Below are 535225 nucleotides of genomic sequence, written 5' to 3' on the forward strand. Positions count from 1 at the left end.
AGGGGTGAGTAATTGAACCACGAAGTATTGTTTGCTTTTTTCAAAAATTTTCGGAGAGGGAGGGGGCTGAATTTTTTTGCAAAAAACAGTGAATTTTTGAAGACTTGTAACTTTTAAACAGAAAGAAGAAGATAAATTTATCCCATATGTTTTCGAAAAGTTTTTTCCTGCTCTTTCGAATGGTGCAAAACTTTTTTTAAGAAATTCAAATTTTGACCCTTTTTGTGAAAATTAAACATTTCTTCGAATTTTTTTTATGTTCGGTTCTTTTTATTTTTTTTATTTTTTTTTTGAAAGCTAAAAATGTATTTTTTCACCACAAAAAATATTGAGATGTCCTTTTTTTGTTATTTTCGAGATATTAATTAATTAATTAATGTTATTAAAAAATGAAATATTGCATATATAAATAAAGTTATTGCAATCCTGAAGATACCAATTGACTTAAAAAAAAAGTCAAAAAAACGTTTGATTTTCAGAAAAAAGGGCCAAATTATGAATTTTTGATTTTTTTTCACCAATCGAAAGAGCACAAAAAAACCTTTGGAAAACATAGATGTCAAAATTTTTTTTATTTACTTACATATATAATATTTACAATTTTTATTTAATTAATTAACTATTAAGGTTTATAAAGAATGATATATTTTATAAACAAATAAAGTTATCGTAATTCTGACGTTACTAAGTGAAAGTTGACAAATATCCGCATCCAATGAGCCCTATATGAAGTACTTTGAGTTAGTGGATTGTTAATAAACAATTGGCTAACATGGAAATTGTTTATAAAAACCCCTCTAATCCAAAATAGTCTATATAGGGCTCGTCAGATGCGGAATTACGTCAGCTTTTAATTGGTATCTTCAGGATTGCAATAACTTTATTTAATTGTGAAATATTTCATTTTTTATTAACGTTAATTAATTAATTAATTAATATCTCAAAAATAACAAAGAAGGACATCTCAATATTTTTTGTGGTGAAAAAACAGATTTTTAGCTTTCAAAAAAAAAAATAAATAAAAAAAATAAAAAGGACCGAACTTAAAAAAAATTCAAAAAAATGTTTAATTTTCAAAAAAAAATTTTTTTTAAAAAAGTTTAGCACCATTCGAAAGAGCAGGAAAAAACCTTTCGAAAACATATAGGACAAATTTTTCTTTTCTTTCTGTTTAAAAGTTACAAGTCTTCAAAAATTCATTGTTTAAATTTTTAAAAAAATCAACCCTCTCCCTCTCCGACAGTTTTTGAAAAAACCGAACAATACTTCGTAGTTAAATTACTCACCCCTAGGGCTAAACTATATGAAAGTTACAGCCCGATCCGATCAATTTTTTTTCCACTTACTTCGAACTATTTTGGCTATCGTGTAAACTAGAATGAGAAATAATCATTGAATAAATTGTTTATAACTTTTAAAAATATTAATGGATTTAAAAAATCTTAGTTTACATGAAAACTACACATGCAAGGAAGATACTGTCCAAATTTGAAGTTTAATGGTTAAACAGTTTTGAAATGAGAGTGTGATATAGTATTGACTCTCGTCTGACGGAGGATTTTGTCGATAAAAAATTTTGGCAAGAGTCAATACTATGGGGTATTTCACGAATTTCGTCACGCTATTTTATTCCATTTTTGAATCCCTCCTCCCCCACGTCACACATTATTACATATTTTAGCGTCATTTTTATAACAGGTCGCCACAAATTGCTTGACCCCCTCCCCCCTTGAAGTATGACGTAGTTTGTGAACGATCACTATGTAGATGGTAATCATATTTTGATTTTTGTTTCAGATCACCCAGACATAAGATTTCATGTACACTGCAATTTTGAATAGTTTGACTTGAAATTTTTTACAAGTACTTGTATATATAATAAATATGACGGTTTAATTTAATTTAATGTACGAGTCATATTTTGTTAGAAAAAATCCGGAAAATCAGACTGTTTTTTCCTTTGTCACAGTAGACTTCCCCCATAACGGTGTAATACATGATTCACTTCAATCTGTTTATTTGGCATTAGGACGTATAGAAGATGACAATGATTGAGTTAGGACAATGGAAGAAGCTGTTGTATGGTTAATGATGAAATTGGTGATACACCCTTAGACAATATAAATATTTCAGAGCATATTAAATCAGGAGAAGAAAATTATGCAAAATTAAAATTAGAATAAAAAGATATTGATGATTTTATATTAAATGCAATGCAAGATTCTTCTACTAATGATTCTTAATGCTTCTATGTAAATGGCTCTGGAGGATCTGGAAAAACTTTTTTGTACACTACCTTATAACACTTACTATTGAGTACAGAAAAAACTGTTTCTAATATGGTATTAACAGGAATTGCTGAGACTCTACTTCCAAGTGGTAAAACTGTACATAAAGTTTTGGGTTTACCTGTTCCACTGTTCTTCAAATATAAAAGTACAATCTAAAGAATCAATTTATGGTAACTTATTTAGTATTATAGTAATTTTAAAAATGTATTCAGTTGTATTTTTTGGGCGTTTGCAAAGATAGATTTTTTACATCAATAACTTCGTAATATTTTACAATTAAAGGTTCAATAATAGGTCAATTGAGTCGTTTTTAAATATTCTCCAAGTTGTTCATAATATTTTTAAAGATACATAAAGATTTTTTAATAAATAACACAGGTCTACAAACTATGACATGAAACTACTTTTTTTAATCTTGCGCATATGAGTCTTAAAGTGTAAGATATAAGCTTTAATTGAAGCCTATATAGAAGTCTCTATCACGTCAGGTTAAGCAGAAAGAAATACTGAAAATCCTAAAAAACTCGGTCTTGGAGACTTTACCACAACTTTACTCAAAATCCTGACGTCATACACAATTTTTGAACCCGGGATCGTGTTTAGGACACAAAAATACTTTGGAACTACTCTGATATCTCAAAAAATACCATGTAGACCTGTTTAATGCAAAAAAAGTAAGTTTTAAAAATTTTTCAATTTCAAAATGTCTATTGGTATCAATACATTTTTTTTAAGTAATGGACAAAAAAAATTTTTCTCTAATTTTTAAAAATCCAATAACTGGGGATGGAATATCAGTAGAATCCTCGCTAATAGCTCAAAAGATGTTTCTTTTAAAAAAACTATAAAATTAAAGAAAAATATTTATAGGTGTCCTAACATTTTTTTACAGTTACACAGACCCACAAAAAAGAGTCGTGCGCGGCGGACCAGACTAGTCATTCCTTATGTATTTTGACGCGCTGAACACGAATCCGAAGTCCGTTTTGCTCTATCACATCAGGATTTTTTTTCTAAACTTCAAAAACCTGTCGCATTTTGAGAGATAGGCTATTTTTTTAAAATTGATGTATTTACTTCAAACTTGATATCTAGGGGTATTTTGGGTCGCTGATTACGAATCTGAAGCTAGGTTTTTAAAACTCGAAATGAAAATTCTGATATAGAGTAGAACTGGTCGATGCAGCCAACGGGGTGAGACAGATAATTGCTTCTTATTTCTGCATCGCTTTTTGAATCGCGCCACGTCGACAACGTAAAGTACTTATGGTAGTTCACTCACAGAACAAAATGTGCCGTCTTGGCTGCCTCACCCTGTTCTACTCTACATAAGTAAGGTATTCACGTCTTTTTATGGTAGCGCACTCTTCTGTCCTCAAAGGATCTGTGTAATGGTTTTCGTTTTAAATTGGTCCCTCCAAGTACAATATCCCTTTTCAGCATCCAACAGTATTCAGCCATATATACATCCCATCTTCCTTGATAACAACTGAACACTGATGCTAGGTGTTGTGCACAATCTTTGGGTAATTTTAAATCTCTAATGAGATTGCTAAGTTCTTCTTGGTTAAACGTTTATGAAGTCTGTTTCTCTTGTTCATCATACGGAATGTAATAATCGTCCTCATCATCGGTTCTCATGTCGTTATTTATAAAATCTGCAACATCTTCAGTTGAACTGTCAATTTGCAAGGTTTTTGGAGAGAAAGGTAGATTGCATGAAATTTCTGGTTTTTAGGGTTCCGTACTCGGTTCGGAACCCTATTAATATCGGTTTTTTTGAATCGTGTACCCCCCCCTAGCGGCCACACAAATTTATCTGGAGGGCTGAAAATTAGTACACATATGTATTTTCGGGTGTAGATTACAGGAAAAATATAGCGAACTTGATTAGAATTAATTAACATAGCGTTGTCAAGGAAAAACCATGAATTTTTACGAAAAATGCCTAAAAATGACTATGTAACCCCCCCCCCTAGCGGCCACATTTTTTGACATAAAGAGCTCAAATTTGGTACACTTACGTATTTTTACGTGAAAATTACAGGAAAAATATAGCGAACTTGATTCCGATCAATTTACATAGCGCTGTCAAGGAAAAATCAAAAATTTCGAAAAAAAATGATTTTTCTCCCTAGCGCACACAATATTCTACCCAGACAGTTCATATTTAGTATACAAATGTATTTTTACGGGAAAAATACAGGGGAAAAAAAGCGGTCACGATTAGAGTTGATGATTAACTTTTTATCAAATTTTTCAAGAAAAAATGACAATTTTAGGAAAAAAATGTATTTTTCCACGAAAAACGAACAAAATTTTATTTAAAGGAAATTAAATTAAATCAATTTACATAGCGTTGTCAAGGAAAAATCAAAAATTTAGAAAAAAATGATTTATTCTCCCTAGCGCACACAATATTCAACCCAAATTGTTCACATTTGCTGTAAAACTGTATTTTTGCGTGAAAAATACAGGGAAAAAATGTAAGCGCGATTGGAGTTGATGATCAATTTTTATCAAATTTTTGAAGAAAAATGATAAATTTAATAAAAAAAATGTATTTTTCCGCAAAAAACGAAAAAAATCGGACAAGTGCGAGTTACACTCGCACTGAAATCGAGGGTTCCGTACTCGAAGCGAACTTATTTGGTATAAAAACAAATGTTTAAAAAATATGTGTTGTGTATTAAATAATATATGCGATACAAAAATGAACAATTTAAAAAAAAAATTAAGAAAATTGTTCCTCCTTTGGTATAAAAACAAAAAAAAATTTTAAATTTGTTTTGTATTTCAAATAATATAAGTGATACAAAAAGGAACAATTTTGTAAAATTTAAGAAAATTGTTCTTCTTCGTATCACTTATATTATTTGAAATACAAAACAAATTTAAAATTTTTTTTTGTTTTTATACCAAAGGAGGAACAATTTTCTTAAATTTTTTTTAAAAAATTGTTCATTTTTGTATCGCATATATTATTTAATACACAACACATATTTTTTAAACATTTGTTTTTATACCAAATAAGTTCGCTTCGAGTACGGAACCCTCGATTTCAGTGCGAGTGTAACTCGCACTTGTCCGATTTTTATAGTTGGGACGTTGGCATACAATATGTTCTTTTTATTTTTGTTATTATATCCTTGTACATTGTTATTGCCAAAATAACAATCTTTTTGATTTAATGGTTTCACCACAAAGTTGGCTTTATAAACTTTAGTTTATCCTCTTAAGTATGATTCCAACGAATTAACATTGTGTAACAGGAACTGCAAATTTTGTGTGGAACCCAATTTTTGTCCTGATTGGCTATCTCAAGATGAAAACAATCTTTGTAGATCTGTTTGATATTTTCATTAATTGATTTTCGATTTTTGGGGACATCGAATTGTCATCGAATATGTAACAAAATGCATTTGCATTGCGGTCGCATAAGTGTTCCGACGTTGTTAATGCAAAATTAACTTTTAAAGCCTTTGGAGTTTTATTATTGTTATGATTTATGTAAAAACCTTCACGTTAGGGATCCTGGCATTATCGCAGGTGAGTCCGCAGTCCTAGGGGTGATAACCCTCATACCTCTCCAGGCCTAAGTATGAGAGCTTTCCGACTTACTATGCGTTTCAAAAATCCTTGCCCTTCGTAAAAAACAGGGATAAAACGTTGAAAAAAAATCGCTATAAAACGAGACAAAGATTATTGGATAGATAATTTAATACTACATAAACTTCTCATTCATGACACCTTAGTAAAAAATTTTTTAAAAAAGTTACAGGTGCAAATATGTAGAAAAACAGGGTATTTTGAGTGATTTGCTTATGGGTCAACTTTCACTCATCAGATTTCATAGAAAAAATTATAGAACAAATTTGAAAAAAATCACTGACATGCGCTAATAATTAATTTAAAAATATGTGCAATTTGTTTTTAAAAAACAGATAAACAATTACCTACACAACCGATTGTATGGATAATTGCAATCTCAGCTCCAAATTGCGTTAAAAACTTCTAATAAAATTGAGTATATCAGAAAAAAATTCTTAATTCTGAATCTAAAAAAATTTTTATTTTACAAATGTAATATTCCGTTTTATTTACCATTTTTTACTTCAAAATTTTTTTTTCCTTTCGATACAAAGAAAGTAATGATCATCAGTAACGGCCTTGAGCATCCGGAAGGATTGCTACTCGGCGCATCCCTTTTTTATTGCTTGGCACCTGACAATAGGAAAAATGTCATAGTCGTAAGAATCCCGAAATTATATTTCCTACGAGTAAAATTTTTAACTTTCAACAGCTATAACAGTTTCGTTTAATAATAATAATAATAATAATAATAATAATAATAATAATAATAATAATAATAATAATAATATTAATAATAATAATAATAATAATCTTTTAAAACATATATATTTAAATATTTTTAATCATAAATTTTTATTAAATAATTAAATTATTATTAAAATTATTTTAACACTAAAAAAGTATTGAATGTTATTGCATATAATAATCTTATATAAGAGTCCGTATCATTTTCACGCAAAACTTTTTTGAGCGGTTGTTATTTTGTTTATCTCCAGATTTTCTTATTTTGTTTACCTGCTAAAAAGACAAAATTTAATGAGTATTGTTCTTGTTTTTTAATTTTAATAATGAATTAAAAGTTTTTTTATTATTTAAATTAAAAAACAGGAACAATACAATTTAATTTTTGTCGAGGGGGAATTTACTCAGGTAGTCAAGTGTACACTCTTCCTGTAATACTTGTGTAATAACGTGTAATACCGTGTAATAATGCGTTATTACAGTGCTGTAATAACGCAAAAATCTCTGTAATATCTCTGTAATAATGTGTAATACTCTGTAATAACCTGTAATACTTAGTAATAAGGGTAATATGAGGTGTAATACCGGTAGTCAAGTGTACACGTTTTTTACTAGTAAATTCCCCCTCGATTTTTGTCGTTTTCAAAGGTGAACAAAATAACAAAATCTCGAGATGAACAAAATAACAACCGATCAGGTAAAATTTGTGTGAAAATGATACGGATTCTTATATAATACAAAGAGTTAATAGTATTTAAACTAGTAAATAATTTAATTAAATTTCAAAGTAAAAACGACACATTAGGACAAAAAGTTGTTTTTTTATTTTTTAAAAAAGTCCAATGTTTCGAGTTAAATCATAAACTCCTCTTCATGGACTACAAAAATACGTAGATACAATTATTAATAAAATAATTATGAATAACCGTAGTAGAAAGTAATAAAAAAAATGAAAAAAAATGAACTATATAAATATACATTGCAAAAAGAAGTATCTTATTTAAAGATGTTTTGGTAGCGTTTACAAGAAACCAAGACATCTGAAACATCTTAGTGTCTTGAAAATGCTACCAAAAACATCTTAGAATAAGATACTTCTTTTTGCAGTGTAATAACAATTTTTGATATTTTTTTGTCGATTTTAAACCAAAATTTTTTATTCATAGTTTATTTTTTCTGTTATATAAAATACAATTTTTCTCAATACTTTTCAATTCTTTGTTTAAAATCAAAAATATTTCTGTCCATTTTCTAAAATCGACATTGCTAGACACCCTGATTATAATTACAAATATAATTATAATAAAATTTAGTTCTGCTAAAATTAAATTATTTATAAATTGTATGTGAAATGTTATTTATAAAAATAGTCTACTAAATTTCAGTCTTCAAATTTTCCTCCTATTATTCGTAATTTCGGTTTTTTAAATTTGTAAATGTAATAAATTTCTACAAAATAAACCACACAGAAAATTTACAGTTGAATACTATAGTGTTAACATTGTTTAACATAATTAATTTCCTAAAAATTATACATTAACAAAAAAGATTAAATATTTAAGTTACGAAAACTTACGTACTTCACAGAAAATAATTTCTAATTTCAAAATATATACACAATTTCAAATTTAATAAATTACGACTTACAAATACTGACAAATGTTACAGGCATGAAAAATTCCATACTGCAGTTGTTTGTTGGTTTCACGTTTGATTATGACATCCTATATTTATGAGGTGTAAAAAATTCTTTCTCCCACCAAAAAATATAACACCATCTGCAATAAAAATTTTTAATATTTTAATACAGTTAAAACCGTGTAAGCTTGCTTGACAACTTTTTTGCAAGTAACAAAAGTGTTCTCTTTTTGTAAGCATAGATAAATAATTTACTTTAATGCTGCAAGATTTCAGCAGCAAGATTGCAGTGCAATATTGCCAACAGTGGGACATTTCAAACTTGCGGCAAGCTTGCAACAGTTTTGCATTGCAAACTTGAAAAACTTGCAAAGCGAGCTTGCTGCAAGCTTACGTGAAATTTGGGTGAGAGTAAAAAGAAATCAAGTCACAAAAAAATTAAATTAAATATTAAACTTGCTCGGCATTCTTGCAGTAAGCTAACTGCAAACTTACAATAAATTTGATGCAATCTTGCTGCAAGTTTGCCGAGTAAGATTGGTGATTGGGACACATATTTCTAAAGCAATCCATATCTGTAGATTAAAACAGAAAAGTAACAAAATAAAGCACTTACTTCTTTTATTTTTCAAACGCCTTCAAATTCTGCAGATACTAAAACATCGTCTTCGATATCAAATTCTTCGTCATCGGTATCACTGTCTTCTGCTCCCACATTTATTATCAAGGGACTTATAAACCGGTCTACGTCATTGTGCTGTCCTCGATATTGATCCTCAATTTCTCTAGCGTGTCGGACACAGTTTGGCCACAATGATGATGGAACTGTGTTCATGTGCTCCTTACATAGCTCCAAAACATCATTAATTTTGAATGTTTTATTATTAGTTGCCACCTGTCTCTTAACATGTGCCCAGATGAGTTCAATGGGGTTTAGCTCACAATGAGCTACTGGCATCCACAACAATTTTACATCATTACCCCTCAATTCCTTTGTTATCGTTTCAAGGAGATAAATCTTCGGATATCGATGCTCCTGTGATAATTTGTACAATTCATCTCTTTTCATTTTATTGAACGCCTCGTCGAATCAACCAGTCGATGATGCTTTGTTTTTTCCATTTTGTGGTGACATTACGAAATTCGGGATCAATCATGGTGTGATAAGGGGCCTGATCAAGCACTATAACCGAATCCTTTGGCACCTTTGCCAACAGATTTCTAAACCATTCCTCGAAATGTTTAGCATTCATCTCTTGATGATAATCTGATGACCCTTTCTGTCCTATAAATAAGAACAATACTTTATAACGGAAATGTCAAATGTGCTGTGAAAATTTAATTTTTATTCAAAGAAAAATGCGTTATGCGTAAAAAAATATAAAAAATGGCAAATTAATGCTTTACTTAAAAAGAAGTTTTTTAATTTGTAAATAGTCTTATTGTTATATTAAATGGTACGTTAAAAATTGCACAATATACAGGTCCTTACCTATAAAGCAATTCATGCATCCATCGACAAAGCCATTTTCGTTTCCGACATGCAAGATGATAACTCTCTTTCCTGCACCGCAAGGAGTTACGAAACCACCTCGATAGCCATCTATTTGCTGCACACCGAAACGATATTCATCAAAATTATCCCGTCGATTTTCAGTCACATGTTCCATCCACCCCGTCTGAAGTGTGTGATTGGCACCACACCAAGTTTCGTCTAAGAAATAAATAGACCAATTTGAATCCCTATAAGATTTAATGGATCTTAAATATTCCATTCGAATGTTTGCCACAGTAGAACTTTCCATTAACACAGGCTTTTTCTTCAATTTTCCGTAAACAAAATTATGATGTTTTAAAGTTCTCCACAATGTTGTTCTCGAAATGTTACATCCTGGAACATCCTGTTGTAAAGCGGCGAGGAGAATATTCAGGGTTGGAAATGTCTTTTTCATATAAAAATCAAAAATTTTTCTCCGAATCACTCCAAAAAAAAATTATCCACAACAAGGGAAGGTCTCCCACTCTTTTGATGGGGTTTTTGCAACTCTCCTTTTGCTGCTTCCCTTGAAACGTTTTTTACAGTGCCTTCTGAAATATCCAAAGCTTCTGCAGTTTTCCGGCAAATGTTAGCATTGTTTTTTAAAGTTTGTTTTTCGATTTCGAAAAAAGTTTTTACTCGCAAAACCATTCTTTTTTCTTCTAAGGTTAAAGCTTTCTTTTTTTTGGGTTCACTTCGCGATTGAAAAATTTTTTTAATAGTTTCTATACTCTCTTCCGCACTAATTTCCGAAAAAATTTCACTATCGGTTTCAGTATCTTGATCCACTGTATCATTATTATTTACTTCTGAAAAATTTTCACTGACGGTTTCAGTACCTTGATCCACTGTATCATTATTATTTACTTCTGAAATTATTCTATTGTCAACGGAGCCCACATTTTGAACGCGATCAATTTTCTTCGCAATTATGCACGAGTCTGTAATAGGATCAGACGTAGGTATCAGTAGTTGAAAATGACCACTTGAATTTTCAGTTCCAGTAAATAAAAGCCAAATTGTTGAAGCATCTTCGCGCCATTGATAAGTTTCAAAATAATAATTACTGTTAAACAACCTAACAAGATTAACATTAATGTGAGCTAATTCTGAAAGTGCGCGGCATTCAAGATAAGTGCCAAATTCTCCGGATTTTATTAATTTTGTTTTGTATGCAGCACTCGATGTAATATTAAAATTATGCTGAGCCCAAAAACTGTATTGGGGCCAAATTACATCGGACGTTATGTAATTAACAATATCTTGACGGAGTTGGAGAATGTTTGTTATATTTAAACCATAACCGATTGAAGAAAATAAACAATCACCATTTCCACCTGTTTCTTTCACATAAAATTTGTTGTCAATGTCAGACAGATAAAGCATTGTCCAATCACTTGGCGCTCGCGCACTCATTTTGCAAAAATTAATTGACAAATTTAAACAACTACACGATTTGAATTACTCGCTTTATTTAAAAAATTACTCTCTCCAAAGTTCTTTCTGTGTCGAGATGCAACGAGATGCAACAGAAAACTGAGCTAGAAAACCGAAATCGTTGAAAAGATCCTACTTTGCAGAAACAGATAGGTAATTAAAAAGGCATTTGAGGTAATCGTTTAGGAAAAGGTACCAAAATGTTTACACTGCAAACTTGCAGCAAGTATGATGTACTTAAAGATATTTATTTCGTGTTTATAAGGAAACAGCCATAAACGTTATTGAATCTATTGAATCTTAAGTGGAAAATAATTTGCTTGGGATATAATATACCTCCATTAAGAATCGATTTAAGATTCTACCGCAAATTTCACCTAATTACTGCTTTTAAAATGCAATATTAATATTTACGTATTACATTACCGTCGGCAATTGTCGGTAAGGCGTCAACCGAGCACCATCCAAAACATACATGTGTTCAAACTAAGCTAACTCAGCCAATAATTAAGATAGAGACTTGAAACAAAATTTATTGGAAAGTTTATGAAATTCCGAGTAATATGATATATCAATAAATATTTTTTAACCATTTGAACACATTGTAGCACTTGTTGAGTACGAACCAAATTTTTGAAATTTTCCGCGATTTGGTCTATTTAATTGCGCCTTTGCATAATCTACAAAAGTTTTAAGAAAATTTTAAATCTTACATAGAGTTCATTGTTGAATCCTAATCTTTAATTTAAGTCCAAGAAACTTCAAATATCTTAACGGGTTCTTGAGATATCATCGAAAGTGTCCGACTATGTTTTGTGTAAAAACCACGTAAATACCCCAAAAAGTACTGAATTTCATGGTTTTTACACAAAACATGGTTGATGATATCTCAAGAACCCGTTAAGATATTTTAAGTTTCTTGGACTTAAATTAAATATTAGGATTCAACAATGAACTCTATGTAAGATTTAAAATTTTCCTAAAACTTTTGTAGATTATGCAAAGGCGCCTTTAAATAGACCAAATCGCGGAAAATTTCAAAAATTTGGTTCGTACTCAACAAGTGCTACAATGTGTCCAAATGGTTAAAAAATATTTATTGGTATATCTTATTACTCGGAAATTCATAAGCTTTCCAATAAATTTTGTTTCAAGTCTCTATCTTAATTATTGGCTGAGTTAGCTTAGTTTGAACACATGTATGTTTTGGATGGTGTTCGGTTGACGCCGTACCGACAATTGACGACGGTACTGTATATAAAATTTTTAATATTGTTATGATTCTATAGCTATATGCTTGTTGCCATAAAAATATTAAAAATAAATTTTGTTAATTCAAGTATAATATTAAAATTTAGAAAAGATTTCCTTCTCAAGTTAACATAATTAAAATTCTGTAAATATTTGAACCATTTTTTTAAATCTAACTTAAAAAAAATTTTTTATTAAAAAAAGTTTAGTTAAAAGTATTTAAATTAAATTTTAAAGCAGTTCAAATAAATACTGCATGACCTTTTTTTAAAATCCAGTTAATTGTGAAAAAGTTTTTAAAAAAACTGTAGACCCTTAAATAAATTATAAAAAAATTCTTGTTTCATTAAGTGAAAAATTAAAAAAAAATTAATTTTAAAAATTAAAAAAAAAATTAATTTAAAAATTATAAAATTTTTATTAGCTTAAAAATTATAATATTTTTATTAAGTTAAAAATTTTTAAATTTTTATTAATCCTAAAATTATAAAAATTGTTTTTAATTAAAAAATTTTAAATGTTATTTTAATTTAAAGATTTTTAATGTAAAGACGCGAGGAACTCTTAAAAATTGCCAAATGCTTCGAAAATACAATAAAATTTTCCTACGCCTTTGGCAACGCCAACCTCTTTTTTTTGGTACATTTTTCCAGGCTTCTGAAAACAGGTCATAAACGAAACAGTTGAACCTGAGTTTTTGGAGGGTATCAGTTACTCCTTCCTATTGATCAATTTATAAAAAAATTTTGAAGTAAAAAATGGTAAATAAAACGGAATTTTACATTTGTAAAATAAAAATTTTTTAGATTCAGAATTAAGAATTTTTTTCTGATATACTCAATTTTATTAGAAGTTTTTAACGTAATTTGGAGCTGAGATTGCAATTATCCATACAATCGGTTGTGTAGGTAATTGTTTATCTGTTTTTTAAAAACAAATTGCACATATTTTTAAATTAATTATTAGCGCATCTCAGTGATTTTTTTCAAATTTTTTCTATAATTTTTTCTATGAAATTTGATGAGTGAAAGTTGACCCATAAGCAAATCACTCAAAATACCCTGTTTTTCTACATATTTGCACTTGTAACTTTTTTAAAAATTTTTTTACTAAGGTGTCATGAATGAGAAGTTTATGTAGTATTAAATTATCTATCCAATAATCTTTGTCTGGTTTTATAGCGATTTTTTTTCAACGTTTTATCCCTGTTTTTTACGAAGGGCAAGGATTTTTGAAACGCATAGTAGACGGGGACAAAATCAACTCGTCGTCGGACACACTACAGTATCATTCTCACACTCTAACGTCCCCCTGCAGGGCAGAGCGCCTACGCTGGCTTCGTTACTTCGATAAACAGGAAGCGAATCATACTACACATCCTTTTTCGGGGCAGTTGTCATCACCTACTACATTTATCAAAGCAGCAGGATTAGTATTGTGCCGAAACACAATGAAAGTGCAAAACGTATAAAGTAAACAATATATTTTTAAGGAATAAGATAGAAAAAGATAGAGGATATTAATGTTCCTTTGTATCTCGTTGCGTAAAAATTTACCATTAAACTTTTACATCTTATTGTCACACTATTACCTCAATAAAAAAAGTTTTGGGCATTTGCCAAATTGATCTCTATGAAGCAATGATACCTGTCAGGTCTTGAGAATAGTAAACTGGTTCATTCTAAAACAAAAAGTTATAGTTCTTGCTGCACAACAGTCTACCAAAGAACATTTCGGAGTAGTCTGGGGGTTAAAAATGTGAAAATCTGACTACAGGTTCGTAATTAGCTACGTAAAAAACCCCTAGATACCAAGTTTGAAGTAAATTTATTAATTTTTAAAATTTTCATCTGCCATTTTGGATCCGCCATTTGGTACAACTGTGGAAGAATTTCAATATATATATTCACATTACACAGGTATTTTTGTGTGCTGAACACGATCCCGGTTTCCAAAATTGCATATCACGTAAGTATTTTTATTAAAAAGGGGGTAAAGTCTCTAAAACCAGTGTTTTTGAGGGTTTTTATTATTTATACTACCTTTTGAAGTATTATCTCAAGATTCGAAATCAAAAAACACAAAAATCCTAGCTGCTCGTCCTAGAATTTTTTTCAAAAAATATGATTTTCATTTTAAAAAATTTTAATTTTTGAAGTTAATTGTGTGTGTTTGTATATATGTATATCAGGTACCTTCACATAATCAAATCAAAATTTAAAAACACTTTTGTTTATAATCAGAATATCAGAATCAAAACAATAGTTCATTTAAGTTTTAATTTAGAAATCAGAATCAAAAATTAACTTTTAATTCCGTTTGTTGAACGAAACAAAAATAGAATCTACTTTTGATCCTGTTTTGTCAACGAAACTAAAATAAAATGTACTTTTAATTCTGTTTGTTAAACGAAAGGAAAGTAGAATGTACTTTTGATTTTGTTTGGTGAACGAAACGAAAATCTGTCAGATTACTTCCGAGTTTCTGTTTGAAACAAGTAAATTCAAATTTTTTACTATGAAGAGTAATCTAAAGGATTTTCGTTTCGTTCACCGAACAGTATTAAAAGTACCTTCTATTTTTGTTTCATTTATTAAACGAAATAAAAACTACATTCCACATTCGTTTCGTTCACCAAACGGATTCAAAAGTAGATTCTACTTTCGTTTCCTTTCGTTTCGTATAACGAACTGAATCAAAACTATATTCTACTTTTATTTCATTCACCAAGCGGAATGAAAAATGAATTCTACTTTTGTCTCATTTAACGAGTTGCATAAGACTTAAGCATAAGACTTTTTAAGTAAAAAAATTGTTTATTTAAAAAATACAATAATAAATAATGAAAAAAAACCCACTTTTTTCCTCCTTCTCCAAATAAATTGGTTTAAAGATTAAAATTTTCCTTATTTTTCACGCTTTAATACCGCACAAGAAAAATATTGTATTAGAAAACAGTTAACTCACAATTTATTAAACAATGTTTGTTTCCCTTTTTTGTATTTTATTTACTGTGAAACGTCTGTTATAGTTGCGCGCGACGTTCGGAAATTGTCGCTCTCGTTATTGAGCAGAAGCTAATTACACTTGCGTAGTAAAAAACATATTGTGTGAAAAGTGAGGTTTTTCATCCTTCAAAAATGTTTTTTATGATTTTTTACTGCAAAGTAGATAATTGAAATGACAACATAACCCCACTTTTCGGACAACATGCTTTCTACTACGCTAATGTAATGAGCTGCTGCTATTAGCGAGAGAATTTGACCGTGATATCATTTTTCAAACGTAACGTTTCTTTTTAAATCTACAATAGTAAAATACAATAAACTGTTTCTCATCTTATAATATAGTAGATTCACTTTTCATAAATTTCGAGTATGTAAATCATTATATTGTATCATGAAAATATAAGTATCATTATTGTAACAGTGTTTCCTCTGATTTATTTCTACACCTTGCATCTAAACAGAGTTCGTCCTTTTCCATATAATTCTGTTTCTTTCTTTAAATTCAAAATCCGATTTGATACATGGAAAAATAATATGTTTTAAAATGGGACTTGCACTTAAATATGCATACATGTCCAGAGGGCATGATTTGTTAAGAGACGTAAAAAGGGATTTATATTAGTTTTTTTGATAATGGGAAGTGAAATTGAATTATTAATTGAGTTTTTGATTATTAAATTCGAATAAATCTGCCCTTAACAAATTGGCGCAGTCGGTAGGACTCCTTTTGATGATTTGAGGAAAGAAATTTAATTCATTTAAAAAAAGACACGAACTCTGATGTTTGTTGGTGTCTACAAATAAACTTGTATTCTTCACATTTTCCTTTGTTGATACTCAAATGTTTAATATTTCTTTACACTTTATTTAATGACAAATTTAGTTGAGTGCGGTTAGCAAAACGAAAGTTTCTTTCCTTGTATGCTAACGCTGAACAAGGGAAAAAGAGTATCTACCCTCCAGTTGTGTGAGCTCTGGTTTCTTTAAAAAACGGGAAAATTCTTTGAATTAACCTTGCTGGAAGCGGGTAGGCGCTTGGGCAAGTGAGAGGATTAAATAACTGACACTTTGTTTTGAATCGGGCATAGCTTACCCTGAAAATTACATATATTAGGAAAACTAAAATTACGGTACTAGATGAATAGGGAAAAAGAAGATAGGTATACTCAACAAGAAAAACTTAGAGAGCAATTAATTTCGCGTAGAAATCTCACGGATGCGCAAATACGTTCGGTAAAAAGAGTTTTATTTCTGGAAGAAAAAAAAAGTCAACAAAAACAATTAGCGAAATCCTTCAAGAATTTTGGTTTGTCAGATTAAAAAAAATCAACAAAAGGACGAAGATTTTTAATAAACATTTATTTAAACACGATGTAATTTTTGAAAATACTGGGAATTATCGAGTGAAGTGTAATTTATATCGTGAATGTCAAAGTGTAAAAATTAACTTTCAGCTGAGGTAGGCAAGAAGACCCGGGTTCAGGTTACCATACAGACACACAGTGGTACGAATTGCGAATCTAGCTGGACAAAATTCAAAATTTTTGTGTCATCAAAAAATATAAATACTATAGGAATAGTATGTTTAGTTGTTCTACATTAACGTATGAATGTTAGTTTCTGGGAAAAAAATAGTTTTCATTTAAAAACAATTTAAACATTGCTATTCGCGGCATCTTTGTTTTCGTGAAAAATTACCGTCAGCACATATCTTATAAATTATATAATTATGCAATTCGCTTGAAACTAATGAAGCAAAATACTTTTGAAGAGTAAACTACAGGTATTATCCTGTGTGTAAAACATATTTTAAACATTTTCACTTAATATTTTCTGTATCTATGATCGTTATATATATAGGACTAAATTATATAATTTAAATTTCATTTTATTTACTTTGAAGAACCAGAACTTCTGGGGCCTGTGCTGGCCCGTTGTAAAACTATTTTTGATGTATAGAGTACTTATTATTGTATCAGATTATGCTTTATATGCAACCACCTTTAGCCACCTTTTTTAAATTTTCATTTTGAACTTCCGGGTGACGGATATGCCTTAAGTATTAAATATCGTTCTACAATATCTACTGTCTCAAATGTTCTGCTACTTGGTACTCATGGGTATTTTTATTCGCTGATTATGAATCTGCAGTCAATTTTTAAAATTTCAAAATGGTGGATCCAAAATGGCGGACAACTTTTTTAAAAAATCGTTCAATTTCAATGAAACTTGGTATCTATGAGTTTTTGGGGTCGCTGATTACGAATTTGAAGTGAATTTTTAAAAATTCAAAATGGCGGCACTAATATGGTGGATGATTTTATAAAAAAATGTTAAATTTCTATGAAACTCGATATCTACGGCTTTTGGGGTCGATGATTAGGAATTTAATGTTATTTTATAAAAGGCACTAATTTTAATTTTTCAAAAATGACTTCAAATTCTTTATCAGAAATTCTAAAAACCTCTAAAATATCAGGACTAATAAAAATCAATCAATTTAAATGAAAATTGTTTGCTAAATTAGATCCGCCATTTTTAATTTTTAAAAGCCAACATCAAATTCATAACCAGCGACCAAAAATACCCCTAGGTATTGAGTTTTACGGAGATCGAATAATTTTTTTAAGAAAGTCTGACATATTGGATCCACTGTTTTGAATTTTTCAAAACCAACATTAAATTCGTAATCAGCGTCCCCAAAAACCCCTAGATACCAAGTGTCATAAAAATCCAATCAACGATTAATAGAATAATGATGTTTTAAAATTATGCGATAGAAAACGGAGTTGAAATAACTTAAAACTTGAAGATACGATTTGAGAGTTCGTTTTCATTTCAGTAGGGAAATTTAAATTAACCAGATGTGAATTACACATTTGAGCCAGGCAGTGTCCTCCACAGTACAAGAAAACTATCCTGCTATACTACAAAGCCCTGATTTTATAGGTGGAAGTTGCGACGTCATACTTACAACAGAAACAGAACATAATCTGCGGTGCCACTCAGTCAATTCTACTGCTGATTTCTCGGAAGCCTGCTTTGCTTTTTCACAGTCGATCGGTAATTGTACGTAGTATAAATCGTTAAAGCGACTGGCAGTCAATTTTACATCGCCGTCACTATTTTTTTACAACAGCCTTGTCACAAACAAAAATAACTTTAAAACCGTTGTCCGTTATCTTTGATACAGACATGAAGTATGTCTAAAGGTCAGGAACGAAAAGTGTGTTTTTTAATTTCACATGTCTGTCACCAAAATTGTCTGCCACAGCTACCCGCACTTCACCTTTGGCGATGATATCCGTCGATTCACCATTTGCAAGACTTAGTTTTTCACTCGTAGAATCTTCCATTGATGTAAAAATTTCTTTCACATTACACATGGAGGAGGTAGACCCACTATCCAGGCACCAACAACGAGAAATAACACTCTGCCTTAAACGCAGTCTTGACTGTTTTCTCAGTTACGAGGAAACTTTCTTCTTCCACCTTTTTGGCTTTCGCTTTTTCACTCGCGTTTTTCTGAGGACAATTTCGTATCACGTGTCCTATTTTCTTACAGCCGTAGCATCGAATTCTCTTGGAGTATTCCTCAGTAGATTTGTTGAATTTTAGACCCTTCGACTTCCATTTCGGATCGTTTGCTAACAAGGCGTTTTGAACTCCTTCCTTCGTTTTTTGCTGTCTGGCGTCCTTTCCTTCCAAAATTTTTACCTTGAGCGCCTCTGAAGTCGGTAATTAGTTCCTTTGAGTCGATGGCACATCGAAAATTATCAAAGCTTTTGGGTAAACTATATAAAAGCATGATGGCCAGCAACTCAGCATTTATTTCAACTTCCATTTCCTGGAGTTTATCCACTGCGTCGAAAAAACTGTGAAGATGTTGACGTACATTATCCCGTTCTTGCATTTTCTGCAATGTCAACTGCTTCAGGAGAGTTACTTTCCTGGCGGGGTCCTTTGATTGATATATTGACTCTAACTTCAGCCAGACTTGTCGTGACGTTACGCAGCCTTTAATCTGCTTAAGTTCGGTGGGAGTAATTGCTAAGATCAAATCCGACTTTGCCTTTCCATATCCTTCATCCCAAGCACGTGCTTGTTCTACGTATGCATTGTTCCCGTCGACGATTGCTTCATTTTCCACGTGTCATAATTATTCTGCGTGAGAGATTCAATACGATATATTGAACTAGACATTTTATTTTTGTTCTTTCTTTATCACAACACAACAGATATATCACAGAATTACAATAAACTAACACTCGTTTACTCGACAAAAACGCACAACACTGTACATAACCTCAACGTCCTTAACTTTGTTTTTATCGAAAGAAAGATCCGCCTATTCACTTATTACGCGCACTCTGGGCCCATAACCTATTGGAAATGTGGGTTGCAAAAGAATATGATAGAGGCCTCTTCGTTTAGAAGAAAATATTTTAATAAGAGAAGGCAAAAAGATTTATATAAAATGACGACGCTTTTGCGTATATCGTACATCTACATGTAACACAAAGAGAATATAAAAATTGTAGTTTAATAGAACAAATACAAAGATAAGATGGCGCTTCATATGCGCGCGATTGTTCAAAAGTTCATAAAGACACTTAATTCTAACATAGGATTTATAAGAATGTCAATGGCAAAAATGACATTGATTATACATATCAATATTTCTTTGAGTACATAAAAAAACTAAAGAATGTTGCGGTCGGTATTACATGTAAATTTAATAAACATTAAACAGATATAGTAGTAGTAAAATTAACTTACAGACACCTCCGTCTAATAGTGGAAGCGTGTAAAATAAATTGAATTTTTTTATATAATTTTCCTATATAATACGTAACTACAATATTTAATTATAAATTAGATTTAAAACATTTTTCAATTCACTTTTATTTAAATTATATATAAATTTATACGTTTAAAGTCAAATATTAATCAAACAAGCCTTTGTTCAGGAACACTGATAGTGAAAAAAGACCTATTCGAATAATTGTGTTTAATTTAACACTGTTAACGGGAATTTAAATTCCATATAATATTCCATATTAAAGTAAATGTTGAAAATATCTTTCACATTCCCATTAAAAAAATGTTATATTATTAAATAATGTATTTCAATCACAAAACTTTAATGAGACGAGGAATAGGTATAAAAATGTATACCTACAATTTTACATCACTTAAGCCCTGTCGGATGTCAAATTACAAACGTGTAAGGAACTCGTTACATGTTCGTAACACAATTGTGACACATTCGTAAATTGTTAAAGTTGTAAGGAAAATAAAAGAAAAATGCTACTGAATTGAATAAATCAATTATTCAATGACTGATTCTTGTATTTTTTGTACTAAATTAGTTTGTATTTATTAAATTATTATTAATGTTTAAAGTAAACGATGTTTAGGGTGATTATAACTGATATTGTCAAACTAGGACTACAAAGCCCACACAGCACATAATATTCCGTAAATATTTTGGAAATATTTCAATTAAAAGTTCTTGAAATACTGTTGCAAACCATATTTTCCGAATAACAAGGTAAAATTACCAACAAAACACTGTTTTTACAATGTTTTTAATGCAGAGGTTAGAATTAATAAGAATAATTGTTTTTTGTTTAAATGTACGTTTCTTTAATAAATAATCATTTATTTTTTATTCTTATTTAATTTCCCTTCGTTTCTGCATCCATTTAATTGATTTTTCTTGATTAAAAGACCTACAAAAGTCGCCCGTTTCAATGCGTTTACAAGCTTATGAGCATTTCGGATACCGAAAAGTGCTTGTATCCGAGATTCTTATGAATTGGTTTACCAGCTATTGAGCTTGTAACCGGAATCCGCGGTTCTTGTATCTTACATTTTTTACTGTGCTGATATCTCATAAAAAACCTTGTAGACCTGTGTAATTGATAAAAATTAACTTTAATAAAATACTAAATAAATTCAAGTATTCTTATATTCATCATATTATATTCAAAGTATACAACAAAAATATGTTTAAGCTATGGTTAAATTTATATCTTCGTTAGTAAGTATGAATGATAAAAGCAAAATTTTAGTTTCAAATAATATTCGTAAAAGCAACAAAAATTGTTTATAGATAATAAAATTTTATTGCTAAAATGACTAACATCGGTTCAAGATATAAAGACCCCTCTCTTTGAAAGCTTATAACTCAGGTAAAAAAATCGCAATACATTGAGACAACTTGGAGTCAGCAGCTATACTTTTTCTACGTTACTATACGAAATTGCAAAAAAAAGAAAATTTTTTTGCATCACTTATGGATTTTAGAAGATAAAAAATACATGGTTTTTCACACCATTCTGGAAACGGTCTACTTTGAAAGCTTATAGCTTATTCAATAAAAATCCTATTAGTATGCGAAATTTTTTCTATAATATTTTAACCCTGCTGAAATATAATATTAAATAAAATTTCGCTTATTTCCTTAACTTTTCGAGATTATTTAATACAAAGTTAAAAAGTTATCTTTTGACAAATAAACGTACAGATATTAAACAAATTCCAAATTGGATAATAAAAGATTCATTTAACGAAATCAAAACATAAAATTGTTTAAAAAAATTTTTCACAGAATTATTCTGTAAAATGTTTTCCGTTTTTTTGTTTTATTACTCTCATTAAAGCAAGGTGCGAACATGATGTACCCTTTTGTCAAAGGCAGGTCTCTAAAAAAGAGTAGTATACTGCCGTCCCTTTTTTCACAATTTTACTATTCTTACTTTTTATTTACAACTTTAAGAACCTCTTCCAAGTAATTTAGCAAGGGTATTGGCAAAAAGGGACCTGCACCTTGCTTTAATGGAAGTAATAAATCTGAAAACAAAAAACATTTTCATGAATAATTCTTTCAACAAATTTTTTAAACAATTTGTTTCTAATCTGTGCGTTTATTTGTCAAAAAGATAACTTTTTAACTTTGTTTTAATCCTTTAATGACCGAGTTTTTTGTCTTTATTTTAGAGACCCCTTAAAACCACCTCTACGTTCAATACAACCACGAAATATTGATAACACAGCCCCACAAAAAAAGTGTCATCTACTTTTGACCGGAATACCCTATCCCTATGTATTTTGACGCGCTGAACACGAATCCGAAGTCCGTTTTGCTCCATCACGTCAGGATTTTTTTCTAACCTCAAAAAACATGTCGGATTTTGAGAGATAGGCGATTTTTTAAAAATTAATTTATTTACTTTAAACTTGGTATCTAGGGTTTTTTTTAGGTCGCTGATTACGAATCTGACGTCAGATTTTCGAAATTCGATATGTCTGATTCAATATTAAGGAATTATTTTTAAAAAATTGTCAGATTATTATGAAGTTTGGTATCTACAGGTTTTCTAAGTTGCTGACAAGTAACACTAGGGAAGTGCCATACGCCGATTTTTTGGTAGGGGGACATTATTTTACGAAATTTTTTAAAAATTAATGTGCAATAGAGTATCTGGGGTTTTGTTGGGTCGCTGATTACGAATCTGATGTCAGTTTTCAAAAATTGAAAATGGCGTATCTAATATGGCCGATAGAAATCCATGTTAGATATGCCATTTAAAATTTTTGAAATCTGACATCAGATTCGTAATCTGCAACCCAAAAAACCCCTAGATACACTATTGAACATTCATTTTTAAAAATTTTCGTAAAATAATGTCCCCCTCCCAAAAAAAATCAAGGGGTAGTTTCCCGCCTTAAATCAACATTTGGGGAAAAACAAAAAAATACGCGTCAAATTGTTTTTAAAAAACTACAAAACTGCCAAGTTTCTGAAAAAATGGAGTACGGCACTTCCCTAGTGTTACTTGTCAGCAACTTAGAAAACCTGTAGATACCAAATTTCGTAATAATCTGACAATTTTCTAAAAATAATTTCTTAATATTGAATCAGACATATCGAATTTTGAAAATCTGATGTCAGATTCGTAATCAGCGACCCAAAAAACCCCTAAATACCAAGTTTGAAGTAAATTTTAAAATTTTTTCAAAATTCGTCCGCCATATTGGATCCGCCATTTTGGATTTTGAAAATCTAACTTCAGATTCGTAATCAGCGACACGAAAAACCCCTAGCTACTAAGTTTGAAGTTAATACATCAATTTTTAAAAAAATCGCCTACTTCTCAAAATCTGACATGTTTTTTGAGGTTAGAAAAAAATCCTGACGTGATGGAGCAAAACGGACTTCGGATTCGTGTTCAGCACGTCAAAATACATAGGGTTAGGGTATTCCGGTCAAAAGTACATAACTCTTTTTTTTGTGGGGCTGTGTAATCCATGTAAAGGATTAATTAAAATTTTTCAGCTCTTACATACTTTATAATTATTGCTAAATATTTTCTGGTTGTTTTAAAATTGGAAATGATAATTAACAACCCCTTGAAAACCACCCCTTAATGGTAAAAATTTCTGTAAATGATTAAAAGAAGTTTGTGAATTCTTAGTGCATATAAATTATAAAAAAAGTATTTCTTAGCTACATAGATATGAATAATGATGGTAAATACGCCCTTGTAACCAACCCCTAATTCAAAACTATTTTCAGATGCTGAAATTTGTGCTTTTTCACTAAAATAAGTCCGTTTTTTTAAAATAAATAATTGCAAACGAAAGCAGAGATTTTTTCCGACCTGTGTAAAATTTTCAGAATGCCGATTTTTTTCTGTTTTCGAAATATTAAATGTCAAATATTTTATGTCCGCGCGCTAGTGTATAAAGCTACCGCGGCGTGATATGAGTCGACCGCCTCCCAACGCGCACCGATATAAGATGTTTGACATTTAATATCTCAAAAACAAAAAAAAATCGGCATTTGGCCGTCATATTGGATCCGCCATTTTGAATTTTTAAAAACTGACACCGGATTCGTAATCAGCGACCCCAAAAACCCCCGAATAAGAAATTTCAGACAAATCTGATCAATTTTAAAAATTTTGGTTTCATGGAGTAGTTTTTGATATTTCTTTTTACCCTTGTGGAGAATTTTTGTTACTTATTTTTTTACAATACTGACAATATTTGTAAACAAATGTAATAGTTAAGACTGAAAAAAAAATTTTTATGGAATTTATACTGTTTTTTCAAATTTTGTGATTTTTCTACCATTTTGAAGGGGTGATTTCAAAAGGGGCAGTTTTTTTAAAACGGCATGCATATTGTATTTGTTACTCTTGATTAGCCCTTGAAAATAAGACCAAAGCAAAAGTTGTCCGTATACAACGTCCTATGATTCCGTGTTACAGTAAAGGCTGTAATACGGAAATGTCAAGATTTCGTATTCCGAATTAGATTCCGAATTTAAAAATTTTTTCAGTAAAAAGATTCCGTAATTTTTTGAAGCTTGTAACTTTTTTCTGGAAGCTTCAAAATATTTGAGGTTTCGTATATATTTTAAAATTGATATAATTTAACTGCTAAAAAAATTTGATGAGGGTACCCAGTGGGCACGGGGATATTGGATGTCTTTACGACATCTTTAGTACCTTTTTTGAACGTCTATGTCTATCCAAAGAACGTCTTAAAGGCATCTTATGTCTAAAAAATGTCTTTAGGACATAAAATATCTTTAAGACATCCAATGTCTCTTTTCCCACTGGGATATTTTGCTCCGTTTAAGAAATAATGAATTCAACAATTTGTTAATTAAAAGGGTCAATTCAATGATTTGAAGTCTCTCTTTTTTGATGCTTCTAGAAAAATGTTACAAGATGATTTTTAGTGGTTTGACCGTAAGTAAAAAGATGGTTGGTTCATGACCAAACTATAGATATTGTTTGTACAGAGTTGGGCAATTTAGAAGGCTCAATTTTTATAAGACAAAAAACGAATCCGCCACCCACCCGTCGGTTCAATTGACGTATTTTTCAAGGTTATCAAGGTTCGGTGGCCACTCCGAATATTCTACAGAATAAAATTCGATTAAAACATAATTCTAAAAAATTAGCTTTATAGTGCATATTCATGCGTCTAATAGTATATTATGTGGCAAGCACGTAAAGTAGTACTCTTTAGGTGAGGATGTAATTTTCAGTACGAGCTGTCGTTAGTGCGACGTAGAAAGACGAAGACGAGCCGAAAGCGAGCCAAGTCGAACCGAAGTCGCAGAGACAGCGAGTATTGAAATCATCCGAACCTAAAAATTACTACGTGCGAGCCACATACCCTATTTTTTTCGCCATTGTTATGAAAAAGTGAAACAATTTTAAAGAAATATATATATATATGAGGCATTCCTTGTCAACGCGGACACCCCTCTCGCCCAAATTCTTTCCATTTTAAATTCATGTTTAATGGCTTAAATTTTAGTTAAAGGAATATACTTTTGAAATCTGAGTGGCATATATCCAAAAACAAAATATAGGATCCAATATAAAGGTTATTCTTTAAATTTACCAATAAAAAGTTACTCTAATTCATTTTGAACAATCCAAAAAGTAATGTTTGAGGCCTTTTTAGCCCTTTGTATTTGGAAATATGCCACTCAGATATCAAAAGTATATTCCTTTAACTAAAATTTAAGCCATTAAACATGAATTTAAAATGAAAAGAATATGGGCGAGAGGGGGGTGTCCGCGTTGACAAAGAATGCCTCATATATATTATATATTATAAATATATTTAATAATAAATGAATTTATATGTTATAAATATATATATATATATATATATATATATATATATATATATTTACATAATATATAATATATATGAAATAGTATATAAAATAAAATAATAAAAATTGATAAATAAAATAAAAGCAAAACAAAAATTATGCAAAAATTAACAACTGCCTAAAAAAGACTTTTAGTCTTGGGCAGTTGGCCCAAACTGCCTTAAAAAGTGCTATTTTATCTGCCCAAAACAGGCACAAACAAGTTGTAAATTCAGATGTTCATTACATGAACATTTTGCTTCCTCTTTACGATCAGCAAAAAAATTTGCTTCCTCGTGGAGAAAGCAAAATTTTATTGCCAAAATGTGAATTTTTGATTTTTTAACTTTCATTAATTCTTTAAATTTACCTCAAATGTATACTTTATATATATCGATCGATTCGTCTTAACGTAAGGAATACAATTATTTCATATATGGGACGTTCCACGTCAAACGGAACAGAGCTCTAGCCAAAAATTGGCTTGATAAAAAAAATCGTTTAAGGGCTGAAAAAACTTGTACACTCTTGTACTTTCGAAAGCAGATGGGCGATTTCAGAAATTCAATATGGCAGCGCCTCTAGATGTGATATAAGTCATCAATGTCACGATTCGACAAATACAAACATGAATAAAATTTCCAAAATTAATTAAATTGAATCAAAAAATACACTTTTAAGCATTTTTGGGGTCGCTGAATACGAATCTGAAGTAAGATTTAAAAAATTCAAAATGGCGGATCCAAAATGGTGGTCGATTTTTGTTAAAACTAAATATTTTTTCTCAAAACTGTTTACTCGGGGGTTTTTGGGGTCGCTGAATATGAATCTGCAGTCAGATTTTAAAAATTCAAAATGGCGGATCCAAAATGGTGGTCGATTTTTGTTAAAACTAAATATTTTTTCTCAAAACTGGTTACTCGGGGGTTTTTGGGGTCGCTGAATACGAATCTGAAGTCTGATTTTAAAAATTCAAAATAGCGGATCCAAAATGGTGGTCGATTTTCGTTAAAATTCAATTTTTTCTTCGAAACTTGTTATTTGGGTGTTTTCGGTGTGGATGAATTAATTATAAAATTAGATTTTTTTGATTAAATATGTTATTCGGGTGTTTTAAAGGTCGCTTATTTTTAAAACAAAGGAGCACTTGTATATTTTTTAGCCAAGTGTCTTTGAAACCCTTTATGAACGATAGCATTGTAACTAACAGTGTATATTTTTAAGAGCTTTATGATTTTACCTATGTAAAAGAAAGATTTAAATATCAAAAGTCCTTACAAACACTTTACTACTCATTAATTTTACATATTATTTTTTTATTTTTCATATGCGCTTAGTTTTTTATTATTATTATTTTATTTACAACATATTCGCATTCAGCGACCCCAAAAACCCCCGAGTAACCAGTTTTGAGAAAAAATATTTAGTTTTAACAAAAATCGACCACCATTTTGGATCCGCCATTTTGAATTTTTAAAATCTGACTGCAGATTCATATTCAGCGACCCCAAAAACCTCCGAGTAACCAGTTTTTTAAAAAAATTGAGTTATAACAAAAATCGACCACCATTTTGGATCCGCCATTTTGAATTTTTAAAATCTGACTTCAGATTCGTATTCAGCGACCACAAAAATGCTTAAAAGTGTATTTTTTGATTCAATTTAATTAATTTTGGAAATTTTATTCATGTTTGTATTTGTCGAATCGTGACATTGATGACTTATATCACATCTAGAGGCGCCGCCATATTGAATTTCTGAAATCGCCCATCTGCTTTCGAAAGTACAAGAGTGTACAAGTTTTTTCAGCCCCTAAACGATTTTTTTTATCAAGCCAATTTTTGGCTAGAGCTCTGTTCCGTTTGACGTGGAACGTCCCATATAAACTTTAATTTAAAAAATCACAAAATTTTATAGCCAAAATTTGAATATTTGATTTTTTAACTTTCATTAATTCTTTAAATTTACCTCAAATGAATACTTTATATATATCGATCGATTCGTCTTGACGTGAGAAATACGATTTTATTATATATAACCTTAAATTTTTCTATTTAAAAATTTTTTCGATTAAAAAAAAATTTTTGGAAAAAAGACAATAAAATTTTTTTTTGGGTTATTTTTTTAAATCCTTTGGTCAGATTTGAGATATTAATATGATAAATGAGCCTACCAAATTTTATCTAAATCCATTAAAACCTGTTAAAGTTATCCCTACTGAAATTCCCTGTATAATATCTTGTATAATTTCCTGTACAGGATCAGCAACTGAACTTGTACAAGTTCTGACCAGTTCTTGTGCAGGAAAATGCAGACGAATTTTGAACAAGTTCATGTGTGAGATCTTGTACAAGAAAGATACTTGTACAAGAAAATGTACATGATCTTGTACAATTTCATGTATAAGTACTTGTACATGAACACGTTCATGTTCTTGCAGATGTATAGTTGTAAAATTTTTTTTTTTAATAAAATTTGAAATTTTGATAATTTTTAACCACTAAGATTTGTAACTCATGCATGCTAAAAACTATTGCGCAGCTGTAAAGGTTAAAATAAACTATTGCGCAGCCTTTGAAGTTTTTAATTTTTAGTAAAGAAAAACATGAATTAACATGTTGCAAGAACATGAACGTGTTCATGTACAAGTACTTATACATGAAATTGTACAAGATCATGTACATTTTCTTGTACAAGTATCTTTCTTGTACAAGATCTTGCACCAGATCTTGTACAAGATCTCACACATGAACTTGTTTCAAATTCGTATGCATTTTCCTGTACATGAACTGGACAGAACTTGTACAAGTTCAGTTGCTGATCCTGTACAGGAAATTGTACAAGATCTTGTACAGGGATTTTCAGTAGGGATCTTCTAAACAAAAAAGGGATCCACACACACATACACACACACATACATACAGACAATTGATCAGGATCTCATATAACATGTCTCTATTGTGGCAATCAAGTTGTATTGAATGTGTGTGTGGTGTGTGTGAGTTTAAGAATGGAGATGAAATGACAAATATTATATATAATATGATTCGTAGGATTCTTCGGATCATTCTCCGAAGAATCCCGTAGTTCACCGAAATTTCACCGAAGTATTGCTTGATAATGTGAATCAGAATAATCGTTCATTTGTAATTATTCGCTGCGTGGTTGCTGAGGTTCGCCGCTATATATATCTCGCCGAGAACTTATAGGTGAGATTTATGTGAATCTATTTTCGTTGTTTTTATTTATGTATATTATATAATTTTATTAAAATATAATTTTAAATTATATAGAGTGGCGGTTTGAATGGGCGGTTAAATCTATTTATATGAAGAATCCTATAAAATTATGTGATATACAACAACATATCTTCTAATCCATCTATAGAAAAATCTATAGATTAAAATTGATAAATCAAAAGTTACTCTGGAATTTCTGCATTTCACCATAAAACTTATATATATAAAAATAAAAGGATCTTCATCACATAAACCCCAACACCGGAAGCAGCAACCACGTGGTAAAGTTAATTTTATATACGATCATAATATTTTATAAATAATTATTGGCCAATTATTACTAATGTTAAAATTCATTAAAATTTTATAATTATTCGGTGAAGTATGAATGTGTTTGTGTATGTATGTGTTGTGAATTATTATAAACCAATTTATATTATTATGTAAAAATCCTTCAATTTTTTCATACAAATTTGTTTATGCTTGTCTTGATTACTTCCAATGTTTTTAAAGGAACTATAGGTTTTTGAAACATACTATATAACGCATAAAATTAAAATTTTAACCCCCTCCACTTTTTACAATTGTTTAAACAAATTAATAATCTTTAGTATTTGAAGTTACATTTCAGTAGGATTAAAGTTTAAGCAAACTTTAAACCAGATCCCTATTAATCGAAATTTGGACCCGGATCACTTGACATGGAATGCCTCATATACGTATGTCACATATATAACTATATATCATAGTGTGTATTGAAGTGTACAAAACTACTGAACAAAGAAAATTACTAGAATTAATGAAAAAGCGGTTTACTGATAAAGATATTTCCCTTTATGCGAATTATTTCTATCATTTGTTACAATTAATGTTTTCTTAATAAAATAAACTTACTTTAAATCGAAGCACGTCTTCCATTTTTGCTGTTTTCCCATCAGTTACGCAACTTTGAAAGAAAGAGGGCGCAACAGAAACACCCAATGCTTCACTAGACATACCTGTATGTGCCCTTTCACTATTTACTGCAACAACTCTAAATGTTCCAAATAATAAAACGAGTAGTCTTTGAGTATAAATAGGTAGTCGTGTAATGAACCTGTAAAAAACAACTTGTATATATTGCTGCTTTCTTAATTTTTATGGCAGAATACTACAATAATTAAGATTAAATGCTATAATTAATTAATAGTATTATAATTATGGTACTTTTTTTTAAATACATAAAAATTTAGTCAAGAAAACTAAAATAAAAAAATACTTATTGGGTGGCACAAAATTTCTGCCATCAGTAATTTCCATAAATTACGTCATATTTTTTACCTTTTTTGACCCCCCCGCCCTCACCCATGTTAAACATTTTTGCGTATATTAAAAGGGGGTATGGTTAATTCGGTGTAAAAAAGGCACTTTTTTAATAATTTTTCTCGATGATATAACGTGTGTTAGTTTATTAACTTAATTTCCACATATTAATACAGTATTTGAAGTATACTTTCTTAAATTCTAATTGAAAAATATTGCGAATTGAACGAGTGGCAGTAAATCTCTTCAAGCGCCTCGTAGAAAATGAATTTGCGGTGTTCAACGTAACTCGCAACAGAATCATCTGAATGAAAAAAAAAAAATTTGGTTAAAGGAGATGTTTTTCGAGGTAACTTGGAGAGGGTTTTTTTATTTTTCACAGCACTTGAAACCCAAAAACCCGATTTTCGCTGAAAAAATCGATCTATTTTTTACTGTATAATTAATAATTATTAAAAAAAATAAAAGCTCTCGTAGTTACCTTGGGAAGTAAGTCAAGAAGTATTGAGCCAAATTTCAAAACGATTGGTTTAATAGATTTTGAGATATCGCGAACATGGACTTCAAAAATGTCATTTCGAGAAAAACGCAATTTAAAATTTTGACAATTTTTGAAATGTGACTTTAGATTCGTAATCAGCGACTCCAATACTTATACATACACATAAACGACTTTAGAAAACATTCAGAAATTTTTTTAAATAAAAAAAATGAAAAAAAAATTAAATACCATACCCCCCCTTAACGTCAAGACTTCTGTTTCCAGTTCCTTAACCCTTTCTTGGCCCCGAAAAACCCAGCGGTTGGATTTTAATGAAACTCTCCACTCGGGGGTTTTTGGAGTTAGTGATTCAGAATTTGAAATCAAAAAACAAATAAAAATTCTATTAAATGACAGTAACCAGTTCCAAAAAGTTCTAACTTTCCTAAAGGAAACTTTTATAAACTTAATCTAATTTAACAATGTATCTAAAATAACCAATTGAAAATAATGTAATAAATGTAACAAATTATGAATATAATGTATTGCCGTCGCTAATGAGCCTGGCAGTCGATGCGACGTTTTAAACACTTAATAAAAAAATTCAATGTTATTATTTTTAATATTTCTGATTATAATAAATTTTAAAATTTAAATTTAAAAATTAGAATATTCCTCGAATTTAAAGCAAAAACTAATTTACATCATTTTCTTGAAATGATGAGTATGGTGAACGTTTTTACCAACAACTCAAAACCATGGAAAATCGGTACTAGGTATTTTTTGATGAAGCGATGCTTGGTGACTTTCTCATTAGAGAAACTACTACTAAACATAAAAGAAAGACTAAACCATCCATAAGTCACTTTTAATATGTTAAAAGATTTTAAATTAACACTATATTTAGTAAAATCAGGTTAATCATAAAAAAGTGAAAAATTTAATTTATGCATTTTTTTAAATGCTTATAACTTTAATATTTTTCAACCGATTTTGTTAAATAACCGCTTATTTTTATCGTTATACATCAGATTTTAATTACCAATCATGAATCGGATCATTAAAAATTTTATTTAACCGCAATCAACAATAGAATCCAGTTTTTGTTCTAAATTTTCATTCAAAACTTTCGATATATTCATCAATACCATTTAAAGCAATGGTCGGATTAAAAAATATTGTATAGACGGTTGTTTGGAAAATTAATTACCTTTAATTTAACAAAAAGTTAAAATCAGTCTACTGGAACCGAAGATATTTACATTTAAGGGGACGCGTAAGCCGAAAAATAAAAAAAATTTATTTTTTATTTGATTTTCTGAAAGTAAACTCAATAACGTTTAAAACAAGCCTATGTACAACATTTTCTGATAAGAAGAAGTGCCTTAAAAAAATTTGTGATGTTGGATATTTTTTTCTTAAAGACCAGAATTCTTGATATTTATGACAAAACCAGCTATGGATGCTTTCATTGTTTTGAAATGTCGAATTTTGATCTTATATAATACAGAAATAAAACTTTGAATTTATATGTCGTCATAATTCACGAATTTCAAAATGGCGGACAAAATATGGAGGACAAAATTTTTAAAATTTACTCCTATTCGCTTGAAACTTGGTATCTGGGGGTTTTTAGAATTCTACAGCGATAAATATTCCCACCGTAAAACATCCAATTGCATTTGCTACGCCGATTTTCAATGTTATCAAAAGTTACAAACGTTTGTTTTAGTATTCTTGTTCATATCATGTTATTAACAGACTCATTCACATTCTGCGTTTTTCCATGTAAATTAAGTTCCACGAAATCAACCACGGTGCGCCTGAAATGAAGATAAATAAAAATTCCTTGCACTCTAAAACTTCTTGTCTATTTTGAATCTTTGAAGCTTCCAGAGTATTTTTAAACAAAAAAGAAAATAATCGCCGGAGCCCTTTTCGAGAAAAATAAATTTTTATATTTTTTTGATTGATAACACAGGCCCACAAAACTAAAAGTATCACGTGCAAATGACCCGAGTACCCTACCCCCATGTATTTTGGTGCGCTGAATACGAATGTGAGGTCATATTTGCTCCATCACATCATTTTTTAAATTTGACTTCATATTCGTAATCAGCGATCTCAAAAATACCTGAGAAATGAGTTTTAAGGGAATCCAACCAATTTTTAAAAAATTAGTATGTTATAAGAAATCTGACATATTTTTAAGGTTAGAAAAAAATCCTGACGTGATAGAGCAAATATGACCTTACATTCGTATTCAGCGCACCAAAATACATGGGGGTAGGGTACTCGGGTCATTTACACGTGATACTTTTATTTTTGTGGGGCTGTGTTATCAATAAAAAAATTAAAAAATTTATTTTTCTCAAAAAGGGCTCTGGCGATTATTTTCTTTTTTGTTTAAAAATACTCTAGGAGCTTAAAAGATTCAAAATAGACAAGAAATTTTAGAGTGCAAGGAATTTTATTTAACTCCATTTCAGGCGCACCGTGCAACATATGTCGATTTTATTGTATCCATTATGGCTTTTTCTAAATGAAAATGGTCATTGTGATTATATACTTCTCCATTAATTTCGGCTCGTTTGTATTTGCACCAGAATTACTATATAAGTCGTGCATCGGTTTTTTATTTGACAATGCCACATGGTAAAATGTTGACCATACAGCGTTTTCCATTCTCTTTAGACTTTCCGTGTTCCTTCTAATAGCTAAGCCGTAGAATACCTGCAATTTGTCGATACTAGCATCCGTCAATCTGTTTTTACAACTGAGTGATTTTCTATCGTTTACCTTTCTTCTCTTGTATCCATTTTTTAATATTCTTAGGCGTCTTCCCATTCTCTTCTAAACGTGACCCACGCATTCTAATTTTGTAATGTGACAATTGTCTCCATACGGATATTCAGACGATATTGTAGTGTAAGCTTTACTATCCCCATCACCGAGATATTTGACATACCTAACATCGTACTCACTCAGAGATCTATTAAAAATTTCTCTCACACTCTTGACTTCCATGACTCCATGGTATATAGCAATACAATCTTAAAGATGATCATTTTTGTATTTTTCAGGGCATCTACAAAACTGTGATTGAACACTGACGTCTATCACTTTTCCGATGTCTATACTTCTGGCTGTGACAACTCTATTGAGCAATAATATTCAAAGAATTGATCCTCCTGTTTGGAACTTTCCAATTGCTCGACAAGCATATACAAATAGAAAGTTTATATCGTACAATTGTTGCAGTTTGCCTGAAAAAAGGTACATAGACTGTAGAATTTTTTTTTACAAAAATTAACTTGTACATAAAAAAATCCAGGAAAATATAAATTAATTACCTGAATTATCCACAGAATTTAGCTTTGAATTCAATAGATTCTCCTGTTTTAAACACTGATCACAAGACAATTGCAGTTTTGCTGCCAGCCCAAATCTTTTCACTACGGACAACCGTACATCTCCATTGCAGAATTTACACTATAAATAAAACTTCGTATATTTCAAACGCATTGTCATGCGTATGATATCAGCGTGGTTCCAGATGTAACTGGACATAAAGCGCGCGTTCACACATTCAAACCGGCGCATACTCTTTCTCTCTCGCTGTATGAGAGAAAAGATAGTCTCTCTTACGTGAGTAAGAAAACGTTGTCGAAACCACTAGTACCATTCTACGATCTCCACAGTAGTCCCCCTAAGTGATAACGATGTGTATTTTAAAGTTTGAGGAATACAAATTTAAAAATATAGATTTGAGTTAAATTTTGAGTTAAATTTAAAGAATTAATGGAAGTTAAAAAATCAAAAATTCACATTTTAGCTGAAATTAGTAGTAGAGCTATGAGAGTTCTGGGACAGGTTCATATCTCGGCTAAGTTACCCACAGTCCGTAATGCAGATTTGCCAACTGTCAGTAGAGTAGAAACCTGTTACAAATTTTGGTTCAACCGATAAGGTAGCGATCTGTTTTACTGACCTACAATTGTTATTAACAAATTTACCAACCTGATCATAGACATATAGAAATGGACCGCTCACCACTGTGGAGAGACGGGAAGGAAAAAAGTAAGAGAGAAAAAGAAACGACTTATACCACACTCTCTCTTTCTAAAGCAGGGACGTTTGAAGGAATCAGTGGACCACGGAGTCAGTGGACCCATGGTTGAATTTTGTAAATGTAGAAAAAGAAATATGGAATTTTTTCGGTGAAAAGTAATTTTATAAAAAGAAATTTAAATAGGTACAAATATTAAAATTTTAAATTATTAAATTTTTTAAACTATTTTCATTTTTAATTTTTTCTTACAGAATTTAAATAAGTACAAATATTAAAGTTTTAAATTTTTGAAACATTTTATTTTTTTATAAAAAATTTGAATAAGAATAAATTTTCAGTGTACTATAATTATTTATTATAAACTTTATACAATGTATAAACATATTTATATACACAAATTATAAATTTTGAAAATTTACATAGAACAAAATTTTTTCTTTCTTTACAATAGTCCAGCTAACTTACCCATGGAAAATTACAGATCCATTGGCCTTGTTATAGGACCAATGACAATAACAACACTTTACCACCATTATTTCTAAAAATCACTTATTTACAATCAAAAATTAAATCAACATTTTTTACACGTGTATCTTTGGAAGATACCATAGATACATGTACAAGGTACTATTGCTACAAAGCGCAGTCCTGGAGCGCTGACGTCACAAAATGCTTTAACCAATCAAATTTTGCTAGAAAGAGAGAGTATAGGATAAGTTGATATTTTCTCTCTCTCACTCATCCATATCACGTCTCTCCACAGTGGTGAGCGGTCCATTTCTATATCACGGTTGGCCTGAACTAAATTTTATTCAAACTTTCAGTAACTCTAAATTTTTTTGTTGATTCTGAATTTATATTTTTTTAGCATTATTTTAAGACAAAAAAGAAAAAAATCGGCGGAGGGCTTTTTGAAATATACCATTTTAAAAAAAAAAATTTTTTTACTAAAAACTAAGTTACAGATTTATTTGAGTTGACTCGTTTTGTTTGTATTTTTTTAAGCAGTCTAATAAATGTTAAGGTATTTAAAAACGAGTCAACTCAAATAAAAACAAAAAAATTTAGAGTTACTGAAAGTTTGAATAAAATTTAGTTCAGGCCAACCGTGATATGTCTATGGACCTAATTGGAAGACAAAAGAAAGTGGTGAGTCAATAATATTATGCATAACTTAACAAATTTAAAAACATTGCTTTTTACAAATCAAAAATGCCTCGCAGATGCGGAAAAAAATCTATTACTCTTCTAGAAAAAATCAATTGAACACGATTCAGAACGATTGAGTACACAAATTTTTTAATCGTTTTTAATTGTTTTCAATTGGAGTATATATTTTTTCAATTGATTCGAATTGTTTTCAATCGTGTAAAATAAGTTATACTTTTTCAATTGTTTTTAATCGGGTGCTATCGGGAGAATGATATACTCACATGCGCAAATAGTTAATAATAAGAATAAGAAAAGTGTTGAATCAAACAGAAAAGATGTTCTTGTTCTAAGTGTTTTGTAATATATAGTTTGTTCTGTTCGTGCGTATGTGTCAAATATATAAAATCTAAAGAAAATTTCTAGTGATATGGATGTCAATATGTTTACTTATCCTATATATGAACAAATTAAGTATGACAACCTTTGAGTTGTCAATACGTAACCTCCAAAAAATAAAAATAAATAAATGGGTACGTAAAAAAATACATATAAACAGAAATTAAATAAATAATTAGGTAGGGTCAGTCGGGGTAAATCCGAACGGGGGGTAAATCCGAACGCTAATTATTTCAGCTTAAGGGGGGAACACCAGTTGTAACTTTCGAAAAATCGATTTTTTTTTTGTGCATTTTCTTAAAGTATACATATTTAGAAATGTGTCTGTAAATTTCAAAGTTGATCCGGTGAAAAATAAATGAGATATACAGAACACTGCAGCGGCGCGTCCCGTGGCTTCATACAAGGTGGCCAGCCATACCTGACCCTAACGACAGATGGCCTTTTCCTATGATTTAGAAACGGCAACCACTGCGGAAGAGTTATTATATGGTCCAGGAATCGATGACTCTTTGTAACTTAGAAACAAAATTTCTTCTGAACAAAAAAAAGTAAGTTGAAACTTTTAATGCGTTTTTCTCAAAATGACATTTTCCAAGTCGGTGACCACGATTAGTCGAATACCATTAAACCGATTTATTTAAAATTTAGTGTGCTTCATTTACACATATAAGTCTAGTTCGTGATCGAAGGATTTTTTTTTTTAATCAAAACTTTTTTTTATATAGCTGAAAATCGACCGTATTTTTTTAACGAAAATCATACTTTTGACTTTGACAGGTCGCCATTTTGTCAAATTTTTTTTTTTTTAAATCCTTCGATCACGAACTAGATAATCTTATAATAAATGTAAATCAATTTCATTTTTGTATTTCAGACGAAGTATACTTGCAGAATGCTGGTCACCGCAATTCGCCTTTTTTCTTAAGACGCCACTTCAATGGCTCATATCTCCAAAAGTTTTTGTTAAAAAAATTTTTTTTTTCTTTTAAATTACAGCTTTTTACATGTACTTTTAACTAATAAATAGTATTCTTTAAAAAGATTCATTGTTCTTTTGGAAAATATTCTTGAAAAAAGCATTATTTTTTGAGTTACAACTGGTGTTCCCCCCTTAATTAAAATTTTTAAAAATAAGTTCGATATGAGAATTTTTACCTCAGATCCTCTTGAAGAGATTCTAAGTATTATCCCATTTTTTGTTTGTTAATTAGCAACAGCATAAACAAAGATAACGAGTATTGCAAAAAAGATTGAAAATCAAAGATGACACTCTTTCAGTATTTTGTCTCGTATTTGAAGAAAAAGAAGCTAAAAATTCATTTTATTATTTATAATTGTTTGTTATGAATACTAGAACAGAAACTATTTTTGATTTTTGCCTTCTGTAAAATTTTATTAATAATATCAGACCGTTCGTATTTACCCAGGAAAATTGGAAAACCGGGGTAAATCCGAACGGTATTTTTAATAATTTTTTTTTACATCAGAGCCACACAAAATTGTTTTTATTTCATTACACTATTATTTTAACATTATAAAAGTACATAGAAAAAAGTTTTTCTTTCTATACGTATCCTCGTTAGTAATTAATAAGCAGAAACTTAATCTCTGTTCTCTCGAAGGAGTGTTTCAATTTTTTTGCCAAATGGTTTGTTGAAAAAAGTTTTTCAGGATCTTAATAAAATTTGGTATTCTACGGTTTTTGGGGTCGCTAATTACCAATTTGAAGTCAGTTTTTCAAAATTCAAAATGGCGGACGAGAATTAAAAAATTCATTGGATTCGCTCGAAAATTGTTACTCGGGGGGTTTCAGGGTTAGCAAATTTGATCATTTTTAAAAATAAGTTTTAGGAAAGTACGCCATTTTGAATTTAAAAAATTTGACTTTTATTTTTGTATTTACATTCAATCACTCCAAAATACTTTCTGTACCAAGTTTTGCAAAAATCCGTTATGATTTGATAAAGTTATTGAAGGTTTTAATTGTGTAATGCATTTTAATTTTTAACCTGTTTGATTTTTGTATTTATATATGATGCATTATTACATAATAGGTTTATTATCGTATTTTTTTTGAGTTTTTATATAAGTTTAACAATTGCAATACTTTAAATTTATTTTCCCTAAGATTTTTCTGAAATACAGTGGCGTTCGTATTTACCCCCATATTTTAGGAAAGTTGCAAAGTATCGAGGTAAATACGAACGCTAAGTTTCCTGCGATTGTAATTTATTACAAATTTTTTCTACCCCATAAAATTGTTCTATGGAAGTAAAGTAACAACTTCATGCATCAGAATACCGGAAGTATTTTTTTTTTAAAGAAAAAACTTATGTTATTGTTGAAACTTACTAAAAGCGTTCGGATTTACCCCAGTTGACCCTACATATAAAAATAAATACCAATAAGAAAACATTCTATTTCTTATATTTTAAAATAATTTCAGTTTTTCATTTTTTCAAGAAAAAAATTTTTAGTTTTTCCAAACTTTGGGTGTCCAGCAGCTTTTCAAAAAAATTTAACAAAAAAATTATAGAATAATAACACTGGCCAACAAAATTTTGGTGCCCAAAGGGTTACAGCCGATTCTTATCGGATTTTGTCCGTAGAATCCGAATCTGGCCATGAAAATGCTGGATTGGCTCTAGTTTTCGAGCAATTTAGGTTTAAAGGTCTCAAAAACTGCATTTTTGGCACTTTTTGAACGTCTGTAAAACAATCAAGCTACACAATAAAACAGTCCGCATACGACAAAATGATAGCTTAATTATTACCCTTTGAGACCCTAAAACAAAAGATTAGGTAATTTAAACTTTAAAATATTGGGAACAGTTTTTGAACTCGCGGATGCCCGAATTATGCTCAATGCTTTCACGTGCATTTCCTAATGCATAGGACTGAACTCAAATTGTTTTTTTAGTATTTTTGGGCCGTTGACTACGAATTTGAAGTCAGGTTTCAAAATTTCAAAATGGCGGATCCAATATGGCGGACACAAAAATTAAAAAATCGTTGGGTTTGTCATAAAACTTGGTACTGGGGAGTTTTTGGGGTCGCTGATTACGAATTTAAAGTCAGATTTCAAAAATTCAAAATAGCGGATTCAACATGTCGGACACGAATATTAAAAATTGTTGGGTTTGCCATAAAACTTGGTACAGGGGAGTTTTTGGGGTCGCTAATTACAAATTTAACGTCAGATTTTAAAATTTTTAAATGGCGGACCTAATATGACGGACACAAAAATTCAAAATCGAATACCAAGTTTTATCAAAATACAAACTTTTAATTTTTATATCCGCAAAATTGAATCCGTCAGTAAAATTTTTTAAAATATGATGTTAAATTTGTAATCAGCGACCCCAAAAACTCTCCAGTACCTAGTTGTTTGGCAAACCCAACAATTTTTAATTTTTGTGTCCGCCATGTTGGATCCGCCATTTTGAATTTTTGAAATCTGACTTTAAATTCGTAATCAGCAACCTCAAAAACTCCCCAGTACCAAGTTTTATGACAAACCCCACGATTTTTTAATTTTCTTGTCCGCCATATTGGATCCGCCATTTTCAATGTTTGAAATCTAACTTTAAATTTGTAATTAACCACCCTAAAAGTTCTAAATAACAATTTAAGTTCAATTTGTCTCTTCATTTATATACCTTAGGAAATGCACGTGAAAGCATTGAGCATAATTCGGGCATCCGCGAGTTCAAAAACTGTTCCCAATATTTTAAAGTTTAAATTACCTAATCTTTTGTTTTAGGGTCTCAAAGGGTAATAATTAAGCTTTCATTTTGTCGTATGCGGACTGTTTTATTGTGTAGCTTGATTGTTTTACAGACGTTCAAAAAGTGCCAAAAATGCAGTTTTTGACACCTTTAAACCTAAATTGCTCGAAAACTAGAGCCAATCCAGCATTTTCATGGACAGATTCGGATTCTACGGACAAAATCCGATAAGAATCGGCTGTAACTCTTTGAGCACCATGAAATTCTTGAAATTTTGTTGGCCTGTGTAATCTTTGTATTCATTCCTTCATTCATTCACATTTTCTTAGTACTTGAATTTTCTCATTATTATTAGATTATATATACATATATATCTTTACTTTGATAATTAGGGTTCTCGAAGGTTTCTACCTGAAATTTGATTTGTCAAAACAGCTTTCGGTTAAGGGTTCGTAAGATGGTCGATGACCTTTTAAATACTGTCCTGAAAGGTGAAGTTGTGTCCCCCACTTTACAAGCCCGGTTTGAACAATCACCATGTGGTTATATGTACTGGAGAATAAAAAACAAGAAGAAAATTTTTGGTGCCAGCACCATTGGGTTAAATTGATTTACAACACATCATGAAGGTTTATTGAATTGAACTAAAATTATAAAACTTTTGAATATTAACATTTATTATTATTGGAGCCATATATGCTCGTAATCGTAAACTTTTGAGGAAAACGATTATATCAAAATAAATTAAACAATGTTTATATTTAAAAATTTTATAATTTTTTTGAAAAACTCATTAAGCGTCATAAATTAATATTGTCATCAAGCCCGAGAACGCCACACAGGCCCACCGCTGTAATTGACTTACTCGAGGTCTGAGCCCGTGACAGGCCGATAGAATGAAGGCATAACACTTCCCTTTACAGGACCCAATCCGTGATCGCTCGATTCGTCCAAACAGCCTTGGATTGAGGGAAAATTTTTTTATTATTGTATATGTGATATAGATGATAACCGTTTAATTCTCGTGAGTGGAAGTGATGTATCCATACTTAACTTACCAACACTTATTCTCGAGGACGCCACTCAGGCCTAACGTGATATCTGCCTCACGCGAGAACTTAACATAAGCCCGGGTTGGAAGAGTGCGGGTATAACACTTCTCCTCAATGAAGTGAAACGGCTACTGCTGATGTAAGATAAACATACCGCAACCGTCGACCGTTGCAACAACATTGTAGTAGTGTCGCTAAAAAAAAGCTTCTAATAGTCTCAGGTAACTTAACTTGATTATTATATAGTTTATAATATTTTTCTGAAATTTGTCGATCAATAACTTACTGTATGTGTTGAATCTTCTTATATTATATTTGTCTTTTTCATTTTTGTATTGGGCCCAAAAAATATATTCCTATTTTTGTATAGTATTAATAATTAAATATATATTTTGAAGATAAATCATTGATTATTGAATAATTTTTTATGCATAAAATATGGATATTGCATAATATTGGTTTAGAAGATATTTGTTTCTTTTGGTTGTCTTAAATGTTTCATATAAAAAATACTTCAATCCATTTAGTTATTTTAGTATTGGATAACATTGGCATTAAAGATATTACGATTTTGAGGATAAAGAAAGATATTGGATAACATTAGAATTGAATATATTTTGATAATGCAACAAAAATATTGATTGTTTGATAATAGAGGAAGCTGGCTTTTGGAAAAATTTTTTGGTATTGGATAATTTTGGCATTAAAGATATTTTGATTTTAAGGATAAAAAATGATATTGGATAACATTAGTATTGAATATATTTTGATATTGGAAAAAAATATTGACTGTTTGATAATAGAGGATGCTGGCTTTTGGAAAAGTATTTAAATAGATAGAAAGAGGATTGAATATTGTTTTATGGGTTAAATAATAGTTTGTGAGTTGAATATTGATTTGAATAATAATAAAAAGTGCAGAGAAAATAAGTTAAATAATAATCATTATCGAAAATGATGTAATGTGGAAAAAGATTAAACAACGCTAATTCACATTCATATAAGCCTATCATTGTTGCATTCGTTAGCTGAATTATAGTTAATGAAATTTTTTATAGGTGAAACACATGTAAGTAAATTTTTTAAAGCAATAAACTAAAATAAACGATATGTTTTGAAAATTGGCTTTATCAACAGTTTAAAAGTTGAAGAAGGATACCATGTCGAAAATAAAAGAGTATTTTATTTTAAGTAATGAAGATTTTAAAATGATTGAAAATGTAAATGAAATGTTAAATGATATGCATATGTATAAATTTCAAAAATTATTAAAATATGATTCAAATTCTTTTTTCATTATGCAAAGTACTTTGTATTTACAAATGCTTGATTTAATTGTTTCAATTAGAGAAAGAGATAAAAATATTCAAATAGTTTTTAGCGGTAATAAAAATTCTGGTCATTGGATTTGTGTTTATTACGATGGAGTAAGACTTTATATTTTTGATAGCCTTAATGCAGGGTGTTTGAATATTCATCAAATAGAATATTTAATTAGATTGTTCCCTTTTAAACCAACAGAATTTCTTGTAGGTGTTGATTAACAACCGATTGGTACAGTTAATTGTGAAGTATAATGCAATAGCATTTGCAACATCTGTATTGGTTAACAGTGTAAAATAAGAGATTTATTTATGAAACTGATAATAATATAATGAGCAAGCATTTGATATCATTTTTTGAAAACAATTAATTAAATCATTTTCCAGCAGTTAGAATGTCTAGTATTAGGATTTCGATTTGTAGAGAATGATTGGAATTGTCTTTTCATAAATCGAGCTAAAGAACTTCAAAATGGTGAACTAAATCTTTCATATTTTTTAAAGACTTTTCCCAGTAAAAATGACAACAGAGTTCTGTCTACTAAAACTGAGAATGAAAAAAAAATCCCCAAAGAAAAAAATTTGTCTTGTAAGATAAAGAAATTATCTACAGAAATTGAAGAGGGATTTACATGTTGATGTAAATTCAGTATGCACAACAGAAAATAATAAGAAAATAATTTCTAGTCTTATTGTTAGGGAAAATTTTGATCCCATGACATATCCTACAATGTTTCCTTATGGTGATCCTGGATGGACTGTTAACCTTAAGCATACTCAAGGTACTTGTAATTTTATTCATTTACAATTTTATATGTATCGTCTTTCATACAGAAGAAAAAAGCGTGGATTGCCACATGTGCGTTTAACTATATGTTAACGTACACAAATTTGCGATTCAGAAACTTTAAATAAAATGATATTTGCTGAAATCACAGACGAAATAAAGAATCCAGAACTTTTTAACATTGTAAAGCAATTTTAAGTTCATGGGCCTTGTGGTAAACAAAATAGGAATTCAACCTGCATGGATCCTGAGATAAGTCATTTAAATGTATTGCTGACAATTCGACGATCGTAGCATATAATCTTTATTTGAGTACAAAATTTAAAGGTCATATTGACTGGGCAATAATAGGTATTATATTATTATAACACCATAATGTTGAAATAGTAATACAGTACCGATTACAAAAATAATATTAATATTTCTGTGAGATCAAAATTCCAAGAAGTGTCCGTCAAAAAAAATAAATTTTTAATTTTTCATAAAAAATTATAGATATCACGCGCGTTTCTTTTAGCTAGTTAAGATTGTAAACTAATCTTATTATTAATTTTTTTTAATCTTGTTATCGCCGACAATAAATTTTCTTTTGGGGACCCTTTCTTTTCCCTTCTCTTCTATTCTCTAAAATGCCTCTGTTCCTAAAGGAACCTCTTGATCTTCCTCTAGTTTCGATTTCATATTGGAGAATTTTATTTTTACAAAATTGAATTTTTGCTAAATAAAAATTTACAAAATTTGTATTTTGCTAAATTAATTTTTTGCAACATTTTAATTTTTCTAAATTGTCTTTTGCTAAACAAATATTTACAAAATTGAATTTTGCGAAAACATTTTTTTGCAAAATTTTGACAAATTTTGATTTTGCTAAATGAGTATTTACAAAATTGAATTTTTGCGAAATCAATTTTTTGCAACATTTTGCTAAATCAATTTTTTTGCAAAATTTTGATTTTGCTCAATTGGTATGTGACAAATAAGTTTTTTTGCAAAAGTCAATTTTGCAAAATTGATTTTTGTGAATACTTATTTAGCAAAAGTCATTTCAGCTTTATGCTAATTTCATTTTTGCTAATTTCATTTTTGTGAATTTCATTTTTGAGAATTTCATTTTTGCGAATTTTATTTTTGCAAATTTAAATTTTACGAATTTCATTTTTGCGAATTTTAATGAATAAGTGTATAGGGAATTTAATTTTTCGCTAAATTAATTTTTCTGAATTTTTGTTTGCAATCTTGATTTTAGCATAATTGAATTAAGTGAAAATAATTTTGCAAATTTGATTTATGAAAAATGATTTTCGCTTAATTCATTTTTAGTATATTTTACTCAATATAAAATTTTTAAATTTTCTTAATATAAAACTTTCTAAATCATTTCTTGAACTTAACTTACCCTAATCTATATCAACTGATAAAATTTGGCTTTGGTATCAAATTACTATAAACATGTATCACATTCTTTAAGTATAACCTTGTATTTGAAACTAATGAGCTTAAAAAACTCTTAAAATTTTTTAACTTTTAATTAATAAATTAGCAACAATCAGTCTATTAAAAATCAGTAACATGAAAATCTTACTTATTAACAACAATACTTATTCACTTAATAGTACAATTAGAATACCTGTTCTTTCATCACTTCCAGTGAATCCTTATTTTCCATTTTTTCGTCACTCACTTCTTGATTTTCAAGATTTTTAGTTTCCAACATATAAAAAATATTATTAACATTATTAATATTTTTATACTATCCCTGGCGGATTTCGAAATCGGAATGTACGCTGAATTCGTTGTACATTCGTTACACTTTGGTTAAACATTTAGTTGGAGTGAAAATTGTGTAGAAACTGAGTGGAAACTGTGGAATCATCATGAGATTCGATGTTCCTGTCTGATCACTATAGAAACTAAAGCGACATCTTTTAGTCACAACAAAACTACACGCTACAATAACTTTACTTACCTGAAAATATCCTCTTGTTGTCGGTATAGTAGAGTTCTTATCACTTTTAAGAAAACTTTTTTTTAAAATTAAATTGCAATTATTTTAAACTGTGATCGATAAATAATAAAATAATTTAATAAAATTTGCAATTTCTATTAAATATAAATTATTTTTTCACACATTTTACACTAATTTCTTGAAAATATTATGAAAACTGACAACGAGTTAAAATCTACAGTTACCACTTGCACATATCAAGTGATTATTTATTATTTATTACGTTAATAATTAAAATTCTTACAAAAATTAACTCTATAAATGTTCATTTAACCTCACATTACTAATTTTTTAAATTTTCATCAATTTAAAGCTTTTTTTTTATAATTACCTAAATTCGACTTAGATTCGACTTAGATTCGCCCCAGCTGGGTCGAATTTAGGTAAATAAAATCCGCCAGGGATATGATATATAAATAAATTTAATTAAAAAATTAGTAAAAAATATGCACATACCATTTTTGCTTCTTTTCACTATCTTTTGAATTAAAGGCTCTTTTGAATGAAATTCCATCTGCTAGTGCATAAACTTGTTCAAAAAACTTAACATTATAATTACTTAAATGTTACTAATTTTTAATTACATTTTAAATTTTGCCGCGTATTCAACATAATTTTATTATAAACAAATGGTGGGAATAACAAAAACAAAGTCTTATCTCTAGAAACTTTATGTTTTCACGAAAGGCGCGAAATTCAATTCAAATTCAAATGTTACCCTCACAACAAAAGGATATTCAGGATATCCTTGGGACGTCCTGGGGATATCGATTTGTTTTCGGCAGTTTGGATATCCCTGGGATATCTTAGAGATGTCCATGGATATCCAGAGGATATCTTAGGGATATCCGAATCGCCAAAAGCAAATGGATATCCCCAGGACGTCCCAGGGATATCCTGAATATCCTTGTGTTGTGAGGGTAAACTTTAAAATATTTTCATCAAATTAACTTACCTTAATAAATAATCACTTAATAATAATAATGCTAACGATGTAAATAAAATTAGTTAAAAATTTTATATTTCAAGAAACAACTCTTAATAGTTTTATAGTTTTTATATATAATAGTTTTCTATAATTAATAGTTATAAATAAACAATAAAATATAAGATAATAGATTGAATTTACCTTTGTTAATAAGCAAATAATAGTACTATAAAAATAAATTCAACTTATCAATACTAAAACACTTGTTTGAAATTCAAAATGATATCATTTTTTATGTTGGCAATGCTCCGATAAGTCACTTTACGTTGAGGTGAAAGGCGCGAATTAAGTTCAAATTTAAAACTACAATTTAGTGTAGTATAACTAATTAATAAATTTATATTCATTAATATTTAATTGAAAAATTTACAAATGAATATTAGATGTTTAAACAACTATTAATAATATAATATTTTTAAATAAAATATTGATTAATTATTATTACAACTTATCTTCGTTAATAACAATTATGACAAATTGTTAATAATTATATTGCAAAATTAAATTGAAAAAAAATACGTAAAATTACCTTAATAAATAGTATATTAGTATGTTTTAATAAATAAACAACAATTTGTTGAAATAAACCTTCATATTAACGATAAAATTAAAAAAAACTGTGGTGCCTTTAGGTTATATCAACTGCGCACATTTTCTTTAAGCATTAATTATAAAAAAAATATACAGTTTAAAGAAAAACTGGAAAATTAGTTTCTTTCTATGGAATCGACGAAATGAATAGAAAAAAAATTCCTTTAAAAAATTGTTTGTGTTCAAGAAAATTACGAATTAATTGATTGCTTTGGAATTGACCAATACTTTCATCTTTAAATTTAATTGTTCACTTAATATAGTCATAAAAATATTTAAAAACTGTTTAAAATTAAAAATATATTATTATTATTATTAATTTTATTAATTAAAATATTATTAAAATAAAATAAAAATAAAAATTTAGGTTACATATACATACGTACCTGATTTACAACTTCTTTAGCTAAAACTTTTTCCCCATTAATTTTAAAAAACATTTCACCTTCATATCGTTTCTTTTTAACAATATCTTTTTGATTACCCTTCTAGAAAAAATCGATTAAAAACGATTGAAAACAATAGGAAAGAAATTTCTATTGTCCCCAATCGTGTTTCTTAATCGTGTTCTTACAATTGAGGACGATTGACTTTCTCATTATATTCAATTGTTTTCAATCGTGTGCTACATATTGTATTTCATGCACTATTGTTTGGCGGGAGTTTTTGAAAATTTTTAAAAATGCAACTAATTAAAAAGTCTAGAAAAATATTATTATTTCAAAGATTAACTTCTGTTTCTAGCACTAAATAAGTCTGTAAAGAATAATTTTAATTTGAAATTTTTAGAAAAAATTGATATTTCGAAAAGTTGCAATCAAAGTTTTTAATAAAAAACAATTTTTTTAAAATTTATGATAAAATTTTGCAAAAAGTATTAGGGTAAATGCACTAATTACGGCGCGGTTTGAGTAAAAACACCTTTGAAATAGAAAATTCGATATTTCTATTGTATAAAGTCAATTTAAAACTTATTAAACTGAAAGGTTATGTTATTGAGATATTAAAAAAAATTAACTTTATAAAAATCGATTATTTAAACAAATATAAAAAATTAAAACTAATACCGTAATTCTCTATTACGGCGCGTTAGTATCAGTTTCGGTGTATCAATTACGGTGACCAAAATTATGTGTATTTTGAAAATACTTTGCCCACCGTAATTGAAGCCAATGGAAATCTTAAAAATGTTTTAATTACGGCGAGAGAAAAAATTTTATCTCAAATAATTATATTAAAAATTGTTTAAACCCGTGTGGAAAAAGCCACGATCTTGCCCTCAAGAGTTCGGGGCCCCCGGAGGGGGCCTATGAGGGCTGATCCATATGGCGAATCCATGAGGGGCAACGTAGGGGCCCCGCATGGATCGTCCTCATGATCGATTAGCAAAATTTTCTAAGTCCAAAATTCAAATATTTTTTCATCAACAAAAAATTAATGTTTCCAATGATTCAGAACAACGAAAAACGCGTTTTTAATAAAAATATATTTACACTTTTTTGAAAATAACACTCACACTTATGGCAAAATAGATGAGGGCCATCGTAGGGGCCCGCATGGATCGCCCTCATGATCGATTAGCAAAATTTTCCAAGTCCAAAAATGAAATATTTTTTTATCACCAAAAAATTAATGTTTATAATGATTCAGAACAACGAAAAACGCGTTTTTAATAAAAATATAATTACATTTTTTTGAAAATAACACTCACACATATGGCAAAATAGATGAGGGCCATCGTAGGGGCCCGCATGGATCGCCCTCATGATCGATTAGCAAAATTTTCTAAGTCCAAAATTCAAATATTTTTTCGTCAACAAAAAATGAATGTTTCCAATGATTCAAAACAACGAAAAACGCGTTTTTAATAAAAATATATTTACACTTTTTTGAAAATAACACTCACACTTATGGCAAAATAGATGAGGGCCATCGTAGGGGCCCGCATGGATCGCCCTCATGATCGATTAGCAAAATTTTCTAAGTCCAAAATTCAAATATTTTTTCATCAACAAAAAATTAATGTTTCTAATGATTCAGAACAACGAAAAACGCGTTTTTAATAAAAATATATTTACACTTTTTTGAAAATAACACTCACACTTATGGCAAAATAGATGAGGGCCATCGTAGGGGCCCGCATGGATCGCCCTCATGATCGATTAGCAAAATTTTCTAAGTTCAAAATTCAAATATTTTTTCATCAACAAAAAATTAATGTTTCCAATGATTCAGAACAACGAAAAACGCATTTTTAATAAAAATATATTTACACTTTTTTGAAAATAACACTCACACTTATGGCAAAATAGATGAGGGCCATCGTAGGGGCCCGCATGGATCGCCCTCATGATCAATTACCAAAATTTTCTCAGTCCAAAATTCAAATATTTTTTCATCAACACAAAATGAATGTTTCCAATGATTCAGAACAACGAAAAACGCGTTTTTAATAAAAATATATTTACACTTTTTTTGAAAATAACACTCACACTTATGGCGAAATAGATGAGGGCCATCGTAGGGGCCCGCATGGATCGCCCTCATGATCGATTAGCAAAATTTTCTCAGTCCAAAATTCAAAAATTTTTTCGTCAACAAAAAATGAATGTTTCCAATGATTCAAAACAACGAAAAACGCGTTTTTAATAAAAATATATTTACGCTTTTTTTGAAAATTCACCTAAGATGATTCATGATAATAATCATAAAGCATATAATTAATTATATTTTATAAATTGCATTTGATTGGAAAATATAATTTAATATCTTAACTTTAACTAAATGATGTTAAGCACTTTTCTTTGTTAGGTATTTTTTAAGTTTAAATAGCATCAAGAAGTTAGCATTCGTTTTGAAGTAGCGTGCGTAGCGTAGTTGGTAAAGCGTTAGACTCATAGTCCGTAGGTCGTAGGTTCGATTCCCCCCATGCGTTAGATTTATTTATTTCTCAGGTTTGCGTTTAATCATTAATTCTATGTATGAATTAATTGAAAAATGAAAATATCCGTTAATAGTATGCATAAATTACATATTTTTTAATTAATTAATTTATTATTACTTTTAATTATATCCGACAGTTAATTAATTAGAACGTTAATTAATAAATTCAATTTGAATAAGAATTTAATTTAAAATTGAATAATTATTAAATAAATATGTTATTTATTCATAACTTAAGCTTATTTATTATTAATTAACTTTTATTATTAATATTATTGATTAAAAAACATTATGGCAAACTTGAGGGCAAGATGAGGGCAAACGTGAGGGCCCCTAAGGGCGCCCTCATCGATGAGCATGTCGTTTCTATGAGGGGCCCCTATGGATCATCCATATGCGCCCCTCATGGCATGAGGGCGATCCATAAGGGCCCCCACTGGGGGCCCACATCACTTTTCCACACGGGAATGTACATTTTTATTAGTAATTGTATCAAAAAAAGATCAAAATAATTTTTTTTAATCATTTTGCTACAGATATACTAAATATAATAGTAAAAATAGCTATTTTTTATGAACGCGCCGTAATTGATACACTCGCCGTAATTGGTGCACTTACCCTAGTTAAAATTTTTTATAAATAAAATAATTACAGAATTTAATAGAAGTAATTCAATTTTAAAAGAGTTAAAATTGAAAGTTTTGACTTATTAATTTTAAATAATTGAAATTTTGTAAAATTTAATTGAAAAATTAGAAAACAATTGAACTTTTTAAAGAATTTGATTACAAGTTTTGAAAATATTTAATTGAAAAATTATGGCCTTTTGTTATCGCAAGGAGCTCAGGTGAACTTCGAACAAAATTTATACTGAATAACTAGCTAAAAGAAACACGCGTAAACGCGCGCGATATCTACAATTTTTTATGAAAAATTAAAAATTTATTTTTATTTGACGGACACTTATTGGACTTTTGATCTCACAAAAATAATAATATTATTTTACAAGTACGCTTAAGGTATGTATGCTTAAGGGGGGAACACCAGTTGTAACTCAAGAAATAATGCTTTTTACAAGAATATTTTCCAAAAGAACAATGAATCTTTTTAAAGAATACTATTTATTAGTTAAAAGTACATGTTAAAAGCTGTAATTTAAAAGAAAAAAAAATTTTTTTTAACAAAAACTTTTAGGGATATGAGCCATTGAAGTGGCGCCTTAAGAAAAAAGGCATATTGCGGTGACCAGCATTCTGCAAGTATACTTCGTCTGAAATACAAAAATGAAATTAATTTACATTTATTATAAGATTATCTAGTTCGTGATCGAAGGATTTAAAAAAAAAATTTGACAAAATGGCGACCTGTCAAAGTCAAAAGTATGATTTTCGTTAAAAAAATACGGTCGATTTTCAGCTATATAAAAAAAAGTTTTGCATAAAAAAAAAATCCTTCGATCACGAACTAGACTTATATGTGTTAATGAAGCACACTACATTTTAAATAAATCGGTTTAATGGTATTCGAGTAATCGTGGTCACCGACTTGGAAAATGTCATTTTGAGAAAAACGCATTCAAAGTTTCAACTTACTTTTTTTTGTTCAGAAGAAATTTTGTTTCCAATTAACAAAGAGTCATCGATTCCTGGACCATATAATAACTCTCCCGCAGTGGTTGCCGTTTCTAAATCATAGGAAAAGGCCATCTGTCGTTAGGGTCAGGTATGGCTGGCCACCTTGTCTGAAGCCACGGGACGCGCCGCTGCAGTGTTCTGTATATCTCATTCATTTTTCACCGGATCAAGTTTAAAATTTACAGACACATTTCTAAATATGTATACTTTAAGAAAATGCAAAAAAAAAATCGATTTTTCGAAAGTTACAACTGGTGTTCCCCCCTTAAGGTTAACAGTCCATCCAGGATCACCAAAAGGAAACAATGTAGGATATGTCATGGGATTAAAATTTTCCCTAACAATAAGACTAGAAATTATTTTCTAATTATTTTCTGTTGTGCATACTAAATTTACATCAACATGTAAATCCCTCTTCAATTTTTGTAGATAATTTCTTCATCTTACAGGACAAATTTTTTTCTTTGGGTATTTTCTTTTCATTCTTAGTTTCAGTAGACAGAACTCTGTTGTCATTTTTACTGAAAAAAGTCTTTACAAAATATGAAAGGTTTAGCTCACCATTTTGAAGTTCTTTAGCTCGATTTATGAAAAAACAATTCCAATCATTATCTACAAATCGAAATCCTAATATTAGACATTCTAACTGCCGGAAAATGATTCAATTAATTGTTTTCAAAAAATGATATCAAATGCTTGCTCATTACATTATTATCAGTTCCATAAATTAATCTTTTAATTTACATTGTTAACCAATACAGATGTTGCAAATGCTATTGCATTATACTTCACACTTAACTGTACCAACCGGTTGTTGATCAACATCTACAAAAAATTCTGTTGGTTTAAAAGGGAACAATCTAATTAAATATTCTATTTGAAGAATATTCAATATTAGAATATTAAGGTTATCAAAAATATAAAGTCTTACTTCATCGTAATAAACACAAATCCAATGACCAGAATTTTTATTACCGCTAAAAACTATTTGAATATGTTTATCTCTTTCTCTAATTGGAACAATTAAATCAAGCATTTGTAAATACAAAGTACTTTGCATAATGAAAAAAGAATTTGAATCATTTTTTGATAATTCTTGAAATTTATACATATGCATATCATTTAACATTTCATTTACATTTTCAATAATTTTAAAATCTTCATTACTTAAAATAAAGTACTCTTCTATGTGGTATCCTTTTTCTACTTTCAAACTGTTGATAAAGCCAATTTTCAAAACATATCGTTTATTTTAGTTTATTGCTTTAAAAAATTTACTTACATGTGTTTCACCTATAAAAAATTTCATTAACTATAATTCAGCTAACGAATGCAACAATGATAGGCTTATATGAATGTGCACGGTGAGCTTCGTTTAGGTTCAACCTAAACTGCATGACCCTTCTCAGATTTTTTTTTATATCAATTCGGTGATGCCTCACGATCATTTTAAGACGAAAATTAAAATAATCGTTGGAGGGAAACTCAAATTATATTGATTTTTGAATTTTTTTTCTAGGTTATTGAAGATATTTTCATTAAAATACCGTTTGGTAAAATACTTATTGCTTCAAAAGCTACAATTTAACATAAAAATAGATTATATATAATAATTAAACCATTTTGATACATAGAATTAAGAAAATGTTTAAAAATAGTCGAAAAACTGAAATTTTTCTAATTTTTTAAACTTTACTCCTTTATTTAACGTTATTTCAATAAAGTCATGTAGAAGTGAATTAAAGTACATAAAATTTCCTGTAAATCAAAAAAAAACTCTTCTATCTATTATTGTTACAAAAATATGGTCATTTGAATTTTAAATTTAATGGATTGTAATGATCTGTGTTTTTATTGCCAAAGGATTTGCTCGCCGGATGGAGTCCGGGTACCTATTTTGACTAGTTACTTTAAATCTCGGTAGATGGCGTGAAGCGCCATCTATGTTTCGATTAATTTCGGAACTATTTCTTACTATGATGTAGAGGAGAGGTGTAGTCATTGACGAGTCATAATTTAAACCTTCGAAAGAGAATATATTGTTTAAATAAAAGAATAATAAAATATACAAAATAAAGTATTACATAAAATAATAAAGAACAAAAGAATCTATACAGTGCAAAGAAAATACTAAACTCTAGAAAACATAACGATAAAAGAACTAGCTATTCGAGAGGAGCGTTCGCTGAGGCTCCGATCGCGCTTAAATTGAGTTCAAATATAAACACGTTCGCGAAGACGTTGGTCAGGACGACGCATATTACATTCGCGTGAGGTACTTTCTAGAATTTACCCCCTAGACGACGGTACGGACGGATACTAGGGTCGTGCACGCTAGGTCGATTATACGTAATCGGGAAGAAGCTAGATGTGGGATACGGTTCCCACATTCATGCCCGACGCGAAGCTAGTGCGAAGGAATATGTATTAAGGCTCACCAGGTGTAACCCTCATCCGAGGAGCGCCTCGAGATGGGAGTTAACCTGGGGCATCGTCTAGGTCGAGAGAGGGGCGCCTCTACTCGGCATGGACGGTCCTGAGTAATGGGATGGAGGGCGAAGGGAGTTACTGTTCCACAGGAGCACCTGTAGGAACACGTACAGCTCCTTCTAGGAAGTAAGGTAGGCTCTGATGTTCTGAGAGGAGCGCCTCTACAGTGCACCAGGTAGCCAGGAGTGAGTCCCTTCCAATAGTCAGAGGAGCACCTCTAGGCGAGTCGGAAGAAGACTGATGAAAAAGGTGCGAGACGAAAGGTATATCACTAGCAGCTAGGTGACAGCGAGTGGTGGGGGAAGAGAGTGACACTACTACTTACGCTGTCTACTTTCTCTCTTTTCGCCGGCCGACTATACTACGATACTCTATCGTTACATCCCCCCTTCTTAAAAAGCGAATTTTAATGAGCGTACGAGAAAAAAGAATTTCACAAAAAAAAACGATTAAACGCAGTAGCCACTTACAAATTCATTTTATAGTGTATGATTCTGCTGGTCTGCTAGTCCAATTTCAACGTCCATTTGCAATCATTCATTGTTATACTAGATTTCGTTGTACTATTCGGTTTACTATTTTTAATAGTTTTAAGTTTTTATATATAAACTAAGGGTTAACTACACGCACTACACGAGATACTATAGTTCTTTATGAAACATCTGCTGGGCTTCTTCTTTTCTCAAAACTTGTGTCACAGGATACATAGGTTAGTAACATCCTTGTATGTCTTAAAATAAAACGGTTTTTTACTTAACGAGTTGTTTAACGCATCTTTTGTTACTGGTCTAGGAAGGTTAAACCTGAGTGTTAATTAAACTTCAAATCCATTCACATGACATAGGTTGAAAGATGCCGGTAAAACGAGAAATTATGTTTCACAAATGTTGATCCTGCAGTGATCTTCATTTGAAAACTGGTGTCAAACTTCTATTCGGGATCATTCACTGACTTCTTTTTGTGGATTTATCTTCATTGTTGACTAAATGAAGAATCTCTGCAACTTCTTCTACGCGTTGTATCAGATCGTTGACTTCATTCACTTCTGTTCTTCTGGTATGGAGTCTATACACTGGTAACATATTCCAATAAAGTGTGTCCAATTCACGCACTTTATTATAACCGCCGTGTCTTCTCATTAATGTTTGTAGACTAATAGTGAAGGCACGAATTGATTCACTTTTACTTTGGAGTTTTCTGGAAATCTGATAATCCAAACTTCTCAGTTCCGATGGTGACAGGTAATACTGTTTCAAAGAAGTAATTAGTTGTTCTAAAGATCTAACTGAGCGGATACTATTACGATACCATAACATGGTATCTCCTTTCAAAAGCACTGGAAATCCTCGAAGAATCTGTTCATCCGAGAAACCATAAGCTGATTGCAGTTCTTCCAACCTTTCCAAAAATGCATACGGATCACTACCATCAAAACTGCATCCCCATTTCCGCATACTTTCAAGAACAAAAATATCACTCGCGGTATTGGATGGTGATGAATTACTAGGTAATACCGGGGAAAATGGATGATTATTCTCAGTTGTTCCAACAAATTGTTGCACTTGGTTGTTTGATGTCGATGGGTTTTGCGATGGTGGTGGAAGAGGGTTGATAATGCTCAAATTATGATCTTCTAATGCGATGGCATCCTTAGAGATATCGTCTTCTTCTTTGTAGTCGACCGGGTCTATAGTTTCGTCAAAAAGCTCTGGATTCGATTTGACGAAAGCTACTAAACGTTGACGAAGTGCTGCCACTGTACCAGATGAATCAATTTGGTGTCGATTTAACTCGGCGATTAGTTGTTCTTTAGATAGGGTATAAATCCATTTCACTCCCATTTTGTATTAAAATAAAATTTTAATAACCAGAATAAAAAAATAATTGTTGTAAAAGCTGATGTCTTCTTAGTGTAACAAATTACAATAAAATGTGAGTTAACTGTTCGAGGTAGTTCTATATAAACTAGTTTATCCCCTCCACTTGACTACTTTTAGTTAACGAGGGTGGGGGTAATGCGAGAAAAATGGCGACTAGGAAAACTTTAATTTCATTTCACTGTACACAAAACACTGAACGATTGCAAATTTCTGTCGAGTTGGTGATGTCTTCTTTCTTGCATAACACATTTCTTCCATTTGTGGCTCTGATCGCAAAGATAAATATAAAAAAAAAAATTTGTACTAGTGTTGCATTACGGATCCGAGAGAGAAAAAAAAAATTAATTTTCTTTTATATTTCGCTATTAATTTAACTAGTGCGTTTTGAGGGCGGCGAGAAAACAAATCTCCTCCAAATCATAGTTCGATGCATAAAAAAAAAAATCGATGCTTTCTTTTTCCTGAATATTCTAGTTTTTAATTATTTGATACTCAGAAAAAAAAAAAAATTTTAGTCCCTGTTCGGGCGCCATGTAATGATCTGTGTTTTTATTGCCAAAGGATTTGCTCGCCGGATGGAGTCCGGGTACCTATTTTGACTAGTTACTTTAAATCTCGGTAGATGGCGTGAAGCGCCATCTATGTTTCGATTAATTTCGGAACTATTTCTTACTATGATGTAGAGGAGAGGTGTAGTCATTGACGAGTCATAATTTAAACCTTCGAAAGAGAATATATTGTTTAAATAAAAGAATAATAAAATATACAAAATAAAGTATTACATAAAATAATAAAGAACAAAAGAATCTATACAGTGCAAAGAAAATACTAAACTCTAGAAAACATAACGATAAAAGAACTAGCTATTCGAGAGGAGCGTTCGCTGAGGCTCCGATCGCGCTTAAATTGAGTTCAAATATAAACACGTTCGCGAAGACGTTGGTCAGGACGACGCATATTACATTCGCGTGAGGTACTTTCTAGAATTTACCCCCTAGACGACGGTACGGACGGATACTAGGGTCGTGCACGCTAGGTCGATTATACGTAATCGGGAAGAAGCTAGATGTGGGATACGGTTCCCACATTCATGCCCGACGCGAAGCTAGTGCGAAGGAATATGTATTAAGGCTCACCAGGTGTAACCCTCATCCGAGGAGCGCCTCGAGATGGGAGTTAACCTGGGGCATCGTCTAGGTCGAGAGAGGGGCGCCTCTACTCGGCATGGACGGTCCTGAGTAATGGGATGGAGGGCGAAGGGAGTTACTGTTCCACAGGAGCACCTGTAGGAACACGTACAGCTCCTTCTAGGAAGTAAGGTAGGCTCTGATGTTCTGAGAGGAGCGCCTCTACAGTGCACCAGGTAGCCAGGAGTGAGTCCCTTCCAATAGTCAGAGGAGCACCTCTAGGCGAGTCGGAAGAAGACTGATGAAAAAGGTGCGAGACGAAAGGTATATCACTAGCAGCTAGGTGACAGCGAGTGGTGGGGGAAGAGAGTGACACTACTACTTACGCTGTCTACTTTCTCTCTTTTCGCCGGCCGACTATACTACGATACTCTATCGTTACATCCCCCCTTCTTAAAAAGCGAATTTTAATGAGCGTACGAGAAAAAAGAATTTCACAAAAAAAAACGATTAAACGCAGTAGCCACTTACAAATTCATTTTATAGTGTATGATTCTGCTGGTCTGCTAGTCCAATTTCAACGTCCATTTGCAATCATTCATTGTTATACTAGATTTCGTTGTACTATTCGGTTTACTATTTTTAATAGTTTTAAGTTTTTATATATAAACTAAGGGTTAACTACACGCACTACACGAGATACTATAGTTCTTTATGAAACATCTGCTGGGCTTCTTCTTTTCTCAAAACTTGTGTCACAGGATACATAGGTTAGTAACATCCTTGTATGTCTTAAAATAAAACGGTTTTTTACTTAACGAGTTGTTTAACGCATCTTTTGTTACTGGTCTAGGAAGGTTAAACCTGAGTGTTAATTAAACTTCAAATCCATTCACATGACATAGGTTGAAAGATGCCGGTAAAACGAGAAATTATGTTTCACAAATGTTGATCCTGCAGTGATCTTCATTTGAAAACTGGTGTCAAACTTCTATTCGGGATCATTCACTGACTTCTTTTTGTGGATTTATCTTCATTGTTGACTAAATGAAGAATCTCTGCAACTTCTTCTACGCGTTGTATCAGATCGTTGACTTCATTCACTTCTGTTCTTCTGGTATGGAGTCTATACACTGGTAACATATTCCAATAAAGTGTGTCCAATTCACGCACTTTATTATAACCGCCGTGTCTTCTCATTAATGTTTGTAGACTAATAGTGAAGGCACGAATTGATTCACTTTTACTTTGGAGTTTTCTGGAAATCTGATAATCCAAACTTCTCAGTTCCGATGGTGACAGGTAATACTGTTTCAAAGAAGTAATTAGTTGTTCTAAAGATCTAACTGAGCGGATACTATTACGATACCATAACATGGTATCTCCTTTCAAAAGCACTGGAAATCCTCGAAGAATCTGTTCATCCGAGAAACCATAAGCTGATTGCAGTTCTTCCAACCTTTCCAAAAATGCATACGGATCACTACCATCAAAACTGCATCCCCATTTCCGCATACTTTCAAGAACAAAAATATCACTCGCGGTATTGGATGGTGATGAATTACTAGGTAATACCGGGGAAAATGGATGATTATTCTCAGTTGTTCCAACAAATTGTTGCACTTGGTTGTTTGATGTCGATGGGTTTTGCGATGGTGGTGGAAGAGGGTTGATAATGCTCAAATTATGATCTTCTAATGCGATGGCATCCTTAGAGATATCGTCTTCTTCTTTGTAGTCGACCGGGTCTATAGTTTCGTCAAAAAGCTCTGGATTCGATTTGACGAAAGCTACTAAACGTTGACGAAGTGCTGCCACTGTACCAGATGAATCAATTTGGTGTCGATTTAACTCGGCGATTAGTTGTTCTTTAGATAGGGTATAAATCCATTTCACTCCCATTTTGTATTAAAATAAAATTTTAATAACCAGAATAAAAAAATAATTGTTGTAAAAGCTGATGTCTTCTTAGTGTAACAAATTACAATAAAATGTGAGTTAACTGTTCGAGGTAGTTCTATATAAACTAGTTTATCCCCTCCACTTGACTACTTTTAGTTAACGAGGGTGGGGGTAATGCGAGAAAAATGGCGACTAGGAAAACTTTAATTTCATTTCACTGTACACAAAACACTGAACGATTGCAAATTTCTGTCGAGTTGGTGATGTCTTCTTTCTTGCATAACACATTTCTTCCATTTGTGGCTCTGATCGCAAAGATAAATATAAAAAAAAAAATTTGTACTAGTGTTGCATTACGGATCCGAGAGAGAAAAAAAAAATTAATTTTCTTTTATATTTCGCTATTAATTTAACTAGTGCGTTTTGAGGGCGGCGAGAAAACAAATCTCCTCCAAATCATAGTTCGATGCATAAAAAAAAAAAATCGATGCTTTCTTTTTCCTGAATATTCTAGTTTTTAATTATTTGATACTCAGAAAAAAAAAAAAATTTTAGTCCCTGTTCGGGCGCCATGTAATGATCTGTGTTTTTATTGCCAAAGGATTTGCTCGCCGGATGGAGTCCGGGTACCTATTTTGACTAGTTACTTTAAATCTCGGTAGATGGCGTGAAGCGCCATCTATGTTTCGATTAATTTCGGAACTATTTCTTACTATGATGTAGAGGAGAGGTGTAGTCATTGACGAGTCATAATTTAAACCTTCGAAAGAGAATATATTGTTTAAATAAAAGAATAATAAAATATACAAAATAAAGTATTACATAAAATAATAAAGAACAAAAGAATCTATACAGTGCAAAGAAAATACTAAACTCTAGAAAACATAACGATAAAAGAACTAGCTATTCGAGAGGAGCGTTCGCTGAGGCTCCGATCGCGCTTAAATTGAGTTCAAATATAAACACGTTCGCGAAGACGTTGGTCAGGACGACGCATATTACATTCGCGTGAGGTACTTTCTAGAATTTACCCCCTAGACGACGGTACGGACGGATACTAGGGTCGTGCACGCTAGGTCGATTATACGTAATCGGGAAGAAGCTAGATGTGGGATACGGTTCCCACATTCATGCCCGACGCGAAGCTAGTGCGAAGGAATATGTATTAAGGCTCACCAGGTGTAACCCTCATCCGAGGAGCGCCTCGAGATGGGAGTTAACCTGGGGCATCGTCTAGGTCGAGAGAGGGGCGCCTCTACTCGGCATGGACGGTCCTGAGTAATGGGATGGAGGGCGAAGGGAGTTACTGTTCCACAGGAGCACCTGTAGGAACACGTACAGCTCCTTCTAGGAAGTAAGGTAGGCTCTGATGTTCTGAGAGGAGCGCCTCTACAGTGCACCAGGTAGCCAGGAGTGAGTCCCTTCCAATAGTCAGAGGAGCACCTCTAGGCGAGTCGGAAGAAGACTGATGAAAAAGGTGCGAGACGAAAGGTATATCACTAGCAGCTAGGTGACAGCGAGTGGTGGGGGAAGAGAGTGACACTACTACTTACGCTGTCTACTTTCTCTCTTTTCGCCGGCCGACTATACTACGATACTCTATCGTTACAGGATAAATAGTTAAAATTTACCATTAGGTCTAGATTATTTGGTAAAATTGTTTTCGCAGAACCTCATCTCAATTCCAGAATATAATACGTATAAGAAGGTTTAATCTTGAACAGTTTCAAATTGAAAAAACTGATTTATCTCACTTACATCGAAAGTTACATTGGTTTAAAGAATGTCTATTTCTATAAGAGAGATTTGAGTAGTTTTTAAAAATCCGTTTATTTTGAAAAATGCAACATAATCATATTTAAAATATTTACTTTTTTAAAAAGTAAATGGTAAGGTACAAATATTTGGTAACAACCACGATATTTTTAAAATGCGTGAAGGCCGTTGTATTCACAAAGAATGCGATTTAATTATGGAATTGAGATGAGGTTCTGCGAAAACAATTTTACCAAATAATCTAGACCTAATGGTAAATTTTAACTATTTATCCATTAAATTTAAAATTCAAATGACCATATTTTTGTAACAATAATAGATAGAAGAGTTTTTTTTTGATTTACAGGAAATTTTATGTACTTTAATTCACTTCTACATGACTTTATTGAAATAACGTTAAATAAAGGAGTAAAGTTTAAAAAATTAGAAAAATTTCAGTTTTTTCGACTATTTTTAAACAGTTTCTTAATTCTATGTATCAAAATGGTTTAATTATTATATATAATCTATTTTTATGTTAAATTGTAGCTTTTGAAGCAATAAGTATTTTACCAAACGGTATTTTAATGAAAATATCTTCAATAATCTAGAAAAAAAATTTAAAAATCAATATAATTTGAGTTTCCCTCCAACGATTATTTTAATTTTCGTCTTAAAATGATCGTGAGGCATCACCGAATTGATATAAAAAAAAACCTGAGAAGGGTCAGGCAGTTTAGGTTGAACCAAAACGAAGCTCACCGTGTGTGAATTAGCGTTGTTTAATCTTTTTCCACATTACATCATTTTCGATAATGATTATTATTTAACTTATTTTCTCTGCACTTTTTATTATTATTCAAATCAATATTCAACTCACAAACTATTATTTAACCCATAAAACAACTTCAACCCTTAAAACAATATTCAACCCTCTTTCTTTCTATTTAAATACTTTTCCAAAAGCCAGCATCCACTATTATCAAACAGTCAATTTTTTTTCAATATCGAAATATATTCAATACCAATGTTATCCAATATCATATTTTATTATCATCAAAATCCAAATATCTTTAATGCCAATCTTATCCAATACCAAAAAAATTTTTCCAAAAACCAACTTTCACTGTGGTCAAAAAATCAATATTTTTTTCCAATATCAAAATATATTCAATACTAATGTTCTGCAATATCATTTTTTTATCCTTAAAATCAAAATATCTTTAATGCCAAAATTATCCAATACCAAAAAATTTTTCCAAAATCCAGCTTCCTCTATTATCAAACAATCAATATTTTTGTTGCATTATCAAAATATATTCAATTCTAATGTTATCCAATATCTTTCTTTATCCTCAAAATCGTAATATCTTTAATGCCAATGTTATCAAATACCAAAAAAACTAAATGGATTGAAGTATTTTTTATATGAAACATTTAAGACAACCAAAAGAAACAAATATCTTCTATACCAATATTATTCAATATCAGGGTGTCCAGCGACCTTGAATTCCTTGAAAACCTTGAAAAGTACTTGAATTTTTTTTGCACCTTGAAAACCTTGAAACGTACTTGAATTTTATAGCAAAACCTTGAATTTTTTATATTTTCTAAAATAATAGCTTAATTTTCTAGTCTCAAATACATTTGGTCTAACCATGACTAGAAAAAAGCGCGAAACATAATAAATTTTTTGAAAAAAACATTCTTCTCGATTTTCTGAATCGTAGAATCGATTTCTAGAATCGATTTTAATGAATCGATTTCTAGAATCGATTTTAAAGAATCGATTTTTTATAGGAATCGGTTGTTGATATGCAGGTATTAGTGTCATGTGTAATATGTCGTTGGTAGTTTTTATTTTTTATACCAAAGTTTCATTACAGAATAATTAAAAATTAGTACAATTTTGACTAATTTGAATTGTTACATGACACTTTACTAATTAAAATTTAGAGTCATAAATAGTAAAATATTTTCAAAGTTATTATGTTAAAAGTGCACCTTAAAAAAAATTATTTTGTGCCTTGAAAACCTTGAAAAGTCCTTGAATTCTTTTTTCAAGAACCGCTGGACACCCTGAATATCCATATTTTATGCATAAAAAAATTATTTAATAATCAATGTTTTATCCTCAAAATACATATATATTTATTAATACTATACAAAAAAATGGGACAAACTCGCACTGAAATCGAGGGTTCCGTACTCGAAGCGAACTTATTTGGTATAAAAACAAATGTTTAAAAAATATGTGTTGTGTATTAAATAATATATGTGATACAAAAATGAACAATTTTAAAAAAAAAATTTAAGAAAATTGTTCCTCCTTTGGTATAAAAACAAAAAAAAAATTTTTAATTTGTTTTGTATTTCAAATAATATAAGTGATACGAAGAGGAACAATTTTCTTAAATTTTACAAAATTGTTCCTTTTTGTATCACTTATATTATTTGAAATACAAAACAAATTTAAAATTTTTTTTGTTTTTATACCAAAGGAGGAACAATTTTCTTAAATTTTTTTTTAAAAATTGTTCATTTTTGTATCACATATATTGTTTAATACACAACACATATTTTTTAAACATTTGTTTTTATACCAAATAAGTTCGCTTCGAGTACGGAACCCTCGATTTCAGTGCGAGTGTAACTCGCACTTGTCCGATTTTTTTCGTTTTTTGCGGAAAAATACATTTTTTTATTAAATTTATCATATTTCTTCAAAAATTTAATAAAAATTGATCATCAACTCCAATCGCGCTTACATTTTTTCCCTGTATTTTTCACGCAAAATTACAGTTTTACAGCAAATGTGAACAATTTGGGTTGAATATTGTGTGCGGTAGGGAGAATAAATCATTTTTTTTCGAAATTTTTGATTTTTCCTTGACAACGCTATGTAAATTGATCGGAATCAAGTTCGCTATATTTTTCCTGTAATTTTCACGTAAAAATACGTAAGTGTACCAAATTTGAGCTCTTTATGTCAAAAGATGTGGCCGCTAGGGGGGGGGTACATAGTCATTTTTGGGCATTTTTCGTAAAAATTCATGGTTTTTCCTTGACAACGCTATGATAATCAACTCCAATCATGCTCGCTATATTTTTCCTGTAATCTACACCCGAAAATACATATGTGTACTAATTTTCAGCCCTCCAGATAAATTTGTGTGGCCGCTAGGGGGGGGGGGTACACGATTTCAAAAAAAACCGATATTAATAGGGTTCCGAACCGAGTACGGAACCCTAAAAAGGAATTTATTTTAAGGGCCCAATACAAAAATGAAAAAGACAAATATAATATAAGAAAATTCAACACATGCAGTAAGTTATTGATCGACAAATTGCAGAAAAATAATATAAACTATATAATAATCAAGTTAAGTTACCTGAGACTATTAGAAGCTTTTTTTTAGCGACACTACTACAATGTTGTTGCAACGGTAGACGGTTGCTCTATGTTTATCATACATCAGCAGTAGCCGTTTCACTCCATTGAAGAGAAGTGTTATACCCCCATTCTTCTAACCCGGGCCTATGTTAAGTTCTCGCGTGAGGCAGATATTACGGTAGGCCTGAGTGGCATCCCCGGGGATAGGTTTTAGTAAGTTCAGTATGGATACACCACTTCCACTCACGAGAATTAAACGGTTATCATCTATATCACATATACAATAATAAAAAAATTTTCCCTCAACCCAAGGCTGTTTGGACGAATCGAGCGATCACGGATTGGGTCCTGTAAAGGGAAGTGGTATACCTTCACTCTATCGGCCTGTCCCGGGCTCAGACCTCGAGTAAGTCAATTACAGCGGTGGGCCTGTGTGGCGTTCTCGGGCTTGATGACAATATTATTTTATGACGATTAATGAGTTTTCCAAAAAAATTATAAAATTTTTAAATATAACATTGTTTAATTTATTTTGATATATTCGTTTTCCTCAGAAGTTCACGATTACGAGCATATATTGCTCCAATAATAATAAATGTTAATATTCAAAAGTTTTATAATTTTAGTTCAATTCAATAAACCTACATGATGTGTTGTAAATCGATTTAACCGAAAGGTGCTGGCACCAAAAAATTTCTTCTTGCTTTTTATTCTCCAGTACATATAACCACATGGTGATTGCTCGAACCGGGCTGGTAAAGTGGGGGACACAACTTCACCATTCAGGACAGTATTTAAAAGGTCATCGACCATCTTACGAACCCTCAATTGAAAGCTGTTTTGACAAAACAAATTAGAACCCTAATTATCAAAATAAAGATATATATGTATATATAATCTAATAATAATGAGAAAATTCAAGTACTAAGAAATTGTGAATGAATGAAAGAATGAATACCAAGATTATTATTCTATAATTTTTTTTTACTGTTTTTCAATATAGTATATATAGTTTTAAATATGGTTTTCATATTGTTTCTAAAATTTTTTTTAATTTTTATTCGTATTTTATATCTTTTTATTTCTTTATATAGTAAATATTAATTTTTTCATATCTTAAGAAAAATTGTATATTATGAAACAAATGTAGTTAAAATATATATTTAAAATGTAAACATATACATATAACTTAATTTAATCTCAACCTAACCTAAAAATCAAGTATAAGTACATGTTTTTAAAAATTATACACCTATTATTAAACAACAATTTTGCAAAAATTAGTTTCGAAAAAAAAATTTCCACATTGTAAAATTTATATTTGATTAAAAATTGACAATTTTGTATAAAATAAAATTTGTGAAAATTAATCTTGCAAAAATGAAATTTGCAAATTCTCAAATTTATACCTAATTAAAAAAATAAAAAAATTTTTAAAATAGAATTTACTAAAAATTAATTTTACAATTATTTAAAACTAATTTAATATTTTTTAAAAAATTAAAAATTTTAAGAAGTTAATTTTTTAAATATATTTTGAATTCAAATTATTTTCGTGCGTAACTGTCAGCGCGCTTTTAGTTGTACTCACTCGCCACAAATATCGCTCCTGTCGTTTCTCTACATTACAGTGATCACTCGTGGTGGGAGAAACTTAACGAGGGTAAGTGTATTGCTCTTAATTAGCATATTCGACCAAGACTTCGACCAGTGCGGTCAAGTATGGAAGACTGCTCTTGCTTCCACTGCCTCGTGAGGGTGATGTCGGCGTACAATGTAAGTATTAATTAATTATTTAACAATAATTATTTAAACAATAATTATTTAAACGATAATTAATTAATAATTTCTTAGTAACACATTCCAGGCAATAAGGTGCCCCTACCATCCACACCACCGGGGTTACCTACACCCTGGCATCAGCCAGAGACGCCTTCTTGGGTGCAATTGGGGATACCAGAGCCGATGTCCCCACTCCGGTCGATTGCCCATCAATATCGGACGGATTCACCACCCTGGGCGAGGGTGCAGAGGCCTTCACCTCTACCGCCACCGCGATCGTCAACACCTCCGCCACCGAAATCGCCGACCCCACCCCCTACCAATGAACGTAGGCGGCGCGGTGGTAGTCATCGGTGTAGGGTAATCATGAAAATTAAAATTATATTAAATAGTTTAACTCAAAAGTTTAAATCTATATTAAAAGTATGTAAGAGTGGTGGTAAAATAAGAGTGGTGGTTTAACGTCCACTGCGCATGCTCAAAAGTTTGACTTTCGAGATATAAATTGAAGTTTTGTGAGTTGATGATCTCAAGCGGTAGATGGCGCTGGCTTACAAGACTTAGATATTACTAAGCGTGTATGATGGGCTATGTGTGAGAATGCATTTGAATGTTGATTGTACACGTATGTTCCCAGTAAAAAATAAAAGATGCAAGAACAGCGAATTCCAGTTACAAGATCAATAGCTGGTAAACGAATCCGTGAGAATCTCCGATATGAGCAGTTTTCGGTATCCGAAATGATGTAAAGCTTGTAAACGCACTGAAACGGACGACTTTTGTAAAGCTTTTAATCTAGAAAAAGCAATTAAATGGATCCAGAAACGATGGGAAATGAAATTAGTAGCATAAATAAATGATTCTTTATTAAAGAAACATACATTTAAACATAAAAAAATTATTCTTACCAATTCTAACCCCTGCGTTAAAAACATTGGGAAAACAGTGTTTTCTTGGTAATTTTACCTTGTTATTGGGAAAATATGGTTTTCTACCTTACCGACATTGGATATTAATTTAACGCAGGTTTTGTCGAATTTTCAATTTCAATAGAAATCCAAAATTATTTAATAAAAAGGGGTAAAGGAAATTAAAAATAAGCACTTAATTATGTTTAATAACATTTTGATTATTTTGAATTGCTTTTGAAATTAGAAAATCGAAAAAACCGCGTTAAATTAATATCCAATGTCGGTAAGATAGAAAACCATATTTTCCGAATAACAAGGTAAAATCACCAACAAAACACTGCTTTCACAATGTTTTTAATGCAGAAGTTAGAATTAGTAAGAATAATTGTTTTTTGTTTAAGTGTACGTTTCTTTAATAAATAATTATTTATTTTCTTTATACGTGCATGCATATGGTTCGATACTCGTTGCCTCACGAGCGTATGCCCATTACTCGTGTAATGAGCAAAACGCTCGTTTGGCCCCTTGTATCGAAATATACTATTTTGCTTCTAATTTAATTTCCCAACGTTTCTGCATTCATTTACTTGTTTTTCATGATTAAAAGCCCTACAAAAGTCGTTCGTTTCAGTGCGTTTACAAGCTTATGAGCATTTCGGATACGGAAAGTGCTTGTATCCGAGATTCTTACGGATTCGATTACCAGCTATTGAGCTTGTAACCGGAATCCACGAGACGACTGCTTTTCCCCGAAAGGATAAAATGTCGAATGGACAAAACGTCGAATAGCAAAACGTCGAATGGACAAAATATCGAAAAGCCAAACTGTCGAATGGACAAAATGTCGAAAAGTCAAGACGTCGCATAGTCAAAACGTCGAAAGGTTAAAATGTCGAAAAGCCAAGACGTCGAACAGACAAAATGTCGAATAGCCAAATCATCGAACAGACAAAATATAGAATTGACAAAATGTCGAATAGTCAAGAAGTCGAATGATTGAAACGTCGAATAGCCAAGACGTCGAACGGACAAAATGTCGAAAAGCCAAAACGTCGAACGGACAAAATGTCAAATAGCCAAAACATCGAACGGACAAAATATCGAATCGCCAAGACGTCGAACGGACAAAATGTCGAATAGCCAAAATGTCGAAAAGCCAAGACGTCGAAAAGTCAAAACTGCGAATGGACTAAATGTCGAAAAGTCAAGACGTCAAATGGTCAAAATGTCGAATGGACAAAATATCGAGACGTTATTTTGCTCTGAGTTTCCCTTCTATATAATGCACACTAGTTTAACTGTTTAAAATTAAAAGTTTGTATTTATAAAGATAAAAACAATAATTATTCTCATGTCATAAAATTTTTATTATTATTATTATTATACTATAATAATTACTTTACTACTATTATTATTATTATTATTATTATAAAAAAATGCAAAAAAAACATTAAAAACAATACAACTAGCGATATCTATCGAGTCTTAAACGCAACACAAACTAGTGCATTATATAGAAGGGAAACTCAGAGCAAAATAACGTCTCGATATTTTGTCCATTCGACATTTTGACCATTTGACGTCTTGACTTTTCGACATTTTGTCCGTTCGACGTCTTGGCTATTCGACGTTTCAATCATTCGACTTCTTGACTATTCGACATTTTGATAATTCGACATTTTGGCAATTCTATATTTTGTCTGTTCGAAGTTTTGGCTATTCGACATTTTGTCTTTTCGACGTCTTGGCTTTTCGACATTTTGACCTTTCGACGTTTTGACTATTCCACGTTTTGACTATGCGACGTCTTGACTTTTCGACATTTTGTCCATTCGACAGTTTGGCTTTTCGATATTTTGTCCATTCGACGTTTTGCTATTCGACGTTTTGTCCATTCGACATTTTGTCCTTTCGGGGAAAAGCAGTCGTCTCGGAATCCACTTTTCTTGTATCTTTTATTTTTTACTGGGTTATCATAAATATTGTACATATAGATATAAGTAGGTTTTTAGATGATGCATCCATTTTGTTTATAGAGCACATTAAGGATGTTTTAAAACAAAATGGTTCCCTCATTGTCTACAGCGTTCTGACAGCTTCTTTCAAAAGGGTGCAAAATGAAGAAGAGGTAGTTATTCCAATACAATTTACAGCAAAATCTAGCAGTATTTTCCTAACAACCCCATTGGAGGGATGGTTTGATGTAAATATGAAGCAGCCAATCTTAAAAAATGTTGCAGAGTTTTATGCGAAAGGATCTAATTGGAATCTACAATATATCTATAGGTAAATTAGAAATTAATGTAAATACCCAGACAGCACCGTTTTTTGCAGGGAGTTCGCGGGGAGTTCCCCGTGTTAAGTTCGGAAACTAAGTTGGGGTGCTTCAGGGGAAGTTCAGGCGAGCTCTATATGTCCTCGGTTTTATAACTCGCGGTGCGAAGTTCAGGATAGTTATCCGATTAAGTTTGCCGAAAAATTGTGGATAAAAGTTTAGGAAATATTAAATTTTGAGTTTTACAGAAATTTGCTTTGTGAATTTCTTTAAAACTATCTCCGGAAAGTACTCTAAAGATATATAGACAAATTTCCTGTAAAATTAAAATGCAAGTTTTCAGTGAATTTTATAAGGTAAGTTTATTATAAATGTTTTATAATATTTATTAAATAAAAGTAAAATTAAAAAAATTTATTTTTCCCTTATTGCGCTTTCTTTTATTTTTCCCCAACATTAACGGCGCAATTTTCGGAAATAAATTTGGAGGAGCTGGGGATTGAACCCGGACGCGCAACACAACAGCCAAGAACCCTAACCACTAACCTAACCAACGAACTGAAGGTGGGTAACTTTCGGGTCTTTATAAGCTGCAAGCCTTGTCGTCATCAGTTGACACGAATGGCGGGAAAATTTAAAAATGTTTTCAACGAAATATTTTTAAATTCTATTATTAAATTAGTGTCATAATTAAAAGGGCATTGAAATAATATTGCAATGTTAATATTAATATTATTTGTGAAACTAACAGCTATATAAAACGATTTAAGGTAATTCTTTAAAAATGAAATTTATTAAATACTGAATCTCGTTATAAAAAATTCTGGACTTGTCAAATTTTTATTAAATTATTATTCAATTAAAAGTAACATAATTAGAAAAACTTTTTGAACATTTATCAACGTATGTTTATGGCTTTTATCATTAATTAATTAATTAAATTTACCGAGATGTATGATGGACATTTAAATCGTCAATTTGTAATTTGATAAATTAATTTAAAAATTAAAGTATCTGCATTTTATAATAAATATTTATAATTATTTGTCAATAATAATATAAATTATTTATAATAATTGTAAATAAATTTCTTGCATTCTTTAAATCAAAATTTTTTATACAACGCAATGTTTTTTCATATTTTTTATAATAAAGAAACTTATTATTAATTTTTATATCTATAAATTAATTAAAAATCGTAATTAGCTACGATTATTTTATTTATATTTTTAACTATTTAATATTATTTAAGTATTAATATTTAATATATTATTATTTAATAAATATTTACCTATTGAGCAATGTTGTGAATTGATCAGGGTAAAACAGGAAAAAGCTTTATTGCTGGATTTTAAGACGGTTACGTGAAGAACTTGTCTTTTTTCAAAATTCGATAAAGACATAATTTTTATTTAAGACTTTTAGAAAATTGTATTTCCAAAACGGTTCACAGTTATTTGAAAAAACAATTATCCCACAAAACTAGATTTTAATACTTTTTTGTAAATACATAAATTTTTTTAAATTAATATATATAATATGCGACTTGTTACAGTGTGTTGTGTGTTTTAATACAGATATGTTTTACGATTTAAACTAAAAACATAAAATCAAATTAAATTTTTTAAATCGCATTTTAGCACGTGATTTAATCTAAAAAGACCCATTAACTTAAATAATGGTTTAAATCGTGATTATTATATAACCACTTCTGTTGTTGACAATTTTTAACATATATAATTTTTAAAAACATTTGCTCTCATTTTTCCTCTGCATCTCGATCTTCACCCTCGCTTAGACTTGAAGTTTCGCTCTCCTCTAATTGAAGCCTTTCATTCTCTTCCCTCCTACGTTGCGCTTCCAATTTAGCCCTAAAATAAAAAATATTTTTTTAAATTAAATGAATAGTGCAATAGAAATAATTTCTAAATGTCAAAAAAGACTTTTCTTGAAAGTTTTATACTTACTGTTGACGTATTTCATTTCCCTTGCAATGGTATAACCACGCTTTAATCGAGTTGTGTACATCCTCCCGGGAGAACTGTTTTTCTTGAAGCAACATATTAACCGCGTCTAGAAGAAAAACATCTTTAATCAAAAAGTTACGCCAAGTACAAATTATATCAATGCTCGAAACAATATTTAAATCAATTCTAATCTTGTACCCTATATTTTTCATAAAATACACTAGTGAAAATATGTATGCGCATCAATTTTCAGCTCATTAGGTTAAAACTGAAACAGTTAAGGGGGGAGGGCACGCGTTTTTCGAAAAAAACGAGTTTCTCCTAAAACAAACATGCTTGAAGTAAATTCTAATCTGGTAGAATACGTACTGCATATTATAGTACTAAAGCGCAATTGTTTGAAGGCCGGCTTCTTTTGCGATCTTCCATCATAGCTGTATTCCTGCCCAACTTTATATGAGAAAAGTTGATTCATCATTTTATTTACTGTGATACTCAGGTTGCAACTGTATCCTAGACCAGCTAGAGCATTAGTCTGTAAAGAAATATTATTATAAATTTCTACCTGTACTCATAATCTTAAATTATTATATTAATTTTGAAGAGAAATGCAAACCAATTTTGATGAAAAATTTGAATTAACTAGCTTCTTATTCATCTTTTTCAAATCACGAACAGTTTGAACAGGAAATTTTTTTAAGTCTTTGTCCCTGTTGTCAAAACTAACACGTATTCTAATTCTTTGTTCTGGAGCTCCTTGGTTTCCAGTGTTCGACATTACCATTACTTTTAATTCATTTATTGAGTTTAATATTACTTTTGTCGAATTATCCGCTGTAATAAAATAATAAGAATTTAAGTGTATGTTAAAAAAGTGTCTCAAAATCTCTTCGAAATGCAAAATCGAAAATAGGTATTTTCAAAATAAAATAGCTTCAGCTAATCATATTTTTCTAAAATACAATACATTTTAAATTTAAATAAGTTAAAAACAATTAATCATTAATATTATCGTGGCTCATTGTAGCTTCAGGAATGATTAAACAAATAAATAATTACACAGGCACACAAATAAAAATTTTTGGCCAAAACACGATAATATACTAGTACATTGTCCTGTATTTTTTGTCGCTGAATCCGAATCCACCATCAGAATTTTCAGATTGGCTCTTATTTTTCAGATATATTAAAAAAATGGCTGAAAATCACAAATTAAAATCAAAAATTAAAACAAATTTTTTTGTTACTAAATTAATGTATTTCCATGTATTTCTTCCGGCTGAATCCAAATACAAAATCAGAATCTGAGATTGGCTCAAAATTTTGAAATAAACTCAAAAAACTGCTTAAAAAACAAAAAGTAAATAAAAGAAATTTTGTTTAGCCATGACACTGCACTACCCTGGCGGAATCATAAAATCGGAATTAAATCGAATTTAATTTGATTTCGATTAAGTTTGATTAGAGGCAGAAGTTTGCAGCTAATTTATGAAATTTGATGAAAAAAAACCACTGCTAATGAAAATGTGTTATTCTTTTAGTTGATTTGTCGAAGAATTAAGTTTATTTATGCGTTAATTAAATATTAATTAATGTACTAAATATTATTTAATTAACACGTAATTGAACTCAATTTTTGCACACATCAACAAAAATAATATCAAACTTTTATTAGAAATGGGTTATTTCAAAAATTTCATCAATTAGCAGCAAAATTCTGCTTCTAATCAAAATTAATCAAAATCAAATCAAATTCGATTTAAATCCGATTTTATGATACCGCCAGGGCAGTGTATTCCCATGTATTTTTTCTCCCCCTTCTGAATCCCCAAGTAAATATTGCTAGATTAACTCAAACTTAACTTAAACTTCACATAATTGTTGCTATGATTCTCGTATAACTAGAGCAAAAAAATTTAGAAGTATGTCTATAGTACTAAGAAATACCAAGGTGTGTGAAAAAAATATTTATAATTTCAATAATTATCCAATGCTTCTCTTTAAAAACTTAAAAAATCTTTTTTCCATTGATGGAACTAGGATTTCTTTTAGAGAATATAATAAAAAAAAAATAGAAGATCACAAAAAAAATTTTAAATAATTTTTCAATTTATAAATTACAAAAAGAACATTAAAATTGATTCTTCTTCTAGAAATTAAATTACTATCAACGAATTAGAATATTTATACCTCTTGGCGTATGTTGTCCTGATGGACCGGCAATAGCTGCTGAATTGTGAGAATCATTTCCTACTGCAAGATTTTTTGTTGTAGAAACATTGCCTGCATTTGATTTTGTAAAAATTTTTAATTACATTATATAAATGAAAATAAGTAAATATGTTGCCATGAAAACAAAACAGTTGTTATCAACTAATTATAAAATTAAAAAATATACCTTTCGAAGTACCATATCCTCTTGATGGACCAGGAGTAGCTACTAAGTTGCACAAATCGCTTCCTGCTCCAATAGAACGAGAAACGACTGTTTCAAGACTTTCTGTTGTAGTAACTTTAGCAGGATTTGTTTCTGGAAAAAGTTTTTATTATATTATGTAAATGAAAATAAGTAAATATGCGGACGTTCACTTGAAAAAGGACCACTTTGTCACTATTCGACTTATCCATGTAGGCAAATTCTTGACTAAATTTGAAAAATTCTATGTGCTCTTAAATACTTCTGAATAAAAAATTCCCGAAATTACAAGGATGCGCAAAGTTAAAATTGCTAAAACATTAGTTACGAGCAAAACAAGTTTAAAGTTCGAAGTTCCCATGTTAATAAAAAATTAAAAATAAAATTATTATATGTTTAAAATTACGAAAAAATTATCACAAACTCATCAATCAACGCGGGACACTAAATACAGATTGTTTTACATCAATAAAAAAATTGAAATTTTTTTAGAAAATACCGATTATCTCCTAAAATAAAACCGACAGTGGTCCCTTTTTATGCGGATGTCCACATATGTTGCCTTGAAAACTGTACAGTTGTTATTAACTAATTATGAAATTTAAAAATATACCTTTCGAAGTATCATCTCCTCTTAACGGACTAGGAGTACCTACTGAGTCACGAGAATCGTTTCCTTCTCTAACAGAATGAACAACGACTGTTTCAAGACTTTCTGTTGCAGTGACTTCATCAGCATTTGGCTCTGTAAAAAGTTTTTATAATACATTAATACTATAAAATAATATTTAAAACCCTAATATTGTATTCTACATTGTACCTATGGGTGATTCTACGTCAGATTTCAGTTTACATTTTAAACTCGAGCAAACACTTTTTTTTCGTTCTTTAGATAAATTTTTAAATTTATCTAAAATTATATAAATTATATTAATTATAAATTCCTGTAGATAAATTTTCGAGTTATGAATTTCGAATATTTTGATTTTTTGAAAACAGACCTATTTTCAATAGCCACTTGAATATAATTGATTTTAGAAAAATTTCTCCAAGAGAAAAAAAGTTTGGTTTTTCTTCGACTTTCAAAAAAAGTTAACGAAAACAAAATTTATTAAAATTTTTATTTAAAAAATCATAATTTTTTATGAACAAATTCATTTTTATCAATTTGGACATTTTTTAAAAATTTATTTATTTCATTTCTTAACTTCGAATGATAAGAAAAGTTTGCATAAATTTTTAGAGTTGGCCTGATACTTCTTGTTTAAATAATTTGTTTATAAAAAGACATTTCTTTGCATTCTATTTCGCGTTATTATAAACGAAATTCAGGGTTCTGTTGCGATACAAAGAAACTTTTTGACCAAAAAGAATAATTTTTTTTCTGACATTACACATAGTGTATTTCCTTTTTTTCTCCCCACTAAATCATAATTTGCGACGTCAAAATTGTCAAGTTAGCTCCAAAATTTAAAGTAAATTTAAAAAAAAATTCAAAACACTGCTATCAAAAAAACACGAATTAAATTCAAAAGAAGGATTTATTTGTCCGAGACAATATACTAGTATATTCCGATGTATTTTTTCATGCTGAATCTTAATACAAAGTCAAAATTGCCAGATTGGCTTAAGCTTTAAAAATGAACTCAAAAATATACTTTTTGATGTTTTTTAAGTTTATTTTAAAAGTTTTAGTTAATATAGCAATTCTGACTTTGGATTTAGATTCGTAAGGAAAAAATACAAGGGACCACACTATATTCTATTGTCGTTACAAAAAATAGTTATTTTTTTATTGTTCTGTGTTTTTGTTAACTTTTTTAAGTTCATTTTAAAATTTTAAGCCGATCTGAGAATTCTGATTTTGGATTCGAATTCTGAGGGAAAAAATAAACTATTGCGCAGTGAAATAAAATTTTAATTTTATTTCTGTTTTTGAGCTGCTTTTTTAGTGTACCTCAAAAGTAAGAGCCAATCGAACAATTCTGACATTCCTGAAAATGTAGTAGTGTGTACAGGCAAAAAATTTTTTTTTAATAAAGAGACGGATATTTTTGTCGACTTATTTTAGACGAATTTTCAATGACAATAATTAGGTTAAATTTAGAAATTTGAGAGATTTTATTAATAAGTTTTTGATATCCTTTCGAAATCCGTGTATATGCAAAATTTTCTTATGATTACAAGTCAAGAAATTAAACGTAAAAATTTTTTAAAAATGACCAAATTAAAAAAAAATTAATTTTTTAAAAATAAATTTATTTAAATATTTTATATAACACAAAATAAGTAATACTAAAAAGTTGTTTTTAAATGTATTAATTTGAATCTTAAAAATTATTTTTTGAAATATATCTATATTTATTTTTGATAAAAATATTTGAAAATGTTTATAATAATGAAAATATCAATAGTTTATAAAATATTTATTTTAAGAATATTTTATTTTATAGATTTTTTTAAATCAAAATGCTTTATGGGTGATTCTCTCAAAAAGAACAAATAATTTGTGCACGATTTCAGGCAGTGTTTTTGTTCAATAATAATAAAATAATTTAAATTATAAAATATTTTGCCAGCCATACGATAGAGTTTAACAATTTTTAATTAGATCACTAAAGAAAAATAAAAAAAAAGATTAAATAACTGAAATATTGGATGAATTCTAGCGTTAAAACTCCACTCTGTAACTCCACTCCGTAACACTAGATTTTATTCAATATTTTAGTCATTTGACCTTTTTTTGAATTTTTCGTTAGTGATTTGAATGACAATTGTAAAATTATAATTATTCAATTGTAAATTATCTTATCGCATGGCTGGCAGAATTTTTAAAAAATTTTATTATTTTTATAATTTTTAACAAAAATCCGTGAAAACGTGATTTGTTCATTTTGAGAGAATCACCCTTATATTAAAAAATTAAAACTTACTCAATGCATTTAAATCTTCTGGTGTACTACCGTCATGAAGATTATCAATTATGAAATTACCATCGGCATCATAAAGGTTGTCATCAAAAATTCCATGATCATTAAAATTGGTGTCATCTTGATGAGGGGCATCATTATTATTGGTAGCACTACCACCACTGTCATCATGAAGATTGCCCTTATTAATACCAGCATTATATTTCTTCTTTTTCTCAATTCCTGATGGCCGCCACAGAGAATTGGTAATGTTCGCTAAGTAAATAAATAACAAATTTTTAAAAAGCCAATGAAGTTTATATACAAAACTTTCTATATTTCCTTAAAAATCCGAAATTTTCGTTAAAACATTATACCCACAATACTTTGAATTTTTAACACCTGACAGCAGAGTGGATATTTTTTATGAATTAAAATTTCAGGTAATTTCATAGTTTTTCTGTGTCATTTATTTTGTATTTCCTGGTCACAATTTGATTAACAACTTTTTAAGCTTGTTAAAAAACTTTATTAATTTAAAAATAAGTTTTTAAAAAACTTTTATAAATACTCGAGAAACAAATTAAATCTCCAATGTTTAATAGAATAGAAATTAACAATATAAGTAAATATTTAATTGCACTTAAAACCTGACCATGAAGGAACCGCCGTGGTCAGTTAAATGAACAAATAAAATATTTCCTGATAATGAATTTTGAAAATTTCAATTAAAAATACTGAAATACAACAATTACCTTCATACCAAGTTATACAGTGCAATCGCAATTATAATAAATGTGTCTTAAATTTTCTAGCCCTAAAGTTTTCTAATTTGACATTTCAAAACTTGAAATTCCTAATTTTACTATTTTCACTGTAAAAACTGTCCGTCTTAAAAGTGAAAAAAATTCTTAATTTAAGACGTATTTGATGTCATAGACGCAAAAAATTTCTTAAAACAAGACGTTTTTAGTACTTTTAAAGACGTCCACTTTTTAAATGGAGTGTGATAAAATATTAATCAGAAATCAGGAAAACTTGAATACAGCAAGTTCAAAAGAAATCAGTTTTAACTTACTAAATTTTGGTTTTTTTCAAAATTTTTTAATTTCATGTTTTTAAATTTAAAATTTCTAATTTTATTATCTTTTGGCTATGAAATTAGAATTGCTTTTAGGAATATAGATTTTTTATCCAAATATTAAAAATTAAAAATAGTAATAATACTTACAGAAAATTTTTCGCTTTTGTACTTTCTTACTGGCATTTGAATTAGGAGTTTCTTCATCAACCATTTGTTTTACACACCTGGAGTGTCTGCTTTGCTTTAATTTGTCATTAATTTTCCCTTCATCACTTTCGACTTCAGACAACTGTAGATGCAGAGCTTCTTTTTTTCTCGCTGCTTCGAGAGTTTCTTTAAAAAATAATATAATAACATATTATTAAATTATATTTCGTGAAATAATACTTTTTTAAAAGTAACACATGAGACATTCTATGTTAAATTTTTATTTTATTTAACAAAAATTAATGATTTCAAATTTAATATCTTTATAACCAACTAGGACTAACAACTCTTGAAGTCAGGTTCAATAAAAAAAAGCCCTTTTCTTTACGTTTCTATTATATATTACGTTGTACAATATTCCTTCTTTTTTTCGAACCTGACTAAGAGTAATAACGTATTTTGATACGTTATTACTCTTAGTCAGGTTCGAAAAAAATAATTTACTTCTTATGAACAGTCGGTAATTTTTCTTTTTAGTTTTAATAATTTTCCTATGTTTTTAATTTTCTTTTTCTAATTGCAAAATAAGTGATAGTTTTTTGTACACTTTAAAATCATATTTACAAAAAGTAATAAAAATTTTTAATTAATTCTCTTTATTTTGTTCTCCAGACATCGTATAGAAAAATATGTGTTCCTTTATTTTTCATATTGAAATCGGAAAAAAATTGCTCCGGAAGCCTTCTTGGATATGAGGGTGATAAATAAATTCAAAATTTTTATCCTGTCACCTTTCGGATTTTTTTTTTTTTTATTTGAATCAAAATATCGAGCCCACAGTCAAAAGACCATTGAAGGGCAATACATTTGTGTCAAACGAAAATAACAAAAATAATTGAAGAATATAAGATCTATATAATAACAAAAATAAAAATTGCATTAATCATAAAAACAAAAAGAAAACATTGTAAAGTATTAGATCTTAATAACAGCATTATACTAATATATATTATAAAAAGAAAAATATATTGTTAGGTAAACTATAATCTAACGCCGAGCAATAATATAATCATATATAACGCTTTTAAAGGAATTTAAGGACATTCCAAAAAAGTCTATATTTACATCATGGTGTAAACATATTACATTTATGCCATTGCACATATTATATATGGGTGCAGCAAAACCTATTGCAGAGTGAGGCATAGGCAGTGAAAATGGCTGATAATAACGTGATTGTTGTCTCGGTATTTTTAGTCTTATCATTTCAAGAAGGTTTGGACAATTAATTGTATAATTAAGCAGTTTAAATAGAAAAATAGATTGATTTATAAATCGACGTTCCGCTAAGGTTAAAAAATTAAAGTTTTTGCATAATTCATAGTAATCAGATCCTCGTGGGGGGTAAACATGATTCTTTCGGAAAGATAGAAACTTTAAAAATCTCTTTTGAATTTTTTCAAGGTTTTGAATATATTTGTCAAAGACAGGATTCCATGGTATCGTTGCATAGTTAAATTTGGAAAGAACAAGGGCATTAAATAATAAAATAAAAGTATCTATATTTTTAAAGTTTCGAGCATTCCTAATTAAGCTTCCCAGAGACCTAGTGGCAGTTAATTCAACAGCTTCCACATGAGGTATAAAAGTTAATTTCGAATCAAACAAAACGCCTAAATCGCGGATCGAATCTTTTCTAGTTAATTCAATGTTATCTATAAAGTACTTGTGGCTTATCAGAGTCTCACGCCGCGTATAGCTAACAATATAGCATTTATCTAAGTTTAATTTGAGCTTGTTATTTAGGCACCACCGAACAAAATCGTTAAGGTTGGATTGAAGGAATTCAGCATCTTCTAATGATTTAATCGGATGAAATATTTTGAGGTCATCTACATACAATAGTTTACCAACAGTTAAACAATTAGAAACGTTATTTATAAATATATTAAAAAGGGATGACCCCAAAACTGATCCTTGAGGAACACCAGATGAAGGGATAAATGACTGTGAAGAGAATCCATTATATTGAACCATGTTGGGGCGATTGACAAGGTAGGACTGTAGAAGTGAAAAAAGGCTAGCAGGGAGATTTAAGTCAGAAAGTTTAGAGAAGAGGAGCTCATGATCTACACTATCAAAGGCTTTGGAAAAATCAGTATATACCACATCAAGCTGGTTTCCTTCCGATATAGTTTGATTAATATACTGAGTAATGCTTACTAAGTTAGTAGTAGTTGATCTATTATTTATACAGCCATGTTGCTCATCAACAATGACGGGTGCCAAACTATAGGTGATATAACTCACTATAGACTTCTCGAAAATTTTAGCAAAATTAGAAATAATGGATATCGGTCTATAGTTCCTTACATCATCCTTAGCACCCGCTTTGAAGACGGGCACAATTTTTGTAACTTTCCATGAACGAGGAAATGTACCACTTGATAACATGGAGTTAAATAAATAGCATAAAGGTGAAGAAAGTATAGCGTAACAGGATTTTAAAAAGAAACTAGGTATTTTATCAATTCCTGCTGTGCTCTTTGTACTTAGTGATTTCATTGCAAGTGATACGTCTGATGATGATAATTGAAAGTCATTTGAAAATTGAAAGTTTTTAGAAAAATTGTTCTCATCATCAGGCGCATCACCAGGTTGATAAACACTTGAAAAATATTCGGCAAAGGCATCAACAATACTCTGAGGGGTATCAAATATTTTATCATTTAATTTCATGACCGAAGGAATGCGCGATTGTGATTTTGCCCGATTTACAAATTTCCAAAAGCTTTCTGGGTTAGCTGAGCAGTCCAACTCGATTTCGTCAAAAAACAGCTTCTGTTTTTGAGAGATACGTTTTTTTAAACTACGGGTAAGGTGTTGAAGCTGTTCCTTGAGTCGAGGTGAACCGCTGCGACGATATCTGCTGTAAATAGTATTTTTTAACTTTATATCATTTATAATATCACATGTAAAAAAAGAAGGAAATTTGGTATTTTTAGGTTTGTTATTAGAAAAAGTGGGAATATGCTCATTAAATAACTCCAAGATTTTAGATTCCAAATAATTAGACGCCTCATTTATGTCATCAAATTCCTTAATAGGAGACCAATCCCAAGAAGCGAGGTTTGAGTAAATCGTTGGAAAATTTCCAGACTTAAAATTAAATCTCGGTTCTCCACCAGTTATGATGTGATCTGATTGCATAGGGAAGGAGTTAGGAAATGATAGATGGGCACTAAGTGAAGGATGGTGCATATCTTCCCGAACAATAGAAAAAGAGGGATGGAAAACGTTCCCGGGAGCACATGTAAAAATTAAGTCTAGGCAAATTCCACGATAATTGCGGATCTTATTTATTTGTGTGATATCAAATGTGGCAGCAAGAGATACTAGTGCTTTGAGTTTCTGATCAGTCACAAGTAAATCTGAAATATCGTTATGGTCATAATTTACAAAACTGGGAACATTAAAATCTCCAATAATTATAATTTGTTTAGAAAAAATTTGCAACTGTGATTTTATACAATCGAAGATATCAGTAAAGTATTTAAAAGATAAATTAGGAGGTAAATATAGCGAAATAATATCAATAGTAATATTCTTTTTGATTATTCTAAGAGCCAAAAAATTAAAATGGTTAATTAAGACATCTGGGAAAGTAATAGGTATGACGCATACATTATAATCGAACTTCACTGCTACCAATACAACTCCACCTCTTCGGTATTCTCTATCATCCCTGTACACGTTAAATGAAGCTGCTGGAAAGAGCTCGTTGGAATTCACTGAAGGAGAGAGCCATGTTTCAGTAAGGATAAAGATATCATATAAGTCAAAATCTGGGAAAGTCTCAAATTGAGATATTTTTGTATTAAGGCCGCGAACATTCTGATAGTAAAAATTCAAAACGAAATTTGTAGACCGAGTTGTTATGTTGGGGGCCGCTTCTTGGTGATAGTGGGGATTCCTTTGATATAGCGGATGACTAGATCTGTTTCTCCGTTCTTGATTCGTTCGTCCATTATCAATTTCTGGTCCTTGAATGCTTGTTGCTGGCGCATGGTTCTGTCTGGAACAAACGAGAGTCTTTGCAGAATCGGTGAATTCGTCAGCCGGAGTGACCTTGCCGCAGATAGAATCAACGATGCCTGGACTTGGGTCTCGCATGTAATCTTGACTGGCCTCGGATCGGGGCGGGCCTGAGAAAATTTACCAATTCTTGAGATTTTAAGGGAATCAACGAAGGTAATTGGTGTAGTAAAGATAGAGTTGATAAGATCTTGTACACCAGCCTTATCAAGATCAGAATTATAATTGCCGCCATCGTTGAGAACTTCAGGTTGACCAAAAATTAATAAATTAGACTTGCGTCTTTGCATATCTTCAAATTCTTTTAATATAGAATCTGTAGAATCAACATTTGTATTTATTAATGATTCTAAAGTCTCAACACGGCCCTGAACTAAAATCATTTCATTTTGGACAGTGTCAACTTTACCTTCAACATTATCCAAACGCGTTTTAAACTCATCGAATCCCACCTTAAGTTCGGATAGTGAAGTCTCAAGTCGATGCATACCATTCTTCGTGTCAGTCGAGAGAGTTGATATTTGTTGAGATATTATTTGGAAAGGGTTACTCGTATCTGCAGGAAAACAGAAAACACTAGTCTGCGTCCCTGAGGCTTCTGGTGTAGGTAAAGGAGAGACAGCCGGCGATGAAACAGGGCCGCAACATTTTGAGAAACCGCCGCTTGAAAGTTTTTTTGTTTTTTCAGCACAACAAGGGTGGTAATTAGCGGAGCATACAGGGCAAGACACAGGGTTCACGACCTTCTTTTTACACCATCTGCAATACTGGGGATCGTTTGTTTCTAAAGAGTTTAGCATTGTGATCACTATACAGGTAGTCTATGTAACGAGTCAATGTTTGTGGATAGAGTACTAGATTAGCACGTGGAGAGACAAATTATAATAAAAAACTCATATCACTGACAGAAAGTATTAATAATATTTATCACATAAGAAACGGCACATCACATAAAAAATTCTGTTCACTTTTTTACCGAAAACAAACAACCATAAAAGGCAAAATAATGCAACAACAGACGAGCGAAAAAAGTTCGAGTATAAGTATCTCGACGCCAGGAGCGTATGATAATAAAAAGATAATAAAAAACGAAAAATCCATATTTTTGACTTACCATGCTTCCAAAGCCTTTCAATATCTCATTCATTCTACATACTAGCCAAAAAAACAATTTTTCATAAATTTATTGTAAAATATAATAAAAAATATTTTTCAATTGGACTACTTGCTTTGTCTCCAGAAGCATTCAAAAAATAAAAAATGATTATTATACTAATAACTAAATTCGGAAACTCCTTTACTCCCTGAAACATAAACGTATAGTGAAACGGTACTCACTTGCTGTATCAAATACTTTGATAATCGGGTACGGTTGTCCATCGGTTTTACACCATTCATCTTTTTTTGGAGTTTTTGAAAGTAACAATTTATGAAGCTCAAGTGACGTCACGTTTATCGGATAGTAAGAGGCAGTTATATTGCCATTTTCACTGACTGTCCAATCTTTTAGTGTAACCTGCATTCCATCCTCAAATAAAACGATCACATACAGTTCGTCTTCCATAATGAAATATTTTCTACAAAAAAATATTGCATTACTATTAAAACATGTATTTGAAAGAATAAATTTTATTCTTTAAAATGGTAAATATAAAGAAAAGGTAAATATAATTGCCAATTTCTTAGTGATTAGAAATTCTTTGGTGAAATTTTAATCTTTTAATTAATAATTTTTCTTTATCTAAATTATATCATACTGCAACTGGCACCGAGTTATCAGTATCCAATTATTTTTATTAAATTTAAATGAACAATTTTAATTTTATTTACGTGTTTATGCTAACATAATACAGTAAATATTAATCAGATTATTTAATTTGCAAAAAAATTATGTTAATAAAATGATAAATAAAGTTGAAATAGTTCATTTAAATAAAAATAACTGGGTGTTAACTTAATTATCATTTAATTTAAATTATTTAAAATAATTGTGATCAACAAATATTTGAATTGTTAATTTCTTAATTAAATGACAGTCATGAGTATTTCATCTTTATCAAATTGTTAAAAAAAGGTCCGGTTTACATATTCTCATTTTAATTTTCGGTTTTTACAGTCAATGTTAAAATTTTGGTCACTTTCCGGTTTTCAGGCCAATTCGCAAACCGGGTTTCATATTAAAATTATAAATTTTATTCGTGTGTTACTTAATTTCGAATTAATCCGCTTTTAATAAAAACGGATTGGTTCGGTATATAAAATAACATGATTAAAATTGCAGTTTCAAAATGAAAGAGATTGATTAGAAAGTAATATTTTATTTATTATAATTTGGATATGATAAAAACTGATTGGATCGCAAACAAAACTCTACTTATCAATAAATTGGTTGAATAGCAATTCGAAAATTAAATTAAATAGTCAATTAAATAGTTCTGTAAAAATATATTTTTTTAAATATTAAAATCTATTATTATTAATTATTATTAATTGTTTATAAGTTATTCAATCATAAGTTTCTTTTTTTAAGAAATTTTGTACTTTTTATGCATAAAAGTTCAATCCATTAAAGAAAATACTACGTCATATGCAATGATGAAAATCATAATAAAATTATTATGTGACAAAAATTTCAGCCAATAACAATTGCAAATTTAAAAATAAGTTTAAATAAAAAATTTAATCTTTTTGATTTATAAAATAGTATACTACACTAATACACAAATCTAAAAATCGATCACTCAAATTTTGCAGTAATAAAAACCAATATTCGTTCAGCATTGTATAACAAAAGCCACATTTTAATAGAATAATTACAATAAGTCATACTTTTTAATTTAAAAAAAACTCTAGAAAGATTAGTCGCTTATGCGCAGGAAAAAAATAAATTGAAAGTTTACTAACCATACTAAATAACCCCCCAACGATTCGACACAGAAATATCAAAATAATGAGAAGAGAATATAATTACTTTATGGCACAAACAAAGAAAGTTGATACTTATTAAATTATTAAACCACGTGTCCGAATCAAAAGAAAATCTTGATTTGATGTTCATTATATATATTACAGACATATCAAAAATTTAAAAGTTAAACACATATGACAAATTCCGAAAAATAGTATTTATAGAAAAATTAACAAAAAATCTGACTTACCTCACTGTTAATGTTCACTGAATAGTCCCTTTTTTTGATGAAATATGGCGGCCGCAATTTCTCGCAAGCGCGAAATGAAAAAGAAAGAGGAAGGCAACGCGACTAGCAGAAAAGTCAGTGGTTCATGTGTGTAGGGGAAGTGATACGCCACAGACATTGCCGTGTTAAGAAAAAAAGGCCCTTATATATAGATAATTATTGATAACTAACATTAAAAATTAACCTTATTTATAAAAACTTAGTTTATAAGATATATACAAAGATATTTTATCCCTACACTATATTTTATGTAAATAAAAGCAATTTTTTTAAAAACATTTTTTATAAAAATCATCTGTATTTAAACTATATGCTGTTGATGACTTCTTTCTTATCGCGCGTATATACGGCAGTGCAGAATTCTGTCACAACAAATTTTAATAATTTTTTTACTTGAATTTTTGACAAATTATACGAATAAATAAATAAAAATTTTAATTATTTTTAAAAATCCAATTAATTTATACTTGTAAAGTGTACAACATTTCTAAACCCTCACAACACAAGGATATTCAGGATATCCCTGGGACGTCCTGGGGATATCCATTTGCTTTTGGCGATTCGGATATCCCTAAGATATCCTCTGGATATCCATGGACATCTCTAAGATATCCCAGGGATATCCAAACCGCCGAAAACAAATCGATATCCCCAGGACGTCCCAAGGATATCCTGAATATCCTTTTGTTGTGAGGGAATTCGCGGAATAACGGACCAACGTTTATCTAACCAATATCTAACAAAAAAGGCCCGTTCAAGAGGGGTTTTTGAAGCCTGCGCATACCGCAGCCGCGTGGTTTTAGCTATAGTCTACTCAGGTTTGGTTATCGTAGGTGTTTTCTATAATTGATGGTTAAAGTAAAAAATGAACAAGTTTCTTTTGTTGTGCTTTAAATAAATCATGGATAATTCTAGACAATACAAAACAGAACGCCACTGTAATTACTCCAAGCGTCACTTAAGACGTATTGTCAAAAAATTAACAGAAGAAGAATGTCGCAATTTGCTGGAAAAAATTGATAACGATGAATCTGTATCCGAAACTCACAATGAAACCCTTGATAGGTAAGTAATTCATTTTTTTATCTCAAATGTTTATATTATGCTATTATAATGACATTAACATTTCTTAAATGTTTATTTACTTCATTGGTTTTTCATTTCATAGGTTATGTTGCGTTACGTTCTTTTTGATGATTGTACATACATACATACATTTTTATTTACATGTTAAAATAACATTTTATAAAATTGAAATACATAAATGAGCCGCCGGAAAGTAAAAGGGCGCATAAAATTTGTACGGCCTTTCGAGTTGGCCCCTGACGCTTGAAAAATCGATTTAAAAAAAATTTTTTTTTTTATTACTACATTACTGGAAATTTTATTCCGCATCTTTTTTCTTCTATGAAAAAAATCTCTATCTTTTTCGGTTTTCGAGTAATTCGAAAAAAACTGGATTTTTAAAAAACACAAATTTAATTAAATTTTTCACTTTAACTCGCTCTAAAAAACAAAGTTATAAATATTTTTTGACAAAATTTACAGGAATTATAGTTTAAACTATTCTTAAGACGACAAACTTTTGTAAGAATGTGATTTTTTTATTTCGAAAAAAGTTATGAATTTTTTTGTTTCACAGTGACAAATTTACGTTTCCAAATTTTCAAGGGCTTCGTTTATCTGAAAAATTTTCAGTCAGTGAAAACTTATCCCGAAAAAAATGTTCACTAGGGTCTTATAAACATTTTTGTAAAATATTTTTGCAATTGGAATAGCCGTTTACGAAATATTATTGAAAAACTATTTTTCGTCAAACGCGCGCGAGTAAACATAAACGACCTTGGCAGCCATCGCTGAGTACTAGTCGGCTATACACAAACGGAAAGTTTTTGACTCGTGCGCGTTTGACGGAAAATAGTTTTTCAATAATATTTCGTAAACGGCTATTCCAATTGCAAAAATATTTTACAAAAATGTTTATAAGACCCTAGTGAACATTTTTTTCGGGATAAGTTTTCACTGACTGAAAATTTTTCAGATAAACGAAGCCCTTGAAAATTTGGAAACGTAAATTTGTCACTGTGAAACAAAAAAATTCATAACTTTTTTCGAAATAAAAAAATCACATTCTTACAAAAGTTTGTCGTCTTAAGAATAGTTTAAACTATAATTCCTGTAAATTTTGTCAAAAAATATTTATAACTTTGTTTTTTAGAGCGAGATGAAGAGAAAAATTTAATTAAACTTGTGTTTTCTAAAAATCCAGTTTTTTTCGATTAACTCGAAAACCGAAAAAGATAGAGATTTTTTTCATAGAAGAAAAAAGATGCAGAATAAAATTTCCAGTAATGTAGTAATAAAAAAAATTTTTTTTTAAATCGATTTTTCAAGCGTCAGGGGCCAACTCGAACGGCCGTACAAATTTTATGCGCCCTTTTACTTTCCGGCGGCTCAAATGTTTACTTGTGTCATTATAAATAACATAAACGTACGCACAGTGTTATATTTTCGAAAATATTAATATAACTGAAATGAATATTATTTGGAAAACTTTGTATTTTACATATTTTAATGCTTTCAGTTCTCAAGAAAAACGATCGTCTGCTGTTGATACACAGTATATGGCAATGGATATTGAAGATTGTACTTCAGATTCTACTTCCAGTGATAAAAGTACAAGTACAGAGCATGGCGGTATCTGTGAAGAAGTACTTGAAGATGAACTTCCTTCTTGCAGGTTATTGTAATAAACAAATTCTTTTCTGTAAAATATAAGTGCGATTCCAGGTGAGATTTTGACTTTTTCGGAGTAGGTTAATCGATTGCAATGAAACTTTGGAATTTTGTTATATATAGTAAGACTAATCTTTAACGTAAATTTCAGCTTAAAATATTTGTTAGTTTACGAGATTTACAATAATAACAAAAAATTTTAAACTGTTATATCTTCCGTTCTAATAATCGGATTGAGGTCTTCTTTTTTTTAAAATGTCAAGGAAAATGAGAGGAATAAATCTCTTTCAGAACAATTTTTTATAATTTTACAACTAAAAAAATTATTAAATAATAATTGAATAAATTTCACGCGACAATCTAAAATTCAATCACTTAAACGCTAAAATGATCTTACCAGTGTTTTCTTTAATGTTCCAAAGGAATCCAATTGTAAATGCAAGTTTAACTTATTTAATTTTAATAATTTACGAGTATAAACAATTGCAATTTCTGCTAGTTGACGTGCAGACGACATTGCGTAGACCTCAATGCGATTATTAGAACGGAAGATATAGCAGTTTAAAATTTTTTGTTATTATTGCAAATCTCGTAAACTAACAAATATTTTAAGCTGAAATTTACGTTAAAGATTAGTCTTACTATATATAACAAAATTCCAAAGTTTCATTGCAATCGGTTAACCTACTCCGAAAAAGTCAAAATCTCACCTGGAATCGCACATAATTGAAACACTGCTCCGTTAAATGCAGTGTCAGTTAATAAGTAGATTAATATTTTCCTTCTGAAATTTGAGGATGTAAAATAGGCGGATGACGACGCAGATTATGGAAAACTGAGATAATTTTATCAATAGTATTAGGAAATTATGAAATTTTTAAGAACACTATGAATATTTTGGTTTGCTTGCCATAAGTCAGGAAAAAGTAAAAAAAAACAAAATTAAATCGAACGTACATAAGATAATTATTTTAGAAACTAGAACTCAAAATATCGCGCGTGTAGTTCTTCTGATGTTAAAACAAATATCTTCATTCTTAAATTTTATTATTTAATTTACTTTTATGGTAGAAAATATTTTAACTAAAGTAGAACCTAAAATCACTTTAATTTAAATCTTATCTACTTATATTTGTTTTTATTTAAATAATTGAACATTTTAAAAACTTATACAAAACTTAGGCATCATTTGTATCTTACATAGAGCTAAAAATCATGAAAAATTATTTAAAGGAATTTTTGATAAAAAATCATAAAAGTTGTGAAAGAAACTAAATTTTAAGTGAATGTCCAGTAAAAAATCATTGATAGTTTATTTTGTTTAGAGATGACAATTCATTTGATACTTTATAAGAATTTAAAAAAATATTCTGTTATCAAAAACTGAAATAATTAATTGTTAAAAATTAAAAGATTTATTTTATTTCATAAAACTTATATTTTTTTAAATTGAAAATCTTCAAAATTTAAATATATTATTTTTTAGAATTATTATAAAAACGTACAAAAATATTTGCTGTCAAAATTTATATAAATTATGAGAAAAGTTTAAAATTTCATTTTTCTATTATTTCAAATGTTATTTACAAAATTAATAAGTAAATAATTTTTTTAAATTATTTATTTTAATTATTATTTATTTTTATTAATTTATTTATTTTAATTATTTATTTACCATAATATTAATTATGAAAATAAATTGTTACTTCTAAACAACGACAACTGGTTGAATTTTTACTACTTCCTTACTGTAGATTGAAAAAATACCCTATTAACTTATAAAAATTATATGTAAAAGTTTGCTTATAAAAATGCATCTTAGATTTAATGTAAGAATTTTAAGCCGAGAAACAAAAAGTTGAAATAATTAGGGAAAGAAAAACCACACGCAAAAAAGGTCGGAAATATAAATAGTTAGGAATCTAAAGAAGTAAATTTAGTACATTATATGGGTCATTTTTCGTGAAATATTCACTCCAATATTTTTTTGGTTTGAAATTTTTTTTTTCGAATTCTTCACAAAAATTAAGAAACACATGTTTTTTATTTTCTTATTTGACCAAAAATTATGGAAATTATGTTTTTTTTTAAATTTAACGTTTTTAGATACAGAGGACATTTAAAACACGTTTTTCTCTCTTATATATTAGAAACTAATAAATAATATTATACATGAAAATTATTCGTTTCTCCGAAATATTTCAAACATGTAATAAAAAAATAAAGTCAATTAAACGAAAACATGAAAAAATTGAAATTGCATCTAAAAAGAGAATTTTCTCAAAAGCAAAGTAATCAATTTTTAATTTTCTTTTTTAATATAATCACTGATAAATAAAAAAACTTTTTTTGTTTATGTGAAAGTGATGTGTAAAGAACAAATGGTAAACATTGAAACACTATTTACAATTTTTTAACTATAAATGGATTGGTTTATATGATTTATAATTTTGAAGAACAAAAAAATTAATATTAAGAAAAAAACTTCAGAAGTGGAACTAGAAAATTGTAAATAGTATTTTTAACAGTAAAGAGCACCACTTTCGCATAAAAGAGAAAAATGTATTTATTTATCAGTGATTATAATAAAAGAAAAAAATCGAAAATAAATTGAGAAAAGTCACTTTTTCGTTCCAAGTTCTTTTTTTCACGTTTTCTTTTATTTACCATTATTTTTTTTATTACATATTTTAAAAACTCAGGCAAAAAAGAATAATTTTCATATATAATATTATTTATTATATCATTTTGTTGTTACTTACATGAACCCTTGTTATAATTCGTATTAATTTTGAAAAAATTTACAGACACAATAAACAATCACTGATGAAGGCACACTTTGCTGCCGAAACGTCTGAATCAAAAAGAAAATTTTTTTATTCAACGAACCCGCATGCCAAAGATTTTTTCAAAATTAATACGAATTATTTATTATTTTCTAGTATAACAGAGACAAACGCATTTTAAAAGTAATCTGCATATAAAGATTTAAAATTATTAAAAATCATGACTTTCATAATTTCCAATTATAAAATAAAAAACACGGGTTTCTTTATTTTTAATGTAGAATTTTAAAACAATTGTTCCAATCCAAAAAAGCTTTTGGTAGAATAATGACGGTAGTGTAATTTGAAAGTACATTACATTTCTTTCATTACATTAAAAAAAGGTTTCTCTATCTTTCTATTTACAGTATAGACCCATCTTCTATTGCTGAAGAAAATTGTGATACCTTCAATGAAAACCAATCTGTGAATGAAGAATTCCTTTACTCTGATGTGAGCAGCGAAAGCTTCTCAGATAGTGAATCATACCAAAGTAGTACTGAGGAAGATGAAGATGATGAGGACAATGAAGATATTCAAGACGAATATTTGGATGATTCTACGCCTGGAAACTTTTTTAAAAAAAAGCTTCGCCAGTGGGCTCTTAAATTCCATATTACGTTAATTGCTCTAAGTGCATTGTTGTTGCTTTTACAGCCATTAGTAACATTTCACTTACCTTTGGATGCTCGAACACTGTTGGGAACATTGAGAAAAGTTAAAATATCTGAAATGGATAATGGAGAGTATTATCATTTTGGACTCAAGCGGGCAGTGGAGTCTATTCTTAGACATTATAAAAAAAGTGGTAAAAACTTTGAAGAACTGAAATTAGTAATAAATGTCGACGGTTTGCCTATTTACAAGTCTTCGAAAGAAGGTTTGTGGTTGATCTTATGCTCTGAATCGAATACTCAAGAAGTTTATCCTGTAGGTACTTATTTTGGCGAGGAAAAACCCAAGGATGCGAATCAATTCGTTGATGAATTCGTCAAAGAGTTGATTGACCTATGTACAAATGGACTACAAGGTGTTCGTATTTTTTGTTCAGCTTTGATTTGCGATACACCAGCCAAGGCTTTCATTCTATACTTAAAAGGTCATGCCGGCTACAATAGCTGCACAAAATGTTGTATTTCCGGAATTTATAAAGAACCTGAAGGAGAGAAAGGAAAAAAAAAGAAAAAAAAGGAGTAGTTTGTTTTCCTGGTATAGGACCTTTTGAACTAAAGACCGATGAAGGATACAACAACAATAAATACAGCGAAGTCGAGACAGGGAATGAAACCATTTTCAAGAAAGTTCCTAATTTTGGCTGCATAAGTTCTGTACCTCTGGACTACATGCACTTGATACTATTAGGAGTTATGAAAAGACTTCTACGCTTGTGGAAAATGGGACCTTTGAAGACAAGATTAGCTCCGTCAAAAGTCGATAAAATTTCAAAAAAATTGAACACCTTGCGATACAGCATTCCTTGCGAATTTGGAAGAAAGCCTCGATCGTTAACGCATTTCTGTCACTGGAAAGCAGTGGAATTTCGAACTTTCTTACTCTACGCTGGTCCATTAGTACTGCAAAAAATTCTGCCTGATGAATGGTACTCCAATTTTATACTTCTTCATAGTGCCGTCACCCTGTTAGTAAGCAAATACCACATGGACTCGGCAAATAACATAAATTGCGCTCATGAAATGTTTGAGCAATTTATAATTGATTTTCAAAGAATTTACGGTGTCAAATTTGTTTCACAAAATGTCCATAACTTGTTACATTTGTGTGCTGATGCGAAAATATACGGGCGATTGGATCTGTTCAGTGCTTTTAAATTCGAAAATTATATGACAACTATTAAAAGAATGATCAGAAAAGGAGAAAAACCGCTTGAGCAAATTGCTCGTCGTTACTCTGAAAAGGAAGCTGCTGAAAAGAATTCAAAACAAAAAGACGAAATTATTTTCAAGCAGCCACATAATACTGGGCCTATGTCGATGGATTGTCAAACTGCTATACAGCAGTATAAATTTTTCAAAAACGAGTCGTTTACCATTAACTGCGATGTTGATAAAGAGAGATTTGTTCTATTAAAAGATGGAATGTTTGGACAAGTTTTAAATATTGTAAAACGTGATGAAAGTGACATACGTTTAATTGTGAAACCAATTAAATCAACTGGAAGTCTTTACAATGAGCCGGATTCTCGTTTACTCAACATTCACATCGGAAAACTGGGCAATGAGGCACTTTTATCAACTTCTGTAAATAATGTACTGAGCAAGATTTGGAGAGTTCCAACCAGGCGAGGTTTAGTGATAATTCCACTCCTACATTAAGTAAGTAAACCATATTTTATGGGTTTTTTTCGCTTTTTCTATATTTAGAAAATCTTGACGTGATTCAGTTTTTCACAAACAAATTTGAAATGGTAGAATAAATAAGAAAATGGTGAAAAACGGGAAACCACATCTTATACTTTAATGATTGAAAATATTTGTTAATAATATTTTTTGATTTTGTTTATTTGTTCTGTTACTATACTATGTAATTACATAACTCGTAATAATTCACACTATTATTTCCCAATAGTCCTATTATTCAAAATTTACTTTAATTTAAATACAATATTTTTGAACTTATGATAATTAATTATGAATTCGAAATTTTTCTGAACCTAATTACAAAGAATTTCCATTATTAAACATTTGTTTATTATAACATTTTATAATTAGAATTTCAATAATTTACAAAATTGTATTGTTTAAATTTCTTTGTAATAAAGGAAGTAGCAATATATATCCTTTTTACTTTGTAAATATTGTACAATAAATATAATTTTTATTTTAAATTCATTTTTTAACTTAACCTTAAAGTTATGAAAATTAAAGATTTGAATTCTAAAAAAGTCTTATTTTGTTGAAAAAATTTTGGGAATAATATAAACGTTAAATTTTTTAAAACAGATTGGAAGGAGTCGAAAAAGTCGTTTAAACTTTTAAAATGTTTGTTACCTGAACATTATTGTATTGTACTGTATTTTGAATCATTTTAAAAAGGAATTGAAAAATTTATATTCGCATGAAAACAAATTTTCTCCATTAATAAAAACATTAGAAACATTAATAAAATACTATTTTCAGATGTGTTTGGCAGGATATAAGTTTCTTTGAACGTAAAACTCGAAACTGAACGTAGGAGGGAAGAGAATGAAAGGCTTCAATTAGAGGAGAGCGAAACTTCAAGTCTAAGCGAGGGTGAAGATCGAGATGCAGAGGAAAAATGAGAGCAAATGTTTTTAAAAATTATATATGTTAAAAATTGTCAACAACAGAAGTGGTTATACAGGGTGTTCCAAAAGTATGGAAACTTGCAAATATCTCGAAAAGTACGAAATTTCGTGAAAAATGTTCAATACAAAAGTTGTTCTAAACAAAAAGATCTACATTGTTGAAATCAAAAAATTGGGCCCCGGGCCCAATGTTGGGACCTACAATGAAAAAAGTAGTTTTCTTAAATGAGACCACTAATTTTGAATATCAAATTCGTAATCCCCATGAAATTCTGCGTTCAGACATGTGGTATAAGTGCCCAAAATATTGGGCCCAATCCAAGATATCGGGCCCAACATTTTTTGACAAACAAAAAAAATTTTTAAAATCGTATCTTTGGGGGTTTTTGGGGTCACAGGATTACAAAATTCAAAGCTACTTTTCAAATTGGGCACAGAGCCCAATGTAGGATTCCGCGGCCCAATGTTGGGCCCTACAATGAAAAAAGTAGTTTTCTTAAATGAGACCACTAATTTTTAGTATCCATTTCATGACGATTACGAAATGGATACTAGAAATTAGTGGGTTTTATTTTAGACAACTAATTTTTTTACTGTGGGCCTTACATTGGGCCGCGGAATCCTACATTGGGCTCTGTGCCCAATTTGAAAAGTAGCTTTGAATTTTGTAATACTGTGCCCCAAAAACCCCCAAAGATACGATTTAAAAAATTTTTTTTTGTTTGTCGAAAAATGTTGGGCCCGATATCTTGGATTGGGCCCAATATTTTGGGCACTTATACCACATGTCTGAACGCAGAATTTCATGGGGATTACGAATTTGATATTCAAAATTAGTGGTCTCATTTAAGAAAACTACTTTTTTCATTGTAGGGCCCAATTTTTTGGTTTCAACAATGTAGATCTTTTTGTTTGGAACAACTTTTGTATTGAACATTTTTCACGAAAATTCGTACTTTTCGAGATATTTGCAAGTTTCCATACTTTTGGAACACCCTGTATAATAATCACGATTTAAACGATTATTTAAGTTAATGGGTCTTTTTAGATTAAATCACGTGCTAAAATGCGATTTAAAAAATTTAATTTGATTTTATGTTTTTAGTTTAAATCGTATAACATATCTGTATTAAAACACAAAACACACTGTAACAAGTCGCATATTATATATATTAATTTAAAAAAAATTTATGTATTTACAAAAAAGTATTAAAATCTAGTTTTGTGGGATAATTGTTTTTTCAAATAACAGTGAACCGTTTTGGAAATACAATTTTCTAAAAGTTTTAATTTAATTCTTAAAAATGTTCTCATTTTATTTAAAATTGAATCAATTTTTTATGTCTATTTAATAGTTTATAAAAAAATATAATTTTTTTTTATATTATACTTTTAAATTTTCGATTTGTAAATGCTTACACATTATAAGTAGCTTACCGTAAAATGGGGTAAAGTCGGCTGGCGCTTTATATCATTTTAAAGTTTAACTATTACTTTTTTCCAGAAGAAATCCGAGTTTTATTAAAAATGTAGTTAGAATTAATGTAAATTAATAAATGAAATACAATATTTAAGTGTTTAAAGCGCCGGCCGACTTTACCCGCAAACGCCGACTTTACTCCATTTTACGGTACATTTTTTAAAATAGTAAATTTAAAAACATTTTGTCAAGAGATTAAATGTTTTAACTTAAAATAAATAAATAAAATAATCAATTTTAAAAAATATTTTATAGGTTTTTAAATCAGAAAAATTGTTTTTGTAAATTAATTAATTATTTTTTCTTTGGGCTTGTCCAAGTAAAAAATGATTTAATTTTAAATAAAATGAGAATATTCTTAAAATTTAAATTGTAAACATTGTTGTCAATACCTATTAAAATTACCCACAATTTAATACATTATTAATTTGTATAGAATATTCTATGGTGTTTAGTTTCACATTATTATTTATGTTTAACTAAATTAAATAAAAAAAGATAATATTTATAAAAATTATGTCAGTTTTTTTTACTTTTCAATAGTGTTATCAAAAAAATTTGTTTTTCATTTTTTATTAAAAAAGTAACAATTTTTTATAAACAAATTAAATTTTTTTTTAATTTGTATGTGATTTTTTTAAAACATACCTGGAAATAACAAGAAGATTTAGTGAAAAAATTTAGAGTCGGCCAATAAGTTTTATATTTTTATGTATTTAAAAAAAACACCACTTGCAGCATTGTGCACATTTTTGAATAGTAAAAACAATTGGTAAATTGTTAAAAATTATTCAAAATAATTTTTTTTTGAAACCTGAAATTTTATTTCACTATGAAAAATGAAAGAAAATTTTTTAACAATTTAACAATTTTTTTTACTTTTCAGAAATGTGCACAATGCTGCGCGCAGTGTTTAAATGTTTATTTAAACCTATAATCTTAGTTATTTCCAGTATTTCTTAGTATTTTCAGGTGTTTAAAATTTTTTTTTTTTTAATCATATTCCAATTTAAAAGAACTTAATTTTTTTTTTTTTTTAATAAAAAATGAAAAAAAAATTTCGTTAACATTATTGAAAAGTAAAAGATAAACTGGAATTTTTCTTCTCTTGGCAAAAATTGAAAAAATCCAGTTTTTTGTCTACATTTACAAAACTGAAATTTTGAAAATTTGTAACTCGAAAATTTGCATAAAGAAAGTATCTTTTTTTCACTACAGAACACGAAAAAATTACATTCGGCTGAAATTAAAGGGTCGACTGAAATCTCACGTGAAATCACCCATACGTTTAAGAAAAACATTTTTTAATTAAAAATTTATAATAATTATGATAAGATTTATTGAAAACGAATTTCGTACTTATTCAACTATGCATTCGAAGAGAGAACATTTAGAATTCTAAATTTTATAAAAATTTATAATGAAATTTAAATAATAAATTAAAATTGTATTTTAATTACTAATTTAAATTAAAATTTCTAAATTTAACCTTAAAAATATTGTCGATTAGTGAATTGTTTCAAAAACCGGCTCATATACTTTATCTGAAAAAAAGTCAAAACATTGGATGAGGCCCGCACGGTTTGTTTTCAGTTTGTTTCTCTAATTCACGCAAAGATACACGAGCCCGCCCGATCAATTCCGAACGTCATTCGGCTTAGCCATTACATTATGCGTACGTGTATAGCCTCACCGATTTAAGGAATATATATAGCTAACCACCTAAGCTTCGATATTTTGACCGCGAGGGGGCAGACTTTAATAGAAAAGCGCGATTTGCATTACGTGCTTACTCTCAATTCCTCTCTGCAAATATTAATACTTAAATAATATTAAATAGTTAAAAATATAAATAAAATAATCGTAGCTAATTACGATTTTTAATTAATTTATAGATATAAAAATTAATAATAAGTTTCTTTATTATAAAAAATATGAAAAAACATTGCGTTGTATAAAAAATTTTGATTTAAAGAATGCAAGAAATTTATTTACAATTATTATAAATAATTTATATTATTATTGACAAATAATTATAAATATTTATTATAAAATGCAGATACTTTAATTTTTAAATTAATTTATCAAATTACAAATTGACGATTTAAATGTCCATCATACATCTCGGTAAATTTAATTAATTAATTAATGATAAAAGCCATAAACATACGTTGATAAATGTTCAAAAAGTTTTTCTAATTATGTTACTTTTAATTGAATAATAATTTAATAAAAATTTGACAAGTCCAGAATTTTTTATAACGAGATTCAGTATTTAATAAATTTCATTTTTAAAGAATTACCTTAAATCGTTTTATATAGCTGTTAGTTTCACAAATAATATTAATATTAACATTGCAATATTATTTCAATGCCCTTTTAATTATGACACTAATTTAATAATAGAATTTAAAAATATTTCGTTGAAAACATTTTTAAATTTTCCCGCCATTCGTGTCAACTGATGACGACAAGGCTTGCAGCTTATAAAGACCCGAAAGTTACCCACCTTCAGTTCGTTGGTTAGGTTAGTGGTTAGGGTTCTTGGCTGTTGTGTTGCGCGTCCGGGTTCAATCCCCAGCTCCTCCAAATTTATTTCCGAAAATTGCGCCGTTAATGTTGGGGAAAAATAAAAGAAAGCGCAATAAGGGAAAAATAAATTTTTTTAATTTTACTTTTATTTAATAAATATTATAAAACATTTATAATAAACTTATACCTTATAAAATTCACTGAAAACTTGCATTTTAATTTTACAGGAAATTTGTCTATATATCTTTAGAGTACTTTCCGGAGATAGTTTTAAAGAAATTCACAAAGCAAATTTCTGTAAAACTCAAAATTTAATATTTCCTAAACTTTTATCCACAATTTTTCGGCAAACTTAATCGGATAACTATCCTGAACTTCGCACCGCGAGTTATAAAACCGAGGACATATAGAGCTCCCCTGAACTTCCCCTGAAGCTCCCCAACTTAGTTTCCGAACTTAACACGGGGAACTCCCCGCGAACTCCCTGCAAAAAACGGTGCTGTCTGGTTAAATATAATCCTTTACGTGCTAGTTCATATATTGATTTACCTGTTAAAATCAAGGTAAAACATGCGTGTATTAATGTACATAATGATAGAGACAATGAATGATTTATATGGGCTGTTCTTTCAGCTTTACTTCAAAATTTAACTAGAAGTGACCGTGTTTCTACTTAAAAGAATTTTGAAAATGAGTTAAATTTTAAAGGAATCGAATTTCCTGTAGCATTAAAAAGTATAGCGAAATTTGAAAAACTTAATGATATATCTATAAATGTCTACGGTCTAGCCAAAAATGTTGGTAATTTTTCAGTTCACCCTCTTCATTTGACTGTAAAAAAGAGGAGGAAGCATGTAAATCTACTGCATGTAGTAGATTCATATGTTGATGAAAATATGAATAATGATGTTAATGCAAATTGTGATGATATTAATTTTATGAATTTCCATTACGTTTGGATAAAAGATTTTTCACGACTCATATCAAAGCAATTAACTAACAATAATGGTAAAAATTATATATGTGACCGATGTCTTCACTATTTCCATTCAGATGATAAATTAAATGTACACACTGAAAATTGTAAAAAATTGAATGAATGTAGAGTAATTTTGCCAAAGCCTGATAAATGTATGATTACTTTTGAAAATTATAAGAGTAGGGAAAAAGTTCCATTTATTATTTACGCTGACTGTGAGAGTTTACTTCTACCTGTAGAAGATGATGTAGATAATTTAAGAAAAATTAAGATATTTCAGCGTCATAAGTTATTAAGTATTGGTTATTATATAAAATGTAGCTATGACGAATCTAAATGCAAGTATTTGCTTGTCCGAAGCAGGAATCCAGCCCTGCTAAATGGTTTTCTGAGGAATTAAGGCAATTACCGTAAAATGGGGTAAAGTCGGCGTTTGCGGGTAAAGTCGGCCGGCGCTTTAAACACTTAAATATTGTATTTCATTTATTAATTTACATTAATTCTAACTACATTTTTAATAAAACTCGGATTTCTTCTGGAAAAAAGTAATAGTTAAACTTTAAAAGATTTAAAGCGCCGGCCGACTTTACCCTCAACGCCGACTTTACCCCATTTTACGGTATCTGAAAAAATTGATAAAATATTTAAAAAACCATTACCAATGCATACCTTAACTCCTTAACAAATCAGTGACTTTAATAGAGCCGTAATGAGTCACATATGTCATCAGAAAATACCAGCAAATGTAAAGAAAGTCCGTGATCATTGTCACCTTACTGGTAAATATAGGGGTCCTGCCCATGAGTCATGTAATTTAAATTATCAAGATTGTCAGACTATTCCCGCAGTATTTCACAATTTAAGTGGCTATGATGCACATTTCATTATACATGCAATTTCAACAAATTTCGAAGGTCATATAAGTCTTCTTCCCATCAATAAGGAGAAATATATCTCCTTTATTTAACATGTTGAGGGTAGTGAGGTTAAATTTAGATTTATTGACTCATTCCGATTTATGGCAGCATCCCTTGAAAAACTCGCATCCTATTTAGATTAGTATAAAATTGTACATTCTGCTTTTGCCAATACTGTGAGTAATCCTGACAAAATTAAATTATTAACTAGAAAGGGTGGATTCCCCTACGAGTATTTTGATTCAAAAACCAAGCTCGATGAGACGCAACTACCTCCGATAGAGAAATTTTATAGTACGCTTTACGATGCGGGCATTTCTGATAATGAATATAAGCATGCACAGAACGTATGGATTGAGTTTGATTGTAAAAATCTCTATGACTATGTCCATTTATATATGAAAACTGATGTACTATTACTTGCAAATGTTTTTGAAAATTTTCGAGAACAATGTGTTAAAGCGTATGGGTTAGATCCTGCACACTTGGGATGCCATGCTCAAGTATACAAGTATAGCATTGCAACTTATAACCGATATTGATATGGTTATGTTTGTTGAGTCAGGTATCAGAGGTGGCATTAGTCAATGTTGTAACCGTTATGCTAAAGCGAATAATCCTTATATGGATAAATTCGACGAAAATAAAGATACCAGCTATATAATGTACTTTGATGCCAATAATTTGTATGGCTGGCCAAAAAAAAAATATTTTCATACACTATAGAACGCTAAAACAAGTTTTATCAAATGGTATTAAACTTGTAAAAATACATCGTGTTTTACAGTTTAAGCAATAAACTTGGCTTAAACCATACATTGATTATAACACGATGATGCGAACTAATGCTAAAAACGAGTTTGAAAAGAATTTATTCAAACTCATGAACAATGCAGTGTATGGAAAAACAATGGAAAATGTTCGTAAACATGTTGATGTAAAGCTTGTTACACAGTGGTTTGGCCGTTATGGAGCAGAAGTTCTCATATCCCGACCAAATTTCCGTAGTCGGTCAATATTTGATGAAAATCTGCTTGCCATTGAATTAACTAAAACCGAGGTACTGCTCAACAAACCGATATATGTAGGGTTAAGTGTGCTTGATATATCCAAGACGTTAATTTATGATTTTCACTATTGTTATATGTTGAATAAATATGGTAACGCTTGTAAACTGCTGTATACTAATACAGACAGTCTAGTCCATGAAGTTAATTGTGATGATATTTATAAAGATATGAAAGAAGATATTGATAAGTTTGATACATCAGATTATCCCGCGAATAATGTGTATGGGGTACCGCAAGTCAACAAAAAAATACTTGGTCTTATGAAAAATGAATGTAATGGTAAAATAGTTACCGAATTTGTTGGCTTGCGGAGTAAGATATACAGCATTCGTGTTGAAGATAAAGATTATACTAAAAAAGCAAAAGGTATTAATGCCAGCGTTGTAAAAAAATCAATTCATTTTGATGATTATGTAAAATGTCTACGAGATTTTGATATTCAAATTCGAACGCAGTATAATATAAGATGACGGCTTCAGAATTTTGAAACTGTGAAGCAGGTAAAAGTAGCTTTAAGAGCACTAGAAGATAAACGGTATTTGTTACCGGAATGTACCGATACTCTACCGTGGGGTCATTATGCGATGCCAATTTCTGATGAACTGTAAATAGTTTGTAAGAATAATAAATGAAACAAATTTATATTAATTTCATGTGTTGTTTATTATAAAATCCTTATATGAGAGATTCTTTTTCAATCGCCCCAGCCCAAAAAGTCAATGTTCTGGGATTCGCTTCATACTTTGGTAAATTGTTGTCCTACATGATAGTAATAAATCCCTAAAATATAAACTCATTAAAAAATTATTTGTAGAAAGTAGAGGGGGTTGAAGTTTTGACGTTAAGGGTAACATTGTCATTTTCAAATCCGTATAACTATGACAAAAGTTAATGGATTTTAATTTATCTATAATGAATTTTATTGCATTTTTCACGTACTTTTCAAAAATGTATACAAAATTTAAAAAAAAAAATTTTTAACCCCTTTTTTTTCAAAATCAACCCTTATTTGTCGATTTTCACCCCTTCGGGTATTTTTTTTTTTTTTTTTTTATTTTCATTGGAAAGCTGAGGTTTTTTCCGATGAGCTATGTAAATATGAAAATGGGACAACAATAATTTTGTGAGTAACAGAATATTAAAGTAGGCGGTGCCGATAAGGGGTGTACCTGGAGATCATCTTTGAGGATTTAGATAGGCACCGCCTAATTTAATATTATGTTTCTCACAAAATTATTGTTGTCCCATTTTCATATTTACATAGCTCATGGGAAAAAACCTCAGCTTTCCAATGAAAATAAAAAAAAAACAAAAAAAAATTCCCGAAGGGGTGAAAATCGAAAAATAAGGGTTGATTTTGAAAAAAAAGGGGTCAAAATTTTTTTTTTTTAAATTTTGTATACATTTTTGAAAAGTACGTGAAAAATGCAATAAAATTCATTATAGATAAATTAAAATCCATTAACTTTTGTCATAGTTATACAGATTTGAAAATGACAATGTTACCCTTAACGGCACCCTTATCGGCACCGCCTACTTTAATATTCTGTTACTCACAAAATTATTGTTGTCCCATTTTCATATTTACATAGCTCATCGGAAAAAACCTCAGCTTTCCAATGAAAATAAAAAAAAAAAAAAAAAAAAATACCCGAAGGGGTGAAAATCGAAAAATAAGGGTTGATTTTGAAAAAAAAGGGGTTAAATTTTTTTTTTTTAAATTTCGTATACATTTTTGAAAAGTACGTGAAAAATGCAATAAAATTCATTATAGATAAATTAAAATCCATTAACTTTTGTCATAGTTATACGGATTTGAAAATGACAATGTTACCCTTAACGTCAAAACTTCAACCCCCTCTACTTTCTACAAATATTTTTTTAATGAGTTTATATTTTAGGGATTTATTACTATCATATAGGAGAACAATTTACCAAAGTATGAAGCCAATCCCAGAACATTGACTTTTTGGGCTGGGGCGATTGAAAAAGAATCTCTCATATCTATACATAATAACTTAACATTATACCTTATACTTAATTTAATAATGAATCAATAATGAATTAATAATGAATCAATAATGAATTAATAATGAATCAATAATGAATTAATAATGAATCAATAATGAATTAATAATCAATCAATAATGAATTAATAATGAATTAATAATGAATCAATAATGAATCAATGAAACGTTTTGAACTATATATTTGCTTTATCTTCCCAAGTATTGTGAGAGTTGTCAAATCCTAGCCATTTCACAAGAACATTGTTTCCACGTGTCTTGAAAATTTTTTCAACGAGATAAATATCTGAATAATTCACTTTAAGAAGCTCCTCTTCATAAAATCCTCCACTGATGGCTTTGTCTTGGTAATCCTTAAGTTTATAACTCACAGGTTGAGTTGATTCAACTTTATTGATAGTAAATATTTCAGTTGACCAATTGGGAGTGTAGCCTTTCTCAAACATGTTTTTATATTTACTGACTCGAACTTTGTCACCAATTTTAAACTTTGACTTTTTCAAAGGTATCTTTCTTAACTTTAAAAATCGTTCTTTTAAAATTTCTACATCTTCTGCAGTTACATCATTAGGCTTCATTCCAATTGTTCGATGTTTTGTATCATTGTAATTGGAAACAAGAGTATTTATTATGTCATACCACTTGTAATTTCCTCGTAAACTAAATTGCATCCACATTTTTCTTTTCAAAGTTCTATTAAATCGTTCGACAATGGATGCTTTCATATTACTATATGTTGAGTATAAATTAATTTTTTCCTTTTTATTAAAGCTTTAAACTGTGATTGTAGAATTCTTTACCTTTATCTGTATGCAGGTTTTTTGGTATACGTCCTTTGACAAAAAAAGACTTCATTGCATCGGTGACGTCATTTCCATTTTTACTTTTTACAGCAATAGCCCAAGCATACTTGGAAAATGTGTCTATTACTGTTAGTAAGTACTTAAAACCTTTATTTACTTTTGAATAAGGTAACATTTCTACTAAGTCAGGTTGCCAGGTCTCATCGATATCACGCATTTCAACGCGGCGACGATGATAATTCTTTCTCGCTTGTGTGTGAATTTCTTTCACTACTGTCAACTTTTTGTCATTCATTTTCAAGAGATCTCAAATGACTGTCCAGTTCACCAATAATTTCAGCGTTTTTATATGATAAATATTGATTTATTTGTCTTTCAAGATTGTATAATTTTTCTGATACTGAGCCTTCCAAAGTTTTTAATAGCACATTACCGTTGTCAGTATCCAATAAATTTTTCTTTGTTTGTTTTTCAAGAGCTTTCGTTTCATTTTCAAGAGCTCTCAAATGACTGTCCAGTTCACCAATAATTTCAGCGTTTTTATATGATAAATATTGATTTATTTGTCTTTCAAGATTGTATAATTTTTCTGATACTGAGCCTTCCAAAGTTTTTAATAGCACATTACCGTTGTCAGTATCCAATAAATTTTTCTTTGTTTGTTTTTCAAGAGCTTTCGTTTCATTTTCTAGAACTCTCATACGAATATCTAGATCACCAATGATTTCAGCGTTTCAATATGATAAATCTTGATTTAATTGTCTTTCAAGATTGTTTAATTTTTCTGATACTGAGCCTTCAAGAGTTTTTAACAACACATTACTGTTGTCAGTATCCAATACATTTTTCTTTGTTTGTTTTTCATTTTCGAGAACTCTCAAACGAGCATCGATTTCACCAATAATTTCTACGTTTTTATATGATAAATCTTGATTAATTTGTCTTTCAAGATTTTTGAATTTTTCTCCTATAGAGTCTTCATGAGTTTTTAATAATACATTACTGTTATCAATGTCTTGAAAATTTTGATTTATTTGATTCTCCAGATTTTGAAGTTTATCTGTTACAGAAGCTTCAAGAATTTTCAACAACATGTTACTGTTGTCAATATCTAATCGTAGTGAAGACGTAACTTGATATACTAGTTGCACTTCGTTCTTTATCTTATGTTGAGTAAGTAATAAATTAACTGCATCACCTTCTGCTTTAGCTTTTGCAAAGTTACAAATTGTTTTACCTTCACAGTCATAATTATCTTCTGAATCTACTTTAAAACCAACTCCAGGAGGTCCAGGTGGTCCTCGTTTTGCTGCTACAGTTCCTCCTCTATTGAGGGGATGTCCGAACACATCAATGCTCATGATTGAAATGGATAAAAATTGCAGAAATATATCTTAATATATGATCTTAGCTTCTCGCAATTCTTCAATGATGGACAATATTTCATTATTATGACTAGGATTACCAGCTGATTAAGATGCCATGAGAAGCCGAAGAAAGTCAACCATTTCATTCGGGTCATCCCAATAGATATAGTCTGGTTTAAAATTTCTGTTTGTAATCATAAATTTTGGCAGTGAACTACCACTGACATATGGTTCCCTTCTTTGTGGGAACAGTACAGATATAAAATTCATAAATTTAAAATTTTTATCTGTACGAATTGGTTCAGAGGAGCTATACTTCTTTTTATGTGCGTTGGAAGCAATAAGAATTTCTTTATAATTTTTCTCATCTTCTTCACTAATATATGCTTTCTCAGGTTTATTTTTAAATAAAAGTTCTAATAACCCAGTGGTAACATTAAAAAGTTTATCTCCAATATTCACCAAGTGATTATCAAAACTTATTGGTTTATCACCAATCATAAAAGATCCATCTTTGAGTTTGCGTACTCCATATACTGTATCCAAACACTGCTTTCTGTTATGATTTATCAAGTACAAATATTTACCAACTACTTTTTCATAGTCAAATCCTGGAATAGTTTCATTCTCATCAACACTTATATAATCTTTTTCATCTTCTTCTTCCTTTTTTCAATTTTAAAATTTTCACGTTTAATATTAGTCAAGTTCACAATTTTTTTCAAGGGTTGTACTATAGGTTTGAAAGTTTCATTTAATGCATTTTCAGCATCTTCTTTACCCAATTTCAGTATACGATGCTTCCTTCTAATTGCCTTACTCGCTTTAGCAATTTGATGAAAATATTCTTTCTCTTTATGATACATGTTGATATTTCAAGGTTTAAACCAAAACTAATACATTTTAAGAGATGATCATATATTTATAGTGTTACAAAACTGTCAAATCCTTTTCTATATCTTCCCTTATTTAAATCGGAATTTTTATCAATAACAACAAAACCATACTTGTCTGAATTCCAACATTTTGAACTACCGCAAAAGGTATAAATACAACGCTTATATAGCTTTCAAGTCATTCCTCTTTCAACTTTCATAGAGTAAAGTATGATTTTACATCGTCGCTCTCGAGGTAAAGGTTTGATTAATAATCTTATAAATAAATAACCATTTGAATTGCATTTGCCAAGTTACCCATACTGTGGACCAGGTACAAAATTAGCTCAAACGACTCTAGTATTGGTGAAAAAGATGCTGCTTTAGCTATTTCTGGTACAATGAAGGTTAAATCAAAATTAGGTATGGGGGGTAAAAAGAAATCAAGGACAAAAAAACGAGTTAATCTTAGAAAAATTTTTGATGTTGCTAGGAAATCCATTATTTCAGGCAATGATCCTAGTTCAACAATTAAGGCAGTTATTGAAACTGCTCGACAAGCTGTCAAAAGAGTGGGAGGTAGAAAAAAAGTATTAACACCTCGCATTCTTCCAGTACCAACAAAAGTTGGTGGTCTATTACCATTAATTCCAATTTTTGCTGGACTCAGCGCTCTTGGAGCACTTACTGGAGGAGCTGCAGGAGTTGCAAAAGCCGTCAATGATGCAGGTGTAGCCAAAAAAAGATTAAAAGAAGCTCAACGTCATAATAGAGCAATGGAAGAAATTAAACTACCAAAAGGTCTTCACTTGAAACCATATAAACAAGGCTTGGGCTTGCATTTAAACTCTTTGTTAAAAGGATGAGGTCTACATTTAAAATCTTATCAAAAGCGTCAAGGAATAAAAAAAAGATCTTAAATCTTCCTGAACGACCATTAAATAATTTTGATATAATCAAGTATGCTAAAGCAATGAAAATTCCTCATTTTCGAGGAGTCTTTATGCGAAATGAGTTACCTATAGGAGGCCCTAGAAAAAATGAATCAGCAATTATTAATCTCGATGATATAGATGGTCCAGGTACTCATTGGGTAGCATTTAAGAAAGTTAAAAATAAAGCAGAATATTTTGACAGTTTTGGAAATCTTCAACCACCATTAATACCCCCTGGCAGTTACGAAATAGAAGATATTGAAAAGTTTATTCAAAAATCCATTTCTGATGAGTCAAAAATTATAAGTATAAAACCAAATAACAATACTTTACGTAGTAAAATAAAAAGCAGTCTTAAATTAAATTTTACACTGGAAGATTCTAATGGTGAATTATTGGGTTTCACTGCACGAGCTATAACTACCAATAACACTCATACATCTGATATGCCAGTAGCTATTCTAAGGGTAAATGCTATCAGAATTGAATGTAGCATTACCACTGGCGCATACATTAATAATAAAAAGGTACATACAATTCATGAAATCTTTCCAGTTGTTCCTGATGGATATAAAATCGTGGAAGTACCATCTCACATCATTTATCTTCCGATCGCCGTAAAGATAATACATAATATTCAACTACGTTTTGTTGATCAAGACGGAGATTTGATAAATTTTCGAGGTAAAACTATAACAATTCGATTACATATCAAGTCAACATAATGGGTATTGTATACCATAGAAAAACTGGTGAAAGCTATATAAGTGAATCACCATGTCAAAAGACATTCAGGGGTTCGATTATGTAATATGATTTGACTTTGACGCCAAAGTCAATTTTTTTTGACAAATTTATTTCTTATTTTAATTTTAAGTCAATTAATTATTTTTCTTTGCATACTATCGCATTTAATAAAGGTTTAACATTTAAGAACTAAAAATAATAATAATAAAATTTAATATTTCTATTCTATTACAATTTTTAAAAAGTGTTGGTTACTTTTAAAGGGTGTAAAAATTGCTGACGAGCTACAAAATGAATTTGAACATTTCAACAAAAGGTAAGTTATGATTTTCAATTTAATTTAATTTAATTCAATAATTAACTTGGAAAAGTCAGTTTTTTATTTACTATCTTAAAATGGATTTTTCAGTCAATGATCATAATAAATTATAATAAATAATTATTTAAGTAAAATGTAAAACATGATGAATAAATTTAAAATAATTTAATAAACTGAATTTAAATTATTATCAAATACTTTAATTAACAGGTTTTTTTTTCTTTTTATTATATTTCATAACGTATTATTGTAACCAAAAAAATAATAATAAAAATAAATGAAAAACAGAAAGAAACTCTTTAACGACCATAATATAAATATAATATAATAATATAATATAATACAATATAATATATAATATATAATAATATAATATAAATCTTAGTAGCATTTGATTATTGATTGATGATTGATGATGATTGACTGATGATGATTGACCATTGATGATTCGACTATTGATTATTTATTGGAGCTGTTATAATTGTTTGAAAAATCTGTTGAAATACAGGAGATATAATTTTTTTAATATTTTTAAAATGGTTAAATTAAAATCATATAGTTCAATTGGTTGGTTTCGTAACCTATTATTTAATATTGAATTCTAACAAAAAATATATAAAATATTTAATTTATTTTATTGTCTCAACTTCTAAGTCTCTCAATTAGTTGTTAAAAATAAACTTTTAGATAATTTCAATATAATTTTCTGAATATTTTGTAACTTACAACCTAAATTCGTTTCTCAACCCGGCTACATTTTCTGAAAGTTCTTTCAAACAATTTATAGTTTCTCTATGGTTCTTCTTTTCAAATTCAAAAATTTCTCTCTTTAATTTTAGGTTTTTATCCGCTTGACTTACTTGGAAATTCAAAACTTCCAAAGCACTTTTGTCTACAGTATATATTTAATTATAATTATTTTCTGTTTATTTATGTTTATTTAATATTTATTTACTATATTACGAATTTTTAAATAAATTAAATATAGCATTAACCCTTTATTTTTGAACGTTTCGTATCCCTCTCTGAATTCCCTTTAATTGCTTCTGACTCATCATCACTTCTGTCACTCTCGGAAGAATCTAAAATATGAATAAAAATTATAAATTTTTACCCTAATTTATTGTCAATTGAATATTTTTTACGTTCACTATTATTATTTTTATTATTATTATTAATAAATAATATATTATACTATATTATGCAACAAATTTATAGTCCTTATTTTTTTCCCAAATCAGCCTAATTTTAAATTAAAGTTAATATATAAACTAATTAAACCCTATAAATGGTTTTGAAAAATTAGCTCTATTCTTATTTTATATAAGCTTCGTTTGTAACTACAATGTGTTTAATTTTTCAGTTTTTATGATGTTTATTTTTAAAAATTAAATTAAATTAATAAATAAATAATAAATAAATTATTAATAATAATAAATAAATTTAAATAATGTATTAAACAATTTTAAATTTAAAAGTTAATAAAAAAGTATAATATGGTTATTTATTTACGTTATGTCATATAATCAAGAATTATTAATTTAATATTAATATTAATATTACTGTTTAAATAGTAATTGAATTATATTTTATAATCACCCTCTAATTTTCTTTTTTGAAACTCATTTTGCTTTATTCCTGAAGGCCCGGGTAAAATTAATTTTTTTTCTTCTTTCGAGTCTAAAGCTAATATGTACAAGAAAAATATTATTTAATTGAAATAAAAATTTTAATTTCTAAATTTAAATTTTTTGGGTATAATTATTTTAAACTAATTTGTTTGTTTATAAAACAAACGGAGTAGACAAAAACCATTTAAAATAAATAAATAAATAAAAAACTATCACATTCTGTCTACAATAACTAAGATTAAAATCTAAATTTGATTATTTTATTAATTTGTTAAATTATAATTTGCTTAATTATGAATTTTTGTATTAAAAAAATAATTCAATTTAAAAAATATGTACCTCCAGAATTTTCAATTTTTTGAATTTGAATGCTTAATTTATCTTCTTCCATAAAAATTATATCTAAATTAATAAAATTATTTAATAACACCGTCCGACAAAATTCAACTTTTTTTTTCACACACGAAAAAATCAATGATTTTCAGAAACTAGGACCAAAAAAAAGATACCCGTGTCTGGCCGTTTTGCTAGATCAGGTTATTTTTTAAATATTGTTTTCTAATCTTCCACATTATTAGATCAATTTTGAATTTTAAAAATCTACCTTCAGATGTGTTCTCAGCGACCCCAAAAACCCAGAGATACGAAGTTTTATAAAAAATTAATAACATTTATAAATTTCGACCACCATATTGGATCCGCCATTTTGAATTTTGAAAACCCGACATAAAATTTGTAATCAGCAACTCCAAAAACCTTCAAGTAACAAGTTTCAAGTGAATTCGACAAAACTTTTATAAATTTGAAACGCCATATTGAATCTGCCATTTTGAATTTTAAAAATCTGACTTTAGATTCGTACTCAGCGACCTTAAAAACCCCTAGATACCAAGTTTTATAAAAAAGAATTAATATTTATACATTTCGACCGCCATATTGGATCCGCCATTTTGAATTTTCAAAATTTGACATCACATTCGTTATCAGCGACCCCAAAAACCTTCAATTAACAAGTTTTAAGTGAATTCGATGAACTTTTATAAATTTCGACCGCCATATTGAATCCGCCATTTTGAATTTTGAAAATCTGACATCATATTCGTAATCAACGACCCCAAAAACCCCTAAGTAACAACTTTTAAATGAATTGGTGAATTTTTATAAATTTCGACCGCCATATTGGATCCGCCATTTTGAATTTTGAAAATCTGACATCATATTCGTAATCAGCGACCCGGAAAACCCCGAGATACCAGGTTTGATAAAAAATTATTAATTTGTACAAGATTTCCTATCACCTTTCATTTAAGGGTTGTTTTTACCCCTAAAAGCAAAAAATGACCTGATCTAGCAAAACGGCCAGACACGGGTATCTTTTTTTTGGTCCTAATTTCTGAAAATCATTGATTTTTTCGTGTGTGAAAAATCGTGTCGGACGGTGTAATACTATATTTTTTAATATACTTAAAACAGAGGTAAAAATAATTTTTAAATAGCACTTGAAAATTTACATGTAAAGATTAAATTAAAATAATTATACCATCATTATTCAAATTTTTTAAGAATTCTTCAGGATCAAAATCTTTTTCGTCCTTGAAATCATTCTGAATAATCTAAATTTAATTTTCACATTTTATTTAAAATGTAATAATGGTAATATTTTATGTATATTATAAAACTATAACTAATTTGTTGAATTATAATTTTTTTTACAATTTATAATTTATATTTATTCAAAATTATTTTCATTTTCTTTATTCACACATTAACGAGCAATTTAATTACAAAATTTAATTAAATAAATAATAAATAATATATTTACGCATGTCCTTTGACTTATGAAAAGTACTAACAAGCGGAGATTTGTCGATGTGGATTACGGACTTAAAAATAAAGGGACAAAATACAAATAAAACAACAATTCAAATCAGACTAAGTCAAAACTATGAGAAGACCCTGATATATTATTAAGCTGCTCGACTCAATATATTGTTGTCTATCGCGAAATCTGAGAAACCGTTCATAGTCCCGCAGAATAGCTTTCCTATTTGCACAAACCGTATCCAACGATAGAGTTTTCCATGATTCCGACTGATCACTTCCCTCAAAAAACGCGCTTAGTTGTGAAAACCAGTTGGGCCTTGAACCGGGCCTCCCCAAAACTATTTCTCTAAGCTTCTCGAAACACTGCCTGGGAAACCTAGTATTATCCATTGAAGAAATTTTGCAAATCCAGTTCAGTGTAGCAGATAAAACTTTGTGAGAAAGATGAAGAGACCCAGTCTCTAGCCTTACTGCATAGATTGGTGTATTAACAGGCAACGATAAGAGACTCTTAATAAAAGAGAGTTGAACTCCCTCTATTAAATCTAAATGGTTAATACCCCATGTTTGGACACCGTACAAAAGAATACTCACCGCGAGACTCAAAAACAACTGTTCATAGGACTTCCAGGTATCCATACCAAGGGAATGAACAGTCCCCAGAATAGCCCCGACTGCTGACTTTGCCGCGCTTACAGATTTACTTGCCGCCGGGAGAAAAGAGCCTGATTCATTAAAAATTACTCCTAAATACAAATATTTCTTTACTACCTCAATTTTTTCTTTACCATATGTGAATGATTTGAATTTTTTAGCAGAGGATTTTCCAGAGCGTGTAAAAACAACAATTTTTGTTTTATTGGTGTTAACTATTAAATCGTTTTCCCTACAATAAGAATTCAGTGACGACAATATTTTGCTTAATTCAGTTGGGGAGTCTGCAAGGATAACATAGTCATCAGCATATCCCAACATTAATATTTTTTGAAATCTACTAATAGAGAGACCTCTGCATTCCCTTTTAATAAAATATTCCTCGAAATCACTAATAAAAAGTAAAAATAATAGCGGACTTAAAACCTCACCCTGTAAAACTCCCCTGGTAATTTTTACATAATCAGTACATCCATTTTGAGTTTTAATACAGGTAAAGGCATTCGAATAAAACTGAAACAAGATATTGATAATTTTCGTGCTCAATCCCAATCTTTTAAGTTTCATCCATAAAAGTTTATGTGAGACGGATGGAAAGGCACCCTTAAAATCAACGAACGCGGCATATACAACTGAACCCTTAGTGTTTAAATGAATTTGTATTATTGACATCAGAGCAAAAAGATTGTCCTGACAACTTCTGCGCCGTCTGAAACCGGACTGTGATTCCGGAATCAGATCGCGTTCTGTAGCCCAGGTCACAATTCGATCATGGATAATTTGTGTAAAAGCTTTTGGCAGACAGTTAACCAGAGCGATCGGTCTGTGACTCTCGGGGTTGTCAGTTACACCCTTTTTATGCAACATAATTGTAAAAATCTTACCCCACTCTTTGGGAATGGTTTCAGTGTTTAATATAATGTTAAAAAAATGTTGCATAAAAAATATCCAATTCTGCGGCAAACTTTTGTAAAAACCGTAGCTTATACCATCAGTGCCCGGTGCCCCTCCAACCTTACAACACTGAAGACATTTGGTAATTTCATCAGTGGTGATTGGCTTATCCAACAATTCATTTGTTATAATTGGGTTTGTGCAGAGTTGCGAATCAGAAACAATTGGAGGATAATTCTCTTGTAGAAATTCGAACCAAGTAGGAATGTCTATATCCGAAAATGGTGGGGAACGTGAATTCACCGAGTTAACAATTTTCCAAAAAATCGCAGATTGATTACAATTTGCTAAAGATTCGATAATCCTTTTACGATAATTTAATTTTTTGGATGTGACAATTTTGTTCAAATTTCGCTTTTCATTTAAATAAGCGAATTTGGTTTCCGCAGAAAAATCATTACACTTGGCATGGCATAAGGCCTTAGAAACACGCAGCTTACTTTGTTTGCATTCATCGTCAAACCAGGGTCTCTCTTTAATTGCTAAAAATTTATTACATGAACGTGATATGCCAAGTTCATTCGCTACCTTGATCCAACCGCGAGACTTCCCCTCTCCAAGCCATGTGCGAATGAAAAGTCTCTGCCCTTTTCGAATCGAAGAATAATTTATTCGTCGTGTACAATACCCCTGACGCCAAATGATGGTGGGGGAAAAACTTATACAGCAATACGGGTAGATGATCGGAGAGGGTCGCAATAGGTAGCACCAACAGATCACTGAGCAAAGGCAGGGCCACAAATGAGCACCAAATCAAATCAACGACACTAAAAACTTGATGTCCCGTAAAGGTATAGCTCGCGAGCGTGTCACTTAGTGAACGCCCGTTTAACAGAACAAAACCATTGGTTTACATATTCTCAACCAAGGTCCTGCCCCTTGCATTAATTGTCAAATCTAAAGATTGTCTCATTGAATCAAAGTTGGAGTTTTCGAAAATATCGGAGTTTAATTGATTTAGATTGGCGACACGACAATTGAAGTCACCACCCAATAATATTGGAAGATGTGGAAATTTATTTTTAAGATAAGATAAAATCATATTAAGATTGTCCAGGTATTGAGCAATATCAGAGTCGGGTGATATGTAAATTAGGCCCAGAATGAAGCAATCAGTTTGTAATTTAACTTTAACAAAAATATGGGAAGGAGAAATATCCAATACTGAAACTTTGTAAATTAATTTATTGTAGATTAATAATAGGCCACCCTTTGCTCTGCCAAATTTGCTTGTTTTGATTGCCGGGGAAATAATTAAATTAGTAGGAAATGACGTGACAATTTTGAGACTTACTTTTGTTGACCAAGTTTCAGAAACGCAAACAATGTCCTGCTCCTTAAGACAATTAAAAATATCTTGTAAGTTTTTTATTCCGTGCACATTCCAGAAAAGCACTCGCATTTGTTGAACAGGGGGGCTGGCTGAAGATGGGGCAAACTTAACGCGATTATTTATTGATTGCTATTTCTCAATCCGAAGCGCGGTATCGTTTGGATCTTGGTCAGATGAATTGACCCTGGCTGCTGATGTTGACGATGACGTGCTCACAAAATGGTCCAGAAGTCTTGTACCCGCCAAATTCTCGTCCCCCAAACGAGCGAAATTTGATTTTCTGCCTTTCTTTCTGGGTGTAATGTCAGAAGAAAGTTGACGTTTCAGAGACATAGAAGGAGTTTCTTTTAAACCTTTACCGATAGAATTTTGTTTCTCAGAATCCAGTGAAGATAATAGTGAATCAATTTTTTCAACAGGAACAATTGATCCATCAACTATAATTTTTTCTCCCTTTAATCTGGCATCAAGCCCAATACCCTTTAATTTGTGAACTTGATTCAACAAATTGCGCCGGTACAATCTCTCCTCTTTACTCCTATCATTAGTGATGGCAAAACCGGCTTTGTAAATTTCCTTCACTTTACCGAAAATCAACTTGACCCATTTGGCCGAGATGAATCTTATCAGAATAGGGCGTGCACCCTTATTTTTACCTAACAGGAAGATATCGTCCACGGCTAGCTCTGGGATTTGAAGACCCACTTTCGTGAATACCTCTAAAATAACATTGAGTAAGTTGTTATTAATTTTATCCGAGTCTTCCAGTTTAAAAAAAATCAGATTTTTCGCTCTAATTTGACTATTCAAAAAAGAAAGAGACTCCTCGATGTCAGATATTCTCTTGTCATGCGCCGTCGTTTTCGCGGTAAGTGATTCTACTGCTTTCGTAGAAACATGAATTTCCGAACGAAGGCCTTCGTGGGAGAGAGTAAGTTTGTCTATAGCTAAAAGAAGATTATTCCATCTCTCTTCATCGACCATTACACTCATGGTTAATTGATCACTAATAAATTTACACTGTTGTATAAATACTTCCAATCAATAGACAATTGATATTTGACAAAGACACTGAATAAAAGGCAACAAGGAAGGAATGAATACAAAACATCAGAGGCTATTCATGACTAGATAATGCCAAGAAATAAAACGATCAAAGTCAATTAATTTTAATATGATTAAAAAGTCAAACGCCCAAAAAAAAAAGTCATATCATAAGGGCCATAAGTAGAATTTCACTAACACTTGGAACATTAATCACAGATAAAAAACAAAGGGGAGAGAGCTGCACAAACATCTTACAATTGGTCAGATAACACAGATCAACAACACTATAGTCACAAAAAGATCAGCACAAAGCAACAAAAAAAAAATTTTTTTTAAATAAACCAGAGTAAATGCTCCTCATCCATAAACTGTGGGTGCACAGAGGAGTAAGACAGTAATAAACTGCAACAATAGTTAATAACGAGGCTTAAAATTATGTTCCGAGAGTAGACGGACAATATTTACGTCTGATCACCATGACAGCTCGATCAGCACTCTACCGTTGAATTATAATTTGATTAATTATCAATTTTTGTTTTAATTATTATTAAATTAATAATAATAATAATATAAATAATAAAATAAATAATTATTAAATTTATTATTAAATAATATTAAATTAAATAAATTAAAAAAATAAATCAATTTGAAAACAAGATGAATCTGTTTTTTAATTATTTAAACCTTTTCTGAATTTGAATTGACTGAATTTCCTTTTTTCGGTAAACCAAACTCAGGGACTGCATTGGATCCAAACCGTTGTCCTGGAATTAAACCATTCTCTAATACTATTTTCTCCAACTCAGTTAATTTTGTCGGTTTCAATCGATTCTTTATATCAATTCTTCTTTGATCTTCATTTGTAGTTACAATTCTTTTAAACTCATTCCAAGTCTGTAAAATTAAACATTTTACATATTCTTTGTTTAAATATGGAATATTGGTTAAAGTGTGATACATTATTAAAAAATCAACAATTTTTGAACATAAAAATTTCTCGATTTAAATTAGTATTATAACAACAATAATAATAAATAAAACATTGAATATTTGTTTAAAATAATAATAATAATATTAATATTAATATGAATATTAATATTAATAATTAATAATAATATAATATCTATATTAATAAAATCAGACTATTAATAAAATCAGACTTTTGTCTGTACATTGCTCCAAATTAATTTTTTCTTGCATAGTTTATCATTTTAAGTAGTAAAGATAACAAATATACCATAAATAAAAATTCTGTCTGTCTGTCGTCAATATTTTGTACCGGCACAACTTTAAAACGGCTCAACCGATTGAGGTGAAACTTGGCAGTGTATTCAGTCTTAACGTAACTTAAAATCTTAGCCATATTTGATTAAAAAATATTAACATGAACGAAAGTTATGACATTTTTTCAAAAAATTTAAAAAAATCAAAAAAATGCAAATTTTTTATTTTTTGTCAGATTGATTTGAAACTATTTGTACCTAATTTTTTCACATAAATACAATCAATTTTTTTATTAAATTAAGTAAATAGTCTGAATTTAAAAGTCTAAATCTAATTTTTGAATTTCCAATTTTTTTAATAACATTGTAATATAAGAATTCGTTATGTTCAACTTTTTATAAGTAAAACAATAATGTTTTTAGTCTGTTGGGTATTAAACGCAATCTTAGCTGCACACCAATGAAAAATATTAATTTAAACAAAAATATGACACTTTCAAAAAATTTAAAAAATTTAACATTTTTTATTTTTTGATAATTCTTTACTAAACGTTCTTTATTTAAAATTTTGTGACCAATTAAGTATGCTTTTAACAAGAAATTTTAAGAATTTTAATTTAAGAATTTTATCAGAATTTTAAAATTAATAATTGCAAATCTGAATATGAAATCAGATATTGTAAAAATAAAAAATCGAAAATTACTTTTTTACTCTTTGAAATTAACAATTATTATATTTAAATTACTATTATTATTGTTGAATATTATTATTATTATTATTATTATTATTATTATTATTATTATTATTATTATTATTATTATTATTATAGATACAAATTATTTTTACATATAATAAAACTAAATAAACTAAATAAACTTAAATATAATATAATAAATATAATAAAATTAAATTATTTTAATTCTATTAAAAGCAGTGAAAAAATTAAGGGGTTATACCTGCCTGAAAAATTTTTTTTTTCGATTTTTTTTTTTTTGCTTAAAATAGACTATAACATTCCTAGATTAATAATCAATGACGTCCTTGCACGAAAACAACTTGGAAATGTTGTTAAAATTATTTTTTCTGGAGCATTTCGGAAGCGTCATAATGCATAATTTTAATTTTTCCGAAAAAAAATGCTCGACGGAGCATAACTTCAGTGAGAAAGGAGCTGGAAGAGACAAATACGGCCACTGAGGGACAATTATATGGTGCTGGGATAGCAGAGTGAAGGTAAAAAAATTTTATTAACCAAATGCATGAGATTATTAAAAATTATAGTGTTGTGAAACTTCAAACGCGTTTTTCTCGAAACCATATTTTACAAATCGGCGAGCAGTAGAACTCGAAGAGTTATTGTCCGATTGAGCTAAAAATTTAACTGTAGCTTCTTAGTTAAATTATCTAGTGAAGTACACACGATTTTTAAAATTGATGAAGAGAATTTTTTTTTATAAACAATTAAAATCCATTTTTTTGGGTCAAAAATGCGATTTATTTTTATAATTCTCACAATTCTACAAAAAAAATTCTAAAATTATGATCATGTGTACTTCACTAGATAATCTTATGTAGTTTATGAAAAAAATTTTTTTGTGCTTCTAGATGACGATCCAGGAGACTTCAACTGCTCGCCGCGGAGGACTGCAAAAATACATTGCACTTTTTATGCAACCATACAGCCGACAATTTGTAAAATAAATTCGTAATAAAATTTTTTCTCATTATTTAAAAGTTGCTTAATTAAGTGGTATATTAGTTGCCAACGATTATTTAAAACTGTATTCACGAAAAAGCCTTTAAAAACATCCTTTTTTTAAGCCTCGAAACAGGTATAACCCCTTAAATTGAATTGAATAAATAATAATTAAAAATTTATAAAAAGATATTTTAATACAGGAGAACACGTATAGTTGGATGTAATTATAAATTTCAAAATTTATTAAATCTAAATATTATAACCGTCGAAGATGGGTGCGACAGCTAGTTAATAATAATAATAATAATGTAAAATAACAATAATAACAATGTAAAATAATAAGCAGAAAAAATTCACCTTTTTCCAGCTAGATGCATCTTTTACGGCACCACCTTTTATTGCATTTAGTTGATCACTCAATTTATTGAAAAGCTCATCCTATTTCATAATAAATTACAAAAAATGATTTTTTATTATTTCTATATCATTAAGAAGAAACTTACTGTGGTTTTCTTAAAACTGTTTCCTGACAATTTTCTTTGAGCTAGTTCCTTATGAGCCACCATGAATGCAACCATACATTTTTTTTGCTCTAGAGTACAATGTTTTTTTGCCTTTTCTGGTGCCATTTTAATATTTTCTTTTTAATATTAAATTTACCGAAAATCTGTCAAATTTTTATTTCGTCAAAAGACAATCACAGTTACATATGTATGTGTAGATTATAAAAATAAATAAATTATAGTTCGAGTGAAGTTGTACTCGATTGCGATAAGTAAATAATCTTTTAACCAAAAATATGGCAAACTATTTATTAATAGAAGAAATAGAGTTAATAAATAATCATGCGACAAGAGCTCTTAAAATAGCACGCAGGCATTTACGAGACACACAAAATCCTTTTGATTTACCGGAAAATGAATTCCGCAATATGTACCGGTAAAATAAGATTAGTCAATTATGAGATATTATATCTATGACAGTATAAATATTTTTTATGAAAACAATAAGATGTGAACAAAATATGATATGTAATTCACGATAGATTTAATCATGATTACTCGGATCTCAGACGCTTATTCAATATCCCTGAAATTTCATCATATTTTATATATACTGATTTACTATTTTTATACAAAATTCTTAATAATTATATCGATTGTCCTGAGATTCTGTCAAAAATTAATTTTTATGCTCCATTTAAACACCTTAGAGATCGCCCTTTGTTTAAAACAAATTTTCATAGATCAAACTTTGCCAAAAATTCTATTTATGATAGATTGTCCGAAGAGGCAAACTTATATTGTAACAATTTGGATTTTTTTAACTCTTCGCTAAGTAATTTCACAATGTCTTTGCGCAAACTTTTTCTTTTTGATAGTAATAACAACGCTACCTAGTTATAGTTATTTTTGTTATTCGGTTTTTAAGAAACATTATATTTTATGTTTCATTATTCTTAGTACTTCGGTACGAAAGGGCTAATTTTTCTTTCTTTGTAAGCCCGTTTACATGTAAATAAATAAATAAATAAAATAATTTAATTTATCTAATAATAATTTTCCATTTTATCTTTTCAATTTTTATATTAATTTTATATTTATTAATAGATATAAATTCCTAAAAAATAACCAAACAATAATTTAAAATTAATTGCTGCTAATTATTTTTAACTATATATAGTTCATGAATAAGTTTAAAAATTTTTTTAATTTTAAGTAATGAAATTTGTTTTTCGTTAATTTTTTAAAAAATATATTGTAATTTTTTTGACAATAATTATAGTTTATCGAGAATTGCGGCAAGAGATTTTATCAATCAACTTGTTCCTTTTATGCCTGAAACGCAAAGAATTACTGCTATCTCATCTCCCATGAAGGTTATTTGATTTTCTTTTTAGAAATAATTTATATTTTTTTTATTTATTATTATTTTATTTTTAAAAAATTATATTTATTATTATTAAATCATTATTTCATTTTAATACGACACTTATTTATTACTTAATTTCAGATACTTGCAGTTATAAATTTCCTAGCATCTGGTTCTTATCAACGCAGAGTAGGGGTTTCTTATCAGAGTTGTATGTCTCAAACATCCATTAGCAAAGCTCTACATGAAACTTTAAATGCTCTCCATCAAGCAGACAATCATTGGATAAATTTTCCGCGAACTGTAGGCGCAATGCAAACAATACAAAGAAGGTTATATTCAATGGTCTGTTACTCATAATATTAAAGTATTGTAATAACATATATTCACCTGACTAACAATGATATAGTTATATGTGGATGACTAGTAAAAAGTTTGATTAATGCGTTTTTTTTTATCAATTTAACCTAATAATCGACATGCTTAAAGACTCGTCAATTTTTATGATTTTGTGACTTAGATTTCTTTTTAGATTTTTTGAAAGATTCGGTTTTCCGAATGTTGTTGGTGTAGTGGACGGTACACATATAGCAATATTTCCACCTGAAGGCTAAATCGAAGAAGCGTACTTTAATAGAAAAGGATTTCACTCGCTAAACTCTATGATAGTATGTTTGTTTTAAATAGTTAAGGGGAGGGACGGGTGAAATTTCAACCCTTCGATATTTTTTGACAATTTTTCCTGACATTATTACTTAGGATTTAAATTTATTCTAAATTATTACAATTAAAAAAAATTTGTTGATTTTTAAAAATTTATTTATTTAAATAATTAAAATTTTTCAAAATCCATAAGATTGATTGTTTAGAATAGTAAAAAAAGGCTATAAAAAATTCGTCAAAAAAAATGTGGAAGAAGTTGAATTTTTAAAGTATTACAAGTAAAAATAAAGCGAATAAAAATTGACATTTTTCAGGGGTAATAAATTTTTTTTAATATTTTTTCAATACCAAAAATAATATTGAATTATAACAAATTAATATAAGTACTTTTTAACTGATTTACAACTTCGTTTATTTTTAAAAAATTTGCTTTTTTGAAAAAATTTAAAATTTTGAAATCCCATGCGATTGATTGTTTAGAATCATGAAACAAGCGTTAAAAAACGGCAATCAAAATTAGTAAAAATTGCAAAACTAGTTTGAATTTTTATTCAAAAAATTATCTACTAATTAATTTTTTTAAATTTTTTGAAGCATATTATAATTTTAAATACTCAAATTTATAAGAAAAATAATTTACCACTCATAAACAATAAAAATTTAGATGGGTTGAAATTTATTTACCGGTTTTTCCCCTAAAAAAATTTTAAAATTAGACAAAATAGAAATTATCGTCTAAGAATGATATTAAAAATCAATTGATGAATATCTATATAATATTAATAGTGTTTATTAAAATTAAAATTTACAGTAATATCCATATTAATTTATATTATCTTTCTGTTAATTTTTAAAGGTTTGTGGTCCTGACAATGAAATTTTATTCGTAAATTCAAGATATGGGGGAAGAACCCATGATGCGAGAGTTTATAGAAACTCAGCATTAGCTGCTTTTATGCAAGAAACATATAATGAAGGACTTAGAAACTTTTGGCTCATAGGTTTTTTAAAAAATTTAATTTTACCTTTCATAACGTTTTTCAAAATTATCGACCTATATCATAAATTTTGCAAATTATCACTCAAATAATCAAACTTATTTTAAAATTATTACATCAAAATTGTGCTGAAATATTAAGGCAACATTTATTGTGTCCTCCGCTTTACATTGCCTGACAACTGAGTATATAATAAAAAATATATAATAATTAATTAATTAATTTTTATTATTATTATTTATTATTATTACGTATTATTTATTTGTATTTATTTAATTAAATATATAACAATAATAATAATAATAATTAACAAACTATGATTTCCTAGCAATATATCTCTAACAGCAATGGATATTTTAGGATATCCGACGGACATCCTAGTCGTATCCGAAAATTAAGATATCTCTAGGATATCCATAGGATATCAACGGATATCCCTGGGAGATCCTATGGATATCTAAATCGCCCGATATTTATGGGACGTCTGTAGGATATCCTGAATATCCGGATGCTGTTAGGGATTTAAATAATATTTAGGTTATATTGCTGAAAGATATAATAACCTTTTAATTAGATGTCGTTCAATTATAGAAAGAGTCATAGGAATTTTGAAAGCGAGATGGAGATGTCTAAGGAAAGAAAGGGGTTTGCACTACGATCCAGTTACTGCTGGTATAAATAACAAAATTTTCATATTTGTAATTTTCTGATGGAGCTGGATTTAAATATTATTTATAATAATATGTATAATTATAATAATATATATTATAATATTATAATTGTATAATCTTATATAAAGTATAGTAATATGATACTATAATTATATAATAATACATTTCTAAAATTAAACATAAAATATATAGGTTTAATTGTTAACATGTGTTGTGTTCTACACAACATATGTAGGCAATATGGAATACCAGATCCAGCATTACCTCGTAATGTTGAAGAGGTAGAGGACATCGACGAAGAAGAAGATAATGAAATTGAAGACGGAGAAGATGTCCGAAATAGTATTATTCAAGATTTCTTTCAGTAGAATATTTTTTAATTTGATGAAATGATTATATTTAAATTTAAAAAAATTACATTTTGTTTTAGTTTTAAAAAAAATTTAATAATTCTAATAAACTTTGTAAATGTATGTTTTATAATTTATTATAAAATATTCCCCTTGTTTCCAATTACTCTAAATTACACCATTCTAATTTTTTTTTTAAAAAGTGTATTCTAATATTTTTTTTTGTCAAAATAAATAATATATTTTTATAAAATGATAAAAAAAATATATTTTGTTAAAATATATAAATTATTTGTTGTGGAAAAGATCAATAGCTCTAAAAAAATTTATTAAATAAATAAATATATGAAATATTCGTATAATTGTTATAAAATTTAAATCAATTAAAATTTATGATTTTTAGAAAAATATAAACAAAATATTTTTTTGAAATTATTTAATTTGAAATTTAAATTCTTTGACTTAGTTCACAGTAAAGAAAACAATGAAGTTTTCACTTAAGAGCATTTGAACCTTCGTGACGTCACAAATCATGGCGCATGACACGCAAACTTCTCAGGTATGTGAAAAGCACAATTTTGAATATTTTTTAAAAAAACCTTTTGGAAAATGTTCAGAATAACATAGACTCTGTCTGTTATATGCGGAAAATTCAAAATTTTGCGTTTAAAACGTTTTTTAAACAATGTTAAGGTCACAAATCATGGCGCATGACACGCAAACTTCTCAGGTATGTGAAAAACACAATTTTGAATATTTTTTAAAAAAACCTTTTGGAAAATGTTCAGAGAAACATAGACTATGTCTGTTATGTGCGAAAAATTCAAAATTTTGCGTTTAAAACGTTTTTTAAACAATGTTAAGGTCACAAATCATGGCGCATGACACGCAAACTTCTCAGGTATGTGAAAAACACAATTTTGAATATTTTTTAAAAAAACCTTTTGGAAAATGTTCAGAATAACATAGACTCTGTCTGTTATGTGCGGAAAATTCAAAATTTTGCGTTTAAAACGTTTTTTAAACAATGTTAAGGTCACAAATCATGGCGCATGACACGCAAACTTCTCAGGTATGTGAAAAACACAATTTTGAATATTTTTTAAAAAAACCTTTTGGAAAATGTTCAGAGAAACATAGACTATGTCTGTTATGTGCGAAAAATTCAAAATTTTGCGTATAAAACGTTTTTTAAACAATGTTTAATTTGGTTGTCACAAGTAAGGAAAAATACACGAATTGCTTATATGTAGGCATTGTTTAAAAAACGTTTTAAACGCAAAATTTTGAATTTTTCGCACATAACAGACAGAGTCTGTGTTATTCTGAATATTTTCCAAAAGGTTTTTTTAAAAAATATTCAAAATTGTGCTTTTCACATACCTGAGAAGTTTGCGTGTCATGCGCCATAATTTGTGACCTTAACATTGTTTAAAAAACGTTTTAAACGCAAAATTTTGAATTTTCCGCACATAACAGACAGAGTCTATGTTATTCTGAACATTTTCCAAAAGGTTTTTTTAAAAAATATTCAAAATTGTGCTTTTCACATACCTGAGAAGTTTGCGTGTCATGCGCTATGATTTGTGACGTCACGAAGGTTCAAATGCTCTTAAACAAAATAAAAGCCTGTCATTATGTATTTGACGTTTTCACTTTTGATTTGGTATTAGTCTTTCAGTTGAGATTTATTGAAAAGCATCGAGATGTCTAAAACTATGTCTAATTTGCAGCGCGCTATATTTTTACGCTTTATGAATAATCATAAAGCGTTAGCTGCAGGTGAAAGAATAGGGAAAGGTAGACAAGCTACAAATGTAAGAATTGTAAAATTTTATTCCGCTAAATTAAAAGTTTATTTATATTCATTATAAAAATAAAATTTCTATTTCTAGTCTATTTTTAATATTTGAAAAGTAAAAATTTATTTATGTTTTATAGAAAAATTTATGGCAAATGGTGGCAACAGTTCTAAACCTTGAAAAAAATGGTATTATGAAAACCGCAGAATGTTGGGAAAAGGTAGAAATATATCTTTTAATTCTTAACAGTGAGATTGTAGAGTAGAAATAAAAATTAAGCTATTTAAACTTATATTAAAATGTCCTCTTCTAGATGCTAAAATATTATACTTAATAAATGAAACTTAATATAAATTGATTTTAAAAATAATTAATATATTTGAGTTTACTTTTTTACTATATAATAATAATAATAATAATAATAATAATAATAATAATAATAATAATAATAATAATAATAATAATAATAATAATAATAATAATAAAATGAAGCAAACTTTATATTTTACTTATATTTTTATAAGTAGATATGGAAAGAATGGAAAAGTGAAGTAAAGAATAAATACAGACTTGAAAAAAAGAATTTACAAGCAACTGGTGGAGGATCTCCAATAGAAATTAACTTTGGGTACTTAGATGATCAGCTTATTAAGCTCCTAGAGAAAGATAAGGAAGATTTAATACTTCCACCCCCTGAAGATTGGGAAATAAATGCTCTAGAGTCCTTAATGAAATCAAATATTCCTTCCACTTCTGGCGTTAAAAGTCAAAAAGAACCAATCAAGGTGAAATATAAATAATAATAATAATTTTTAATTTTTAAAATAATAAAAATAATAACAACAACAACAATAATAATAATAATCATACCTAAAATATACTAATTATATTAATAGAAAACAGTTAACAATAAAGCTAAGTTTAAAAAGAAGTAAATTTATTATACTAAAAATATAAATTAAACCGATTTCTTTATTATCTGAAAGGCTCAATGTTTTGAAGTCAAAAATAATCGGGAAGCATTGAATTCTTCTGGATCCGAGTCAGATGGTAAATTAGTTTACTTTCTATTAAATATTCCATATTAAATGTAAAATTAAAATTGAATATTTCTATATTATGAGTAATTCATTTTTAAAAAATAGATTTAATTATTGTTGACGATGAAAAATTAGCTCTAGTAAAACAATCATCATCATCCAGTGCTAATTCTTTGATAAGACCACGATTAAGTAAGAAAAAATTTTTATATATAAATATATTTATAAAACTTATAAATATTTACTTTTTTAAAAATATTTTGAACCATTTAAAATTGTAACATTATAAAGAAATTTATTCTTTATTACAAATGAAACATAAAAAATTATTGAAAGGGAATGCAGAGGGGGATGAGAAACGTTTTAACAAAAATGAATTTAATTAATTTCAATAAAAAATTTTTTAAAATAAGTATAAATTCATGTATTATAAAACATTCAATGTAAAAATATTTTATTCTTTAAAGTTTTTCAGATATTTATTAAAAAATCATGTAATTATTAAAACAGATTTGTTGACAAGGAAAGCTCCAATATGTGACCAAATGTCGAATTATCAAAAATGTAAAATAAAAATATTAAATGACAACTTGAAAATTCAACAAGAATTCCTCGAAATCCACAAAAATACAACTAAAGAGATGATTCAAATCCTAAATAAAATTGCTGACGGATTTAATGATGCGTTCGAAGGATGGAAAGAGAATAGTGTGGAGTGATTTTATCTTAATTTGATTAAGAGAAATTCCAAATTAATTTTTTATACATGGATATCCGGCGATTAGGATATCCGTTGATATTCTATGAATATCCTAAAGATATCCTAATTTCTGGATACCACTGAGGTGTCTGTCGGATATCCTAAAATATCCGTTGCTGTTAGGGTAATTATTTTTTATTAAAAATATTTATATTTTTGTTTGGTTAAAGTTATTTCTATGCCGCCCTTTAAACATATTTAAACGGCTGATTTTTCAAATTTAATTTTTACATTTAAACAAATTCATTTTGTAGCTCGTCAGCAATTTTTACACCCTTTAAAAGTAACCAACACTTTTTAAAAATTGTAATAGAATAGAAATATTAAATTTTATTATTATTATTTTTAGTTCTTAAATGTTAAACCTTTATTAAATGCGATAGTATGCAAAGAAAACTAATTAATTGACTTAAAATTAAAATAAGAAATAAATTTGTCGAAATAAACTTGACTCTGATGTCAAAGTCAATTTGAAAAAAAAATTTGTCAAAATAAATTTGACTCTGATTTCAAAGTGAAATTGAAAAATAAATTTGACTTTGACGGCAAAGTCAATTCAAAAAAAAAATTTGTCAAAAAAAAATTGACCTTGACGTCAAAGTCAATTCCAAAAAAAAATTTGTCAAAAAAAATTGACTTTGACGTCAAAGTCAAATCAAATTACATAATCGAACCCCAGTATTCAATCAAATCACAAGAGGTTAACACCTCAGAACATACAGTTCCTGAAAAAACTCGGTCTAAGAGTTTATCAAGAAAAAAAAGTAAAAACAAAAAATTATACTTTATATATATTTTTGTTGTTGTTGTAGCTATAAAAATGGAAGAGATTTTAAACATTCAAACTCCTGTCAAATATGACAATTCTCTAGCACATTATGAGATTCATGCACATCAGCCATACGTTTCATCAACATTTAATAACAGTGATGCGATTCGTATTGCAGTTTATGCTGAGAATGCTGGTTATATTGACTATGATGATGCTAGTAGAGTAACTAATGATCATGGATATTTTGATGTAAATGTACCACTAAATATGATTCTTGGATTTGTTGAAGACTATCGAAAGATTGTTGTAAATGCAAAACATGAACTTATCTTAACAAGATCTCGTACAGATCTTAATGCTATAGTTAATATTCAAGGAGTAGAACGAGAAGAATTCAAAATTGTAATAAATAAAGTTGAATGGATGATTCCATACCTATTTGTTGGTGATCGACAGAAAATTGAATTGTTAAAATTTACTGAAAAAGATTCACCAATAACAATGAGTTTTAGATCATGGGATTTGTATAAATATCCTATGATTCCTGCTACTCAAAAACATGTGTGGACTGTAAAAACATCAACACAAATTGAAAAACCTCGATATGTTATCCTTGGTCTTCAAACAAATCGAAAAAAAAATCGAGCAAGATATTCAAACTTTTTTGATACTTGTAATTTAAATAATGTTAAACTTTTCTTAAATTCATAATACTATCCTTATGGTAATTTGAACTTAAATTTTAATCAGGGTCAGTATTCTGTTCTCTATGAGATGTACTGTAATTTTCAACATTCATACTATGGAAAAGATCCTGAACCTTTGTTAGCAAAAGATGCCTTTCAAGAGTATGCACCATTGGCTGTTATCGATTGTTCAAAACAAAATGAATTTCTAAAACAAGCATCTGTAGATGTTCGACTGGAATTTGAATAAAGTGATAACTTTCCCGCCAATACAGCTGCCTACTGCTTAATTATTCATGACCGTATTATTCAGTAGACACCAGTTAGCGGTCTTGTTAAGAAAGTATCATGAATGATGGGGGTAAATGAGAGAGGTGGGGATAAGATTATAAAAAGAGCAGCTGTTGGAGGTTTGAGTCATTCCTCTATTACAGATACCATGGCGTACGTCGTAGATATCCAATGCTTTAAGAGAGCCTACAAGGAGTTTGTTGTGAAGGAGCTAGCCATTCTACCTCTTCAAGAAGATGCTCATCCATTGGTCTTCCTATTCGAGCCACCATATGCCTGGGGCAAATTACCTTCAAGGTACAAGTGTGAGAACCGATGGCTTACGAATAATTATCATGGTATTTATTGGACTGATAGTGACATACCTTATGAAGATTTACCATCAATATTAAAAGAAATATTAGTCGGTACACCTACAGTTTATGTTAAAGGATTAGAAAAACAAAGATGGTTAGAAAAATATAAACTGAATGTAATGAATTTAGATGATTTACAATGTAGAAAAAACTGCTTTTAGATCCAGTTTACTACTACTATTACATGTACAAATCATAAACATAATTATAGTATTTGTGCTGTACAAAATGTATATAATCTTCGTGAATGGTTACTACAACCATTCAATGTACTACGACTACATATTCCACAGGGTACTGATGAAGTAGACAATTCTACATTAAAAGATTTTTATAATGATTGTGAACATTTTTTGCATGGTTAATAAATGTATTTAATAATAATAAAAAAATCGTTTATTTATTTTCCTTTATTGCGTAGTAATGACGTCACTATACAGCAACGTAATAGGTTAAGTGGGGGTACTGCGCATGCGTGAAAAATAAGAGTAGGTTATAAATAAAGGTAGATTTAGCTAATTTACTCATTATTCTTTAGTGAGTTCCAATAATAACAATGTCAAAATCAAGTCAAGACAAGCTAGTGCCAGCACCAAGAAAAGGGTAAATTGCGCATGCATTAAAGTAGGAGTGGGGGGAAAGTTTAATGCGCAAGCGTGGAATATGAGTGCAGGTAAATGGTGGGGATACTGAGTATAAATGTAGGGAGTTTTAACTAATTTACTCCTTATTCTACTGTGTGCTCATACGATATAGTCTCTAAAAAATGGATCTAACCAAAATCAACGCAGTTGGTCGACTAGAGGGTTTCCTGCCTACGAAGCCGCTCTCCGAGCTGACTCCTGGACACAAGTATACGATAACAAAGATCCAAGTTGTCAACACCAAATATGGAGGCAAGGTAGTCATTGAGATAGAACAAAAATATAACAGCTACCTACCGTCCAGATTTGTAACACTGTTCACTAGCGATCCAACATTAGTCACTGCAATCCAAGAAGCTGCTACTTCCGGTCAATTACGTATGAAATACATTGGCGGTCCATATAACCATGTAGAATTTAAGATTAAATAAATGTAATTGTTGTATAGCTGATGATGATAAATAAATGTATAAAAATGTTAAATAAATACAAAATTTTTTAGCTAATATTGGAATTTTTTAGACTTCCATTAATTTGTTAAATTTACCTTAAATGTATACTTTATATATACCAATCGATTCGTTTTCATGCAAGGAATACAATTATTTCATATATAAACTTCAATTTAAAAAATCACAAAATTTTATTGCGAAAATGTGAATTTTTGATTTTTTAACTTTCATTAATTCTTTAAATTTAAATTAAAAATATACTTTATATATACCAATCGATTTGTCTTGACGTAAGGAATACGATTTTTTGTTTATTATGTGCTATAAGATTAATTTTAACTATAAAAATCAGATTTTAAAAAAATCTTAAATGTTTTTTTTTTACAAAATGCGTAGTGTTAATTTTGATTTTAAAATAAAATATTTTTGCAAAGTTGTTGGACAGAATTGTCCCTTTAAGTCGAAGAAATTTTTTCTGTGCATTACACGCCCACTTGTATGAATTAAATTGTTATTAACAAAATACGGGTTAATATTTCTCGACTGCTGCTAGTATTTTCGCTAGTTTTGATTTAAAAATTTCTCCGAAGTGCACTTAATTATTTTAAGTAAGCCATAAATTGGCATTTGTGTGTTTTTTTATTGTCCCGGCTCTTACAAATACATGAAACTTAATCGGTAACAGTAACTGTATTCCCAGTCAAAAAAAAGAATTAGGCGTAAGCGATAAGAATATTGGTGGTAACTTAAGCTGAATTCGGTTTGTCGAAAAAACCGAATTGGAACGTTACGGTGAATTATTTTTTTCTTACCGTGAATTCTTTTCTCTTAAACATTTGAATTGACGTTTGTTTATTCGAGTTTGCATTATAAATGAATAAGAATAAATGTTTCGAAGTCTAAAAAAGCCGATTTGGAATAAGAAATATATAATTTTTTAAAAAGAAATAAAAGTGAAATGTGATAGATTTACCGACAATTTTACCATGTGAGTACTACTCATATGGTAAATTTATGATATGAATACTACTCACTCGATAAAATCGTCGGTGAATCTGTCACACTTCGCTTTCATTTATTTTTTTTAAATTATATATTTCTTATTCCAAATCGGCTTTTTTAGACTTCGAAGCATTTATTTTATTCATTTATAATGCAAACTCGAATAAACAAACGTCAATTCAAATGTTTAAGAAAAAAGAATTCACGGTAAGAAAAAAATAATTCACCGTAACGTTCCAATTCGGTTTTTTCGCCAAACCGAATTCAGCTTAAGTTACCACCAATTCTTATCGCTTACTCCCAATTCTTTTTTTTTACTGGGTTACTGAGTATATGTAAATAAGCTTTCTACTGACCTTTATTATTTTGGAGCGTGTGGATGAAGAGGCGTAAGAAACGCTAAAAACTCGACATTTGCCTAAAAATTTTAGGAATTTTATTTAAAAAATGGACCTTTGCTACAGTGAATTTGTCAGAATTAAGCCGACGAGAATGTTGCGAGAAAGACGGTCCATTGATCACAATGTAATGAAGAAGCAATGCTTCAACGTAATTTATTATGTACTTCATAAGTAAAGTTCGAGTTTTAGAAATAATATAATAAAAATATAACTAATAACAGTAAAAGTAGTTACTTAATAAAAAAACTTCCACTTAAATCTGTCATTTTAGCAATTTATTTATAACAACAGAAATCTTAAATTGAAAAAGTTGTAAAAATGACAGATTTAATAATTTCTAAGTTGATTTTTTTTGTTATTTTGCGATACTTTTAATTAGTAATTTTAGTGAAATTTATTGATTTTATAAAAAGTAAATAAAGTTTTCAATGATGAAATTTTGAGATTATGTTTTGACATTTAACGGAGAATGAGAATGTTTATACTAAAAGAGAATGTATGACTAATATTGTTTTGTTACGATAATTAATTTTATAACATTTTTCACAAAAAGACGTCATATTGTTAACCCATTTGAATAGACAACATTTATCAAATTCTTTTGCACTTGTGTGAAGTTTCTAGACCCGCCTATACTATGTATACAAACCAACTTGTATAAAACAACTTTGACAAATGTCTATGTGCTATTTTACGTAGCCACATGATACCTTCACACGTGTGAGAACTCACTTGCATGAGTGAAACCCAAATGTTACTCACTGTACATGAGTACAGCCATCACTATGTGAATGTGGTATGTGTGTGTTATGACACGCATTGACTGACTCGCACATCAAATGGGTAACGTGCGTCGCACAATTGTTATCTGGGAGCGACCTCAAAAACCCCCAGAAAACAAGTTTCAAGCAAACCGAAGTAAATTTTAAAAATTTTGTTCGCTATATAGAATTTGCCATTTTGAATTTTTAAAATCTGAATTCAGATTTAAAATCAGCGACCTCAAAAACCCCCAGAAATCAAGTTTCATAGAAATTGAATTATTAGTTTCCGAAGACCATAACATTTTAGTTCCTGTTTAGTAATCTCGCTCTACTGTAAAATTTGTTTTTTAAACTTTCTGTACATGTTTCTTCGAAACCAATAAACCGATTTCAAATTTTTTTTATTCAGTAAAGGTTCAAGATACTAATCAAATAGTTTGATTAATTAATTAATTTTTTTTTTAAAAAAGATATCAATATAAACATAAAAAAAAGTCAGTAATTTTTTTATAACTGCGTTTAAATGTTTATAAAGGCATTTGTTGTTGACCTGAAGTCTTGTAACTATTTCATTGAATAATTGACCATATCTGCAACTGAATGCAACAAGAACCGAAGCGATAAGTTAAATAGTTTTTGAGTAATGTGCCCCAAAAAATCGCTGTTTTTGCATTGATTTGAGGTGACTCAGGCGTCCTCTTAAGTAAAATGATTTTTTTCTAGTGAAAAATGTAAAAAAACAACGATATCTTAAAAACTGTTCTACTTTCTTAATTTTGGACTTCATTTTCAGATTCTGCAGGTTATTTTACATGAGAAATAAAGGTAATATCATTTGCAAATTAAAATTAGAATTCAAATTCGAAATTAGCGCCCCCAAAAACCCCCAGTAGTGAGTTTTAAGCAAATATGATCAATTTAAAAAAAACACCAATTTGGATCCGTTATTTAGAGTTTTGAAAATCTGATATTAGATTCGGAATCAGCGATCCCGAAAACCCCCGAGTGGTAAGTTTCAAGGAAATGTTTATTTATTTATTATCACAGTGTCCCGCAGTCCAAAAGGGACATATATGGGTAACGAGATATATATAATATAAGAATAAAAGAAACTAGTATAACAATATGATTTCGTAGATATAATTAATCAATTTTAACCACTACATAATGCAAGAACGAAATAATATATATATGGCTATGCGCAAAAATTATTGCAAATAAACCAATCTAACGACGCTTGGCGTGTCATGGGAGACTCTGGATGTAAGTATTTAGTGTTGGAATAAAAGTTTTTCTATTAACCACTTCACTGGCGGGTCGTTTCAAATGGCGTTCTATGGAACGCCCTGCCAGTGAAGGGGTTAATAAAAAATTAATCAAGATTTGGCTCAATTGTTGAAGTCATAGCATTAATATGCTTGCAGGCAAAATAAATTGGTGCCACTTCTCCACTTAAGTTTGACGGAGGTGTTAAGTAAAAAGGTTTAAAATTTCGCGACACACGTCTAGGCAGGGTTGCCACTTTTAGTACAATTGTTCTAAATTGATACAATTTACTCAGCATCAGTACACCACTAAACTCTATATATCTGGAATGCTGTCTGCCATTGAAAGTCGCGAGCCGAGAGAGAGGTCTGATTCCTGTATTCCCCTCTTTGTCGATACAGATCCATTAGAAAATATTTAACAGTACGTATACGTGAACATGACATAACACAGTCAGCAGTAAACTTTTGGAACGTATTGCACTACGAATGGGCAGTTTAGCAAGAGAAGGAGAGGGATACAAGAATCAGACCTCTCTCTCGGTTCGCAACCATCAATGGCAAACAGCATTCCAGATATATAGAGTTCAGTGCAGTACACTTAGTACCTATTTGATATTTTCAGTACAAATTTTTTTTTACTTTTTTTTAGTATATTTTTACAGATCTTCTGTGTTAGTGAAAACAAGAAACATCGTGATCAACCAATAAAATCACTCGAAAAGTGTGTCTGTGTATAGTTCCGTGACAGCAAGTATTTCTAACTAGAATTGGATTGGCTGCACGAGATAAACTTCCAAGACTTTGGATATTTTCTATAAGAAAAGCCAATCAAATCTGTTGAAGCATAAAGGTGCGTTATACCGCACTTGATCTACCACTTAAAGATGGTTTACGATATGAACTATTTTATAAAACAATTAGTTCAAAGGAAATTTCCGCATATTTAGAAGCGGAATTTCACAATCTTGATCAAGTTAAACAAGATGGGGGTCCCTTTTTATAAAAGAAGTTTATGTTCATTTCATGAACATTTTGCTTCCTCATTGCGCAAAGCAAAAGATTTGCTTCCTCTTGGAGGAAGCAATAAATTAATAATTTATATACATATTATTTTTAAAATATGATAAATGATTTCAAAAAATATATCTTTTTCCACCTTTTCCACTCTTTCAACCGTTTTATTGCTGTTATCGACTGATTCCGGTATAATCGCTTTTTCCGTTACAGCAGATTCCGGTTCAATCTTTTTAGTTTGAATTTGTTGAATTTGTTTATAAAAGAAATTTGTTATAAATTCAAACACTGAAAAATTCAATTATTTATTGTAGATAATAATAATGTAATAATAAATGTAATGTTTTATTTTATTTACCCATGTTTTATTTTCAACAAAAATCCTTTTGAAAAATCTTGACCCTAATTTTTTAATAAACAAGAAGTAATACAATTTAATTTTGAAAAAAATATATAGATAGAAGATAAAAAAAAAACAATCGGTTTGTCAACGTATAATCATTTAACCTTTTCTGCACATTGTAAATGGCAAATATGCTTTATTTATAAAAATTAAAAAATAGTAATAAAAAATAAAATAATAATAATATTATAAAATCAAATTATATTACTATTAAAAAATTCGGCTCAGGATTTTTCAACAGGATTTTTCTTGAAAATAAAACATGGGTAAATAAAATAAAACATTACATTTGAAGCAATATTAAATTTCTGTTTATAATTTTTATTTTTTTATTTCTGAATATTTAATTTTTGAATAAAGGTTTTTTATTATTATCTACAATAAATAATTGAATTTTGTGTTCATTTTGAGATATTAATGTGACAAATGTACATACCGAATTTTAGCCAAATCCGTTAAAACGTATTAACGATATCGTGTTCACAAAAACTTTTTTAACTAAAATATGAATTTTTGAATTTTGAATTTTTTAATTTATTCTTTAAATTTCAATGAAATATAAACTTTATATATACCAATCGATTCGTCTTGATATGAGGAATACGATTTTACTATGTATTGCCTTTAATTTTGCTTTCAATAAATATTTCGATTAAAATCGATTTTTTTGAAAAAATGCCAAAAAAAATTTTTTTGTGGGTATTTTCTAAAATCATTGTGTTCATTTTGAGATATTGATGTGACAAATATACGTACCAAATTTTAGCCAAATCCGTTAAAACGTATTAAAGTTATCGTGTTCACAAAAAAATGGATCCACACACACAAACATACACACACACACACACACACACATACACACACACATACATACATCCGGACAATTGATCAGGGACTTATATATGACATTTATAAATAGAAAAAAATTTGTTTGGTGCATTTCTAATAATTTCATAATTTGAAGGACTACATAGCTTCCTCCAGAGGAAGCAAAATGAAAATATTATCGATTTTTTTGCAATATTATATTATTATATTATTTAATTGCTAAAACAAATTTTAAAGTGTTAAAAGTAAATAATATTTTAATGATTTTATTAAAAATATTTTTAAAAAATCTACGTTTCTGATTAACCCTTTACCGCCTATAAGCTTTCCCCACTTGAGAAGCAAGCCTTTTTTTAATCTTTAAATGTAATCATAATGGCTGATTTATAATATTCAAATTTGGCGCGAAAATTATTACCTAGTATTACAGATTATACACTTCAGTAGAATTTAGTACATATTAGACCTAGATGTCAGTACAACTCTACATTGGAATGTGGCAACCCTGCGTCTAGGAATTCTAAATGGTATTTGAAATAATAGTTGAGGGGCATAGATTAGCGTAGACAATATTTTAAACAAGAATAAGGTAGCATTAAATATTCTCCTTTTAGCTAGCGAGGAGAAATTAAAACGGCGACACAACAATCTATAATGTGATTACCCTATTGAAAAAAACACGTATAATTATACGTATAATAATAAGTATAATTATACGTATAATTGTACGTATAATTATACGTATAATTGTACGTATAATTATACGTATAATTATACGTATTATTATACGTATAATTATACGTATTATTATACGTACAATTATACGTATAATAAGACATACGAATTTGAAACAAGAATTATACGTATAATTATGAGAGATTCTTTTTCAATCGCCCCAGCCCAAAAAGTCAATGTTCTGGGATTAGCTTCATACTTTGGTAAATTGTTCTCCTATATGATAGTAATAAATCCCTAAAATATAAACTCATTAAAAAAATATTTGTAGAAAGTAGAGGGGGTTGAAGTTTTGACGTTAAGGGTAACATTGTCATTTTCAAATCCGTATAACTATGACAAAAGTTAATGGATTTTAATTTATCTATAATGAATTTTATTGCATTTTTCACGTACTTTTCAAAAATGTATACGAAATTTAAAAAAAAAAAATTTAACCCCTTTTTTTTCAAAATCAACCCTTATTTTTCGATTTTCACCCCTTCGGGTATTTTTTTTTTTTTTTTTTTTATTTTCATTGGAAAGCTGAGGTTTTTTCCGATGAGCTATGTAAATATGAAAATGGGACAACAATAATTTTGTGAGTAACAGAATATTAAAGTAGGCGGTGCCGATAAGGGTGCCGTTAAGGGTAACATTGTCATTTTCAAATCTGTATAACTATGACAAAAGTTAATGGATTTTAATTTATCTATAATGAATTTTATTGCATTTTTCACGTACTTTTCAAAAATGTATACAAAATTTAAAAAAAAAAAATTTTGACCCCTTTTTTTTCAAAATCAACCCTTATTTTTCGATTTTCACCCCTTCGGGAATTTTTTTTTGTTTTTTTTTATTTTCATTGGAAAGCTGAGGTTTTTTCCCATGAGCTATGTAAATATGAAAATGGGACAACAATAATTTTGTGAGAAACATAATATTAAATTAGGCGGTGCCTATCTAAATCCTCAAAGATGATCTCCAGGTACACCCCTTATCGGCACCGCCTACTTTAATATTCTGTTACTCACAAAATTATTGTTGTCCCATTTTCATATTTACATAGCTCATCGGAAAAAACCTCAGCTTTCCAATGAAAATAAAAAAAAAAAAAAAAAAAATACCCGAAGGGGTGAAAATCGACAAATAAGGGTTGATTTTGAAAAAAAAGGGGTTAAAAATTTTTTTTTTTAAATTTTGTATACATTTTTGAAAAGTACGTGAAAAATGCAATAAAATTCATTATAGATAAATTAAAATCCATTAACTTTTGTCATAGTTATACGGATTTGAAAATGACAATGTTACCCTTAACGTCAAAACTTCAACCCCCTCTACTTTCTACAAATAATTTTTTAATGAGTTTATATTTTAGGGATTTATTACTATCATGTAGGACAACAATTTACCAAAGTATGAAGCGAATCCCAGAACATTGACTTTTTGGGCTGGGGCGATTGAAAAAGAATCTCTCTTATACGTATAATAATACGTATAATTAATTATACGTATAATAATACGTATTATTATACGTATAATTATAATTCTATTAAAAATAGAATAATAGAATAGAATAGATTAATTAGTAGCAAAATTGCGCTGAAAATTTTTAGAAATTTTAAAATGCAAATTAAATTTCACGAAAAAAAATATCGTAGAATGTCAATTCAAGCAGTCACCCATCCAAGTACTAACCGCGTCCAACGTTGCTTAACTTCTGTGATCTGATGAGAACTTGTTCCTTCGCCTTGGTGTTTCCGCTGTCTTGTCTTGATTAATAACTTTGTCGTATAAGTATCACTAAAAGTGAGGTTAGGTGCGATACAATACTTATACGCCAAAGTTATTAATCAAGACAAGACAGCGGAAACACCAAGGCGAAGGAACAAGTTCTCATCAGATCACGGAAGTTAAGCAACGTTGGACGCGGTTAGTACTTGGATGGGTGACTGCTTGAATTGACATTCGACGATATTTTTTTTCGTGAAATTTAATTTGCATTTTAAAATTTCTAAAAATTTTCAGCGCAATTTTGCTACTAATTAATCTATTCTATTCTATTATTCTAGTTTTAATAGAATTATAATTATACGTATAATAATACGTATAATTATACGTATTATTATACGTATAATTAATTATACGTATTATTATACGTATAATTATACGTATAATTCTTGTTTCAAATTCGTATGTCTTATTATACGTATAATTATACGTATAATAGTACATATAATTATACGTATAATAATACGTATAATTATGCGTATAATTATACGTATAATAATACGTATAATTATACGTATTATTATACGTACAATTATACGTGTTTTTTTCAATAGGGTATAGATTAAATGTGATTAATTATGAAAAAAAAGTCCGTCATATTAAATTCGCCATTTTGAATTTTGGAAATCTGACTTCAGATTCGGAATCAGCGACCACAAAAACTCGCGGGTAACAAGTTTCAAGCAAATATGAGCAATTTTGAAAAAAAGTCTTTTCTGTATCCCCTAACCGAAAGTACGATCTTCCCGTCTCAATTTTCTTCCGGGAACAGCGACTTTTGTGGCCTGCTCGAGCCAACGCGCGCTCTGATTGGCTACGAGATTTTCATGGCCAGCTAGCTTAGCAACCACATAGTAACGCTTATTTCAAGGCCTTTGTTATGACATGGGCTGTGAATAACCTCATAACATAATTATTTTTCAAGTTTATGTTTAAATATAATGCACTTAAACGAGTGTTTTTTCTATTTTTAAAATTTATAAACTAAATAAATTCTTTCCTTTTGTCAACTGTATAACTATAATAAACACTTCTTCTTGGAGGTTAATAGCACAAATGTACACAGGTGGTTAGATCCTTTGACAGAAAGACTATATTTCTCACATTTGATTATTACTTTTTCTTTTTTTTTGCATATTTTTTATGTTAAACAAATTTTTTCGGTGCCCGCCTCGGTTTTGCAAAAGTCGGGCGGGCGAGCTGTCAGCCGATCGAGGCTAGGAGCAGATACCAAGTACATTTCACCATACGCTTCGAGAGGTGACCACGAGAGCGCGCTAACGCAGTCCGCTACATTAGACACAATATAGATATGCTATTAATGACATTTTATTAATTAATATTAATTATTGAGCGTACTTTCGGTTGGGGAAACAGAAAAATTGTAAACGACACACGACCAGAAAGCTGGATGCCCTAGCAGGCGATATATAGGGCCTCGGCTTCGCCTCGGCCCTATATATCTCGCCCGCCAAGAAATCCAACTTTCTGGCCTAGTATCGTAACATACTATTACCAATATTATACCTATTGTTTATAATAATTATAATTTTTACTATAGTATTTACTATTTTTTTTACACATAGTAGTAACATCAGTGAACAAAATAAGCCAGCGTATTTGTTCATTGGTTCATATTTATAAGAGTTATGTCATATTTTGTAGCTGGGTAACAATTTTTGTACTTTTATAACCCCCTGTTTTTTATTGTTTTTGTAAATGTTTGAGTTAATGTTTGGCAAATTTTTGGAATTTAAAACTATTATTAATATTTTATTATTTATTTCTTTAAATGTTATTTACGATTTTTATTAACAATAGTTTTTATTATTTTCAATTTTTAAAACAAAATTTATATAATTTTTTAAAATTTCCAGCTAAAATTTGACCTACATTTAAGGTTATGTTCGTTTTTGGGTCATTTTCCTTCAAAGTTTGACCTAAATTTTGAGGTTATGTTTGTTTCTTTGTCTTTTTGCATCAAATTTTGGCCTAAATTTTGAGGTTATGTTTGTTTCTTGGTCGTTTCCCGCCAAAATAACTTAACCCTAAAATTTAGTTCAATTTAGGTCACTTTTGGCGGGAAATACGGAGAGATGAGAGGAGGTAGGACTTTCGGCCCTATTCAGTCTTGAAACGAACATAACCTTAAAATTTAGGTAATTTTTTGCGAGGGAGGAAAGAGGAGGGGGGAGAAGGGGGGGACTTGTGGCTATATTCATATGAGTCATTCCATATCAAGTGTAACGAACCATTGTACTATCTATGTCAAAAACATGGGATGGCTAACCCTTACCTAACTTTGTCAAAAACATGGGTTGGGTACACTTCAGATGGAATGACCCATCCTTGTCAAAATTTCTGAATCAGCGGCGGTGGCGAAATCTTTTTATAATATAGAGTGATAATTGTAAACACTATTTTGATGCCAAAAAACATGATTTTCGCAAAAACGGAAATACACTGGAATTTGGATCGGTGACACTTTTCGGGGGTGGCTTCTCACCAATCAAGCGGATCGGTCGCTTACGGGATTAGTCGACACTTATAGTCCCAGCTGCGCTCCCCACCTTTCCTCGCCCACAAACTAAATAAACATAGTCTCACCGATCCTGAGTTCACCGATCCAGAAATGTTTAAATTTACTGGTAGTGTTGAAAATTCAACATTTTTGATGTACCCATTAAGGTCTATAGATCACACAGCGTTCCTAACGTTAAACTAACTATGGGATTCGTAGATTCATAGTATAACTGAATAACCCCTATTTTTTCTGTTTTCAAAGTAATTTGTTTAAACAATTTAATAAAAAAAATTCCATTTTTAAAAAACCAATAGCCCCCTTCGAAAGAACGTGGAAAAATAAGCAACTTTTCTCTTCACAACTTTTTTATTCGTCCATACCTTTTTGCAATAAATAATTAGTTCCGTACCCGAAGGGGGAACCCTATTAATGAGACTAGTGAAGCAAGGCATGTACCCCCCCCCTAGCGGCCACACGAATTGATCTATAGGGCTGAAATTTGGTGCACATATGTATTTTTACGTGTAGATTACAGGAAAAATATAACGAATCTCATAGGAATTGATTACACAGCCCCACAAAAAAAAAAGTGTCGTGCGCGGCAGACCAGACTAGTCATTTCCCATGTATTTTGACGCGCTGAACACGAATCCGAAGTCCGTTTTGCTCCATCACGTCAGGATTTTTTTCTAACCTCCAAAAACCTGTCGGATTTTGAGAGGTAGGCTATTTTTTTTAAAATTGATGGATTTACTTCAAAATTGGTATCTAGGGGTTTTTTGGGTCGCTGGTGACGAATTTGAAGTTAGATTTTCAAAATTCAAAATGGCGGCTCCAATATGGCGGACGAATTTTGTAAAAATTGATGGATTTACTTCAAACTTGGTATCTAGGGGTTTTTTGGGTCGCTGATTACGAATCTAAAGTTAGATTTTCAAAATTTAAAATGGCGGCTCCAATATGGCGGACGATATCGACCCTTCAAAGGTGATAATTCCGCCCTTACACACGAAACTAGGAGCAATTAAACAGTTTGTCAAAGCCTTAGATAAAAAAGGAAACTGTTTCAAATACCTGGAACAAAAGTTTCCAGAAATCTCTGATGCGAAACTAAAAGAAGGGGTTTTCGATGGACCACGTATTCGCAAATTGTTAAAAGATGAGCAATTTATCACCAAGATGAATAAAAAGGAGAAACCCGCATGGCTTAGTTTTAAAGCAGTTGTCGAAAATTTTCTGGGTAATCACAAGAGTGAAAATTGGGAGCAAATAGTTAGTGATATGATTAAAACCTTTGGTAAGTTAGGATGCTTAATGAGCATAAAGTTGCATTACTTAGACTCGCATCGGGATCAATTCCCTGAAAATTTGGGAGATTACAGTGAAGAACAAGGAGAACCCAAAAAACCCCTAGGTACCAAGTTTGAAGTAAATCCATCAATTTTTACAAAATTCGTCCGCCATATTGGAGCCGCCATTTTAAATTTTGAAAATCTAACTTCAGATTCGTAATCAGCGACCCAAAAAACCCCTAGATACCAAGTTTGAAGTAAATCCATCAACTTTTACAAAATTCGTCCGCCATATTGGAGCCGCCATTTTGAATTTTGAAAATCTAACTTCAAATTCGTCACCAGCGACCCAAAAAACCCCTAGATACCAATTTTGAAGTAAATCCATCAATTTTAAAAAAAATAGCCTACCTCTCAAAATCCGACAGGTTTTTGGAGGTTAGAAAAAAATCCTGACGTGATGGAGCAAAACGGACTTCGGATTCGTGTTCAGCGCGTCAAAATACATGGGAAATGACTAGTCTGGTCTGCCGCGCACGACACTTTTTTTTTTGTGGGGCTGTGTTATCATACCGTTGTCAAGGAAAAACCATGAATTTTTACGAAAAATCCATAAAAATGACTATGTACCCCCCCCCCCTTGGTGGCCACATTTTTTCACATAGAGATCTCAAATTTGGTACACTTACGTATTTTTACGTGAAAATTACAGGAAAAATATAGCAAACATGATTCGGATTGAAGTTGTTGTTTTTAGGGTTCCGTACCCGAAGGGGGAACTCTATTAATGAGACTAGTGAAGCAAGGCATGTACCACCCCTCTAGCGGCCACACGAAAAATTTTGACATATATGTTTTCGAAAGGTTTTTTTGTGCTCTTTCGATTGGTGAAAAAAAAATTTTTAATTCAAAATTTGACCTTTTTTTTGTAAATCTATAATTTTTTTGACTTTTTTTTAACTTTGGTCTATTTTTTAAATTTATTTTTTTTTTTTTTGATAGTTGAAAATATGAATTTTTACCACAAAAAATATTGATATGTCTTTTTTGTTATTGTCGAGATATTAGTAAATTAATTAATTAATTAATTAATTAATGTTAATAATAAATGATATATTTTATAAACAAATAAAGTTATCGTAATTCTGACGTTACTAACGTTACTAACACTAACTAAATTTCGCATCCAACGAGGCATATATGAAGTAATTTGGATTAGTAGATTCTTAATAAACAATTGGCTAACATTGCAATTGTTTATAAAAAATCCTCTAATCCAAAATAGTTAATATATAAGGGCATATAGGCAACAAAACTTCGTGGTTAAAGTACTCACCCCTATGGCTAAACTATGTGCAACTTACAGCCCGATCCGATCAACTTTTTTTCACTTAGTACGCTACAGGAATTTTACCCCACATGTATATAGTGTATCCTGTCGCGTAAGGGGGTATTTTCTTGAAAAAGAACACGTTTTCGTAAATTCGTTTTTTCTCAAAACAACGTTTTTTGACCTGGCGGACATTGTAAAATAAACTATTGCACCGTTTAAGCTCAAATTTTTATGGCATATTTTACACATATACCGCTATCGACGGAACTAGAATCATAATTTTTTATTAATGTTTAACCATTTTTAAAAACAATTTAAGTTGAACAAATAAGGTCAAAAATTAAAAAAGTCCGCCATTTTGTTTTTTTATCGAAAATAGTTTATTGTAGTTCCGACGATAGCGACGAGCTTACGTTTCAAGAATAAACCAAAAACTAGCAACTTTGTCGTCCGCAAGCGGCCGACTACGTTGCTACTATGCATTAACCATATTTTTTATTCATTTTTTTTCAAAAAAATTTAATATTAGAAATATTGCTTGAATGTCAAGCTGATATCAACCGGGAATATTTTTGGGACATTCAGGCGATATCATAATGTCCTCTTCACGGGGACATTCCTCCGTGATGTTTCTATGGGACGGTCATTCAAACAAAAAATGTAACGCGTTACAAAACTTACATTCTACATTTATTATACCTAAATAATTCTGTGGAACTTTACTTTCTTCTAAATCTTCAAAAGACATTATTGCAACTCCTGCACTTTTTTTATTCCGATTATCGTTTTTACATGTGGTGAAATTTTGTTCACAGTATTATAAGTTGTACGAATTATTTTCTTTTCACTAGTGTCATTTAGAGAATGTTTAATTTTTAAATCTTGTGTTAATAGAACTCTGTTAATATTATTACTGGGAAAAGTATTAAAAACAGAACAATAGTTTAAAATATAATTTTGATGTTCCTGAGTTCAATTTATGAAAAGATGGTTCTAATTATTCTCTATTATCGAATTCCTATTGTGAGACGTTCTTACTGTCGGAAAATGATTTAAGCGATTATTTTCAAACATTGACTTAAAATGGTTTCTCATTTTGTTATTATCAGTTTCATAATTTACACGGTTTGGCATTACGTTTAATAATATAGATGTTGCAAATGCTATTGCATATACTCCACACTCAACACTACCAAAAGGTTGTTGATCAACAGCTTCAAAAACTACTGTTGGTTTAAAAGGGAACAATCTAATTAAATATTTTATTTGATGCACATTTAAACACCCCTCATTAAGGCTATCAAAAATATAAAGCCTTACTCTATCGTAATAGACACAAATTCAGTGACCATAATTATTATTACCGCTAAAAAGTATTTGAATTTGTTTATCACCGTCTCTAATTGGGACAATAAAATCAAGCATTTGTACATACATAGCACTTTGGATATTGAAAAAAGAATTGGAATCTTTTCTTAATAAATCTTCAAATTTGTACATATGCATGTAATTTAACAATTTATTTCTATTTTCAATAATTTTTAAATCTTCATCTCTTAAAATAACATACTCTTTTATGTTCGCCATAGTATACTTCGTTTGATTTTATTTTTGATCATGAAAATCTAAATATCTTTAACCCTTTCGCTCACTCCCTCTAATATAAGCAATATTTCCTTTTATTAAATATAACCAATTTTGCCTTTAATTCAATACAACCAATTTTACCTTTTATTAAATATAACCAATTTTTTCTTTAATTCAATATAACCGATTTTTACTTTAATCCAATATAATCAATTTTGCCTTTTATCCAATAAAACTACCAAATATCCAAAAGAATGAAAGAATTATGAGTAACTATGAATCAGTAACTACTGATCAGCCAATAAGTGCAAAAAGGACACTCTTATATGAGTAATCAGTAGTTCATTAAAAATAACATATATATATACATATTTATACCTGTATTAAAACTCCGAAAAAAATACCACAAAAAAACCAACCCTTGGACAATAGAACCTTCTGTTAATGAGGATTAACTCTGAGGACCCAGGTAATAATTTCTTTTTTCACATTTATTATATAGAAAAATAAAGATGTACCAACCATTGGCCAATAGAACCTTTGTTACTGAAGATTAACTCTGAGCACATAATGAAATGTACTGTAGGTTTAGATTGACATCGGCACGTCTGACGTCTCGAAATTTTTTCCGTGTATTATCACATGGAAATATAAAGATAAAGTCAAAAATTGAAGAGGTAATGTCACGGAGGAATAGTAAGGAGACCGATCTTGCTGTAGTAGCGCTCCTGAAAATGTCAGAAAAACATGCACGATAAGTGCCAGTTTCACTGCATTCTACTCAACCACTAAAGTAGCTGAGAATGCGCATTAGCCATGTGCTATCTCTTTCTCTCGCAAAAAGTGTGCGAGTGAGATCTGGCTGACTTATATTACTCAAGTCTTCCATGCGTGTTGTGCCCTATTGAAAATCCCCACATGGGAAACCACATGGGATCCTATGTCAAAAACTATGTAAAACCCCATTCCTCATATGGGAAACCACATGGGATCCCATATAAAAACTCATGGGAAATTGGGACAGGAATTGGCATAGGAAAATATCAAAACGAGGTTCCTCCATGTCATTTCCTATGTCAAATCCCATGTCAAATATCATGTTAAATACCATGTTAAATACTAATTGAGATCTTTTATCACTTTTTTGAAAAATTTTCCCATGTCAAACCCCATGTCATTTCCCAAGTAAAAACCTTTATCATTTTTTTGAAAAATTTTCCCATGTCATTTCCCATGTGAAATCTTTTATCATTTTTTTGAAAAATTTTCCCATGTCAAATCCTCTTTCGCCTTATCGAAAATACCCACATAGGAAAGCATATGGGAATCCACATGGGACACCATATGGGAATCCACATGGGAAATGGAATACGATTTCATGAGCATTCTTCCAAATGATAAAACAAATAGATTTAAGCATAGGAAATCATATAAGATTTCATATAGATTCTGAAATTTCAACCTAAGATTTCACATGGATTTACATATAGGAAACGATATAGGATTTTATTCGGGAATTTTTTAGTTGGCTGCTTTATGCAGGCGGCAGTTTACAAAAAAAATTAATTATTTGATTAAATATCAAATAATAATACTTCAACTCATCTGAAAATAAAAAAAGTTTACTTTACTTCTGCCTTAGACTCTCAGCTTTTATAGTATTCCAGACTCATCTCAACTGTGAGAGAAAATATTTTCACCATCTGATGGTGAAACAATGAAACTATAATGACGATCAACATCTATATTGAAATTTCCTATGTCATTTCCCATGTCATTTCCCATGTGAAATCTTATCATTTTTTCGAAAAATTTTCCCATGTCATTTCCCATGTGAATTCCTTTATCATTTTTTTCAAAAAATTTTCCCATGTCATTTCCCATGTGAAATCTTTTATTATTTTTTGGAAAAATTTTCCCATATCAATTCCCACGTCAAACCTCATGTCATTTGCCATGTGAAATTCTTTATCGTATTCCATTTCCTCTGTGGATTCCCATATGCTTTCCCATGTGGGTATTTTCGATAGGGCGAAAGAGGATTTGTCATTGGAAAATTTGTCAAAAAAATGATGAAGGATTTCACATGGGAAATGACATGGGAAAATTTTTCGAAAAAATGATAAGATTTCACATGGGAAATGACATGGGAAAATTTTTCGAATAAATGAAAGAGGATTTCACATGGGAAATGACATGGGAAATGACATAGGAAATTTCAATATAGATGTTGATCGTCATTATAGTTTCATTGTTTCACCATCAGATGGTGAAAATATTTTCTCTCACAGTTGAGATCAGTCTGGAATACTATAAAAGCTGAGAGTCTAAGGCAGAAGTAAAGTAAACTTTTTTTTATTTTCAGATGAGTTGAAGTATTATTATTTGATATTTAATCAAATAATTAATTTTTTTTGTAAACTGACGCCTGCATAAAGCAGCCAACTAAAAAATTCCCGAATAAAATCCTATATCGTTTCCTATATGTAAATCCATGTGAAATCTTAGGTTGAAATTTCAGAATCTATATGAAATCTTATATGATTTCCTATGCTTAAATCTATTTGTTTTATCATTTGGAAGAATGCACATGAAATCGTATTCCATTTCCCATGTGGATTCCCATATGGTGTCCCATGTGGATTCCCATATGCTTTCCTATGTGGGTATTTTCGATAAGGCGAAAGAGGATTTGACATGGGAAAATTTTTCAAAAAAATGATAAAAGATTTCACATGGGAAATGACATGGGAAAATTTTTCAAAAAAATGATAAAGGTTTTTACTTGGGAAATGACATGGGAAAATTTTTCAAAAAAGTGATAAAGGATCTCAATTAGTATTTAACATGGTATTTAACATGATATTTGACATGGGATTTGACATAGGAAATGACATGGAGGAACCTCGTTTTGATATTTTCCTATGCCAATTCCTGTCCCAATTTCCCATGAGTTTTTATATGGGATCCCATGTGGTTTCCCATATGGGGAATGGGGTTTTACATAGTTTTTGACATAGGACCCCATGTGGTTTCCCATGTGGTTTCCCATGTGGTTTCCCATGTGGGGATTTTCAATAGGGTAAAAAAGTGGAAATGGGAATGAAAATTAAAGAACCTGGAAGTGAGAATGGAAATGGAATTACATAATCAGGCCTCCGATTATACAACTTTTTCCAAATTTTTTAAAAAATAAGGCTTTTTCGACTTATTATAATAAAATGCGACATTTTTTACATTTTCTATTAAATTTTTTAAATAAAATACGTTTTTTTAGTAAACAATGTAGATTTTCTTCAGATTTTCTTTATATCAATTATTTCACAAATTTTTAATTAACATGCTTCTCTAAATTAATTATTTTTAATAAATTTTAATAAAATTCTTCACAAATTCAATTATCTTAAATTATTTTTTAATTAAAATTTTTATAAAATTTAATAAACATGCTCATCGGTAAGGGCTCCACTATGCGCGCTCTCATGGGCCCTCACGTTTGCCCTCATCTAGCCCTAAAGTTTGCCTTAATGTTATTTAATCAACAATATTAATAATAATAGTTAATTAATAATAAATAAGCTTAAATTATGAATAAATAACATATTTATTTACTAATTCTTCCATTTCTAAATTCAATTCTTACTCAAATTAAATTTATTAATTAACGTTCTAATTAATTAACTGTCGGATATAGATTAAAAGTAAAAATAAATTAATTAATTAAAAAATATGTTATGATCGGATATTTCCATTTTTCAACTAATTCATACATAGAATTAATTATTAAATGCAAACCTGAGAAAAAAATAAATCTAACGCATGGGGGGAATCGAACCTACGGACTATGAGCCTAACGCTTTACCAACTACGCTACGCACGCTACGTTAAAACGAATACTATCTTCTTGATACAATTAAAATTTACAAAATACCTAACTCAGAAAAGTGCTTAACATCATTTACTTAAAGTTAAGATATTAAATTATATTTTTCAATCAAATGCAATTTATAAAATACAATTAATTATATGCTTTATGATTATTATCATGAATCATCCCAGGTGAATTTTCAAAAAAAGTGAAAATATATTTTTATTAAAAACGCGTTTTTTGTTGTTCTGAATCATTGTAAACATTAATTTTTTGTTGATGACAAATTATTTGACATTTGGACTTAGAAAATTTTGCTAAACGATCGTGTGGGTGATCCATACGGCCCTCATGGATTCGCCGTATGGATCACCCCTCATGCACCCCCACCGGGGGCCCCAAAGTCTTGAGAGCAAGCTCGTGGCTTTTTCCACACGGGTTGTTTATAATTAAAAAAAATTAGCAAATAAAATTATCAAAAATTGTTAATACAAAATAACTTGAAATTAAATTATTGTCAAAAATTTTAATTATTTTTAATGATTTTTATAATATTCTTTAATTATTCAAATATCTTAAACCATTTTGCTTCCTCGTGGAGGAAGCTTTGTAGTCCTTTCGTTTATACAAATTTTTTTCTATATAGAAACATGTTAAATGAGATCCTGATCATACCAAATTTTTTTCTTATTCCTTATATGACTCCCATAACAAAAATTCACTTGAATTTTTGATTTTTGTTAATTTGGTTAATAATGACAAGCTGTCCCCATTTACCCCAAAAATTTGAAAACTCAGGGTAAATGGGAACAGCTTGTCATTATTAACCAAATTGACAAAAATCAAAAATTCAAGTCAATTTCTGTTATAGGAGTCATAAGGAATAAGAAAAAAATGTGGTATGATTTTTAAGTCTGTTTTCTTTGAAATGCGAGACAAAATAATGAAACAGTTTGACTTTGATTTTCAAGTTTTTATGCATTGAGCGATAACTTGAATTATCTTACTGCCAATTGTCAAGATAAAAGCTTGTCAATACTCAAAACCTCTTGCAGGTGATCTGAGGTTAAAATATTGACGTTGAACTTAATTTTAAAATTGTAAATTAAGCTCTAAAACCTCGTGTCCCCATTTTCCCCAACTGACCCTATTTATTTAAATTCAAGTTTAAATATTAAATAATTGTGTTCCTTGCATTGAAACAAACCGATATAATTGTAAATAATTATAAATTATTTTTCATTAATTTTTAGAAATTTCAGCTAGAATGTGAATTTCTGATTTTTTAACTTCCATTAATTTTTTTAATTTAATTTAAATGTATACTCAAATGTTTATATTATTATATTATTAATGTATGTTTATTTTAATGTTAATACTTTCTCCACGAGGAAGCAAATTTTTTTGCTGATCGTAAAGAGGAAGCAAAATGTTCATATAATGAACATCTGAATTTACATCTTGTTTCATTTAAAAAGTTTTCAAATTATTGTATTTTTGTCAGCAATTTTTAATAAATTTTTTAGTAACATAGGTCATCAATTACTTTTAAAAAATGTTATCTAAAATTATGTGATAAATAATTTATCGTTCTGGAAAATTTAATTATTACCTGAAAATTAACAAAATCTTTTGAAATTCAATTATTTCTAAAAATTTTAACTTTAACTCTTGCAAAATTATTATTTTAAAAAAAAATTATTTAAAAATCTGTAAAACTTGATTAAGTATTCCCTTAAATTTTTTTGTCCATCAAAACTAAAAACTATGACAAAATTTTAAATTCGAAAAATTGCTTATATCAGTCTTCAAAAAATTATAAAAATGTAACTTTAAGAATTTTTTTTAGAAATTCGTCCTACTTAAATAAAATTTTAAAAATTTTTCTTATAGTTAGTTCGATTCTGAAATATTCGCTACAAATTTTCTTGATAATATTGGGATCTGACATTCGTACACATGCCATCTGGTGTTAAAAAATGTAACTAGTTTTGGATAACTATTTGTGTCACTTGCAATTGTAGTTCCGCTGTCATTCCCTGTAAAAAAAAAGTATAGACAGTAAGGAAAAAGTATAGACTCATAGCTTAGTGGCTATACCGTTCGGCATGTAATGACGGTATAGAGACGTTACGGTGTATACTTTTTTCTTACCGTGAATACGGTTCACCTGGATTGTTTGAATTGATGTGTATTAACGCGATTTGACATTGTCAATGAAAAAGCCGATTGTTTTGAAGTGTAATAATGCCGATTACGAGGAGGAGCGACGAAATTTTATCTAAAAGTTAAAAAGGTAAATGTGACAGGCACGAGACCTGCGAGAGTTGTTACCACTGGATTGAGGAAATGCATCATTACTGACAAAAAGTATTCGACAGAAACTTACCGACAGAAAGTTACTAGGAAGAGCGGCAAATTAAATTCGAATGAATATATACATAATTTAATGTAGTTTTTTTATTTTAAATCAAGTATAGTATTTTAAATAATTAAATACCGATATTAAATAATTAATGTTTATTATAAAAATTGACATATAGACATGAAAATTTTTTCATTTTTAGCATTTAAATCTGTGAAATAATGAAATATTGTAATTTTATTTTTTAATTACAAAAAATTTTTATTTTTTATTAATTATTAATAATTAAATTTTTTTCATAAAAATAAAAATGTACTGCAAAGAATATGTTTTATGCATTGAAAAATAAAAATTTGTTAAAATATATTATTTCTATATTTTGTAAATAAAGTTATTTATTAAAATAATTTTTTTATTTATAAAATTGAAATAGATTAAAAAATTAATGTTTTAAATTAAAAATTTTTTATTTGAATTAATATATGTAATTAACTATTATGAAAATTAATTAGTCGTTAAATTTTTTTTTTTTTTAATAATAACTAATCTTTTTTTACCTATAAACAAATTTAATTTTATTTTGAACAAAATTATATTTTTAATGATAAAAACTTTGTTATTTTACATAGAGACGAATAATATTATACTTTTTTTATTTGTGAGTGAGAAGTGACCAAAACCAAATAATTGTAAATCATCGTAAAAATATTTTAAAAGGGATAGAAACAAAACAATACATTTTAAAATTATACAACACAAGAATACTCGCAAATGCGATTGTAAAACGAAAAGTACGAAAGTAATATAATTTTAGGTTTATTACGTCCTGCAGCCGTTAGGTGGCAGAAGCATGCAGGGAGCACAATGTCGCAGCTGTCATTATATTACTTTCGTACTTTTCGTTTTACAATCGCATTTTTGTATAGATTTGCACAATCTTTCGGATTTAAGAAATTTATAAGATAAGGATCCTTGGTATTTTTTCCGATTTTGAAAAAAGTGTCCGCGTTTTGAGAAAAAAGTATTTTAAACTCAATGTTTATCATTTTCACGTTCAGTGCCGTTTTTATAGGGCGATTATTGAATGCCAACGAATTTCAGAGACCGTTCGACACTCTTAAACGATATTTTTTTATTTGTGAATTTCTTTTATATTTAAACGCATTCTTTTATCCTACAATAATTTTTAATGCTTATAATTTGTTTCATACGCGTATATGCGATTTGCGAGTATTCTTGTGTTGTATAATTTTAAAATGTATTATTTGTTTCTATCCCTTTTAAAATATTTTTACGATGATTTACAATTATTTGGTTTTGGTCACTTCTCACTCACAAATAAAAAAAGTATAATATTATTCGTCTCTATGTAAAATAACAAAGTTTTTATCATTAAAAATATAATTTTGTTCAAAATAAAATTAAATTTGTTTATAGGTAAAAAAAGATTAGTTATTATTAAAAAAAAAAAAAATTTAACGACTAATTAATTTTCATAATAGTTAATTACATATATTAATTCAAATAAAAAATTTTTAATTTAAAACATTAATTTTTTAATCTATTTCAATTTTATAAATAAAAAAATTATTTTAATAAATAACTTTATTTACAAAATATAGAAATAATATATTTTAACAAATTTTTATTTTTCAATGCATAAAACATATTCTTTGCAGTACATTTTTATTTTTATGAAAAAAATTTAATTATTAATAATTAATAAAAAATAAAAATTTTTTGTAATTAAAAAATAAAATTACAATATTTCATTATTTCACAGATTTAAATGCTAAAAATGAAAAAATTTTCATGTCTATATGTCAATTTTTATAATAAACATTAATTATTTAATATCGGTATTTAATTATTTAAAATACTATACTTGATTTAAAATAAAAAAACTACATTAAATTATGTATATATTCATTCGAATTTAATTTGCCGCTCTTCCTAGTAACTTTCTGTCGGTAAGTTTCTGTCGAATACTTTTTGTCAGTAATGATGCATTTCCTCAATCCAGTGGTAACAACTCTCGCAGGTCTCGTGCCTGTCACATTTACCTTTTTAACTTTTAGATAAAATTTCGTCGCTCCTCCTCGTAATCGGCATTATTACACTTCAAAACAATCGGCTTTTTCATTGACAATGTCAAATCGCGTTAATACACATCAATTCAAACAATCCAGGTGAACCGTATTCACGGTAAGAAAAAAGTATACACCGTAACGTCTCTATACCGTCATTACATGCCGAACGGTATAGCCACTAAGCTATGAGTCTATACTTTTTCCTTACTGTCAATACTTTTTTTTTTACTGGGTTGTTAATTATTTTATCACTAGCTAAAAGAAACGCGCGTAAACGCGCGCGATATCTACAATTTTTTATGAAAAATTAAAAATTTATTTTTATTTGACGGACACTTACTGGAATTTTGATCTCACAAAAATAATAATATTATTTTTAATAATAATATTATTTTTGTAATCGTTACTGTATTACTATTTCAACATTATGGTGTTATAATAATATAATACCTATTATTGCCCAGTCAATATGACCTTTCAATTTTGTACTCAAATATAGATTATATGCTACGATCGTCGAATTGTCAGCAATACATTTAAATGACCCATCTCAGGATCCATGCATGGTGAATTCCTATTTTGTTTACCACAAGGCCCATGAACTTAAAATCGCTTTACAATGTAATTACTTTTAACCAATACAGTTTTAGTTTATTGCTTTAAAAAATTTACTTACATGTGTTTCACCTATAAAAAATTTCATTAACTATAATTCAGCTAACTAATGCAACAATGATAGTCTTATATGAACGTGAATTAGCGTTGTTTAATCTTTTTCCACATTACATTATTTTCGATAATGATTATTATTTAACTTATTTTCCTCCACACTTTTTATTAATATTCAAATCAATATTCAACTCACAAACTATTATTTAACCCATAAAACAACTTCAACCCTTAAAACAATATTCAAACCTCTTTCTATCTATTTAAATACTTTTCCAAAAGCCAGCATCCTCTGTTATGAAACAGTTAAAATTTTTTTTCCAATATCAAAATATATTCGTTCTGCAATATCATTTTTTGTCCTTAAAATCAAAATATCTTTAATGCCAAAATTATCTAATACCAAAAAATTTTTCCAAAAGCCAGCTTCCACTATTATCAAACAATCAATATTTTTGTTGCATTATCAAAATATATTCAATACTAATGTTATCCAATATCTTATATTATCCTCAAAATCGTAATATCTTTAATGCCAATGTTATCAAATACCAAAAAACTAAATAGATTGAAGTATTTTTTATATGAAACATTTAAGACAACCAAAAGAAACAAATATCTTCTATACCAATATTATGCAATATCCATATTTTATGCATAAAAAAATTATTTAATAATCAATGTTTTATCCTCAAAATACATATATAATTATTAATACTATACAAAAATAGGAATTTATTTTTTGGGCCCAATACAAAAATGAAAAAGACAAATATAATATAAGAAAATTCAACACGTGCAGTAAGTTATTGATCGACAAATTGCAGAAAAATAATATAAACTATATAATAATCAAGTTAAGTTACCTGAGACTATTAGAAGCTTTTTTTTAGCCACACTACTACAATGTTGTTGCAACGGTAGACGGTTGCTCTATGTTTATCTTACATCAGCAGTAGCCGTTTCACTCCATTGAGGAGAAGTGTTATATCCCCATTCTTACAACCCGGGCCTATGTTGAGTTCTCGCGTGAGGCACATATTACGGTAGGCTTGAGTGGCGTCCTCAGGGATAGGTGTTAGTAAGTTAAATATGGATACACCACTTCCACTCACGAGAATTAAACGGTTATCATCTATATCACATATACAATAATAAAAAAATTTTCCCTCAACCCAAGGCTGTTAGGACGAATCGATCGATCACGGATTGGGTCCTGAAAAGGGAAGTGGTATATCCTCACTCTATCGGCCTATCCCGGGCTCAGACCTTGAGTAAGTCAATTACAGCGGGGGCCTGTGCGGCGTTATCGGGCTTAATGACAATATTATTTTATGACGCTTAATGAGTTTTTCAAAAAAAATTTTAAATATAAACATTGTTTAATTTATTTTGACATATTCGTTTTCCTCAGAAGTTCACGATTACGAGCATATATTGCTCCAATAATAATAAATGTTAATATTGAAAAATTTTATAATTTTAGTTCAATTCAATAAACCTACATGATGTGTTTTAAACCGATTAACCCAAAGGTGCTGGCACCAAAAATTTTCTTCTTGCTTTTTATTCCCCAGTACATATAACCACATGGTGATTGTTCGAGCCGGGCTGGTAAAGTGGGGGACACAACTTCGCCTTACAGGACAGTATTTAAAAGGTCATCGACCATCTTATGAACCCTCAACCGAAAGCTGTTTTGACAAAACAAATTTCAGGTAGAAACCTTCAAGAACAAGAAACAAATATCAAATAGTCAATATTTTTTTAAATAATAATAATATAATATAATTTAAGAAGATTAAACACATGCACTAAGTTATAATGTAATATCTATATAATAATCAAGTTAAGTTACCTGAGACTATTAGAAGCTTTTTTTTAGCGACACTACTGCAATGTTGTTGCAACGGTAGACGGTTGCTCTATGTTTATCTTACATCAGCAGTAGCCGTTTCACTCCATTGAGGAGAAGTGTTATACCCCCACTCTACCAATCTGGGCCTATATTAAGTTCTCGCGAGTGGCAGATATTACGGTAGGCCTGAGTGGCGTCCTCGGGGATAGGTGTTGGTAAGTTAAGTATGAATACACCACTTCCACTCACTGGGATTAAACGGTTATCATCTATATCGCATATACAATAATACAAAAATTTCCCTCAACCCAAGACTGTTAGGACGAATCGAGCGATCACGGATTGGGTCCTGAAAAGGGAAGTGGTATATCCTCACTCTATCGGCCTGTCCCGGGCTCAGACCTCAAGTAAGTCAATTACAGCGGGGGCCTGTATGACGTTCTCGGGCTTGATGACAATATTATTTTATGACGCTTAATGAGTTTTTCAAAAAAATTATAAAATTTTTAAATATAAACACTATTTAATTTATTTTGACATATTCCTTTTCCTCAGAAGTTCACGATTACGATCATATATTGCTCCAATAATAACACAGGCAGAAAAAAAAATTCAGGTCCCAAAAAACACAACCCCATATTCCTATGTTTTTGGGGTCGCTGAAACCGAATATGACGATGAACAATTTTTTTGACGACCCATTTTCCCGCAACCACCCCTTGCACCTACTCACGGGGGTTGGAATTTCAAATTAAAAAAAAATTGAGTATGGTGTCTATTCCAATGTTTTTTGGGTCTCTTCATCCCAAAAACACCATTGAAAACAAATCCTTCCTTTCCTTAACCCCGTACAACCCTCTGGGAGGGGGTTAAAATTTTAAATTTCACAAAAAGTCAAGTTCGGTGTCTAATCCTACGTTTCTTGGGGCGCTAAAATCAAGAAACACCACCAAAAACAAATTCTTTACCCCCTTAACCCGCTAGAACCCCTGGGAGGAGGTTGGAATATCATTTTTCACGGCGCTAAGTGTAGAAAAATAAATTTCCTTAAGACTTTGTAGGTGCGTATTTGTGTAATCATAGGTAACTTTCTAGAAAACTTTATTGTTGGTGATGTTTTTTGGTTTCAGCGACCCAAAAAACATAAGATTAGACACCGTACTCGACTTTTCGTGAAAAATGAAATTCCAACCCCCTCCAGGGGTTGTAGGGGGTTAAAAGGGTAAAGAATGTGTTTTTGTTGGTGTTTTTTGATTTCAGCGACCAAAAAAACATAGGAATAGATACCGTACTCGACTTTTCGTGAACAATGAAATTCCAACCCCCTCCCAGGGGTTGTAGGGGGTTAAGGATTTGTTTTTAGTGGTATTTTTCGGATTAAGCAACCCAAAAAACATTGAAATTGACACACTACTCGATTTTTTTTTTGAAACTCCAACCCCCGTGAGTAGGTGCAAGGGGGTGGTTGCGGGAAAATGGGTCGTCAAAAAAAATTTTCATGGTCATATACGGTTTCAGCGACCCCTTTCATTACAGTATTTAAAAGGTCATCGACCATCTTATGAACCCTCAACCAAAAGCTGTTTTGACAACAAAAATTTCAGGTAGAAACCTTCGAGAACCCTAATTATCAAAGTAAAGATATATATGTATATATAATCTAATAATAATGAGAAAATTCAAGTACTAAGAAAATGTGAATGAATGACGGAATGAATACAAAGATTATTATACTATAATTATGAATGAAGCTACATTTTTACCGCGTGAGAAATCTTCCTGCAGAATTAAGTGTTCTGTGAGAGGCTGTGGCAGTACTGTAGCGAAAAATTTAAGCGTAATTTTCCATAAATTTCCGAAACCAAAACAACGAGTAGTGGATGTGAAAAATACGTTCGATAATTTTGAAAAAGTCGATCAATTAAAGGCCTGGAAAAATGCTTTAAAAATAAACAGTATAAAGCCTTCTATGAGAGTATGTTCTCTGCATTTCAAAAGAAGTGATTACATTTTGCCATGTAAGTTTAAGATTTTTAAATTTGGAGGTTATATAATCTTTCATATTACCCGTGCATGTGAACATTTTGAAAGTTAATTTATCACTGTAAAAACGGATAAATTAATTTTTTTTCACTTCTTGTTACAGACTTTCACAATGAAAAATGAAATACATACATTTATAAATTTTCATATAATTACATGAAATATAAAGGAAAATAAAATATTTTTCTTGCACATGTATCGCTGGATTTGAGAAAATAATTTGTATAAAAATAAGATTTCTTTTATATTTTTATTCATGTTTGTAAATAGGAATGTAAATAGTAATTTTGTATTAAAAAAATTCACTTATACATTTATTAAATTAAGCAATATTTTTTAAACGATTTTAAAAACGATTTTTAAACATGCATCCCATGTTATTCCCATGTAAATTCACTAAAAGTGTTACCCAATTTACGCCATATTGCTTTAGGCCCCGCCCCCATGTCAGATCCCAATATTTATAGAATTGTTCTCATTACAGAATTAATAAAAAGAATTTAATATCTAATAACATTAGTTATTTAAAGTAAAATATTGATCAAACAATTAAATTTTGTTAAAATAAAGAAATCTGGTTTTCCATCTTTCTTAACCCTTTCATGGCCAGTGGGACACATACGTCCCACCTACTTCAAAAAATCATAACTTTCTTAAAACTTAATCGAATAACTCCACTAAGATCTCATTTTGAAGGGGAGGGATAGAGTAACAAATGTAAATACATGTATTTTTTTAAAAAACTACCCTCTTTGAAATACACCCCTTCAAAAAACCCGAAAAATGAGAAAAATGAAAAAACAGGTATAAATTTCAGAAGAAATTTTTTTTTCAGGCTTTCATAGTAACATATGTTTAAAAATATTGCAACCTTTGTAAAAAAAAATTAATATTAAAAATTCAACCCGAGGGTGCAGAAAAATAACTAAAACTACCCCTAAAAACCAAAACCTTTAAAAATTAATAAATTCGCTTGAAAATTGTTACTTGGGGGTTTTCGGGGTCGCTGATTACGAATCCGATGTCCGTTTTCAAAAATTCAAAATGGCGGATCCAAAATGGCGACCGATAATTATAAAAAATTACTAGATTCGCGTGAAACTTATCACTCGGGGGTTTTCGGGGTCGCTGATTACGAATCCGATGTCCGTTTTCAAAAATTCAAAATGGCGGAACCAAAATGGCGACCGATAATTATAAAAATGTACTACATTCGCGTGAAACTTATCACTCGGGGGTTTTCGGGGTCGCTGATGACGAATCCGATGTCCGTCTTTAAGAATTCAAAATGGCGGATCCAATATGGCGACCGATAAATATAAAAATTCACTAGATTCATGTGAAACTTGTCACTTGGGGGGTTTTCGGGGTCGCTGATTACGAATCCGATATCAGATTTAGAAAATTGAAAATGGCGGATCCAATATGGCGGACGAAATGATTAACTTTCATTAGATTCATCTGAAACTTATTACTCAGGGGTTTTCGGGGTCGATAATTACGAATATGATGTCAGTTTTTAAAATTGCAAAATAATGCTGGTGTCATTATTGCCTATTAATTTTGTAGCTTTTAGTGCCTGTTGTTAGGAGTTTAGTATGAAAATGAAAATTACAGACCCAGGCTCAATCGGTGAGGTAGTGGGAGAACGCTACACAGAGAAAACGAAACGACGCGCTGATTGCCTTATAACAGCAGTTCCACATGGGAGCTTCTTTGCTACTGTCGTACCCCCCCCCTTTCATTTACCCAATGCACTCCCCTCTACGCCATCGTGGAGGGGAGTGCATTGAGTATGTACTCAATGCATTACTCAATATGATAATAATCAGTGAAAATTATTTTTTTGATTGTTGAAAACTGAATCCAGTATCTTATAACTTATGAATTAGGGGTGGATTTCAAGGGTAGGGGGTGAGTTTATTATTATTATCCATATCTGTGAAACATTGAAATACTTTTTTACAATTCAGAAGCACTTAGAATCCATATAATTTTTTCATTTATTCACAAAAACATTTATCATTAAGGGGTGGTTATTTGACTTAAGGGTTGTTTTTCAGGGGTTGTTTATATTCAGTATTAATACTTAGTTATCATAGAAAATTTTTTTTTTCATATTTTCGAAAATCAGTGAAAATTATTTTTTTGATTGTTCCAAACTGAGAATAGTTATGAATTAGGGGTGGGCTTCAAGGGTAGGGGGTGAGTTTATTATTATTATTATCTATGTCTGTATAACTTTCAAATAATTGTTTATAATTTAGAAGCAATTAGAATCTATAGATTTTTTTTAATCATTTACAAAAACTTTCACCGTCAAGGGATGATTATTTGACTTTAAGGGTGTTTTCAAGGGGTTATTGATCCTTTTCAATTTTTAAGCAACCAGGCAATGTTTATAAATAAATAAAAAGTAGATAAGAGCTGAAAAATATTTAATTCATCAATTTGGTTAAATATCAGTTTTTTGGGGTAGTAATGTACCGTGGGGGTGGTTTTAAGGGGTGAGACATGTTAAAAAAAATTTTTTTCTCATACTGAATACTTTAGTAATTAAATCTAATATACATTATAAGTCTAAAGTAACGACAAAAAACTCGGCCATTAAAGGGTTAACTTAGGTTAATTTCTTTGTAGAAATTGAGCAAAATTGACCAAGACACCTGTCCTAGGTTCGATTCCCCCCATGCGTTAGATTTATTTATTTCTCAGGTTTGCGTTTAATCATTAATTCTATTATGAATTAGTTGAAAAATAAAAATATCCGATCATAACATATTTTTTAATTTTTCAATTAATTTATTTATTATTACTTTTAATCTATTAATCTATCAATTCAAATTTTGATTTATTTGAATAAAAAAATTCTTACATTTTATGCAAATAAATTATGTATTTGGATCAAATAAAATTATAATTGCAGCAATAAAAGAGGTTTTAGTTTGAATTAAAACATTTACTTATGATAAATAATCGAATATATGATTCAAGAAATTTTTTAGTTTTTTCAAGAAAAATATTTTATTCATGCAAAAAAATATTTATTTGAATAAAAGAACATGCTAAATTTGTCATCTTAAAAAACCGTAAAAATTTAATTTCAAAACAATTTTATGAATTAAACTTACCTCAATCTTGCTGCTTTAGTTTTTGACAGCCTCCTTCCTGCAGTCCTGTAGGATCCACTGCTGCGTTTGTTCCACTTATTTAAGATGTCTTTAGGCATGTCCTCTTGGTTGTTGTAAACCTCCACTTTATTTGAATTATTTTCCATTGTTTTATTCTTGAACTGCACTAAATCACTAAACTAATGCTCCTGTCTTCTCTTAACTTTTCACCGTCAATAAAAATATAGAAAAAAATAAAAAAAAAATTTCACTTTAACATACAATGAAGCTACCATACGAGCTTTCTGCAGGTTGAAACGGGTACGTAATTCACAGCATAACACTGATGAACGAAACTAATTTCTTCGTATACTTTATGTATATATAATATATTACACGATTTAAACTAAAACTTTTGCTATTTCAAAAGAATAGATTTATTCGTGCGTTCTGGCGAGCTTTGTATCTAAGCTTACCGGCCGACTACTTAGCTTGTTTCTCTCTCTTCTCAACGTCTCTCGCGCTCTTGGTGAACCAAACGTTTGAAAACAAAAACATACAGTGCCGTACAAAGTATTTACTTTTTGTTTCAACTTAATTTAGATTATTTGATTTGAAAATAACTTCAATTATTTGAATAAATATATATAACAATATTTTCAGAAACACGATTTTTAGGACGTGAAAAACATTGATTTTCATTAACAATGAAAAAGAAATAAACAAATTATTCTAATTGAAAATTTTTTAAAATAAAAATTATTTTTGAACAATAAGTTTCACGATGAAATTTTTTTTTGTTTTTTTAAATTGGTGATCTGCTTTTAAAACAAAAGTAAATTTTTCATACAGAATGTATTGTCAAAAGTAGTCATTTTAAACATTTCATTTTTTATAATACATCGGGTGAGTATTATTTTGACATAAAATTTTTTGGTACAATTATTATATTGTACTACCGATTATAATGTATAAATACTATTTTGCATTGCAATAATAACGAAAATAACCCTTATTGGGTGTTTACGGCAAACACTCCGAGAGCGCTCCAATTATCTCCAGGGGTGCTCAAACGATTTTTGTCAAAAAAGAAAAATTGCACATGTGAACGGAGGTTTATTTGTTTTTTCGCAGTAAACGTTTGTTTTCGAAACTTCGCGTTCTGTTTCTCGAATTTCTTTAAAAGTTTCACGTATTTTTTTAGAAAAATAAAAAATGAGTGCAGGTCCGTACAATATTATAAATTTAATTCAGGATCCAGAAACAGGAAATTTAGTTGTGAGAGAGGAAGACGAATATTTACTGCACTCGTTGCTGGGAAATGACGGTAAGTACATTAAAATAAAATTTTAATAAATTAAAGGAATTACAGACTGTTAAACTCCTCACTAAAAATTTATTTCATTTTTTCCTGGCGTAAATGCAAAAAAAATTGAAGACGTTTTCAATCATATTTTTAAAAGTAAAATAATTTAAATTCAAATTTTCAAAAATCAGAATTTTCTTAGCATTCCTGAAAAGTTTATATTTTTCCAGTACTTTTCGGAAAATTGCCTTCCTGACTTTTGACTTTTTTGAAAAAAAATTTTTTGTTGGGGATATTTTTGAAAAATTGAATAAAATTTTCTAGAGTAGAATATTAATAAAATGAATTTGAAAATGTTTTTAAGCATTAATAACATTAAATTTTCTCAATGTCAGGGAAATTGAAAAACGGATTATTGCGGCAAGCCTATAATCTCATTTTCCCTGACTTTTCTTTGATTTCTCTGACTTGTGGCAACCACGTTTAAGTAAACGTAAATTACTGTTCACTTTTTCAAATTTATACGTATTTTAATGAAAAGAAGTGAAAACTATTTGTTATATAGGGCATTCCAAAAAGTCACATATATTTCAAATTATTTTCACTCGCACAAACCCTGTCATTAGAAACAATTAAATATTTGTCATATAAAAAAAGTTAAGTAGAAATAAGTAAAAACTTTTTTCAATAACTTAATTTCTTCTAGGCAAGGAGAAGATCCGGTATATGAATCCGAGTGATGTCCAGCGTGAAATTTCTAACGGTAGGTTTTAATATTAATAAATAAGTATTTCCGTTTAAAAATTTTCTAATACAAAATCATGTTATTAATTTAAAAAAGTATTAGACAGCAGACTTCTTTGCAGAATGTTAATAAATAATAACGATTTTTATTTTCAGCTGTCATCCCAGGAGCCTCTTCACCAACTTGCGATTTCGAGGAAGTTGAGTATCTAGAAAGTCTTGATGACGAAAAGGCCGAGAGCGGCGAGGAGGAGGATGATATACTCAGCTCCGATGATAATGATGATATTGTTCAACTTGAGAAACAAATCAAGGAGAATGAATCCCCAGGTAAATTTCAACTTAACCAAAGTCAGGGAATTTTGTTAAAACAACTGAAAAAATGTAAAAGTTTTATTTATTTGTTTGGAAGCTTTTAAAAGAAAGGACCGATGAAATTTAAATCCATCAAAATTAATTTTGTTTAGAGTCTATTTTTTATAATATTTTGTATTTAAAATTTTAATATTCTATGAGAAATTAGAGAACAATTATTATTTTAATAATTTTTAAAATAAAAATAAATTTTTTTTTTAAAAATGAAATTTGAATTTCTCTCACATTTTCTTTTATTTTTTTCTGACTATTTTTCATAACTTTTTTCCGTGATTCTGAATAATGATACGCATGGATTTAAAAAACATTCAATTTTCTGAAAAAATTAAAATTTTCAAGAATGTAGAAAAATTTGTAATATAGTTAAAAACTACTTTTCTTACTGGATCATGTTTTTCAATATTTATGTTTAATATGAATTATATACATTTGCCTTTTATAATGGATTCTAGCTTAATTATGTTATTTCACTATTATTTATTAGAAACTAATCCCAAGAAATTCAAGTGGACCAAAGAGATGGTAAATGTCATCGTTACGAAATACGTTGAACTCACACAAAACAAAAAGGTTGCTCCATCGATGATGAAAATTTCGAAATCAATGTCTCAAAGTTTGGCTAAAAAAGGATATACTGCAACTCCAGAGCAGTGCAATACGAAATGGAAGTTGTTAAGAGCATTTGAACCTTCGTGACGTCACGAATCATGGCGCTTAACACGCAAACTTCTCAGGTGTGTGAAAAGCACAATTTTGAATATTTTTTAAAAAAACCTTTTGGAAAATGTTCAGAATAACATAGAGTTTGTCTGTTATGTGCGGGAAATTAAAAATTTTGCGTTTAAAACGTTTTTTAAACAATGTTAAAGTTGCTTGTAAGAGGTAAGAAAAAAATGCACGAATTGCCTATATATAGCCGTTTCTTTGGAAAAACCAGGATAAGAATTTTAAAATTCTTATTTAATTTATTCAATATTTAAATTGATTTGATTATAAATAATAACTAAAATTATTTATTAATAATTAAACAATAAATTGTTGTTGTTTCTTAATTTTTTTTTCAAAAAGAACATATAAAAATGCAGTTTTTTCCTAATTTTGAAATTTTACAATTTAAAAATTGTGAAACGTAATGTTTCAAAATTAAATTATTTTTCAATTTTTTAAATAAATAATTATTGTTTTTTATTAAAAAAAACACATATAAAATTACATTTTTCAAAAAGCACATGTAAAAATGCAGTTTTTTCTTAATTTTTCACATTACTCATCTCAATGTGGTAAAACATAAATGCTAAAAATTAATTTATTATTCAATAATTTTATAAACAATGAATTGTTGATATTTATGTACTTTTATAAGAAAAACATACAAAAATTTACTTTTATCCTAATATTTCAAATTGTTCGTCTCAATGTTGTCAAGAAAAAAAAATTAAATTCCAAATTATTTTTCAATTTCTTAAACAATTAATTATTGTTTTTTATATACTTTTAAAAAACAAAACGCCAAAAATACAGTTTTTTCCTAATTTTACTATTTGCAAATTTCACATTTGTAAAAAATAATGTTTAAAAAATGAATTATTTTTTAAATAAATAATTATTGTTTTTTACGTATTTTTTTCAAGAAATCCCTAAAAAAATGTATTTTTTTCTTAATTTTGCTATTTCTAAATTTCAAATTTGTGAAAAAAATCTTTGAAAATTGAATTTCTTTTCCATTTTTTTAAAAAAATAATTATTGTTTTTAACATATTTTTTTCAAAAAGCACATCTAAAAATTAAGTTTTTTCCCAATTATTTAAATTACTCATCTAAATGTTGTAAAAAAGAGGTTAAAAATAAAAATATTTTTTAATTTTTTAAATAAATAATTATTGTTTTTTATGTGCTTTTTTCAAAAAGCACATATAAAAAAGCAGTATTTTCCTAATTTTTCATATTACTTATCTCAATGTTGTTAAAAAAGAGGTTGAAAATCAGATTATTTTTCAATTTTTTACATAAAAAATCATTGTTATTTATCTCTTTTTTTTAAAAAGCACATACAAAAATTCAGTTTCTTTCTAATTTTTCAAATTGTTGATCTCAACTTTGTAAAAAGTAGAGGTTGCTTTTTATGTACTTTCTTCAAAAAAGTATATATAAAAATGCAGTTTCTTCAGAACTCTTCAAACAATTGATCACCATGTTGTATAAAATAGTGGTTAAAATCCAAATTATTAGTCATTTTTTTAAATAAATAACTATTGTTTTATATGTATTTTTTCAAAAAACTTTCAAAAATATAAAGTTTTTTCCTAATTTTGAAATTTGACAATTTTAAAATTGTTAAACATAAAGTTTATAAATCAAATTATTTTATAACAATTTTTTAAACAATAAATTGTTGTTGTTTATTTACTTCTATGAAAAAGCACAGAAACACGCAGATTATTCAGAATTTTTAAAATTCATGATCTCCATTATATAAAAAATACAAGTTACAAAAAATTTTTTAAATAAATAATTATTGTTAATATATGTACATTTTTCAAAAAACACATATAAAAAGCATTTTTCGAAAATTTTTCAAATTACTGATTTCAATGTTGTAAAAATAAAGGTTAAAAATCCAATTATTTTTTACTTTTTTAAATAAACAATTATTATTTTTTATGTACTTTTTTCAAAAAGCACATACAAAATTCCAGTTTTTTATTAATATTTCGAATTGTTGATATCAATTATGTAAAAATAAGAGATTAAAATTCAAATTATTTTACAATTTTTTAAATAAATTATTATTGTTTCTTATGTCTTTTTTTTAAAAAGCACATATAAAAAAACATTTTTTTGAGAATTTTTCAAATTACTGATCTCAATGTTGTAAAAAAAGAGGTTGAAAATGAAATTATTTTTCAATTTTTAAATAAATAATTATTGTTTTTATGCACTTTTTTCAAAAAGCACATATAAAAAAGCCACTTTTTAGGAATATTTAAAATTATTCATCTCAATGTTGTAAAGAAAAGAGGTTAAAAATCCATTTATTTTTCAATTTTTTAAATAAATAACACAGGCCTGCAAATTTTGGGTCACTTCTGTTACAAAGAGAGGGGAAGTTGAGTTTTATAGGTTTTTTGACGTAGAATACGAATCCAACCTCCAAAATGACCCATCACGTCAGGATTTTTTGTAATATTGGCTTAAATGGACAATTTTACCATTTTTGAGAAATTTTTTGGCTAACCAAAATTCTTTTTTTCATTTTGCGAAATTATATCGTATAGTACTATGTCTAAGCATTAAAACCCAGTTTTAAAAATCGCTCTACGATTTCTTTAAAAAAAGTTATGCAGTTTTAAAAATTTTTTCATTTAGGCAAAAATGTATACAGGGTGATTTTTATGTTCCGGACCCCCAAAATATCTTAAAAGGAAATAGTTTTTGAGAAAAATGTTGTATACAAAAGTTGTCGGGTTGAAAAAAATCTATTAAATTGTATAATTAAAAAACGGGCCCAGGGCCTTATGTGGGCCCTACAAACAAAAAAGTAAATTTTTCAAATGGAACCAAGTATTTTCAAACTCAGATTCTTGTAGCCAGTGATTTCCTCTTTTCAGACATGTGGTAACTTGTGGGCCCAAAGTTAAATTTGGGGCCAAAATTCGATTTTTTGTGATTTTAAAGGTGATTTTAGTGTAACTTAGTTCCAAGGGGTTTTCGGGGTCCCTGATTACGAATATGAAGTCAATTTCTAAAAATTTTCAATAACGGACCCAAAATGACTAATTAAAAATGAAAAAAATTAAGGAAAATTATGAAACTTCTTATTTTAGACTTATTTAGCCTTCTAATTGTTAATTAAATGTTACTTTTATTGCTTTTAAATTCGTATCATAAACCTTGGGGTAAAAATTAAATTTTTACAAATTTTAAATTTAGGGGCTTATAAGTCCCAAAATTCGATTTTTTGTGATTTTAAAGGTGATTTTAGTGTGACTTAGTTCTAAGGGGTTTTTAGGGTCCCTGATTACGAATCTGAAATCAGTTTTAAAAAATTTTTAATAACGGACCCAGAATGACTGATTAAATATGAAAAAAATGAAGGAAAATAATGAAACTTCTTATTTTAGACTTAGTTAGCCTTCTAATTGTTAATTCAATTTTACTTTTATTGCTTTTAAATTAGTATCATAAACCTTAGGGTAAAAAATTATATTTTTACAAATTTTAAATTTAGGGGCTTATAAGGCCCAAAATTCGAGTTTTTGTGGTTTTAAAGGGGATTTTAGTGTGAATTAGTTCTAAGGGGTTCTTGGGTTCCCTGATTACGTTTTAAATTCATTTTAGTGTAACTTAGTTCCGATGGGTTTTCAGGCTTCTTGATTACGAATCTAAAATCAATTTTTAAAAATTCAAAATAGCAGACCCAAAATGACTGATTAAAAATTAAAAAAAATTAAGGAAAATTATGAAATTTATTATTTTAGACCTATTTAGCATTTTATTTGTTAACTTAATGTTACTTTTACACAGCTCTAAATTTACTATCCTTTGGGGGCAAAAAGGAAGATTGGTTTATTTTTCAAAATTAAATTTTGGGGGCTTATCGGTTCCAAAATTGGATCTTCTGTGGTTTTAAGAGTTATTTTAGTTTAAAGGAACTTTCTGATTTAGAATTGAAAAAAGACACGTTTTAAGTATTATGACGTGTGGAATAACCGGTACACTTAACCTGATCTTAAATTCAATTGATCTAAATTTTAATCTATTCACATTTTAAACTAACTAAATTTTAAGTTGTGTAAAAGTAATGTGCAATTATCAATCAGCAGGATAAATAAGATTAAAATAAGAAGTTTCACAATTTTTCTTAAGTTTTTCATTTTTAATCAGTCTTTTTGGGTCCACTTTTTTGAATTTATAAAAACTGTTGTCCGATTTTTAATCAGGGACCAAAAAAACCCCTTGGAAATAAGTCACACAAAATAACTCTTAAAACTACTGAAAATCTAGTTTTGGGACTTATAAGCCCCTAAATATTAAAATTTGAAAAAATCTAATTTTTTACACCAAGGTTTATGATACTAAATTAAAAGCAATAAAAGTAACATATTGTATTTACAATTAGAAGGCAAGTCTAAAATAAGAAATTTTATAATTTCCCTTAATTTTTTTCTTTCTTAATTAGTCATTTTGGGTCCGCTATTGAAAATTTTTAAAAAACTTAATTCAGATTCGTAATCAGGGACCCCGAAAACCCCTTGGAACTAAGTCACACTAAAATCAGTTTTAAAAACAAAGAAAATCTAATTTTGGGCCTTATAAGCCCCTAAATATTAAAATTTGAAAAAATCTATTAATTATTTTACCCCAAGTTTTATGATACTAAATTAACAGCAATAAAAGTAACATTGAATTAACAATTAGCAGGCAAAGTAAGTCTAAAATAAGAAGTTTCATAATTTTCCTTAATTTTTTTCATTTTTAATTAGTCATTTTGGGTCCGTTATTGAAAATTTTAAAAAACTGACTTCATATTCGTAATCAGGGACCCCGAAAACCCCTTGGAACTAAGTTACACTAAAATCACCTTTAAAATCACAAAAAATCGAATTTTGGCCCCAAATTTAACTTTGGGCCCACAAGTTACCACATGTCTGAAAAGAGGAAATCACTGGCTACAAGAATCTGAGTTTGAAAATACTTGGTTCCATTTGAAAAATTTACTTTTTTGTTTGTAGGGCCGACATAAGGCCCTGGGCCCGTTTTTTAGTTATACAATTTAATAGATTTTTTTCAACCCGACAACTTTTGTATACAACATTTTTCTCAAAAACTATTTCCTTTCAAGATATTTTGAAGGTCCGGAACATAAAAATCACCCTGTATATATATACGTGCATATATATTTTATTACTCATTAGTCATATTTTATTCATGCCAAAAAGGAAGAGCTCTTTATATTATTGGTTTCTACTATATCGACATTTCAATTATAATCTTATGTCTATTAATTATCATACCTATGATAATAAGTTGAGGCTATTTTAATTAATGTTATTGATATTATTTTCCTGTTGCCAGAATGTTTTCAATCACAAATAATGTTATTATAATTTCATTTTATGAATAATAATCACGTTATTCAATCTATTTTTGAACCATTATTAGTATTTTGAAATTACTTGTGCTTGACTATTCTGTTAATCATGTATGCATAACGGTTAATCTGCATTAAGGGGTATTTAACTTGTAACCCTGGCGGATCGCGAAAACCGAAATCTAACTGAGTTGGGTTAGATTTCAGTTAGATTTCGGTTAGACGTGAAAAATTGCCTGAAAAGCATGAGAAACGGTAAAAACAACTATTGGAATGAATAAAGGGTAAATCACAGGTTTTATTTATGCAGTAGTTTATTTAATTTAAGTTTTATTTAATTATTCATTAATGTTGAAAGTGGAAATGAGTTCACCTGTCACTTTAATGTGCGTGGTATTTTCTCAAGTTTAAAGTGAAACAGTGATAATTGTGAAAGAAAACAATTGCATTGTATAAAAGAGTGTTTATAGTGTCCAGAATGCATTGTTTTAATTGTAAGAAATGCGTATTAACAATAAAAAAAACATTTTGTACTATTTGCGTACTGTATGCATGCGATGCACAATGCGACTTTGCCGACATTGACATTGCCGCGCTCAAAGCGCGCTAGATGTCAGCACTGATTCTTTCTTTTTCGGTTGATAAATGTAGATTTGCTGATTAACAGCGCAGTGGAGAAAAAAAACAAGTTGCTGCTTGACGAGGACCCACGCTTATTTCGGTCTTGTCCGCGACGCCATAAGTGAAAAATCTCGATGTACGTCGCAACCCTATTGAAAATCCCCACATGGGAAACCACATGGGATCCTATGTCAAAAACTATGTAAAACCCCATTCCCCATATGGGAAACCACATGGGATCCCATATAAAAACTCATGGGAAATTGGGACAGGAATTGGCATAGGAAAATATCAAAACGAGGTTCCTCCATGTCATTTCCTATGTCAAATCCCATGTCAAATATCATGTTAAATACCATGTTAAATACTAATTGAGATCCTTTATCACTTTTTTGAAAAATTTTCCCATGTCAAACCCCATGTCATTTCCCAAGTAAAAACCATTATCATTTTTTTGAAAAATTTTCCCATGTCATTTCCCATGTGAAATCTTTTATCATTTTTTTGAAAAATTTTCCCATGTCAAATCCTCTTTCGCCTTATCGAAAATACCCACATAGGAAAGCACATGGGAATCCACATGGGACACCATATGGGAATCCACATGGGAAATGGAATACGATTTCATGTGCATTCTTCCAAATGATAAAACAAATAGATTTAAGCATAGGAAATCATATAAGATTTCATATAGATTCTGAAATTTCAACCTAAGATTTCACATGGATTTACATATAGGAAACGATATAGGATTTTATTCGGGAATTTTTTAGTTGGCTGCTTTATGCAGGCGGCAGTTTACAAAAAAAATTAATTATTTGATTAAATATCAAATAATAATACTTCAACTCATCTGAAAATAAAAAAAAGTTTACTTTACTTCTGCCTTAGACTCTCAGCTTTTATAGTATTCCAGACTGATCTCAACTGTGAGAGAAAATATTTTCACCATCTGATGGTGAAACAATGAAACTATAATGACGATCAACATCTATATTGAAATTTCCTATGTCATTTCCCATGTCATTTCCCATGTGAAATCTTATCATTTTTTCGAAAAATTTTCCCATGTCATTTCCCATGTGAATTCCTTTATCATTTTTTTCAAAAAATTTTCCCATGTCATTTCCCATGTGAAATCTTTTATTATTTTTTGGAAAAATTTTCCCATATCAATTCCCACGTCAAACCTCATGTCATTTGCCATGTGAAATTCTTTATCGTATTCCATTTCCTCTGTGGATTCCCATATGCTTTCCCATGTGGGTATTTTCGATAGGGCGAAAGAGGATTTGTCATTGGAAAATTTGTCAAAAAAATGATGAAGGATTTCACATGGGAAATGACATGGGAAAATTTTTCGAAAAAATGATAAGATTTCACATGGGAAATGACATGGGAAAATTTTTCGAATAAATGAAAGAGGATTTCACATGGGAAATGACATGGGAAATGACATAGGAAATTTCAATATAGATGTTGATCGTCATTATAGTTTCATTGTTTCACCACCAGATGGTGAAAATATTTTCTCTCACAGTTGAGATCAGTCTGGTATACTATAAAAGCTGAGAGTCTAAGGCAGAAGTAAAGTAAACTTTTTTTTATTTTCAGATGAGTTGAAGTATTATTATTTGATATTTAATCAAATAATTAATTTTTTTTGTAAACTGCCGCCTGCATAAAGCAGCCAACTAAAAAATTCCCAAATAAAATCCTATATCGTTTCCTATATGTAAATCCATGTGAAATCTTAGGTTGAAATTTCAGAATCTATATGAAATCTTATATGATTTCCTATGCTTAAATCTATTTGTTTTATCATTTGGAAGAATGCACATGAAATCGTATTCCATTTCCCATGTGGATTCCCATATGCTTTCCTATGTGGGTATTTTCGATAAGGCGAAAGAGGATTTGACATGGGAAAATTTTTCAAAAAAATGATAAAAGATTTCACATGGGAAATGACATGGGAAAATTTTTCAAAAAAATGATAAAGGTTTTTACTTGGGAAATGACATGGGGTTTGACATGGGAAAATTTTTCAAAAAAGTGATAAAGGATCTCAATTAGTATTTAACATGGTATTTAACATGATATTTGACATGGGATTTGACATAGGAAATGACATGGAGGAACCTCGTTTTGATATTTTCCTATGCCAATTCCTGTCCCAATTTCCCATGAGTTTTTATATGGGATCCCATGTGGTTTCCCATATGGGGAATGGGGTTTTACATAGTTTTTGACATAGGATCCCATGTGGTTTCCCATGTGGTTTCCCATGTGGGGATTTTCAATAGGGTGATGAAGGGGTTATGTGTTATTGTTATGTTATTATTTTAATAATTATTATTAATGTTTATTTTACATACTTAAACATGATTTTGGAGATACAATATCGCAATGGTAAATAAAATTTCTGAAATAAACACCGAACACTAAGATTTTTTGTGACATATATGTATATCGCATAACCACACTTTTCATCTGTCTAAATTGAGGTCTAATGCGCATGCTCAACTACTTTGGCCAGTTGAGTACAATGCACTAAACCTGGCACTTATCGTACATGTTTTTCTGACATTTTCAAACTCAGAGATCGGTCTCCTTACTATTCCTCCGTGGGTAATGTATATCTTTCATTCTCACATCAAGGAATATAACATATAAACATTTTCATTTAATATTGCATTTCCCTATCTAGAGGATTCAAAATAACATAAGAATATCTTCGCCTAAAAATCTTACTCTTCTTTTTTTCTGTTTTCAAAATAAAAAAAAATATGTATATACCAGTATTAGACCCTCAGAACAATTACCACAAACAATACCAATCCTTGGACAATAGAGCCTTTGTTAATGAAGATTAATTCTGAGGGGCAAGGTAATAATTTTTAAATTTTTTTATTAAAATTTTCTGGGGCTCTAATACAGGTAAGGGAGAGTGATAAACAGTGGGACAGTTTAAATAGTAGGACACTTTAATTTTCTGAAAAACTACTTAAAGAAACTCGACCAAAATTTAAATGTAAAGCATGTTTATGACAACACACTATCTCCAAAAATTTTAGCCACATTGATTCATTATTTACAAAGAAAATTGAAAAAAACTGTTTTTGACGTTACGGAGTAAATTTTTTCTTGAAATACAATGCTGATTTTTATATAAATAGGACAGTTTTAAAAAAAAGTTTAATTGTTACTTCGTTTACTCCTATTTTTAAGTATACACTAAAAGGTCAATCGAGAACACGTCAGTCGAAAACAGAGCAAGGGAACACTTGAGGGGAATTGGAGAAGCGGGTAGAATTTAGGTTATGACTGAAGCTATACGCATGCGCATTTATACTTACACAGCGACTAAAAATGTGATTTTTTATGCTAAAAAACATTAAAAAATTCAAAATTTATAATTATTACAATTGTTGTTCGTCAACATTTGAAAAATAACACTTGATAAGAGAACGACTATTCAAATTTTCCTCCAAATTGTTTTTAGGTTATGACCAAATTATGACGTATGATCAGCAGTACTGTAAACGTAAAAAAAATAATAGCAATTTTTCATATGAAACTTGACATCGTATTATAAATATGTAAAATATTATTAAATTATGAGTGTTTTGCAACATTTGTTAACGTTATTTAATGCAAAACATATATATATATATTTACAAAGTATGAAGCAGAATATTATTATTGAAACAATTATTCATTATTTAATAATAGGTGTGACGGAATGAGTCAATGAATGAATGAATACCAAAATTATTGTTATTTAAATTTTATTTTACGATGACCTGAATTAGAGATATCATGTCCGCCAATCACAAGTGGTGGTATTTTCTGGCTGCCATGACAACAAGATAATCCATAATAAATTAGGAATAAATTTTTTTTTTTGAAAACCCCACTTTCAACCCTCTTGGCCACCCACCACCCCCTAATTTGCATATTAACCCTTTGGTCACCTCCCACCACCCCCTAATTGAACCCGTTTGATCACATCTCACCACCCCTTACCACCCACTTTCAACCCTCTTGGCCACCCAACTTTTGAATTTTAACCCTTTTGGTCACCTTTCACCACCCCTTACCCTCCACTTTCAAACTTCTTGATCACCCACCACCCCATAATTTGAATATGTCTTTTTTAAATATTACCACGCACTTTCATCCCTCTTGGCCACCCACCCCCTTCCTAATTTGCATATGTATTTTTAAACTTTCACCCTTTTGGTCGCCCACCCACCTTCCACCCTAATTTGCATAACCCTTTTCAGTACAAACATATACAGTTTCCAAAAATTCAAAAATCATAATTAGAACCTCGAGAAACAAAGGGTTCGCGAAATACCGCTCGGGACTGTGGGTTCCAGAATCAGCATCAATAACATTCTATTCTACCACTTTGCATTGATTTTACTAACATTTTTTAAGAGATGGCGCCACTGTAGTAGATCATAGGATAAATCGATACATTACCAAGCTATTTTGAAAATATCAATGGGTAAATCAATGGGGACCATTATATGTAAAGCTGAGCCCAGAGGGCAGCACCATAGCAAGATCTAGATTCTTCCCGATTACGTATAATCGACCTCGCGTGCACGACCCTAGTTACCGTCCGTACCGTCGTCTAGGGGGTAATTCTATTAACTCCCCGCGCAATGAGTTATCGGTCATCCTGACCCATGTAATCGTGATATGAATGTATAACCCAAGATATCTTTCTTTCTTTTACAGTACAAGAGCGAGCGAGACAAAGGTGCGAACGAGCGACACCTAGTGATGCTAGCTATTCCCTTTTGTTATATATATTTATTCTTTATTATATTTTTTTTCCATTGTATAGAGTCTTTTATTTTTTTACTATTGTTATTTTTCTTGTATAAATTCTTTATTCTTTTTTTATTATTTTTGGTAAAATATATATTTCTTTCGAAGGTTTAAATCATGTTTTGTCACTGACTTCACCTTCCTTTCCGAAATCACAAAAACTCCCACTACGATTTAAAAGCAGATTAAATAAACGTAGATGGCGCCTCACGCCATCTAACGAGAAACTAGAGAAGTACTGAAAATTAGGTACCCGGACTCCATCCGGCGAGCAAATCCTTAGGCACAAAATACGAATCATTACAACTCAATGCGATTAAGCAAGATTGAATTTGAACGTTTTTTATGCAGAATAGACAATTATTGAAAGTAATAGTTTTTTTACAACTGCCGTCTTGATACCGTTATCTTTTTTTTATGAAATCTTGACCTTCAACGCGAAGACTGTACATTTTAATCCGCAATCCAACAAATTCTGTTTTGATTTTTCCACTGCACTCATCTTTCATGAGGCCTAAGATTCTTATGTAAGCTTGCGGAATGTCATATACATTATTAGCTGATTAATCCGATGTATCAAATTTGCAAATATTTACCTTCATATCAGAGTAGATATCTACACATTTAATTTTATAAACAAGGTTATTGGTATCAGTCGAGGTATTAGTTCGAGTGTGAGTGAGCAAGTATAAGAATGTTTTTGAAAAAGGATATACACCCAACTGGACAACTGAATATATTCACCATCATTTAAGTAAAATCAACGAATGCAGTAACATACAAGCTGAAGGATTATCAAGATCAACCCATCAAAGGTGGTTTCTATGAAGAAGAAATTTCCAAAGTCAAATATTCAAATGTTTATCTTGTCGAGAAAGTTCTCAAAAATCGTCATAATAAAGTCTATGTGAGGTGACTTGGATTTGATAATTCTCACAATAGTTGGATAAATAAATCAGAAATTTAAAATTTTTTAAAAGTTAAAGTTATCTTTTTGAAAAGTTAAAGTTAACTTTTTGAAAAGTTAAAGTTAACTTTTTGAAAAGTTAAAGTTAACTTTTTAAACAGTTAAAGTTAACTTCAATAAACATTATCATATCAATGTCAGTGAGCAGTTCCAGTTTTACATTTGTATATTTTAACATAGCATCCCAAGTAAAACCAGGTGTCGTGTAAAAGTGTACAGGAACTAAAGCGTATGCTTTTAAGCATTGTTCACGTAAGGAAAAACTCTTTTTCCGGTTAACAAATGAACTTTATCATCACTATAGGTTGTAAAGTTTGATTTAACAATTTTGTATTCGTTCAAATAAGATACTTATTTGTGTAAAGATGATGCCATAAATCTAAATGAATCAAAAAATCTAAATTTAACGAGACTTGTTTCAAAATGTTTTGTAAAACTAATATATTTTTTCTTATTAATGGGAAGAACGTCAACTTTACCTTCAAACTCAATCGCGATTGTTTCAATAATAAAATGCGCATCATAACCACTTAAATTATGGAAGACTACAGGAACTATTTTAGAATCTTGATAATTGACATTACAATCTTGATGGGCTGCACCTCCATACATTCCAGTTAGATGGCAATGATCTTTAACTTTTACTTCTCCATGCTTGATAGTTTTCATGCAAATATGACAAATATTAGCTGCTTTAAATGCGGCTTTTTGATCTGCATTTAGAGTATCCATTGCAATATTTACCATAAATGTTGGTTCAATTTTTCCGCCAACTTTTTCAACTCTTTTGCAAACCTTCACGCCGGAGCTTCTTCATTCCCTGGGTGCTGCCCTGTATTCATTTAATGAGTCATCATAACTCTTTAAATAGAATCCTATGCTGAGAAGTTGATGTTGTTGAACTACTTCTGTGTGACATCCCATAGATAAAGAATTCTCCCCTGGAACTAAAAGACTCTCGCAATCTGCATATATGATGAATGATACTTTTTCTTTATTACTAAAGTTCTTGAATTGAATATTATTAGATCCGGGTTTCGGTAAGATGATTTTGGTGTTATTTATTTTCTGGCAATTCTTAACGTGCTCGGTTAGTTTATCGTTACTTCTAAAATAGTGAAGACAACAATCACAAATAAATAACTTGTGCTCATTTGTGGACACTTGGTTATTTATTAGATGAGATGAAGATTTTATCCAAACATAGTGGTATTTTTTGGAAATTGAGGAATCTTCATTTTCTTCTTTATCATCATCCTGATCAATGTAGTGATCATCAACGCGTAAAAGATTTACATGATTCAACCGTTTCTGCGAGGTTAGGTGTATTGGTGGGACGATGAATTTTCCCTTTCGTTTAACAAGACAATAAACGTTTACAGAAATATTATTAAGCACTTCAAATTTTGCAACGTCATTGAATGCTACAGGGAATTTAATATTAGTAAAATTTAAATGATGTTGAATATTTTCATAGTAATGCAAACGAAATGGGTTTGACGAAGCTTTATACAATGCCGATAATATTGCCCACTTGAAGCATTAATTATCCTTTTCATTTTTAACCTTGACACAGGCACGTTTAGCTTTAATAGATGTCAGTAGATCAATGAAAGAACCAACACTCAATGGATTGTATTTGTTAATATTGACATCTAATCTATGGATTGAATAGAGTTGCCAATTTGATTCTTTATCTTAAAAATCTTCAATTTCTTTAAGTGTTTTCTGCTTTACATAATCATTATACCAATCGCGTAACTCAGTTAAAGGGAAAATTGACTCTGACTTATTAATGAAATATTTTATATAGAATTCTGTAGTACCGTCAGGTAAAAGCTCTTTATATTTTGCATTGAATACTGTATATACTTTCAACGGACCGAACGTGTCTAAGCAAGTTCTAATATGATTTTTAAAAGGAACAAAGGCATCATCTAGGAATTCATTAACATCTGACTTAAATTAATGACTGTACCGGTTTGTAGTCGATTATTAAAAGCCGAATCAGTTAGTGCACATTTAATTTTTTCATTTGATTGATTAAGTCCTGCACCGCGCTTCATCAGCGAATCCAAATGACTTGTGATGCCACCGAAACGCGATGAGTTGACCGTCATCGGATTTTCTAGATCATAACTCTATATTGGCAGCATCAATGAAATTGTCTGAGGCTACACAAATCTCATTGAAACTATCAATAGAGGTGTATGGTTTAGAGGTTTCGATATGTCTACAATTAGCCATTTTTTTAATTCTGAAAGGATTGTATGAGGAAAAAGCTGAAAAAATCTGAAAAGAACGCTGATAAGAATGCAAAAAAGAACGCTCAAAATAACCTAAAAAATTTGAAAATCCTATCAAAAGAATTTGGAATAAGTTGGAAAGGAAGTAGTGGAAGTGAAGGGTGGGGGGTAGAGGAGTACACCTCGATGACAAATGCTTTTTAAAGATGTCTGCCGAAGATGATGTTACGAAGCTTCACTTTGATGCATATCTGAAACAGAAATAGAATTACAATCAATTTGGTGAAAATTAAGAGAAATGTATGCAAAGATATGTAATTTGAGTAAACTTACAATACTGCTCTAAAATTTAGCAGTGCAAATGAATGTTTGTCTCTTACAGGAAGATTGACTTTCTTTTCTTGAACTAAGCAGTGTATCTATAACAGAAAAAAGGATTATGATTAATTTGATATAATTTATACATAAGAATATAAAAATAAGATTAACTTACGCTGATGCTCTTGGTACTGCTTCTTCAACAAAGTTTTGTACTGGAATGAGACCTCTGAAGAGGATTTCTATAGATATATGGCTAGTGCCAAAGGTCTGATGCTGTTGATTCTGGAAGCTGGAACAGAATGACTTTTCTTGCCATGGGAATCGTCTGAGGTACATGTACTCCCCACCATTCACAACACCCCACCACTGTACTCCACCCCCACTTGACGCATAGACTACCAACGGGCCCGGTGACCGTACGCGGACATCTCTCGCGCACCTTTCACTTTTGAATCATACACTGTGCACAACCCACAGCCACCCACACTCCCGAGCTGTATCTCACGAACCCTTTGTTCCTCGCGATTCTAATTATGATTTTTGAATTTTTGGAAACTGTATACATATGTTTATACTAAAAAGGGTTATGCAAATTAGGTTGGGAGATGGGTGGGATACCAAAAGGGTGAAAGTTTAAAAATACATATGCAAATTAGGGGGGTGGTAGGTGGCCAAGAGAGAGGAAAGTGGGTGGTAAGGGGTGGTGAGATGTGACCAAACGGGTTAAAATTCAAAAGGTGAGAGGCCAAAAGGGTTGAAAGAAGGTGGTAAGGGGTGGTGGGAGGAAATTAAAAGGGTTAAAATTTAAATTAGGGGGTGGTGGGAGGTGACCAAAGGGTTAATATTCAAAATAAGTTGGGTGGTGGGAGGTGATTAAAGGGTTAATATGAAAATTAGGGGGGTGGGAGGGGACCAATGGGTTAATATAAAAATTAGGGGGCGGTGGGTGGCCAAGAGGGTTGAAAGTGGGGTTTCAAGGTCAACTGTTTTAGAACCGGCACAGTCCTACTACTACTACGGAAGTGATTTTAATGAAAATTTTAATGAAACTTGGTATGGATGTAGTAAGCGGAAAAATAAGAGAGTCGTATAGTATTATATTTGCCATGATCCAGTTTAAAGGGAAGAAATCACCCCTTGAAGTGATAAGGATGTAATGTCATAATTAGAGGCTGTGGTCAAACTATTACAAATAGCTAAACAGTGAATACCGCAATGAAAACATTAGAAATGAAGATAATTTTCCATAGAAAAATATTTAAAAAATTCAATTGTTTAAACAATTACTTGAGATCAACAAAAATCTTAAAATCTATTAACGCCATTCGATTCAACGAAAAAATACAACGAAAGTGTATTCAATTGCTTATCACTAATTAACAATCTATTAACCCATTTATGCTTATGGACAGAGTGAAGCAAATATCAAGATTTTTGTTGATCTCAAGTAATTGTTTAAACAACTGAATTTTTTAAATATTTTTCTATGGAAAATTATCTTTATTTCTAATGTTTTTCATTGCGGTATTTACTGTTTAGCTATTTGTAATAGTTTGATCACAGCCTCTAATTATAACATTAGACTAAGAAAAAAAATTTAGTATTTGCAACAAAGTTGTTTGATTAGTCAATTTTGGTTCTTGTAACCAAATTTTGGTTGGTTGAAATAAAGTCGTAGAGTTATCTCAACCAAACATTTGGTTAGGCCAACAAAATTATTTGGTTTAACATTTTTAAATTCCAACCAAAATTCGGTTACGACAACAAAATAATTAGGTTAACACAACAAGATAGTTTGGACTAAAAAACCAAATGATCGTTTGTTGTCCTAACCAAAATTTGGTTGCGACATCCAAATAATTTGATTCGCTGTCAGTAGAGTTCTTATAAGGAGAGTTGAGACGAACGATCCATCGAATTCGATTGGTGTCAAACAACCAAAATCGGAAGTTCTTAAATTGGCGCGGGAAATCAATTCAAATTCAAATATTTAAAAAGTTATTTTAAATTAAAAGTAAGAAATTATTATTTTAATAATTAAAATTATAATTACAAATTAAAATTATTATAAACTGTTTATAAAGTTAATAATTTTTTAATAATTTGTTAAAAAATGATTAACTTTTACTTATAAAAAAAGATTATGATCAGGTTGTACATAAAGTTATGATATAAATAAATAAATTGTATGCACTAAAAATAATTATCAAAAAAGTTGCATATTTCTTATGTATTAAAAAATTAGAATACCGAGGAATGAATTAAAGATTAAAATAAATGAAAAATAATTTTATTATATACATTTACTGCAACTATGGTACATATATACATACAATATAAATTATCGGAAAGTAAGATGCATTGCCATGCTTTTACTGTCAAAAGCTTTTGCATATTCTTTTTCGGTATTTTTTGCACAGTTATTGATTCTGAGACGAAATACTATGAAGCGACGCAAAATTTTTTCTCTCAAATCGTGACACGGTAAAATGTGATCACTTTCAATTGATGCAAAATGACATGAGTAAAAGTTAAAAATATTAACATTATTTAAAACGCTAACAACTGGATCCAAAGAACGAAAAATGTTTTCCATATAAAGAAACATTTTAAATGTCTTTTCATTCACATAAAATAGGCATCTCTTTAAATTCTTTCAAAGCTGTAAACGCGGCAAATTCTAAGGTACTGTAAGCATCAGACTGTCTTGATCCGACTGATGAAATGCATGATTTACAATTTTTCGTATTTTTTTCGATGCTGTTAAGTATGTACCCAGCAATGTTGTACAATGCATTTTTTTCAATACAATTTAAAGGCTCGGCCACTACTGGATATAATTGGTTTACTACATTATTTACAATTTGAGACTGAGAATTCGTTATCGAGGAAGAAATTGTTTTCAAAGGTTGTCTCCTTTTTTCATGTTCGTTTTTTTTCAAAAAGTCATTTAAATAATAAGAATCGTCATACTCATAATTGCTTGAATTTATCGGTTTCGTGTACTGGGCAACTGAAATGATTCGCAGATCATATTTAAATTGTAACACATTTGGTGTTACATGTTTTGATCGGATTACGCTAAACAAATTTTCAACTACGTCTTGAGTGAATCTTGAAGTTAGGACAAATTAAAAATTTTTTTCTTCCAATAAATGTTTGCTCAACTGAATAACGGACGTAGTTGATATCATAAAATCTTTTTGTATCGGTTTGAAAATACCTGCATCACCGATTTTAATTTTTCTAAAAAGGTTTATTATTTCAGTTAAAAAAGAAATTGTTTCGTTGTATTTAACTTGATCAAATTTGCTAATTGCGCTTTGCATGTTTCTAGATGTCATTAATCGGAACCACTTAGCTAAAAGACCAACGAACCATGAAGTAGTCTGCAATTCCGGCTGATTTTTTTCTTCGGATAAAAAATATAGAGCAGCACTAACGTCGGAACTTAAAATTTTCGTGGCTCTATTCACCTTCATTTTTTGAAACGAATTATTATTTGAAAGAGAAATGTCTTGCTTTCTTAAGTTCGGTGTTAACGTAAAAACTAAATCTTCTTGTTCCTCCAATAATTGAATTAAATGTTCCGCTTTTACTACATTAGTTGGTAAACTGTACTGCTCTTGAATATCAGTAGGGATGTAAATCTTTTTATTATTAATTATGCCTTGCACTATATTTTTCATCACGTGAGGCACATCTGTATAAAAGTAAAATCTTCGATTACAATCGCCGTGAGGATGTGGATGCGGTATAGAATTTTTTATTTCAGCATTTTTTCCGGCCGTAATACCAAATGATGATATAAAATAATATCTGATATTATCTGCAAAATGATAGGTTTTAGAAGTGTGCCATCGAAACTGCCACCAGTAAATTCATATCCGACTATTTGCTTCCACCTTGAATGAGTCCCGGATAAAACATAAACCAAACCATGCTTTACTGTACTTTCAGCATTGGGTGGAAGGGTGATGTTTCCTATGATTTGTTTTGTTTGTGAATCTTACATTTTTCCTCCTAATATGCTTACTTCGTCCAGTGCTATTGAGCATTCTTTAGCACATTCATCAAAACTGGCGACTTTATGCTGCAGGTATTGTAACATTTCATGAGAAATTCCTGGTTGAAACTTAATGTGTTCGATTTTTCTGCTTAAAGTTCTGTGCGAAGGTAAAGGAAACCCTTGTTTTAAAAGTTCTTCATATCCAGTATTGCCGCAAGCAAACTTCAATCGCAATGCTTTTTTGACTGTTGTGTTTGACCAATTCGTGCGAGTAGAGCTTCCTGCTCTTTGCTTTTTAATTAAATGACTAATTTGATCCTCGGTGAATAAAGTAAGTAACACTGCCTTTAACGTATTGTGTTGTTCTGTTTCCAATTTTCTTTTTTCTTCCAAAACTCGTTGCAATCAACTTTGTAATTTTTTAATTTTCTCTTTCTGTTTACAGAATAAATTTTCAATATCTTCGGAATTTTCGCACTTAGAAAAAAGCATACTTTTCTTCCGGGTAAATCTTTGATTTTCATTATTTTAATTTTCAATATTTTCCTGTCAATTGAAATAAGGAAACGAAATTATTATATTGTTAATATATTGAAACATATAGATATAAGTTTTGTTAAAAACATTTAATCTTACCTGATCTTCAATTGTGTCATTTTCTAATCCAACAGATGAAGGCTGGTCTGTAAAATTTGTGGGATTGTTAGATATCGATGATTCGTCAGAAATTTTATTTGAAGCACAAAGACACATTTCGTCCTGTAAAACAGTTTATTTTTTGTTGCTTATTTTAAATTATTGAATTTTTGTAAACGAAACGATAAGAGCAACTAAAAATTCGATTATATAAATTATTTTAATAACACATCATATTTTTTTATTTACCTTTTCGTCAATTTCCATACTTTCAAACTGGGAAGATTCACCTGCATTGCTGACATGTTTATCATCTTTGTTTTCTAATGTAGAATTTTCCAATAATTCCTTGAAAGAAAAATGTGCGAGTAATAATAATATATATTTTAAGTTTGAAATGTTTATATATACATATGTTATAGAAAAAAAAACTAAAATAGTGGTCAAATTTTACAAATTTCTGAAATCTGAAAATTTTTTAAATCATTATATAATTAAAAAAATTAAATCATACCATTTTTTTGCCCATTCTGAGAAAAATTTTGTTAGGAAATCTCTTTCGCTCTGGTGGAATTGGAAAGATTGTGGGAATAGTGTCTGCTTTTAACCTCTTCTTATTATTTGCAATTTCCCATATATCAGATGAAAAGTTCAACTAATTAGAAGAATGACTATATTATAAAATAATATCACTGTTTCATGTTCGATTTTTAGGTTAACTCTTTATTTAGAATTGCATATTTTCGTATCAAAATTTATGTTTTTTTTAAATCTTATATATATTGCTACAGTTATAATGAATTTTTTTATTAAATGTCATATTAAGAAAAAATTACTACTTACATCACAAATATTTTCTTTTATTGGTGGTATCCAATCTGGTCGATTGATATTTTTTACCCATAAATTTTTTAGGTTTTCATCTTTTGGAAAACTTAGTAAAGCAAAACCATTGATTGTTTTACTTTACAATGTAAAATGCAACACTTTGTCATTTTGAATAAATCAAATTACACGATATTAATGTTGAAAAAGTAAATGACACTATAAACTCAATGTAAACAAAATCGTGACGTACAACCAACATAACCTATTTTTCACAGCTGTCAATTCAAATTTTAGCGGGATTTATAGAACATCCGATTCCGGTTGTTTGAAGTAGTAGTAGAAGGGGAAAGTGGTCAGAGCTCCCAATCTTCAGTTTTAAAACAAAGGTTTATCGGTCAAAAAAAATTTTTTTTCATAAACTATTTTTTTCTTGAAATAGCATTTTTTTGAGAAATTTGAAAAAAATTGATCCCATTTGCATAACAAGAAAAAAGGTTACATGGTTTTTTTTAAAAAATGACTCATTAGTTTCTCATTAGCTTATTACGTCCGGACCCCTACTGGGTTTTCGGTAACAGAGAAAAGAATAAATGGAAGAGAGAGAGGTAATGAGCTCAGTAGTTTATTACTTTTGAAATATATATATATATATATATATATATATATATATATATTATATTTTATAATATAATATAATATTTTCTATAATATTAGAAACATTTACTTTAAACCAATAAATACGACAACCATTGAATGCAAAAAATTTTCATACAATAACAAGTCGATAATCAATACTTTGTTCAAAGCAAAAAAAAATTAACACTCGATTGTAAAATGTAAACAAAGGTATTAAATAAATCAATCGATACATATTTTTTGTTACCACATCTAAAATAGGGTAAAATTCATTTCTCAAAAGTACTGATATGCAGGGTAGGCCTAGGCGTCGTTTAACGTTCGTGTCACTCGCGCAGCATTGCTTGCGCGCAATATACAGTGCTCGAAAAAAAGTCAAAATATAGAAAACCGTTTCATTTGCCCTAAAATGTCTTTTCATTTCTTGTTTAACTACATTTTAAAGAACACGAAGCAAAAAAAAATTTGAAAAAATCTCGTGTAGAAAGCACTTAAAATTTCTATTGTTTATAAAAAAATTATTAAAAATTAAAAAAAAACTAGTATTTGAAAATACATAGACTTATTTTAAATTTTGCAACTTTATAAAAATAGGGGGGGGCACTTCAGGAATTTTTACTCAATAGTGATAAAATTCGTATTCCAGTTTAAAATCAAGATCAATACATTCTACCCTCCTGAAAAAGTACATTACACGTAACAAGGAGATTACAAGCTAATAATACAATAATAATAATACAATAATAATAATACAATAATAAATAATAATACAAATAATACAAGCTAATAAACAAGCTAATATTACTAATGTGACTAATACAAAGTTAATTAGTAATAGCGTTAGTTTTTTATTCAATGAGAATTGTTATGAATTGAGTGGAGTGAAAATTGATCGCTGTAAAATTGTTGGTTTCACAACCACTATAAAAGCTTACATTTCACACACACCTAATCAATCGACGGACTGCATTTAATTATCATGGCATTGATTGGAATGCTGATAACATACCTTATGAAGATTTAGAACCAATTCTAAAAGAAATATTAATAGGTTCACCTACAGTTTATATAAAAGGTTTAGAAAATCAAAAATTGGCTAGAAAGCTATACACAAAATTTATTAAATTTAGATGATTTGAATTGTCCGTCGTTGAAAAAATTAGCTTAAGATCAATATACTTCATGAACAAATCACACACAATAATTCCCATTCTTCTGTAAGAAATGTATATAATATCCGTTACTACAACCATCTAATCTACCGACAAATACTCCTTTAGGTCAAGTTGAAGTTGATAATAATTCAACAGTACAAGATTTTTATAACAATTGTGAACACTTTTTATTAAGTCCATAAATGTACATTGTTATTGCAAATAAATGTTTTTTTAAATAATAAAAATTGTTTATTTATATTTATAAAAAAATCAAACAAAATTTTTCATTCACACACATCTGGACATGTTTAAACTTGTCTAGACATGAATTTGTGACGTCATAGAATTGAAATTTACTGCGCATGCGTACTATGAAAGTGGGCGTTGTTATTTAAATGCTCATGCACAATTGGATAAAATAGGGTGGGGCTTTAAGCAATTGCACATGCACGACTAAAATTTTAGGTACAAATTTAGCGTGCATGAGTAGTTTTGCTCATTCTGTTTCTGTTTTCTCATATATCATCTAGTCTCTAAAGATGGATCTAAGTAAAATAAATGCTGTTAGTCGTATGAAGCGTTTCCTGCCTACGATGCCGCTTTCAGAGTCGTTCGGCTTGTAAGACTTAATACCCTTTACATTACGCGCTCTTTAGGCTACAAAGTATACATAATTTCAATATAATATTCATTTCGGTTATCAAAGAATTTGGAACTTTTTAGTATATTCCGTGGACATTTTAAGCATATTTTTGGTACATTTTCAGGATGTGGTTGGGACATTTTTAGGATACTCTGAGAAAATATTAGGAACATTTTTTGACATTTCGGTGATATTTTTAGGACAATGTGGAGACCTTATGGAGACGTAATTAACACGTTTTGGGGACAATTTCAAGACATTCCTAAGGTGTTTTTTGACAATTCGGGGATATTTTTAGGACATTATGGGGACTTTCTGAAGACGTAATTAATTAATTAAAGTATTCAAAAACCTCGTTATCGTGAAGGTACCTACGTATATGAGACAGGGAAAGGATCATGCCATTCGAGTACAGGGCGCTGCGATCGATCAAGAGAAAACCCATTGTTAACTGCGACACTAGTTAAACTCAGCTTCTTATGTTTTAATGTTTTAGATTTATTCTTTATCTTTTGCATTATTTAGATAATTTATTATTCTTTTATTTGAACAATATATTCTCTTTCGTAGGTTTTAAATAAAGACTCGTTAATAACTACACCTTTCCTCTAGATCATAGTAAGAAATAGTTCCGAAATTAATCCAAACATAGATGGCGCTTCACGCCATCTAGCGAGAATTAAAGAAACTAGTCAAAATATGTACCTGGACTCCATCCGGCGAGTAAATCCTTAGGCAAATAAAAACCAGATCATTACAGAACATTTCTCAAGAATTTGAAAAGTTGCATATTATTAAGATGGCGGGGTTTTGGCCAAAAAAGACGCTCCTGGCCCACTGTGCACTGTGCGTCTCAACCTGCATACCTCGGCGTTATTGTTTAACGTTATGGAATTGTTTATACATGTTAATGTATGTTCAAAATCGCGTTGCGATATTAAAATGGAACAAAAACTGAAAGCTGTACTATAAAGAGTAGGAGATACCGCGCTTCTATTGTATAAAAAGTTTGTTACTAACGATGCGACAATATATCAATTTACCTGCTCATATTTCTCTACTCAACCCTCGAATTTACTTTTAGAGCCTTGATCTTAAAGGCGCTCAAAATCTTGTTTATAGTATTAAGTTAAATTACGGAGAATGTCATGCATGTGAAAAAAATTTCAAAACCAAAATTCAAAATCAAAAGATAAAATAAGAATGGTTTTGAGGCAAGTTCAATATTGTTTCCAGTTAAAAATTATACATTTAACTAGCTAAAACAAACGCGCGTGTTTTTCTTCTCCCACATAGCATGATTTCTTGCTGTGAAGTTACTGTAAGGATATGAGTAGGATTTGTAAGGTTACCGTGTAAGACTACAGTAAACTTGAGGTCATCTTAAAACTTCCGCCATTACAGTAAGTTTACACAGTAAAGCTAAGGTAAGCTTACACAATAAGGTCGTGGTAAGTTTACATGGCAAGGTTTTGATAAGCTTATACGGTAAGGCTGTTGTAAGCTTACTGTAAGGTTACTATTACAGTCATATTAAAGTATTTACCTCATGTTAATCTTACAGGTAAATATTACACGCTTATTTGAAATACATAAAATTTTAAAACTTTTTATGATAAAGCAAAAAAAGATAATAATTAATCAGTCAAATATTTTTAAATGGAGTTTGACTTTTTTGTAATATTACATTAATATTACGTGCTACATAGGCATTTTCAAAGGTACACATATGTGACCGGGTCTGAGAAAACGGTGCTATTGACCAAAATCAACCTTTCGAGAAAAACTCGTTTAAAGTTTTACTACTAATTAAAATAGATTTCTTAAAACATTTTATATTTCAAAGGGTCTAGATCAGTGTTCCTTATGTATTTTTTTATGCTGAACAAGATTGTTATAGTTAAATAATTTTTTGAACATCAGTGTTATTGTTATAAACAATTTGTTTTGCAAAAATCAAAATAAGAAATTTTAAAATTTGATTTAACCGACTTGCTGATGTCCTAGAGTACCGAAATTTTTTATGCACATTCAGAACTAACAACCACACAATAATCCATGGTTAGTTTTTACCTACAGAACTAGGTTGCCTATGATGGGTATACTTTAGAATCATCACCGAGAATTTAGCTCCATTTTTTTTAATGATTTTGGCATTCATATTTGAGGTTTGAGAAAATATCCTTAACACTTAGACAACCAGGTTTACGATAATGGATATACCAGGTAATCATCTTCGAGGATTTAGGTCGAATTGTTCGTTAATTTTTGAAAATTTATAAATTTTTATTTCTTATTTTAAACAAAAATACCAAAAGTGATTTATATCTTAGAATTACTTATATTTTAATTAAAAAAATTTGTCGAAAGATTTTTTTTTTAAATTTGTTTAAACAAATAAAATTACGTTTTCTTATTCTCCTGAATAATTTTCTTTTCACTAGTGTCATTTAGAGAATGTTTAATTTCTAAATCTTGTGTTAATAGAACTCTGTTAATATTATTACTGGGAAAAGTATTAAAACAGAACAAGAGTTTAAAATATTATTTTTAAGTTGCTGAACTCGATTTGAGAAAAGACGGTTCCAATCATTCACTATTATCGAATTCCTATTATGAGACGTTCTTACTGACGGAAAATGATTTAAGCGATTATTTTCAAACATTGACTTTAAACGGTTTCTCATTCTGTTATTATCAGTTTCATAATTTACGCTGTTTGGCATTACGTTAAAAAATATAGATGTTGCAAATGCTATTGCATATACTCCACACTCAACACTACCAAAAGGTTGTTGATCAACAGCTACAAAAACTACTGTAGGTTTAAAAGGGAACAATCTAATTAAATATTGCATTTGATGCACATTTAAACACCCCTCATTAAGGCTATCAAAAATATGAAGCCTTACTCCATCGTAATAGACACAAATCCAATGACCATAATTGTTATTACCGCATAAAAAGTATTTAAATAGGTTTATCACCTTCTCTAATTGGGACAATAAAATCAAGCATTTGTACAAATAAAGTACTTTGCATATTGAAAAAAGAGTTTGAATCTTTTCTTAATAAATCTTCAAATTTGTACATATGCATGTCATTTAACAATTTATTTCTATTTTTAATAATTTTGAAATCTTTACCACTTAAAATATCATCCTCTTTTATGTTGGCCATAGTATACTTCGTTTAATTTTCTTTTTAATTCATGAAAATCTAAATATCTTTAACCCTCTCTCTCACTCTCTCCAACATAACCAATTTTGCCTTTTATCCAATACAACAAATTTTGCCTTTAATCCAATATAACCTTTTTTGCTTTTTATCCAGTATAACCAATTTTGCCTTTTATCCAATAAAACCAATTTTGCATTTAATCCAATATAACCAATTTTGCCTTTTATCCAATACAACCAATTTTGCCTTTTATCCAAAATACTCAATTTTACCATTAATCCAATATAACCATTTTTACTTTTTATCAAATATAACCCATTTTGGCTTTCATCCAATATAACCAATTCTTCCTTTTATCAAATATAACCAATTTTGCCTTTTATCAAATTTAACTAATTTCGTCTTTTATCAAATATAACTAATTTTGTCTTTTATCAAATATAACCAATTTTACCTATTATCAAATATAACCAATTTATTTTCCAATATAAATATCAATCAATTCGATTTTTTTCAATAGTAAATTGTTCCAGTAATTAATTTACAAAATGAGGTAAAGAATCAGATTAAAAATGTAACAATACTTATTATATTACTTACTTAATATATTCACGAAGTTGACTTTATATTCACTACGAAGTTTACTTTATATACACAAGAGTCACAATATATACACTAAGTTTACTTTGTATTCACTCACATACAGTGAGTGAATTTATGTATTAATTCAATGAATTAAAAATTAATTCACTGTAATACTGTATTTTTAAATCGAAAATATTCTACAAAATGCAATGTGACGAACTGGAACTGGTCAGAAGATGGACATTTTATATCAGCAATTCCATGGGATGTGATCACAAGAATTTTTGAAGATTGGATCAATTTTATTGAAACCTTGTGAATATGTTCCTTTATTTGTACAGAATGAAAGCCCACAAACAATTTTTCAAAATTTTCAAATTTTTTTTAGATATCTCTAATTAAAAATTTATGTCATTTTTTTAAAAAAAACATGTAATTTTTTTTCTTGTTATCCAAACGAGATCAATTTTTTTCAAATTTCTCACAAAAAGATGCTATTTTAAGAAAAAAATATTTCATAAAAAAAAATTTTTTTTGCCCGGAAAAAAGTCAAAAAAAAATTTTGAATTCATTTTTTGAAAAAACTACCTCTTCGATTTTAAAAATTTTTTTTTCTACTTAATGTCTATGATGTTAAGAATAACTCCTCTAATTTTCATAATGGGACAGCAAGAACTTTGCGAGAAATAAATTAAAACGTCCCGTGCGGCGCGACGGGACGCGCGCATCTTAGTTTTCACGTCCATTATATAGTATGGAAACTTGCAAATATCTCGAAAAGTACGAATTTTCGTAAAAAATGTTTAAGACAAAAGTTGTTCCAAACAAAAAGATCTACATATTTGAAACCAAAAAATTGGGCCGGGGCCCAATGTTGGGTCGTACAATAAAAAAAGAGGTTTTCTTAAATAAGACCACTAATTTTCAGTATCATGTTCGTAATCCCTATGAAATTCTGCGCTCAGACATGTTGTATAAGTGCTCAAAATATTGGTCCCAATGTCTGAGATTGGGCCCAACATTTTTTGACAAACAAATAAATAAATTTTAAAAAATCTTATTTTTGGGGGCCCAATGTGAGACCCACAGTAAAAAAATTAGTTTCCATCCATTTCGTAATCGTTATGAAATTCTGTGCTTAGACTTGTGGTACAAATTTCAAAAATATTGGGCCCAATCCCAGACATTTGGCCCAATATTTTTGGCATTCGTACTACAAGTCTTAACCCAGAATTTCATAACGATTACGAAATGGATACTGGAAATTAGTGGGTTTTATTTAAGAAAACTAATTTCTTTACTGTGGGTCTCACTTTGGGCCGTGGAATCTTACATTGGGTTCTGTGCCTTATTTCAAAATTAGCTTCGAATTTCTAATCCTGTGACCCCAAAAACCCCAAAGATAAGATTTTTTAAAATTTATTTATTTGTTTGTCAAAAAATGTTGGGCCCAATCTCAGACATTGGGACCAATATTTTGAGCACTTATACATGTCTGAACGCAGAATTTCATAGGCATTACGAACTTGATACTGAAAATTAGTGGTCTTATTTAAGAAAACCTCTTTTTTCATTGTATGGCCCAACATTGGGCCCCGGCCCAATTTTTTGGTTTCAAATATGTAGATCTTTTTGTTTGGAACAACTTTTGTCTTAAACATTTTTTAAGAAAATTCGTACTTTTACAACTTCACCTTTCAGGACAGTATTAAAACAGTATGGTCATCGACCATCTTACGAACCCTCAACCGAAAGATGTTTTGACAAAACAAATTTCAGGTAGAAACCCTCCAGAACCCTAATTATCAAGGAGCTTCTACAATAGCTCCGTTTCGCAACTCCAACTCCAAGTCCAAGTCCAAGTCGGTTGGAGTTGGTTGCGCACGCATGGTGTTGCCAACTGTCGCCGAGTTGAAAATGAAAAAAAAAATTGTGCGTGATCTCGTGCTCACGAAATACATAGTTGAGGTTATGTACCTTTAAAGCTGTAAACACGCTGTAAAGTTTAATAAATTATTTGTTGTTGTTGCTGTTGATGTTGCCGCCGTCTCATCGTTTTTTAAAGAGAAGAAAAATATAAATTAAATTAAATTTTTCTTTTATAAACAACAAAATTTTTTCCCCGAATAATACACACATGCAATGAATTTAATATTTGTAATATATAAATATAGTAATAAAGAAATATACAATAAATGAGATGAACTGTCAATACAAAATTTTTTTTATGTTTTTTATTGACATTATAATAAAAGTTTTTCATCATTTTGATTATTTCACAATATATTAAAAAGGTATTGTCATGAACATAACCTTACAATATTTTTTGCTTATTTTAATATTAGAGAATGCAGATAATTTTCAAAGTTTAATATTTTATGAATGAATTTTTTCGTCTAAAATTCATTGAATATAATTACTATATGTGATAATTCTTTAAAAAGTTAATTTCTTCATGCGTTGCCATAATATTTTTGTAATCCAATTTCCTGAATTCTCCATTTTTCCATGTAAATAATAACTTTTTCCCTGACAAACAGATTTCTTATTAGAAGAAAAAAAAACATTTAAGACTCTACAAACATTTTAAACACTATAATCTAAATACTCTAATCTGAATTTAATTCTGAAAATAACATTAAAATAGTATAGTAAAATAATCTGTTAATGAGAATAATGTAATCTTAAGTTAAGTTATTTTTAAAAATCGTATTTAATTAAAAATATAATAAATATGTCAACGCACGTTTTCCATTATTTTTCAAATATTTTTAAATTTAATACCATTTTATGATTACGCCCTTCTCATGTGATGAAATGTAAAAATATTGTAAGGTTATGTTCATGAAAATACCTTTTTAATATATTGTGAAATCAAAATGATGAAAAACTTTTATTATAATGTCAATAAAAAATATAAAAAAAAAATTTGTATTGACAGTTCATCTTATTAATTGTATATTTTTTTATTACTACACTGAGAGACCTTTTGCACCGCATCAGAACTACGTGTGTGACTGCAGCGCCACTATAGGTTTTGGTGCGCTGCATTCTAAATTTTGTATCGTGACTGCCCAAAAATGAAAATGAACCTTTCGGCCGTCAATTTTTTGGACAGCTACGCTCCAAAAATTGTACGGCTGCAGACCAAAAACGTAGTTTCATAGCTGACCGCTAGAATGCTCCGCAGCCGTCTGTCGAAAGTCTGTTACGGTGCAAAAGGTCTCTCAGTGTATATTTATATATTACAAATATTAAATTCATTGCATGTGTGTATTATTCGGGGAAAAAAATTTTGTTATTTATAAAAGAAAAATTTAATTTAATTAATATTTTTCTTCTCTTTAAAAAACGATGAGAAGGTGGCAACATCAAAAGCAACAACAACAAATAATTTATTAAACTTTACAGCGTGTTTACAGCTTTAAAGGTACATAACCTCAACTATTTCGTAAGCACGAGATCACACACAATTTTTTTTTTCATTTTCAACTCGGCGACGGTTGGCAACACCATGCGTGCGCAACCAACTCCAACCGACTTGGACTTGGACTTGGAGTTGCCAAACGGAGCTATTGTAGAAGCTCCTTCAAAGGAAAGATATATATGTATATATAATCTAATAATAATGAGAAAATTCAGGTACTAAGAAAATGTGAATGAATGAAGGAATGAATACAAAGATTATTATAATATAAATAAAATAAATTGCCGTTTGTTTTACAGAATATTATAATAATAGTATTAGATTATAATAATAATATTAGAATAATAGTAGTATTAAACATAACAGAACGCAATTTTTAGATTTCTTGAGAAAACGATCAGCTACTATTTGAAGCACAGCAGTTTTTAGATCTACGAATACTCTTCTAAAAACCCATTAAAACAGTTTTTGGAACCATTTTAGTTGAACCTATTCATGCTTGAGAAGCACCGTGTTATGTACGTAGGGGTTAAAAAAATACGTTTAAAAACGTAATTTTTTAAATTGTGGTAAACATAAGCAATAATCTATTAGAAACTTCCTACATGATTCTTTAAAATGTATTTAATTCTACGTAGAATGAGGTTTTTTAATAAAATTTGAGAAAAATATCTACTTTAATACTAAATTTAACATACTTATGAATTTGGTCCCTTTGTTGCTCAATACTCTCAAGTTGAATTACAGTAAACAGTTGCATTTCCCCTTCCCGTCCAAAAACTCCTCCAGGGATTTTACGTAGAAACTTTTTTAGAGCACTAGCAATTGTATAAACACTAAAATTATCCATATTAATCAGTCGACCAGTCTGTAAAAAATATATAAGCTTCTTCATGTTCCCTTGATGTCCTGGAGCACGAAATATATCTTTCCTTAAAGGAGCTTCTTTATTTAGTTTTAATATTAATACCTAAAATATAAAGTATTTGATAAAATTCAGAATAGAATAATTAAAAAACATATGACAGAAACTGAATGACATGGGTAAGATATTATTATTGTCTCTTATGCTTATACAAATCTCATTGCTGCAATAAGATAAAACAACTTCGAGTATTAACTACTAAACCTACGTTATGTAGTATCTACTATAAGATCCTATATATGTTCTCACATGGATTCCTACATCGGATCTCATGTAAGAATTCAACGTATAGGAATACCGTCATGTATGTAGGAATCCATGTAGAAGCTTATGTAGTATCTTACATAAGATTCTATATATGTTCTCACATGGATTCCTACATCGGATCTCATGTAAGAATTCATCATATAGGAATACATATGGGATGTCATGTATGAATATCACTGTTTTAGTTGTCCACATAAGATACCAAGTAGGAAATTATATGTGAATTTATATAGGAAATTATATGGGAAATTTCAATATAGATGTAAATAATCATAATTCCACTCTTACGCCCCCAGATGGTGATAATTTTTTTTCCACAGTTGAGATCATTCTTGAATACTATGTAAGCTGAGACTTTAACTCAGAAGGTGTATTACAGAGCACAAATTTTTTTCTTTTCAGATAAATCGCAGTTTTTATAAAGGAACCCATATGGAATCATATATAGGATCCCATGTGGGAATTTTTAATAGGGTTACGTATAAAAAAAGTAAAACATAAATTATGACATTTATTTTTAAAATATTAATAGGGTTAAATTTAAGATTATTATCCGCGACGATTTTGAACTAAAAACTGAAGATTTATGCATAAATAATAACAATTAAATTGCTTCGACCAAAAATTTTATTTTTTATATTCATTTGCACATTAAATATGAACAAATTTATGCAATAAAAGATGAAAAAAAGTTCTAGGATATCAATTCATTGTCATAAAAACTATAGTGGCGCGATGATTTTGAACTAAAAACTGAACATTTATGCGTAAATAATAACAATTAAACTGCTTCGAGCTAAAATTTTATTTTTTCTACTCATTTGCACATTAAATATGAACAAATTTATGCAATAAAGGTTAAAAAAATTTTTGAAATATCAATTAATTTTCATAAAAACTATAGTGGCGCGATGATTTGGAACCAACCCTAGCGGATTGTGTAAACCGAGAAGTTGACTGAGCTCGGTCAAGTTTCGGTTCGTTTAGGTTTGAGGCCATATATTGCAAAAAATAATTGAAATATTGGTAAAATTGCTATTAGGAAGTAATAATTAATGTTTTTGAGTCGATTTATGCAATATTATTGGATAATTAAACTCTTATTATTAAATAATTAACTTTTTTAAAGAGTAGTGTATTTACCTGTCATGGTATACTCTATTTTGTAATTGAAAAAAAGGAAAATGACAGAAAATTAACTTTTTTTCCTATTGAATTAATATTAATTATTTTTGTTATTTATACAATAAACTAGTACTAAATAATTAAATATATAATATATAAAAAATTTTTGTTGTAACCTTAATATGTGACGCGACGCGAAGAAAGGGACCTAAGAGTCCAATTTTTGATTTTCGGATTATGATTGATTCAGATAAATTAAGGATTGCTTTTTAATTATGTGAAGTCAAAATTAAATTTTATCAAATAGTTTTTTTGCAATAACAATTTAAACATGAGCGATTCGTGTAGAGAATTGACTCTCTTTTTCCTCACACACACATGCGTACGCTCCCCTCTCACTGTGTCCATGCGTCACTTGAAGTTCGGGTCGGTATTCGTGATTTAGAGAGAGATGCGCTGACTACACCGTTCTCTCTCACTACGAAAGCACGTGTACGAGGTGCATCTCTCTTTACTTTCCGAAGACGCCCGAACACACAGACGCCAACTTGAAATAGTAGTGGGAAGCAAGAGAGAGTAAGAGATATCGGAAACTCTTCGCCACGTTCTTGCCTACTCTTTTCTCTCTCCTGTGAAATTGCCGTTTGGACGCTTAGGTCCCTTTCTTCGCGTCGCGTCACATATATGCATATTACCGGCGTAATACACGCGTTGATCAGTAGATGGTGTTAAAAAACACTTTGTGAATTTTTTTTGTCATTTTGTGTTTTAAAGAAAATTCAAGGATTCCCGAAATATTTTATAAAATAATTTTTATTTTTTTTATATTTCTTAAAAAATTCAACTAACAAAAATATTTTACATAATTTTTAAATTTTTATATCAAAATTATAAAAAATTATGTAAAATATTTTTATTAGTTTAATTTTTTAAGAAATATTTTTTTAACTCATAATTTTTTTATTTAAACAAAATTATGTCAAAGTAAAACAAAAATGTAGCATAAAAAAATAAAAAATTTAAAAGACAAATTACACATTCAACATTGTAGTTTTGAAGTGAAAAAATTTTTTTAATAAACGTAGGTTTTCAGTTTTTCAAAATATTAAGGTTTCCAGGACACTTTGATGACATTAAACATTTAATTGATTAAAATATTTTTTTATTTGTCTTGATAAAATAGTGTATTAGTATTAAATAATTAAGTTGACTTGAATCAATTAAATAAAGTTATTGTATCAAATAATTTTTATTTGTTTCAATAAAACGAAATATTTGAGTGAAATAAATAAATAAATTGTTGTATTAAAAGTTTGTATTAAATAATTCAGTTTATGGGAATTAACTACCTACATAAATTTATTGTGTCAAATACTTTTTATTTGTAACAAATAAACGAAATATTTGAGTGAAATAAATGAATGAATAGTTTCAAGTAACTCATTATTTGTATTAAATAAATTTATTTATTCAATTCAATTAATTATTTAATTGAACCAAATACGATTTATTTGGTTCAAATAAATGCGATTCAAATAATTCAAGTTATTTGAATCAAATACATATATTTTTTATTCAAATAAAAAGTATTTGAACCAATTAAATATTTTTCAAATAATTTGAAGTATTTGAATCAAATAAATTTTTTTTGAGTGTATACAAGGGCACTAGGCTTTTACTCAAAGACTGTCAAATTCAATAATCAAGGGAAACTCAAAGCACAGGGAAATGATTCAAAATTCCAATTAAATAAAAATAATCTTCCTTTTTACTCGGCCTGCTGCAGTAGCAATTCTTGGTTAACAGTAGAGAGGGCGGTTCGAAAAAACCATATTCGAAAAGATTTTATTTTTAAATTAAATAAAACATGCGATTTTATAAACAAAAGGTTAACAAATTTCTTTATTTAAATTTTGAACATTATAAAAATTTGAGTTCCGACTCGATATAATTTTAAAGAAAACATTTACTTATTCTTTTTAAAGATTCTTTAATTCGAGGAATGGAGAAATATGGAGAATGGAAATGGATACAATAATTCATTATAATAATTTAGTATTCCGTTAGCAAAATCGATTGTCTTTTGTTTTTTCCTGAAGTTAGGTTCTTTTGATATATATATATATCAATCAAAACAACCTATATATATATATATATATATATATCAATCAAAAGAACCTAACTTCAGGAAAAAAACAAAAGACAATCGATTTTGCTAACGGAATACTAAATTATTATAATGGATTATTGTATCCATTTCCATTCTCCATCTTTCTCCATTCCTCGAATTAAAGAATCTTTAAAAAGAATAAGTAAATGTTTTCTTTAAAATTATATCGAGTCGGAACTCAAATTTTAAATTAAATAATTTTTAATTAAATTAAATAAATTGTGTCACTTATGGTTACTTTTTGACAATACAATTTTCGACATTTCTTTATTAGAAAGTTTGGATTTTATCAGAAAGTGAATTGCAAGTTGTGTTGTGCAATAAATTAATTGTGTTCTCTTCGCGAATTCGAAGTAAAAAGTAAGTATTTTTTTTAATAATAATAAAAAACAAATTATTTTATAATAATAATTTACATTGTAAATATATATATATATATATATATATATATATATATATATATGTATATATATATATATATATATATATATTAAATTTGTTATTAAAAAATAATATCTAATTAAATTAAAATAAAGTGTTTAACTTTTTAATTATAATTTAATTTCAGACGCGAAGAATTTAAACGATTATTTTTGGTATATTCCTTGTTTGGTAGAAGCCAGAATTGTAATTCTGAGCCAGGTATGTTTAAAATTTTTATTCATTTTTTACTCATGAATTATTAATGTTAAAATCTTTTAGAAATAGAAATTTCAATCTTTCAGTAATAATTTATTAAAATAAATTTTTTTTTACATATTATAAATTTAACATTTTTATTTATTTTTTACTCATAAAGTATTAATGTTAAAATCTTTTAGAAATAGAAATTTCAATCTTTCAGTAATAATTTATTGAAATAAAATTTTTTTTACATATTATCAATTTAACATTTTTATTTATTTTTTACTCATAAAGTATTAATGTTAAAATTTTTTAGAAATAGAAATTTCAATCTTTCAGTAATAATTAATAAAAATAAAAATTGAAATTTTATTTTATTTTTTCAAATTAGTAAAGGATACTTTTTGGAATTTTTAAAATTATTATTATAAATAAATAAAGCAATAAAAAACAATAACTGACATATTTGATATAACAATATCTGACCTTTTAAATTTGTTCCAAATTGAAAGAAAAAGAACTCATATTTTTTTATTTTGAAAAATAACAATATTTAGAGGTCGCTTAAAGACCATGAAATTTACTATTGATTCTTTATTGGGAAATCTCACTTTTCGTAAATTTGCTATAAAATCGTTAAAAGTCATTCAAATCAGTAATGCATTGGGCCAGTTTTTGAAGAAGATTCAAAAAACAGTATCCATACTGATTTTTATGGATTTTATTCTTATTTAATTATTTATCAATATTAATATTAATTCGGTTATTAACTAAATTGTTGTAATTTGACAAATTATGCATTTTTCTTAATGTTTCAATGTATTTTTAATTTGTTTAAAATTTTATTATTATTATTTATAACAATTATTCAAATAATCATAGAACGTTGTAGTTTTTTCTGAATTTTTCTACTATTTATGTTTATAATATTAAAATACTGTTTTTAATTAGTCACAGTAATCATTAACAATTGTTTAACCAATTAATTAAAACTGCCGCTAGGTGGCAGCTACTAAACACGTGTTCACATGTGTCTCGGTTGATTTTGTTTAAATAAAACGGTTTAAGTTTGGTCTGTTCTTTTACAACATTAAAGTTATAAACATTATTTTGTGCTGGTTTTTAGTGAAAGTTTTTTATTGTCTGCACCATTTGCCTTAACTTGGCTCTCTGATTTGAATTTTTTCTAACCTAACATTGGACTGATATACTTGTGTGAAGTTTTTTGTTTATGTAACTTAAATTGGAACTGCTTTCGCTCAATTTACTTTTTATTTTGTTTTGAATAATTATTTGTGTGCAAAAATGGCCTCTAGTGTTGAAAATTGTGCAAAATGTGGTAAAGATATTACACGTGCTATTCCTACTTTGTGTAGGAAGTGTAATCTTCCTTATCATCCCAGTTGTGCATTACAGCTGTCTACTTTGCCTGATGGGTCGTTCACCAAATGTTGTAAACCTAGGTCATTGTCTCCTTCAAATAATTCTCAATCTTCACAAACCTCTGTTAACTTGGATAGTATTTTGAGAGCTATTAAGGTTTTATCAACAACAGTTTCTGATAATTTTGCCAATATGACTGAAAACATGTCAGATATCAACAAAAACCCTGGCGGATTCGATTTGCGTAATGTCTACTTAACTAAGCGGACTTTAGGTAGACATTAGGTAGACATGTAAAAAAACGTATAAAAAAGCTATTAATCGACTTATTATGATAAAAAAAAGTTGATAAAAGGGTAAATGAATGTTTATAGAGTAAATTCGTACAAAATTTGTAATTAATAAAGCAATAAATAATTATTAATGAATGGAAATGTGCGCGAGGTACCTGATCAGTTCAGCTGTACAATTATTTTCGTGCTATTTTCATGAAAAGAATATAAATTAACTGCAAAAACAATTGATATTTATAAAAAAGTGTAAAATTGATTTAATTTTATTGTTTGCAATACGAATTATTAAATAATAATTAAGTTTTTATCAAATGTGAATAGTGTTGTGAAAACCTGTGAAAACTAATGAGTTACTACATTACCGATCGCATATGAGAGATGGCGCCACCAGTTTTTACAATACAGTGCGAGCATGTTTTCTTCCAAGCTTTTGCTTTGAAAGAAAATAAAAAGTGAATTTTAAAATGCAGAATAAAGTTATACAAATAATTATTGATTTCATAATTGTTTCTCGTCCAAAATTACGGACATGATTGCAGCTTTTTTGTTACACTCATCGAGAACTTTTTATTATCATATGCGATCGGTAATGTAGTAACTCATTAGTTTTCACAGGTTTTCACAACACTATTCACATTTGATAAAAACTTAATTATTATTTAATAATTCGTATTGCAAACAATAAAATTAAATCAATTTTACACTTTTTTATAAATATCAATTGTTTTTGCAGTTAATTTATATTCTTTTCATGAAAATAGCACGAAAATAATTGTACAGCTGAACTGATCAGGTACCTCGCGCACATTTCCATTCATTATTAATTATTTATTGCTTTATTAATTACAAATTTTGTACGAATTTACTCTATAAACATTCATTTACCCTTTTATCAACTTTTTTTTATCATAATAAGTCGATTATTAGCTTTTTTATACGTTTTTTTACATGTCTACCTAATGTCTACCTAAAGTCCGCTTAGTTAAGTAGACATTACGCAAATCGAATCCGCCAGGGAAACTTGATGACACACTGTGTAGGCTGACTAATATGGAAAGCAGAGTTGTTGATTTGACGGAGCGTCTTAATGTTGTCGAAGAGAGACTTGATAAATCTGAGGCAAATGGTTCTACAAATATTGATTCTAATTCAGTAACTAATGTTTGTATAAATGAACTTGTTGATCGAAATGAAAGAAAGAACAATCTTGTTTTATTTAATCTTCCAGAATTTGACACTTCGTCAAATAATAGTTGTTCTTTGAAATCTGTGGTTACGACTAAATTAAAAAAATTCATTCAAACAGATGATCTTGAAAATATACGCACATTTAGAATTGGTTCTAATGCGCAGGTTTCTCGTAAGCCTCGCCCTGTTAAGATTGTATGTGAGACGGAAGAGAAGGCACAAGTAATTCTCAAAAAATTTGTAAGTGTCAAAAGAGACTCAACACGTTCAAGGGAGTTGGAAGATCTTTGGATGTCGAATGACAGGACGGTCATGCAAAGGGAGGAGATTAAGAGAGTGAGGGAGGAACTAGAGACCCGTCGATTAGACGGAGAAATGAATGTGTCAATGGTCTACCGGCGTGGGATCCCTACCATAATTAAAATCCCCCCTAGAAATCGCACATCCACTCTTACAGTCCAAATAGATGCGTGTAAGGAGAATCTGTAGTGATTTCCCCACTTGGTGCCCAAGGTTGTGTCCGTTTCTAGAGAAACTTATTTTATTTCTATCAATGAAAGTGATTTAAGAAAATACATACAGAACTAAATGTAGACATTGTGATTTAAAGAAAATCAGTATTATTGAACAATAACAATTATTTTTGAAATTAATTGATATAATGGTAAAGCAGATTCAATTTATCAAAATTTAATCTTCTCCTTTGATAATAATGTAATTTGATTTATGTTACTCTTTACTGTATAAACTTATACTGAACTTTAACCATTATAGCACCTACCTAGATTTAGTTAATATTTTCTATTTTGTATTGTTACTTACGTAACTATTAGAATTTAGGAGTACTTTTGTACGAAAGGGCATGTCCCGTTAATAAATGAAATTGAAATTGAAATTAATTGTTTTAAATTGTCGACTTCTTTCATAAAACACCTAAAAACATAGATCTTTTTACAAATTATTAAATTTTACGTAAAAACGTTAAAACACTGACTGTGTAATTATTATTTTAATAATAAATGTTGTTAAGATCTGGCCCGATGCATTACTGATTTGAATGGTTTTTGACGATTTAATAGCAAATTTACGAAGAAATGTGTTTTCTTCATAAAGAATCAAGGGTAAATTTCTTGGTCTTTGCGTGTCCTCTAAATATTTTTTTTTCAAAATAAAAAATACAGGTATCTTTTTTCAATTTGGAACAAATTTAAGGGGTTTAAGCATAACATTTTTAACTTTTAGTAAAATTTAAAACTTATCAAATATAATAAATCTAACTAATTCGAATTATTTGTTTGTTTTCAGGTGGTCGTGAATAAAGCAGTTCCAGAAATCATTTAAATTGCAAATTAATGGCTAAAAATTAATGGCATAAAATTAATGGCATATTAAATCATATTCTCTTAGATTAACCTTTGTAAAATATATAAGTGTCTAACATTGGTATTGTTTACTGTAAATATAAAAATTAAAAATCAAAATGTTGAATAATCTTAAAAATGCAGAAAATCATTTCTTTAATTTAAGTGAAACTGATTCAAATATCATTCTTACAGAAGGACAAATGTTAAACGACAATCATATCTATAAATTTCAAAAACTATTAGAAATTCAATCTGATGGTAATTTTAAAATGCAACATACGACATATTTATATATGCTAGATGAAATTATTCCCATTGACAGAAATCAGAAGCACATTCAAATACTTTTCAGTGGTTCTACGAAATATGGTAATTGGATTTGCACATATTATAATGGAGAAAATCTTTATGTTTACGATAGTCTTAATAGTAAATGTTTAAATTCAGATCAACAAAATTTTTTAAACTCTTTGTATCCATTTAAACCTAATGTAGTTTATTTAGATGTTCAACAACAACCTAACTCCATAGACTGTGGTATATATGCTATTGTATTTGCTACTTCAGTTTATTTTAATGTGATGCCTGACACAGTTATATTTAATCATAAAATGATGAGACTCCATTTATACAAAATGTTTAAAAGTAATCGTTTAATGCTTTTTCCTTTTTATTCAAAAAAGCAAAATGATTTGGTATTTAATAAAGAAGAAGAAACAACGAAAAATAAATTAGACAAATGCATACAATCTAAGGATGCTTTGAAAAAACGGCGAATTGAAAGTAACGAAGAAGAAAAATTAGAAATAAAAAAAATCATTGTAAATAAAAAAGACGAAAAATTGCGAGCAGAGAAAAAGATAATAAAAGAAAAAATCAAGCAAAATTAATTATGAGAAATAAACGATCTGAAATGACAGAGCATAATAAATTAGAAACAAAAGAAAAAGATAAAAATAGAAAGCGTTTAGCAAAATTAAATAATAGAAATTTTGAAATAAAAGAAGAAGAAAAAGTAGAAATAAAAGAAAAAGATCAAAACACTCAGAATGCAGTAAAATCTATAGAATTTTTGAAAAATAATCCCAAAAAAGAAAAATTAGAAATAGTGAAAGAATATAAAAGTCGACAAAATAAAACAAAATTTATTGAATTTAAAAACAATTATGAAAATAAAGAAGAAATGGAAGTTAAAGGAAAAGATAGAAATATAAAAAGTAAGGTAAAATTTATAGAATTTCAAAAAAATGATGAAAAAAAGTTTATACATAAATAGCTTAAATTAGAAACAATAGGAATTGCCTTAATTGCAGATATAAAAATAGATGAAAATGAAATTACTCAAAATTATTTAGGACCAATGAATGTTAAATGTACTTTTTGTAATTCGCTTAATTTTTTATGTGAGAGACCACAGGATAAAAAATTTTCTATTTGTTGTCATAAAGGAAAAGTTAAATTAACGGAAAAAGTTTTTTTTGTGTCAAAATTAATCTTTCTCATTTTATTGAGAAAATGAATTTTTTTATTCAAAAATTCAAAAAAAATTTATTCAAAAAAAGAAAAATGAGAAAGATTAATTTTGACACAAAAAAAACTTTTTCTCATTAAAAAACTTTTTGTTCGTTTTTAAAATTTTTTTTTTATATTTGTAGAAATCAAAAAAGTTGTTTTAATAAATTGATCTATTTTTTTAAAACTTATATATTTATTTACACATTTGACACTCAAGGGCTTAATTTTAGAAATTCATTCACAAAGTCATCCTTAACGCCATCTAGGGTTTAATGCGCGTATCACAGCTGCCGCTGATGGTAATATACATATATATGGTAATTCAACAACTGTATGCACTGTACACTTAAAACACTTATTATTAATTAATTATATCTTAATTTATTATTATTATTGCATAAATAAGCACTCTAAATGTATATTAACCATTCCTAATAGTTATTTACTACATATTTCGTCGATTAACGATAAAATTTCACAATGAACCGAAACGTAACCGAATCGTAACCCAATTCGGTTACAACTCGGTTTTCCTAATCCGCCAGGGGAGCAAAACTGGAAATTCCAAAAGGAGTTGGTCCATTTGTATTTCGTATACATGGACAAATATATCATAATACTTTTTCACTTCATCCAAATGAAAATGACAGACATAAGTATGGTCAATTGTGTATTCTTTATTCCAATTCAGCAGTGCAAGAACGATTAAGTAATAACTATAATAAGAAATGTCTTCCTGAATTAATGCTAGAATTAGATATTTTGCTTAGAGATATAAATCCCTTTGCTAAAGCATTTAAAATGATACGGGAAGTAGAATTAGAAGAAGAAAAAAAAACAAAAATGTTAAAGCAACCTGTGAGAGATATTCAAATGTGGATAAAACGAGATAGAAAATTGAATCAAAAAGTATTTAATTTTCCAACTTGTAATGAAGTAGCAATAATATTTGCTACTGAGAACGGAGAACCACCAGTAGATCGTGATATATGTATTTATCCTAGAAATGCTGAAAGTATTCCAATTTCAAATCTGAGTCCAAATGTTGATCCAATGATATATCCTTTAATTTTTCCTGCAGGAGGTCCTGGTTGGATTGTAGATATTAAACAAGTTTATGGTGGTCGTAATGTTACTCCATTACAATTTTATTCTTATAGATTATCATATAGAGGACAATTCAATCCATGCTTATCTTTAGGAAAATTAACTCAACAATACGTAGTTGATGTTTGGTGTAAAGTAGAAGGAGAGCGTTTGAAATATATTCGACAACAACAAACTAAACTTCGTACAGAAATGTACAGTGGCTTAATGGATTACATAAATAACAAAGCAAATGAAGAAAATGTTCGTCCAGGAAGAATGGTTATTTTACCTTCTTCATTTAATAGTGGTCCACGATCATATCAACAATCTTTTATGGATGCTATGAGATTAGTACAAGTATATGGAAAACCAGATTTATTCATTACTATGACATGCAATCCAAACTGGCCTGAAATACAAGAAAATCTATTAAAAGGGCAAACAGCCTCAGATCGACCTGATATTGTAGTTAGAGTTTTTCATGAAAAAGTAAAAGTTTTAATGTCAGAATTAAAAGAAAAAAATATTTTTGGTACAATGGTTGCTTTTGTATACGTCATAGAATTTCAAAAACGTGGATTACCACATATACACTTAATTGTATTTTTAGATAAAGAATTTGCAATTCATGACGCTGAAACTATAGATAAAATAGTATGTGCGGAAATTCCCGATGAAAAAACTAATCCAAGACTTTATTCAATCATTAAGCAATTTCAAATTCATGAACCATGTGGACAACAAAATTTGAATTCACCTTGTATGGATCCTGATAAAAAAGTTTGTACTAAATATTACCCAAAACCATTTTCTTCGGAAACTAATTATAATTCTAAAGGCTATTCTACATACAGACGGAGAAATGATAGTAAACAAATTGTATTTTTTGATAAAGACGGAAATATCAAAACTATTGCGGATAATTCGTTTATTGTTCCATATAATCCATATTTAAGTTTATTACTTAATTGTCATATCAATGTAGAAATTTGTACTTGCGTAGAGTGTATTAAATATTTATTTAAATATTGTTTCAAAGGACATGATTGTGCTATAGTAGGTTTTGATGATAAGAATAAAGAAATGCAATACCATGAAATTTATCAATATATTAGTACACGATATGTAAGTCCACCAGAAGCAATGTATAGGTTATATGAATTTAATATTCATGAACAATCGCATGTTACATATAGATTAGCTGTGCATTTACCAAATCAACAATCACTGATATTAATTAAAGAAATATTAGGAGTTCATGGATTTTCATTAAATCAATTTGGATTACCGATTATTGATCACCAAATTTTAAATAATTTCGTTTTAATAGAGAAAAATAATAATCTTGTAGCATTGCAGAAAATGAAAACAGAAGCTAAAACTTTAATTCAGAGTTTAAATAGTCATCAACAACAAACTTTTGATATTATCATGAAGGTAGTTTATAACGATAATTGTGTTGATAGATATATTTTTCTTGATGGTCCTGGAGGCAGCGGAAAGAGTTATTTGCATAATACGATTATTACAGCTATGGAAAGTGAAGAACTTGAAGTTATAGTAGTTGCATGGACTGGTATAGCAGCTAATCTTTTGAAAGGTGGTCGAACTTCACATTCTGTGTTTAAATGTCCATTGTTGTTTAACGAAAATTCAACTTGTAATATTACTGGTACATCTAAAGCCGCTCAACTTTTTAAAAGTGCAAAACTTATAATTTGGGACGAAATAACCATGGCTCCAAAATATGCATTAGAAGCAATGGAATCCATGTCGAGGAATATTACGAATTGTAATAAACCATTTGGTGGTAAAGTCTGTTAAAGACGGATGTTAATTAACAAAAGAAAAATAAAATAGATAACTTGACGAGAAATAATAAATATTTTAGAAAAATACTAATTTTTATTACTTAACAATTCCGCTTATTTGGAAAGCGTAAATGCTCTTCGCTAAATAATTTTAGAATAAGGTAGTGGACTACCTCTCAGTAAATTATCAATTCAATAAACCCGGATAGACGGTATTTCAGAGAAAATGTTAAAAGAAATATGAGACAAAGTAATTCAATGTGAAAAATAAATAAATAGAGTCAAATTAAATTAACACTCAATTTATTACAAATTATTCTCAAAGTATTTGTTTTATACATGCAAGGAAAGGTTTATTACAAAATTCAATAATGAAGCTACTTGACTTACGTCAAGTCTCACAAATATCAACAAGATAGATTCGAAACACAAGAAACTGTTTTATTAAACACAATTATTTAAAGAGACTCACCAGAATTATAATCGTTACAGAAAAGTATCGTATTACTCGTTGTTTGTCACTTGATATTTAGGTATGCGGAAGTCTTCTCTTCTTTATTTAGTTATAATGAATTTCTCAATTTATTTTTATATATTTTCAAGACACTTGTATTTATTATTATTTAACACAGATCAACCCTTACTTGGGGATTAATTAATAACTTCAACCACTTTTTGTGGGACTTCAATAATATAATCATCCGCCTTTTGCGGGAATCAACACAACATCCGCCTTTGCGGGAAATGATACTCAACACTTGAACGAATACTGATCATTCGATCACTACTGGCCGAAAGACCGACTATTTAAACTCTCTTAAACAATGAGTTTGGTGACAATGATCACTCCCGATTCATGTAGAAGGAGAGTTGATTTTGCAACTGACTTCTCCTTATTTTCATGCAATTTCAACAACATTGCATTTTTAACTGGGGCAGTGATACATTCAATCACCTACTCTACTTATAATTTTCATTAACATTACTTAATCTTCCAAAGGGATTAAGTAACTGTCATATATTGAAGACCCACATTTAAATGATACAATAAGAATTTAGATCATGTTATTATTTTGTAACTTATTTCAATTTAACAATTCATTATATCTAAAGTATATGAAAAGACCTTTGGCATAATTATTAAATGATTTCGAAATAATAATTAAAATATTCACAATGAGAATAATAATGTGTTTTGTGTTTTATAATATAATAATTTGAAAGATAATTATGAATAAATAATGATTAAAAAAAATTATAAAGTGACGGAAATGTGATTTAATGATGTGATTTAATGATTTGTAACCCAATTGGTTACATCTATATCTTAATTATTCCCAGTTTCCTATTAGTGTTTTTGTATTTTTGTAAATCTTATGTTTATAAAATTTAATCCCTGTAATATATCATATTATGTATATATGACGTTTATACCATATTAAATAATAATTACTCCCATTATTTTAAAATATATATATACATGTTACATTTTCTCCCATATTTTCTGTTTTATTTTTTTTGTTTGTACTTTAGTACCTGACTTGGATATATTTAATCCTTTATGCACAGATTTTAACTAGTCACTTTTGTTTATTCCTGTTCGCAGTTGATCTTCTATTAATTTTATTTATTCTTTTCTGTCTTCTACCCCATAGTACCTGACTGAATAAAATTTTCATCCATCTAGAGTTATTTTTTGTTTTATCAATGTCTTTTATTTTTTTCTTTGCATTTTCCTTTGTTTTCTTCTTGTTTATTTTCAATTTTTTTCCTGTTTCTTCTTCTGTTTGTTCATTATTTGAAAACAATTGATTGTCCTTAGACTCTTTTTGTTTTACCTCTTCTTCTTCATATTTAAGAACTGGATAATTCTGAAGGTATGAGTCTTCTTCATTGACCAACCGATTGCGATTATTTTGAATAGACTCTTTATTTTTATCGATTAATATAGATTCTTTTTGTTTGGCTTCTTTTTCTTCTTTTGACATGTTCATAGTATGTATTTGTAACGTTTCTGTTTTTAGTTTACTATGCATCAGTCGATTTATTATAGTAATAGTTACCTTTCGAGATTTCCTTATTTCTTCTAACCTCTTTTCTACCTTAGTCCTCAATTCTGGTGAAATATGTTTGGTTTCCTCTGTTGTTTCCTTTGGTTTCACGATGACTTTAGGTTTGATTCTCAGTTCACTATTTATAGGAGGTAGTTTTTCTCTCACTACTTGCTTTCTTGAGCACCTTTCAATTCTTCTGTATTCAGGGTCCATAAAAGCATCAGGTACTACTGATTTCAATTGTGATTTTTGTTTCTTGTAGAGGAACCAGCTATTTGATTTTTCTTTGAATAAAAATGGTCTTCCTAAAAGTCCTTCTGCTGAAATAGGAAATGTGGAATCTACTATGTGGAAGAGAGATTTGATTCCAAGAATTTCTAATTCAACTGTCCCTATTGTATATAAATCCTCCCAACAAACTCCTTTAATACACGTTACATCTTTTGTATTTGCTGGCGCATCAGTTCGCAATACTGTAGCTTTTATAATATTTATTTTAGCCTCATTATCTTCAAAAAATAGAGTTTTATCACCTACAAGATAATTTACTTCCAACTCTACCGTGGGTTGCCCTCTTCCAATTTCATTAAGTTCAATGGTATTACATTCTGGAAAATGACTTTTATTGTCATCTACATTTCTAGGTTCAGAAGATGGTTTATTATCCACCATTGATATGTTATTTGAATATTCTTGATTATCATAATTTTCTTTATTTTCCCATCTAATAAAATCTGCATTATGTGCTTCATATGATTTCTGTAAAGTATCGTGGTTAACTACCCTTCGTTGATCAAATTCGAAATTCCTAGCATTAGGCTTAATGTAATTAGTATGTGTTTCCTGAACTATGCATGGGATAGGTTGTACTGGCTTAGACGCCGTCAGTAAAAAGTTGTAAAAGACATTTAAATAAGGTCTTCCTATTATACCATCTGTTTTTACTTCAAGATTAGGTTTTACTACATGAAAAGTATATTGTTTATCAAATATTGTAATTTCTACTGTGCCTAGTGTGTAAAATCTAGTTTTTGACACTCCTGTCATGTACGATGCTTCAGAGGTTCTAACTGGCGCATCAGGGCTTAACGCGTCAGATTTTATAATGTTAATATCCGCCCCTGCATCTACAAGAAAACTTGCTTTTCCTCCTACTAAATGATTCCCAGGTAATTTTACTGCAGGTGATTCCGTGACTGTTTCACGTATTTTCAAGGTGATGGGGTTTCCTGAAACCACACCGTAGTTGGACGCATTTGATTGTCCGAGCCCATCGTCGCGTCTTCTCGACGAGCAAGTTCCCAGTTTAAAGGCCTGTTAGTATTATTTCTTTCTACCGATGCTGTTCTACTATTAGAGTAATTATTTCTTTCTTTATTTGCATAATCTGTGGGGTATCTGTTTTCCCAATTTTCTCTGGGCCCGTTTGTATTATAACAATTTTCTTGTATGTATCTACTTGGACTTTGATACCTATTTTCCCAGTTGATTCTATTCGCGTTAGGGTTGTAAAGTCTAGGGTCGTTATAGTCGTTGCTACGCCCTGTATTATCATCCTGAGTTTTCCCATAATTATTTTTACCATAATTTATATTATAATTTCTATCCTCTCTTTGTTCGTACCTTGGTTGATAATTTTCCGAATCCTGATATCGTCCCCTACTAGACCGATTTCCGCTATTATATCTATTTTTATCTTTTCTTTGATCGTAATTCCTGTTACCTCTAAAATCGATTTGCTCTTCCCATCGAGTTTTCATGACTCTTTGACTATTATCGTTATAATTAGTAATATATGACGAATAACCCCCTGTAATCGGTTGCATTTTTCTTTCTTGTGCCGCTTTTGCGTATTTGTATGCTTCTTCTAAATTTCTAGGCGTACGTGCATCTACTGCGTTCGCAATTTCATCTGGCAACGCTCTAACAAAAGTTTTTAATGCTGTATGTTTAACAACATTAGTTGTTATTGCCTCTGTGTTAGCGTCGAAAGTAGAGCGTAGGGCTGAACTTGCCCCGCTAAGTAATCTCAATAATCTATCATAAAGGTCAGGTAAATTTTCATTCCTGTACATTTTCAAATTCATAATTTCTGCATAATACACTTCAAACGCTTGTCCAGGTGCAAATCTTTCTTTTAAAAGCTCTATTATATCAGTTAATCTAGCAAATTGCTTGTTGTCTGTGCAGTCTCTCGCTGGACCTGTTAATTTTCCTAAAACCGAAGTAATTAACGTTCCTTTATATTCGGGGGGAAATTTCGAAGCAGCTACCACTACATCTTGAATAAAATCCTTGACCGACATGTTCTTTCCATCATAAACCTTTATTTCCATTAGGGCATTTTGTATGGTTAAGCTATCAGCAATAGAGCGAGCCGCCGCGATACCTGCATTTTCTTCATCATTTGCGACAAATGGTCGCTGCAGAGGTAAAATTGATTGGAAACCTAAATCTGTCCTGTCCCTATATAATTCAGCTACATTTGTTGCATTGAAATTTTCGCGTCTGTTTTCCGCGAAAGGATTGTCAATATGTCCTTGATTTTCATTACCGGATTGACGCCGTTCACCGTTTCCTTCCCGATCCGTCATGATTATCTCTCAAAAAAAAAAATCTCAACATAAAAAAAAATCAATTCTTTTTATTAATTATATCTGGCAAAAATCACAGATATTTATTTTAAAACTTTTAAAATTTGTTTATTTTCATAACACTCGTGAAATAAAATAATCGTAAATTCCCAATTTATTATTTCGAAATAAATGTCTTTTAAATACTCGTATAACTTTGTAATAAGACCCGGTTTTTTATTGCATATTTTCTCTACTCTTCTATCGCAAAGAAATCTCACTCAAACGATTAGAAAAAAAAACTTTGATTAAATTATTAGATTCTTTTTATTTAAATCAATTGTAAAATAAAAAGAAAAAAATATTCTCGATAATTTTTTTTTAAATTCTTTTATTAACACATTATGTTTTTATTTTATTTATCTTATTAATTTAATTTCTTTCAACTGTATACTTGTCAACTCAGCACTCTTACTGTGACTTGGTGCTCGCAATGTTTTGAAATACGATTAACGCACTAATCCCGTAACCTATCTATAGCAAGGTCGTTTATTTCTTTTAATTAATCAAACTTTTAATTACCTGTCATGCTCAAATTTTGCAATGATTGTGCTAGTGAGCTGTAATTGTTTTCTGAACGCGTATCTTTAACTTTTTCTTTTCCGACGAATAATTGTCTTTTTACCGCATCAAATCTTTCTGGACTAATATTTCTTCTAGCTAAAATGTGTGCACGAAGTTTACGTTGTCTTTCTAATTTATTTTCTTCGCATTTAGAATAATTATACATTTGAAATTTTATATTCAAATAATAAAAATCTAACTCCTGTTTTGTATACTTTTCGTGATTTTAAGCCTCTCACTTGCCCAAGTGGCTACACACTTCCGGCAAGGTTAAGTCGAGGAATTTTTACCGAATTTTTAGAGAAACCAGAGCCTGCCGAATGCAAGGGTAGTTACTGTGTCTCAGTTCGACGTTAGCGAACCAAAATAAAAATAACAAAAATTCTACTCGCGCACTTGACAAAAACCCAAACAAAAAATTTTTGTCTGAAAAATAATACATTAAAACATGGAAACAATAAACAAATATTTCAACATCAATTCAATTTTATCATTTTTTTATCACAATTTACTTCAAATAATTACTGTGTATTTGTGAGTGTGTTTTAATTCATGTGTATTTTCAGAAAGAAAATTTATTTTTCACTCTTTACTAAAGTCTCAACTTTTTTTTTAAAACATTTTTTCAAAAATATGAGCGATAAATCCCACCGCTGCCACCATTTTGTTAAAGACGGATGTTAATTAACAAAAGAAAAATAAAATAGATAACTTGACGAGAAATAATAAATATTTTAGAAAAATACTAATTTTTATTACTTAACAATTCCGCTTATTTGGAAAGCGTAAATGCTCTTCGCTAAATAATTTTAGAATAAGGTAGTGGACTACCTCTCAGTAAATTATCAATTCAATAAACCCGGATAGACGGTATTTCAGAGAAAATGTTAAAAGAAATATGAGACAAAGTAATTCAATGTGAAAAATAAATAAATAGAGTCAAATTAAATTAACACTCAATTTATTACAAATTATTCTCAAAGTATTTGTTTTATACATGCAAGGAAAGGTTTATTACAAAATTCAATAATGAAGCTACTTGACTTACGTCAAGTCTCACAAATATCAACAAGATAGATTCGAAACACAAGAAACTGTTTTATTAAACACAATTATTTAAAGAGACTCACCAGAATTATAATCGTTACAGAAAAGTATCGTATTACTCGTTGTTTGTCACTTGATATTTAGGTATGCGGAAGTCTTCTCTTCTTTATTTAGTTATAATGAATTTCTCAATTTATTTTTATATATTTTCAAGACACTTGTATTTATTATTATTTAACACAGATCAACCCTTACTTGGGGATTAATTAATAACTTCAACCACTTTTTGTGGGACTTCAATAATATAATCATCCGCCTTTTGCGGGAATCAACACAACATCCGCCTTTGCGGGAAATGATACTCAACACTTGAACGAATACTGATCATTCGATCACTACTGGCCGAAAGACCGACTATTTAAACTCTCTTAAACAATGAGTTTGGTGACAATGATCACTCCCGATTCATGTAGAAGGAGAGTTGATTTTGCAACTGACTTCTCCTTATTTTCATGCAATTTCAACAACATTGCATTTTTAACTGGGGCAGTGATACATTCAATCACCTACTCTACTTATAATTTTCATTAACATTACTTAATCTTCCAAAGGGATTAAGTAACTGTCATATATTGAAGACCCACATTTAAATGATACAATAAGAATTTAGATCATGTTATTATTTTGTAACTTATTTCAATTTAACAATTCATTATATCTAAAGTATATGAAAAGACCTTTGGCATAATTATTAAATGATTTCGAAATAATAATTAAAATATTCACAATGAGAATAATAATGTGTTTTGTGTTTTATAATATAATAATTTGAAAGATAATTATGAATAAATAATGATTAAAAAAAATTATAAAGTGACGGAAATTCCGTCCCTAACAAAGTCATATTACTGTCTGGTGATTTTAGACAAATTTTACCAATTGTAAAACATGGTAGTCGTACCCATATTATTAAAGCGTGTGTTAAAAAAAGCTTTCTTTGGATACATTTTATTCACGTGTCTTTGTACATCAATGAAAGAGTTTGTAAAAATCAAAAAGATTTTTCAAAGTGGTTGTTAAATGTTGGTGATGGTGTATTTCAAAATTCATTTGAAAAAGAAAATGAGGTTATAGAAATTCCTGAGAAATTTATTTCGAATGGGAATTTGATTGAAGAAGTATTTGGGTCATCAATAAATCCAAAAGTTCAATCCGTTTATTCATATTGTATATTATCAACAACGAATGCAGAAGTATTATCTATAAATGAATCAATTTTAAAGAAATTAGAAGGTGAAGAAAAAATATATTACAGTATTGATACTCAGTGTGATGATGATTCAGCAAATGTTAAACATCTTATTGCAGTAGAAGTGTTAAATAGTTTAACACCAGATGGTTTGCCACCATACAAATTATCTTTAAAAGTTGGTGCTGTAATTATGCTTTTAAGAAACTTAAATCTTCTTAAAGGTTTGTGTAATGGTACTAGGTTAGTAGTACGTAAATTACAAAAAAACGTTATTTGTGCTGAAATTATAGCAGGAAAGTTTAATGGAGAAAAAGTTTTAATTCCTCGTATTGATTTATCGACAACACCAGATTCATTTCCCTTTAAATTAGTAAGAAGACAATTTCCTGTAAGACTTGCTTATGCAATGACTATAAATAAATCGCAAGGGCAGTCATTTAATAAAGTAGGTATATTTTTGAGAAATTCTGTATTCGGTTATGGACAAGGTTATGTTGCAGCTTCAAGAGTAAAATCAGAAGAAAATTTAAAAAATTTTGCTTCAGATTCTGCAAAGATAAAAAACCCTCTACTTCCAAACAAATTTTATATAAAAAATATTGTTTATAAGGAAATTCTTTAAAAAAAATAATACATTGTATTGGAAAAAACTCCCTACTTTCATTTAAACAAAAGTTAATTTACGGATAGAAAAAAAATATATTTGCCTTAGAGCCTACTAAATATTTATTGCAAATAAATTTTATTCAAATAAACATTTTATTTGCGCTAAATAAAATTTTTTTGTGCTTATTTAATTTTTTATTTGAAACAAATAAAAAGATTAGTAGGCTCTGAGACAAATATATTGTTATTTGGTTCAAATAAATTTTATTTGGCCCAAAATATGATTTCTCTGGGAGTATAATTTATATTGATATTTTAAGTAAAATTATACTGTTTGTTTTACAAGAGCTTTAGGACCCAATGAAATAATTAATATATAATTATTGCAGACGCTTCAGCCACAATGTTGACATTCATCAATGCTTTTATTTCAACAAAAAAAAACGTTATGCATACTCTGTAAATCTGTAAAAGCGGAATCTCGGTGATTTACATCTATAAGTACATTACTTTTTCCAATCAGCGCAAATACACTGATGAATCAGTAAAATTTCACTGATTTTTCAGCAAATAAACGCTGATTAGAATAAGTGGTATACTTGTCGTTAATTCAAATTTAGAGAGTATAACTTTTGTAAAATTTATTAATTTCTAAATGTCCATTATGCTATAAATTGTAATTATGATAAAAGAACTTTAAAAAATTATTATTTAAGAATTTACATAAAAAATAATTATTTCAGACCTCATAATGTAATATGATATATATATATATATATATATATATATATATATATATATATATTAGGGTTTCCCGAAAGACCAACATTTTTGAAATGTTTTGCTCTGACCCCCCAAATTTGTTCCAAATTGAAAAAAAGATACTCCTATTTTATTTTTTTGAAAAAAATAATATTTAGAGGTCGCTCAAAGACCATGAAATTTACCATTGGTTTCCTATGGGAAAAACGCACTTTTCTGTAAATTTGCTATAAAATTGCCAAAAATCATTTAAATCAGTAAACCACCTGGTCAGACCTTGATAAAGGTTCAAAAAACAGTGTCCAATAGTTTATTTAAATATTTTTTAATATCAACTATTTTTTATGAAACCCCCATAAACGCGAAAAAATGAAAAAAAAATCGGACAAGTGCGAGTTACACTCGCATTAAAACCGAGGGTTCCGTACCCCTAATCCTAAAATTTCAGGGGTTTAAAGTGTGAAGGCCGATAGAAAAATTCCAATTTTGCTTAATTTTTCCTGTAATGTGAGCATGGAAATACATATCATAAGTTTTTAAATATTTTTTTATCATTTAACATTTTCAATTTTATGATTTTTTTTAGATTTCACCAAATAATAAAAATATCAACAAATAAAAAATGTCAAAAGATAAAAAAAATAGCAAATGGTAAAAAAAAGAAAATGGCAAAAATGGCAAATTATAAAGAATGGCAAAACACTACAAAAAATATAGCAAGCACAATTGGAGTTCTCGCTATATTTTTTTGTAATATACACGCAAAAATACGTAAAAGTGTATAAATTTGAAACTCTTTAGATAAAATATTCTTCGTTTTTTGGGGAAAAATCATGATTTTTATCGAAAATTATCAGTTTTTCCTTGAAAACACTATGATAATTAACTCCAATCGTTCTCGATATATTTTTTTTGTAATCTACACGTAAAAATACATAAAAAAGTATAAATTTGGATCCCTTAGGATAAAATTTTCTTCTTTTTTTATTCGAAAAATCCATGATTTTTTCTAAAAATATGAGTTTTCCTTAAAAACAATATGAACATCAACTCCAATTGTGCTCGCTATATTTTTCCTGTAATCTACACGCAAAAATACGTAAGTATACCAAATATGAACTGCCTTCGTCAAATATTGTGTGCGCTAGGAGGATTAATCGCTTTTTTTCAAAATTTTTGATTTTTCCTTGACAACGCTATGTAAATTAATCCGAAAAATGTTCGCTATATTTTTCCTGTAATTTTCACGTAAAAATACATAAGTGTACCAAATTTGAGCTCTCTATGTAAAAAGATGTGGCAACCAGGGGGGGGGTACATAGTCATTTTTAGGGATTTTTCGTAAAAATTCATGGTTTTTCCTTGACAACGCTATGATAATTAATTCCTATGAGATTCGCTATATTTTTCCTGTAATCTACACGCCAAAATACATATGTATACCAAATTTCAGCTCTCTAGATAAATTCGTGTGGCCGCTAAGGAGGGGGTACATGACTTGCTTCACTAGTCTCATTAATAGGGTTCCCCCTTCGGGTACGGAACCCTAAAAAATGTCTAAAATAACTTATTATTAATTTGTTTGCGGCTTTTCACTGAAATTGTTGTAATTTGACAAATTATAAATTTTTCCTAATGTTTCAATGTATTTTTCATTTGTGTAACCAATTTTTATTATTATTATTTATTACAATTATTCAAATAAACATAGAAAGTTGTAGCTTTTCCTGAACTTTTAAACTTTTTAGGTACATGATAATAAAATACTGCTTTAAATTAGTCACTACAATTATTTACAATTGTTTAAAAATATAATTGTTTATTAACAATTGCTTAAACAATTAATTGTTTTAAATTATCGACTTTTTCCATAATACACCTAGAAATATGAATATTTTTACAAATTGTTGAGTTTCATATAGTAATGTAAAAACATTTATTGTGCAATTATTATTTAAATAACACAGCCCCACAAAAAAAAAAAAGTGTCATGTACTTTTGACCGGAATACCCTAACCCTATGTATTTTGACGCGCTGAACACGAATCCGAAGTCCGTTTTGCTCCATCACGTCAGGATTTTTTTCTAACCTCAAAAAACATGTCGGATTTTGAGAAATAGGCGATTTTTTTAAAAATTGATGTATTAACTTCAAACTTGGTATCTGGGGGTTTTTTGTGTCGCTGATTACGAATCTGAAGTTAGATTTTCAAAATTCAAAATGGCGGATCCAATATGGCGGACGAATTTTGAAAAAATTTTAAGATTTACTTCAAACTTGGTATCTGGGGGTTTTTTGGGTCGCTGATTACGAATATGATGTCAGATTTAAAAAATTCAAAATGGCATATCCAACATGGGCTTCTATCGGCCATACTAGATACGCCATTATCAATTTTTGAAAACTGACATCATATTCGTAATCAGCGACTCAAAAAACCCCCAGATACACTATTGCACATTAATTTTTAAAAAATTTTGTAAAATAATGTCCCCCTACCAAAAAAAAATTCAAGGGGTAGTTCCCCCCATAAATCAGCTTTTGGGGAAAAACAAAACATACGTGTCAAATTGTTTTTAAAAAACTACAAAACTGACAAGTTTTAGAAAAATCGTCGTATGGCACTTAATTCCCTAGTGTTACTTGTCAGCAACTTAGAAAACCTGTAGATACCAAATTTCATAATAATCTGACAATTTTTTAAAAATAATTCCTTAATATTGAATCAGACATGTCGAATTTCGGAAATCTGACATCAGATTCGTAATCAGCGACCCAAAAAACCCCTAGGTACCAAGTTTGAAGTAAATCTTAAAATTTTTTCAAAATTCGTCCGCCATATTGGATCCGCCATTTTGGATTTTGAAAATCTAACTTCAGATTCGTAATCAGCGACACAAAAAACCCCCAGATACCAAGTTTGAAGTTAATACATCAATTTTTAAAAAAATCGCCTACTTCACAAAATCCGACATGTTTTTTGAGGTTAGAAAAAAATCCTGACGTGATGGAGCAAAACGGACTTCGGATTCGTGTTCAGCGCGTCAAAATACATAGGGTTAGGGTATTCCGGTCAAAAGTACATGACACTTTTTTTTTTTGTGGGGCTGTGTAATTGTTTAAACAAATAATTGTTGTTAATTGTTAACTTTTGTTAGAATTATCCTAAGAAAGTGGAGTTTTTTTCAAATTTTGCAATTTTTCAAGCTTCTTATAATAAACAAAAAAATTCAAATAAAATAATTATTTTAACAAATGTTTAAACAAAAAACTCTTGATAATTAGTAACTTTTGTTAAAACTAACCTAAGATAGTGCAATGTTTCCCTCATTTTACAATTTAGTGTGCATAGAATGTTTTTGGAATAAAATCATTTTTTATTTAAGCATTGACACTATTTATGCAAAAATTAAGAAATACGTAATACGTTTTTAAACCATTTATGCACAAATGGAGAAATTAGAAAAAACTGCATTATCTTATGTTGATTCTATTAAAATTTAGCAATTAACAACAATTATTTGTTTAAACAATTATTAAAATAACAATAATTGCACAATCAATGTTTTTACATTACTGTATAAAACTCACCAATTTATAAAAAAAAATATATTTCTAGGTATATTATGAAAAAGTCGATAATTTAAAACAATTAATTGTTCAAGCAATTGTTAATTAACAATTATTTGTTCAAACAATTGTTAATAATTGTAGTGACTAATTTAAAGCAGTATTTTATTATCATATACATAAAAAGTTAAAAAGTTCAGGAAAAGCTACAATTTTTTATGATTATTTGAATAATTGTTATAAATAATAATAAAAATTGTTTGAACAAATGAAAAATACATTGAAAAATTAGTAAAATTTCATAATCTGTCAAAATACAACAATTTCAGTGAAAAGCCGCAAACAAATTAATAAGTTATTTTACACATTTTTTCGCTTTTATGGGGGTTTTTTAAAATTCCATAAAAATTAGTTAATATTAAAAAATAATTAAATAAACTATTGGACACTGTTTTTTGAACCCTTATCAAGGTCTGACCAGGTTTTACTTTTTCGACTTTTTAATACACTAAAAACATTTTATTTGATTCAAATATAATCAGTTATTGGACTATAATTAAGGGGGGAACACCAGTTGTAACTCAAGAAATAATGCTTTTTACAAGAATATTTTCCAAAAGAACAATGAATCTTTTTAAAGAATACTATTTATTAGTTAAAAGTACATGTTAAAAGCTGTAATTTAAAAGAAAAAAAAAATTTTTTTTAACAAAAACTTTTAGAGATATGAGCCATTGAAGTGGCGCCTTAAGAAAAAAGGCGAATTGCGGTGACCAGCATTCTGCAAGTATACTTCGTCTGAAATACAAAAATGAAATTGATTTACATTTATTATAAGATTATCTAGTTCGTGATCGAAGGATTTAAAAAAAAAAAAAAATTTGACAAAATGGCGACCTGTCAAAGTCGAAAGTATGATTTTCGTTAAAAAAATACGGTCGATTTTCAGCTATATAAAAAAAAGTTTTGCATAAAAAAAAATCCTTCGATCACGAACTAGACTTATATGTGTAAATGAAGCACACTAAATTTTAAATAAATCGGTTTAATGGTATTCGAGTAATCGTGGTCACCGACTTGGAAAATGTCATTTTGAGAAAAACGCATTCAAAGTTTCAACTTACTTTTTTTTGTTCAGAAGAAATTTTGTTTCCAATTTACAAAGAGTCATCGATTCCTGGACCATATAATAACTCTTCCGCAGTGGTTGCCGTTTCTAAATCATAGGAAAAGGCCATCTGTCGTTAGGGTCAGGTATGGCTGGCCACCTTGTCTGAAGCCACGGGACGCGCCGCTGCAGTGTTCTGTATATCTCATTTATTTTTCACCGGATCAAGTTTAAAATTTACAGACACATTTCTAAATATGTATACTTTAAGAAAATGCAAAAAAAAATCGATTTTTCGAAAGTTACAACTGGTGTTCCCCCCTTAAATAAATATTTATTTTTGTACCAAATAATTATTATGTATTTGAAACAATTACATGATATTTATTTTAAATACATAAATTATTAGTTTAAATACAGTTTATTTGATCCAAATAAAAATTTTTGGGCTTAAATAAATATTTATTTTAAAATAGTCAATTAACTGATTATTTGAACCAAATAATTTTTTTTCAATGTGGAGTAAACTAATTTTATTATAAATTAATAACTCATATTAAATTTGTCAATATGTTTTTAATTTGAATTTTACTTTTTATTAATTAAAAAAATATTACATAATTTAAAAATCTTAATTTTTATGAGAAATAATATTCAAAAAATTAAATAAATTTTAAAATTATTATGTAGTATATAGAGATTACAATATAAAATTGTAAAAAGCTGACAAAGTATAACTGTCCTATGAGCTCACTGTAAGATTACATTACCATTAATGTAATATTAATTTTATATTACATGAATTTTAAATTAAAAATTAAAAAAGTTTATTTCGAAATTTCGCGATTGAAATAGCGGCATCTATTGCTGATAGAGTCGTCAATTTCAAACAAAAGCGGGCACAAGCGTTCACATAGTAACACTATTCTTCTTTTGTTTAATAAACAAGAAGAATTTTTTATAGTGATTCACAATTTTCTTGAAGAGTGAAGAGTTGTTCGTGATCAAAGAGCAATCTTACAAGATTATTTAAAAACCGTAGACTTTTATTTTTTAAGGTAAGTAATCAGTTTTATTAATATAGTTTAATTAACTTTTAATTAATAAACTAACTTAGTTACATTAAATTAGTAAATAATTAAACTGGCAAAAAAGTGAACATGGCGTCTCCAAAAAAATCCGCAATAAAACGGAGAAATCAAATACAAAATGAAGAAAGTTCTGAAGAGTTTGATTTATTGGAAGAAACTATGGAAAATATTGAAGATTCCATGGAAGAAACTATGCTGAAAATAATGTTCGAAGAGAGTAATAAAACCAATGTTCCAGAAAACAATTTGGAAAAAGATGAGAACGAAATAATGATAGAAAACCTAGTGGAAAACATGAACACAATCATTCAAGAATTTGATGCCGCAAAGCCGTGAGTATAAAGAAAATTTGGAATAGTTTTTATTTATAAATATTAATTAAATAATTAATTAATTAAAAAAATAATTTTTTCAAATGAAACTTAAAAATGTATTTTTTATAAAGAAATTAAATTTTTAATTTATTTAATTAATAAGAAAACGAAACCCATACTCGATCAGAATTGATTTATTTTGATTTATATTGATTGAGAAATTCATAATATAAAAATTAAGAAATAAATTAAAAATTTATTAATTAAAATTTTCGATGCATAGTTTTGTTATTTTTTAAATAATAATGTAATAATAATATTAATAATTACGTATCATTTTTATATTAAAGTAACCGTCTTCGTTTACAGGAGTACGTTAACCCAAAATAATAATAGTATGAACAAACAACAAATTGTTTTGAAAGAGGATGAGAAAAGTTTATACTCAACTAACGAGGAATTCGAAGCCATAGAAATAAATGATTGGAGTTCGTAAGTATAAAAAAATTGCGTTTATAATTTTTAATTTAAAAATATGAATGACACAATTTTATTAATTTTTGTGTGTTCCACTAAAAAATTTATTTTTAGGCATTTAGATTTTGAAAAAATAAAAAAAAATTATTATATATTTTTTAATTAACAAAAACAATTATTCTTTAAACTTTTTAGTAATTTTAATTAATTTCATTAAAATTCCATTAATTATTTAAATAAAATTTTTTAATTTTTTAATTTAAATTAGATTTTAATAATTAAATTAAAATTTATTATTCATATTCTTTTTAATTATTAAGAAAAAGTTGACAACAAAAATAAATCAAAAAACTTTAATATAATTAACTTTTTAATTTTAATCAAATTATCAATTTTAAATTAATCTGAAGACAATTTTAAATACGTCAATATTGTATACTTTAATAATCAAAATGGTTATTTTTCAAATTTAATTTTAATTAATTACGTAAAATTACATTAATTGGTTATTAATTTTTTAATTTCAATGAAATTTATTAATTTAATTTAAACAATTAAAAAAATGTATTATTTAAAGTTTTATTAATTTATTTTAAAAATTTTTTTTAATTTACTACTTAAAAAAAAATTATTTCAAATTAGTTCATTGGTTTTAAGTAAATTAAAATTGTCTTTTTTATTATTGTTATAATAATATTTATCATTATTCTTTTTACAAAGAGGTAACTGGCTTTGTTGAAAGCATTAAAGCATCCAAAAATGTTGGTTCAGGCGGACAATATAAAGTAATGTCCTTTACCCTAAGCAATGACTGTGGATCAGTCTGTCAAGTAACAGTATGGAAAGAGGAGATTGATCGTATCGAAACAAATTTGATATTAAATAGCGTAAATATATAAATTTTACTATACATTTATTATATAATCTTATAAATAAATATTATTTTATTTCATTTGAAATGAAGGTTATACGCATAACAGGAGCAGAAGTAATGGGTTTCAAGAAAGCCAAATATAATGATGGAAATCAGAAATACCAACTTGTAATCAGGGAAAATACTATTGTAACTCTTTTAAAAAAGGAAAGAGTAATGACTAATATTTTACCGAAAAATGAAGCAAAACTTGTAACTTTCGACGATTTGAAAAATGAAAATGGATACATCAGTAAGTTTACTTTTCGTTTTGTTTCATATTTTATTTTTATTTATTTTTTTAATTTTGCATTTTGTAAATTTTGTTTAATTTAAATGTTTTTTGTTTTTAATACAAGTTGTATTATTTTATATTAAATACAATAATAAAAAAACAATTAATTGCTATAAAAACAATTTTAACAATTTTTAAAATAAATTAAAATAAAAAATAAACAATATTCAAGAAACTTAATTAATAAAATTTATTTATAAACTTTTGAAAGAAAATATATTTAAAAATTTAATAAAATTAATTATTATAAACTATTTAAATAGCTTTAATGAAATTAAAATAAAATAAATGCATAAAATAATAAATAAAATTTTTAAATAAAGAAAATAAATGAATTGGATATTTTTTAAATGAATAAAACAAAAATTTTTAATATTAAATGATTAATAAATTTTAAATAATAATAATAAATAGAGAATAATTCTTATATTAAATTGATAATATATAAAATATTTAATGGTTGATATAAAGTTTAATGCAAATAGTAGTCTTTCAGATTTTTTTCTTTTTAATATTATGTCAAATTTTTCTGACCACTACAGTCGGTTACAATATTTAATTTTTTTACAAATGTATACCTAAAATAATATTTTTATAATTTCCAGGACTTCAAGGATTCGTTAAATCTACTTTCCGACTTCTAAAATACACAATTAATTATGAATTAGTGCCATACGGTGTGGGATCTGTCACAAATGGTCATCTTAAAGTTGATGTGAGAATTAAAAACTTTCCCGAAGACGTTGAAATATTTGAAAAAGGAGAAAACGTCGAAGTTGAAGGTGTTTTAAAATTTACAAATAAGAAGACAGTTTTTAAAAAAATAATTTTCTATTTTAATATAACATATAATAAATAATTAAAAATTGGTAAATTTATTTAAGTTTCCTTGTTATAATTTAAAAAATATTGAATTAAAAGAGTTTAATTTATTAATTAGTCAAAATTAAGAGTTTGACTTAAAATTAAAATAAGTTTGATCCTTTTTAGAAAAAATTTAATAAAGTGATTAAATGAAAAAAGAAATTAATGATAATAATAATTAAAAATAATTAATATTATTAATTTTTTTCTAGAAGAAAAAATAATCTACATCAGTACTGTGGAAGAAAATGGCATCAAGAAAATAAGTGACAGGAATATGAGTTTTAAAGACCTCTTGCAAGATTACAGAGTTGTAAAAAAAGAATAACATTTTAATTTAATTTTATTTAAAGAAGCGTTTGAACATCTGTTTCCCTTAATTTCTCAAATGATTTGTGTTTTATATTTCTGTAAGCTTTCAAATAATTTAAACTATAAAATAGTTAATTTTTCTAACTTATAATTAAATTTATTAAATAAAATCATATTTTAAACAATTTTAAATTTATTTTATAACCTTAATCTTAAGATTATAATTATACATTATTAAATTTATTTCAATTTTTATTTTTTAAAGTTACTATGATATTTTGTTTTTATTTAAGAATTTTATATACATCAATTATCTAAATTTAAAATTAATATTTACATATTAAAGATATATTATAAATGATTAAAGAATTATTATTATTATTATTATGGATAACAACTGAACACTAAGGATAAATAATTTTCAGCATTTTATTTGACGGGAATGAAAAGCTGTTATTTTAATTCAATAATTCTGCAATTTAACTTTTACATTTTTAAACTAAAATATTTTCTCAACTTTTTTCGTAACTTTAAAAATTAATTTTTATTATATTATATTTAATTATATAAAAGTACTATTTTTTAATAAAGATATTTGATAAATATAAATTTTTACATAAAAATAATTTTAAGATAAATATATTTTATTAGATAATATTTATTAATGGTAATGTAATATTACATGGTACAGTAAGCTCACAGATAAGTCACACTTTGTAAGCTTTTTATAACCTTATGTTTGTATCTCAATACTACATAATTTAAAAAATTAATTTAATTTTTTAAAAATTATTTTTGATAAAAAATTAAATTTTTAATTTGTGTAATATTTTTTTAATTAATAAAAAGTAATATACAGGGTGATCAAAAAGTACTGGACCCCCTAAAAAATTTTTTTTTCTAAATTGACTTTTTTTTTGGTTTTTTAACATAGAAAAAGTCGTTTAAAAAAAATCTTTTTAGGGGGTCCGGTTCTTTCTTATCACCCTGTATATATATATGTATATTAAATTAAAAATATATTGATAAAATGAAATAGGACAAAAAATAATTTAATATTTAATATAATAAATATTTTTCAACATTTTGTTAGATGAGATTCAAACGCTGTCATTATATGTCATTTAATAATTTTGAAATTTTATTTATTTTGTTATTAGGATAGTTTTTATATAATTATCTTACAGTTAATTTATTTAGCAAATAATAATTAAGAGTTTATTTTGATATTTCGCGGTTAAACTAGCGAAATCTATCGCTGATTGAGTCTTCGATTTCAAATAAAAGCGAGCATCAGCGTTCACATGGAAACATTCTTCTTTTGTTTAATAAACAAGAAGAATTTTTCGCAGTTTTTCTGAGGCTTTTAAAGTGAGAAGAGCAAAATGTTGCAACAAGCATGTTTCATGGAAGCGGAATTATTGGATTATTCATCCAATGAGATGATAAAAAGTATTTGTGTGCAAGATTCGACAGTGTAAGTATAAATATTTTTATTTTATTTTAATAATATATTCAAAATATTTTTTTTAGAATTTTGTAATTATTCAAATGTATCGTATTAAAAAAAATAATTTGTAATTAATTTGTATTAAAAATTTTACTAAAATGATTTAAATATTATATTTTAGTTTATACAGTTAAATAATAAGTTAATTTAAACAGTCTTAATTAAAAAGTAAAAAAGATGCTAGACATTTTTTATTATTTATTCTTTTCTAAATTTATTTTTTACTTATTTTTTTATTCATATATTTTTAAAATTTTAATTATTATTTAATTGAATTATTTAATTCATAATTAATAATATTATTATGTAATTATTGGCATTATGTAATTATTGGTATTATTTTATTCCAGTGAATTAATTATGTTTGTGGAAAGCATGATGGCTGCTGAGAGGGGAAGTAAGCAGCGAGTTCAAAAGTGCATCGTGAGCAACGGTCATGGGTCCCAAATTTTGCTGAAAATTTGGAACGAACAAATTGACAGAGTGAAGGATTACATTCGGCCAAATTATGTAAGTAAATAAAAAAATTTGTCCTTTTTTAATGTTTATCATTTTATATTTTTAATAAATTGAAAATAATTGTTAATTTTAATTAAATTTATTACTATTTATGTATATATAATATATTATTATTATATAAATATATTAAATTATTTATATATATATATATATATTTATTATTTATATTCATTATATTTTATGTTGATTGTTATTAATTATTAATTGAATTTTTTTGACATTATAAAGTAAATTGAATGTTGTATAATAGAAATTTGAAATTTATTTTAATAATAGATTCTTCATCTTGATGCGGTATCTGCAATGAAACTTAACAGTTATAGGGATTCTAGTCAAAAAAGCAATGTTCACTTTGAACTAAGCATTCAATCGAATACGAAATTAAATGTATTGGGAATTCGTGAAGTTCCTAATGGTGGAGGAATGGAGCAGGGCATCGAATTCTGCAATATCGAAGAATTGGGAAAGGCGTCTTCGAAACCAATCAGTAAGTATATTTTTTATTATTACTATTATTATCAATATCATTTATATTTTTCATTATTCTATACCCAATTATTATACTATATAATTAATTGTTATGTTATATATTAAATATTATCTTTTTCTTATAATATAGAGATTACTGGATACATCAAAACTACATTCCAGATGATTTACAGACAGAATGAAGTCTGTAAATTTTTATGTGCTTCCATAACGGATGGTAATTTTAAAATAGAAGTGCGAGTTTTCGAGACAAATGTGTCGGTTTTGCCCGAAGAATTGGAGAAGGGAACGAAAATCGAAGTGATTGGCTGCATGACGTTCGATGGTAAATATAAATATTTATATTTATTCAATATATTTATTTATTACATAGGTAATATAAAATATATAATATAATATAAAAATAATATTTACAATAAATAATATTAATAATAAAATAAAATTTATATTATTGTATTATTTTATATACCTATATATGTATATAAAATACAATTATAATATTAATTATATTATAAAAATTACAAATATTTAATATTATAATTTTAGTTTCAGCTTATCTGTCGGTATCACCCCTATCAAAAATAAAAAAACTGGATGCTCCAAAAATGGATTCCATTTTTTTAAACAAGGGCATTAGAAGAATCAAAAAAATTGAAAAAGAAGAACTTCAAAAAGATGGGAAAAAAACAAAAAAAGGATAAATTAAAATTTTTTTATATGAATGAATTCACATTTTATTATGTATTGCCTTGTTAAATTAAAATAAAAATTAATTTATAACAATAAAAAATCATGTTTTTATTAATAGCTCTTTTATATTTTCTGTTAATTTAAATTTTTTTTATTTTTACCACATTTTAATTTAAGGAAGTTACATTCTTTTAATTTTTATTATATTTTTTAGAATAATTAAAAATTGATTATGTACCTAATTAAAATAGATTTTTAATGCAATTAATTAAAAAAAATAAAATTCTTAAAATAAATTTTTTCAATAAAAATAAATAGAAAAGAAAATAATTTATTAAATAAAAAAATAACCGGATAAAAGAAATTTTGTAATTATAAAAAATTCCTTTTTTTAGTGATAATTAGATTCAATTTCAAGTTTTGATATATGCCAAATCGAAACTTATTTTTGAATTATTTACTGTAATTATCCTATATTCTATAACCTAAAAAAACTAAATTATTATAATGGATTAAAACTTCTTCAAATTTTGTTAGGATAACCGTGCAAAACAGGTTCGCGCGCGCATATTTTTGCTACTTATAAAATAATTAAATAAATGACATATCAATCAATTTTAAATAAAGATTATAAATTAAACAAGAAGGGGTGGACATTTATATTACATAAATGTGATGTTCATTTCACGAACATTATGCTTCCTCGCAGAAAATATTTGATTTAATTTACATTGAAAAAAAATTTGTCAATACTTTTAATTTAATTTATTTCAATTTCGATTTTGCATTTCCTGAAATAGTTTTTGTTAATTCTTAAATTTTTCTTTTTCTTAAGTTCTTTCGGATAATTTATTTCGAATTTATTTACGTTTTGTTAATGTTAAAAATAACGATTAATTTTATGAATTGAGCCGCTGGATTCTAGAAGGGCACGTAAATTTTTTCGGCCGGAAAACAAAGTCCCCTGGTCACTCAAAATTCATTTTTCGAATTTTAATATTTTTCGAGCATATCCTTATACAGAATTCGATTGCGCATCTTTTTTTCTTAATAAGAAATTTTCCATCTTTTTCCGTTTTCGAAATATAAGAGAAAAACTGTTTTTTTAAAAAAGAAAATTTTCATTGTTTTTTTGACTTCAACTCGCGACAGCTCAGACAATTTTACGAATTTCTTAATGAAACAAAAACGAAAATATGTGTTATTATATTCTACGAGTGACGAAAAAAAGAAAAAAGTTGTTTTGATTAAAAACAAAAGTTATTAATTTTTTAATGAGACATTGCAAAATTCATGAACTGCAATTTTAACCCTGTGAGGAATTTTCGTAAATTTTCACCAGCAATAAACTTCCAGTGAGAAAGTTGTTCATTAAGGTCAAAAGAAGGTTTCTGGAAAGTTACAATGCAATTGAACAATTAATAACAAAATGTTGAATGTTTAAACTTTAAAGTTGCGCGAGCGGCTGAACGTTTGACGTGCGTTTGCTACGTTTTCCGGCCGAAAAAATTACGTGCCCTTCTAGAATCCAGCGGCTCAATTTAGGTAAAATATATAGATCAATCAATTAGTTTCTATGTAAGTAATATAATTTCGCGTAAAATTTTTATTAATAAAAAAGAAAAAAAATTTTTAACAAAAACAAAAAATTTAAATTTTTTGAAAAAATAAAAATAATGATTTCTTCTATAAATTTAGGTAAAATATGAACTTAATATAAGTTAAAAAATTCGTTTTAACGCAGTGAAGCATTCATAAGCTCTCAGTCCGGGGATTATTAATATATTATATAATTTCTTATTCTCTTTTAATTAAATTTACGTGATACATCGATTCTGAGAAGCAAATGACTTCAAACATGTGGTTGATAAACTACTAACATAAATGTTTAGGGAAGTATCACTCACATTCTATTATCTGTAATACAAAAGAAACAATAGTATTGTTAAAATTTAAAGGGATATTATATCATTAATTTTAATAATTTAATATAATGAAACACGTGCGAACTATATCATCAGATAAGATTGTAAACATATAGTAAAATTTATGAATGAAAATACGTTAGTATTTATCTTTTTTTTTTGCTTTTACAAATTCTATATTATACTTATTTATTATTCTTCTCTTTTATTTTTGAATTATTTGTTGCTTTTCAAACTAAATTAGAGAAATCTTTCCAATAATTATTTACTCAGTAAAAAAGGATTTTTTGAGATAGCAGTTCGGGCAATTGAGCAAGCCGTTTGCTCAATTGTCTAAAATGCATTCTAATAATTGGAGTGTTTGTTCAATTGTCTAATGCATTATGCCAAATCATCCGCAATATTTCTCGTGTCTAAAAAGCTGCTAAAATAATATGAAAAATTATTGAAACATTGAAAAAACGGTAGAAAATGCATAATTCTTGATATATACAGAAAAAGAAAGTATAAAAATACCTCGATCGAGGAAAAGGAAAGAGTTTCCCGAAAAATCACTTTTTAACTGACAGTATACTGCTGTACTTGACATTTTATGGGTAAAGAAGAGAAGATTATGATAATGAGTGACACTTATCGACTCTCAATATTTGTCGAATGGTAAAATATAATGATATTTCTATTCATTCTTAAATTATATATATTTTATTTCTAACAATTTTTAAAATTTTATCTATTTGATGTATAATTATAATATATATTATAATACATAATATAAATAATTATAATTATACTTATGTACTAAATAATTTCAAATAATTAAATTAATTTTAAATAATTAAACTAATTTTTAATTTAATTAATTTAATTAAAATTTAAATAAAAATATTTAAATTAGTACTAAAAAAATATAAACATATAATAAAAACATAACAATAAATGAAATATAAAAGTAAGAAAATTTTTAATTCAATTAATTCAATAATTATTCCTTTTTTAAAAAATCAGAAAGAAATCTACTATTATATTTTACCATTCGACAAATATTGAGAGTCGATAATGAAGTGTCACTCATTATCATAATCTTCTCTTCTTTACCCATAAAATGTCAAGTACAGCAGTATACTGTCAGTTAAAAAGTGATTTTTCGGAAAACTCTTTCCTTTTCATCGATCGAGGTATTTTTATACTTTCTTTTTCTGTATATGGGCATATCTCTAGAACCTTTAACTTTAATGTCCCTCGCATATATTTTGGCAATTTTAATAAATTTTTCGTTGGTTTTTGTTGGAAATATTAATGCTTGATACAATCAATCATTTCCAAAAGATTCCACTTTAATTTATTAAATACATAAATAATTATTTCAATTTTAATACGCGATTTTTAACAATGTCTACTTGTCCTTAACCATACTTTCTGATGCTTTAAATGATATAGTTTTAGATTTAATAAAAATTACTAATTCTGAAATATGGTTTTTCAATGTTAATTAATCGGTGAACACATTTTCGCAGGGAAATTAATATTTTATTAATTGTGAAAAAATTTATAAGCTTTTAAAAGTTGTCCCTCACTTTTAACCTTTTCGACCGTAATCATCGTATTAATGATTTTTCTTTTATAAGACAAGCGGCACGTTAAAATAACTTATGGGAAATCAAAGATCAAGTTACTATAATTATTTTGAGACATAATAAATTGATGTGCTTCATGTCTTCAAAAAACTATAATAAGTTAAATAAACGAAAACACGCGTGGCCAAAATTTGAAAACAACCGTAATACGAGTGATACTTCATGAAAATCATATAAAAGTATTCGAAAAGTACTTGTATATATTTTCACATGTGCCATTTAACATCCCGTGAATGTGCTTCGAGAAAAAATACTTTATTGCAAAGATAATGTAAAAATATTCATCAATTACGGTCGACCGTAATCGACCGAAATTTTTTAGAAAGAAATTGTTATGTACGAAGTTGCCGATTATAATTTTTTTTATAGAAACTGTCATTAATTATTAAAACCTGAAGGTTAAGTTTTAATGTTTATTTCGAGACACAAAAATGGTTCCAAAAAAATTCATTCTGAAAAAAGATAAGATGCGAGAGAAAAGAAAAATAGAAAAGAAATTGGAAAGTTTACGAATATTACATTTAAATAGACAAAAGTCTATGAAAATCGTATGGTAAATTTTCTGGCATTTCAGCATGGCTTTGTGAGGGGAAAATCAATTGGTACAAATTTGTCAATTTTTCTGGATGACATTGTTAATGCCCTGGAATCAGGAAGTCAAGTTGATGTTATATACACCGATTTTGCAAAAGCTTTTGATAGAGTTGATCATGGTATTCTGGTGGCGAAGCTGACTGACATGGGAGTACATGGTTATTTTTTGAATTTAATTGCTGATTATCTCACTGAAAGGCCGCAAGTTGTTCGTGTAAACTATGAATTTTCCGATGTCTTTTTTGCTACCTCTAGAGTGCCTCAGGGTTCCGTACTGGGTCCTCTGTTGTTTAACCTTCATATAAATGATATTTGTACCGTGCTCGATGGTTGCTCATTTTCTTTGTATGCTGATGACCTGAAAATCTACAGGATAATTCGCACTCATGATGACTTTGAGCAATTGCAATCGAGTTTGCAGGGGATTTTATCCTGGTGTGAGGACAACAATTTTAATTTAAATGTGAGCAAATGCTCTGTTTTATCTATATCTCGGAAAAAAATCCTAATCAGACACAGGTACTCATTGGGGAACTCCACGCTATCCAGGGTTAGCTCTATACGCGACCTTGGCGTTATATTTAATGAGACGTTGACGTTTAATGACCATGTGTCGGCTATTACAAGCAAAGCTCTCAGAGTACTTGGCTTTGTCACCAGAAATGCAAATCTATTTAAAAACCCATTAGTTTTTAAAGTATTATTTTTTTCCTTGGTCAGACCAATTTTGGAATTTGCGTCCATGATTTGGTTTCCATACTACGAATCACACATGATACGCATTGAAAGGGTGCAAAACCGTTTTCTTCGCTTCGCTGCCCACTGTCTAGGCATAAATTATGATCGAAATAGTCATGACTATAATAATATCAGAACTACTTTAAATATTCCTAAAATTTCTGCGCGTTTCAAATATACGGACTTGCTCTTTTTTTTACAAAATTTTACATGATCAAATGAACTGTTCTCAACTAGTTTCTAAAATTGATTTATTTGTCCCAACTGTTGCACTTCGATCTTTTAATCTATTCCGAGTACCTTTTCACAAGACTAACTATGGGAAAAATTCTGTATTTAGTCGTATTAGTAATGAAGCGAATAACTTGGCTAATGATATAGACTTCTTTGAACAGAGTCAGAGTAAATTTATCTCTAAACTTCGAAATTTAATCTTAAAAATAAATTAGTTTGTAAAAGCACTGTTGACAAAAAAATTTAAAATTACCTGTATTAATTAAAAGGGCTTGCCCGTATATGTTTTCTAAATAAAATAAAATAAAATTTACATTTTTAAAACAATTCACTATAATAAAAATCTATTTTAAAATGTAATGTAAATATTCAAATAAAAAATTTATATATCTAGTTAATTTTTGACACATGCTTTTATACCCAGTGCATTATTTCAGTTTGTTATTATTCATATAAATATTGAAAATATTAAACGAATTTTATTGCTTTTTAAAATTATAACCCCTTACAAAATTCCCTTCAACTGTTTTTTATCCTAAAAAGCAAACACCTGTTGAATATTTTTTTGTTACTGTTAAAGACATATGTTAATTAACAAAAGAAAAATACAATAGATAACTTGACGAGAAATAATAAATTTTTTAGAAAAATACTAATTTTTATTACTTAACAATTCCGCTTATTTGGAAAGCGTAAATGCTCTTCGCTAAATAATTTTAGAATAAGGTAGTGGACTACCTCTCAGTAAATTATCAATTCAATAAACCCGGATAGACGGTATTTCAGAGAAAATGTTAAAAGAAATATGAGACAAAGTAAATCAATGTGAAAAATAAATAAATAGAGTCAAATTAAATTAACACTCAATTTATTACAAATTATTCTCAAAGTATTTGTTTTATACATGCAAAGAAAGGTTTATTACAAAATTCAATAATTAAGCTACTTGACTTACGTCAAGTCTCACAAATATCAACAAGATAGATTCGAAACACAAGAAACTGTTTTATTAAACACAATTATTTAAAGAGACTCACCAGAATTATAATCGTTACAGAAAAGTATCGTATTACTCGTTGTTTGTCACTTGATATTTAGGTATGCGGAAGTCTTCTCTTCTTTATTTAGTTATAATGAATTTCTCAATTTATTTTTATATATTTTCAAGACACTTGTATTTATTATTATTTAACACAGATCAACCCTTACTTGGGGATTAATTAATAACTTCAACCACTTTTTGTGGGACTTCAATAATATAATCATCCGCCTTTTGCGGGAATCAACACAACATCCGCCTTTGCGGGAAATGATACTCAACACTTGAACGAATACTGATCATTCGATCTCTACTGGCCGAAAGACCGACTATTTAAACTCTCTTAAACAATGAGTTTTGTGACAATGATCACTCCCGATTCATGTAGAAGGAGAGTTGATTTTGCAACTGACTTCTCCTTATTTTCATGCAATTTCAACAACATTGCATTTTTAACTGGGGCAGTGATACATTCAATCACCTACTCTACTTATAATTTTCATTAATATTACTTAATCTTCCAAAGGGATTAAGTAACTGTCATATATTGAAGACCCACATTTAAATGATACAATAAGAATTTAGATCATGTTATTATTTTGTAACTTATTTCAATTTAACAATTCATTATATCTAAAGTATATGAAAAGACCTTTGGCATAATTATTAAATGATTTCGAAATAATAATTAAAATATTCACAATGAGAATAATAATGTGTTTTGTGTTTTATAATATAATAATTTGAAAGATAATTTAAAAGAATTTCAAAAAAAAATTATAAAGTGACGTAAAATCCGTCTCTAACAAATACCCCCCTTCTTTCTGGCTGACGTCCCTTGGCAGCCTGTGTAGGTGTGATGTCATCGAATATAATTTTTTTTTTACAAAATTCCTTTCGTAGATATACATTTTAAAATGTTTACAATTTTTCCTGGTTCATGAAAGTGGTGTAGTTTGTTTAGTAGCTGAAATAAATGTTAGAACGAAAACTGATTTTTCCTTTTTTTTATATAGATATATATTTTTTTTAATAGTAAATAGTCGTTTCCTCTTTTTTTTGTTTTAGGAAGATTTTTATAAAAAGGATTAATTAGTTTTCATATGTATAAAAAAAAAATGTTGTAATTTTTTTGATAAAAAAAAAATTAGACCAAGTTTGAATACATGGATATATAATAAAATAATAAGAAATAAATGGAGATATGGAACACTTTGCTTGCGTAGCAATTTTAAAGAATACAAATAAAATAATGAAGAAAGAAAAATGTGGTATATATGTATCTCCTTATATATCCAATTTTATTAATGTGCATATAATAAAAAAATGTTTACAAAAAAAAATGGTTACATTTTCACGATTTATAGATTACAACTATTGACCAACTTAAAGTGGAATTAATTTTTATATATTTAACTTTTAATAAACAGTCTATGAATATATTTAATATAAAATAATAATAAAAAAATATGTTGGAGACTAAATATTAAAAAAAAAATATTCTCCAACCCCTGACCCTCTTTTTTTTCTTGCTGTCGTCCCTTGACAGCTGTTTTATTTAAAATTGATATGTTTATTATTTCTAAAGTTCGATACCCTTTATGGAATTTATTTCATTTCTACACTCTCTTTGTTTCTTATTTATTGCGTTATTATTTTTTGTATAGTTGCAAATATTGTGTTTTTGTATTTATTGAATTTAATAATTCTGTCATTCGTTTCGCGATTCTCTTTCTATACTTATCGCGTTCTTCTTTTTCTTTAAAAAAAATTAAAATATCAGTGTTTAATTTAAATAAGAAAAAAAAATCATTTTATAAAAATGTCCGGCAGCACTTTGGAATACGATAGTTATATGCTCGCTTTGGAATTAGCGCGGAGTGGTGTGAATGACACTACGAGTTTTTTGATTTGGAAGCGCTTTCAAATAGAAAAACAACAGGTGGACAAGATTTTTGGTGGTCGACGCGGGTAAGTTGTTTATTTTATTGCTTTATTTCTTTCTTTCTCTTTTAATTATTAAATTGAAATTATACCTATATTTATATCTATTCTTTTTTTTGTTACAGCCCTTATTCTAATTTGCCTGCTTATCCACAAGAATTCGGTCCTCGGTTATCTAACCCGGCTTTAGAGCTTGTGTTTAGACAGATATATGAACCTGAGTGGGGAGAGGTGTCCTTTGTTAGAAGCGAGTGGGAGGCTGTAAGTTTTTTTTTAATTGTTATTAGTAAAAAAAATTCCTGTATACTTCTGAATTATTTAACCCATGAGAGAAAATTTTGTTTCAGCGCTGGGCTGTTAGGCTGACTGGTTATTGGCATGAATGCTGACTTGTAAATATATGTTGATATATATAGATATATATTCTTATTATTATTCTTATTTTATTAAATTATTATATTTGATTATATCTTTTCTCTGTACATGTATTTTGAATAAATGGTATATAAAAATCCAAACATATAAATAAACAGAAACCAACATTTATCTATCTTTTCTTTTTATTTGTGTTGTACTTATTTTTCCCCTTTTTGAACTTTAAATGTATTAATTTTCTCAAAATTTATACTTTTTATTAATATCCGTATTCTTTTGTTTTAACTTATATTATATTGCACAATTTGAACTCTAGTGCTAATTCTTAATTTTAAAATGAAAATATGTAAGCGTTTTTTTTTTATTATTTTTTTTTTTGTATGTTATATATGGCTTCCCTTTTAGTTTATGATAATTAGCTTATTTATTATTATTGTTATATATATATATATGATTTTTTTTTTTTTTTTTAATTATCGTTAAATTAAAATTAAAATACTAATTTTATTTTAATTAGCCTATTTTACCCAAGATAATTTTATTACAAGTAAATTTTTGATTAAGTATTTTCTTACGTTTTGTACACTGCTTTTATTTATTTGAATTTTTTTTAGTTGTTATTCAAGAGATATGGTGTTAGATATATATATATATATATTTTTTTTTTAATGGTTATGCTATCTATTATCTTTTAAATTTAATTCTTTCTATAAATAACAAGTGTTAATATTATTTCTGAATTGCATTATATCTTTTTAGTTATATCTTCCTTATGAACATTTGCTTTATTTACAGGATTTCATTTTCATTGTTTGTTAGTCACAAGTTTTTACTTCAAATAATAATAATAATAAAAATGTCTAATTCCTCATAATATATAGGTTAAAGAATTTAATGAATTCTTACTTCAGGGCAGATTATTACTTTCCTTGGTAACCTTGGCTTAAGTGTTTCTGGTTTTGGTGAACATGTTGCTGTGGTATTACTGGCCCTGGCTTCTTCAAATTTTGGTTGTTGTAATTCAATATTTGTTAATTCTGTTATGGGTATTTCTTCCATTTTACTTTCCTTATTTAAAATGTTGATTGTCGATAGTGGCCTTTTCTTACATTTGATTATAATTCCTATTAAACAGGTTAATATGGAAATTAACACTATAGTGGTCCAAACTCCTATCATGGTCGGTGAGTAATAATCGTAAACTTTTTGTTTTAAAATGTGTTGACTTTGTTCTTCAAATTCTTTTTCCAGATGCTTTAGCTTCTCGTCTGAGTCTGATTTTTTCCAAGAAAAATAATTGTTATAATCTTCTTCTACTATTTTATTTCGTCCCAGGTCTTTTAACATTAATGATACATTTTCTAATTTTAGTTCCAATTTTGGTTTGTAAAGATGCTTGTATGGATTTTCTTTAATTTGTAAACTTGGAAGTTCTATTGTGTCTATTTTAAGGATACATTCTCTAGCTATGTGAACTATTCCTATTCCATCTAAGGTATATAATTCTGGCTCATTATTAGGGCAGTTTAAATATACCGTTTCGGTTTTAATAAGTGAAAATAACCAACTACCAGATGTAATCAGTGGTTCCCATAATGGTCGCTGATTGTTGGTGACTCTGATGTCGCAACTTTTTAAGGTTTCATTATTGGGTTTTCTTCTGAGTTCCGACTCACAACTTGGCACAGATAGAATGTCATTCACTCCATGCATATAATAACATATGTATTGCTTATTTAATTCACGACAATTTTTAAATTGTTCTTCGTCTAAATAAAAATAGTATCTTTCGTCTCCTGTTATCGCAAGATATTTTGAATATGGTAGAATGTATGCTCTGGTTCCGTTTTTCCCTGATTTTTGTAAGACTGGTAATTCGTGCATATTATACAGTGAATATATTCTTTCTTCTACTAAAGGTATATCTAGAGTTACTATTAAATTTTTCTCATTCGTGTGTAGTCTTGTTTGTGCAATTTTATCTATATGTGCTAAGGTTATTTCGTCAATCGGTATTGGAAAATCCAAACCTTCTAAATATTTTTTTGCTTCAGTTGCTATCGTTATTAATTGCTCATCTGTAAGTAGTTTAGGTGATAACCGACCTTCTTTAGCTTTGTACATGATGTCTAGTGTTTCACATAAACTATGTTCGTAAATAGTTATTTGCCTATTCCAATTATCTAATGTATTCCTAATGTTTTCTAAATAACTTTCATGGTTCAACTCGTTTCTAAATTGTAACACATTCTTTTCGAAGTCCTTTAATTGTTTTCTCACTTCCTGTGATTGGTTATGTTGTTTTTCTGCTATGTCATACATTTTGTGTAATTCAGCCCTAACTACATGGGTTTGTTCCCCCATTAAATGTTCTCCAGAATCCTGTTGTCCTTCTTACTGTAGATATTCTTTCATAATATATTCCTACCCCTTTGTTCATTGGTATTATTGTTATACCAGTTTCAACTGCCTGAACTGCTATTAAGTTCCATGTTATGAATATCAATATCCCTTTTATCTAGAACATAATTCTGTAACCGAAATTTGTAGTGGTTTCTTTAGTTAATTCTATTTTTGAATGGTTAAATTCAAAAGCAAAAAAAAAACTTTTTTTTCTCTTTTTTTTTTTTATTCTATGGCTAGTTTTGCTAGTCTATCGGCTTCTTCGTTGCCTATTATACCTCTATGCCCTGGTTCATAGATAAATTCTACTTGGGTACCTTGTATATTATCATTTAGCCTATTGAATATATCTTTACTGACAACCGGTTTTCTTCTATTAGTTTTCCAACCATTTTCCTTCCATTTTGGTAACCAGTTTTGATAACCATCTATTGCAAATTTCGAGTCCGAGTGTATTCTGACTCTATGCAGTCCTAGTTTTTTTAGTATGCTTATTGTCTTTACAATAGCTTCTATTTCTGCTCCATTGTTTGTTTGTTTTATTTTCGCTTTTTCGCTAACATTGAGCGGGTGTTGGTGATTAAACCATACTCCTATTCCTGCTCTAGCTGAATCCTTACCATTGGACTTACAAGCCCCATCTGTAAAAACGTGTATATAATCATCCTTGTCTCTTAAGAATCCTGCTTCATCTTCTAGTCATAAATATGCTTTTTTTACTTGATCTTTATGTTTTCTAAATCGTTTTCCTTCCGCATCACACAAAATTAAATTATTATTTTCTGTGATTGAGACTACTTCATAGGGTCCGTGATAATAAGGCTCAAATTTTACTGCCCTGACCTCTTCTTTTACATCCACCACATCGCCTATTTCTATTTGTAATGGCCTGGCTTGTTGATCGTATGTTTCTTTTGATTTTATCTTAGCGTCAATAATATTTTTTGCTGCTAGTCTTATGATTTCGATTAAACGTGTTATAAGTTCTTGCACATAGGATTCATAAGTTGCTAACTTTTCTTCCGTTGGAAAGGCTGTGGGAATTCTTGCTCTTTTTCCAAATACCACTTCATAGGGTGTGAACTTAGTTGCATTATGAACTGATGTGTTATATGCTAGCATTGCAAAGGGTAATAAACGATCCCAGTCATCGTTTGAATTAGCGTAGTGCCTAATGTATTCTGCTAACACAGCATGGCTTCTTTCTAAAGCACCATTTGTTTGTGGATGATATGCAGTTGTAGTCACTTGAGACACTTTAAAAAGTTTAGCTAGTCTCCTCATCAGATTGCTAGTGAACATTCTGCCCCTATCTGTTAAAATTGTCTTAGGTGCTCCGTAAATGGAGAATAAATGCGTTGCTAGAGCATGAGCTATTGTTGTGGCACTTATATCGGGGACAGGTACAAATATGCAATATTTGCTTAATTGGTCCTGCATTGTTAATACGTGACAATTCCCATCGGCTGTCGTGGGTAATTTTCCGACAGTATCTAAACACACTTTATCAAATGCTTCTAAGGGTGTGTCCGTTATTAGCATTGGTTCCTTATTTTTGGATCTGACTATTTTTCTCTGAGCGCAACTTCTACATTTTCTAATGTATTCTGTAATGTCCTGCCTTAATCCTGGCCAAGCGAATTTTTCTCTGATTCGCTGATATGTTTTATTTACCCCTTTGTGTCCTGCTACTAGACTGTCATGGTATTCGGATATAATTTTTTCACGGTATTCTTTTGGCGGTATATTTATTGTGCCATAACATAGTTTGATTTCAATGTCGCTGTTGCGGAAAATTTTTACTAACTTTTCCATGCCCTTTTCACCCCAATCATCTAATAAGTCACCATAGCGTGACACCCTAAATCGTTTTATCCCTTCTTTTATCAAAACATCTTTGGGATTACGTAATGCGAAATCTAGCTCCTCTTCGTCCATATTTTGGTCGTTTTTTTCTTTTACTATTACCGTAAAAGTTCTGTATTTTCCTTTTGGCGTAATTAGCACTTGTCCTATTCTTGGTTTGCTACTTTTAATTTCTGCCAAGTCTATTCTTCCTGTCGCTATTAATAATTTGATTGTAGGTGTAGTTGGTTCTGCATCCGCTGACATAAAATGTACATAATTGTCCCTAATATTCGTTAATGGTCCCCTATCATAGGTTAAAATGTCCAATCTGTCTAAAAACGTTGCTTTTTCTTCATGTTTTATATTTTGAAAAGGGGGCTTTCGAACGTCGATGTAAGGCATTGTTATACCTAATCCTAACTTAGGTTTAAAATCTGTGTTTCTTGTATTAGGGCATTCATTTTCTTTGCCTGTAATTATTTTTCTAGGAACCGCTCTTTTTTGCCTATTGTCTATTACTGTTCCATCTAGTTTTACTTCTCCTAATATCGTATTGGGTACGAATGGTGTGGATTGAGCATTCGGTCTCGTATTATGCACGGGTGTGTCGAAAGTAACTGTTTTTTTACTACTGATTGTGTCTCTTGCTAAATTACTCAAATTTCTATCTTTTATCGTGTCTCTTGACTCACTTGTGTTCGGCTGATTTATTTGTTCTGAAATTTCTCGTAAATCCGCTATAATTTCATTTATTGACCTGGCTTCATCTTGCTCTACTTCAACTTCATTAATTACTTCCTCATTTTCTTCTTCTTGATTCTCATTATTTTCACCAAATTCATCGTCCCAAAAATATGTTTGATGACCCGCCATTGATAAATCAAAACGCTTAATTGATTCTTTTATACTCTCTATCATTTCTTTATCATTAATTTGTCTATTATTATTGGTTTCGCAAATTGTTGTATCTTCCTCATTTTCTTCTTCTGACGTGTCCACAGGTGGACTCAGGTATATTGCGGTTTCTTTGCTCGTAATGGGTTGCTCTATTTTACTAGTGTTGTTGCTATCACTAGATTCATCGTCTGTATCTTCCGCATTCGTGCCATTTAAAGAAGGTAACACACTGTGACTTTTTCGCAAAATTGGTATGTCTTCTGCTTCCACCCTACTTTCAGATTCCGTGTTTGATTCGTCACTTTCTGAAATTAGCCTATCATAAATCGTTCTATCCTTTTGCTCTAGCGTGGCCACCGGTTGTGGCCTAGTTTTAGGTCTTAGTCTCGTTGCAATCGGTGCAAACTCATTACCTAGCTCTGTTTCTTTTAGTTTAGTTTTCTTTTTTGGTTTTTCTCTTTTATTTTCTTCTGCATTTTTATTAGCAGTAGGTAAATTAGTATCAGATTTGACCCTGTTTCTGAAATTGTACTGCACTCCTTTTTCTATTTGCTTATCGCCTACTTTACTTGTGGATGGAACTGCCCTATTTTTTTCTAAAAGATTATTTAATACTTCGCTGGCTCTCTTTTTATTTTGATTAGCCGCACTGCTAATTGGGCACACTTGTATATTATCTGAACATTCTTCTATTTCTTCGCTAGAATTTTCGCTGGATATCGTACTATCACTAATTTCTTGACTGCTAGTGAATTCTTCTTGTGAGTTGGAATTTATTTCGCTAGGATTTTCTGATAATCCTCTTAACTAACGATTTATTTTTCCTGGTTTACATTCAAAATCATACTGATAATCTTGTAATCTTAATAACCATTTTGTCATGCGTGACGTCGGTTTTCGAGCTTCGTTTATAATTTTTAGTGGTTCGTGATCGCATGAAAGTACAAATTTTCTTCCGTATAAGTATGGTCTAAAATTTTCCAAAGCATAAATAACTGCTAAACACTCTTTTTCAGTGGGTTCATAATTTCTTTCTGCTCCTATTAAAGTCCTAGAAAAATACGCAATAGGTAGATCCATGCCATCTTTATTCTGTGTTATTACTGCACTAACTGCATGTTCGCATGCGTCTGTTGTAACTTTAAACGTTTTTGTAAAATCAGGATGTTGTAGAATCGGATTTTTACATAACTCTTTCTTTAATGCACGTAAACTCCTTTTTTCATCAGAATCCCATTTGAAGATTTTGTCCTTTTTTAACAGTTCGTACAAAGGTTTGGCAATTTTTGCATAATTTGCTATAAATTTTCTATAATAGCCTGTTATTCCCAAAAATTCGCGAATCGTTTTCTGATTTTTTGGTGCTGGAAAATTTTTTATCGATTCTATTTTCTTAGGATCTGCTTTGATTCCATCTTCTCCTACTAAATGTCCTAAGTAAGCCACTTCTCTACGTAAAAACTCACATTTTTCAGGTTGTAGGGCTAATTTCGCATGTCTCAATCTTTCTAATAAGCGAATAATAATTTTATCATGTTCTTCTAATGTAGACGAGAATACAATAATGTCATCTAAGTAAACGAATAGTTCTGGCCCTTGAAGTCCTGTCAGAACATTATCCATCAATCTTTGAAAAGTTGGAGCTGCGTTTTTAATACCCATGGGCATTCTTTTATATTGATAGTGACCTCTGCCTGAAGAGAAAGCTGTTTTATGTTGGTCTTCTTCTGCTGTACCAATTTGATGATACCCCATAGCCAAATCAAAGACTGAAAAATATTTAGCGCCTCCTAGCCTTTGTAATATTGTGCTAATCAAGGGCATTGGGTAGCTGTCCCCCTCCATCTTGTCATTCAAGGCGCGAAAATCGATTACTAATCTGTATTTTTTATTACCCTCTTTATCTGCCTTTTTGGGCACTATTAGAACAGGTGAATTATAACTTGAATTAGAATTTATAATCAAATCATCTCCATACATTTTTGCTAATAATTCAGTCCCGGCTTTTTCATATTCAGGAGGTTGCCTATATTGTCTGCATTTTATAGGCCTATCATCTGATAATGGAATATAATGTTTTACTAATGGTGTGACTGGTAGTTTATCACCCGGCATTAAAAATCTATCTTGTCCTAATCGTACCCATTTTTTTACGTATTTAACCTCTTCCTCATTTAATTGTTCTAATTCCATTTTCTCAAGTATGCCTTTAATTCTTTGCTCTTTAATATCTTCAAAATTTTCCTGTTGATTGTTAAATATTTCATCTTCGTTGTCAACATAATCGAAGGGGTAAAGCTGTTGAGGATTTATGGCTACTTCAATATCTTTTTCCGTCGTATTTATTGCCATAATTTTACATTTACCTTTTCTTTGTTTGACTAAAGCTTCTCCTAACATTAGGCCATCTGGTGCTTCTATTCTAGGTAAATATCCTTCCTTTAGGTCCTGGTTAGTAACTGGAATATCTATTACTTGCCTAGTTCTGGCTTTGATTCGGAAGAGTCGTGGTATTGGCTTAACTTCTTTTCTCAAACTATGTCTAGCATCTTGCGACTCTTGATCTATGAATGGAATAGGTTGAACCGGCCTAGACGCAGTTATTAGAGAATTATAAAAGAAATTTATATTAGCCCTCTCTTCCCTTAAATAAGGTCTACCTATTATGCCTTCTGTCTTTACCCCGAAATTTGGCTTTACCACATGAAAAGTATATTGTTTGTCGAATATCATAATTTCTACTGTGCCTAAAGTATATACTTTATTTTTCGTCACGCCTGTCATGTAAGAAGCTTCTGAAGTTTTAACTGGAGCATCAGGTGTTAATGCATCTGATTTTATAATATTAATGTCTGCCCCTGAATCTACAAAAAAACTTGCTTTACCCCCTACTAAATAATTTCCTGGTAATTTTACTGCCGGTGACTCAGTTACTACTTCGCTTATCTTGAAGATGACGGGTTTTCCTGAAATCTCACAGTTGTCGGACGCATTTGTCTGTTCGAGCCCATCGTCGCGTCTTCTCGACGAGCTAGTTCCCAGTTTAAAGACCCATTAGAATTATTTCTTTCCATTGTTGCTACTCTATTATTGGAATAATTCCTTGTACCTTCATTATTATAATCTGTGGGGTATCTGTTTTCCCAATTTCCCATAGGTATATTTGTATTATATCGGCTTTCAGCGGCGTATCTATTTGGGCTTTGATACCTATTACCCCAGTCATTTCTACCGGAATTGGGGTTGTAAAGTCTAGCATCGTTATAGTCGTTGCTTCGTCCTGTATTATCATCCTGAGTTTTCCCATAATTATTTTTACCATAATTTATATTATAATTTCTATCCTCTCTTTGTTCGTACCTTGGTTGATAATTTCCTGAATCTTGGAATCTTCCCCTTCTAGACCTATTTCCGCCATTATATCTATTTTTGTCTCTTCTTTCCTCATAATTTCGGTAACCCCTAAAATCATTTTGTTCTCCCCATTGAGATTTCATGGCTCCTTGTCTATTATCATTATAATTAGTAATATAAGAAGAATAACCCCCGGTAATCGGTTGCATTTTTCTTTCCTGTGCCGCTTTTGCGTATTTGTATGATTCTTCTAAATTTCTAGGCGTACGTGCATCTACAGCGTTCGCAATTTCATCTGGCAACGCTCTAACAAAAGTTTTTAATGCTGTATGTTTCACAACATTGGTTGTCACTGCCTCTGTGTTAGCATCGAATGTAGCGCGTAGGGCTGAACTTGCCCCGCTAAGTAATCTCAATAATCTATCATAAAGATCAGGTAAATTTTCATTTCTGTACATTTTCAAATTCATAATTTCTGCATAATACACTTCAAAAGCTTGTCCTGGTGCAAATCTTTCTTTTAAAAGCTCTATTATATCGGTCAATCTAGCAAATTGCTTGTTGTCTGTGCAGTCTCTCGCTGGACCTGTTAATTTTCCTAAAACCGAAGTAATTAACGTTCCTTCATATTCGGGGGGAAATTTCGAAGCAGCTACCACTACATCTTGAATAAAATCCTTGACCGACATGTTCTTTCCATCATAAACCTTTATTTCCATTAGGGCATTTTGTATGGTTAAGCTATCAGCAATAGAGCGAGCCGCCGCGATACCTGCATTTTCTTCATCATTTGCGACAAATGGTCGCTGCAGAGGTAAAATTGATTGGAAACCTAAATCTGTCCTGTCCCTATATAATTCAGCTACATTTGTTGCATTGAAATTTTCGCGTCTGTTTTCCGCGAAAGGATTGTCAACATGTCCTTGATTTTCATTACCGGATTGACGCCGTTCACCGTTTCCTTCCCGATCCGTCATGATTATCTCTCAAAAAAAAAATCTCAACATAAAAAAAAAAATCAATTCTTTTTATTAATTATATCTGGCAAAAATCACAGATATTTATTTTAAAACTTTTAAAATTTGTTTATTTTCATAACACTCGTGAAATAAAATAATCGTAAATTCCCAATTTACTATTTCCAAATAAATGTCTTTTAAATACACGTATAACTCTGTAATAAGACCCGGTTTCTTATTGCATATTTTCTCTACTCTTCTATCGCAAAGAAATCTCACTCAAACGATTAGAAAAAAAAACTTTGTTTAAATTATTAGATTCTTTTTATTTAAATCAATTGTAAAATAAAAAGAAAAAAAATATTCTCGATAATTTTTTTTTTAAATTCTTTTATTAACACATTATGTTTTTATTTTATTTATCTTATTAATTTAATTTCTTTCAACTGTATACTTTGTCAACTCAGCACTCTTACTGTGACTTGGTGCTCGCAATGTTTTGAAATACGATTAACGCACTAATCCCGTAACCTATCTATAGCAAGGTCGTTTATTTCTTTTAATTAATCAAACTTTTAATTACCTGTCATGCTCAAATTTTGCAATGATTGTGCTAGTGAGCTGTAATTGTTTTCTGAACGCGTATCTTTAACTTTTTCTTTTCCGATGAATAATTGTCTTTTTACCGCATCAAATTTTTCTGGACTAATATTTCTTCTAGCTAAAATGTGTGCACGAAGTTTACGTTGTCTTTCTAATTTATTTTCTTCGCATTTAGAATAATTATACATTTGAAATTTTATATTCAAACAATAAAAATCTAACTCCTGTTTTGTATACTTTTCGTGATTTTAAGCCTCTCACTTGCCCAAGTGGCTACACACTTCCGGCAAGGTTAAGTCGAGGAATTTTTACCGAATTTTTAGAGAAACCAGAGCTTGTCGAATGCAAGGGTAGTTACTGTGTCTCGGTTCGACGTTAGCGAACCAAACAAAAATAAACAAAAATTCTACTCGCGCACTTGACAAAAATCCCAAAAAAAAAAATTTTTCTCTGTAAATTAAAACATCACAACATAGACACAATAAATAAATTTTTCATTTCAATAATTGTTCATAGTGTATAAATTCAATTTCATCATTTTTTTATCATTTAAATTCTCAGTGTTTAATGTGTATTTGTAATTGTGTTTTTAAAACATGTACATTTTTAGAAGGAAAATTTATTTTTTCACTCTTTACTGATTTCTCATTTTTCTCTTTTTCAAACCATTTTCTCAAAAATATGAGCGACAAATCCCACCGCTGCCACCATTTTGTTAAAGACGGATGTTAATTAACAAAAGAAAAATACAATAGATAACTTGACGAGAAATAATAAATTTTTTAGAAAAATACTAATTTTTATTACTTAACAATTCCGCTTATTTGGAAAGCGTAAATGCTCTTCGCTAAATAATTTTAGAATAAGGTAGTGGACTACCTCTCAGTAAATTATCAATTCAATAAACCCGGATAGACGGTATTTCAGAGAAAATGTTAAAAGAAATATGAGACAAAGTAAATCAATGTGAAAAATAAATAAATAGAGTCAAATTAAATTAACACTCAATTTATTACAAATTATTCTCAAAGTATTTGTTTTATACATGCAAAGAAAGGTTTATTACAAAATTCAATAATTAAGCTACTTGACTTACGTCAAGTCTCACAAATATCAACAAGATAGATTCGAAACACAAGAAACTGTTTTATTAAACACAATTATTTAAAGAGACTCACCAGAATTATAATCGTTACAGAAAAGTATCGTATTACTCGTTGTTTGTCACTTGATATTTAGGTATGCGGAAGTCTTCTCTTCTTTATTTAGTTATAATGAATTTCTCAATTTATTTTTATATATTTTCAAGACACTTGTATTTATTATTATTTAACACAGATCAACCCTTACTTGGGGATTAATTAATAACTTCAACCACTTTTTGTGGGACTTCAATAATATAATCATCCGCCTTTTGCGGGAATCAACACAACATCCGCCTTTGCGGGAAATGATACTCAACACTTGAACGAATACTGATCATTCGATCTCTACTGGCCGAAAGACCGACTATTTAAACTCTCTTAAACAATGAGTTTTGTGACAATGATCACTCCCGATTCATGTAGAAGGAGAGTTGATTTTGCAACTGACTTCTCCTTATTTTCATGCAATTTCAACAACATTGCATTTTTAACTGGGGCAGTGATACATTCAATCACCTACTCTACTTATAATTTTCATTAATATTACTTAATCTTCCAAAGGGATTAAGTAACTGTCATATATTGAAGACCCACATTTAAATGATACAATAAGAATTTAGATCATGTTATTATTTTGTAACTTATTTCAATTTAACAATTCATTATATCTAAAGTATATGAAAAGACCTTTGGCATAATTATTAAATGATTTCGAAATAATAATTAAAATATTCACAATGAGAATAATAATGTGTTTTGTGTTTTATAATATAATAATTTGAAAGATAATTTAAAAGAATTTCAAAAAAAAATTATAAAGTGACGTAAAATCCGTCTCTAACAGTTACAGGTTAAAAATAATTCTCAATTTTAAATATTTATAACTTTTTGAAGGCAACTTGTTTTATCTGTCCACTTGTATAATTGGAAAGCTTAGTTCTTGAAGTTTATGTAGACAGAGTTTCAATACTGTGCTAAAAAAAAATTATTTTCTTATTGAAAAGTTAAAGGTTTCAAAGATATCCCCATATATCAAGAATTATGCATTTTCTACCGTTTTTTCAATGTTTCAATAGTTTTTCATATTATTTTAGCAGCTTTTTAGACACGAGAAATATTGCGGATGATTGGGCATAATGCATTGGACAATTGAACAAACACTCTAATTGTCCGAATACATTTTAGACAATTGAGCAAACGGCTTGCTCAATTGTCCGAATTGCTATCTCAAAAAATCCTTTTTTACTGGGTAGTTTTTTAGCTTTTGTTATTAACTTTTCGAAATTCTTTTACTTGTTTAAACAATTGATTGTTTATCGTTTCAAAGAATTTGATGCTAAGAAAATAATAATAATAAATAAAAGAATTAATTATTTTTATTTAAATAAACAATTGTTCTAACGATATAGCTTTCTTTGTTTTTAAAAATGACTGTGGGTCTTTCCTTATTATCTCTTTCAATTCTGAACAGAACAAAATTTATTTTTAGATTAATTTGGTATTTATAAATAAATAAAAATAAATATAAACACACCTTGTTTTTGTGATAATATCACTTATAAATTGTGTTTGCAGTATTTGTTATTTGGAATTTGACAATCTACAAAAAAATATGAAATAAATTGTTTTAAGAATATTATAAAACTTTACCTAACAAAACTCTACTAGATAATTAATTTAAATCAATTAATTATATCCTATTCTGGCTAAATCTTGGGTTTATCAGGATCATTTCTATAATTTAATCTTTCAAATTGTCATGTGGATCGCCTATTGCAATGCACATGGCATATAAGAATATCAAATAAGAATTACGATTTAATCTTTGATACCACTCTTGGATAACCAATAGTGTTGGTAGAGATCGCTAGAAAACCCCTGACCATTGATTTTCCGTGGCTTGACTTTGAAGATTTGTTTGTTGGTATTTTGTTGTTTTGTTAAATAATAATTTATTCCAGTGAAGATTTGGAAACTTAGACGTGTTGGTAGAAATCTTTCGAAGGCCCCTGACAACAGACTTTCCTCTTCGACAATTTCTAAATTGTTAATTTGAGAAGAACCAATCGTATTGGTAGAAATCGTTAGAGAGCCCCTATCAATTGGTCACTCAAAATTAACAAATTTAAATAAATTTTATTTTTGGTTACGATTTAGTCTTTGATAACTTTCTCGCCAAGAGATGCAGATCGTTTAGGTAGAGATCGTTAGAAAGCCCCCAACAATCTGCACTTCTCATGTTTAAAAGACTTGACTTTGTAGATTTAATTATTCTGAAGATTTCCTTATATTAAAATATAAAAGAAAGCTCTTGCCAGTATGAAACTGTTCAGATCAAAGAGACAGAAACGTGCATTTACTTGGCTTTTATAGTTGCGTCCCTACCCTTAATTTTCTGGGGTAAGTAAAATTTAAAATGTGCGAGTGTTTGAGTAAGGAATTTTAAATTCATTGAGCGAAAATCCGCGAGTTTCCCTCATCACTTTACGCAGGGCGCTTCTCCCATGTATTTCTTACCGCCAATTTCTCCCTCTATTTGGATTTTTCGCGGCGTCTATTTTTGGATAGCCAATTACACAGCCCCACAAAAAAAAGTGTCGTGCGCGGCAGACTAGACTAGTCATTTCCTATGTATTTTGACGCTCTGAACACGAATCCGAAGTCCGTTTTGCTCCATCACGTCAGGATTTTTTTCTAACCTCCAAAAACCTGACGGATTTTGAGAGGTAGGCTATTTTTTTAAAAAATTGATGGATTTACTTCAAACTTGGTATCTATGGGTTTTTTTTGGGTCGCTGATGACGAATTTGAAGTTAGATTGTCAAAATTCAAATTGGCGGCTCCAATATGGCGGACGAATTTTGTAAAAATTGATGGATTTACTTCAAACTTGGTATCTAGGGATTTTTTGGGTCGCTGATTACGAATCTAAAGTTAGATTTTCAAAATATAAAATGGCGGCTCCAATATGGGCAAAATGGCCCCAATTCCAATAGCGCATTCAACAGAAATGAAAGAAAACTAAAAATATATGAAACTTGTTTTGGATAAAATTAGATACCGAGAACACAACTGGCAAATTTGTGGAGATTTCAAGATTTAAAGCATACTACTTGGACAACAATCAGGTTTTACAAAAACACCATGTTTCCTGTGTTTGTGGGACAGTAGAGATCGAGCAAACCACTACATTAAAAAACAATGGCCAAAAAGGAATTCTTTCGAACCAGGTTCAAACAATATAATAGAAAATTCCCTAATCGACCCTTCAAAGATGATAATTCCGCCCTTAGACACGAAACTAGGAGCAATTAAACAATTTGTCAAAGCCTTAGATAAAAAAGGAAACTGTTTCAAATACCTGGAACAAAAGTTTCCAGAAATCTCTGATGCGAAACTAAAAGAAGGGGTTTTCGACGGACCACGTATTCGCAAATTGTTAAAAGATGAGCAATTTATCACCAAGATGAATAAAAAGGAGAAAGCCGCATGGCTTAGTTTCAAAGCAGTTGTCGGAAATTTTCTGGGTAATCACAAGAGTGAAAATTGGGAGCAAATAGTTAGTGATATGATTAAAAACTTTGGTAAGTTAGGATGCTTAATGAGCATAAAGTTGCATTACTTAGACTCGCATCGGGATCAATTCCCTGAAAATTTAGGAGATTACAGTGAAGAACAAGGAGAACGATTCCATCAAGATCTTAAAGAATTTGAGCGTCGTTATCAAGGAAGATGGGATGTAAATATGATGGCCGACTACTGTTGGATGCTGAAAAGGGATATTGTACCTGGAGGCACCAATTTGAAAAGAAAACCATTACACAGATCCTTTGAGGACAAAAGAGTGCGCTACCATAAAAAGACGTGAATACCTTACTTATGGGACGTTTCATGTCAACCGGCCCAGAGCTCCATCCAAAATTCTAATCAACGAAAATCAACTTATTACGGCTCAAAATAATCGTCAGCTCATACTGCTTCGAATAAAAAGTGGCGAATTAAAAAATTCAAAATGGCGTCCTTACTGTACCATGTTTTGCAAATTTTTTTAATAACTCAGCAAACAAATGTATTAATTACCTTGAGAAAATAATTGCAACTTGTTGGATAATGGGTCACTCTTATGTTTTTGGGGTCGCTGATTACGAATCTGAAGTCAGATTTTAAAAATTTTCAAAATTCAAGATGGCGGATCCAATATGGCGGACATTTTTATTAAAATTTGATCAGATTCGCTTGAAACTTGCTACCCGAGGATTTTTGGGGTCGATGATTACGAATATAAAGTCAGATTTTAAAAATTCAAAATGTCGGATCCAATATGGCGACCAAAATTTTTTAAAAATTATCAGATTTGCTTGAAACTTGTTACTCGGTGGTTTTTAGGGTCGCTGATTACGAATCTAAAGTCAGATTTTAAAAATTTTCAAAATTCAAAATGGTGGATCCAATATGGCGACCAACATTTTTTTAAAATTATCAGATTTGCATAAAACTTGTTACTCGGGAGTTTTTGGGGTCGCTGATTACGAATATAAAGTCAGATTTTAAAAATGTTCAAAATTCAAAATGGTGGATCCAATATGGCGAACAAAATTTTTTTTAAAATTATCAGATTTGGTTGAAACTTGTTACTCGGGGATTTTTGGGGTCGATGATCACGAATCTTACGTCAACTTTTAAAAATCAGGTCACAGATCACGATTCTGATGTAAAAGTTGTTAAAAATTCAAAATGGTGGAGCCAATATGGCGGATGAAATTGTAAAATTTGTTTGCATTTATAAACTTAAATGTAATGAGGCTGATTTTTGAGGTTAAGGTTTTTAGAGTTAAGGACAGTTTTTGAAATTAAGTTTGAGAATATTTGAAAGTTTCAGTTGTGCTTAAATTGTAAAAAAAATGATATAGAAGAAATTTTTATAAAGGAAAGGAAAAATTTTAAAAAAGTAATTAAGGGTATATTTTTTAAAATTTAATTTAAGGCTATTTAAAAGCCTCAAATTAGCTAAAATTATAAAAGATTTATGTAGAGTAAATTTTAAAAAATCCTTAATTTCTATATTAAGTGGTAGTTTTGGGGATTAAGGGTAGTATTTTGAAAAATTACTTTTATGATATTTAAGATCTTTTAAATGAAGCCTAAATTTGTATGGAAGAAAAATTTAAAACAACTAATTGAATAATGTGAAAGGGGTGGTTTATGGAGTTAAAGGTGGCGAATCCATCCAATTTTTAAATATTTTATTAGCCATTTTGGAACCACTAATCTTATTTTATAAAATCCAGATTCAAATTCGTAGTCACCGACCCCAAAATTCCCCGAGTAACAAGTTTTAAGCAAATCTCATAATTTAAAAAAAATTTTTGGTCGACATATTGGATCCACCATTTTGAATTTTGAAAATTTTTAAGAACTGACTTTAGATTCGTAATCAGGGACCCTAAAAACCACCGAGTAACAAGTTTCAAGCAAAACTGACAATTTAAAAAAAAATTTTGGTCGATATATTGGATCCACCATTTTGAATTTTAAAAATCTCACTTTATATTCGTATTCAGCGACCCCGAAAACCCCCGAGTAGCAAGTTTCAAGTGAATCTGATTAAATTTTAATAAAAATGTCCGCCATATTGGATCCGCCATCTTGAATTTTTAAAATTTTTTAAATATGACTTCAGATTCGTAATCAGCGACCCCAAAAACTTCCGAGTAACAAGTTTTATGCAAATCTGATAATTTTAAAAAAAATGTTGGTCGCCATATTGGATCCGCCATTTTGAATTTTTAAAATCTGACTTTAGATTCGTAATCAGCGACCATAAAAACCACCGAGTAACAAGTTTCAAGCAAATCTGATAATTTTTAAAAAAATTTGGTCGCCATATTGGATCCGCCATTTTGAATTTTTAAAATCTGACTTTATATTCGTAATCAGCGACCCCAAAAATCCTCGAGTAGCAAGTTTCAAGCGAATCTGATCAAATTTTAATAAAAATGTCCGACATATGGGATCCGCCATCTTGAATTTTGAAAATTTTTAAAATCTGACTTCAGATTCGTAATCAGCGACCCCAAAAACATAAGAGTGACCCATTATCCAACAAGTTGCAATTATTTTCTCAAGATAATTAATACATTTGTTTTCTGAGTTATTAAAAAAATTTGCAAAACATGGTACAGTAAGGACGCCGTTTTGAATTTTTTAATTCGACACTTTTTATTCGAAGCAGTATGAGCTGACGATTTTTTTGAGCTGTAATAAGTTGATTTTCGTTGATTAGAATTTTGGATGGAGGTCTGGGCCGGTTGACGTGAAACGTCCCTTATGTATATAAGAATTTTCATTTCTAGTTTTGAAAATTTTACTTCAGATTTGTAATCAGCGACCCAAAAACCCCTAGATACCAAGTTTGAAGTAAATCCATCAATTTTTACAAAATTCGTCCGGCATATTGGAGCCCTCATTTTGAATTTTGAAAATCTAACTTCAAATTCATCATCAGCGACCCAAAAAACCCCTAGATACCAAGTTTGAAGTAAATCCATCAATTTTTAAAAAAAATAGCCTACCTCTCAAGATCCGACAGGTTTTTGGAGGTTAGAAAAGAATCCTGACGTGATGGAGCAAAACGGACTTCGGATTCGTGTTCAGCGCGTCAAAATACATAGGAAATGACTAGCCTGTTCTGCCGCGCACGACACTTTTTTTTGTGGGGCTGTGTTACATTTAAATTTTTATCTGAGGACAGAGATATTTTTCTCTCTCTAATTCCGTTTCTAACGCTCGCCAAGAACAATGCCATTGTCTACCTGTCAATCATTTTCTTTTAACTGATTTTTATTTTCTAAAATCTTTAATTTTTTAAAAAATAATAACTTTAAAATTATTTAACTTTTACCAGTAATTTTTAAATAATTTTTACTTTAATATAACATACCTATAATTTTATTTAATTATTATTAATTTCAGCAATAAAATAAAATAATTTTTATTATTTTATTTTCTAAATATTTAAAAATATAAAATAAATGTATCCTTTAAATAATAATCTACAGGAATTCTTTATTTAAAAAAAATCTTTAAATTAAAATTAAATAAATAATTCTCTTAATTCGAATTTATATCTACCTTCTCCTTCTATTATTTTTCCTGTTTATATTTTCATTTTGTTATCTATAGCTATCTTATCTCTCTTTCTATTATTTTCAGAAATTCAATTTAGGGTAACGGCACCAGTGAAGGAACTGACACCAGTGAAAGAACAAATTTCATGTTTTGCATTCTAATTAGTGTAATAAGCAATTTGGTATTATAAATTATATATTTTTATGTTCCTTATTTAATTTACGTCTTTAGTATCTAAGATACCTAGAGAGTTAACACGTAAATTTTATAAAAAAAAATTTTTAAAAATGTTGTGTTGCAAATTTATCTTCAACAATAAGAACTCTTCTCTGACACGTTATTTCTTTTTTCACATTTAACTAATTTAAACTGCCTTAAATCGTCGGTCTTTTTTAAACTAAATTTATCTTGTGTATTAGAAATACTTCTTTTCATTTAAAAGCTAATAAAATATTAATTTGCCATAAGAAAAGCAAATTCCGTCATTGGGGGGTTTTTTTTTTATTTACTAGTGAAAGAACAGAAATGTTTTTTCACTGGTTCCAATGCAATCCAATGAAGGAACACCTTCAACGAATAGTCTGAAGTCAAACAAAAAAATGACAAAATCAAATAGGTTAACACTGTTAGGTTACAATAATATTGTCAAAATAAATTGCAAGCAGATGTTTGATTGTAGGTTATAAATGCATTTTCAATTAAAAATAAGATTCTGCAAACTTAGTTAAAAAATATTCATAATTATCATTAATTTACCTTAATTTAGTATATTACAAACATTTTATTACTTTATCTTCGTTTTAATATATTTTTTAAATATATTTTAAATATATATTTCACATCGTTCTTTCACTGGATGCAGAAAATTCTTTCATTAGACAATTTGTTCTTTCACTGGTGAAATAGGTATGTTTTACTTATTAATTAAAATTTTAATTAACATCTTATATTTATGAAAATTAAATATGACCTTCGCATTCTACACTTAATTAGCTATCGAAATAAAATTGGTAAAAAAATTTTTAATAACTGCATTCAAAAATAATAAATGATTAAAGTATGCATTTCCTTAAATGTTCTTTCACTGGTGTCGTTACCCTATCTAGTTTTAATTTCATTTGTTAATGTAATTGTATTTTTAATATTTATTAATTCATAATTTTCAAATAATTTATAATTATTTTATAATAAAAATTTTTAACTATTGAAATACCATTTCAGCACGGAATACGATTTTAAAATAAATAAAATGAAATTTTTATAATAAAAAGCTTTTTTATCAAAAAATGTATTTTTAACTTTTTGAACAAATGGTTCCAAAACCAGTGTGTGGATATTTTAGAAAATCCTTGTGTCAGATTTTTGGTATTAGTAAGTAGAATTAGCATGCAAAATTTCAGGGCGATCCATCAACATTTGTTTGAGATAATTTCTACACAAGAAGCGGTGCCATATACACACATCCATCCGGACATTTGTTTCTCATGTCGAAATATAACTATATTAGTTAAAAATTTATTAAAATAATTGATTTTAGGAAGTTCGAAAATTGTCATCACTATAAAGCTTTCTACGAGGAAGCAATTTAGAAAATTAAATTCATTCATGAATAATTAAGAAATCAATAAAAACAAGCAGGGGGTTCTGTATGTTTATTTCATAAACATTTTACTTCCTCATTGTGTGAAGCAAAAAATTTGCTTCCACGTGGAGGAAGCTATAAATTTCTCTAATTCAATTGATTGATTTAAAACATTTCGAGTTAAAAACTGATTTAAATTAATTAAATTTTTTGAAAAATTAATTAAATTTTTTGAAAAATTAAAAAAATTTTAATTCATTTTGGGTGTAACATAACTTTATATATACGAATCGATTTGTTTCAATGCGGGGGATAAAATTATTTCATATATAAACTTGAATTTTAATAAACACAACATTTTTTAGCTAAAATGTAAATTTTTGATTTTTTAACTTTCATTAATTCTTTAAATTTTAATCAAATTTATACTTTGTATATACCAATCGATTCGTCTTGATGTAAGAAAGACGATTATATTATATATTACCTTAAATTTTTCTATTTAAAAATTTTTTCAATTAAAATAAAATTTGGAAAAAAGACAATAAAATTTTATTGGGGGGCATTTTTAAAAATCCTGTGGTTATTTTTGAGAGATTAATGTGATAAATAAGCCTACCAAATTTTATCCAAATCCATTAAAACCTGTTAAAGATATCGTGTTCACAAAAATGATCCACACAAACATACATACACACATACATCCGGACAATTGATCAGGATCTCATATAACATGTTTCAATATAGAGGAAAATTTGTTTTAACCATGTTTAAAAATTTTATAAACGAAAGGACTACAAAGTTTCGGGTGTACTTCCGAAGTAGGGATACCTCCGATCTTAATGAAACTTGGTACACTAACGTATTTTGGTACGCTGATAATGAAAATGATAGTGAAAATTGGCGCAAATTTGATTATCATGGTAAAAACCATAAAAAACCCCATAAAATCATGGTTTCTTGCGATTATCCCGTAAAAAACGCAAAATTTCGAAAAAAGTTTTAGACAAAAGTTGTAGATCTCAAAAAAACACACATTTTATGTTTTATGCATTTTTTACAAAAAGTAATTATTTTTCGAGAAAAATCCAAAAAACCAAAAACACCATGATAATGAAAACATATACAACAATCATGGTAAGACATATTATTTGACTCATATATAGTATCATATTCACCATTACTCAGGATCCAACGAATTCCGCAAAATACTTTCGGCCATATCCACCCCCTCTCGCCAAGGTTGTTTTTAAAAGAAAAGCGAGCAGTACCTTACGCGGCCGAAGGCCGTGTTTACTGTTTTGCGTTTACCGCTGCTGTAGACTCCACCTCACAATTCCTGCTAAATACTTTCTGCCATATCCACCCCCTCTCGCCACGGTTTCGCCATGATAATCAAATTTGCGCCAATTTTCACTATTATTTTCGTAATTAGCGCGCCAAAATACGTTAGTATACTTACAACTACCAAATTCCTCTCTAGTTACTAATTTTCCATCATTTTGTTGCGTTTTTAATCGTTTTTTGGATTTTTCTCGAAAAATAATTACTTTTGGTAAAAAATGCATAAAACATAAAATGTGTGTTTTTTGAGATCTACAACTTTTGTCTAAAACTTTTTTCGAAATTTTTTGTTTTTTACGAGATAATCGCAAAAAACCATGATTTTATGGTGTTTTTTATATTTTTTACCATGATAATCAAATTTGGACCAATTTTCACTATCATTTTCGTAATCAGCGCACCAAAATACGTTAGTATACCAAGTTTTATTAAGATCGGGGGTACCCCTACTTCGGAAGTATATCCAAAGATTCCTCCACGAGGAAGAAAAAATCAATTAAATTCAAAAGAAATCATTTTTTTGAATAAGATTAAATTCAGATCTAAAGAATATTCATTATTGGAAAAATTCAAACAAATTATAAATGTTGAGATATCATTCATAAATGTACCCACACAGCACAATATATTGCTGTAAGCTTACCTCAAGCTTACATGTAATTTTTGTAAGCTAAATATTGTAATATTGTAATAGAAAAATGTCCGCCATACAGTAAGCTTACACAGTAATGCCATGGTAAACTTACATGGTAAAGTCATGGTAAGCTTACATGGTAGGGCCACTGTAAGCTTACACGGTAAGATCACTGTAAGGTTACAGTAAGTTTGCACGGTAAGCTTATATTAATTGCTGACAAATAACAAAGTATTAATTTATCAACTTACAGTAAATAATAAATTGTTTTGCACAATTATATTTATTTTGTCATTTATATAAAAAAAACCCGGTAGGGTTTGCTTAAAAAAATTTACTGCGCATTCGTAAGTGCCATAGAAAGCTACTGCGCATAAATATTTTAAAAAAATTATTCATTGATACCTTTGAAAACTTGCCGTGTAAGCTTACTATAACCTTACAGTGACTTTGCCATGTAAGTTTACTATGGCCTTACTGTGTAAGCTTACTGTATGGCGGACATTTTTATATTACCTCGACCTCACCTGAAGCTTACAGGGTTAGCTTACAAAAATTACATGTAAGCTTGAGGTAAGCTTACAGCAATATCCTGTGCTGTGCGGGTAATAAAAAATTTTTCCAGAAAGTTTCGAAGAGACCAAATCAAAATGGCTGACGGCAAAAAAAAATCTCCTTGGATTCTCAAACAACTCCTTATTTTTTTTATTTTATATATATATATATAGGGTCAGTCGGGGTAAATCCGAACGGGGGGTAAATCCGAACGCTAATTATTTCAGCTTAATTAAAATTTTTAAAAATAAGTTCGATATGAGAATTTTTACCTCAGATCCTCTTGAAGAGATTCTAAGTATTATCCCATTTTTTGTTTGTTAATTAGCAACAGCATAAACAAAGATAACAAGTATTGCAAAAAAGATTGAAAATCAAAGATGACACTCTTTCAGTATTTTGTCTCGTATTTGAAGAAAAAGAAGCTAAAAATTCATTTTATTATTTATAATTGTTTGTTACACTACCGTCCGAAATTGTGCGAACTCTGCTTTTTCAACAACTATAAAACTGTTCAAATCTTCAAAAATATTAAAACTAAAATTTTTTTCTCTTTATTTTATTAAAGTTAATAAAATTCTGAAAGAAATGACACCTTGACAAAGAGAATATGTTAATTTTTCAATTAGATATCTAAGAAAAACCCAATTTTCAATGTTTTTACTATTTTTTTTATTTCTCTGGCAAAAATTAATATTTTTAAACGTTCTTAGGCTCATTGAAATCGTATTTTGTTATGCAATTCAAATTATATACAACAATTCATGTACACATTCTCCCCTAGCGTATGCAAACCGTGAAAGTTGGCTCATAAAATGTCAAAAAATTTAAATTTAATTCTACAATAAAATATAATGTTTAAAAATCAAGTAAATATATCATTCTAAACTTCTCTGATTTATGTAAGTAAATTTAAGATTTATACATTTTACTGATCATTTTTTGTCATATAAATATTAATCACAATTTTTTGACATTTTATGAGCCAACTTTCAGGGTTTGCATACGCTAGCGAAGAATGTGTACATGAATTGTTTTATATAATTTGAATTGCATAACAAAATACGATTTCAATGAGCCTAAGAACGTTTAAAAATATTAATTTTTGCCAGAGAAATAAAAAAATAGTAAAAACATTGAAAATTGGGTTTTTCTTAGATATCTAATTGAAAAATTAACATATTCTCTTTGTCAAGGTGTCATTTCTTTCAAAATTTTATTAACTTTAATAAAATAAAGAGAAAAAAATTTTAATTTTAATATTTTTGAAGATTTGAACAGTTTTATAGTTGTTGAAAAAGCAGAGTTCGCACAATTTCGGACGGTAGTGTATGAATACTAGAACAGAAACTATATTTGATTTTTGCCTTCTGTAAAATTTTATTAATAATATCAGACCGTTCGTATTTACCCAAGAAAATTGGAAAACTGGGGTAAATCCGAACGGTATTTTTAATAATTTTTTTTTACATCAAAGCCACACAAAATTGTTTTTATTTGATTACACTATTATTTTAACATTATAAAAGTACATAGAAAAAAGTTTTTCTTTCTATACGTATCCTCGTTAGTAATTAATAAGCAGAAACTTAATCTCTGTTCTCTCGAAGGAGTGTTTCAATTTTTTTGCCAAATGGTTTGTTGAAAAAAGTTTTTCAGGATCTTAATAAAATTTGGTATTCTACGGTTTTTGGGGTCGCTAATTACCAATTTGAAGTCAGTTTTTCAAAATTCAAAATGGCGGACGAGAATTAAAAAATTCATTGGATTCGCTCGAAAATTGTTACTCGGGGGGTTTCAGGGTTAGCAAATTTGATCATTTTTAAAAATAAGTTTTAGGAAAGTACGCCATTTTGAATTTAAAAAATTTGACTTTTATTTTTGTATTTACATTCAATCACTCCAAAATACTTTCTGTACCAAGTTTTGCAAAAATCCGTTATGATTTGATAAAGTTATTGAAGGTTTTAATTGTGTAATGCATTTTAATTTTTAACCTGTTTGATTTTTGTATTTATATATGATGCATTATTACATAATAGGTTTATTATCGTATTTTTTTTGAGTTTTTATATAAGTTTAACAATTGCAACACTTTAAATTTATTTTCCCTAAGATTTTTCTGAAATACAGTGGCGTTCGTATTTACCCCCATATTTTAGGAAAGTTGCAAAGTATTGAGGTAAATACGAACGCTAAGTTTCCTGCGATTGTAATTTATCAAAAAATTTTTCTACCCCATAAAATTGTTCTATGGAAGTAAAGTAACAACTTCATGCACCAGAATACCGGAAGTATTTTTTTTTAAAGAAAAAACTTATGTTATTGTTGAAACTTACTAAAAGCGTTCGGATTTACCCCGGTTGACCCTATATATATATATATATATATATATGGGACGTTCCACGTCAAACGGAACAGAGCTCTAGCCAAAAATTGGCTTGATAAAAAAAATCGTTTAAGGGCTGAAAAAACTTGTACACTCTTGTACTTTCGAAAGCAGATGGGCGATTACAGAAATTCAATATGGCGGCGCCTCTAGATGTGATATAAGTCATCAATGTCACGATTCGACAAATACAAACATGAATAAAATTTCCAAAATTAATTAAATTGAATCAAAAAATACACTTTTAAGCATTTTTGGGGTCGCTGAATACGAATCTGAAGTAAGATTTTAAAAATTCAAAATGGCGGATCCAAAATGGTGGTCGATTTTTGTTAAAACTAAATATTTTTTCTCAAAACTGGTTACTCGGGGGTTTTTGGGGTCGCTGAATATGAATCTGCAGTCAGATTTTAAAAATTCAAAATGGCGGATCCAAAATGGTGGTCGATTTTTGTTATAACTCAATTTTTTTAAAAAACTGGTTACTCGGGGGTTTTTGGGGTCGCTGAATACGAATCTGAAGTCTGATTTTAAAAATTCAAAATAGCGGATCCAAAATGGTGGTCGATTTTCGTTAAAATTCAATTTTTTCTTCGAAACTTGTTATTTGGGTGTTTTCGGTGTGGATGAATTAATTATAAAATTAGATTTTTTTGATTAAATATGTTATTCGGGTGTTTTAAAGGTCGCTTATTTTTAAAACAAAGGAGCACTTGTATATTTTTTAGCCAAGTGTCTTTGAAACCTTTTATGAACAATAGCATTGTAACTAACAGTGTATATTTTTTAGAGCTTTATGATTTTACCTATGTAAAAGAAAGATTTAAATATCAAAAGTCCTTACAAACACTTTACTACTCATTAATTTTACATATTATTTTTTTATTTTTCATATGCGCTTAGTTTTTTATTATTATTATTTTATTTACAACATATTCGCATTCAGCGACCCCAAAAACCCCCGAGTAACCAGTTTTGAGAAAAAATATTTAGTTTTAACAAAAATCGACCACCATTTTGGATCCGCCATTTTCAATTTTTAAAATCTGACTGCAGATTCATATTCACCGACCCCAAAAACCCCCGAGTAACAAGTTTTTTAAAAAAATTGAGTTATAACAAAAATCGACCACCATTTTGGATCCGCCATTTTGAATTTTTAAAATCTGACTTCAGATTCGTATTCAGCGACCACAAAAATGCTTAAAAGTGTATTTTTTGATTCAATTTAATTAATTTTGGAAATTTTATTCATGTTTGTCTTTGTCGAATCGTGACATTGATGACTTATATCACATCTAGAGGCGCCGCCATATTGAATTTCTGAAATCGCCCATCTGATTTCGAAAGTACAAGAGTGTACAAGTTTTTTCAGCCCTTAAACGATTTTTTTTATCAAGCCAATTTTTGGCTAGAGCTCTGTTCCGTTTGACGTGGAACGTCCCATATATATATATATATATATTGACACCGGTCACTGTAGAGAGAGTAACTGGGCAACGGCCAAATCTATTTTGCTTCATAACCAATGGGGAGTATTCAAAGGTACAGCGGAATAGTGGCAAAGTAACTTTAAATTCATTAAAGTTGGGTAAAAAACAGAAGAGCGATTGTTTGATTGTTTAATTTTAAAAAAAAGAAAGTAGTTTGTACTCCAATATCGAGAGGAAACCAACTCGATCTGGTGTATGTAGTAGTTCCGAGAGGAAACCAGCTCGGTATTATGTGTAATATACTGTTATTGAGAGGAAACCAGCTCAATATAGTATGTGTAGCTAGGTATCGAGAGGAAACCAACTCGATACCTTGTGTGTGTAATGTATCCGAGGTGAAAACCAGCTCGGTACTATGTCGCACAATATACTACTATTGAGAGGAAAACCAACTCGATATAGTAGTGATGTGTGAGAGGAAAACCAACTCGACACTGTGTATGTGAAGTGTAGCCGAGAGGAAAAACAACTCGGTATTGTGTGTAATATACTGATATTGAGAGGAAACCAGCTCAATATAGTATGTGTAGATAGGTATCGAGAGGAAACCAACTCGATACCGAGTGTGTGTAATTTATCCGAGAGGAAAACCAGCTCGGTACTATGTCGCACAATATACTACTATTGAGAGGAAAACCAACTCGATATAGTAGTGATGTGTGAGAGGAAAACCAACTCGACACTGTGTATGTGTAGTGTAGCCGAGAGGAAAACCAGCTCGGTATTGTGTGTAATATACTGATATTGAGAGGAAACCAGCTCGATACCGTGTGTGTGTAGTAGTTCCGAGATAAAACCAGCTCGGTCGTAAGCCAATTCGAGAGGAAACCAGCTCGATTTTGGATTGTTGAGGGGAAAGCCAGCTCAACAATGAGTTTAGAAAAGCTCTAGTATCGAGAGGAAACCAACTCGATACGTAGAGTGTGTTGCGTTAGAGAGTGCCTGAAAGTGTAAAACATTAGAGTCGGGGCGGGGGGGTGGTAGCGTTAAATGAAACGAGTCAATGTACAAGTGATCATTTATTTCTAAAGTACAGTGTGTCGAAAAAGTTTAAGTCCCACAAGGGCGAAAATTTTTAAGTATCAATATCGAAGAAATATTCTAAGTCGGAGATTCGGAAAAATTTCTAAGTTCGATGACTCAAAATTTTTCTAAGTCCAACAACTCAGAATTTTTCTAAGTATTGAGTAGTGTTAGCGGTAGGTTAGGCTAGGCAGGGGAGGAAAGCCAACCCCAAGTGAGCTCTAAGGAGAACTGACGTTTTGGTCCAGCGCATCGACTTTTATCATCCGCGACTTTTCCAAAAACGGCAAAGTGGGAGAATTTTAGAGAGAGGGCAAAAATCAGCGTTCGCGTTTCTTACTCTCGACGCAATCCGAATGCGCGTACGGTTCACGCGTTTCGCTTGAGCCAAGGGTCAAGTCGCGCGTCTTTTCGCGAAACTTGCTCTATCTTCAAGATTCTCTCACATCCCTGCTTAACCATTCCTAATTAACCTAATATATCTAATTAATAATTAATATAATTAATATCTTACTTAATAAGTGTGATATATAATAATAATATTATTATATTAAAATATAGTTTATTAATATAATATGTTACAAATACGGATATGTATGTGTAAACATATTACATATTTACTATAAGTTAACAATATAATATTATCCGTATTAAACACTCACACATATATATATAACATTATAAATTATAAATCACTATAACAATATCTACTATTAACAATTAACAAATTATAATTATTGTAATAACAATTATAATTAATAATTAGTTAATAATAATTTATTATGATACAATAATTATTTATAATAAATTATGCTATAAATGATCTACAAGATATAAAAAAAACACCTCTAACTTCGAACATAACCTTTTATTTAAATAAATAATTGAAAATTCGGCTCGGAAAAGTATCCGGCGAACAGAAGGTTAAAAGTAGTGGCGCGAGGAAAGCAAAGGGCCTGTCGCGTTGAGAGTGGGAGGTGTAAGGATGAATAGAGATGGGCCGTAAGGCGAAAGTGGAGAGAGCGAATAGGAAAAAGAGTGGAAAGCGTGAAAAGAAAAGGGGCGCGCCGATGGGATGTTTGGAATAGTGTCTTCTGCACGTTTCGATTTTAAGGGACGAAGAAGAACAAATTTCGTCAAATGGTCTTGATATACCATTATAAATTTAAATTCATTATCTGCCTGGGATTGCAAATCAATTAAATCAACTTGACAGCGACTATTCATTTCGTTGTGGAGAATTGGTTTGGAAACTAAACCTCGCTTTCTTTTAATTTTTTTTATGACAAACTTCACACATTGAAAGAAATTTCGAAATTATATCACGCGTTATGTTTGCATATTTTTTATTAATTTCATTAAGCATACGGTCACGTCCTCCGTGACCTATAGCATAATGTGTTTCTTTCAAAATATCAAAAATATTTTCCAGAGAAATAAAATATTTTACATCGCTATCGTCGTTGCACTTCGCGATCAATTTTAAAATGCCTGAGACTTCTAAAACATCGTACCTTTTCAGCCTCCTATATTGGCGACTAGTTTTTGGACCATTTAACTTTATTTCCATCATATTCTTTAAGATTTCGTCATATTCTTCTTGTATAATTATTTTGTACTTAGTGGAATTATTACTAACGGCACAATAGAATTCTTCTTTCCACTTATTCAAATTTTCGTCAGTCATCTTTATCACAAGTCAAAAGAGACACTGAACCACAGTCAACAATAACTGCGAACTGCTAAATATATTTCTATTACTATTTATTAATTCCATAATTGATATAAAATTTTGTAAACAGTGTGTTTACATCCATTCATGGCCTTCTATCTTTAACTTTTCAATTTGCCTAAATCGACTTGGGCATTTCGCGAAATGCCTAGACAGTTCGGGAAATGCCTATGAATCGCTGGGAAGTTCGGATAATTCCTGAAAAGTATAGACATTTCGGGAAATGCCTAGGCATTTCGCGAATTGTCTCAATTTCGGGTTTTGCCGGTAACATATATATTTCCTTATTTTTATTTCCTTTATTTTATTTTCTTTTTTATTTATTTTTAATTGATTTAAATATATTTGTCGGTTGAGATTCCAAAGATCAAATTAATTTAAATGATAGAAATAAAAATGTCTACTTTATACAAAATCACATTAAAGAATGATAAAATAGACGTTGTTTGTTTTCTCCTAGGAGATTTTTCGTTGCCAACCAAAAAAAATAAAAACATCCGGACAAAAAAATTAATTCGACGACCGGTAAAAAGGTTTTCTCATGAAACTTGATGCCGATTGGTCCACATTAAAAAGGTGCAAAAATTCATATTTGATAAAAACAAATCTTGATAAAATTAATTTTGTTTTCTTCAATAAAATAATATTACTTCTTCTTGATTAACGATTTTAATACGTTAAACCGACGCAAGATGGTAAATCCTTAATTCTTCTCTAATATAAATATTAATGAATTCGGAATTAATATTGAAATTTACAAAGATAATCCAAATTTTAATAAAATATATCCAAATTTTCAATAATAAACATCAAAAATATCCAATCATTGATGACATCGAAATTGAGGTTAGGTTGACCAATACAAAATATCCAATATAATCAATTTTCTCAAAGTACTTGCTGAAAGGGCACATTCAATACTGAACCCTTTCTGTAAATTCGGAATATGAAGTGATAATGATCACGTGTTAATCAGGGACGTAGATTGTAATCATTTAATATATTCAACACAGTCATTAATTCTTAAAATTAAATTATTATTAAATAAGATTTTCCATTTCTCGAATCTATATAATGTGATTTCGTATAGTAAATTTTTATGTTGAAAGTTCTTTTTCGGGAATAATGAAGAAAAGTTAATTAATACATTGAAAAATAAATAAACCTTTGTGATTTGTAAACTTGTAAATTTTACAACGTCACAAATTATTTATTACTAATAAACTATTTTATCAAGACAAATAAAAAAATATTTCAACATGCAGTATTGAATAAAATAATTTTCATAATTGATTCAAATAAATATTTATTACCTTTGAATATTCCATTTATTTGAATTGAATACTTTGTATTTGATTCAAATAACTATTTATTTGATTCAAATAACTATTTATTTGATACGATAAAATAAAATACTTAGGTTTAGTAAATGTGTATTTGGTTCAAATACATATTTATTGGATAATAGACAAGTAAATGATGTATTTGGATCAAATACTTTTTATTTGATCCAAATAAATTTTTTTTTCAGTGTAATGTTAGGCGTGAAAGTTGATTGAAGATTAAAATTAAATGTTTCACGCTAAGTTTGACTGATGATTTCAAATAAATGCTCGTTAAGGGGGTTCACCCGTGTCATGGGTTCAAAATATCAAATAAAATTTTTTTTTATAAATTGCATCCACGGAGTAGTAATAAGGATGTGGATCTTGGAAAGAAAAAGTTTGTCGCGTTTTTCGCAAGAGTAATGAGTTCGGGGTCCTCTGGCCACAGTGGCGCCCCTCACAGGTAATTGTATAAATTTTATGGAAACAGAGGAAATATTTTTTTTCTGCTGCTGGATTCAGCTGCAAACCAATTTTTATCACATTGTTTTTCACATAATTAAAAAAAATATTTAAAAAATTGTAACTGTTATAAAATATTTAATTAAAGACAAAAAAATTAATGCAAGAAATTTATGAAAGATTACTTCATTTTATTATAATTTTATATTTCAGATTTTCTTAAAGTTATTAAAAATATTTATTTCATTTTTTTGGAATAATTTTAATTTAGGGTCAATTTGGGTAAATGGGAACAAAATCGCTATTTTTCACAAATTACGTAAGTTTCTTCCTTTAAAAGGTAACATTTACGGTTTTATTTTTTTTAAAGTTGTTATTTACGTTCCCAGGATTAACTTTATGCAGCAGAAAAAATTTAGATAAGCTTTAAACGCATGAAACTGACAGTCCCCATTTGCCCCAAAAATTTAGAAAATTTCATAAAATTTGGGGTAAATGGGGACAGCATAGTTTCTAAGAAAGTTTTAAGAAAAAAGTTTTCTTAAGTATATTACTGTAAAAATAAAAAAAAAATGAAAAAAAACTTAAAAAAAAATTTGTAGTAGATATATTATAATAGTTGAACCAATTGAAATTTTTTTATTTTTTTTTTATTTTAATATTTTGTCTTGCATTTGAAAAAAACAGACTTAAAAATTATACCAAATTTTTTTTTTTATTCCTTATGACTGCCATAACAGAAATTCACTTGAATTTTTGATTTTTGTTATTTGGTTATTAATGACAAGCTGTCCCCATTTACCCCAAAAATTTGAAAACTCAGGGTAAATAAAACAACTTGTCATTATTAACCAAATTGACAAAAATGAAAAATTCAAGTGAATTTCTGTTATAGGAGTCATAAGGAATAAAAAAATTTCGTATAATTTTTAAGTCTGTTTTCTTTCAAATGTGAGACAAAATATTGAAACAGTTTGATTTTGATATTCAAGTTTTTATGCATTGAACGATACCTTTTTTATCTTGCTGCCAATTGTCAAGAAAAAAGCTTGGCAATACTCAAAACCTCTTGCAGGTGATCTGAGGTTAAAATATTGACGTTGAACTTAATTCTAAAACTGAAAATTAAGCTCCAAAACCTCTTGACCCAATTACCCCAACTGACCCTATTTTATTTTTTTATTACTATTTCATTTTATTTATTTTAATAATTTTCCTATTTATTGTTTTAAATATTCATTAATGTAATTTAAATTATTTAATTGAATTTCATGTTTAATTAATTTAAAGGTATTAAATGTTATTTAAGAAATTACTATAAAATTTTTTTAAAAATTAATATTACAATAACCTTAAGGAATATTACACAAATTTAAAATATTATCTTACATTTTGGAGTTATTAGCCTTAAATTATTTAAGGGATTAAGGCACCCTGAACGAAAACAATTTTTACGGTTTTAAATTATTTATTTTACCAAACTGTTAATGATACAATTTTTTCAGGCATTAATGAAATAAAGTACATGAATTCAAGTTTTTAGGGTTTTATTAAAGGTTAATTTAAAAAAAATTTGTGAACTTTATTTCATTAATACATGAAACACGGTTGGCCTGAACTAAATTTTATTCAAACTTTCAGTAACTCTAAATTTTTTTGTTGATTCTGAATTTATATTTTTTTAGCATTATTTTAAGACAAAAAAGAAAAAAATCGGCGGAGGGCTTTTTGAAATATACCATTTTAAAAAAAAAAATTTTTTTACTAAAAACTAAGTTACAGATTTATTTGAGTTGACTCGTTTTGTTTGTATTTTTTTTAAGCAGTCTAATAAATGTTAAGGTATTTAAAGGATAAGTAGGATTTCATAGCTGCAAAAGGTTTTTAATTTGACAAACAATGTACCGTTGACAAAAAAATATTTTATCGAACTAAATATTTGAAATATAATTTGTAATAAATCTGTAATAAAAATTACAATATTTTTTATACACATTTTAACGATTTATAAATGAAGTTAAATTTTAAAAATGTTTATGCAAAATATATAAACATGTAGCTTCAGATGTGCAGTGTGTCAGTATAATAGTTCGCACATCTGAAGCTACATGTTTATATATTTTGCATAAACATTTTTAAAATTTAACTTCATTTATAAATCTTTAAAATGTGTATAAAAAATATTGTAATTTTTATTACAGATTTATTACAAATTATATTTCAAATATTTAGTTCGATAAAATATTTTTTTGTCAACGGTACATTGTTTGTCAAATTAAAAACCTTTTGCAGCTATGAAATCCTACTTATCCTTTAAATACCTTAACATTTATTAGACTGCTTAAAAAAAATACAAACAAAACGAGTCAACTCAAATAAATCTGTAACTTAGTTTTTAGTAAAAAAATTTTTTTTTTTAAAATGGTATATTTCAAAAAGGCCTCCGCCGAATTTTTTCTTTTTTGTCTTAAAATAATGCTAAAAAAATATAAATTCAGAATCAACAAAAAAATTTAGAGTTACTGAAAGTTTGAATAAAATTTAGTTCAGGCCAACCGTGGAAAAAGTTGTATCATTAAAAGTTTCGTAAAAAAAAATCATTTAAAACCGTAAAAATTGTTTGCGTCAGTTAGGGTAAATGGGGACAAAATCTCTATTTTTCACAAATTACGTAAGTTTCAACCTTTAAAAGGTAACATTTGCGGGTTTATTTTTTTTAAGTTGTTGTTATAATAAATAAACAAACCATGTGTTTTTTTTATTAGCACGTGCTCGAAACAAAAGGATTTTTAAATTCAAACACCATTCGTTTGCACAATTACCGCAAGTGGCGCTACTGTTGCTAGGGGACTCAGAACATTACTCTTGCAAAAAAAGACACACTATCCGTTAGAAACATGTATAGGAGATCCACCTCCTTATTACTACTTCGTGATTACATCTATAGGCCAGTCAATAAAGACAAAAAGTGTCATTAAATGTAAACAAGCTGTTCTAAACAGATTTCGGTAGTTTGGGGGGATAGTAGGAAGGCCCCATAGTCTGCTCTCGGGTCCCGGTTGCGGAAAATGTTATAAATAAACATCAAAGTTGGCGAAAGGTGGTAAATACCTACGAAATGGTGAGTCGAAAGTTAAAATCGGATTATTTGTTTAATAGTTATTGAATTTAAACCATTAAAAATGGTACTTTTTCAATTGTTTAATAACTTTGTTAATAATAATCTGAGTAGAGTGAAACTTTCTGAAAATATGCCCCTCGCGACACTGAACAAAATGAAAAAACTTCTAACCCAATCGGATAAATAGTTTATAAATTATTCCATTTGCTAATTAAAAACATGTTGTTTTTCAACTTCATTTCTATACAGAACGATATGGAGCAAATTCAATTTTTCTTCTTTCATTTTACTCTTGAAGAGTGATACTATCATGTACATAAAAAAATAATCGAATTTCATTATTTAATTGCATAATTATCGATAAAGGAAAAAGGGTACTTTTTTAGTTATAAACAATTGCAATTACTCGGCCATTTTTTACTCTGTCGAGTTGTAAAAAACGCCATTGAATTTCTTTTTTCTTTACAAAACTTTCCAAAAAAAGAAAAACGACGTGGCTTAAAGGAGAAGGTGAGATAATTTTTTATTTTCAAAAAATTCCAGACACTATAATTATTAATATTTTTTAGTCAAATTTACAGTACTTCAAGCTTAATTTACATACTATAAGATAAAAAATTGTAAACATTGTAGAAAATTGTTTTCTTATTTATACAGAGGGCTAAAAGGAGTTCATCATTTTTCCTTGCAACCGACGTCGGAGTAGGGGAACGCCGTAGCGCGGATAGACGCCCGCCACAAAAGTAAAATTGCCCGTTCAAATTTACAAAAGTTGTTGTAAGTCGGTTAATTACACAGGCCTGCAAAATTTAACTTTCTCCAGTTTCTAGAATGGCTGTACTTGTTTCTTGTAGTTTTTTATGCGCTGAAAACGAATCTGACCATCAAAATGCTCCATCACGTCAGGATTTTTGGCAAATGAAGCTTAAAAGGTCAAAAAATAACCATTTTAGCCATTTTTGATAATTTTTTTTGGGATAGAAAAATTTTTTATTTAATTTTCGACGAAAAGGTCGCATAGTACAACTCTTTAGCTTTAAAACCCATTTTTAAAAATTATTGTACGATTTTTTAAAAAAAAGTTATGACATTTTGAAATTAACAGTTTCAGTTACGCCAATAGACGTTATACCCAACGATTCTTTAGACAGTTCTTGGGAAAAATATTTTCTAAAAAATCTTGTTTCTACCTTAGTGCCTTGAAATTTGTTACTCGGGGGTTTTCGGGGTCGCTGATTACGAATCTGAAGTCGGATTTTAAAAATTCAAAATGGCGGATCCAATATGGCGGACAAATTTTACAAAAATGATCGGATTTGCTTGAAACTCGTTACCCGGGGGTTTTCGGGGTCGCTGATTACGAATCCAAGGTCCGTTTTTAAAAATTCAAAATGGCGGATCCAATATGGCGGACAAATTTTATAAAAATAATCGGATTTGCTTGAAACCCGTTACTCGGGGGTTTTCGGGGTCGCTGATTACGAATCCAAGGTCCGTTTTTAAAAATTCAAAATGGCGGATCCAATATGGCGGACAAATTTTATAAAAATAATCGGATTTGCTTGAAACCCGTTACTCGAGGGTTTTCGGGGTTACTTATACAAAATCTATTGTTAGTTTTAAAAAATTCAAAATGCCCGATCCTAGATGGCCTACATTTTTGAAAGAATTTTATTAGAATTTCGTTTCTCTGAGGTTTTTGAACCAGTTAAGGCTGGTTAAAAAGATTAAACTATTTAACGTGAAAACAGAGGACAAACTGGGAAGAAGATAAAAATACGACCTCCAAAAGTAACATTGGGGTCCCTGAATCAGACTTCAGGGGATAAAACCCCGCCAGTAAACATTTTCATCCAGATCAGTTAAATTTTGGATCTTTTTCCTAGCCATTCTGAATTTTGAAAATTTGACTTCAGATTCGCAATCAGCGACCACCAAAACCTCCCAGTAACAAATTTCAAGCTAATACAATGAATTTTTAATTTTTGTCCGACATATTGGATCCGCCATTTTGAATTTTTAAAAACGGACCTTGGATTCGTAATCAGCGACCCCGAAAACCCCCGAGTAACGAGTTTCAAGCAAATCCGATCATTTTTGTAAAATTTGTCCGCCATATTGGATCCGCCATTTTGAATTTTTAAAATCCGACTTCAGATTCGTAATCAGCGACCCCGAAAACCCCCGAGTAACAAATTTCAAGGCACTAAGGTAGAAATAAGATTTTTTAGAAAATATTTTTCCCAAGAAGAATAATATAAAAACTTTTTAAACATAAATTATCATTAAAAGGCTTAAAATTATATGCAATTAAAAACAAGTTGTAAATTCAGATGTTAATTACATGAACATTTTGCTTCCTCTTGACGATCAGCAAAAAAATTTGTTTTCTCGTGCAGAATGCATTAACAGTGAAATAAACATACAAAAATGATATAATAATATAAACATTTGAGTACCTATAGATTTGATAGTGTTTCACCACGACACGATAATGTCGACTGTATCGAACAAAATCGCTGTTTATCGACTGACATTTTTCGAACGATCATCTCGGTTATTCAATTGTTCGATCACATGTCGCATCGTCTAATTTTTGAAACGTCACCGAGTACTTTTTTAAATAATGTCAAATGTGACAGATGCATCTTATTTGCTTCGAACAAAAGTAAGAATAATTATTTAAAACATTTTTATCTTAAAATGTCAAATGCCTCACCATCACAGATACCCGAGATACAAAATGACAAGAAAAAAACCGCGAAATTTATGAATCCGTCTTTCAATATGGATTTACAGAGACTAAAGAAAAATTTGCAAAATGTAAAGCCTGTGCTGCTTTGGATAAAAATATTATAATAAAAATGAAGGACGGTAATACAACCGGGACAACACGCCATTTAAAGAAGTTTCACAACGATATATTTGAAAAAACGCAAGCCTTTTCCGAATCTTCTCATCGTAGAGAAGTAATTATTTTCATTATTATTAACTATTCTGGCATCTTTCGTTTTGCTTAACTCAATCCTTTTTGCTGTTTTTTATTATAATATGTTATTATAATAATTATTTATTTAATAACTTAATTTTCGAATTAATTTTCTTATACGTAGAAAATTATTTTGAAATTTTTTCCTGTTTGTTTTAAACAGAACTTTATTTAAAATTGCACAAATTTCTTGTTAAAATAATGGTTATTCTAACTCAACTTTCGGATAGATCTATAGAATAACCTGTGTACCACTTTATACGTTTATATTAAATTTAAGAATGTGATTAATATAAAAAAACACATTCAACAGAAGTTTGATCAAACTGTCTTTAATCGAATGGTTGTGGAATGGATCGCCAAAAAATATCTACCAGTTAGCTTCTTTGATGATGAAATTACTAGAGAGTTTTTTGCTTACATCAATAAAGATGCAAATGTTCCACAAAAGAATGCTTTGCGATCCATGATATCTTCTACTTTTAAAAGTATTCAAAATGATGTCATCACCAAACTCCAATTAAATTCGTCGAAAATATCGTTCACTTTGGACAGTTGGACGTCTATTACAGCTACTTCTTTTTATGGAATAACCGGTAAAACATTTGTTGAAGCTCAAGTTTTTAAAAATTATATTTTATTAAGATTTTCATTAATTATTAATATTTATAGTTCCCTTTCTGAGAAAGAAATAAAATTGGATCAGAATTTTTAAAACGGATAACCTAAAATTAAAAAATTCAGTGTTTAACCAAAAATTATTCTTTTTTCATTTACGATTAAAATAAGTTGCTGAAATTATTAGGCTAAAAAGATTTTGTTGTTAAAATTATTAACAATTAAATTTTTTAGCAGTCTTAACCAATAAAATTTTTTTTATTGCAAGTGACTATTTCAAAAATAAAAAAGGTTTTTTATCGCCTTTGAATATAATATTCAAAAATAATTATTATTTGAAAATTTTTTTAATAATAATGACTATCGCTATACAAGAAAATTGGCACGGAAATGCTTATTTTTTATTGAAAATCATGCTCGACAAGCATTAAACATAATATAAATATATAATTTATAGTATAATTCAATATAACTACAATAACATAATTAATATAAAATCTTTAATTAAATCTATATATAGCATAATTTTTTTTTGAATTTTCCATGGGACATGAAGAACATTTTCTATTAACATTTTGTAAAGAAGTAATATAAAGAACTATTAAGAATGAAAATTCTGGTGAATAAATGTTATTTTTAAATACTGTATTTCAAGGTGAAAATTTTGTCTTTAATTTGATCAGTTATAGAATTAGGAAATTTTTTTTTATTTAGAACTATTAAAAATTCCAATTGTTAATAATCTTAATAAAAATAATTTTTTTAATTAAATGATTTTACAACCCTATTTTGATCACACTAAGAAGTGAAAAATTTTTTTTTGTAAATTAATTATGATTAAGAAATTTTAACTAATCCGTTTGAGATATTCTTACTCAAGTATTTATTTCAACCAAATATTTATTATTATTTGAGTTAAATAAACAGTATTTGATTCAAATACGGATTATTTGATTCAAATAAAAATTATTTGGCTTACGTAAATATTAACTGGATACTATGAACTTTGATTAAAATTAATAGTAAAAATATTTATATAATTAGGCCATTACATCCACGAAGATTGGACGTTACAGTCTCTAACTTTGGACTTCATACCAGCAAATGGGGCTCATGCTGGCAAAGAAGTAGCGAAAATTTTTAAAGAATTTTTAAAAGAATACGATTTACAAAACAAATTGCAAGGAATGACCATGGATAACGCGGCCTGTAATACTACATTTATAAGCGAATTGAAAAAACTTTTGGACTTAGATGGGATCGATTTTAATTCTGAAGATCAGCATTTTAAATGCTTTGCGCATATAGTAAATTTGTCAGTGCAGGACTTTCTGAAAGAGTTAAAATTGCAAGAAGATGACAATGTGGAGGAATTTGAGAGTGAAGATGACGAATGTGAAATCATAATTAGTGATGAATTAGAAAGTAATAAGCACCTTCAACCTATTGAAAAATTAAGAAAATTATTTATAAAATTAAAATATAGTGAACAATTAAGCAGCAAACTGGAATGCTGTTGCATGACAATGAATATTAAAATGATCACCCAAATTATCGATGTAAAAACTTGGTGGAATTCGACGGACAACATGATTTCTAAGGCATTAAAAATGAAGCAAGCTTTAGATTTATTATGCACCTTAAATGAAAATTTGTGATGTTATGCACTGAATACAGATGATTGGATTCTTTTAACTGAAGCTCATAAGCACCTGCGGCACTTCAAATACGTCTCTCAAGCCCTTTGTGGATGTTCAGAATCCAAACCGGTTTCATATACAATTATATTTCAAAATATAGATATAAAGATAGATAAAGGGCTTGAGTGTGCGAATGCCGAATGAGTCAGTAGCAATGTGGTCTCCTAGCGAAAAGGACACATTGTCATTTCTTCAAGAAACATGTATCACATAATATAGTGATTTCAAATTTTCTTTTCTTTAAAGTTCGAATGTCAATTTTCAATAAAAGTTATATTAATCTGCTTTTCAATAATAAAATTTGTGAACTATGTTTAAAAAGTGAACATTAGTCTACATTGTTATTATTTCTTTCCTCAACCCTAGCGGATGGGTTCAACGCGATTTGAACGGAATAGCGTTGAAACACCGTTGGGAACACAACGGTCACTAAAAATGTTATTTACAAAATAAAATATGATAAAGTATTTATTGGTATTTGTAGAAAAAGTGTTCATGAGTAATTTAAGACCTTATTTGTATCAATTTAATACGAAATAAGTGAAATAAAAGATAAAATATGGAACACTGTTATATCAGGGTTTTCTGTCAAATTTTTATATAATTCAATGAAAAGTGTTTTAGATATGATTTTTTAATAATAAAAAACAGTGAAAAAGTATTAATTTATGATTTTAAAGCATTTGAAAGGGTAATAAATAGTGAAAATTAATGTGTTTATTGTGTACTATTTGTGTGTATTGGACAACGTTTATCGACTGCAAGTTACAGGTGACATCGGTGAACGCTAGATGGCAGCACAGTAAACAATTAATAAGACTTTCACAAGAAAAATATTTAACCCACTGAACGTCGATGATGTATCTAGACACAAATAAAAAAATGCTAAAGGCTTATTGAATATTCTTAAAAAATGTTACTAGGGGGTTTTCAAATTTGATATCAGATTTCCAAAATTCAAAATACCAAATAAAATATAACAAATAGAAAAAAATTAAAACATAATCAAATTCTTTATTAGCTTGTAACTCGGGGGTTTTTTGGTTCGCTGATTACGTATATAATAACAAATTCGATTATTGTTCAGCGACCCAAAAAACCCCCGAGTAACGTACTTCCAGAGAATTTGTTTTAAGTTTAATTTTTTTTGTTTCGACATTTTGAATTTTCAAAATTTGTTATTATATTCGTAATCAGCGAACCCAAAAACCCCCGAGTAGCAAGCTGATGGAGAAAAACACTTTTCATTGAATTATATAAAAATTTGACAGAAAACCCTGATATAACAGTGGTCCATATTTTATCTTTTATTTCACTTATTTCGTATTAAATTGATACAAATAAGGTCTTAAATTACTCATGAACACTTTTTCTACAAATACCAATAAATACTTTATCATATTTTATTTTGTAAATAACATTTTTAGTGACCGTTGTGTTCCCAACGGTGTTTCAACGCTATTCCGTTCAAATCGCGTTGAACCCATCCGCTAGGGAACATAAAAAATGGTCCTTCAAGCCGGATGGCTAACTATACAAATTAATGAAAAAAGGAAATGGAGTATAATAACAATTTTCTGCAAGTTTTAAAAGTTCACACAGTGTTTTAATAGAATAGTTTCACAAATTTATTCGAAATCGAAAATAGTCTGTAAGACTTTCTTACTTGAAAAGTGTAAACACGACGATGACTAATCCTGTTAGTCATTATATCAGGTTCGAAAGTGTTGTGAAAGGTTACAATATATCCGTGTTGGACTCAAAATTAATTTCGAAGCCGATATTATCTTTCTCGAAAGCTTTTCAATTTCGCGTTGAAAATTAACTTGATACTTCTCAGCTGAGACTGGGTCAGTTGATTCGTAGCTCAAGTGAAATTTCGAAATACATAGTTTACCATTTTCGTAGTGTTACTACCAAAGGTGAAAATAATTTTCGAATATACAATCTGTTAACAGTGCTTGTGTATGAAAAGACTTATTGTGAAAAAACTGTACATTCAAGTTATTCAAGCACGTGTATAAGTTCCAGTGGTTAATAAAAATGATACCACCGAAACAAGTTTCCATCGATCTCGACGCTGAGATCGCACTGTTCGATGCATTGCGAATTTCATCACCAATGTTAATAAACTTGGTGCAAAACATCAAACCCTATCCGTATTAAGAGGTAGGCTGAAACAACTTGACTCGTACTGGGGTACCGGTCAAAATGCGTGTTCACTCATCGAACTGTGGGCCACCAAAGATGAGAGGGAGGAGCTGCCGTTCTTCACAGAAAATCTCGCAGAGAAAGCAGAGAACGAGTATCTACAGACATACTATTGGGAACGGTGGTCTAGTAACAATCTAGTAACTTTGACCCATTCTCTCCCTCCATTTTGTTTTTTCTACTCTTTCTAACCTATTAATTGAAGAGAGACAAAGAAAGAAAATGGAGGGAGAGAATGGGTCCCCACCAGATGGCGTATTGCAGTTTAGCCGATCCCAATTTCATGCAGGAAAAACTCGCTACCTTCGAGGGACCAACGCACAGCGGTACCGCAACAACAGGTCAACAAGCAACAGGGTCCGTAAGTTCTTCTCTTAGATTAGAACCTATTAAGATTCAACCATTTTCAGGTAATTTAACAGACTGGATTTCTTTTCGAGACACGTTTACTTCTATTGTAAGAAATCGTGCTCAACTTTCAAATGTAGAAAAATTACATTATCTAATTTCTACTGTAACCGATGAAGCCGCTAAATTGATTTCACATATTTCTTTGACTAACGCGAATTTCGAAGTTGCATGGAGAGTGTTATCCGATAAATATGAAAACGAACTGGTGATTATTAATGCTCATTGTCAGAATTTGTTTTCAATTCCAGCAGTTACATCCGATAACTTAACCGGTTTAAAACTAATAAGAGCACAATATTCTGAATCGATAAATTCATTGCGCGCTCTTAATCGAAACGTCGATAATTGGAACGACATTTTAGTTTTTCATTTTTCTCAAAAATTAGACAAGGGTACGCGAAGATTTTGGGAAACACATTTAGGGGAGGATACTACATATCCTACCCTTGAAAATCTTTTGAAATTCATTGATAAGCGAATTCGTTCATTAGAAGCAGTAAATACTTCGTTACCCGCTTCTCATACTTCAAAACCCACGGAAAATAAACAAAAACAAACGCCTCAAAATAAAAAGAATACCGTGCATGCTCAACATTTTACGACAAAAGGATCATGTCCTATGTGTTCCGAAACACACAGACTAATGTTTTGCGATAAATTTAAAGCTCTTTCGGTTACAGAACGATCTAATTACGCACGTGGTAATAACATTTGTGTGAATTGTCTTTGTAAAGGACATGAAATGAAAACATGTAAAAGTAAATTTACTTGTATGCAATGTAAAAAGAAACATCATACCCTTTTACATAAATCAAACGATGCGGATTCAAATAATGCGGGTCCTAGCAAGAAAGGTCCCGATAACTCTAACGATAAAAAAGATTCTGATCCTTCAAACACATTAGATGTTAGTTCCTCTCATGTAAATTTTCAAAATCAAACAGTTTTACTTGCTACAGCATGGGTGGAGATTGAAACTGAAAACGGGCGTTCGATGAATGTCAGAGCTTTAATTGATCAAGGCTCAGATGCAAGCTTTATTTCTGAAAATTTATCCCAAATTATGAATTATCTGGTTCAATAATTCTCGACGGGGTACATAAAGAAAATAACAATTCTCTTATCGCACAAAACTCGGTATTCGGGTGGATATTATCAGGATCCTTTCAACCCTTATCACAATCAAACAGAAAAATTCATGTTCATCATTCAAATTTTCGAGAATTGAATGAAGATTTGCAAAAATTTTGGAAGATAGAAGAAATTCCAAATCAGAGATCTTTTTCCCTTGAAGATGAGCAATGTGAAAATCATTTTCAATTGACTCATTATCGAGTTCCCAGTGGACGATATGGCGTCCGCTTTCCATTCAAAAATGGTCCTCCAATCAATATTGGAGATTCGCGAACGATTGCACTTTCCTCTTTCTTTAATCTAGAAAAAAAATAGAAAAAAACCTTAAACTCAAAATTCAATATTCAGATTTTTTAAGAGATTACATTCTTACGGAAAACATGGAAATTGCTCCCGAACCTAAAAACACAGAGCAGTTCATTTATCTCACACATCTTGCAGTTCTAAAAATAGATAGGATTACAACGAAATTGCGTGTTGTATTTAATGCCTCTATGAATACAAGCAATGGTACTTCCCTAAATAATCACCTTTTGGCAGGTGCTAAATTGCAAAATGATCTTGTCTCTATCATATTAAGATGGAGAAATTTACGCTACGTTTTTACGGCGGATATAACTTTAATGTTTCGTCAAATCATTCTCGATCCCCGAGATCGTTGTTATCAATTGATCTTCTGGCGTTTTTCTCCCGAAGACAAAATAGATACCTATGAATTGAAAACTGTCACTTTCGGGACTAAACCCGCTCCATTTCAAGCACAAAGAGTCATTAAACAATTAGTTAATGACGAAGGTTGTAATTTTCCGTTGCCTATTCCCATTTTACTAGATGACACTTATGTCGATGGTGTCATGTCAGGAGATGACAACGAAAATCTTGCTATTAAAAACGCGATGATGTAATAAATTGTTTAGCAAAGGGCGGATTTAATATTAGAAAATGGGCGAGTAATTCTTCAAATTTACTTGCAGGAATCGATCCCAAAAATCATGGTTTATCTCTCGAAAAACCGTTCGATGACGATGATAACATTAAAGTTCTAGGGTTAAATTGGAGTCAATTAAATGACGCGTTTAACGTGGTTATAAAACTTCCGGAGTGGGAGGAACCTACGAAAAGAAAATTTTTATCGCTGATTGCACGTCTCTTCGATCCGTTAGGCTGGCTTTCTCCAGTAGTAATTATTCCTAAAATTATGATTCAAGAGCTCTGGAAATTGTCAATTGACTGGGATAAAAATTTACCCTCCTCTCTATCCTTGAAATGGAAAAACTTTTTTGAGCAACTTTCTTCTTTGAATGCAATTAGTATTCCTAGGTGGACGAGTTATGGTAGGTCAACTATTTCTGCTCATTTACACGGATTCTGCGATGCATCCGAAAACGCATACGCAGCAGTCATTTTTTTATTGCTCGAAAATCAAAAAGAGAACGTAGTTACTCTTATATTTGCTAAAACAAAAGTTGCACCGATCAAGAAATTGACTATTCCACGCTTAGAGCTATGCTCTGCTTCTTTACTCTCGAAATCGATCAAATATGTATACGAGTCCCTCAAAATTGAAATTCAATCAATCAATTGTTGGAGTGATTCGAGCATAGTTTTGTGTTGGATACGAAAACCTCCTTCTGCCTTAAAAGTTTTTGTAGGCAATCGTGTCGAAATTATAAAAAACGAAATTCCTGATGCCAAATGGAGATACGTACCGTCGGAGCAAAATCCAGCCGATTGTGCGTCTCGCTGAATTTTTCCGTCAAAAATCTTCGAAAAAACCTTGTGGTGGCACGGACCTGAATGGTTGAAAATGAACGAAAAGGAATGGCCCGATCAAATTGCGTCCAATCACGAAGTTATGTAAACATCCAATTAATAACTGATTAAATGAAAATTAATTCAGTCGATTGATGATACAAAATTTTTTTTCTTTTCTCGTATGACTTCTGCGTGTCAATATATTGTATATAGTTAGGCTTAAGTATGTATGGACACAAACACTAATGAAGTTAGATTTGGTTTATTTTATTCTATAATCACTTTGTAAATAGTAATTTTAGTTAAAATTTGGATACAAAAAAAATATTTTTTCTTATTATAGTTTCATAAAACTTACAAGTTCTTTTTATTTATACGATTTAAGATATAACAAAGGATTGTTTTGTTATAGTTACATAAATTTTATTTTGAAAAAAAAAAATTTCACATTTCTTTGCTTTAATTAAATCACTAATGATTAAATCGGGGGAGTGATGTTCAGAATCCAAACCGGTTTCATATACAATTATATTTCAAAATATAGATATAGATATAAGGATAGATAAAGGGCTTGAATGTGCGAATGCCGAATGAGTCAGTAGCAATGTGGTCTCCTAGCGAAAAGGACACATTGTCATTTCTTCAAGAAACATGTATTAAATAATATAGTGATTTCAAATTTTCTTTTCTTTAAAGTTCGAATGTCAATTTTCAATAAAAGTTATATTAATCTGCTTTTCAATAATAAAATTTGTGAACTAATTTAAAAAGTGAACATTAGTCTACATTGTTATTATTCCTTTCCTCAACAGTGGAGAAAAATATATAACATTGCCATTGGTGATAATAGCATTTAATTTATTGTTGGACAAAATTGATATCGCCATCAAAGAGCTGGAGAAAAAAGTGAATAATCTAAACGATTTGAAAGTAAAAAAAGCACTCTACGTTGCTAAAGAAAAATTATTAAAGCATTATAATAAATGCAACTGGATCTATTGCGTCATTCTTATTCTTGATCCAAGGTACAAAATTGAAATGCTTGAAAGAACGGAGTGGAGAAAAAGCATGAAGGCAGCATCAGTTAAAAAGTTTGAAGATATTTACAGAAACAAATATTACATATCACCCCCGCATGATGAAAATGAATGTCCTATTGGCGCTAATATAGTCAACAAAATCAAGAATCCAATGAAGATTCTGAAGATGAAATTGATTTACTTCAATTTTTTAACAAAGAGGTCAAGAATAAAACTAAACGAAAAGTACGTGGACGTTTTAGTAAACCTCAAGAAAAATGGAGAGAAGAAATAGAAGAATATGCAAAAACAGACCGAGCAGATGAAACTGTTAATATTCTTTTCTGGTGGAGAAGTCACGAAAAGACTTTTCCAAATTTGCCGATCTTCCTTAATTATACGGAAGCATCGAAATAGATTGAAAAATGATATTGCTCGGGAACTTCTTTGCTTGCACGATTGGACTGAAAAGAAAGCTTTTTCAGTTTTTCACTGATCTGATTAAACAAATTAAAATCAAAAAATTATTTACATTTATTTCCCATCTTGATATTTTCTTTGATCCTGTTTTTTAAAGTACAAATCGGTTTACATATAAGCTACTTCCTGCGATTAACTCTGAACTGAACAATACTCATTGATATATTAAATTTGCTTGCAAATAAGTTAGCTCTATAAAAATGTGATGTATATGAAATAAACAATTTATGTGTTATAAAATTTAATCACAGGAAAATACATTTATGAAAATTTTTTAGGTGCAATGCAGTTATCATTAAAAATTTCAACATTTATAAAAATAAAGTGTTATTTACAAAGATATTAGTTCAAAGTATTTAATTTTTTTAATATAAGGTGAGTTTTTTAAAAATAAATAACAAAAATATTGTAACATTTTTGTATCATTTTTAATGAAACTAAAATCATACTTAGCACTATAAATTTTTCAATTATGTAATGATTGGATATAATAAAACTTTTTACTTGGAAAAAAAAGTGCTAATGTGACCAAAGGTCGAAAGCGCAAAAGAGATGAAAGTTCGTGGATAATAAGTGTGAATAAGAGAAAAAGAAATGAGGTACGATATATTATTATTCAATTATACTGTTTTTTATTGTTAAATACCTATACTAAACTAATTAAACGGTCTATAAATACAAAGATATTCTTTTTGTAAAATAAAAAAATTCTTTTTTCGTTGTTTGTCTTTTGATTTTTTTTGTTTTGAATATTAAATATTTCACATAAAAATTCTAATTTTTATTATTGAGTTGTATTTTTAAATATACACAAATAAATATATATATATATATATATACATGATAAATACTAAAAAAAATATTATTTATCAAGCCAATTTAAAATAATTTATATATAATAATAATGAAATTAAGAGAAAAAAGATGTGAGAAAGTGGTCATTTTTCATGTAATAAACTGCTCAGCGATTCTATTCACTTGCCTACTCGTTGGCGCGACACACGCGCAATCTTAAAAATTCAATATTTTTTAAACTATTGAATTAATCTACATGAAACTTTACAGAAAACTTTATTATATCCTAATACACAAATGTCTCGCTGGAAGTTCTTTCAACTATGAACTTCCCCGCAGACTTTTTGTCGGCGAAGATAACTGAGTATGATTACCGACAGGTATTTGTTTATAATTAAAAATTGGTCAACAATTGAAAAAATTTCAACATTTTTTTAGACTATCGTCATCTATGGACCCAAACGCGGAAGTATGCAAAATCTCATTGGAATTGATTAATATTTGTAGAAGATACGATGATTTATGTTTAAAAATTGAATGAAATTTGTAAATAAAAATTTATTAGTTTTTTACATTTATTAATTAAACTATTCATTTGACGAGAAAAATCCAGAGGAAAAAAAGATGCGCCTTTTCATTTCCTACAAGATAGCATTTTTCAAAAATCAATAATTTTGAATTTTATTTTTTCATCATTTTTGTATGTTTGACTGGCTTTGTAGCGTGCAGCCGAGCGCTTGGCGAGTTCTTATTTCCAGGTGCTCAATTATTGTCCTCATGCGTTTACGAATAGGTCTTCTGGTAGAAGACATTGCTTACAGGTTTTTCGCTTCTGTTGGCCTTGTATCACAAATTTTTAACACTTGGATACAGTGTATGCACTTAGAATTCAAAACCCATCTAGAGCTTAGAATGTTTCCGTTTCGCCAATAAATTAGTCAGAATTTGCCATCAGAATTTAAAAATTTTTTAAATATCAGTCATTTTAGATTGTACAGAAATTTTTTGCCAAGCTTCTCAAAATTTCGAACATCAAGGAAATTTGTACTCTCAGTATAAAGCGCATACGACATTCAAAGTTTTAATTGGCATTACGCCAAATGACTCCATCTCCTTCGTTTCAAACGTATATGAGGGTTCCATATCTGATCGTCAAATTGTTATAGAATCAAAATTAGTGGACAAACTCGAACCTTTAGATTTAGTTTTAGCGGATAGGGGTTTCACGATTGATGACATTTTAGAAGAAAAGAGAGCTGTTTTAAACATTCCACCTTTTTTGAGAAAGCAGGCTTACTTAACGCCTTCAGAAGAAGTAAAAAACAAAAATTATAGCGAATCAACGAATTTACGTAAAACATGCAATTGGAAGATTAAAAAATTATCGTATTTTACAACAAATATTTTCCTTAAATATGAGAGGTTCTATAAATTAAATAGTGTTCACATGTTCTTGCTTGACAAGTTTCCACAGTCCAATAGTTTTAGATGACTAATTAAGATTTAAATTATCTACTTCTCAAAGGCTGCACCGTATTTTGATTTATACAGTGTTAGATCTTTATTACAATTTTTTAATTAAATAGTTAAAATCCAATTGCATAAAATAATTTTAATTTATTTTGTTAAACTTATGTACTTTACATAACAATTGTATCATAGTACAAATAAAATTGATTAACAACATATTTCGATTATATTGTTTTTTATACATATATAAAACGTTTTATTAAAACTTAGACTAGTTATTATTAAATCTTTGAAAGAAAACGTTTTTAATACATGTATTTTTTCAGTCTTTAGCATTCATAAATTATCAGTAAGTAGAATATTTTTAAAATTTGTTAACAATTTTTTAAAGGACGTCTCACATATTTTAAAAAATTCTTATAATTTAGTTAATATATATAAATATATTTTTTAATCCGTAAGTTGAAATTTTTTAGTAAAATATATATTTGAAATTTGCCATAATAAATATTTGAAAGACGTTCACGACTTTAGAAAAAAAGATTATGCTTTACTAATAAAATTTAAAAAATACTAAATTTACATAAAATTTTTGAAAAGTATCATTCTTTTTCAGCAACAGATCTCAAATCAAATGGCATTAAATTCCTTGGTATCCGCATCTCAAAATACTCTGGACATAAAATATTTTTATGAAAAGCGATTGCTTTAGTAGTAATATATTCTACCATGTCGCAATCAAAACTAATTCGTTCCACGTGGATTCCTTGAGGTGTCCATATGAGAAAATCACACCACAAACGTTCAGTGATGGCCATTTGAGGTTGAATCTGATAATAATACTTGTGATTGCTTTTCAGTATTAAATCAGAACCGATTGACTGACAACAAAAGCTGGTTCTTTGTTTAGGACTCAACTGGAGAATATCGGTGGGTTTTAAATCTTGAAGACCTTTGGACATTTAATTTCGAGTAATCCAAAAGGACATTCCTCTCGAGCATCATGCACCAAATCATCTGGAGATGCTCCTAGTCCTACAAAATTTGAATTTATCTATAAACCTGTTTTTCAACCTGAAATCCAAAATTTTCGATGTAATCTCCTACAGCTTTTTCTTCATTTTCTCTTCCGTATTTCAAAGCAGGAACAAAATCGATTGATAAATCTTCCCATAAATGCCGTTTTACTAAATTAAATAATTCTTTTCCATGTTTTGGTAAAACATAACTTTTTACATTATTGGGCCATTAATACGCCTATGGTATTTTTACCATTGGGTACTCCCTAAATTACTAAATAAATAATATTAAAATTGTAGCACAAAAAAAATTTAACCATGGGAAAATAATTTTTTTTAAATTTTCTTTGTAAAAAAATTATTGGTAGCTCAAAAAAAATATCACGATGAGAAAATAATTTTTTGTCAAATTTTCTCTGTAAATAAATTCATTAACTAAATAACGTAATTATTAGTTACTTAATTTTGTACTACGAAAATGTAACAAAAAAAATATTTGTAGCACAAAAATAATATCAAGATGAGAAATGTAATTATTTTTAAGTTTTCTCTGAAAAAAAATGAGGCGCATGATTTTTCTCAAAAATTAAAAAGGTCGAAAATTGAATTGATCGAATTACATTAAGTCGATATTTTATTTGAACGAAGTTATAAATTATCGATATTTAAAATGGTCAACATTTTATTTGGTCGATATTTTTTAATTTATTCGAAATTCTAAATGATCGATATTTATGAAGATCGACATTTTATTCAGTCGATTTTTTATTCGGTCGAAATTCTAAATAACCGACATTTATGAAGGTCGACATTTTATTTAGTCGATATTTTATTTGATTGAAAATCTAAATGGTCGATATTTAAAGTGGTCGACATTTTATTTGGCCGAAATTCTAAATGATCGACATTTAAAGTGGTCGAAATTTTATTAGTTAGATATTTTGTTTGGTAAATATTCTAAATGAATGACATTTAAAGTGGTCGATATTTTATTTGTTCGATATTCTAAATGATTGAAATTTAGAAGCATCGAATTTTATATCCATCGAAATTTAATTTGGTCGATATTTTAAAAACTCGACACTTTTTTAGCTATACGAGTTTCCTTTCTATGTAGATTGTCGGTAAAGTACATTGAAATTTTGCAGGAAATTTGAAATTATTGATGTAAATAATAATAACAACATAGAGAGGAAACTCGTATAGCTAAAAAAATATCGACCAAATTAAATTTTGATGGATATAAAATTCGATGCTTCTAAATTTCTATCATTTAGAATATCGAACAAAAAAAGTATCGACTAAATAAAATATCTACCACTTTATATATTGATCATTTAAAATTTCGAATAAACAAAATATCGACTAAATAAAATGTCGACCACTTTAAATATCGATCATTTAGAATTTCGATCAAATAAAATATCGACTAAATGAAATGTCGACTTCCATAACTGTCGTTCTTTTAGAATTTCGACCAAATAAAATATCGACTTAAAGTAATTCGATCAATTAAAATTTCGAACTTTTTAATTTTTGGGAAAAATCATGCGCCTCAAAAAAATATCAAATTTTCTCTCCAAAACAATTAATTAACTAAATACCGTAATAATTAGTTGATTTTTTTTATTACGAAAATTTACCAATTTATTCGTAGCACAAAAGAATATCACAATGAGAAAATAATTTTTTTTCAAATTTTTCTTTGAAAAAAAATTATTCGTGTTTTTAAAAAAAATCACGATGAAAAATAATTTTGTTGTAAAAATTTCTCTGTAAAAAAATTTAACAAAAAATTATACGTAGCACAAAAAAATATTACGATGAGAAATTTACTTATTTTTAAATTTTCTCATTAAAAAAATTATTTGTGACCCAAATAAAATATCACGATGAGAAAATAATTTTTTTGTCAAAATTTCTTTGTAAAAAAAAATTTTTTTGGCCACAAATTATTTTTTTGTCAAATTTTCGTTAAAAATAAGTAATTAACGAATTATCAAGTATGACATTATGTTATTAATAATTATTTATGACATTAGTTATTTATTAAGTTAATTATTTGTCATAATACTATGCTTTTTTAGTACGGACAAATACTATCCTAAAAATTCTCAAATCTTTGCTCTATTAGTATGAAAAGTTTAAAGAAAAATAGCAGCAATCTATTTCATACTATAAAAGGCAGATTTTTCTCTCCGTGTATATTAATAAAATCAGACTTTTGTCTGTACATTGCTCCAAATTAATTTTTTCTTGCATAGTTTATCATTTTAAGTAGTAAAGATAACAAATATACCATAAATAAAAATTCTGTCTGTCTGTCTGTCGTCAATATTTTGTACCGGCACAACTTTAAAACGGCTCAACCGATTGAGGTGAAACTTGGCAGTGTATTCAGTCTTAACGTAACTTAAAATCTTAGCCATATTTGATTAAAAAATATTAACATGAACGAAAGTTATGACATTTTTTCAAAAAATTTAAAAAAATCAAAAAAATGCAAATTTTTTATTTTTTGTCAGATTGATTTGAAACTATTTGTACCTAATTTTTTCACATAAATACAATCAATTTTTTTTATTAAATTAAGTAAATAGTCTGAATTTAAAAGTCTAAATCTAATTTTTGAATTTCCAATTTTTTTAATAACATTGTAATATAAGAATTCGTTATGTTCAACTTTTTATAAGTAAAACAATAATGTTTTTAGTCTGTTGGGTATTAAACGCAATCTTAGCTGCACACCAATGAAAAATATTAATTTAAACAAAAATATGACACTTTCAAAAAATTTAACATTTTTTATTTTTTGATAATTCTTTACTAAACGTTTTTTATTTAAAATTTTGTGACCAATTAAGTATGCTTTTAACAAGAAATTTTAAGAATTTTATCAGAATTTTAAAATTAATAATGGCAAATCTGAATATGAAATCAGATATTGTAAAAATAAAAAATCGAAAATTACTTTTTCACTCTTTGAAATTAACAATTATTATATTTAAATTATTATTATTATTATTGAATATTATTATTATTATTATTATAGATACAAATTATTTTTAAACATAATAAAACTAAATAAACTAAATAAACTAAATAAACTTAAATATAATATAATAAATATAATAAAATTAAATTATTTTCATTTTATTTAAAAGAAATTTTTCTATTAAAAATTTATTCTTCAAATAATTTTTAAAGTTTTTTAAAATTTTAATTTAAATTGTATTGATTAAAATAATTTTTATTTTCAATACTATAAAATTAAATACAATTTTAAATTATTTTAATTTTATTAAAAACAGTGAAGAAATTAAATTGAATTGAATAAATAATAATTAAAAATTTATAAAAAGATATTTTAATACAGGAGAACACGTATAGTTGGATGTAATTATAAATTTCAAAATTTATTAAATCTAAATATTATAACCGTCGAAGACGGGTGCGACAGCTAGTTTAAAATAAAATAAAATATTAAAATAAAATAAAATATGTAATAAAATCAAATTTTTCAAATGTTTCCGCGCTGCGCTGATGACTCAGCTCTGGACTTTAGTTCGCTCAACGCCACAGGGAGGGCGAACATCATAACTGTTTCTCGCCATTGAGGTGCCATTAGATTGGTATATAAGCAGTAATCGAAAATTTTTTTCTTGTCGAAATTTTTTTCTGCTCAATGGTCTCTCCTATTTATTAGATTTGAGACAAATTCTTTTTTGAAAGAAATGGTTTCCCTAATACTTTGATGACCATTTTTTTTATTTTAATTTAATTATTAAAAATAAAATAATAATAATAACTATTAAAAAATAATACAAATTTTTTTTTAATTATTGATTTTTTAAATTATTATTAAAATGTTTAATATTGGCTAATTATTGGTTGCCAATAATTGGCATCGGCGTGGACAGCCCATGACTTTACCAATAATGGTCCATTATTGGGTGCCATTATTGAAATTATATTGGCATCACTGGCTCCCATTATTGGGCCATTAATACGCCTATGGTATTTTTAACATTGGGTACTCCCTAAATTACTAAATAAATAATATTAAAATAATTTTTGCAACATCGTAAACGACGTAGTAAACAACGTAGTAAACGACGTAGTAAACGAAGTCATTTGCTATCCCAAATTCCGCTTTCATTTACGACGTCGTTTACTATGTCGTTTTCTACGTCGTTTACTACGTCGCAAACTACTTAGAATACGACGTCGTAAACGAGGTCGGAATTTTCAACAGGGTGATGAGGATTTCAGTACAGAAAAATCCTTGAAACGAGCGAAGCAGTATTTTAGCAGTGGCTATGTAAAAGAAATGCAAGATTCTGTAATAAATGAATATTATTGTGTTCAGTTTTCAGTTCTCGCATCCTTTCAATCAAACGTCAAATACAAAGTTCGTACGAACTTTGTATTTGACGTTTGATTATCATTTTCATCAGTACTGTCGCATTCATTCTCATCTTTCGGAGAACGAAAAGAAATAAGATATTTGTAAATGTGACCATCGTTAAACGTATCAGGGATTTTATTGCTTGGAAAAGGTATCCATTTTTTTAGGAAAATCAGGTACTTGATTTACATATGCTGACGAGGAATTTGGTAAATTTCGTTTTATAGACAGCCACCCAGTAAAAAAAAGAATTGGGAGTAAGCGATAAGAATTGGTGGTAACTTAAGCTGAATTCGGTTTGGCGTAAAAACCGAATTGGAACGTTACGGTGAATTATTTTTTTCTTACCGTGAATTCTTTTTTCTTAAACATTTGAATTGACGTTTGTTTATTCGAGTTTGCATTATAAATGAATAAAATAAATGCTTCGAAGTCTAAAAAAGCCGATTTGGAATAAGAAATATATAATTTTAAAAAAATAAATGAAAGCGAAGTGTGACAGATTCACCGACGATTTTATCAAGTGAGTAGTGTTCATATGATAAATTTACCATATGAGTAGTACTCACATGGTAAAATTGTCGGTAAGTCTATCACATATCACTTTTATTTCTTTTTAAAAAATTATATATTTCTTATTCCAAATCAGCTTTTTTAGACTTCGAAACATTTATTCTTATTCATTTATAATGCAAACTCGAATAAACAAACGTCAATTCAAATGTTTAAGAGAAAAGAATTCACGGTAAGAAAAAAATAATTCACCGTAACGTTCCAATTCGATTTTTTCGCCAAACCGCATTCAGCTTAAGTTACCACTAATTCTTTCCGCTTACTCCTAATTCTTTTTTTTTTACTGGGCACTGACCTCCATCCACATACTGCTCCAATTCTACTCCTCGCTCTAAACACCATTTTACCCTGAAACATCAGAATTAATTTATTTAACAAAAATGTCAGTGACAAAAAATATAATAGTTGTGCTTTTATAAAAAAAGCAAATAATAATTTTTTTAAGGAAAGGGAACAGTAAAATTTAAACTTTTTTAAATTCATACGTTATTTATATGTGTCTATTTTTTTTATTTTCAGGATCTAATTTTTATAATTTTTATAATTTATTTCACATATTCTTGAAATGTAAAAAAATTATTTATTCTTGACTATTTTTTATATCTTAAAAAATTAAACATTTATTAAATTTGAAAAGTCATCGAAACAAATTGTTGGAAATAAAGAAAAAAATATTGAATAAACTTGTCGATGTAAAATAATAAAAATTACAAGAGAATGATAAATTTTTAAATGTGATAGTCAACAATAAAAATATTTTTTTAATACTCAATATTATTAGAAAATGAAATGACACTTCTAAACAACATACATTTCGATGGGTTTACATTTTACCGGTTCATCTCCTAAAATGACATTTATTAAAATTTATACTTACTGCGGCTTAAATTTAAAATTTAATAAAATAAATCAATAAAATAAAATCACATGAATTATTCCATGACTAATTGTAAAAAAACACATTTACTACACATGATAAACATAACCTATGTATGTACCTGTCAACGAGTTGAGCTTCTTTGCCCTTCAAACACTAATTCCGGCACTTCAACCATCATTTTAATTGACATATGGTATTTTTTTCAACATGATCAAACATTAATTTGGCTCCTGGAATACCATTTTTATTCAGAATTTTATTCGAAATCGTATTAACACCGTACATTCTGACACAAAAGTGTTCGAAACATTTGAATTCGCGCCGTGTGTCATGGCGTCACGCGAAGTTCCGGTCTTAAATGAAAAGGTCTATTGGTAATATGCATTTTTGAAAAAAAAATTTTGATAAAAAAAGATACTCAAAAATAAATTTGACTTTTTCGGGGTAAACGATACGATTTTTTTTCTTTTTAGGTTTCCGTACTCGGTTCGGAACCCTATTAATATCGGTTCTTTTGAAATCGTGTACCATCCCCCCCCCCCCCCTAGCGACCACACGAATTTATCTGGAGGGATGAAATTTAGTAAACATATGCATTTTCGCGTGTAGATTACAAAAAAAATATAGCGAGCATGATTGGAGTTGATTATCATAGCGTTGTCAAGGTAAAACCGTGAATTTTTGCGAAAAATACCTAAAAATGATTATGTACCCCACTCCCCTTAGGGCCACATCTTTTGACATAAAGAGCTCAAATTTGGTACGAACTTGATTCTGATCGATTTACACAGCGTTGTCAAGGAAAAATGAAAAATTTAGAAAAAAAATGGTTTAAACTCACGAGCGCATACAATATTCAACCCAGACTGTTTATATTTGTTGTATAAATGTATTTTTGCATGAAAATTACAGGGGAAAAAATGTGAGCACAATTGGAGTTGATAATCAATTTTTATCAAATTTTTAAAGAAAAATGATAATTTTAGAGAAAAAATGTATTTTTCCACCAGAAACAAACATTTTTTTTCTGAAGTGATTTAAATGTTTACATTTTAACATATTTTTAAGTGTAGATTACACAAAATATAGCAAGACGATTGGACTGATAATTTTAGAAAAAATTATGAATTTCCTCCCAATAACGAAGAAAATTTTATTTAAAGGGCTTCATATTTATTCATTTTTACGTATTTTTATGTGTAAATTATAGAAATAATTTAACAAACATGAAAAGAAGTTGTTTTAATTAAGTTTTTTTTCGAAGAAGAAATTTTTTTGAAAAAAGTGGACTTTTCCTATAAGTCTTTTATTCGTGTCTCTGTTCTATATAATTTTTTCTAATTTATTTTTCTCTTTCTCCTTTTCTTTCTTTTTTAATTCGAAATTTTTTTCACATTTAAAAAAAATATTTTTTTCAATTGAAAATAAAATCGGACTCGCACTGAAATAGAGGGTTCCGTACACGAAACGAACTTATTTGGTATAAATACAAATGTTTAATAAATATAAGTTTTGTATATCCAATAATGTAAGTGCTACGAAGAGGAACAATTTTCTAAAAATTTTTTACACAATTGTTCCTTTTTGTATCACTTACATTATTTGATATACAAAACTTATATTTATTAAACATTTGTATTTATACCAAATAAGTTCTATTCGTGTACGGAACCCTCGATTGTCCCATTTTTTTAACTGAAACAGAAGCTAAGCTATCCAAAACAGCAAAATGGAATGCTACAAAACTGAACTCTGAGTGTTTAAGTGTAGTTATAGCCCTCGGATCATACGCAATAACCAAAGAAGCTGAGCAGAACGCTAAAGCAGAAAGTACAGTTAAATCCAGCATGAACTTATTAAAATCTGCATGTGATATGTTGATAAAGGGAACCAAAAAAGCGGTCTACTGGTGGTCTCAGGAAATCGCTGAACTCAGAACTAAATGTTTATACCTAAGAAGAAAAGCACAACGAGTGAAAAAAGATGATTTAGAAGAAAGATTATGCCGATCAGATGAATATAAAGCCCAAATAAATCAGAGATGACAATCCTGACAACAAGGAGAATAGATACACATATCCCAATACAAATAGGATCTGAAAGCATTTAGGTACAAAATGAAACTACATACCTTGGCATTAAGATCGATACGAAATTGACATTTGCAGAACAGATAAGAAGCGCAGCAATCAAAGCTTCAGAAACGATCACTAATCTGTGCAGACGCATGGCAAATGTAAGAGGCCCAAAACCGAATAAAAGAAAGATATTACCTTCAGTATCTGAATCCATTATGTTATACGGAGCAGAAATTTTCGCGGATGCGCTCAAGACGGAGATAATGCGGAAACCCATGTTGGATGTCCAAATACAAGGAGCTATGAGAATAACGTGTTGTTATAGAACAGTTTCTGAGGATGCAGCATTGATCATTGCTAGAGTTATCCCTATTGATTTAGTGGCACAGGAACGTAAATCTATTTATCTAAAGTAGGGTCATAATAACATAAGCATGATAAAAGAAGAAGTTCGAAATACATCCATACAGCAATGGCAGAACAGATGGAATATCAGCAAAAAAGGCAGATGGACAGCCAAATTAATCGAAAATCTAGAACTCTTGTATAAACGGAAACAAGGAGAGGTAAATTTCTATCTAACAAAACTGCAAACAGGATCGCTACAGTCTCATACAGTCCAATGATTAGGCAGTGAATAAATCATTTCACCTCCCACTCCAAAAAAAAATTATCAATATCTAAACATTCTTGTCTTATTTTTTCAACTATATATTTTTGTAGGAAACAATCTCAGCTTTCGATTAAAAAAAGATAAAAAATCGTACCGTTTACCCCGAAAAAGTCAAATTTATTTTTGAGTTTAAATTTTTTTGGTCAAAAATTTTTTTTTCATAAATGCATATTACCAATTTAAAGAGCATCAAAAAAGCTTGATAAAAAAATTTTTTCCACTTTTTGAGTGCTCTAAATCGAAAAATCATGGTCCGGCGATTGTGTCTGTATGTCTGTCTGTAGACACAAAATGTTGTTGGCACAATTACTTTTGTAAATCGAATCGGATCGACTTGCAATTTCGCATACACAAAGTTATTATCAAAATACAGGTCAAGTTCATTAGCCAGCCATTTTCATCAAAAAATGCCAAATCTGCAACATTTTCAAAATATTGAAATTTCAATTTAAAAAAATTTTTAAAATTCAACTATGCGGTCTTATAGTTTAGGTCAAACCAATCAACTTTTATTGTTGACATTTTTTTGATTAAAATTAAATATCAAAAAAATTCTCATTATTTCATTTTTCTATTTTCTAATGAAATTTTCTACGCAAAAAGTTTGCAAAATAAATTGTTTATTGTAATTATGTTCAAATTCAGCATTTTTAATTTTTGTAATAGGTCCCAAAATGTCCAACAAATTCTAGTCGACAAATTTTTATGAAACTTAGTATTTTGAGGGTTTTTGGGGTCTCTGAATTAAAAAAAAATTTCGTGATATTTACTTGTTTTTCAGTTGTTTATTAGTTAAATATAATAAATAATTATTTAATTATTAATAAACCAAACATCATTGATACCTGTAGTGTGCAAATAATGATATAAAAGAATTTATTTTACAATTTAAAAAGAAAATTTCATTTATTTTGTGTTAAGATGATCAGGAATCAACGTATGTGCCACTAACAGTTTGGGCCTCTAATTTCTCACGACACAGCACCGTGGTCTAGAAGCAGTCACAGGTATGACAAAACTGGGTATAAAAAGTACAAAGTGGGTTTTGTTCGTGACTATTTCTAGTTTAAAAATTCGTTCAGACCAAAATCCTAGAGCCCCCTATTCTCAAGATATCATCATAAATAAAACATTAATAAAGTAATAGAAACAGATTTAGTTACTTTGAAAGATAGTTGCAGTTGAAAGCAAAGGTTATATTGACAAATTAAAAATGTCAAACGTTGAATCTATTGAAAAACGACTAACTTCATATGATTACAGGATTTTGTTTATGCAGAATTCAACTTAACATTCATTATTGATCTAAATTCGAAAGTTTTTTCCGGGATATTGATACCCAGTTTTGTCATACCTGTGACTGCTTCTAGACCACCGTGCTGTGTCGTGAGAAATTAGAGGCCCAAACTGTCAGTGGCACATACGTTGTTTCCTGATCATCTTAACACAAAATAAATGAAATTTTCTTTTTAAATTGTAAAATAAATTCTTTTATATCATTATTTGCACACTACAGGTATCAATGATGTTTGGTTAATTAATAATTAAATAATTATTTATTATTTTTAACTAATAAACAATTGAAAAACAAGTAAATATCACGAAATTTTTTTTTAATTCAGAGACCCCAAAAACCCTCAAAATACTAAGTTTCATAAAAATTTGTCGACCAGAATTTGTTGGACATTTTGGGACCTATTACAAAAATTAAAAATGCTGAATTTGAACATAATTACAATAAACAATTTATTTTGCAAACTTTTTGCGTAGAAAATTTCATTAGAAAATAGAAAAGAATATGTAAACAAATATACAAAAAATCCTTTCAGAATTGTTAATAAACTTTCTTTTTTTCTAGCAAAAGCCATACAAAATCCAAAAGTCAAAACTACACGGATAAATCGAACGTCCTATAAATTAGGTAATTTATATGGCAACTAGTATTTATTAGGACAAGATTTACATACATAATATTAAGTCAATATTTCAATTTCTTTTTATTTGATAGAGTTTATGAATAATGCCCCATCAATAAGAATATGTTTTGAGATTTTTAACCGTGGATATGGATATGTGTAATTTAATTTGCTAATTTAACAACCGAATTATCTCTAATAATATTAATCACTCTTGATTTCTTATAAGGGGTTACGCCGTCCTGAACGTAAAAAAATTATCTGGTTTGAATGGAAATTTTTTTACGAAACTGTTAAAGATATAACTTTTTCATGCACTAAAGGCATAAAGTACATGTATTTAAGTTTTAAAAAAATCAAAGAAGCCAAAAGTATGGTCACACAAGAATCCACATATCTCCGACATTTAAAATTTTTTTAATGTTCTTTGCTTTTTTTAAAACTTAAATACATGTACTTTATACCATTAGGGGAAAGATACTCGGACACTAGCAGGAGTGGACTCGATTCCCTGAATTTTTCGCTCTCAATTTAAGCAAAAAGCCAACCGAACTGTTGCTTAAACCTAGAGTCGAGATATCTGCTTGCAGTGACTGCGATAAGTTAGACAGAGTTTAACTAAAATTAATAAACAATGGAAATTTCGTAACTGCTTAGATAGCACCACTTTTTCCAAGAAGTTTTCAGGAAGTTTCCATTGGAAAGTTCGCATGTGTCCAGGGGAAACTTCCTGCAAGTTATAAATGTCCTCACTGTATAAAGTTCACGGAGTAAACTTCTTGGAAGTTTCCGATATAAATTTGTTGGAAAATTGCACTAGAAATGTTTTGCAATATTAAAGTGTATACTTCCAGGAATGTTATTTCTTAATTTGTTAGGAAATTACAAGGAAATTTCCCTCAAAATTGATTTAAACTATAAATACAGTTTATACACTGAAAAAACGTTGGGCGAGAGGTTGGCTTTTTATGTTCAACCGTTGGGTTAAAAGTAGGCGAACCACTCACTTTCGTTTTGGGCGAATGTGTCTCCCAATTTAGGAGAACCGTTCGACTTTGGTGGTGCAAATTTAGGCCCAAAGGTGTCGCTCACATGCTTACCCTATTATTGGCATAGATGTCGCGCTTCAGTTTCTAGTTTCCAAATTTCCTATACAATGTACTGCGGCATACATATATATTTATACGCGTGTTTCGTCGAATAATGTGTTTTTGTGATAAGTTATAAATGATTATGGATTTGTTTTTAAGCCAAAATAACTTTTTCCATTTACGTGATCTTTTCATATGAAAGTATATAATATATAACTAGTACACCGAACTATTCTATACATAAACATCACAGACTTTTATGTATACCGCTAACCTACAAATTGAATGTTTACTTTTTCTAAATATAAATGAAAAAAAATGAAATAAACTATTTAAATTGATTTATTAAAATGTTTTAATTATTATTTAACATTAGTATTTTGATATAGATATTAATATATTAAAATTGATATTTTATTTTTAAAATTTATGTATTTATATTAATATGGAAGAAGTTAACATGGAACTGCTAAGCCTGCCATAAATTAGATCCCATCCAACTCCTTCGCCTGGACTCAGAATTTTTTTCACGAAAAATTATCAGGGCTGTATATATATGGCCATGAAGGCCCCAAAACGAATAATTTGTACATCACGTATAAATGACATCTTTTTTTACAGACAACGTTTTTTTTTATTTAAAATAAATAAATAAATTTTTTTATAAGTTTTTATATAAGTTTTGTGAAGTAAATTTGTGTGTAAATCTATTTAAGAAATTTTTTATTACAAATAATGTTTACGTTTACGTTTAAATAGTATCTATTTTGAATCATAAACAGAACATATTTTGTATATTTTCTCGTTTTTAAGTTATAGCAAGGTTATAAAAGTTGTAAAATTATGTTGTAAAACCCTCTGATAAAGATGCCTATTAGCGCAGACTCTCGCGCTGTAATTCCTAGGTCCCAAGTATTATTGCAATAAGTTTAAGGGTATTAAGTAATAAAATTAGAAAATTTTTTTGAAGCAAATTTGTAAATTTACTACTTAAAATATGAAATTTTCACTATTTGACAGATGGCGTGGTAAAAATTGTCAGTGCAAACTGAAACTCGGTATAGTTCAGACGTATTAGAATTTCGAGTTTTCAGCTGTCACAGTTTTAAAGCTTTAATTTTTTCAAAAATGATCGTGGTTGACGAAAAAATTTATACAATCGTTGATTGTGGTGGTGATGGTGATTGCTTATTTAAATGTATTGCAACAGAACTTGGAAGAAAAGAACACACTGAAATTCGCAAAGAGATTGTGAATTTTATAACAGAGAATTGGAATAATGTTGGGAAAGGTTTCCCGATAATTAAATTTAAACAGTTAGTTGAAAACGTCTTAGAAATAAGAAATCGTAGACATTATGCGGAATATATGAAACATAATGGTATATTTGCAACCGAAGTCGAATGTATTGCTGCATCTTATTTATACGATGTTCAAATTGTCATCGTGAAAAAAATCGAAACGAATAATCAACTGATCATACCTTTAAGAACTGATAATGTGGTACTTAGTCGGACAATTTATTTATTATTTACTGGACAAACTGAAAATGGGCATTTTCAATTGTTAAAAGAAGACACAAATTTTAATGACATGAACTCTAATCATTTTCATGATCTTATGGAAATAGATTTAAATATTGATAATGCTCAATTCGACAGTCTAAATTTTGAAAATATAGAACTGAGTGGTGCTTCTTTAAATTTTGAAAATAGTGAAGTGAATTGTGCTTTTTTAAATAATGATAGTCTCTGCAATAACATTAATAATAATTTCGAAAGAAATGACCAGTCGGAAACTTCTGATAGTGAATCTGAGTATTCTACTGATAGTGATGACTCTGTAAAAAGGCAACCATTTTCAAAAAATGTAAAAAAAATTATTTGTAGAGTTAGACATTTCTTTCAGAGAGAGAAAAATAAAAAAGAACCAATAAACGTAAAACACGTTGTTCGTAGGACAGCCGAATGCTTAAAAATAAGTGAAAGAAGTGTGAAACGAATAATGCATGAGGAAAAATTAAATTGTGGTACAGTTCTAGACCCTTTTAATTTTAATGCTGGTAGAAAACCTATTGTGTTTGACGAACATTTGCAAGGAATTGTGAGACGTAAAATTTTTAATACGTATTTAAATAAAGAATACCCAACAGTGTCAAAGTTATTGAGTGACTTAAAAACTAACGTTTCAGATTTTCCTGATATAAGCGACTTTACTTTGAGAAAATTGTTAAAAACTATGAATTTTAGCTACAGAAAATTGCAGAATCGTTCTGTTCTAATGGAAAGTTCCTCAACATCCGGGGAAAGAGCAGAATTTCTTCGCATGATAGAACAATATAGAAAAAATGGTTTTCACATTTTCTATACGGATGAAACGTGGTGTGGAGCGAATCATCATTTACAATATGGTTGGGTAGAAAAAATTATAGAAAGAGACAGAAGCAGTTACGACCATTATCGTTCTGGGGTTCAAGAAATTAACGGATATAGAGGGGGCTTTGTTTGTCCTTCTGGTGCTGGAAAAAGAGTGATAATTCTTCATATAGGAAGCAAAGACGGATTCCTGGATGACTGTATGAAATGCTTCATCGGGAAAAAAGGAAGTCAAGTTTATCACGATGAGATGAATGCGGAGCATTTTGAAGAATGGTTTAGAGAAGTTTTATATAAATTACCACCAAATTCAGCTATCGTTATCGACAGAGCGCCCTACCATACAATGCTGGATCCAGAAAAACGCAATCCAACATCTTCCTGGCTAAAAGAAAAAATAATTGATTGGCTAATAAAAAGGGGTGTGCCAATACCTTCTGGAGCCGATTCATTTGCAGATTTAACTAAAGTAAACCTTCTGCATATAAGCAAACCATACAGGTTTCCCAAATGTTTTTTACTTGAAAAAATAACAAAAGAAATAAGAGGCGAAGAAGTAAAACTGCTGTGGCAGCCTGTGGCCCATTTGAAATTAATGACGTGCATAAACTGTGTAAAAGTGTTATGAACTCGGTGCCACCAACGCTTTGGGAAAATTCAGTTCGACATGTTGAGGAAGTAGAAAAAACCTATAGACTGGCAGGCAATCACATTGAACGAGAAATTGAACCGTTTATTATATCGTTGAATGAAGATGATTCTTCGGATGAAAGTAGTGATCCAGACGATATATAAAATTTTTTGTGTTTGTTTATATAATTAGTATTGTTTACTTTTTGTAAATTTTAAAACTAACTTGGACTTTTTTAAAATTAATCTCTTTCCTAATTTTTTCCATAAATATGCTGAAAAAATAATGATTGAATTCAATTTTCTCTTCAAATCCATTTATGTATGCACTGTTGAAATTAACTTAAATAAAAAATTAATGTTATTAATCTTTAATTAATCTGTCTTTTTAGAGAAGATTTTTTCCTCTGTATAATGGAACTGAAACATTTTTTTATTTAAATCCTCACCATAAAACCTTTATTTATATAAATTTTTTAAAAATATAAATAATTATTTAATTAAAATTATAATTATTTAATATATATAATATTTTATATAATTATAATAATTTAATTATTTATTTAATAATTATTTAATTTTTTAAATAATAAATGTAATTTGATTATAAAATAATAGTAATGTGAAAATCAATTTTTTTAAATAATCAAATATTTTTCAATAGATATTTTTAACAGAAAAATTTTTTTATTGCTAATGTAATAAATTTATTTATTTATATTTTATAAGTACCAATTATTTTGGAAATTTTAATTATTTAAAAAAGTTAAAAAAAATATTTCATATTTATAATAAAGGGAGTTTTTAATTAATAAATAATGCATAATTTATAGAAATTCAATTATTTGTGTTTATAAAAAAAATTTATTTATTTTAAATAAAAAAAAACGTTGTCTGTAAAAAAAGATGTCATTTATACGTGATGTACAAATTATTCGTTTTGGGGCCTTCATGGCCATATATATACAGCCCACGGTTGGCCTGAACTAAATTTTATTCAAACTTTCAGTAACTCTAAATTTTTTTGTTGATTCTGAATTTATATTTTTTTAGCATTATTTTAAGACAAAAAAGAAAAAAATCGGCGGAGGGCTTTTTGAAATATACCATTTAAAAAAAAAAAATTTTTTTACTAAAAACTAAGTTACAGATTTATTTGAGTTGACTCGTTTTGTTTGTATTTTTTTTAAGCAGTCTAATAAATGTTAAGGTATTTAAAGGATAAGTAGGATTTCATAGCTGCAAAAGGTTTTTAATTTGACAAACAATGTACCGTTGACAAAAAAATATTTTATCGAACTAAATATTTGAAATATAATTTGTAATAAATCTGTAATAAAAATTACAATATTTTTTATACACATTTTAACGATTTATAAATGAAGTTAAATTTTAAAAATGTTTATGCAAAATATATAAACATGTAGCTTCAGATGTGCGAACTATTATACTGACACACTGCACATCTGAAGCTACATGTTTATATATTTTGCATAAACATTTTTAAAATTTAACTTCATTTATAAATCGTTAAAATGTGTATAAAAAATATTGTAATTTTTATTACAGATTTATTACAAATTATATTTCAAATATTTAGTTCGATAAAATATTTTTTTGTCAACGGTACATTGTTTGTCAAATTAAAAACCTTTTGCAGCTATGAAATCCTACTTATCCTTTAAATACCTTAACATTTATTAGACTGCTTAAAAAAAATACAAACAAAACGAGTCAACTCAAATAAATCTGTAACTTAGTTTTTAGTAAAAAAATTTTTTTTTTTTAAATGGTATATTTCAAAAAGCCCTCCGCCGATTTTTTTCTTTTTTGTCTTAAAATAATGCTAAAAAAATATAAATTCAGAATCAACAAAAAAATTTAGAGTTACTGAAAGTTTGAATAAAATTTAGTTCAGGCCAACCGTGAGCCCAGATAATTTTTCGTGAAAAAAATTCTGAGTCCAGGCGAAGGAGTTGGATGGGATCTAATTTATGGCAGGCTTAGCAGTTCCATTCAAGAAAAAATGGCATGCCGCTACCCTTTTTCACCTGTTCCTTGAAAAAAAACTGTCCAAAGAAATGATCAAAATCATAAGAATAACGATAATTACACTTTTTTAAATAAACAGAATTAATTACTGGGTTCAATATTTATGCTGAGAAATTCGATTCATTAAAATTGGCCCAATAGATCCAGAGATAACATGATCTTCTTTTTTTCATAATAAAAACAATAATTATTAATATTTTTTAAAAATTCAAAAACAACTTTATTCCCATGGATTTAAGGAATAATTAATACATTTTTCAAATTTTTTCAACAAAGATTTTCATATAAAAGTGTCATACAAATTCAGTTAATTTTCAAAGTGGCCAAATATTGGGTGCATTTTGCTTTATTTTTGCGTATGTTAGGAAGAAAAAATTTTTTTAAGAAACGACCTTCAGTATACAAGCTTTTGAGTTTTCAAGCTTTCCAAACATTGTTTTCATTTTTTTCTATCAATTTTTTTGACAGACTTATTTAAAGTAAAAAGTGTCATTTTTCAGGGGCCTTGAATTTTCTCGCGGATAGTAGCAAGGCAACTGTTCGTCCAATTTTTTCTCAGTGTATGCATAAAAATAATATTTATTATTTTAATATTAATATTATAATTAATTACAATGTAAATAATAATAATAATAATAATAATGAAAAAAAATAATAATTAGGGTCAGTTGAGGTAAATGGACACAGGGGGTTAATGGGGACAAGAGGTTTTGGAGCTTAATTTACAGTCTTAAAATTAAATTAAATTAAAATTAACCACAGATCACCTGCAAGAGGTTTTTCAATTTTTAGTAATTCTTAAAATTTAAATCAAATCTATATTTTATATATACCAATCGATTCGTTTTAATGCAGGGAATAAAATTATTTCATATATAAACTTGAATTTTAATAAACAGAACATTTTTTAGCTAAAATGTAAATTTTTGATTCTTTAACTTTCATTAATTCTTTAAATTTCAATCAAATCTATACTTTATATATACCAATCGATTTGTCTTGATGTAAGGAAGACGATTATATTACCTTAAATTTTTCTATTTAAAATTTTTTTCAATTAAAAAAAATTTTCTAAAAAAGACGATAAATTTTTTGGGAAACTTCCAAGAAGTTTACTCCGTGAACTTTATACAGTGAGGACATTTATAACTTGCAGGAAATTTCCACTGGAAACATGCGAACTTTCCAATAGAAACTTCTTGGAAAAAGTGGTGCTATCTGGGTATATTATATTACCTCGTGCGTGAACGAAGAATTTTGAAAAAAAAAATTTCTAGAAATGGCAATGATTTTTCCTCAAAAATCGTGATTTTAGGGCTTTCAAATTTGGTTTTTTGAGCAAAAGAAATATTAATTTTGGTTTAAATCTAAATTCCTTCGTTCACGCACTAGCTATTGTATGTATAAAGAACTGAACATTCTCGAGAGTATGTACTTTTGATATTATGCAATACAAAAAAATCGATTTAGTACATTAAAAAGTTATATCTTTAACAGTTTCGTAAAAAAAATCTATTAAAACCGTAAAAAAATTTTGCGTTCAGAGTGGCGTAACCCCTTAAGTTTAGAAAGAGAAATATATTTGTAAAATCTAATCTTACTTATGATAAAAAAAGTAACTACTATAAAAATGTGTAGCATGTTTGTGTTAGACTTTTAAAGTTTTAACAAACAAAAATTATAGCAACTGAATGTGTAAAAATGTACACATCAATAAACATACATTTAGCACACATGCCCTACATTTCCTTACATAAGTCATTCAGTTTCCATCTTACGTTTTCCTAAGCGTCTTAGCGATTAATAAAATTTTTACCAATAAGGGTCCTGGAATGTCATTCTTACATACTTCGTTTAGAGGTACTCCAAACTTTACTCTGTAAATACATATAAATTAAGATTAATAAGTAACAAATATATATATATCATATACAGTACAAATCTGATAAGTTTCCCATCTCGTCATCACACCAACGTTCACTCACACAAATTAGATGTCCCCACTACAGCGCCTGCCCGGTAAAAAGCAAGGAATAGAGAAGAATTGACAGTTTACAGAAATTGAGCTTAAAACGAGAATTTTTAATTCTTTTGAATAGGCGAATTTCCGACACAACCCTATTCCCCAATGAGCAACAAAATATCAATGAAATGAATTCTTCTCTATTCCTGACAGAAATAAATAAATAGAAAAGAATTCAGACTTCTTATTCTTCTGAATGCGCAAATTTTTTTATTTTAAAACTTTTGGAAGAGAATTAAAAAAAATTAAATGTTTGATGCGTAATTTATAAATGTCTATTCCTTTCAATTGACAGCAATAGAATTTCCGAAGCGTATTCAGAGGAATGGAAAATTCGTAGAATAAATTAAGTATCTCTATTCCTTTCAATTGACAGCGTCAGAAGAATAGAAGCGTTTTCAGAGGAATTGAAAAATTAGATAATAAATTAGGTTTTTATGTCTTGCAAACTACTGCGAATGAGAAGGAATAGAAAAAGTTCTTGATGTTAAAATAATTTATGTTAATATTTATTGTTTAGTCATACCTATTTAAAATAACTGAAGTATCTAAATATTTTTTTTTTATATTGTAAATCTAAAATTTTTTCAATATGTAAAATTGGAAATTTTCAATTATTCGCCTCTTACCGGGAAATTATTTTTATACTTGAATAATCTCTAACATAGAATTTTAATAATATTAATCAATATATATGAGACCTGATCTATTTATTTATATTATATGGAAATATTTCTATATACTTAAAAAAATTCTGGTAAAAAATTGAGTGCTGATTAAGTATTAGCATTATATAAATTACATTAGTTTGTTAATAAAATTTATTATATCAACATTGTTACTTAATTTATTTTCGAAAAAATTGGAATGTATGCAGACTTCACTTGATTGAAATTTAAGTTCATGTCCATGTCATTCTAAATTAAAATGTCTTACCAATGGCTCCCAGTGCGGTTGAGAGCTATGATGGTAGAGGGTTCGAAGCTCAGAGTTAACCCGTCGGAAAATGTAGAAATTCTATGGAAACTGTTATTTTGGTTGGAAACTTCGGTAACATATTGAAAAACGGGGTTCAATGTAAAAGTCACGCGCTCATGAAGCGTACTCTTCGCAAGTAGAATGTATGCTTTTATATAAATATATATATATGTATACAAAAGCATATATATATATAATGTATCTTATCGTGTAAGGGGGTATTTTCTTGAAAAAGGACGTTTTCGTAAATTCGCTTTTTCTCAAAACAACGTTTTTTGACCTGCCGGACATCATATTTAAGTTGAAAAAACGAAAAAAAGTCGGCCATTTTGTTTTTTTTTCATCGAAAATAGTTGATTGTAGTTCCGACGATAGCGACGAGCTTACTTTTAAAGAAAATATCGAAAATTTCATTGTTCGATGACTTGAATTAGAGATATCGTGTCCGCCAATCACAAGTAGAGGTATTTTCAGGCGGCCATGACAGCAAGATAATCCATAATAAATAAGGAATAAAATTTGTTTTTATAGTTTAAAACCCCTTCTTTTCCCTATTGACAATTCCGGCGCTGTTTCCTAAAGCGGATATGACATCGGAACCTATGCCGTTTTCGGCTTCGGATCCGTAGCCGGGATTTGGGATCGTTTCCGGCGTCGGATTCGATGTTGGATAAAGATTTTAAAAATTTAATTTTGTTTATTAAACAATTTTTAATGTTAATTTTATAATCCAATAAATTATTAAGTTTTAAAAGAGCATTTATAAATGAGTTCCCGGTTACACATATGTAACAAATCTAGATCTCTGTTACAAAAAATATAAATTTACCTCAAATTATTATAATAAAATTAGATTTCGTTACATTTTGTTTTTATTTGACGTCAATAATATAAATAAAAAAAAATTCTCCCGACGCGTTGACTCAGAGACTCGAACTGTTCCCTATTGAAAATCCCTGTACAAGATCTTGTACAAGACAATGTACATGTTCATCAGCTGAACTTGTACCTGTTCTGGTAAGAACATGTACAAGATCTTGTACAATTTCCGCACCAGAATTTGGAACAAGTTCTTGTATTAGAACTTGTACACGATCTTGTATTTGGTTTTTCAATAGGGTTGACCATCATAGCTCTCAACCGCACTGGATCCGACGCTGAACACGATCCCAAATCCCGGCTACGGATCCCATGTCGAATCTGAAGCCAAAAACAGCGTAGGTTCCGATGTCGTATCCGCCTTAGGAAACGGCGCAGGAATTTTCAATAGGGGAAACACGTGAAATCAGTAAAGACCAACTTCAATTTAAGACAGAAGGACAGACCAAGCCTCTTATTATTATATAATTTATTTTATTTACTTCAAACTTTTTATACCTTTAGGTATAAAATTAATGACAATGTTATGACGTGTCAAATTTTGACAATTCTTTTCTCATTTTTGCTAAAGTTGTATAATTGTGTTTCCAAATTTCGGAATTAGTTTCTTTAAAATTCCAAATTCAATTCACGAAGCTGAAGTACACAACGTTTATCAACAAATTTTTTTTAAAGTTGTATATTAAGCCTAAATTACATATATTTATTATAGGCGGAATATTTAAAGCATTTTTCAGATTAATATTCCGCTTATGTTAAATATATGTAATTTAGACGTAATATTCAACTTTTTTAAAAAAATGTTTTTGTTGATAAACGTTGCGTACTTCAGCTTCGTTTCAATTCTATTAAATATTAATTATATAAACATAATTTTCATTATTATTATTTAATATATAATAATATTCTAATAAATTTATTGATACACTGAAAAAAAAGACACGCATATGTACGCAGCGCGGCTCGTGTTTGTTTGTTATCGTATTATTGTTGAATGTTTTGTTATATTTATTTAACAATTTGATTCTGGAATCGTTTTTAATAGTAAGTACAGATGGTTTTCTACAAATAATATAAGCATTATTATAAATGTAACTTTCCTTTCAACATAAAGTGATCATTTCGTTTTAAAAGAAAGGTTAGGAATGGAATTTTCTGATACACCTTTTTCAATTCATTTATATATAATTTTCAATTATTATTGTTTTCCTTCTTTCACAACATTTTTTTTAAATATATTTTTGACAAATTTTTTATGTAAAGAAATACTGGTTTATAAAGGAAATTGCATATTTGTATTGAAACTTGCATTTTTTCAGTCGTGTTTTTCTTATTCTTGGCGCCAGTTGGGTTCTTAGTTTCCACTCTTCCTTTTTTATTCTCATTTTTCTTATTTTTGGGGCCAGTTGGGCTCTTAGTTTCCACTTTTCCTTTTTTATTCGCATTTTTCTTCTTTTTGGGGCCAGTTGGGCTCTTACTTTCCACTCTTCCTTTTTTATTTGCATTTTTCTTATTTTTGGAGCCAGTTGGGCTCTTGGTTTCCACCACTTTACAAACAGTTTTTCTTTTTGTAGCAGGAACTGTTTTCTTCTCTTCGAAGGACCACTTATTGGGATGCAAAAGAAAATGAATACATGGTTGGTTGTATAAACCATTAAATAAACAATACGAACAACTTAAGTGTTTTGAATAAAGCGTTTTTGAATTTTGCTGTGTCCAAATGAGTTGAAAAATCTTTTGCGTATTCGGAACAGTCTGTAGTTGCAACTTCACAATCGAATCCATTTTAACAATTTCACTTTCGAGTACCAAAAAAGCTTTAATCTTCTCGGAAGATGAGTTTATTATATCGATCATCGATTGAGCGCTGATAACATCTTTACCCTGTGCAACTGCTCAGTCGCATAAACCTTTTGCCGTTCCTCCAGTTCCATCGGCAGTGCTCTTTCCGTGCCCAGGGGAAGTGAAATTCCATGTCGCATACTTTAATTTCAATTCTTCACAACATCGTCTAAATAAATAAAAGTTTGTTTTGTTTTTATATTGGGTGGAAGGACCATCGCTTTGGTAATGCAGTGCAGAAAAATTTAGTACAGTTTCTTTAATCAGCTTTAATATTGGATCTAGATGTGCCTAGATAGACGCAGCGTCGTGGCGAAGAGATTCAGAAATGGTACAAAATGAATGGCATAACACTTCTCCAGATGATTCATTTTTGTAATAGAAAGCACCAGTGTAAAAAGATATTTGCTTTTTGGACGCACCAAAATGAGCACTGTGAATTTCGTCAGAATATTTTCAAATGTAATTTTGAGAAAAGTCTATCACAATATAAATTTCATTTTGCTTTAGATTCGTAAGGATGTTTTCGGTCGCTTTATACTGATGATCTGTGATATAGACATATTGAAAATATTGCGGAATCGATGCGTTAGTTTCTTTAACTAATTCGTCCACGTTACAAAATATCTTCTCTTTAGAAGTTACTTTTACATCGTAATTAAGGCCCTTTGCTCTTAATCTACTAACTTTTTTGGTTTACCATTTGTAGTACCAAGTTGGATCTAAATTTTTTTCGGTTATTATTTTTTTAACTTTACATTTTTCGCATTCTCTGTAATAACACTTTTTGTCTTCAACGTCGCAAACAAATGATTTTACAAATGACTGCGTAGATGAGCTGGAAAGTAGATTTGCAGCCTCCAATCTTTGGAGCAAAAAAATCATGTTGGTGTGAATTTTACATAAACAGGTATCACGGCCGGTAACTTTTCGATTGACAATCCAAAAAGGTTTTGCATTATAAAATGATCCTCTGGAAAGTTTGAAAGATCCCTCTGAGTTAAATTTTTGCAACAAATTATCCATCGTGTCCAGTAAAAATCTTTTCTTTTTAGTTGTTTCTCCCTTCGTAATTGTGTCTTTAACTCCAGGAGCGATAGCCGAGTTTTGATCTTTCTCTAAAAATTTTCTAACTTTTTGTAATATTTCATTTTTAATTGCAATTTTTTTGTCACGAGACTTTTCTAATTTTAATGTTTTCGATTCGCTGTATTTCTTTTGTGTCGTCATAGAAATTAAGTGCTTCATGTCCTTCATGCATTTGTACTTTTTAACTATTTTCCCCGCAAGACATTGTGAAAAAATTGATTTTGACTTCTCAGTTGTTAAGCTTTTCTTTTTTTCTATCAACTGTTGATTAAGAGCCTCAGCATATAACAATTTTTTTCTAATTGCACTAGATCCTTTGCGTTCAATTTTTTTTACTTTTTCCAAAAAGTTATCTTTGTTTCTATTTGCCAATCGATAATATTTCATTTTCCATTTACTAATAACTGAATTTTTGACATTAATGATGTTAACTAATTTTTTATTTTCCCTGCGTAATTGTTCCTTTCTATCTCGTGTTAACCGTATGGTTTTTTGGAGACGCTGAATATCTTTTGCATTGTACATTTTACCCATTTCGTCATAATTTTTATTATTTAAATTTATCGAATCATCGGGTGGTATTTGATTAGCAGTTGAAGGAAGCGGAAGTACATCATTGCTTTGAGCACTGATTTCTAAAGACGTGTTTAAATTGAACGAAGAGAATTGGTTTGATTACTTATTTCTGGAGACGAGGATAAACTTAAATTATCAGTAATGGAATTTTCAACCGATTTATCGCTAAAATAAACGAATATTATTCTTCATTTTAATTCTAATATTTTTAAAACTGGATAGCAATATAATAATAAAATAAGCTTACATTTTTGACTCAAAATCATTTTTTTCTTTTTCAAGACGCTTTTCATCATTGTATTTTTTTTACGAAGTAATTATTTGGCTCGTACATCAACAGCATCTTTACGCTTTTTTCTTTGTTGCTCTCTTTTGATTGATAATTTTTCTTCTTTATTTATTTTTTCTAATTCATCTATATTTCATTTATTAACAGGTTATGTTTTGTACTTATTTTAAAATTTGTCAAAATTATTACAAAAAAGTCTTTAATTGTACTATTAAAAAAACGCAAATTTTATTGAATACATTCATTTATTAAATATATTTATTTTATTTAATTTGACTTTCACATTTTTGAATAATTTCCTAACCATATTGCTAGAAATTGATACTTCTAAATGTAAACAAACATACTGAATGTATAACAAATAAAAACTGATATGTTTACACTTATAAAAAACAATTTTTAACAGTGAAAATTTAGAAAATTTTTTTTATTTATTATTTTTAAAATGTTTTAATTGAAGCACGTAGTTAGCGATCAGAAATAATAATCTTAATAACAATGTCTATCGTTCACGGAAAATTTCAACCGCTAATTTGTTAATCTGTGATTGTGCTATTGAAAAAAGTCTAAATTTCAAGCAATTCACGCTTATACATACACACATAATTATGTTTATAGTATCTTTATTTTTGAAAGCACACTGTTTAATAATGCCTCCTTTTATTCGTTTTTTAATGAGTAATATGCTCCCACAAAAAAATTAGAATTGGATTACTGCTGAAAGCACAAAATAGAAAAATTTCTATGACTTTCTATTATTGCAAAATGGGAGTAACACTTTTTGAATTGCTACCATTCAAGTTTAATTAAGGAGCACATATTTTATTCGACATTTAATACATTAATAAACACAAGAAGAATTGTTTACAACTTGATTTGAGCGATTTCGTTTTACGCTGAAAAACTTATTAACATTGTGACGTGACATTTTTTTGACACGTCACAATAATTGAATTAATACTTATATTCGATAAATTATTCTAATAGATATATTTATTTTATATATATTTTTTTAATTTGGTTCGATACGTAATTTTCCGTTAACATAATTTATTCTAACGAATATTTTTCACCTGCCGATATTAATATTCTATGATCAACTAAAGTTGCGTTTTAATTATAAGTTTTGAATTTGAATGGTTTACGCGCCTTTAATACCAGACGATAAAGCGTTCGCGCGCGAGATACTGAGGTTAGGCTAGGAAAGACTCGACGCAACCGGCTCCCATTGCGAGAAACACGAGGCACGAGAGAGAGAGAGCACTTTTGGCCTGCGACGAAAACGATAAACTTGTCTCCTGGTCTGAATCCATCATTTTGTTTTATATTAAAAACATTGTCGACGCCCAGAAAAATTGTGAAGCAGCGAGACCAGAGGAGAATCGTCTACGAGGAATACTGTGTATAGTAGCGTCCAAAAACTTGAATATTGGAAATCATCTGGTGAGTCTGAATACTGTTTTCCCGTCGTTACTCTATCGAAATATACACCTGTTGAAAAGAGAGCCGAATTCCGTTGTAATTAAAATGAATATGTCACGTTAGTTTTGTTCGAGTAATTTATAAAGATGGAAATCGGGCCTCTGATTAACAAATATCCGCCTCAATATCGATACATTAATTTATTTTGTTAACGTTAGTATGTCGCGGTAATAGATCATAATGGTGAAAAATATTCTATTAATTCCCGTAATGTCGATTTTTCTTTATGTGAATAATCTCGTTATTAAATAATATCGAGATCGAGTGTGTCCGCGATGAAATATATAACGATGGCCAAAAGTCAACTCTCATTTTGAATTTAAATAATATGATTAATATTTTCATTATCTTAATTTTCTTCAGAAATTTAACTTTCTTGTTTTTCGAATAATGTCGCGATAATAGTCATTATTTTTGTATTGAGAATTATTTAATATTTTTTTTGTGATTCAAAACAAATTGTGATTAAACTAATTGAGTAATTATCGACTAAAATTATAATATATTGGAATTATAAAACCCTTTAAACACAAAGAAAAAGGATTTTCTAAAGATTATATCGTTATTAACTTTTTTGAGAATTGAATTATAATTGAGGTGTTTATTTTAATTGTTTGCGAATATTGTATAGAAATTTCCTTTGAACAATATATATATTGATATAATTTAATTTAATGTATGTGATGTTATTTATTATTTTTTTTGTGTGCGAAAATACTCTCAACATGAACCCTCACCCCTTGTTTAAATAACAACCGCGAGCTAGTTCGTTTGACCAGGATTCCGGTGTAATTATGTGATCGAGAATAAATAAAGTAATTTAAATTTTAAATTTTGGAAATATGTTTCGTGATTATCGATAAACTTTTGTTTGGTAACTTCGATTTTCTTTTTTTGAGTTTAAAGTATATTTCTCTAAAAACAATTTGACTTTACGTTTTGTTTAATGCAGACATCGACTCATCTGTGAGTCTGGCGCTCAACACCTGGTAGATATTATTGATTTTGCGACTATTGAGATCTAGAAGTAAACAATAAAATTTCTTTTTATCGCTCATTTTCTTTTGCTATTCTTGATCACATTACCGAAGGTGATAGTCATACTTCCCCTAATGGCAGGGAAGAAGACAAAATAAATTCTGCCGTCAGCTGAAAGAAGTATTATATTTATTTTCTTTAATCTTTGGGAATCTGTTTCCAAAATATAATACCGTCCCGACATCGACCCTTAAAATTATTTGCCAATCTCACAACATTTAAGTTTAGAAAATATCCAGAGTAACAAGTGGAATTTGATCTCTGAAGATCATTTATGGCTTATTATTTCACATTAACTGTATAAAAATTGTGCTTTTGTTTGATTTTTTTATTAAATATAATGTCAAAAAGACACTGGTAATAATAAAAAAATTATATAAAATTATTAAAATTGTTTAAATGAAGAGTAACATGAAATCACACGGTTCCGTGGATTTGCCGATATATAATTATTAATACTATCGTTATTAGCAATATTGATTTTTTTAACAATCTCTAAAAATGGATTCATTTTTATATAAAATCCCCAGCTGTATTTTTGTTTTATGATTTTTAATCAATTTACTAAGTCAATATTTTATTTATATAGTGGAGTACGACATAGAAAGAATGAAAATAGAATTATCTTCTGAATTTCTAGAAAGTATGGAGTTTTTAAATAATGATGTAAGAAATTTGATTGGTGGTGAAAATGAAAATTTCAATTCTAATGCTGAAGAAGAGTTCAATATACTTCCTTTAGTACCAGAAAGTAGTGTGCACATTAAAATTTTAATTTCTTTTTCTTCTTATGAATACAGTGAATAAAAAAATATTCTAAAATAATTCTATAATTACACTGAAAAATGTATTTGATTCAAATACTCGATTACTTGACTATTATCAAATAAATATTTACTTGAATCAAGTAATTTTTATTTGAATTAAATAAATTGTATTTGAACCAATAATTTCTGTATTTGAAACAAATACCATTTAATTGACTCAAATAATAATTATTTGATACAAATAAATATTTATTTGATAATAGTCAAATAATCGAGTATTTGAATCAAATAAATTTTTTTTCAGTCTATAATGTTTATTTACACTAGGAATGTTTTTTTCGCCTAATTGCACATGTTGTTTTTTTATAGGCCCTTCTTTTTATAAAGAAAATGATTTATATTGGTTTTAAATGCTCCTGGTAATTTGCAAGGTCAAATTATTTTAGGTAAATACCAAGCGACTAAAGACCTTTATTATTCGCGGTTAAAAGAACTGATTATTTTGCATGAATTTCAAAAAGACAAGGACTTTAATAGTACTACTTTCATATATACTAAAAATAAAGTTAGTAAATACTTTTTCTTTTCATTGATATTTTTATTAAATACTAATATTTGTCAGAACGATTTCAGACGAATTTATATTTATATAATGATATCAGTTTGCAAGTTGCTAAAATGAGTCCTTTTTAATTTTTATCACGATCGTTCTCTCAATATAACTATGAAGAAAACTCCTGTACGGTTTTTGATACTATTTGATTAAATACTATATAAATGAAGTGGAAAAAATCATTTTATTTTTTTCATTGCAGAATTAGTGTAGACATTTTTTTCAAACTCCAAAGTGAATATCACGAACTGTTCAATACAGAAGAAGCTAATTTATTTTTTCGGGACAGATATAAAAATCCGGATAACAAAGTCGTTGGTTATTCTGGAGCGTTGCACAATGGCTACAAATTTTTTCGAAAAGAACTTCGCGTTTCGAATCATGCATTTATCTCGGACATAAATGCAGAAGACGATAGAAATTCCCCAACCACTAGTAAATAAAAAAAAATTTTTTTGAGAGTAAAAATAAAATTAATATTTTTTTGTTTATTTTTAGAAACTGACGATTTGTTTTAGGTGACAATAATTTACGATGTTTGACTGATCCTAACAATCGACAATCATATTCAGAAATTTTCAAAAAGTGTGAGGATCAATATTTATCACGAACAAAGTTTCTAGAGGGTACTAACAAAAGAGATGCAATTTCTATTAAGGACTATTTGAAAAGCTTCCCTTGTTTAAGTGGTTTAAAGGTTTGATTAATACAAGCAACAGCTCTTATTTGTCTGTTTTTGTATTTCTACTCGATTTTTTGTTTTAATGATAGTCACATATTTTTTAAATAAGTTTAACGTTGAGGAATATTTTATAGCTAGAAAAGGAATTTAAGAAAGTATTTTTGGAGCAGATTGCAAAAGCAATTGTAGAAGCTGATATCCTTCCTCAAATTCATTCATTATTTTCTCAAAAGTGGCCCGAAATTGCCAACAAAATTGTACAATACGGTAAAAAACTTTGAAATAAATAAGTTAAAGAGTTCTTTCAAAATAATAAAGAATTGATTGAGAAAGTAGATTTCGTCGACTGTGAAGAATTCGAAATTGGAAATAGTTTTTCTAAAAAACTTGTTGAAAATGATTTGCTCATGGTACCTGATTTGTTGCATGGTATTGATATTCCTTTGAGGAAATTTCTAAAATATTTTCTAGAAATACCGAAACTATTTGATAAAATTTTGGAATATATAAAAACCTTAGCCGATTAAACCTATTTGATAACAAATATAATGAAAGCAAATTTATGGGTGAGGAATTATGCGAATCAAGCACCGAACGAAATAATTCTGCCGCTTTATATTTTTTATGACGATATCGGCGACTTTTTTTAGAAAATGGACCTCTAATACATTTTTGGAGCATGCGTTATGAAGCTCGTCATAAACAAATAAAAGTAAATGCGCAATCAACAAGTTGTTCTAAAACTTTGTTAAAAAACAATTGCAATTAAACAAGCTCTTCAATTTTATGAAATGATAAATACATCAATCTCTGAAAATAATGTTAAAATACGATTACAAGATACCAATACAGTATGCAAAAAAAATTAACATAAATGGATTATTTTACAAAGTTAGATCCTTCATTGTAACAAACATGGATGATGTTGAAAAACAATTTGGAGAAATCATTGAAGTTATTGTGGAAAATAACGAAGTTTACTTTCTCATTAACCCATTAACGCCCAAATGTACAAGATCTTGTCTCCAAGTTTGACACTATATTTTAACTTCAAAACTCTATGAGAAGAATTCTGCAATAGTTATTTCTTATTGACCAAGAATCGCTCTTTCTATTGGTGCATTCAAAAATTTTGTAAATTTTTAAGTAAATAAATTATACATGGGTTATTTTTTATAAAAAAACGTGAATTTTTCAGGTTTTTTAAAAATTTTTTAATTTTATTATAAATAATCGTATTCGAATAATTCCAAAAGTCATAAATATCGTGTCAAAAATGAATACGCTATCAGATAGGGGTTCTAAGAAAAAACAAATTTAAAAGTGGTGACACAAGTGAATTATTATTTGTAATATTGTGACCATGTGCTCAAAATTACAAATCTTCATGGATTTTCATAAAACTTGATACCGAACTGTTTTAGATGTCTCTGATCACGAATACGGAATCAGATTTCAAACATTTAAAATGGCGGATCCAATATGGCCGACAAATTATAATATGTCACGCAAAATTTTTTAAAACTAATTGAATTCACTTAAGACTGGTTACTCGGAAGTTTTTAGGGTCACTGATTTCAAATCTGTAGTTAGGTTTTTAAAATTCAAAATGTCGGACGAAAATTTTAAAAACTAATTGGGTTTGTCTAAAATTCGTTACTCGGGGGTTATTGGGGTCGTCGCTGATTTCGAATCTGATGTGAGATTATAAAATTTTTCAAAATTAAAAATGGCGGTCCCAATATGGCGGATCAAATTTATAAAAATTAATTCGATTTGCCTGAAATACGTTACTCGGGGATTTTTGGGGTCGCTGATTACGAATATGGCCTTAGTTTTCAAAAATTCAAAATGGCGGATCCAATATAGCAGAAAAAATTTTTAATAATTAATAGCATTCGTCTAAAATTCGTTGCTTGGGGGTTTTTGGGGTCGCTGGTTACGAATCTGATGTCAGATTTGAAAAATTTTCAAAATTCTAAATGGTGGTTCCATTATGGACGAAATTTTTAAAAATTAATTGCATTCGCCTGAAATGTGTTACTCGTTGGTTTTTGGGGACGCTGAGCTCAAATATGGAGTCAGTTTTTAAAAAATTAAAATTAGTGAGGCTGTTGTAATTACCTTATATAAATTAGAAATACAATTTTTTTTAATAAGTCACGTTTCCTTGCCGTCTTTGTTATCAAAACTTTTGACGTTCCTCGACTCTTAGCACGTGGAGGTGAACGTAAATAAAAAGCCTTTTTTGGTTTTTTTGTATTTAAGTAAGTATGAACATCGCAAATGTCAGTTGAGCAGTATTTTCGCTTTGTTTGGTTTTGTATTTTATTGCTCTTTAGTTCGCTAGTGTTTTTTCTTTTCCAAATAACTTCTTGCAATATCCATTGCAAAATTTTTAGCCGACAATTTTTTGTAATTTTCTCGCTCACTATTAAACAATATAACAGCATTAGCGAGAGATGACTGAATTAGTTGCATCAATACTACCCAAGTCCACTTCTTGCTTCTAAATGTAGGCAATAAAGTACTACAATACTCATCATGTATATCGGCTCCGCCCATATACTTATTATACTTTGCAAACGCATTCGGCATGGCAATATCATCTTTGCGACTTTTGTCTTTGACGTAGCGTTTCACATTTTGTAGTGGACTGACAGCAGCAGCTGTTGAAAGTATCGAAACTTCTTTGGAATCCATCAAAGTAATATAATTTAGGCCACTATTTTTTTCGTGTTTTACTTTCATGGTTCCTCGGGAAACATTGTTCGCTAACTTATTATTCTCTTTTACACGGTTCTGTTTCACAGTTCCAGTCGCTTTTAGACCAATTTTGTGTAAATGAATAATTAAGTCTGGACTTGTATAGTAATTATCAAAGTAAAGATGATATTGCTCTACCTTTCTTCGAGAAGTTACCAAGAGAAAATTTTTTGTCATATGTATGACTACTCTGCTTCCCAAAGAGCAATTTCCTAAATTATCCTCTTTTTTGAATTCTTTCCACAGTAGGTGTCGCATTCGTACAAATAGCTATCAGATCCACATAGAGCCCAAAATTTTATGCCAAAACGCACTGGTTTATTTCTAATATATTGCCTAAAATGCAAACGCCCTTTAAATTTCACCATCATTTCATCGACAGCAAGAGCGGTTTGAAAATAGCCATAGCGTATTATATTGGTTTTGAATAATTCTAAAATTGTTCTTAATCTCCAAGCAGAATCTTTTGCGTTTTTATCATTGCCGGCCTAACAATAAGACTTTCTAACAAGGGATCAGTTGACCAAAAATCTCTTTCGGATGTACATTTATTAAAGGTCGAAAAAATTAATATGCCTATGAAATTATCTAACTCGGACAATGTAATGGATAACCCATATGCAGAACAAGCTGCTATGATATATTCTTTCATAGATTTAGAGAAGAAGAATTCGAATAGTTCGATTGGCGAACTTTCAAAAATGATTTTTTTATCATTCTCTTTCAATAAGTTTTAATTTTTTCTTTTTCTTTTTATTCTTAGAATACTCTGAATCTGACTGAACGACATTATAGTCTGTTCATCCACAACATCACTTTCAATCTCGCTATCTTCATCACTATCATCGCAAACATCATCAACATCTGAATTATTTGCATCGGGAATTATAGCAATATTAATGCAATCATCATATTCAAAAACCTCTGTTCAGCATTGCGGAAAATATGTAATAATAACTATTTACCTTGATTTACAAACTGGATAATGTTTCTCACTTGCCAATGATATGTAAAATAAATTAATGCAAAGAGAAAAAGATAGGTATTTCATTAGACAAATACCCAGAGAACGAAATACTCTATTGCAATAATGTACCGCTATATTTATGAATCAAAAACTGTAAGCATCTAATCCAACAGGTTTAGAAAAAAATAAATATACAAGATTGTTTTAAAAACTGACTCTAGATTTGAGCTCAGTGTCCAAAAAATCCACAAGTATCAAATTTCAGGGGAAAGAGTAACGAATTTCAGGCGAATCTAATTAATTTTTAAAAATTTAGTCCGCCATATTGGATCCGCCATTTTGAATTTTTGAAAACTAAGGCCATATTTGTAATCAGCGACCCCAAAAACCCCCGTGTAACGAATTTTAGGCAAATCCAGGTAATTTTTAAAAATTTGGTCCGCCATATTGGATTTATAAACTTGAGATTTCTTTGATTCAAATACAGGAAATTAAATTGTCAGAACGAGATTTCAGAAAATTCCCTGATAATTCCAGGATTTTAAGGTTTTCCATGACTGAAAAAAAATTTCCTTACAATTACAAGTTTCTCAGATTTTCCAGGTACGTGGCAACCCTGTCGATTTAAGTTAACTTTGGTAACGCATCTTTGACGGTTAAAAAAAATTATTGATAAATATTAACTAGTTATTATTAATAACTAAACTTATAATTGTTTGGTGAATATCACAATAATTAAAAAATGGCCAACATTTCTAATTTATTTTCAAACTAATCATAATCTTTTCGTTTCCTTTTTCCGGGCAGCTCGGAAGAGGAGCAAGCGCATCTTTTTTGTTTTCATCCTTGCAAAATTGACGTATTTCGTCAAATAAATACATCTTACGTTCATTTGTAAGGCCAATAGAATAGATGTCTTTTACCTCATTTGCATTTGGGTTTAATTCAATTTTAGAATGAACAATTTCTTCTGTTGAATCAGCGAATAGTTTCGCTCGAATTTCACCATTGGGAAAAAAGCAAAATGGTGATAATTCGTAATTTGTAGAATGGGATAAAAATGCTGTTTAAATAATTTGTCACATTTTTTCCATTGCACATTTCTAATATTTGTTGTGAGATCGACTGACGGAAGAGCAATGTTATACCCATGGGTCGAGGAAGTCATACCGTGCGTATTTGGAATTTAAAATGCCGAAGTTTCTATCAGGACTGAATTTCGTGTGCCCTGTCAAAAGGAAATGAACGGAAATTTTTTTATTTTTACCTGTCATCACACGCCACAAAAGATAATGCATCATTGCATTGTTTTTCTTCTGACCGACACAATTATCCGCAAATAAAATTATTTCTACAGCATTATGATTACTTAAATAATAATCTATCATGCTAATGACAGAATTAGCACCTTTTCCGGATGATCTGCTTCGTCCATCAAAAAATTCGTTTGCACACCGCTGCTCTCGTCGTGAATTCCTAAAATTGCACATTTTCTGGGTACTTTGAAGTATAATTTTCCAACTTGTTGAGGACTTAAAGGGTAGGAAACGTTTTGAGCGTAGTCGAACGAAAGAACAAGACGCGACGATTGCTGTTTTGGGTCTTGATTCAACAATTTCATATCGGCCCTGTAAATATTATAGAATTCTCGCTGTCTTTTTGCCTGCTGTAAATGCTCCATTGCAATAGAAATTATTTTAACTTTATCTTCATCCGGTAAGTTTGCAGATCGTGAGATTTCTAAATTATTTTCTCGGCATGTGTCGCAAAGATCGTCCGCAGCTTTCATTGTTGTAATGTAAGGACAATAAGTAGACCAAATTGTTTTAAAAGAAGTCAGTGATATTTTTCTCACATCATTATCGTTCTTAGTGTCTTCTTGATACTGTATGTACACAGAGCTTTTCGTTTCACTCGAAGGAAGTTTGATGACATTATAGTGTCTAATTGAGGCATACGACCTGGCAACGAAATAGCAGTTTTTTCTACTACAGACAAAATATACTTTACAACTCTATCAATATCATCAACTGATAAGACATTGGACAGCGATGGTACTTTTTTAGATAACTTATGAACCTGGGGATTCATTACCATCTGGTCAAAATGTTTTAATAAATTTTTGTAACTCTTTTCGCCATCAAATAAAAAAAAATTTGCGACAAATGGGAATGTCTACTATGTAATAATTTATATTATGACGATTGCTTCCGCCTTCCTCTTTGCATCTTGATTTTTTTTGACGAAACATTTGTTATATTCTTCTTTAAATTGAGTAATTTGACAGTGGGCTTGTAGATGAGCCAGAATAATTAAATCTTGCTCAGCTTTTTCCAGTTCGAAATAATTTAATCTTCAAAAAGAAATAAACGTGTTAATTAAAAAAATGGTTTTCGTTAAAATGGGAAAATCTAGCAGATTTAGAACACTGAATTTGGTGTTGGCACGGTGATCTGTTAATAAAAAGATAAAATGAATAAAAAACACATATATTTTAATTTTATCTGATTTTAGATGTATTAATGAATAAATATTGTTATTTTTATTGAAAAATAACAATTATTTATTATAAAATTAAATAAATAAAGTCAGTGAGATTTCAGTGTTCGTTCGGTGTTGGTTATTAAAAAATAAGTATAATAACACGCAAAATAATAAAAATAGGCACTGCACTTAATATACACTTTTACACTAGTATATATCTAATTTTATTTTGCATAAAAAATTACATATTTTACTGTTTTTAATATAAAAATAGTAAAATATGTAATAAATGCACAAATCAACTTACCACTCACCATACCGCAACGACTTGTTGTCGCGCACGGTCGCGCAGACTTTTCGTCCGCCAGGAGGAGTTGTCCATTTATCTGTGTATCAGTTAAATAAAATGTAAACAATAACAAACTGAAATTGAAAGGTGACTAAGGAACGCAAAGCTGTTTGTGTTGAAGTTATGGTTTTGTGAAATGTAACTTGTGCTTGTGCTAAAATGTGCTTTTTTCTGTTCTGATAACAGGATAGAAAATAATATTTGGAATGAAAGTTGTTCAATTTTACTTCTATTTTTTAAATATCTAGTAGAAAATAACGTTAGTACAATAGAAGAATCTAAAAAATTGAAATAACTTTAAAAAGTGACTTTTCTCAAAACAATATTTTAAAAATTTTTTCGTTCAGTCTTTAAAATTTTTTTTGCATTTTATGCTAATGTGGTGATTTTTTTACTACAAATTTAAAATATAAAAGAAAAATCAAACATATTTCATAAAAGGATGTATTTACACATTAAATTGAAGGTCAATCTGCAATTATATCTTCGATTTTTCTGACATGTTTTTTAATACTAATTGAGACTATAGATTTCATAAGTTTTTCCATTTTTTTAACAAGTCGTTTACGAGATATGCATTTTTTGAAATTACAAAATTTAAATAATTTTTTATTTTGAATGACCTTATCTTCGTTAAAAATAAATCAATTTAAATATTTTGTTAAATGTGTTTTTAAAGCTACATTTAAAAAAAAAATTAACAATTTTTTTCAAACATTATTGGGTCAGACCATTATAATTCGAATAAAGTCGTTGCGGACGAATTTTAGAAAAAATTGATTTTTTCAGAAATGATTCTGTACAATATCTAGGGAATTAAATAAAAAGAATTATGTAAAAAAAAATTATTTTTCTTAAAATATGAATTTAAAGTGGAAAGGATACGCAAAAGTGTCACTTTTTTAGCGATTAGAAAATGTATAAAAAAACAGAAAAATTATTAAAAGTGTAAAAAATATTATTGATTCTTGTCATGTATGCGCAAAAAAGAAGAAGAGATGGGGACAGTCTGGAGGAAACTAGAACAATGACTTCACGCGCTACAAAAACTAAATAATTTTTTTCTTGGAAATTAAAAGACATACCATCTTTTCCAATGTCTTAAAATTTTTAAGGACATTGTAGAGAATGTTCATGAATTTATGAAAATATACTTTTCGTATTACTTAAACAATTAAAATTGTTTTATTAATAAAAATTAAAATTTTTGAATGTTTTTTTCAAAATTTTTTTTCATGAAAGGGCATCTAAATACAAGTATTCAAAAAAAAATTCACCCCGATTGGTTAAAAATTACGGAAGTTATAATAAATTTAAAAAAATTACAAAAAATTTAAATGAGCAATAATTTGAAAAATATTATGAATTTTTTATAAATACTTAGGATTTATTTTTATGGCCCTTAAAACAACTCAAATTACCGTCATGGGGCGGCGCCTTTAAACTTGTTTTAGAGGGCTCTGTTTAAGCTGAAAAATTTGACACCGGTCACTATAGAGGGAGCCACCGGGCCAAAGGCCAAATCTATTTCACCTTTATAACCAATGGAGAGCATTCAAAGGTACAGCGAAATAGTGACAGAGTAACTTTAATTTCATTAAAGTTTGGAAGAGAGAGTCACCACCTCACAAGAGAAAAGCAACTTTTCCGTCGTGACGAGCACCTCAATTATTGTTACCAGCAGCTAGTCTCAATAATGGTGTGGATACAAAGCTTTAAAAAAATGGCGACTGACACTGTGGAAACTGTGGAGTCCAAAAGTAGTTTATAGGTTATGTATCATATTCGCGAGTCGATTCACCACCCCACAATAGAAAAGCAACTTTTCTATTGAGGCGAGTATCTCAATCATTGAGAACAGCAACTGATCTCAACAACGATGGTGATCGAAATTCAAGTTAGTGCCGAGGAGGGGGTGAATGAAAACGAGTCAATGTGCAAGTGATCATTTATTTTCATTAAGTACACTTTGTTGAAATAAGTCTAAGTCCCACAAGGGTACAATATTTCTAAGTTTGTTTATTCGAGTTTGCATTATAAATGAATAAGAATAAATGTTTCACACTTCGCTTTCATTTATTTTTTTAAATTATATATTTCATATTCCAAATCGGCTTTTTTAGACTTCGAAGCATTTATTTTATTCATTTATAATGCAAACTCGAATAAACAAACGTCAATTCAAATGTTTAAGAAAAAAGAATTCACGGTAAGATGAAAATAATTCACCGTAACGTTCCAATTCGGTTTTTTCGCCAAACCGAATTCAGCTTAAGTTACCACCAATTCTTATCGCTTACTCCCAATTCTTTTTTTTACTGGGTAGGAAGCTGTTGCGTAATATAGGGTAGGCTATGCAGGGAAGGCAATCAACTCTGAGTGAGCTCTGCAACAGAACTGACGTTTTGGTCCAGTGCATCGGCTTTTATAGCCCACGACTCTTCCAAAACGATGAAAATAGTGGGAGAATTTTCCAAGAGAGGGGCAAATTTTCCGTCTATGCACTTCGTACTCTTGACCCGCGGAAAACCGCGAGTAAAGAGCCAAGTCGCGCGTCTTCTCGCGAGATTCACCTCTATTTATCTATTCTCTCACATCCCTGCTTAACCATTCCTAATTAAGCTAATTAATAACTAATCTTAATTAATAAGTGTGATATATGGTAATAATATTATTATATTAGATTACAGTTTGTTAATATAATATGTTACAAATACACATATGTATATGTAATATATTACAATATAATATTATCCATATTAAACACACACACACGCACATATATATATACACTAGGGGGCTAAGCCCCTTGCTCGCTTCGCGCGCCAACCCTCATTCTCTAAAATTGTCGAGACAAATTCTGAACGGTACGTGAATTGCATGGTAGGCGAGTACAGCGAATTCCAGCGTAGTGTAGAAATTTCCCCCTCTTCCCCTCCTTTCCCCCTCCCTCACCCTAAATTTAGAGGTTAAGATCGTTTCAAGACTCTGAATATAGCCGCAAGCCCCCCCCTCCCTTCTCTTCTACCCCCCTTCTCTTGACTTGCGGCTGTATTCAGAGTCCCACATGGTAGGCGAGTACAGCGAATTCCAGCGTAATGTCGAAATCCCCCCTCCTCTCTTCCTCTTTTTTTCCCCTCCCCCCACCATAAATTTAAAGGTTAAGATCGTTTCAAGAATATAGGTAGATATATGTATATATATATATATGGGACGTTCCACGTCAAACGGAACAGAGCTCTAGCCAAAAATTGGCTTGATAAAAAAAATCGTTTAGGGGCTGAAAAAACTTGTACACTCTTGTACTTTCGAAAGCAGATGGGCGATTTCAGAAATTCAATATGGCGGCGCCTCTAGATGTGATATAAGTCATCAATGTCACGATTCGACAAATACAAACATGAATAAAATTTCCAAAATTAATTAAATTGAATCAAAAAATACACTTTAAAGCATTTTTGTGGTCGCTGAATACGAATCTGAAGTCAGATTTTAAAAATTCAAAATGGCGGATCCAAAATGGTGGTCGATTTTTGTTATAACTCAATTTTTTTAAAAAACTGGTTACTCGGGGGTTTTTGGGGTCGCTGAATATGAATCTGCAGTCAGATTTTAAAAATTCAAAATGGCGGATCCAAAATGGTGGTCGATTTTTGTTAAAACTAAATATTTTTTCTCAAAACTGGTTACTCGGGGGTTTTTGGGGTCGCTGAATGCGAATATGTTGTAAATAAAATAATAATAATAAAAAACTAAGCGCATATGAAAAATAAAAAAATAATATGTAAAATTAATGAGTAGTAAAGTGTTTGTAAGGACTTTTGATATTTAAATCTTTCTTTTACATAGGTAAAATCATAAAACTCTAAAAAATATACACTGTTAGTTACAATGCTATCGTTCATAAAAGGTTTCAAAGACACTTGGCTAAAAAATATACAAGTGCTCCTTTGTTTTAAAAATAAGCGACCTTTAAAACACCCGAATAACATATTTAATCAAAAAAATCTAATTTTATAATTAATTCATCCACACCGAAAACACCCAAATAACAAGTTTCGAAGAAAAAATTGAATTTTAACGAAAATCGACCACCATTTTGGATCCGCTATTTTGAATTTTTAAAATCAGACTTCAGATTCGTATTCAGCGACCCCAAAAACCCCCGAGTAACCAGTTTTGAGAAAAAATATTTAGTTTTAACAAAAATCGACCACCATTTTGGATCCGCTATTTTGAATTTTTTAAATCTTACTTCAGATTCGTATTCAGCGACCCCAAAAATGCTTAAAAGTGTATTTTTTGATTCAATTTAATTAATTTTGGAAATTTTATTCATGTTTGTATTTGTCGAATCGTGACATTGATGACTTATATCACATCTAGAGGCGCTGCCATATTGAATTTCTGAAATCGCCCATCTGCTTTCGAAAGTACAAGAGTGTACAAGTTTTTTCAGCCCTTAAACGATTTTTTTTATCAAGCCAATTTTTGGCTAGAGCTCTGTTCCGTTTGACGTGGAACGTCCCATATATATATATATATATATATATATATATATATATATATATATATAGGGCATTCTATGGGAAATTTTCATTGAAAATTTTTTTTTGTCCGAAACATTTTTTTTCGAAATCTATATGAAAAATAAGGAAATACGTATTTTTTTATTTTTTTATTTGATGAAAATGAAGGAAGTTATGATTTTTTGAAATTTTACGTCAAAGAAGAAAGTGTGTTTTTGGAACATTTTTTAATCTATTGTACTAAGAAATTAAAAATTATGCTATATATGAAATTTGTTTATTTGTTGTCAAATTTTTTAAATATGTGCTCAAAAATAACGTACCTATAACAGAAACAACAAAAAAGTTGAAATTAAACTTATAAAGTGAGTTTTCTCAAAAGAGACACTATCGATTTTTAATTTTTTTTTTGCATTACAATCTCTGATGACCGAAGAATTTGTTCCCCTATCTGCGAAAGTGGTACTTTTAGTTTTTAAATTACTATTTACAATTTTTAAGCTTGACGCAACGATTTTTAGTATGTTTTTATGAAAATTAAAAAAAAACAAATGAATGTTAATGGAAAAAGGTTATAGGTATTTGTAGAAAAAATGCTTAAATTCTGTGAGCCGTACTAAAAAAATTATAAATAGTAATTTAAAAACTAAAAATACCACTTTCGCAGATAGGGGAAAAAATTCTTCAATCATCAGAGATTGTAATGCAAAAAAAAAATTAAAAGTCGAAAGTGTCTCTTTTGAGAAAATTCACCTTATAAGTTTAATTTCAACTTTTTTGTTGCTTCTGTTATAGGTACGTTATTTTTGAGCACATATTTGAAAAATTTGAGAAAAAATGAACAAATTTCATATATAGCATAATTTTTAATTTCTTAGTACAATAGATTAAAAAATGTTCCAAAAACACACTTTCTTCGTTGACGTAAAATTTCAAAAAATCATAACTTCCTTCATTTTCATCAAATAAAAAAATAAAAAAACACGTATTTCCTTATTTTTCATATAGATTTCGAAAAAAAAATGTTTCGGACAAAAAAAAAATTTTCAATGAAAATTTCCCATAGAATGCCCCATATATATATGTGTGTATATATATAACGTTATAAATTACAAACAGATTATAAATAATTATAACAATAATATTCATAATTAACAATTAACAAATTATAATTGTTGCAATAACAATTATAATTAATAATTAGTTAATAAAAATTTATTATGATATAATAAATTATTTATAACAAATTATAAGTTACATACGATATATAAGGTTTTGTACCACATCTAACTTCGAATATAACCTTTTATTTAAGTAAATAATTGAAAATTCGGCTCGGAAAAGTATCCGGCGAACAGGAGGTTAAGAGAAGTGGCGCGAGGAAAGCACAGGGCCTGTCGCGTTGAGAGTGGGAGGTGCAATAATGAATGGAACTATTACCGTAACTTATTCAGTATAAAAGTACATGTATAAAAAATATAAATTTTGTATGTCGAATAATACGAATGACCCTCACAGCACTGGATATTTCTGGATATTATGAAAACATTCCTTGGATGTCCTTGGATGTCCTAGGGATGTCCTTTAATGATATTCAACGGATAGTATTTGGATATCTTAAAGTCCGACGGTTTGGATATCTTGGGCATATTCTAAGGATATCCATAAGATATCTTCTGGATATTCAAAAAATATCCTAATCATCATAAAGCATATAATTAATTATATTTTATAAATTGCATTTAATTGGAAAATATATTTTAATATTTTAACTTCAACTAAATAATGTTGAGCACTTTTCTGAATTAGTTATTTGGAAGTTTATGTAGCATCAAGAAGTTAACATTCGTTTTCACGTAGCGTGCGTAGCGTAGTTGGTAAAGCTTTAGGCTCATAGTCCGTAGGTTCGATTCCCACCATGCGTTAGATTTATGTATTTCTCAGGTTTGCGTTTAATCATTAATTCTGTGTATGAATTAGTTGAAAAATGAAAATATCTGATCACAGTATGCAGAAATTACATATTTTTTAATTTATTTATTCTATGTGGGCTATTCCACGTGAGATTTACATATGACCTTTTTTTGTCTAAATATATTTTTTTCTTATTCTCTGTAGGAAAACATGAAATGCGTATTTTTTTATTTTTTAAAAATCGGACAAATTTTTTTAGTTACCCTATTGAAAATTCCTACAAAGTTTCCCACGTGTGATCCTTTAAAACCAATCTATAAGGAATCCTCATAAGATCTTACGTGGGGTGCGTTTAAGGAAACTTTCAGATAACATACGACATTACTGTACGAATTTGGTTCAGGCAATGTTACAGGAAACTATATAGTTTTACATATAGTTTCTTACGTAAGATCCTATAAAGTATGTCACAGAAAATAAAAATTAAAAAAAATTTTGAATTTTTTTCTATGTATGTCATTGTTACCTTGCTTGTTTTTCGACTTCTAGTATTTTGGAGAAAAATTTGAAAATAAATTCGGAGGGACTGGGAATAGAACTCGGTTTCGACGCGCGATAGCTAAAGACCGTATACACTAGCCTAATCACCGACTACCGAGTTTGGCTAGAAGGTTTAATATAAACTTAAAAACTTCAAATTACCTCAGCAACTCATCTATTTAATAGCAAATGTGATATTCGGTAAGTCCTTTATCACTTGGAATGGTGCAGGAGAATCAACAACAACATTTATCATACAACAAGGACTTCAACAAGGAACTGTAACTTCACCCATCTTGTACAACGTGTAGGGGAGAGTGGGGTAAAACGGCGCAGCGGGTAAATCGGCGCAATAGTATTTATAAAAATTAAGCCATTTTAGAGAAAGAAGAATACTTTTATTTTAAATATTTATGTATTCCATGAAAGTAACAGCTAAAATTTTTCTAATTTTATTAATTATTTAATATTTATTATAAAAAAGTTACTTTTTGATGGTTTACGTTTATTATGAAGGCTGTAGGAAAAATTGTGTAAAATTGCATGTTTTTTTTTCTTTCAACTTATTTTTTTTTAGAATTTGTTAATTTGAATCTTCTGAATGGAATAAATTCATTTATATAGTTAATTTCAATTAAATTTTATTTAAAAAAAGGTTTTTTTGTACTATCACCTGCGGTTAAAACGGCGCGTTCAGCGCTTTAATCGGCGGGTAATTCGGCGCACTGTTAGTGATGTGACTTTACTGAAGATAGTTGCTAAGAATAAATGTCAAGTTGAAATTGTGCAAAATTGCAGTTTTGGAAGGTGAGTTATTTGTTTTATACTAATAACATGCAATGTATAATAAAATTTTTATAGTAGCAGATGTTTTTAATCATTTGAATTGTATTTTTGATTGGTAATCATATCGAAGATTCTTGTTATCGGTCTTTTAGATTATATTTAATATATGTCATAAAAAATATTTTTCTCATCATTAAAAATCTTACAGATCTAGACAAACTACTACTTATATTAAAAGACACTCGCAAAATAACATTTAAATATTTAAAAAACATTTTAGAACGATATAAATGGTTTTTACAATCTTTTCAGCATTTTTGAGGTTAGGTGCATTTGTGACAGATCTTGCAAAATTTTTTCTAACACTTTTTAATAGCAATATTTTTCTAAACAGTCTATAAAATTTATATTTGTCTATTATTATAGATGCGGGTGTATCAAAGAAAAACACAGAACGGAATGTGGTCCATTCCAGACATGATCTCTGCTATCGAAGAAGTAAAAAAGGGCCGTTGAATTCGTTCTACTGCAAAATTATTGAACATTCCAGAGAGTTCCATCAGAAGAAGAATGAAAAACAATAAAAAAAATTATCCTCATCAGGGTAGAAAAAGTTGTTTTACGCCGGAACAAGAAAAACTTCTCGCAGATTACCTGATAATATTAAGTGACAAGTTTTACGGTTTGCCTCCTCTGCAGTTTCGAAAAGTTGCTTTCCAGTTGGCCGTGAAACTAAAAATCAAACACCACTTTAATAAAACTAACAAAACTGCCGGAAAAGATTGGCTGAAAGGATTTTTGAAACGAAATGCAAACGTTAGCGTTAGACAGCCAGAGGCCACAAGCATCAATCGCATTAATGGCTTCAATAAAGAAGAAGTACAGCGATTCTTCACTAATTTAGGCAATGTTCTGGAGGAGTATAAATTTCCTCCAGAAAGGATTGTCAACATGGATGAGACCGGTATCACCACTGTTCAAGTAAGTAGTACATATAAAAATCATGATTAATAAATAAAAAATTTCAAAAATAAATATTTAATAAAAACATATTGAGAAAAATGAAATTTTCATTAAAATATCGACATATTACAGACACCAGAAAATATTCTTGCACCAAAGGGAAAGAAGAGAGTCGGCTCAGTGACTTTTTGGGAACGCGGTAAAACTACAACTGCAAGTGGCACATATATACCACCGATGTTTATTTTTGCTCGAGGAAAAAACAATCATCTTTAAAGCAAAGGAGCACCTCCTAGGTCTATCGTCGAGTGTACAAAAAGTGGGTGGATCAATGAGGATGTATTTATGATTTGGCTGCAACATTTTGCTGAGATTATGAAACCGACTAGAGAGAATCCAGTTTTGCTGATTCTAGACAATCATGCCAGTCACTCAACACTTCAATCCTACGAGTTCTGCAAAAAAAATCATATACACATGATATCTTTGCCTCCGCACACTTCTCACAGATTGCAACCTTTAGACGTAACCTTCTTCGGCCCATTGAAACGTGCCTATTACAGGGAATGCGATTTCTTTCTGAAGTCAAAGAGTAATTGTTCCAAAATCACGCCTTTTGAAGTCGCAGGTATTTATAAATAATTCTATTAAAACTCATATTCAATTTATTGTTTCATTAAACTGAACTCAATTAATTTATTATCCATACTTTTAGAAATTTTCAATTCGGCTTATTTGAAAGTTTGCAATATGGAGAAAGCAGTCAATGGTTTCCGGGCCACAGGGATTATGCCTTTCAATCCTGAGGTTTTCCAAGACCAGATGACAATGAACTTGTTCTTGAAGCGGAATTGAACATTGTTAATGGTATTGCAAATACTGACAATGTCAATCAGAATATAATTGCAGAGCTTCAATCATTAAATGAGGGTTATAATGAAAATGATCAGAACGTTTTCAATGAGAATGAAATAGAGGACTTGTCCATGGAAGTATTACAGGAAGTTATTCCAATGCCGTCCTTTTCGACAACTTTAAGTAAAAAACGAGGCGGCAATCAAATACAACATTCAGAAATCCTAACATCGTCTCCTGTAAGGGAACTTCTCGAAGAAAAAAAATTGAAGCAATTAAGTAGCTAAAATACAAAAAGCCGAGGAGGTGAAAAAAAGAAAAGAAATAAACGCAAAGAAGAAAATTGAAAAACAAGAAGAAATTCGTAAAAGAAAAGAGTTAAGAGCGCAAAAGAAAGCTAAAAAGGCTCTTGATGTACAAAAAAAGAAAGAAATTAAAGAGAAAAAAGCAGCAGAAAAATTAAAAAAGAAGGAAGGAACTGAAGTTAATAAGAAGACAGTAAACACGAAACGAATTTTGCCAAAAAGAAATATGGAAAGATGCTCTGGTCTTCGTATTTAAGCAATTATTTAATTATTTATATAAGTATTAATTTGTGCAATTAATGCTCTGATTCTTCTTGTCAGTACATTTATAAGCAGAGTTCAATTCTACATTATGTATTTTAAAAAAATACTTTAAATTTTTAATTATCAATAAAAAATATCATATAAAAACTATCATGGTGTCATTTTGGTATCCGGTCATTTTCCCGAATCGAATTTCCCGAATGCCGCTGGCCCGAATGTCAAAAATCCCGAATAGCCAAAATCCCGAATGCCTTTTTCCCGAATGCCATTTTCCCGAATGGCTATGTCCCCGAAAAATGAAAAAAAAATTTTATTAGAAATGAAGAATTTACTGCAATAAATTGTTACAAAAGTATAAAATTTATGAGTGTAAATGTAAATAAATATTTGTAACCCAATTAGAGCACAATATTGTAAGAAACTGCTTTCAAATAGTCCAACACTCTGTTTTCCCTTTTATAATTTGCGTAGGAAGCTGTGATCGCTTGGATTCTCCTTTGAAGCTGATACCATTTCTTCTTTGGTGCAGCCCTCACCGATCTCCCTAAACTTAACTCCGCAATAGCACACTCTGTATCGGCTTGTTCTTTTTGTATTTCTGTCAGGAGGGAGTAGAGATCTGGATGATGTTTTCCCACTACTATCGCGAATCGGTTATGCCACCCCTCGCTGACGTTATTCGTTCTGCTAGCTCCTTGAAGAGCAGCTTCGTATTGGTTCCACAATTCGATAGGATACCGAGGCAAAATTTGTCTTCTGCGTCCTCTTGCTGGTCGTCCTAGAACGTAATTTTCAGCAAAATAATCTAGGACAGGGCCAAGTTCATGTGGTGAATTAATTAAGAGCAACTGGAAAGCAGGCTTAACGTCATCGGGGGGCACATAAGCCAAAGACAACATCATGTGCAAACTTCTTTTCAAACCTCGATTGAGCGGGTCATTGTAAGTTGTTTGGAGTCCCTCGGATTGAACCCGGCGATAGGCGGTTTGACCGAGGTGGAAAAAACAACAAGAGATTTGTACATCTTCGAATACCGTAGGACATGAAGTGAGAATGGCCATCTCGAAATCAGTCATAATTCTTTCCGGGTGAAAATTTTGAATGCGATACTCCTCAGCCATTTCCTTAACTGCGTTTAAGACAGCAGTGTATTGTGAGGATTCTTTCGATGACATCAAAGCAAATACGAGTGGTAGAGCAATTTTATCCAAAGGAACGTCCTCATCAGACCCCATAACATTTTTATTCACCAGCCCAAGAATTGTGAAAATTTGAGTGAAAATATGAGGAGCGACCTTGAATGTTCCGTCTAGGAACCAAACAGAACTTCGTGAAAGAAGCTCCAAATTCCTACGCGTACTGAAAACTAAAACTCTTTCGTCGTTTGGCATATGTTCCAGAGAATCATATATCAGGAATGTTTCTCCAGCCAGGGTTTGACGATAACGTTCTGGTAGATCCTGCAAGGCATCCAGTGATATAGGGTTAGGTGGCAAATTTTTTTGGCGTTGACGTCGCATGGCTTTCTTTAAATTTTCCCTTTCTGGGAGTTGGCTAAGAACCCCCTCTTCTAATGTCGGTAATTCTGAGCGCAATATTTGGGCAGGAGGTTGCTCCGGATGCTCCTCCGCTCTTCTTTTTAATCTGAACAATAAATAGTAAGAAATAAAAAATATACAAAATAATCATATTACAAATGTAAAAGTAACACAACAACTAACCTCATTTTCACAATTTCAGCCTTGCATAATTCTTGATCTGGCGCGTGAGGATGATCCTTAACGTTTTTGAATACGACAACTGGTTCCCCTGGCAATGTATCCGCGGTAATTGCACGAATTGTACATTCTCCATTGCGAAGTTTTACACAATCCCAATACGCTTTTCCTTTACTTCTTTTTGATCGCTGATATAAATGACCGTCCAATACTAATTTCGTTCCTAACATTACTTGTGATTCTTCCATCGCAATACAAATATTTATTTAAAATATGTATAAATAAAATATAAACATGTAAAAAACACCAAAAATTTTATATAAACAAACTGAAGCCAAAAAGTTGTGTGACAGTTACACTCGTTTCTATGGTAACATTATTCTTTTATTGCAACCATTGATGCGCCACTTATTTAAAACTATTCGGTAAATTAATTATTCGGGAGATTGGTTTTCGGGAGATTGGTTTTCGGGAAAATGGATTCGGGAAAATAGCATTCGGGAAAACGGCATTCGGGATTTTGGCTATTCGGGATTTTTGACATTCGGGCCAGCGGCATTCGGGAAATTCGATTCGGGAAAATGACCATTTTTCATTTTTCAGATATTCAAAAATTATTTAAGAGTCAGAAATAATGGATTTTGAAAGTCAAATTAAGATTATATAGAATCTATGAATAATATTCAATGTATAGTTATGAATTAAAAACATATTTACATTATATGTTGAACTAATGATTTTTACTTTTTTCGGCATTGATAATATTATTAATTTTATAATATTTAATCATTTACAACATGTGCGCCGTTTTACCCCACTCTCCCCTACACATCAAATTTGGCAACTGAATGTGAACTAAACCAAGAAAATTCACAGTCCATTACTTTTGATGACGATCTTATAATTTATAAATTTATAAATTATTAAAAACTCGCTTGCAGTACGTGTAAACAAAACTAATAACTATTACCGTAAATGGAACCTTAAAATTAATCCATCAAAATGTGAAACAATCCTTTTTCGCAAAACAGTCAATGAAATCACTTTTTCTACAGTACAAGATTTAAAAACATTCAAAGTTACTTTAAATTTAAAAGATTCAGAATTTACCATACCGAATAAAAAATCGGTCATATATCTAGGAGTGACATTTGACTATTTATTCCGAATGAATATTCACTTTATTAACCAACTTGAGATAGTTAAAAATGCATTCAGATCCTGCGCAAAATTATTTTACAATAAACACATTGAATCAAAAGCAAAAGTAATCTGTTATTTGTTACTAATCAGACCAATCCCAGCATATGCAGCACCAATATTGTGGAACATGGGACATACACATCAGACTATTTTCAACAAATATCAATGAAAAAAAATTTAATAACTAAATTATTTCTGTTCTTTTTTATAAAATTTCCAAAGTTGTCAAACTAACCTATTTTCCGTGCAACTGAACTTAAAAACTAAATTTCAACGTAAATAAAAAAAATTCATAAAATAATTGTCAAAAATGAATTGTTCGGATATTCAAAGTCTTTAATACGAAATATCAAATTTTTCTAAAAATAGGCTGCAACGACTATAGGTGAAATAAAATGGAATGACCCTTAAATATTTTTATTATTAAAAAATTATATTAAAATTTTTTACATTTTAAACATTTACTAATTCACATCAGTAATTATATAAGTTCCTGTACTGGTATATCTGTAAAATCATTCAATTTCAATTATTTCTTCAATGGAAATGTGAATTACTGAATCAATTAGTGACATTTTCACTGATTCAGATTTAGAGTGTATACAAGAGCACTTAATTTATGAATGTCCTTGTGTTTAGTTCAATGCTCGTTTGTTAAGCTTAACATAGTTATTACAGATATTGTCCGACGTTTTTGTCGTATTCAAGTTAAGACAAAGAAATGTATATCTCAATACTTATTATTATGTGTATTTTTGATAATTGTCTTATACATTGGAAAACCAAGTTCAACCGCACTGGGAGCGCCATAACGCGCTAGACTATGAAAATTTTTGAGAAAATGTCTTTTATAACAAACACATTAAATAGATACGTATATTATTTTGTAAAGTCATCAAACAGCTTTTCAGATGTTTGTTATTACAAAGAGCATATTATCGTATATATTTTTATAAACATTAATGATATCAATTAATAATTTTGTTGATTTAAATAGTTTTAAATGATTAATTGTGTTAATGAATAAAAATTACAAAATTTTCCCGTCTATACAACACAAAAATGGTATATGAATTTTAATACCTAATGTTAAATTTGGACTTTATTAACTTCGACATTTTAATTTAGAATGGCATGAACTTAAATCAAGTGAACTCTGCATACATTCAAATTTTTTAGAAAATAAATTAAGTAACAATGTAGATAGAGCAAAGTTTTTTTAACAAACTATGTAATGTAATTTATATAATGCTAATACTTAATCAGCACTCATATTTTTACCAAAATTTTCTTAGATGGAAATAACTGTTAACTTAAAAGTTATTATCAAATTACAACTAATTGATACCCAAAATGTGAACCAAATAAAAACTTGCGACAAATTTTGGTATCAATTTGATACTTTCAAGAAAACTGTGATAATGTGATCTAAAATAAATTAGTACAAAACTCCAATTTAAAATCTTTATTTTAAAACAAAGAAAATCAGTTATAGGAAAATGTGGGGTAATGGGAGCATTTAAATTTCAAGTACTCAGAGACTTTTAATTTCGCGGAAATAACTCAGAAAACTTGGACAATCTTTTTGTATGTCACAGGAAGACAAACGGTCATACTTCTGACAGGTTTGTAGAAACTACAAGGAAAAATAAAGTTTTCGGGTTTTTCTTCTTAAATGGAAAATATTTCTGGAGATTAAAGTAAATTGTTAAAAATTTATTATTTTATTATGTTTTGTGATTTTATTAGATATAAATGTGTGTAGATTTGGATATATGAATAAAAATAGGTAATAATTAAATTTGTTTATGTTTTTCCTCTTTTTTTCAAATTATGGCCTGTGAAAATTTCATGGGGTAATAGGAGAATTGTGTCAGCCAACAGAGTTTCATTACCTCGATATGGCTTTTCTTATTTCCTTGAAAATTGAACAAAATTCATTTTTAAAATTTGATATTGTGGCATATTTAATTGTCTGTAATTAATAGATAGTTTAATATTAAAGAAGCTGTAGGTGTTTTTTATGTCTTAAATATTTTGTAAAATATTCATCTGTCGAGAACTATTGACAAAATAAAAAAAATATTTTAAAAAAATATAAATTATATCATTTTATTGTAATTTTAAGTGAGAGCTCCCAATACCCCACAGGTGGGATAATGGGAGAAAATAAATTTATTTAGAAAATTTTTTTTTGCAAATTGACTTTCTTGTTCTTAATTTTCAATTAATTGTAATTAAAGATAAATAACAAAGGGAGTAAAATATGACCAAAACAATATTTTATTATTACAATAAGTTGGTTCTTTAATCATATTCTTTAAGGGGCTCAAATTCCCCCATCTTTCCCTATTAACATTAATCTCAAGCATTTAAAAGTTCAAAAAAAGTTACCAAGATACAAAATTTACGAAATTTCGGAATTTGATTATTTTTAAACACTATAATATTTTAGTACTATGTTCATTAATTTGGTATGTCATTAATTATTTGTTAAAAATCAAGTAATTTATGTTTTGATCAAATTTTAATTTTCAATATTAAATGATTTGTAAATAATGTATTAAATAAGTGTAAATTTTAACATTTTTGACTGAACAAATTGTAAGTTTTCATTCTATTTGCGAATTTAAAAAATTTTTTTTTTTTTTAAATATTTATAACTAAGAATTATTTTAAATATATGCCTAAATTTTATTTGTTTTATGCGTATTTGATATTATTCTTTCAATACAAAAATTAAATAATTTAGTTGGTTATAACAAATTTATTAGAATGTAAGTATTGTGGAGAATTTTTAATTCGTTGTAAAAGATTAAAAGACATTTGATTGAGATTTTTCAACGTACGAATTTAACAGAATTAATTATTAATTAGTGCTGCAGTCAAACATTTCAATAAAAATTCAAACAAATTTATGAATTTAAAGATAAGATTAGTGAAAATAATTTCAGATATATGTATCTTATTAAAAAAACAAAAATAATAGGAACAAAAGTGATAAAAATATTCATAAGAATATCATAATTGTATAAATTTATTTATACCCTATTCGTATTTTTTATATTTTTTATTAAAAATCGCTAAAAACTGATCACATAAATTTAAATAATTTAAAATTTATATATTCTTTCAAACCTATTATCTATTTTTTATTTGATTTGGAAAATTAAAATCAATAAAATCTAGACGATTGTCAAACCAGAGCGGGCATTCGGTCTAGATAATGTGGAAGTGTAAACTCTGGCACATTGCAAGCCCGCTTGAGCTCCAAAAAGTTAGCTGGTAAAATCGCTGCGTTCCAGCAGACACGCGAAGTGGCACATACAACGAGCCACGGTGGGTCTGAATAAAGTTCAACCTAAAAGTGCTTGCGTATCAAAATTTCTTCCTGATTTCTTTTCTAGAGTGTCTCCTGATAACTTTGAGCCCAAAAAAGAAAAAAATCGCTTGTGCCCTTTTTGAAAAAACTCATTTTTTCGATATTTTGAAAATATCACTAAACATATTTTTTAAGAAAATGGATAATAGTACTCTCTAAATGTGAATTAGTCAAAATTTTACTAATTGAATTAGTAACACCATATTTTACTAATGAATTAGTTGTTTCATCACTTTCTACTAAAAAAATAGTCACTTTTCATTACTGAATTAATTAGTAGTGCTTTTTCTACTAAAAAAATAGTCACTTTTAATGACTAAATGAATTGTAGAAATTTTCTTCTAATTTGTTAATCATGATATGTGCATACATCAAAATAAGCAAAAATAGCTTAATTGAAAATTTTTTAATTTATTATACAACATTTTTCTGTTCCAACCAAAGAAAAATCAATTTAACAAATGCACAAGTAATTATTTTCTATTAAGTAATTATGAAAAAAATATTTATTTTTCTTTATGTCCAGACATAACAGTTAGGTTTTGTAGGTTATGTTTACCAAAATTGACATATAATTAATTTAGTAATATAATATTCATGAAGTAGTATAAGGAGACCTCACGGCAATGGTAGTAGAGGCAAAAGTCAGCCTACATTTGGGGGAATAGAGTTGTGCTAGTTCTGACAACGTTCAGAGGCAGCGCTTTTGCGGAGAAAATGTAAATTACAGAAACAGTTTTGGCGGTATTATGCTTATTGTGTACTACAGGTGGTTTGAGATTCAAGTGAAAAGTGTTGTGACAAAAAGAAATAAAAGAAAACAGTGCAAATGCCTACAACTTGCATAATAAAAAATTGTGGTTCGGGCAATGGTGAATATAGAAAATCCCAAGTGCATAAAAGTTTTTTTTCACCATGTACGGTATGTTGTCATAATTTTTGACTCAAAATATTTTCATTGGAGTATAAATTAATTCATTGTTTGATATATAAGAATGTAAACAAATAAACAATCTTTCAGAATTAATATATTTTATAAACCGCACTTATATACAGCTAGGATTTGAAATAATACTCAAATTATGTTTACATCCGTTTAATACAGGTTAATATGTCAGGAGTAAGCAGACGATATTTCAGTACTAAATTTCAACCGCAGAGGCGCAACCTCTGAACGTTGTCAGAAATCGCACAACTCTGTTCCCCCAAATATAGGCTGGCTTTTAAGCCGCGTGAGGTCTCCTTATACTACTTCATGATAATATTAATAATGATGATATTGATATTTTGATCAAATTGAATGTGTTCAAACTCAGTTCTTCAAATGTTTGTATAGATGGCCAAAAAACACTCCAAACTATTGTTGTTATGTTAATGTTAATTAATTTAATTAACAAATTTAAATCAATATTGGCACATTTATAAGACTCTAATTACAAATTTATATAATAATTAAATTTGTATAGAAAACAAATCGACTTTACCTTATTTATTAGCGATTTGACAATGAGTTTATATCAATTTGCTTATAAGAGACATTTTGTAACGAATTTTCATAACCTCCTTTGGTTGAGCGCGTCAAGGCGCAGCTCCTAAGGTAGAAGGCAAGGTAATAGGTTCAAATCCTAAGTGACATCTCCCACCAGTAATTATCGCAGAATAATTTCGAAAATGAAATAAATAGATTTTTTTTTATTGATTCACGTTATTTAAACTATATAAAAACAAAATATAATCGTTTCCTATTTTTTAAGCAATAATTTTTGTCTATTTTCAAAATAAATACGTCTACATTACCTACTTTATCTACCTATGTATACCTATCTAGAAACTGAAACTTCTAATTCATTTAGTGGTAGATTAGTTACAGATTGAATTAGTAACTTTTGACTAATTCACAGTAAACGAATCCGCCCTATTTGAATTAGTCAAAAATGACTGTGAATTAGTCAAAAATGACTAATTCAGATTTAGAGAGTAAGGTTATTAAAGTTTTAAATAATTTAAATTAACATATTGTTGCTGAATTCCTTGCAACAAATAAAATCCACAAAAAAAACCTGAAAAACCGTGTACAATGTGTTAAAAAGTCAGTTTTTTGAAAATTACTCTCTTCCATTGCATTTTAACCAGTTAAAGACCTATATGTAAATTAAAGCTTATAAAATTTTCTGTAAATTAAAAAAATTGATCGAATTATCTTTAAAACTGTTGGAGTTATGACCTGCAGAGTGCGAAAAATTTCCAAACAAAAAATAATAATTTCAGATTTTGTGAAATAACTAGTTTCCAGTAAATCTAAAAATACTTCTACTTTGAAACAATTAAAGTTGACATAATTTTGAGGAAATCAAAAAAAATAGCCTTCCAGCTTAATTAGAACCGACGTTATGACCGTCTGAAAATTACTCTCTTTCGTTTTATTAATTTTTATTTCTATAAGATCAACTATTTTAAATAAAAAATATGATCTTCTTTTTTTAAATTTTCGACTGCCAATGATCAATGAATATAACATCGTAATAGCAAGAATATTAAAAAAGAAATGTTAGAGAAGTAAAAAGAAAAAGACTAATTTTCAGACAGTCATAACTTCGGTTCTAATTCAGCTGGAAGGCTACTTTTTTTGATTTCCTCAAAATTATGTCAACTTTAATTGTTTCAAAGTAGAAGTATTTTTAGATTTACTGGAAACTAGTTATTTCACAAAATCTGAAATTATTATTTTTTGTTTGGAAATTTTTCGCACTCTGCAGGTCATAACTCCAACAGTTTTAAAGATAATTCGATCAATTTTTTTAATTTACAGAAAATTTTATAAGCTTTAATTTACATATAGGTCTTTAACTGGTTAAAATGCAATGGAAGAGAGTAATTTTCAAAAAACTGACTTTTTAACACATTGTACACGGTTTTTCAGGTTTTTTGTGGATTTTATTTGTTGCAAGGAATTCAGCACCTAGGGACTTTTCATTTATGTTAATTTAAATGATTTAAAACTTTAATAACCTTACTATTATCCATTTGCTTAAAAAATATGTTTAGTGATATTTTCAAAATATTGAAAAAACTGAGTTTTTTCAAAAAGGGCCCAAGCGATTTTTTCTTTTTTGGGCTCAAAGTTATCAGGACACACCCTAGAAAATAAATCAGGAAGAATAAGTTCACAATAAGTTCTGGGTATATTTGCAATAGTTCTAGAGTTCTATAAATTTTAAAACAATAGTTCCGTTGATTTAGACCAAAAAATACGATATTAAAAAAAAAGGTGCTAACTTCACCCAGCACTATAATTTTTGCATAAAATAGTTCTGACATATTATTCCGGTAAAAATACAGAGTTCTAAAGTTCTCTTATTAAACAAAAAATAAATTTCAAGTTTTAGTCCATTTGACCAAATTTCTGGCATCTTTATCAAGAGTTCTACAACTTATCCTTATGAAATTTTACTCTAAATTAAAAATCAAAAAAAGTGCTAAACTTTGAAATTTTCAAACTTTTTTTTTCAAAAATTTGAGTTTTTATGAGTTCTAATTACAGTTCTGGCATCTTCATCAAGAGTTCTACAACTTATCCTTATGAAATTTTACTTTCAATTCAAAATCAAAAAAGTGCTGAACTTTGAAATTTTCAAAATTTTATTTTTTCAAAAAATTGAGGTTCTATGAGTTCTAATTAGAGTTCTGGCATCTTCATCAAGAGTTCTACAAATTATTCTTATGACATTTTACTCCAAATTCAAAATCAAAAAAATTGCTGAACATTGAAATTTTTTAAAAAATTTTTTTTCATGTACATGTACTATCGAAAAAATTTTTTATTTTAAAAATATTTAAATTACGTGTTGCTTAAGTTCTGATGGGTGTTCTGTGTATCCCCTACTAAGTTCTACAAAAAACACTCCTGCATTTTTTTCTAAACTTAATATTAAAAAAACTATATGCCTTTGAAATTTAAAAAAAAAATTCAAATGATTCAAAATTGAGTTCCAAGAGTTTTGATTAGAGTTCTGTTTGCCTATCATTGAGTTCTACAAAAAACAGTAATAACATTATTTTTATATTAAATTTCTTATCAAAGAAACTACAGGACTTTCCATAGACAACAATTAAAATATTTCAAAATTCAGTTCTAAGTATTCTGATAGTAGTTCTGTTTTCCCCAACTAAATTCTACAAAAAACCCTTAATGGGGGGCAAACAGAACTCCCATCAGAACTCTTAGAACTCAAAAGGTGTTAAATTGAACTAGCAACTTAACTCTTGGAACACAATTTTGAAACATTTTAATTTTTTTTTAATTTTGAGGTCATGTAGTATTTGTAATTTTAAGTTTAGAAAAAAATTTTAGGAGAGTTTTTTGTAGAACATAGTGGGGGGGTTCAAAATAACTCCTGTTAAAGACGGAAGTTGATTAACAAAAGAAAATAAAATAGATAATTTAACGAGAAATAATAAATATTTAGAAAGAATACTAATTTTTATTATTTAACAATTCCGCTTATTTGGAAAGCGTAAATTGCTCTTCGCTAACAAAGTTAGATTAAGGTCATCTTAGAATATTATTTATTCAATAAACCCGGATAGACGGTATTTAAGTGAAAATGATTAAAAAAACAAGATATAATATAGACATCAAAAAGGTGATTGAGTAAATAGAAACGTAATTATCACAACAAAAGAAATCTGTTTATTCATCCAACCCCCAAAGTGTTTACATTTAATTCCCCAATTAATTTTTAATAAAAATGTTTACAATTAAAACAATATTTACTTTAAGCTACTTGATTGAAAATCAAGTCTCACAAAAATCACTTATTACAAGCAAAACAAAGAGATCAAATAAAAGGCAATTTTCATCAATAAGAAAATAATTTATGTGTTTGAACTGAGTATAATAGTGCTGGTTTTTCGTTTATATATTCTGTGTGTTACAATTAATGTAGAAGATTTAAAACAACTCACCAAATAATGATAAAATAAATGTAACAGAAAAGTATCAAATTACTTTTCAAACGCTTGAGAGTTTGACACTCGTATCATTTAAATGTGATTCCCAAATATGCGGAAGTCTATTTTACCTTCCTCTATTCTTTATAAATTTCCTTTTACTGAACTTGTAATATTTATTGTCTTGAAACAATTATTTTAATATTTCAAAAATCTGCTTATTAAAAATTCAGAATATTGGGTTCACTAACGTGAATTTTCCAAACAGTTAATTTTGAGATATAAACAATTGTTGTAATAAATCAACACCTTCTGAATTTAACTGGTTTCTACACTTTTATCATTTATGACTCTTTATAATTGTATAATTAAATTTCCTTTTTTTTAAACGATCTTTTATAACTCAATAGATTTCACTAATTGTAGAATATTCACTTGTATTTTATAAATAAATTCAACAATTTCAACCCATATTGCGGGGAACAAACAACAATCTCAACCACTCTCAGTGGGAGTAAAATTTTAATAATCGTCCGCCTTTTTGAGGGAAAACACATCTGCTCTGCGGGGAAAACAAATTAAGACTCCCCGAAGAATAATTCGGTGGCAACGATCACACCCTGTTTGTATGTTATTTTTAGTAGTGGGAGGGTTGATTTTGCAATCAACACCTCGTTGTTTCCATGAGAGTTTTAGCAAAACTTGCATTTTAATCGTGGCGTGATCGGTTCAACCACCAGAATTACCTTTATGATTTATATGTTTCCTAATTTTCCAAATTAATGTGGCAACTTCTATACATTGTAAGTCCCACAATTAGCGAAATCGATTGACAATTTAGTTCAAATTATTTCGCAATATGAAGTTCAATAATCTGAAATCATTTGCGAAATAACCATTGATTTAAAAATTAAAATAAATGAAAAATAAAATTATAAATAGTTATTAAATTAATTAGAAATATTATTTGAATATTCTAGTATCAGAAACTTAATATGTGTGTGTGTTTGTGTTGTATATGTTGTTGGTTTATAATTGACAACATTTTGTAACATTAATTAAACAAATATTATTTTTAATAAATATTTAACAAAAAAAAATAAAAATTTACGGAAATCCGTCAGTAACAACTCCCATCAGAACTTGAGCAACTCGTAATATAAACAAGTTGTAAATTCAGATGTTCATTACATAAACATTTTGCTTCCTCTTTACGATCAGCAAAAAATTTGCTTCCTCGTGGAGAAAGCAAAATTTTATTGCCAAAATGTCAATTTTTGATTTTTTAACTTTCATTAATTCTTTAAATTTACTTCAAATGTATACTTTATATATATATATCGATCGATTCGTCTTGACGTAAGGAATACAATTATTTCATATATAAACTTCAATTTAAAAAATCACAAAATTTTATAGCCTAAATGTGAAATTTTGATTTTTTTACTTTCATTAATTCTTTAAATTTACCTTAAATGTATACTTTATATATATCGATCGATTCGTCTTGACGTAAGGAAAACGATTTTATTATATATAACCTTAAATTTTTCTATTTAAAAATTTTTTCGATTAAAAAAAAATTTTTGGAAAAAAGACGATAAAATTTTTTTTTGGGATATTTTTCAAAATCCTTTGGTCAGATTTGAGATATTAATATGATAAATGAGCCTACCAAATTTTATCTAAATCCATTAAAACCTGTTAAAGTTATCTTCTAAACAAAAAAGGGATCCACACACACACACACACATACATACATCCGGACAATTGATCAGGATCTCATATAACATGTTTCTATAAAGAAAAAAATTTGTTTCCGCCACTTTGAAAAGTTTTATAAATGAAAGGACTACAAAGCTTCCTCCACGAGGAAGCAAAATTTATAAAAGTAAAAAATTTTTCGACTGTATATGTGCAGAACTATTTTGAAAAACATAGGGAACCTTAGAACTCTGTTAGAACCACTCAAAACTCATAAAAAGTTTAATAAAAAAAATTTTTTTTTTGAGAATATCAAAGTTCAACAATTTTTTTTAATTTTAAATTTTGAGTAAAATGTTATAAGGATAAATCGTAGAACTCTTTACGGAGATGCTAAACCTCATATCAGAACTTAGGAAAATGAGTTTTTTGAAAACTCAAAATTTTTGGAGGAAAATTTTTTAAAAAATTTTAAAGTTTAGCACTTTTTTTGATTTTTAATTTAGAGTAAAATTTCATAAGGATAAGTTGTAGAACTCTTGATGAAGATGCCAGAAATTTGGTCAAATGGACTAAAACTTGAAATTTATTTTTTGTTTAATAAGAGAACTTTAGAACTCTGTATTTTTACCGGAATAATATGTCAGAACTATTTTATGCAAAAATTATAGTGCTGGGTGAAGTTAGCACCTTTTTTTTTAATATCGTATTTTTTGGTCTAAATCTACGGAACTATTGTTTTAAAATTTATAGAACTCTAGAACTATTGCTAATATACCCAGAACTCATTGTGGATTTTTCATTTTTTAATATTTTGGTGCCAACTTCACATGACTGTGCCGGACACGTTTGTTATCTGGGGTCCATTTTCCTCTGAATGCGAATATATGTATAGCAATCAATTATAAAGCAAGTTTTACCAGAATTGTCCAATCACACCTTGATTTTTCAGAGCGCTCAGAGTGTGAACATCGAAATCACCCAATAATTTTTTAAAAAATCGTCCGCCATACTGTATCCGCCATTTTTAATTTAGAAAAACAAATATCGAATTCGTAAGTAGCGACAACGAATAACCCCGGATACCAATTTTTAAGCAAATCCAAATAATTATTGAAAATTTTGTCCTCCATATTGGATTCATAATAATTGCAAATTAATTAAAAAATAAGTTTTCTTAAAAGTGACAAGAACTCTATTATACCGACCACACACGGTAAAAGTGCGCGAATATGAATGCGCATGTTCTTCTGGCGGAAAAATTCAAATTGTTAATTACAACTATCTCATTATTATCTTAATTTCATTTATTAAATTTATTTGATTAACCATAAAAGGTAATCAATTTATAAATCTCAGAAATGCCGAAAAAGGTGCACACAGATATAAACACGACAATCAAATAATGTCAATTTAAAATATTAAATATTTTATCAAGTTTAACTTTTTTACACCACAAGCAAACATTTTTCTTTCTATAAAGGGGATGCCAATAAAAATTAGGATTTAAACTTTCGCTTTCTTACCTTGCTTTAAAAAATTATTTATAAGGATAGAATATCATAGAATTTCTGTCATGTAGATATTGAAAGTTTAATCAAATTTAATCAAATATTGAAAATCCTATACAGTTTTGTCCAAAATTGAAAAACAAATCAATATCAATCATAAGTTTGGATGCAATTTCTATCAAAATTAATAATAAAAGAAAATTTAGGGTCAGTTGGGGTAAATGGGAACAAAATCGCTATTTTTCACAAATTACATAAGTTTCTTCCTTTAAAATGTAATATTTGCGGGTTTATTTTTTTTAAGTTGTTATTTACGTTCCCAGGATTAATTTTATGCAGCAGGAAAAAATTTAGATAAGCCTTAAATGTATGAAACTGACTGTCCCCATTTACCCCAAAATTTAGAAAATTTCATAAAATTTGGGGTAAATGGGGACAGTATAGTTTCTAAGAAAATTTTAAGAAAAAAGTTTTCTCAAGTATATTACTGTATTGAGGGATGAAAAAACTTGAAAAAAAATTTGTAGTAGATATATAATAGTTGAACCAATTGAAATTTTTTATTTTTTTTTTATTTCAGTATTTTGTCTCGCATTTGAAAAAAACAGACTTAAAAATCACACCAAATTTTTTTCTTATTCCTTATGACTCCTATAACAGAAATTCACTTGAATTTTTGATTTTTATCAATTTAGTTAATAATGACAAGCTGTCCCCATTTACCCTGAGTTTTCAAATGTTTGGGGTAAATGTGGACTGCTTGTCATTATTAATCAAATTGATAAAAATCAAAAATTCAAGTGAATTTCTGTTATAGGAGTCATAAGGAATAAGAAAAAAATTAGGTATGATTTTTAAGTCTATTTTCTTTGAAATGCGAGACAAAATACTGAAACAGTTTGACTTTGATTTTCAAGTTTGTATGCATTGTGCGATAACTTGAATTATCTTGCTGCCAATTGTTGAACTTAATTTTAAAACTGTAAATTAAGCTCCAAAACCTCTTGCCCCCATTTACCCCAACTAACCCTAATTATTTGATATTATGATTTATGATAAAAATTTTTTGAATTTCTATCCGCTTAAGGGGACATTCCAGTTCAAAACGGGGAAAAAGAAGGCTTTTTTAGGATGTATTTCTAAAAAAAACCATGAAATTTATTCAGAAATTTTTGTTTAAATGTAATAAATAACTTATTGAAGAATATAAAAAAAAAAATTTTCACTTGTAGTCCAAGATGGCGGCGATTTACAACATTTTCAAAAAATGTACATTTTTTCATGGGGTGATCGATTACGAGATTTCTACAATAGATAGATACAGAAAAAAATTACATATAAGAAAAAAGAAAAATTCAATAACATAATAACATAATAAAATTATAACATCATTCCATACTGAAATAATAATTAATATAGGTTTTTTCTAATATTTTTTCATAGTTTTATATCAAAGGGTTTGTATTGAGTGTCTATTCAATCATATCAGCAAATAAATCTATTAATCTCTATTAAAGGTTTTGATAAATGTTCTATCAAATTCTATCTCCCGAAATAATAATAAATAAATTTTTATTAATTTTGAGGTTCTGATAAAAGTGAATAATGAAATGAAGAGTGAAACAGATTTTCTAAATGTTCATTAGGAATTATTTCCAAGAAAAAGGAAAAATAGTTTTCCACAGAAAATTGGAAATTATTCGGAAAAATTGCCGAAAATAATTGACTTTTCACTTATATTGGTAGGAAATATGTCCGAAAAAGGTGAAAAAATACTTTTTTCCACATAAAACGTAAACTATTCTTTGAAATTTTGAAAAATTTCCCGACAATAATATGATTTTTTTAAGAATATGTTAGAAGGAATTTTTTCGAAAAAAAAGAAAAAAAATTTTCCTATAGCAATACGAAAATTAGTCTTCACGTTTCGAAAAAATTACTGAAGGAAATAGACCTTTCATCAATATTGGTAGGAAAGAAATATCCGAAAAAGAAGGAAAAATACTGTTTCAACATAGGACTTATGGTAATTTATTTATTATTATAATAATATTTAAAAAAGTGTTGAATTGTATATTCTGAGCGTTTGCATTTCCTATTGTATGTGTGTATGTCACAAAATCTTGTGTACAAATTATCTCCAACACGCTTTGATGGATTGTCCTGATATTTTGTAGGCTTATTGCAGTCATCAATATCTAAAATCAGACACAAGGATTTCCAAAAATATCCACACAATTTTTTTTATCTCACTTTTTTAAAAATTCGAAAATACGTTTTAAAAAAAAAAATTTTTTATACTATAAATTTAATTTTTTTTCCAAAAACTAATTTCTTGCATTTAAACTAATTGATTAACCTATATAAAGTCTATTTTACTATTTTATCTATTTCACTTAGAATTCATGAATTAAATCATTTTTTAATTTTTGAAAAAAATCGTTTTTCTTAATTTTTGAAATAACTTTTTTCTTCATGAAAATTTTTAATAAATTTTGTCGGAGTTGTATTCCTGGCATCAAAACAAATCGATTGATGTATATAAAGTTTACATTTTACCAATATTTATAAAATTTATTTTTATTTTTAATAAAAAATTGAAATTAAAAAATTTTTTTTTTATTATATTATTTTTGTATGTTTATTTCAATGTTAATGCTTTCTCCACGAGGAAGCAAATTTTTTTGCTGATCGTAAAGAGGAAGCAAAATGTTCATATAATGAACACCTAAATTTACAACTTGTTTTAACTTGTTTAAAAATAATAGGAATCGTTTAAAATTTGTTACTCGGGGGTTTTTTGGCTCGCTGATTACGAATATAAAATCAGATTTTAAAAATTCAAAATGGCGTCTTGAAAAACTCAAGAAACTAAATATAAATGTCTATAGGTGTCAATACATTTTTTTTTAATAATACGAATATTTAGTAATTTAAAAGTAAAAAATATTAATTATTATTTATTTAAATAATTAATTATTTATAGGGTCAGTTGGGGTAAATAGAAACAGATTTGATAAGTTTCACCAATTATATACCTAGAAATAGTAGTAGAAAATATGGGTATCATTAAATCGCAATAATCAACTGCTTCTATTTACACCTAAATTTTTCAACTTTGATAAAATTTAGGGGTAAATATGAAACAGTCATTATTTCTTACAAAATTTAAGAAAAACTTAATTTGAAATATGCAAATGTTAAAAAATACAAAGAATTACGTAAAAATGCTGTTAGTTATAAAATAATTCAAACTAATAAATAATAATGCATTACATAAGTTTAATAATAAATCATGTTAAATACTATGTACTGATGAGAATATAGATGAATACTATTTGCAATGCATTTTTATAATGCTGAAAATAGTGTTGCAGTTGAAAGAAACAATTTTCTCTCTCTCTAATATAAGAAATATTGTTGAAATTTCAGTTTCTATTTATCCCGAATTTACAGTTTTTAGGGGTAAATAGAAACAGTCTCCTACTTTTAATTGAATTTTGCAAAATGAAAAAATCAAAGTTAATTTGTGTTGTAGTATGAATAAAAGATAATTATAAATAATAATTTGAATTTTTAGTTTATTTTTTTTCAAATGCGAGTCAAAAAAGTGAAAGGGTGTCATCTTTGATTTTCAATTTTTTATGCAATAGGAAATAATTTTGTATGTATTGCTTCTAATTGACAAACGGAAAATGGGAGAATACTTAGAACATGTTGGGGGTGATCTAAAGATCAAGGTTTAAGGCCATATTTATTTTAAAAAATTTTATTTAACTGAATTAACTACTGTTTCGATTTACCCCAACTGACCCTAATTAATTTAATTTATTAATTTATAAGGCATTTTGAGCAAGTCATATTGAATTTTTCTATTTTTTAATTTTGATATATTAGGATATAGAGACAAAAAATATTTAAATTTCAAATTTTATGAAAATCAGTCCATTCTTTATACACCATATTGAATCTGCCATTTTATATTTTTACATATTCGTAATCAGCAACCCCGAAAACAATAAAATGCATACCTGGTAGCCGTATATTTCCTGATTTCTGAGTATTATCTATATTAACAATTGAGGAGCCGGATCGTAGAACCGATTCTTCGCTCTCTCCGGAGTCCCTCAAGTGAGCCAGCTTTCAGCTGCGCGGGGGACTTGCGCATTAGTGAAGAATCGGTTCTACGATCCGGCTCCTCAATTTTGGAGAAAAAATTAGCATTTCTGACTCACTGTGAAGCCGAGGAAGTAATTTTTTTTAAATAAATAATTAATGAATAATCTTTTTTATGTGCTAATTTTTAAGCACTAACTTTTAGGCTAATAAAAAGTATATTTTAGACGTTTTTGAAGTGTTTTTTTATGTGATCTAGCCAGACTTCTCAATGTACTCTCATTATTTGTAAGGGACCATACTTTAATTACGTAACGCTTCATAGGGGAGGGGGGTCAAGCTATTTGTTAAAGCCTGAGCAGAATAGAAACGTAACCGGAATCGTAATCGTAAACGCAACCGGAAGAATAAGTTAGAGAAGGACAAACAATCTATCTATCCTTCTCTAACTCATTCTTCCGGTTGCGTTTGCGATTCCGGTTACGTTTCTATTCTGCTCAGGTCTATACACACAGCAAAAAAATGGCGCTAATGTATACAGAAATCTGTTACAGGGGGCGAGAGGGTTCAAATTTCTAAGAAAAAGCGTTACGTAATTAAAGTATGGCCCCTAAGCCAGTAAGACATGTTTTCCTTTAGCTCTTATAGTATTTGAGATATTTATGAAAATATGTAATATATGCACACACACACACAAATCTATACAATTGGAGTTCCATATAAATTAATTAAATTAAACATTCGATTATACAGTATTATATTATTATACATTATTAGAATAATAAATACCAATAAGTTCTAATATCAAAATTTAATAAAAATTAAAAAAAGTTGACATAATTAATAAGGGAAAAGAACATTGAAATTGACCGCAAAGTGATCGACTAAGTCGCTAATAATTTAAATTTCAAGTGATCCAATTTACAATAAGTTCTAATTTTTATTGGTCAAATCAGATTTAATAATTAAAATTTTAATCAAAAGCAAATTCAATCGATCAAAACTTAAAATTAACAAAATTTGAATAGATACAAATTAATTATTTTCCACGTTAATTGGTTTTAACTACCGTTTTTTACAACCTTTTTCTAACTTCAAATTATTTGTTAAATTTCTATTATAATTAATTAAATTTAATAAAAAAAATGTTTAATGTCATGAAAAATGAAAAATTTATTCTTGTGGCAACCAACTTCAGAAGCAAATGAAATAAATTATTATTATACATGTCGTATTTTTTGCAGGGTATAAATAGATTTGGTTTACCATTTTTAAATCTCAGGTATTTTTTACAATAGTTTTTTCAATGATTTAAATCCACTTTTATATTAAATTAAGGTGAGATAAATACGTAGAAATGGAATAAGTGAGGTTATAGAAGAAAATACTAACTTTTCAAGTCGTCTGGAATAAGGAGATACAGAGGAAGGATGACCACAACTTGCAACAACATTTCCAAATGTAGCTGCACGACGGTGTATTCTTTCAGTCCATGTACTCATTTTCGTAAGATGATGGAAGAGATTTTTTAATACAGTTTAATATTACTATATATATTGTATTATTATAACGAAGTAAACATTCGCAAATATGTACACTTTTTTTCTTAAAAATTTATATTCATTTTCTTAATTGTGGAATTTATTTGGTCTCTTTGAAAAAGTATTAAAGACAGTCTTATAATTGTTGGAATCTCCTTTTATCACATTAAAAAGAATTCAAACCTATTAAGTAATTCCTTAACCTAGGTTAGTGAACGGGAGCGGTCAGTCATATACCAATTCATCTATAGGTTTAATATCCGATGTAAACTTAACCTAATAAGAGCAAAGTTCCTTTCAGCGCCCATTCTTATAGCAACTAATAACAGCAATTTCTACACATATGCATTAGTGTCTGATAATGTCTATAAATTGACTATTTTCAAACATTAAACTTTATCATAAAACTTAAATGAATATGAATTTTATATTCCTTAAATTTCAGGGTCAATAAAATTTTGTTTGAAGAAGTATATAAACACACTGAAAACCACGAAATACGCAGTAAACATGAGTAGATAGACACCTGGCATTTTTGACAAGCAGTTTAAGGGCCAACGCATAATAGTCTCATTATGATATTACACCTAAGCAGAATGAAATCTCTAATCGTAAATCTGATAGAGCACACCATGGAGAATAGACTTCAGGAGAAATGTATTATCAAAGTTCTACAATAGGTGCAAAAGCCAAGTACAAGTGCAAGTCCAAATGCAAATCCCATGAGTGCAAGAGAGATAGATAGATAGACTACCTATCCCCTTCGCACTCACTCATGAGATTGCCACTTGGACTTGCACTTGTACTTAGCTTTTGCACCTATTCAGGCCTTTCTCCAATAGGAACCTAAACTTTTGCGTTGCGTGACTGACGCGTTGATTTTAGCATTGGTTGCCAATAGCAACCGACGCAATGCATACGCAACGCAAGAGTTTAAGATCCTATTGGAGAAAGGCCTTTCTGGAACCACCTTTACGGAAGCTTCGCGTCACCTCTTAAGGCCTTTCTCCAATAGGATCCTAAACTCTTGCGTTGCGTATGCATTGCGTCGGTTGCTATTGGCAACCAATGCTAAAATCAACGCGTCAGTCACGCAACGCAAAAGTTTAGGTTCCTATTGGAGAAAGGCCTTTAAAGTCGGCTCTACAATCCATGGTACGCGACGCGAACGTGAACGCGACGTCCTGACGTCACCCATTTAAGGCCTTTCTCCAATAGGAACCTAAACTTTTGCGTTGCGTGACTGACGCGTTGATTTTAGCATTGGTTGCCAATAGCAACCGACGCAATGCATACGCAACGCAAGAGTTTAAGATCCTATTGGAGAAAGGCCTTTTGATTAACATTGTGACGTCAGCACGTCGCGTTCACGTAGACGTATGACGTCACCAACGCTAAACTACATGCACTGTAAAAAATCTATTTGGAGATTGTACATTCACAATTTGTGTTTGTGTTAAAATTTGTAAAATTACTATATTCAATAAGGTTATGTTACTACATTAAAAAAAGCACTTTTACAATTTTCTGTAAATTTACTGCTTTCAAAGTGGGTAATAGGTGAAACATAATTAGTTGTTGCATCCGTCACCTATTACCCACTTTGAAAGTAGTAAATTAACAGAAAATTGTAAAAGTGCTTTTTTTAATGTAGTAACATAACCTTATTGAATATAGTAATTTTACAAATTTTCACACAAATACAAATTGTGAATGTACAATCTCCAAATAGATTTTTTACAGTGTGGGAACCCAAGAAGACTAGAATAAGGAGGTCTAACTCAGGTAGTGGGGGTACGTAAAGAATTGGTTTTCGAGGTAGGCCGAAAGGCAGAGTGTGCGGTAGACTTCTGCGCACACCAATACATATACATTTTTGTTGCCTTGTCAAGAATTACTGAAACTTGTATGTATTGGTATGCGCAGAAGTCTACCGCACACTCTGCCTTTCTCGAAAATCCGCCTACTGCAACTACCAATTTCATACGTATACTTACCATACCCCCACTACCTGAGTTAGACCTCCTTATTCTAGTCTTCTTGTGGGAACCAATGCAACGTGCACGCAACGCAAACATTTAGGAACCTATTATTGGAGAAAGGCCTTAACAAAGCGAAACCAACTTATGCTCGTTTCATTTAGCATACAGAACATCGATGTTTGAATGTTCTTATTAGGCTGCAGTCCCATGGCAGCGTCTTGCGTTGCGTTTTGTCACTAGACCCTGAGTGTAAACATAGCAAACATATATCTGCATCTCTTTTACACTCATGGTCTAGTGACAAAACGCAACGCAAAACGCTGCCATGGGACTGCAGCCTTAGGCTCTGTCACTTGTGACGTCAGAGTCGATTCTAGGTGTGACGTCAGAGGCCCGGAGGGACAACAAACAGACGACACAATGTTATTCTTATGAGGAATAAAATTAGTTTCCACTTTCATCAATTTTATTCATACTTTAAATATGCAAAACGCTTGTTGACATCTAATAAAATTAAAATGTGAGTTAATAATTAATTTTGTTATATATTTGATTCAATTGCATTTATAGATTCTCTGAATTTGTGATGAAATATAAATTTTGAGGTTAGGGGATTTTGTTTACTAATCACATTTTACATTTTAACAATATTATTAAACAATATCAAGTATGCATGTTATTAAAAAGATATAAAATATATATTTTAAGTAGGAATTACCACAGCAGTAAAAGATTTCAAATTAGTAAACAATACGTTCCAAAAGTTTACTGTTAACTGTGTTATGTCATGTTCACGTATACATACTGTTAAATATTTTCTAATGGACGAGACGCTTGCTTTTCACCGAACGGTCAATACGTGGAACAGACAAAATGTCGAAAAACCATAACCTCGAAAAGCCAAGACGTCGAATAGTCAATACATCGAACATTTTGTCAGTTCGACGTATTGGCTGTTCGATGTTTTGGCTTTTCGATATTTTGGCTTATCGATATTTTGTCAGTTCGACGTATTGGCTTTTCGACATTTTGCCTGTTCGACGTATTGGCTTTTCGACATTTTGTCCATTCGACATTTTGTCTGTTCGACGTATTGACCGTTCGGTGAAAAGCAAGCGTCTCTAATGGACCTGTACCGACAAAGAGGGGAATATACTTCTCTCTCGGCTCGCGACTTTCAATGGCAAACAGCATTCCAGATATATAGAGTTTAGTGGGGCCGTTTCCGAATTTGGATTTTTGTCGCACTTTTGATAAAGTGTATACTTAGGAAGTATGCAGTATCCTTTTTTCGCACGGAAAAACAAGGACACTATATACTTCCCGAGTATACTGTTACGAGCCGAGTTACCTTTTATTACGCAACTCTAAAAATGTAATATGATTGGCCGGATTCTCTTTAGTTAAATCCTTTAAGAAGGAAGCGGGAAGGTTTAAATAAAAGATTATTAATTTCCGATACAACGGAAGGGAAACCCGTTCAAAGGAAGAATAAGTATTAGTTCTTCCTTCGAAGGTAAAACCCTGTAAATTTATTAATATGATAGAATACAAGCTGACTAAGGAGTTTAGAAAACAACCTTTCAAGTCAGAGTCAAGATTAGAACTAACTTAGAGAGTTTTTGGTCCAGCGGAGTCGCTCTCCGCTTTTGGTCCATTTTGAGTTTGTGCGCATGCTTCACTATGGAGCGTATTCGCTACTCCTATGTGTATCACTTCACTAACACTTATCACATCGTTCCTAAGTGTTACTCATACGTTCACACATACATAAGAGAGATTATACATATTCTCTCCCATCATACAACATACTATTTATTAAAATATAATAAACATTAATCATCACAACATTACATGATTAATCCATAATTATATTATTATAATATAATTATAATAATATTAAATTATAATATTCTGATAATCAATTATTAATTAATTAACAATATTAATAACGCTTACATACAAATGTGTAAATATACTAAAACATGTGCATAAACAATTATTCAATTATTTATTGCTTTCTTATACAAAGCATTTCCGTTGTAGACTTTCGTCTATTGTTTAGCCTGTACGCGACTTTTCTATTGAAGGTAGTAAAAGTCCGTGTCTGGTCAACATGTGTTTAGTGTCCCTTTTTTTATAGAAAGGATCACATTTTTTCAAGTGGTTTTTATGACGTTCTAGGATTACATTTTAGAATTGAAATAAGAGGAAATATGTGAATATATTTTCTCTTATTTATTTGTACTGATTTACGACATTTCTCTTTTAATCTTTTATGTTGCTAAAAGAAATACGATATTGAAATAAACTTAAAAGTTCAACAGAAATACTTTAGAATTAGTCATGCTATTTCCTTTATGTGAAAAACTCTATTTTATTTATTATGAGAAAATGTTAAGAGTAATATAAAATGTTTTATAATTACACTTATTTAAGGTTATTTAAATCGTAACTTTAATCATATCGTATCGTTCATTCGATACCTCGAAATGATTCGAGCGAGAATATAGTCGCTCGTTACAATACGCTTTATCAAAAGTGCGACAAAAATCCCAATTCGGAAACGGCCTTTATCGAAAAGGAGCTAATGCTGATTCTACGCTCCGCTTTCCGTGACGCTTTCCATATTTAACTATATATATATAAAACGTTACGCAAATTCGGACCGCTTGCACAGTTTTAGGTGAGTGTAGAATCATCATTAAAACCTCAATTCGGATACGATACGGACTATGGTCGTTTCCGAATTGGGATTTTTAGCGCACCTTTACGGAAGCGCCTATACGCCACCTTAATGCATGAAGGCATACTCACACTGTTTGCTGAATGCCACTATGCATACACGAAGTAATAATAATGGAGCATTTACACCTTTGGTAAAAAAAATTTTTTATTTTGATTTTCGGAAATGCAAAGATCTGATTGGTTGTCCATTATCAATCAGATTGTGAACAACCAATCAGGTTTGTGTATTTCGGAAAATTCAAAAATAAAAAATTTTTTTACCAAAGGTGTAAATGCTCCGTAAGAATACTCAACTATAAAGGCGTTTCTCCAATATGTTCCTAAATGTTTGTGTTGCGTGACTGACGCGTTGGTTCGCAAGCACAGTGACGTCATCAAAGCATTGATTTTAATCGCAAACAAAAAGTTTGGTTTATGATTTTAAGAGACTGTATTTTTTAATTATAAATATTAAATAATTAAAATTCTAAAATTATTAAAAGCCGTCGAGAAACATTTGCATTAAAAATTGTAAAGTTGGAAAACAGGAATAAGAGGAACATAAACCAAACTTTTTGTTCGCGATTGGTATCAATGCTTTGCTGATGTCACTGCGCTTGAAAACCAACGCGTCAGTCACGCAACGCAAACATTTAGGAAAATATTGAAGAAAGGCCTTAATGGAGCGGTCATAGCTCGGCTGCCTGCGGGCAGACGGGGCAAGGGGGCGACATGAGTGTAAGCGAGAAGAAAAACTTGCTCTTTCTCACTTACACTCATGTCGCCCCCTTGTCCCGTCTGTCCGCAGGCAGGCAGCCGAGCTGTAACCGTACCATGTACGGAAGCTTCTATGCGCCAATCACTAAGCACTCACTCGCGTTACGAGGCACGATTGAATGCTGATTCGCTACACTCATGCGTGCCTCGTAGTGTGCTTCGTAGCGTGCTCCGTGTCCGTATCTGACGGAAGCTTTGACGATGCTTTGTTTTGATTGCAAACCCAGTATAATTATTTTATTGTTATTACCGTGTTTTAATAAATGAAATGACATCAAATGTAAAATTATCTGATATACTTAAGGAAGTTCTCTCGCAAACAGAAATGACGAAGAGTTAATTATCAAACTTGATAAACTGATAGATAATGGTTTAAAGAAGATGTAGTTAAATTTTTAGAGGTCTAGGTGGATTTTGACAAAAGATATAAATAATTTTCTCTTTTCACATTTAACACGGGTTCTTATGGGAAATTGAATTTTTTGGTCTGAAATCTCAAATTGTGAAAAATCTGACGAAAAGATATTACTGGAACTTTATATACATAAAGTTTAATAGCCAATGTTCACTTACTTTTAATAAAATTGATCAGACCTGGCTTAGGAGACTCACAATTAATTATTTTGTCTAAAAAAACACCGTAATTTGACAATCAGAAATTACTTAGCACAACGCTTGGCAACGTTGCGTCTTGTAGGTTAGGTATAGAAAAAGCGCGAAATTTGAAAGTAATATAAGTAGTATATACATATAATAGTATATTCTTCAAAGATTCATAATAATGAATAATAATTTGAATTTGCTTATAAAAAATTAAGATTTTTAAAATAATAAATTATTATTATTATTATTTAACGAAAATAAATCAAACAATAGCAGACGACACGAAACGGAACGGGGGAAATATAATCCAACGTTGCCAAGCGTTGAGCTAGTACTACGTGATACAAATGAAAACTTAAATGGGCATTGATTTGACTGACGTTGGAGGGAGAGAACTTCCTTAATCAAACAATATTCATGTTCTTGATAGATTTTATTAAACAATTGGATTTTAAATGTGCTTTCGTTTTATTAGTTTAAGGTTAATGTAAGATCGTTTTGTTAAAAACAAAATAAAAAAATTATTTCTCAAAATTTTATATTTTTTCTGTCATATTATATACATATATCTGCTGATATAAATTATTTAGAAAAAAAATATTTAAAAATAGAGAAATATGTTACTGATAAAAAGGTTTCAAGATAAAGTTGACTTTTAATACGTTAAATAAAAAATAACAATATATGTATATTTAACAACATTTAAACATAAAGAAATGAAATTATTATTTGATTTTTAACTTATAATTTATGTATAAACGAATTAAAATTTTAAGACTTAAACGAATGGATAAACGTAAACATTTTTGCACTTATTATTATTTAATCACTATAAATAATATTCTATCGATAATGTTAACCAGTACCTATAAAAATCTATTTATGCTTATAAATTAATTTTTATTAAATTATTTTGTTACATTTGATGTCATTTCATTTATTAATACACGGTAATAACAATAAAATAATTATACTGGGGTTGCAATCAAAACAAATAAGCATCGTCAAACGGATACGGAGCCCACTACGAGACACGCACGAGGGTCGATTGATGCTGATTCTACACTCACCTAAAACTGCGCGAGCGGTCCGCATTTGCGTTACGTTTTTTATATACATAGATATAGTTGAATATGGGAAGCGTGACGGAAAAGCGGACCGCTCGCTCAGTTTCAAGTGAGTGTAGAATCAGCATCAATCGTGTCTCGTAAAGGCCTTTCTCCAATAGGATCCTAAACTCTTGCGTTGCGTATGCATTGCGTCGGTTGCTATTGGCAACCAATGCTAAAATCAACGCGTCAGTCACGCAACGCAAAAGTTTAGGTTCCTATTGGAGAAAGGCCTTAAAGCGAGTGAGTACGGAAGCCTGTGCGGCTCACGAGCGTCTCGGACGCAAGTGGCGGTGTTTCGTACCACAAGTGGAACTTGTGCCACTCGTGGAAAGTGGATTTTTTGAAGGGTCATTCACAAATATGACAATTCCGTTGGATCCTGTTGCTATCTATTTCGTCAGTGCTTTTCATTTCAATTTCATGTGAAGAAGAAGAAATGAATTTTATAAGATATTAGTAATATTAGCATATTAGTAAATGTCATCGAACAAACTTTTTATAGTTCACACATAAATACTCCTTCCAAACGTAAATATACATATTAATAAACTAAGGATTCCACTAAGAATTAAGGGGAAGTTTTTTCTTAGTTTTTTTAATTTTTCTTAGTTTAGAATAAAAATAAGATTTTTTGGTTATATTGTCATTTTTTAATTTAAAATACATGAAGAGGATTTTATTTTTTAAAATCAAAAGTATATTTTTATGAATATTTAAGATTAATAAAGATGTCAATATCATTTGTTTACACTGAAATGTAATCTTTTACATGTATTTTCAATTAAAAAATAACAAATTCATTTTTATTCAAAAACATTAAACGGACTTGCCCGGATGAAATTATACTTGAAATGAAAAGCACTGACGAAATAGACGGCAACAGGATCCAACGGAATTGTCATATTTGTGAATGACCCTTCAAAAAATCCACTTTCCACAAGTGGCACGAACAAACGAACTTGCCACAAGTTGGACGGACTTCCACTTGTGGTACGAAACACCGCCACTTGCGTCCGAGACGCTCGTGAGCCGTTCAGGCTTCCGTACGAACTACCTATTCTTTCTTTCTTTTGTTTAAATGGCCTCTTGTATTAAGGCCAAGAAGACTAGAACCAGGAGGTGAAACTTCCACGCTTTACCGCAGTGAGTAGTGGCATGGTAAGCGTGCACACGGTGGGCGTGTCGTTTAAGTTCGTGCACTGCTAATAGAACGAATTTACGAATTCTGCGCATACTATCCATGTAGGTTTTGAAGGGGAAATTTCGTAGCAAGCAGCTGCAAATGTTTGCGTCTGCTTGGTTAGGTAAATTATATAATAATAAAATGCTTGGTCTGTCCTTCTGTCCTAACTTGAAGTTGGCCTTTTCTGATTTCACGTGTTTTTTTGAATAGTAATCTTATGACGTGTCAAATTTTGACAATTCTTTTTCTTATTTTTGCCAAAGTTGTATAATTGTGTTTCCAAATTTCGGAATAAGTTTCTTTAAAATTCCAAATTCGAAAATTCAATTCACGAAGCTGAAGTACACAACGTTTACCAACGAAATTCTTTTTAAAGTTGTATATTGATTCAAAAATTGTACAAAAAATGTATGATGAGAAAAAAGATGCGCCAGGAAATTTCGTATAAGATAGTAATTTGAAAAACATTTATTTTTAAAAATTAATTTTTAAGGTACCAGGTGCCAACGAATACCTATTAAATATTAATTATAAAAACACAGGCCTCGAATCAACTTAAAGACACAAAAAAGTCGTTTTAGTCGATTTATATTCCAAAAAAAAGTGGATTTGTTTTTTATTTTAACAAAAATATTTTACAGATTTTTAAATAAAATTTTTTTTTTTTTTTAATAATAATCCTTTTCGAAGGGTTAAAATTGAAATTTTTAGAAATAATTAAATTTCAAAGATATTGTTAATTTTCAAACAATTATTAAATTTTCCAGAACTGAAAATAATTTATCAAACAATTTTTGGAAAACATTTTTTAAATTTAATTGAATTTTCAAAGATTTAAAATTGAGATTTTTGAAATTAATTGAAACTTTAAGTGTTTTGTAATTAAAATTTTAGATGATTTCACTAAAAATTTATTAGAAAATGCGGACAAAATACAATAATTTGAAAAATGGTTTCAGATAGTTGAATTTTCAAAGAATATTATTAAAATAGTTAAAAATAATTGAATTTCCTTAGAGTTATAATTGAAATTATTAAATTTCAAAAAAAAAAAAATTTCGATGTAAAATTTTAGAAATAATTAAATTTTAGATGCTTTTAAATTCAAATTATTGAAAATTCAATTAATTTTGAATTCCAATTTTTGAGAATAATGAAATTATATTTGATTTTAAATTGAAAATTTTTGGGAAATAATTGAATTTTAATTGAAATTTTGGATAATAATTTAATTGAAGTTCATTTTTGATTGAAAATTTGGATAATTAATTTTGAATAGAAATTTTAGAAAATAATTGAACTTTATTTCATTTTAAATTGAAAACTTGGTAAATAATTAAATTTTAATTGAAATTTTGGATAATAATTTAATTTAAGTTCATTTTTGATTGAAAATTTGGTTAATTAATTTTGAATAGAAATTTTAGAAAATAATTGAATTTTATTTCATTTTAAATTGAAAACTTGGTAAATAATTAAATTTTAAATTGAAAATTTTGTATAATTATTGGATTTTTAATTGATTTTGAATTAAAATTTTGGGTAATAATTGAATTTTAGTTTATTTTGAATTGAAATTTTTAAAAAATAATTAAATTTTATTGTGATATTTTTTTTTAAAAATTATAAACAATTGTTAAATTTCATAAAAATTTTAATTGAAAAATAATTTTGATATAATTGAATTTGTGATGTATTTCATTAAAATTATTAAAATTAATTAATGTAGTGAAGAATCATTTTAGTTTAAAATTTGTTAAATAATTTAATTGAAGAAGATATGATGAAGATCTACATTTTATACTAGAAAAATGTATTTTATTTACATTTTTTTCAAATGTTAAAAAAAATGTCGCATTTTATTAAAAGAAGTCGATAAAAGTCTTATTTTTGAAAAAAATCAGAAAAAGTCGTATAATCCGAGGCTTGTAAACATATAATTTTCATTATTATCATTTAATATGTAATAATATTCTAATAAATTAAATTATTATTGATAATATTAATCTTTAATTTCTTTATAACAAACAATTAAACACTCAATTTGGCGCGCTTGCGCGCGTTTAATTTTGCTAGTTACATATAATTAATTAAATATAATCGCATCAAAAAATTTATGGGTAAACCATTTGCCATAACCGCATAAACAGAAACTTAAAAACAGCGTCTGCTACATTTCAAATATCAGTGTCAAGAAAGTATGCGCAGAACACTGAAATTCGTCTGAATAGCAATGCACGAACGATAAGCCACGCCTTCTAGTGGCTTGTTTGTCACGCCGCATCTTTACAACGGAGTTTCCCCTCCTGGTTCTAGTCTTCTTGATTAAGGCCTTTCTCCAATAGGAACCTAAACTTTTGCGTTGCGTGACTGACGCGTTGATTTTAGCATTTGTTGCCAATAGCAACCGACGCAATGCATACGCAACGCAAGAGTTTAGGATCCTATTGGAGAAAGGCCTTTAACAAATAGCCAGTACTTACGCACTACCTATGCAGAGAGAGTCTTCCTTCATTGCCCTCAATTTCGCCGACATCCCCACCACCTGAGTTACTTCTCCTGTCTCTAGTCTTCTTGAGAAAAGGACACAAATATATCTCTGTTCTTTTTCAACTCATGCACATCGTTCGTGAAACTATTATGCGTGGACCCATATGATTTGCTATGACAACACGTGGGTTAGAAAAGGATAAAAAGTGTAGGTATATGCAGCCAAGACTGCACTGTGAGTTGAGTGTATGTATGTAACAGAAAAACACCAGTCTGTTTTCTTTTAATCAATAATTATAATAAAAGAGTGAATTTTTGTATGCAAATAGTTGGTGTATAATCAGACTCCAGAATATCATTTCAGAATATATAGAGAATAGGAGAGTGTAGGATAGAAAATAAAGAACTATATATATATATATATATAGGCATGTATGTATTTAATTTATGTGTATGCATGTTATGTATCAGAATAAAAAGTGTAAATTTTGCAGGCTGCGAAGAAAGATTAAATGATGTCATGAGTATTCACTACGTGAATACTCATATTAGGTTTGTTGTAATATATTTTTAAACCAAAATATGACGAATGACGTGAAAACTATATAAAGTGTTAGGAGATAAAATCAAAAGTTATTTAATAATCTTTCTGCATGTTAAGTGAATTTTATTTTTTAACATAAATACAAAGGAATATTTTTTCATCATAAAAGTTGCAATTTCATTCCGTAGAATCTTGTACGAATTATTTTTTTCATAGACTTGTTCCAGGTTTTGGTAAAACTAGTTCTTTAAAAATCATACATTCATTTTATAAATCTATTATATTCAGGAAGTAAATTATAGTTTATAAGTAAATTTTTTATTTTTCGATATGTTGTCTTTAATCTTGTGATGATAAAATGCGACACACATTTTCATTATCAAAGGGTTAAAACATTTTTCAAATAAACGTATGTAGTACACATTGCAATTTCAGAGGGATATTTTATGTTGACAAAATTTGTATTGGGACTGATGACTAGTCAATCAATTTTGATATATGTTTTTGTAGTTATATATCTTGAACGTGATTCTCCAAAAAATATTTAACTTCGGAAAGGGAACATCGAGTTAAACCTGAGACTCCGAGGTGGTCATAACAATAGTGTCAGATGAATGAAATGAGGTAAGCAATTGTTTTTAGTTTCTTTTTTTAATAAATAATTTTTGTGTTTTTGCGTTTGAAAAAAATAATGCCAAAGAGATGAATGTAAATTTAGAATATTTTCTTTTTTAATGTTTGTCAAGAAACAATAAAAATTCAAAACATGTTTTATTCATTAAAGTGCCGTCTAAAATTAATAATTTTCAAATGCAATGATACTGTAACATTGGACAATTTGTTTAGAACAAAAAAAGTAAGCGTCGGCAAGAGACGAGAATTTATTAATTAGATAAATGAACATAAATACATGTTTAATCTAAGGCAATTTTTTTAATATATATATAAATTGGCCTTTTTCAGGTGCACAGACAGACGATATTATTTATTATAAGTTTATAAAGAGTTATACAATATATGCTCTTTATATTCAATTTGAATAATTTTCTAAGTCGTATTCATTACTTTCCGGTATCAATCTTATTACACACTATGCTTGTCACATATATAATAAGTAGAATAGTCAGGTGTTTTATTATTTTTGTGTCTTAAATGAAAAAAAATATTGCATAATTTTTTCTACAGTAAATTTAAAAATTTGCAATTGCATAATTTTTCAGAATTATTTCTAACATTTGCTCTTCATCTTTTTCAAAGAAGGTTAAATTTTTTTTTATATTTATATTTCGAAAGGAAAAACCACTGGCACGTTGAAGTACGAATTTTCTGTCTTCATTTCATAAACAATTTGTTTCTTCAAAGAGATATGGAGTCTTTAAAATGAATGCAATGTGAATATTAAAACTTATATAGAAATTTCAGGTCCGTTAACCTGGCTTGTCCACATTGTCCGATCTGGATAAAACCTATTTGAAAATTAAGGGCTAATTTAAGGCTAATTTAATGCCCTAATGCCGAATTTAATGCTCGGCATTTTCTTTAAAAAACTTGTGGACAAGCTAGCTTAACATTAAGGTGGCTTGTCCACACAATGAAGGAGCACTCGTAGGAAGGCCTACTATAGGTCAAAATTTAGGGCTTTTTTAAGGCTCTTGAATGCTCTATTGTACAATTTAATGCCGGCATTATTTCGCGAATTATTTGCAAAAATTCAATTTTTACGTTATCTCAGTTTGTCCACATCATGAAGGAACACTCGTAGAAAGGTCTACTATGGATCAAAATTTAAGGCTTTTTTAAGGCACCTCAATGCTCTATTGCCGAATTTAATGCCGGCATTATTTCACGAATTATTTGCAAAAATTATGTTTAACATTACAAAAGTTTGTCCAAAAAACGAAGGAATACTCCTAGGAAGGTCTACTATAGGTCAAAATTTAGGGCTTTTTTAAGGCTCCGCAATGCTCTATTGACGAATTTAATGCCGGCATAATTTCGCGAATTATTTGCAAAAATTCAATTTTTACGTTATCTTAGTTTGTCGTTTACTAATTGAATTAGTAACAGTTATGACTAATTTGTAGTAAAAAAAACTACTAATTGCTAGTAGAAAACTACTAATTTATGGAGTAAGTCGTATTTTTTACTATTTCAAATTAGTAAGCCGATTTACGCTATGAATTAGTAGTTTTTTTTTACTAAAAATTAGTAAAAACTGTTACTAATTCAATTGGTAAACGAATACGCACTCTTTCATTAGTAGAAAACTACTAATTCAGATTTAGAGAGTAGGGTTCTCAACTAAGACTATTTAAATTTTTCAAAAACCACCCCTAAGTTCAAAAAAACATCTCCAATTATTAAAACTTGATTTAACCTAACAATAATCATATAGGACATAGGAGCTAAATTAGTGTTCTTCAATAGCACTAAATTAACTTTTTAAAAATGCACTCCCAAGCACCCCAACCATGTAACTGATAGAAAACCAAACACAAAACCTACCCTCAAATAATTCAAACTTAATATTTTCAAAAACAAGTACTTATGAATTTAGGGCTAATTTAGGGGTCTTAAATAGCACTAAATTAGATGTTCAAAAATGATCCACCAATTTCAAAAACTACCCCTGAGTACTTCAAACTCAGTTTTTACAAAAAACAAGTACTTTGGAATATAGGGCTAATTTAAGGCTCATTATTATAGCACTAAATTGCATTTTCACAAACGATCCACCAACTTCAAAAACTTCGCCTCAGTAGTTCAAAAATTTCTTTTACATTTTTTTATCGAAAATAACGATTTTTAATAAACAAATTAATTTTTTTAAACTGTGAAAGCTATTATTTTTACTTTTTTTTATTTTTACATACCTGAAAATAGTAAGAATATTTTGCAAAAAAAAATTTCGAGTAGTCATCCAAAAAGGGTAATCAGGTTATCAGTAAAACATTTTACAAAGTATTTTAGTAGTATTTCCATGTATGTAAATATAAAAAAAGTAAAACAACGGGTCTAAAGTTAAAAAAAATAATTTGTTTATAAAAAAATCGTTATTTTCTATAAAAAAATTCAAAACTAAATTTTTGAACTAGTCGGGGGTAGTTTTTAGGATTGGTAGATCATTTTTAAACAGCCAATACAGTGCTATTTACGAGCAATAAATAAGCAAGTAATTCTTAAGTGCTTATTTAAAAAAAAAATCGTTTAGACTTGCTAAGATAGTGTTAAATTTGGCATAAAAGCATTTTAGAGTTTTAAAAAAGCCCTAAATTTTGACACCTAGAAGACCTTCCTAAGAGTATTCCTTCAATGTGTGGACAAACTAATATAGCGATAAATTTGAATTTTTGCAATAATTTCGCGAAATTATGCCGGCACTAAATTTGGCAATAGAGCATTAAGGAGCTTTAAAAAAGCCCTAAATTTTGACCTACAGTAGACTTTCCTGTGAGTGCTCCTTCATTGTGTGGACAAACTGATATCAAGTAAAAATTAAATTTTTGCAAATATTTGGCGAAATTATGCCGGCATTAAATTCGTCAATAGAGCATTGCGGAGCATTAAAAAAACCCTAAATTTTGACCTATAGTAGACCTTCCTACGACTAATCCTTTGTTTTTGGACAAACTGTTGTAATGTAAAACTTGAATTTTTGCAAATAATTCGTGAAATAATGCCGGCATTAAATTCGGCAATGGAGCATTGAGGTGCCTTAAAAAAGCCTTAAATTTTGATCCATAGTAGACCTTTCTACGAGTGTTCCTTCATGATGTGGACAAACTGAGATAACGTAAAAATTGAATTTTTGCAAATAATTCGCGAAATAATGCCGGCATTAAATTGTACAATAGAGCATTCAAGAGCCTTAAAAAAGCCCTAAATTTTGACCTATAGTAGGCCTTCCTACGAGTGCTCCTTCATTGTGTGGACAAGCCACCTTAATGTTAAGCTAGCTTGTCCACAAGTTTTTTAAAGAAAATGCCGAGCATTAAATTCGGCATTAGGGCATTAAATTAGCCTTAAATTAGCCCTTAATTTTCAAATAGGTTTTATCCAGATCGGACAATGTGGACAAGCCAGGTTAACGGACCTGGAAATTTCATAACTAAACAACTCCAAAATTCACGTTTTTAAATATTTTTGAACATTTAATCACCAATAAGTTTGTAATATTTGATAGTAAAAGATTCACAAATAGATCAATTCATTTGTTTTTAAATATTATATAAGTTAGTTATGATAATTTTAAAGTTAAATAATTTTTTTAACAACAATGCAAGACTTGTTTTTAAAAATTTTTGATTTTTAAAATGTCAATAACACTGCAACAGAATTTAATTTTTTTTTGTTTCTGAAACTGCATTGGGTGATTCTTATATGTTTTTTTTTGACGCTGAACACGAATCCGTAATCAGAATTTCTTCATCACCCTAAGTTTTTAAGAAATTTAACTTAGAAAATTGAAAAAATGCCGTTTTTAGGGTAATTTTTGATTATTTATAACGGCACAAAATTTTTTTTGAAGTTTTCGTGATATGCATTTGAAAGCTAATATCTTCGTCAACAATTTGCAATTTAGAACATTTAAAAATATTTATTTTTGTATGGGGTCAATCCATTATATTTCGACTGAAGTCGTTGCTGACTAATTTTTAAAAATTATAAAACTTTGCAGGAATGATTTTGAAGTTATCAAGATCACGAAATGAAAAGAATTTTTATTAAAAATTGAATTATTTATTGTAAAATATGAATTTAAAGTATATGAGGTGCTGAATACTGTCAATTTTTTAGCCATTAGAAAATATACAAAAAAACAGAATTTATCATAAAAATAAAAAAAAATTATTAGAATTTATTAAGAATGAATAATTTTATCATTATCAATTGATATAATTATTTAAAGATGTTAAATAATATATAAAATATGATTTTCAAGTGCAGCTGTCAAATAACCTAAACCCTTGTCAATATAGCCTAAAAAATACGAAATTTTTAATCCGCTTTATCTTCGAAAATAGCTTCGGAACCAACACGAAATTTTTAGAGTACGTATATTTAGTGTCCATTTAAATAATTTTCGAAACTACATATTTTCTTTTTCATTTTTCTCCAAAAAAGTTATTGACTTTCAAAAATAGTGAAAATGAACAAAGTGGTTATTTTATTTAAAAAATTTTTTATACTTACGAAGAAAAAACAAGAAAAAATTCTAAAAGTTTATGACAAGAAAAGGCTAAAGCCTGCATTGCACGGCATACAAAAAAGCACGTTTTGAGAAAAACGCGTTTAAAGTTTTCGATACAAAATGTAGGGTTTTAACTATTGCACTAAAACCAAGATTTACTATCACTTGCTAATAATGCTTGCTACTGAAAATTAATAAAATTATATTGACAAGAAACCGAAAGAATAGAGAGATCTCGTGCTCATCGTTAACTACATTTGGTATCATCTTAAGTGCTAAACTTATGTATGCTATAGACATTCATACATCTAATTATACATTAGTAATGTAGAATCATGTTCTACAAATAGTAAACTAATTTTTGAAGCAAAAAAAAATTGTAAAAAAATTTTTTTCTACACGAGTGTCCCACCTAATGAACATGAAGAAAATTAATTCCACGCATTAGTTGTTGATTTATAAAAATTTATAAATTTCCGTAAGGCAAAATAATAAATACATAATCCTAACTCGCTATAACTAGGTACTGCTACCATATATGTTCACATACACACAAACACACACTGTTAGAACGTGCGCGCGGAGTTTGTGCGCTTCTCTCTTACAGCAGAGTTCTGGAATTCTTCCGGAATTGTAAACGTAGGTATTCCGATTAAGGCGATTGTAAATATTCCGTCAAAAAAAAGTAATTTCTACGGGAGAAGTTCTAGACTTTTCCAGGAATTTAATTTTATTGATCAGTTTAAACACTTACGGATACAGCTCCGGAATTCTTTCAGAACAGTTAGATAGATTTTACGTAATATTCATGAAAATTTCAGGAATTATGCACAAATCTACGATTTCAGAACAAATTCGAGAATTCTTACGGATTTTTTTTTCCGTGTGTTAGTTGGAACGAATAGCTAAAAACTGATTTTATTTTGAATATTGTTATATATAATATGTATATTTCAAGTCTTGCACGTAAAAATTAAGTGTATATGATGTATTCCACGCCAAATTGTAAGTCCATCTGCAATTGCATCTCCGATTTTTTTGATATTTTTTTTTCTTTTAGTTCTGAGACTACATTCCATGAATTTTTACAAATTTTTTTAGCAAGCTGTTTTCGAGTTATGGAATTTTTAAAATTGGAGAATTTTTATGACTTTTAATTTTTGAATGCTCATAACTTCCTTAAAAATGCATCAATTTTAAAAGTATTTTTTTTTCAAAATGTGTGTTTTTAAACGAACTTTTCAAAAAAAATCAAAAATTTTTTTAAAATGATATTACTATCAAATTTTTGAGTTTTGATGGTAAAAAGTCATTTTTCTCATTTGACGTACTGACCGATTTTTTTCAAAATTTTTTCAAAAAAACTACTTTTTAAGAAAATTTTAGGCCTAGGCCGATAATAGGCAAACGATTTTTACAATATTTTCGGAATTTTTCAAAAATTTTTGAATTTTTTAAAAATATTTTTGGTTTTTTTTTATACTACGTAAGGAAGAGTCGGTAGTGACACGTTTTGTTTTTTTGTCATAGCACTCACATTTTCAAGAACATCAAGTCTGTATATATATCCATAGACAGGTGTGACTCTATACTGCAAATTTAACTTATACAGTTACAGAACAGATATTGGAAAAGAAAGTTATTACCGATTTACGATAATGTCTCGCGACTACCAACATAAAAAATCGTCCGTAGTGGTGAGACACTATCTTAAAATCAGAGTCTTTATCGTTCAAACGTAACAAAAACAAAGGAATCAAAGAGAAAGAGTATAATAATTGATGCCTTTAAATCATAATATTGTTTCATTCAATCATAAAATACAGGCAAATATTTTTTTGATTGTGAGCCGCTAATCCATGTCACAGTTATTAAAAACAAATAAGCTTTTCTTCCTGTTCATCTTTTTCAATTTAAACTATAGTTATGAAAAATATTGTTGACAAAACGTACAAAAATTATATCAAATTCATTAGGACATGTACAATATTATTAGATATAAAAAAGCCACTGCCGACAACAAGTGTCTCGCCAATGCGGAAACAGCATTTTTCGGTAATGATGATGTACAATCCTATGCATCGAACAATAATTCATAGTGCTCTGGAAATTTTGAAGGAAACTTAAATACTAAAGACTCAAAACATTTAACCCTTCAGAAAATTCCGGAAATTTTTATATATTATCACTTATACCGATGGGAAATAAAACTTTTAAAATATCTTGAAACTGTTATTAATAGTATAGCGATATTTCGTACATCAAAAACGTATGTATCATATTGAAAAGTTAAAGCACAATAAAACTTGACTTTCAGACCAGAAGTGCCAGCACAGTCAGTTCAGCTGTCTGAAATATCCTAATGTCTCGCCACACCGGCTGTCTCGCCACTGCGGACAACGCCTTACTATTATGTATTTTGATGCGCTGATTACGAAAATGTATTTTAATAAGATCTATAACTTTTATTTGACCTTTTTTTTTAATTATGCATATTTTACACAATAAACGAAAAAAACCATAAATTCTGGGACTTTTTTGTTTTTCACCATAAAAATCAAATTTTTGGGTATTGTTAGTATGATTTTCGTAATCAGCACATCAAAATACATAAATGTACGTAGTATAAAAAAAACCAAAAATATTTTTAAAATATTCAAAAATTTTTGAAAAATTCCGAAAATATTGTAAAAATTGTTTGCCCATTGTTTTGCCTAGGCTTAAAAGTTTTGTAAAAAGAAGTAGTTTTTTTGAAAAAATTTTGAAAAAAGTCGATCAGTACGTCAAATGAGGAAAATGACTTTTTACCATTAAAACTCAAAAATTTGTTAGTAATATCGTTTTAAAAAAATTTTCGATTTTTTTTTTGAAAAGTTCGTTTGTACACATTTTAAAAAAAAATACTTTTAAAATTGATGCATTTTTGAGGATGTTATGAGCATTCAAAAATTAAAAGTCATGAAAATTCTCCAATTTTTAAAATTCTATAACTCGAAAACGACTTGCTAAAAAAATTTAAAAAAATTCATGGAATCTAGTCTCTGTTAGTACTAAAAGAAAAAAAAAATCGGAGATGCAATTGCAGATAGACTTACACTTTGGCATGGAATACATCATATATATGCAGTTATTTTTTCATGTAAAAGATTTTACTTATTAAAATTTAGACTGTAGTACGTAATAAAATAACACTGTGCGACAAAATTTTAAAAAAGTTTTGTTTGAGTGACTTTTTTTATTGTTTTCCTTAAAACTACATAAAATATGAAAAAAATATTCTTATTTTACCTTCAAAGTACTAATTAAGAGTTTTTGTTTAATGTTAAGTTTTTGCAATTTTTGCAGTTTTCGATGTTTAATTAATCGGTTTTAGCTATTAGTTTACGAATAATAAAATTAATTAATTTGAACATAATTTTTTTTTTAAATTTAGACGAATAAAAAAAATTCACTTACAAAAGACACTTTAGCTTAAAAATGAATATTCTTTTTAATTTTTTTCAGAAGTATCCTCACGCATTAAGTTCCATATATAGTCGCCCATCATAGTGGTCCCATGCACGGTGGTCATGAAGCCAGAAAGTTCCGACCATAAATGACGAGCAAATCGGCAACCGTTGAAGTTTTAAGGTAGGTTTGGTATTACAAATCCGTTTGAATTGATATCCTTGCTGATCGTTTAAGCGAGCTACCGCGAAATTAGTTCCAAATGTTGAAATTTAGAGTTTAATTTTTTATAAAATGCAACCTAACACAAAAGATTGTTATAAATATTAGTATATACATGCTTTTAAATGTATAAATATAAACACCTTAACATATTTGTGTACATAGTGCTTTATACTTATGTACATTGATATTTTATATTATAAATATTTACGAAAATTGACTATATTTTATGAAAATAATTGTTTTTTAAGTTTATATCTTTCTTTATTGTATTATATTATTCTATTATTGTACATCTGTTAATTAATTTCGAATTTCAAAATGCATTATTTATTCAAAAGTAAGTACGCTTACAAGATTTATCAGATTATGGATATTGATATTTTAACATTTTTATGTGTGTACATCCTAAAGCAGGGTTTCTACTAATTTCGTTCAATAAAATTCCCGGTTTTTCATAATTTTTACCGATTTATTTTTTCTTGTCAAATTTAAATTTGATAATTTGTAAATTTTTGCAACAGTTATGAAAATCGATATTTTTTATAAAATTAGAATTTTTGTTTTTACTTTAAATTTTACATAATCCGATGGAGATTTCATTCTAATAAATTAACAACTTCCCAGTCAAAAATCTTACGTGATATGAAGTTGAGTAAAAAGTTGATAGATGTACAATAAAAGAATAATATAATACAATAAAGAAAGATATAACCCGTGTGGAAAAGTGATGTGGGCCCCCAGCGGGGGCCCTTATGGATCGCCCTCATGCCATGAGGGCCGCATATGGATGATCCATAGGGGCCCCTCATGGAAACGACATGCTCATCGATGAGGGCGCCCGCATGGGCGATCCATGAGGGTGCCCCTACGGGCGCCCTTATGGGCCCTCACGTTTGCCCTCATCTTGCCCTCAAGTTTGCCATAATGTTTTTTAATCAATAATATTAATAATAAAAGTTAATTAATAATAAATAAGCTTAAATTATGAATAAATAACATATTTATTTAATAATTATTCAATTTTAAATTAAATTCTTACTCAAATTGAATTTATTAATTAACGTTCCAATTAATTAACTGTCGGATATAATTAAAAGTAATAATAAATTAATTAATTAAAAAATTAAAAAATATGTAATTTATGCATACTATTAACGGATATTTTCATTTTTCAATTAATTCATACATAGAATTAATGATTAAACGTAAATCTGAGAAATAAATAAATCTAACGCATGGGGGGAATCGAACCTACGACCTACGGACTATGAGTCTAACGCTTTACCAACTACGCTACGCACGCTACTTCAAAACGAATGCTAACTTCTTGATGCTATTTAAACTTCAAAAATACCTAACAAAGAAAAGTGCTTAACATCATTTAGTTAAACTTAAGATATTAAATTATATTTTCCAATCAAATGCAATTTATAAAATATATTTAATTATATGCTTTATGATTATTATCATGAATCATCTCAGGTGAATTTTCAAAAAAGTGTAAATATATTTTTATTAAAAACGCGTTTTTCGTTGTTTTGAATCATTGGAAACATTCATTTTTTGTTGATAAAAAAATATTTGATTTTTGGACTTAGAAAATTTTGCTAATCGATCATGAGGGCGATCCATGCGGGCCCCTACGGTGGCCCTCATCTATTTTGCCATAAGTGTGAGTGTTATTTTCAAAAAAGTGTAAATATATTTTTATTAAAAACGCGTTTTTCGTTGTTCTGAATCATTATAAACATTAATTTTTTGGTGATAAAAAAATATTTGATTTTTGGACTTAGAAAATTTTGCTAATCGATCATGAGGGCGATCCATGCGGGGCCCCTACGGTGCCCCTCATGGATTCGCCATATGGATCAGCCCTCATGGGCCCCCGCCGGGGGCCCCGAACTCTTGAGGGCAAGATCGTGGCTTTTTCCACACGGGAAACTTAAAAAACAATTATTTTCATAAAATATAGTCAATTTTCGTAAATATTTATAATATAACTAGCTTTCGGACCCGCCTTTGGCGGTTTCCGAAATCTAGTGGTGCGCCACCGAAAGTATTTCGTAACAACAGTATTTTTTAACAAAACCTTCTATATATTCGAATTTTTTAAAAATTTGAAATCAATAAAAACTTTCAAACATACATATACTGAAAAACTAATATTATTTCTTTGAAATATTTTATTTTAAATCAATAATTTTTACATTGCTCAAAATTTAAAATTTCAAGATTGTTTCCAAGATGCACCACGTGGAGGTAACCACCCAAGTACGAAAATCTACACGGCCCAATACTGGCCCAGTATTGTAAAAATTAAAAAAACTATAATTATTAATTAATTAAATAATTAATTAATTATACATTTATAATATAAGTCCTCACAGAAAGCGCAATTCTTTAAACATTTGAAAAATTTCTAATGGTCGCGAAAAGCGAACTCGCAATCTAACGCATTGAAGTCTAACACGCTAACCACTACACTATACGCGAATATGGGAATTTCAACACAAAAATGTTTTGATAAGCTGCATTTGAAGAAAATTTCAGCCGTTAATGTGACATTACTGGGCCAAGATTCGTTCCAACTTTGGAAAAAATGTCTTGTAAAAATAAATTCAACATTTCAGCCGCCAATCGGCCAATAATGACCCACTAATGGGGCAGAGTTCGTCTCAATTATGGAAAATTAGAATTATCAAGTACTGGTGCCAATATTGGTTCAGAAATTTGACGGAGTTCGGCCAAATTATGGCAAATTGGAGTTACCGAGAATCGCTGCCAATATTAAACCAGTAATGGGACAAATTTATCGCCAGTACTGGCCCAGTAACGTTTGCCGTATTTCGGCAGACATTACTGGGACAATGTTGGGCCGTATTGGCATTTCGCAATTGGGCAATAGTGCATCACAAAATTTTTTCTTTTAAATTTTATTATTTTTATTTTATTTTCTTTTAATGTTTATTTTAATCTGAGACTTTTTTATTTTTCAAATGCAAATAAACATGCTTCAATGTTGACATTTCATATTCAACGTATTCAATGTTTATTTTAATAGTTACGATATCAACATTTTTTGAAACTTTTTTTTATAATTATTATTTAATATTATTTATTATTTTAATTTAATATTATTTTTTTGGTATTTTATAGTACATATCTACACACATTAATAAAATATTTTCATTTTTGCTTACAAAAAAGGAGTAATTAAAATGAGTAATAACAAAAATAAATAACATAAAAACTTTTTAAAAATTTTTATTGCAAATTTTTATTTTCGTATATAATAAATTTTATAATTCTAATAAACAATTGTGAATCAAGGATTATATACGTTAATTTTATGAAATTTTAAATTACAATCAAAAAAATATTAATTTTACAAGTTTGTGAAATTTGAAATCTTTAAAATTCTTTGGATATACCAGTAATTACGTCAAAAATATGTTAAAATGCTGTACAATGGCACTGAAAAAATAGATATATAAAATTTAGTAACAATCTATCAAAAAATGAAAAATTTTAAAGTTTTTGATTTTTAGTATTTTTCAAAAAAGGAACGTATTTCCCGTTCTATTAAATATTTTTGAGTTCTGTAAATTTAGAATTTTAAGTTGGACCTATATACACAAATATGTTTAAGTGTTTATATTTATGCATTTAAAAGCATGTATATACTAATATATATAACAATCTTTTGTGTTAAGTTGCATTTTATAAAATATTAAAGTCTAAAATTCAACCTTTGGGACTGATTTTATGATATCTCGCTTAAACGATTAGCTAGAATTTTAATTCAAACGGATTTGTAATGCCAAACTTACCTTAAAACATCTCCATTTGCAGATTTGCTCGTCATTTTTGGTCGGAACTTTCAGGCTTCCTGACCACCGTGCATGATCCCTGGTAATAAATTCGCTTGAAATTTGCTACTCGGGGGTTTTTAGGGTCGCTGATTACGAAAATAAAGTATAATTTAAAAAATTCAAAATAGCGGATCCAGTATGGCAACAGAAAATTTTTTTTGGTAGCCATATTAGATCCGCCATTTTGAATTTTAAAAAACTGACTTCGGATTCGTAATCAGCGAGCCATAAAACCCTTAAGTAGCAAATCTCAAGGGGATTTATTAGTTTTAAAAAATTTTTGTTTTGAACCCTCTTGCCCTTCTAAAAGGGTGATTTTCACCCTTAGAATCGAAATTTTGCCGTTTTAAAAAAATTTCTTTTCTTTTATACTTCTATGAAATTTTTGTACTTTCATTCAATTTAGTTACTATCACTTGGGTAGTTTTATTTCTGAGAAGGAAAAAGTTGTGTAGCAATGAAAATAAAAGACTAATTCACAAACTTAGTTACAGAATCTAATTAATAGATAGAAAATATGAAAAATAATATAAAACACGAAAAAATCTTTTGTAGTTCTACGACTTTGAAATATCCTAAAATACGTGTTTTTGAGACCTTTAAACGCATAAAAAAAGTAAAAGTGTAGTAATATCAGCAAATCCAGTAAATGGTATTCTTATTTTAATTAGTTTTAGCGAAAAAAAACAAAAAAATTAACTTAAACATTTTTTTGTTGCACAGTATAAATAATTATTAGAATGTATTTAACTTCTATTTCTGTTTTATTTTTATGTAATCCGATACCCAAAACTAATGTTTCCTATAATTTATTTTTATTGTGATTAAATCATTCTTTTTCTGATTTCCTAGCTTAAAGAAAACACAAGTTTTACTATTCTTACAAAACTGATATTAATCTTAAAATATTTTTAAAAAACTTAGTTTTCGAATTAAAAAATTCTACACATATTTCAAGTAATTATTGAAACTTTCATAAACAAAGTTTTTTTTTTATTTTATGTAGACACTTTGAAAGAAAATGGATTTACCAGATTATGGAGGTGGCTGTGGTAGAAGTCCCGAAAGCCCAGAAGTGCATCACTGCTCTTCAACTACACAACCGTTGGGAATATCAGAGGTAAAGGAACGTTCACATATGTCATCTCGCTTTAAGGGATAGGAAAAGGGGCCTTTACTTAACGTAACACAATGTGTTACTCTCATAAAAATTCCTTGACAAGGGGAAGGGGGGTCTAAAATGTGGAAAAATTGCGTGACGTCATATGTGAACATTCCCTAATAAAGGTTTTTATTAAATTTTTGAATAAATAATACGACTTAATAGGTATTTTTAAAAATTACTTTTTAATTTTAAGGGGGCAATCGCAGTTGTAGCGCCAAAAAATAGACCCTTTTTTATGAATTTTTTTCTTGTACACCATTAAATTTTTTCAAGATATCGATTTATTATTTAAAAGTACATATATTGAACATGAATTTTAAAAAAAGTTAAAAATATTAAATATTTTTAAAGTTATATCATGTTAAAGTGATGTCTTTTTAAAAAACATGCTTTGCGGTGACCACGACTATGGAAATCTGGCTCATCTGAAATCAAAAATTCAAACGGATTTATATTTATTGAAAGATTATCTAATCCTTGACGGAGCGATTTAAAAAAAAAATTTTTTGACAAAATGTCGACCTGTCAAAGTTTAACTTTCGATTTTCGTCAAAAAAATTGGTCGTTTTTCAGCTTGAAAAAGAAAAGTTTTGCATAAAAAAAATCCTTCGATCAAGGACTAGATTATTATGTATTGAAAAAGTATGTCACCGACTTCAAAAATGTAGTTTTGAGAAAAACGTGTTTAAAGTTTTAACTTACTTTTACATCTCATTCAATTTTCACCGGATTATCATAAAAATTTGTAGACATATTTCTGAAAACATATACTTTAAGAAAATGCAAAGAAAGAAAAATCGATTTTTTGAAAGTTATAACTGCGATTGCCCTCTTAAGATGCAGAAAATTGAAGTCAGAAATATTTTATTATTTTTTAATACATTTTTATATAATTTAATTCATCACAGAAACATTTTGCACGATAAACTTAATAGTTTTTACGAATTACTAGCAGGATTTTTGTTTCCTAAACAGAATATCCTGAAAAATTATTTAAAAGTTCATTAGAGAGGATGTCAAAGGATTTTTGATGCCACTGATTATGCATTTGATAACATTTAAAAAATTCAAAATGTCGGACAGTTCTAAAAAAAAATTATTAGATTATTATTAGAACCTTTGTACTAAGGTTTTACCAGAATCATCTTAGGTCGCTGCTAACGAATTTAATGACAGATTTTTAAATTTCAAAATAACGGATATAATACGATAGACAATTTGTTTTTAATCCTTAATATACATATACATTTGGATGATCAGAGCAATTTTGATGAAACCTTCTGAATATGTTCCTTTATATTTATATACAAAATGAAAGCTCACAAAGAGTTTTTCAAAAAATTTTAATAAATGTCTCTAATTTAATTCTTTTGTTACTTTTTTAAAAAAGCCATGTAACTATTTCTACCATGCTACTATTTCCAAAAAAATGCCACTAATGACACTGTTTTTGTAAAAAGGTCCTCTGAAGACACTATTTTCTACTCTGATGTTCAATAAGTCAGTAAATGTATGCTTTCTGTACATTTGCAATGAGATCATACTCAGTCATGTAATAGAACTTAAACTTAAATTATTACATTTTTAAGTACATAACATATTTTATTTTAATGATTTAAATAGTTAATATACAAAATAGTTCTTTATAAAATTTAGTTATGTAAATCAACATTATTCAGTTATTACATTTTTAAGGGGAAAAACTCGTGTAAATGCACGTTTTTTCAGGAATTTTTTTTAAAAAGTGGTTAAGTTTATTGAATTAAAGTAAAGCATGCCTTGAAGTACACAATATAAGCTTTATAAAAAAAAATTGTATTAAAAAATATTACAAAATGGAGGCGTTACAGGCGTTTGATCTTGCATCTTTGATTTTGCGCCGTGCAGCCTACAGGTCACAAATCTCGACTAAAATTAAAAATCAAAATTTTTGCCTTTAAAATACGGAAATACGCTTTGCATGACGAAGATAAAACTAAAAAAAATTTTTTTTTGAAAATTTGGGACCATTTTGAAAAAAAATCACTTTTTTTAAATAAATAATGTTCATAAACAATTGTTAACAAATTTTTTCTAAAAAAAGGAGCTCGTCATGCAATAGCCAGTAAGATAAAGAAGATTTGTGGTAAGTTTGATTAAAATCGGTTAAAAATTGGCTGAGTTACATTGCACGGCGCGCGAAAAAACACGTTACCAGAAAAACGCATATAAAGTTTTCGATATATAAAAGTAGTGTTTTAACAATTACCTTGAAGATGTTATGTATTCGAAAATAACTATTGCACTAAAACCAAGATTTACTATCACTTATTTATGGTGTTTACTAATGACAATTAATAAACTTATATAGACAGGAAACCAAAAGAATAGAGGGATCTCGTGTTCATAGTTAACTATGCATTTGGTAGCATCTGAAGTGCTAAACTTATGATTACTATAGACATTCATACATCTAATTATAGATTAGTAATATAGGATCATATTCTACAGATAGTAAACTAATTTTTAAAGAAAAAAAAATAATTGTAAATATATACAAAGGCAAATTTAGAAACATGAGCAACAGATACCACTGGTGTCAGTAGATGTATAATTCTGTTCAACAATTTGTTTTAATTGGTTGTCAGACTTCTATTTTGCGTATTCTGCAGCCGTGAGATTTCACCCTAAAAACCCTTTTGATTATTAAAATCTTTTACGAAAATCTCTAAAGAATTTTTCTCCCTATATTTCTCCCTGTTTAACTAAAATACATAAGTAAAAATTTCTGAACGTTCAGACAAACGAAATATTTTTTTCAATCTATAAATTATTAAAAATTATGACTTGTCTTTCACATCTCTGTTTGATAACGCTCTGGAGAGTATTAATTTAATTGAATTATCTCTGATAGTATCATGTTTATTGTACTTAATTTTTACACTAAAGGTGCGTCTAGACACATGAATTCAGTGACACCTGCTTGACGGACTTATATTAATTTTTTATGTCAGTATTCTAGGCCGCATCTTGATAAATTCTAGACAGCCTACTGTACGATCTTGTACAAAATTTTCAAGTAAGCATTCTAGACAATAACTAGCTAAATTCTAGAAAGGCTACATATCTAAAGAAATAAAGGGAAAACTGTATAAAAACTGCACATGAACTTTGAGCGGCCATTGCAGTTATTTGAGAATAAATTTCCACGACAAACACTGTCTAGCTATAGGCTAACACTGGGACGGCCACGATAAATTTCTACACGGGTTTACATCATTTTGTATATAACAATCGTTGTCTAGTATAGAGAATGCCTCGACAGGCAAGTGACCCATCGCAATTGTATTTTTTATTTTATTAATATCTGTGAACAAATGTGAGGAAATAAATGGATTTTCTGTATTTTTTCTAGCTTTGACTATATGGTTACGAATTAATTTTAGTGAGGCGCATGATTTTTCCCAAAAATTAAAAAGGTCGAAAATTTAATTGTTTCAATTACATTAAGTCGATATTTTATTTGGTCGAACTTCTACATGATCGACATTTTATTAAGTCAATATTTTATTTGGTCGAAATTTTAAATGATGCGGACATTTAAAGTGGTCGACATTTTATTTGATCGAAATTCTAAATAATGGACATTTAAAGTGGTCGACATTTTATTTGGTCGAAATTCTAAATGATCGACATTTTATTTGTTCGATATTCTAAATGAAAGAAATTAGGAGCATCGAATTTTATATCCTTCGAAATTAAATTTGGTCGATATTTTAAAAGCTCGACACTTTTTTAGCTATTCGAGTTTCCTCTCTATGCCCTTAAACAAGTTCGCTAAAATACTCGCAGTTTTTCCATTGTTTGGGGAAAAATCCCATACCAAATCTGACATGCGTACACCAATATCGGGCGGATAAACATAATATAGCAGAGTAATTTGACTTTAACGTCGACCTTTCGTGAATAAAATAAACTTTTCAAGCTAATGAAAGCCTTTTCGGCTTTTTCGATGATTGACATTACATGACTTCTATAATTGAATTTTTCATCTATATATACCCCCAAATATTTTACTTTATCGCAGTACTTTAGTACACTTTGCCGTAGATAATGAGGTCGTCAGCAAAACCTATGGCTCTAATTTTTTGTGATGTATTTATTTCGTATAGTTTTAGCAAATCGCTAATGTAAATATTAAAAAGTAGAGTAGACTGGGGTGAAAAAACCACATTTTACTTTCTAATATGTTAAATCGGTATTACAATTTTTTTTTCGAAATTCAAATTGGTTCTGAAAGTTTAGTTCTTCAGCTTTAAAATCCTGATCAGATAATCTTCGTAATCCATGAAAGGACAAAGTTATATAAGTTTTACCAGAGCACTACAAGTGCAATTTTGCGATTCGGGCAAAATATATTATCAATTTTTTTTCATGTTTTTTCTTTCTTTATATAACAAACTAGCAACTTTGTCGTCCGCAAGCGGCCGACTACGTTGCTAGTGTGCATTAACCATATTTTTTATTCATTTTTTTTCAAAAAAATTTAATATTAGAAATGTAAAAAAAAATTTCTTTATATTGGATCTACCACCCAAGTAGCACGGAATATTCCTTGAATGTCAAGCTGATATCAACCGGGAATATTCTTGTGACATTCAGGCGATATCATGTTGAAAAAGATGCAATTTAGTATTTTGTCATTTGTTTGAATCAGTTTACTGAACAGCCAATGGCGCTGTCGTCGCTAAGTAGTTTCTGTACTACGATTGTTTTATCTATAAAACTGTTTTGTCTCGTGACGAGTGCGCACGGAGAGTGTTTTTTTGCTTTTGTACTATTTTTAATGTTTCTAATAATAAACAAGTTTCATTTCATTTCATTAAAGTGTTTTAATATCTTTTATCAGAATCGCGCTGTCATTATTGGCTCAGATAATTAACATATCATAATGTCCTTTTCACGGGGACATTCCTCCGTGATGTATCTATGTTACGGTCTTTCACACAAAAAATGTAACGCGTTACAAAACTTACATTCTACATTTATTAAACCTAAATAATTCTGTGGTACTTTACTTTCATCTAAATCTTCAAAAGACATTATTGCAACTCCTGCACTTTTTTTATTCCGATTATCGTTTTTACATGTCAAATTCTTTTCTTCACACATTCTTTTCATCTTCCGTTGCCGTAGAAAATTTTTTCTTCTTACATGACAAATTATTTTCTTGACGCACTTTCTTTTCATCTTGAGTTTCCATTGATATTTTTCTTTTCCTACATGCCAAATTTTTATCCTTGCGTATTTTCTTTCCATCTTCAGTTTTTATAGATAATTTCTTTTTTTTGCATGTCAAATTTTTTTTGCGCTCTTTCTTTTTTATTTCTGTTTTATTACGATTACGTTTTCTCAATCTCTCATTCTCCTGTCTTATTATTTACTGCTCATATGTAACTTCGCGCCTTGCCTTCCTTTTTCTTCCCTTCTCTTTAATTGTTCGATTTATCTTTTTATCATTTTCTTTACTCAGAAAAGTTTTCATTGTTAAATATTCATGTGGTAAAAATTTGTTCACAGTATTATAAGTTGTACGAATTATTTTCTTTTCACTAGTGTCATTTAAAGAATGTTTAATTTTTAACTCTTGTGTTAATAGAACTCTGTTAATATTATTACTGGGAAAAGTATTAAAAACAGAACAATAGTTTAAAATATAATTTTTATGTTCCTGAGTTCAATTTATGAAAAGACGGTTCTAATCATTCTCTATTATCGAATTCCTATTGTGAGACGTTCTTACTGTCGGAAAATGATTTAAGCAATTATTTTCAAACATTGACTTAAAATGGTTTCTCATTTTGTTATTATCAGTTTCATAATTTACACGGTTTGGCATTACGTTAAATAATATAGATGTTGCAAATGCTATTGCATGTACTCCACACTCAACACTACCAAAAGGTTGTTGATCAATAGCTTCAAAAATTACTGTTGGTTTAAAAGGGAACAATCTAATTAAATATTTTATTTGCTGCACATTTAAACACCCCTTATTAAGGCTATCAAAAATATAAAGCCTTACTCTATAGTAATAGACATAAATTCAGTGACCATAATTGTTATTACCGCTAAAAAGTATTTAAATATGTTTATCACCGTCTCTAATTGGGACAATAAAATCAAGAATTTGTACATACAAAGCACTTTGCATATTAAAAAAAGAATTGGAATCTTTTCTTAATAAATCTTCAAATTTGTACATATGCATGTAATTTAACAATTTATATCTATTTTCAATAATTTTTAAATCTTTATCACTTAAAATAACATACTCTTTTATGTTGGCCATATTATACTTCGTTTAATTTTATTTTTGATTCATGATAATCTAAATATCTTTAACCGTTTTGCTCACATTCTCTAATATAACCAATTTTGCCTTTTATTAAATATAACCAATTTTTTCTTTAATTCAATACAACTAATTTTACCTTTTACTAAATATAACTATTTTTTCCTTTAATTCAATATAACCAATTTTTACTTTAATCCAATATAATTAATTTTGCCTTTTATCCAATAAAACTACCAAATATCCAAAAGAATGAGAGAACTATGAGTAACTATGAATCAGTAACTACTGATCAGCCAATAAGTGCAAAAAGGACACTCTTATATGAGTAATCAGTAGTTCATTATAAATGACATATATACGTATTTATACCTGTATTAAAACCCCGGAACAAATACCACAAAAGAACCAACCATTGGACAATAGAACCTTTGTTAATGAGGATTAACTCTGAGGACCCAGGTAATAATTTCTTTTTTCACATTTATTATATACAAAAATAAAGATGTACCAACCCTTGGTCAATAGAACCTTTGTTAATGAAGATTAACTCGGAGTACATAATGAAATGTAATAAAAAATTATAAAAATTTAAAATATTATTAAATTATGAGTGTTTTGAAACATTTGTTAACGTTATTTAATGCAAAACATATATATGTATTTACAAAGTATGAAGCAGAATATTATTATTGAAACAATTATTCATTATTTAATAATTAATAATAGGTGTCCCACTGTTTAACACAAACCTTAAAAACAAGAAAAATGTATCAAGTTCCAAAAACTTGAAATTTTATGGTAGTACCAAAAAGTGTCCAAAAATATATAAAATTGACATATTAATATCTCTTTGAAAAAAAGTGTTCCACTGTTTGTCACTCTCCCCTACATACATATATACATATAAATGAATATTTTTTTTTATTTTTAAAACAAAAATGGAAGAAGATTAAGATTTTAGACGATGATGTTCTTATGCCATTTTCAATCGTCTAGATAGAGAAACGCAATGTTAAACAAAGAAGTACTTATGTTATATTTCTTGGTGTAAGAAAGAAAGGTATGCGTTACCTATTCAGTTTTACACTTTCTTTATAGCTTTTTCACGTGATAAAGGGAGAAAGAAATAATTACCTGGGTCCTCAGAGTTATTAATTAATCCTTCTTAACAGATTGCAGGTCAAGCTAACCCTCATTTGCAAAATAAAGATATACCTTTTTCTCTCCATAACTTGTTCTTTTCTCTGTCACCGAAAACCCAGCAGGGGTCCGGACGGAATGAATGAATGAATGAATGAATACCAAGATATAATGTTATTTTAATAAACTAGCAACTTTGTCGTCCGCAAGCGGCCGACTACGTTGCTCGTGTGCATTAACCATATCTTTATTCACTTCTTTTTTTTCAAAAAATTTAATATTAGAAATTTTAAAAAAATTTCTTCATATTAAATCTACCACCCAAGGCAAGGAGCACGGAATATTGCTTGAATGTCAAGGTGATATCAAGCGGGAATATTTTTGTGACATTTAGGCGATATCATAATGTCCGCTTCATGGGGACATTCTACGGTGATATTCTTGTGAAATTCGCGTGATATTTGTATGGTACTGAGGGAATATTCCCGTGAAATTCACGCAATATTAAGAAAATATTCCTGGGATATTAAGGGAATATCCCTGTGATATTAATTAAGAAAATTCTAAAATGTTGTTTATTTTGAATATTTAATTAAACAAATAAATCAATGAAAAAAAATTGAAATTTTGTTAGAATTTTATAAATTATCTTATTAATATCACTGGAATATTCCCTTAATATCAGAGGAATAATTCACTCAATATCACACAAATTTCACGGGAATATTCCCTCAATATCATACGAATCACACGTGAATATCACCGAGGAATGTCCCCGTGAAGACATTATGATATCGCCTGAATGTCACAGGAATATTCCCACTTGATATCAATGTTACATTCAACCAATATTCCGTGCTACTTGGGCGCTTAACTTTACTTTTCCCTTATGACAGCAACTACTAAATAATCTATGTGACGGTCTCTCACACAGAAAATGTAACGCATAACAAAACTTACATTCTACATTCATCAAACCTAAATAATTCTGTGGAACCTTACTTTCATTGAAAACTTTAAGACATTATTGCATCTCCTACACTTTTTTATTTCGGTTATCGTTTTCACATGCCAAATTCTTTTCTTGACGCACTTTCTTTTCATCTTCCGTTTCCGTAGAAAATTTGTTCTTCTTACATGACAAATTATTTTCTTGACGCACTTTCTTTTCATCTTGAGTTTCCATTGATATTTTTCTTTCCTACATGCCAAATTTTTATCCTTGTGTATTTTCTTTTCATCTTTAGTTTCTATAGATAATTTCTTTTTTTGCATGGCAAATTTTTTTTGCGCTCTTTCTTTTGTATTTCTGTTTCTGTTTCATTACGATTACGTTTTCTCAATCTACCATTCTCTTGTCTAATTATTTTCTGTTCATATGTAACTTCGCGCGTTGCCTTCCCTTTTCTTTAATTCCTAGAATTATCTTTTTATCAATTTCTTCACTCAGAAAATACTTCATTTCTGAATATTCAAGTGGTGAAATTTTGTTCATATTATTATTAGTTGTACGAATTATTTTCTCTTCACTAGTGTCATTTAGAGAATGTTTAATTTCTAAATATTGTGTTAATAGAACTCTGTTAATATTATTTCTGGGAAAAGTATTAAAACAGAACAAGGGTTCAAAATATTATTTTTAAGTTCCTGAGCTCGATTTATGAAAAGACGGTTCCAATCATTCTCTATTATCGAATTCCTATTGTGAGACGTTCTTATTGACGGAAAATGATTTAAGCGATTATTTTCAAACATTGACTTTAAATGGTTTCTCATTCTGTTATTATCAGTTTCATAATTAACGCTGTTTGACATTACGTTAAAAAATATAGATGTTGCAAATGCTATTGCATATACTCCACACTCAACACTACCAAAAGGTTGTTGATCAACAACTACAAAAACTACTGTTGGTTTAAAAGGGAACAATCTAATTAAATATTTCATTTGATGCACATTTAAACACCCCTCATTATGGCTATAAAAGTATAAGTACTTTGCATATTGAAAAAAGAATTGGAATCTTTTTTTAATAAATCTTCAAATTTGTACATATGCATGTCATTTAACAATTTATTTCTATTTTTAACAATTTTTAAATCTTCATCACTCAAAATAACATACTCTTTTATGTTGGCCATAGTATACTTCGTTTAATTTTATTTTTGATTTATGAAAATCTAAATATCTTTAATCCTCTCGCTTACTCTCTCCAATATAACAAATTTTGCCATTTATTAAATATAACCAATTTTGCCTTTAATTCAATATAACAAATTTTGCCTTTTATCCAATACAACTACCAATATCCAATAGAATGAGAGAACTATGAATGAGTAACTACTGATCAGCCAATAAGTGCAAAAGGACACTCTTATATGATTAATCAGTAGTTCATTACAGATACCATATATACATTTATATACACTTGTATTAAAACCCCGGATTAATTACCACAAAAAACCAACCCTTGGACAATAGAACCTTTGTTAAATAATCAATGAGAATTAACTCTGAGGACCCAGGTAATAATTTCTTTTCTCCCATTTATTACATGGAAAAATACCCTTAGACAATAGAACCTTTGTTGATAAGGATTAACTCTGAGAACTTAGGTAATAATTTTTAAATTTTTTTATTAAAATTTTCAGGGACTCTAATACAGGTATGCACACATATATATATATAGATATATATTTATTTTTATTTTCAAAACAAAAAGGAAGAAGATTAAGATTTTAGACGAAGATATTCTTATGCCATTTTGAATTGTCTAGATAGAGAAACGCAATGTTAAACGAAGAAGTACTTATGTTATATTCCTTGGTGTAAGAAAGAAAGGTATGCGTTACCTATTTAGTTTTAGACTTTCTTTATAGTTTTTTTACGTGATAAAGACAGAAAGAAATTATTACCTGGGTCCTCAGAGTTATTAATTAATCCTCTTTAAAAGATTGCAGGTCAAGTGAACCCTCATTTGCAAAATAAAGATATATCTTTCTCTCTCCATAACTTGTTTTCTTTTCTCTGTCACCGAAAACCCAGCAGGGGTCCGAACGGAATGAAGGAATGAATTCAAAGATTATTATAGTTAATTTTAAAGTATATTAATATTAAATCGAATGTAACAATAGTATAAACTAAAAGAAAAAATTTACCTGTTAACGAGGTTAAAAAAAGACAAGATTACGAATACCAGAAAACAAATGAATATTAAATACTATTGAGACTGGCTACAGGTATTTGGCTTTTTTACACTCAGGGTCATTTTTACAAAAAGCTATAATAAATCTCAAAATTAAATCAACTTAAAAAAATCTGCATCACACACATGTTAAGAATATTTTTCTCTTTATTTACAAATGTTTACTTTTATTTTTCATCCACTTGAACGAGTCGTAATATGTTCGAAAAGTTAACAAAAATTTTGTATCTAAAAGATCTCAAAAGTAAATTTTAAATAGGCCAGTCAATAAAGACAAAAAGTGCCATTAAATGTAAACAGGCTGTTCTAAACGGATTTCGGTAGATTGGGGGTATAGTATGAAGGCCCCATAGGTTGCTCTCGATTTCCGGTTGCGGAAAATGTTATAAATAAACATCAAAGTTGGCGAAAGGTGGTTTTGTGATGCTCGTTGCTTTCCTGTACATTTTAGAGGAAAAAGTTGTAATTAAAAAAGAAAGGTATAAAACTGAAACTTTCTGAAAATGTGCCCCTCGCGATATTGAACAAAATGAAAAAACTTCGAACCCAATCGGATAAATAGTTTATAAATTATTCCATTTGTTAATTAAAAACATGTTGTTTTTCAACTTAATTTCTACAGAACGATATGGAGGGAATTCAATTTTTCTTCTTTCATTTTACTCTTGAACAGTGATACTATGATGTACATAAAAAAAATAATCGAATTTCATTATTTAATTGCATAATTATCGATAAAGAAAAAAGGGTACTTTTTTAGTTATAAATAATAATAGCAATTACTCGGCCATTTTTTACTCTGTCCAGTTGTAATAAACGCCATTAAATTTCTTTTTTTTTATAAAACTTTCAAAAAAAAAAGAAAAACGCAGTAACTTAAAGGGGGGGGAATAATTCTTTATTTTTAAAAAATTGCTGACACTATAATTATTAATATTTTTTAGTCAAATTTACAGTACTTCAAGCTTAATTTACGTGCTATAAACATAAACATTATTAAAAGGCTTAAAATTATATGAAATTAAAAAAAATGTATAAAAATGTTTAAATTAATGAAAATATTTTGTTGTTAAAAAAAATTGTTTAAATATAGTTAAAAAATTTTTTTTATTAAAAATCTAAGGTCATTTTAAAAAAGAAGAGAAAAAATGACATGAAAGCAAAAAAAGAAAGATTAAAATCGGTTAATAATTAACCGACTTAAAACTTTTGTGGCGGGCGTTATCCGCGCTACCGCGTTCCCCTACTCAGACGTCGGGTGCAAGGAAAAATGATGAACTCAATTCGCCCCTCTGTATAAATAAGAAAAAAATTTCCTACAATGTTTACAATTTTTTATCTTATAGTACGTAAATTAAGCTTGAAGTACTGTAAATTTGACTAAAAAATATTATTAATTACTAGCAAAATTACACGCGCGCAAGCGCGCGTCCAACTTTCATTGCAATGGTTATTTTAAAATAATAATAATATTAATAATAATAATAATTCTGCATCAATGGAGTAATAAATTAATAATAGGTATATTTCTAATTTTCACGTTATCATTTATTTATACACAGAAAAAAATGAGTTTGATGTTATATAAATAAATAAATTTAAGTAAAAATTTTAAAATATAAATATTAAAATTTTAGAAATAAATATTTTTGATAAAGTCAATGTTCGATGAATTTTTTATAATCTTTCAAATTACAATAAATTAGTTATGCTAAATATTTTTTTGTATTTTCTATAAATATTTCGTTGCAAATGAAAATTTTAAAATGTTTTTTTTCAAAAAATTTAATTAACTGATAATTAATAAATATTAAAAAATTATGTAATCAAAAAGAAATTTAAATTAACAGAAAATTATTAATTATATTTTAAAAAGTATTAGCAATTAAAAAATATTTAAAAATTTTGAAAAAATAAAACCTAAAAAAAATTTGTAATGTTTTAAACTTTAAACTTAAATTAAAAATTAAAATCAAATTGAAAATTTTTTAAAAAAGCAAACTATTTTTATATTGTTTATAGATAAAAAAATATAACAATTTAATAATTAATAATAAAAACAAATTGATAATAATAAATTTATGAATAATAATTTATAATAAATAATAATGAATAATGAAAGATAAATAATAATTATAAGTTAAAATGTTCTAATTATCTGTAATAATCATTATATTTAAAAAAATGTATATATAATATAATAAATTTATAAATAATAATAAAAATTATATTATAATTGAAACTTTTTTTTCTATAAATACCAAGTAGGAAATATACTGGTGCTGCACACAATGAACAATATTTTTTTTTACTTTAAACTGTCACTTACAATATATGACTTAATTAATGACGATGAATAAAAATATCCGTCGTGTTAACCATAAAATATTACGAAATCAAGAATTGTCAAAATTTTAGAAAAACAAAAGGAACAAAATACGACTAACTTCAAGTGTGGACAGATGGAATGAATGAATGAATACGGAAATTATTATAGTTAATAGTGTCAGCAATTTTTTAAAAATAAAAAATTATTCCCCCCCCTTTAAGTTACTGCGTTTTTCTTTTTTTTGAAAGTTTTATAAAAAAAAGAAATTTAATGGCGTTTATTACAACTGGACAGAGTAAAAAATGGCCGACTAATTGCTATTATTATTTATAACTAAAAAAGTACCCTTTTTTCTTCATCGATAATTATGCAATTAAATAATGAAATTCGATTATTTTTTTTATGTACATCATAGTATCACTGTTCAAGAGTAAAATGAAAGAAGAAAAATTGAATTCCCTCCATATCGTTCTGTAGAAATTAAGTTGAAAAACAACATGTTTTTAATTAACAAATGGAATAATTTATAAACTATTTATCCGATTGGGTTTGAAGTTTTTTCATTTTGTTCAATATCGCGAGGGGCACATTTTCAGAAAGTTTCACTCTAATCGGATTATTATTAACAAAGTTATTGAACAAATAAAAAAGTGCCATTTTTAATGGTTTAAATTCAATAACCATTAAACAAATAATCCGATTTTAACTTTCGACCCACCATTTTGTAAGTATTGTTTTATACCTTTCTTTTTTAATTACAACTTTTTCCTCTAAAATGTAGAGGAAAGCAACGAGCATCAAAAAACCACCTTTCGCCAACTTTGATGTTTATTTATAACATTTTCCGCAACCGGAAATCGAGAGCAAACTATGAGGCCTTCATACTATCCCCCCAAACTACCGAAATCCGTTTAGAACCTCCTGTTTACATTTAATGGCACTTTTTGTCTTTATTGACTGGCCTAAAATGCCAAATAACACTCTACTGGTGAAATTACTGCGCCCCTGTTGTATGCCTTCGATTTGGTCAAATTGCAAGTTGGATGCGTAATCACCATCATACCTATACAAATAATTTTTTGCCCTTAATAGAATTCAACAAAATGCGGACTAATTGGGGAGGGAAACCCTTCTTTATTAACTTAAAAAACAGCCTGTCGAGCCACACCGTGTCGAATGTTTTCTCAAGATCGATGAGGCACGCTGCCACCATTTTTCCCTCCGCTAGTGACCCTTTCGCGTCCGAGGTAAGTTTTGAGATCGCGTGTACTATATAGAGACCTTATGTTTAAACTCGAATTTCTCGTGAAGTATAATATTATTTTCTTTATAGAATTTATTTATTTGTCTATTTATAATTACTTCAAATACTTTGCTCATATTTGGTAAAACTCTAACGGGTCTATAACTACTGCACTGATAGAAATAACTGCTTAAGGGGACATTCCAGTACAAAACGGGGAAAAAGAAGGCTTTATTAGGATGTATTTCTAAAAAAAACCATGACATTTATTTAGAAATTTTTGTTTACATGTTATAAATAACTTATTGAAGAATATGAAAAAAAAAATTTTCACCTGTAGTTGACCTGTTGATTTTTTGCTTTTAGCTTTTTTTAAAAGATTTATTGAAGTATATCCAATGTACAGAAAAAACTCGGTTCTATATCAAATTTCGGCGCAAGTGCTGTGTTTTCATTTGGAAAACTTAATAGTGAGTAATTTTCAGCTTTTTCGGGTATTATTTCAATTTTAAATTTATTTATCGTATTTTTTATTACAAACCTCGCCAACACGGCTCCATCCATACAGTTCTAATGGCATCTAATAAATGTCGCATTGCCGGTAAAGTCAAAAATTATATTTTAATTTAAATACTCATAACTAGGCGAAAATTTCTATTTTATAATAGGTTATGTTTTATTCAATAATTACTATAATTACTATTCTAAAATTCATAAGAAAGTTTTCTTATTTTTACTAAAACTATATGAAAAAGGGAAGCGGACCTAAAAAGCGCGCATTTCGTTTGCTAAAACTATTCGAAAAATTGAATATGACGTCAAAATAAAAGAAAAAAATTTTTCATTATTTGCTACCTGTCGAAGGGGGCAGTGTCCAAGTTAGCCCCATGAGGGGAAGCACTATACCCCCACTCTACCGGCCGGGACCGAACTAGTGCCTTGAGGGACGAGGCAGTGTCCAAGTTAGCCCCGTGAGGGGAAGCACTATACCCCCACTCTACCGTCCGGGCCATAAACACGGAGCTCGAGGGACGCATGCACCGCTGGGGGCCTAAGCAGCGTTCTCGGGCCTAATGACATTTTCTATTTATGGCCCCTAATTAGTTTTTCATGAAAATTATAAAATTTTTTAATATTAACAATTTTTAATTTTTTTTAACATATTCACATTCCTCACAATTTCACGATTACGAGCATGTGTTGTCCCAATTAAAAATGTTAATATTTAAAATGTTTATAATTTTTATTGAATTACACTGAGAAAAAGAATTATTTGTTTCAAACATAAACATCAGTTAAAATGATTTTGTTTGATTCAACACAGTTTGTATGTTTAAATTTAATATATTGAAAATATCTACCATATTAATTTAAACATATTATTTGTTTGAATGTTCTGTTTGATTTAAGAAAAATTATATTTGAATTAAACATAAAATATGCTTAAAAACTTCATATTTCAAATCAAAATTATAATATGTTTGAATTAAACTTAAAAAATATGCTATTCTATCGACCAAAAAATATGTTTAAAGTAAACTTAAATACGTTTGACTGTATATGAAAAACATTTTAAGTTTAATTCAAACAAAATATGTTTGAATCAAACATATAGTTTTCTCAGTGTATGTCGCCTGAATCCCCCAGTATCGATCTAGTCATGATACCGAATAACTTTTTTAATAAAAATTAAATCTTTTCAAATATCAACATTTTTACCCTTCATTTTTTTGCGATTCAGACATAATTTTTTTTTTTAAATGTTGAAATTTAAAAAGCCCTAAGCCTGGAAAAATTGTGATTAAAAAAAATTAAAACTTTTTAAATTTCAACATTTAAAAAAAAAAATATGTCTGAATCGCAAAAAAATGAGGGGTAAAAATGTTGATATTTGAAAAGATTTAATTTTTATTAAAAAAGTTATTCGGTATCATGACTAGATCAATACTGGGGGATTCAGGCGACATAATTCAATAAAAATTATAAACATTTTAAATATTAACATTTTTAATTGGGACAACACATGCTCGTAATCGTGAAATTATGAGGAATGCGAATATGTTAAAAAAAATTAAAAATTGTTAATATTAAAAAATTTTATAATTTTCATGAAAAACTAATTAGGGGCCATAAATAGAAAATGTCATTAGGCCCGAGAACGCTGCTTAGGCCCCCCGCGGTGCATGTGTCCCTCGAGCTCCGTGTTTATGACCCGGCCGGTAGAGTGTGGGTATAGTGCATCCCCTCACGGGGCTAACTTGGACATCTACCGTAGAGTGGGGGTATAGTGCTTCCCCTCACGGGGCTAACTTGGACATCGCCCGTGGGTATAGTGCATCCCCTCACGGGGCTAACTTGGACATCTACCGTAGAGTGGGGGTATAGTGCTTCCCCTCACGGGGCTAACTTGGACATCGCCCATTATATACATGTTTTACGAAGGTAGAAAATTTTATTATATACTAAGAAGATAGATTTTAATGCACTTGCGAGAAACGCTTTATTTATTAGTTTAAATTATATGCGCTATTATTTTTTAATATTCATAAGAAAACAAGGGTTGTACTTCCGAAGTAGGGGTACCTCCGATCTTAATGAAACTTGGTATACTAACGTATTTTGGTGCGCTGATTACGAAAATGATAGTGAAAATTGGCGCAAATTTGATTATCATGGTAAAAACCATAAAAAATACCATAAAATCATGGTTTTTGCAATTATTTCGTAAAAAACGCAAAATTTCGAAAAAAGTTTTAGACGAAAGTTGTAGATCTCAAAAAAACACACATTTTATGTTTTATGCATTTTTTACCAAAAGTCATTATTTTTCGAGAAAATCCAAAAAACGATCAAAAACGCCACAAAATGATGGAAAAATAGTAATTAGAGAGGAATTTGGTAGTTGTAAGTATACTAACGTATTTTGGCGTATTTTCCCCATTTACCCCAAAATTTAGAAAATTTCATGAAATTTGGGGTAAATGGGGACAGCATAATTTCTGAGAAAGATTTAGGAAAAAAGTTTTCTTAAGTATATTACTGTATAAAGGGATGAAAAAACTTGAAAAAAATTTGTAGTAGATATATAATAGTTTAACCAATTGAAATTTTTTTTATTTTTTGTTTATTTCTGTATTTTGTCTCATATTTAAAAAAACAGACTTAAAAATCATACAAAAATTTTTTCTTATTGCTTATGACTCCCATACCCTATCGAAAATTCCGATATCGAAACCTATATAGGAAACTATATGGGAAACTATATCGTTTCCCATATAGTTTCCTATATAGGAAGCTATATATGAAGCTATATAGTTAACTATATAGAAAGCTATGTTGGAAAATGGGACAGGCAACGATATAGTTTACGATGTAGTTTACTATGTAGGAAACTATGTCAATTCCGATTTTCTTTTTTTTTAATTTAAAAAAATATTATTTAATATTTTTTCACGCAAGAGTATTCTTAAAACTCTACTGAGAATTATTAAACAATTTAAAAGAGCATTTATAAATGAGTTCCCGGTTACACATATGTAACAAATCTATATCTCTGTTACAAAAAATATAAATTTATCTTAAATTATTAAAATAAAATTAGATTTCGTTACATTTTGTTTTTATTTAGCGTCAATAATATAAAAAAAAAAAAATTCTTCCGACGTGTTGACTCTGAGACGCGAACCCTCGACCATCATAGCTCTCAACCGCACTGGGAGCGCCTTAACGGGCTCGACCAGGGGAGGCTATGAAATATCTTGAGAAAATGTCTCTTATAACGAAAATACTTTAAACAGATACTTATATTATTTTGTAAAGTCATCAAACAGTTTTTCAGATGTTTATTATTACAAAGAGTATATTATTGTATACATATATTTTTTTCCAATGGTATATGCGTTTTAATACCCAATTTTATATTCGGAGTTTATTAACTTCAACATTTTAATTTAGAATGACATGAATTTAAATTTTAATCAAGTGAACTCTGCATAAATTTCAATTTTTTTGGAAATAAATTAAGTAACAATGTTCGTATAGCAAATTTTTTTTAATAAACTAATGTAATTTGTATAATGCTAATACTTAATTACAACTCACTTTAAACCAGAATTTTCTTATATGAAATTAATGTGATCAAACATAAATTATTACATAACTACAATTCAATAATTATTTTTTTTTAAACAAGGAAAATAAGTTACATTCCCAGTTGAAAATTCCGACATCGTTTACGACGTCGTATTCTAAGTAGTTTGCGACGTAGTAAACGACGTAGTAAACGACGTAGTGAACGACGTAGAAAACGACATAGTAAACGACGTCGTAAATGAAAGCGGAATTCAGGATAGCAAACTACGTCGTTTACTACGTCGTTTACGATGTTGCAAAAATTATTTTAATATTATTTATTTAGTAATTTAGTAAGTCCAATATCCAATATTAAAAATTTTAATAATAATTTAAAAAATCAATAATTTAAAAAAAATTTATTTTTATTATTTTTTTATAGTTATTATTATTATTTTATTTTTAATATTTAAATTAAAATAAAAAAATGGTCATCAAAATATTAGTGAAACCATTTCTTCCAAAAAAGAATTTGTCTCAAATCCAATAAAGGAGAGACATCGGGCAGAAAAAAATTTCGACAAAAAAAAAATTTTCGATCACTGCTTATATACCAATCTAATGGCACCTCAACTGCGAGAAACAGTTATGATGTTCGCCCTCCCTGTGGCGTTGAGCGAACTTAAGTCCAGAGCTGAGCCATCAGCGCAGCGCGGAAACATTTGAAAAATTTGATTTTATTAGATATTTTATTTTATTTTAAATATGACAAATAATTAACTTAATAAATAATTAATGTCATAAATAATTATTAATAACATAATGTCATACTTAATAATTCGTTAATTAATTATTTTTAACGAAAATTTGACAAAAAAAAAATTTGTTGGCCAAAAAAAATATTACCATTAAAAAATAATTTTTTTGTTAAATTTTCGTAGTAAAAAAAATTTTTTCAAGACAATTATTTGTGACCTAAAAAAATATCACGATGAGAATATAATTAACAAAAAAAATTACTTGTAGCACAGAAAAAATTTCACCATGAGAAAATAATTTTTTTAAAATTTTATTTGTAAAAAATTTATTGGTAGCTCAAAAAAAATATCACGATGATAAAATAATTTTTTGTCAAATTTTCTCATGTAAATAAATTAATTAACTAAATAACGTACCGTAAAACGGGGTTATTTCGCTCATTGCGGGTAAATTCGCTCACCCACTTTTATGCTTTATTTCAGCTTTAAAATAAAGTTTAATACATTTATTACCAGGTAAAAATGTTAAATTTGTTAATAGAAATACTAAATTTTAGTTTTTAATCAAATTTAAAGCAAAAAAATGGGTGAGCGACTTTACCCGCACTGAGCGAAATAACCCTGTTTTACGGTAATTATTAATTACTTAATTTTTTACTACGAAAATGTAACAAATAAATATTTGTAGCACTTCAGATCTTCTTCAATTCAATTATTTAACAAATGAACTAAAATGATTCTTCACTTAATTAATTATTTTTAATAATTTTAATTAAATACATCACAAATTCAATTATGGGCATATCTCTGGAACTTTTAACTTTTCAATAAAAGAAAAAAAAAATTCTTTTTTTTGAGCACAGTATTGAAACTCTGTCAACATAAACTTCAAGTACGAAGATTTCAAATTATATAAGTGGACAGATAAAATTTTTTGTCTTAAAAAAGTTATTAATTATTTAAAATTGCAAATTATTGTTAACCTAAAACAGAAAAGTATTCAACAGGTGGTTGATTTTGGAATGAAAAACAATGGAAAGGAAATTACTGTGAAGTTACAATTTTTTAAAAATGATAAAATTTGGTTAATAATTTCAACATTTATTTAAAATAAAATTCTCATTTTGTACACACGTGTTTTCTGTTATTAAAATTACAATAATTTTTTTAAGACACGAGGCACATCAATTTAATATGTCTCAAAATAATTCTAATGACTTGAACTTTAATTTCTCATAAGTTATTTTGGTGTGCCAATTGTCTTATCAAAGAAAAATGCTAAATAAGAGGATTGCAGTCAAAAAGGTTAAAAGTGAGGGACAACTTTTAAAAGCTTATAACTTTTTTTACAATTTACAAAATGTTAATTTTCTTGCGAAAATGTGTTCATCGTTTAATTAACTTTAAAATGACGTATCTTAGAACTGGTAATTTTTTTTAATAATAAAGTTTTATCGTTTAAAGCACCACAAAGTATGGTTAGGGACAAGTAGAAATTGTTGAAAATCGTGCATTGAAAATTAAATAATTATTTATTTATTTAATAAATTAATGTGAAACCTGTTGGAAATGATTGCTCGTATCAAGTATTGATTTCTCCAACAAAAACCAGGTAAAATTTCATTGGAATTAACAAAATATACGCGAGGGACATAATAGTTAAAAGTTCCAGAGATTTTCCCTTATATCAACATTATTTTTCAATTAAAATTTTTATGAAATTTAACAATTGTTTATAATTTAAAAAAAAATATCACAATAAAATTGAATTATTTTTTAAAAATTTCAATTCAAAATAAACTAAAATTCAATTATTACCCGAAATTTTAATTCAAAATCAATTAAAATTCAATAATTATCCAAAATTTTCAATTTAAAATTTAATTATTTACCAAGTTTTCAATTTAAAATGAAATAAAATTCAATTATTTTCTAAAATTTCTATTCAAAATTAATTATCCAAATTTTCAATCAAAAATGAACTTAAATTAAATTATTATCCAAAATTTCAATTAAAATTCAATTATTTCCCAAAATTTTCAATTTAAAATGAACTGAAATTCAATTATTTTCCAAATTTAAAATCAAATAAAATTTCATTATTCTCAAAAATTTGAATTCAAAATTAATTGAATTTTCAATAATTTGAATTTAAAAGCATCTAAAATTTCTAAAATTTTCCATCGAAATTTTTTTTTTTGAAATTTAATAATTTCAATTATAACTCTAAGGAAATTCAATTATTTTTAACTATTTTAATAATATTCTTTGAAAATTCAACTATGTGAAACCATTTTTCAATTAAAAATGATTTTCATATTATTGTATTTTGTCCGCATTTTCTAATAAATTTTTAGTGAAATCATCTAAAATTTTAATTACAAAACACTTAAAGTTTCAATTAATTTCAAAAATCTCAATTTTAAATCTTTGAAAATTCAATTAAATTTAAAAAATGTTTTCCAAAAATTGTTTGATAAATTATTTTTAGTTCTGTAAAATTTAATAATTGTTTGAAAATTAACAATATCTTTTGAAATTTAATTATTTCTAAAAATTTCAACTTTAACCCTTCGAAAAGGATTATTATTAAAAAAAAAATTTTATTTAAAAATCTGTAAAATATTTTTGTTAAAATGAAAAACAAATCCACTTTTTTTTGGAATATAAATCGACTAAAACGACTGTTTTGTGTCTTTAAGTTGATTCGAGGCCTGTGTTTTTATAATTAATATTTAATAGGTAATCGTTGGCCCCTGGTACCTTAAAAATAAATTTTTTTCAAATTACTATCTTGTACGAAATTTCCTGGCGCATCTTTTTTCTCATCATAAATTTTTTGTATTTGTATACAATTTTTGAATCAATATACAATTTTTAAATTAATATACAACTTTAAAAAAAATTTCGTTGGTAAACGTTGTGTACTTCAGCTTCGTGAATTGAATTTTCGAATTTGGAATTTTAAAGAAACTTATTTTATTATTTTATTTTAAAGAAATTTGGAAACACAATTATACAACTTTGGCAAAAATGAGAAAAAGAATTGTCAAAATTTGACACGTCATAAGATTAATATTCAAAAAAACACGTGAAATCAGAAAAGGCCAACTTCAAGTTAGGACAGAAAGACAGACCAAACATTTTATTATTATATAATTATTTAATTAATTTTTTTTACAGAGAAATTTTGACAAAAAAAATTATTTTCTCATCGTGATATTTTATTTGGGCCACAAATAATTTTTTTACTGAGAAAATTTTAAAATAAGTAAATTTCTCATCGTAATATTTTTTTGTGATACGTACAATTTTTTTGTTAAATTTTTTTACAGAGAAATTTTTACAACAAAATTATTTTTCATCGTGATTTTTTTTAAAAACACGAATTTTTTTTTGAAAGAAAATTTGAAAAAAAATTATTATTTTATCATTGTGATATTCTTTTGTGCTACGAATAAATTTTTGGTAAATTTTCGTAGTAAAAAAAACAACGATTTATTACGGTATTTAGTGAATTAATTGTTTTGGAGAGAAAATTTTTACAAAAAAGTTATTTTCTTATCGTGATAATTTTTTTAGGCCACAAAATATTTTTTTTACAGAGAAAATTTAAAGATAATTAAAATTCTCATCTTGATATTATTTCTGTGCTACAAATATTTATTTGTTACATTTTCGTAGTAAAAAATTAAGTAATTAATAATTACCGTAAAACAGGGTTATTTCGCTCAGTGCGGGTAAAGTCGCTCACCCATTTTTTTGCTTTAAATTTGATTAAAAACTAAAATTTAGTATTTCTATTAACAAATTTAACATTTTTACCTGGTAATAAATGTATTAAACTTTATTTTAAAGCTGAAATAAAGCATAAAAGTGGGTGAGCGAATTTACCCGCAATGAGCGAAATAACCCCGTTTTACGGTACGTTATTTAGTTAATTAATTTATTTACATGAGAAAATTTGACAAAAAATTATTTTATCATCGTGATATTTTTTTTGAGCTACCAATAAATTTTTTACAAATAAAATTTTAAAAAAATTATTTTCTCATGGTGAAATTTTTTCTGTGCTACAAGTAATTTTTTTTGTTAATTATATTCTCATCGTGATATTTTTTTAGGTCACAAATAATTGTCTTGAAAAAATTTTTTTTACTACGAAAATTTAACAAAAAAATTATTTTTTAATGGTAATATTTTTTTTGGCCAACAAATTTTTTTTTTGTCAAATTTTCGTTAAAAATAATTAATTAACGAATTATTAAGTATGACATTATGTTATTAATAATTATTTATGACATTAATTATTTATTAAGTTAATTATTTGTCATATTTAAAATAAAATAAAATATCTAATAAAATCAAATTTTTCAAATGTTTCCGCGCTGCGCTGATGGCTCAGCTCTGGACTTAAGTTCGCTCAACGCCACAGGGAGGGCGAACATCATAACTGTTTCTCGCAGTTGAGGTGCCATTAGATTGGTATATAAGCAGTGATCGAAAATTTTTTTTTTGTCGAAATTTTTTTCTGCCCGATGTCTCTCCTTTATTGGATTTGAGACAAATTCTTTTTTGGAAGAAATGGTTTCACTAATATTTTGATGACCATTTTTTTATTTTAATTTAAATATTAAAAATAAAATAATAATAATAACTATAAAAAAATAATAAAAATAAATTTTTTTTAAATTATTGATTTTTTAAATTATTATTAAAATTTTTAATATTGGATATTGGACTTACTAAATTACTAAATAAATAATATTAAAATAATTTTTGCAACATCGTAAACGACGTAGTAAACGACGTAGTTTGCTATCCTGAATTCCGCTTTCATTTACGACGTCGTTTACTATGTCGTTCACTACGTCGTTTACTACGTCGTTTACTACGTCGCAAACTACTTAGAATACGACGTCGTAAACGATGTCGGAATTTTCAACTGGGAATGTAACTTATTTTCCTTGTTTAAAAAAAAATAATTATTGAATTGTAGTTATGTAATAATTTATGTTTGATCACATTAATTTCATATAAGAAAATTCTGGTTTAAAGTGAGTTGTAATTAAGTATTAGCATTATACAAATTACATTAGTTTATTAAAAAAAATTTGCTATACGAACATTGTTACTTAATTTATTTCCAAAAAAATTGAAATTTATGCAGAGTTCACTTGATTAAAATTTAAATTCATGTCATTCTAAATTAAAATGTTGAAGTTAATAAACTCCGAATATAAAATTGGGTATTAAAACGCATATACCATTGGAAAAAAATATATGTATACAATAATATACTCTTTGTAATAATAAACATCTGAAAAACTGTTTGATGACTTTACAAAATAATATAAGTATCTGTTTAAAGTATTTTCGTTATAAGAGACATTTTCTCAAGATATTTCATAGCCTCCCCTGGTCGAGCCCGTTAAGGCGCTCCCAGTGCGGTTGAGAGCTATGATGGTCGAGGGTTCGCGTCTCAGAGTCAACACGTCGGAAGAATTTTTTTTTTTTTATATTATTGACGCTAAATAAAAACAAAATGTAACGAAATCTAATTTTATTTTAATAATTTAAGATAAATTTATATTTTTTGTAACAGAGATATAGATTTGTTACATATGTGTAACCGGGAACTCATTTATAAATGCTCTTTTAAATTGTTTAATAATTCTCAGTAGAGTTTTAAGAATACTCTTGCGTGAAAAAATATTAAATAATATTTTTTTAAATTAAAAAAAAAGAAAATCGGAATTGACATAGTTTCCTACATAGTAAACTACATCGTAAACTATATCGTTGCCTGTCCCATTTTCCAACATAGCTTTCTATATAGTTAACTATATAGCTTCATATATAGCTTCCTATATAGGAAACTATATGGGAAACGATATAGTTTCCCATATAGTTTCCTATATAGGTTTCGATATCGGAATTTTCGATAGGGTAACAGAAATTCACTTGAATTTTTGATTTTCGTCAACTTGGTTAATAATAACAAGCTGTCCCCATTTACTCCAAAATTTGGAAACTTAGGTTAAATGGGGACAGCTTCTTATTATTAACTAAATTGACAAAATTGAAAAATTCAAGTCAATTTCTGTTATGGGAATCATAAGAAATGAGAAAAAAATTTTGTCTGATTTTTAAGTCTGTTTTCTTTGAAATGCGAGACAAAATACTTAAACATTTTCACTTTGATTTTTAAGTTTTTATACATTGAGAGATAACTTGAATTATCTTGCTGCCAATTGTCAAGATACAAGGTTGGCATAACTCTGATCTTCTTATAGGTGATCTGATGTTGAACTTAATTTTAAAACTGCAAATTAAGCTCCTACACCTCTTTTCCCAATTTACCCCAACTGACCCTACTTCAGAATAACTACTTTCGAGGGCACCCGTCTCCCCTGACCAAAATTTTTTTCAGCCGCCATAGAACGGAAACAGGCCGCGTAATGAGCTTCTGTCAATTTCATAGTAGATTTCAGGTTTTTTCATATTTCTCGAAAACGATTCATTTTAAGTAAAAATTGTATCCATCATAAAAGATGTATCTCATTAAGGTATATGTGTCCTGACGCGGTGACAGGGACCTTACGCCAAAAAAATTCATTTTTATTTTTTATACCAATTGAAAGTATTTGAGTTGCTATTTCATTTCCAAAAAATAGAAATTATTTTTTTTAATTAATTTTTTATGAACATTTAAACTTAGGCATCTTTCGCGTATTACATTTTCTGAATCATGTTTAAAAGCACTTTCTTTAACGTTAGCTTTTGTCGATTTTAATTTTCTTATATAAAAATTGATAGTTTTTGAGTTGCTGTTTGATTTCCAAAAATCAAAAATCGTCCCCTTGCAATAGTCTTTTTTTATAAACATTTAAACATAGGCGGTGCAGTCTACGCCTATTTACTTGCTTCTCTTTGAGAGCACGTCCTCTACAATGGTCGACATTTTATTTGTACGACACTCCAAAAAGTCAACATTTTAAATAGTAGACACTTTTTTGGTTTAAGAGTTTTTTCCTTTTTCTTTCTATGGAAACAACAGAGAAAGAAAACTCTTACACCAAAAAAGTGTCTACTATTTAAAATATCGACTATTTGAAGATTCAATCAAATAAAAGTTCGACTATTTGGAATTTCTATCACTTGAAGTTTTTACCTTATCGAATGTCGATTATTTAACCCTTTAAGGGGGGCGCCTACTTTAGAAGGTAAAAAACTGCGTACATTTCAGGAATTTTTTTCTCAAACACATTTAAATAAATCGATGCGAGATTTAGTGTATGTTTTCTTATATATTTAAATCTTTGAAATATAATTTTTTGATTAAATGAAAATAGAATTTAATAATAAAATAAACGCCATATATATAACGCCTCGCTGCTGAAATTTTCCCATTGCGTACAACCTATGGTCCACAATTCTTATCTAAAACAAAAAAACAAAATTTTTTCTTTAAATATACATTATTGCCTTCTGTATGAATTAAAAGATTTCAATAGAAAGTAAAAACTGACATTTTTATATGACTTTTTAAAAAAAAATTTAATTTTCGCCAAAAAAATCTCATTTTTTCTTTAAAAGAAAGCACTAAATTTAACTCTATCAAATACAAATTTAATTCACACAGAAGAGACACTTTTTATCTTCATAACAAGCCCAGGTAGACCTTAATCGGTTGAATAGATTTTTGTCTATCGTGTACACAAACTACAAAAACAGTGTTTTGAGAAAAACGAGTTTAAAGATTGAAAAACATGTAAGTGCTGTTTATTAAAAACTTACGTATTTTTCGCGGCCTCGATGAACGACTATTTTTTTATGGGTAGCTCTTGGATAAGACGACATTTTACTGATAAATGGTAATTTTAATGGTAGGTGTAATAGTAGATAAGCGCAACAAATTATGAAAAGTATACACCCCTCTAAAAAAGTCAAAAATCACAAAATTTGAAAAAACAGTATAAATTCCATGTAAAAATTTTTTTCAGCCCTTACTATTACATATTATGTTTTCAAATATTGCCAACATTGTAAAAAAAATAAGTAACAAAAATTCACCACCAGGGTAAAGAAAAATATCAAAAACTACCCCATAAAACCAAAAGTTTTAAAATTGATCAGATTTGCCTGAAATTTCTTACTCGGGGGTTTTTGGGGTCGCTGAATACGAATACGGTGTCAGTTTTTCAAAATTCAAAATGGCGGATCCAATATGTCGGACAAAAATTTGAAAATTTAATGCAATTCGCTTGAAAATGGTTACTCAGGTGTTTTCGGAGTCGCTGATTACGAATCCGGTGTCAGTTTTTTAAAATTCAAAATGGCGGATCCAATATGGTGGCCGAATTTTTTTAAAACTCATCGGATTCACTTGAAACTTGTCACTCGGGGGTTTTCTGGGTCGCTGATGTCAGTTTTTGAAAACTGACTAAAAAGAAATGGCAAAGGAAGAAAAATTGCAATAAGGTCAAAATGGTGCGGCGAAGATTTATGAAAAAAAGCGTAAAAAATTTGTCTACATAAATATAAAATTTATTTTTCCACAAGGAAATGGGGTGACAGTAGTAGTAGTAGTAGAAATAATTATAAAGTATGCAGGAACTGTAAATGTTTAATTAATCCTTCAATGAATTATCAATATTTCGGGGTAATAGTAAACGTTATGGGTGGTTTTAAGGGGTGAAATGTGTTAAAAAATTTTTTTTATTCATATTGAATACTGAAATAATTAAATGTAATATACATCATGTCTCTAAAATAAAGACAAAAAACTCGGTTATTAAAGAGTTAAAATGTCGACTATTTAGAATTTCGACCATTTAAAATTGTAATCATTTAAATTTTCGACCAGTTGAATTTTCGGTCATTTAAAATGTCGACTTTTTGGAGTGTCGTTCAAATAAAATGTCGACCATTTTAGTTTCTACCGTTTAAAATTTCGAACATTTACAGTATCGACAATCTGCAGCTTCGAGCATTTGAAATGTTGATCATTTAATATATCGGCCATTAAGTATGTCGATTTTATAAATTTCGCTCATTTGGAATGTCGATTTTTTAGAACTTGGTGAAAAATCTTGCACCTCATTTGAGCCGCTGGATTCTAGAAGGGCACGTAAATTTTGATCTGTCAAAGAATAATTTGGTTTCAAGAACTTCGTAGATAGTTTAACATTCTCATGAATTAAACACACACAAACTGAATGTGTGCTTGCAGGTCCAGCAAAAATACACCATTTAGGTCGTAGTTCTGTAAATTTAGAAATTCCTATTTTTAATGGTGGATTGAGTTCATTAAAACGTATATACAATTCTTTATATATTCTGAAGCAACAATCTTTTTTGTTTTTTTCTTTTTCGCCTGATTTTTTCTTCATAGCAATGCAGTCTTTGGCTCCAGGACACATCCGGGAGTTCTCGTCATTCTTGTAGAAATCCATAACCTTTTGTTTTAAATCATCATCTAATCCCACTCGATTTTTATATTCTAAATTCGGTAATACGTCTTGCTCTTTTAATAACTTTCTGGTTTAATTTGCTTCATATCTAGTAGCGCAAAATTCTTTGAAAATCTGCTCTATTGTGTAGAATTTTGGAACTAAACTTAAAATCTTAATTCTTTCTGACCTATTTTCGCAAATTTTGATTTTACTTTTCAGCTCTTCGATTAATGATTTGTACTCTTTAGCCCATAAGGAATCTTCTGGAGTTTGATTTACTGCCTGAGTACCAGATGATTCATTTAAATCATTCAGAGTTGACATTGACGACTGAGCAATAGCATTTTGAATCACTTGTTCTCTTTGATCACGATTCAATTTTCTTATTTTAACAGGTTTTAATCCTAATGAAGATAGTGTTTCAGTCATATCCATTTCTTCATGAGGTTTATATGTTGGATCACGATCATTTGAATCATCATTACTATCTATTTATTTCATTTTCAGATAAATCTTATTTCTCCATCTTGCACATAACCGTTTACCTGTACAATTGCATAGTTAATTTTTTAATATAATTGTTAAAGACGGATGTTAATTAACAAAAGAAAAACAAAATAGATAACTTGACGAGAAATAATAAATATTTTAGAAAAATACTAATTTTTATTACTTAACAATTCCGCTTATTTGGAAAGCGTAAATGCTCTTCGCTACACAAGATAGAAAAAGGTAGTGGACTACCTCTCAGTAAATTATCAATTCAATAAACCCGGATAGACGGTATTTCAGAGAAAATGTTAAAAGAAATATGAGACAAAGTAATTCAATGTGAAAAATAAATAAATAGAGTCAAATTAAATTAACACTCAATTTATTACAAATTATTCTCAAAGTATTTGTTTTATACATGCAAAGAAAGGTTTATTACAAAATTCAATAATTAAGCTACTTGACTTACGTCAAGTCTCACAAATATTAACAAGATAGATTCGAAACACAAGAAACTGTTTTATTAAACACAATTATTTAAAGAGACTCACCAGAATTATAATCGTTACAGAAAAGTATCGTATTACTCGTTGTTTGTCACTTGATATTTAGGTATGCGGAAGTCTTCTCTTCTTTATTTAGTTATAATGAATTTCTCAATTTATTTTTATATATTTTCAAGACACTTGTATTTATTATTATTTAACACAGATCAACCCTTACTTGGGGATTAAGTAATAACTTCAACCACTTTTTGTGGGACTTCAATAATATAATCATCCGCCTTTTGCGGGAATCAACACAACATCCGCCTTTGCGGGAAATGATACTGAACACTTGAACGAATACTGATCATTCGAACACTACTGGCCGAAAGACCGACTATTTAAACTCTCTTAAACAATGAGTTTGGTGACAATGATCACTCCCGATTCATGTAGAAGGAGAGTTGATTTTGCAACTGACTTCTCCTTATTTTCATGCAATTTCAACAACGTTGCATTTTTAACTGGGGCAGTGATACATTCAATCACCTACTCTACTTATAATTTTCATTAATATTACTTAATCTTCCAAAGGGATTAAGTAACTGTCATATATTGAAGACCCACATTTAAATGATACAATAAGAATTTAGATCATGTTATTATTTTGTAACTTATTTCAATTTAACAATTCATTATAAATAAAGTACATGAAAAGACCTTCGAAATAATAATTAAAAATATTCACAATGAGAATAATAATGTGTGTTGTGTTTTATAATATAATAATTTGAAAGATAATTATGAATAAATAATGATTAAAAAAAATTATAAAGTGACGGAAATTCCGTCCCTAACAATAATAATTAATATTATTAATAATATTAATAATATTATTAATATTTAAGTTAATTGCTTGATTAAATTATTAATTAATATTCTATACCAGGTATCAATTTCATCCACTTCGTTTCACATCGATAGCTAAATATAATGTTATATCCCGTAAATTTTTCGATACTACACGAGAGTGAGAATTAAAAAGATCACAACATCTCTTTCCAAAATAATTTGAATAATTAATCAAATATTTTAATTCGTGTTTTTGACAAATTTTTGTGATTTTGTCATCAGTTCTTAATTTTAAAATTAATTCTTCGTCTTCGTTAAACTTATCTTTTATTAATTGTACCACAGGTTCTGTTATGTTTTCGCAAATTTCATGCAAAAATATTCCTATCCAACACTTCATTACGAATACGATTTTTATAATCAATTACAATCTTTAATTTTATTAGGTTAAAATGAAACTCTGAAAGAGCATATATATTCTGCAGTGCAATTGACATCATATACAAAAATAATATAATAATAACAGTTTATTCATATCATGAAATACCGCTGTAAGATACAAAAATAATAGATAAAAAATGATCCAAAGTATAATTAATCAATTATAAATATTAATAAATTATAATTGAATATGCAAAAAAATGAAATTTTAAAACACTTATATCTCTTAAACTAGATTCGGGACCAAAACGAAACTTTCGGTGTGATTGTTTATTTAAACTAAAATTAATTATAATTTTAAGAAAATCTGAAACTTCATCAATAATACTCTGTATTCGGTGAGTTTTTATTTAATTTAATATTTATGTTTTCTTGTAATTAATTGGGCTGAATCCATTTCAAAACGTACAGGCCGACCACCTTCAGATTGTAGATTTTTCTGTCGATGAAATATGTTATTCTACATAAAAAATAAAGAGACACTTTTTTTTTTATTTTTCATAAAAATTATGTTTAACGAAGTTATGGTCATTTGAAGTTTGAGTGGTAAAACTCGAAAGAACAATGAAAAAAAATTGTTTCGCCTGTAATTTTTTTTCTAATGAATGCAATCAAATTATTTTTCTTGGATCTTGTAGGGGGTATATTCCTCTTTAAAATCTCATTTGAAATTTGAAAAAAGATTCAAAATTAACAAAACAGGAGATGATTTTCTAAAAATCATTAAAGTCAATTTTCTCAAAAACCCCACTTTTTTTTCTCTCAAATTTTTACCATAAATTCTTACCAATATGAAGAACCAATCCTAGGAGTTTCAAGCGGGCTAAATAATCCTGGTAGTAAGGAGAAATTTTTTTCGAAATATTTTTTTTTTACGAAATTTGAAATGGTTGACGTGCAGTTTCAAGAATAAATGAACTAACTTAAATGAGTCATTTTATAACCAACAATAATGTATGTATAGAAAATAACCATAAAATCACTTTTTGCTAACAGGTTCTAAACATCAAAAAATTTATAATTTGACATTTTAAGTATCGTTAAGACCAATGATAATAAATATATAATTAATAAAAAGGTGAAAAAAGAAAAAATATTTTTTATAAATATTGTGATTCTTTCAGTAATATACTCTTGAAATATTTTACAATTCAAATTATCATTCATAAATTTTTTAAGGGGGTGTCCTGAATTAGAAAGCATAAAAAAAGCTGTTTTTTGAGAATTTTTTTTCGAAGGGGATAAAAACTGTCAGCCTAGTTAAACCTAAGGTGCATTTTTGTAGATGTTTGAAGAGTATAAAAAAATTTTAACTACATGATTCGATGAACTGTTAAAGAGTTATCCGAGAGCGCCTTGAAAATGCAGTATCTAATTGGCGGGAAAGATAGCAAAAAAATTTATCGACAGATTGGATCGGTTCAAGGCTTATTCTCTTCCGTATAATATTCTCTTCTAGTTGAACCTAAAACATGGTTCAAAATCCTTTTTCAGAAGATTTTATAACACTTTAAAGTGATTTTTTTTGTCTAAAAAATACATTTTTTTCTTCAAACTTCAATAAAAATTATTATTTCACGACTTTTACGTGTTTTTATAGGTTCAACTGGAAACTACATATGTAAAAATTGGAAAAAAATTTTTTCCTTTTTTTTGGTCAAGAATTGCGATCTGTATCTTTCCCGACAATTGGATACTGAAGTTTCAAGGCGCTCTCGGAATAGGCTGATAACTCCTTAACATTTCATCGAATCATGTGGTTAAAATTTTTTTAACACTCTTCAAACATCCATAAAAATGTACCTTAGGTTTAACTAGGTTGAGATTTTCTTTTTCCTTTAAAAAAAAATTATCAAAAAACAGCTTTTTTATGCTTTCTAATTCAGGACACCCCCTTAAAAAACTTAAAGTTTTAATTTTCAATTTGGAAATTAATATTTGCAAATTTCATTTTAATATAAATTGGTTATGTAAAAATTCAAGATAGTATATTTTATAATAATTCAAATATTAAAAAATTATTTTTTCAAATTATTATGAATTATTTTCACATATAAATAATTAAATATTTTTATTGCACATTAAAACACATTTAAAGTAACTGAATATTGGAATACATTATTGTTGGTTATAAAATGACTCACTTCAGTTAGTTCATTTGTTCTTGAAACTGCACGTCAACCATTTCAAATTTCGTAAAAAAAAAAATATTTCGAAAAAAATTTCTCCTTACTACCAGGATTATTTAGCCCGCTTGAAACTCCTAGGATTGGTTCTTCATATTGGTAAGAATTTATGGTAAACATTTGAGAGAAAAAAAGTGGGGTTTTTGAGAAAATTGACTTTAATGATTTTTAGAAAATCATCTCCTGTTTTGTTAATTTTGAATCTTTTTTCAAATTTCAAATGGGATTTTAAAGAGGAATATACCCCCTACAAGATCCAAGAAAAATAATTTGATTGCATTCATTAGAAAAAAAATTACAGGCGAAACAATTTTTTTTCATTGTTCTTTCGAGTTTTACCACTCAAACTTCAAATGACCATAACTTCGTTAAACATAATTTTTATGAAAAATAAAAAAAAAGTGTCTCTTTATTTTTCATGTAGAATAACATATTTCATCGACAGAAAAATCTACAACCTGAAGGTGGTCGGCCTGTACGTTTTGAAATGGATTCAGCCATTGATAAAAATCGCAAAATTAGGTTATTTAACGAACCAACTTTAAAAACATATTTTACCTATTATTTTAATTTATTTAGTAGTTTAATCATTAAAATCTAAATAATCAACCAATTTTAAACAAGAATCGATAATATTTTTTACACTTTTAATAATTTTTCTTTTTTTTATACATTTTCTAATAGCTAAAAAAGTGACACTTTTGCGAATCCTTTCCACTTCAAATTCATATTTTAAGAAAAATAAATTTTTATTTCAAATAATTCTTTTTATTTCATTCCCTAGATATTATACAGAATCATTTCTGAAAAAATCAATTTTTTCTAAAATTCGGCCGCAACGACTTTATTCGAAATATAATGGTCTGACCCTATAATAAAAAAATAAAAATGAGAAATTTCATGCTACAGAACAGTGAATAAAAAGAAAAAGCTAATTGAAAAATGAAAAACCAAAGAAGAAGCTTAACAGCATGTGATTGTTAGGTTACGTGATCGCCCAATATTAACTTTTCGACCACTTTTCTTGTTAAATACTGAATGAATTAAGTTGATATTTTATAGAGAAGTCTAAATTATGTTTATGAAGGGTTGTGATGTACAAGAATTGTAATACTTTTGAATTAATTATTATAAAATACTTGAAAATCGTTAGAAAATACGATCAATGACGTCACTCCTAACTTCAAATTTTCTAACGATTCACAAGTATTTTATAATAATTAATTCAACAAAATATCACAATTTTTGCACATCACAGCCCTTCCTCATCATCTTTTAGACTTTTACATAAAATATTAATTAAAAATTAAAATCTAAAACTAAAAAAAATCAACACAAAATTATACGAAAAAATTGGTCGAAAAATTAACATTGTCATGATCACGTAACCTAACAATCACATGTTGTTAAGAGCAACTTAGAAAGCAAGAAGACTGAACAGCCTACACGCTAAAAAATTTATGAACAGTGACATAGCAAAAGTACAATATTTAAAAAATAAGGAAATCTATTTAATAGATTACTTATAACGTTTAACAAGTTTAAATATAGTCACTATTTTCATTTTCTTAAGGAAATTGAATATCTCCTATGATAGTTAAAATAAATACTGTTTCAGAGATATTGTATTTATATTCTATTCATAATATATATTTAGTATAGTTAAATCTCATAGAAAATTTTATTTTCTCTATTCTCGCGAAAATGGATTATCGCTAAGGCGATATTAACTATACTTATAACTATTCCAGAGATTATTTTCGTTAGTTTATACAAAGTTTTTTTAGCGTGTAATCTGATAAATATTCATAAAAAGAAATCTTAAATTTATAGTTACATTTTTTAAAGAAAAAATCTTTGATAAATAAAATCGGTAATAGATTTTTTAAGAGATGTTTATTTGTTGATTTAAGACATTACTTTTTTAAAATAATTTAATTTATTTTTAAGACATCTAAAATGTGTTCTTTAAGTATTGTAAGAAAACTTTTTTATTTAATGTTCTCTATGCAATAAGAAAAAAAATCATTCTATTTTTCATGTGAAAATATTGTTTTACAACTTAAAAAAAAATTCTATGTTTTAGCAGTACATTCTTTTGTTATTTAAGTTAAAACTCTTCCAAATATCCAAATCGACTTTTTCGACTTTTCTGATGATTTCAATCGACTAAATCGACTTTTTTAAACTATAAAAGTCGATCCGAGGCCTGAAAATTTGTTCAAAAATGAAATACAGTTCTATGATTTCAATTATTTAACCTAATTATTTTTAGGGAAAGAATTTTTTTTTAAATTCTACAAAAGCATCGTGTAATACTACTGCTTAGCTTTAAAATCTACTTTTTCAAATATTTCTATAATTTTCTTAAATTCAAAATTTTTAGTTATGTAAACTTACTCGTTGCGATAAAGTTACTTTTGGATAATTTTTTTCTTCTGATTTTGCTTATATAAAGGATTTTGGGTTTACTAATATCGAATCTCATTGTGGGTGGTTGTGGGTTTTTGAAGTGGTTTGAAGAGTTTTGATATTGAAAACACAAAAATAATTTTCTATAACAAGGCAGAAAAACTGTGAAAGTAGTTGAAAACATGATTGTGTGATAAAAATATAGCTTTGGCTTAATGAGTGAGTTTGCATAATTAAAATTCTTGGTTTTTTTATTAGAATGGAATTAAAGAAGAAGATATGATGCCAAGGAGAATTTGTCTTGTTTGTGGTGATGTTGCAAGTGGCTTTCACTATGGTGTTGCATCTTGTGAGGCATGTAAAGCTTTCTTTAAACGAACGATACAAGGTAAAAAAAATGAATTATCTTTATTTGAGGGGTCGCATTCCATAAGGGGTTATAGATGTATAAGACGTTGCAGATTTGGCCCCTGGTATAAGGTCGCAAATTTCAACTAATTTAAATAAAGTTTTTTTTAAATTATAGGTAAAGTAATCGATTACATAATTTAAACTTGAATTTAAAAAAAAAAGGATAAAAATATTGAATAGTTCCAAAGTTATGTCTCGTCAAAGTGACGTCCATCTGAAAAACATGGTTTGCGGTGACCAACACTATGGAAATCTGATTCGTCTTAAATCAAAAATTGAAACGGTTATACATTTATTGAAAGATTATCTAGTCTTTAATCGAAGGATTTAAAAAATATATATGAGACGTTTCACGTCAACCGGCCCAGACCTCCATCCAAAATTCTAATCAACGAAAATCAACTTATTACAGCTCAAAATAATCGTCAGCTCATACTGCTTCGAATAAAAAGTGGCGAATTAAAAAATTCAAAACGGCGTCCTTACTGTACCATGTTTTGCAAATTTTTTTAATAACTCAGCAAACAAATGTATTAATTACCTTGAGAAAATAATTGCATCTTGTTGGATAATGGGTCACTCTTATGTTTTTGGGGCGCTGATTACGAATCTGAAGACAGATTTTCAAAATTTTTAAAATTCAAGATGGCGGATCCAATATGGCGGACATTTTTATTAAAATTTGATCAGATTCGCTTGAAACTTGCTACTCGAGGATTTTTGGGGTCACTGATTACAAATATAAAGTCAGATTTTAAAAATTCAAAATGGCGGATCCAATATGGCGACCAAATTTTTTTAAAAATTATCAGATTTGCTTGAAACTTGTTACTCGGGGGTTTTTGGGGTCGCTGATTACGAATCTAAAGTCAGATTTTAAAAATTTTCAAAATTCAAAATCGCGAATCCAATATGTCGACCAAATTTTTTTTAAAAATAATCAGATTTGTTTGAAACTTGTTACTCGGGGGTTTTTGGAGTCGCTCATTACGAATCTAAAGTCAGATTTTAAAAATGTTTAAAATTCAAATTGGTGGATCCAATATGGCGAACAAAAATTTTTTTATAATTATCAGATTTGCTTGAAACTTGTTACTCGGGGATTTTTGGGGTCGGTGATTACGAATTTGAATCTGGATTTTATAAAATAAGATTGGTGGTTCCAAAATGGCTAATAAAGTATTTAAAAATTGGATGGATTCGCCACCCTTAACTCCATAAACCACCCCTTTCACATTATTCAATTAGTTGTTTTAAATTTTTCTTCCATACAAATTTAGGCTTCATTTAAAAGATCTTAAATATCATAAAAGTAATTTTTCAAAATACTACCCTTAATCCTCAAAACTACCCCTTAATATAGAAATTTAATTTTTTTTAAAATTTACTCTACATAAATCTTTTATAATTTTAGCTAATTTGAGGCTTTTAAATAGCCTTAAATTAAATTTTTAATAATCTGCCCTTAAATTACTATTTTAAAATTTTTCCTTTCCTTTATAAAAATTGTCTCTATATCATTTTTTTACAATTTAAGCACAACTGAAACTTTCAAATATTCTCAAACTTAATTTCAAAAACTGTCCTTAACTCTAAAAACCTTAACCTCAAAAATCAGCCTCATTACATTTAAGTTTATAAATGCAAACGAATTTTACAATTTCATCCGCCATATTGGCTCAACCATTTTGAATTTTTAACAACTTTTACATCAGAATCGTGATCTGTGACCTGATTTTTAAAAGTTGACGTAAGATTCGTGATCATCGACCCCAAAAATCCCCGAGTAACAAGTTTCAACCAAATCTGATAATTTAAAAAAAAATTTTGGTCGCCATATTGGATCCACTATTTTGAATTTAAAAAATTTTTAAAATCTGACTTTATATTCGTAATCAGCGACCCCAAAAACCTCCGAGTAGCAAGTTTCAAGCGAATCTGATAAAATTTTAATAAAAATGTCCGCCATATTGGATCCGCCATCTTGAATTTTGAAAATTTTTAAAATCTGACTTCAGATTCGTAATCAGCGACCCCAAAAACATAAGAGTGACCCATTATCTAACAAGTTGCAATTATTTTCTCAAGGTAATTAATACATTTGTTTGCTGAGTTATTAAAAAAATTTGCAAAACAAGGTACAGTAAGGACGCCATTTTGAATTTTTTAATTCGCCACTTTTTATTCGAAGCAGTATGAGCTGACGATTATTTTGAGCCGTAATAAGTTGATTTTCGTTGATTAGAATTTTGGATGGAGCTCTGGGCCGGTTGACATGAAACGTCCCATATATTTGACAAAATGGCGACCTGTCAAAGTTGAACGTTCGATTTTCTTTAAAAAAATCAATCCTTCGATTAAAGACTAGATTATTATATATTGAAAAAGTATGTTAAATTGCAGGACAATCGGTTCAGTAGTTTTTAAGTAAGAGTGGTCACCGACTTCGAAAATGTAGTTTTGAGAAAATCGTGTTTAAAGTTTTAACTTACATTTACGTAAAGGTGAAATTTTTTTTGGAAATCAGATAGAATCATCAATTCCGGGGCCATATAAAAGTTCTTCAGCAGATGAAGCTGCTTCCAAAATCCCAATTCAAATATAAAGGTATAAAGACCCACACGGGCGTTAGCCTGTTCTCGACCGACCTGACGCGCCTCCCTTTCAGCCAGTATATCTCATTTAATTTTCACCGGATCATTTAAAAATTTTGTAGACACATTTCTGACAACATATACTCTAAGAAAATGCAAGACAAAAAAAATCGATTTTTTGAAAGTTACAACTGCGAGTGCCCCCTTAAATTTGTCAAAAAAAATTTGGTTGTTTAAATAGGTATTTAATTAACGAAATAAAAAATAATTTTCATGAACTTTTAAAGAGTGATATTTTTCATAAACAGATAAAATTTTATTTTAAAAGTTCTTAAATCACTTAAGCAACAATTAAGATAAACTTTTTTTGTAATATTACAGTAAAAAACATTAATGTATTTGTTATAAACAAATAAGTTAATACATTTTTAAAAGTCGATAAATATGCCTGAAATTAATTACTTAGGGGTTTTTAAGGTCGCTGATTAAGAATATGACATTAGTTTTTCAAGATTCAAAATGGCGCATCCAAAATTGCGACCAAATTTTTATTAAATTGGTCGGATTCGCATCAAACTTGTTACTTAGGAGTTTTTGGGATCGCTAATTACGAATATTATATTAGTTTTTTAAAATTCAAAATGGCGGGTCCAGAATCCTATCTCGGGCGATAGCCAGTGTTTCATTGAACCTAAATGGCTTTGGTTTTTGTGTTTTATTATTATTATTCTTCTATCAATAGTCATCAACGCATATATACAACATGTCTTTTTTCCATGATATTTTAATAGTGTGAAAGTAAATAAATAAATTTGTTCTAATATAATAAGTAAAAAAATTATTTCTCTACAGTTTATGTGTGTTATATTAAACACAAAAAATTTAAATCGATTTATTCCATAGGGATAAAAAAAATATAGGAAATAGCTCTATTTTGGTACTTGTGATGGTATGACCCTTTAATGTAAAACACAGATGCTAAAGAGATTAACAACAATATGTTGTTAATTAAATTAATTAAATTAAATTATTTTTGTTATAAAAATATGTAATTAAAACGGACTTTTATGATTTTGGATATTTTTTTACTAAATACATGATAAAAGCTGATGCACACAGCAATATGTAAACAAATATGACCTTGATGCCATTTAGGTCAATGCAACACTGGCTATCACTCGAGATAGAATTTTGAACCCGCTATTTTGAATTTTAAAAGACTAATATCATATTCGTAATCAGTGACCTCGAAAACCCCCAAGTAATTAATATCAGTCAGATTCATTGACTTTTAAAAATTTATTAACTTATTTGTTTATAACAAACACAATAATTTTTTTAACTATAATATTACAGAATAAGTTCATCTTAATTGTTGCTTAAGTGATTTAAAAACTTTTAAAATGAATTTTTATCTTTTTATGAAAAATATCACTCTCTAAAAGTTCATGAAATTTATGTTTTAGTTTGATATTTAAATATTTAAACAACAAATTTTTTTTTGCTAAATTTAAGATAATTAAAATGTAGTTGATTAATTTACCTATAATTTAAAAAAAAACTTTATTTAAATTGGTTGAAATTTGCGACCTCTACATTGCATTTATTCCAGGGACCAACTCTGCGACGTCTTGGACATCTATAATCCCTTATGGAAAGCGGCCCTCATTTGTTGTTACTTATTTAACTTTTTAATAATTGATCTAATATCAAACCATAAACACCTAAGTGGGGTTCCTTCAATAAACTAAAGTATAAATTGGTCTAAGATACTGTCTGGTAGAAGATCATGAATTCAATCGTAAAATAGCTACTAATTTTACAGGAAACATTGAATACACTTGTCCTGCTAATGGTGAATGTGAAATAAACAAACGAAGAAGAAAAGCATGTCAAGCTTGCAGGTTTCAAAAGTGCTTAAGACAGGGAATGTTAAAAGAAGGTGTTAGACTGGATCGAGTCAGGGGTGGTAGGCAAAAGTACAGACGATCTACAGATCCATATGTACCTGGAAAATCTACAGCTCTGGAAGGTAATTTTATGAAACCATACTTTCATGTTTAATTCCTACTTGCAATTGAGTTATTCTATACCAATTAGACCAAAGTTGTACTATATTGCATTTTTATACTCTTATTTTTTTTAAATTTCATAGTTTTAACAGTTTTTAATCGATTATGATAAATTTTAAATGTGGTACACACAACAAATAAATGTTTTTCATTAAGTTTAGAATTAATAAAAAAAATTTCAAAACTGTAATCTTATCATTCTGAAGTTATTTACTTATTTATAATATTAGTAATTTAAAGAGTAAAAATTATATTACATTATAAATAACAATTATAATTTTAGACAATAAAATGATAGAAGCATTAATAGCTTGCGAACCAGATTTGCTTCAAGTTTCAAATCTTTCTCACAATATGGACACTGACCAAAGAATTCTGGGACAATTGTCTGATCTTTATGATCGTGAATTAGTAGGCATAATTGGTACGTTTTTTACTTATTTGTTAAATGAATATTATTTAAAGCATTATGACTTATTCTTTTACATTACAGGTTGGGCAAAACAAATACCAGGATTCAGTAGTTTAGCTCTAAATGACCAAATGCACCTTTTGCAAAGTACTTGGGCGGAAATTCTAACTTTTAGCTTAGCTTGGAGAAGCATACCAAATACAGGGAAACTTAGGTTCGCTCAAGACTTTATACTAGATGAAAATCTTTCTCGAGAATGCCATTGTGTGGATCTTTATATGCACGTAAGTTATATAATACTAGGTAAATTTTTCCCGCTCGCTAGCAGTCTCTCTCTCAATGCTCAATATGAGCAATTCCATGTGAGATTGAGAGGATCTACTCTTCGGTTTCTTTCGTACTACGTTTTTGGGTAAAGGTAAGGGGTCAAATTAAGCATACCATTTTTTTTTCAGTTACTCATAACTTTTTCATTTTTAGTCCAAGAATAAAGTTTCTTTAACGAATTTTGCTCGGGAAATATTGAAGTTAAAAAAAAACCTTATTTTTTTAATTAACTAATTAATTAATTTTAAAAACACCATTCCAGTGTTTATCGAAATACGCATCCAACGAGCCTATATGAACTATTTCGGATAAACGGAATTTAAATTAATAATTAATAACATCGGAAGGAGTGAAGATAAACAGTTAATTCTTTTTTTATTTGAAAGATCATTTAATTCAGTGTCAAAAAAATATTAAGTATTACTAACAATAAGAATCGAAACTTAAAAAGGAGAGAGTGGGGAGTTGTGTTCCGGGTTATGTTTTTCGATCAAAACTATTATATAAATTTTTTTTTAATATTCTATTATATAAAACTTTTAGTACACGTATAAACACAACTTTTGGCATAATCGATTAATTAAAATTAAAAACGGAAATAGAAATTTTGCTTGTTTTTCGAAAATACTGGTATAATAATAATAAATATTTTTTTTTAAAAATTTGTATGATCAATTTGACCCCTTACCTTTACCCAAAAACGTAGTATGAATGAAATCGGAAAGTGGACCCCTCAATCGAAGATACGAATTTTGTTTATTTTTAATCGAAATTTATTTTGGAGTTTCATTTTTTTTCAAAAATATCAATATCTTACCAATCGAAAGAACATCAAAGAAGCTTTCGAAACTGATATTGATAAAACTTTTTTATTTTGATATTTAAGAAGAAAAATTATTAAAGCATGCGGTGTACCGTTAAATTCCAAAACTTTCACCCCCTCCCCTTCGGAAAATATTTGACTAAATGAAAAAATATTTTTACCAAAGATTAACATCTATAAGTACGACAAATGCCCTAAATTTAAGCGTGATCGGAGAAAATTTTTTTTGAACATTCCCAGGTGCGAATTTGGGTCGGCAGCCAGAGTTGGTAAGTCGGACCATGGACGGCACATCTATGGCTGCCAAGACGTCGGTAGTCAAAGTTGTCCCGATTTTGGTTACTACTTTCACCAAAAGTTGGGCCGACTATGGCTACCAAAGTCCAAAATCCAGAACTTCAAATGGTCGGGCCGACTCTGGCCATAGTCGGACCGATGGCACAAAAAATCATTCTTATGGATAATCTTATTTTTATACTGTTTAATATTCTTTTACAATATTCTAATTTTACACGAAAAGAAAAATTGTAGTAATATTTAATATTTTGAAATCAATTTTTACTACAGTTGGTAGCATGTAATGGAAACTAACGGATTTCATTAATTATTATCACTTTTAAGAAAGCCTGAAATAAAAATAATATTATATAATATAGTTAGAAAATAAAAATTAGTAAAGTTATTTGACAAATTAAAATTTTACTATAGGAAACTCAAATGACAATATTTATTACGAATTTTAGAAATATCATTATAAAATGATTACGTTAATTGCTTCAATATTTTCATATTTTGGTATAGCCGATACGAAAATTTCAGAAAAGAAGGTTGGGGAAGAGGGACCGAAGGCAACCGAGCGAGTCTGAACGAATTTGACCGATTGCTAACGAAAAGTCATAAGGATTACTCCTGTATTTGGGTATTTTTTCCATTCATTCTATTTCAGTAATATTTATTAAAATGATTTGTTTTTCGAATTTATGTAAAATATATATTGTATTTTTATACAAAACCATACCTGGATCCTCTGCTACAATAGAGAACAATAAACAGCGATGACCCAATCCTTCGACAGGTAGCAAATAATGAAAAAAAAATTTCTTTTATTTTAACGTCGTTTTCAATTTTTCGTATAGTTTTAGCAATCGAAATGCTGAATTTAAGACAACACCCTATATATGTTAATTGTATAATTAATAATTTTTACATTTTTGACAAAGGTCGGCCTAACTTTTAGCTATTATGTTATCAATTTGCTAGTTCAGCCGACCATCGACTAACAAAGTTGAACCAACAAATGTTAAACCGACTTTCGTGCCCATGATCGGCTAAACTTTGGCGTCCATGGATGGTCCGCCTTTGGTACCAATGGCGGGTCCAAGTTTGTCAGCCACTGGTCAGCGGATGTTATCAATTTGCTAGTTCGGCCGACCATCGGCTGCCAAAGTTTGGCCGACCATGGCCTGACCACGAATTCGCACCTGGGTTGATTACTTCACGTGTGATCCCCCAAATGTATAAACAGGGTGTCGCGGTCAGGGAAATTAAATAAAAGTCAGGAAACTTTTTAAAAATTTACAAAAAATGAACATTTTTATTAATTTTTAAAAATTTTCGGTGCAAGACAAAGTTTCTAATGCTAATAAATAAAATGTTTTTTATTATTTTACAGATACTTTAATATTTGATAATTTCCATTTTTTTAATATTATAGAAATGTGGAAAGAAGGTTAGGAAAAAGACAGGGAATGTCAGAGAAAAGTCAGGGAATTATTTTTGTACTTCTTGCTGGACACCCTGATAAATTACAAATTACCATACGAATATTTTTCGATTAACGTTGAATATTAAGAGGTCTTCCACCTCGATTCATTTTAAAAACATATTTCAAATATAAAATAATAATAATAAAGATTTCCGGCAAAGAGAAAAATTGATGTTATGTTTACTTTTGACTGACATAAAATGTAACAAACGTTAGGTAGCAAACCAAACAAGTAATATACTTAGGTATATTAAATTCGTCAGATACTAAAAAATCACATGAATAGAATAAATATTTCATATTTTGACAAACTTCGTGGCATATAATCAATGTGAAAATCAGTAAAAAGTGTATAAAAAATTTTGTCACTTATTTTGCTCTAACTTTTTTTTATAATAAAAATTCATAAATATTTGATGTTCATGCGCATATAAATTAAATCATCTTTAATTTAAGACCTTAGCATAGTGGGTCAGAATGCATAAAAAGTTGTCAAAAAATGAAAAATTGAAAAATTCAATTCCAACTTTTAATTACATTATTTCAATAAACAATAAGTCAAAGTTTGATGAAATATAATTTTTAGCTCTTTTTAACTGCGTATTTTCATAGAAATATGTTTTAATGTCGACCTATTTTCAACAGTTATGTTCGCGCTTTTTTTTTATTTATCAAGGTAAGGTTTGTAACCTGATTAAAACGTACAATGTGACAGATTTTGAATTACTTATCATGAAATCTTCAAATTCAGGTATTTAATTAAATAAATTAAAACAATCCGTAAACGCGCAAGCACTTTAAATTCCCCATGTAGAAGGATCATTTTCAACAAGCGAAGTTTCATAATTTTCAATATCCCTCATTATACAATGAATTTCTTTGAAAATTGAATTTATCTCCTTATTCTGTGTTAAACAAAATCTACAAAAGCTATTTGCACGAAAACTTTCCAAAGATCGAATGCAATCCTAGGTTATCGCCCACAATTAGTGCCAAATCAAAATAAAGGGTTTTATCACCTGTAGGAAGATTTAAGGTAATTTCAATAGTTTGCAAAAATTTTATTTCTTCGATTAATTTCTGAAAAACAATGAAATTTGTAAAGGATGACCTATCTAAACTATTAAATAACATTAAAAAAAAATATTTTCAATTTTGGACACAAATCGTGGAGGCAAACATGGTATGCTTATGTAAACGACACCAAACTTTGCTATTCCCCTGTGGCTACCTAAAGGATTATTGTTTTCATAATCGTCGAAAAAAAGCAGCAGTGGATACACATTTTTCGACTTATCATGATTTTCTAATTTTTTTTTCCAATGAGGACTCTGAATGATATTTGAAATGATTTCTTTTTATGAATTAAGTGATTCGATGTACTTTTCAGTCTCCTCAAATACTCCAGGAATTTGAAAAAATTGTTTAAAAACTTGTTTTTTTGATTTTTTGATTTAGGGCACCGGAAAACTTTTAAATCAGAATGTGTAAGTTTCACATGTTTTAAAAAAATCTAATTATTTTCAAAAGTTTCGTTACACGATTTACAAATAATCATTTCGAATATGATAATACGTTTCTAATGAATAGGATTCTTAAAAGCCTCTTTTACTTATCCAACAAGTACTTTTACTGACTTATTTGCTTTTTCGTCAGGAATGTCAAAGCCAGCAATTTGAATAAATTGCCACAACCTGTAAGCAGCTTTTGAAAAGCTGCAATCCAACGAAAAAAAAATTTTAAGTGTAAAATCAAAAGCATCTACTATTGAATCACTCTTGTACCGTACGTTGTCCAAAACAACATACACTTCTGAGATCGCTGTCAGATCACCAATGATAAACACAGTTGGCTGTAAAGTTTCTTTCCTCTCTAATATGCACTTATTGTTTAGAGATTCAATCTCCATCTCTAAATCCGCAATTATCTGTTAAAAAATGGTAAATTACATTTCATTCTAAAAAGAGGTATTCTCTTATATTGATAATAAAACTGACCTTCACATTATAAATGATAGTCTCTTGAATTTCTTGAAAATTATATTTTTTAAATTCCACTGAGGATCCATTTGCTTTTTTTCTCCCTGGCGAAGAATTGCAATTGATTAAAAGTTGCAATAAGTGCAAAACAACAGCATCTTGATAATCTGAAAGTAATTGGTCTGATGTATTTCGCAAATCAAATTAAACTTTCTTAAAATCAACAAAATCTTAACAAGTTTTCTTACTTGAATCTAATGCAGGTAGTAATTTGATTAACGCCAGATCATCAAGTGTATTCCCAACTTTTTTTTTATTGACAACCTTATCGGCGTATAAGTTTAACTGGTTAATAATGACTTTTTTTATTGTTGGCCACCTCGTGCGCAAATTGGAACATTTGCTGTCACTTTGTAGAAGCTTAAAATCTTCATCAATCTATTACAAAAAAAAATTAATTTTTCATAAAGTCAATTAATTTATCTATGATAACGAAATGGTATAGATGAATTTTCTTCTTACCAATTTGTGTTTTCAAAGAAGGAAATTTATCAAGATATTCTGTAATAGATAATTTATTTACAGAAAGTAAAATTTTTCTGATATTGAAAGTAATAATCCAATCTTGAAAAAGAGTGTCTTCTTGTAAACCATTTTCTAGATTGTTCATAGATACTTTTTCAAATTCCTGGACTATAATAAAATTTTTATGAACAGTTTCATTAAAATTATGTGACCTGGACAGTAAAAAGGAACCTTTCGTCCGAAAAAATTATATTTTTATTGATTAGCGATTCTGACAGAAAACTTTTTTTCGTAAGGTAAGGACGTAAGGTCCTTTTTAACAGTCCATGTCACATATTATATTTATTTAATTATATAAAATTCAGAAAAATTATTTTTGAATAGAAAAGGCATAAGTAAACGTAAAAATATATTTAAAACATACCAGGAGTTGAAGGTAAAGTAATTTCCATGGAAGATCGTTTCCCTTTAGAAGGTGCTAGGAAGCCTTTTTTCCGTAAGCTGCCAATAGTATATTGGTAATTAAACCAAAGAGCTCGACAAGTTTGGAAACTTCTTCCATTTTTACTCTTATAAGGTGAAAAGTATGTGCTAGCAACTTCTCCTGGGAAGGTTTTTTCAATTAGTTTTGAAATTTCGGCTAATTGTAAGACTTTCGTTGAAATGCTGCTTAAAAGAAAATATTTATTAAAAACAAAACTTCATAAAAATATAATTCAATTAAATGCAAGTTATCTTACTAAAATTTTTCTAGTTTCTGTTCAAGGGGAACTGATTTCAAAGCGTCTTCTTTAAATTTTATAATAATTCTTCTGACTAAAATTCCTCAAGATTCTTTGTCGAGACATTTATGCGTTTTAAAATGTAAAAATACGAGTTTCCCTTCAGCATCATTCTTCAAAAAGGAGATTAGATTCTAAAACATAATATATATGTAAAAAATATTGATTACATTTTAACTTATACAATATGTAGGCTTTGGAGATTGAAAATGATAAATTATGTAATTCTTATATCTCTTGAACAAAATTATATGTATAATACTCACTGTGGCTAATTTTTCGGATTGCTTCTCTGCTGTTTTTCCTAAATTGGTCGATTTTTGGATTCTATACTCTTCAGTAGTATAATTTTGATGGCTTATTTCTTTATGAGTCCCTACTGACGGACACAGGTTTAAATGGCCATTTTCAAAACTATCCGAGAAAAATAGATTTGGTGGTTCAGATTGCGGTCCCTAAAAAATATTTGAATCTTATAAAATTAAAGAAATTAAATATATTAAAAAATTTAATTTTTACAATTAAATTGAAATTGAAAAAAAATAATTAAGTATAGCTTTCAAAGGAAATAAAAGAAATAAAATATAAATTAGTATATGTTATTAAAGTTTTCATTCAAGTAGCGGATAATAATTTTTTACTTCGAATATGTCTTTAATGAAAATAAGATTTTGCTTCTACAATAATTTTTAAAACAGATAAAGTTCAATTTAATCATGATAATATTTTATTCGTTTGCCAATTCTTGTTGGTTACGTTCAGTTTGACATTGAAACTCAAACAAGTTCAGAGCAAAATATAAATAAAAGTGAACAACGATACGTAGACTATATTGAAAAACTTGAGTAACACCGTATATATAACACCGTCCGACACGATTTTTCACACACGCAAAAATCAATGATTTTCAGAAACTAGGACCAAAAAAAAGATACCCGTGTCTGGCCGTTTTGCTAGATCAGGTCATTTTTTACTTTAAGGGGTAAAAACAACCCTTAAATGAAAGGTGTTAAAAATCTTGTACAAAAAAATAATTTTTTATGAAACCTGGTATCTCAGGGTTTTCCGGGTCGCTGATTACGAATCTAACGTCAGATTTTCAAAATTCAAAATGGCGGATCCAATATGGCGGTCGAAATTTATAAAAATTTACCAATTCATTTGAAAGTTGTTACTTGAAGGTTTTTGGGGTTGCTGATAACGAATATAATGTCAGATTTTGATAATTCAAAATGGCGGATCCAATATGGCGGTCAAAATATATAAATATTAATTATTTTTTATAAAACTTGGTGTTTATGGGTTTTTGGGGTCGCTGATATGATGTCAGATTTTAATAATTCAAAATGGCGCATCCAATATGGCGGTGGAAATTTATAAATATTAATTATTTTTTATAAAACTTGATGTCTAGGGGTTTTTGGGGTCGCTGATAATAAGATAATAATAATAATTATAATAACAATAACATAATAACATTTATAAATTTCTACCACCATATTGGATTCGCCATTTTGAATTTTGAAAAGCCGACATCAAATTCGTAATCAGCAACCCCAAGAACCTTCAAGTAACAAGTTTCAAGTGAATTCGACGAACTTTTATAAATTTCAAACGCCATATTGAATCTGCCATTTTGAATTTTAAAAATCTGACTTCAGATTCGTACTCAGCGACCCCAAAAACCCATAGACACCAAGTTTTATAAAAAATAATAAATATTTATTAATTTCGATCGCTATATTGGATCCGCCATTTTGAATTATCAAAATCTGACATCATATTCGTTATCAGCGACCCCAAAAACCTTCAAGTAACAAGTTTCAAGTGAATTCGATGAATTTTTAGAAATTTCGACCGCTATATTGAATCCGCCATTTTGAATTTTGAAAATCTGACATCATATTCGTAATCAGCGACCCCAAAAACCCATAAACACCAAGTTTTATAAAAAATAATTAATATTTATATATTTTGACCGCCATATTAGATCCGCCATTTTGAACTATCAAAATCTGACATTATATTCGTTATCAGCAACCCCAAAAACCTTTAAGTAACAAGTTTCAAGTGAATTCGATGAATTTTTATAAATTTCGACCACCATATTGGATCCACCATTTTGAATTTTGAAAATCTGACATCAGATTCGTAATCAGCGACCCGGAAAACGCCGAGATACCAGGTTTCATAAAAAATTATTTTTTTGTACAAGATTTCCTATCACCTTTCATTTAAGGGTTGTTTTTACCCCTAAAAGCAAAAAATGACCTGATCTAGCAAAACATCCAGACACGGGTATCTTTTTTTTGGTCCTAGTTTCTGAAAATCATTGATTTTTTCGTGTGTGAAAAAAAAATTTGAATTTTGTCGGACGGTGTAATGCTACAAGTGAAAATAATTTGGTCAATTAATGATAATGATAAAATATAAATATACTAAATTTACCTTCCATAAAGATGACAGCCTTATTCTTTTTGGAAAAACTTCTCCGGAATATGAATCTCGATAAACTTCCTATAATATTACAAAAATATATATAACAATTTATAACATACAAATATTATATTACCTTAAAATAATCTTCATGATTTCATTCAATACTTTTGAATTGATTATACACAGAAATAAATAATTCTTAAAAGTTTACGTAAGCTAATTGTTTACCTCATTGCCAATTAGACAACTTGAAGAACTACCTTCATCTGTTTCATTCATTTTTGGTAATTTTAATTATTAGCATATACAATTACTCTGACAAATATAATTAATTCAATATAACTTTTTCTACTCAAGGACCTTAAAAAAAAGTCATAAAAGAACCTTATTATTTATTATAGCTTACTTACTCAATTTAGAAATCCTGTTTTTGTTTTCTGCACACCACATAAACACATCACTCGACACCACGAGGTTGGCACAGAGGTCTGGTTAGGTTGTTCCCGCGCAGCACGCTCATTCTACATTCGAGTGAATTCAGCAATTATCGGTCATCTACGAAGTCAGGGCCCGCAAAGAATCAATAGAGATCGATATTAAACTTCTAAAGTGAAAATTTTAATTTTTCACTTCGATATACCTGCGGCTATGGTTTTAAGTTCTTTTCATATTTACTATGTTAAAATTCCCTAACTATTATTTTAATTCTTGTTATTTTGAGTTACACTTCTTCATTAAGTACTCTATTAAAAATTACTTGTCTCAAATTTAATAGCGACAAATATTAATATTTCTAAGAACAAGGCCATCCTTGCCGGCGTGTGTATCGGTAACCCTATCTAATGCCCACTTAGAAGGAGGAAGATTCTCATTCTTAATCACCACCAAATCATTAATTTTAAGAGGAGACTGAACATATTGCCATTTTGGCCGAGTTTGAAGGGTATGAAGATATTCGGCAGACCATCACGACCAAAAATCAGATTTCATTTTCGAAAGTAATCTCCAACGGTTCAGAGAAGACAAACGGCGCTCAGAATATGAGGGTTCAGGAACTGAGTACATTGTCGAACCAATCAAAAAATGACTTGGAGTAAGAGGAGCCAGGTCATTAGGGTCATCGTTTAAGGCTTGAAGAGGGCGAGAGTTGAGACAAGCTTCAACCTCGCACAGAAAAGTAGACAACTCTTCAAAGGTTAGTGTCATGTCACCTATAACACGTCGAAGATGGTGTTTTATGGAACGCACCGCAGACTCCCACAAGCCCGCAAAGTGAGGGGCAGCCGGAGGGTTGAATCGCCAGGTAGTGCCGTTGTTTGACAAATATCGATAAATTGCGACAGACACAGAAGAAGATTCCTTAAACAGATCACGAAGCTCTCTATCAGCTCCAAGAAAATTCGTACCACAATCGCTGTAAAGCACATTGCAGACACCCCTTCTTGAAGAGAATCGCTTATAAGCAGCAATGAAGCCTTCAGAAGTATAGTCCGAACAAACTTCCAAGTGTACGGATTTCGTGGCAAAACAGATGAAGACTACCAGATATCCCTTATACGCTTTATGTCCACGACCCTTAGAAGTTCGAATCCAGACAGGACCAGCATAATCCACACCAGAGATCGCAAAAGGGCGAGAAGTCTGAGTGACACGCTGAACAGGCAGAGGACTCATTAGCTGAGAACAAGTCTTTGCACAATCATCAGGAATGTATTTCAGAATTTCTGGCTTATTTGAGATCCACTTTTCAAGGGCAAAGCCACCCGCCCTGAAAAGTGAATATACTTCATAAACCTTATCAGTAGCTGTATTGATTTCAAATTCACCCGAAAGAACATCATCGACATAAGTTTCCTCTTCTATTACATCCTCAGTTAACGGGAAACGACCACCTTCATCAATTATCAACTGATGAAGAGTGCGAAGAGCCAGATAAGGAGAAGAAGCGAAACCAAAAGTGTCCGTATTTAGAGAATAAGTTCTTAATTCATCTTCTGGACTTTTCCTCCACAAGATTTTCTGGTAGGTTCGATCATCTGGATGAATCCAAACGCGACGGAACATTTTTTTAATATCGGCTATGAAAACGAAAGGATATATCCTCCACCGAAGAAGAATCTTGCTAATATCGTTTTGAAGCCTAGGACCCGAACAAAGATGATCATTTAATGAAACACCAAAATTCGTCCTCTGTGAAGCATTAAAAACAACTCGGAATTTCGTACTAGTGCTCATCTCCCTTAGAATACCGTGATGTGTCAAGAAAAAACCACTATCCTATTTTAATTCAGTTAAATTTGTTACTTCGCTCATTTCACCCAAACTAGCATATTCTTCAATATTTTTAATATAATTTTCTTTGAAGACAAAATTTTTCTCAAAGCGTTTTTCAAGAACCATAAATAATTTATAAGCAATAGTACGAGAATCTCCCAATACAGGATTAGGCTCTTTAAAAGGAAGACGAACCTTATAACGACCGTCTGCATTCCGTGTATGATTTTGAGCAAAAAAGTCACTACAGTTATCATCGTCTAATGTAAATTTACAATTTTCAGAAGGTACATCTTCAATCATCACATAACGACGTAAAAGTTCATAAAAATCCTTATCTGATTTACATTTTAAGCTCAATAACGAAACCTTGCTTGTAGAAAATTCTTTTAAAATAGTTCCGGTAAGAATCCAACCAAACGAGGTTTTTTGCGCTATAGGAGAACCTACAGGCCCTTTAACCAATCCCTTTTCAATTATATGAGAATAAATATCTGCTCCCAAAATAATATCCGGAGAATGTTTCTCGTAAACCATTTGGTCGGCTAATTTTAAACCCTTTAAATGAGAACATTTTATTAAGGACACATTATTAACAGGTATATACGAAGTAAGCTTATTTAACACAATCGCTTGAACAAAAAAATTGACATAAGGATTGTGATATGCAAAAATTTTAAATGTTACCAATCCTTTAACCAGAAGAGGTTTAGTGCTTCCTATACCAGTGACTTGAAATCTAGTTTGATTTCTTTTGAGATGCAATTGGCGAGACAAGGATTCTGTTATGAACGACATCTGTGCTCCTTGATCTAGTAAGACTCTGGCAATGTGTCTTGACCCATCCGATGATTCTACATATACTATTGCTGTAGCCAAAAGCACCTGTTCGCTCAGTCATCTATTTTCTGAAAATTCACCAGACATATTAGAACTACAGTGAGCAACAGGAGAAGGATTGGGAAAATCAGATGCAGAAGGATTTAAATTTGAACCACTTGGATTACATTTTTGACGAATTACAGAACTTGATATGATGTTTACCGAGACAATTAAAACATAAATGGAATTGCTTCACGATTTCCTTTCGTTCCTCTGGCACCTTTGCACGAAAAATCGGACAAAACAAGATAGGATGTTTGTTTTCACATAGAACACATAGATTATCCTTGGTTGATGCATTGTGCACCCTTAATACAGTTCCCTTTTGAACCTTGGAATCTCCCGTTTGTATTTTGGAAGGATTGATTTTGGTGGTTGCAATGTCCGTAGGTTGTAAGGTCTCCAGAGTGATCAATTTGGAGGTTATAAAGTTTTCTAATTGACTGATTTTCGGATAGGTCGTTGAAGAACCCAAATGTTCCTCCCATGATTTTCTCGTTGTGTGATCCAAACGTTGAACGGTCATAAAAACCAATAAATCATCCCAATAGTTGGTGGGTCTCTTTACAACTTGCAGAGCACCAATTATCTCTACAGTGTCATTTAATAAAGCTCGTAAACTCACAGCACTTTCTTTGGGCACTGATTTCAAACTAAACAACCGGTTTAAATAAGTATTAATTAAAAGTCTTTCATTGTCATACCGATCAATTAAAAGTTGCCAAGCGCGATCAAAATTGTCGTCAGTAATTGAAATATTTGCAAGTAATTGGGCCGGCTCATCGGATAAACTAACTTTCAAATAATGAAGTTTTTGTACGGATGGTAATTTGCTATCAGAATGAATCATGGACTTAAACAAATCCCTATAACTTGGCCATTCAGTAATGGCACCTGAGAATTTTTGAATTTCTAATTGAGGAAAATTCCTATTTGGTCTTTGCTTGAGAACAGCAGATTCATTTAAAACTTGACTTTTATTACTTTGGTTTGATTTAACAAAATAATCGAGATAATCTAAAATATAAGCTTTGTTTTCGATATATTTGTCCTCCATGGATTCATAAGTATTATCCTTAAAATAAGCATGTGTTTGTTGTTCTTTTCTCACTGACAACAATTTATCATGATTTGAACAAAATCTATTCCAATAACCTTCTAAATTTTCCAGTCTAGCTTTTAATGCATTGGTAGTAGGGTAACGGCACCAGTGAAGGAACTGACACCAGTGAAAGAACAAATTTCATGTTTTGCATTCTAATTAGTGTAATAAGCAATTTGGTATTATAAATTATATATTTTTATGTTCCTTATTTAATTTACGTCTTTAGTATCTAAGATACCTAAAGAGTTAACACGTAAATTTTATAAAAAATAATTTTTAAAAATGTTGTGTTGCAAATCTTCAACAATAAGAACTCTTCTCTGACACGTTATTTCTTTTTTGACATTTAACTAATTTAAACTGCCTTAAATCGTCGGTCTTCTTTAAACTCAATTTATCTTGTGTATTAGAAATACTTTTTTTCATTTAAAAGCTAATAAAATATTAATTTGCCATAAGAAAAGCAAATTCTGTCATTGGGGTTTTTTTTTTATTTACTAGTGAAAGAACAGAAATGTTTTTTCACTGGTTCCAATGCAACCCAATGAAGGAACACCTTCAACGAATAGTCTGAAGCCAAACAAAAAAATGACAAAATCAAATAGGTTAACACTGTTAGGTTACAATAATATTGTCAAAATAAATTGCAACTAGATGATTGATTGTAGGTTATAAATGCATTTTCAATTAAAAATAAGATTCTGCAAACTTAGTTAAAAAATATTCATAATTATCATTAATTTACCTTTATTTTAGTATATTACAAACATTTTATTACTTTATCTTTGTTTTAATATATTTTTTAAATATATTTTAAATATATATTTCACATCGTTCTTTCACTGGATGCAGAAAATTCTTTCATTAGACAATTTGTTCTTTCACTGGTGAAATAGGTATGTTTTACTTATTAATTAAAATTTTAATTAACATCTTATATTTATGAAAATTAAATATGACCTTCGCATTCTACACTTAATTAGCTATCGAAAAAAAATTGGTAAAAAAATTTTCAATAACTGCATTCAAAAATAATAAATGATAAAAGTATGCATTTCCTTAAATGTTCTTTCACTGGTGCCGTTACCCTAATTCTATCCTTTCCTACTTTTTTTAAATTAGAAACAAAATTAAAAATGAGTCTGAAAAGTTCAGTTTAAGAATCAAAATATTCCTGTTTATCCATATTTGCTTAATTTTAATTTAAATGAGAAATAATATAAATTAATAAACTCGATAAATTTCGTGAAGATAACAAATATATTTTCATTGTACAAATAGAGTGTCGAAACCGGAATATACTATTTAAATGTACGTAGAGACCAGGTATTATACTTGCGATAGCGCCCAAGAAAGTGTGAGTGTCGAGAGAACAGATACACAACAAACACAGAGCGAGATTAAATGCTTCATCTAACACACTCACACCATTTTACTTTTATAGTCATTGTGTAATCTACACGTTGATTTGTAACCGAAAATGCTGAAATGTTCTTAAAATAATTATCTTTTACATTTTATTTTTATAATAAGATGCACTACTTCACATTAGATGCACTTTAACATTGTTCCAAATTTATAATAGTTTATAATAACTGCGATCCGGCTCGAAGGACCATTAATGTATAGAACACTTTTATGTTAATAAAGAAAATCAGTTATTGTATTAGTTGTAAGATCAAATGTTTATTAAATATCACTGCAGTATAAGATATATATATAACGACTATCGCCTGTCGCCTATATTTCGACACTGGCACCACGCCCCCCCCCCAAACTACTCAATCCGCTCAGAGGAGAAGAGGAAGACAGTATCGAAGACAGAGATAGCGTTCGCGATCACTCACACTCACATACAAAGCGACACAATATATAAACTCTAATTCAAACTTAAACATATTGTCTTTTAGTATAAAAATGTTTTTCCGTGTATACTGAATGTAAAATGTTGGTTGTGTATAGGTTGGGGGGGGGGCTGTTTAGTTAGCAAAACAAAGTGCATTTTTGTGGAATATGCGCATTGGTTTTCGATGAAACATGTGTTTTTTGAAATAGTGTTGAATGACTTGTTTAGACTTTAGGATTGGAACTTAATTTTTTCTCTAAGCAATTGACCATAGGGATCAAATATCAAATTAACTTAAATGATCCCTCAATATTGGAACAAACTAATTTTTACAAAAAACGAATGTTACTAGAAATGACACACATTGCAGCAGATAATCAAACAATCAATAAGAGAATTCATGTTAACAATTTATCATCATTCTACTAAGCAATTCTTTCAAAAAATAATAATTAAGTTATATACACTTCCGCTATTATTACATCAAAATATATATATTTTTCTCATAAAAACACGCTCTAATATCTGATAAACTCCCATACATATAAAAAACATTATTTGCAATATTAACGTTTATAATTGTTTTACTACACGTCATGTGCAAAATAAAAAATAATTTACATTAAATTATTCTGATCACAAATAAGATAAAATATAACACTCGATCTACCCCACCCCACCCCCCTCAACTTCTTTTTTTCCTCTCCTTTTGAGTCCTTCTATTTCTCTCTCTCTTAAGGGGTTATATACAGTCAGGCGGTCAAAAAAATGCAGTTTTTCGGTATTTTTTTTTAAAGGAATATTTATTTATTAAACCGGAAGTTTTTCTATATTGTTTTACATGTTTTTAAGTTTAAAAAAATATATTTAGTTTGTAAAAATATTATTCTTTTTGGCCTCTATATCCAATCTCCCAAAGGTCCTCGAAAAAATAGTGGTCCGCGGTGAACATAATAGCAATGGACAGAATCATCTGAAATCAAAAAGTCAAAAAGATTCTGTTATTGTATTAAAAAATGTAGTCCTTAATCGAAGGAATTAAAAAAATATCACTTTTTGACAAAATGGCAGCTTCTAGAAAAAAAAGATTCATTTTCATGGAAAAAAATCGACTTCAAGTGTTGATTAAAATTATAATTTTAATTTTATTTAAAAGATCTTCGATTAAGGACAGCAAAAAGTCGTTATTTAGCTTGTGTGAAAATTAGAGCTAAATCGGTTTAGTGGTTTTCGAGAAATCGTGTTCACCGATTTGAAAAACATAGTTTTAAGAAAAAGCGATTTTAAGTTTCACAAACAGTTTACATTGAGTTATAATTTTTTTTCATACTTACATTGAATCGTCTATTCCAGGACCATATAATGTATCTTCCATTCCAATTGCATACTCAGGTACAATATGACATCCTTGTGTCAGATTTTAGGTATTAATGATTACAAAAAGCATACATTTCAGGATAATCCGTTAAAACGTTTCTGAGATAATTTGTACACAATATTTTGTGACATACACACACATACATCTGGACATTTGCTCAGAACTTCATATATATTAATTCTAGATGAAAATGAGTCCATATAACCCAATTTTAAAAAATCGAAAATCGTCACGAATGCAAAGCTTCCTCATGAGGAAGCAAAATTAATTAAAGTAAATATTAGTTGTTTACCTTGACTAATAATATTAAACATTTCTCTCAATATGTCATTAATTTCGTTATGAGGAACTACAATCATTAAAATTGTTTCAAAAATTGAAATTTTTTTTTCAAAAAACAAAATCAAAGGTGTTATGCAGAAATATTTTTTTTTTAAATAAGACCAAGAACGTCAAAATCATTTGAAAGTTGCAGGCTCTATGTTAATTTGTCCACGGCTCACTGTGTAGCGTAGCGCCCAATTTTTAAAAATTCATTTAAACTTATTTAACTCATCAGGCCCATTCCAGCTCTTTTTGCAAAATCTTCTGTATATTTTCAGGCATGAATAAATCATAAAAAAAACAAAATTTAATCGGGCCCAAATTAAAAAAAATTAATTTGTTTATAAGCAATTAATTTTTTTTCATTAAAAATTAAAAAATAATTTTTTTCTTAAATTTCTTAAAAGTTGAAGAACAAAAACAAAACTTTTATTCTTTGGCAAGATTTTACCAAATTCAATATTTTTAGAGATATAAGCCATTAAAAAAAGGTTTACTTTCGCAAAGCCAAAATTTCAAAAATAAACAAATATGTAATTCATGTTTTTCTACAAAGAATAAGAAAAAAATATATTTACCCGAATTTTAAACCTTGAGTATAAATCTCACGTGGAATCGCCCAAATCTTCTATGTGAACCTCAATTCCATTAAAAAAAATATTAATTACTAATTTTTGGAGAGATATGAATAAAAAACATGATTTTTGACCATTTTTTATAACAAAAACCAAAATTTAACAAAGATATTGTCCAGGATTGAGGTTCACATAGTGCGTATTTGTATAACGAAACTACATGCCAAATTTCAGAATGATTGATTAAAAACTTTTTGAGCTAGAGTGTACACAATTTCGAAAAAAGTCGTTTCGAGAGAAATGTGTTTGAAAAAAAGTGTCAGAAAAGGTAACCCTTTGAATCACGCACTTCGGAAATAATCGAAATGTTTCAAACAGTACTGTATACTATGTTTTCGGGGTCGCTGATTAGGAATCTGAGGTCAGTTTTTAAAAATTCAAAATGGCGGATCCAATATGGCGTGTTTTTGCCCTAGCGCGCTCTGACCCATTATAGGAGGGACACTCACTTAATTGTTTTTTTTGGAATTTTTGGATTATATTTTTCAATAGTTTTATATCCTATTTATAGAGCTAGGGATATTCATAGATATTAGTTATAATAGAGTTGATGTGTTAATCAGAATAAAGTTCAGTTCATGTATTTTTTGACATTTTGAATGCTATTGAAATTTTTTTGAAATTTAAAAATTGTTTAATTAAAACTGTTTAAAAAACCTTGATAAATTTTACTAATGTTTTGAATATCACTTTTAAAATTTATAGAATTTTTATTTTTTATAATGTTAATTATTTTTAGTAGACGTCTTCTATTTTTATTGTTTTGAATCTTGCATGTTCATACATAACAGTAACGAAAGAAGCAATCAATCGAGAAATTTAGTTGGCTGTACCAAAAATTTCGTTCAAGCTTTTGCGTCTGTTAACTGAATAATTTGGTTCTCCAAACCAAACCGTCTGAATGCTCAATTGCGCATGCGCTGTTCTCGTAAATATGGCTTATTTCTCTGTTTACGGATGTCACACGTTAACCATGCTTCGCTCTTCGTGTCGTCCAGTTTTATTCAAGTGTTTTCGGGATTTTTATGTGTTTCAGAAATTCAGTAAAAAAGTGTGTGTAGTGATGCATATCGAACAGAGAGAATAAAGCTTGTTAAAAGAACGGAAGTTTTTCTCCAGCCTGTATACTTTATGAAAATAATTTACACTCACATTGTCACTAGGATTCTTAGTGTAGTGGTCAGCGTTCTTGATTTGCGTTGCGTAGTCTGAGGGTTCGATCCCCAGCAGTGTTAGGTTTTTCCGCAATAGAAATTAATTTAAGTAGACATAGGGTAATAAAAGAGGATAACAAAAGTGATAAAATTAAGTGAAAAATAAAAAATATAAGTGTGAGCCAAAAAATAATTTGGTTGAGAAAAGAAAAAAAATTTTTTCATTTAACTAAATTTTTTGTTTGCTTAAAAACAATAAGTTAGTTGTGCAAAACAAAAAATGGGTGCACTTCCGAAAACCCCCCCCTTCCGATTTTAATGAAACTTGGTATACTTACGTAATTTCATGCGCTGATCACGAAAATGATAGTGAAAATTACCGCAAATTTCATTTTTATGGTGAAAACCATAAAAAACACCATAAAATTATGGTTTTTTGCGTTTAACTCGTAAAAAACGCAAAATTAAAAAAAATCGTTCTTACAAAAGTTGTAGAGCTTCTAAAAATGAAAATTTTATGTCCTATACATTTTTTACCAAAAGTCATTAGTTTTCGAGAAAAATGCAGAAACATGAAAAGCACACTACAAAAATTACTAATACCACGAAACTGGAATTCCTATAAAGATAGTTTTGAGAGATCGCACATTAAATTTGATTCGTTTGAATATTATATTATTATGATATTATATTATATTATACATATATTATGTATATATAATATATAAGATGTCTTCTCCCCCTCCCCCCCTGGAAGTAGCTCTGCACAGCAAAGAATGCAGAGGCGGGCGAAGCCCGCCTTCCCTAGTATCGTTGCTCTGTTTCAAAACAGACAGTCAAATTCACATTCTTAATGGTACTGAAAGGTACGGAACTCACCCCGACCCCCCTCCTCCAAGATGTCTTCCCCCCCCCTCCCCCCCTGGAAGTAGCCCTGCACAGCAAAGAATGCAGAGGCGGGCGAAGCCCGCCTTCCCTAGTATCGTTGCTCTCTTTCAAAACAGACAGTCAAATTCACATTCTTAATGGTACTGAAAGGTACGGAACCCACCCCGACCCCCCTCCTCCAAGATGTCTTCCCCCCCCCTCCCCCCCTGGAAGTAGCCCTGCACAGCAAAGAATGCAGAGGCGGGCGAAGCCCGCCTTCCCTAGTATCGTTGCTCTCTTTCAAAACAGACAGTCAAATTCACATTCTTAATGGTACTGAAAGGTACGGAACCCACCCCGACCCCCCTCCTCCAAGATGTCTTCCCCCCCTCCCCCCTGGAAGTAGCCCTGCACAGCAAAGAATGCAGAGGCGGGCGAAGCCCGCCTTCCCTAGTATCGTTGCTCTCTTTCAAAACAGACAGTCAAATTCACATTCTTAATGGTACTGGAAGGTACGGAACCCACCCCGACCCCCCTCCTCCAAGATGTCTTCCCCTAAAAGTTCTTTGGGAAATAGCCCTGCACAGCAAAGAGTAGAAGGTTTTTTATTAAAAGATATTGTCCGTCACATAAGACATCTGCCTCTTGTGGATAATAGCTAGAAGTTGGTGATTTTCACCGTTTTTAAATATTTTGCATTTTTCTCGAAAACTAATGACTTTTGGTAAAAAATGTATAGGACATAAAATGTTCATTTTTAGAAGCTCTACAACTTTTGTAAAAACGATTTTTTTTAATTTTGCGTTTTTTACGAGTTAAACGCAAAAAACCATAATTTTATGGTTTTCACCATAAAAATGAAATTTGCGGTAATTTTCACTATCATTTTCGTGATCAGCGCATGAAATTACGTAAGTATACCAAGTTTCATTAAAATCGGAAGGGGGGGGTTTTCGGAAGTTTATCCCAAAAAATTTGGTAGACCGAACAAAATGATTCAACGAAAAAATTTAGTAGCCCGAACCAAACGGATTAGTTGCACGTATATCAAATAAAAAATTTGGTTTAGAGAACCAAACTTCAGTAGATGATACCAAACATTTTCCTCAGTGTAGGACCAAAAAAAAAATACCCGTGTCTGGCCGTTTTGCAAGATCAAGTCGTTTGTGGTTTATAGGGGTGAAAACAACCCCTAAATGAAAAGTGACAAGACATCTTTTAAAAATTATTAATATTTTATAAAACTTGTTATCTGGGTGTTTTCGGGGTCGCTGATTATTATTAATCTGATGTCAGATTTTCAAAATTCAAAATGGCGGATCCAATATGGCGATAAAATTTATCTAGGAGTTTTTGGGGTCGCTGATGACGAATTTGATGTCAAATTTTCAAACTTCAAAATGGCGGATATAAAATAAAAAATTAATAACTTTTTAAATTTTTGACCGCCTTATTGGATCCGACATTTTGAAAATCTGACATCAGATTAATAATAATCATCGACCTTGAAAACCTCTAGATTGACACAATTTTATGATGAAGGACTGTATATACAGTTCCTTAATTATAATTATACTTTAAAATATGCTTTACCATGTATGTATTCTCACATTTTATACTGTTTTTATAAATTAAAACTTAAAATTATAAAAATTATATTTCTAGATTTTGTAATCTCTTGAAAATGATGGTGACTACCATGGAAACGTCAAGCAAAATAAAATTCATTATTATATTTTTTTAGAGTAAAGAAGTTAAATGTTTTTTGGGTTCCGTTCACGCAGTGAACCGAAACAGAACCCTTATGGTTTCACTCGTGTCTGTCCACGAAATCATGTCCCGCCCCTCTAAAACCTAGTCATTTCAACCGATTGAGCTCAAACTTGGTATACATACGTATTTTTGCGAGTAAATTAATCGAAAATTATAGCGAATCCGATTGGAATTGAATTGAATATAGTTATATTCCTAAAACTCCAAATTTCGGAAAAAAGTGTGCCCCCCCCCTTAACTTTTACAGTTTTGGAGCTACGATGCTTAAATTTGGTACACAAAAAATGTTTTGTATAAAGTTTACTCAAAAAGTTGGGTAAAATGGCTACACATGCGCTTTTAAACAAAGTTTCACCAACTGTAGTTCAAAATAAATTTTGAGTAGGTGAAAATAAAGTTGGTGAATTTTTAAAATAAACTTCACAAAATTTCAGCAACACTTTGAAAAAAATATAAAACTATGAGTTAATTATTATCAAACCACATTTGAATAAAATGTAGTCTAAAAATGTGGGAGAACGTATTCTACACATTGCAGAATTTCACCTTTTAAAGCTTAAATTTCAGTCAAGAGTTGGGTAAAATGTGAACTTTAAATGTGAATGAGTCAGGTAAAATATTATTCGTGGGGGGATACGGGCAAAAAATCATTCTTACTTATCGACAGTTGATTCTAGCATTGATTCCTGTATTATCTACACTATGAAAATTGTCAAAAAAAATTATTTTTAATTGTCGATGGTTGATTTTCATACTTAGCACGAATTTCTGCAGTACATACACATTTTTACATACACATTACCGCTTTTACACTCACACACCTTATAATACGCACAGTACATATAATACGCTTACATATAACCTAACCTAACCTAACACACATACAACGCAATACTAATTTCGCTCGCAGTTACATTGAACGGAATGATTTGAACTGTTCTTATATTTCAAGTGGCAGAAAAATTCACAACTTGTGAGAAACGCTTGCAAAGTGAATAAATGATTTATTTTACTTTTATAATTATATTATTCACTCTTAATAGAATAAAATATATTGCGGTCAATTAATTATGGTTTAGAAATTAAAAATTTCATTCAAGTTTTTAATTTAAAATAAAAAAAAATATGAAAAAAATATTAATCTATTTAAAAAAACAGAATAAAAATAAAGTTCAGGTGCGTAATAAGAAAACTTGGCGCCCTGTTAAAATATATATGGTTTTATAATCTATAATTGTTGATAATTATTAACTTTTATCTTTTTCAACTGCTTTATTAAAAGTAAATGCTACTAGTAAACTTATTTACAAATTTTAAAAAAGTTTTATAAATAATGTTTAAGTAAAAAATGTTTACGGGTGCCTAGAGTTTCACATTCAGTCCTGGCAGAAGTTGTGTGGTGGGGTCATACGTTTTACTCAACTTTTGAACGAACTGTGACACACGCAGATGAATAAGTACCCAAGTAAAGCATAAAGTACTACCAAAAGTAAATCAGTTTATGATCAAATGCACTCTATAGTTTAGTCTAACATTTGTTTTAATCTTTACACTACTGTTTGAACACACTTTAAGAAATATATTTTAATAAACATACAAGAGAATTTTAAATATTAGAAAAATGCCCATGTGTAGCCATTTTTCACAACTTTTGACTATACTTTAAACATATCGTTTTCTCAGTGTATATGTACGTATTTTCACGAGTAGATTAAAAAAAAATTAGAGCGAACCCGATTAGAATTGAATTGAATGAAGTTATTTTCCAAAAACTCCAAATTTCGGAAAAAAGCTTGTCCGCCCCCCCGTCCTAACTTTTACAATTTTGGAGCTAAGAAACTGAAACTTGGTACACATATTTAATTTCACGTGTAGATTTCACCAAAAATATAGCTAACCCTTTGAAATTGACTTAAATGTGACGCGATCTGAAGAAAAGGACCTTAGAAGCAAAAAATTATAGGTTACGTTTAGAAATTTTAAAGTGAAAATACACAAAGACGTTCAACTCGTAATGCAAACTAATGATATTTAGGTCTTCATTGCATCTAAAATATTCAATAAAAACTGATTTCAGTTTTACAAAAACAAAAGTAAACTTTTAGTTCAAGTAAAACTATTGTAAACATAGCCAATAATTCATTTGCTTCTAAGGTCCCTTTCTTCAGACCGCGTCACAAATATTGTTTCGATACAAAAACTCAAAATTCCTGAAAAAGCTCAAAGTTCCTTTTTATCTTAACTTTATTAATTTTTTAGCCAACCATCTCAAACTTTGTACATATATATGCATATATTTACAAGCAAATTGAAAAAAAATTATAGGAAAATTATTTTTTATATATATATATAAACATTTAAATAATCGTGAACGGAACCCTAGGTAAGCGAGTGTAGCTCGCACTTGACCGATTTTTTTGTTTAAATCCACATTTTATTTTTAAAAATCATAATTATATGAGCTTTCGCCCGTCAACGTCAGGCCTTATCAGATTTAAATAATGGATTTAAATTTACATTTTTAAAGATTGTTATAAACATAAAAATTTAATTAGATTGACAAACATAACCTGAAACTCACCAATATGGATGGATGGAATATCTTATTTTTCAAAAAGGGAGTGTTTCCGTGAAACTAAACATAATTTAAATTATGTGGTATGATGTTTAGTGTCGATATGTGTTTTACAAAACACGTCTATTATATTTTTTGTCAAAAGAAATTTTGAAAAAAGAATAAAATTATTTTTTGGGAAATTTGTCCTAAACATTTAAACAGTTATATTATATATTTTTATTACATAAAATTTTTGTACACAAAAAATAACATATGGAGAAGAAAATTAAATAGTATATTATGTGGCAAGCACGTAAAGTAGAAATTTTTAGGTGAGGATGTAATTTTCAGTACGAGCTGTCGTTAGTGCGACGTAGGTGAGACGGAAGCGAGCCAAGTCGAACCAAAGTCGCACAGACAGCGAGTATTGAAATCATCCGAACCTAAAAATTGCTACGTGCGAGCCACATACGCTATTTTTTTCGCCATTGTTATGAAAAAGTGATATATAATATATAATATATGTTATATAATATATAATACATAATACATAATATATAATATATAATATAATATATATGAAATAGTATATAAAATAATATAATAAAAATTGATAAATAAAAGCAAAACAAAAATTATGCAAAAATTAACAACTGCCTAAAAAAGTTTTTTTAGGCAGTTGGCCCAAACTGCCTTAAAAAGTGCTACTTTATCTGCCCAAAACAGGCAAAAAAAGACACTTTTTCATGTCAATGGCGAAAAAAAAATTATTTTTTTATAAATATATATGTGGATATGAGAGATTCTTTTTCAATCGCCCCAGCCCAAAAAGTCAATGTTCTGGGATTGGCTTCATACTTTGGTAAATTATTCTCCTATATGATAGTAATAAATCCCTAAAATATAAACTCATTAAAAAAATATTTGTAGAAAGTAGAGGGGGTTGAAGTTTTGACGTTAAGGGTAACATTGTCATTTTCAAATGCGTATAACTATGAAAAAAGTTAATGGATTTTAATTTATCTATAATGAATTTTAATGCATTTTTCACGTACTTTTCAAAAATGTATACAAAATTTAAAAAAAAAATTTTTGACCCCTTTTTTTCAAAATCAACCCTTATTTTTCGATTTTCACCCCTTCGGGTATTTTTTTTTTTTATTTTCATTGGAAAGCTGAGGTTTTTTCCCATGAGCTATGTAAATATGAAAATGAGACAACAATAATTTTGTGAGAAACGGAATATTAATGTAGGCGGTGCCGATAAGGGTGCAGTTAAGGGTAACATTGTCATTTTCAAATCCGTATAACTATGACAAAAGTTAATGGATTTTAATTTATCTATAATGAATTTTAATGCATTTTTCACGTACTTTTCAAAAATGAATACAAAATTTAAAAAAAAAATTTTTTCACCCCTTTTTTTCAAAATCAACCCTTATTTTTCGATTTTCACCCCTTCGGGAATTTTTTTTTTATTTTTTTTATTTTCATTGGAAAGCTGAGGTTTTTTCCCATGAGCTATGTAAATATGAAAATGGGACAACAATAATTTTGTGAGAAACAGAATATTAATGTAGGCGGTGCCGATAACTGGTATACCTAAAGATCATCTTCGAGGATTTAGGTAGGCACCGCCTACTTTAATATTCTGTTTCTCACAAAATTATTGTTGTCCCATTTTCATATTTACATAACTCATGGGAAAAAACCTCAGCTTTCCAATGAAAATAAAAATAATAAAAAAAAAAATTCCCGAAGGGGTGAAAATCGAAAAATAAGGGTTGATTTTGAAAAAAAGGGGTGAAAAAATTTTTTTTTTAAATTTTGTATTCATTTTTGAAAAGTACGTGAAAAATGCATTAAAATTCATTATAGATAAATTAAAATCCATTAACTTTTGTCATAGTTATACGGATTTGAAAATGACAATGTTACCCTTAACTGCACCCTTATCGGCACCGCCTACATTAATATTCCGTTTCTCACAAAATTATTGTTGTCTCATTTTCATATTTACATAGCTCATGGGAAAAAACCTCAGCTTTCCAATGAAAATAAAAAAAAAATACCCGAAGGGGTGAAAATCGAAAAATAAGGGTTGATTTTGAAAAAAAGGGGTCAAAAAATTTTTTTTTTAAATTTTGTATACATTTTTGAAAAGTACGTGAAAAATGCATTAAAATTCATTATAGATAAATTAAAATCCATTAACTTTTGTCATAGTTATACGCATTTGAAAATGACAATGTTACCCTTAACGTCAAAACTTCAACCCCCTCTACTTTCTACAAATATTTTTTTAATGAGTTTATATTTTAGGGATTTATTACTATCATATAGGAGAACAATTTACCAAAGTATGAAGCCAATCCCAGAACATTGACTTTTTGGGCTGGGGCGATTGAAAAAGAATCTCTCATATACCAGTGTCAAGCCTAGGGGTCGTTAAAATCGGCGGGAGCTCTGGAGTCCATAAAAATCATCTAAAACGTAAATCCCAAGAATTTTTGGTTAAAATAAGATCGAACTTTCTCATTTTTACACTAAAATTATTTTTTTAAATGTTTTATCTCGTATTCACTTTTATAAAAGTGACCGCTCCTGAAAAAATAAACTGTCCGTCAATAGTGCAGCACTTTCGCGTTAATATGACTTAAATTTCGTTACTCCTATGTTTTCGGGGTCTCTGATTATGAATCCGATGTCAGTTTTTCAAAATTCAAAATGTCAGACTTTTTTTAGCTCATCGAATACACTCTTAATTTTTGTATTGTTTTATCTTTAAAAAAACATGTTATTTTGGTATTTAATTATATATTTTTGATGTATTAACTAGCAATCGAATCTTTAGAACCTATTTTAGTTGTATCATGTTTTATTTTCAGTGTGTACAAATTGTTGAAAGAATTCAAAGATTGGGCTTAACACGTGAAGAATATTACATACTAAAAGCTTTAATACTAGCAAATAGTGATGTAAGATTGGATGAACCTCAAGCTCTTTATCGTTTTCGAGACAGTATCTTATATTCCTTGTCGGATTGTGTAGCCGCTGTGCGACCTGGTCAAGCTCTACGAGCTATACAAAATATGTTCCTAATTATGCCTGGTCTTAGACAAGCTGATGGTATAGTGAGAAGATTTTGGTCTAATGTTTATCGAACTGGCAAAGTACCGATGAATAAGCTATTTGTGGAAATGCTTGAAGCTGCGGGATATCGATGAGTGAAAATTTACAGTAAGAAACGTTAAATTTACTAAAATGCACGATTCAATGATAAAAAAATTCTCTTAACATAAGAAAAATACAGAAATACAGCAAAATAAAAACATCAAAGTTTCTGTTTTTCTCAGTGAATAAAACAATTCGATTGTTTTTTATTAAGTGTTATTTTTACTTTTTCGAAAGTATCGAGAACATACACAACGCCAAAGAGTAAATATGATTTTTAGTTTATACAATTTCTATAAAAATAGCAGTTATACTCAGATTATGTTAATTTTTTATACTGTATATATATATATATATATATATATATCATTGAATCGTGCCTTTTTTAATTGATATGGAAGTGAAAAAACATTGTGAGAATAGAGAAAGAAAGTATTAGAAAAATTATATATATTATTATAAGATCCACACTTGAAAAATTTTAATAGAACCATAGAATTTGCTGTGTAGATAAGAGAAAAAGTAAAGTTGTTCACATGTGCCGCAAGCAATAAAACTGTATGAAGGAAATATATTCAGGGATATTTTGTATATAATTACTGTTGCTGTTATAAAAACCGCTTTAAATCCAATAGTTATTAAAACTTTTGATTTTTACAAATTAATAGAAGAAAATTTATTTTTAATAGACATGATTTCTATTAATTTAAACAAAGGAGAAGCCTTGTGAATAATATAAAAATTATTCTTCAAACAAAGTTTATGAAAATTAAATGAATTATCAAGTTTTCTGCTCTTGGTGACTTTATTTCAAGTTAATAATTAATCAATTAATTTCAAGTTAATCAATTAATGTATAAAATTATCAAAATTTTTGTATATTGTAATAAATCGACAATTTATTTAATTAGTTGAAATTTATTTTTATTTATTAACCTCAACTATTAAGAAGGAAGAAAAAATTTACATTTATTTATATTTTAGAATGTTTTATTTTTCGCAAATTGAAAACTGAGATTAATTACAATAATTTGAAGAAACAGTTAATTTGTGCATGTACAATAATCTTATATGGATGTAAAAAATTTCGCTTTTTTTAAAAACTAGTCTAATAAGTTATTACATGGAATTGGTGTATTGAAATATCATATTCACTTGAGCTGCCGGATCAAAGAAGGGCACATAACCCATTTGAGTTACATTAGTTATGTGCCCTTCTTTGATCCGGCAGCTCAATTATAAGTATTATGATTATGGCCTTTCACATTTTATCCCTTATTTATCTATTGACATGGAAAATGTTTTAACATATTCTGGTAGTTTAGAGGGATATGAATGGAAACATTCGATAATTTTGTGTTAAATTTTTGTGTCAGTAAAAATTGTATTTTTTAATTGATCGTTTTACCAAATAAAAAGATTTCTGTGAAATATTTCTCCTAAAAAGTTCTCCTCCTCATATGAGGCATTTTACGAGTAATGTACTAACCAAAAAATTAAATTTCTTGAAATAAAGTGAGAAATTGTTGTATTTTTTGCAGACATAAACGAAGGTATGAAACTTATAAGTTTCACAACTTCGTTTTATGTATGCAAAAAATATATACTCTGTAATATTTAACAATTCTTAATACAATTATTCTGCAGAAATACAATTTGCATTTAACCAAACAAACTGTCAACACATTATTTATTATCAGTGAGATTGACATGGCAACCATCCTAATTACAAAAAAATTTATCCTGTGAGAAGTTCCTACTTTATGAATTGAAACGAATTGAAACGAAAACTGCACTTTCTACAGCTCTGTAGAGCTTCGAAAGTAGCCAATGGCAGACGAGATCTCACTTGTCCACTTTTTACCCGCTACATAATCAATTTTCTTTTCTAGGGAAGAAAGTTGATGACGTAGCGGGAGGAAAGAAAATCTGGACGTTCTGATTGGTTAGTTAGATAGCCATCTATATGCCCTCTGTAGTGGGAAGACGAAACTATCAACTTAACCTCTATTTTTCACCGGCCGACGTTTCTAATGTTTATGTGCTTACATATAACGAACACATTTATCATTTAGCCATTTGTGGATTATTTTAAGTGTTTACTTCTTTTAAATTCAATGTCGCAGTGTACACCGCCAGAATTATCTGAAGCGGCAAAATATGCTGTTTCGCAGTTATTGTCAGAAAAATCTAAAGAGCGGTATATTACATAGTACAAAGCTTTGGACAACTGGAAATTGAAAAATAAAGTACATATAATTTCTGAAAATATATTGCTAGCTTATTTTAACGAATTGGCAATGACATTAAAGCCAAGCACACTATGGAGTCATTAGTCAATGCTTAAAACTACAATATCGACTAACAACAATATTAATATTAATGAGTATTCTAAATTAATTGCTTTTTAAAAACGAAAGTCAAGCGGTTTCAAGAGCAAAAAATCAAAAATTTTAACAGCGGATGAAATTGCAAAAGTCTTAAATGAAGCACCGGATAGTGAATTTCTCTTAACAAAGGTAAGTAAACAAAAATTCATGTGTGACTGTAAACGCAAAAATTAAATTATGAAAACCGAAAAAAAATTTACTTGTATTCTTACAGGTTGTTTTGATTTTTAGTATAGCAGGTGCGTGCAGAGGTGGCGAATTAACCTCTATAAAAGTGAGTTACATTGAAAATAGAGACAATCTACTATTAATCCACATTTCGGATACGAAATCTAAAATTTCTCGATCATATACGATCGATGGTAAATTTGCGGAAATCGTAATGAAATATGCCGTCATACGTCCCAAAAACATAGACAGATCGCTTTTTTTAAATTTTCAAAAAGGCAAATGCACAAGCCAAGTTGTGGGCAAATTATAAATTTGCAAAAATGCCGAAGGAAATTGCCGAATATCTCAATTTACCTGATGCAGATTCATCCACTGGCCACAGTTTCCGTCGGAGTTCAGCAACTCTATTCGCGGATTCAGGTGCTGACATGAATACGATTATGCGCCACGGAGGATGTAAGTCATAGACTGTAGCAGAAGGTTGTAATAAAATTTTTCTATGTGAACAATAATTAACTCGCTTATTTTTAACAGGATTCATTGAAAATTCTGTAATTAATAAGCGGAATATCGGCAATCTTATTACTAATCTAATAAAACTGTCTCCAATGTCAAGTAAACATGGACCTTCTACCTCAAAATCACAAAAAATGAACAATAAAATCGACAAAAATGCTTCGAAATCTTTGGAAAGCAATCAAGAACCTCTCAGAACTGAAATATCACCAGCCATTGAAGCTGATGTACCTTCAAGTCTGATAATTGAGAGTAACTCTCAAAATTTTAAAATAACCGAAAATAAAAGTAATCCTATTTTTCAATTTAATAATTGCAATGTCACTATTCAATATTGCTCTAACAATAATTAACTAAGTTATTGGTATATGCTTGTATAACATATATACATAATTATTAAATAAAATTATTTTTATCAAGAAGTGTTTCTTTGCCGCCCTCGTCGGAAGAAGATGCGTTTCTCCCCTTGGCACGCAATATACTATTATTCTTTATCAAATAAAAACACGTTTTGCATGGATTTCTCCAAGCAGGGAACAGGTAGGACTTTATTTCAAATGGATTTTTAACCTATAAATATGTACAAAACATGCTACACAAACCATTTTTGTCCGCATTTTTGTGAAACCTATCTTCGTTTCTAGAGCACCGTGTCAAAAGAACAATTCTTTAGACCTAAGGTACGACTAATGTAAAAAATGTTTTTCTTAAATTTTAAAATTCTATACTAGAATTGACGAATTTTTTTCAAACACACTTTTTTATAAAGTGGTAATTTTTGTTCATATTGTCATTAATAATTTTTTAAAATTCATTTTCAACAAAACAACATGATTTTTAATTTCTTATGGTTTAAAATACTAATTATAATAAGGTAAGTCCGGGGTACATGGCCATACTCTTTTTAAATGTCCGTAGAAATAAAACGGAAGCAGTTTATTTATTAATTTTGATTACTAATTAAACAGTAAACATTATACTTTGAAAAAATGAAAAATTATTTAAGGGGGAATAGAATAGAAATTATATCATGAGAAGTGATTTCGAAGTTATTTTATGTGAAAAAAATTGAAATCTGCAGAAGGTATCCAAGAGCGTTTCGAGTGCTTGTCAAAACTTTAAACGCGTTTTTCTCGAAAGACATTTTTCAAAACGGTGGGCAGTCTAGCTCGAACAGTTTTGATCGGATTGACTTTGGCCGAAGTTTTTATTGATCGTCATTTACTAATGTTTTAGAATACGTAGCGGATTTTTTTTGGTTTTTTTTTGGCAATTGAATTTTTGAAAAAATTTCTCCCTAAAAATCGACTTTTTTCTACAAACAGCTGCCAAATCCACAAAAATTAATATTTGTAAAATATCCTACGTACTCTAAAGCTAAATCTATCAAATTCAGAAAAAATTAAAATTTTTGTTTTATATGAAACGATCTAACCGGAATCTTGCCCAATGATTTGCCCTGCACAGAAATTTCAATATTTTTTAAAACCCTTCGTTCAATCACTTGTTAATCTAGAAGAAGTGTGCCAAATTTGAGAAAAATCTGTCCATTAGTTTTTGAGAAATCGTGACCACTGCAAAAATACTTTTTTGGGGGAAGATTTAAAACAACCAGCCCGTGTGGAAATTTATCGTGGAAATGTATTGGAAACTGTACAGTTGAGCTAGATTCAATCGAGCAACTTGAGAGGAAAACTAGATAGAATCAAGTAGAGTATGCGACGCTAGGGATAGCTAGTTTTTTCCAGCCCTGTTGTCTAATCCCTTTCTAGTAAAATAAAAATTTCTAGCCAGTTTCATGATATTAAAATATACAGTTTCTATCTACCGATGGGTCGACCTAACTTCAAATAGGTAGTAACACCTACACAAAAATAATTAAATATTGAATTCATTATACAATTAACACATTATTTATAATTGGAGACCTTATATTTACCCCTACCTATTATTATTTAACGCAATCCCTTACATAAATTCTGGAAAATATTTAACGCTCGCTGGGATCGAACCCCCTAACCTAATGCTCCGCAGGCTAACACGCTAACTATAACGCCACCTTAACATGGGAAAATACATACAAAATTGGTTTGATAAGTTGCGACTGAGGAAAATGATGACTTGAGGAACAGAACAATAAAGAAACAATAATTATTTATAAATTATAATTTATTTTTAACGTTAAATAATTTATTTAACATATATAAGTCAATATTTTAATTTTTTTAATTTTTACCATTTGGTAAAAAAAACTTTTTTTGTTTAAAATAAGATTATTTTTTTCATTTTTAAATTAATTTGTTTAAATTAAAATTGATAATTCTTATTAATTTAATCAATTAAATATAAATTTAAATTATATAACATAAAACTAACAATAATTAAATAAATATATTTTTATTGATTTATTTATTTATTATATTCTATTTTATTATTTTATTTAAGTTATTTTAAAAATTTTTGCAATGAGTGAATTCGTCTGCTAGCTAGTTACTGTAGCGAATTCAGTGACACCTGCTTGACGGACTTATATTAATTTTTCATGATGGTATCCTAGGCCGCATCTTGGTAAATTCTAGACAATAACTAGCTAAATTCTAGAAAGGCTACATATCTAAAGAAACAAAGGGAAAACTGTATAAAAACTGCACATCAACTTTGAGGGGCCATTGCAGTTATTTGAGAATAAATTTCCACGACAAACACTGTCTAGCTATAGGCTAACACTAGGACGGCCACGATAAATTTCTACACGGGTGTGGTAATGGGCTCAATTTTTAATATTTCTTAAAACAAAATTTACAAATTTTTCTTTCGATAGTGTACTTTAAGGTGTTCAAGTAATCGAATAAAATAATCTATTTATTAAATGAAAAAAAAATTATATAAATATATACGATTTTTGTCCTCCTAGACCCATGTAACCCCTTAAGTCAAAGATGACAAATATTAGAGTGAATCCAATTTTCAATAATTGTAATAAAAATTTTGTATTTTGTATTTTGTAATTTGCATGGCCATCAATTCCAAAGTTATGACAGAAGGTCACATATATTATTTAAATAAATAGAAAAAATTAGTTACTAATTTCTAGGTTATTCAAAGCTTAGGTCGTGTACTCAACTACCCAAAATTTCAAGTTCCTATCTAATAATGAACACTCACAATCGTTAATTTCGTGAAAAATGACATTCTTCAAAAAGCAGACTAAAAGATCCATTTTTGATTGAAACAAAGTAAATTTTGGATAAAAAGAAATTTGAAAAGTACTAGTCGAAAGGAAATTTTGCAAATAATTCAATGACGTTGGAATTTTTGGCCTATCTCCAAACGAACTTTTTATCAAAATTCAAAATTAGCAATAAGAAACAATATAAAAATTATTATTTGTAATTTGTAAATAAACAAAATATTTGAATTAATAAACAAAAATCAAATTCATAGAAAACATGGTAAAAAGTTAAGATAATAATAACAACAATTTAGAAAGAAGCCAAAGTCTTTAGTCCTTACAATGAAAAATTCTGAAAATTAAAATTGTTTTTCAATATCAAAAAAAGGATAATCAAAAATTCAGCAAATTGTTGAGCGCCAGTCCTTTCTTCGGACATATAATGAAAATTAGAAAATAGAACTAAATTCCAAAGAGAAGGAGACTAAATCTCAAATAAGATAAAATAATTATAATGACAAAAGATTGATTAAGAAAAATTATTAATCTCAGAATTTACAGTTAATTTCATTTTTTTAAAAAATAATTTGAATTAATTTTCCATACCTAAAGTAGGAAGGTGATAAAGTAACCTAACATTTCTCACCATGATTTAACCCTATTGAAAAATCTCACATGAGATTACATATGTGAAGTCACAAGCGAAGTCACATGGAAACTGAAATGTGAACTCTCATGAGAACTTACACAAGAACTCAAATTGGAACTAACATAGGAACTCACATAGGAACGCACTTAGTGTTTTGACCCCGGTACACATGTAGGTTCCCATGTGAGTTCTCATGTGGGTCCTCATGCAAGTTCTCTTGTAAGTTCACAGTGAGTTTCCATGCTTGACAGTTTTTTAAAATAAAAATAATTTCAAGTTATAATAAATAACATAATTTATTGAAATAAAAATAAGGTCGTAAGTCAAATCATAGTAATAATTATGGCAAAAATAAATATTTTTTTATTAAAATTAAAACTGTTTACATTTTTTTAAAATTTGAGATTCTTTCTGCAATCTCGAATCTTTTGAGATAGAAAATGGCCAATTAGTTTCATTCGAGCTTCTCTGGGAGCACCCGTGCATTTCGATTCTGTGAGTTTTTTGTATAACAAATCTGTAAAAAGAATCAATAGATTAATTAGATAATGATCTCAGTTTATAAGCAAGCTTTCTACAATTAGCAAATTACAAGCTTGCTACTTATAATTAAAATAAAATTTTAAACATAATTTTTTTTTCAATTTCATAACTTTACCTTCTAATAATTTATATTTTTCGGGTGAAAGTTCCTTTCGCTCAGCAGAATCTCTTCCTTCTTTTATTTTTTTTTTATCTAAACACCTTAATTTTAATACTTCAGGACCCCAAAAAATTGAACTCAGATCTTTGATGAATTTGGAGTCTTGCTCTCTTTTTAAACGTTCCCAAATATCACGGTGAACGTAGTATTCTAATCCCAGATGTACCTATAAAATGTTTATAAATAAGAAAAGAACTAAGAAAGAAAGGGAGAAAGTATATTGAAAGAAAAATTTTTGCAACTTTTGTTTCCTTGAAATGAAAACCATATAAAAAGTAGATTAAAATTTAAGTCATATAAGTTATGATGCCAACCATGAAAGGTTGTTATAAGAGTTTTCTCCTTACCTTATCATTTTCTGTTTCTATGAAACGCTTATAACTCTCCATGGCAGTTGTCCTAATATTTTTCCCCCTGTTGTTATTGACCGTTTCTAGAACTTGAAATTAAAATGAAAAGTTGGATGGATTTCAACACACAAAAAGTAGCGTTATTAGAATTAAATTATAAAAAAAAGTATCAAAACAGATTGTATATTCATTAAGGGGTTACACCACACTAAACGTAAATCATTTTTACGGTTTTAAATAAAAATTTTTTTTGATGAAACTATTAAAGATACAATTTCTTGTAATGGGGGGTATGATAGTTCAAAATATATTTTACCGATTGACTCGAAAATTGAAATACAACTTCTATATATATTCTCCAAAGAGTGACGTAGGATTTTAATATTTTTAAAAATTACATTTTTTTATGATTTATCAAATTTTTCATACACTTAGAAAAAAATACTATTGAATTTATAGCACGTATACTCATATACGTTCAAAAGCAAATGTAGTTAACTTTATGCGACACGTAGTTAAATTTATAGAATTGCATTTGAATCTAAAACTGTCTTCTTTGATTCAATAGCAATGCAATAAAATGAAATATATGTCGAATTATGTTTATGACATCCGCTTTTCAACGTATGTGAATATGCATGCTATACATTTAATAGCATTTTTTTCTCTGGGTACGATTAATACCAACAACAAAGGAATAAAAAAAATTATAATCAGAAAACTTACCATTGAAGTCGATGTTCGCTAAAGGTCTACGTGTGGCGTTAGATTGACCGTTAGAATGATTGGAATCGTCTGTAAGAATAGTCTAAATTAATTATTTCTTACAGGCCTGGCGGACTGAGAAAACCGAATTGGTCTTGATTGGTTTTTCACAGAATTTTATATGTAATTGATAAATATTAATGTTTATGTTACTTAAATCAAAGAAGATGTTATTTTAAAAAGTGATTATTATTATTTTTTAATTTATGTCTTTATATTAAATATAATAAAATTTAGTTTATTAATTCCATTACTTTCTATTCTTTTAAAAATTTTAATAAATTAGAAATTAATATGGAAACACAATCATGACCGAACAAAGTCTCCATTCGGGATTCAAAATCTTCAATAGAAGCAAAATATAAAAATACAAATTGCAATATCTACGTACCATTGGAATCCATATTTAAATGTAATCCATTTGTTGCGTTGGGCAAATTGCCGGATTGATTTAAATATTCTGCCAAAATAATTTTACTTTATAATTTAAAAATAATTACATGCTATATAGTAATAGAAGAGCGGTATTATCCTATACAACTTTTAAGAAATGTAAACTGAGTCCTTATTTTCTTTAAAACATGATCAAAATCAATTTAAAAACATACTAATTATAAATAACTATGATTATTACAAAATAGTTTGCCTTGTTGTTTGAACTTTATAGTATTATTACGTACCATTTAAATCCATGTTTGAATTTAGTTCACGTGTTACGTTGGACAAATCATTAGAATGATTTGAATAATCTGCAAATATAATAATACTTTATATTTTTGTGTAATTGAAATTAAATGATAGTAAAAAAATAGTTTTATCTTCTTATGAAATTGTTATTTTCTCAGGCCTCGAATCGACTTTGAGTCGAAAATATTAAACAATAATCAAGTTTATGAGGCATTATTTTTGCAAAATTGTGAACACATTATTTTTCCATAAATATAATCAAAACTTTATAAAAAAAAGATTTATTTGTAAAGTTTAATTTACTTCTTTGTAGATGATTGTTGCAAAATTTATTTTAAGAATAATTTAATTTAATAATTTAAATCAATTAAAATAATTTTTAATAAAATTTTATGAAATAGTTTTTAAACATGTTAGAGAACCAAGCAGTTTTTTTGAATAATTTTAATGAAACATTTAGTAAATAATTCTTTTCTTCAACATTTTAATAATTCTAAAAAATAAAAAAAATTTTAAAAATTTTAATACAAACTTTTTTTTGTAGATATTTTGAATCTTAGAAAATATGTAGGAATGGAAAATATGGACAACACATATTTGAAATTTCAGAAATTAGAATTGAAAAAATGTCAAAAATTACATTTTTAAAATAATTTTTCAATATCATTTTTCATAAATTAATTCTCATTTGGATTTTTCATTATAAATTTTGATAATCTTATAAATTTTTTAATTTACAATTAAAGTATTTCAAACTTTGATTTTCAAAAACTGCAATGAAAACTTGAAGATAATTAATTATTTTCAAAAAAGTTAACAAAATTTCAATTACTTAGAAACTTTAATTATTCAATTATTTTAAAAAATTTTATTTTTGTATAGAAAAATTGATAAAAATAAATTTTTAAATGTTGAAATAGTTATATTTTTAACTATAAAAATCAAAGTAATTGGCATTTTATACTAAAAAAAATTAATTTTGTTGCAATATTTAAAAAAACAGTCTAAAAATTCGCATTTTTTGAAAATAAGTCGAAAACATTCGCCTTTTCTAAAAACAGTTGAAAAATTCGAACCATCCCAGGCCTGTTTTTTTTTACAAACATCAATTAAACCAGTAAAAACCAACATGCTGATTGTAAATAATTAATGAAAAGTTGTTAGTCTTGTGATTTTAAGTTTATAGCAATATCACTTACCATTTAAGTTCATCGTTAAATTTAGTCTTTGCGCTGCGTTCGGCAAATCATTAGAACTATTTGAAACATCTGAAACAAAAATTTTACTTTACTATTTAATGTACAATAGGGACTTGATTATTTGGACCTTTATTTTTCTGATTATCCACGCAAATTTGAAAAATTTTTTTCCTCAAAGTTTGTAAGAATTTAATATAAAAAATTCATTAGTTCGGATAATCGAGTCCACTGTAATATATTGACGACCTAATCTTACTAAAATTGATGTTTTTATTATTGAAAAAGCAGCTTAATTCTATAACAAATTATACAAAAAATATTTAATGAAGTTTATTTTAAAGAAATTAAATAGTCTCATAACGAAAAAAAAATTTTATAAATAAGAAATATTTCTTTTTTATTTTATTTATTTTATCTTTAAGGAAAAGAAAATTAAAAATTGAATATTTTGTTCACTATTAATTTTAATTAAATAGTTGTCAAAGTCAATTCCAACGAATAAAAATGAGATAATAAATACAAACCAAGTTTTGAATGTAAACTTGCTTCCTCGCACGTCATAATTGCGGTAGACGACCTTTTCGACAAATGTTTTGAAATTTCATCATTATTATTATTTACGTTTCTTAGTCCATCTATTTCCTGTTCATCTGATGATGAATCCGAAAGACAAGAAACCCTTTTTCTTTGATATCGCTTATGAGTCTCTAAGATATCTAAAGTTTCTTGTTGTCTTGCTATTTTCTGGCACGTGTTAACTTTTTTCTTTATTTTCTGTCATAAATAATAAATCTTATCAATTTTTATTTAACAATGGTCAATTAAAAAAGAATGTTAGTATTAAAATTATTGAGAAATAAAATTATGACATAATAAATTCATTATAAGAAATCCAGAAATTGTAGTTTAAAAAGATATTATAATTACTTTAGGTTTAGCTGCTTTACTAATTTTCACATTCATCTCCGAAAAGCTTAGCATCCGCTTATTGGGAAACTTTTTCCTTTTAGTAAGTTTTTCTTGCAACCTACTAGAAAAATCTTCTCTCCTTGCTGCGCAAAAAAACAACAAAAAAATTAAAAATTTAGTAATTAGATACAGCCAGTTTGAAAATAGTATGCTTCCAAATCTATCAACTGAATTAAAAATATGTAAAATAAATAAAGTTTTATCACAAGAAAATTTGAAAAATGTTGCAAAAAAATTCCAAACATTTCCATTTTTTTCGAAATAAATTTATGTTTCCAATGAAAAACAAACTCTTAAAATTTTCCACATCCAAAAAAAATTAATAACATAATTTGATTATGATATATATTACACATATACTTACAAGAAAGCATAAGTATTCGGGCGTTTAATAGACGATCATTTTTTTTGTTGCCTTTTTCCCAAACTTTATACTTCTTCTCAGAAATGAAATCTTTTTCACTTTTAGGATGAAAATTATAAATTTGACTTACTGGAACAACTGTTTCAGAGCCGTCTGTTGAATAGCGTATCAAAGCACTTAGAGCACATACAGAATTTCTATTAGCCATTTTCACCAGTACACTTGATTGAAAAATACCGACAAGCACACTGACAAATTTTTTTCTATTGCTTGTTTGATGCCATCGTGACTCTAAAACAAGCCGGTATCACGTGTTCAACATAAAGCAGTGGTCGTAGCAGAGTTGCCACTGCCAGTTACTCTCTTTAAACACACCTTCGTCTTCACCGTCATTGGTCGAAATGTGCGCGTTAATTTGAAATTTAAAAAAAAATTATTTGACAACTTATTTACGAAATATATTTATGATATAATTACATTAAAAATATGTTCAAAGTTTATATATGTGTTAAAAAATAATTATTTAACAACAAAATGTGCATTTGAAAATTTTTTTCTTCCGAATTTAAAATCAACTTGTGCATTTAAAAGACATGCGCACTTGCGTTTGTATACAGTGACTGGCAACTGTGTAATCCGAGGCCTACTTCGTGTTGTGTTCGTGTATTTCCGTTTTAACGTCATTTTTGTGTTCAACGTTAGTTTCCAAATTGTGAGTGAAAATTATCTTATAAACTAAAAATTTGATGCCGAATTAATATAAGTCCTGTATTTGTTGTGTTAACAATTGCTGAACAATCACCAAGTAAGTAATATATATATATATATATATATTTATTTATTTTAAAGTAAAAATTTGCTTTACTAGATTCTCATAGGTTAGAAAATATTACATATTATACAAATACAAATACCGCTTTATTTGAAATGTTAGAATGAAAGAAGAGACGCTTACTTCACCTTTTTTTGAAAATAAGTTAATGTTATATATAAATAATTTTTAGAAATTTTTAAAATTAATTAAAAACAATTTTTATTTTTTTTTAAACAAGAACATTGAATAAATGGACATTGGTCTATTTATTTTGATATCTATTTTATTTTGCTTTTAGAAGCAGAAAACTACAAGGTTAAAATGAGGTGAACAAATTTCTGCTCACTGGCTAAATCAGCCTTAATGTCTGTGTAAATAATAAAATTTCATAAAAATTAAAAGTACCTAATATTCAGACAATTCGATTAAACTGAATTATCGTATTCCGATTTAAGGAATAATTTTCACACAATTTTGTCAAACATTAGCAAATTTCATTATTCAACATTTCTGTTTGTATATAATTTCATATAATTATATAATTGTTCACTACATTGAAAATAGTTTAAATAACTCTAATTTTATTTCTGTATCTAATTTTTTTTATTATTTCAAGATTATGACGAATCGGAGACCACATAAGTATAAACGGTATTTAGAACCAGAGTCCGAGCAACCAATTCCATTGTCAACTTGGAAAAGATTAAATAGACTTCAGAAAAATGAGGTAAATTTGTTTAATAAACCATTTACTGCATAAAAGTAAAATTATTTAATATATAAATGTTCAATTTATTTTAGGATGCTGGCGAGTCTTCAACTGCATTTTTAAATGCTGATATCACCAATGCTACCGAGTACCCTGACAAAGAAGATGAAGAATTTATGGATATTGAATATCATCATGACGAAGAGGATAATCAAAAACAGCAATGCTCTGCGTCCGATTCCATTCGTACCACTGAAATTTTCGATGATTTTTCTGAAGAACTGAAGGTGAATAGAAACAAATTTAAGTAATTCCTATTTTTAAATGTAGCGATTGAAATTGTGATATTCTTTTAAAATAAGCAAGTGAAGATAAGTATTTTTACCCTAGTGGATTTTTTTAGAAGCTCAGGGTGGCCACTATTTTTAGAATGTTTGCCTCCCGGTTTTCTCCCGGTAGAAATTAGAGATTTCTCCCGGTTTTAAAATGCATTTTTTCTGTACATTAAAATAAAATATACAGGGTGTTCCAAAAGTATGGAAACTTGCAAATATCTTGAAAAGTACGACTTTTCGTAAAAAATGTTCAAGACAAAAGTTGTTCCAAACAAAAAGATGTACATTTTTGAAACCAAAAAATTGGGCCCGGAGCCCAACGTTGGGCCCTACAATGAAAAAAGTGGTTTTCTTAAATGAGACCACCAATTTTCAGTATCAAATTCGTAATCCCCATGAAATTCTGCGTTCAGACATGTGGTATAAGTGCCCAAAATATTGGGCCCTATGTAAGATAATTGGCCCAAAATTTTTCTACAGATAAGTAAATTTTGAAAAATCAAACCTTAGGGGGTTTTTGGAGTCACAGGATTAGAAATTCGAAGATAATTTTCAAATTGGGCACAGAACCCAATGTGAGATTCCGCGGCCCAATGTGAGGCCCAATTAAAAAAATTTGTTTTCTTAAATAAAACCCTCTAATTTTCAATATCCATTTCGTAATCGTTTTAAAATTTTGGGTTTATGCTTGTTGTACAAATGTGAAAAATATTTTGCCCAATCCTAGACATTGGACCCAACATTTTTATCAAGTTTGTGAATCTGATGAAGAGAGGAGGGTGGGTAAAAATGTGAGGATGAGACTAAGATTACGAAATGGATATTGAAAATTAGAGGGTTTTATTTAAGAAAACAAATTTTTTTAATTGGGCCTCACATTGGGCCGCGGAATCTCACATTGGGTTCTGTGCCCAATTTGAAAATTATCTTCGAATTTCTAATCCTGTGACTCCAAAAACCCCCTAAGGATTGATTTTTCAAAATTTACTTATCTGTAGAAAAATTTTGGGCCAATTATCTTACATAGGGCCCAATATTTTGGGCACTTATACCACATGTCTGAACGCAGAATTTCATGGGGATTACGAATTTGATACTGAAAATTGGTGGTCTCATTTAAGAAAACCACTTTTTTCATTGTAGGGCCCAACATTGGGCTCCGGGCCCAATTTTTTGGTTTCAAAAATGTACATCTTTTTGTTTGGAACAACTTTTGTCTTGAACATTTTTTACGAAAATTCGTACTTTTCAAGATTTTTGCAAGTTTCCATACTTTTGGAACACCCTGTATAACAAATTTTATTAAGTATAGTAGACATTTTAGTAAACATTTTTGAATTTAGGGAAAACGTGTAAAAATAGGAAATATTGATACAAAAAATAATATACTTCTGAAAATATTTTTCACTCTTTTAGAAATGTATTTCAAATTTTCGTAAATATTTACGAACTTTAACATAATTTATAGTAATTATACAAAATCTTTACTGAGATTTAATATATTTTATATCATTTTTTCCAGTTTGACACGTTTTCCCTAAATTGTAAAGTATTTACGAAATTTTGTTATATATTTTCTTTCAGTGCAGAATTAAAAAATTTTGTATTGTGAGAAATAAAAATAGTTAATTTTTGTTGATGGTATATAAGCATTCCACGTGAGATTGAGGGGTCTATCCTCCGATTCCTTCTATACTACGTTTTTGGGTAGATGAGGTTATGGGTCTAATTGAGTAAAAAAAATTTTGAAAAAAATATTTATTATTTTTCGAGATATTTGCATTAAAAAATTATTGCAACTTTTTTTTAATTACTCATAACTTTTTCACTTTTAGTCCTAGAAAAAAATTTCCTAAACGTTTTTTGCTCAGAAAATATTGAAGTTTATGAAAAAAAATAATTTTGAAAAATAAAAATTTTTTAATTTATTTATTTATTTAAAAAATAAATTAAAAAAAAATTTTTAAACTTATTATCGGGCTCCGTTTACTTAGCGGGGGTTTCCTACCTTCTCGGCACGGTATTTTTCAGTCTTTCTATAAATAACATTTTATAATTAATTTTCGATTTTTAATAATACTTAATATTCTTTTTTGACACAGAATTAGATTACACGTATTATAGATGGAATCGGAGGATAGACCCTTCAATCTTACGTGGAATTGCTCATATATTTTACATAATTAACACGAAATTTTAGGTGGTTAAAAGTTGAACAATTTTCGAATAATTGCGCGAATCACAAAACCAAGAAAATCATGAGCCAAAAGTTTTGAACGTTGAAATGAACAAAATTTTTTTTGTAACTTATTTAAGTACGAATTTTAATATAAAATATTGTTTTAAATATATAAAAAGAAGTTATTAATTTAATATTTGTTTAATTTACTGTTTTATTTTACATTGACATTATAATTTCTAATAATTTATAGATTGAAAAAAATATTTTGGTCATTTGAACGTTCAAAACTTTTGGCTCATATAAAATCTCCCGGATTAATTTTTCAGTCCCGGCTTTCTCCCGGTTTTCTCCCGATTCAAATTTCTCCCGGTTATCCCGGTTGGCTGGCCACCCTGGCTATATAATTTCAGTGTATTCATATTCTTCTCTTATAATAGTAAATTATTTTTAAAATATTTTATGAAAATTTAAAAGAGAAATACTAAAAAATAACTATATTAAATTAAATAACTATATTAACTAAAAAAAATACTATAATAAAAATAAAACTCATTGACACGAAATTTTTGGAAACGTCTCAAAAAAAAAATTCTAGGTGCACAATGTAGCACGTTACTGGATTGTCTGGAATAAATAAACCAACATTCTTTTGTTAGACTGCAAAAATCAACACCTTAAAATACATTGTAGCCACTTTTAAGACTTTTAAAAGATCTTTCATCTTGAAGATTATAATTCATTTTAAGATGCTATTAAAAACTTTTTTTAAACAACTTAAAAGTGCCAACCAAAATATTTTACAACAAAATGCCTTTTTGGCTATTTAGCGATTGAGTTTCTCCAAGTGACCTTGTCAACCTTTTTCAACGATATTTGAATTTTTAGTCCAATTTGTAGGTCAAAATGCAAATTTTTGCTTAACAAGTCGGTAAATTTGTTAATGTAAAATAAGAAATAATAATTTAAAAAATTAAGTCAACAAAAATCTAGTGATTTTTGTGTAGAAAGAGTGGTTTTTCGAAAATTAAGTGCTAATGTGTTCTTTTTTACACTTTACTTTTATATTTTCACCAAATATTTATAAAATGTTATAATATTATAATAAAAATATCCAAAGTGAAGTATTTAAGCTTAAGGAATTTTTCTAGAATTCCTTCTTTATTAAATTTGACATAAATTTTCCAAAACCCACCAATAATATATAAATGTTTATCTGGTTACGCACAAATTTATTTTAAATGCTATTTGTAGAATAATGTTAATGAAAACCAGCCAACAACTATCAGTAGTGATCAAGTTCAAAACATTATTGAATCATTAGAAGAGGATTTAGATGAAAATGAAAAATATTGTGAGACAAATCATCAGGTATGCATGAAAATGTTACTTCAAAAGTAAATTTAATTATTTCTTGGTAATGTTATTAGTATATTGATTTTTCATTGTAAATTTGTTTTTAAGTATCTAGAGCGAGATTATGAAGATGATCTTTTCCCGGACACATTAAAGGAAGATGAAAACTCAATGACATCTGACAGTTTGCCGGCTACGTTCAAAAAATCTTTTTCATCCCTTCAAGATATGATTAGCAGTGAACATATCAAAACTCTCATAACAGCTCCAATCGTTGCAAGTACAAGTGAATTAGTATTACTACTTTTGAAGTACGCAATTGTTCACGCGTTGTCACTAACACAAATTACAGATTTGTTTTTGTTGATTAATTCTATTTTTGCATACAATATTGTACCAAATACGCGATATTTAATCGATAAATTATTTTATCCAAAAAATTGCATGGAGCTTCATGCAACTTGCCCAAGTTGTTCTGCTTATATGGGTAAATTTAAAAAAGAAGACCGTTTTGTAAAATGTAAAATATGCGGCAAAAGTGTTAACGTTAAAGATTACAAATATAAAGATTTTTTTGTCATGATGGACCCATCTTCACATATTGCAAATTTGATTTCTTACAACAGTGAATATTATAGTTACGTGGTAAATGAACGCATTCATGAAAAAGGTGTTATGCGCGATATTTACGACGGTAAATTGTATCGTGAATTTGTTAAAAATTTATCTGATGCTGACAAACATAATTACGCTACTTTAATTTTTAATACCGATGGAGCACCACTATTCAAAAGTTCTACTTATTCTATTTGGCCAATTTTCATAATGGTAAATGAACTGCCTTTTCACGTTAGGACAAAGGATTTGATTTTAGTCGGTCTTTGGTTTGGCAAAGAAAAACCAAATATGAACGTTTTTCTCGGTCCGTTTGTGGAAAAAATGAATGAACTTGCAGTAAAAGGAATACAGTGCATAATAAATGGAAAAGAAACTATTATAAAAGTCTTTAATCAAGTTTGCTGTTGCGATTCAGTAGCTCGCGCACCAGTTCAGGGATTTGTTCAATATAATGGAATTTATGGATGTAATCAATGTTTACACCCTGGTGAATGGGTTCTTAATAAAAGGAAATCAAAAAAACGTGCTTCAGGATATATTAAATATCCTCTGCAAAGTGAAGTTCCCGAAAGTAGGAATATTGAAGATACCATACGGCATATGAAAGAGGCATCTAAATTGAAAAAAACCGGTTTTTGGAGTTAAAAGTGCATCTCATTTGATAAATTTAATCAAATTTAACTTTATATTAGGTTGTATACCTGATAGTATGCATTTAATTAGCGGCGTATCCAAACAATTTGCTACAATGTTGTTTGGCAATAAACAGAAATCTGGTCTGTTTTCGAAAAATATTGTTCCTGACATAGACACTATACTAACAAATATTAAAGCACCTCATCAAATTGTTAGATTAACGCGTACTTTCACAGAAAAGGAATTTTGGAAAGCCCGTGAATGGGAAAATTGGACCCTGTTTTTTAGTATGAGTATTTTTCAAAAAGTTTTACCAAAAGAATATGCAATGCATTGGGCTTTATTTGTCGAATCTATCTATTTATTAATGAAAGATGAAATTACCAATTTTGAAATAGATTTGGCTGACCAATTGTTACAGGAATTTGTTATGAAAACTGAAATAATATATTCAAAACCATCCATGACTTTTAATGTACATTTGCTTGTTCATTTAGCCAGAAGTGTTTATAATTGGGGTCCATTGTGGGCTCATAATGCTTTCAGCTTTGAATCTGGAAATGGCGATTTATTAAAAGTTATTCATGCTGCAAAAGGTGTCCATCATCAGATTTGCCGTCGAATAAGTTTAAAATATTGCGATTTAGTTTTAAAAGACACTTTATATCCGAATTGCTCGTACCCAGTTAGAATGTTATATAATAATCTTGGTACAACATTTGCTAAAAACTCCTTACAAATTCGGGAAATAAGATATTTCGGTACGCGAACTTCGGTAGAAAAAGTATGGGTGGAAACATTAAGTCTGTCTGAACAAGCAGTTGTATATAAAAAAATTGTTAAATCGAACTGTTTGTATATGTCTTCTATGAAAAACAACGAACGCTCTGATAATTCTTTTGTAAAATTAAATAACGGTTCATATGCACAGATAATTTCTTTTATAGCAGATCCATATAATATGCATGAGTACACAATTGTCAAAATGATAAGAACCACAGACTGTTTCGAGAAATCATGTAATATGTTACAAAAAATTATTAATGTTGATAATGAAAATTCTGCTATACCCACAATAGAAATCTCTAAGGTATGTGTGTACACGAAAGTAAATGATTGCGCGCAGCTGTGTGCAGTACCTAATTTGTATTATTATTAAATTTATTTTCTGAAGCTATTTAAAAATGTTGAATTTCCATGGTTGTAATTATCAAATGATTATAATAATATATTTTTTATTTTAATTATAATTCATAGATATTCTGAATTATCCTTCTTTTCAGTTTATTAAATTTTAAAATTTCTTTTATTGGAAAATTTATTCTAAATAAAATTAATTGATAATTAACATTTCTTTTAATTAAAAACAATTCTATTATAAAATTATAATATATAATTTCTTTCAATCATAATTCATGGATTGTCTGAATTACTCTTTATTCTTTTAGTTAAGACAGCTTTACAATTATAATTAAAAGTATTTTTTGTGTATTAAAAAGAATTTTTGAATTTGAGGACCTACGTGAGAACTTACATGGGAAACTACATGTGTACCGGGGTCAAAACACTATGTGTGTTCCTATGTGAGTTCCCATGTTAGTTCCCATTTGAGTTCTTGTGTAAGTTCTCATGAGAGTTCACATTTCAGTTTCCATGTGACTTCGCTTGTGATTTCACATATGCAATCTCATGTGAGATTTTTCAATAGGGTTCCGTACATTTTTATTAATACGTCAGTGTGCGAAATTTCAGCTCTTAATAGTTCAAATAATATGATCATTAAAATAGGAGGAAAAACATCTCCTTTTAAGAAAATATTTAGTTTTTCATTGTCAACAGTATGGCCAATGTTCGCTATATTTTTTCTGCAATTTACACGTGAAACACTTAACCTATATACCAAGTTATAACTTTCAAAATAAAATACTCAAACTATACACTGAAAGAAATTTGGGTGAGCAGCAGTACCAGCGAGTACAGGTGCTCTATCAAATCGAAGAACGTTAACGACCCCTTTTTTGATCGGCTGACATCCCATTTCGGGAGCTCAGACTACCCGTAGCGGTAGAGCTGAAGTTCTTTCATGCTGATTCTACACTCAACTAAAACTGTTATCAGCATTATAGCCTTAACCTGAGTCCAGAATGAGCACGTAACGTTACGTTATAACGTTAACGTGCTGACGTCACAATGCTATTTCAAATGTGTGACATCACACGTTAACGTTATAATGTAATGTAACCTGTTCATTCTGGACTTGCAGCTTTACCTTGTCTATAAAGCTGAGTCCAGAATCAACACGTTACGTTACAACGTTAACGTGTGATGTCACCCATTTGAAATAGCATCGTAACGTTACGTGCTCATTCTAGACTCAGCTTAAGGTACTGCGCTTACCCGTAACGGTAGCGCGCTGCTCCCCAACTAGCAGTTATTTGGCCGCATTGCAATTCTCGCTGCCACCAGAGTCTGTCTTGCTCAAATAAATAAATTTTTTAAAAATAAAATAATTAATGCACCCTGAAAAAATGTTTCGTAGTTTGTTATTTTCCTTCCTCGATTATTTCAATAAGAAAGTTTCATATTTTCTAATGGCCTAAAATGCTTTAGGCTGATAGCTAACTGCCTAGGCATTTGGCTAACTAGCGGATCTACTCAGGCCAATAGAAGAATGCAAGTAATAATCAAGTTCTTTTGTCTATTCGGCGCCGGTTAGCTAACCGCCTAGGCAGTTAGCTAACTGGCAGATTCTTCAAATGGCCTAAGACATATATATATGTTTAAAATATTGTTACAAAGCAAATAGTTAAAAATTTATTATTTAATTATGTTTTTAAAATGTCTGTCTGTATGTATGTCTGTATGTCTGTAGACAAAATTTGGTCCGACGATAACTCGAACAGATTTTAATGAATCGACTTCAAATTTGGTATACACTTTAAGTGTACCAAAATCTCGCCTGAGTTCGTTGGCTAGATGATTTCGTCAAAAATAAACAAAATTATTCAAATTTTGAGTTTTTAAAAATTTTTAAAATTCGCATTTTTCAAAAAAAAAATTTTTTAATTTTTTTTCGAAAAATACGAGTAAAAATAAACACTTTTTTCCGTTGACAATTTTTAATAGCGATTAAAACAAAAAAGTTATACCTCTTTTTTTAAAAAAGGACAAAAACGAATGAAAAATGGGTAAAATGCAGAGCAAAATTACTTTAGTTTGAAAAACTATGTTCATCTATGTATTATTTTTGTTTAAACCACCTTAGATTAACACAAATAACAGTGACTTACTCATAAAATTCCGATTTTTTTTTTTTTTTATAAGTCCAACTATTGTTTTCCATTTCCAAACATGGAAATTGTTTTCAAAAAATCCTCTATTTTAAAATAGTTTATATTGCGCTGTTTATACCACAATTTCGTATTTTTTCGATTATTTACTTTTGAATTAGTTAAAATTCATTTATTTGTAGATTTGTAAACTTGTAAACTTTTTTTTCTTTAACACTTTTTGATACAGATTAAAACAAAAATGTTAAAAAAGTTATGTTCTATAACGTTTAAGGTAACAAAAATTTTTAATTATTTTCGATGTGTTATTTTACTCATTAATTTTTTGTGGCCCAGTTTTAACCTATTTTGACACCTTTTCTTTTAGAAACTTTCCTCTCTAGATTTAAAGTTTTTGAAGCAATATTCATAAAACATTTTTTCCACTATAACGAAAGCATTGTGAAGTGAAACAAAAATAACACTGGGTTACAAAAAAATGGTCAAGTCGTGTTTATTTAAAATTTTTCGTGTTTATTGAAAGTTTAGGTGTCACTGAACAAGAATATACCCAAAAAAAATTTTTCCATTCGGTCAGTTCCGTAGAAAACGAGATTAAAGTGTCAAAAAAACGCCTTTTTAGCACTTTTTGAAGCGTTGTAAAATGAAAACGCAACAAGATAAAAATCTTCACGAGGGCTTGAATGAAAGCTTAAACCTTCAACTTTGAGTCCCAAAACTGAAAAGTAAATATATAAATTTATATAACATGATATGAATATCTCAAATAGTCAAAATAGCTGTGATAAAGAGCACTTGTTAAAAATCGATTTTCATAACCGAATTTATTTGGAACTTGTTACTTGGAAGTTTTTAACGTTTCTATTGACGTTTCGAAAGTTGGATTTAAAAAATTCAAAATGGCGGATTAAAAATGGCGTTCAAAAATTTCAAAAATGGAGTGAATTTTTTCGCAGTTTTTTCCTCGGGGTTTTTTGAAATATTTGAACGCCATTTTTAATTCGCCATTTTTAATTTTTTAAATCCAACTTTCGAAACGTCAATAGAAACGTTAAAAACTTCCAAGTAACAAGTTCCAAATAAATTCGGTAATGAAAATCGATTTTTAACAAGTGCTCTCTATCCCAACTATTTTGACTATTTGAGATAGTTATTTCATGTTAAATCAATTTTCTGCGCAATTATCATGCACTTTTCAGTTTTGGGACTCAAAGTTGAAGGTTTAAGCTTTCATTCAAGCCCTCGTGAAGGTTTTTATCTTGTTGCGTTTTTGTTTTACAACGCTTCAAAAAGTGCTAAAAAAGCGATTTTTTGACACTTTAATCTCGTTTTTTACGGAACTGACCGAATGAAAAAATTTTTTTTGGGTATATTCTTGTTCAGTGACACCTAAACTTTCAATAAACACAGAAAATTTTAAATAAACACGACTTGACCATTTTTTTGTAACCCAGTGTAATAAGTGTAGCAGGCAAAATTATAAAGAATTATAAATTAACTAAGTATAAACATTGCTATTTTTTAAGAGAAAATTTATTTTTCAACAATGTTTTTAACAAATTTAAATAAATCTTTCTACTCCTTGGTTTTTTAGGTCGCTCATTACGATTCTGAAGTCAGTTTTTAAAAATTCAAAATGGCGTATTGAAACATTTTTGACGCGATATTTTTAGCATTTAAAGGTATTCTGAAGGGATAAGATTTGAAGAAATTATAAAAACTGAACAAAAATTCTGAAAAAAATTTTTTTTAATGCTTGTTAATTGTTTATTTAAAAATTTTCGGTTCTTTTAGTACACTATTTGATAGAGCCTCAAATTACCTGTAAAAATTTCGTTAATGGGTTAATGCATGCCTCCTTTTCCTATTGTATGTTTCTAATTTTCGAGCGTGAAACGCGAGTGCCGTGATGAGAATGTTATCCTTAAAGTCAAAGTACTTTAAGAAAATGAAATTTAATTTATAAAAACCAAAAATTTCACTCATATAAATTGTACAAAAAATTTTTATGAATAAAAACATGAGGGCAAAACCTCATATAATAAATTTGTATGCATTTACTATAAAGTTCTTTTTTCTAATGTTTTTAAATTTTCAATTAATTTTTTCTTTTCCTCAATTGAAATTAGCTCGAAGCGGAATATCTTATTTTAGTAAATAATTTGGATTGTCGATTTTAGCTAATTACAAAGACCTAGTCAGTCCACGGCGCAATATTAAGGAACTTAGTTTGAACAGCTGCAGTGCCGCCATTCTCTTTTTTTTGCTCGATAAAAAATTTATTCTAATACCTTTAAACCTTACCCTGGTAAAAAAGTCGGATAAGTTTCGTATCAAATTCGGACAGAATTGACTGGATAAGTAGGAAAAATGTACGAAATAAGTACGAAAGTTATCGGCATTAGTATGAAATTAGTCTGAACAAAACGACAAATCCAAAATTAGACCGCATTAATCTGGAATATCTACGAAATCAAACCGCAATCTGTCCGAAACAATCCAAATGCGAATCCGAAAAAAAAACGAATCAGCAATTAATAAGGAAAAATCCGAAAATAGTATAGGCAAAATATGAAAACAATCCGCTTCACTTCGAATTCAGTCCGAACAAAAAACTTAATCCGACATAACAGTGAAATAATCTGGAAATTGTATGCACAATATTCGCAAACAGTCCGCAATAATACGAAATTAGTTCAGTTCAAAAATATAAGTCCAAACCAAGAACGAAACATTCCGAATTTAGTATGTGAAGAATCCAGTTTCAGTCCGCTTTAATCCGAAATTAGTCTGGGAAATTCGTAATCCGAAATTACGTTGCATCAATCCGAAATTAGTATGCATATATAGTACGGTAATGATCTGAATCGATCCGATTTATATATGACTAAAGCACAGCAACAAGACACAAATCCGGAATTATCTGGAAGTTGTACGAAATTTATATGCAAACAGTCCGCAATAGTATGAAATTAGTTGGTTAATATCCTTAATCGAATTGAGTACGAAACAATAAGATTGAAGTATGTAGTAGATCTGGTTTTGGTCCGCTTTAATCCGAAATTAGTCTGGGAAATTCGTAATCCGAAATTACGTTGCATCAATCCGAAATTAGTATGCATATATAGTACGGTAATGATCTGAATCGATCCTATTTATATATGACTAAAGCACAGCAACAAGACACAAATCCGGAATTATCTGGAAGTTGTACGAAATTTATATGCAAACAGTCCGCAATAGTATGAAATTAGTTGGTAAATATCTTTAATCGAATTGAGTACGAAACAATAAGATTGAAGTATGTAGTAGATCTGGTTTTGGTCCGCTTTAATCCGAAATTAGTCTGGGAAATTCGTAATCCGAAATTACGTTGCATCAATCCGAAATTAGTATTCATATATAGTACGATAATGCTCTGAATCTATCCGATTTATATATGACTAACGCACGGCAACAAGACACTAATCCGGCATAATCTGGAACTTGTACAAAATTTATATGCAAACAGTCCGCAATAGTACGAAATTAGTTGGTAAATATCTTTAATCGAATTGAGTACGAAACAATAAGATTGAAGTATGTAGTAGATATGGTTCTGGTCCGCTTTAATCCGAAATTAGTCTGGGAAATTCGTAATCCGAAATTACGTTGCATCAATCCGAAATTAGTATGCATATATAGTACGGTAATGATCTGAATCGATCCGATTTATATATGACTAAAGCACAGCAACAAGACACAAATCCGGAATTATCTGGAAGTTGTACGAAATTTATATGCAAACAGTCCGCAATAGTATGAAATTAGTTGGTTAATATCCTTAATCGAATTGAGTACGAAACAATAAGATTGAAGTATGTAGTAGATCCGGTTTTGGTCCGCTTTAATCCGAAATTAGTCTGGGAAATTCTTAATCCGAAATTATGTTGAATCAATCCGAAATTAGTATTCATATATAGTACGATAATGCTCTGAATCTATCCGATTTATATATGACTGACGCACGGCAACAAGACACAAATCCGGAATAATCTGGAACTTGTACAAAATTTATATGCAAACAGTCCGCAATAGTACGAAATTAGTTGGTTAATATCCTTAATCGAATTGAGTACGAGACAATAAGATTGAAGTATGTAGTAGATCTGGTTTTGGTCCGCTTTAATCCGAAATTAGTCTGGGAAATTCTTAATCCGAAATTACGTTGAATCAATCCGAAATTAGTATGCATATATAGTACGGTAATGCTCTGAATCGATCCGATTTATGTAAGACTAAAGCACGGCAACAAAACACAAATCCGGAATAATCTGAAATTTGTACGTAATTTAGTTGCAAACAGTCCGCAGTAGTACGATTTTAGTTGGTAAGTATCTTTAATCGAATCGAGTACGAAACAATAAGATTGAAGTATGTAGTAGATCTTGTTTTGGCCCGCTTTAATCCGAAATTAGTCTGGAAAAGTCTTAATCCGAAATTGCGATGAATCTATCCGAAATTAGTATGCATATATAGTACGAAAATGCTCTGAATTGATCCGCGATTTATATATGACTAAAGCACGGCAACAAGACACAAATCTGGAATAATCTGGAACTTGTACGTAATCTATTTGCAAACAGGCGGAATATTACAAAATTAGTATGATGATTGCGGAACATTCCGACTGTAGTATGTAATGAATCCGGTTTTAGTCCGCGTCGGTGTGAAATTAGTCAGATAAAGTCTTCTTCTGAAGTTACTTGGAAACTGTTCAATATGAGTGTATAGAATCCGGTGTTTGTGTGAACGTTTTGTTTTTAATATAATAAAAAAGTGGGATAAGTTAAAAATCCTTAATATTCTCAAACTTGTAGGTAATCTATCCTTAAATATTTCGCAACAGTACGACTATAGTTTTATTAAAGATTTTAATACAAACTGGTTTTAATTTAAAAAATTTTTTTTAAAATTGATTTAGGGATATTTCGTAAGCTATTTACATTAATTCTTTTAAAATTTTAAATGAGAAAAATTTGTTAAACTTTCTGTTTTAAATATATTTCATATTTTGGAATAGCATTAAAAGCAGCTATGTTGAATTAAGATTTTTTTTTAACTTATTTACATTTAATTTTTCGATTTCAACCCAGCCCTCATTGTCACATTTTAATATATTAACTACTCTAACGAAGTCCCCATTTTGTAATTGAAATACAGTGTTGTTTGTTTTTTGCGGTCGCTTGTATTCAGTGCTATGTACAATCATTTTTCTAAATACACATCTTTCAAAACTTGAAACACAATTGTCTGTATTCGACAAATTTGAATAATTACAATCTTGTTTACCTTTACCGATAAAAACTACATCGTCAGATACTGTTCGACAATAATTTTCCACTTCTGATCTGTTAAACAACGAATCACAATACGTCATGCAAGGGGACATGTCTGGTGTTTTATCTATTATTGATTTAAAAACACTTGCTTGTAGTGTCCTTTTGGTCATTTGCTCATAGACGCCCTTTGGACTATGTACGCATTGCTTTAAGTAGTAGATGGCATTTTCGAAAGCAAATGTGGAAGTTGCCCACAATGGACCGCTCCTTTTTACAGATAAAGTCACGTGACTCGCGCTGTGGACATTGAAAGTCATGTTCTCTTCTCCATACAGAATTTCAAATAGTCCGACGAATTTTAAAAGATCCATGTCGCATTGGTTAATCTCTTCTTCAGTTATCCGTTTTTGTAGGAGCGTAAAAATACTGTTAGATAAAAGAGCAAAATGTTTTACAGCGCACTCATCTAATATTCCTGTTAAACACGGAACTGCATAAAACAGTAGCCACGAGCGCCATTCTGCGGCTTTCCATTTTGCTTTTTCACTCAATAGTGACCTTGGTAAACGATGAATTTCATTAGGAGGTGTCATATTTAAAATGCGCTTGTCAATTTCCTGTTGTTGTCCTTTTGATAAACATATTGCACTGTTTTTCTCAGTCCAAATGTCCCACAACTGAGAAACTACACCTAATAAATCCGCATGAAGATAGTCTCTAACAAAACTCCACACCATGTCCAATGTTCGCACTTCCGATAAAACAGAATATCCTTTAACACCCTCAACGAAACATTTTTTTATTGCAGTTTTGGTATTCTTAGTTCTGGATTTATGTTTTTTTTCTGCAGCGTTCATATTTTCAATATGTGATTCATGAGTTCTAAGTTTCGGGTCTTCTTCCTGTAGAATAAATCTCATTGAATTCGCTAAATAAATTCCAAATATGTAGCACCAAGAGCAACCCCAATGTCCATTGAATTGAATTCGGTTTTGTAAAATAGGTCGTGCTACACTATCAACGCTACTCAATAGAGCATACAACAGGAATTTAAAAGTTTCGCCTTCTTTATTTGTCCATTGAAAAGCCTTGGAATTAAAATCAGAAAATTGTTGAACAAAAGGTTCGATGAATATGTTCATCATTTCTGGTGTTGGTTCTTTTTTCGTTATTAACATTCCTGCTAAAATAGGATATTTGAAACGTAAATGAGGTGGTAATTCATTAATAAGCATCAGAATGGGCCAAAAGCTTCTTTTTGAACTATGAAACAGTGGTGCTCCATCCGTGTTGAAAGTGCAAGTTAGTTTTATTAATTCATTTATCCTTGGCGCACCTATTTGTTTCTGATAAAGTTCGCTGTTGTAAACATCGTTAATACTTTCCTCGCATTGAACATTCAACATAATTTTTTCAATGTTTTCAAACAAACCGTTTCTTAAAACATCAGTATTTAAAAAAGTTCTCAATTGATATCGAACGTCAATGGAAATAAAATAATTAGGACTATTCATCGATAGTTTGTAGTGTGTCAAACATTTCTTACAAATAGTCTGGTGGTTCTTGAATTTTTTTTTGTAGTGGAAGGTTCCAAAGGTTTCTTACATGTTTCACAATAAAAATGATACTTAATTACTTCATCGGAAGGATCAAATATTTCGGATAAATAGTAATCGCTTATATTCCAAAATTCAAATTTAGGACCGGCTAAAACTTTTATCAAATTAATCAACTCACGTCTTCCTTTATAACTAAGCGAAAATCTAATGGAAAATCCAAAAACCATCAGTAACACATTTGAAACTGTTAAGTTTGAATCTGGAAACATAATTCTTTTATCGTCTTTGACGTAGTCTTCGAACTTTGAGATATTAAACGACGGCAATTCTTCAGTAGATGCATCAGGTAATTGAATGTTATCATCTTGGAGTTGAAATTTAATTTGTTTCGGTTGATGAATCCTTTCTGATAAAACATCTCGATTAAAAGTTTCATCATCCGAGGAGGCGATAGAAGTTTTATTACTGGATGTAGGTGTAGACCTATTATCATTGTCAATACTTGTCACACTATCATCAGAATCATTTACATGATCACGGGAAGTTGACGGAACAGCATCTTGGCTTATAAAATCGTGTCTAAAATCTGAAAATAGAGAAATAATAAAAAAATGTTTTTATGAAAGAAGAGAATTAAGAGGAATAATAAAAAATGAAGTTTCTAAATTCACATGCATTTCGAATATTTGTATATTACGATTTTCATCATTTTCGACACCCCTCCACATGTCATACAGTGTTCCATACATATTAGTGCCATTTTTTTATATTAGCCCACCCTTTAAATATGTGAATTATTTTTATTTTATTTATTTACTCCATATGAACGACTCCACATGAAATTTCAAGTAACATTTGAAATTTAATTCAAAATAATTTTTTCGTTCATTATAAAAAAGTATACGCATTTTTTTAAGTTTTATAGTTCATTTTATTTATATTCTACTTTATAAAATTTGTATTTACTTTATATAAAACATTTTTAAATTAATTTTATTTATATTCTACTTTATAAAATTCTGTTTAATTTTTTTTTTTAAATTTTAATTGCTTTTTACATTTGATTTAATTAAGTTTTAAAAATTTCTGACAACAAAATTTTTTTCCTAACATTTCCTCGATTTCCTTGACATTTCTCTAACTTACCTGACTTGTGGCAAACGTAGGCTTTCTAAAAGTTTACAATTTTCATTGACCTATAACTACAATTATTTAATTTAGAAAAATTTCATTAAAAGAAAAGGAACTTTTAAATATTACGTACTTGAATTCGATTAATGCAAATTTTGATTATCGTTAATTTTGCCTGTACAACTGCACTTAAGATACTCAGTGCTAAATGATAGTCTCTAAAACGAAAAAAATCTCTAATTGAATTAATTTCCAAATCGACAGAAAGGGGAGTTACAAAGACATATTCAAATGTTTATTTGAGAGGGGAGGTCAAAAAAGTTTTTAAATATGTTTTTTAATACTTAAATGGTCCCAAAATAAGTTTAATTTTTCTGCAACTTTTAAATGTTAAAATGAATTTGTAATTTTTATTTTCAAAAATTTAATTTTTCCTAAACAAATTAAATTTGTTTAAAAAAAATTTTAATTTTGAGAAGTTTTTTTAAGAAAATTTTTTATTACTTACCTAGAAATAATAAACATAGAATGCAAGAAGTGTTAGAGAGCCTGATTAAAAAGCAATTTAAAGTTTTAAATTAAAAAATTAAATATAAGTTAAATTTTTATAAATCAATCTTATATTATTTTGAAATATGTCATAATTAAAAAAATTGTTAAAAAGACACTAAATTAAAAATAAATTTATTTTGAAAAATTATTTGTTTAATAAAAATTCATTAATTCGTTTTGTTAATTTGATTTTAATTTTTTATATGCAATAATTTGAAAGTTATATAGGCAAATAAATATGCAATAAATCTAAAGTTAACGAATTTGAAATCTATGCAACGTTAATCATCAACGATACAAAACAATTAATATTTTTTTATCAAGCAGAAAATAATAACACTTATTTTCTACAATATTTTCTTTTGATAATTGTCAAAAAAACGGCACAATTTTTCTTCAGTCACTTCTACACTGTAAAAAATATATATATAATATATATATATAATAATAAATCATGTACAGAAATTTTAGGTGAAGTCGTTCATATATATATAATTTGTTATACATTATTGTTTCCATGTAATACTCAGAAACAATATTCTATGCTATTTTAAAAACTTACTTAAATCTTGCATATCACATTCGGCTACAGAATTGTCTGTTTTATCTTTAATCTCGAACTGCATCATTTCTGAAATAAAAGTTTATCATTTTTTTTTTCATTTTATATCTTTCAATAAAGAGAATTTTAAAATGGACCTTGTTTATAAAAAAGATTTGTGTTTAAAAAATTATCATATTGAAGATAAAAATGCATAAATTTATTTTGCTAAAATTATTTTAATCATAAATAATAAAATAAAAGTTGTCGTTTAATAAATGACAAATATAGTAAACTGTAAGCAAAAAATTACTGAAAATTATAAAATATAAAACATAATTAAAACGCTGTAGTAATATTATAGGAAAATAAAATTTGAGGTTAGGATGACTTAAAAAATGTCTAAAAATCATATTATATACTATAATTTTTTTATTTACTCAAATAAATTAGGTTTAACATAACAATCGTTATCCATTTATATTATATAAGATATTTATATTATATAATCAACTTACCTGCATTTATTGCAGAATCTAATTTTGAGTATTTTCGTTTTAATGTCCGCGAATGCAATTTTTTGCGTTTTTCCGGGTCAGGTCCAACAAAATCCATCGTGCAAAAATTATTGTTGTTTTGTTTTTTTATCTATATTAACACAATTTAACCCGATCTCGAGTACGTCAACGTACGAATAAAAGGCATTTTAGGTTGTCACGTATTTCAATATGGCTGGCTGGAAGCCGGTGGAATTTTCATTCTTTCTTTTCCAGAAAGCGGGTCATAGTTGAATAGTCTTGACCTGATTGGTTGTCTACAATTAATCAGATTAGGGACAACCAGTTAGATTTGTGGATTTAGGAAAGGAGAAGAAAAATGAACTAACCTAACCCTGCCATCCTTGTCAGTTAGTATTCGCCAGATTTCAAAGCTTTGAAAATGTTTGAAAGAAATGAGAATAGAGCAGGTTAGAGCACGTTTCAATCAACGAAATTCCTGTGAAGGACTCTGCACATATTTAATATAATTATTTTTGAGACAAACTTTCTGTGATTGTAGTGTTTTTGTGAACAATATGAGTTTATTTCTTCACATAAAGTTTACGAGTAAGTGTAAAAACTTTTCCTCATTGACAGAAAATGTACCGGCTTCTGCTATTCCGCGTTACAAAAAAGATAATCCGAAAAATACGAAATACAAAGTTCAATGTGGCTGTTCAGAAAAGCAATGTATGGCATCAGTTATTTTCTCTGCAGGTAAGCATTATTGGTTTTATACATTAAAATATACGACAAATTTAGTATAATTCATTGATTGAATATATAAATTTTACTTTATAGGTTCTTTTCTCATTTTTCAAATTTATTATAACCTCTTGAAAATATCATTTTTTCATTTAAAGAATAAAATTCGTTAAGTATATTTAATTCGCTAATAAAATGCCATGACAATATATAGGTTATATTTGATCGCTGTATAAAAAAAATATTTAGTTTGGTCTCGGAATTTTATTTAGCCTGTTCGAATGAATTGTATATAGTTATTGCAAAATAGCAACTGTTGACTCAAAACCATATACAGAACACAAATCAAATTTTTAGATAAACTTTATGATAAATATTCCTAGACTGTGTATAATTACTATATTATTATGCTCATTTTATGTTTTCATTAAAACATTAAGAACAAATAAAAATAGTTTTTAAGTTTGAAATGCATATATATTTAAAACAAATGCCAATTAACTCTTAGCTATTTATATATAACTAGCAAAATTAAACGTGCGCAAGCGCGACAAATTGAGTATTTAATTGTTTGTTATAAAGAAATTAAAGATTAATATTATCAATAATAATTTAATTTATTAGAATATTATTACATATTAAATAATAATATTGAAAATTATATGTTTACAAGCCTCGGATTATATGACTTTTTTCGACTTTTTTCAAAAATACGACTTTTATCGACTTATTGTAATAAAATGCGACATTTTTTTTTACATTTGAAAAAAATGTAAATAAAATACATTTTTTTAGTATAAAATGTAGATCTTCTTCATATCTTCTTCAATTCAATTATTTAACAAATTTTGAACTAAATTGATTCTTCACTAAATTAATTATTTTTAATAATTTTAATGAAATACATCACAAATTCAATTATATCAAAATTAGTTTTCAATTAAAATTTTTATGAAATTTAACAATTGTTTATAATTTAAAAAAAAATATCACAAAAAAATTGAATTATTTTTTAAAAATTTCAATTCAAAATAAACTAAAATTCAATTATTACCCAAAATTTTAATTCAAAATCAATTAAAAATCCAATAATTATCCAAAATTTTCAATTTAAAATTTAATTATTTACCAAGTTTTCCATTCAAAATAAAATTCAATTATTTTCAAGATTTTCAATTCAAAATCAACTAAAATTGAGTTATTTTTAACATTTTAAATTCAAAATCAACTAAAATTCTATTATGTATTTTTCAAAACTTTAATTCAAAATCTTTTAAAATTCAATTATTTTCAAAAATTTCAATTTAAAAGCTTCAATTATTTTTAATGATTTTATAATATTCTTCGAAAATTCAATTATTTGAAAGCATTTTGCAATTAAAAAAAATTTTTAAGTTCAATTTTTGTCTGTAATTTCTAATAAATTCTTCAATTATTTGAAATTAATTTATTTTACAAAATTTCAATTATTTTCAAAATTTTCAATTCAAAATCTTTTAAAATTCAATTATTTTCCAAGCATTCAATTCAAAATCAACTAAAATTCAAGTATTTTTCAAAACTTTGATTGAAATTCAATTATTTTCGAAAATTTCAATTCAATATTAATTAAAATTCAATTATTAATCAAAATTTAAATTGAAATTTAATTATTTTACAAAATTTCATTTATTTTTAAAAATTTAAGTTCAATTCAGTGAAAAATACAATTTTCAAAAATTTTAATACGAATTTGTAAAAAATCGACAAAATTTCAATTCAAAATCAATTAAAATTCAATTATTCGTAAACATTTCAATTTAAAATTATTTATCAAAATTCACAAACCAAAATCAACTACATAAAATTAAATTATTATCCAAAATTTCAATTAAAATTCAATTATTTTCCAAAATATTAATTCAAAATCAACTAAAATTCAATTATTTTCAAAAATTTCAAATTAAAAGCTTCTAAAATTTAATTATTTTAAAAATTTTCCATCTAAAATTTGTTGAAATTTAATAATTTTTAATTATAACTCTTTCTGAAGAGAAAAAAAGAGATTTAATTTTCAAAAATGAGAAAAAGAATTGTCAAAATTTGACAAGTCATAAGATAACTAATCAAACTAATCATAACTATTCAAAAAAACACGTGAAATCAGAAAAGGCCAACTTCAAGTTAGGACAGAAGGACAGACCAAGCATTTTATTATTATATAATTTCGTTTGCTTTGATTATTATTATCAAACATATATACCCAAAAGTATGTATTAATGCATTTTAACTATGTCTATATTTTCTGTGAATTATTTAGGATCTAAAATTACTATAAATTATTAAAATTTCAATAATGATATTTTAGAAATTTTAATTTTTACAAGACTAAATTTTTTTTAATTTACACGCTTGATTGTTCAAAATTTTTTTTAAAAAGTATATAATATTATATGCGTACAGTGCTTTTATTGTTAAGTAAAAAATAAATATATGAAAAGTAGAATTTGTATATTTTTCAGTGTAAAAGAACAAAAATCTTAATGGGTATACTAACAATAATAACAATTCTCAAAGTTACAAAATGCAGCTCAAACTCGACTGGGTTTTCAGTGTACTAGCTGAGAGTTGCATTATTAATGTTACCATTTAGTTTGATGACCTAATAATTTTGTTAGTAAGATACCTAAGTATATATTATTTAAACTAACTAATAAAATAAACTGATAAAATTAGCATCGTAGTTTTTAAACTAAAAATGACCGTCTCAAAAAAGATGACGGTAATAAATCTTGTCTTTTAGTGTAAATATATTTCTGCATGATACTTTTTAATGTGGAATACAATTTAATTGTGGAATACAAGTATAAAAGAATTCTTTAAAAATGATCTAATGTGTCCCCTCTATTTGCCATTTTATTATATAATTTTTTTAAACATTATGTACTTTAATGTTGAAAATTAGAGTCTTTGGAAGAACTGAACAAGAAATTATCAGACACACGATGTAAATATATTCCTTCCAATCTTTTGGAAACTGCGTCTGAATATTCTGCTGATGAAAGTGTAGTTACAAAGCAAAAAAAATCTCAGGTAAATGTAAGTCTTGAAATAATTATAAAACTGATTTTATAATATTTTAAATTACATACATCTTTTCTTTAAGAGTTATACCACCCTGAACGCAAAAAATTTTTACGGTTTGAAAAAATGTTTTGAATTAACAGAGATATGTTGATAGTCACAAGCATGGTCGCACAAAAATTGCCAAAAATTATCTTGCTTTTCGCAACGGTGGGCCTGAGGTCTCAAAAAATTTTCAACCGATTGACTTATGAAAATTGAAACACAACTTCTTAAATAAATCCCCTATAGAGTGACATATGATTGCTTTACTCGTGAAATTTAAAAAAAGAGTTAAGAATTAATTTTTATCTATAATAGTTTCGTCAAAATAAGTTCCTTTCAAACCGGTCAATTTTCTTGCGTTCATGGTCATGTAACCTCTTAAAAGATAATTTTGATAAATTGTATTAATTTCGTAGAATAATGCCGACAAAGAAAAAAACAAAAATTATTGGAAAATAAGTTAAAAGCAATGGAAGAAAAAAAACACAAAGTAAGTATTAAGATGTTGATAAGATATTAAATGTATTGTATTGTAATAATCATGTTAAACAAGCAAAAATATACAGTTGTAATATAAAAAGGAGCCAATTCTTATACTTCAAAAGCCAATTGATCTATAAGATAAGGTACTCACAATAAAAGTTTTTATGCATTTTACATAGGAAAAACAAAAAAATTAATCATCAGCTGCCACGACTGAGTCATTTAAAGTAAAATATTATTTTACTATTTATTTACTTTAATGTAATAATAGATATTTTTTAAAAATTTGTCATAATTTTTATATTTAAAGACTAATAATTTAGATTTATTAAATAAATATATATTTTTTTATAATTTATTAATTATTGAAATTTAACAGGGCATTATCAGCAGTGAAAGTAAGAAGGAAAATAAAGGAAAAATAAAAAAGGAAATTTTTGACAAAAAAGCAGAAACTGCGGTAGATGTAGTTAAACTCTATCCAAAAGTCTTGCTTCATGTTCAAGACAAGGTAAAACTTTAAAACAATTAATACTATTTCCGAACTAAAATAATTATTTTTAAAAAGTGTTTTATCTTTTTACATTTGTTATTTTACGGAAGAAAGCTTTTTTTAATGGAGTTATTTTACAGTAAAACAAATCGATCTTCCAGTGAAACTTTTATTGTTTTTCTAAATGAAGTTTTTTCTGTATTGTTTTGCTTAATTTTATAAGTATAAAAATTTATAGGTTAATAATAATGACAAAGAAAGAAAAGAAATTAAGAACGCATCTGAAGAGAAAGAAAATTGCAAAACAAGTAAACCTGAAGAAACTGGTACAGCAGTTAAAGGGAAACCAAAAATCAAGGAGAATATTCAAATTAAGGTAATTATAGTGTATATTACATGGAGGGTTTAAAAATTTTAGGATTCCTTAAACAATTTTTTTTCAAACTTCTTTAATAAGAATAAAAAATATCAATTAAAAAATAAAAAATTTTAATTCCATTCGTTTCTTATAGAAGCCATTATCTGTAAACACTTATGGTAATGCAAACATCAAGTCAGTTGAATATTATTTTATTTAATTTAAACTTCTTGAAATACCTACAATTTTTTTTCAGTAATAAATTTGGGAAAAAATGTAAGAAATTCTCTTAATAAATGTTTTCTATTATATATGTATAAGATAAATATTAAAAAACTTATTTTAAAATTATTTATTAGTCGTATGGTAAAGTAAACACATACCCAGTTTAATTTTTTATTTATATCTCTTAAAGTATGAATAATTTGAATTCCATAGTCTTAGCATTTTTCATAGCACTCTTATCTTTTATATATTAAAACAGTTTTTATGTTTTTCTGTTCTTATTTTCATGTTAGTGTATTTTTTAGTAACAAATTTTTTTTTTTCCAAAAACTGGGATTCCCCCACTTTAGACTCGCTAGTACATATTACACAGACACTACTAAGATCAAAGTATATAAAATTCGAGGGACAATAGTAGTAGGGGAAAAGCTCGCTCGACAAACTGGGGAAACGGCTTTACTGAGAGAGGGTTTACTGGGATGGTTGACTGTATTTAATTTTTAATTTCATTCCTAAAGGCACCTGACGTTAAAAAGAATTCTGATTCTATCGACTCCTCTTCGTCAACATTCACGAAAAAAGGTTTAGAAGATGATTTAAATCCGGATTCTTATGAGGAGGAACAAGTTTTCAATGGCCAAGAATTTGGTGGAGAAAATTATAGAAATACCAACACTGACAATGCAGCATTTGATGATGAGGTATTTTGAATGTAAATTTATCATTGTATGTTACTCATTTTTCAAAATTTTTATTTTATTCTTCATAGGATGAGCTAGAAATCGATGATAAAGCAACGATACGTCAATTGAAACGTAGAATAATTGTTTTAGAAACGGAAAATCGCTCCTTACTGAAGGCAAATATAAAAATGCAGAAGAAAGTTGTTGACTGTTTCACACAAGTGCAAAGTAAGTTTTTTGTGGTTTCCTTTTAATGGACAATTTAAAAGTCGTCAAATCTTTGTCTGAATCTAAATGTATAGTCAATTACTACTCATGTAGTAATTTTCAAATGATTTAATTTAAAACTCGGAATTACAAATTTTTTTATAACAGAATATCTGTGTTTTATTTTAACAAATAAGATAATCTAAAAAATTTATACTTTAAATACATTATTTACAGCAACTGTTAACAATATTTCTAATTCAGCGCAAATAGAATTGGAAAGAAAGATTTACACTGGCGAAGAATTGTCCGTGGGGGAAATAAATGAATCAGCAAACCAGGTATTTTTAATATTTCAAATAATGTTTAGATTTTAATTTTAAGTAGCTTAAAATAAATTTTTTTTATAGATTCATGCTGGGTTTGGTGTCTGGGTGGACCGAGATAAATATGATACGATTAGATATTCACATAAGATAAACACCCAAAAGTTTATAAAACGAATGGCATCTGAGATTTTTGGTGATGATGTACTTAAAGCTTCTACAGTGAAAGGGCAAACAGACAAACCTGCTCTTCATGTTATCGGTATTGAAGCTTTAAAAGGTAATTTTACTTCAGTTAAATTAATTTTAAAAAATTCGCGTTTCTCTTTTTAATACCAAATATTTTAAAAACAATTTTTTATTTAAAAATAAGACCACTTCTAAAAATAAATATTCTTAAAAAGTTTTAATAATTATAATAATTTTAATAATATTTAATTGATTAATTTTTTTAATTAAAATTAGTTAAAATTTTTTTATAAATAATTTGTTACTTTCTCAGCTATTAGTAAATATTGGATGAAGGAAGTCAGAAATATGAGTGACTCAGATATTGTAAAGGAGCTCTTGAGTGTTACGAATTACCTCAACCACAAAATCAACGATCTTAATCGTACTAATCGTACACCGAAAAAAGCGAAAGGTGTTAAAAGAAAACAAACAGATCAAAACTCTAAGACTGAAATCAAGAAACAAAAGAAGAATTCTTCTAAAAACGTGACAAAAGATGGGTCGAAATTAAAAAACCCGAACAGTACTGTTGAAAAATCGAAAAGCGATAATAAAGAATCAGAAGTTAATGAAGATGAGATTCAGGAACGCAGTTCCGAAAAGTTAGAGAAAGATGACTATTCGAGTGATTCGGATAGTAAAAAATTATCGGATGCTGAAAGTGACGAGGATAAAGAGGTTGATATTGAAAGCTTAGAGGAAAAAGTTGATTCTCCAGAGCCAAAAGAGCTGTCGGATAGTGATGAAAACTAACGTAACTTTGCCAAATCATTACATTAGTTGTTTCGATGATAAGTATTATTGTTTCAGTATTTTATTTTTCAATTTAAACAACATACATGTATTGGTAAATATTTATATTTGATTTTTGTTTCTTAATATATAATATGTTTATTGTCTACGATATATATTGACAAATGATATTTTATGTTTAACATTTGATATTTTATCAATATTAAGTTAAATAGGTTCATTTAGTACACTGTAAATATATCGTTATTTTAGATTGATACTTGCGTACGAAATCGTAAGTATTTCATTTAACTAATAGTTTCAATATAATTTTAATACTTTCAACAATATCAGTATTAAGAAACGGTATTCTTACTTTAATATGTTTTTATAATAATGCGATTTTTCCATACCTTATTAGACCTTATAATTTACTTTTTTCTTGTCATCATTAAAATAAATAAAATTGTATTAATCTTCTAAATACATTTTCTTTTGTTTATAAAATAATTGAGGACTAATTTCTAATTCACTAATTTGCAAAGATTAAACTAGTTGTGAATTATTAAGGATTAATTCTCGTTTGATTTCGCCTAATAATCAGAATTAATTTCGGACAGTTGTGGACCATTCCACAAATTTTCGAATTTAATTTTGCAATTTTATATTATATAATATTAATAATATATTCAAACTATTTCTGGATTAACTTACAGTAAATCAAACCGAATTATTATTATCATATTGATTTCAGTTGTAACCAAACTTATTCCAAGTAACATCAATTTGATTATAAATGAAATTATTTTGCATTAATTCTGGATTGAACAATAAAAGATCCGATTATTTCCGTACTTAACCGGACTATTTCCAAAATGGGCCAAACTGATTACAGATTCACTACAAATAATTTAACCATTTTGACTTCAGTTTTAACCGGATTTATTCCAGATGACCTCAACTATTACCACAAAGCGGTTTATTTCGGAATAATTTCAGATATAATAGTAAAAAAACAGATTATTTCCGGATTTGATCGGAGTAATCCCTTATTTAATAAATGTACAGAATCGGAAAAATTCCGGATTGGGACAAACTGATTCCGGAAACACTACTTATAATTAAACCACATTGATTTCAGTTTTAACCGGACTTATTGCGTATGACGAAGACCTAACCATTAATCGGATCATTTCGGAATTGTTTCGGATTTACTATAAAGAAATAACTGATTAGTTCCGGATTCGACCGGACCGATTCGTGATTTAATTATGGCGTGTAATCGGATTATCTTCGGATTCGAGCAAAGTAATTCCCGATTTACTACTTATAATTAAATCAAATTAATTTCAGTTTTAACCGGAGTTATTTCGGATCACAAAAACGTGACCATAATTCGGATTATTTCGGATTTTTTCCGGATTTACTAGAATCAAATAACTGATTAGTTCCGGATTCGACCGGACCGATTCGTGATTTAATTATGGCATACAATCGGACTAATTCCGGATTGGGTCAAACTGATTCCGGAAACACTACTTATAATTAAACCACATTGATTTCAGTTTTAACCGGACTTATTGCGTATGACGAAGACCTAACCATTAATTGGATCATTTCGGAATTGTTTCGGATTTACTATAAAGAAATAAGTGATTAGTTCCGGATTCGACCGGACCGATTCGTGATTTAATTATGGCGTGTAATCGGATTATCTTCGGATTCGAGCAAAGTAATTCCCGATTCACTACTTATAATTAAATCAAATTAATTTCAGTTTTAACCGGAGTTATTTCGGATCACAAAAACGTGACCATAATTCGGATTATTTCGGATTTTTTCCGGATTTACTAGAATCAAATAACTGATTAGTTCCGGATTCGACCGGACCGATTCGTGATTTAATTATGGCATACAATCGGACTAATTCCGGATTGGGTCAAACTGATTCCGGAAACACTACTTATAATTAAACCACATTGATTTCAGTTTTAACCGGACTTATTGCGTATGACGAAGACCTAACCATTAATTGGATCATTTCGGAATTGTTTCGGATTTACTATAAAGAAATAAGTGATTAGTTCCGGATTCGACCGGACCGATTCGTGATTTAATTATGGCGTGTAATCGGATTATCTTCGGATTCGAGCAAAGTGATTGCCGATTCACTACTTATAATTAAATCAAATTGATTTCAGTTTTAACCGGAGTTATTTCGGATGACAAAAACGTGACCATAATTCGGATTATTTCGGATTTTTTCCGGATTTACTAGAATCAAATAACTGATTAGTTTCGGATTCGACCGGACCGATTCGTGATTTAATTATGGCATACAATCGGACTAATTCCGGATTGGGTCAAACTGATTCCGGAAAAACTACTTATAATTAAACCACATTGATTTCAGTTTTAACCGGACTTATTGCGTATGACGAAGACCTAACCATTAATCGAATCATTTCGGAATTGTTTCGGATTTACTATAAAGAAATAACTGATTAGTTCCGGATTCGACCGGACCGATTCGTGATTTAATTATGGCGTGTAATCGGATTATCTTCGGATTCGAGCAAAGTGATTCCCGATTCACTGCTTATAATTAAATCATATTGATTTCAGTTTTAACCGGAGTTATTTCGGATGACAAAAATGTGACCATAATTCGGATTATTTCGGATTTTTTCCGGATTTACTAGAAAGAAATAACTGATTAGTTCCGGATTCGACCGGACTGATTTGTGTTTTAATTATGGCATACAATCGGATTATCTTCGGATTAGGGCAAAGTGATTCCCGATTCACTGCTTATAATTAAATCATATTGATTTCAGTTTTAACCGGAGTTATTTCGGATGACAAAAACTTGACCATAATTCGGATTATTTCGGATTTTTTCCGGATTTACTAGAATCAAATAACTGATTAGTTTCGGATTCTACCGGACCGATTCGTGATTTATTTATGGCGTGTAATAGGATTATCTTCGGATTCGAGCAAAGTGATTCCCGATTCACTACTTATAATCAAATCAAATTAATTTCAGTTTTAACCGGAGTTATTTCGGATGACAAAAATGTGACCATAATTCGGATTATTTCGGATTTTTTCCGGATTTACTAGAAAGAAATAACTGATTAGTTCCGGATTCGACCGGACTGATTTGTGTTTTAATTATGGCATACAATCGGATTATCTTCGGATTCGGGCAAAGTGATTCCCGATTCACTGCTTATAATTAAATCATATTGATTTCAGTTTTAACCGGAGTTATTTCGGATGACAAAAACGTGACCATAATTCGGATTATTTCGGATTTTTTCCGGATTTACTAGAATCAAATAACTGATTAGTTTCGGATTCGACCGGACCGATTCGTGATTTAATTATGGCATACAATCGGACTAATTCCGGATTGGGTCAAACTGATTCCGGAAAAACTACTTATAATTAAACCACATTGATTTCAGTTTTAACCGGACTTATTGCGTATGACGAAGACCTAACCATTAATCGAATCATTTCGGAATTGTTTCGGATTTACTATAAAGAAATAACTGATTAGTTCCGGATTCGACCGGACCGATTCGTGATTTAATTATGGCGTGTAATCGGATTATCTTCGGATTCGAGCAAAGTGATTCCCGATTCACTGCTTATAATTAAATCATATTGATTTCAGTTTTAACCGGAGTTATTTCGGATGACAAAAATGTGACCATAATTCGGATTATTTCGGATTTTTTCCGGATTTACTAGAAAGAAATAACTGATTAGTTCCGGATTCGACCGGACTGATTTGTGTTTTAATTATGGCATACAATCGGATTATCTTCGGATTAGGGCAAAGTGATTCCCGATTCACTGCTTATAATTAAATCATATTGATTTCAGTTTTAACCGGAGTTATTTCGGATGACAAAAACTTGACCATAATTCGGATTATTTCGGATTTTTTCCGGATTTACTAGAATCAAATAACTGATTAGTTTCGGATTCTACCGGACCGATTCGTGATTTATTTATGGCGTGTAATAGGATTATCTTCGGATTCGAGCAAAGTGATTCCCGATTCACTACTTATAATCAAATCAAATTAATTTCAGTTTTAACCGGAGTTATTTCGGATGACAAAAATGTGACCATAATTCGGATTATTTCGGATTTTTTCCGGATTTACTAGAAAGAAATAACTGATTAGTTCCGGATTCGACCGGACTGATTTGTGTTTTAATTATGGCATACAATCGGATTATCTTCGGATTCGGGCAAAGTGATTCCCGATTCACTGCTTATAATTAAATCATATTGATTTCAGTTTTAACCGGAGTTATTTCGGATGACAAAAACTTGACCATAATTCGGATTATTTCGGATTTTTTCCGGATTTACTAGAATCAAATAACTGATTAGTTTCGGATTCTACCGGACCGATTCGTGATTTATTTATGGCGTGTAATAGGATTATCTTCGGATTCGAGCAAAGTGATTCCCGATTCACTACTTATAATCAAATCAAATTAATTTCAGTTTTAACCGGAGTTATTTCGGATGACAAAAACGTGACCATAATTCGGATTATTTCGGATTTTTTCCGGATTTACTATAAAGAAATAACTGATTAGTTCCGGATTCGACCGGACCGATTCGTGATTTAATTATGGCGTGTAATCGGATTATCTTCGGATTCGAGCAAAGTGATTCCCGATTCACTGCTTATAATTAAATCATATTGATTTCAGTTTTAACCGGACTTATTGCGTATGACGAAGACCTAACCATTAATCGAATCATTTCGGAATTGTTTCGGATTTACTATAAAGAAATAACTGATTAGTTCCGGATTCGACCGGACCGATTCGTGATTTAATTATGGCGTGTAATCGGATTATCTTCGGATTCGAGCAAAGTGATTCCCGATTCACTGCTTATAATTAAATCATATTGATTTCAGTTTTAACCGGAGTTATTTCGGATGACAAAAATGTGACCATAATTCGGATTATTTCGGATTTTTTCCGGATTTACTAGAAAGAAATAACTGATTAGTTCCGGATTCGACCGGACTGATTTGTGTTTTAATTATGGCATACAATCGGATTATCTTCGGATTAGGGCAAAGTGATTCCCGATTCACTGCTTATAATTAAATCATATTGATTTCAGTTTTAACCGGAGTTATTTCGGATGACAAAAACTTGACCATAATTCGGATTATTTCGGATTTTTTCCGGATTTACTAGAATCAAATAACTGATTAGTTTCGGATTCTACCGGACCGATTCGTGATTTATTTATGGCGTGTAATAGGATTATCTTCGGATTCGAGCAAAGTGATTCCCGATTCACTACTTATAATCAAATCAAATTAATTTCAGTTTTAACCGGAGTTATTTCGGATGACAAAAATGTGACCATAATTCGGATTATTTCGGATTTTTTCCGGATTTACTAGAAAGAAATAACTGATTAGTTCCGGATTCGACCGGACTGATTTGTGTTTTAATTATGGCATACAATCGGATTATCTTCGGATTCGGGCAAAGTGATTCCCGATTCACTGCTTATAATTAAATCATATTGATTTCAGTTTTAACCGGAGTTATTTCGGATGACAAAAACTTGACCATAATTCGGATTATTTCGGATTTTTTCCGGATTTACTAGAATCAAATAACTGATTAGTTTCGGATTCTACCGGACCGATTCGTGATTTATTTATGGCGTGTAATAGGATTATCTTCGGATTCGAGCAAAGTGATTCCCGATTCACTACTTATAATCAAATCAAATTAATTTCAGTTTTAACCGGAGTTATTTCGGATGACAAAAACGTGACCATAATTCGGATTATTTCGGATTTTTTCCGGATTTACTATAAAGAAATAACTGATTAGTTCCGGATTCGACCGGACCGATTCGTGATTTAATTATGGCGTGTAATCGGATTATCTTCGGATTCGAGCAAAGTGATTCCCGATTCACTGCTTATAATTAAATCATATTGATTTCAGTTTTAACCGGAGTTATTTCGGATGACAAAAATGTGACCATAATTCGGATTATTTCGGATTTTTTCCGGATTTACTAGAAAGAAATAACTGATTAGTTCCGGATTCGACCGGACTGATTTGTGTTTTAATTATGGCATACAATCGGATTATCTTCGGATTAGGGCAAAGTGATTCCCGATTCACTGCTTATAATTAAATCATATTGATTTCAGTTTTAACCGGAGTTATTTCGGATGACAAAAACTTGACCATAATTCGGATTATTTCGGATTTTTTCCGGATTTACTAGAATCAAATAACTGATTAGTTTCGGATTCTACCGGACCGATTCGTGATTTATTTATGGCGTGTAATAGGATTATCTTCGGATTCGAGCAAAGTGATTCCCGATTCACTACTTATAATCAAATCAAATTAATTTCAGTTTTAACCGGAGTTATTTCGGATGACAAAAATGTGACCATAATTCGGATTATTTCGGATTTTTTCCGGATTTACTAGAAAGAAATAACTGATTAGTTCCGGATTCGACCGGACTGATTTGTGTTTTAATTATGGCATACAATCGGATTATCTTCGGATTCGGGCAAAGTGATTCCCGATTCACTGCTTATAATTAAATCATATTGATTTCAGTTTTAACCGGAGTTATTTCGGATGACAAAAACTTGACCATAATTCGGATTATTTCGGATTTTTTCCGGATTTACTAGAATCAAATAACTGATTAGTTTCGGATTCTACCGGACCGATTCGTGATTTATTTATGGCGTGTAATAGGATTATCTTCGGATTCGAGCAAAGTGATTCCCGATTCACTACTTATAATCAAATCAAATTAATTTCAGTTTTAACCGGAGTTATTTCGGATGACAAAAACGTGACCATAATTCGGATTATTTCGGATTTTTTCCGGATTTACTAGAATCAAATAACTGATTAGTTTCGGATTCGACCGGACCGATTCGTGATTTATTTATGGCGTGTAATCGGATTATCTTCGGATTCGGGCAAAGTGATTTCCGATTCACTGCTTATAATTAAATCATATTGATTTCAGTTTTAACCGGAGTTATTTCGGATGACAAAAACTTGACCATAATTCGGATTATTTCGGATTTTTTCCGGATTTACTAGAATCAAATAACTGATTAGTTTCGGATTCTACCGGACCGATTCGTGATTTATTTATGGCGTGTAATCGGATTATCTTCGGATTCGGGCAAAGTGATTCCCGATTCACTGCTTATAATTAAATCATATTGATTTCAGTTTTAACCGGAGTTAGTTTGGATGACAAAAACCTGACCAGAAATCGGATTATTTCGGATTTTTTCCGGATTTACTACTAGTAAATAACTGATTAGTTCCGGATTTGAGCGGACTAATTCCTGGTTCACTAGTTGCGTACTATCGGACTAACTCCGGACTACACCAGACTATATTTGGATTCCCTAGGTATTGACAAACAGTATTATTTTCGGACTTAACCGGACCAATTCCAGGTGACAAAAACCGGACCATAAACCGCATTGTTTCGGACTAATCGCGGATTAGTCCGAAATTAGTCCGTTATTTTAACCAGGGTACCTATTTGTATAATTTAATTTAACGCATTTTAATAAAGACTATAAGTTGTTTCTAATAAATTTTTCAAAACAAGTCGATTATATGAAGCTCCCCTTTTAAAATAACTACTTTTGTACTTATTTTAACTCTGTGTGTAATTAATTTTACTCTTTTTAATAAAATTAATAAAAATAATTTCTTTCTTCTTGACATTTTACTTCAAAATTAATTAAATCAACTACAAAGTCTGAAACAATTACAAAATCTCATTCTACCAAATGGATTCTTCGGTCATTCAACTACTTTCTGGTAGTATAATTAATACAAATATCTAAAGAAAATATAAATTATGTCATTTTATTGTAATTTCAAGTAAAATCTCCCAATACCCCATAGTTGGGATAATAGGAGAAAATGCATTTTTTTAGAAAATTTTTTTTTGCAAATTTACTTTCTTGTTTTTAATTTCCAAATATTTGTAATGAAAGATAAATAACAAAGGGAGTAAAATATGACCAAAACAATATTTTATTATAACAATAAGTTGGTATTTTTAATCATTTTCTTTAAGGGGCTCCAATTCCCCCACCTTTCCCTATTAACATTAATTTTAAGCTTCTAAAAGTTTAAAAAAAAGTTATCAAGCTACAAACTTTACGAAATTTCGGAACTTGATTATTTTTGCACACTATAATATTTTAGTACTATGTTCATTAATTTGGTATGTCATTAATTATTTGTCGAATATCAAGTAATTTATGCTTTGGTCAAATTTTAATAATATGTATTAAAGAAGTGTAAATTTAAAAATTTTTGACTGAAAAAATTGGAAGTTTTCTATCTATTTGCGAATTTTTAAAATTTTACTTTTCTCACTTCACTTTTAGTAAACTTTTTGAGAAATTATGACTTTTTTGTTTTCACTATGCACGGTGAGCTTCGTTTAGGTTCAACCTAAACTGCATGACCCTTCTCAAGTTTTTTTTTATATCAGTTCGGTGATGCCTCACGATCATTTTAAGACGAAAATTAAAATAATCGTTGGAGGGAAACTCAAATTATATTGATTTTTAAATTTTTTTTCTAGATTATTGAAGATATTTTCATTAAAATACCGTTTGGTAAAATACTTATTGCTTCAAAAGCTACAATTTAACATAAAAATAGATTATATATAATAATTAAACCAGTTTGATACATAGAATTAAGAAAATGTTTAAAAATAGTCGAAAAAACTGAAATTTTTCTAATTTTTTAAACTTTACTCCTTTATTTAACGCTATTTCAATAAAGTCATGTAGAAGTGAATTAAAGTACATAAAATTTCCTGTAAATCAAAAAAAAAACTCTTCTATCTATTATTGTTACAAAAATATGGTCATTTGAATTTTAAATTTAATGGATAAATAGTTAAAATTTACCATTAGGTCTAGATTATTTTGTAAAATTGTTTTCGCAGAACCTCATCTCAATTCCAGAATATAATACGTATAAGAAGGTTTAATCTTGAAGTTTCAAATTAAAAAAACTCATTTATCTCACTTACATCGAAAGTTACATTGGTTTAAAGAATGTCTATTTCTATAAGAGAGATTTGAGTAGTTTTTAAAAATCCGTTTATTTTAAAAAATGCAACATAATCATAATTAAAATATTTACTTTTTTAAAAAGTAAATGGTAAGGTACAAATATTTGGTAACAACCACGATATTTTTAAAATGCGTGAAGGCCGTTATATTCACAAAGAGCGCGATTTAATTATGGAATTGAGATGAGGTTCTGCGAAAACAATTTTACCAAATAATCTAGACCTAATGTTAAATTTTAACTATTTATCCATTAAATTTAAAATTCAAATGACCATATTTTTGTAACGGTAATAGATAGAAGAGTTTTTTTTGATTTACAGGAAATTTTATGTACTTTAATTCACTTCTACATGACTTTATTGAAATAACGTTAAATAAAGGAGTAAAGTTTAAAAAATTAGAAAAATTTCAGTTTTTTCGACTATTTTTAAACATTTTCTTAATTCTATGTATCAAAATGGTTTAATTATTATATATAATCTATTTTTATGTTAAATTGTAGCTTTTGAAGCAATAAGTATTTTACCAAACGGTATTTTAATGAAAATATCTTCAATAACCTAGAAAAAAAATTTTAAAATCAATATAATTTGAGTTTCCCTCCAACGATTATTTTAATTTTCGTCTTAAAATGATCGTGAGGCATCACCGAACTGATATAAAAAAAAACCTGAGAAGGGTCATGCAGTTTAGGTTGAACCAAAACGAAGCTCACCGTGTATGAGAAAGAGCGTCTCAAACTCTATCCGAATAAGTAAAAAAGTCAAAAATGATTGTTTGATACCTAAGCCCCCATTTCATAGACCAGGTATCATATATTGTACAATATTATTAAAATTCTATGTTATAGAATATTCCAGTACAAAAATTATTCGCTATAGTAGCAGCTAAAAATTGACAGATCTATAGTGTCAGGCATTATTAATAAAAAAGAGAAATTTAAAAAGTATAGTTTTACGAATATTGTCTTACTTTATTTTGTGAAAGAATTTTAATTTGGTATAGGTATTAAAATAAAAATTTTTTAATTTTTAATAAAATTATACTACACTACCGTCCGAAATTGTGCGAACTCTGCTTTTTCAACAACTATAAAACTGTTCAAATCTTCAAAAATATTAAAACTAAAATTTTTTCCTCTTTATTTTATTAAAGTTAATAAAATTCTGAAAGAAATGACACCTTGACATAGAGAATATGTTAATTTTTCAATTAGATATCTAAGAAAAACCCAATTTTCAATGTTTTTACTATTTTTTTTATTTCTCTGGCAAAAATTAATATTTTTAAACGTTCTTAGGCTCATTGAAATCGTATTTTGTTATGCAATTCAAATTATATAAAACAATTCATGTACACATTCTTCCCTAGCGTATGCAAACCGTCAAAGTTGGCTCATAAAATGTCAAAAAATTGTGATTAATATTTATATGACAAAAAATGATCAGTAAAATGTATAAATCTTAAATTTACTTACATAAATCAGAGAAGTTTAGAATGATATATTTACTTGATTTTTAAACATTATATTTTATTGTAGAATTAAATTTAAATTTTTTGACATTTTATGAGCCAACTTTGAGGATTTGCATACGCTAGGGAAGAATGTGTACATGAATTGTTTTATATAATTTGAATTGCGTAACAAAATACGATTTCAATGAGCCTAAGAACGTTTAAAAATATTAATTTTTGCCAGAGAAATAAAAAAAATAGTAAAAACATTGAAAATTGGGTTTTTCTTAGATATCTAATTGAAAAATTAACATATTCTCTTTGTCAAGGTGTCATTTCTTTCAGAATTTTATTAACTTTAATAAAATAAAGAGAAAAAAATTTTAGTTTTAATATTTTTGAAGATTTGAACAGTTTTATAGTTGTTGAAAAAGCAGAGTTCGCACAATTTCGGACGGTAGTGTATATATAGTAAAGAAAATATTTTTGCTCAAGAAACACCTTAATATATAAGAAAAAACGTATTAAATTGAACATAAATAATTTAAACATTGCAATGTTTAAAAGAAAATTTTTTTTTAAATCAAAAAAATATTTATAACTAAGGATTTTTTTTAATGTATACCTAAATTTTATTTGTTTTATGCGTATTTGATATTATTCTTTCAGTATAAAAATTAAATAATTTAGTTACTTATAACAAATTTATTGTAATGTAAGTATTGTGGAGAATTTTTAATTCGTTGTATAAGATTCAAAGAAATTTTATTAAAATTTTTCAACGTGAATTTAACAGAATTAATTAGTGCTGCAGTCTATTCATGTGCAAGAATTTCGAAGAATTAAAGGTAACATTGTCATTTTCAAATCCGTATAACTATGACAAAAGTTAATGGATTTTCATTTGTCTATAATGAATTTTAATGCATTTTTCACGTACTTTTAAAAAATGTATGCGAAATTTAAAAAAAAAAATTTTGACCCCTTTTTTCAAAATCAACCCTTATTTTTCGATTTTTTTCATATTATTTTTTTATTAAAAATCACTAATAACTGATCACATAAATTTAAATAAACATTAAATTTATACATTATTTCAAACGAGGCGCATGATTAAACCCCAAATTTGTTTTTTATAAATTATAATAAAAATATGTGAGAATTAAGATTCGAACTTTGTCGATATCTGGCGCGAACGCCATTTTAAATTGATAGTATCGACCGTTGTCGATACACACGTTCACGTTGTTCGACCGTGAAGCTCTCTCGACTATGGGTGTTTTCGAGATCCGTGCTGTCACCACGCTGTGAGAACGAAGGGGTTCTCAACTGGTTTTTAACGAATTTTTTTGAAAACTTCTTATGATTGGTCAATTACATATTAAAAGCGCGTGTATATGAAACAGGCTTTAATTTCTGGTGTTATTGAGAAAAAAGTTCTAGGAATTTTGTGAAAAATGTTGTGCCTACACTACGCTTGTGTGCTGATAGCACGCTTTGTCTTTTTACTCACAGCATCGCAGCAGTAACACGTGACAGACAGTCCAGTATTTGAAATATGGAAGGCGACGAAGATTTTGCGGTTCCAAGGCATTAATCCTCAATTTAAAATTTTTAAAAACGTTAACAAATGTTTTATAATTGAGAGAAATAAAATACTCATTTGCAAAAATAACATATTTAAGAAATAATCATTTTTTCGCCTCCAAACTATTTTCACTTCTCCTGAATTATGAGAATATCGAAAAATTGTGAATTATATTATTTTAATTTAATGCAATTATAATTGAAACTTTAATTCATACACGACAATAATTACAAAAATTATTGAAAAAATTGTTTTAACTGTAAAACAGCGGTTGCCTCCAAATTATTTTCGCGAAATATTTTGGAGGGATGTGCTAAAACTATAATTTATTGAAATAAAGTTTAGTTAAAAAATTATTTTCTTACATGTACATATTAAACAAATATTTTTTAAGAACAATATGGCTGAATATTAATTTGCAAGAATAACATTTTTAAGAAATAATCATTTTTTCGCCTCCAAACTATTTTCTCTTCTCCTGAATTGTGAGAATATCAAAAAATTTCAAATTACATTATTTTAATTTAATGCAATTATAATTGAAACTGTATTTCATACACGACAATAATTACAAAATTTATATAAATAAATGTTTTAACTGGAAAACAGCGGTTGCCTCCAAATTATTTTGGAAAAATATTTTGGAGGGAAAAGCTGAAACTATAATTTATTGAAATAAAGTTTAATTAAAATATTGTTTAAAACTTATTTTTTCACATGTACATATTGAACAATTTTTATTTAAGAACAATATGGCCCAATATTTATTTGCAAAAATAACAAATTTAAGAAATAATCATTTTGTCGCCTCCAAAATATTTTCTCTTCTCCTGAATTATAAAAATATCGAAAAATTGTGAATTATATTATTTTAATTTAATGCAATTATAATTGAAACTGTATTTCTTACACGATAATAATTACAAAATTTATATAAATAAATGTTTTAACTGGAAAACAGCGGTTGCCTCCAAATTATTTTCGAAAAATATTTTGGAGGGAAATGCTCAAACTATAATTTATTGAAATAAAGTTTAATTAAAATATTGTTTAAAACTTATTTTTTCACATGTACATATTGAACAATTTTTATTTAAGAACAATATGGCCCAAATTCTTTTGCAAAAATAAAAAATTTAAGAAATAATCATTTTTTCGCCTCCAAACTATTTTCTCTTCTCCTGAATTGTGAGAATATCAAAGAATTTCAAATTATATTATTTTAATTTAATGCAATTATAATTGAAACTGTATTTCTTACACGATAATAATTACAAAATTTATATAAATAAATGTTTTAACTGGAAAACAGCGGTTGCCTCCAAATTATTTTCGCGAAATATTTTGGAGGAAGTGCTAAAACTATAATTTATTGAAATAAAGTTTAATTAAAATATTGTTTAAAACTTATTTTTTCACATGTACATATTGAACAATTTTTATTTAAGAACAATATGGCCCAATATTTATTTGCAAAAATAACAAATTTAAGAAATAATCATTTTGTCGCCTCCAAAATATTTTCTCTTCTCCTGAATTATAAAAATATCGAAAAATTGTGAATTATATTATTTTAATTTAATGCAATTATAATTGAAACTGTATTTCTTACACGATAATAATTACAAAATTTATATAAATAAATGTTTTAACTGGAAAACAGCGGTTGCCTCCAAATTATTTTCGAAAAATATTTTGGAGGGAAATGCTCAAACTATAATTTATTGAAATAAAGTTTAATTAAAATATTGTTTAAAACTTATTTTTTCACATGTACATATTGAACAATTTTTATTTAAGAACAATATGGCCCAAATTCTTTTGCAAAAATAAAAAATTTAAGAAATAATCATTTTTTCGCCTCAAAACTATTTTCTCTTCTCCTGAATTGTGAGAATATCAAAGAATTTCAAATTATATTATTTTAATTTAATGCAATTATAATTGAAACTGTATTTCTTACACGATAATAATTACAAAATTTATTTAAAATATGGCCCAATATTCATTTGCAAAAATAACAAATTTAAGAAATACTCATTTTGTCGCCTCCAAAACATTTTCTCTTCTCCTGAATTATAAAAATATCGAAAAATGGCCGTCGAGGTTTGGTTAGGTGCATATTTTAAAGTGACATTCATAGGTGCGATTACAAAACTCAGTCAGAAAGTGGTTGAGAACCGTTTCATGCTATCAGCACGCTGACAGCACGGATCTCGAAAACACCCTATATAAGATATACCGCGTAGACTGACGCCTCGTGCACTGTTAAATAATCAAGTATTATTACTGTTAAGAGACTATTAAGTTGTGTTCAAAGAGTTCAACCAAAGTGCCTAAAATATAAGAGTTAATTAAAGAGTATTTGTGACTGTGTTTTATTGTTCCTCAAAAAGTGTCTCCTACAGGTTATGGGCCCAGGGCACGCTTTCCACTTCGCTTGTGAAAACTGAAACGTCCTTGGCAAAACGTCGACACAAAAGTAAAATCGCAAAATTTAGAAGGTCAGTATCTTTACGATAATAACTAGAGAAAAACTTAGAGATAATAGAATTAGAGAAAACGACATTTAGAGAAAATAACCTTAAAGGTTAATTTTAGACGGACGGCATGGTGTTCATGTCCAAGTTTTTCTCACTTCCGGTTTACACCAACCGTAATTCATGTTTTTCTTTAAATTAAAATTAAAAGAAGAATTAAATTTACTGCAAAGTGAATTTTAAGAGAATAAACAAAATTCTAATTTTTCTCTAAAAGAATAAATTTTGAGCATTACCACAAAAAATTAACGAAAATTAATTTTCAATAATAGAGGTTAGAATCGTCAAAGAGAAATAACACTAGAATAAATAAATAAATGAAATTTTTATTGCGAGGTCGATTGATGAATGAAACTTGCTGTGCGGTGAATTTTGTCCGTCGACTAGGGGGCCGGTATAAATTTGCGGGGCTCTCGAACACGTGCATGGCCAACCTGAAATCTAACAGGTCTTGAAGCCGTGCTCAAAACCACAAAGTTGGAGAAAAGGTGTGTGTGTTCGTGTAGTCGCGCCGAGGAATACAGGCTCCCGCCTCGATTTGCGATGGATTGCTGTGCGTCCATTGTGGATCGGTGGCTAGAAATATTTTTCCTTAAAATTATCTTATTAAATACTTAGAGTATACCTGGTATTTGAATTATTTTAAGAATAAATAAAAAAAAATTTTTTTTCTTTGAAAATTTAATTAAGGAATATATGTTTTCATAAACTCGCAATAGATGGCAGAGAAGAACACATCACCATTTTTTGAATTTCAAAACAATCCACTTGTGGGATATAGCTCAGATGATGAGTTATCAATTAACAACGAACGATACAAAGAGGAATTAGAGCATACCGATCCAGTTCAACCAGATGAAGAGAATCTCGATGAAGTTATAGAGAAACTTGAACGAGATAGAGATTCTGGAAAAGAGCATAAAGAGGAAAATAAAGAGAAAAACACAGGAAGTAAGAATTAATATACGTTGAGTAATTAAATAAAATGTAAAACATTGGTGTTTAAATATTCTTTTCTTTTCTGCTATTATAATAATAAAATTTCGTTTTAATTTGAATTGCTGTAAAAGAAATTAGACGTCGAATAAAATAAAGAGTTTAGAATTTTTCTTTAGAAAATAAAAGAGTTTAAGATAGTCGGGCCTCACACGTTCTTAGAGAAAAGAGATAAAATCCAGGTATTAATTTAAAATTTTATTTCACAGCAAAAACTAAAGAGATGCCGGAAAGGAATCTTCCGAAGATTACAAATAATCAACTTATTCAAACCACAAACTTAAGTGTTATTCAACACGAATATACAAAACTACGCAAATTACAAGAGGAATCCGTCATCAGGATGAGAAGTTCTCTAAATACCTTGGAGAAAGTGCTGGTTGAGAGCAACCAAATGCTCGCTCATATGGTCCAGTTATCCAACAACAATTTAGAGGTTGAACGTCTTCGACTTAGAAGTTTAGAGGTAACTCAATCAAAGAAAGATTTAAAACGAAATTTAGAGATTAACTTAGAAGATGAAAAACAAATTAATAAAAAACCTAGAGTAGATCCTAATTCGAGCAATATTAGAGTTTTAGATGATCAATATAAAATCAAAGAAAGTGTTGATGCCTTAAATGCAAAAATTACTGAAAATGAATTCAACAATTCAAAAATAAATGTAAAACGAGAATATAAGCTGACACAGAAATCAAGCTTTGATCATTGGTTAGATTATTTAAAGTCTGATTTAACGAGTAACGATTTGCTAGATATAATTGATTCAAATGTAGCAGGTCCAGAAAATATCTCATCATCTAAAATTTTGAAAAGAAAAAGTCTTGTTAGAGATATTATAATTAACCACTTAGATGAATATTACCATAAGAGAATTTTGAATGAATCTGATCCAAGAGAAATTTTAAAGAAATTAAGAGGTTACAAAAAGAGTGAAATCAACGTCACTCACACATCCGTGAGAGCACGAATTTATCAAATTAAAATGAGAAAAGATGAAAAAGTAGATGATTTCTGTGAACGCTTTGACTCGATTATCAGAGAATACGAAGCCTGCGAAAACGCTGTTCCTCTTACCGAACAAGAAAAACGATCGTCTTTTTATCAGGCGGTATCTTCAATAACGCCTGAATTAAGAAATACCGATTTTATTCAGAGACAAAATTTTTCAAAAGAAATGAGTTTAGAAGAAATTAAATCGTTTCTGTTACAGTTAGAGGCCGAGAGGAAAAGTGAAAAGAAAGAGGAACCTAGAGCTCAACGATCCAGAGTTATTCAAAATCTAGAGACACGTTGCCACCGATGCAACGGAACCGGACACTGGGCAAAGGATTGCCATCTTAAAAACTGCGACCAGTGGTTTTGCTATTATTGCCAAAAAATAGCTAACCACAAAGGCGATGATTGTCCCACTGTTCGCAAACAATCAAACGACAGATATAGAGGTAAATATTTTAAGAGTAATCTGTTTAATAGATATAAGAGTAGACTCGAATCAGAAGTAAAAAATCCTTACAAATTTAAAAAGGAACTGTACAATTTAACCTAAAAAATGAACAAAATTTAGAGTACGAAAAATTCTTCTGTAAAGCAAGAATGATTACTTATCATGAGCTTTCTGAACAATCGCGAACAGGTAATGTAAATAAAGAGCTCTTGAGTTCGGAGGGAGAAGAAAACAAATCTTGTCTTGACGGTTCCGCGATTGGGAGGGAGAATGTAGAGAAGCTCATTGATTTAAAAGCAAATAAAGAATCAAATTTAGAGGTTAAGATTATCACAGACATAGAAAGTTGTTCGATTTCTAGAGAGACAGTTAAAATAGACGATTTAGAATCTTTTGAGAATATAGAACATATACTTATCCCAAATAATTTAGAGAAAAAGCCTGATAGTCTAGAGAGATACAATGAGGGAATGCTGTGGCATGTTAGGCTAGGTCATGCTTCGTTGAATTATCTCAAGAAACTTCAAAAATCACAAAAGATCCTAGAGAATGTAAAATTCGACAATTCAATTTTAGAGTGTGAGGTATGTATTGTTGAAAAAATGGAAAAACTACCGTTTAAAGAGATTAGGAAAAGAGCAGAGCGACCTCTGCAGTTAGTTCACACTGACACAATGGGTCCTATAAAACCCATTTCTTACCCAAGTTCAAAGAAGTTCATTGTAGTTTTTGTAGATGATTATTCCAGATTTGCCAAAACATACTCGCTAAAAACAAAAGACGAAAACGGTGACGCGCTTAGGAGATTTTTAATTTCAACTCGAAACTTATTAGGTAAAACTGAAAAATTGAGTTTTATTAGATCTGATCAAGGCACAGAATTCATTGGAGGGAAGTTTTTAGAGATTTTAGAAGAAGAAAAAGCGGAAATTGAATCGTCGCCACCTTACACGCCTGAACATAACGGTACAGCCGAAAGATTCAATAAAACTATCCAAAACAAAGTTAGAGCGTATATGATAGATTCAGGATTGCCAAAAAGCATGTGGGAATTTGCTGTTGACGCTGCCGTTCACGCATACAACAGAACACCTCACAAGTCGGTAGATTTTAGAGTTCCTTTAGAGTTATTCGCGCCAAATGCAAGTTGTCATTTCAATCAAATCAAAAGATTTGGTTGTATAGGGTATATCAAGCTACCGAAACCAAACTCAAAATTCAGCGAAAAGGCAATAAAAGCCGTTTTAGTTGGATACAAACCTACAGCTTATTTACTTTGGCATCCAAGCAGTAGAAAATTTATAGAGTCGCGACACGTAAGATTCAACGAAAAGTTAGTGTATAAAGATGTCTACAAAAGAGACCAATTAGAGAACAACGAAAATATACAAGACATCGAAGATTCAAATGAAGTTGACTGGAACTGTTTAGAAGAAAGAAAAGAAGATGAGCCAGAGAAAAACGAAAAGATTACAGAACCCAAAAAGAGAGGAAGATCGAAGAAACAATTAGATGACAAAAATAAGAGAGAAGAGAAAATTGAAAACAAACAAGGATGTGTGACTAGAAGTAAGAGCAAAAGAAAATTAGAATCTAAAGAAGAAACCAAAAAGGCCTATATTGGAAAGCCAATAGAAGACACAAGCTTTTCCAGATATGTCGACTGCTCATGTGTTTTTGTGAACGAAGAAAACGGTTACATCCCAAACAAAGAAGAGAAAGAAATTGAAATGAGACACTGTTTAATAGCAACATTAAATAAAGATCCGATAAACTACGAAGAGGCAATGCAAACCAAAGAGAAAGAAGGATGGAAATCAGCAATTAGAGAAGAAATTGATTCCTTGAATTCGAACGAAGTATGGGCATTTGTTGATCGACCAAAAACAATGCAAGATGGAAAAAGAGCTAACATAATTGATTCGAAATGGATCTTCAAGAAAAAGTTAGAGGCTGATGGATCAACCCGACTCAAAGCGAGATTGGTGATTTTATGTTACGTGCCAAGCCAATATTTAATTCGCGCAAGCGCTACTTGACTAAGTAATTCTCGGATTCAACCTTAGTTGAATTCTTCAAAAAGAAAGCGGGAATTTGAAATAATAAGAATATTAAATTCCGTTTGATTAGAGGTTTTAAAGACAAAAATGTGTATGATCTGAAAGATACATACGCACCTGTTTACAGATTGCCGATCGTTAGAGCGCTATTAGCAATCATCAACAAGTATGAACTATTTGCACGTCAACTAGATGTAAAGACTGCATTTTTGAATGGAGTACTAGAGGAAGAAATATACATGGAGATTCCAGAAGGAATAGAGATAGACGAAAACATTAGAGCAACGAAAGTATGTAAACTAAAGAGAGCACTGTATGGACTGAGAATAAGTCCGAAAAAGTGGAACAAGAGATTCTCGGAAGAAATGGCCAAATTAGGATTAGAAAATGATTTACACGAGCCATGTCTCTTTACTTGGAGAAAAGATGGCGAACTAGTAGTCGTGTTGATTTACGTAGACGACATGCTTCTTGCGAGCAACAGAAAAAGAAAATTAGATGAAATCATATCACATCTTGGCAACGCTTTCGAACTGAAAGATCTTGGTGAACCAAGAAACTTCCTTGGAATAACCATTGAAAGAAATTTAGAGGATAAAAGCATGCTGATTCATCAAGCAAACTATGTTGAAAGTATTTTAGAGAAATTCAACATGAAAGATTGCAAACCACAAAACACACCGATGGTAACCAGGCAAGTCAACAACAGATACAAAAGAGGAAAATTAGAGGAAACAGAAACTAAGAGTGAAATTCCAAAAGAAGAAATCAAAAAGGTACCGTATAGAGAAGCCATTGGAAGCTTAATGTACTTGTCAAATGCAACAAGACCGGACATAACTGTCGCAGTAAATTATCTTGCAAGAAAACAACTAGAGCCAACTGAAGATGACTGGATGGATATCAAAAGAGTTTTCCGATATTTAAGAGGTACTACCAAGATGAGTTTAAAATTCAAAGGACAAACTGCAGATTTAGAGGGATTGACAGATGCGAGTTTTAGAGATTGTCAAGACTCAACAACCACTGGAGGATATGTGATAAAATTGTTTGGAGACGTCATCGCATGGAGAAGTCACAAACAGACATATGTCACACTCTCAACCTGCCAAGCAGAATATCTTGCTATGAGCGATGCTTGTCAAGAGCTGATCTCACTCGACAAATCAATCAGATTCATCATTGGTAGAACTCTGTTCCCAGTGACGATTTGGTGCGACAACAAGTCAGCAGGAGATTGTACAAAGAAGGATGGAAGTCACAAAATGAAAACATTCGATGACAACCTAGAGGAAATTAAAGAGAGTCTTAAACTAAGAGAAGAAACGGGAAACAGAAAACACATGGCAGACACACATGGAGATTTCGTCAAACAGTGCGTTGACAAACGAAAAGTCAATGTTAAATGGATCACAACTAAAGAGAATGTAGCCGACATTATGACAAAACCTTTACCATTAGATGCTCATAAATATTTCAGAGATAAAATGCTGAATTAGATGTAAAATTCTAGAGATAAAGTTTAAGAGTTACATGATTTAATACTAATAAAATCACAAAAAATTTAAGAGTTAAAATTAACAAGTTTTTTTATATATGCTTTCAGATAAACGTGGAAACTAACAAGAGTAACTACAAAAGAGGATCGTTTAAAGAGAAACTAGAGGACTGATGTAAAGAAGATATTTTTTTTTAATCACTTATTCTTAATCATAATGTTATATTCGTTTAAATATTTGTATGTTTTATAAATCGACAAAGGGAGGGAGTGTGAGAATTAAGATTCGAACTTTGTCGATATCTGGCGCGAACGCCATTTTATATCGATAGTATCGACCGTTGTCGATACACGCCTACGTTCACGTTGTTCGACCGTGAAGCTCTCTCGACTAAGATATACCGCGTAGACTGACGCCTCGTGCACTGTTAAATAATCAAGTATTATTACTGTTAAGAGACTATTAAGTTCTGTTCAAAGAGTTCAACCAAAGTGCCTAAAATATAAGAGTTAATTAAAGAGTATTTGTGACTGTGTTTTATTGTTCCTCAAAAAATGTCTCCTACAAAATACTTTCGAATTATTATTTGACAGAATTTTTTAACTTCGAAAGAACATTTTTTATACTTTTCAATTTACCGAATAATCATTTCTCATAATTATTATTGTACTGAATTACTATTTTTTATAATTTTTATTTTTCCAAATAAAAATTTATACTATTTTTGATTTTACATAATTACTATTTCTTATAATTTTGTTCCTTCGAATTAACATTTTGTATAATAAATATTTTTTCGAAAGATTATTTGTTACAAAATGTAATTTATCAAATTTATATATTTTCTATTTTTAAAAGTTACGATTTGCTATTTTATCTAATTTTCATTTTACCGATTTGCCATTTCACATAATTTCTACATTTTCTAATTATTATTTTTCAGAATTTTAATTTTAACGAATTATTAAAATTAGAATTATTTCTTTTGCGAATTACCACTTAACAAAATTTTAATTTCCCCTAATATATATTTTCTCGAATCGTTATATGCCATAATCAGAATTTTACCGAATCTCCATTTGCCCTAACATACTTCCGGTCAATTTCAGTACAGTCGTTTCCCATCTACATTAATTTCTGGAATTTTTGCGCCTCTTCCTGTGACGCACCCTACAATACCGACAAGCGATGGCCTGGCGAGGATAAATTCCAGAAATTAATGTATATAGGAAACTACAGTACTGTAATTGACCGAAAGTATGTTAGGGCAAATGGAGTTTTGGTATAATTCTTATTACGGCATATACCGATTCGAGAAAATAAAGATTAGAATAAATGAATATTAGGGGAAATTAACATTTTTTTAAGTGGTAATTCGCAAAAGAAATAATTCTAATATTAATAATTCGTTAAAATTAAAATTCTGAAAAATAATAATTAGCAAATTTAGAAATTATTTGAAATGGCAAATCGGTAAAATGAAAATTAGATAAAATAGCAAATCGTAACTTTTAAAAATAGAAAATATATAAATTTGATAAATTACATTTTATAACAAATAATTGTTCGAAAAAATATTTATTATACAAAATGTTAATTCGAAGAAACAAAATTATAAGAAATGGTAATTATGTAAAATCAAAAATAGTATAAACTTTTATTTGGAAAAATAAAAATTATTTTTTTTTATTATTACACTTGTAATACATTGTATATACAAGCGGTGTTTTCGCCAGCAATTCATACATTAGATTCCTCAGCATACATTCTTTCTTTTAAAATCTTAATTAGCAGTTTTACAAATTTAAACATTTCGGGCTGTTTTGGAGTTGACATAATAGAGAGCCAGAATTCCCAGGCATTGTTACATGAATTAATTTGAGGAAATAATTGTTCCCACAAATGTGCGCACGCTGGGCAAGCAGTTAAGATATGATACAAATTTTCTGTCTCTAGTTTACAGGGTTTGCATTCCTGGTCTTGAACAAAAGAATATTTTCGGCCTTCGACTACGATTCTACACACATGCGTGTTAAGTAGTCTCATCTGAGCAAACACTCTCTTAAAATATAAATGACATTTAAATAGCAAATTTTTTTGAGTGCCACTTTGTAATTGAAGGCTGGGATATAATAATAGGCTTTTCGATAGCCGGAGGCGTTCTCTGTCAACCGATACAAGATGTTTTGCATAAATATTCAAGCTGTCCTTCATATTTTCGGCCAGTGTCAACGGAGACTCCGCCACCCATCTGCGCCCCAAACCGCAATCAGTAAAAAAGGTCCGCAGTTTAATAAACCAGTTTGATTTGTCCCTCGGCCTCCTTACAGCCAAACGTCCTAGCTCCTCTAGGCACCGTCTTGGGTACCTTGAAGTTTCCATTGTTGCAATTTTACGAACCCAAGACAGGATGCCCTTCAGAACATAGAAGGAGGCATGCAAGGAGCCCGTCTCCAATCTCACCGCGTAGTTCGGGGTACAGTTAGGCAGCATAAAGAGCCTCTTGAAAAAACCCAATTGAACCCCCTCTAAATCGTCCAAGAAATTTAGGATCCTTATCTGTGCGCTATACGACCAAATGCCCAGAACCACGCTTTGGAACAATTTTATATACGCTGGCCAAGAGTTCTCCTCAATTGATTGGATACTGTTCAAGATAGATCCTGCCGCTGAATTGGCTGCACTAATTGATTTCTTAGAGGCCAACTAAAAAGAACAACAATCGGAGAAAGCAACCCCCAAATAATCGTATCGCTTAACAACCTCAATGTATTCGTCTCCATATTTAAATGCTTTGAATCGTTTGGCTCTTGAGTTTCCCGATTTAGTGAACACAACTATTTTTGTTTTCTTAGCATTTACTGTAAGACAATTTTCCTGGCAGTAATCATGTACACTGAAAAAAAATAGTATTGAATCAAGAAAATTTTACTTGCTTCAAGTAAACCGTGGAATTGAATAGGGACAAGTCAATTACGGCATTGGTTCAAGTAAACGATTGTCTTGAGATAGTATATTTGGGACGAGAGCATATATTCTTGATCCAAGAAAATATGGAATTCGAGCAATATATTAATCAACTTGTAACAAATGTAAAATACATTAAAGGAAGAAAATATTTTCTTGTTCTGAGAATATATGTAGTCAAATTAATTGTTTCATTTGATTCATTCAAATCTTTGCAATATTGGATCAAGTAAGACAAGATTTAAATCAAAATATTATTTATATTGTGAGGAGATATATTCGTCTAAGAAGTTTATTGACTTCTAAGAAATGTAAAATATATTAAGTCAAGATCATATATATTAAGTCAAGAAAATATTTTCTTGACTTGAGAAAACTCATGGAGTTGAACCAAAAAAATATTTTTCCAATACAAGTAAATATTTACTTGAATTTACCCCCCCCCCCCTCCTACACTCCTTCCTTATCCCACCATATCTAATTCTTAAGTCAAACATTTTAATTTATTATTAACATTCATATTTTTTATTATTTATTTAAATAATGTTTATTTTACATACACATTTATATTTAATTAATACTTAACACAACTAAAACAAGTATACCTTGAATGAAAATTTTTCACGGTCCGAGGAACTGAACCCGAGTTGCGCGCACCAAAGGCAGTAACGTAGACCACTATGCCATCCTGACTCAATTGATGGTTTTCAAAAACTCCTATTTAAGTTTCACATCCATTTGGAGAGAAATATTTTCTTGGATCAAGAATACGGGATTTGTATTAAGTAAAAAATTAATTCAAAGCAAATGCATAAAACTATTTGATTCAAGAAATGAAAATTCTTCAGACAATATTTTATTATTTTGCTTAATAACCTAATATTCTTGATTGATTACTTTTTGGTACTTCGGGAAAATAAAATATTGGGTTGCAATAATAACATATTTACTTCTGCCAAATACTAAATTCTTAATTCAAGAACTATGCGTTAATCAAGTTAATTAATTAAATAAAAAATATTTTCAAGGAAACAAAAAAATGATTTCCTTCAAGATTATATCACTATTTCAACTGAAAAAATAAATTATTTCATTTAAGATAATATAATATTATTTCTAGAAATTGAATTAATGCTTAAATTATATTAAACACTTGGATTGATTAATGTTTAATTTAATTTAATTCTTTGTCACTCAATACAAAAAAACTTGAAACGAAATTTATCTGCATAAAACTGAAAACGATTATAAATTATTACGCCGTGAACATGCTGCAACATGAGGCACACGCAGCTGTTTGTGACTTTACGTAGCTGATGCGCGCGCAGTGAACGCTCGTAGTAAATCAGCGTGCTTAAGTTTGAAAAAATATTTCTTTGATTTAAAGAAATTTTTCTTTAGATTAAACATGTCAGTTAAAAAAATTTCTTTAGTTCAAAACATTCCAAAATCATTTTTTCTTAAAATCAATTAAATTTTTGTATTAAATAAATTTTATTTTTGACTTAATAAGTGATTTTATAAAATGATTTCTTTGATTCAATCAAATCATTTTTATGTGTGTAGATAATCGTATTTTTCAATAATGAGTATTCTTAATCAAATAGCGTTACTTTTCAGATACACAAAAAAATATTTTTCCTATTCTAATAACAATATTTTCTTTATATATGTACGTGTACTTACTGAACAACTCGAATAAATAAATTAGGGAATCAAACTTATAATATGAGCCGCCGGAAAGTAAAAGGGCGCATAAAATTTGTACGGCCGTTCGAGTTGGCCCCTGACGCTTGAAAAATCGATTTAAAAAAAAAAAAATTTTTTTATTACTACATTACTGGAAATTTTATTCCGCATCTTTTTTCTTCCATGAAAAAAATCTCTATCTTTTTCGGTTTTCGAGTAAATCGAAAAAAACTGGATTTTTAGAAAACACAAGTTTAATTAAATTTTTCACTTCAACTCGCTCTAAAAAACAAAGTAATAAATATTTTTTGACAAAATTTACAGGAATTATAGTTTAAACTATTCTTAAGACGACAAACTTTGTAAGAATGTGATTTTTTTATTTCGAAAAAAGTTATGAATTTTTTTGTTTCACAGTGACAAATTTACGTTTCCTAATTTTCAAGGGCTTCGTTTATCTGAAAAATTTTCAGTCAGTGAAAACTTATCCCGAAAAAAATGTTCACTAGGGTCTTACAAACATTTTTGTAAAATATTTTTGCAATTGGAATAGCCGTTTACGAAATATTATTGAAAAACTATTTTTCGTCAAACGCGCGCGAGTAAACATAAACGACCTTGGCAGCCATCGCTGAGTACTAGCCGGCTCTACACAAACGGGAAGTTTTTGACTCGCGCGCGTTTGACGAAAAATAGTTTTTCAATAATATTTCGTAAACGGCTATTCCAATTGCAAAAATATTTTACAAAAATGTTTGTAAGAAATTCCATGTTTTTGAAACACGATTATATAGAAATGCACTAAGTAGGTAGAATATTTAGTTTAATTCGTGTTTATTTCAAGCAATATAACTTTTTATATAATTTAAACAAATATTTAGTTATATTAATATTCTGATTTTCTTGTCTCAAGACTATGAGTGTTGGATTAAGTAAAAACTGTTTTTAAAGTGAACAAAAAAGTGATTTGATTCAAGAAACTAAACGACTCCACGTACTTTACTTATCATAAGAACATAATATTTTTGTCTCAATACTTTTTGGGACTTCGTGCAAGTAAAATATTTTTTTTGAAAGAATAACATTATTTGCTTGTATGGAACTCACATTTTCTTATGTCAAGTACATTGCCCAATGCTAATAACTACTTGGCACAAGAAAATAAATTTCTTCCATTAAGATGATATTGGCTTGATTCAAGTAAAGTATCTCAAGTAAATGCATTTACTTGATTCAATGAACTTTTTTTTTCAGTGTAGTGCAGCCAATTTCTTACTGAGTTCCAGGGGCGTATCTGCAAGGAGAACATAATCATCTGCGTAACCCATCATTTGTATTTCTTCTGAACTATTAATAGAGACCCCCCTACAACCTCGCTTAATAAAATAATCTTCCATATCGGAAATAAATAAAATAAACTCATAAGGACTCAAAACTTCTCCCTGCAGCACACCCCTGGAAATCCCAACCTCCTTCGTACATCCCTCCGTGGACCTTATACAAGTTGTCGCTATATCATAAAAGTTTTTTAAAATATTGATCATTTTTGAACTGATACCTAGTTGATATAATTTCTGCCATAACAAATTATGTGCCACGGATGAGAAGGCCCCCTTAAAATCTATGACGGATGCAAAGACCGCTGAGCCCGGACTCGCAAGGTGCATCTGAATAACAGATGTTAAAACGAACAAATTGTCTAAGCAAGACCTACCTTTCCTAAACCCAGATTGCGACTCCGGGATCAGATTAAGTTCCGCCTCCCACGATATTAGCCTATCACATAAAATCTGAGTAAAGATCTTGACCAAACAAATAACCAAGGTAATGGGTCTATAGTTAGCCGGATCTGATGGATCCCGTCCCTTATAAAACATAAGTGTTACAGTTTTACCCCAGTTTTTTGGTACCTTCTCGGTGCTCAAGACTTTATTGAAAAGCCGTCCCATAAAAAAGATCCAATTTTGCGGCAGATTTTTATAAAAGGAATAGTCAATCTCATCAAGACCAGGAGTTATACCATTTTTACATTTAGACAGACTAAACAAAATTTCGTCTGTAGTTATTTCACCATCCAAAAGCGGATTAAATCGCTTGACGAATAAAGATTCAAGGGGAGCCTGGTCCACCCGGAGAAAGGAGGTCTTCAAATACTCAAACCAAGTTTCAAGATTGATCTTTCATTCGATATTATTTTTTTTTTTTTGGCGAAAAGAATTTATAGTCCTCCAGAACTGTATTGTGTTTCTAAATATAGAAAATATGCTTTCTTTTTTCTACATGCATCGTATGCAGTTTCTTTTTTTCTTCAAAGTAACGGGATTTACTTTCCGGTGAAAATGCACAGTTCCTACAGGCTACTAATGCTTCCGCTACTTTTTTTTTGGTCATAAAATATTCTTTATCGTGCTATTTTTTACTATTAGATTTTCTATCCGAATTAAAAGATGTCTCCATCCCTAGGTCGGACGCGACTTCCCTTATGCTTGATGTTATCAATTCACTAATATCATCCACTCCCCCGCTAATCTCTCCCACCTCTCTTCTCCAGGCCATTTCAGTAGAAAATAGCTCTGCTTTATCGGTATCAAAAATAAGTTTATTTATTAGTGTTCCCTGAATATTTTTTGTTATATGTGAAAATTGTTTGAAACTTAAATACACGGGTAAATGATCAGAGAAGGTGGTTAGATTCTTAACATGAAGGTCAAATAATATAGGAAGGGCACTCCTGGAGCACCACACTATGGGTGTTTTCGGCATTCACTCAGAGTTAACTCTAGAGTTAGCAGTGGTGCTCAAATGTAAATTTTGATTTTCAGTTCGTCTGTTGGTTGTGAACGTTGTTGATTGGCAATTTGGCATAGACGATTCATTTTGATTGGCGCAGGGTTTGCAATTGTAACAACATGTGAAAATGGGCCTTTTATTCTAGTAATGCAATGTTAAAATAAAATTTTTTGTTTCTAGATTTCATAAAAGTCCCCAAAAATTTATTACAAGATGACCCAGAGTTAACTCTGTTTTCTTGCGAGAGTAAAGAAAAAGGGTCAGTCCTAACCTTTAATGGCCGACAAAATTTGTGAACGGATTGTTTGTTTTGAAAAGTGTAAATTGAAACATAATAATTTATTTTTATTAAAAATTATTTTAACTTTTTATTTATAAAAAACAACTTTAATTAAAATAAATAATCTAGTTCCTTAAACAATTCAGATTAATTAAAGTTAGGGAAATAATGAAAAATTTGAAAACTATAAACTTTAAAAAAATAACACGTTTATGGGTAGCAAAAATATGTTCCATTTTTAAATGAAAAACAAAAAATACGTATAAATTAAAAAAAGTAAGCAAACAAGGACAACTAACTTCAAACTCAGGGTGATGAAAATAGAAAATCAATTATTTTATTTAGGTAAATAAATTTTCAAATATAATATCATTGAGCACCACTGTTAACTCTAGAGTTAACTCTGAGTGAATGCCGAAAACACCCAATATCAACCACACTTAACCCCTGGGGGTCAAAAAATCAAAAACTTCCATACAATCTGTCAAGCGTCTACCCCTCGCATTTAAAACCTTATCTTGAGAGAATCTATCCGATTGAAAGTTACAATTATAATTAAAAATTTCTGAGTCCAAATAATTGAGATCCGCAAGTCTACTATTAAAATCTCCTCCCAGGATAATGGGACTATCACAATATTTTTCGTAGATAACATTCAAAGTATTTGATAAATTTTCTAAAAAAATTTCAAAATCCTGAGTTGGAAAAACATAAATGACACCTAAGACGAATTTTTCTGCTGCGGATTTAATATCAACAAAAATATAATTATACGACATTTCAATTACTTTAACAGAAAAAAAAGTTTCATTATAGGCCAGTAGAATTCCACCACTAGCTCTGCCAAACGGGCTGTATCTCTTTGCTGGAGAGCATATTGTCTTTAAGTTGACAGGGCGGATCATATTAAAGTTTTCATACTCACACCATGTTTCATACGCACACAAGATATGAGGAGTATCCCCACCCAAGTCCAGATCCGTCAGGTTACCACTGCCATGAGAATTCCAATATATTATATTAACACTTACAGGCAAGACTAAAGACACGCAAGGTGAGGGCCGTTTGTATCCCTTCCTCTTACTGCTGGCTGCTTGTTGCTAATCTATAAGGATGATATCCCCTCTCAAGCGGGCATTGATATCAAGAGACTGGAGTTTCTTGACACGAGCGAATATGAGGCTTCGATTTTCTCTTTCCCCTCTGGTGCGGTCATTGGTGATGATTAGATTTAATTTCTTAAACTCCTTGACCAGGTTAAAAGCTTCTTTGACCCATCTGACACCGATGAATTTTATTAAGACAGGTCTTTTGCCCCTAGTCTTTCCCAATCGAAGAATATCATCCACCGCTACTTCGGGGACACAAAAACCAACTTTGCTAAAGATCCTCATCACCTCTATTTTTTATTTGATTTGGAAAATTAAAATCAATAAAATCTAGACGATTGTTAGACCAGAGCTCATAAGGTGTCAATCCTTTATGTCTAAATGTTATAAAAATATATATGCCAGACCTGTCAACCTCTGCCAAGGACGTGCCAGACTCGTTGTTTATTAGTAAAAAATTGTGGAATTTTCAGTGCCTTTTATAAGTCTGGCTTTTTTTATAGGTAGTATTCCACATGTATATGTCAACATAAAAAAGCCAAACCGAAATACCCTGCTAAATATGTTGAAAAAATGTCAAAGTTGCAAAGTTTTGAACGAAAAATTAGGGGCGTTTCGGGTAAGCGTGGAACGGAGATAGGGAAAGGTGGGGGAATTGGAGCCCCTTAAGGACAATGATTAAAAAAACCAACTGATTGTTATAATAAAATATTGTTCTGGTCATTTTTTACTCCTTTTGTTATTTATCTTTAATTATAATTAATTAGAAATTAAGAACAAAAAAGTGAGTAACCTTAACCCTACTATCGGCAGGAATCCACATAATTATAATAGAGAGCTCCTATGGGTCGAATTCAACAAGTCATGTAGTCCAACAAAGGCGTTCAAAATGCCCAGTCTCCCGTCAGGTCTTCGACGTTTACTCCCACGTTGCCGTTCCTCCAAGAGTTGTAGCTTCGGAATTAAAGGATTCTGCGTCCAATGATAATTACGAAGAATGAACTTATTGTCAAGAATGACCCGTTTCTGAGCCAGAAGCGGTTCATTGGCCTCAGCAAGAAGTACCGGGATAGGGGTGGAAGACATGCCTCCAAGAACAGCCCTCAAGGCTGCAGATTGCTGTCGATCCAGTGACTTCAGTCCCAAGGCATTGGAGAGATAAAGCAGTTCACATGCCCAATCCAAGTAGGCCCTAACCAACGAGCGGTAAATCGTTAAGCCCACTAACGAGTCCATACCCCACCCAATTCCTCCCACCACCTTTATTTATGTCCTTAGCTGCATTAAGCACATTTTGTTTTATTTGAGGTCTCCAGGTCAGTCTTGTGTCCAAAATTACTCCCAGGTAGGTCATCTCCTTAGTACATTCAATCGTTGTTCGTTCGATCTCCAAAGATAAATCCTCACACGAGATGTCACCAGCCGCAAATAGGGTCAAAGCCCATTTTGGAGCTGAAACCTTCAGCCCCAAGACAGCCAACTAAGCAACAAGAGGAGGAAGCGCCTCCTTCAAAATCCTCAAGGCTTCCTTAGGGATCCTGCTCTAACACACAACAACAAATCATCAGCATATTTTGAGGGTCTAACATCTGGAGGCAAAACAAATCTTAGGTCCGAGAGATAATAGTTGAAGAGTAGTGGGGACAGAACCCCACTCTAGGGAACACCAACTCCTGACTCTCTTCCATCCGTTGAATCGCCAAAGTGCAAATACTTCCTTTCAGTAATGAATGTTATAAAATTGGATAATCTATCAGGAACCTGGTAATCCCTAAGTATCATTGCTAATATCTCTGGTCTTACATTATTAAATGCCCCCTTAATATCAATGGCCAAAGCCAAAGTGCATTGCCCGCCCTTAAATCCCTGCAAATCATCGACAACCACAGACGCAACGCAATCCATTGAAGACCTGCCTCTCCTAAATCCATACTGGAATGAAGGAATTATGTTGCGTTGTTCCGTCCAATGTTTCAGTCTCCGTTGCAGAATCCTTTCCATTAATTTGCACAGAGCACAGGTCAGGGAGATCGGTCGAAAACCCTTCCCGTCAGGTTTAGGAATAAAAACAACCCTAGTGCTACGCCATTGTTCCGGATAGTTTGATGTAAAACACATCTTATTATATAGGGCCAAGCAAAACTCCCTTGCCGTGGAAGACAGTGCATTTATCCATTCATATGACACGAAGTCCAATACTGGAAAAGTCTTCTTGTTGAACTTAAAAAGTGCAGATGAAAATTCCTCCATGGAAAACGGCTGGTTCATCGGATTCTCCTCATCAATCAAGAGCACCTTCGGAATAGTAAAAGGCTGAATATCCTTAAACACAAGCTCATTTTGCAAGCGAATCACCTCGCGTATATCCGCAATTGAAACGGTCATCCGGGTTGCCCTGGTTCTAGTCATAAGTAACTTAACTAGGGACCACACCTTATCTATGCCCTGAGAGGGGGTCATCTTGTTACACATCTTTCGAAAAGAATCCTTCTTCTTGTTCCTCAGAATCCACTTGACCCCTTAGTCTACTCGCCTCCCTTTCCAGGTCCGGTGTTTGATCCAGCCAAAAGGCTCTATTAGCTTCTCTTCTTCTTCGGATCGCCTCATCGCATTCCGGATCCCACCACAACGGTTAAACTTTGGACTTTGCTGACTTACTAGATGGTAGAAAGTCCCCCGAAGACTGAATTGCTTCCACCAAACCAGCAACAAATTGGTCGTAAATCTGGGAACAGGAGCCCCCCATCTCTAGCTTTTCAAGAAGATCTGCGATATTCACACCTACAACATTGCGGAAAACAGTCCAGTCCACATCTGACACGTTCTATCTAGTTGAAGAAAATTTACAATAAGCAGGTTCCCTGGTTATCTGAAAAGTCACAAGCGCATGGTCAGAGCCAAATAGACTGATATCCGAATATAGTCTAAGGGTCATCCATAGACACATCTCTAGAATTTTCAGCCGACTTTGGGAATAAAGCCGACAAAAATCTTTCTTGGGGAACGGTTGAGGTTAAAACTTTATGCAGATTATTGGTCGCTGAAGCAAGATCCTCATTGGCATCAGCAGATTTCCTATCAAGAATATTTCCTCTTGGAAGAGATTCCTGTAATACTCTAAAGATGGCCACTGGAAAGTAGGGTTTCCTTATTCCCTGCTCCTCAAGGATACGCTCTGCCTCCTCATAGCCACAGAAATTGAAGAATCTCGTTTTTATCACCTCAAATTACCTACAATTAGAACATAAATTACGGCAACTAGCAAAGGGACAACCACCATACTCGTAACCTGTACAAAATTCACAAATAGGTTTAGATTTAGAATTACGGCATTGATCACGGGTATGTCTATATCTTTGACACCAAAAACACCTCTTTGGTGGATGAATCACAGGTGTAACTGCACATGCAGTATCGGCCAAGTATATGCTTTTTGGAATAATAGAGGATGTTATAGCGAGTTCAACGACATCAGTTGGAACACGAATAGTGCGTGAGCCATGATTCAAAGTTCTATCTTCCGTCCTCCTTCGAACTGCTACAACCATTTTCCTAAATTCCCTGTCCAACAATTGATAGATTCTGCCAGCATCCAAATCGGTATCTATTTCCCTAACAAAGACCTTTTTTTTAAGAAGTGATAAAGAGATATAGGTTCTATAGCCCTTACTCTTAAGTACATCAGAATAAACTAGGGTATTAGCATCACTCCAATTTTCGCAAAAGATTTTGAGCTGATTTCTACCATTAGGAAATATTCTGCCTTTACCAGGATATAGAATTGACACAAATTCAACAATTTAAAAGAAACAAAAAAAAATTTTCACAGTAAATAGACCACAGGTGAAAGTCAAATATTATTTTGTTACGATGTAAAAGAGTTTGTTAAATTGGGATATTTAAACATTATTAATCTGCTCTTCGGAGTTTCTCTCGCAACAACCCAAATGATAATAATATCATTTAGTTTATAATTTTATGGGACGGTATTCCTCTCCAATCGGTATATCTCATCAGGAACAAGGGATTTAAACAAAGGGTAGCAAAATGAATAAGTCTTCTTATTCCGATTAATAGTTAATTTGATATCTAGTTGCCCGTGGCGAACCCTTTTGAATCGGCCGAATCTCACAAACGGTCGACTTCGCGATGAACCGATTAGCACGAAGAACTACCGCGAAGAAGCAAAATGTCATCGGTTCACACAAGTTTTAATACAAACAATTGAGGTCGGGGTGTGGTAAAATTGGAAGAGGTGGAATCGAAAAATGAAGAAATGAATTATAATTTCTTAATCATTTCTGATGAATCCCAGAATTTCTTTAATGCTATTGAACTCTGTTACAGTGCAACAGAGCTTAGCTCATCATTTTAGTTACCAGGTTGGATTGGCAACTTGACTTTTATAAGTAATATTTTTACAGAAACGTTGACGTTTCTTATTTCCTTCAACAAACTCATATTTGGTCATTGACGCAATAAGAGTCTTGAAGCTTCTATTATCAAGCTAATTTATGAGCATTCTTTTAATTCTCTTTTAATTCATCATTTTTGAAATGATTCTATTGTAATGAATGATTCGAATCAATAGGGAATAATAGGAAAGGGATAATACTCTATGAATGTAGTAAAACCAACGCGAACACAATGCAACTGCATTTGTCGAACCGTATGCTAGATTCTTACCGTTATAATTTAATACTCATAAAAATTTAATACTATTTCTGGAATAAAATTGTAATGATTTTATCAGGAATTAATTAATAATAATTTGGACTAATTAATAATGCTGAACCTGTATTTTTGAAAGAACTTGCGAAATGTTTTTTTAAAATAAAAGGCCATTCAACAAAAAGGAAATGTTGACGCAATAACTTTTCTCATCCTTATTTCGAAATCACAAATTGGCAATAGTCGAAAACTTGTTTCAACACTTTCTTAAAACAGCACTTTTTATAACATGAATGGGGTTAATAATTACGTGATATATATATATATATATATATTTACAGAAATGAGTACAAATACGTGTACGCAAGTATTCACGCAAAAATCAATGGGGATCCGAATTTCCAAAATATGGGCTTAAAAATGAAAAATATTACGGTACCCAAATGGTTCGTAACAATTTAATTAGAAAAAAAGCATATTTAACACAAACAGTTTACAACAATAAGGCGTAGAGAAATCTACGCAAAAACAACAATAAAAACACATGAGACTTCATCACTTGGTGTCCAAAAACGTACTCCGAATCGGTATTTTTATAGACAGAAAAACAATTTTTTATAGAAAAGAAACCGCTAGCAGGAACCCTAACAGAACTTGACGGAAACATTTTCTTGTGAGCATCGTTATACGCAACGCGGGAGTGTTCAAACATTTTTTAAACCATTCGAACCAAGCAAGTAATAAAAAAAGTTTAATATTATAATCCAAAAGTAAAGTTTGGTAAAATATTAATTCTTTGAAAAATTTTTAATTATTATTATAGGTATTATTGTTTGCTTTGATTATGATTTAAAGTATGCAAGAATTAATTTCGTAATTATGTCAAAGCTTAATAATCATTATTATATTTAAAAATAATAGTACTAATAATTGTTATTAGGTATTATATAATCTAAAATTGATGTGTCGCAAACCACTATTTCAAGATATAAAGTTATTTTATGATTAAAAAATTGTTTCTAATTTTACTATTTTATATTTGTGCAATTTTATACTTTTTGAATAACTACGAAATTTTCTAAAGAAGTTTGATTTAAACATTGGCTAACAACACAAATATTTTAATATAATATTATAGCATCAAAATTTTTTTTTCAATTTCAGAAGAATAATTTCAATCAAATATGAAAGATTAAAAGTAGTCAGTTAATTAAAAAAAATTTAAATAAAAAAATTACTCTTTTTTTGTAGTTGAATATTTGTATATAATTCTAGTTAATGTATTACAGTATATTTCATCAATTTAACAGTTATAATCAATTGTCAAACTGAATAAAACAAATTTTGTTTGAATATAGATTAGTAACACAGCATTCTTGGAATAATAATCTTAATTTACTAATACTGTCATAATATAAAGCACATGTTTAACAAGCAATACATTAGCTATGATATGTATAATATTAATTTACTTATAAATTTGAAATATATTAAAAATAAAAAAAAATAAATTTTGATAAAGATTTAAATATTTTCGAGGTTGTTGTTTTCTTGCAGAGGAATGTCAACTGTTTGTACAATTAAATTTGCAGAAGCATTTTCATCGTTTCTGTCTGCAGATCTTTTTTTCCTCCCACCTTCTCTATCTCCAGATTGAGATAACCAAGTCCCAATAACGCTGCACACTTGAGTTTCCTTCGCATCTTTAATTTTATAAGTTACTGCAGCTGTAACAAAATAAAAATTTTAACGTTCATTATAGAGTGAAATATTTAATTATATAACAAAATAATTTTTTATTATGTATTAAAACTAAATTTTCTTTAAATTAATGAAGATAATTTTTAATTTCTTACTAATAATTTTTTTTTCATTTTATTATCTCGAGTAAATAAATTTAATTAAAGAAGTTATAAATAAAGTTATAAAAGTTATAAGTTATAAATATCATGTTTCGCTTGTTGCATCTTACGTGTAATAATTTCTTTATAATAAATAAATTGTCACTATTTCACTAAATACACAAATTTTGTCACATATTTTCACAATCACTACCGCAATTTATTTCTGAAATTCATTTTTTTTATTTTTCACAAATGTATCCGGATGATATTGCCTAAATATGTATTTTTAACAATTTAGAAATATTTCATTTCGATATTTCTAGAATTTTAATGAATAATCTTTTCAAAATATTTCACTTAAAAATTTGCAACATATTTCATTTCTTTATTTTGCAAATATTAAAAAATAATATGTCAGTAATTTTTCATCCTCACATTTCCTCAACATTTCGCTGAAATTTTTCGTACAATTGGAACTGCAATATTTCTTATAGGCGGACATTTCATTGTTGCATCAAAATTTCATGGACCTTTCATTGAAATATTTCGAATCTTTCAATGAAATATTCAGGACAAATTCAGCAAATTTTATGTGCTGTGTGGGTGGTATTTTTTAATATGTTGTACTTACGGGCATCTGTGATAACTACAATATCAAATTCTTTCCATGTGGGCTCGGAAGGTATTTCGTTTTGTATCCACTCGTTCAGTTTGGGATAATCGTTCTCGTCTGGATATTCGCATTTTTTGTTATCTTCCGAAGCCCAAGAAATGGGAATAACATCAACGCTTTTTGTCGAGGGATGTTTTGATTTTTTTTCAATGATCTACAGTAAATTCTATTAGTAGAAAACTAGGTTTTGAGTTCAAATTCTCTGTCACCTGAAAAAATTTAAATATTGAATATTTCTCCAATGTTATTGTTGCCGACTGATTTTTAAAGATTATGATATTTTGTAAGAATGATTTAAAATGAAAATCTATCCAGAAATTTATTTGTAAAATAAAATTTTCAAGCAATTATTGTAATGAAAATTTGTTAGTGGTCTTTTAATGAAAATCTAAAATAAATTTATTTTTATAAAACAAAAATCAATTTTTCCTAAAATCATGAAAAAACAAAATAATTCTTTTTAAATAACTCTATATTTTAATTACTTTAATACCTCTTTATAGTTTTAAAAGAAAAAAAATTAAATGTTAGTAAATCTGGAAGTTATGAAATTATCACGTTCATTTTCCCAGGATTATTTTATGTAATGAAGTCTAAAAAAGTGATGTTGGAAAGTTGTTAAGTAAATTATTAGGAAATTGTTATACTGTAAAGTAAAGAATTTCGTACATTTTTATAATAATTAATAATAGATCATGGTTTACATTTTTCAACAAAATTTCGACTCTAAAAACTTAATGATTTACATTTAATCACATTGACAAAAATTAACTTATTGCAGAAATGAGATGTTAGTCACATGGCTTTAAGTTAATTCTTGATACTGGTTATGTCTTGTCGGCACTCAATAATTATTTTTCATGTAATAACTTAATACAATATAAAAGTCAACGAAAAACTAATTAGAATAACACTGCCGTACTAAGGAAGAACTTAGGTAAGCGCCATTTCAGTCAAACTGAGAAAATCAAGAAAAACTGTTTGCATTAAGAACCCTAATATAAACTAAAAAATTGTTTAATTTAACTTCATATACTGGGTAAAATGATAGTGCCCTATTTAATTATGTAATAAAAAGTTCATTATTTAAACAAATTATATGAAAAAATGGACATACGTGTTTTTCTGAATGCAAATACGAAGGAAAAAGTTAGGGAAAGTTCCTTGCGTAGTTTCTATTAACTTTATCACTATAATAAATTATGGAATTACTCACTTATTTATTTATTAAAATTTATTAATTATTGTTAGTAAAGAAATATTTAATAAATTATAATAACAAAATTTCAATCGTTTTAGTCAATAAATTTAAAACCTAAAAGTACATTTCCTTTAAGTTTATAACCAAAGAATTGATATAGTATGAAATATATTTAAAACATAAATTTTTGCTTTCTTTTAAAATTTATCTTTTTTTATTAAAAAAACGACCATAACAAAAACAAATTGAGACAAATTTCTAAATTTTATAGTCATACATTTTTAGAAAGTTAAACGAGTTTCATTTATATTATCTTCCTATTTATTAAAGATTATATTATATTATATTATTTTTTCTTACTAGATTAAAAAATTATTTAGTAATCATTTGTCAAAATATTATAAATATTGATAGTAATAAACGTTTAATAAAACGAATCAAGAAAATGACACTATTCATTAAGTGAATAAACATAACCTAAAAGTGTTTATTTACATAAGATTTAAACTAAAATAAATAAATGAGTAAAATGAAATCGCTTGCTTTTAAATAAATAATTTTATACTTAATATAATTTAGACATAAATAGTAAAATTTAAATTTGAACATTAGGATATAAGATTTTTGGCATTTATGAAGTATATGTTCTTTTTTAAGAATTCTACTCTTATTTAATGAATATATTGCTTACCACTTGAAAAATCTTGCCACATCGTTGTAGTGATTCATGAATCTTATTCACTCAATAATATACTCAACAAATAAATCGACAAATAAATACTATTTAACACACGTGCTACACATGAAAGAATATGCCGGCAGAAATGTCTACTTCGTGCTTCAAGGAGGTTCTACAATAGATGCAAGACCAAGTCCAAGTACAAGTGCAAATTTATTGTACTTGGATGCGCGCGCAACGTATTGCCAACTGTCGCTGAGGCGCAGTTGAAAATACTGGTGGGATTCAATTTTTCATTATAAATTAAATAAATTAAATATAATTGCTGCAATTGCTGGTTGCATTTAATTAAGTGAGGTAAGTAATCTTAAAAAAATAAATAATATTATTTTGAAAATAACAAAATTGTGGGTTATGTGTACATAACCTATATGCAGTTTTAAAACATTGAAAGTAATTTTACATTTTTCACAGCGTAATAAAATTGTAATTGTTTAATTAATTAATTAATTAATTGTGTTTTAAATATTATATATATATATATATATATATATATGTATTTATAATTTTTAGTTCGCATTTGTTAAATATATTGACTGCGTTTCAACTGAGGTTCCATGGTATATTGACTCCGTACTTCATTTGAAAAGGACTTGAAAAAGGTAATAATATATAGATTTTATTTTTAATACCTAGAATTTGAAGTGTTTCAATTAAATTTCAAAAGGTTTTAAAATGAAATTTTTGGAATACAGTCGAACCTGGATAAGTGACATCCCAAGGGACCAACAATTTTTTATCACTTATAGAGGTTCTTCATTAATACAGGTTTTCACTTACAGAGGTCGAAGTGCGGTCTCTATCACTTATAGAGGTTCTCGCACTTATAGAGGTTCAAGCATGGCTGCGTTCACTTATAGAGGTTTTGACAAATCAAATTAACAATGCGAAATTTACTAAATTCATTCAATTATTTATTTGAAAAAAAGTGTTATCAGAAAATGAATCGTTTATTTACATAAATACTAATTAATTAATTGAATGAAAAAAGTCTGTCAATTTTGTTTGTTTTTTGATTACACTATTATTAACATAAGTTTCAATTTCATAAATTTTATCAAAAGTAGATTGATCGATATTCGTCGAGAATTCAAAAAATCTATGGACCGTATCCAGAGCACTTAAAACTTCCTGAAGCTTTGGAATTGAAATTTCTTGGATAGTCCGAGCAAAGCTTATTTGAGCAAAGCGCCTTTGTTTCTATACCTCTATTGACATTTTATTTACTGTTTACTCATTTCTATTGCCCTGTTGAAAATTTAAATACGGAAACGTTTTTCACTTATAGAGGTTCGAAACATGCGTCTTTCACTAATAGAGGTCAATCCAAGAAAATAAAATGAAAGAATTGTCACTTATAGAGGTTCGAGAAGCGCATCTTTTACTTAAGAGGTCTGGCCGAAAAAAATATCGGTCACTTACAAATTCTCATTTATAGAGGTTTTTACATGGGAAAATGAAGGGACCTGGCGATTTCCGTCGCTTAAAGAGGTTTTTCACTTATCCAGGTTTGACTGTATTTGAATTACTGTATAAAAATAAATAATAGGTAATATTTAAATATTTATTTCTAAAAGTAATATATGCAAATTTCGAATGAGTTTATTATTTAAAATTCTGAAAAAAAAGGTTTTTCAAGAATCACACTTTTTTGCAGATAATTGTATTTTTGAAAATTAAAAATTGAATGGTTTTTGTATAGTTTAAATTTTGTAAAATTGTATTGAAAATAATTAAACTTTTTAAATAATTTTATTAACGACGGGTCTATTATAAGCTACTTTTTTTATTTGGCCCGCCACCCTACTTCTGTATATTTCGAGATGGGACAAAAATAATAAAAGTAGCATATTTGTCCCGTCAAAAAATTTAAAGACGGGACAGTTAAGAACAACACATTAAATGCAATTGTGTACACACCTTCTGAATGTCTTCATTAGCAGAAATTTGAAATTAAAATCTATTTTGTAAAAGACTTAAAACATTTGGGTGCAGTTCCGAATAGCACATACCTCTGATTTCGATAAAACTTGGTATCCCTACGTAATTTGGTGCGCTGATTACGAAAATCATAGTGAAAATTGGCGGAAATTTAATTATCATGGTAAAAACCATAAAAAACACCATAAAATCATGGTTTTTTTCGATTATCTCGTAAAAAACAAAAAACTTCGAAAAAAGTTTTAGACGAAAGTTGTAGATCTCTAAAAAACACACATTTCATGTTTTATGCATTTTTTACCAAAAGTCATTATTTTTCGAGAAAAACGCAAAATAGTAAACACGGCCTTCGGCCGCGTAAGGTACTGCTCGCTTCTCTTTTTAAGAAATCTTGGCGAGAGGGGGTGGATGTGTCCGAAAGTAATTTGCAGAAATTATCATATTCACCATTACTCAGGATCCAACGAATTCCGCAAAATACTTTCGGCCATATCCACCCCCTCTCGCCAAGGTTTTTTTAAAAAGAAAAGCGAGCAGTACCTTACGCGGCCGAAGGCCGTGTTTACTATTTTGCGTTTACCGCTGCTGTAGACTCCACCCCACAATTTCTGCAAATTACTTTCGGACACATCCACCCCCTCTCGCCAAGATTTCTTAAAAAGAGAAGCGAGCAGTACCTTACGCGGCCGAAGGCCGTGTTTACTATTTTGCGTTTTTCTCGAAAAATAATGACTTTTGGTAAAAAATGCATAAAACATGAAATGTGTGTTTTTTAGAGATCTACAACTTTCGTCTAAAACTTTTTTCGAAGTTTTTTGTTTTTTACGAGATAATCGAAAAAAACCATGATTTTATGGTGTTTTTTATGGTTTTTACCATGATAATTAAATTTCCGCCAATTTTCACTATGATTTTCGTAATCAGCGCACCAAATTACGTAGGGATACTAAGTTTTATTGAAATCGGAGGTATGTGCTATTCGGAACTATATCCAAACATTTTTTAATTTTATTATTATACGCCAGTTTTGAAAAGTATATAATAAATGAGGTTGAAACGCAGTCAATATATTTAACAAATGGGAACTAAAAAATATAAATACATATATATATATATATATAATATTTAAAACACAATTAATTAATTAATTAATTAAACAATTACAATTTTATTACGCTGTGAAAAATGTAAAATTACTTTCAATGTTTTAAAACTGCATATAGGTTATGTACACATAACCCACAATTTTGTTATTTTCAAAATAATATTATTTATTTTTTTAAGATTACTTACCTCACTTAATTAAATGCAAGCAGCAATTATATTTAATTTATTTAATTTCTATTGAAAAATTAAATCCCACCAGTATTTTCAACTGCGCCTCAGTGACAGTTGGCAATACGTTGCGCGCGCATCCAAGTACAATAAATTTGTACTTGGTCTTGCATCTATTGTCGAACCTTCTTCAAAGCATTGACCCGAAGGCAATCCGAGTTTACCCGAATGGCGCTTACGTGGTGCGCTCGACTCACTTTTTGATGGAAGAACTTAGGTTTATCGAAGCAAAGCAAACGCGTGGTTTTTATTTCGTAAAGAGCGTTCAGCTTCGACCACATTTTCCATAGAAAAACCACGTGAGTGACTTTAACGTAGTTTTTCTTTCTTATTTTATACTCGAGCTCGAAGCCTCGTACGATTTTTAGACTACGTAAGGTACTTTCCTTAAGTTTTTGTCAAGTATTCTTTCATTTTCTGGAGTTTCTAAAATTTTTAATAACAATTTTTTACAATATATAATTGTTTTAAATAATTTAAACTACAACTATCAGATTCAGATTTTTTCAACGAAACCATTGATACAAAAAACTCATTTTTCGTCAAAATGTCGCTTACCTAAGTTTTTCCTTAGTACGGCAGAACATACCTTTTAGAGATTACTTTTCCATTTCGAATGAGATATATAATATTTGTTGGTTGCACATATAATTATTCAACGTGGTTAAAACGTTTCGTCAATAATTTAAAAGTTAAAATTATAGCCTACCGAAAGTCACCAGCAACTTCACACTCATTTCGAATTTAACTTCACAATCACTGTTGCCAACTACCAAAGAAAATTTTTATTTTTTAATTAATTTTTCAGTCACTACTTCATAAGAAACTGACAAAAAATGTCGACACGTTTTGTCTTGAATTCGTGATTTTTATAAATATAATTTTTTGTTATTGAAATCTTTTGAAATTGTAAATATTTTTCAGAATATAAATTTTTATATGAATGGTTACATTGTCAACTTGTTTAAGGGTCGAATGCGAATGCAGGAATCTTTTAGATAATTCAAAAATTCGATAAAGGTCTATATGAAAATAAAATTTGTTCCTAAATATGTTATGTGAAAGGAACAATATTTTTTCAAGAATTAAAAGATTTATTTATATCAAATTGATTAAGAAATTTAAAAATTTTAACAAGAAGAAACTAGGAATTTAAAATCTTAAAATATATGATACAAATAATAAATAAATATAATAAATTATAAAAAAAATTGGGATCTATTTTATTTTCTTTATTTTCTGCACATTTAATTTTTAATAGTTTTATAATAACTGGCTTAAATCAAATCAATCAAATAAACTTATAACATTAATTTCATTTTACACCCTAAAAAAAGTAATTTTCAATCTAGAGGATTCCTCTAAAATAAATGCATATTTTCCTCTTAATTTTGGTATCAAAATTATTATTCTTCATTTAAGAGGATTTTCCTCTTAAATTAAATGTTGACATCCAAACCTCGCAAAATTGTTTTTAATGTCAAAGCCATCAATAAAATATTTATAATTTCAATCAAATAATAAAATCTTTGCAGAAAATACATTTTTAAATTAAAATTAAGTAAAATTATAATAGTTCACTTCAATTTAATAATAAAAATTGATTTTTAATATAACATTAACAATGTCATGTTTTTGGTTAATTATCAACATTTTATATTGATAATTAAAATACAAAAAATAAGTTTTCATTAATCAGTTGTAATCATCAAAGAGATTTTCAGCGCAAAAATAATTTTAAAACATGATGATATGTTTAAAAGTTAACATTTTTTATAGGACAGAAAAAAATTTCATATATGAAATTATTTAACGTTTTAAAACTTTTTTAAAAAAATAAATAAAAAGATTTAAAAAATTCGAAAGATTCAAAAATAGGGTTATAGTATTTCTATTTACCTGAGTAGTAAAATTTCACAAGAAATATCCAAATTTTTTTAAATCTAAAAATAGCGTTAAAAATATTCATTTAATTTGAATTTAACTATATTTTCTGTATTTTTAATAAAGCAAATCCATTTTTTTGTCCTTTTTGTTGACATTTTACCAGAAATATTAAAACTGAAAGGTTAAAAAACAACTTCACAACTATCATATCCAGGGAAAGGGATCAAACGATTACATTATTTTTTTCCGTTTCCTTTTTTTAAATCTTCTAAATTTAAAACAGAAAATCTTAATTAAAGAGGAAAATACAAAAGGAATCCTTTTGTCATTCTTCCATTAAAATGAAGAATAAAAATATTCTACATTTCAATTGAATAATCTTGTTTTAAGAGGAAATATTTAGAGGATATTAGAAGAGGAATTTTCCTCTGAATATAAGATTACTTTTTTTTGGGTGTAATTCTAATAATTTTTAAAAATTTACTTTGAGTATCTTATACTTCCTCTTATAAACTAAAATATTGAAACAACATAATATTTGATTATTGAATTTTTTTAAAAATTGTCTGGAAAACCTGGAAAAGTCAAGAAATTTTGATATTCTGAAATTTTAACAACCTCTTTATATTCTGTAATATTTTCGTTTTTTAGGTGAAAAATCAATTACAAAAAAAATGTCAAGCTATCATCGGACAAAAAAGTACAGGGCCCTAAAAAGAGAGGCAGAAAAGGAATCCTCAAGTAGTAATATCAAATTTTAAAGAATAAATAAAAGTTCATCTAGCAAATCATTTTCGGAAACCGATTCGAGAGAACAAATCTCTGCAGACCCTTACACTTCAATTAATCTAGAAACTGTCAATAACGACCTGAAGTATTGAAGCAACGACAAAGAAATAAACGAAAATGCAGATTTTGAAAATTGGCACATCGAGAAAGATATGCTTTTTCAAAAAAAAGCAAATCTTGAGTATACTATTACAAATGACGATGAAAATTCTCCAGACACTTCACATTCACTTTCTGATCGAGACAGAAATTTTCAGGAGGAGGTGGATATTAAAGATACTGATTACTACAACAGTTTAGCAGAGAGTGATGAAGAAATTGAGCATTTTGACGAGACGAAGTTGCAACCATCAACAAGCAATTCAAAGAAAAATGAAAAAAAGAATTTCCGGACAAAAATGCAAGTTTGAGCAATTAAATTCCGGAAAAATTTAACCCGAAATTGCCTAGAAGAATTGTTAAAGAATTTAAAGGAAGAAGGCCATGAAGATCTTCCATCATCAACAGCAATAAAATGCACATCCGATTTCAACATTAAAGAAATGTACAGTTCTCGAAGAGGACTTGGCTCTTTCGTATATTTTGGAATTGCCCAAAGATTACAAAAAATTATAGATCCATCTATATTTATTGAGGATACTATAACTTTTATTGTAAATGTTGATGATATGCAAATTTTTGAAAAATCTCGTCAACAGTTATGGCCTATTTTGAGTAAGGTAGATAATAGAGGCTACAAATCAGCACCATTTCTTATTGGCTTTTTTGGAGGTAATTGAAAACCCGTGCCAGCGGCAGATTTTTTCGAGGAATTTGTAGAAGAAATGAATTCTATCCTCACTAATGGAATAGAAATCAAAAAAAAATTTTACTACATAAAGTTTAATGGATTTGATTGCGATACTCCGGTCAGAGCATTTATCAAGGGTTACAAAGGTCATACTGGGTTTAATTCCTCCGAAAGGTGCGAAATACATGGATTGACAGTGAAGAGAAAGAGAGTGTTTCCAAAAGTTGATTAAACACCACAAACTAACGAATCATTTCGAAATAAATCACAAATGGAACATCACGTAGCAGATTGTTACCTTCAAAAAATTCCCGATTTCGACCCAGTTAGAGATGTTTTTTAGGTTCAATGCACTTGCTCTCCAAAGGTGGCATGAAAGATTGTCTCGAAGAGTGGTTTAGTTTAAAAAACCGAATGGCGAAATTGAATACTGAAAACAGAAAGAAATTAAGTGAATTTATTTATTTATTCAAATATATACGGGCAGTACCCTTTTGTACAGATGTACTTAATTTAATAGATTGAAAATACATATATAATTGTTCGCGAGCACTTCAATGGGAATTTCTATTGAATTCCAGCGAAAAACTTTAAAAACTGAAGATCTGTCCTACTGGAAGGCAACTCAATTTCGCCTTGTTTTATTATACTGCAGTGGAGTTGTTTTCTGCTTTATTTTGTAGCCTGTCGTATATTATGTTCCTCCGAGTTAGCTGTAAAACATCACAGTTACGCAAAGTCCCTTTTAGAGAAATTTTTTATTTTGATGCCAACCTATTTCGGAGAAAATTGTCAAACAATGAACAATCACAACCTTCTCCACGTGGCTGATGACATAGAGCATATGAGGAAATCATTGTCAGATTTTTCGGAATTTCCGTTTGAAAATTGTTTAGGGATGTTGAAATCTTTAATAAACGGACGGAAAGATGTTGTTCCTCAACTTATAAAAAGAATTTCCGTAATTGAAAATTGTCCGACGTTGTTGCCAGAATTTAAATTAACAGTAAACCAACCAGTTTAATGGATTCAAAACGATCCAATTATTGAATATAAAAACAAAACGGAACAAATTCAATTTGTAACGTTCGAGGAAATAAAAATTTGCTCTATTCGGCCAGATAACACTGTCTTATTAAATAATAATACCATTCTTGAAGGTACTAACATTTTAAAAATTGATGAAAACATTTTTCTAGAAGGTCACGTGATTCAAAACATGGGCACGGAGAGAAATAGATGGTACGGGGTACTATCTAGATAGTAACAGGTACCATATTTGATCTTACATATACGGACAGCAATCTAGATTCTATCAGTTACTATCCAGATTGTACGGAGTAACATCTTGATTGTAGTAGGTAACATAACTATACTTTTTGTAACATCTTTGATAGTACCGAGTAGCATAATGATAGTACCGGATAACATCTACTTTTTACCATCTTAAGATCATAAGTTCTTACCATCTATTTCTCTCCGTGGGTAATTCTTTCGACTATCCATGCAAGTCATCAATATTGGGAATTTCAAAATTAGGTTTAACAAGCTCTAGGAGAATGATGACAAATTTAAATCAAGTTAAAAACAAGGCCATCGTTTTGGACGTAGAAAATGAAAAACATGCACTCAATTTTCTACACGTGGAATAAATAAATTTCTTTTCCATGGTAAGTAAACCAAATATTTATACCTAGATTTATATTATAAAAATTAGAAAATACATAAATTGTTATAGTAATTAAATATCCACTTTCGCTACCCTCATGAATTGAATTATTTCTGTAAAATGCGATAGGTAAAAACAAAAGTTTTTTATTTATATAATAAAAAAAGTAAAATTTTTAGCATAAACAATTTTTTAATTTAAAAATTTTTTATTATATTTTTTAAAATTTTAGATACAGCAACGTGAATAGCCCTGACTTTCAATTTAATATGTCTTATCTGAAATTCAATTTGGGGAAATATTGCTGTAAAAGATTTGTTCACTGGAAAATTTTTTGAAGACAGTAGGACACGGTTTACATTATTAAATACTTGGAAGCGGATTATACTTCCATCACGCCAAAAATTTAAATAATATTATTATTTCAAATTTAATTATTTTAAAAATACATAATTGCTATTCTTTCAAAGTTTAATTGTTTATAATTTATTTTTCAAAATTTTCAACTAAATTAATCATTTTAATAAAACTCTTTAAAAATGTATTTATTAATAACAGTTTTATATTAAAAATTGCCAATTTCTCATGAAGGAAAAATTATTATAATTTGCAAATTACTTGAAAACTATTATTTCTAAGAATTATTTGGTAAATAACATTTTTAAAAAATTTAATTAAATAATTATAAAAAAGTTTTTTAATTTTTTAAACTTAAAATTTTTAACATAATTTTAAATGTAAATTTTGTTTAATTAGATTAATATTATTACATAACATAATTATTAAGCTTCTATTTACTATAAGATTAAATTAAAAAATTCATAATAACTTAAATTAACTGAAAAAAATATTTTTTAAAATTAAAAATCAAGGTAAACATAGTTGAAGATTATTATTATTATCATTATTATTATTATTATTATTATTATTATTATTATTATTATATTATAATATAATAATTTGTCCCAAAAAAGACACTTTTTCAAAAATCTGCAAATATTCACACTCGTTACGAAATATACTATTATTTCTTTAAAATTGATAAAGATAAAAATAATTAATTTTGTTGTATTTCTTTTTTTAACTTACTTGGTATATTATCTATATGTATTCTTCGAATCATATTTGAACACTCCCGCGTTGCGTATAACGATGCGCACAAGAAAAAGATTCCGTCAAGTTGTGTTAGGGTTCCTGCTAGCGGTTTCTTCTCGCTAGTAAGTTGCTTTTCTGTTTATATAAAAACCAATTCCTCTTCATTCTAAAGCACTATCAGGTACAGTGCATTTCTGTCCACTTTTTGTCAACAATATCCTTACCTTAAATCATGGAGTAGTATAAGGAAACCGTACGACCATGTTAAATCTGCGCTAAAAGTGGACCACTTTTCGGTACCTGCTAAACTGATTGTGTCAAACTCAGCTGGACAATCAGCCATTGTAAAAATTTTTAAAATAAGGAGTAATGTATTTTTGGGTTATGTTTAACGTACTTCCAATTTTTGCCACTGTTTACATACTTCCCACGAGAGCGCTTGTATTCCATTCCGTATTTTCATGACACTAAGCGGGTACCAAAATTTGGTCCACTTTCAAGGCCTGAGCAGAATAGAAACGTAACCGGAATCGTAATCGCAACCGGAAGAATGAGTTAGAGAAGGATAGACATATTGTTTGTCCTTCTCCAACTCATTATTCCGGTTGCGGTTACGATTCCGGTTACGTTTCTAATCTGCTCAGGCCTTAAATGTACGTCGTTTGGTCTCCTTATACTACTCTATGCCTTCCCTATTGAAAAATCTCACATGAGATTGCATATGTGAAATCACAAGCGAAGTCACATGGAAACTGAAATGTGAACTCTCATGAGAACTTACACAAGAACTCAAATGGGAACTAACATGGGAACTCACATAGGAACGCACATAGTGTTTTGACCCCGGTACACATGTAGTTTCCCATGTAAGTTCTCACGTAGGTCCTCAAATTCAAAAATTCTTTTTAATACACAAAAAATACTTTTAATTATAATTGTAAAGCTGTCTTAACTAAAAGAATAAAGAGTAATTCAGACAATCCATGAATTATGATTGAAAGAAATTATATATTATAATTTTATAATAGAATTGTTTTTAATTAAAAGAAATGTTAATTATCAATTAATTTTATTTAGAATAAATTTTCCAATAAAAGAAATTTTAAAATTTAATAAACTGAAAAGAAGGATAATTCAGAATATCTATGAATTATAATTAAAATAAAAAATATATTATTATAATCATTTGATAATTACAACCATGGAAATTCAACATTTTTAAATAGCTTCAGAAAATAAATTTAATAATAATACAAATTAGGTACTGCACACAGCTGCGCGCAATCATTTACTTTCGTGTACACACATACCTTAGAGATTTCTATTGTGGGTATAGCAGAATTTTCATTATCAACATTAATAATTTTTTGTAACATATTACATGATTTCTCGAAACAGTCTGTGGTTCTTATCATTTTGACAATTGTGTACTCATGCATATTATATGGATCTGCTATAAAAGAAATTATCTGTGCATATGAACCGTTATTTAATTTTACAAAAGAATTATCAGAGCGTTCGTTGTTTTTCATAGAAGACATATACAAACAGTTCGATTTAACAATTTTTTTATATACAACTGCTTGTTCAGACAGACTTAATGTTTCCACCCATACTTTTTCTACCGAAGTTCGCGTACCGAAATATCTTATTTCCCGAATTTGTAAGGAGTTTTTAGCAAATGTTGTACCAAGATTATTATATAACATTCTAACTGGGTACGAGCAATTCGGATATAAAGTGTCTTTTAAAACTAAATCGCAATATTTTAAACTTATTCGACGGCAAATCTGATGATGGACACCTTTTGCAGCATGAATAACTTTTAATAAATCGCCATTTCCAGATTCAAAGCTGAAAGCATTATGAGCCCACAATGGACCCCAATTATAAACACTTCTGGCTAAATGAACAAGCAAATGTACATTAAAAGTCATGGATGGTTTTGAATATATTATTTCAGTTTTCATAACAAATTCCTGTAACAATTGGTCAGCCAAATCTATTTCAAAATTGGTAATTTCATCTTTCATTAATAAATAGATAGATTCGACAAATAAAGCCCAATGCATTGCATATTCTTTTGGTAAAACTTTTTGAAAAATACTCATACTAAAAAACAGGGTCCAATTTTCCCATTCACGGGCTTTCCAAAATTCCTTTTCTGTGAAAGTACGCGTTAATCTAACAATTTGATGAGGTGCTTTAATATTTGTTAGTATAGTGTCTATGTCAGGAACAATATTTTTCGAAAACAGACCAGATTTCTGTTTATTGCCAAACAACATTGTAGCAAATTGTTTGGATACGCCGCTAATTAAATGCATACTATCAGGTATACAACCTAATATAAAGTTAAATTTGATTAAATTTATCAAATGAGATGCACTTTTAACTCCAAAAACCGGTTTTTTCAATTTAGATGCCTCTTTCATATGCCGTATGGTATCTTCAATATTCCTACTTTCGGGAACTTCACTTTGCAGAGGATATTTAATATATCCTGAAGCACGTTTTTTTGATTTCCTTTTATTAAGAACCCATTCACCAGGGTGTAAACATTGATTACATCCATAAATTCCATTATATTGAACAAATCCCTGAACTGGTGCGCGAGCTACTGAATCGCAACAGCAAACTTGATTAAAGACTTTTATAATAGTTTCTTTTCCATTTATTATGCACTGTATTCCTTTTACTGCAAGTTCATTCATTTTTTCCACAAACGGACCGAGAAAAACGTTCATATTTGGTTTTTCTTTGCCAAACCAAAGACCGACTAAAATCAAATCCTTTGTCCTAACGTGAAAAGGCAGTTCATTTACCATTATGAAAATTGGCCAAATAGAATAAGTAGAACTTTTGAATAGTGGTGCTCCATCGGTATTAAAAATTAAAGTAGCGTAATTATGTTTGTCAGCATCAGATAAATTTTTAACAAATTCACGATACAATTTACCGTCGTAAATATCGCGCATAACACCTTTTTCATGAATGCGTTCATTTACCACGTAACTATAATATTCACTGTTGTAAGAAATCA

General features: G+C 29.1%; 8 protein-coding genes and 3 long non-coding RNA genes across 22 annotated transcripts; 5 read left to right on the plus strand and 6 right to left on the minus strand.

Annotated features, from left to right (window-relative positions):
- Window positions 1–8880: 8880 nt before the first annotated feature.
- LOC127279694 (uncharacterized) lies at window positions 8881–10974 on the minus strand. The gene is made up of 2 exons (XM_051302227.1): window positions 9757–10974; window positions 8881–9549 (listed from the first exon to the last, which is right to left on the minus strand). Exons 1-2 carry the CDS (start codon window positions 10214–10216, stop codon window positions 9335–9337), a joined length of 675 nt encoding a protein of 224 aa, XP_051158184.1. The 5' UTR covers window positions 10217–10974; the 3' UTR covers window positions 8881–9334.
- A 59921-nt stretch (window positions 10975–70895) lies between these two features.
- LOC127279688 (uncharacterized) lies at window positions 70896–352585 on the minus strand. 4 transcript variants are annotated; one of them, XM_051302214.1, is made up of 13 exons: window positions 352339–352585; window positions 304807–304834; window positions 194074–194345; window positions 83355–83593; window positions 77922–78107; window positions 76715–76966; window positions 74395–74526; window positions 73764–73895; window positions 73556–73648; window positions 71982–72199; window positions 71735–71900; window positions 71366–71471; window positions 70897–71269 (listed from the first exon to the last, which is right to left on the minus strand). In XM_051302214.1, exons 1-13 carry the CDS (start codon window positions 352368–352370, stop codon window positions 71158–71160), a joined length of 1968 nt encoding a protein of 655 aa, XP_051158171.1. In that variant the 5' UTR covers window positions 352371–352585; the 3' UTR covers window positions 70897–71157. The 4 variants fall into 4 exon arrangements, with proteins under 4 accessions (XP_051158172.1, XP_051158171.1, XP_051158170.1 ...); XM_051302213.1 differs by having other exon boundaries at window positions 70900–71269; window positions 304774–304834; XM_051302212.1 differs by having other exon boundaries at window positions 70920–71269; window positions 351914–352585.
- LOC127279695 (uncharacterized) lies at window positions 108515–119279 on the minus strand. 3 transcript variants are annotated; one of them, XM_051302231.1, is made up of 5 exons: window positions 118981–119279; window positions 118835–118915; window positions 116239–116448; window positions 109107–109193; window positions 108515–108605 (listed from the first exon to the last, which is right to left on the minus strand). In XM_051302231.1, the coding sequence occupies exons 1-4, from the start codon at window positions 119104–119106 to the stop codon at window positions 109110–109112; spliced, it is 501 nt and encodes a 166-aa protein (XP_051158188.1). In that variant the 5' UTR covers window positions 119107–119279; the 3' UTR covers window positions 108515–108605; window positions 109107–109109. The 3 variants fall into 3 exon arrangements, with proteins under 3 accessions (XP_051158188.1, XP_051158186.1, XP_051158185.1); XM_051302229.1 differs by having other exon boundaries at window positions 108521–109003; XM_051302228.1 differs by having other exon boundaries at window positions 108521–109193.
- On the plus strand, window positions 120526–123154 carry LOC127279701 (uncharacterized). Its single transcript, XR_007842670.1, has 4 exons — window positions 120526–120694; window positions 120882–121017; window positions 122602–122682; window positions 122874–123154. It is a non-coding gene; the product is annotated as an uncharacterized LOC127279701 (long non-coding RNA).
- LOC127279698 (uncharacterized) lies at window positions 312898–320635 on the minus strand. The gene is made up of 2 exons (XM_051302234.1): window positions 320357–320635; window positions 312898–313136 (listed from the first exon to the last, which is right to left on the minus strand). Exons 1-2 carry the CDS (start codon window positions 320627–320629, stop codon window positions 313095–313097), a joined length of 315 nt encoding a protein of 104 aa, XP_051158191.1. The 5' UTR covers window positions 320630–320635; the 3' UTR covers window positions 312898–313094.
- On the minus strand, window positions 348421–350486 carry LOC127279706 (uncharacterized). The gene is made up of 2 exons (XR_007842674.1): window positions 350437–350486; window positions 348421–348603 (listed from the first exon to the last, which is right to left on the minus strand). It is a non-coding gene; the product is annotated as an uncharacterized LOC127279706 (long non-coding RNA).
- Window positions 352586–363188: 10603 nt separating the features above from the next.
- LOC127279690 (steroid hormone receptor ERR2) lies at window positions 363189–445797 on the plus strand. 7 transcript variants are annotated; one of them, XM_051302222.1, is made up of 10 exons: window positions 363189–363368; window positions 363431–363488; window positions 363991–364104; window positions 372176–372301; window positions 377222–377335; window positions 413048–413177; window positions 417620–417826; window positions 418150–418290; window positions 418360–418562; window positions 444602–445797. In XM_051302222.1, the coding sequence occupies exons 5-10, from the start codon at window positions 377237–377239 to the stop codon at window positions 444938–444940; spliced, it is 1119 nt and encodes a 372-aa protein (XP_051158179.1). In that variant the 5' UTR covers window positions 363189–363368; window positions 363431–363488; window positions 363991–364104; window positions 372176–372301; window positions 377222–377236; the 3' UTR covers window positions 444941–445797. The 7 variants fall into 7 exon arrangements, with proteins under 7 accessions (XP_051158179.1, XP_051158174.1, XP_051158180.1 ...); XM_051302217.1 differs by lacking the exon at window positions 372176–372301; XM_051302223.1 differs by lacking the exon at window positions 363431–363488.
- Window positions 445798–446498: 701 nt separating this feature from the next.
- LOC127279700 (uncharacterized) lies at window positions 446499–448298 on the plus strand. The gene is made up of 3 exons (XR_007842669.1): window positions 446499–447406; window positions 447492–447904; window positions 447983–448298. It is a non-coding gene; the product is annotated as an uncharacterized LOC127279700 (long non-coding RNA).
- A 3867-nt stretch (window positions 448299–452165) lies between these two features.
- Window positions 452166–453628, minus strand: LOC127279697 (uncharacterized). The gene is made up of 4 exons (XM_051302233.1): window positions 453565–453628; window positions 452836–452927; window positions 452444–452654; window positions 452166–452302 (listed from the first exon to the last, which is right to left on the minus strand). The coding sequence occupies exons 2-4, from the start codon at window positions 452875–452877 to the stop codon at window positions 452178–452180; spliced, it is 378 nt and encodes a 125-aa protein (XP_051158190.1). The 5' UTR covers window positions 452878–452927; window positions 453565–453628; the 3' UTR covers window positions 452166–452177.
- A 26046-nt stretch (window positions 453629–479674) lies between these two features.
- LOC127279716 (uncharacterized) lies at window positions 479675–483974 on the plus strand. Its single transcript, XM_051302243.1, has 8 exons — window positions 479675–480705; window positions 481078–481209; window positions 481430–481567; window positions 482293–482475; window positions 482544–482685; window positions 482902–483005; window positions 483075–483270; window positions 483493–483974. The coding sequence occupies exons 1-8, from the start codon at window positions 480685–480687 to the stop codon at window positions 483972–483974; spliced, it is 1398 nt and encodes a 465-aa protein (XP_051158200.1). The 5' UTR covers window positions 479675–480684.
- A 14205-nt stretch (window positions 483975–498179) lies between these two features.
- Window positions 498180–505236, plus strand: LOC127279692 (uncharacterized). Its single transcript, XM_051302226.1, has 4 exons — window positions 498180–499662; window positions 499917–500173; window positions 500921–501152; window positions 504821–505236. Exons 1-4 carry the CDS (start codon window positions 499431–499433, stop codon window positions 504835–504837), a joined length of 738 nt encoding a protein of 245 aa, XP_051158183.1. The 5' UTR covers window positions 498180–499430; the 3' UTR covers window positions 504838–505236.
- Window positions 505237–535225: the final 29989 nt, after the last annotated feature.

Source organism: Leptopilina boulardi, unplaced genomic scaffold (genome assembly GCF_019393585.1).
Source record: "Leptopilina boulardi isolate dan_hultmark-lab unplaced genomic scaffold, ZJU_Lbou_2.1 LbouV2_222, whole genome shotgun sequence".
NCBI lineage: Eukaryota > Metazoa > Arthropoda > Insecta > Hymenoptera > Figitidae > Leptopilina > Leptopilina boulardi.

Excerpts from the sequence above, each read along its gene's own strand:
- LOC127279695 (XM_051302231.1), bottom strand. The coding sequence starts at position 119,106 with ATGGCACCAGAAAAGGCAAAAAAACATTGTACTCTAGAGCAAAAAAAA. Across the intron at positions 118,916-118,980 it reads ACAGTTTTAAGAAAACCACA|GATGAGCTTTTCAATAAATT; the intron begins GTAAGTTTCTTC and ends ATTATGAAATAG. Across the intron at positions 109,194-116,238 it reads TCAATTCAAATTCAGAAAAG|ATTCTTCCGAGAGTGACAGA; the intron begins GTTTAAATAATT and ends TTCATATTTTAG.
- LOC127279692 (XM_051302226.1), top strand. The coding sequence starts at position 499,431 with ATGGCAGAGAAGAACACATCACCATTTTTTGAATTTCAAAACAATCCA. Across the intron at positions 499,663-499,916 it reads TAAAGAGAAAAACACAGGAA|CAAAAACTAAAGAGATGCCG; the intron begins GTAAGAATTAAT and ends TTTATTTCACAG. Across the intron at positions 500,174-500,920 it reads TTCGACTTAGAAGTTTAGAG|TTAGAGGCCGAGAGGAAAAG; the intron begins GTAACTCAATCA and ends TTTCTGTTACAG.
- LOC127279688 (XM_051302212.1), bottom strand. The coding sequence starts at position 352,023 with ATGAGTACATGGACTGAAAGAATACACCGTCGTGCAGCTACATTTGGA. Across the intron at positions 83,594-194,073 it reads CAAAGGGACCAAATTCATAA|AAAATATTTCATTATGGAAG; the intron begins GTATGTTAAATT and ends ATTTTTTTGTAG. Across the intron at positions 72,200-73,555 it reads AGGACAACATACGCCAAGAG|CGGATAATTCGACAAAAGTA; the intron begins GTATAAATATTC and ends ATTTTATTACAG.
- LOC127279698 (XM_051302234.1), bottom strand. The coding sequence starts at position 320,629 with ATGGAGCATTTACAGCAGGCAAAAAGACAGCGAGAATTCTATAATATT. Across the intron at positions 313,137-320,356 it reads AAGCAGATCATCCGGAAAAG|ATCTCAATAGTCGCAAAATC; the intron begins GTGCTAATTCTG and ends GTTTACTTCTAG.
- LOC127279716 (XM_051302243.1), top strand. The coding sequence starts at position 480,685 with ATGGAAGAAAAAAAACACAAA. Across the intron at positions 482,686-482,901 it reads CTGTTTCACACAAGTGCAAA|CAACTGTTAACAATATTTCT; the intron begins GTAAGTTTTTTG and ends CATTATTTACAG. Across the intron at positions 483,006-483,074 it reads TAAATGAATCAGCAAACCAG|ATTCATGCTGGGTTTGGTGT; the intron begins GTATTTTTAATA and ends TTTTTTTTATAG.
- LOC127279690 (XM_051302222.1), top strand. The coding sequence starts at position 377,237 with ATGGATTTACCAGATTATGGAGGTGGCTGTGGTAGAAGTCCCGAAAGC. Across the intron at positions 417,827-418,149 it reads AAAATCTACAGCTCTGGAAG|ACAATAAAATGATAGAAGCA; the intron begins GTAATTTTATGA and ends TTATAATTTTAG. Across the intron at positions 418,291-418,359 it reads TGAATTAGTAGGCATAATTG|GTTGGGCAAAACAAATACCA; the intron begins GTACGTTTTTTA and ends TTTACATTACAG.
- LOC127279694 (XM_051302227.1), bottom strand. The coding sequence starts at position 10,216 with ATGAAAAAGACATTTCCAACCCTGAATATTCTCCTCGCCGCTTTACAA. Across the intron at positions 9,550-9,756 it reads ATGCATGAATTGCTTTATAG|GACAGAAAGGGTCATCAGAT; the intron begins GTAAGGACCTGT and ends TCTTATTTATAG.
- LOC127279697 (XM_051302233.1), bottom strand. The coding sequence starts at position 452,877 with ATGGAGAGTTATAAGCGTTTCATAGAAACAGAAAATGATAAG. Across the intron at positions 452,655-452,835 it reads TAGAAACAGAAAATGATAAG|GTACATCTGGGATTAGAATA; the intron begins GTAAGGAGAAAA and ends AACATTTTATAG. Across the intron at positions 452,303-452,443 it reads AAAATATAAATTATTAGAAG|ATTTGTTATACAAAAAACTC; the intron begins GTAAAGTTATGA and ends TTCTTTTTACAG.